Source organism: Colletotrichum scovillei (assembly GCF_011075155.1).
Source record: "Colletotrichum scovillei strain TJNH1 chromosome Unknown Contig00010, whole genome shotgun sequence".
NCBI lineage: Eukaryota > Fungi > Ascomycota > Sordariomycetes > Glomerellales > Glomerellaceae > Colletotrichum > Colletotrichum scovillei.
Genome location: NW_023336268.1, coordinates 3,261,618 through 3,791,172, shown reverse-complemented (window position 1 = coordinate 3,791,172; position 529,555 = coordinate 3,261,618). Strand labels below are relative to the sequence as shown.

At 52.6% G+C, this 529,555-nt stretch overlaps 139 protein-coding genes and 1 further gene across 139 annotated transcripts in view; 72 read left to right on the top strand and 68 right to left on the bottom strand.

Moving 5' to 3' along the window:
• Positions 1-2,585, bottom strand: part of HER10_EVM0010174 (phosphate:H+ symporter) — a 3,408-nt gene extending 823 nt beyond the window's left edge. Inside the window, exons 1-5 of the mRNA XM_035479643.1 lie at positions 1,210-2,585; positions 989-1,159; positions 818-928; positions 673-764; positions 1-619 (exon numbers count right to left, since the gene is read on the bottom strand). The exon at positions 1-619 is cut by the window's left edge and continues 461 nt beyond it. Coding sequence (XP_035328407.1) covers positions 1-619; positions 673-764; positions 818-928; positions 989-1,159; positions 1,210-1,467 — 1,251 coding nt within the window. The 5' untranslated portion in view covers positions 1,468-2,585. The remainder of the gene's footprint in view (positions 620-672; positions 765-817; positions 929-988; positions 1,160-1,209) is intronic.
• A 4,619-nt stretch (positions 2,586-7,204) lies between these two features.
• HER10_EVM0006762 (uncharacterized protein) lies at positions 7,205-9,134 on the bottom strand. Its single transcript, XM_035476339.1, has 2 exons — positions 8,103-9,134; positions 7,205-7,953 (listed from the first exon to the last, which is right to left on the bottom strand). The coding sequence occupies exons 1-2, from the start codon at positions 8,339-8,341 to the stop codon at positions 7,677-7,679; spliced, it is 516 nt and encodes a 171-aa protein (XP_035328124.1). The 5' UTR covers positions 8,342-9,134; the 3' UTR covers positions 7,205-7,676.
• Positions 9,135-12,912: 3,778 nt separating this feature from the next.
• HER10_EVM0000701 (uncharacterized protein) lies at positions 12,913-15,942 on the top strand. Its single transcript, XM_035470471.1, has 2 exons — positions 12,913-13,663; positions 14,178-15,942. The coding sequence occupies exons 1-2, from the start codon at positions 13,381-13,383 to the stop codon at positions 15,737-15,739; spliced, it is 1,845 nt and encodes a 614-aa protein (XP_035327540.1). The 5' UTR covers positions 12,913-13,380; the 3' UTR covers positions 15,740-15,942.
• A 697-nt stretch (positions 15,943-16,639) lies between these two features.
• Positions 16,640-20,553, bottom strand: HER10_EVM0013255 (UDP-galactose transporter). Its single transcript, XM_035482619.1, has 4 exons — positions 19,455-20,553; positions 19,255-19,395; positions 18,868-19,198; positions 16,640-18,819 (listed from the first exon to the last, which is right to left on the bottom strand). Exons 1-4 carry the CDS (start codon positions 19,992-19,994, stop codon positions 17,144-17,146), a joined length of 2,688 nt encoding a protein of 895 aa, XP_035328686.1. The 5' UTR covers positions 19,995-20,553; the 3' UTR covers positions 16,640-17,143.
• Positions 20,554-27,006: 6,453 nt separating this feature from the next.
• Positions 27,007-30,503, top strand: HER10_EVM0003001 (capsule biosynthesis phosphatase). Its single transcript, XM_035472691.1, has 4 exons — positions 27,007-27,706; positions 27,850-28,040; positions 28,117-28,579; positions 28,665-30,503. Exons 1-4 carry the CDS (start codon positions 27,368-27,370, stop codon positions 30,069-30,071), a joined length of 2,400 nt encoding a protein of 799 aa, XP_035327750.1. The 5' UTR covers positions 27,007-27,367; the 3' UTR covers positions 30,072-30,503.
• A 416-nt stretch (positions 30,504-30,919) lies between these two features.
• Positions 30,920-33,888, bottom strand: HER10_EVM0007257 (piwi domain-containing protein; the record flags this gene model as incomplete). Its single annotated transcript, XM_035476816.1, has 3 exons — positions 30,920-32,062; positions 32,132-33,410; positions 33,458-33,888. 3 exons carry the CDS (start codon positions 33,886-33,888, stop codon positions 30,920-30,922), a joined length of 2,853 nt encoding a protein of 950 aa, XP_035328164.1.
• A 2,382-nt stretch (positions 33,889-36,270) lies between these two features.
• HER10_EVM0003956 (mRNA 3'-end-processing protein RNA14) lies at positions 36,271-40,573 on the bottom strand. The gene is made up of 5 exons (XM_035473617.1): positions 39,519-40,573; positions 39,034-39,465; positions 37,969-38,983; positions 37,227-37,916; positions 36,271-36,887 (listed from the first exon to the last, which is right to left on the bottom strand). The coding sequence occupies exons 1-5, from the start codon at positions 40,233-40,235 to the stop codon at positions 36,859-36,861; spliced, it is 2,883 nt and encodes a 960-aa protein (XP_035327842.1). The 5' UTR covers positions 40,236-40,573; the 3' UTR covers positions 36,271-36,858.
• Positions 40,574-41,128: 555 nt separating this feature from the next.
• Positions 41,129-42,524, top strand: HER10_EVM0010643 (ASF1 like histone chaperone). The gene is made up of 4 exons (XM_035480096.1): positions 41,129-41,425; positions 41,487-41,526; positions 41,588-41,896; positions 41,965-42,524. Exons 1-4 carry the CDS (start codon positions 41,317-41,319, stop codon positions 42,326-42,328), a joined length of 822 nt encoding a protein of 273 aa, XP_035328449.1. The 5' UTR covers positions 41,129-41,316; the 3' UTR covers positions 42,329-42,524.
• A 428-nt stretch (positions 42,525-42,952) lies between these two features.
• Positions 42,953-46,211, top strand: HER10_EVM0006294 (uncharacterized protein). Its single transcript, XM_035475883.1, has 2 exons — positions 42,953-45,646; positions 45,718-46,211. The coding sequence occupies exons 1-2, from the start codon at positions 43,796-43,798 to the stop codon at positions 46,165-46,167; spliced, it is 2,301 nt and encodes a 766-aa protein (XP_035328072.1). The 5' UTR covers positions 42,953-43,795; the 3' UTR covers positions 46,168-46,211.
• An 8,823-nt stretch (positions 46,212-55,034) lies between these two features.
• On the top strand, positions 55,035-59,725 carry HER10_EVM0012402 (GTPase-activator protein for Ras-like GTPase). The gene is made up of 4 exons (XM_035481798.1): positions 55,035-56,597; positions 56,660-57,042; positions 57,099-58,692; positions 58,743-59,725. The coding sequence occupies exons 1-4, from the start codon at positions 56,396-56,398 to the stop codon at positions 58,901-58,903; spliced, it is 2,340 nt and encodes a 779-aa protein (XP_035328604.1). The 5' UTR covers positions 55,035-56,395; the 3' UTR covers positions 58,904-59,725.
• Positions 59,726-64,717: 4,992 nt separating this feature from the next.
• On the top strand, positions 64,718-66,237 carry HER10_EVM0004460 (uncharacterized protein; the record flags this gene model as incomplete). Its single annotated transcript, XM_035474104.1, has 8 exons — positions 64,718-64,875; positions 64,930-64,992; positions 65,076-65,329; positions 65,397-65,553; positions 65,611-65,700; positions 65,774-65,807; positions 65,868-66,094; positions 66,156-66,237. 8 exons carry the CDS (start codon positions 64,718-64,720, stop codon positions 66,235-66,237), a joined length of 1,065 nt encoding a protein of 354 aa, XP_035327899.1.
• Positions 66,238-67,116: 879 nt separating this feature from the next.
• On the top strand, positions 67,117-67,906 carry HER10_EVM0004858 (IBR domain-containing protein; the record flags this gene model as incomplete). The annotated part of the gene is made up of 4 exons (XM_035474488.1): positions 67,117-67,430; positions 67,537-67,582; positions 67,652-67,817; positions 67,878-67,906. The coding sequence occupies 4 exons, from the start codon at positions 67,117-67,119 to the stop codon at positions 67,904-67,906; spliced, it is 555 nt and encodes a 184-aa protein (XP_035327938.1).
• A 1,590-nt stretch (positions 67,907-69,496) lies between these two features.
• On the top strand, positions 69,497-72,383 carry HER10_EVM0006183 (IBR domain-containing protein). Its single transcript, XM_035475775.1, has 3 exons — positions 69,497-70,301; positions 70,374-71,807; positions 71,855-72,383. The coding sequence occupies exons 1-3, from the start codon at positions 70,211-70,213 to the stop codon at positions 71,923-71,925; spliced, it is 1,596 nt and encodes a 531-aa protein (XP_035328064.1). The 5' UTR covers positions 69,497-70,210; the 3' UTR covers positions 71,926-72,383.
• A 467-nt stretch (positions 72,384-72,850) lies between these two features.
• HER10_EVM0012923 (uncharacterized protein) lies at positions 72,851-76,188 on the bottom strand. Its single transcript, XM_035482300.1, has 3 exons — positions 75,788-76,188; positions 75,581-75,728; positions 72,851-75,497 (listed from the first exon to the last, which is right to left on the bottom strand). The coding sequence occupies exons 1-3, from the start codon at positions 75,798-75,800 to the stop codon at positions 73,244-73,246; spliced, it is 2,415 nt and encodes an 804-aa protein (XP_035328653.1). The 5' UTR covers positions 75,801-76,188; the 3' UTR covers positions 72,851-73,243.
• Positions 76,189-76,618: 430 nt separating this feature from the next.
• On the top strand, positions 76,619-77,932 carry HER10_EVM0000427 (uncharacterized protein). Its single transcript, XM_035470210.1, has 4 exons — positions 76,619-76,878; positions 76,932-77,019; positions 77,078-77,211; positions 77,268-77,932. Exons 1-4 carry the CDS (start codon positions 76,707-76,709, stop codon positions 77,408-77,410), a joined length of 537 nt encoding a protein of 178 aa, XP_035327513.1. The 5' UTR covers positions 76,619-76,706; the 3' UTR covers positions 77,411-77,932.
• Positions 77,933-79,516: 1,584 nt separating this feature from the next.
• HER10_EVM0003318 (uncharacterized protein) lies at positions 79,517-80,928 on the top strand. Its single transcript, XM_035472999.1, has 2 exons — positions 79,517-80,058; positions 80,126-80,928. Exons 1-2 carry the CDS (start codon positions 79,556-79,558, stop codon positions 80,682-80,684), a joined length of 1,062 nt encoding a protein of 353 aa, XP_035327789.1. The 5' UTR covers positions 79,517-79,555; the 3' UTR covers positions 80,685-80,928.
• A 119-nt stretch (positions 80,929-81,047) lies between these two features.
• HER10_EVM0007196 (phenylalanine ammonia-lyase) lies at positions 81,048-83,153 on the bottom strand (the record flags this gene model as incomplete). The annotated part of the gene is made up of 1 exon (XM_035476760.1): positions 81,048-83,153. One exon carries the CDS (start codon positions 83,151-83,153, stop codon positions 81,048-81,050), a length of 2,106 nt encoding a protein of 701 aa, XP_035328159.1.
• Positions 83,154-84,425: 1,272 nt separating this feature from the next.
• On the top strand, positions 84,426-85,374 carry HER10_EVM0000847 (methyltransferase domain-containing protein; the record flags this gene model as incomplete). The annotated part of the gene is made up of 2 exons (XM_035470614.1): positions 84,426-84,496; positions 84,555-85,374. The coding sequence occupies 2 exons, from the start codon at positions 84,426-84,428 to the stop codon at positions 85,372-85,374; spliced, it is 891 nt and encodes a 296-aa protein (XP_035327555.1).
• A 1,221-nt stretch (positions 85,375-86,595) lies between these two features.
• On the bottom strand, positions 86,596-87,229 carry HER10_EVM0004655 (scytalone dehydratase; the record flags this gene model as incomplete). The annotated part of the gene is made up of 3 exons (XM_035474291.1): positions 86,596-86,985; positions 87,044-87,141; positions 87,199-87,229. The coding sequence occupies 3 exons, from the start codon at positions 87,227-87,229 to the stop codon at positions 86,596-86,598; spliced, it is 519 nt and encodes a 172-aa protein (XP_035327917.1).
• An 874-nt stretch (positions 87,230-88,103) lies between these two features.
• Positions 88,104-88,946, bottom strand: HER10_EVM0009485 (SCP-like extracellular protein; the record flags this gene model as incomplete). Its single annotated transcript, XM_035478971.1, has 2 exons — positions 88,104-88,171; positions 88,234-88,946. 2 exons carry the CDS (start codon positions 88,944-88,946, stop codon positions 88,150-88,152), a joined length of 735 nt encoding a protein of 244 aa, XP_035328346.1. The 3' UTR covers positions 88,104-88,149.
• Positions 88,947-93,955: 5,009 nt separating this feature from the next.
• On the bottom strand, positions 93,956-94,912 carry HER10_EVM0004854 (uncharacterized protein; the record flags this gene model as incomplete). Its single annotated transcript, XM_035474484.1, has 1 exon — positions 93,956-94,912. One exon carries the CDS (start codon positions 94,910-94,912, stop codon positions 93,956-93,958), a length of 957 nt encoding a protein of 318 aa, XP_035327937.1.
• A 1,590-nt stretch (positions 94,913-96,502) lies between these two features.
• Positions 96,503-99,893, bottom strand: HER10_EVM0004437 (oxysterol-binding family protein). Its single transcript, XM_035474082.1, has 4 exons — positions 98,655-99,893; positions 98,167-98,413; positions 97,422-98,090; positions 96,503-97,353 (listed from the first exon to the last, which is right to left on the bottom strand). Exons 1-4 carry the CDS (start codon positions 98,738-98,740, stop codon positions 96,934-96,936), a joined length of 1,422 nt encoding a protein of 473 aa, XP_035327894.1. The 5' UTR covers positions 98,741-99,893; the 3' UTR covers positions 96,503-96,933.
• Positions 99,894-116,006: 16,113 nt separating this feature from the next.
• On the top strand, positions 116,007-121,551 carry HER10_EVM0009369 (CP2 transcription factor). Its single transcript, XM_035483094.1, has 2 exons — positions 116,007-118,346; positions 118,551-121,551. Exons 1-2 carry the CDS (start codon positions 118,060-118,062, stop codon positions 120,781-120,783), a joined length of 2,520 nt encoding a protein of 839 aa, XP_035328337.1. The 5' UTR covers positions 116,007-118,059; the 3' UTR covers positions 120,784-121,551.
• An 11,849-nt stretch (positions 121,552-133,400) lies between these two features.
• On the bottom strand, positions 133,401-134,288 carry HER10_EVM0003969 (uncharacterized protein; the record flags this gene model as incomplete). The annotated part of the gene is made up of 1 exon (XM_035473629.1): positions 133,401-134,288. One exon carries the CDS (start codon positions 134,286-134,288, stop codon positions 133,401-133,403), a length of 888 nt encoding a protein of 295 aa, XP_035327843.1.
• A 796-nt stretch (positions 134,289-135,084) lies between these two features.
• Positions 135,085-135,993, bottom strand: HER10_EVM0002708 (uncharacterized protein; the record flags this gene model as incomplete). Its single annotated transcript, XM_035472410.1, has 1 exon — positions 135,085-135,993. One exon carries the CDS (start codon positions 135,991-135,993, stop codon positions 135,085-135,087), a length of 909 nt encoding a protein of 302 aa, XP_035327719.1.
• A 1,002-nt stretch (positions 135,994-136,995) lies between these two features.
• On the bottom strand, positions 136,996-138,003 carry HER10_EVM0012095 (uncharacterized protein; the record flags this gene model as incomplete). Its single annotated transcript, XM_035481498.1, has 1 exon — positions 136,996-138,003. The coding sequence occupies one exon, from the start codon at positions 138,001-138,003 to the stop codon at positions 136,996-136,998; it is 1,008 nt and encodes a 335-aa protein (XP_035328575.1).
• Positions 138,004-138,662: 659 nt separating this feature from the next.
• On the bottom strand, positions 138,663-141,098 carry HER10_EVM0007430 (uncharacterized protein; the record flags this gene model as incomplete). The annotated part of the gene is made up of 3 exons (XM_035476986.1): positions 138,663-140,314; positions 140,369-140,516; positions 140,574-141,098. The coding sequence occupies 3 exons, from the start codon at positions 141,096-141,098 to the stop codon at positions 138,663-138,665; spliced, it is 2,325 nt and encodes a 774-aa protein (XP_035328176.1).
• Positions 141,099-142,094: 996 nt separating this feature from the next.
• On the bottom strand, positions 142,095-146,996 carry HER10_EVM0001757 (uncharacterized protein; the record flags this gene model as incomplete). The annotated part of the gene is made up of 9 exons (XM_035471492.1): positions 142,095-142,461; positions 142,515-142,640; positions 142,719-142,884; positions 142,939-143,372; positions 143,429-143,582; positions 143,640-145,814; positions 145,875-146,189; positions 146,330-146,427; positions 146,972-146,996. The coding sequence occupies 9 exons, from the start codon at positions 146,994-146,996 to the stop codon at positions 142,163-142,165; spliced, it is 3,792 nt and encodes a 1,263-aa protein (XP_035327627.1). The 3' UTR covers positions 142,095-142,162.
• Positions 146,997-148,331: 1,335 nt separating this feature from the next.
• Positions 148,332-151,506, top strand: HER10_EVM0011707 (major facilitator superfamily transporter). Its single transcript, XM_035481130.1, has 3 exons — positions 148,332-150,073; positions 150,126-150,539; positions 150,600-151,506. Exons 1-3 carry the CDS (start codon positions 149,403-149,405, stop codon positions 151,387-151,389), a joined length of 1,875 nt encoding a protein of 624 aa, XP_035328541.1. The 5' UTR covers positions 148,332-149,402; the 3' UTR covers positions 151,390-151,506.
• A 265-nt stretch (positions 151,507-151,771) lies between these two features.
• HER10_EVM0010852 (uncharacterized protein) lies at positions 151,772-152,752 on the bottom strand (the record flags this gene model as incomplete). The annotated part of the gene is made up of 2 exons (XM_035480299.1): positions 151,772-151,797; positions 151,897-152,752. 2 exons carry the CDS (start codon positions 152,750-152,752, stop codon positions 151,772-151,774), a joined length of 882 nt encoding a protein of 293 aa, XP_035328471.1.
• A 2,611-nt stretch (positions 152,753-155,363) lies between these two features.
• HER10_EVM0012003 (uncharacterized protein) lies at positions 155,364-156,653 on the top strand (the record flags this gene model as incomplete). Its single annotated transcript, XM_035481408.1, has 1 exon — positions 155,364-156,653. The coding sequence occupies one exon, from the start codon at positions 155,364-155,366 to the stop codon at positions 156,651-156,653; it is 1,290 nt and encodes a 429-aa protein (XP_035328568.1).
• A 929-nt stretch (positions 156,654-157,582) lies between these two features.
• HER10_EVM0003496 (uncharacterized protein) lies at positions 157,583-158,497 on the top strand (the record flags this gene model as incomplete). The annotated part of the gene is made up of 1 exon (XM_035473171.1): positions 157,583-158,497. One exon carries the CDS (start codon positions 157,583-157,585, stop codon positions 158,495-158,497), a length of 915 nt encoding a protein of 304 aa, XP_035327799.1.
• A 4,484-nt stretch (positions 158,498-162,981) lies between these two features.
• Positions 162,982-164,926, bottom strand: HER10_EVM0006394 (glycosyl hydrolase family 18; the record flags this gene model as incomplete). Its single annotated transcript, XM_035475980.1, has 3 exons — positions 164,314-164,926; positions 163,967-164,259; positions 162,982-163,904 (listed from the first exon to the last, which is right to left on the bottom strand). Exons 1-3 carry the CDS (start codon positions 164,433-164,435, stop codon positions 162,982-162,984), a joined length of 1,338 nt encoding a protein of 445 aa, XP_035328089.1. The 5' UTR covers positions 164,436-164,926.
• A 6,310-nt stretch (positions 164,927-171,236) lies between these two features.
• HER10_EVM0010536 (2OG-Fe(II) oxygenase) lies at positions 171,237-172,636 on the top strand (the record flags this gene model as incomplete). Its single annotated transcript, XM_035479993.1, has 3 exons — positions 171,237-171,907; positions 171,981-172,087; positions 172,143-172,636. The coding sequence occupies 3 exons, from the start codon at positions 171,237-171,239 to the stop codon at positions 172,634-172,636; spliced, it is 1,272 nt and encodes a 423-aa protein (XP_035328441.1).
• A 583-nt stretch (positions 172,637-173,219) lies between these two features.
• Positions 173,220-173,680, top strand: HER10_EVM0003057 (uncharacterized protein; the record flags this gene model as incomplete). Its single annotated transcript, XM_035472744.1, has 2 exons — positions 173,220-173,423; positions 173,534-173,680. The coding sequence occupies 2 exons, from the start codon at positions 173,220-173,222 to the stop codon at positions 173,678-173,680; spliced, it is 351 nt and encodes a 116-aa protein (XP_035327759.1).
• Positions 173,681-173,901: 221 nt separating this feature from the next.
• On the bottom strand, positions 173,902-175,547 carry HER10_EVM0002379 (uncharacterized protein; the record flags this gene model as incomplete). Its single annotated transcript, XM_035472094.1, has 7 exons — positions 173,902-174,345; positions 174,406-174,458; positions 174,521-174,585; positions 174,654-174,771; positions 174,832-174,945; positions 175,068-175,323; positions 175,398-175,547. The coding sequence occupies 7 exons, from the start codon at positions 175,545-175,547 to the stop codon at positions 173,902-173,904; spliced, it is 1,200 nt and encodes a 399-aa protein (XP_035327684.1).
• A 2,023-nt stretch (positions 175,548-177,570) lies between these two features.
• HER10_EVM0004451 (uncharacterized protein) lies at positions 177,571-179,453 on the top strand (the record flags this gene model as incomplete). Its single annotated transcript, XM_035474095.1, has 6 exons — positions 177,571-177,751; positions 177,849-178,021; positions 178,075-178,318; positions 178,396-178,755; positions 178,825-178,991; positions 179,043-179,453. 6 exons carry the CDS (start codon positions 177,571-177,573, stop codon positions 179,451-179,453), a joined length of 1,536 nt encoding a protein of 511 aa, XP_035327897.1.
• A 161-nt stretch (positions 179,454-179,614) lies between these two features.
• Positions 179,615-181,203, bottom strand: HER10_EVM0008072 (glycosyl hydrolase family 28; the record flags this gene model as incomplete). The annotated part of the gene is made up of 3 exons (XM_035477607.1): positions 180,667-181,203; positions 179,893-180,603; positions 179,615-179,836 (listed from the first exon to the last, which is right to left on the bottom strand). Exons 1-3 carry the CDS (start codon positions 181,021-181,023, stop codon positions 179,615-179,617), a joined length of 1,290 nt encoding a protein of 429 aa, XP_035328229.1. The 5' UTR covers positions 181,024-181,203.
• Positions 181,204-182,499: 1,296 nt separating this feature from the next.
• HER10_EVM0001985 (pumilio-family RNA binding repeat domain-containing protein) lies at positions 182,500-184,839 on the bottom strand. The gene has a single exon (XM_035471716.1). The coding sequence runs from the start codon at positions 184,664-184,666 to the stop codon at positions 182,507-182,509; it is 2,160 nt and encodes a 719-aa protein (XP_035327649.1). The 5' UTR covers positions 184,667-184,839; the 3' UTR covers positions 182,500-182,506.
• A 1-nt stretch (position 184,840) lies between these two features.
• On the bottom strand, positions 184,841-187,110 carry HER10_EVM0011860 (uncharacterized protein). The gene is made up of 4 exons (XM_035481276.1): positions 186,854-187,110; positions 186,479-186,769; positions 186,372-186,416; positions 184,841-186,315 (listed from the first exon to the last, which is right to left on the bottom strand). The coding sequence occupies exons 1-4, from the start codon at positions 186,926-186,928 to the stop codon at positions 185,188-185,190; spliced, it is 1,539 nt and encodes a 512-aa protein (XP_035328554.1). The 5' UTR covers positions 186,929-187,110; the 3' UTR covers positions 184,841-185,187.
• A 337-nt stretch (positions 187,111-187,447) lies between these two features.
• Positions 187,448-189,535, bottom strand: HER10_EVM0000366 (uncharacterized protein; the record flags this gene model as incomplete). The annotated part of the gene is made up of 3 exons (XM_035470151.1): positions 187,448-187,660; positions 187,741-189,074; positions 189,136-189,535. 3 exons carry the CDS (start codon positions 189,533-189,535, stop codon positions 187,448-187,450), a joined length of 1,947 nt encoding a protein of 648 aa, XP_035327509.1.
• Positions 189,536-191,121: 1,586 nt separating this feature from the next.
• Positions 191,122-192,187, top strand: HER10_EVM0007143 (uncharacterized protein; the record flags this gene model as incomplete). Its single annotated transcript, XM_035476709.1, has 2 exons — positions 191,122-191,619; positions 191,678-192,187. 2 exons carry the CDS (start codon positions 191,122-191,124, stop codon positions 192,185-192,187), a joined length of 1,008 nt encoding a protein of 335 aa, XP_035328151.1.
• Positions 192,188-198,084: 5,897 nt separating this feature from the next.
• HER10_EVM0003217 (phosphoketolase) lies at positions 198,085-205,262 on the bottom strand. The gene is made up of 2 exons (XM_035472901.1): positions 202,976-205,262; positions 198,085-202,919 (listed from the first exon to the last, which is right to left on the bottom strand). The coding sequence occupies exons 1-2, from the start codon at positions 204,489-204,491 to the stop codon at positions 201,982-201,984; spliced, it is 2,454 nt and encodes an 817-aa protein (XP_035327776.1). The 5' UTR covers positions 204,492-205,262; the 3' UTR covers positions 198,085-201,981.
• HER10_EVM0004565 (Ras family protein) lies at positions 200,281-201,078 on the top strand (the record flags this gene model as incomplete). The annotated part of the gene is made up of 1 exon (XM_035474204.1): positions 200,281-201,078. One exon carries the CDS (start codon positions 200,281-200,283, stop codon positions 201,076-201,078), a length of 798 nt encoding a protein of 265 aa, XP_035327910.1.
• A 5,509-nt stretch (positions 205,263-210,771) lies between the features above and the next one.
• HER10_EVM0002800 (ubiquitin carboxyl-terminal hydrolase) lies at positions 210,772-215,892 on the bottom strand. The gene is made up of 4 exons (XM_035472495.1): positions 215,018-215,892; positions 213,446-214,905; positions 213,001-213,391; positions 210,772-212,946 (listed from the first exon to the last, which is right to left on the bottom strand). The coding sequence occupies exons 1-4, from the start codon at positions 215,124-215,126 to the stop codon at positions 211,232-211,234; spliced, it is 3,675 nt and encodes a 1,224-aa protein (XP_035327726.1). The 5' UTR covers positions 215,127-215,892; the 3' UTR covers positions 210,772-211,231.
• A 483-nt stretch (positions 215,893-216,375) lies between these two features.
• Positions 216,376-218,798, top strand: HER10_EVM0004192 (Tim17/Tim22/Tim23 family protein). Its single transcript, XM_035473844.1, has 4 exons — positions 216,376-216,889; positions 216,957-217,076; positions 217,148-217,345; positions 217,405-218,798. Exons 1-4 carry the CDS (start codon positions 216,712-216,714, stop codon positions 217,497-217,499), a joined length of 591 nt encoding a protein of 196 aa, XP_035327871.1. The 5' UTR covers positions 216,376-216,711; the 3' UTR covers positions 217,500-218,798.
• A 1,026-nt stretch (positions 218,799-219,824) lies between these two features.
• On the bottom strand, positions 219,825-222,868 carry HER10_EVM0000771 (DNA mismatch repair protein msh-2). Its single transcript, XM_035470539.1, has 3 exons — positions 222,739-222,868; positions 222,552-222,683; positions 219,825-222,490 (listed from the first exon to the last, which is right to left on the bottom strand). The coding sequence occupies exons 1-3, from the start codon at positions 222,760-222,762 to the stop codon at positions 219,881-219,883; spliced, it is 2,766 nt and encodes a 921-aa protein (XP_035327545.1). The 5' UTR covers positions 222,763-222,868; the 3' UTR covers positions 219,825-219,880.
• A 731-nt stretch (positions 222,869-223,599) lies between these two features.
• HER10_EVM0004682 (uncharacterized protein) lies at positions 223,600-224,991 on the top strand (the record flags this gene model as incomplete). The annotated part of the gene is made up of 1 exon (XM_035474318.1): positions 223,600-224,991. The coding sequence occupies one exon, from the start codon at positions 223,600-223,602 to the stop codon at positions 224,989-224,991; it is 1,392 nt and encodes a 463-aa protein (XP_035327921.1).
• A 106-nt stretch (positions 224,992-225,097) lies between these two features.
• HER10_EVM0009555 (eukaryotic and archaeal DNA primase small subunit) lies at positions 225,098-226,960 on the bottom strand. The gene is made up of 4 exons (XM_035479040.1): positions 226,579-226,960; positions 226,334-226,528; positions 225,819-226,265; positions 225,098-225,764 (listed from the first exon to the last, which is right to left on the bottom strand). The coding sequence occupies exons 1-4, from the start codon at positions 226,866-226,868 to the stop codon at positions 225,131-225,133; spliced, it is 1,566 nt and encodes a 521-aa protein (XP_035328351.1). The 5' UTR covers positions 226,869-226,960; the 3' UTR covers positions 225,098-225,130.
• Positions 226,961-234,463: 7,503 nt separating this feature from the next.
• On the top strand, positions 234,464-240,446 carry HER10_EVM0010201 (HSF-type DNA-binding protein). Its single transcript, XM_035479669.1, has 7 exons — positions 234,464-236,551; positions 236,621-236,637; positions 236,691-236,763; positions 236,827-236,967; positions 237,020-237,895; positions 237,968-238,166; positions 238,230-240,446. Exons 1-7 carry the CDS (start codon positions 236,495-236,497, stop codon positions 238,679-238,681), a joined length of 1,815 nt encoding a protein of 604 aa, XP_035328410.1. The 5' UTR covers positions 234,464-236,494; the 3' UTR covers positions 238,682-240,446.
• Positions 240,447-244,278: 3,832 nt separating this feature from the next.
• On the bottom strand, positions 244,279-245,202 carry HER10_EVM0006004 (uncharacterized protein; the record flags this gene model as incomplete). Its single annotated transcript, XM_035475602.1, has 2 exons — positions 244,279-244,951; positions 245,009-245,202. 2 exons carry the CDS (start codon positions 245,200-245,202, stop codon positions 244,279-244,281), a joined length of 867 nt encoding a protein of 288 aa, XP_035328047.1.
• Positions 245,203-246,428: 1,226 nt separating this feature from the next.
• Positions 246,429-247,253, top strand: HER10_EVM0001911 (uncharacterized protein; the record flags this gene model as incomplete). The annotated part of the gene is made up of 1 exon (XM_035471643.1): positions 246,429-247,253. The coding sequence occupies one exon, from the start codon at positions 246,429-246,431 to the stop codon at positions 247,251-247,253; it is 825 nt and encodes a 274-aa protein (XP_035327644.1).
• A 1,253-nt stretch (positions 247,254-248,506) lies between these two features.
• On the top strand, positions 248,507-251,191 carry HER10_EVM0007659 (eIF4-gamma/eIF5/eIF2-epsilon). Its single transcript, XM_035477208.1, has 3 exons — positions 248,507-248,663; positions 248,750-248,806; positions 248,864-251,191. Exons 1-3 carry the CDS (start codon positions 248,568-248,570, stop codon positions 250,895-250,897), a joined length of 2,187 nt encoding a protein of 728 aa, XP_035328194.1. The 5' UTR covers positions 248,507-248,567; the 3' UTR covers positions 250,898-251,191.
• A 28-nt stretch (positions 251,192-251,219) lies between these two features.
• HER10_EVM0005232 (tat pathway signal sequence) lies at positions 251,220-253,470 on the bottom strand. The gene is made up of 2 exons (XM_035474854.1): positions 253,251-253,470; positions 251,220-253,163 (listed from the first exon to the last, which is right to left on the bottom strand). The coding sequence occupies exons 1-2, from the start codon at positions 253,435-253,437 to the stop codon at positions 251,506-251,508; spliced, it is 1,845 nt and encodes a 614-aa protein (XP_035327978.1). The 5' UTR covers positions 253,438-253,470; the 3' UTR covers positions 251,220-251,505.
• A 977-nt stretch (positions 253,471-254,447) lies between these two features.
• Positions 254,448-257,076, bottom strand: HER10_EVM0000056 (uncharacterized protein). The gene is made up of 2 exons (XM_035469852.1): positions 256,393-257,076; positions 254,448-256,176 (listed from the first exon to the last, which is right to left on the bottom strand). The coding sequence occupies exons 1-2, from the start codon at positions 256,459-256,461 to the stop codon at positions 255,103-255,105; spliced, it is 1,143 nt and encodes a 380-aa protein (XP_035327480.1). The 5' UTR covers positions 256,462-257,076; the 3' UTR covers positions 254,448-255,102.
• Positions 257,077-266,772: 9,696 nt separating this feature from the next.
• HER10_EVM0003753 (uncharacterized protein) lies at positions 266,773-267,768 on the top strand (the record flags this gene model as incomplete). The annotated part of the gene is made up of 1 exon (XM_035473417.1): positions 266,773-267,768. One exon carries the CDS (start codon positions 266,773-266,775, stop codon positions 267,766-267,768), a length of 996 nt encoding a protein of 331 aa, XP_035327825.1.
• Positions 267,769-270,629: 2,861 nt separating this feature from the next.
• HER10_EVM0011155 (GDSL-like Lipase/Acylhydrolase) lies at positions 270,630-271,436 on the top strand (the record flags this gene model as incomplete). Its single annotated transcript, XM_035480593.1, has 1 exon — positions 270,630-271,436. One exon carries the CDS (start codon positions 270,630-270,632, stop codon positions 271,434-271,436), a length of 807 nt encoding a protein of 268 aa, XP_035328497.1.
• Positions 271,437-272,413: 977 nt separating this feature from the next.
• Positions 272,414-275,661, top strand: HER10_EVM0004065 (uncharacterized protein; the record flags this gene model as incomplete). The annotated part of the gene is made up of 5 exons (XM_035473722.1): positions 272,414-272,440; positions 274,329-274,542; positions 274,595-274,687; positions 274,754-274,998; positions 275,071-275,661. 5 exons carry the CDS (start codon positions 272,414-272,416, stop codon positions 275,659-275,661), a joined length of 1,170 nt encoding a protein of 389 aa, XP_035327857.1.
• An 855-nt stretch (positions 275,662-276,516) lies between these two features.
• On the top strand, positions 276,517-277,450 carry HER10_EVM0005743 (uncharacterized protein; the record flags this gene model as incomplete). Its single annotated transcript, XM_035475347.1, has 2 exons — positions 276,517-277,248; positions 277,325-277,450. The coding sequence occupies exons 1-2, from the start codon at positions 277,009-277,011 to the stop codon at positions 277,448-277,450; spliced, it is 366 nt and encodes a 121-aa protein (XP_035328019.1). The 5' UTR covers positions 276,517-277,008.
• A 647-nt stretch (positions 277,451-278,097) lies between these two features.
• Positions 278,098-279,018, top strand: HER10_EVM0002302 (nucleoside-diphosphate-sugar epimerase family protein; the record flags this gene model as incomplete). The annotated part of the gene is made up of 1 exon (XM_035472019.1): positions 278,098-279,018. The coding sequence occupies one exon, from the start codon at positions 278,098-278,100 to the stop codon at positions 279,016-279,018; it is 921 nt and encodes a 306-aa protein (XP_035327672.1).
• A 943-nt stretch (positions 279,019-279,961) lies between these two features.
• On the top strand, positions 279,962-281,154 carry HER10_EVM0004720 (uncharacterized protein). Its single transcript, XM_035474354.1, has one exon. The coding sequence runs from the start codon at positions 280,325-280,327 to the stop codon at positions 280,646-280,648; it is 324 nt and encodes a 107-aa protein (XP_035327923.1). The 5' UTR covers positions 279,962-280,324; the 3' UTR covers positions 280,649-281,154.
• A 226-nt stretch (positions 281,155-281,380) lies between these two features.
• Positions 281,381-282,599, bottom strand: HER10_EVM0001664 (NAD dependent epimerase/dehydratase; the record flags this gene model as incomplete). The annotated part of the gene is made up of 4 exons (XM_035471404.1): positions 281,381-281,679; positions 281,739-281,864; positions 281,925-282,293; positions 282,347-282,599. The coding sequence occupies 4 exons, from the start codon at positions 282,597-282,599 to the stop codon at positions 281,381-281,383; spliced, it is 1,047 nt and encodes a 348-aa protein (XP_035327622.1).
• Positions 282,600-285,373: 2,774 nt separating this feature from the next.
• HER10_EVM0003661 (binuclear zinc transcription factor) lies at positions 285,374-286,936 on the top strand (the record flags this gene model as incomplete). Its single annotated transcript, XM_035473327.1, has 4 exons — positions 285,374-285,550; positions 285,628-285,930; positions 286,028-286,744; positions 286,817-286,936. The coding sequence occupies 4 exons, from the start codon at positions 285,374-285,376 to the stop codon at positions 286,934-286,936; spliced, it is 1,317 nt and encodes a 438-aa protein (XP_035327818.1).
• A 458-nt stretch (positions 286,937-287,394) lies between these two features.
• On the top strand, positions 287,395-288,156 carry HER10_EVM0001635 (uncharacterized protein; the record flags this gene model as incomplete). The annotated part of the gene is made up of 1 exon (XM_035471378.1): positions 287,395-288,156. One exon carries the CDS (start codon positions 287,395-287,397, stop codon positions 288,154-288,156), a length of 762 nt encoding a protein of 253 aa, XP_035327619.1.
• Positions 288,157-288,589: 433 nt separating this feature from the next.
• HER10_EVM0012042 (uncharacterized protein) lies at positions 288,590-290,194 on the bottom strand (the record flags this gene model as incomplete). Its single annotated transcript, XM_035481446.1, has 4 exons — positions 289,506-290,194; positions 289,321-289,438; positions 288,942-289,248; positions 288,590-288,835 (listed from the first exon to the last, which is right to left on the bottom strand). Exons 1-4 carry the CDS (start codon positions 289,891-289,893, stop codon positions 288,590-288,592), a joined length of 1,059 nt encoding a protein of 352 aa, XP_035328572.1. The 5' UTR covers positions 289,894-290,194.
• Positions 290,195-291,777: 1,583 nt separating this feature from the next.
• On the top strand, positions 291,778-292,214 carry HER10_EVM0004950 (putative LysM domain-containing protein; the record flags this gene model as incomplete). Its single annotated transcript, XM_035474576.1, has 2 exons — positions 291,778-292,066; positions 292,135-292,214. 2 exons carry the CDS (start codon positions 291,778-291,780, stop codon positions 292,212-292,214), a joined length of 369 nt encoding a protein of 122 aa, XP_035327945.1.
• Positions 292,215-293,198: 984 nt separating this feature from the next.
• On the top strand, positions 293,199-293,872 carry HER10_EVM0001086 (uncharacterized protein; the record flags this gene model as incomplete). The annotated part of the gene is made up of 1 exon (XM_035470846.1): positions 293,199-293,872. The coding sequence occupies one exon, from the start codon at positions 293,199-293,201 to the stop codon at positions 293,853-293,855; it is 657 nt and encodes a 218-aa protein (XP_035327569.1). The 3' UTR covers positions 293,856-293,872.
• Positions 293,873-294,399: 527 nt separating this feature from the next.
• On the bottom strand, positions 294,400-297,060 carry HER10_EVM0003494 (uncharacterized protein). Its single transcript, XM_035473169.1, has 3 exons — positions 296,375-297,060; positions 294,970-296,294; positions 294,400-294,913 (listed from the first exon to the last, which is right to left on the bottom strand). Exons 1-3 carry the CDS (start codon positions 296,631-296,633, stop codon positions 294,770-294,772), a joined length of 1,728 nt encoding a protein of 575 aa, XP_035327798.1. The 5' UTR covers positions 296,634-297,060; the 3' UTR covers positions 294,400-294,769.
• Positions 297,061-297,834: 774 nt separating this feature from the next.
• HER10_EVM0008381 (transcription initiation factor TFIID subunit A) lies at positions 297,835-300,756 on the bottom strand. Its single transcript, XM_035477906.1, has 2 exons — positions 298,568-300,756; positions 297,835-298,509 (listed from the first exon to the last, which is right to left on the bottom strand). The coding sequence occupies exons 1-2, from the start codon at positions 300,590-300,592 to the stop codon at positions 298,255-298,257; spliced, it is 2,280 nt and encodes a 759-aa protein (XP_035328258.1). The 5' UTR covers positions 300,593-300,756; the 3' UTR covers positions 297,835-298,254.
• A 3,484-nt stretch (positions 300,757-304,240) lies between these two features.
• HER10_EVM0004659 (uncharacterized protein) lies at positions 304,241-307,295 on the top strand. Its single transcript, XM_035474295.1, has one exon. It carries the CDS (start codon positions 305,744-305,746, stop codon positions 307,052-307,054), a length of 1,311 nt encoding a protein of 436 aa, XP_035327919.1. The 5' UTR covers positions 304,241-305,743; the 3' UTR covers positions 307,055-307,295.
• Positions 307,296-309,126: 1,831 nt separating this feature from the next.
• Positions 309,127-311,380, bottom strand: HER10_EVM0007097 (argininosuccinate lyase). The gene is made up of 3 exons (XM_035476663.1): positions 310,764-311,380; positions 310,278-310,689; positions 309,127-310,219 (listed from the first exon to the last, which is right to left on the bottom strand). The coding sequence occupies exons 1-3, from the start codon at positions 310,816-310,818 to the stop codon at positions 309,289-309,291; spliced, it is 1,398 nt and encodes a 465-aa protein (XP_035328147.1). The 5' UTR covers positions 310,819-311,380; the 3' UTR covers positions 309,127-309,288.
• Positions 311,381-311,433: 53 nt separating this feature from the next.
• On the bottom strand, positions 311,434-313,805 carry HER10_EVM0005593 (uncharacterized protein). Its single transcript, XM_035475202.1, has one exon. The coding sequence runs from the start codon at positions 313,553-313,555 to the stop codon at positions 311,678-311,680; it is 1,878 nt and encodes a 625-aa protein (XP_035328005.1). The 5' UTR covers positions 313,556-313,805; the 3' UTR covers positions 311,434-311,677.
• A 403-nt stretch (positions 313,806-314,208) lies between these two features.
• HER10_EVM0003811 (uncharacterized protein) lies at positions 314,209-315,268 on the top strand. Its single transcript, XM_035473475.1, has 3 exons — positions 314,209-314,631; positions 314,688-314,867; positions 314,934-315,268. Exons 1-3 carry the CDS (start codon positions 314,483-314,485, stop codon positions 315,169-315,171), a joined length of 567 nt encoding a protein of 188 aa, XP_035327833.1. The 5' UTR covers positions 314,209-314,482; the 3' UTR covers positions 315,172-315,268.
• A 961-nt stretch (positions 315,269-316,229) lies between these two features.
• Positions 316,230-317,297, top strand: HER10_EVM0012109 (uncharacterized protein; the record flags this gene model as incomplete). Its single annotated transcript, XM_035481512.1, has 1 exon — positions 316,230-317,297. The coding sequence occupies one exon, from the start codon at positions 316,230-316,232 to the stop codon at positions 317,295-317,297; it is 1,068 nt and encodes a 355-aa protein (XP_035328577.1).
• A 164-nt stretch (positions 317,298-317,461) lies between these two features.
• On the bottom strand, positions 317,462-319,399 carry HER10_EVM0006295 (amino acid permease; the record flags this gene model as incomplete). The annotated part of the gene is made up of 3 exons (XM_035475884.1): positions 319,077-319,399; positions 317,955-319,012; positions 317,462-317,901 (listed from the first exon to the last, which is right to left on the bottom strand). The coding sequence occupies exons 1-3, from the start codon at positions 319,259-319,261 to the stop codon at positions 317,462-317,464; spliced, it is 1,683 nt and encodes a 560-aa protein (XP_035328073.1). The 5' UTR covers positions 319,262-319,399.
• Positions 319,400-319,966: 567 nt separating this feature from the next.
• Positions 319,967-321,818, bottom strand: HER10_EVM0001240 (uncharacterized protein; the record flags this gene model as incomplete). The annotated part of the gene is made up of 6 exons (XM_035470995.1): positions 319,967-320,481; positions 320,537-320,714; positions 320,767-320,939; positions 320,992-321,265; positions 321,321-321,353; positions 321,390-321,818. The coding sequence occupies 6 exons, from the start codon at positions 321,816-321,818 to the stop codon at positions 319,967-319,969; spliced, it is 1,602 nt and encodes a 533-aa protein (XP_035327588.1).
• A 2,084-nt stretch (positions 321,819-323,902) lies between these two features.
• HER10_EVM0004374 (rare lipoprotein A) lies at positions 323,903-324,675 on the bottom strand (the record flags this gene model as incomplete). Its single annotated transcript, XM_035474022.1, has 3 exons — positions 323,903-324,146; positions 324,203-324,378; positions 324,436-324,675. The coding sequence occupies 3 exons, from the start codon at positions 324,673-324,675 to the stop codon at positions 323,903-323,905; spliced, it is 660 nt and encodes a 219-aa protein (XP_035327889.1).
• A 1,878-nt stretch (positions 324,676-326,553) lies between these two features.
• On the top strand, positions 326,554-328,283 carry HER10_EVM0010907 (amidohydrolase). The gene has a single exon (XM_035480352.1). It carries the CDS (start codon positions 326,707-326,709, stop codon positions 328,123-328,125), a length of 1,419 nt encoding a protein of 472 aa, XP_035328477.1. The 5' UTR covers positions 326,554-326,706; the 3' UTR covers positions 328,126-328,283.
• A 453-nt stretch (positions 328,284-328,736) lies between these two features.
• On the top strand, positions 328,737-330,209 carry HER10_EVM0006668 (uncharacterized protein; the record flags this gene model as incomplete). The annotated part of the gene is made up of 1 exon (XM_035476248.1): positions 328,737-330,209. One exon carries the CDS (start codon positions 328,737-328,739, stop codon positions 330,207-330,209), a length of 1,473 nt encoding a protein of 490 aa, XP_035328119.1.
• A 34-nt stretch (positions 330,210-330,243) lies between these two features.
• HER10_EVM0000599 (uncharacterized protein) lies at positions 330,244-331,823 on the bottom strand. Its single transcript, XM_035470373.1, has 6 exons — positions 331,737-331,823; positions 331,413-331,658; positions 331,150-331,352; positions 330,974-331,083; positions 330,749-330,916; positions 330,244-330,680 (listed from the first exon to the last, which is right to left on the bottom strand). Exons 1-6 carry the CDS (start codon positions 331,773-331,775, stop codon positions 330,412-330,414), a joined length of 1,035 nt encoding a protein of 344 aa, XP_035327529.1. The 5' UTR covers positions 331,776-331,823; the 3' UTR covers positions 330,244-330,411.
• Positions 331,824-334,256: 2,433 nt separating this feature from the next.
• On the bottom strand, positions 334,257-335,876 carry HER10_EVM0004167 (uncharacterized protein; the record flags this gene model as incomplete). Its single annotated transcript, XM_035473819.1, has 6 exons — positions 334,257-334,710; positions 334,811-334,841; positions 334,910-334,974; positions 335,044-335,161; positions 335,226-335,598; positions 335,694-335,876. 6 exons carry the CDS (start codon positions 335,874-335,876, stop codon positions 334,257-334,259), a joined length of 1,224 nt encoding a protein of 407 aa, XP_035327867.1.
• A 1,617-nt stretch (positions 335,877-337,493) lies between these two features.
• Positions 337,494-339,033, top strand: HER10_EVM0010270 (sterigmatocystin 8-o-methyltransferase; the record flags this gene model as incomplete). The annotated part of the gene is made up of 5 exons (XM_035479735.1): positions 337,494-337,733; positions 337,795-337,924; positions 337,975-338,098; positions 338,202-338,350; positions 338,411-339,033. The coding sequence occupies 5 exons, from the start codon at positions 337,494-337,496 to the stop codon at positions 339,031-339,033; spliced, it is 1,266 nt and encodes a 421-aa protein (XP_035328417.1).
• A 2,060-nt stretch (positions 339,034-341,093) lies between these two features.
• On the top strand, positions 341,094-342,072 carry HER10_EVM0007716 (HpcH/HpaI aldolase; the record flags this gene model as incomplete). Its single annotated transcript, XM_035477262.1, has 3 exons — positions 341,094-341,199; positions 341,255-341,507; positions 341,585-342,072. The coding sequence occupies exons 1-3, from the start codon at positions 341,140-341,142 to the stop codon at positions 342,070-342,072; spliced, it is 801 nt and encodes a 266-aa protein (XP_035328200.1). The 5' UTR covers positions 341,094-341,139.
• Positions 342,073-343,154: 1,082 nt separating this feature from the next.
• Positions 343,155-344,671, bottom strand: HER10_EVM0010687 (TAM domain methyltransferase; the record flags this gene model as incomplete). The annotated part of the gene is made up of 9 exons (XM_035480139.1): positions 343,155-343,209; positions 343,260-343,679; positions 343,730-343,867; positions 343,928-343,965; positions 344,022-344,176; positions 344,237-344,278; positions 344,350-344,440; positions 344,495-344,521; positions 344,582-344,671. The coding sequence occupies 9 exons, from the start codon at positions 344,669-344,671 to the stop codon at positions 343,155-343,157; spliced, it is 1,056 nt and encodes a 351-aa protein (XP_035328457.1).
• Positions 344,672-346,329: 1,658 nt separating this feature from the next.
• HER10_EVM0003071 (uncharacterized protein) lies at positions 346,330-346,838 on the bottom strand (the record flags this gene model as incomplete). Its single annotated transcript, XM_035472757.1, has 2 exons — positions 346,330-346,447; positions 346,528-346,838. The coding sequence occupies 2 exons, from the start codon at positions 346,836-346,838 to the stop codon at positions 346,330-346,332; spliced, it is 429 nt and encodes a 142-aa protein (XP_035327761.1).
• A 1,898-nt stretch (positions 346,839-348,736) lies between these two features.
• Positions 348,737-350,748, bottom strand: HER10_EVM0006402 (D-isomer specific 2-hydroxyacid dehydrogenase; the record flags this gene model as incomplete). Its single annotated transcript, XM_035475987.1, has 3 exons — positions 350,129-350,748; positions 349,593-349,722; positions 348,737-349,480 (listed from the first exon to the last, which is right to left on the bottom strand). The coding sequence occupies exons 1-3, from the start codon at positions 350,395-350,397 to the stop codon at positions 348,737-348,739; spliced, it is 1,143 nt and encodes a 380-aa protein (XP_035328090.1). The 5' UTR covers positions 350,398-350,748.
• Positions 350,749-351,446: 698 nt separating this feature from the next.
• Positions 351,447-354,426, bottom strand: HER10_EVM0000043 (3'-5' exonuclease; the record flags this gene model as incomplete). The annotated part of the gene is made up of 5 exons (XM_035469840.1): positions 354,015-354,426; positions 353,768-353,961; positions 353,296-353,629; positions 353,053-353,243; positions 351,447-353,004 (listed from the first exon to the last, which is right to left on the bottom strand). Exons 1-5 carry the CDS (start codon positions 354,375-354,377, stop codon positions 351,447-351,449), a joined length of 2,640 nt encoding a protein of 879 aa, XP_035327479.1. The 5' UTR covers positions 354,378-354,426.
• Positions 354,427-354,893: 467 nt separating this feature from the next.
• HER10_EVM0009416 (uncharacterized protein) lies at positions 354,894-355,539 on the top strand (the record flags this gene model as incomplete). The annotated part of the gene is made up of 5 exons (XM_035478904.1): positions 354,894-354,934; positions 354,989-355,026; positions 355,088-355,161; positions 355,256-355,346; positions 355,427-355,539. The coding sequence occupies 5 exons, from the start codon at positions 354,894-354,896 to the stop codon at positions 355,537-355,539; spliced, it is 357 nt and encodes a 118-aa protein (XP_035328342.1).
• A 1,116-nt stretch (positions 355,540-356,655) lies between these two features.
• On the top strand, positions 356,656-360,372 carry HER10_EVM0005487 (N-acetylglucosaminyl transferase component; the record flags this gene model as incomplete). The annotated part of the gene is made up of 6 exons (XM_035482983.1): positions 356,656-357,784; positions 357,836-358,949; positions 359,000-359,461; positions 359,511-359,599; positions 359,665-359,879; positions 360,213-360,372. Exons 1-6 carry the CDS (start codon positions 357,650-357,652, stop codon positions 360,370-360,372), a joined length of 2,175 nt encoding a protein of 724 aa, XP_035327990.1. The 5' UTR covers positions 356,656-357,649.
• Positions 360,373-364,926: 4,554 nt separating this feature from the next.
• HER10_EVM0003935 (ATP synthase subunit C) lies at positions 364,927-366,776 on the bottom strand. Its single transcript, XM_035473596.1, has 3 exons — positions 366,212-366,776; positions 365,623-365,954; positions 364,927-365,560 (listed from the first exon to the last, which is right to left on the bottom strand). Exons 1-3 carry the CDS (start codon positions 366,315-366,317, stop codon positions 365,555-365,557), a joined length of 444 nt encoding a protein of 147 aa, XP_035327840.1. The 5' UTR covers positions 366,318-366,776; the 3' UTR covers positions 364,927-365,554.
• A 2,135-nt stretch (positions 366,777-368,911) lies between these two features.
• HER10_EVM0010006 (heterokaryon incompatibility protein) lies at positions 368,912-372,191 on the bottom strand. Its single transcript, XM_035479476.1, has one exon. It carries the CDS (start codon positions 372,100-372,102, stop codon positions 370,090-370,092), a length of 2,013 nt encoding a protein of 670 aa, XP_035328396.1. The 5' UTR covers positions 372,103-372,191; the 3' UTR covers positions 368,912-370,089.
• Positions 372,192-373,595: 1,404 nt separating this feature from the next.
• On the bottom strand, positions 373,596-375,976 carry HER10_EVM0010732 (uncharacterized protein; the record flags this gene model as incomplete). The annotated part of the gene is made up of 2 exons (XM_035480183.1): positions 373,596-375,492; positions 375,549-375,976. The coding sequence occupies 2 exons, from the start codon at positions 375,974-375,976 to the stop codon at positions 373,596-373,598; spliced, it is 2,325 nt and encodes a 774-aa protein (XP_035328464.1).
• A 1,596-nt stretch (positions 375,977-377,572) lies between these two features.
• HER10_EVM0006040 (glycosyl hydrolase) lies at positions 377,573-383,611 on the top strand (the record flags this gene model as incomplete). Its single annotated transcript, XM_035475638.1, has 9 exons — positions 377,573-377,738; positions 377,834-378,115; positions 378,179-378,502; positions 378,559-379,095; positions 379,162-379,902; positions 380,333-380,498; positions 381,134-381,596; positions 381,659-382,909; positions 382,961-383,611. 9 exons carry the CDS (start codon positions 377,573-377,575, stop codon positions 383,609-383,611), a joined length of 4,581 nt encoding a protein of 1,526 aa, XP_035328052.1.
• Positions 383,612-384,983: 1,372 nt separating this feature from the next.
• On the top strand, positions 384,984-387,865 carry HER10_EVM0008077 (methyltransferase domain-containing protein). The gene is made up of 2 exons (XM_035477612.1): positions 384,984-385,208; positions 385,271-387,865. Exons 1-2 carry the CDS (start codon positions 385,041-385,043, stop codon positions 385,973-385,975), a joined length of 873 nt encoding a protein of 290 aa, XP_035328230.1. The 5' UTR covers positions 384,984-385,040; the 3' UTR covers positions 385,976-387,865.
• Positions 386,070-386,594, bottom strand: HER10_EVM0002115 (cupin 2 domain-containing protein; the record flags this gene model as incomplete). The annotated part of the gene is made up of 2 exons (XM_035471841.1): positions 386,070-386,459; positions 386,532-386,594. 2 exons carry the CDS (start codon positions 386,592-386,594, stop codon positions 386,070-386,072), a joined length of 453 nt encoding a protein of 150 aa, XP_035327663.1.
• Positions 387,866-389,877: 2,012 nt separating the features above from the next.
• Positions 389,878-395,656, top strand: HER10_EVM0004660 (uncharacterized protein; the record flags this gene model as incomplete). Its single annotated transcript, XM_035474296.1, has 3 exons — positions 389,878-393,088; positions 393,293-395,147; positions 395,196-395,656. The coding sequence occupies 3 exons, from the start codon at positions 389,878-389,880 to the stop codon at positions 395,317-395,319; spliced, it is 5,190 nt and encodes a 1,729-aa protein (XP_035327920.1). The 3' UTR covers positions 395,320-395,656.
• A 366-nt stretch (positions 395,657-396,022) lies between these two features.
• HER10_EVM0003234 (tetratricopeptide) lies at positions 396,023-400,586 on the top strand. Its single transcript, XM_035472918.1, has 2 exons — positions 396,023-396,344; positions 396,407-400,586. The coding sequence occupies exons 1-2, from the start codon at positions 396,226-396,228 to the stop codon at positions 400,527-400,529; spliced, it is 4,242 nt and encodes a 1,413-aa protein (XP_035327778.1). The 5' UTR covers positions 396,023-396,225; the 3' UTR covers positions 400,530-400,586.
• Positions 400,587-400,736: 150 nt separating this feature from the next.
• Positions 400,737-401,613, bottom strand: HER10_EVM0011598 (RecQ mediated genome instability protein Rmi1). Its single transcript, XM_035481026.1, has one exon. It carries the CDS (start codon positions 401,539-401,541, stop codon positions 400,795-400,797), a length of 747 nt encoding a protein of 248 aa, XP_035328534.1. The 5' UTR covers positions 401,542-401,613; the 3' UTR covers positions 400,737-400,794.
• A 237-nt stretch (positions 401,614-401,850) lies between these two features.
• HER10_EVM0008895 (uncharacterized protein) lies at positions 401,851-403,087 on the top strand (the record flags this gene model as incomplete). Its single annotated transcript, XM_035478402.1, has 2 exons — positions 401,851-402,525; positions 402,674-403,087. Exons 1-2 carry the CDS (start codon positions 402,004-402,006, stop codon positions 403,085-403,087), a joined length of 936 nt encoding a protein of 311 aa, XP_035328297.1. The 5' UTR covers positions 401,851-402,003.
• A 344-nt stretch (positions 403,088-403,431) lies between these two features.
• On the bottom strand, positions 403,432-404,901 carry HER10_EVM0007690 (uncharacterized protein). The gene is made up of 3 exons (XM_035477237.1): positions 404,492-404,901; positions 404,253-404,428; positions 403,432-404,187 (listed from the first exon to the last, which is right to left on the bottom strand). The coding sequence occupies exons 1-3, from the start codon at positions 404,731-404,733 to the stop codon at positions 403,514-403,516; spliced, it is 1,092 nt and encodes a 363-aa protein (XP_035328199.1). The 5' UTR covers positions 404,734-404,901; the 3' UTR covers positions 403,432-403,513.
• Positions 404,902-406,875: 1,974 nt separating this feature from the next.
• HER10_EVM0013221 (BolA-like protein) lies at positions 406,876-407,402 on the top strand (the record flags this gene model as incomplete). Its single annotated transcript, XM_035482585.1, has 2 exons — positions 406,876-406,963; positions 407,158-407,402. 2 exons carry the CDS (start codon positions 406,876-406,878, stop codon positions 407,400-407,402), a joined length of 333 nt encoding a protein of 110 aa, XP_035328681.1.
• Positions 407,403-407,937: 535 nt separating this feature from the next.
• Positions 407,938-410,305, bottom strand: HER10_EVM0006753 (uncharacterized protein; the record flags this gene model as incomplete). The annotated part of the gene is made up of 3 exons (XM_035476330.1): positions 407,938-408,747; positions 408,797-410,003; positions 410,076-410,305. The coding sequence occupies 3 exons, from the start codon at positions 410,303-410,305 to the stop codon at positions 407,938-407,940; spliced, it is 2,247 nt and encodes a 748-aa protein (XP_035328123.1).
• Positions 410,306-411,827: 1,522 nt separating this feature from the next.
• HER10_EVM0012568 (cupin domain protein) lies at positions 411,828-412,575 on the bottom strand (the record flags this gene model as incomplete). The annotated part of the gene is made up of 3 exons (XM_035481961.1): positions 411,828-412,228; positions 412,281-412,338; positions 412,411-412,575. 3 exons carry the CDS (start codon positions 412,573-412,575, stop codon positions 411,828-411,830), a joined length of 624 nt encoding a protein of 207 aa, XP_035328620.1.
• Positions 412,576-412,888: 313 nt separating this feature from the next.
• On the bottom strand, positions 412,889-415,839 carry HER10_EVM0008632 (DNA ligase I). The gene is made up of 2 exons (XM_035478147.1): positions 414,623-415,839; positions 412,889-414,570 (listed from the first exon to the last, which is right to left on the bottom strand). The coding sequence occupies exons 1-2, from the start codon at positions 415,649-415,651 to the stop codon at positions 412,978-412,980; spliced, it is 2,622 nt and encodes an 873-aa protein (XP_035328280.1). The 5' UTR covers positions 415,652-415,839; the 3' UTR covers positions 412,889-412,977.
• Positions 415,840-416,105: 266 nt separating this feature from the next.
• HER10_EVM0004043 (eukaryotic translation initiation factor 3 subunit K) lies at positions 416,106-418,061 on the top strand. Its single transcript, XM_035473701.1, has 2 exons — positions 416,106-416,392; positions 416,692-418,061. The coding sequence occupies exons 1-2, from the start codon at positions 416,226-416,228 to the stop codon at positions 417,224-417,226; spliced, it is 702 nt and encodes a 233-aa protein (XP_035327852.1). The 5' UTR covers positions 416,106-416,225; the 3' UTR covers positions 417,227-418,061.
• Positions 417,576-418,905, bottom strand: HER10_EVM0008244 (uncharacterized protein; the record flags this gene model as incomplete). Its single annotated transcript, XM_035477774.1, has 2 exons — positions 417,576-418,709; positions 418,789-418,905. The coding sequence occupies 2 exons, from the start codon at positions 418,903-418,905 to the stop codon at positions 417,576-417,578; spliced, it is 1,251 nt and encodes a 416-aa protein (XP_035328245.1).
• Positions 418,906-419,125: 220 nt separating this feature from the next.
• Positions 419,126-421,267, bottom strand: HER10_EVM0000496 (T-complex protein 1). Its single transcript, XM_035470275.1, has 6 exons — positions 421,087-421,267; positions 420,939-421,033; positions 420,868-420,889; positions 420,574-420,810; positions 419,521-420,520; positions 419,126-419,468 (listed from the first exon to the last, which is right to left on the bottom strand). Exons 1-6 carry the CDS (start codon positions 421,126-421,128, stop codon positions 419,230-419,232), a joined length of 1,635 nt encoding a protein of 544 aa, XP_035327517.1. The 5' UTR covers positions 421,129-421,267; the 3' UTR covers positions 419,126-419,229.
• Positions 421,268-421,632: 365 nt separating this feature from the next.
• On the top strand, positions 421,633-424,096 carry HER10_EVM0011718 (prenylcysteine oxidase). Its single transcript, XM_035481141.1, has 3 exons — positions 421,633-422,202; positions 422,301-422,821; positions 422,876-424,096. The coding sequence occupies exons 1-3, from the start codon at positions 422,085-422,087 to the stop codon at positions 423,899-423,901; spliced, it is 1,665 nt and encodes a 554-aa protein (XP_035328542.1). The 5' UTR covers positions 421,633-422,084; the 3' UTR covers positions 423,902-424,096.
• An 819-nt stretch (positions 424,097-424,915) lies between these two features.
• HER10_EVM0011168 (glycosyltransferase family 20) lies at positions 424,916-431,143 on the bottom strand. The gene is made up of 3 exons (XM_035480606.1): positions 429,918-431,143; positions 429,480-429,852; positions 424,916-429,416 (listed from the first exon to the last, which is right to left on the bottom strand). Exons 1-3 carry the CDS (start codon positions 430,222-430,224, stop codon positions 428,504-428,506), a joined length of 1,593 nt encoding a protein of 530 aa, XP_035328501.1. The 5' UTR covers positions 430,225-431,143; the 3' UTR covers positions 424,916-428,503.
• On the top strand, positions 424,920-427,600 carry HER10_EVM0009111 (VID27 cytoplasmic protein; the record flags this gene model as incomplete). The annotated part of the gene is made up of 2 exons (XM_035478610.1): positions 424,920-424,938; positions 425,151-427,600. 2 exons carry the CDS (start codon positions 424,920-424,922, stop codon positions 427,598-427,600), a joined length of 2,469 nt encoding a protein of 822 aa, XP_035328318.1.
• Positions 431,144-432,876: 1,733 nt separating the features above from the next.
• On the top strand, positions 432,877-434,501 carry HER10_EVM0005221 (transcriptional regulator). Its single transcript, XM_035474843.1, has 2 exons — positions 432,877-433,228; positions 433,314-434,501. The coding sequence occupies exons 1-2, from the start codon at positions 433,037-433,039 to the stop codon at positions 434,397-434,399; spliced, it is 1,278 nt and encodes a 425-aa protein (XP_035327976.1). The 5' UTR covers positions 432,877-433,036; the 3' UTR covers positions 434,400-434,501.
• A 556-nt stretch (positions 434,502-435,057) lies between these two features.
• HER10_EVM0002647 (aldose 1-epimerase) lies at positions 435,058-436,695 on the top strand. Its single transcript, XM_035472350.1, has one exon. It carries the CDS (start codon positions 435,388-435,390, stop codon positions 436,414-436,416), a length of 1,029 nt encoding a protein of 342 aa, XP_035327713.1. The 5' UTR covers positions 435,058-435,387; the 3' UTR covers positions 436,417-436,695.
• Positions 436,696-436,969: 274 nt separating this feature from the next.
• On the bottom strand, positions 436,970-439,938 carry HER10_EVM0003762 (uncharacterized protein). The gene is made up of 2 exons (XM_035473426.1): positions 439,288-439,938; positions 436,970-439,115 (listed from the first exon to the last, which is right to left on the bottom strand). The coding sequence occupies exons 1-2, from the start codon at positions 439,658-439,660 to the stop codon at positions 438,865-438,867; spliced, it is 624 nt and encodes a 207-aa protein (XP_035327827.1). The 5' UTR covers positions 439,661-439,938; the 3' UTR covers positions 436,970-438,864.
• Positions 437,289-438,347, top strand: HER10_EVM0006071 (uncharacterized protein; the record flags this gene model as incomplete). Its single annotated transcript, XM_035475668.1, has 2 exons — positions 437,289-437,768; positions 437,862-438,347. The coding sequence occupies 2 exons, from the start codon at positions 437,289-437,291 to the stop codon at positions 438,345-438,347; spliced, it is 966 nt and encodes a 321-aa protein (XP_035328053.1).
• Positions 439,939-440,069: 131 nt separating the features above from the next.
• On the top strand, positions 440,070-447,314 carry HER10_EVM0008965 (DNA polymerase family B; the record flags this gene model as incomplete). Its single annotated transcript, XM_035478470.1, has 3 exons — positions 440,070-441,132; positions 441,183-441,325; positions 441,379-447,314. The coding sequence occupies exons 1-3, from the start codon at positions 440,519-440,521 to the stop codon at positions 447,312-447,314; spliced, it is 6,693 nt and encodes a 2,230-aa protein (XP_035328302.1). The 5' UTR covers positions 440,070-440,518.
• A 479-nt stretch (positions 447,315-447,793) lies between these two features.
• Positions 447,794-450,243, bottom strand: HER10_EVM0001573 (uncharacterized protein; the record flags this gene model as incomplete). The annotated part of the gene is made up of 2 exons (XM_035471317.1): positions 447,794-447,961; positions 448,021-450,243. 2 exons carry the CDS (start codon positions 450,241-450,243, stop codon positions 447,794-447,796), a joined length of 2,391 nt encoding a protein of 796 aa, XP_035327615.1.
• A 5,521-nt stretch (positions 450,244-455,764) lies between these two features.
• HER10_EVM0006527 (uncharacterized protein) lies at positions 455,765-456,602 on the top strand (the record flags this gene model as incomplete). The annotated part of the gene is made up of 2 exons (XM_035476110.1): positions 455,765-456,487; positions 456,510-456,602. The coding sequence occupies 2 exons, from the start codon at positions 455,765-455,767 to the stop codon at positions 456,600-456,602; spliced, it is 816 nt and encodes a 271-aa protein (XP_035328104.1).
• A 2,121-nt stretch (positions 456,603-458,723) lies between these two features.
• HER10_EVM0003177 (uncharacterized protein) lies at positions 458,724-459,356 on the top strand (the record flags this gene model as incomplete). Its single annotated transcript, XM_035472861.1, has 1 exon — positions 458,724-459,356. The coding sequence occupies one exon, from the start codon at positions 458,724-458,726 to the stop codon at positions 459,354-459,356; it is 633 nt and encodes a 210-aa protein (XP_035327770.1).
• Positions 459,357-459,505: 149 nt separating this feature from the next.
• Positions 459,506-460,648, bottom strand: HER10_EVM0000644 (uncharacterized protein; the record flags this gene model as incomplete). The annotated part of the gene is made up of 2 exons (XM_035470416.1): positions 459,506-460,018; positions 460,109-460,648. 2 exons carry the CDS (start codon positions 460,646-460,648, stop codon positions 459,506-459,508), a joined length of 1,053 nt encoding a protein of 350 aa, XP_035327533.1.
• A 789-nt stretch (positions 460,649-461,437) lies between these two features.
• Positions 461,438-462,395, top strand: HER10_EVM0002928 (NPP1 domain-containing protein; the record flags this gene model as incomplete). Its single annotated transcript, XM_035472619.1, has 2 exons — positions 461,438-461,688; positions 461,747-462,395. The coding sequence occupies 2 exons, from the start codon at positions 461,438-461,440 to the stop codon at positions 462,393-462,395; spliced, it is 900 nt and encodes a 299-aa protein (XP_035327741.1).
• An 800-nt stretch (positions 462,396-463,195) lies between these two features.
• On the top strand, positions 463,196-464,923 carry HER10_EVM0000514 (major facilitator superfamily protein; the record flags this gene model as incomplete). Its single annotated transcript, XM_035470293.1, has 4 exons — positions 463,196-463,452; positions 463,517-463,973; positions 464,042-464,620; positions 464,675-464,923. The coding sequence occupies 4 exons, from the start codon at positions 463,196-463,198 to the stop codon at positions 464,921-464,923; spliced, it is 1,542 nt and encodes a 513-aa protein (XP_035327519.1).
• Positions 464,924-465,065: 142 nt separating this feature from the next.
• HER10_EVM0001043 lies at positions 465,066-466,493 on the bottom strand.
• A 2,610-nt stretch (positions 466,494-469,103) lies between these two features.
• Positions 469,104-470,109, top strand: HER10_EVM0008860 (uncharacterized protein; the record flags this gene model as incomplete). The annotated part of the gene is made up of 3 exons (XM_035478368.1): positions 469,104-469,284; positions 469,324-469,807; positions 469,866-470,109. The coding sequence occupies 3 exons, from the start codon at positions 469,104-469,106 to the stop codon at positions 470,107-470,109; spliced, it is 909 nt and encodes a 302-aa protein (XP_035328294.1).
• Positions 470,110-470,880: 771 nt separating this feature from the next.
• Positions 470,881-472,611, bottom strand: HER10_EVM0008523 (uncharacterized protein; the record flags this gene model as incomplete). The annotated part of the gene is made up of 4 exons (XM_035478041.1): positions 470,881-471,155; positions 471,210-471,421; positions 471,503-472,200; positions 472,270-472,611. 4 exons carry the CDS (start codon positions 472,609-472,611, stop codon positions 470,881-470,883), a joined length of 1,527 nt encoding a protein of 508 aa, XP_035328271.1.
• Positions 472,612-474,831: 2,220 nt separating this feature from the next.
• Positions 474,832-476,211, top strand: HER10_EVM0003781 (uncharacterized protein; the record flags this gene model as incomplete). Its single annotated transcript, XM_035473445.1, has 2 exons — positions 474,832-475,509; positions 475,549-476,211. The coding sequence occupies 2 exons, from the start codon at positions 474,832-474,834 to the stop codon at positions 476,209-476,211; spliced, it is 1,341 nt and encodes a 446-aa protein (XP_035327830.1).
• Positions 476,212-477,323: 1,112 nt separating this feature from the next.
• On the top strand, positions 477,324-478,282 carry HER10_EVM0007229 (cytochrome P450 CYP4/CYP19/CYP26 subfamilies; the record flags this gene model as incomplete). The annotated part of the gene is made up of 2 exons (XM_035476791.1): positions 477,324-478,039; positions 478,099-478,282. The coding sequence occupies 2 exons, from the start codon at positions 477,324-477,326 to the stop codon at positions 478,280-478,282; spliced, it is 900 nt and encodes a 299-aa protein (XP_035328161.1).
• Positions 478,283-479,301: 1,019 nt separating this feature from the next.
• HER10_EVM0010309 (uncharacterized protein) lies at positions 479,302-480,143 on the top strand (the record flags this gene model as incomplete). The annotated part of the gene is made up of 2 exons (XM_035479773.1): positions 479,302-479,565; positions 479,799-480,143. 2 exons carry the CDS (start codon positions 479,302-479,304, stop codon positions 480,141-480,143), a joined length of 609 nt encoding a protein of 202 aa, XP_035328421.1.
• A 2,347-nt stretch (positions 480,144-482,490) lies between these two features.
• On the top strand, positions 482,491-483,703 carry HER10_EVM0009687 (NAD-dependent epimerase dehydratase; the record flags this gene model as incomplete). The annotated part of the gene is made up of 5 exons (XM_035479167.1): positions 482,491-482,845; positions 482,920-482,992; positions 483,057-483,181; positions 483,261-483,440; positions 483,522-483,703. 5 exons carry the CDS (start codon positions 482,491-482,493, stop codon positions 483,701-483,703), a joined length of 915 nt encoding a protein of 304 aa, XP_035328365.1.
• A 2,967-nt stretch (positions 483,704-486,670) lies between these two features.
• Positions 486,671-490,577, top strand: HER10_EVM0004291 (glycosyl hydrolase family 47). The gene is made up of 3 exons (XM_035473941.1): positions 486,671-488,932; positions 488,982-489,997; positions 490,052-490,577. The coding sequence occupies exons 1-3, from the start codon at positions 487,160-487,162 to the stop codon at positions 490,344-490,346; spliced, it is 3,084 nt and encodes a 1,027-aa protein (XP_035327878.1). The 5' UTR covers positions 486,671-487,159; the 3' UTR covers positions 490,347-490,577.
• A 259-nt stretch (positions 490,578-490,836) lies between these two features.
• HER10_EVM0012077 (uncharacterized protein) lies at positions 490,837-493,286 on the bottom strand. The gene is made up of 4 exons (XM_035481480.1): positions 492,385-493,286; positions 492,245-492,313; positions 491,859-492,186; positions 490,837-491,804 (listed from the first exon to the last, which is right to left on the bottom strand). Exons 1-4 carry the CDS (start codon positions 492,410-492,412, stop codon positions 491,432-491,434), a joined length of 798 nt encoding a protein of 265 aa, XP_035328574.1. The 5' UTR covers positions 492,413-493,286; the 3' UTR covers positions 490,837-491,431.
• Positions 493,287-495,419: 2,133 nt separating this feature from the next.
• On the top strand, positions 495,420-497,892 carry HER10_EVM0011122 (RINT-1 family protein; the record flags this gene model as incomplete). The annotated part of the gene is made up of 3 exons (XM_035480560.1): positions 495,420-497,319; positions 497,373-497,422; positions 497,473-497,892. 3 exons carry the CDS (start codon positions 495,420-495,422, stop codon positions 497,890-497,892), a joined length of 2,370 nt encoding a protein of 789 aa, XP_035328493.1.
• A 253-nt stretch (positions 497,893-498,145) lies between these two features.
• Positions 498,146-499,289, bottom strand: HER10_EVM0013426 (uncharacterized protein; the record flags this gene model as incomplete). Its single annotated transcript, XM_035482783.1, has 2 exons — positions 498,146-498,948; positions 499,187-499,289. The coding sequence occupies 2 exons, from the start codon at positions 499,287-499,289 to the stop codon at positions 498,146-498,148; spliced, it is 906 nt and encodes a 301-aa protein (XP_035328705.1).
• Positions 499,290-500,152: 863 nt separating this feature from the next.
• Positions 500,153-501,229, top strand: HER10_EVM0006777 (prefoldin subunit; the record flags this gene model as incomplete). Its single annotated transcript, XM_035476353.1, has 6 exons — positions 500,153-500,254; positions 500,320-500,445; positions 500,601-500,712; positions 500,769-500,867; positions 500,931-501,056; positions 501,113-501,229. Exons 1-6 carry the CDS (start codon positions 500,220-500,222, stop codon positions 501,227-501,229), a joined length of 615 nt encoding a protein of 204 aa, XP_035328126.1. The 5' UTR covers positions 500,153-500,219.
• Positions 501,230-501,926: 697 nt separating this feature from the next.
• Positions 501,927-503,821, top strand: HER10_EVM0013104 (CRAL/TRIO domain-containing protein). The gene is made up of 4 exons (XM_035482472.1): positions 501,927-502,555; positions 502,645-502,694; positions 502,757-502,880; positions 502,946-503,821. The coding sequence occupies exons 1-4, from the start codon at positions 502,379-502,381 to the stop codon at positions 503,621-503,623; spliced, it is 1,029 nt and encodes a 342-aa protein (XP_035328670.1). The 5' UTR covers positions 501,927-502,378; the 3' UTR covers positions 503,624-503,821.
• Positions 503,822-504,082: 261 nt separating this feature from the next.
• On the bottom strand, positions 504,083-505,167 carry HER10_EVM0004445 (uncharacterized protein; the record flags this gene model as incomplete). The annotated part of the gene is made up of 2 exons (XM_035474089.1): positions 504,746-505,167; positions 504,083-504,577 (listed from the first exon to the last, which is right to left on the bottom strand). The coding sequence occupies exons 1-2, from the start codon at positions 504,917-504,919 to the stop codon at positions 504,083-504,085; spliced, it is 669 nt and encodes a 222-aa protein (XP_035327895.1). The 5' UTR covers positions 504,920-505,167.
• Positions 505,168-507,233: 2,066 nt separating this feature from the next.
• On the bottom strand, positions 507,234-508,685 carry HER10_EVM0011397 (uncharacterized protein). Its single transcript, XM_035480830.1, has 4 exons — positions 508,225-508,685; positions 508,041-508,108; positions 507,947-507,989; positions 507,234-507,890 (listed from the first exon to the last, which is right to left on the bottom strand). Exons 1-4 carry the CDS (start codon positions 508,409-508,411, stop codon positions 507,775-507,777), a joined length of 414 nt encoding a protein of 137 aa, XP_035328521.1. The 5' UTR covers positions 508,412-508,685; the 3' UTR covers positions 507,234-507,774.
• Positions 508,686-509,101: 416 nt separating this feature from the next.
• HER10_EVM0008773 (26S protease regulatory subunit 6B) lies at positions 509,102-511,460 on the top strand. Its single transcript, XM_035478282.1, has 3 exons — positions 509,102-509,476; positions 509,533-509,631; positions 509,691-511,460. The coding sequence occupies exons 1-3, from the start codon at positions 509,280-509,282 to the stop codon at positions 510,658-510,660; spliced, it is 1,266 nt and encodes a 421-aa protein (XP_035328289.1). The 5' UTR covers positions 509,102-509,279; the 3' UTR covers positions 510,661-511,460.
• A 576-nt stretch (positions 511,461-512,036) lies between these two features.
• HER10_EVM0006339 (uncharacterized protein) lies at positions 512,037-515,974 on the bottom strand. The gene has a single exon (XM_035483009.1). It carries the CDS (start codon positions 514,154-514,156, stop codon positions 512,657-512,659), a length of 1,500 nt encoding a protein of 499 aa, XP_035328076.1. The 5' UTR covers positions 514,157-515,974; the 3' UTR covers positions 512,037-512,656.
• Positions 515,975-519,458: 3,484 nt separating this feature from the next.
• HER10_EVM0012288 (uncharacterized protein) lies at positions 519,459-521,231 on the top strand. The gene has a single exon (XM_035483178.1). The coding sequence runs from the start codon at positions 520,218-520,220 to the stop codon at positions 520,617-520,619; it is 402 nt and encodes a 133-aa protein (XP_035328593.1). The 5' UTR covers positions 519,459-520,217; the 3' UTR covers positions 520,620-521,231.
• A 3,498-nt stretch (positions 521,232-524,729) lies between these two features.
• On the bottom strand, positions 524,730-527,957 carry HER10_EVM0013339 (protein-tyrosine phosphatase). Its single transcript, XM_035482701.1, has 2 exons — positions 526,359-527,957; positions 524,730-526,289 (listed from the first exon to the last, which is right to left on the bottom strand). The coding sequence occupies exons 1-2, from the start codon at positions 526,804-526,806 to the stop codon at positions 525,286-525,288; spliced, it is 1,452 nt and encodes a 483-aa protein (XP_035328693.1). The 5' UTR covers positions 526,807-527,957; the 3' UTR covers positions 524,730-525,285.
• Positions 527,958-529,555: the final 1,598 nt, after the last annotated feature.

The window sequence follows — 529,555 nt, the reverse complement described above, 5'->3', positions numbered from 1 at the left end:
GGCAGAGACCCAGTATCCGGGAACCGCACCGGCGCAGACAAGGATTAGGTTGCCAACAGCCGTCTTGTAGAAGATGTGGTACATATCAGCACCACCAGACCATCCGATGGCGTTGAGGATGATGGCGTTGTTGAGGCCCAGGCCGTAGAACGCCACATCAAGGAAGAACCATGAACCAGCGGTACCGAGGAGGACCTTGGCGTTCTTCCAGGTGCTGTAGTGGCTGAAGAAATCCTTCCACGAGGCCTTGGGAACCTCAAGCTGCTGCTTGGCCTCCTGGCGAGCGATGACGCGAGCAGCCTCATCGACCTGAGACTCACCCCACTTGCCCTGCTTGTAGTAGTCGACGTCGCCCTCAGCCTTAGAAACATCGTTGTCGACATCGAAGGTGTATCTGGGAGTCTCGGGGATGGTAAGGCGGAAGTACAAAGCGATGCAGCCAGGAACAGCGCCAAAGCCGATCATCGTGCGCCACATCTTATCGACGGCCATGATGCAAGGCTCGGTGGTAGAGCAGGTGGCGGCCTTGCTAGCAGTCTCAAGGGAGCCCTTGAAGCCGGCGGTGACGATCAGAAGCATGATGCCACCGGCAAGCTGGCCGAAACCCTGGTTGGCAAATCTGTTGCCGACGTTAGAAGAGAATCACTCATTGGGGCGGAGCCGAGGACTTACACTGCGTTCATCATAAATCCTCTCCACTTCGTCGTGGCAAACTCGGAGGTAATGATAGCGCTAAGGGGGTAGTCACCACCGATACCGATACCCTGCGGCCGTTGTTAGTGGCATTCTGCCTCGAAGTCATCAAACCAGAACTTACCATGATGATACGCCAGAAAACGATGAGGCCGACGATGGAAACAGACGGGGAGGAAGACGAAAGAGCCTGGGCAAGGGTAGCAATGATGATGACCATCAATTCGACACCGTACTGTCACTGAGTTAGCTATCTCCTCTATTTGGCAACGTCAATGAAGCTGCGAGCGCCTACCATCTTCTTACGACCGACGATATCGGCCAGAACACCGAATCCGACCTGACCAACAACGGTGCCGGCGGAGGTAGCGACCTTGATAGCGGTGTCGTGCTCAGCAGGAAGAGTGCCGCCGAAGTACACTATGCCCAGCATGGAGGTGACGAGACCGATGGTGAAGATATCGTACTGGTGCCTAGTCAGTCTCGACCAATTCGTCTGTTCGTAGGACAACGTACCGAATCGGTAAAGAAACCAATACCAGCGACAACGATGGCACGAACATGGTACCAGCCGAAAGGCGCCTTGTCGATCTCGGCCAAAGCAAGGCGACGGCGCTCGTTGGCGTCAGCGACGTGAGCGAAGTCGTTGTTGAAGTTATGGAAGGCTGCATTTCCTCCCGAGGTCTTGTTGTGCTTGATGTCGGCACCGGTCAGCTCGCGAGGAGCGGCGGTGTCCACGCCCGCGGCGTGCGAAGGTTCGATGACACCGGCCATTGTGTCGATCTGCTCAAAGTCCGGTTTGACTAAACGAATGGCAAAGTCAGGCCCGAAGAAGAAAGCAGGTTTGGGTGGCTTTGATGACCTGCTGGGAAGGATGAGGGAGGAGCGTGAGGAGCAGACAAACTCAAAGCTTAGGGGGATCGGGGAGTGTGTTTGGCTTATAAGCAGGACACATGTGGGCAAGGGGACTTGGTGCCATCTGAGCTGACAGCCTTCTACAGAGTTACATGCATGGATATTGGCAACGAACACTCTCTAGTGGACCCGGAAGATGCGACGACTAGGAACACCGACGAGGAAGAAGACGAAGACATGGTTCAGAATCAGCCTCCACCTCGGAGACTACGTGCTAGCGTAGAGGTCGGGACGAGATGGAGGGATTCCAGGGAGGGCTGTTGTACCTCGTAGGGCGAATGACAAGCGTCAAAGAAGTGCGAGAGTATCGCCTGGACTATGATCCTTTGGGTCACCTCTAAGAGAGCGAGACATCGGCTATGGATTCGACAGCAGACAAGACAAGGTTCGAAATGGAAATGGCCCCCCACCCGGGGACCAGCAATATGGAGACCGCCGACGAGGACCAAGAGAGGAGCCAGGCGATAGAAGAGAGGCGTGGAGGGCAGCAGGGATGTTTGCTGCGCAGGTCTGGAATTATGGTTGTGTGGAACCGTGCTCGGCGACTGATTGGGAATGGCGCGTGTTTTTCACTTTTTCCCAGACTTCGTCTCTCGTCTCTACTTTGGCTGAACTTCCAGACCGCGACTCCCGACTGGCTGCCCGCCCATTTCACTTTCTGCCTCTTACACCGGCTACAGAAAGATCAAACAAGACATAGGGCGTCATCGGACTTTTCGCGAGGTCGAGTCGCATTGAAAATGCTGGCTGAAGAGAGGTCTAGACAAGCTGTCCAACTCATACTGGAAGTCGACACTCACAGTAGAAGTGAGTTGTAACGGCCCGCTCATGTCAATGTTGTTCGGGAACCAATAGGCACGCTCGCTTTGAGAACATGGTCCCTTGGAGGGGCGATGCTAGTCCAGTCGGGGAACGACCAACGACGGTGGCACGCGCGGTACCGCTCTAACAATTTCCGATCTTATTTCCCTTGTCCAGGCCAACCTAGCACCCTCACAACACATCGAGCAGGCTGCAGGCCCAACGATCTGAAGCCCAAGCCGGATTGCAGTCAAGCTTTCTGGGCGCCTCAAACGGGAGACTTGGCTACAGCCGATCATGCTTGGCTACCGGGTGGATTCTCCCAGTGGCAGCTTGGCAACGCGAAAGCAGTTCATCCAAGATGGCCAAGTCTAAGACGTAAACGTGGAACAAGAAGACAAATGGCCCGCCCCTCGTCGCTGTCGATTTCCGAGGCTTGATGACGCCGAATGTTTCATTATCGCCGAGAAGTAATTCTCTGCTGGCATATCATGGCAGGCTTTTGCAGCACGTTGGCCGCCATTCCACGTCGGAACCGTCCATACTCTAGCCTATTCCACATACCGAACGCCCGATACGAAGACCAATCAGTCCAGCAAGACAAGGGGTACCACGGTTTGCCTGACTGACATGTCCCTTCCCGCCGGAGGTACTTCCCTTCCTCTCCAACTTCCAGCATCAGCCTAGGCCCGGCCGACCCTCCCGTGGATTCAGCCCCGGGGTGGTGGTGAGGGAGGTGGGCTTTATGTTTCCGTGCTACGGCCCGCCAATCACATTGCGAGTCGGGAGCACGTTGCGCTACGGCTCTACCCAGCAACGACATTCGATGTCAATGGCTTTGGATTTCAGCGCTGGACTTTTTTTCATCTCTTTGTCTTGACGAAAATCGGCCAAACTAGGAGGTTTTGAATAGTGACTGCTTTATGAAATTGACGGCATGTCGTTGAAGAGAATGAAATACCCTGGTGCGGCTTGCATTCCTGGCTGGAAGCTCCCGTGGTCTGCCGCTGCTTGGCACTTGGCATCGACAACCTTTTACCGCTGAGGTTGCGCGATGATGCCACCGCCAAGAAGGAGGCCAAGCTTTCGGGCGTGCGACGACGACGCCCGTCTGGGAATGTCGATATTGCCCTTCCCCAACAATGAAGGGAGTCCTGCAAAGCTGTCGCGTGCCCGTTGTCTCATTACGGACGGGTCATTCAAGTCTGTTCGCTGGAGACGTAAAAGTCAAGTCTCGTCAAACCACGTGCTCGGACGGCGTTCCCTGTTGGCAGACCTGTCGTAGCCAGATCGACGTCGCCTCATTGAAGGGGTTCATGTATGACACCGGGGCGCGTGTTGCATGGCGTTACGCGTATGTATCCTCTCTATTCCGGCTCTCTGGTACAGATATCCTTGCCGCTGTCGCATGGCGTATTTGCGCACAGGACCTTCAAGGCTCAATGAGACTTTGAAATACCTCTCTAAGTAGCTGGAGAGAGCGAGAAAGATAGCATATCGTCAGTCTGATGAGTTCAAGATCGCTCGAACTCTGTACGAAGTTAAGCCCATCGGCAGCGTTCGATTGCCACCGCTATCAAAAGTCGGCCGTACCTAAGTTTTCACCAAGATCATTCTAGCCATCAGTCTCAACACCATCTTCCGACCTGTCGCACCACGCCTCCCGATCCTACTGATCAATTCGGTTGTTCATCGCTACGATAGGGAAGTATCCCATCTACCCGAAAAAAGCCCAACCCCAATTCTCTCTCTTCCACAGTCGTCAGCCGGGACGCTACGGACCCCCAGCTAGTCCTGTCCAGACCTGCCAGACTAAGCCAGGGTCCGGTTCCCAGTCGTCTCTGGGGTGGGATCCAGATGGGGGGTCCATAGTCTCCATTCGAACCAATGGAGCCCCAGATTTCACACACGTGGGTGGAACCGTTCGTCCCCTTGGCTCGGGACGTGTATTTCGACCTCGACGCGCAGCCGCTGCTGCGGGAACAAGTCGTTCTCGGTCGCCCAAAGGAGTGCTCAAAAGTGCCAAAGTCAGTCCGACTTTTTTTGCTTCCAGGACACATACGATTTCATGACACGAAGAATCGCCCGCGGCGCGCGACGGCTGGCTTGTCCGGTCTTCGCGGCTTACCATTTTTGGGCGTTTGTCCGGGCGTTAGCTCGGTACTTGTGTCACGCATGAAAATGGCAGGGAAGGGAAAGTTTCCAACTACCATTTGCACTGCTCTGTTGGGCAGTCGGACTTCATTTCTAGACACGCCTGATGTGATGGAGCAGCCAACCCAATGTCGCTGATTTGCGCTTACCCTACTCGATGATCTTCAGTATGTCATGCCGCAGTCGAGCTAGAGAAAGCTGCCCGACGTACCCTTTCCCTGAGCTCACTTAATACCTCGCTCCCACTGTGACATGTCATGGCACTTGTTAGCGCGGGGGTTGGCTTTCAATCCATTTTTGACACCATTCTCTGAGGAGACATCAGGCTCGTCGATAGTGGCACATGACGTCGAAGAGAGTTCTCCACTGGTTCAATGCTATGATAAGGCCGTTTTCCCTCACGAGGTACTACATGAGACGAAGAAGAAGAAGAAGGAGGAGGAGGAGGAGGAGGAGGAGGAGGGCTTAACTCCGATATTTGCTCCAATCTCGAAGATCTTGTAGGCAAAAAGAACTAAAAAATAATAACAAGATGGACTCTTCAACTCTTAGGAAACATATGTCATGTGAGCCTCAGATTTCTCAAAAAGTCTTTGCAAGATAGCCATGAGGTTATACTGAGTCCCCCGCTCAAATGCCGAACTATTTCCTGAAAAACAGGGGGCTTCAGTAATCCGTCGTCGACTTCTACATGGAAAAGAGGAACGTAGGTCTATTTTTGAGAGATCGGCCTTTCCTCATTCTCTTTTTCGCCTTTCTCGCATTACCTGTGGATCTGGCAATGCAATATGATGACCACAACGCGGACCAGAATCCTCATTCATCAATGCAGACCACGTGGCTCGGCATAAGCATTTACAGATCCCATAAGTCCGAGGAGGGAAGGCTGCTTAGACGCCTTTCCCTTCAGGAGATTTTCAGCCTCGGCCTGTTTCACTGACGAGGGTCGAGGATCTTCGAGCTAAAGCTCTAGTATGATCACACGTACATGCATTTGGGTCACTCTCGTCAGAAATCTTTCTGAAAGTTCTGATGAATAATGATTACACATAAACGCTTGAGAAGTGCAAATCCTCCTACCTGCCTTGGTGGATGGCACTGGATGCTACACGTAGAAGACCTAATACCCACCCACGACTTATGAGAGGACGCTTTACTCGATGATCTTTGTTGCCATTTGATGCGGAGACACTGGTTCGGAATCCCCGAAATTGAGATGCGAGTCATCGAACAGCTTACACGCTGGCATTTCTGGAAGCGAAACAACACGATGGCCCAATGTGCAAGGGTCATACTAACACAAAAGTAAGTCTCACTACGCCTCATACTCCCAAAAGCAGCGGTCTGTGTATATGTAGAAGTATATTCCGGTGGAAAAGGAGAAATACAAACTTCTCAAAAGTGCCTGAGGACACGCCGGTAAGGACCTTTATGGCTGTACTGCAGGAAACTCATCATCTCTGAGGAGATGAGGTCTGTTATGAGCTGTACTTTTCTGGGAATATTCAGCGGGCTTTGGTCATGACGAATGGCTGGGGACGAGGCTGTCTTGGAAGTCTGCACACGACTGCTGAGAACGAACTCGCAAGGTTCGTCGACGAATCCAAGCTTTTTTGTCTTACCATCCGCTTTACTCGATTTTGTCTTTGAAGAATTTCTCAGCCTTCCTCCCGAGTGTCGGCCTTTGCCAACGGAGACGAAGGGTTTAGTCTCCTCAAATGAGAGACACGGCCTCGGCAACACTGTCGGATCCTTATCCTGTGAAAACAAACTCAACTCTCCATCCAGTTCTAATCTCATCTCTTGAAAATGTTCCGCTATCATTTCAGTTACTGTGCTACAAGGCTGAAGAGCTAATAGGCTGAACTGTTCGCATTGATCCTTGGAACTTTTGCAGTGTTTTTAAAAGTAGGCAATCAATTGCAGGCTCGTATCAAGATATCACGGAGTCTTCATTTGATGGACCAATTCTAGAACCATGTTAGAGCTGTTTCTGTCTGGATGAGATATTGCAATGGGAACTTTTGAATACATGAGTGAATGAATTTGTGCTCCAGCAAACAGTAAACAGTAACATGCTTCATTTCAATGATATCGGTTTCAATCAGCGTCTTGATCTGCTCACCTTTTAATCGGCATATGAGGAGGTCTTCGTAAAAGACGGAGCACGGATGGGACTTCTCTCCCACGTTATATCGAGAGCCCGAGTGCAATTATGCCTGACCTTCAATTTCAATGATGGACGCAAGACAGACTAGAAAGCGGCATTAAATGGACCTAGTATGCTTTTTAAATGGTCAGGATGCTCGTTGACAGTCTACTAGAAAAATCTGAATGCTCTGTTGCAGTCAACCTTTCCCCAGAATCCCGGAAGAAAGGCATGCTGCTGGTCTTGGGACTGCGAACGGGCAGGCCTTTGGTTCTTACTCGTTTCATTATCTTCTCAAAAATCCTTGATACTGAGCTGACAACTCACAGTGAGTAAAGCTCGATAATTGAGTTTATCATGATCTGCCTACCTTGCTCTACGGATTCGGCACTATTCCCCAAACGCTCAGGATAGGTAATCAAACCGGCAGCCAGGGCTAGCCAAGAACATCTCATCCACGCATCAACGTCACAAGAACAAAGCGCAGTCAAGCCCAGGACATATCGTTTGTGCATCATTATATTCCTCCTCACTACTAGAAACCACTCATCTCAGGCCCAAGATCATGAAGCAGCCGTCGAGTCGTGTTCCATTATAAGTCCATCGCATGATTTCATGAACAAAAGGTATCAAATGTCCAGAAATCCCAGGAAAAATCCAAAATACCCTCCCAAGTCTATAAGGCTTCCTTGTCTGGTTCAGCAGCTTGTGAAACGAAGCAGCCCATCCCAAACCCAATTTCGGAAAATTACCAAGAATATAAAACAGTTGAATCTGTTGCCTGGTTGCGTAGATCATGTCCACATCGCAAGTTAAACGAACCGAAAAAAGATGTTGTGAAGCCGCAAAAAAGAAGAAGAGAAGGCATCACCGTCCTCCCTATTTCCTCATCCCCTCCTCATCCACTCTACACCAAAACCCGCATCACTCATTCACTCACACACCACCACACAACGCACATCTCTCAGTACGTCATATCAAACTCCTCCCTGACATCAAAGTCCATGCCCACATGCTTGGTCCGCAGGTGACGGACAAAGTTGTCGCGGCGGTTATACACGTGCCCCGTCTTCGCCTTTCGGCAACCGGGGACGCGGCACCTGTAGCCCCCGCCCGCGCCGTCGCCGTCGAGCGTCTCGTGCGTCTTCTTGTGCCGCTTCAGGTCCTTCATGGTCGCAAAGGCCTTGTCGCAGTTCGCTTCGTCGCAGAGGTACTCCTTGATGTGGTACCTCTCATGTTTGCTGATGATGAAGAATTTTGATGTCAGTTTCATGGACTTTTCTCACCATGCGTGAAGTTGATGAGTTCTCTTGTCAATTCCGAACAAGAGAGAGAGAGAGAGGAAAGAGCGGGGGTTTGTGTGTGTGTAAGGAAAGTAGGTGAGATTTACGTCAAATCACTAGGTCTGCGAAAGACCTTGCCACAATTCTGCCAACGGCATTCAAAACGTAGTCGCGAAATGTCGATACCGGCGGCAGCGGGCGTCGCGACGCCGTTGCTGAACCCGCTGTCGCTGGCCTTATCGCTTTCATTTTCGTTCCCGGGGTTTAGGGGGCTTCGAGTCGGGCTCAGCGTTTCCGAAGAATAGGAGGGGGTGTCGAGTGGACACTCCATGACACCAAGTGCCATAGGTGATCTCCATGATGAACACGGCAACGAGCCGATGATCGGAGGAGGTGGAATGGGTGGGTCGTCGACCGAATCTAGTTTCAAGATGGAAGTCGTCGTCTGGTCGGAGTAGTATTCGCAGTAGCAAATGGTGTTTCCGAGTAACACGCAATAACAAGAGTCAACAAGGTTGGGTTGTATATTGGTGTCTAGGTAGAACGCCACCGTGGCAGAGTGGGAGGGTTTTCCTGGGTGAGAAGTGTTGAAGACCTGATCCGATGATCAAGGCTTAGACCGACCCGTTCGAAGGGGGGAAAGGGTCGTCGGAAATGGGGAGGACGGTTAAGCGGTTAACAGATCCAAAGGCAACAGCGAGCCCTGGGGTGTAAGGGTGCTTTGACCGAGTCAAAGAGTAGGCGGGGAAATTCCCCGCATGCGGCTCTCAGAATAGAAGATGATTCTCCGGGGAGGCTACCAAAAAGGTATTGGTGTTTTGTGACGAGCAGTTGAGGTTGAAGCGTGAGGATGCTATCGGGCCATTCCGTTAGGTATGTGAGGTTGAGATGATTCTCCTAAAGCGGTTTGCTTGGAGTATCTAGATTCGTTTGCTGTCGAGGTCCGAGAGCAGGAAGTAGTTGAGATGAGATGGGATCACGGTCGAGGTTATATAAATGGAGATTGAGTTACGTCCGGGTTGCTGGATTCAGACAAGCTTCTCGGGATGAGGCTGATGGCGGCGCGGGGTGGCGGGATTGAATGTTCCGGGTTTCTCGGTAGTCAAGGATTTGCAGACGTGGGGGAAAGCGGAGAGTCGAGACCTTTTTGACTCACGGACAAGGAGCCGGGCCGTGGCGATACTTAAGTAAAGTGAGCGCAGATTCGACGTGCTGGATCTGGCGGACACGGCGGGGCGGTGCATCGGAGAGGAGGGGGCCTCAAAAGTTTAGAGGCTAGCAGTGACTACCATTCGCTAGCAAAGACTGGCATTGGTTCTGATAACGCAGGGTGGGCAGCATATTGGAGCATGTTGGAGTGAAGATGAGCCAATTGGAGATGATCGGAACGTCCAACTGGGGCTCGCCGTTGGTCGGTTTGGGCAACCTGCATATCTGCCCAGCACTCACACGTTGGGCTCCGCTCAACCTTAGTTTTGGCGCGCCATTATTCGCCCAACCCATCCTTCAATGTCATCTCTCACCGAGCTTTGGACAGAAGGTGGGCACGAGACCAGACTACCAAGAAGCCGCAGCAATACTCCTTCCTGACGGAAAGTGCTCCCAAGGACACAAGATCCAAGATGATGGAACCGAAGACAAGAGTGAGGTTCCAAAGAGCAGAGAAAACTGATAGAGTACAAGTCTGCAGCTCAACCAGATGGTCGGAATTCCATCCCATCATACCTTTCAACGGCTTCTGCCCGAGAGCACCCTTTTCTTCAACGATTACCAACGTTAGCGACAACCTCAAGTACTAGCCTGTTCAAAATACGCACGTCATTGGTCGTTCGCTTCGCCTTGCCCCTGGCATGAATCAAGCTCATCTGATAATCTCGACGCGGCCATCTTCCGCCGATGGCCTCTTGGCATTGGGCTCCGCCTCCAGTATTTCCTCGGCACATTCTCCAGAACGGAGCGTACTAGACGACTGCTAGTTAACGCGAAGCTGACCTAGCCGGAAGAAATATCGCGAGCTTTGCGCTGTTAGTAAAAATCATGTTCAAGGGAATGTTCGCAAATAGCGCCACATGCGAGACTGGATCGTATTCCTGAGCATTCCGACTGCAGACAAGTCTAGGCCAGGCCGCGTGGGCAGCAACATCTGCGGCTCCGACCACAGGCCCATCAATAGTGCGCATCTTAATGCTCCGTCTTGAAGCTAAGCATCCGGGTCCCCACCACGATACTCGATGGTGGCGGACGACGGGCAGCAACAGAAACCTCACGACCGCTTGGCCGGAAGACTTCCAAATGAGGAAAGCCGAGGGTGCGTGAACGACTAGATTAATGATGCTGACGAGAGTTATGAAGTTGCTGTGGTAGTAGCTTCATTGATTCAAGTGAAACGACCAAGTCTAGACTGACCGTGGCGTATCATCGTACAGGGCGACGAAGACGGCGGCCCTGGATGGAGAGACGCCTCGGCTGCATTCTTCTGCTCCACGGGGTTCCAGAGTTGGCGATTCTATTGATGATTTTTCTTGCGAGGGGACCTGGCAGCAGTAGAGGTTTTGAATGCATCGAAATCCCAACGCCGAGGGGGACGTTCGTCACGTGGTAATCGAGCCAAAGGCCAAAGAGGCGGGGGAGCACATGGGGTGTCAATGACTGCCATGCCCAGCGGTCTACAAGAGACCAGCCTGTCAAGGGTCTTGCGTCTAATGTAACGTCTGGACATGTTCCTGGGCCGGCGACTCTGGCAACACAGTCGGATGCCGAAGTTGGGCCGGCACGATCGTGGGCATGGCCATGAAGCATCGCGTTGTTTGTAATGATAATCAGCAAACGCCATGCTAGTCTCGCTCGGACGTTGCATCGCATGCGATGCGAGTGTTGTCGTTGTCTCGTGGCGATGCAATATGTGATATGTGAGGGCAGCAAATACCGTCATCCACGACCGTGATGCTTCACGTAGGCAGCTCTGGCAAGACGGCGAGAGAGACGGACAAAAGATCATCGCTGTCTCGTGGCCTGAAGAGACTCGCGATGCATATTTGAAGTAACGTAAGAACAAGTGCCAAGCGCTGGTGACTTGAGCATCATGACTCGGGTGGTACAGGTTTGGAGGTGAAAGTTGTGGTTAGGGCCGGCATCGCGTGGGCGCCATGTCTCTGACTCGGTGTCGATCCATGTCTTGCTGAGATCTCGCGCGCCGTTGCACCTTGTTGGTCGACAGGTGATCTAGAAGATATCTCTCAAAGGTTCCTCGGCCGCAAATTAGGGTAGACATATCCTGGGTGGAGGGGAGACCGGAAGATGGGCAGATGTGAGATGATACGCACCAAAAGGCGTTCACGATCTGGCGGTCTGATGGTTCGAGTAGGGCAGGGTAGGATGACGGAGTACTTGGAGTGTAGCAGTTGTGACGTTGAGAATTTCGGAGAAATGGTGTGGACATGCGCGCAAAGGAGTCAGACGCCGCTTGGGAACGATGTTGACAATGCGGCCGTCATTCATGAGGGCAAACTGTCGGAGCAAAGAGCAGCCGAGACAAATAGCGTCACTTCAGACAGGCAGGTAGGTTGCCTTCCGGTCCGTCTTGGCTTCCGCAAAAATATGTCCGTCGAAAGTCACGGGAAACGTGGGAAATAGGAACGGCAGAGGGAATAGGAAAGGATGTTCCTTTCCGCCTTGGCCTGTGACCTTCCTGCCAAACATTGTTCTTTCCGGCGTGAATGAGGGGCAGTTTCCCTTCTTTGTTTCAATGTCCTCCCTTGACAACTTAACTTAGGTAATACGAATGCTTACCTGATGAGGGGCAGAGACTAAGATACCCACTTTTTGAGCCCCGCGTCTCGAACATTGAAGTGGTCGGAGGAAAGCGATTCCTGTTTGCCAGTTCCCCCTCATCAACACCTCCCTCGGTCATTGTTTTTCTGTCTCATCCACATGCCATTCAATGACTTCATCTTCACCGACGTTACTTCGGAGAGCCAAGATTAGGTCGCTCACATGGTCATTGTTTTCTTTCTCCATTATTGTTTCTTGATGGAACATTGAGAAATCTGAGCGCATTGTCCCCGTCGCAAGGCAGTAAACAATCAACCCCCGCATCCGTTCCCCAGATACATGGTTCCATCATGGAAAATCGCTGCAGAACGTCACAATAATCCAAGTTGATCAACCCAACGCTAGACCGCCTTCAACAATGCAAGCATCGCATATCCTGGCCACCTGACCAATGGAAATCCGGGGAAAGTAGGGACGGGAACGGGCCCTCTTTGCCAGTCCGGGGCGTACGATGCAGTATGCAGTCCCGGTCCCTACCGCCGGCCGCTTTGGAATAGCTGTTTTTGCGGGGTTGTGTTCACAATCAATCAGCTGGTGGTTCACCTCACACCATACGCCTGTTCTCCCCTCTCTTTCTCTCACGCACACTCCCTTTTATGGTAACACAATCTAGCGTTGTTTACCGCAAGTTGGGGGGGCACAGATCCCCCTGACGGCTACCTTACCCCAACTTTCTAGAAGGAAAAAAAAGTTGGAGATGAGCCAACTTGGCGCGGGGTGTAAGCCGTGGTTTGCGAACGAGTGCAGAAAAAAGGAGGCCACGAGAGCCAGCCACCTGCCAACCAGACAGAGAGTCATGAGACCAGTCTTGGACGCATGGTGTGCGATGGCCCCTTCCCCTTTGCGTCCTTGGCGTCCAGTGCCATGATTCCGTTCGTAGGAAGTACGAAGTACTCTCCCGTCCTTTGGCAGCAAGCAGCCCAGTTGAGATGATGGCACTGGACATCCTGTCCGTCAGTCTGCCGCTGCGGCCTGCCATTGACTTGCCCCGACGCTGGTGCAACCGCTACTCAGCCAGCGGAGGCCAAGCTAAGCCAATGTCACTGCGACTAGTTCGCCGTTGCCGTTTTTTTTCTTCCTTTTTTTCTGTCTACTGCTTGCTGTTTGGCTGTGGGCTACCTACTGCATGTTGTGAGAGACACCTCCCGAGGTTGATTCACCTTGGTTTGCTTCTTCGTGATTAAATACCCGCTGTCCTCGCTCCAGATCCGTCATTTCTATTCCCGCTCTTCTTTAGCTCGTTCGTGAACGAAGAACTATACCTTCTGTCTCTCTCCCCATATTGTCTCACCCCCGGATTTCTTGGTGTTCCCTCTCAGCTGAACTACCTTGCCTTTTTGTGCCTCAGACTTACAGTTCATTCAATTACCTTTACACAAGCTTCGTCCTAACGTCACTCTACCTTTAAGCTGACACGCTGCGCTACTCAACCCCATCCGAAGTCTGTCGATCAGGGAACAGCACCCCCTACCCGCCGCCGCACCGTTTGGCCGAAACCTGGACACTGCCCAGGTGGTTCTCTCTTAAGGACCGGGGAGCCGAACTCTTGCAACCATGAGGCAGCATCTTTTCTACACATCGCTTCTGTCGACACTGCTCGCAGCACCGTCATACGCTCTGCCCGGCTTCTTCTCCGATGCAGAACGCGCCCATTTCTCGTCAGACCTCAAACGCTCAATAGACCCCGAATCTCCAGCAGCAATCATGGCGAGACAAGCAGCCGACAGATCCGGCCGCTGGCGGCCCCAAATCCACTTCTCACCACCCGCCGAATGGCTTAATGACCCAAACGGCCTCTTTGTCGACTCGGATGGTGTCTGGCACATGTACTACCAATGTGAGTCTTTCTCATTGCCGCCTTTTCCCCTACCCATTTCAATCCAACTATTCCCCAACTCCCCAAACGCAAAGTACCCTGCTGGAAACACCTCCCAAAGCCGCGGTTACCGATTTTGAGTTGTGCAACACATTGCGCAGGTTCCGGGCGAGCGGTTACCAATGTTTGCCTTGTGCAATGTCAATGGCGCGCCATTCTGCCCGTTTCATTGGATCTGCATTCTGCACACGTGCTAGTTCCCGTTGGCGTGAGGGTTGCGCCTCTGCCAAAGACGGAAACATCACATGCGCGATGATGAGCGTTGCAATTCCACCCCCGCATTTTGGCGCGGAATGAGACACACCGCATGCTTTCCCTACCCTCCTACCTTGCCGTAATTACATGCTCTTCTCCCTGCGATGCATCTCAATCTGGCATGCCATTTGTCACTGCTTCGATCAGACTATGCCAAGCTTGGCCTGGCTTTGATGTTTCAAACATCTTCAGAACTTCACCGCTGACTATTTTGACTCAGATGCCGACAACGTCGCGGGCGATGGCGTGAAGAACTGGGGCCACACGACGGCCACCGAATTCTACAATTGGGTTGATCATCCTGTTGCCATTCCCGCCACTGCGCGCGATGGCTCCATCTGGTCAGGAAGCGTCGTCGTCGACAAGAACAACACGTCTGGCTTCTTCCCGTCTGACAAGACAAGCGGAAAGGACAACATCATTGCCTACTATACTTCATGGGAGCCTGATCAGGAATCCCAGCATCTTGCGTGGTCATACGATGGCGGCGAGACTTTCAACCAGTACGAGAACAACCCGATCATTTCGCTCAACAGACACGGTTTCCGCGACCCCAAGCCCTCGTTCCACCATGAGACCAACACCTGGGTCATGGTGCTTTCCCTCGAGAGTGAAGTCGCCTTCTACACCTCCACCAACTTGGTCAACTGGACGCAGTCATCCATCTGGAATCCTCAGCGCAACATTGGCCTGATTGAGTGCCCCCAATTCCTCCAGATCCCCCGGAAGGACAAGTCTGGAAGCATCGTGGGCGCCAAATGGGTTCTGACTCTCAGTCTTGGAGGCGGCGGCCCGACTGGCGGTGCTGCAGTCAAGTACATCACCGGCGAGTGGGACGGCACCACCTTCACCCCAGATGTGCCCGCCAGCCTCGGCTCGCGGAGAGGAATCTTCTCGCGCCAGGACACCTTCTCCATCTACGACTTTGACTTTGGCCCTGACAAGTACGCCACCGCCTTCTTCCATTTCCAGAACCTCAACGACGCCAACCAAGATGCATACTCCGTCTCATGGGCAGTTGACGCTACGCTCTATGGGTGCTGCACGCCGACCGACCAAGAGGGATGGCGTCACTGCATGGGTGGTGTGCGCCGCCACTGGCTGGACTCTAACACCAACCGACTCATGTCAGCACCGGCTGGCGACCTGTCCAAGCTCGTGAGCACGACGTCCGGCTGGAACCCCATTCTTGACGAGAAGGACGTGTCGGGCATTCAGGGCAGCAGTGCCGTCATCCGCGACTACAACCCGGCCGTAGAGTGGACCTTGACCGTCAAGATGGCCAAGTCTCTCCTCCAAGAAGGCTCGACGGCCTCAGCTCAGCTGGCCTTCCAGGGCTCTCAGTCCAACGGCACGGAGCAAGTCTCCCTCGGTTTCGACTTCACTGGCACCTCCAACAGCGGGGCACCCACGGCCAGCCTCAACATTGGTCGCGCGAGCGCAGTGTGGGATAGGTCCGGCACTTTTGGCGTCTCCAACGTCCAGGCCCTCGAGGCCGCCTCGAGCGAGGGCTCCAGCGGCAACGTCGAGTTCCAACTGCACGGCATTCTCGACCGCTCCGTCCTCGAGGTCTACGTCAACGGCGGCGTCGAGGCTGGCACCATGCTCTACTTCACCGACAAGCCCCTGGACGGCATCGTCCTCTCCCGCGGCACGGGCACCAACGACCAGGGCATCACCTTTGACTTCAAGGCCGTCGCGCTCAAGAGCTCCTGGGGTTCGTACAGGGAGAACTCCGCCTTGCAGAGCACGCAGGACAAGTGGAGGACGGAGGAGCTGTGAGGAGCAGGTCCGCTTGATATCCCTTGTGATTAGAGATCTTGGTGGCTTTGTAGACGTCCTTCCAAGCGACCTTCCATTTTGGGGGACGCGGAAGAGGGCGGAGAAGCGGAAGCGATGCGAGACTTTTCCTAATCATGTTGGACATGTGGCATGAAGAGAGATTCTAGAGCTCAGACAGGAGGGCTTTTCTTTTTTTGGGACCAGTGTTTCCACATCATTCTAGGTGGTATTAGTATGAATTATGATTTTTATCGTTAACTCTCATCATCTTGAACGTGTTTCTTTGTCGTGCGTAAGTCGCCTCTAGATATGCTACCCCACGGCTCCCTGTAGCTATGCCCACATGCTGTCCTCATATCGGGCCCCAGAAGAATAACCCGAGAGCTCACAAGATTTGATCAATCTTCGGTCTCGCATTTTGTTCAATAGAGCCACGTAGTGTAGTCACTGGGGAAGTGACAAGAAAAGGGAGCGGCATCACGCAGTCAAGCTTCCATTCTCACCCGTACTCTAGAAACCGCATGAACCATACGTACCACACAGACACACACAAAGAAACATACAGCCCGCAAACACAAGAAACGGGGAAAACGACGAGTGTTTCAATCAAAGAAGCTCCCCCTCCCCTCTAGCAAGTATATCCATCTGAAAACATGCTCTGCGTCAAAACTTGGGATGCCAAGCCTAAAGCGAAAAGTCAAAACGGCCCTCCTCCTTCACCTGTGAAATGGTCTACCTTACCAAAAAAATGTGTGTGCAGCGGGAGGACTCAATTCATTCCACTCTACGGAATTTGTGTCAAGCTAATGAAGCTTCTAGAACTCCTCTCACAAGCCATGTTTGTAGTGACCGTGGACATGGGACACAGCGTGTTCTGAATTCAAATGGATCTCAATATTACATGCGTTGTATTTTTGGTTCACACTAATAATCCAGACAGACTTAACCGAGCTTATTCAAGCTCCAAGCCCCACGCTCCCCTCTCCACTGTCAAGAGCATTGCCCCCCGTGTCTCTTTTACGCCTAGTACCCGTCCCGGAAAAAAAAAACTAGTGAGAAAGAAAAAAGAAGCCTTCTTTTGCTCATGAACTACTAAAATGTTGACAAAGTCTATATCGTACCGTATCCAGAGAGCTTGTAAGAAGCACTCGCTCCGTCGGTGTGCACACAATGGCCGCTCCATGCCATCAGGGGAAAATATCTACCAGTTCAATGCTGCCAATACAGCCTTTATTGTCGTGTCTCGTTGCCCCTCTGGTAGTGGCCCAACCTAAATCAGACCGTTCGACTCCTTGCTCAAAGTCTCCCTCAAGTAGTTGCTTTGGCATCGTCAAACAGAGTATCGTCAAAGGGGGGTTACAAGAAAGAATACAGGAAAGGAAAGAAATGTAGGGGTATATGAGGTTAATAACCGAGTCCGGCAACAGCGGCCACAACTTCACGTCGTAGCATCCGCTTGACGTCCGCCTCCCGATCTGCTTCCCTGAGGGCGTCGTTGGGATCGACCTTCTTGTCACCTTCATTCTTCTCGTCCTTATGCTCCTCCTTGTGTTCTTCCTTCTTTGGCACTTCCTTGTTTTCCTTGGGCGTAGCAATCTTGCTGGGGTCAGCCTTGGGATTGCCAGGGCTCTCCGTCTTGTCAACGGGAGCGTGCTCGGATTTGAGCTTGTCCTTCTCTTCGCTCGACTTGTCTGCCGCCAGCTTGTCCGCCCGCTGATCATCCTCCAAAGCGTCATCGTTGATCGGCTTGACCTTCTTGGCTTCGCCGTTGTTGATGCTCGCCAGGGCTGCGCTATCGAACAGGTGGGCAGCATCAGCACTGGACATGGCATACCTGGTCGAGTTGAGAGGGTGGCCGAGAATGGAAGCCTGGGCGTCAAGCTTGTCGTAAAATGCCTTAGTAGGCGCTTCCTCCAAGTAGTTGAGACGATGGCCGCAGCGGGCACCGAGGACATCGCGGATCTTGGGGTTGGAGCTGCAGCAGTGGCCCCAGCAGTCACTGATGTGGTCAATGATAGACCGGTACGGGTTGCGGCGACGACTCTGGTCGATGATGCGGACAATGGTAGGAATTGCCACCTCGTGGAAGACTCCGAAGCCAGCAAAGATTTCGGAAAGGAAGATGTAATCGGCGAAGAACCGTCTCGGAATGTAGTAAATATCACTCCAGCCAACACACCACTCGTCGCGTCTGATCTTGTACTCGAGGTCAAAGTTGTCGACGACGGCGGCCGCGGCCATGGCGGTGCGGTGGAAGTCCTGGCCCCATCCCCACCAGTTGTAGTTCTTGGTGTCGGTAAGGCACATGTACTCGGGTCCACCGTGGGACGGCGGGGCAGTGTCGATGATGGCGGGGAAGTGGATGTTGTATGGGTTCATACCCGTCCATCCAAGAGGGTCAATCCAGGCATCGAAGTGGTAGTACATTAAACCGTCGATCTCGGGTTGGGTATCGAGGATAAGCTTCATAGTACGGGACACCTGCTTGTAGACGGTAAAGGTTCCCGGGAATTGATCGTGGGTAAGGTTGTGGAACTCGGGATCCTCCTCCTTGAACATGTTGGGCATAGAAATGTGCACGGTGTGGAAGAACGGCTCGTACTTCTGCAGCATCGGAACGCGCTCCGGACGAGCAGAGTTCCACCGAATCATGGCCATCGTGTTCTTGAATGGCGACTCGATCTTGCTCTCGCCGCCAGTGACAGGCTTCGGTCCGGATGGCGCAGATGGAGCGGTTGCTCCCTCCTTGGCAAAATCGGGCATCTTGGCCTCGGACATGGTGAGGAATGCCACGATAACAACGGTGATGAATGTGGCTACGGCGAGAAAGACTTTGTTGAACTTTCTCGCAACAGCTGCCATCTTGGCGAACAACGACATCTTCTGAGGCTCGTTGGTCGCGGCAGCGTTGGGGTCCTTGGGAGGCGGGTTGTCCATGTAGAGCCATGATGCAACAAAGACGACGACAGTACCAGGCAGTACGAGGAAGCTGAGCGAGGTGCCAAACAGGATGGGTGAAACGTAGAGGAGAATGCCAGTGGCAACAGCCGTGGCGAAGCACTTGATGACGGCGTCGGCATCTACGAGGGTTAGTACATGTCACTCAGCAAGCGCCGATAGATACTCACATTTGTATACAGCGGTAATGGCAAGGCCAATGAAGACATTGCTGACAATAACCATGATGGCGCCAAAGCTGGTGTAACCTTCAAAGAATCCCGGCTCATCGGCCTTCAACGTCTTGATGACCAAGTGGCACAAAAGGTTCATGGCAGCACCCGCTCCGTAAAGAATCATGTTGTCGGCATGCAAGCTTGAGTCGTCGGTCTTGAGCAGAGCCTGATTGTACACGCCTGATGAGGCACTGAGGAAGACCTGGAAGAGCAAGATGAAGTAGGTGCTGAACGGGTAGGTCGTGCCTGTCGTGGGGTTGTACTGGGTCACCATCAAACCGCAAATCTACTTCGTGTCAGTGACCAGATCCAACATTTGGTACCAAGTTTCGTCCCACTGACCTGCATGAGGATGGCAATCCACTGGATCTTGGAGATCTTGGTGTTCAAAGTCGCAATCATAACCAAGGCGGTGATGAAGGTCACACCGCTCTTGGTGAGTTGAATCGTCCCGGGGTCGGCCATTTTGTAGCTTACAAAGATCTGAAGAAATTAGTCGCAATGAACACAGTTACACAGCATGCGGTGTAGGAATCACGTACCGAGTTGTTGATGAGCACGTAAAAGAGCGCCAAGTTGCAGAAGCCATATCGCACATCTCTGGTAACCTCGCCACGGACGTAGCTCCAATAGGTCCTCACGTCGAGCGGCGGAAGCGGGCCATTGTTTCTCTCAACAATGTTGCCAGTGCTAGACGAGCTAGCACTGCCGTTCAGTCCCTCCTCTTCCCGCTTCTCATCCAAGCTGCTTCTCTCGGCCAAAGGGAGTTCTGTGGCAATGGAGGCATAGCCACTGCCACCGCCCCGAGTTGATGGGCGAATACCATCGGCTACCCTGCGCTTGCATTCGTTGTAGAAGAAGATGGTCGACAATACCATCTTGAGGAACTCGGAGATGGTGACAGACGCCGAGGGAGAAAACGAATAGGATCCGCCTGTCTGGGAAATCTTCATGATGATACCAATGCCAACCTGGATCGCCACCAAGCCAAGGGCAGCAGCGTAGGCGGCATGTTGAGGGCCGCTGGGAATCCAGCTGAGGGGCTTCAGGAAGAGCCCCAGTATGCTCCCGTGTCGTAACATTGTGGGCAATTATCGCCAGCCGCTAGAGGGCGGTTCAGCGAAGAGGCTCGAGGGGGGCGCGACGTAAGATGCGATCGCTGTTCGTCGAGGATTGTGCAAAAAGAGCGTCTCGGTGATTGCCAGTGAGCGAGGAGTGTAGGAAGGTGATGCTCGGATGCAGCGTGCAGCTCGCAATTACAGGCGGTAAATGTGCTGGCGGTGTTCGGTGCTGCAAGCAGGTGGGAAAGGACGTTCTCTGATCGTGTTTAGGTTTCCTGGGTGTGGGGGAATGACGCTCGCTGGGCCGCCGTGTCCGACATGCGTATTCGAGTTGGCAGCTATTCGTCGATGAATTCGTTTGGGTTTGTTTCGAGTCGCAAAGTCGTCGGTTGTTTCCGCCCGCGATGGTCCCAATATCGCGATGACAGGTGGCGCAGGACGGAACCGAAAGAATTGAAAAAAAGAGAGGAATGAAATTACACGGGAAGAAGGGTAGGCTGGAGAGGAATGGGCTGGAATGGATGTTGCATGGGAAGCGAGGTGCCCACGGCGAGCAAGAACGGGGAAGAGAGCGAGCAGCGTCAAGCAGAAGCGCACTGCAGGCAGTCGAGGCAAGGGAAGGCAAGGGAAGGGGGGCCGTGGCCACAGATGGATCCTTGGAGGTGTCCACTCGAGGTTGCTGACATACTTTGGCGAATGTACAGTGTGTGCTACACCTGGTGGAAAAGGGACTTTCGTACAGGTTGCGGGACACACACACACCCACTGAGGTGCTCTTTCCCTCTCTCCGTCGCAGTTGCTCTTTCTCACTTTTTCTCTGTGGTGGGGTCTCTGGGGGAGCCAAGCGATTTTCCAATGAGAAGTCGGATAAGTCCAGGTTCTTGTGGGTCTGTCGAAGAAAATAGCACGAGCTGTCATTGGATGAAGTCAAGACACGGTGCAGCGCCGTCTCGTCTACCAGTGGATGAAAAGCACCTAGGCTGCTGTACAGATGAAGGTTGAGGTACAATTCGTACCTGCCTCGATGCTCTCCTTAGAGAAGGTTGATGATGGCGCACTCACTCTGAAAAGGGGTTACAGCTTGGAGCTGCTACAGCCAGCCAGACTTCAGTGCGGATACACCGTACACAGTAGGCGCCCGACCTTCTGTCTTCACCCGGCTCTCTTCTCCCGTTGACTCTTGCGAGGTGGACACAAACGAGGGGGAACCTTGAGCTTGGCTCTGTTTTCGAAGGGGTCTCCGGAGGGGCCGCACTGTGTCAGAATTAAAGTAGCCGATCTCTGACAACGGGACTCTCAGTACCACGTCAGGCGAGCCGGGACACCGGTGTCACCCAAGTATCGTCGAACCTGCGCTGTCTATGCAGTTCTGCTGTAAGGAGACCAGCTAAATCTTCATGTGAAGAACCCATTGTCAGTATGGCCTCGTCTGATACTCTCGAGATTCAAGTGACATTATGCTGCTATGGAATGATAAGGATATAGCTGTCTCTTGCTTGGGAATGCACTGGTCGATGCTCGAGGAGAAACAGCTGTCTTCGTCTTGCCATGACGCGCACTGCAACCGGTGCCGAAGCTGTTCAAACACGAAACCTCGACATGAAATGTAACGGTACGCATGGTACTCGGTGATTCCCCTACTCCAGACAGACTACAGTGTGTTCAGTGGCGGCAACACCATCTAGTAATTGTCGGGAGGCGATCCAGAGCTGAGAGCAAAGGACAACTGGCGCCGGGACTCCTGAATCCTAAATTTTCATGATTTCGGTTTGTCCAATCTATTCTAACCGGCGCCAATATGTTGATGTGCCACTGCAGGAAGGAAAAAGGGGCTTTCAAAACTCAATCTTATCGCTAGCAATAAAGATTAGGCCAACCAAACTTACGTGGAAGAAATTTCCCAATGACGACGCAAAACTGCCGGGAGATGTGCGTGTCGACCTATCCGAATCAGGTTTGGCCTCCAAGAGAGGCTGATAGTTGCAGCCGCTGAAAGGACGACGGCGATGAGATGCTACACTAGAGGCTTGACGATGTCTTGTAGGTAGCCAACCGCCTTACACTGTTCGTACGCACCCTTTTTGGAGGCTTGGAGCATGACACGAGTAAACGAGCTTCTAGGTAGGTACTGTGTCGATGCCAGATGGGAAGCTGCCCCTTGCTCCGGCTGCGCTTCCCCCTGGGGCTAGCAAAAAAGCACCGTTTCCCACTTGAGGTTCGCGGCGCGCGCAGGTCCCATTTCCCGCCCTCACCCACCTCAGGGCTCGATACGTACCTTTTGCATCCTGGGTCGCAGCCCGCAGGAAGGAGCAACCCTTTTCGCTTGCACTTTTGAGGTAAGGCAGGCAAAGAGTGGGGTCTGGGAACAGAGGATTGGGTGCGCGACTCCGCCACCGAGGTTCGTACAGTGCCCGACATGTGTCCGTTCGTTGGCACAGTACGGCCCGCTCGAGGCAAGGGCGGTCTCACTCATCCGTCACTGGTCAGTGGAGAATCGCATCAACCAGCAATCAATTAGCGTTAATTGGAACCTCTTTCTGAGGGCGCTCAGTAAGATGACGGCCTTTCCAATGACGGTGATGACCTCCAGTCCGGTACGTGGGCGGACTCTGTGCGAATCTTCGATCGTGTTCGTCAGCTTGCGCAATCGTGCGTCCCGTCGCCAATAACACGTTTTCTAGGCGCCGCGACGGCTTCTCAATGGTTGACAATAGCTTTAACGCAGTAGGGCTGCAAGAGATGCTTATTTCGCTCGACATTCCCAAACCCCCTGTCTTTGGAAATTCTGTGCGATAAGACGCAGAGCCAAGTCAGATCGCACGGATGACGGCTATGGTCAAGCAGCTGAAGAATTGCTTGTTGTTCCCTCACGCCGAGCCAACTGTTCCTCGATCAGCGATCAAAAAGAAATACACCCGATGAAATGTCCATCGCAGTGTCTGCGCTCAATCTACGGATTTTGCTTATCAAATTTGATTACTGGCCACTTGATAGAAGGTTTGGTGTCGGTATTTCCGCCCTCAATCTGCTCAGTCTGTACGGATAATACCTTACCTATCTTATTGCTCTGAATTTCATCCAACCCCGATTAGATGAGTGCAGAAGAAAAAAGTCGGTTCGTATCCGGGCACTGGGGCACGCCTACCTAGGAACCCTGCATGCATGTGGTCTGGATTCTGACCAGTGCCAAAAGAGAGGTACGAGAGGAAAGCACGGAGCGGAGTGGTGGAAACTGAAAAGAACGTAAGCGCACCGTCCCCATGTACCTGCCGTGTGCGACGTACGTTACCTTACGGTTTCCTGCCATCTAATTGAGATTCTTATACAAACTCAACCACCACTCCTATAACACTCCAGTTCGACTACCTACAAATCACCACGTTGGCCAGAAACGACTCAACGAATTGGTGATAACTGCGGGACGCAATGAAAAGGAGACGCGTCGCCAGCACAGCCCTGCAACGCGTGGCATGAGTGCATAGTCTACCGTTCCAGTGGATTAAACCTTAAGTGGTTGCTTCTATTTTTCTCTCCTAGCCTGCTTCGGCCTCTCAGACGCCTTCATACTAATGGTCGGCATGCTTCGAGAAGCACAACGACGCCGCACAGCACAGTCTCGTTGATACACGGACGGACAACGACGCAGCAATTACGACACCCGTCCCGCGGCCTTAGACCTGAAGCTGGAACTATTTGGAGCCTCGTTGCAAGTGCATCAAGACTCGGACGACTGGTTCGTCCTCTCTTTTGCGACCTGCTCCTTACCGTTCCATCCCGCCTTGGCCGCCAACACTGCTATCGCTGTCTCCGTCTGCTTCGCCTCGTCGACAACGACGTTCCTCAAACACAAGATGCACGTCTTGGCGGGGCAAGAGACAATATCATCCGTGGCACCCTTACCTTGGCGGTTGTGGATTGGCGACGACAGACAACGAACGAGCGACCTTTGGGTGGGAAGAAGGTAAAAGTGAGGCAGCAACCTTGGGTCATGAAACACACCAGATAACTTTATCTGAACAAGGACTCGCTGCAAATTCCCCGGATTCTCCCAGCATTTTCCCTCGATCAGATACCCATAGCTCGGTAGCTTCGGGAACAAAAAATGGTGCCATTTCCACTGTACAAAGTCTCCCCTACGCAGTACTCCGTACAGTCCGTCTCCGCCTGTCAAGTCCAACTGTCCGACAAGTTGCCGGCTTACCTGGCAACACCAAGGGTACCTAACTAGGTACTTTACTCTGCTCATCGCCGTTCATCACAGCCAGATAAAGCACCTCCACCACGAGTCAAGCAGCGGTTTCAGAACGTGCGCCGACGGCATCCGCCTTTTGGGTCGATCCTCTTGGACGTCCTTTGTTCAAGTCTCACACTCTGACACTCAGCATGGCCTTGTCCCGACTCCCAAGGCTTGACGCAGCGTCCAAGACATCGCTTATCGTTATCGATAAGGTGTCCGCATCCTGTCTCTCGATTCCAAGGTATTCTCACCAGGCTTCCGTGGGTATCGGGTTATGGCAGAGTACCGTCCTCGATAGAAACAACTCTGCAGAACCAGCAATTTAACAGACTTTGGCCTCTCAACAGTATTGGGTTCAGGATTGTGGATCGCTATTCTCGGTCAAATAATAATTGCTACACGTCAAAGTTCAAACCGGCGCTCATTGACGCTTGGCGCAACCCAAGGTTCTCATGGCTTGCGGGCGGCTAGAAGGAGCGAAAGTCTCAATAATGGGACCGGCAATCCGATATGCAACCCATCAAACTTTGTCTATGGGTTGAGCACCAAGTTGAAATGAGAGCCGCCCCTGAAGCGAACATAATCATCGGGAGCGGCCAACCGCACAGCTGTATTGCAATCAGTCCATTGCGCAGTTTGCATGCCGCAATCTCATCATTTGCCCGCAGTACAGTATCGATGCTTGGCATTGATTAATGGATTGTGCTTACGCCGATTGCGCTGAACGTCCAACGCCAATGCCAATACCAATGCCAATGCCCAAGCCACCTTCTTACACTAATACACACAGGCATACAGCCCCTGGTCCCTCATGTCGCTCGCCCCTCCCCCTGCATCTCCGCCAATCCCACGCAAGGCTGACAGCATGAGCTGCGCGATTCTGTTTGGCTATCCTTGCCCCGGTCGACTTGTGGTTGGGATGGTGGTTGCGACTTGCGAGACTGTGTGGCTAGGTAGGCGGGCAGATGCAGCTGCCTAGCTGCACCGTCGATGGTGCTTGATTCTCTTCATCACTCTCCGACCCGCAGGATTCGCTCGGATCTCACAACATCCAGCATCACTGGCTGATCTTCGTAAAGTCACGCCAAGAACTAAGACAGCGCAATCAAACGACAAAATCAGGACCAGATGGATGTCGCGTCGGCAAGGAGTCTTATCAAGCGGTCTGGTTCGGCTGATGTACATTACGTGGTGATGTCAAGATTTCTAACAAGAGCAGTCAAAGCGGGCAAATCCGTTTGAGAGGCCGCCTTCTTTCTCAGCTTCTCTCTAGCAAGCCAACCCGATGGCCAAGACACGTGTCCATCTTTACTCGACGTAGCTACGCACTACATTTGCTAAACAAACGGCTGGGCAAGTATGATTGCAGCGCTGAACAGACGATAGGCAGAAACCCTGGCTTGGCCCAGCCAAAGTTTTGCGAAAATGGGGCGACGGGTTTCCAAAGGTCCAAAGAGGGGCCCCCATCGCGAGTGAGATGATGGCGCCAAACGGTCAAATCGGAAAATAGCGGCATCTCTTGAGAGTGAAGAGGATCAGCGAGCAGCAAAAGGAGATGAGAAGAATCGAGGACATGACTGATGAGACGGCGACAACTATGGATCGAGTTACACACGGATACAATTGCACCAAACACGTAGTGTTGGTAACTCAGGTTGGACTCGGCGAAGAAACCCACAAGGCCAGGCACGTCGAAAGTCTGGGCAGGCCCGGGCGTCTGCTCGCCGCAGGGGTTCGGCGCACAGTGCCATCTTTCTCGGACGCTAACTGTCTCCGGCCGGGGCGTCAACCGGCTCCACTCCCGCAATCCATTGACAGCAGTCAAGCAGTCGCGCCCGGGCGGCGCGCCCAATTGGCAGACAGCGCCATTGGCGATGCTCATCGAGGATTCGAGAGAAGTAAGCGTCCCACGGGCGTTACCTATTGATCCACTGTCACGATGCGGCACAGCAAGAAAAAAAACTCCAGCGAACCACATGTCACCTCGTGTCTTGAAATGGTGCTTGTGGCTGTCTCCTGTCTGTTTGGCGAGTTGGTACTTCTACTCCATCTCGTTGAGATACTGTGGACGGTGATGTTGTGTACTATCAGGACAGTATCAGTAGTTCCAGACCAGTGTTGCCAGTTTCGACATGCCGAGACAGGCTGCACGGCTGAGGCCCGACAAGAGAGACTTTGAAAAGAAAGTGAAGAAGAAAACGGACCCCTGAAGAGTGAGCCCCTTTATCCTTGTCGTCTTTCCGTTCGACACTACCAAAATGAGTCTAAGAGGCAAGGGGAGGAGGGGCACAGCTCCGTACAGGGCGTCGAGGACAAGGGAGGGGGTTTAGTGGAGGTCCAGGTCGGTCCCCTAATGGGGTTTGGGGGCCGCTACCGCCCGCAATGGATCTGTTCCAGTTGGAGAAAATTAAAATAGCAAAAGGCGACTTTTTTTTTTCTCGCTCTCTCAGACTCTCTCGCAGTAAAGAGGACCCGAACCTTCTTCTGCCCCCCCTGGTCTTGACTGTACGGACGGACGGTCGGCTACGGGCTACACAGGGCGAGATCGCGCATCTGCTGTTGCTTGCTGTTGCCGGGATATTGTCTCCACGACCCTGAGCTTCCATCTTCCATGAGGTAAGAAGTACTGTGTGAACTTCCACAGCCCTGTAGGTGCGTACCTTACGAATACCCGACGGGCTGTCTGTAGTGAATGTATAGAGTACGTACCGTTTTTTGACTGAGGTGGGAAAGAGGGACACCTTTCCCCATTGTCGGCCGACCCTCTTCTCTTGGCCTCGTACATTTCGCAAATCCTCCTTCCCAAGTATCGCTCCTTTTTTCCTTGTCTTCTGTGACATGCTGGACTGGATATTGTAGATTCGCATTTTCTGCATTTCTTCACTTGTTGGTTTTTCATCCTCCTGCAACAACAAAGCAGACCATCTTTCTCTTCTTTGGTTGTGGTGCTGCAGTCTCACCGCCACGGTTCCACCCAAAAGCTCAGAGAGACATTGCCATCGTTGGCGACAATCTGCCACTCCCTCGAATTTCTCGGACCTTTGCCCGACTTGACTTGCGACTCCTCTCTCGTCGTCCCACCGCTCGCTTTTCGCAACTGGCAAATTCCACCTCGACTAAACAGAGCTTCATCTGTTCATCGTAGCAATCCGATATAATGGCCACTCAGACCAAGGCAGCTGCCAACGGCGCTGCTGCGAATGGCGACGTCAACCACGAGCCCATCAATGTCATTATCCCCATTGGCGGCATTGGCTCCCGCTTCGCAAAGGAGGGTTACCGCTACCCGAAACCCCTGATCAACATCGTCGGCCGGCCTATGCTGCTATGGCTGATTGACAACCTGAGCCTCAAGCCCGGCGACACCCTGTGGATGGCCATCAACGAGGAGGTCGACGACGAGTTCAGAATTGGCCAGCTCGTGAGCAAGACGTTTTCCAAGATCGACTTCAGACTCCTGCGCTTGCGCCACCAGACCAAGGGTGCCAGCGAGACGGTAAGCCTCTTCCCTGAGCTTCTTTGAGATTTGTTGCTTGCTCTTTTGACCCTCGCTCTTGTCACTTCCTCCGCCCTTGCGCAAGTCCGCCCGAGGAGGGGCAAAGCCAAGCTTGGAAGCGCATCGCTGACGATCCCTCGTAGCTCTACATCGTCACCCAGAGCATGACCAAGAAGCACCTCGAGCGCAAGACTGTCTCTCTCGACTGCGACACCATCTACTGGGCCGATGTCCTCCAGGACATTCGCAACATGCCCAAGGGCCACGGCGGCTGCTTCTACTTCCCTGACGTTGGCGACAAGCCCATCTTCTCTTACATCAAGACAGAACCTAAGTGAGTGCCCACCCGGAGCAAAGCGGGCAGACCATTTCAAGCCAAGATGCAGAATTCTGACAGATTGCTACTACAGGGACGGCTTGGAGCGCATTGTCGACATTCAGGAGAAGAAGGCCATTTCCAACAAGGCAAACACGGGCGCATACGTTTTCCCGTCCGCGGGTCAGCTCAAGTCATGGGCTGCCCAGAACCTCGACATGAAGAGACCCGACGGCTCAGAGGTCGGCGAGTACTACACTTCCCAGATGATCGCCCTCATGATCCAGAACGGCGTGCCGTACCTGGGCATGCCTGTCAGCACCAAGGACTTCAGTGTTGTCGGCACACCCGAGCAGCTCAAGGACCTCCTGAAGCTTCTCAAGACGGATACTTCCAACCTGCCCATTAAGCTCAAGAAGCGCCGCTTCTGCTTCGATCTCGACATGACCTTGGTCGGTGTGCCCGCTGTGGCCGGAGACTACTCCACCTGCCCTCCCATCGAGAAGAACATTCGCCTGGTCCAGCAGTTGTACAACGCTGGTCACTACATCATCATTGTAAGTCGAATCTTGGCGCTTGGCGAGCAGGGGGCAGATTATGGCTTCCTGCATTTTCCAAGACCTTGTGCTAACTCCTAGACAGCAAACGGCCCGCCGCATGCGCACGCATCACGGAAACTTGGGCTCAGTCCTTGCTGACGTCGGTCCCGTCACCTTTGCCCAGCTGGCCAAGTACGAGATCCCGTACCACGACATCCACTTCGGCAAGCCCTACGCCGATGTATACGTCGACGATCTGGCTGTCAACGCCAACCTCGACACTATGCGGGAAATTGGCTGGCTTTTGGATGAGCAGGACCCAGCTGCCCTGATCGGGCAAGATGCTGCGACGGGCGACGATGCCAAGAAGGCCGGCATGATTGCTGCCCGCGACTTCAACACCATCCAAATCATTGGCGACAAGGTCATCAAGTCGAGCAAGTCTGAGAACATTCTCGGCGAGCTCTTCTTCTACTCTCACATGCCCGCCGAGATTGCCCAAGTCTTCCCCACCGTATACAACGTGGACTACATTCCCGACACCACCACTTACAACATCACCATGGAGAACCGCCGTGGTTTGACCTTCTCTCACCTCCTGGTCGGTCGATCCATCACCAAGGGTCGCCTGATCTCCCTCCTCAAGGCTCTCCACACTGTCCATACCACGGGTAGCACAGACAAGGCCACCCTGAACATCCCCAGTGCCCTGGAGAAGAAGTTCGAGGAGCACTCCCTCGCGCGGGCGAACAACCGCGTTAACATCTACGCAAACTACGGCTCGAAGTTGCGCAGCCGTTACTACAAGGACCAGCACAAGTACGATGCACTTGGTCCCCTCGCTGCCTCTCTCTTCGCCCGTATCAACGAATTCCTCGACACGTACGAGGCTGAGGAGAAGGGTGTTCATGCTCAGGTCATTCACGGTGACCCGGTCTTCAGCAACGCCATCCTGTCCAAGGATGAGAAGCTCGTCAGCTTTATCGACGTGCGCTGCCAGCTGGAGAACACCCTGACGCCCGAGGGTGATATCCACTACGACTTGGGCAAGGTCCTCCAGTCCCTCTGCGGTTATGACCACATCCTGTTTATGAGCGCGAACAACTATGACTTGCGCGACGCTCTCGACAGTGACAAGCCCCTGCTCGACGAGGCCGACTCAGACCTCCTCGAGAGCCTCCAGGAGCACTTCTTCACCTTCCTCGAGGAGACATACTCTGTGCGCCTGCACCGCAAGACCCTCTTCCGTATTACCGCCTCCCTGTTCTTCAGCTTGATCCCTCTGCACCGGCCCGAACTCGGCGCCGTCTTCCTGCGCATGTGCAAGGAGACGCTCGACAAGGCGAGCAACATCAACTACGGCCCGGGCGCCCGTTCCACGTCAGGCCTCACGCTTAGCCGGCGCGCGAGCTCCAACTTTGGCTCGGACGAGAAGGCTCGCGAGATGCCCATCGCCTCGGGCAAGGGCGAGAACCTCTCGATCCCCAGCGTTACCGTCACTGCGAAATAAGCGTATCAGCTTTCGGTGTTATCGTATAATTGCTATCAAGAAGCCAATCCGCCCGATTCGCGGGCTATAATGTGCCGAGCTATCGGAATGGTGGAGGTGGATTTGCAGTAGCGGGGGTGGAGTTGAAGTGGTTGCATTGATGTCATTCGGGACGGAGCTTCCGTGGAAGAAAGCGGAGAGCTCATGTGGAGCCCTGTCGACACGTCGCGTCGGAAGCCAACCGAGAAGCGATCGATGGTGTGGGAACGGAGACGGACGGGAACAAAGTGGCATTTGCTTCACAAAACTGTTCGTATTGCGTAAGGTACTTACCTATAGGGTGGAAAAGGAGGGGAAGCGTTTTGATCGGAATTTTTCCACTACAACTTGTAGGGATGGATGTTGTTCAGCGTCGGTCTACGAGGGTCATGTACTACTTACTATACCAAGGAATCAAGAAATCGTACATCAAAATCATGCTCTCTCTTTATGCAATGTGTGTGGTTTTAGACGTGATTGGTGATCAGCTTGCAATAGACATTAGCAAGCGTCCAACTCAAGTCTTGATGTCAGATTTCAGTGCGGCGCAAACAACAACTCACAATCACCATGGCAAGTCTGTAACTGGTGAATGGTAACGTTCGCTATCTAGGCTCGGCAGAGCAGGGCCTGCTCACCCAGGTAATCCTATCTACTTTCGCTCGATTGAGGCCAATTCTCCTGACTGACCCGGAACTAGTAACTTCATTCTCCCGCAATCCACCCTCAACTACCAACTATCCATGCTTGCCTCTCCCATCATCATCATCACCACTCACTCCATCGCACTTCCTCCAGTCGTCGCCCATCGGAATCTCTGATAAGCGTACTCAGATGTACCACATGGTGTTCTTGAACATGTCAGAGGCCTGGGGGTCAGAGTCAGGGCCACTGCCACCCAGAGGCAGCAGGGGAAGGGACTCGGTGGGACGCTCGCCCTCGAACATGCTAAGACCGCGGGAGCCGTATTCGTCAGCCATTTCCACCGCCTTGGGGCCGGAGCGGAAGCCCTGAGAGGTAGCAATGTTCTCGTGTGCACGAGCACGGCCGCAGGCGAGATCAGCGTAGTAGATCGCCGGGTGAAGGGAGACAGGAGTCGTCGAGCGTGCGTACTGGTAGCACTGACCATAGATCATGCGCTGAAGATCATTCGTGCCCATCTTGGCCTCGTCCACCAGAACGGTGTAGTGTACAGGGCGAGCAGTTCCCTGAATGGCCACGTGCGAGCACATGTAGAAGTCCCACCAGAAAGGGTGGCAGACCTCCTTCTCAAGGACAGTTCCGGGGAGGGGGTTGCCGTTCTTGTCTCCATTCCGGGGGAAGAATCGAATGTGATGGCGCTTCGTAGCCACAATGACCGTCCACTTGGGCTGCTTGGCGGTGGGGTAGATGCTCTTGATGATGTTCTTCATCGTTCCCACCTCGTACTCCAACACCTGTGAGTACTGGCCCTCAGAGACACCGTCACGGAAGTAGACGATGTGCGGAGGAGGCGCCGGGTGGCCCATACGCTTGTGCCAGGTGGGCATGAGGCGACCGAGGAAAGTGCGGGCACTGACTGGAGAGAGCATCTCAACGCGGTAGCCATTGGTCTCAACAGCAGCCGAGTAGAAAGTAGCATCAGCATCCATCGACATGGTCATCGCTGCCATCGAGGGAGCGTCGATTCCAGGAGTCGCATGGGAAACGTCTACTCCAATCATCATAGTAACTTCCTTAAAGAAAGGAGGGTTCTTGTTAGAAGGACCGGACGGGTGAGGGATACGGCAAGTAACGCCTCCAAGCTTCGCGTTGACCTTCATGGCCACGTTGGAATGGTACTGGGCCTGGTTCTTGTCAACATGACGTGAAAGAACGCACTGAGTGAGTAAGCCGAATCGACAATCGGCGGACTTCTTGATTCGCTCGTAAGAGCCAACGTTGTTGAACCGCAAGATGCAGAAGAGCAGCTGCGGGACAGCGTTGGTCTTGGCCTTGATCTGGGCATATGCCCTAGCAATCGCTTCAGCAACATTATTGTTGCGGGCCTCGCTGTCAATCACAACGGCATCTTTGGTAATCTTGCCTCCATGGCCAGTGTAAGTCTGCTTGAACGTCTGTGCAAAGGCCTGGGCACTGGCTTTGTTGGTTGAGTTCTCGAGAATCACGATACCCCAAGACGCCAGAGGAGCACGGTTGGGAACCCAAAACTTCTTGCCGCGCAAGTCCCAGCGGCCGGAGAAGACGGGGCTGACCACATTGTTGGCGTACTGAATCTTCGGGGGCTCAAGCAGACTGCCCGTAGTTTTAGCCATCTGGTCTTCGAAGACAACACCGTACTGGCGGAGATAGGGGTCCTCCTTCCATGCCAGCTGGTTCTTCGCCTTGATGATGTCCGCCTTGCGCTGGGTGGGACGAGTGACGGCGGCCTTGATCATCGCCGAGGTCTGATCAGGGTCAAGCTTGTAGTTGTAGCGCTGCATGGCAGCGATCACACAGACCTCCATGGGGAAGAAGCCGGCCTTTGCGGTCTCGACAACGGGCCAGTCACGGAACTGAACCTTGTACCCGTAGGTCTTGTCGAAGTACTTCGTAATGTTCATCTCCTCGCCGTTGTTCGTGAAGACGATACTGTCAGTAGTAGCACCGCTGTCACCGTAGGTAGGGTTGAATGCGAACCCCTTGATGGTGTAGGACTTGTCCCAGTTCTCCTTGCCGCGGTGCTTGGGGCAGAATCGAAGCTTCGCCAGCTTCCTGAGGTGCTTGAAGGCATCAGACATGGTAAGTACCGTCTTGCCGTTCTTGTCCTGCTGGCGCACTGGCTTCAAGATCTTGGCGATGTCGGGCGGGCTTAGGCCCTGCCATCTGCGATCGCAGGTACCCAGAAAGTCCCTGACAAAGAGATGCAACAGCTTGTCTCCCTTCCAGAATGCGGTATTGGCAACGTCAACATTCAGACCGAGCCCTCGACCAAACTTGTCCATAACCGATTGGTTCATCCGGACCGACGAGTAGACACCCTTGACGACCTGCAAGCAGGGGCCAAGATCCATGGTCTGCGGATTGCGCTCGTTGTAGAAATTGCGCTTGATCGAGAGGAGATTCTCGCTAGGGTACTGACGGACGAGGTGGTCGAGGAAGTTCATGCACTCCAGAACAGTGCTGTCCCAGTCCATCTTGCCGGTCAAGTATGCCTCAAGAGCCGCAAGGTTGATCTTCTTCGTCTCCTTCATGACGAAGAAGAAGGAGTTGTCGCGCGGCTTAGCATTGGGACGAACGGGCTTGCCCTCGTCAAGGTCAACCTTCAAGCGCTCCTCGCCACGGTTGATGGGAACCGACGACCTGTACTTGTGTTAGATGAAATTGGCAATTAGGATCGGATGACGTACCAAGCCAACTTGCGGCCATCGTTCAACCAAAGAGTCTTGTACTTCGCCAGCATGGTTTGGACAGGCGGGGAGTCCCAAACCTTCTTGAACACCACATTGTACTTCAGGGGTACGGGCGAGATCGACACATCGTACTGGTAGATGGTCATTTTGTCGTTCCACTGCTTGACACGGAACTGGTTGACCTCCAAGTCGATGAGCTTGCCGGCGGTATTGTAACCGGGTCTCCGAATGAAGGGGGTTTCGCCGGCATTCAGATACGACTCTGGGGGCGGGTCGATACGAGAGTTGACGTGATCCTTGCTGGGACCACCGCCCTCGGGCTTCGCGGGGTCGAAGCCCATGGAAGGTCCGAAGCCATGCTTGGGCTGAGATCCCGAACGGGATCTAGCAGGGCTGGCAGGACCACGACTAGGAGAACCGGAAGACATCCTGTCTAGTCGTGGAGATTGTCGAATTGTTGTGCAGATGTTGCTGTTTGTGGTCAGTGAATGTATGCTCGCTGAATACGATGAAGTTGAAAGGTAGACGATTCTGAGAGATAGAAGAAGAGGAAGAAGAGGTAAAAAGAGGGACAAGAGGAAGACGTCCCTTTTTGTAGCTGCCTAGGTCGACAACTGCCAACGGCACTTGAGGAAGGAGGTAGTCAAGGAGGGGTGATCTGGAAGGAAGGAAGGAATTTGAGGAGAAGGAACGAATCTCGAGAGCAGGAGCGCTGGAAATTTTGTTCCTTTGTCCAGAGATACCTTAGGAGGGATACCTTCGGTAGATCAGATGTCTGGGTAGGGCAAGATACCTTGTCTGTGTTGAAGTAGGTTGGCAGTGAGACTGGGTTGTAGGAAGTATGGTGATGCGTGGAGGAAGAAGAAGAAGAAGTTGGATTGAGAGAAGGGAGGAGCCTTTTTGTAGACCCGCTGGAGGATATTTCCAGCCTCTTTACTAGGAGGAAGGAGGCAGCATGTGGGTTTGGGAAGGAAAATATGGCAGCAAAATCATACGTGTGGGTGTATCTCGGTGGTGTTTGTGCATCAGGTAAATGTGAGGTGTGTCAAGCATGAATATGTTGTAAACTTACCTGAGTTGAAAGTTGAAGTTGAATGAAGTGTGTGATTGTGATTGATGGATTGATTGTTTGTTTGGGTAAGCAAGATGTGATTGCGATGAGAGTGTGTGTGGAGGAAAAGAAGATCTGGAGGCTGGAGGGTCGAGAGGTGGGTTTATATAGCCTCCAGAGTGAGGGAGTGATCTAGAAATCGGCTGCGTGGCTCTGGGGAAGGAGCAGCAGAAGCAGCAGAAGCAGCAGGAAGGATCGATGGCCAGAGTGAGATATTGGGATTGAGGATATGAAGACTTCACTTTAGGATGTCGGAAGGGCGAAAATAATGAGATCTTCAACCTTTGGGCCGGGCATATATCGAGATCAAATCAGTCAAGCCACTATCAGAAACATCATGATGCTTCGCCCTTGCCAGGTGGCCATCAAGGCTGTGAGAACGCCGGCATGAACGCCATCATTTACGACGTAGCGTGATAGCATGATGGCATAGAATACACGGGTGATGATATTCAGCAAATGATGGAATTAACACCTCCACTCAGTCTACGTACGTCACCAACAATAACCTACGAAATATCAGAGCCAGACTCATGAATGATGCTACCGCGTAATAACCATACCGAGATATTCCAGACACCAGAGAATGAACCCAGTCGAGAACGCTCAAGGCTTCGAAAGAGAAGGACGTGAGGCTCTCGGGCAATCCGCACGTTCATACGTAGTCTACATTCAAAAGAGCGCAACATGTAGACCTCGAATTGGCCGAGTATTCGTGGCCTAGATGGTGTCACCGACTCTTTTTTTACAGAAGGCTCGACCGCGAGGCATGAGCTTGCTCGTCTCATTCATGGAAACCGCCGCCTCATGATGATGATACCGAAAGCAAAGAGACAGTCACGTTCAAAGCCTCCAGTGCCCCATGTGTGAAACCACCCTGCTTTCCACCTATTACGATGCTCATTAGTCTACCAGTGCTAGTGACCGACATGACGTTCATGTCTCAGGTTGGTCGCCAGCCAGAGTCTCGCCTCATTATTCGATAAACATACTAGGAAGGTCCCTCTCCCGGAAGGCTTTTGCTGCCTCTTGATCGCCATGGGCGTCATCAGGACCGTCAGCTTCATAAAGTCTGGCTTACGACAAAGTCTACAAGCCTGCATGAGGGCGACAGATCCATCCATGGACAACAGAATGTGTTTGTCAAGCTATGAGCCGTCAGATTGTCTGTAGGTGATGGCATGCGCGGTTGTGTCTACAAGCATACTTATGTTCACAGATCAAGAGAAGAAATGACCGAACACAAGCATCACTCAACAATCAGGGCCCAGCAACATGTTTATTCCAATAATCTTCCTGTAATTAGAAGCGTATTCTCTGAGGAATACATGAAAAATAAGCAGGGACAATAAGAAAAGTAAGAGGAATAGCAACAGGAATAGCAACAGGAAGAAGAAGAAGAAGAGGAGGAGGAAGAAGAAGAAGAGGAAAGAAAAGAATGGAGCTACGGTGCTAAGCGGCAACCTACTTTGCTAATATAAGGTATGATGATAGATTAGATATTTAGTTAAGTCTCTGTCCTGGCGCAGTGAGCTTTGATTTGATTCCACAGTGTCGGGTTGGTGCTACCGGGTTTGAGCCATTCATCCGTCGCTTTCCTTGCTACGTACGATATTACTCCTTGACAAGGAGAACATACCTTGGGATGAGAACCCAAACCTCAGACCTGTTGAAGGGCGTTCATCTGGAGCTTCATATGGTGATATGTGGCGCGGGCCTTGATCAAGGCGTATCACAAGTGCGCAAGTGGGTGACCGAATAGGATGTCGGTCGGCGTAGGAGTAGTCCCCATCTTATAGCTCATATAGTAGGAGGAAGTGGCATGTCAAAAGCAGATTTCCTTGAATTACTCAAGCGGCTAGCCAAGCAAACTAGATGACACCTCAACGTGGCATCCCATGTAGCCGTCTGCCATTCATCCCCATCCCCCAAATCGCGCGAACGAGCCATCGAACGTGATGCCGTGGCGTATGCTTTTTGACGAAAAACAGTGTGTGCTACTTCTGTGAGCCGCACGAGTGAAGTATCCGCCGCCGCCGCCCTAAACGCCTCCAGTCATGCGGAGTCCCTTGAAGACTTTTTGTATTATACAGAACACTGATGTCGCAGACTTTGCGACCAATGTCCCTTTGAGGAACGTGAGAAAACCATTGCCCTCGAAATCATGAACCAAAGCTCAATATCAAAAGGAAGGTCCCAACACAGCGTGCTGGGCATTATCCCGATGTTTGATGAGCCACCAGATATCGACTAACGTGGTCGACCGAGTCTATAATAGACGTCGAAATTAGGGCCAACCCCTCCGGAAACCAGCCCCTGAATCCAATCGTCAGCTCCAAGATCAATACTGATATTTGCCATATTGCTGTGCTGGTGCTTGGCTGTAGCTAGCAGGTGCCCAAGAAGCGTTCGCGTCAAACGAAGCCGCTGGTGGGTATTGCCCCTGCTGAGGCACGTCCTGTCGGAATGCAGAAGGGTCGGTATGTCCGCCACTGGAGCCAGGTCGGAGAGGAGAGCTCCTATATCCGGACGATGCCAGGCGCCTACCCGATCCTTCGTATGGACTGAGGGCTCTCTGGGGGGAGTTTCGTCCACCGTTTCCGTACCCAGCGTAGTCACCAGATGCCTGTCGGCTGTGGGAAGGGGGTTGCATACCGTTGTTTTGTCGAGCGCCGAGCTCTTGTTGGGTTTTCCATGCGCTGTAATCAGGCACAGGGGTGTCGCGAATTAGGCCAACGAGATTAGGAGCGCTCAAGCGGAACGCGTTGGGCGAGTGAGCATAAGAGTGAGCCGGAGGTAGGATACCCAAGAGGAAAGTGATGTCTCGGGAAAGAGGCGCTCCTTGGTTGCGTCTTTGCTGGTCAAGACGACGGCCCGCGGCACCCTTAAGAGGCGATTCCCCCCTGGCGAGCTTTCGTGGCCTGTTGAGCTCTTCATAATCGTCGCCTGCAAAGGGTCTCTTTGGAGAGTTTGTAACGCCCATGTACTGTGGGCCCGGGCTGGCCGTCTGACGAACCGGCAAGGCCATTGGGGATTGCCGAACTGAGGTCGGCTGCTCGATGGTCGGAATCAGCATCTTTGGCCGCAGTTGAACAGCCGGCGAGATGATGAGGCGGTAGGCGATGGGATCGAATGTGTCTACTGAGAAACGGTTTGCAAAGTGTGAAAGTCTGGGGTCAGCGGGCCAGAGTTCCGACATGCGCTTCTCCAGCTCAGCAATGGAGGAGAGCTCTCCAAACTGCGATTCGTACTTGTGGAAGTACGAGTATAGTTGCTTCGCCTGGTCCTTCTTATCTTCTTTCTGTGTGAGGCGGTTGACGCATGTCTCAAAGACAACACGGGCATCTATGAATGGGTCAGTATGAAGTCATTGGGTATGAGAGAAGGGAGAGCTCACTTGTTGTGTCACCCTTGGAGTGCAAGAACTTGAGGTACTCGAGCATGAAGCTAGCATCCTCGGGGAAAAGCTTCGCACCGCGGTCAAAGATCTTACCACCGGCTGGGTCGTTGTAGATGAGAGCTTCCATCTTCGCAACGGCGATATAGACATCGCTGGTGAGCTGGCCACGACCTCGGGCCTCGATGAAGACTTGCCGAAGACCCGAAGTCGTGTTGCCCTTGCCTTGTGTCCTCCTAGCAGCCCGACAAAGCGCAATCCACACGAACGAAATGGTGCGCTTGAGCATATCTGTCTGTACCGAGAATCCCTGCTTCACGGCGTTGATGCGCTCTTCCTTTCCAAGTTCGCCGGGCTGATTGTCGCCGTCGATATCATCGTCGTTGCGTTCGATTGAGTCCTTGATGTTCGGGTCCTGGGCCGAAGCTTCTTCGATCTTACGAACCTCTTTCTCCTCCCGCTCCTTGAGCTTCTTAGACATGGCGTACAAAGTGTCGAGAACGCGGCTGTAGGGCTCCCTGATTGCCTTGGCGCGGGCAGCCTTGCTGGCATCATCGTCTCCGGCCGGGTAGGTCGTTTCCACACGGTCTCCATGTCTGAGCGCAAGCAACACACTTTCGGGGTTGGCCTCAATGCCGTCTGTAAGAAAAGACAGGCCCAACTCCTTGCCATCCTTTGCAATGTTGTTGGCAAAGCACCACTCTGCTGCGTCCACCCACATCTCGGGCCAGAAACGAAGAGCCATCAACGCTTGCCTGTAGCAGTACAACACGCGAGTCTTATAGGCTTCAGGCTCTTCGTCCAGGAGAACCAACGGATCCTCCTTTTCCCACTGAATCCACTTCTTCCAGATATCAACCTGCTCCATGAATTCCTGGTCACCGTGGAAGCCAGGTGCAGGAGGCAGGCGAGGGAGCGAAGTTCGCGAGAGCCTGGGAATCAGGCGATCAAGCTGCGAGTTTGCTGCCTTGGCTGTCATGTAGGCAGGCGAGCGCTTCTGGATGAATTGGCGGCCCTTACCGTGTCGTTAGCAATAGCAATCTACCGAGAGAACAAGTAACTTACAGTCGTTTTGTTCAGGCTCATTTCGAATTGGTCGTAGTCCTTCCACAGGTCTGTAAGCGCAAACATGGGAACTGTGATGGCGCGATGGTAGGCCTTGCGCAACTGGTCCATCTTCTGCTGATCCTGCCAACCGCTGCCTCCAACCTGGCCTGGGCCACTCTTGATAAACTGGATGTAGTCCTTCCACAGTTGACCCGAGTCACGATCAATGCCAACAGAAGCAATCACAAAATCGTAGGACATGCTCAGGATTCGGCGAGACTCCCCGTTGGGATCGTTGTTTAAATCGTATCGTCTGCGGATGTAGTTGAGGTATACGGTCCAAAGCTTAACATTGGGCACATTGACCAAGGACCTGCTGAAAAGCGCTTCGGCGTCCTGGAAGCGATTGGAGTCCAACTCGAGCTGTGCCCAGTCGGCCCAGATATCGGCCTAAATATGCGTCAGTTTCAAACCTCGCTGTACACAAGCAGAATTCCACTTACAGCCTGGGGGAAAACCTGGAGGAATCGCTCATAGGCAGCGCGTAACTCATCCAACTGGTCGTAGCGTCGATGCTCGGCGAACAATGCGAGCCACGCATCCATATCCCCCCTCGGGTCCTCCTTCACGCGGTCCTCCAAGATGCCAAAAGTGTCGTTCGGGTCTCTGCTGGGGACAGACTGCGCTGCTGGAGGGGGTGGCGCTTGCGCCGTACTCGATGCCGCACTTGGCGCTCGCACGGGGACACCCTGGCTCGCCTGCTCTGGGGTAGCGCTCACTTGGCCTTGGACAGCAGTGGATGCAGAAGGGAAAGGAGGGTTTTGTGCAATGGGAGTCTGCGTGGCAGGAGCAGCAGGAACAGCGTTCGATGCCGGAGTAGGCGCATCTTCCTCCTCGTCATCGGAGTCTCCCACTAGGAAACCTCCCTGTGTTTTGGGTTTGCCTGATTTCGGCTTGATGGATGTGGAAGCGGTAGGAGTTGGGGTTGAATCGGCGGGGGGATTGGGCTCTGCGGTCTCTGGAACTGAAGTTATCGCGACCGACTCTGGGTCATATTCGCCAGCATCTTCTGAGTCACCATTCGCAGCTTGTTCAAGTGGGAAGGCAGGATCTTGACTTTGTTCGTCGCTATGCTGTATATCATTTGTTTCTTCATATCCATCTTCTCCCCAAGACGCACCCTCGAATTGTTGGTCGTTCTGCGGGAGTTCGGGATCCATTGCGATGATGGGCGCTCCGAAGAATCTGTGTTGCAATTTCTCACAATGATCACTATACGAAGCTCTCAACTGAGAACCTCAATGTCAATTGACTTCGCCGTGTGGCGCTTGTCGTGGCAGCTATGAGCTACTGGGTCGCCCTAGGCGCGAAGACGCTGGGTATTCTGGGCGAGGAAGGCGTGTTTCGGCTCGTAGAAGATTGATAAACGGTCGCAAAAGAAAGTTTTGAAAGAGTCTGGTCGTTCGTAGTCGGCTATCGAAGGTCGCTGATGGCTGCGCGGGACAGTGAAGCTGATGATGTTGGCTGTCTGTAAGACGGAACGGGTCGCAAAATTGGAAGGTTGCAGCTTGTTGGCAATGTGAAAGATTGGAGGAAAGTAGACGCCGAAACCAGGCTAGCGTGGTTTGGCGGTGAACTGGCAAAAGTTCGGTTGATTCAAGCTTCGACCGATAAGACAATCTAATCGGATAAGGAGTGTACGGTACCTTAAGGTACCTTAGGTACCTTACCTGTCTGACTTACACCTTGACCTACCTTACCTTAGGTACCTAAACATATTTTAGCTTTCGAGAAGATCAAGAAATTACGTCGGTCTCAATGTCTTGACTATACTGGCAAATTCTAGCCACAGGGTCTTTCGATCTAAGCGAAGTATCCGTAAGGTTAGGCAAGGTAGGTAGGTAGAATAAGAATGAAAGGCATCAGCCATCTCCAAGCCTCGCTTTGTGTGGCTGGGCAGGTGGACAGGAACTTGACAGGCACACGGACGGGCGCGAGAGCCGAAAAGGGCTAGCCTTGACGTGGAGACCACTTTACGCGAAATTCGCGGTAAGGGGAAGGCAGGCGCGTCCCAGGCCCACGTCGTTGTCCCGTTGCAATTGACGAGCCGAGCCTTCTTCTTCCATCTCGCTCGCCGCAAAACAATCCCACTTTCTCAATACACAAACTCCACCCACCACCTCAGACCGACGTCCACGCAACGAATTTCTTCTCAAGTTTCCTTTGCTCGCATTCGCGCAGACTTTTCCTCTACATCTATTCCCACATTCTCAACCAAGACTTCATCGCCCACCTTTCACGATGTCGATCGTCTCGCTTCTGGGCGTTCAGGTTCTGAACAACCCCGCCAAGTTCACGGACAAGTACGAGTTCGAGATCACCTTCGAGTGCTTGGAGTCCTTGGAGAAGGGTAAAGAATCCATTCGATAGACAGCCATGATCTCACATTTTACTAACCAACTTTTGATTAGATCTCGAGTGGAAGTTGACCTACGTTGGTTCTGCGACTAGGTTAGTTTGAAGTGGAATTTTTCACCACGTACACCGCCATTCGCTGACTGCCAGACAACAGTGATCAGTACGACCAAGAGCTCGACAGTCTGCTCGTCGGACCCGTTCCCGTCGGTGTCAACAAGTTCATCTTCGAGGCCGATGCGCCCAACACTTCCAGAATTCCCGACGCCGACATTCTGGGTGTCACTGTGATCCTCCTGACCTGCGCTTACGACGGTCGCGAGTTCGTTCGCGTTGGCTACTATGTCAACAATGAGTACGACTCTGAGGAGCTCAACGCCGAGCCCCCCTCCAAGCCCATCATCGAGCGAGTCAAGCGCAACGTTCTCGCTGAGAAGCCTCGTGTGACCCGCTTCGCCATCAAGTGGTACGTTCTCGTAGACATGAAGGGAAAACAAGAGGCGGCAGAATAGTGGAGCTAACTGGGAGTCTTAGGGACAACGATGCCGCCGCCCCCGCCGAGTTTCCCCCTGAGCAGCCCGAGGCTGACCTCGTGCCTGACGAGGATGAGTACGGCGCTGAAGAGCGTGAAGAGGAGGAGGCCGAGGCTAGTGCTGCCAACGGCGAGAAGCCCGCCGGTGAGGATCTCGAGATGGCCGGTGTCGAGAACGGCGAGGGTGAGGCCGTTCCTGCGGAGGAGGACGAGATGTCGGATGACGGCAGTGTTGATATCGAGGGCGAGAGCGAGGACGAGCTGGAGGAGGAGGGCGAGGGCGAAGGCGAGGCTGAGGCTGCCGATGACGACGCCATGGACGTCGACACCGGTGACAAGCCCGTCGCTGTTGCCGGCAAGGCCTAGGCGGTCGCTACTCACTAGGTGACGCCTGTCGAGAGATGTTTTGACGCTTTTGCCCATACCCCCATTGTTTTGCCGACCCAGAAGTTATCCGACTAGAATTGCGCAGGATGGCGGTTTACACGAAGAATACGACCTGGATGATGATTGCATAAGGTACCCGAACTCTTCAGTATAGATGATATGGTTTGGAGAGGGACCAAGTGCAGAAGGGACTTGACCCTAGTAATTAGATGCAAAAGATACCTTTTCCTGTAGATATGTGCCATTGGGATTCCTTGCTGGTGACCTAGATGTGTGTCGAAGCGAGTAACCATTTTTCTACTTTCAAAGTTTTTAGTACCAGTTCGTGAGCCGCGGTGGGAGACATAAAAAAAAGCGGATGCCAAGCTCCATGTAACGAATCCCGACGACAGGATCTAGCGTCTACTTCTGCATCATGCGACTGAGATTGAGACATTTTCAAACGGGCTTGCGAATTCCATCCCCTCCAGACCACACTAAGGCACCCCAGCAACCAGATGCCTCTCCCCATGCCCCTCGTTCCCCCCGCCTCCTTAGGTTGGGTTTGAACAATTGCATCTTAACGCACGTGAATTCTTCTTGGCGGCATTCATCTCTCAGCAGCACAACGCCGTTGACAACTGCCAAGGCAGCAGCCATCGCCAATCAACTTTCGATTACGACTCACACGCTCACACACATCGTAGGCCGCGAAAAGCCGCTCCTAGTGGCCGGCGCCGGACGACACCCCTTCGACAGCCCTGCTTTTCTTGGTGATCGCTAATCGACTCCGACGACTCATGCTCAAAACTAACTTCACCTCGGTGACTCCTCCAACTCCAACTCCACGCTGCATCTTCTGTGCTTTGGATCCCCTCCATTCGCTCCCTTTTTCCTGCCATGCATTCTCAAGTCCCGTCTCCCTGCGTCACACCACACATTCGGGGCGCACAGAGATGCGTACGGGGAACACATCCGTGCCCACCCACCCGGCCCACTGGCCGAAAAGCTTGGGTTCGGTGATGTCGGCCGATATTCGCACGCACGCACGCACCCCGGGCCCATGAAGTTATCTCGAGACGGGACTATCACTTGCCGGCCTTCATCGCTCCCGCGCGCATGCTCACACACACCGAAGACACCGCGCCGTACCTTTGAGTCCCTAGGCTCCGCAGCTCAGCCGCATTTGGGGTCGATCTTCTTGAGTGAGGGGAACGTCGAGGCTGCCTAGGCTAGTGCTTGTGGTGTGGCTGGAGATTGCCGATGGCACAGTATCCTGATTTCGGATGTCTTGTCGGAGGTCAAGGGCAAGGCAGGCTGTGCATGTTAGTGAGTAGAAAAGGGCCGCTGTTCTAGGAACGAGCTGCCCAGTTGATTCTCTTTTCTTGCTTCATCGTCTTTACATAGTCACCTGCTTAATCTTTCTTGATATACTTTAACTTGACAGACTTGTTTTCGGTCGCTGCTATGTCAACCCGGAGCCCTGAGGAGCTGCTCAGAGCAGTCGAGGCAAGCCACGACCAATACCTCCGTAACTTACGAAGTCTACATGACTCCCTGGCTAGTGCTGTGAGAGACAGATCAGATACCAAGACAATAAACAACGCTCGCCAGCCATCTCCCCTCCTGCAACCTTCTCCAAGCCCCGTACAGAGTCCAGGGCAGAGTCCACCACTTTCATCGGAAGCAACCTTTCAGCCTGCTCTTCGCCGTGCCCGCCGCTCAACTTTCTCAGACCCTATTGAGAAGCGGACACTGTCCAACGTTGTTGAGAGAAAGCACGTACCGGCCTCCATTCACTCTGAGCTAGACGTCGAGTATCTTCCCTTACTTGACATTGCAGGTCCTCGAAGTGTCAACAGTTCAGATGGGACCCTCACAAGCCCTCCCACAAAACTAGTTGAGCGCGTATCATGGACGGACAACCAGCTTCTACGCCATCTCAAGTACACCGACTTCACCGGTGGCGCCGCTATTGCGCTCACCGATGTGATCAAACGGCAAGCCGACATCGACGAGGATGCGGTCTTCGAGGAATTTGCTGCCTATGAAAGCCAGGGTTACGTCAGTTCAACCTTTGAGCTGTACGATGTCGACAAGGAAGGATCACCTAGACCCGTGGGCAAACACCCAGACCACCGTCCGCGAGGCGCCGCAGCCGACGCAGCTCCAACTCCCACTCAGATTGTCGACGCCCCGACGGTGTGGAACGCTCTCAAGGAGATTCATGCCGATGGCCAGGCCGTAGGTCTCGTAACGATCCTACAAGAACCGTCAGCTCTCATGCTCGGCGCGCTACATATGACGATGCGCCCATACTTCGACATGACGGAGCTCCTCAACCATCTCATCACAGACCATGAGAATAACGGCAAGACGACGGCCCACGTCCATCGAGCCTTTGCCAAGGATGCTTCACCCTCGCATCTCCGCCAGCGCAGCTTCTTCTTCGTTTTCAAGTACTACACAGTCGTAGGCGAGGGCCTCGAACCAGCACCCTTTCAAAAGTACGACAAACGCCCCGCGGACCGCCGCTCAAAGGATCACATCGACATTGCGGAATGCAGCTCCATCCTCGCCCTCTCCCTCTCCGGCCCACCACGCCAATCCGTGAAGCAGACCCGGCGCCGCGAGGGCCCGCAAGAAGGCTTTCTCTTCGACACGTTCGCGCCGTGGCACCTGCTCTCGATCCAGTCGTTCCCAGACGACGAACACACCCTCCGCGGCGGCGACGCCGAGGCGCACAAGAACTTCCCCTCGGGGCCGTACGCCTTCCTGGACGCCCTGGTGACCGAGTACCGCGACGCGACGAAGCGCAACCTGGCCCTCCATGCCCGCATCGCGAAGCTCATCACCCCGCCTACGGACTTCATGTTCGACGCCCGCCTGCGCGACAAGCTCCTCTTCGAGGACAAGCACTTCACCTACATCCGGCGGTACTTTTGGGCCTACAACACCCTGGGCGTCGTCAACGAGGGATTGCGCGCCATGCTGGCCGCCTACCGCGAGACGTTTCCCGACGACTTCTGGGAGGGGAGGCACCAGACGCTGTGGCCGCACCCGGCGCCGGAGAGCCCCGAGGGCGTGGCGTACCGCGACAAGATGGTGCTCCTGCGGTCCGACCTGGAGCGCGCGTGTCGGGACCTGGAGACGGTGCACGCCAAGAATGCGGCAACGCGCAAGGAGATTGAGAATCTGCGGGACCAGCTCTTCAGCGGGAGCTCCATCAAGGAGTCGAGGAGGGCGATCGAGCAGGGGGATAACATCAAGGTGCTCACGTTGGGGTCCATGGTGTTTTTGCCCCTGACGTTTGTGACTGTAAGTTGCAATCCTACCTACCTCTTGTTTCCTCTCAACGTTCTTGTACTGATACATCCAACCTTCTACAGTCAGTCTTTGGTATAACAGAGTTTACGATATCACCGGAAGACTGGAGATTCCCCGTGACAATGGTCTGCGTCTGCGTACCCTTCATCGTGGCCCTCATCCTCCTGCAGACGCGCGCGGGGTACTCGCTCGCGAGGCACACCTTCGCCGCGCTCGCCTGGCCGTTTCGACTATTCACGGACGTCGCTGCGGATGAGCAGTTTACCCCGGCCGCCGTCATCATGCCCGTGACGGAGACGAGACCTAGGAGGAAGAGGAGGTTGACGGGCCGTCGGCCCCCTCCGACACGTTCGCCACGGCACCAGCAGCAGCAGCCGCCGCAGCAGCACCACCGTGACAACGATTTGGGGTTGATTCAGTCGTTTATAGGGTGGTGGACGTGGGTGAGGAAGAATGGGGTCCGTAGGAGCGGAGGTGAGCGAGGTGACGGTTCGGCGTTTGCAAATGTGTGAGGTGGTTTTGATTTATTGAGATTTCTGTAGTTGTTAGATACCCCCTTTTTACGTTTTGACATCATTATACTACTGCATGCAAGAACACAAGTGCTAAATGCGAAGGCTTGTTTCCTGAATGCCAGCCAAAATCTCCAGAATGTTCGGACCCTGAGACCCAGCCAAGGACGAAGGCCTTTCCTTTACTGGCACATCTCCATGTCGAAACTCGCCCGGCTCATGACACAGGACATACTGACAGGTATTCAACTATTGCCAAGCTTAACTAGAGAATCAACCAAAAGCTAACTTCGACACATGCAAGAAGCTGAGCCCCGTTGGAATTCGACACATCAGTCACTGCTTTCCTTTCCAACTAAGCAAAGCGAGATTGGCCCAGCTTGAGCAGCCTGGTCTTCTCCAAGTATTATTTGACATCGCTCATAAGCATGGCGACAAAAAAGCCTTTCATCCTCGATCTGGATTCTCGGGACCTGACTGCCACATTGGACCCCTCTAGAAAACGTATTTCAAGACCCGTCCCGATCTTAGTGGAAAGATGATCCTCTGGTCTAGTCAGAATGATTACACCATCACGCCTACCTGTCTCAACGGCCGACACGTTGTCGCAACATCACTTGCTATACAGTAAAGTCTCCTGAGGAGTGCGACTTCCCTTCCCCCCCGCCCCCAATGAATCACCAACTCGACATGATTCTGGAGAAAACTTTTTGACTCGCATGGCTTTGATGGCCATGGTACCGGTTCTCAAAATTCCACCTACCGCCTACCCGGAACCTCGGAACTCTTACCACGCTGAAAATGTCAAAGACGAGAGATCCCATAATCACCCCCTGATACCATCTACCACGAGTAAAGGATGGAAACAGAACAAAGAGAAACAAACCACATGATCTTGAACAACACCGCAAAAGCAAGTAAGAGAAGAACCGACAAGCAGGGACAAATGGACAGCCTCTTTGTCTCAGTCACCAATCTTTGTACTCCGCCAAACAGCGTCACCTCGCCCGGTTGCTTGTTCACTCGATGTCACAAGTCCTTCCTCCGTTCCGTTCTCCCATTTCGTCATTTCCGTCGTCTCGGTAACCTCTAGAGGGGAGTCTTACATACTTCGAAAGAGGCGAGGTCACATCCGATTAGATCAGAGTCAACCTTTGCTTGCACGACAGCCTCTGTCTACTTTAGCGGGTTGAATATAGTCTATCTGTACAATGTCTGGTGGAGCAAAATTGCCGCCGGCTACAAATTCACACGACACTTCGGGGGCGAGGGGCGGACCGAAAAAAAAAGAATCTCTTCTTCTTCTTCCTCCCTCTTTCCGCCCCTGTCAAGGCCTGGCTTGTCACCCGACTGAACCCATGTCGCCGATCAAAGCGCGCCCCCAAGGCTCTAGGATTTTCTGCCACACGTAACAGAATTTCTGACCATCGTCATTTCGACATTCGCTATCTGTGACGAGCCTGAGCCTTCTTGAGATGTGAGCACTACGGATACTCCGTAAGCAAACTCAGATTCAGACAGAGAGAGCAGCTTCCCCCTACTCAGGCCATGTAAGCCGACCACTCAGAGTCCTCTTCTCCCGAGTCCTCGGAGGGGGCCCGCCGGGTCGGGGTGGGCTGACCGTTTGTGCACTAGGTTCGCGTACCCCGCCGCAGTAAATGGCGACCGGCCGAGGAGGCGTAAGAAATTATGGGTGCTGGAAAAGATCTACGATTGTTTCCCCCCTAGGTGCTCCACATGAAGTAGAAGAAACCTCTCCCACGCAGCCGTTGCTCTCAAAAAATGGCCGATATCCCTGCTCGCGCTTTGCTTCAGAGTTGTGGATCTCTCCTTCCAGCCACCCGTTTTTACTACGTACAGAGTTCATGATACACCATCCGTGCTGTACGGATACACATGCTTGTCAGTCTACTGTTGCGTGAGGGCTTCCTACTGAGCCACAGCCGAGCAGGCCGCCGTACCAATACACCCTCAGTCAGGCCTCGTCAAGAGATCTGCGTTGGCGCAAGAAACGCGGCGACGTCGCGGCGGAGATTAAGGAAGGCCCCCTCCTACAGGGTTCTCCGGGGGCAGAGCGCGGGAAGTGACAGCTGTCGAAGAGAGCTTTGACGTCGGACGCCTGCAGATGGGTTTGCAACCCGACAATGGCGGTTTCTGTGCTTCCTTACCCTGTACTCCTGTACCTCGAGGAGAGAGGGCGGGAATGCCGTGTAGCTGTGGCAGATCGTGACTGAAACATTTGTGATGGCGCTGTTCAACGTGAGATGGTCGTCTTGTTTCGTTTCTCTTAGGGACATGCCACCTGCCATTGAATAAGCGAGGCGGCAGGCCGTGTAAGTCGAACCGAGTCGATGGATCATCAGGAAGCCGAGAATTAGGACCAGGACTCTCGGTAGTCGCAATCTCATCCAGCAGACCGCCAGCCAACGATACGAACTAGATTGCGAGTCAGTCTCATGAGCTTGTTTGAAGAGGCTAAGCGAGAAGAGTGAATCATGTGTGCCTTCTAGAGGATCGTGGACTGATAAGTATATCTATTCGTGGATCTAGCGCTTTGCAAGGCAGAACGTAAAGAACGACTAAGTGATGATCTTGCTAAGATACGGGTTGTGTCTTTCTCATGGATCCGACTATCCCATGGAATAGTCACCGATTGGGCGAAATTACTGCTAAATGGCTGCTGCGCTGTACTAGAATACGGGATGATCTCGATCTTGAACTGAATCTTGTATCGTGTGGGTGTTGCTTTGATGTTGCCTAACTCATTTCTCGCATCGCACAGACAGCATCGCGGGAGGCAGATCCGTAAGGGCAGCCATGGCTTGGCGTAATTCGATTGGCTCATTAACGACGACAGAAGCACCTCGGGATCTGACACTGACAACTTTACAATGATAGACGTCGTTACCAGCTAAGCTATCCTGGTGTGGAATAGAGAGGCCCTTCCCTTTCTAGCCACCACAATGGGGAAGGGGGCTAAAGGGGGAAATGATTGCCCATTATAGCAACACCATCGGATCAAAAGGAGGACGGTGCCCGTTGACATTGACCGGAGCCGGGCTGGAAAGTCAGCAAGAAATCCGAACTACAGTCAATAGTGGAAATCTTGTTCCTTGCCTACCAGCCAAGAACGCTCTGCTCGTGACCATTTCACCCCAGCAGGGCTAGATTAGTAGAGACAAGCCCCTGATTTTGGTGACAGCAACGGGGCCATGGACTGTGCATCGGAGGCTTCGAACGACGGTTCCTGCAGAAGGGTCCATCAATCTAGTTCGCAAGGAGAAACGTCGCGGACGATTTCTGCGCGTCACGCACTTTATTGCTAGCAAAACTTTGCGTGCAGGCGGAGCGTCGAGAACAGCCCTGAACGACGGTGGATCAATGTTCCCATCCGTCGCGCGGCGTGTCTTGTCTTCGCTGTTCCTGGGACGAGCCAAGGTCTCTTTTGGACAAGGTCAGGAACAAGCCGAGCTGGAGCTAGGTATTGCCGGAACTCCCTAGAGGGGGCGATCCTCATGAAATCGCATCCTGTCCTCCCACGTGTCGCAGGCATGGGGAAATGAAGAGCATGGACCAGCTCAAGGCGGTGCAGACTTCAGTTCAGCCACAATCCCCCGCTGCTTTGATAGCCTTTGTTCCATGCGGCGGATTCTGTGAGCTGCGTCTTTGCATTCGATGTGCTTGAAGGCAAGCCGCCCTGTAATGGCGTTGGCATCCGGTCCCAAGTCATTGTCAGGCCTGGCTGCACGCGGGCGGCTAAGACCCCTTTTCTGCTGACAGCACGGTCAGGCGGCCGCGCCTGACCGACAGCGTCGAATCCGCGTCTGATGCGGCCAGATCTTGACATGGACGTGCGACGGCGACCAGACTTTTCATTTGGAGGTTCGACAAGTCCAGTTGCGGGTATCCGTAGTTGAACTTACACAAGGCAGGTGTCGACAGAATGCGTGTCGAAGAGGGTCGAGGGGCGCATACTTTGAAGAACGGACTTGCGTATCTCGTAGACTCGCAGTTGGGTGACACAGAGAAGATCGGCAGCGAATCGGCAGTGAAGCGGTCTCACATCGACTAGACTAGCAGAGCACGGGATCCTTGGCGATGGACCGCTGGCGGATTCAGCTGGATGATGAAAGGTTCCAGAAATCTGGCAACTGGCGTCAACTTTGAGACTTAGGCGCAGGCATTATGCTTCGCGAACAACAGTCCCTTAATAACGCGTACGGGCCGCAGCGAGGGCCGTCGGGAGGCTCAGCGTCCCAAGGCCAGTACTGTGTCTCCGTATGGGTTACTCAGGGGTATCGGAACTGCAGATATTTGAATTGATTTCCAGTCTTTAGTCAGGATGTCAATATCCCGTCTGATAATACAATGGACACCTGTACTCGTGTATATCGTTTGAAACCAAACAAGTCCGTTGAAGACATCGGATGTGATGAACGGATAGCGCGGTCGTAAAAGCTGATGATGACGAGTTGCTGTGTGGCTTGGAGCATCGCAGGGTTCAAGAGGTCCGTTCCACCCTCCAATGTCCGCGTCCGAAGCCGAAGAGAGGCGACAATCATGGGGAAACGGGGTCAGGGATACGGATTGAAGGATGCAGGAATTCCTGGATGGGCCGGGGACCACCGTAGCACGCGCCCGAGTCGATATCTTGTTTTTCTTTTTGGCTTCCCCTATTCCACATCCCGCTCAACCGCTCTCCGAACGGGCATGTGGGCCTTCTTGATGCGGTCAAGCGCGACCCTCCTCCTGAAATTGGTCCCTGTCGTTGTCTCTGGGGTGCAGACGCTGACAATGTCAAATTCAAAAACGGAGTTGACAGAGGCACACCGAAGGGAAAAAGGAGGGGTGGCGCTCTCTGACATGCCACTTGTTTGTCGTTAACGATGGCGCCGATTTTTACGAGCACACGGGCCGCCGACAGGTTCATCAATGCTGATTTAGGCCGGGAAGCCGATCAAATCAGGTGTGCATAAACCTTCAAGTTGCGCTGTCGCAAACGCAGACACTCCGAACGGTGAGCCAAGTTGGCGCAAGATGGTTACACTGCTCGTCTACCTAGTGAAGGAGCCGTGAGACCAGGAGTTGCGAGCGACTGACACGGTGTCATGTTGCTGTGCGTTTGACAGGCTGTCTTGATTTCGATCGCCTTTCTTCTTTCTGCAGCATTTGCAGACGCAGGACCGCAATGTGCAGCTGAAAAAAGCAGTGGTTTCAAGCCTGCCTGCGCCTCCTGGATGCATGAACGATGGGCGTCATGCCGGTTTCTGCTCCTGTCTGGTCGGTACTTTTCTTGAACAGAAAAGCACTAAGAATGATAGTAAGAGTATGATGGGGACGATTCCCAACCTCGGTCCTTGGATCTGACCCACTCAGCTCCGATGTTATTTGTTTTGCGGTTCGTCCATCCGTTCTTTTAAAAGAAAGGAAGCCATATGCCCGGTGTCGTCCAGTGCGGCGTGGTATCCCGAGTCTGTGGGCAGTGGTTCCATCAGGCTTCTAGAGTTCGTTGCGAGGAAACCTATTTTAGTCTTTTCTTCTTCCTTGATTACGAATTTTGGCAGGTCTCGGTCGGAAAGGCAGATGCTTGGATGGATGCGAAGGGCGAGCAAGAAGCCGATCTGAACGGGTCAAGGCCAGTCCGTTCCGCATGTCTAGGATGACTATGTGAGAATGTGTTGCAGATGCCGCCACCAACAATGCAGCCAGCGTTGGTGGGTGATCCTGACACTACCAGAGATGGAGACGATGTCTGGTGAGGGTTCGTTAGGTTTCTGGAGCCCGGTTCTTCTTCTTCTTCTTCTTGTACATAGGTTTCCCCAGTCCACCCAGCGGCTAGGTAAGTTGAGCTGTAAGGCAAAGTATCACAGGACGGATGCAAGGCAAGGTAGGCGGCCCCTCGCTTTGGAATCGAGCGAAACGGTACCTCGACGTCGTCCGTAGACAGGGCTTGTTCACCCCTTTTCCAACCCAAAGATGGGAAGTTGCAGTTGCAGTTGCAGTCATCTGCAGTCATATTCGGCCCAATTTGTTCCTGCATTTGCATTGAGACTGGACGCACGATGAGGCAAGCTGGAGAAGTCGGCACAGCTCGGCGAGTTTGATGGGAAGGACCGCGCACGGGATAGTCTGTTCGTGAGAAATGATGCGTGACCAATCGAATAGACGATTGACAACGAATGGCCAGAAGGTCTCGAGCGGCTTGTGAAGGAGATTTCGAGCTCAACTGAGCTGGAGGGAGCGAACGCAAGCGATGGGATGCCCAGGCTGCCTAGAACCCGCGCAGCTGTGGCAGCTCACGCAAATCCAGAGGTGTAACCGTGTAAGGGCGAATCCTCGTAGACCTTGGGGTTCGAAGTGGCGTGCGGATATCTGACCCGATGGGAAAGAGTCCGAGACGATGGGAATTGGTGTGTAGCGGCAAGAGGCGAGCAGTCTCGACTCTCAAATGGGGCGAGTACGTACATGGTCGATGATTTGTAGCGTCGGTATTTCCATCGCTGCGGTCTCTTGCTCGAGGACGAAGGTCAAAAACGATGTTTGAGAGTAATTTGTAGATGCTAGACAGACGGGGAACTTCGGTACATACCGCGGCGAACGTTCTACGGCAACCTACCTAAGCTGCGATATACCTAACTGCAGTTCTATCTGGTGAGGAAGATACGGGGTAAAAAGCAGGCAGGTGCATTTCATCCTCAACTTCCAGGTTAGAAATCGCGAGGATACGTACCTCTACTTGATATCACGGAATCACGGAAGGTGTCAAGGTGAATTGAGGACAGGTCAAGGAAAGGGTGACTGTGGGGTGGTTGGAGGACCCCCGCCACTTCCATCGCCAGCCCAAGGACTGAACTGGAACTTGGGTGCTTGGGAAGGGAAGGCTCACGGCTCACGCAGGTGCGGCACCCATCTTTGGAGGAGAGAAGGAAGCGATGGAACCCCTGCAGAATTCTCAAACAGATTTCTGGCGTTACAGCGAAGCGGGAGTCGCGGGACCAGTCATCGTCGTCCCATCCCACACTTTGATTTTTTTCAGTCTGTTTCCAAGGTGCTTGTTGGTGGGGTCGCGTTCTTGTTCACATCTGCTTCGGGAGGTGATGGTTCTTGATTTTCTGTATTGTGTATCATGTATCATGTATCCGTACGGATCATATAGATACTTCCATTGTCAAGTTCCAGGTCAACTGACCGATGGAGGTTTGTTTTGTTGAATTTCCAGTTAGCAGACAGATGGGCGGGCATGAGAAACATTGCAATATGCCCACGTTACACGCCCGCAGTATCCAGTCTCACCACAAGAGACAAATTCCTCCAAATTTGCATTTTCGAAGCGACTTATATGAACTCTGACAGATTGCCACATGTACCTCTCTATCCTTTCTCCAGACAAGAAGCGATGGATTTTACCCTGAGCCTGGGTCAGTGAGTTCATGACAATACGGTAGCCTCCTTTCTCCTATTCAGAAGACCGCTGTGATCTCCAAACGTCTTGATGTCATGATACAGACGTGTAATCAAACTGGCAATTCCGAGAACTCTCTACCTAGGTAGGGAGTCTAGGCTGTGTCCTGCTGGACCCGTCGCCCGTTGCATGTTGCACGATGCGCGTTGCTAGTTGGGCAGCAGAGCAGTTCGTTGTAACTTCTATTATCGCTTGGTTCGGTTGGTACGCCCGCTGACGGACTCGGCGAGGCTCCATTGGGCTTTGATGATTTCCCTGCTACCTTACTGCAGTTGGTAGGTCGCCGGCGACTGAGTGCCCGTTTGTACTCTGGGATTTCGCGCTTCCCTACCTTACCTAGGTACCTATCTTTGCCTTAAACAACCATGTACTCCGGTACGTATCTACCTTGGGTAGTTTCTGCCCGCTCGCCCACTTCGCCTGAAGCCAGGAACCGCTCCGCATCGCGCGCACGAGGCAAGGGGTCCGTTCCCCACCCTCCATTCTTAGTGACCCCATCTCCTCCCTCATCCCAAGATGGTGGTGGTGGTGAGTGAGTGTACCTTCCTAGGTACCGACTGGCTCTCTTTCGCTCTCACACGATACGGAGGCTTAGGTTGTTGGAGGCAGTCGTTCATGCTCACATTTAATCTCACTTTCATACGCATCGGTACACCCACCACACCACAAACTCACCCTCACTCTCATTAACTCTCATTCGGACACACGTACCGGTAGCTCACGCTTATGGATTTAGCAGTCTGTTCGCGCACATCAATCTCTCATGGCACTCAACGCGCTTTTCGCGTCTTCCTCTTCAAGACTATTCCATAATTAATACCCATTACGTACGGATACCTCACCTTCATCCCACTTACTAGGAAGGAATACGTACCGAACAGAACCAGGGACTCCCCCGTCCTCATCGTCCCGGATCAGGTCCAACTTTCACGTTCAGGCAGGCCGGCCGCTCTGCTCTCGCTCCCATGAGCCATCAGTGGTCACTGGTCACGCATCACACCCACATCCATCCTTTCCATCCATCCACTTTGCTCATCCAACCTTGACCCTCCAATAAAGCCAATCCCACCGTTTTGTGCAACCTCTCCGCTGGACCTACGGCCAGTCTACCTGTTCAATTACGAGTCTGAGTACGTAGCTATATGAATACCTTAGGTTGCCTACTGTCTAGGTACGCGGTATGGCTGTCGAGTGAACTCAGGCCTCTCTCATCGCACCCGCAACAAGCCTGGCAGATGGCGGCAATGGAGGGCAACAAGGTACAGATACCGATGCTCGTTGATCGCTCACTCAGTGTCCGTGCCATGTGCCTTGTGCCTGTCCATCTGCTGGCCCTAAGTGATCCATGCCCCTTTATTCGCGACCCATCCTATCCATCCGTACCTTAATCTCTCCGTATGCACCGCGGCGACCAACTGTACGTACCTTTTTACCTGGATATGGCCAGGACCTGAGGACACAGCCTTTTTTTTTTGCTCTCACGCTCTCTGCCTCTGCCCTCTCTGACCGTGGTCCCCTCTTCCTCCTCTGCCTCATTCTCTCTGGCACCGCTCACCCCCCCGTCCGTCATACTCTTGTCCAACTTTGCTGCTTGTCCCTCCTTTTGCACGTTCTGAACCGCCGCCCTACGCAGTCCTACCTCGCTGTACTCTGTGTACCATCCCCTCCTTTCTACTTGAGCGACAAGGCCTATCTCTCTGTGTTCCCCCAAGAGAATTGGCCCCCAGTCCTCATTCCACCCACACGGAACCACCAAACGCACACATTCATACACACTCAACCTCTCACACTACTCTTCTTCTTCTTCTTCTACTCAACTTTGCTCTGCTTTTTCAACCCTACCCCCCTCACTCCTTTCTTTGCTTTTTGCAAACGGCAGTGAGAAACCTCTGCCATCCCGCAGCGTTGCGCCCCAGAGAAAACATATCCCAAAAGAACGGGCTCATCACGCTTCTCAACCAGACGCACCAAACCAAGCACAACCCTTCCCCTCCGATTATCTGACTGGATCTGGAACCTCGCCGCTCCTAGGCTCGATTTTAATTTGATCACCGCTGTCCACACATTTGCGGCCGCGCCTGCCAAAGCTAAAACAGCGCCCTTATTTGTCGCGCCGCCCTATCAGCTGGGCCAAAAGCAATATCCATCGGCCTGCCCCCCGACGAAGCTTCCGCTCGAAACACCACAAAAAACCAACACCAACATTCTCGAAGTCTGCCATCTTGGGTTCTTTGACACCGACTGAAATCACTTCGCAGCCTCTTGTGCACTCAACTCAATCACCGTCTCGAGGCGTTCGCTGGACGACATCCCAACTGTGCCCGCACACACACCAATATACACTCACTAATCCACCACTCAATCACACTCTAACCGACCCAGTTCGCGCACGACACGCACGACTCGATTCCACCCAGTTTCCCGCTGCATTTCCCCTCCCAAAAACTGCCACGCCCCCTCCACCACCTCTTCGCAGCCACGCTCACGAACCGTTCTTCTTTTTCGAGTCGCAAGGGCCTGGCAACGATAGCTGCATCCTTGGATCAATTGGAATAACCCCTCCCTTTCACGCTGGATTCCAAGAGTCGCTTTCCCAATCGCCAACCTCGCAGCTGCACCGCAACATCGCCGTTCAGCCGCCCACCGATCCACCAGCGTCGGCCGTCGTAACCTCTCCGTAGGCGACGTCGAGACCCCGTTCATCCAAGGGGTTCTCTTAGGCGACCTGCCTACTTCGCGCAAACATCACCTCAGGCCATCGCCAACATGTCCGTCATGCTCCAAACACCATCTCGAGCTTCTACCGCCTCCTCCTCCTCCTTCCAACCCCTTTCCCGCCAAAACACCATGTCTTCTTACGATGGATCGCGGTCCGCCCGCCAATCGAAGCGTTACTCCATGTCCGCGCTGTACATGTCCATGTCAGCGAACGAGACTGATCTGGAGATTGAGGATGACTTGGCCAAAGGTAGGCTCTGTAACCTCCGCAGTTTCCTTGCCCTTTTGCCCTACTGACGATGGATTTTACAGCCCAGAAGATTCTCAGAGAGCTCAAGTCCAAGATCTCTTCGCAGTCCAAAAAGAACTTCGTACTGGAAAAGGATGTACGATATCTTGATTCACGAATCGCCCTCCTCATCCAGAACCGAATGGCTCTCGAGGAACAGAACGAAGTCGCGAGCCACTTGGAAGACGCGACGGATATGCAAGAAGGCGCCTTTCCTAACGACGACAAGACGCAAAAGTATGGCAACTTGATGTTCTTGTTGCAATCCGAGCCGAGGCATATTGCACACCTCTGCCGTCTGGTGTCAATGTCGGAAATCGACTCTCTGCTGCAGACTGTCATGTTCACCATCTACGGAAACCAATACGAGAGTCGCGAAGAACATCTGCTCTTGACTATGTTCCAGGTTTGTGACCCGTGACTATACTACGCGATCTGGCAAGCTGACTCTTGACCCATTAGTCTGTTCTGACCTACCAATTCGACAACACCCCCGAATATTCTTCGCTTCTGCGTGCGAACACCCCCGTCTCGAGAATGATGACCACGTATACGCGGAGAGGACCAGGACAGAGCTTTCTCAAGTCAGTTCTCGCTGATAGAATCAACAGTCTGATCGAGTTGAAGGATCTCGACCTGGAGATCAACCCCCTCAAGGTCTACGAGCGCATGATTGAGCAAATTGAGGAGGACACTGGCAGTCTGCCTGCATCGCTTCCCAAGGGCGTTACTGCTGAGCAGGCTGCGGAGAACCCCCAAGTTCAAGCCATCATCGAGCCGCGTCTGACAATGCTCACCGAGATTGCTAATGGCTTCTTGACAACCATCATTGACGGACTCGACGAAGCGCCGTACGGTATTCGGTGGATTTGCAAACAGATTCGCAGCTTGACGAAGCGCAAGTACCCTGATGCCAATGATCAGGTCATTTGCACTCTTATCGGCGGATTCTTCTTCTTGCGGTTCATCAACCCGGCAATCGTGACACCAAAGTCATACATGCTCATTGACGGTCAGCCGGCTGATCGCCCGAGAAGAACGCTGACTTTGATTGCAAAGATGCTGCAAAACCTTGCTAACAAGCCCTCCTACGCCAAGGAGCCATACATGGCCAAGCTGCAACCCTTCATCTACCAGAACAAGGAGCGTATCAACAAATTCATGCTTGACTTGTGTGAAGTTGGCGACTTTTATGAGAGCTTGGAAATGGATAACTACGTCGCACTCTCGAAGAAGGATTTGGAACTGTCCATCACCTTGAACGAAATCTATGCCATGCATGGCCTGATTGAGAAGCACAACGGAGAGCTCTGCAAGGACGACAACTCGCACTTGGGCATCATCATGTCTGAGCTAGGAGGCGCACCCCCACAGGTTCCTCGCAAGGAGAACCGCGCCATCAACCTCCCCCTCTTTAGCCGATGGGAAACAGCGATCGACGACTTGACAGCGGCGCTCGACATCACGCAAGAGGAAGTGTACTTTATGGAAGCCAAGTCCGTCTTTGTGCAAATTATGCGATCGATCCCATCCAACAGCAGTGTTGCACGAAGACCTCTGCGACTCGAGCGGATTGCCGACGCCGCAGCTACGAGCCGAAACGACGCCGTGATGGTTCGCAAAGGTATCAGAGCGATGGAGCTGCTCTCACAGCTGCAGGAACTGAAAGTCATCGATAAGAGCGATCAATTCGGCCTGCTGCGTGACGAAGTCGAGCAGGAACTGCAACACCTTGGATCGCTCAAGGACGGAGTCATTCAAGAGACTGGCAAATTGGAAGAAGTCTACAAGACCATTCGCGACCACAACAACTATCTCGTTGGCCAATTGGAGACGTACAAGAGCTACCTGCACAACGTGCGTTCGCAAAGCGAGGGAACCAAGCGCAAGCAGCAGAAGCAACAGGTCCTCGGGCCTTACAAATTCACTCACCAGCAGCTGGAGAAGGAGGGTGTCATTCAAAAAAGCAACGTCCCGGATAACCGGAGGGCCAACATTTACTTCAACTTTACCAGCCCTTTGCCGGGAACTTTTGTTATCTCTCTTCACTACAAGGGTACGTTGCCTCGATTGGTCATTGCGCAACTTTTACTGACTTTTGTACAGGACGCAACCGCGGTCTTCTTGAACTGGATCTCAAGCTCGACGACCTGCTTGAGATGCAGAAAGACGGCCAGGACGACCTAGATCTGGAGTACGTCCAGTTCAACGTCACCAAGGTTCTCACTTTGTTGAACAAGCGATTTGCGAGAAAGAAGGGGTGGTAAACGCCACCACTTGACCTCTCAACTCTCAACTGTACAACTTTTTCTCCCAGAGATACCCTCGACTGGCTTTTCTTCGAATTAGGCGTTCTCGGCATCTCTTTGAATCCTGATACCACGACGTTTTCGTCTTCATCGTCGCACCGCCTCCGATTTCCATCCTCGCAACCGTCTGCATCAATGCGTTGCCAGCTTCCCACCTTTATGAACGCCTCCTCGCTACGGCCGCCTTTAATTCATTTCTCGACCATCTCGTTTATCCATACGCATACCGGCGTTATTATACCTGTCTCTTTCGTATTCGCCTACATCTGTGTCTGCGTGCTCAAGACTTTGAGCAGCTTTCTCTGGACTAGGTCACGTACAAGATTATCACCGTGGATATATGGGAACTTGGTTTTTGTCCGGCCTTGCGCGCCACATCATATCGGCGAATAGGCGGTACGGCTTGGAGTCTTCTTTTTTACACCCGCTCGATATACCTGCTACGTCATTTTTAATTCTCTTGTTCGGCGGCCGGCGCCAGGAAATTCATGGTTCATGCTGCCCTTTTGCAACTTTGCTTGTCCTCTTTTGGTCCTCATTTGTCTTTTTTCGATCCACACGTCCTGATGCGCAACGACGGCGCAAGTTGTATTCGGCTGGTCCGGCGACTTTCTTGGTTTTATGTCCTGTCCCCCTTTGCACTTCATGTCTGAAATGATACGGTAGAGAAGATGGACGAGAAAGAAATGGAATGAAGGTAGATGATTCTCTCAAAATCTGGTCTCTCCGTGATGACGTACAGTGATATGTTTCCCTTGTGAAGGTTTGTCAATGATGGGGTGACGATCTCGAGAGTACGAGGGGAAGAATTGACTTCCGCGATCAAGGTTTGAAAAGGAGGGTCTAGGAGGGGGTTCACTTTAGTTTGAGCGATGATTTGACAGTTCGTCGTGCCTGTGTCTTGTCTCGATTTTCTGCTCTGTTTCTGTTCCTACAACGAAGGTTTCTATTGACTTTCTGAGTTCCTCTTCACAAATGGGGCGCGTTCGTTGCAAAAGCAGAAGTCTCGTGTCTCTATGCTGTGGCTTTGGGTTTTCGAATCGGGTATACTTCATCCGATGACTTTTGTCATCCGAGATGGGATGGATTCGTAGGCGAGTAACGGGTGAGCGAAGGAGGGGAAGGGGGGATGACGTGAGCCTGTCTGCCACGTTGTCCTGTGGTCGCGCTGTGCCTTTTGCGTTTGGGTTGTTTGGTTCTCTTTTTTTTCCCCCGGTTCGTGTTTCGAAGTTTGGTGGTGTCGAGGGCGTTGGTATAGGGGCGGTGGTATATATGACCGAAGTGTGTGTCTCTTGTGTTTGAGAGGTCTTGGGTGTAGGGTTGGGTGAGAGGGGGGCCGGGTATGTTTTGCCGGGCCCTAGGGTCTTTCGTGCCGGTGGTGGTTCTCTAGGTGAGGGAAAGTGAGGTAGGGTTTTTGGGTGATAGGGAAGGGTGTGCTGTCTAAAGGGGGAGGGGAGGAGGGGGTTTGGAAAGGTGACGATGGTTTTCTTTGGTCGATTGGGTTTAGCTGGCGTGTTACAGCCTTGTGGGGAGGGGGTGGTGGTGTTTGGGGGCGGTTGTGGTTGAGTTGGTGAGATGAGATGAGGCTGAGGTTGGAGTATTTGGTGAGCTTTTGTGAGTTTGTTGAGTTGGATGGATTATTTTACTTTTGAAGGAGGCTGAATATGGGAAAAGAGCGGAGGTAGCCTCTCTAACATTGTAAATGACGAAGATTATGAGAAGGAGTTTGTATGTGTTTACGAGTGAGTGAGCTTGAGCTCAGGGGAGTTGCTTTGAAAACATGAGTGTAAGTTGGGGGAGCTTGGGGTGGGAGAAAGCTACGTTGCCGAGGACGAGTTTGTGACAGGATGAGAGGAGTGCTATGATGATCCCATAGAAGATGAGGGTTTGGCTCAGGATTTCGGAACATTTGGAAGGTGAACTGTTTCTGGCTTCACGTATATGTCTACGATACAGCATGAGAAGATGTCGGAAGTGAAGCGAACCTCACTGGAGACGTCAAAATAGTGACCGAATTTTAAATAGCCTTTTCCACGACGGTGTCAAGTTGAAGTCGAAATTTGTACAGTCTGATACCGGCCTGAGAGTGAGAGAGCTTGGAGGGATAGTGAAATATCCTCCACTTCGTTATGTTACTGTTTCTACGCATACCCCGTTGGTAGCCCCGAACTTGATGAAAGAGAAAATGAGTGAGGGCCAAGGAAGATATACTGATTCATAGCGGACATTATATTGGCAGATGTAGCTCTAACTATCGTGAGTGATGATTGCTTCATCAGTGAAGCCCCCACAGTTCAGGCCAACTGCAATCACGTCGATTACTTTCCTTGGCATATTACTTTGCGATGATTGAAGAAAAGATAGTAGACAGGCTATGTGCCTGCAAGAATCCGGGGCTAAACGTTTGCCACGGCTTCAACTGCGTCGTATATCCTTTAAACCAAAGATAGACCAACTACATCTTTGACCTGAGATGGAATAAGTAATTCGCAAGTCCCGGAACGCAGACGGTGGAGTACGTCTAGACCCCTTCTGCCAGTCCGTCGGATCTCTTGCAGATTGCCGCCATCAGTACTTACTGCTTACCGAGCATACAATGACTGGGTGTGTAGATTGAAAGGTCTGGTTGAATGGGGAACTTTTCTCCATATCTTCTCTACATTCATATTCAAGTTGAGGGTATGGATGAGGAGGCAATCTAGTAAGCATGTTCGAAGTCTTCAAGATGTACCTTTTATGACATTAAACTTTCGCACATCTTGTGTATATAAAGACTGGGGTTCTGTGTACAACCGCTGCGGTTTGGATCAACTTGTCTCCAAAATTTGGAGCGGAACCGACTTGTATATCGCCATGACATCTGATTGTGTTTGGAGGCCTGAATACAATACGAGCATGACAGAACATAGCAACCCCAAACAATACATGGTCCCTTCCCGAGAACAGAACGTGCTCTCAAATTTGACCTCATGGTAAGATGATCCGAGTGCGTTTCCCTTCGCATGTTGTCGCCAGACGATCGAACTTTCTCGATCGGAACCCCGCGTTGGGAAAAGGCTGTGTGATCTCGTCCTAGAACTGGCTTGTTGGGTTGGGTTAAGAATGCAGTGAAGCTTCTCGCCTCTCGCCCGATCGCCCGACCTCTGAGAGAGGCTTTGCATACAGGGGCTGAGGCGGCAAAGTCGCCGGAACAGTCTCGAGAGCTTGAGTTGGGTTAAGAATGCAGTGAAGCTTTCTGCCCTCAACTCCTTGGAGGTCAGGCATAGCCGCATAGGAGCTGGGGTGCTAAAGTGGAAAAACGTCTCGAGAGCTTTGGGGGAGCTAAAGTTGCAGTGAAATTTTCGCCACCCACCCACAACCTCGGAGGGAGTTTTGCGTGCAGGAGTTGAGTTGAAAAAGTTATGAATCGTCTTGAGAATCACAGATGAGATAATATTGCAGTAAAGCTTTCGCCCCCATTCCCTTTGAGGTCGAGCTCTGGAAGTGAGGGTTGTGGTGCTAATGTGGGAAAACGTTCTGAGAGCTTTGGGGGGAGCCAAAATTGCAGTGCATTGCTTGGACGGCTCAAGTCTAACCACTTCTGGGGGCCAGAGGTTGCATGTAAAGATTGTATTGAGTTGACAAAGTTCCCATCCGTCTGAGAGCTTGAGATGGACTAATATTGCAGTGAAGCTTACTACTACAAAACCTCGCACCTAGAGGGGGCTTTGCATGCAGATGCAGGGGTTTAGGTGCTCCAGTCAGCATACGCGTCCATCGCCAGCTCTCATACAAGATGATACTGACATCGTCTTTCGAAATTTGTATGGTACGGGAGAGCTGGAAGAGAAAGGGACTGCGAACGAGGTATGATCACGAGCTGCATTTTGTGTCTTTAAGGAGTCCGTGGTAGATCGTAGCTCAAGCATTGAGGTGATTCATGAGTCTCGTCTTTAGTAGACCCCAATTCAATTGTGTTTGTTGGAGAGCTAGGAGACTGTGTCATCTGCCATGGCGAGAACGCGTTGGCGAAGAAGTAACTGGGTAGAAACAAGACGTGCTGTCTTGCCCGATACCGCGGTGGTGCAATAGTATAAGTGCCCTCGGCCGACTTGGTACCGAAAAGCCTGAGTGGCTGGCAGCACTCATGGCGAAAATAACTCTAACAGGGTCAGAATCGCTGGAGGTAGACGAGGGCGAAGAAGAGGATGGCTGCATGAGATCAGCAAAGCAAATCATCGGTTAGAAGCGGGAGGTCCCCGTATAAGCCTTCTCTGGTCACGTCAGCGGCCTTCATCGCTTTGCTCAAGCCTTCGTCGATTTGATATCGAGATACCAGTGTCAGAAATAGACGGACCAACGAGAACATGTTCGCCTTGCCTATCAGCCGTCTTGAAGACCTTATGTTTGATTGAACACACAGCTACTGCGAGAGGCCCGATACCTATCGGACCTATGCCTATTGCCCAGCCTAGTCGCGATGTCATTGCTATCCTCACGGGTGCTTGGATTGGAATCGAGCTCATCCATGCTGCGTGGTTGCTTCGATCTCAATAATCTATGCTATGAATCAGCGTGTGGCTGCATGACTTCAGTGTTCCTTATTACGATTGGTAGATCCAAGTCGAATGGTTCGCATTATCAAACGTGGCGGGTCAGGTCGAAGACGCGGCGGAAAAGAGCCGACAGGCCGGTTCGTGATGAAATAGGATGAGATGAGATGGGATGGACAGACGAATATGGCAGACACACATCACCACATTAGACGCTGATGGACAGCCATGCTCGCTATGAATCACCAACATTGCCACTTGAAGGAGGCAAATTGGTTGTGTTTGTAGGCTAGTGTTTCGGCGATGGACGGTGTGTGTCCAAAGAGTCGTGCGTGGTCATCTTGAACGTCGGCGACTATCAGAGTGCCGCTCTCTGTCGGCGACCACGCATCGGCTTGCGAGGCCGCATGAAGTGAAGCGTTGCATTCGGCGGGGTATGTTAGTATCGTTGATGGGTGGTGGGATTCGTTTCAAAACACGAGCGATTGGGGATGTCGCAAGATATCGTTCATGCCTAGACTATACGCATCACCCTCGATTTTGATAGAAAAGCCCGGTGGGCACATGAAGACTCGCAAATTGACATCTATATGTCATTCGCCCCCCGTTCTCACCGAAAACCACCGAGCCCGGTGAAGAGACTTAAGCTTGTTTCGAGCGCGTTAACTGTAACTTACAACGCCACGCCCACCCCGGCCGCTTCCCACGCGGGCCAACCCGCAAATTCTCCTCCACCTCCCAATCCGTAGACGCTTGCCAGACAAACTTCACCAAGGGGGTGGGAATGGCAGGACAAAGTTGCCTATCTGATGATTCACTGATAGGGAAACGATGTCCGACAATCACTGAATCGGCCACTCTCTCTTTCTCTCCTTGAAAAGAATTCCCATAATAGGGGAGTTAGTTCCCTTGGGGTAGCATTGACTTAATCTCGTAATGCTCCACACCAGGAACCCAGCAAAGCAAAAAGTCCTATCCGTACCCATTATCCGCATCATAAACAGAGACAAAGACGCACATGCCAACGCAGAAAAAAAGAAGGGGGAGAAATCTTGAAAGTGTTGCCCTTTTTAGCCTAAGTGCCAGACAGGGTGACATTCGTTGGATACGTTCTAGAAAAGGAGGACGGACAAGGAACCCAACCCAAATCATAATCGAATCTTGATAAGCCGGACCCCTTTTCCCCAAATCCTGCGCGCAACTCCAAGATTCCCCGAGGTAACTATACCATTTTGCAAATATGGCTGCGCATACCGAGAGCGCGCAGCTGGCCAGTCGGCTTGATGGACTGGTCATGGTCATCCCGGACCTGCGCCGGATGGTCAGCCACTGGCCGTCTGGGAAGAATACTCATGCCACCGAGGTTGAGGGGTTGATTTGCAAACTACTGGAGCAGAGGTGAGTTTGTCCGATATGAAGATGGAATGGTTTCGTGATGCTGACTTCTTACAGCGATGTGTCACCGAAAGACAAGGCCAATGTCCTGGAAGCAAATCCGGCTCTCTTAGCCTCATGGTAAGATATCCTTAAGAACAGTCCAAAAAGAGGAAGGAAAAAAACCCTCAGCGCTTGCTGATAAATGATGTGTGTAACGTTAGCCTCTGGCCCAACGTAGCAAGAGAGAGACTTGGCACCTTGACGCTCATGGTGCTCTGGCAGGGCAGACTCGATGACCATATCGAAAGACTCGAGTACAAGAGCGCGGAAAAGGCCAAAGACTTCCGCAACAAGGCCAAGGACTACATTGCGCAGTATCTCCAGCTTTCCGAGGGGCCCAGGGAGGCGTCAACGAACCCCGTCATTGCGGGGTTCCAGCCGGTTGCCAAAGTCATTTGCCAGCAGTACGACCGAGGTCAGTGTTTCCCATATCTGGGTGTAGTAGCGAAATCTGAGGGCTGATTTCTTTGGGTGGTGGGCAGATCAACGGAGAAGGTTAAGAGTTAGTCTATTCGAGTACATTGACTCGACCGTGCAAGAGATGCGGTACATCCAGAACGGACACGCGCCGACGAATTTATCGTATGAGAAGCTTCGCAAGAAGACGGGGGGCGCTGGGCCTCTGTGTGCCTTGGCAGAGTAAGAAAACATGAGGGTATCTCTCCTAGAGTGTGGGATTTTTGCTGATGAAAGCAGGTTCGCCTCTGGATCAGAGTGGCCGGCGCACGTCGTCAACTCGCAGCCGTATAAAATGATTCTGGAGTCGGTCAGCATCATCATTGGCCTGTAAGTTTTGCCCCTGTGATAGACCCCGGAATGAAGATACGCAGAAGCTGACGGGGTACTTTTCTGGAAATAGGACGAATGACTTGCTCTCGCTGAACAAGGAGCTGGTAAGTAGACTTGTGGTGGTGGTGCTGTTGTGTGAGCGGAGGAACTAATCATTCGAGCAGCGGAAAGGCCGGACTCTCAACGCGGTGCCGGTGCGGTACTGGAATGGCAAAGACGGCAGTGACCTGGAGAGTGCCGTCGGAGAAGTCGTAGAAGAGATTGACAAGGCCGTCAAGCAGCTCGACGTCTGCGAGCGAAGATTGATCAACCAGAGCCTGGCGGATGCGGACGCGATTCGGGAGGTGACTGCGACGCTCAAGACGATTTGCACTGGCAACTTGACTTGGAGGTTTGTGACTTTGGATCCCCCCTCCCTCTCAGAACTTGCGCGTTGCTGACAATGAGAACAGTCTTGAGTCAAAACGGTATAACGTAGGTCCTCCGGACGCCGACGGAAGTCTGAGGCAGGAACTGAGGGCTCCTGATGCATGAAATAGAGGGCAAGGGCAGTGGGAGGAACGGAGACGGTAATGGACGATGATAATCGGATGAGTTAGTGATGAGAGGTAGAAGTATTGGCTGGGCGGCAACGCCGCGAGTAGAACGCCCGTAATGATGAATGATACCCCCAAAGGCTTTGGCCTCAACGGTCAATTGACGTTCCAATTGCGTATGGTGCTGAATGTGTAATTGTCGAGCCCCCCGAGTCCCAAAGCCAGCCGATTGGGAAAAGGGCCCGAGGACCTTGAGAGACAGCGCCACAAAAGCAAGTATCACGGAAAAAGAAAGCAGAGGTTGACGAGATGCAGACGTTATTGGTGGCGTGCATGACAAGTCAAGTTTGCGTTGCAGCGCCCCGGGGCTTGTGAACAAATGCGGCGTACCAGCGCGACCGCGCCAGAAGGATTTTAGCCTCTTAGCATCTTGGGATTATTACACACCTAGTAGTGTTCCGTACACAGAACTTCACTACTAATTTGCCTAGGGATACTGTACCTTAGGTAAGTAGGTACAAAATGATTGTCTCACAGGGGGGAAAGAGGGCCGGACGCAGGGGGGACGTTTGCCATTGGACGTTGGTCTGATGTCATGGCAATTTGCGAGCTCAGCCAAGCAAATGTCTCAATTGGCGCGGGCAGTGGCAGTGGGCGCGGCCCCTCTCAAGCTTTCAGCTCCAGGGCAGCGTCTGGGGAAGAGACCAAAGCTCCCCCCCAAGCTCTCGTCCCCAGGAAAACAGAATAGCTCCCAACACAAACACATAACATCCAGCCTCGCGCCCTCATCATTGAGCTTAAGCATCTACCAAACTTTCCACACTCACACCGCATCAGCTTCAACCTCAAGACGCGTACCTAGCTACTCACAGACACAATGGCTTTCCGCTTCGCCGCAAGAAGACTCGCCCTCACCCGCCCCGCCGTGCCGGCGCGTGCCTTCCACTCGACGCCCGCCGCCTTCGTCAAGGTTGGCGACGCCGTGCCCGAGGTCGACCTCGTCGAGAACTCGCCCGGCAACAAGGTCAACCTCGCCGAGGAGTTTGGCAAGGTCACCAACGGACTCATCATCGGCGTGCCCGCCGCCTTCTCCCCCGCGTGCTCCGCGAGCCACATCCCTTCTTACATCAACCACCCGAAGCTCAAGGAGGCCGGCCCCGTCTTTGTCGTCTCTGTCAACGACCCCTTTGTGTAGGTTTTTCTCCCTGGGATTTGGAGGCAGGATCCGAAACCTCATTGAGGTTTCAGGGCAAGCCGGCGTGTGGAAAGAAGGAGATTGATACTAACGATCGAGTAGCATGAAGGCCTGGGGTGACCAATTGGACCCCGCCGCCCAGACTGGAGTATGTTGACATACCCTCCCCCCTCCCGCCTTGCGCCGAGGCAGCGTTGGCATGCTAACGTTATAAAAGATTCGATTCCTGGGAGACCCGTCTGGCGAGTTCACCAGAGCGTTCGACGTCGACTTTGACAGCAAGGCTATCTTCGGCAACGACCGCAGCAAGCGCTATACCCTCGTCATCGAGAACGGAAAGGTCAAGGAGGCCCACGTTGAGCCCGATAACATTGGTACTGCCGGTAAGATTCCGATAAACCGTATCACGTCGTCCTGTGAGAGCGAGCTGACAATGTGAGCAGTTTCCCTGGCCGACAAGGTCTTGGGTTGAGAAGACATGGACTCGGAGTTGCGATGTTGCAAAGATGTACAAGAAAGGAAACCTCGAAGGCCACTTGGATTAGGTAGATGCAGTTTGAAAGAAGATGCAATATGCATCGTGAATACCAGCTTGAATTCAAAGACAAACCCCGAAGACGTGTCTCCGAACCCGAACCCCTGACTGACAGCATCGAGAAGAAATGGTGTTTCACGTATCGGCCTTGGGGGTCCATAAAGAAATCGAATGCTTTTTTCGCCTGCTTAGAAAGCTATCATGTCGGACACAATATGAGTACCTGGGTTAATTGAGAATGATGAGACCATCGCATTTGTCAGGCTTGCAACACCGAAGCTCAAGGAAGCCCCGGGACCAAAGTTGGCCGAGCCGGGGCACTTGTGGGCTCCCGACATGCACCCGATGACCGGCGACATCGGAGCCACTTGGTGCCGGGCCGCTCCCGCCTGACAAATGCAGGGGCAAACAACGTGAGAATACGACCTCGCTATCGATAAGAATAGATGACTAAGGGATAGCGAGGGGCAGTTCCGTCAGGTTCCGCACTGCTTATCGAGCGACAAACACTGAGTCTTGACTCTAGGTGACACTCTCTAGGGTCGTGGTGGCGCTCAGGGCAGCTGTGTGAGTCGTCCACCGTCATGCCATGCATCAGGCCCAAAGCCAAAGACCACCCTCTCGCCCTTACTGTGTAGGTAGATATGCCTTACTCCTGAGTCCCTCATCGCCTCCCAGAGGCAAGGACCAAATTGTGAGGGCCCAAGGTCCATGGAGTCACCTGCCCGCCGTCAGACACAATCACTGGCCAGCGACTATTGCAATGACACTGGCACGGGGCTGCATCTGGCCCCCAGGGAGTTTGAGAACTGGTCTCCTCCCCGGCGGGATTGGAGAGTGTGAGGCACTTTATCGAGTCGTGTGCCTGAAGCCCGCCTCTTTCATCAGTGCCTGATCAATTTCCCTGGGCTTGTATCCGTGGATGTAAAGATAGCGCTGGAAGCGCAAAATAGAAGCATCTGCAACCTTGTGACTATGTCCCCCCCTCACTCCTGACCTCTAAGGAGGTACTTGGGGTACCTACCTAGGTAAGGTACTCACTCACATTACTCATTTTGGGACTGGATCCCGCCATCATCATCCCAAGAACAGAGGAGATGCGTATTGGAACGTAGTGTCGATGGTGTTCATGTCAAACGAGTCCCTAGAGTCAGTTAGCCTGTACAGTGACATGAATACTCGGAGTTGCAAGGGCTGAACTACCAGAGTGTGTGGTGAGAGTGACTTTGAAAGAGTCCTCCCGTCCCCCCTTGGCCCTGCCCCTACACAGTAAGTACCGGTAGTTCACGGTGCAAGCCGGCGCCAGCCCAGCGGGGAGTTTGTCCCCCGCCCTATCGAGGTACTTGACATTTGCTGATGTCGCCCGCTAACCATGAAGTCACTCGGCTTCTTCCCTCCAGTGCATTCTTCCAACCAACACCCCCCGACGTCTGAGTTCCGTCATTGGATCCAACAACTCACTCGCTGGGCGGGAAGGAAGTCACTGCCTGGTCCTGACTGTCTGTGACTGCCAAACCAAACCATCCCTCCCGCTACATACCTTACCTTATCCACCCATTCATCCCACCCACATCCCACACGCTCAGTTGCTCACCCAGGTCGTTCACCTTTCCCGCAACGCATTCCAATCCCACTTTCACATCCACATATCCACGCCCACCACACCCATCACCCATACCTTAGACCACCGCCCTCGCACTCTTCTTTGCGGCATTCCTACACCGCAGGCAACCGAGCCAGGTCCGTACTGCCGCCTACCGCTCTGACTGATTTCGCCCGGCCTCGATAACCCGCCCTTTCTCGGCACAACCGCAGACTGCGAGCACCTTTGTATAACCTGCCCAGCTCTTCCCAGCCTTTGTACCTGTTTGTTGCCTCAGCCTTGGGCCATCGCAGCCTGCAACTTACCAATCTACCCCTCCACCCATCAAGTGACTCCCACACCGCGACCGGCGCCCAACGCAGGCATTCCTTCTCCCCTCGTTTGGATCTGATCCTCGTTCTCCCATCTCCGTCATCCGTGTCTCACCCGCCTATACAATCCAACCCGTTTCCGCCCCCTCGGAAACGCTTCCCTCGCCTCCATCTGCAGTCGGCACCATTCCTCCCACTACGCGGAAGAGAAAGGCCGCTGAGGCGACGATATCCTCCAATAACCAAGAAACCGCGACAAAGAAGAGGATCGCCTCGGCTGCTGGACAGGACGCTCCCCCAACCCCCGTCACCACCGCGAGCAACGGCATGGATTCAGAGGAGGACTTCATGTCGGCTCCCTCGAGCGACGACGAGATCATGCAGGATGACAGCGGCGAGGACATGTCTGGTCCTGATGGTATGTATACACCGCTCAACCGAGTCTCTCCGGCCTCAAAACCACCGACTGACGCCTTTGATTCCTCCACAGATTTCGATGAAGATGACTTCGAAGACGAGCCCGAGGACCTGGGCATGATCAAGGACTCCGACAACAAAAAGAAGGTGGCCTACGACATCTCATTCAAAGTCTACGAACCAAAGGATATTCAGCGTCAACAGGATGACATGATTGACGAGGTCAACATGATCCTGAACATCCGCAAGGAGGATGTCGCGATATTGTTGCGGCACTTTAGGTGGAACAAAGAACGTTTGATCGAGGACTACATGGACGCTCCCAACAAGGTCTTGGAGGCTGCAGGTCTTGGCTCGAACGTGGCTGGCCCGCCCAAGCTTGAAGCCATTCCGGGTTTCATGTGTGACATCTGCTGCGAAGACGAGGAGGGCCTCCAGACCTTCTCTCTTAAGTGCGGCCACCGATACTGCGTAGACTGCTACCGCCAATACTTGACTCAAAAGATTCGCGAAGAAGGCGAGGCGGCTCGTATCCAGTGTCCGGCCGAGGGCTGCGGCCGCATCATCGATTCAAAGTCCTTGGATCTGCTTGTTGCAGCTGATCTCAACTCCCGATACCACGAGCTGTTAAATCGGACATACGTGGAGGACAAGGAGATCCTGAAGTGGTGCCCTGCGCCCGACTGCCCAAATGCCGTGGAATGCGCCATTAAGAAGAAGGACTTGGACAGAATCGTCCCCACAGTAGCATGCGGTTGCGGTCACCGCTTCTGCTTTGGTTGCATTTTAACTGACCATCAGCCTGCTCCCTGTGAGCTTGTCAAGCGATGGCTGAAGAAGTGCGCAGACGATTCGGAGACTGCGAATTGGATATCGGCCAATACCAAGGAGTGCCCCAAGTGCAACTCGACAATCGAGAAGAACGGCGGCTGCAACCACATGACATGCCGAAAGTGCAAGCATGAGTTCTGCTGGATGTGCATGGGCCTATGGTCGGAGCACGGCACGAGCTGGTACAACTGCAATCGGTTCGAGGAAAAGAGTGGTACAGATGCGCGTGATGCCCAGGCCAAGTCCCGCATATCGCTAGAACGCTACCTGCATTACTACAACCGATACGCCAATCACGAACAGTCTGCCAAGCTAGACAAAGACATCTACCATAAGACGGAGAAGAAGATGGTCCAGCTTCAGACAGCCTCAGGCATGTCTTGGATTGAGGTTCAATACCTGAACCAGGCCTCACAAACACTGCAAACTTGCCGGCAGACTCTTAAGTGGACCTACGCCTTCGCATTTTATTTGGCGCGCAACAACTTGACCGAGATTTTTGAAGATAACCAAAAGGACCTTGAGATGGCTGTCGAGGCCTTGTCAGAGATGTTTGAGAAGCCCGTCCAGGAGCTTTGTGACAAGAAGTTGAAAGTCGACATTATGGACAAGACTTCATACTGCAAGAAGCGAAGGATTATCTTGCTTGAAGACACTGCAGACAACCTGGCCAATGGTATGTTCGCATTATGAACCAGATTGAATAATAACTGACCGTACTAGGACGTTGGACATTTAACGTAGATCTTCACGGACCTTCGCCAGTCGGTGCCACAAGCAGTCGTCGTCAGTAGATCGTGGATGATGCGGACCCGGTGGAGCGCGAATCCGAGGAAGACAGCGACGACGATTTCATCTACAACGAGGCCTTGCCTGTCGACAATGAGGTGAGGCGGTGGCGGCTGCCGTGGTGAAGGAACACGATTCGCATGGTTCGTGAGACTCGCGGATCGCCTTTGGGCTCGGTATGGATGTACACAGAAGCATGGACTCAGAGAGCCACGCAAAAGATTTGTGGCGTGGGTTTTGAGACGGAAACCTTGGAAGATGAAGGCATCAGACCCAGAAACGGAATCAACATGGGGAATGATCGGCTGTTGCCTCGTGGTCATCACTTTAGTGTTCCAAGTATGACGCGAGGTGGGATTCTTTTTTTTCTCCTCTCTCTTTCATAGTAAAGGAAGGCAAGGGAATGACTGCTTGCGCATCATGAGCATTGTGTATGGTATAGGTCTTCAGGTTACATGCCCAGTGTCCCAGGCACGGCGGGCTTCTTTTTTTTCCATCATTGGGCAAAACCACGTCCTGGTCAGTCTTCCATCCCGGATTCCATCTTCTGATATATGTGTGAAACATGTGAGATCTGTGAGATTTGCAATCAGGCTAACTTGCTACCTGCCTGTCTGTTTTTATCCGACAGGTACTGTTTGGTGGTTCTTGAAAGCCCATATGGAAAAGGGCTGTAATAAGGTGGAACTAGGCGCCTAGGCGGCTCCCGGTCCGGGCCGAAATTGAATGTATAGTTAGATCCTTAAAAAAGATAGACGACCTCACAGCGACAACCCTACAGATAAGAGATGACTGCAAGGGCAGGTTGTAGTAATTCATGACTTGAGCAATAACCCAACCAGCAAAGTATTAAGCAGATCACAAACCATCCATAGGACACAAGTTTCATCAGAAAAAAAGGCCTTCCGGCCATGATATATTCCCATCATCACTACTTAAAAACTCCATGGTGTCCTAGTGATTACAATGCATACAAAAAGCCCTGGCTACCCCGTCTCTCTTGACTTTCCGGCATGCTTCTCATGTTCCGTAGTCCCTTGTAACCTCCAATCGTGCCAAATGATAACGCACGCTGTATGCCTTCCTGCCTGTACGCCTCGGTGACCTTATCTTCAATAGCGACCATCAAATACCGCCCCCGGTCTGAGTCGGGAGAGATGGAGAACATGACCGGGTGCCCAGGAAACAATCTCCCCCCTGGAGGAGTCGAGCTCATGGCGCCTCAATGATGCGTGACTCTTAACGCCTGCTTCCAAAGTGGATAGAACAAAATAATGACACAATGTTTGTGGGTATCGCATCGACATGTGTTTAATAATCGCTTCAGTTGTATACAAACCGAGAAAGGTTCAGCGTCTTGGGCACGGAGTCTCCGTCGTCCTTCTGGCTGAGGTCGTGGGCAAAGACATCGTCGTCATTCTCGCCGTCGCTATCGGGGATGATCTGATCTTCACTTCCGCACGGCGCGTTCAGAGCCTCCACCTCGGCCAGATCGACCTTGGGCAGAGGCACAAAAGACGGGTTGACGGGAAATGACTTGAGTAGCCGGCTCTTCCGGGGACTGCGCTTGGGGCTCCGTTGTATCGTGCTCTTAGTAGGAGACAGGGGCCGCCGGGCAGGCGGGTTCTTGCGCTGGAGGGCACGGGCTCCCATCCGCTGTAGTGGGGTGAGAAGAGGAGTGGCCTTTGACGTGCCAGCTGCGATTGAGCTAGCCGAAAATGTGATTGAGGACGCCGCAGTGGAGGGAGCAGCGGTCGAGGGTGTGAAAGTTGATGAACGCTGGGAGGCAATGGTGCTCGGCGTGTCGGGCTGGCTTGAGGCGGCAGGGCTGGGCTGAGAGCTGAAGGCAAATCGCTGTAATGACGCCCGTCTTATGTTCTTCTCTGGGAGCGACGAGACAGGCTTGCTCGGCTCGACGTCTTCTACTTCGGACAGATCGGTCTGCGGCGTGGCTGATATTTCTCCGTCCTTGCTGAACTGGCTGTCCGTACCGGCAGTTGCTTCCGTACCTGTATCCGTGCTCTGGCTCTCTTCGTAGACCGCTATTGACTTGGGCTTCGGGGCATGCCACTCATCAATGTCGGGGAGATTCAGTAGCGCCTCGTCGATGGAGTCGTCTGAGAACAGGAAACTGTCCTTGTTCTTGTTGGCGGAGCTTCCGTTCTTGGAGAAGAACTTGCTCTTTTGGGATTCCTCAGTTTTCGTTTCGGTAATATCTGTGTCTGCACAGAGACGGACCTTCTTGGGAGGCCGTTGGGAACCGCCTCTCATCAGTGCATCAATGTCGTCGATAGTATTTGTCGCGTCACCGACGGTGATACGACGGGTTCCGTCAGAGCTGCTGGGAGCATGTTGCTGCAGTAAGTCCTGGATGGGCTCGGTCCGTCGTCGTAAGAGGCGAGGAGAAGTATTTGAACGGGCGGTTCGTGTCGGGCGAGAGCTTGCGGTAGGCTGTGATGACGAAGTGCCATCGACATATGGTCTAGGAAGGGGAAAGACTCTGGGTACCAGGCCATTGTGAGTAAGAGCGGCAACTCTCTCTGGGTCGACAGAGAAACAGTTGCGGTCCATTTCACCCATCGGAATACGCTGGTGGCCCTTGAAGTACGAATCAATCGGTTTAGTCGGTTGTCGCGTGCGGGTCGATGATGAAGAGACAGCCGCAAGGGCCTCTGCAGACTGAGAATGTCTTCTCTTCGTATCGGTCTTGGAGCCAGGCATGGGCGCGGGGATGATGGTCTCCTTGGTGATGGGGTTGACATCTCCGACTGCAATTGCTGTGGCCGTGGCCGGCTCGACGTAACTACCAATAAAAGGCATGTCCTCCACACCCTTGCCTTCCTCTGGTTCTGTTAAACATACCAACCGTTTCGCTTTCGGGCAGTAGACTCTTTGGTGGATGAATGTCAGCTCCGCCTGGGCAAACCGAGACATGTAGTTCTCTGAAACGCGATGCTTTCCCTCGAACTGGATCATCCGGACCAGTCGATCGACGGTCTTGTACTTGCGAATCATCCGGTAGGCCGTCTTGAGACCAATATTGTTGATGCCCTCGAGATAGTCGCACCCGCTGAGAATGGCCATTCGGCGGAAATCGTCGTCCGTCCACCCCGTAAGAGAAACCTCCCGAACCGCACAGAAATCCCTCCGGTTGATCTCGATACAATTGCCGTACTGGTCGAGCTTCGTGAGGAGCCGCTTGCAGCCAAAAACCAAAAGATCCGAGTCCTCCGATAGAATGCCGTTGATGAGGCCTTGGCGTTCGAGGTAAACAAGCTGAGCATCAGCCTCGTACGGTGCGACGACGTACGAGATATTCATCTTTTTCAATTCGTCAATGAGATTGCGAGCCATCTCTGGTGTGACATCAATGGCTTTCTGAAACTCGAGGGCTGCTTGTGATGACTTTCCGGCTCTGAGAAGCTCCATGGCAGACTTCTTGCTCTCTTCACGACGTTTAGCGCGGGATCCCTCGGTGGCGGCTTTGCTGGGAAGGAAGTCGCCATCAAAGACAATGTATGGTGTGACGCCGAAGTGCTTGAGCATCCTCACCCGGTGCATGGCGAAGTCGACATATCTAAGGCAAGGTTAGGTATACCAACCTTTGGTTGTGTAGCTTGGGAAGCGCGCCATGCACAGCGCATTGCTAGGGCCACTTACTTGCGGGTGGGGTTGCCCTTGGCCAGATCAACGGCGCAGGCAATGGCTCCTCTGTGAAGCCATCCGTAAGCGTCGACGCCGAGCGTCTCACCGGCGAATTTCTTCAACTCGGTTGGCCTGTGGATGGACTTGAGCAACGGAAGCAGGCCTGGGGGTTTTTGGTGAGCAAGGACGTTCGCCAGGCGGGAAGCAAGGGAGGAAATGTACCTGAGACGCCCATTGTTGATCGCGAGAAGGGTTCGCAGGTCCTCAAAGGTTGGCAAGTCGATATTTCCTGAAGGTTGCCTACGTCTCTCTCCGATCCAATTCACAGGCCAGAAGCCGGGGTCGACAAAGGGAGATCAATGCTCAGTCCATTCGTTGAGAGAGAATGACGCGTGGGCAAGTCGTTCGCGTAAGAATTGGAAGTCGGAACGCCAAGTCAGGTGATCCGGGGGGCAAATGTAAACAAAGCACTCGGGCGCTACGTTGACGAGTTCGGAAATGCCACTTGTACGGAGAAAACGCGACGACAGGTTGGTGAACTGGAAGAGGGGAAATGGCGAGGTCGACAGAAATTCACCACGATGCTGAGATCGGAGGAGCGAAAGTGTGCAGGTGGAGTGAATCACGGCTTCCTGCACGGGAAAGGGACGGTGGAATCGCCCGGGGGGACCTGGGCCTGCTATATTGGAACGCGGGTGGACACACCGCACCGCGTCAGGCTCACATCGCGACTCCCAGTTCTCTTTTTCTCTGTCTATTTTTTTTTCCCTTTCTAATCTTTATTTTCACGCAGGGACCAGGCCGAGAAACACCCCAAAAAGGCTTAGTGTGCTCAGACTTGATTATCCAGAGCAACGTCACTCTGTCCGGATTTGGTTGAAGACCATTGGACCCTTCCTGGGGTTAAAGTGGAGACAGAAGGTACTGAGTCTTGTCATCCAATGTCCGTGCACACAGCAAACGCACCTGCAGACTCGGATGGGATTTTCATCGGGTGGGGCACAGACCGACTTTCACAGAACCAGTGCCATCGCAAATCTCATTCTGCGTCTTGTTCAACTCTGGGAATCACTGATCTCAGATACCAATCTCACTGTGGACTGAACCGTTCTCACTCGCCCTGTTGTTCCATATCGTCAAGATGCCCTCAACATTAGAAAAGGCTCGCAAGCACATTGCGAAGAAGCGCAATGGCCATGACCTAGCCCTTCATGAGTTTTCCAGAGACTCCAAGCGTCTTCACAAGGCCTCGATCAGAGACCAAAGGCTGGGAAAGCTCCACGCCTCAAAGAACAAGAAGGAGCAGCCCATGAGTAAGACGTCACTGTTCCAAAAACATCGAGGCTTGCCAACTGACACCTGGTAGTTGACCGTGCCTCCTTTTTCCAAAAGGCAATTCAGGAGAAGGGATCCGAACCTCTCGACTTGGCCGCCGTTCAGGAGCTCATCAGCAAGTACGTCTCGGAAGCCGAACAGCCCACATACGTTGAGCAAACACTGACACGTTGCCAGGTTTGTGCACCAGTATGATGAGGAGTACGCCGAGGTCAAGAAGACCCGCCGTGCCGGCCGCCCTGCAAGTGCCAAGGAAGACTTGCTGAAGCTGAGAATCTCTAACCTTGAAGAAGAGTACAAGATCGGATTTTGTCAGTTGGCTCCCGAGATGGTGTCTTTCTTTCGCGGCATTCTAACATCTTTGTAGACCTTCCTGACCTCACAACATCGTCTAACATCATCCAACTCGACCGCTGGGAGGGTTCATGGGCTTACCTCACCAACCTCGCCTGGGTCAAGATCACGAGTGACGGGAACGTCAGACCCTCCAGCTTCCCTCCCAGAGTTTAGTTTCTGGCATCTTACAGCATGATCATGGCGTTTTCTTTTTCGGCGTTTGGGGGATTACACGAGGCCACGAGCCCGCTAGGCCTTGAAGCGGCATCATCGATTTCACCGGGAGAAAGGATGGGGATCAACCGTCGGCTCCAATTTCTGTATCCGGCTCCTCGTACGGTGCCACTATAGAACGACGGGTTGTTCGCGGGCAATGTCTCAGACAGGCCAGGCACTGTATCGGAATTCTTGTTTGGCCAACAGACAAATTTCTCCGGTTACATACAGCAACCGTGCATGTTGAGGTGCGAAAGGCCCAATGCTCGGATCACAGCAGACCACGCATAGCCAAATCACTGGCTCGTCAGCGTCTGAGCCATGATTCTCCTGTGCCGTTGCACAAAAGGGGATTCGGCAAAGGGGGGCCAAACGTGGAGAGCATGTGGCTGCATGGGAATCGCGCGTCATACCGATGGTCCTTCAGAGGGGGGTTGCGAAAGAGGCGGGTGGTAGAGACCGAAGCAGCGTCATATAAAGAGCCAATGTGGCTGTTTTTGCATGAAACAATTACTTCCGAAACTTTGGGTGAGGCTCGGCAAACGCTACCTGAGAACCTTGTAGCCTAGTATTATATGATCATCTTCGTCCCAGATCGCCCAACCATCGAACTTCCATGTTGCACGCCGGTAGTTACGATGATGCCGGGAACCGAAAGGTCCTAACCCTACAGATTCACTGCGCAACGCCTTTCCACAGTGTCTTCTGTCCATGCCCAGACTGGCCAAGGAGGTCCAGATCATGCATCCCATCTGCCCCAAGCCTCCTGGACCAGGTCATTGGGACCGCCTTGTCAACGAATCGTTATTCCACTTTATACTTAAACCCAGCTTCCCCTCGAGTTCCAAGTGCGACATTACACTGCTGGTCGGCCTCTCTGCGAGGCTTTCGACGGTTACACGCCTGCAGACTCTTGTGGTCGGAATGAGCCCATCTACTCTACTCGATCCAAGGCCCTTACCACAATGGTGAGATGCTGTGAACAGAACGGTGTCTGAGAATGTCGCAGGGCAAAGGATCAAGATTTTTCTGGGCGCTTAGAGTAAGAAGGACATCATGCCGTTGGACAACGATAGCGGCCGGGGGCCGGGCTCTTGTTGAGCTGGATCTCGGGCAGGATCCCTGTCACGCAGGATGGCTCGGTCATCTCGTAGGGTATATCATCGAGCCGGATCTCTGGGTCTCCGCGCTCCCATTCATCACCGTTGGAGCGTCGGATCTCTGGGTCTCCGCGCTCCCATTCATCACCGTTGGAGCGTTATATTCAACAAGTGCTGCAATGCTCAGTATCTAGACCGTCTCGTTGATCTTTTCAGCTGCTTCAATCTTTCTCAATACTTTCGATAAGCCATCCGTTTTTGAGCTAAGCCTCTCAGTAATGTAAACCACCTCCTAGAGTCTGACGCACTAAAGACAGATGCTTATATAGACACCTAGCAAGCCATGTGCAAATACATCACACACCTCCGCGTCTGCAACGTATGCAGTCACCAAGACACGGTCCTGATATCGGAAAGACTCTGTTTCCTTGCCAAGAAAAACGGAGTCTTTGGAAGCTGTGATGCCGGCATAGGTAGTGACCGCAGCTGTACACGAAATCACTGTTGGAAGTGTAAAGAGAGGGTCCGTCGCATGCCTCGGCCATCATCGGTGTCACGCCATATCAGTCTTCACTGAGAGTAGGATAAAGGAAGGTCGAAGGAGTATGGATGAGGAGTGTGACAACTATAGAACCATTTTCCGGCAGGCTAGCTGCGGGCCAGCTAGAGATATCTTCTACCATTTCCTTGACTATTGATGTCTGTTACATGGAGATGGTTTCTTGAAGACGAGTCCAGCTTCACACGGCGGATTCTGGGTGTCTGTACATCTGGATCCTGTTGCTACCTATTAGAGCTTAGCTCAGATTCCGTATCGATAACATCAAAATCAAGGTGCTTCTGTGGATCGATTCCAGATGCAGTGGAGTTTTAGTCTGGTGCCTGAATTTGACAAAGTGTTTGCAGAATGGTCCCTGCCGTCCAGTCCCTGGCGGTTCCGCTCCACCTAGCGCCCGGCTGGTGCGGTGTTACCCGGCAAAAGGTTTCGCCGAATTGTGATCTGATGTCAAAAATTTTGGGAGCTCTCCAAAGCTTTTTTGCGACCTGGCAGATCCAGCCAAACCACCTCCACCCTCCTCCAACAAGCTTTTGTACCTCCCCTTGCCTTAACCATCACGACCTCTCAATACAATACCTCAGTCCACCACCCATCATGCTTTCCATCAGATCCGTCGCGCGCTCCGCGCCCAGAGCTCTCTCCCGCCTTTCTCTCAGACAGACCGCGCGCCCTAGTGCCTTCGTCAAGGCCGCCTCATGGAGCGCTGCCGTTCAGACCCAGCGCGCATCAGCCTTCTCCAGCTCTGCCTTCAGGAAATCTGCCGCCAGCGAGACTGATGCTGAGCTCGTTGCCAAGCTCGAGAGCGAGCTTCAGTTCGAGGAGGAGGTGAAGCAGAACGAGCAGCTGCCCGCGAGCGTTAAGGACTTCATCGACAACAGCCCCTTTGAGCTTCAAGACACCCCTGGCAAGGAGGAGGTCAAGCTCATCCGCAAGTTTGGCGAGGAGAAGTAAGTTTGCATTCCGAGCATCGTCTAGCAGACACGGTGAAACTGGAAACTAACAGAAGAACCTCAGGATCACAATCACTTTCTCCATCGCCGACCTCGCCAACTACGACCCCGAAATGTACGACCAGGACCGCGCCCTCGAGGACGAGGAATTCGAGTCCGACGTCCAGAACCCCAACAAGCAGTCTGGCGTCCAGGCATCCGGCGGCGCCCGCTCCGCCAACGCTGAAGAGCAGCTCGAGGAGGAGGAGGGCGACCTCGACGAGGCCGCTCCCCCTTGCCGCCTGAGCATCGTCGTCGAGAAGCCCGGCAAGACCCCCGGTGCCCTCAACATCGACGCCACCGCCCAGGACGGCGCCATTGTCGTCGACAACATGTTCTACTACGAGGACGGCAAGCTCGCTCACGCCTCCAACGCCGAGGTCGCCCACGCCCGCAGCGACATCTACCCCGGTCCCCCCTTCGGCAGCCTCGACGAGGACCTGCAGATCCTGATGGAGCGCTACCTCGAGGAGCGCGGCATCACCCAGGCCCTGGCCGTCTTCGCGCCCGACTACATTGACGTCAAGGAGCAGCGCGAGTACGTCCGGTGGTTGAGCAACGTCAAGGGCTTCGTTAACGCCTAAATTCAACTTCAATGACTCTGTTTGGAAGGGGGAAGATTCTGTTGGGAAGAAAGAAACTCAATGATGTATGATGGCGCGGCGCATGTGCAAAGTGTAAGATGATACGAAAACCTCCACCTGGAAAAGGACCTTCTTGGCTTGTCTTATAGCTGTTTCCACTCTACGATGTACCATATAAAACCATGGCCTGGCCGGCGTGCCGGTTGCCCACATAAGAAACTGTAATACCAAAAATTTCTCCTGCACTCATAGCGCACTGGGTTCACAAAGTATATGGTCAACAGCGTGAAAGAGGCTAGAAAGTGGCTCTCTAGCGAAGAACCAATGCAGATAACGAGACAATCTTTCACATTGCTCAGGGTCCTACTTAGAGTCTAAACTAGAAACTGTCGCCATCAACAAGTCGTGCATTGACCCATTGCGCAACGCGACGTAGATCTCGCTGGTCAAGGTGCCGATGGTCTTCTTCCCCGGTTCCCCGGGGCTTCCGTTGGTTCCCAACGTTGCTGGATAGTCTTGCAAACCGCGATGCATCGGAACACCCAGACTTTTCCTTACATATTTGTAGATTGCCTTTGAAGCAACCCCGAGATATGCGCCTGTGCTTGGGTTCTCCAGAAACCGTAAGCGTGTCTTGCAATACTCATGGCTGATTCTTTCGGCGGACTGCTTAGTGTAAGCATCCATAGCCTTGATGGCAATGATCAACTCCTTAGGATGCATGCCCTCGAAATACGGAGCCAAGACCTCGAGTTGCCCGCCCTTCGCTTCTCGCGCAGCAGCTCGGCCTCGGTTTTCCACGTCGAGGTTGGCCAGGCCGTTCCACTTCTGGAGCAGGATCTCGCCGCAGCGCTGGGCAATGTCGTCCGCTCCGTCGGCGGCTCTGGGAAACCCGATACAACTCTGAGCAACTTCTAACAAAGCGGGTATTGCCACGTTGCAAAATTCGAGATGGAGACATTGCAGGTCGAGAGCCTGACAGAGGGCGTATATGTACGTTGCCACCATGAGGTACAAGATCTCGGTCATCTCCAACGCGTTCCTGGCGGCGATCAACGCGAGCGAGTTGACCGACTGGTTATTCATTTCGGCGCTCTGGATATGCGCGGACACGGGGTGGGATAGGTGGGCCAGCTCAGACATGTACGCTGCCATGGTGATGTCCAACCCCTTGGTAGTGAAAGACTTGCTAGGGTTGTCGGCGGCGAGGTTGGGCGGCAGGCAATCGTTGAGCTTGGCGTTGAGAAGCTCTGTGCATTGAGCGAACATGAGTTTGCCCAATAGCTGCATGGAGGACGAGACCTTTTCCATGGCGGAAGTGACAGCCAGCGCTTGGAAGTTGCCTCCTTGATGGACGGTTTCGGTCTCGACGTCAAAGAGGGGGTTATCCGTGGTGCTGTTGATCTCAACTTGTACTTGCTGTTGAGCTAGCATCAAGTCCTCAAGCAAGGGACCGATCCATTGGGGCGCGGTTCGGAGAGGATATCGATCTTGTACGAGGCCTTCGGCATGGTCGTCTCCCTTTCTGGTCAACCTGGACCCGGAAAGGAAACGTAGTATGTTTGACGCAGCCTCCACCTGTCCCAGATGCGGTCGGCACTGGGATATGAACGGGTAGTAGTTCGACTGCCGGCCTCGAAGCGCCTCGGTTGCCATGGCGGTAAGGAACTGCGACATCGTGGCGAGTTGATGAGCTTGGTGCATGGCGATACAGGCCGCTGCGGCGCTCGTAGCAGTACCATTTGTGATGCCCAGAGCTTCCTTGGCTTCGAACCGCACCGGCTCGAGGCCGATCATTCTCAAGGCTTCTTTCGCAGTCATGAACTTTGGTCTTTGCGCACCGACAGCAACGTAGACGTCCGAGTTGCCCTCCAAAACGCCAGCAATGTAAGACAGAGGTATCAAGTCTCCAGAAGCTGAGATGCTGCCACGCAGCGGGACCATAGGAATGACATGATTGTCCAGCAGGGTCAACATAGCTTCTAGAACTTCCAGACGGACACCAGAATGGCCACGCAGCAGGGAGTTGACCCGAACGAGGAGCATTCCTCTGACAATGGAGGCTGGAAGGGCATGCCCTCTCCAAGCTTGCATTCCAAGATGACTTTCTCCATGGAGATCTGAGCCTTTGTCACAAGGTAGAAGGATACCGACTTGAAGGAGCTGCAGTAGTCCTCTCTGCAGTTCTTCATGGTCAGAGGTGCGCACGTCGGCACTTCCACCAAATCCTGTTGTGATGCCGTAGATTGTGGCTCCTTGACGAAGCTTTAAGCGCAACAGGGCGGTGCTCTTATGGACCTTGTTGATGATGTTGGTATCCGATGTTAAAGAGACCGAGGCCTGATAATGGCTGACGGCCACCACGTCGGAAATTGATAAAGTCTGGCCATCTACAACGACACGGGGCTGCGAGTCGAGCAACTGCCGGAGATGTTTCCATTGACCGGACACAAGATGGAGATGTCCCATCAACATGATTGTAGGATAAGCCCAAGCTAGGACTTAGACGAAAAATAGCTTGGAGATGAATGAACGGTGCTCAGCTAGGTGGAAGATGATGTATCAAGGAGTGACAGAGAACGCAGGAGTGAAGCATGTCAGTCTAGTTTTAAGTAGTTCAACTTATACATCCCCGGATGCGAAGAAACCATAGCACGTAGACTGCGGTTTTCGCTCCTCAACCTCATTCTTCCTGTTCTCAAGGTCTTAAGGGCTCGGCGCGATTTACTCTGGAAATCCACCCAGCTGCGAGCTTCGAAGACTTCGAAGACCCAAGAGAGCTTCCCTCAACACGATTCATGCACTCGGATATCTCACGGGAATATTGAGGATCATCGCTTATCTTGTCTCTAGACGATATGTTGTACACGAGTTGGTCAACCGCATCCGCCGCTATTCAAGTCAAGCGCACGGAGAGAACTCCACCAGTCATACAAGATGCCGCAATCATGAGTTTACCCACATTCCTTGGAGAATTGGCGGTGCGAACTGTGTTGCTCTTAGCTTCTTGTCGTCGGATGCAACTGGACTGATTTTCGGTCTAAAATCTGATTTTTCTGCCCAGTATCGTGAGAAGTCTAAAGGACGCTACCTTACGTGCTTATCCCTCTCATTCAGAAGCAGACGCTGGCGATCCATCGGAACAGAAATTCCAAGATTCAAGCGAATGCATCTTTATACTGCTCGGGCCCCCTGGCATGTCTCAAACTCAAAATGAAGCTATTCACAAACGTGTTGCAGAGGCTTCTCATCGTAAATAGATCGTGAGATTGATTATCTTCATGACTCAACAGATTCGTATTGGAAAGACGCTGCATTCAGGATAAGGTTCGAGCTATCCGTGAAAAAGGACTTACCCCTCAACTACACGGGCTACTATACTGGCAGAATCCATCAAACTTTAAGTGAAGCTATTCAGAGTAGGCTTCCCACGATAGATAGTGAGGATAATCTACCTCGATTGCCGCGTAAGTGCTCAACATTTTGAAATAGCACAAGGCTACTTTGGGACAAGGTTTCAACTAACATGGCAATGATAGCACAATTTACCCCTCAATGGCCCCGTCGATAGCAAGTCTGGAGTCTGGAGTCTGATATCTATATAAGTTGTAAAGGGGTATGAGTATCTATCATGTACTATGCTTTCTGTTTAAACATACCTAGTATTCAATCGGAACACAACAACAATTCAATCATCCATCCTTTTCTTCAAAACTTGCAAAAGTTTTAAAAAGATACATCATGGCAACATCATCGCAATACGCCGAGCGCACGTATCATGACACTTCTTCTCCATACGTTTTGCCCAATGAGTAAGTACTACTGAAAAACCGCTGAGGCGTCTCAATTTACATGAGCTTACTATGTCAGTACTCCCGAGCAAGCTCGTCTTGATGAACAAGCACTTGCCATCCAGTCTATGCTGGGTGGGAAGCCTTTTCTCTTCGATCTGAGACTTCTCCCGAGCAAGTCGAAAATCCTCGACATCGGCTGTGGAACTGGGGTAGCCACGACCCAGCTAGCACGACAATGTCCTTCTTCCCGTACGTACGGGATTGATCTATCTGCAGTCCCTGACCATGTCAAAACCTCAGCTCCGACCAATGTCACCTTTTTGAAAGGCAACATCATGGAAGATCTGTCTGAGCAGGGGCTCCAGGAGCAAAGCTTGGACTACGTGTTCGGGCGTATGCTGTTCCTCGCGATTGACGACTGGAAAGAGTACTTTTCACGCGTCCACCACCTCCTGAAGCCCGGTGCCATTGTCGAGCACCAAGATTGCTCCTGGGAGTACTACCGCCAAGGTACACAGAAAAAGCTCAGCGGAAATTGGTCCTGGCACCAAGCAGTTCTAGAGGAGTCGCAGGCTATGGGACTGGATATTCTTGTTGGTGATCATGTGGGGGATCACATGAAAGCCGCCGGGCTCGAAGTGCTTCTTACGCGATCGTTTGAGTTCTCGATGGTGCCGTCTGAGAAGAACATCCCCAGCGCAGCAGTCGGTTGTTATGCGCAACGCACTCTTCTCAAGGCATTCCCAGACCTACTCAGAAAGATTCTAACAAAGCGGGACTTGTACTCTGACGAAGATGTTTCGAAATTGACAAAGGAGTGCCTTGAGACGTCATCGGCGGAGGAAGGGATTTTTGTCAAGTACACAGTCACCATTGGGAGGAAGCCAGCTGAGTAGTAGCTTACAGATATGCGGTCTCTAGCTAGGAGATGGGGTGTGTATGTTTTTGACTTCTTCTCATTTTCTCCATTTGGCTGGCGAATGTTGAGTACGTCTTGCTATTCATCTCCTCTGGTAATTAGTAATTAATTTTGGTGGATTTTTTGCTCAATGGCCCTTTAAAATGTTGTTCGCTGTCTCGAAGATGACTTCGCTCTATGCGTGATGTGTGGTTGGGCGACTGAAACCAAGTGGCACTAGTCACGTAGCACGATAACGGTGACAGGCGACTAACACGTGTATTACCACGTTGAAACCATCTCTTCTCACCGGAAACGGCGGTGCCTGGGCATATCGTCAGGCGGCAGGCTTTCTTGAGTCATTCAACGGCGATACGGCATTTAAGTAAGGTTTGCAGGGCCGTGCTGGCGGCAGCCGACCTCATCGTTGCCGATCCGAAGCGCTTCATGTGTGGTAAGTGCTGCAAACGGATGCCACGATCGACATATTATAGTGCAAGGTCGGTTAGGTGAATAGCGATAGCGCGACTAACCTCGTGAGTGGGAACGCGGAGTTCAAGAGTAGGTCCTTTCTGCTCGCAGATCAACCGCCTACCTGCAGGCAGTCTTCGTCGCTCGATAGTCTGAGCTCGTCCAATGAGTTTGTTAGCGGATGTTTCTAGAAGGTGGCATCGCGGCTTTAGTAGGTAGGGCTTCTTGTATGTATTTTGCCCGGTGCAGATCATGAATGGGATCACCTTGATCGACGCGGAAATAGCCGCAACTGCATGCCTACAACATCTCGATGTCTTACGTGGCTTCCTACGTACACGGACTAATACTAGTAGTTGAATGAGCATTAACACTGCGCCTTATTTGCTGAAAGGAGAGCGTCCCGAAACCGAGGTGAGGTGCAAAGACCCTCACTTTATGCTCGCGAATCTTGGAGAAGATGCTCTGGCATGGCTTGCATATGAACCATCTTTGGATAACACTGAGGGAGGATAGTCGTCTTGCACTCGATGAAAAGCCGTGCAATATGAGGCCAATATCAACCTGGATTCTCGCAGCATCGACGGCGGCGGGGTCCTATGCTTCTCAAAATGGTTCACTGACTATCAGTTTTAATCTCAAGCTGCAGGTGCAAAGGCAGGCATCTCAAATCCTTCTGAAGTTCTGTCAAATGTTCCGACCAACAAACCATCTAATTACTCTAAAGACTTCGCGCCGCCATCATCCATCATACATCCTTCACTGTCCCAGCCAAAAGCGAGTCACGGCCTTCAGCAGCCACCGCAGCAAAATCATACTCGGTCAGGAGCATCTTGGGACTCAACCCCGCAAACTTCCACACGCCATCGACCTTTCTATACCAGTGCTTATTGCTGCTATGCGCATGGCCCTTGACAGCGACTTGCTTGAAAGTCTCGTCAGTGTACTTTTGATGCGGCACGCGGAGCTGGTGATAGCCCACAACCTCGGTCTCTGAGATCTTTTCCCAGCGGCTGGCGCCAACGAGATGTTGCGTCTTAAGGAGGGGGCTGCCAAGCATGGGTTTGCTACTTATCATGGCTACGTAGTCGTCTGCGGGCATGGCTTCCCAGATCTTGTTGAGGAAGGGGTAGTCGATCTTTAATGTGAGCGTTGTGTTAGATTGTGTCTCGTTCAAGGGAGGATGGTGAGCTTACGCGTAGGGTAGGGGCGATGCACTTTCGAAGGCGGTCCCAGTCCTTCGTATCGTAGCTGTCTGCCCATTCATAGAGGCATGCATTCAACCCGAGGTAATCTAGAGAACTTCTTCAGTATCACATCATGAGTGGTGAAACCTGGTGAGTTGGTTTACCGTCAAGAGTAATGTTAGCAGAAGATGCCATTTTGTCTTAATTATAGCGTATAATGATCGATCAAGTTAGATCTAGACTATCGCCCGATTCATGTAATTCGCGAGAAAAGTCAAATGAGGAGGAGCAGCTCGTGCAACGAAACTCTGCTGGAAAACATGAATGGAAATCACCGAGTGCTGATAAAGGTATCCCTAACCCTCAAGTAAAGGAAGATAAGCTCTCTTAAGTTACCCCGGATTCTGCTTTCTCCACGATTCAACCTTAGCGGACAGGTAAAGTAGACACTCCGCCGATGGATTTTGTCGGCACTATTCCAGAGAGCGGGGGACCGTGGGTGTAACCCGTCCACTTGCCGTTCCTCCACTTCCCGGAGAAGTTTGCCGGACGGCTATGTAAACGTATGGCGACGAAACACGGCATTCACACAAGGCTTTTGTATGCCAAGCCGATTCGTTCCAAATGTCGACTAGCATCCAGTCAAAAAGGCGCCCGGCCGCTCGGTAAAGGCCATAATGAGAAGAAGTTCCCGAGTCTCACTTCATAACACAAAACCACTCCAAAATATACACAACCAAGTGCCATTGGGAAGTCACATCACATCACTGCGGAAATTTGGAGCTGCATCGTGAGGCATTTACGCTACGTCTCGTTATAGTCATGCAAGAAATTCGCCAAAGGGCGGTTGGTTTTGTAAAAAGAGACCCAGGATCTACCCCCTTTTCCTCGTTTCTCGATCGGCCTAGACCTGGAATGGATCCGACATCAAGTCGTGGGAAAGTATCTCAACCCCAAGTACACAAAAAATGTCCAAGAACGGAAAGAAAAGAGTTTTTGGTTGTGTTCGGCCCAGCCAACGTAGCTACCGGAACAGGCGCCCTGCCTTGTTGTCGCTGCGTGATCCCGTGTGCCATTTCCCAAAATCCGTCCAATGGCGGCGTCCTTGTCGACGTTTAGTAGGGCTTCTCGCCGATGCTGTTTCTCTTGTCAGTCGCCTATTCATATGCTTTTCCTTTCCATTCAAGACTAAAACTTACTAGTTGCCAGGGGGCGAGTAGCGGGCGACGACGTAGGTGCCCTGGGAGTTGGTGGCAACAGCCAGACCGACCTTGGTGGTGCTCTTCCAGACGATCTGAGTGTAGTGACCGAAGCCCATGTAGTTGGACTCGGAGATGGTCTCGCCGTTGTAGGAGGACTTCTCGGCGATCCAGGCGTTGGCGGCGTTGATGTAGGGGCTGTCGGTGTTGGACTGCATGTACAGGTTCTCACCCTGGTCAGAGACCTGGGAGTGGGTCAGGGAGCCGACGGAGAGGAGGTGGGTGGCCCACTCCTGGGCGTTGGCGGCGAGGGTGGCATCCCACTCGAGGGCCGGGACGCCGACGTCGGAGCGGGCGGAGTTGTGGGCATCGAGAGCGGCCTGCTGGTCCGAGGTGAGGCCGGAGGTGCCGCTGGAGGCAGCGGTGGTGGCGGCCGGGGCAGCGGAAGAGGTGGTGCTGACGGCCTCCTCGACGGGGGCGGCGGCGGAGGGGGTCACGACCGGGGCAGCGGAGGTGGCGGGAGGGGCGGTCGCGGCGGGGAGAGTGATGGTGGAGGTGGAGGTCACCTCGGCGCCGGAGCAGTCGTCGGCGGCCTTGCTGGCCTCGACGCCGGTGTTACCCCAGCCCCAGTAGGAGCCGGACGGGGGGCCTTGGCCTCTCCAGGCGGCGGCCTGGGTGGCGAGAGCGGCAACGGCGACAGCGGAGAAACGCATTTTGATGGTTTGGTTGAAAAGGGGTTTTTGGAAATCACCGGGATTCTTGGATGTTGATTTGAAGGAGTGAACGGAGGATGGAACCTGCCAAGGCGTCGATGAGTACCGCTGGGGTGTAAAAGAGTGACAGACGCAAAAGGTCGATTTTGGGTGAAGAGGAAAAGAGAAACAACAGGAAGGGAACGCGAGAGTTGGGATGTTATATATTTTGCATCTTGTTTACTTAGTTAGAGTTGTTTGCCCCCGGTCCTGCTGATGTCGGGATATTTTGCCGCTGGCAGTATTCAACTTGAGACGAGTGATGATCTCCCGTATGCAAGCCTCCACATCAGAGATATTAAACTAGAAGACGTGGTGTCTCACACTCCCGGCCCTCTGGAGAGAGCACTTACGAATGATCGAATCTCCTTTGCATCCTGATAGGACCAAGGGATTCGGGGGGAGCCTAGAAGTTGGAAGGGATTAGGATCTAGTGTGCTGGAGCGTCCCCCCACACCAACAACATTGTCAAAAAGTCTTTCCAAGTTCCAACAGTTTCTCAAGTTTCCTCCCTCCCCTTCTTCTGCAGAAGCCGCGGAAGCGCGGAAGTTGGATCACACAACGGTGCCCATTGTATTAGTGGATACGCTGACATTGGAAACGACCCCAGATGAGTGGTTTAAATTCGACCGGGCAGCAACAAACTCGCCCCTGTCGACATGTCTCACACCACCACACCAGGATCTCCAAGGATTTCTCTGGGACGTAGCCCTACCAGATTATGTCACATCAGTGGATTTAGCTGCTGCCGGTAAATGGAAGGGACCCCATGTGGGGCCGAGCGTGTGGTCCAGGCAGCGGTCCAGAACCAACTCTGCTCAGGGATGATGACCAGTTGTCGACTCTTCGACTCTCTCGATGTCTCAATCTCTTTGTCAAATTTTACCCTTTCTTTGCACTGAAAAAGTCTGAGAGTCTTCCTTACCGTGGTACTCTCTGATTCTCTTTTTACAAACTCATTCAATTTGCTATTGTATCGGTGTCCGAGGGCAACAGAACGGTAGAAAGTGAAAGAGGAGCTATCCATAGTGTACTGAGTACGATAAACCCTATTTGGTTGTGTTCGCCTAGGTCGGAGTACCCCACCCGTCATCTCTTTCTCTGACACTCTCTTCTCGTCTAATTAATGAAGTTGCAGCCGAACGGACATTGTTTATTATGCTTCGATCATCCCGTCAAGTGGGATAAAAAGGCGTCATGGATGGCAAAGCCCAGCTCCTGGGCGAGAACTCAAGTGGTAGTCTGGTGCGGGGTATAGCCAATCAAACATTGCACAATGCTTTTTCGTTGCCTCATTAAACAACTTCAAACTCTAGCTTCGGCTGCAAGCCTTCACTCAGGGGTAAAAACAACACACGAAGTCTTTGTCGGGGCGTTTCGCTCTGGAACATCGCCAGAAGCACCACAAACGATCGATCTTTGCCACTACTAAACTAGTATAGACTCACATTGATCATCATCGAACACGTTCGAGGCCTTGAGCTTCTCTCTTTTTGCTTTAAGCTCCTTGCTTCCCTTCCCTCCCTTTCCTTCCGCTCCTTTGGTTCGAGCCAATCCCGCCCGATCGATGGTCTTTGGCAGGCGCCGAGGCTTGAACTTGGCCAAGCTGGGCACCTAAAGCTTACACGGGCCGGGGCTGGGAGTTCCCACATTCCCGCGCCGTTGGATCCGGCGTCTTGGTACTGGTGACTATGAGAAAATGGATGTGGTTCGTGTCATGCAAAAATGGTGGCCCAGACCTTTCCCTACACTAGTTCGTCTGATGTCTCTCTTAGCACGTGTCCATCTCAGACCACCTTCGACAAATCTCTCAATTACTTTCGTCATGAGCTGTTTAGAGTTGACTGGTAAGCGCCGTAGCACCGCAAACTCCTCTGTTCGTCGCATAAGTTTGCTGGACAGAAAATCTCTCAGTCGAGTTACACCATGTCCGTTGGGGGTCTATATGCCGCTCTCTAAGGTATCTTCCAGGTGGACCTCCGAGATTGCGAAATCAACATGGTTGAACTCGCCCCGGTTACATCCCGCCGGTACAGAGTTGAGCCAAGGTGTCACTTTGCCCCTCTCTGCCTTCTTCGCTAAGTTCGCTTCGACATGTCTCCATTTCTCTGTCACGATTTCCTGTTGCAATCCGCACAGTCCCCCATCGCTTCGACTGCTTTGCCCCGATGAACCCGGTTGACCGACCAATTGGCCAATGCAGACAGCACCGTCGTCTGCCTATGCACCTTTAACGTAGTACGAGTAGGATTGTCTACTGATCCTATGCGAACCTCTATGCATGGATTTAGGTCTTGGTTTGAGCTCGTTCTTGTCCTTGCGTATGCTCATGAGGATTCTACGGCTTTCAGGTCAACAATACTTCCGCTTCTGATTTTTCCCGTACCTCGGGCCTTCATAGACCCGGCGAGTCAGGCATAACTCCACCGCCAGTCACCTCACAGGCTCACAGGACATCACAATCTTGCATTCATATCAGAGTTCAGTAAGCGAAGTGGCGAGGAGACGCGTAAACGCTGAATCAGCCGCGCGAGAGCGAGAAGAGAGTCCAGGTACCAGGCCGCCATCCCTGGTGATTTTGCAAGGCGGCGGTACCCATCAAGTGCGGCTGAGTCGAGTCGCTTCGCCCAGATCTCGTATCAATGAGTTTATTAATCTACGGATCATTTCACTGGACCGGAGTCTTCTTTTCTCTGCCTATTCGTACGGAGTAATCCGTATGTACGAGTCTGACGTAGGCCACATATCGTTGGTCGAGATTCACTTTGTCGAAACCCGTCGGCTGCGGTCCTTGGCGAGCCGTCCATCTACTACGTACGGCACGCTCCAGACATATCGAGTGCCATACTCCTAAGGCAGCTTCGAATACCATTTACATCCCTAGGAATTGCGCCTCACTACTGTACAGCCTACCCCTGTGGAATTCCAGCCAAGCTGGCTTATCTGGCTCCGAACACTCCATGGTAAGCTCCAATTATCGCCCAGAGTGTCAAAACTCAGGGAAAGACAAACACTGCGTTGTCTGTTAGCACGAGTTGCACGCCTTTCTAGCTATGTCTTCTTCACATGAATAAATACCTGAGTTCTGTTGTTGTCATATCCAACGCTTTTCTTTTCCAACGGCATCAGCTCGCATTTTGGGAAGCGGATCTCGTGGAAACGTCTAAACATATTTTTCAGGTAAACTCGACCAAAGCCTTACAATGGCTCACGGTAAACCTCACTCCTCTGTTTTTGAGCGACCTCCACATCGAAATAATCTCGTTCATGTCCAAATTCTTGTCCCCCGGCAGGAAAACGAGGAGATTGTCCTCTACTGTATAGTAAATGGGTTCATCCGCATCCCTGTACGGTCGTTTTGCTCTGAACTCGACGCTCTTTAAATTAGGTATCTTCTGCAAATACTGAAGGTGGTGTTTGAGATTGTCAGCCCAACCGGGCCTGAGCAGAATCGCAGAAAGCAGTATCGTCTGAACATGAGAGAAAGGTTCCACGCAGCCGTGGTATTCCCAAGGACTGAAAAGAGCCCTGTAACGCTTCATGTGAGAATGCGGAGCAGGACGCCTGACAAAGTAAGGAAATAGATCGATGCTCGGGACGATTCGTATTGAGGTCGAAGGCCTCTCCAGTGGCCTACCGCGCTCGAACCAATTCCTATGAAGAAAGGTGCATCGTGGCAGTCGTCTGTTTATAATCTCTCGAGTTCTGCGGTCGACCAGTGTGAAGTTGTACAGGGATTCCATGGCATCTTGTCGTTGCTTGATTTTGCCCTTTTCCCAGTTTCTGGCGTCGTCAATCAAGAAGTGCTCAATTCTGTAAAACCAGGGGGGGTTGCTTTGATCAAGCATGAGACAGCGATTCTCATCGGTCACCTTCTCGGACTCATATCCGGTCAATACCCATGTTAATGGCTCGACTGTCGATTCCAAGTCGTCAAGCACGGCGTCGACGACTGAGAGCCATATTTCGTACGGAAGAATGCCGCTGGGAAGACTGGTGCCTCTGATACCGAATTTGATACGCTCGAAGGCATTGTGAAACTTGGTGGACCAGCGCATAGTATTCATTTGTGAAGGGTGACTCAGGCTGCGGGTTGGTCTTGGTCTTTCAAGGTTGTCATTGAAGATGACGAAAGCGAAGAGCAATGTAGCGTAGGATCTAGTCGACATCGTGTAGCCAGGATCAGTACTGCTTGTACCGAAGGCGTCAATGTTGCGATATCATGGAGGGAGAGACGAGGTCAGCTGCTGTAGTGGTGGTAGACAGGAAGGCTTCTTTCATTCTGCTACATAGCAATGTATGCGTAGAGGTCGTGGCGTCAACAACCTTCTTGGGCAGGTTTCTCTTAGTTTGGGCTAAATATTGTATCTCCGGGGGTTCTTATGGTACAGAAAATCTTAACTTCGAGCGGGAACAGGCATAGTAGAAAGCATAATCTGAGACACCCTGACGACCTCGAGCATCGAAAAGCAGGCTCGTTAACGCATACCTTGCTAATTCGATATAGACCCAACCGACTGTGACCGAGATTTCCGTGAACTCCATCTACAGGACTATGGGGTGCAATTACATCGTTATGTAGAGAGTACCTGGTCTCTAATCACCGTCTAGCCCTACGTGATCTATCTGGCGTTGTAACCCTAGGGGCATGTTCGACGAATGGGCACATTTACACTCTTCAATTCTGCAGTGTATAAATAACGCTACCTCGTGTACTTATCCTTCTAGGTCCGCTTGATGATAGGCATTAATTGGAAAGATACCAAGGCACCTTCAAAGCAGGGACTTTTACGAGCAACTTGATTTAAAAATCGGGGCATCAAAGAGTCTAGCCTCCTCCATCCTGATTCTTGCCACCTACCACGTATACTATCAAATATAAGAATCGAGTTCCCAGCCTGGAGTCAAGGGCACACTTCCACCAGCTCCAAAGAACTTACGCAGACAGCCACAATCAAAACGTCCACCCTCTATTCCAGTTCAATCCGATAGCACCTACACTCCTCCTCAAGAAACCTCATTCGCAAACCCTCATCCGTACGAACGAGCTCAATCTCCCCACGCAAAGCATACCTCGGCTGAATCACAATTCTCACACCAGCATCAAACAACGGCTCCCACAACAACAAAAGCCGCGAATCGCTCAGCGCCAGCTCCGCAGCAAGCTCAGGCAAGATGGCTGGATCGACAGGCATTACCGCCGCGTGGTTGTGCAGCGGCTCATCGGCGGGCGGGACGGGGCTCCGGATCGCGCACCACGCCTGTACGCGCCTCAACTCCGGCAAGGCCGCGAGCGCGCGGATCTGCTTGCTGCTCGCGGTCATCAGATTTCCCAAGCTACTGCTGACGTTGCGGATCATGCTGAGTGGGCCTCTCGTGGCTTCCTGCGAAGGCTGGAGGATCGCGGTCTCGAGGGGTTCCGGGTTCTCGCCGTCCGCGTTGTTATGCCGGTCCGCGGCCTTGAAGTCGAGGACGAAGACGTCGATGTCGGGGAGGACCCAGGCGTGCTTGGGCGGGTTGACGATGCCGTTGCTCTTCTGCCCCGTTGTATACCATTCTGTTAAGTGTTCTGGGGTGCGGTGGTGACGGGGCACGTGGTGGTGGCGAGAGAACTTGCAGAATGTCTTGTCGACGATGTCAGAGACGCGTCTGCTGCCGAGGTTGGCGAGGGTGCTAACGAGGTGCCAGCGCTTCTTCTGGGAGACGTAGTCGTAGGCGTGGTTGTTGCTGATGTAGATTGAGTCGATGGCGTCTGGGCAGCCTTCGACGTACCATGTCGAGATCTCGGCTGCGGCTTGGGCGTAGGCGGATTCGACGTAGCGGTCTGCGATCTCGAGGAAGAGTTCGAGGGGGACGACGCCTTTTGATGAAGCACTTGATTCGTTGGATTTGGCCGGTGCCCGGTTCTTCTGGGTTTGATCAGCCATGGTTTGGGTGGGAAGGTTAGTTAGGGTCGATAGCTGTTGATGAGAGAAAGCAGGAAGAGAACTTAGACTGGACAGGGAGCGTGGGTGTAATTGCCTGCCGCCTGATGACTATAGAGAGTGAAGGCAGGCTGGAAGAGTGAATGTGAAATTGTGGTAAAGGAATCGAGTTCTGGAGGTTAAGTCAAAGGTGAAGTTGTTGATGCAAAAGTCAAGGAGGCCGGGAGCCAGTCCTGACGTATAAGAAATGGTACGAAGAAATGGGGCGTGAAAGGATAGCTGATTGATGCTGTCTTCCGAGAGGCGGTTGATCTTGTAGAGATGTGTAGTCTATCAGTTGTTGAAGACTCTCCTGACTTTATGTATTATTCCATCCTCAAGCCCCTTTCAACCTTGGTTCCGTGAGCTTGGTCATTGTGACCCTGTAAACAAAGTGATAATCTCCGCTTTGAAGAATCAGGTCGATAATGTAATCCTTCATCAACGGACAAAGACGTCTCCCCTAGGTCATTGTCTGTTGTCTTCAATCAGACATTGTTAGTGCCAATGCGCCGTCTTATAGTAGCCGTTCCGAATGCAAGGATTTCGACGCCGAAGCTTTCAAGACATTGGCTGACGGGGCCCTTGTGTTGGCAAAGGAGTTGGTCTCTTGCTCGAACCAGACATCTATATCATCCAGCTCAAAGACGACAAATTCTGAGATCTCGTGTAATTAGTTACCAAACCCGGGGTAGACTACGCGTCATTTCTAGGTACCCAGGAGTGGATGGGATCAGTCTCATCGTATATGACATACAAAACATCATCCTCTTCACCAAACATCGCAGAGTAGAATGAAATGATTCCTTCTCGGCCTCTTCAACCTTCCCATTCCATGCACAATCGGCAAGTCAACGTCGACCAGGGTAATATAGTACGAGCTTAGCGAACCATGAAAGACGACACCTGCACCCCGCGCATCATATTCACCGAAAATGTCTGTCCTCTCAGGCCATAGCATCATACCCATTTCATAACATCTCGAAACCTCGCGATACAACGGCACTACATGAGGAGGTACGTGAGTGTCGACAAGATTACATCCAACTCCGATCCAGCCCCCAAGGAAAAAAACCGGACGTCCACAAACCCCCGATTTCCCCCCTCCCGAAAGCGGGGCCGAACCGCACGGAGCCGGGCCCAGACTCGGCGGGCAGCACGTAACCACCGCACCCAACACGTCCGCTCCGCCATCCGAAAGCGAATGCCGTCCCAAAACCACATTGACAAGGTTTCCTCCCCTCTTCTTCGAGAGAAGTATTGGGACAGAGTTTACCCTAAAGTGCCATCTCATTACCAAACACAAGGCTCCATAGAAACCTAGCTTTCCCCCCTCCTGTTCATATCAATACAAAAGCCAAGCAAACTCAGGTTCCTCACAATTTGATACCTAGTACTTACTATATTCCTATGATATGTATCCCCACGTTAATCATTTAATCCTTAAGTGCACTCAAGCGAAATAAACTGTTGATGAGATGTATTACTATAAATAGACTAGACCAATAAAACATAAAAACCATCTAAAATCCCAACGCCGCCTCTTAAAAAGAAGCCTGTGTGTGTCTCTGTGTGTGTGAATGTATATGTATGTGTCGCAATGTTCCACACCCGAGTGAACAATGCAAAATAGTCTCTTCCTCCTCCTCCTCCTCCTCCTTCTCCTCTCCTCATCCGCCCACCATGCAACGCAAAAAAACTTCCAACCCCTCATCGTTGATGCGAGAATTCTTCAGGCGAGAGGGATCATAAAACATGTAAACAACCAATGTAGGAAAAAACCTTCCAAAAAGCTAAAAAAGCGAGCGATGCATCCCTCAGGAAAGGATCAGTAGGGCCAAACAGATCCAAATAATGCGGCAAACAAGAGGAAAAGGAGAGAGAATTCCAGAAAACAAGGAACGGGCCCGATGCAGCCACCCAGGCGCTCAGTATGCCTTTCTAATCCAATTAATTTCGTTCTCCCGCCAACAACATCGAACCATTTACTTGCTCTCCGTAGCCGCGGGGGCCGCAGCCGGAGCCGCAGCCGGAGCCGGAGCGTCTACAACAATGATATCGCTCATGTCCCACTCCCCCTTCTGCGCCCTCGCGAGCACCTCTCTGCCCTTATCCGTCAACTCGGGCTTGCCACCTGTGTCCGTCACCTGCTCGAAGAAGGCGGGCTTGAAGACCTCGCCCGTGCGCTCGCGCTCACGCGCCAGTTCTCGCTGCCGCTCCTCGAGCTCGACCTTGACCTGCGTCGCCTTGGAGAACTGCTTTGCGTGGATGGCTTCGGTGACGCCACCCCACATCGTCAGGGACTCGTTCTCGAGCTGTTTCTCCTTCGGGGGCAGCACCTTGGGCGCTACATTGAGGGGTGCGAGATCGATGATTGTGTAGCGGGCTTCGGCGGGGTGAGAGTTCTGCCATATTCTTGTGAGTATTCATGCGGCAGAAGGGAAATGAAGGAAGACAGGGAGGGGTTACTCACCACTGGCTTGGGGCCGAGGGTAAACTCAATCTTCTCGCGCCACGGACCGCTCAGGCGGGCGACAATGTCGGCCTCCGGAACGTCCTTGATGTTGACCTTGTCATCGTTCTCGGGGTCGTACTTGAAGATGATGCCCTCGACGCGATTCGTAGAGCGGCCGAGCCACCCAGCCTCAATGTAGTGCAGGATCGTCTTGAGCTTGGTCTGCGGGCACGTAATGTACGCCATCTCACTGACGCTGACGCTCAAGCTTCCCCTGAGGATGCCACCGAGATGCGCCGCGGGATGAGTGAGGCGATACGTCTCACCGCCGCGCTTTTCGAGCGTGACGAAAATGCCGAGGTTGTGCTCGCCAGGCAACACGCGCACACTAGTACCCGTGAACTTTGCCGTAATCTGGTCGAAGCCGCGGGCAGAGAGGCCCCGCTCGGGACAGCTGATGTGGAATGCGCTTACGGGCGGGTGGTGGGAGGTCTGCTCGGTCAGGTATGAGATACGGAGGGGCTTGCTATCGGGTGTCGTGTTGCCGTGTTGCGGGACGGATAGGGAGACGGCCGAGGCGTTCTTGTCTGCCTTGGCTGACTTGAAGCTTGACGAGCTGCTACCCGCGGCGCTGCCGAGGGCTGTCGTGTTGATCTTGGGGGCATTGTCTTCGGTTTCCCAATTACACTAATCACATCCTCCATCAGCATCATAGATCATGACAGGCGCATAGTGCGCAGAGAAAGGACCGGCGGCAACTCACCCTAAAGAACTCTCCCAAACACGAGTTGTATGGTTTGCAAGGCTTTCCCTTGACGTATTTCAGATCTTTTGTGAACCAGAACCGGCAGACCTCGAGCATGCGGTCGAGGGGTTCGTCCGCAGTACCGATGGCAACGAAGGCGTTGGGCGCATCGAGGTAGTTCCAGTATTCGAGGTTCGGCGTCGGCTCGAGGAGTTGGGACGGGAGAGAGAAGCGGACGGCAGCAAGGTCGGCGACACCAATAAACCTAAAAGAAGCAGGCCAGTCAGCGCGAATTTCACTACCTTCATCATTCTCGTCCGTCTGGTTCTGGAGGTTTGCAGGTCTGATGAGGTAACGATCGCAGGTTTACCCCTCCAGAGATCGTCGCCCATCAGCCAACGCATCCCCGCCCGCGAAGCAGAGAAACTCGCCTCCTGACTTTCAAAGGCACTGCGCATGCAAGCCCAAACCGCCAAACGACGTCATCTACCACGCGATAGACTCACTTCTTCAGGATACCAATGAAGGTCTTGAGCTTGGAGCCATCGCTCTGAGGCTCCTCAGGCGTATCATGCGCAGCTGCAGCAGCCATGGTTGCAGTCTCGAGATCCGTAGAACAAGGGGCTCGTTGGTTGGTTTGGTTGTGGAGGGTAAGGCGAGAGGTTCAAACAAGCCCGCGGCCGGTCGGTGGGTTTTCGGAGTAGTGAGAGAGAGTTTGAGGAACCGATGACGACGCTTCCCTTTTTTCCGCCTTTGGGTTGATTCGCTGCTTGGCGGCCTGGCTTCTCTCCTACTAGGTTGGTACTGCGTAAGGCAAGGTAAGGTACTGGGTGAAAGGTACTGTTCAACCAAGAAATCGCCCAGGCGAAAAATAGCGGCCTTTGGCTGCGATAAGGTGGGGTGCCGAGAACGGCTGGCGGGGTTGCGAAGCCGAGATGGGAACGGCCAAAAAAGAGAAACCGAACAGTGACAGACAAGCACACCCACACTACACAGTACGTAACGACGTAAGGTAGCAGTCCCACGAGGTTTGGCGGTTGCGGTAGAGATCCAGAGGTGTGGATTAGAGATGATGATGATGATGATGATGACAGAGTAAGGTTTGGGTTTTGGATGCTCGACTCCGGGTCGAAGGAGAGATGGCTGTCGTTGCGGGTACGTTTGTTTGGACAGCTAAGGTATTCCGTAGGCGAGGTGGTTCCAAAGGCGTGAGCGCGCGTGTCCGTTTCGTTTCAGTCGTCCGACTCGTGCGCGGCGCGCCGCAGCGTACAGATACGTATGTGATGTGGTGATGAGATCCCGCAGAAGGAGATCGGACCCTTTACCTCGTCTGGCCTATTGGGAATATCCAATGTTGGAGGGCGACAACGGGTGAGGTGAGGTGAGGTGAGGTAGTCTGGATATGAAATACTGCGGACGTTGCCGTATCGGAGATGGATGGCGAACCGGCAAGACGAGCACGCAGAAAAAAGAAAGGGCGCAACCCAAATCGCGGTACGGGAGTAGAGAAGAAGGTTCGTTCGATTTGGGGTAATGTTTTCCCTGTCTTTCTTTCTCCCCCAGCACACAAAAAAGTAAATAGACAAAGAGTTTGGAAATGGCGGTGGATAAAGAAGAGGATGAAATGAGAGATGAACCGAAGGCGAAACCATATGCCCCAGAATGGTACGTAAAATTGTCATGCACGGCACCCAAAAGGCTACGAACAGCAGCACCCATCACCCAGCAGCATCAGCAAGCAGTAATCAAAGCAACAGCAGCAACAGCAGCAGCAGCAGCAGCAGCAGCAGCAGCAGAACTCCATGCATCGGAGCGGGAAGGCAAGTGGTGACGCCGCACAGAGAGCGCTAAACCCGCGCAATCTGACGAGGGGAGCGGGAGGATGGCACCGAGGCACAGCGCCAACCAGCCAATAGCGGTAGCTAAGTCGAGCGTGTGTCTTTGGGTGACAGTATTTGATCAGTAGGTACTTGATGATACAGTGCCAATCATGACGTGATGGGTCACAAGACCGCTAAATCACACCTATCCTGGCTGTCTCCGATAAGCAGTCGCACTGCCTAAAAGTCCCTGATAACGCACCGACCGTCCTTTCTCCTTCCAGAACAACTGTCAGAAACATACTTTGGAGTCAGATAAGAGCTGCGATAAGACATCTCTCCGCTCAGATGCTACCTTACCTTACCTAAGGTTCACCAGAAACGAAGGGGCCTTGCACCTCTGACTTTGAGCAACCGCTCGAGAACAACGGAGAGCTCTCGATAATGTCTTGTTTGACATCAGAAAAACACACAAAAAGAATTAGACCAGGCATTCCAAAGCCCCAATAAGACAACGCAGTCATCACCATTGTTGCCATCACTTGACCAAGTCAGGCCCATGGGTACGTGTTAGCCACCTCCAAAGCCGCGTCCGGACCGCCGCAGACAGTGGAGGAAAAGCAGCCTTGCAACGCCAGGGCCGGATTGCGACCAATCATCCGCGCACATGTCTAATCCAGCCGCCATCACAAGCTCTCACCTTCTATCGCGCGCTCTGCATCTCCTTGACTCGAGCCTTTACCCCTTCAAACACGCCTGCTTCGGTGGTGAGAGGGAGGAGGGGGAAACTACCGCTAGGAGGAGGAAACAAAGTTCGAGCACATGGGAGGAATGAGAGGCTGCGGCGGCGTCTGCATTCTACCCTATTCGCAGTGTGATCAATCACAGCAAGGCGACGATTGGCCATTTACACGTAAAGCACCATCTCAAGTGAAGTCGTGACATTCGTCTATAACCACAGATCAAACACTGCAAGATGCCTCAGATAGATCAGCATCTCGCACCCGCGAAACGATCTCATGGACGCGGTTCTACACGCATCATGGCTCGTGTAAAGCTGGAGACCCCAACCATCGCAATGAAATTTAATGACAGTGAAGCAATCATCATACCTTTTAAGGCTGCCGATCCGGATCAAACTTGAGGACAAAGACCTCATCCAGCACCAGCTGAAGACATCAAAAGGCTCTTGCCTCAATCTCAGGAATCACAGGCATAACACTCAATAAGGTTACACATACCTTCGTCCCTCTAGTCTTTCCCTCATCCGCACTGTCCTCAGACCAGCCACAGCAACGAGGAGTAAATCAGGAACCTGACTTACACTCCCGATACGACTCCTGCAAAAGCCAGCCTCGGGTCAACGTCAACTTCGAGCAACTAGGTCTAGGGTAAGGTAGGTCAACCAAAGAAAGCGCCACATACGCAGATATGTTTTTCTACAAGCTCTCAGAGCTCAAAGGAGGAAACTCAACCAGTCACGAGGTCCCAGATCCCACCCTGCAGACGACGCGCCGTAGCAGAGCCGCAATGCCCACAAGCCCGCAGCACCCAAGCGTACATACCTTACGCAGTACTGCGTACGCCCACCTCGTATCCCGTGACTGCCTCTCATCTCATGAAGCCATCACGAGACCGAAAGAAACTTTCACTTACACCTACCTGCCCAATCTACGCCCCCCCTCTCCTCCCATCTCTCCTCAGCCAATTCTGCATCCCAGGGAGGCTGTGAATCAACTTCACCCTGACTGCCTCATTCCCGCGTCCCCTGAGCCTCCCTGACACTTCATCCATGATCCCCCGACGGTTCACCGGAAAACCCCCCAAACTCAACTTCCAATATTGAACACTTTGATATTACCCTCGCCTCTATCTCACCCGCCCACCCGCCCGCCCGCTCGCCGCCGTTGTCCGTCGTTACTGTTGCTGCTGCGGCTACTACTACTCCGTACTTTCCCACTGCTACTGTTGCTGCAGATCTTCAGGAAACCCTCATCTCAGGCCATCTCAGGCCATCTCAGGCCATCTCAGGGTCCTGCCAGGGATTATTCTTCCTCGCAGGCAAAGGCCCTCGTCCGTGGGTTCATGGTCCGAGGCAATTCCATGGGGGGTGAGCCCGGAGCCTGGAAAGGGAAGGAGGAGGAGGAGGCGGCGGCGACATGGGAGCAGCAGTACTGCGGTAGAACCAGGAGCGAGGGAAGGGGATACGGGGTGGGGGGTTCCAACGTCCGCTCTTGGGATCGTCGATTCATCTCTTTCTCTCTCTCTCTTTAATATCACCAACCTCATATCTCGGTAAGTAGGACTGTAGGTGTGGGTATGGGAAGGGGGGTGAAAATGAGAATGGGAATGGGGGTCTGGTAGAATGAAAGGATACCTCAAAATCGTATGTACCACCGGTATCTCGGTATCAGACTCCTCATCGAGTCCAATATCCACCGAAAAATCTCCTCGACTCGAGCATCATCATGGGCATGGAATCTCGGTCAAGGGCTTCGAGAAGAGGAGAAGGGGAGCAGTGTAAGGCCGGGGGACAGCCACCGTTCATTCCCCGTCTTACATGCTACCCTTTGTGCATCTGATCGTCGTCGCGATAGAGAGAAATATTCCAAATGCTCGTGAATGCCTTCAAAGTTTTTCGCCGCCTCCAAGGCCCGACTCAAACCACCAACCCCCCCGGGCCCCGAAAGTATCACCATTCCCGGGCGGACCCCCCTCCCCCCATTCAAAAAGCCCAATATCAGAATGTTGCTCGAGCCTCAGAAGGGAATGCAACAATGTTCCACTCTTGTCAAAGTGGTGGAATCCGTACGCAGCAGGGTCTCCGTAGCGCCGCCGCAGGACAACAACCGTGGCCCCCCGTCCTCCGTACCTGCATTCGGCACTCGACTCACCGAACCACCACTCACCCACCAACCCGGGGCTCCGACTTGAAAGCTGACCTTGCTTTTTGGACTTGTCAAGTTCGTATAGCTTCATCCGGGCTCTCCATGTACCTCCTCAAACGAGCATAATTCCCCCCTCCAACTGCCAACTTCAGGGTCTCTGGCGCCATGGGAATCTTGGAAGATCTGCATTCTGAACCGTTTTTTTCCCACTCCAGAGTCCATGCATTCCAACTGACAGGTTCACCTGAAGGGTTGCATCGCATGCGGTGGGCAAGAGGAGGAGGAGGTGAAGAAGGAATGAGGGAACAGAAAGGAAAATACCACCCAGCAATGCCAGTCGAAGAGGGACCGCCGCCGCCGCAAGCCCGGCCCCCGAATGAAGCTTCATCGACAAAGCAACAAACAACAACCCCCCGCCCCGCCCAATAAGCACCTCCGTGTATCCATTATCGTCAAAAAAGGGACCCTCTCCCGGCGGTTGCTTCGTGGTGAGAGAGTGGCCCCCCCCGGTATTCCGGCCGAACACGAGAGATCAACGCGTGGCAAAGTCCCGTGGTCGACCGACCGGAGGCTAGGAGAACCGGGCTTCACGGCCCTCCTTGCCTACTGCCGACGTTGTCTCTGAGGAGTGCTGAATCCTCGACGTCGGACATGCGTCTCGGGGCACCGGGGGGCGTGTTAGTTGCTATTCACGCCTCTCTCTTCCCACCCACCAAGCATATCCTGTAACCAACCCCCTTTTCCTGCCTTCTGCTTCATGTATCCAGAGACGCCAATCTTTCCTCTCCCCATGTCTGATATCTGCAAGAATCGTACGCGAATAACGTCAGTGCCTCCCCTCCAATACTTCCCCAAGTTGCCTCCATCGTGGCTCAGCCCTCTATAAATATATATAATTCCAATGATTTTCTCAGGGGGGCCGCGATCAAGGGTTTCATTGAATGATTTCCACCCATCGAGAAACCTACCTCGTCGAGAAATGATCATCGTCGCTTTCTGCCCCCCAAATTGATTCCCCTCTCTTCCCGCCCTTCCTCAATACCCAAGCCCAGTGCAAACCTTGTTCGTTCCAACCTTGATCATGGCATCGGAGTCAGGGACCAATCTGCCATCTCACTTTTGTGCCCCCAAACACCGCACAACACGCTGCTGCCCGGCCCCCTGTGTGCCCCCGCAAGACCCACGCCATGGAAGGGTCCATCGAAGAGTTTTCTCCCCTCCAGCAATTTCATCCCCTCCCATCGACAATGACCTCATGATCGACACCGAATTTTCTCCCTTGGGCAAACGTGACCGTCAATAATGGCTGCATCCCAGCGGCGCCCGTGGAGACCCTTAAAAGGCATTCCCAGGGCAAATCCACCATCTGTACCCTGATCCCAGCTGACCACAGGGCGCACGCGGGATGCTCTCCGATGCCACAGCGTCAGCGTCTGTGAGTGCCGTGCCGGACCACCACAGTGGGCAACGGCAGAGAGAGAGAGAGAGAGGGCCACCTCCACTGTCAGGACCGAAGTCAAGTTGCTGGCCATGAGATTGCCTTCCTCCGTACGTCCGCCACCCATCCGCAACAACAGGATGAGTCGATTTGTTGCTGTTGTACGAGTCGGACGTGTTTTGCGGTAGTCGTCAATCCCCTTTTCGTTTGTGCCCTACGTTCCCGTCAGAGGGTGAAGCTTGCATCCCCGTACACGGCCGTGACGGTGTAAGTGAGGGAATTGTACCTGCGCTTTGCCCACAGCACGACTTTGTTTTTGCCGCCGTTAGTGCTGCAACCTCCGCCCGGATACCCTCGTCAACTGGCGCTTACAAAGTTAACCCTAAGCTTCGTCATTTCCTAGTCCCGAGAGAAGGGCACGTTCCGGGGTGGATGACAACGGTCCCTAGAGGCCTTGTTCCCATGTCCGGCAAAGCGCAGGTTGGTGCCCCGGGTCTCCGAGTGTAACGTGAGGTGGACCTCAACCCAAGCAGGCGAACTCAACCGGCTCGGCTACGAGATATTGCCCTGACGCATATTGACGAAAGCTTCTCATCACCGGCGCGTCGGACAGCAACCTTGTATCTCCACTGACTGAATTGCGACCATATTGGCCATATGGCCTCCCCCGGCTGCGGGATCAAGCCCCGAAGGTGTCCTGCGTCAACTGCCCAGCGTTGCGTGTGGTAAGATTGGAATTAAGCTCCAGGATGATGGGCCAGGGCGGGTCACGGCCTGCGACTACTATGTAGCCCCTCTGTTTGGTGACTGAGAAACCCATCAAGATGTCTTCTCTGGTTCATACGCAGTACACTCCAACTGACTCGCGTGCCACAGTCGGAGCGTAGTTTGACAGGTTTATTGGCACTTAATGGCGGGCGATATTGTCGAATCTCCGTCATAGCCAGTCTGAGCGGCTGTCGCCGTTCTGCGAATCGGGGACTTTAGGGTTCGACAAGCTATTGAAGTTACGGGCCACGATAGAGTGGTAAGGTAAGAGATCCTATACTACCTTGCGCTGACCGCGAGGTAAGCCATGAAGCAATCTCGATGAACAATGAGTCAATGGAGCTTGCTGGCAACTCTGAGATGAAAATCACCAGTCTGCCCCCCACCTCCACTATGGCTGCCGCGACCCTCAACCAAATACCTGGTACTGTTGGCGCTGTATGCATAGAAGCATGAAGGAAATGATTGATTCTCTTCTAAAATCGGCGATCAACGGTCAGCTAGACTCGGGCAGTTGGTCCCTTGCTTTGGCGCTGAATGCGAGGACCCTGAAGGAACCGTACTAGTGAGCAACCGACGACGGTTGGTATCGATCGCTGGGTAGGGCTCCGTGGTCTCGTAGTTAGCCTCCTGTACCCCAGCGCCGTTGCGCGGGATGGCCCAAGATGGCTTCAACCATGTGCCCAGATTGGGATGCACACCATCAGTTGTCAAAATCTCCTGCGGACATTGAGCAATGAGCGCTCAGGAGGTTATGCCGTTATACTAGGCGCGACGGAACGCCCTGGGGTCTGCTGAAATCCTCTTACCCCAAGAGTGCGTGCTCCGAAGCCACATGTGCCAGGGTCCCGCAAACATGCATGGCAGCCCTCCCACTTTGACGCGCTCAGAAAGGCCACGATCCCGGGCTCTCTATCCGTGTTGTACACTACCACGGCCGCCCACCCAAGCTGGTCTGAAGCGTTGCATTCACAAATCTTGGCGAGATTTGTGGCTCGCGATAACATCGTGCGAGGTCGATGGCAGCTGGCTTCAACGCCGCATATGCGGGCTTTAACTCGGGGCTTGCTGGCCGCTCCGTGCGCTTCTTGTTAGCGCGATATGGGCATGAAATGCCTATCCAGGCATGATTATTTGACAGATAATCATCATGCCGTTGTAGTAGCCGTCTCTGGCACGTTTGGGTCGGCAACGTCCTGAGTGGTGAGTGCGGGCTCGCATTTGGGCTGGACGTGGTATCCATGGTCGAGCTCAGTATCCCGGGGTAGAGCTCTTGCTGGACCCGTCTACTCCTTGACAATGTACTCTGCCATCTCGCCTGGTAACACCTTGTCCGTATCCACTCGGTGAATTATCCGGCCAAGTTCAACTGATCAGAGAATTATGTTTCGCGGTATCCGTACTTCGTAGTGGGCAGAACTTGATGATTGCTGCTGCTCAGGCAGACTCACCAGGCCCAGCAGTTTCCATCAGTCAACGCCACAACATACATACTCGTGCCGCGTCCCGGGAAGAATGAGGTGTCGAGACTGGCCGACCCCTGTATTTCCATCCATACATACTTTGATGTATCGTCAGGTCGAGTAGAGCAAAGACGGGGGGCCCCGTTTCTACAGAGAATGACGTTGCTCGCGGAACCTCAATATCCCCATTTGGACGGCACAAAATGTGACTGCAGTGAGGCCCTGAGGAAAGCTCAGCCCGCTCCCCTTTTCGGAAGCTGGTCTGACGAAGGTAAAGCCCATCAGATGACAGGGTTGCGAGTTTCGAACATGTCCCGCGCAACTCTATCAATGACACAGAGAACCATGGATCGTGTGTTGTCGGGGTCTGTTTCAACTCTCTGTGCAACGACTGCTGATGCAAGTTCCATTGCAATAGCACCTCGCTGGGTTCTACCGGTGCCACGAATCAAGCGTGCGGCGCAGAGGTTTCCACACCGCAACTCTCAATGATGCTGCATTACGGAGAGTTGGCTGAATACGTGAGGGTTAAGCACTGTTCATTGGAGCCCTTTGGAGTGGATGGAGCTTGTGCCATCGTGGGATGTTGTTGGTGGAGTCCATGTCGCTTTTCCAAATGTAGCCGTACTTTGGTGAAAATAGCAACCCCATGAAGACAGTTTTTTTTTCTCTTCTGCTTTTGTTTGGCTTTTCTCAAGCACGGCATGACATCATTCTTTCGTGGCGGTGCGCTCCCTCCAACATCGACAACCATCCCCGGTCCTTGTCCAAGATGAAAATGGAGACTGAAATGGAGAATGGAGATGGAGCACGCGCACGCGGGTCCTGGGCCCCGCATCAGTTTGTTTCTCTCCATAGCCCTGGGGTCGAAAGCAACATACGGCGCTTTGCAATGCCGTCCTCTCCATCTGAATACGCCATGCCAAATCAACCACAGGTCTCACCCCCAGGATGAAGAGGAGGAGGAGGAAAATTTCAGTAGTGGGCTCCATCTGAGTGGCACCAGACAAAACCATCAAAGTTACAGTCTGAGCTGCGAGGCCCATTTCGACTGGCTACCGATGTCGTCAGTGAGGCATTTGCCATTTGGCGATGGCAACAAGACGACGCTGAAGGGGCGAATTCTCACCAGAGTCTGCCCACCCATGTTCCATGCGCTGGTGCATGTCTGTGTCTTTGATCACGAGACCCATCCCACAGACTCTGCAACTTCTTCCGTACGCCAGGATTGCCTCTCATCAGCTCACCCACAAACCACAGCAGGTGTGTGCGACGTGAACCGCACAGCTGGAAATTATTGGGACCCCCAACTACCGATATTTGGCGAGTCTCTGGGTCTCAATTAGAAGCCTTACGGCCGGATCCTTGTGGTTTAATGTTGGCAATGTTATCCCAAAACTGATGCGAATTCATCGGACTGCAACGAGTGCGTTGGGTCAATCCCTGCAGGATCCTTTGGGAGTCGACTCTGTGGTCGGCGCTTGGATGCCTTCGTTATTTGTATCCTGTGTAGCGGTACGATAATAGCATTGGGCATCGGGAGAAGGTGACAAGTTTGCAACTTGGTTAACAGGCCTGGACTGGAAGACCTCCTGCTCGGCCGCCTCGTTATGTGCGGGGAGGGGGGTTCTCGGCCCCGGTCCAATCTCGTCAAGTCGCGAAAACTCTGTTGAGTAGACTCGAACTTCCATTCTCCTCGGGACGAACGGTTAGGTTGCTGTGCTCAGGAACCGAACAACGAACGTTGAAGTTGATGACAAAGGCAAGCGACGATTGGTTCGTCGTTGCCCCTTGAAAGCTGTGCTGGGATGAACTACCACGCCCATGGGCAGATTCTCCAGCGTCCTGAGCCGAAGATCGGCATCAAAAACGGGTAGGCCAGCTGCGGCGGCGTGCTCCCGACAAACAGTGCTTCTATTTCGATTCCATGTTGGTCATTGGCGCCAACCAGTGCCGGCCCAATCGGCAAACCATTCATAAAACCCTTCTTCCTGAGGCTCCTTTACGGATGTAGATCGACTTCCAGAACCCAGAGACCTAGGTATCGCGCTTGTTGTCGCAGGCTTGTAGCCCCGTGATTGATGAGTTTCGAACTCTCGACATTAGCCTGTGGGTAAGGAGGTGCGTCTGGGTCGCCATGACGTCAGAGCCTTTCCCTCGTTGTCTCCGCCTCGCCCTGGTAATTTGGGAGCAGTCACAGACTCACAGCCGCTGCGCGAGACACTCGGGTCTAGAGTCTAGGCATGGGGTTGCTGTGCTTGACATGAGACGGTCTGGCCCTCCATCAACCTTCTTCCCCAAATCGAGGCCTGTGGTAAAGGTTTCGGCTCGAGCGCTCTGCACTGATGGAGTACCTGTGCTGCATGGATACGGGGAGCCCGAGGGGAAATCTGAGTGGCCTCCTTTGGACTCTTCTTAGCGTGGTGCACTGAAGATGTTCCTGAGAGCTAGCTTCGTTGACGTCCGTCTAGAACAAATTGGCAGCTCGGCGATCCCATCTGCAAGGGCAACTGTGTGGCCTGTAGCTGTCACGACTTGAGGCGGATCCAGTGCCTCCACCGAACTATTGGGACGTGCTGGAAGTTGTTGTGGTCGGCAAGCTTTGCAGACTGCAGAGGTCGTTGCATCCGCAGTTGGGCCATCGCTTAAGCTCGCATCGACAGTAGATCTTCTTGTAGCCCGCCCGTGAAGTGTGACTTTGATGAGTCTTTGACGACTTTCAATTCGGAACCCCTGGTACGGAATATCTCTCGCTCATCAACAGACTCCCCTGGAAACCGTTCCGTTCTCCAGTTTTTGGGTTTACATAAAGTCTAGCCAGAAACGCATTGAGGCGATGGCCTTGAGGACTGTGGTTCTTGTGTTCTAGCCTCGAGGCTTGCTCTCGTGGTAATTAGTGAATTGCGCGGTAGAGTGAATAAGCTTAGATGAAACAAGGATCGCAGCGTCCGTCTCCTCTCTTGACAGCTACTGGTCCGAGTCGGAAATGATCAGTCGGCGCCCAACTTTGGTAGTCGCTCAATGGATCCCTGGAGGTCGCCTTGTAATCTCCCGAGGGCTTCTACTGTGTAAATGAAAGGAGCCATATACCCATCACCAAAACAAACGTTTTTCTAGCTTTGATTCGATATGGCTTGAAGGGTTCTGGACGAGTCGGCATCCCGAAATGGCTGTGAAGAATGCAGCGTCGTCTCAAAATACCACGCCCGGCTATGCAACGGCCGGGCTGTTTGAGTCTGGCGGCGTTTCGGGCCAATTCGATGCTCAGAGAGGCTAAACACGAAACACTCGAGAAGTACTGTGCCGTGGATTTGACGGCGGCCCGGAAAAATCCTCGTCAATTCTCGTTTCCGAAGCCTTGGTCGCATTTCAAGATGGGGATTGAGCTGACTCGAGTAAGCCCTTGGAGGTGCATCTAGGAACTCGCTGGCCGGGGTAATGACGTCAACACGTCTTTTCAATATCATCTGCCATTCGAATTAAAGCTCCACGTCAACAGAGAGCGGCCGGGGCCAATGTATAATGTATGCTCCTGTTATGCGGCCAAGTTGAAGTCTCCCGCACGATGACTGCGGATACGTTTCCGCGTTGCTTTCGAGGTATCGAGGTACCGGACTGATGGATTCTTCAATGCAGTATCGAAAAGTGACTCTGACCCATTGGAATGGCTGCCACCATGGCCCAGTCATGGTGGCAAGTGCTGTGCCGCCGCAAGTCTTCAGCAAACAGCGTACTGACGATGTCCGATGTGGTTTACCATTGGGATGGCGTCAACAAAAATCTGCCTTGAAAAATGATGGCAACCAATGGTCGCGTGTGAACGGGACGGGAGCTATTGCCACGTGCCGTGTCCCGCGCGGGTAACAGTCGTCATGTCCAGTAGCGACAACGGCGCGTCAGGCTAACTGAACGTTGGCGACGTTGTGATAGCGCCACTTAGAGTTCACTAGATGGTGTCCATTGGTGCGTAACGGTCGGCAAGGCCAGTCATCTGGAATAGGGTAGTCAGGCCCGAAGCCACCGTTTAGCGAGCAACCTAGGATGTCGAATCAACGAGCCTGCAAGAGGCGGAATTGAAACGCTGAGCATACCTGCATGGGGGCAGCCACTACAGCATCACTGCGAAATTGCACCGTTTGCAAAGGATACGCGATTGACCCGATGAACGATATGAGATTGGAGTCGGCCCTGTCAGTAAATCAGGATCGAGATAGAGCCAACAGCCGTCCGTCCGCTGGGGACCATCGGTAGGTGGTTCAGGGGTAAATCATGCTCGCTGTCCGGATAATGTGTGCATTCTGCTGACGATTGCAGCGCTGATCGCATCGCTGAATCGTGGTTGACATCAAGAACGCTACTTGGGGTTTGGGCGGCACGGCTTGCAGGGCAGAGATCTGCATTCACTAGTGTAGACATTGAATCGCCGCCAGGCAGAAAGGAGACACCCCAAGGGCCTGTTGTTGCAATATGCGATCCGAGACCGTTGCCGCTTCTGAATCAATTCCCGGCTTCATCGAGACTTGGGCGTGGGGTGTGGCCGGCGACGTGTGTCGGCCTGCTTAGCCGTCGAAGCGATGATCGACCGAATGAGCTGTTAGGTCGTCGCTGTCGGCCGACAACAAGCGAATACAGCCCATCTTTCGGGATCGCGTTCAGACGAACATCCCCGAAGACCCTAGTCTTCGAGCTCATGGCCAGCGCAATGCCCTTCCAACGGCAGCAGTCGTCGGGCATGACCGTTTTGGTGTATCCTGCGATCTGTCAAATGACCCAGAAGTCCCTATCTTCGGACACTGGCCGTCCTGGCACAGCTCGATTGGGATTCGGCAGCTCTCCAGTTCGTCTAGGGCGCTTCGGCGAGGGGCAAAACGGAGATTGCACAGCCACACGGCTTAAGGGTCCAGGGGTCTTGTGGCAAGCCTTAGCCATCTTCAATCTCCAATGGGTGTGGTATGATGGTGCAAGTATTGGTACACGCCGGCTTGATTCTTTGGCGGTAGATGTTTCTGGTAGGCTATTTGACTGCTTAAGACGAAGAAGCAACTTTTTGAGTACTGGCAAAAATAGGTATGTCAAGCGCTGCACGGACTGATTGAGTACGAATAGCTGAGCGTGCAGTTTGAGGTGGCGTTCCGCGGATTAGGTTTGACGGGGATGAACGGCTCGACCAGACTTGGAAGGCATCGCAGCGTTGCAGGCTTTGAGAGCTACCCAGCCGCGTGCTGCTGTACGAACGAAGTGGCACACCGATTTTGTCCACTGACCATTCGTGACTCCTAGTTGTGTACCTATGGCCAGAGCGGCCAGGCAGAGAGAGTTGAATGGAATGCACCCGTACGACTGGTGCGGTACTAGTTCGCCCTGTACGGAGTAGAGAGTGCGTCTGAAGCATTGGACGAGGGATCGAGGGGCTGGCAGATTGTCTTGAGTTACCGGATGAAATTAATCGAAAAAAGCAAAGACGGAGAATTGCGAGCGTCCTTCAGCGGAATGACTGGTTAAAGCCCGAGGCAATTGGGCGGCTGCGTCAATCTAGGTAGGCGAGGTCTGTCCGAAGGGGTGATGCGGATTTTTGACCAGGAGTCGAGTAACAATGCGATGAAAGTTTTGTGCAAAGAATATACAATGGGCGGACCGCACCGGTGAGCATCTTTGGAGATGAAGTTGTACAAAGCTCCGGCGCCTAATGCCAATGCTGAACGTTTTCTCGGAGCGGCGCCGCCGGCATGGGGCATCCAGCTGTCAGAGACGCGATGGCGCAAGAAAGGACCGATCCAAGAGACGACGCCTTAATCAGACAATACCCACCGAGCCCACATAGTACTGTGACGGTAGGCACATTAGCAGACTAACAGGAGAAGGATGAGGCCTGTGGACGAGAAAGAAGAAGAGTGTACTCCGCACTCCGTGAGGTATGCATGGATGGCACCGATTGCAGACGGCAAAAGAGGAAGCAGAGGATGGGCCAGGGGCGGGGTTAATGGGAATGATGAAGCCAAAGGGAGCGTGGCACACGGAAATGCCAATGCGAGGATGGGGAAAACAAAAAGGCGCATGGATGCACAACTGGAAATTGGCTTGTGGCAGTGTGGGCAGATGAAGATGAGGTCGGGCTGGCACTGGCAGATTCTTGGGTTCAGTGTTCTCGAAGATGGAGATCGCGGGCGCAGGACGCAGGACGACGAGAACGAGGGCAGCGGCGATATGATGTTATTGAAGAGGACGGGAATCCCGTGGAGTTGGAACCTAAGGTAAGGTACATCGAAAGAGAACCCAGAAGAAGCCTGAAGGTGCCTTTTGCGCAACATGGAAGGCACCCATCCTCTGTTTCTTCCGCTGGAAGACAAGGTTTCCAACACAACACATGGAGTATGAGCCGAGCACAAGGGAACGGGGGAAAGAGCAAGCCGCTGCAAAGGTCGAGGTGCGATGCCTGTTCTGCTCAGCTCAGCTCAGTACCTTGCTGAGGCTTGGGGTAGAGGTAATAGAGAGGTGGCCCAGGCCCCTTCAGACAAAGAGAGACACTGTTTAGTGAGGCAGGCAAGGTAATGCTGACTACTACCTTCCATGCTTGACGATAAGGTGCGAGGAAGGCGCCGTTTAAAGTGCCCAGTTGACGATTAAAGTTTCGGTAGGGCGCCCTTCATCGCACACCTGCCATGTGTGGTGTTTCTGTTTTGAGCAAGGGCGTTTTGCGCTTTCCCATGTTTGAAAAATACCATTACCCGCATGACCTTAAGGTATGGAAGGAAGGCACGAAGTAAGGTAGACACTGGAGAGAGAGAGAGAATGGCAGGAGCAAGCGGGAGGGATTGAATGGTGCGCTATTTCTTCCTTCTACTTTCCTTCCGGGAAGGTGCCTCGGAACAAGGTAAGGTACCTCAGGGTAGTAGGAAGCGTTAGAGCATTGCTTCCTTACCCTTGGTACATGTGGCATGGCTGTTTTACCATGTTGGTCATAAAAGTAAACAAAAAGAAGGAGAGAATAGAGTACCTTACTCCGTGCCTGGCCTTAGCTCAGCTCCCCATGTCAGCGAAGTAGGTAGTATTGAAGGTGGTAAGCCCTTGTGTGTAGCAACTGCCTTACATCGAGATTCAATAGTAAACCCGATGATATTGGTTAATGAGAAGGAGCGAGGGTTGGACGGCACACGGGAGCAGGTACGAAGTGCGAATGGGGAAAACAGCCGCGGTTATGGAGTCAACTAAGGTGCCTAGGCCTCAGGCACATGGTGCGTATGAACAATGAACAATCTATCAATCCAGATGTTTATTGCTTCGTTAAAGAAACGGAAGGCATCTACCTGCCTAAGGTATGGCCTGCGTTTGCTTGGCTGGCCGAACTTGCGTCTCCGTCTCCATCCATCACCGAGCATCTCCATTCTCATCTTTGCACCCAATCTCTGGCTACTATTGCTACTATGGTTAGCTCGAGAGGGAAAGCTGTCCTGTCGCAATCGAGCCTGCACACGGATGACGGCTCGCCAACAATGACCACCAGGGCTAGCCAAGCACCAAGATGGGACACACGGCAACGGCGACGGCGCCGAAATCTGATCCCAAGGACCCCAAGGGACCAGACGTTGTGCGGGCTGCAGCGTACAAGGTACCTTACCTTGTCTCGGGGTGGGAAGAGGCACGCAGTAGGCGCACGAGGGGAAAGTATACCTACACCGGTATGAAGCCAGGCCCAATCCAGACAGAAGAGGGCCAGAAAGGGCCTGCCATCTGACAAGACTCGCGCGTTTCCCCGTTCCCGCCTGTTCAAGGCTTCAAGCCAGAGTGAGAATAGCTCCCCCGACCACGAGACACCACCCGATTGCACCAGGGCAGGCCGCGCCGCCGCAGAACCGAAGATGAGGGACCGACTACCTTACACTAACTAGCATCCGCAACTTAGGTCGCAAATGCTAGCAAGGCCTTCGTGGATGGTATCCATACTCTGTGGTCCTTTGCATTTTGCGCAGCACTCTTTTCTTAATTGACTGACAACGTCTTTTGCCTCTCACGTCTATTCCGAGCCGCGATCCCAATCAATCTACCATACTAATCGGCTCTGTCAGAGAGTGGTCAGCTAAAGCAACTACGTCAGATGGGAAAGGTCGCCGCTGGGACGGAGTAGCGCGGCTTCGTCCCCCTGTCCATCCCCCACTCTCCGAATCTCTCTTCTCCGAGTCTACTGAAGTTAGAAAAAGTGTCGGCTGACTGTGCAGGGGAAGGACAAGAGCAAAACAGAACGCCCGGCAGAGAGGCGATGCTGTGAGTGTATCCATAGTGCTGTATTCCGTCGGTACGGATACAGATACACTACTCTGCACCTTAGCTTGCGTAATAGCAGGCTTGGCCAAATAAGAAAGACATCGGAGAGTGCAAGAGCTCGAGCCACGATTGAGGTGCCACACTCGTCGGGGTTGAGCTTGACTGGTCGCTTGACTGGCGGTGATGAATGCGCGCGCCCCCTTTGCATAACGTGGGTGACTCTATTCGAAGCTGGGGGGCGCCAGAGACAACACTCGACAGAGCAGGGTACGGATACATCTGGACTGGAAGGATGGACTTGACCTCGGTCTGATGGGGCCACAGAGCTGCGCGTCACGGGAGAGAGAGAGAGAGAGAAAGAGAGAGAAAGAAACAGAGAGATTCGGTCAGCCCGTCACCTCAGCTCACCTTACCTCACGTCGTCGGTCGCCTCTCTTGTTCGTTCCCGAATCTGCTCATCGACTTTGCAGTACTTGGTACCTTACACATCAGCGACGGCACTTTCTCATTCTCCCGTATCTCACATCCATCTGAGTGATGATGATGGGGTAAGGAGTACGTATCCATACTTGGGTGCTCGAGAGAGACATTGGTACAACCGTTGCCGTCCTTTTTCTGAACAGCACGAGGGGCGTGTGCATAATTGAGCCTTGTCGACACATCCCATCCCGGGGGGGCCAGCGAGCGGGGGGTGCGATACAATGCTCATTGTCGCGCACTAACAATTATTTTTTCCAAGATGGACAGTCGGCCTGGCAAGGGAGGGGGGATCGAGTGGAGGAAGCCGCCGATGGACATGCCCTGCCCCTGCCTGCCCACTGCCACTGCCCACACACGACCTCACTGTCGCGGTAGCGGTACGGACCTGAGTAGGTACGGACCAGACCACCTCACCTTACCTCGAGTGAGCAGGAGTGAGGGGAGCAGCAGCTGCAGGAAGGGGAGAAACAGCGGCACGCAAGTACTGCAAGTCGAGTCCCACCTCCAACGACACGTACCGCTACCTCGGCTGACCATGTGTCTCACGCAAGACAGCAAGTAGTCGGAACCTCGCATGTCCACCCGACCCGACCAGAAAAGCCAACGAGGGACAAAGTCAAGCCCAGCTGCGTAGTGGCAGCGGAAGCGGCAGCTCCAGCAGCAGGCCGACCTCACACATCACACTTCCAATCCAATGGCACCCGACACAATATCGTCTTCTTCCTTCTAGTTCTCCCTCCCCCGTCCGACTCGTTTCTCTACCTGCCATATTTTACGCAGTACGGATACATACCCTACTTTACCTTCACGGTGCTGTGATTCAAAGGGAGCGAGCGACCGTTTGTTCCTCATACTCAACATCTACCTACTTTACTCTCTTCCACTTGACCCAGCTCGACTTTGCTCTCTCTCTCTCGCTCTCGGAGTAGTACCTGAGTTGACATCCATCATCCCTCTACGTATCCGTACTTTACACAGCTTCGCTCTGCCGTGCATCATTGCTCTGCTCAGCTCTGCTCCCACCTCACCCACCTCCAGGCACCTCAGGGAAAAAGGTAAAAGGTACCTTACCTTACTGCCGGAAATCCTCCGTTGGATACATCACAAACACACCCCACTGCGATTTCTTCATATCTTCCGCCAGACGTCTCCCATATACCGGCCTTCTTCTCCATCCTTCTCCTCCTACCCGACTTCTCCTCACTTCTGTTGCTATCCCCTCTCCAACTTCTGTTATCCTCCTACGTTGACAGTTCTTGCAACTCATTCCGCCTCTTTTTTGTGTCTCTCGACTCAGCTGCTGCTGCTGCTGCTGCCTGACATCAACTAAGGTAGCTCACCTCACTTCCACATTTCATCCAACTCCCACAACCGCAAACCTCACAGGAAAGAAAAGCGAGAGGGAAGAAAAAAGAGTACGTACCATCAGTTACTTGTTTTTGCAGTCTCGCCCAAGCACATCGTCAGGTACCCATTCCCCCCGACCATCCTCACCCATGCCCATTTACCCATCTCTTCCAACACCCATTTCCATATCCCACACACCCATGCCCTTACCAGCATTAACCCAAGGCCCCAAGGGCCCCAGTTCTCTCCTCCAAGGAGGTCCCAGACCCAGGTCCCATCCATCTTCATACCCATCAACCCAGGTCCCAGCCCAAAGGGCTCACTGCACCGTCCTTCAACCCGCGCGCACACCCCCATCCTTACCTGACCTCTCTTTACCTTACCTTGCTCTGCCTTACAAGCGCGCATTCACACATACATACATTAGATACCGCTCATCCCATCCATCCCTCTTCCCTTGGATCTTCTACCTACCCGTCTTGCTTGAAGTTCTCTTCCGACCTTCCATCGTAGCCGCGTCTCTTGTCGCTCTTGCGCACTCTTCCAACCTCTCTCCCGGCCCCGGAGCATAATACGCACACCTCATCTACGCACGCGCCGTATTGTCTACCGTCCATTTACTCACCTTGAACCATAGGTTGTGTACCAAGCAACGCACAATTACAAGCCGTACCCGAAACCACACACCAAGACTACGAGACCCTTTGGCGAACCAACAGACTACCACTTGCTGTTCCTTCTGGTGCGCGCATGGTCACTGTCTGCCAACGTCTTAAGTCTCCTCGTTTGCGCCTCTTAAACAAGCCGCTACACCCGCCCGATTCATCTCCTCGGCGAAGCAGATCCAATATCGACAGAAACGCCCACTGCGCATCTAGGCCATCGTGACTCCGCCGCGCATCCTTGTCTGTCCACCTTGCTTCACACACGTACTTGCCAGGTACCCACCGCATCCTCTAATATACCGCTCTCTCCCCACGGACGTCATACCGGAGCGGCCTTTTCCTCTCGAACTGCAACTTCTCGACCTTTGCTAGCGGCCCATTCGACTTTGCACATCACCATTTGAAGAACCAATTTCGCATCGGGCTTTTTTTCTTCCCCATTTGGTTCCGCGACCGCGTACGACGCTATCACCTACCCATTCGCTCGTTTTCACTTCCGACCGCTCTATGAGGCGCCAAAGCTCGGCCTTCCCCCACCTGACCTACGCTCGTTAAGGAAGTTCAGGCTTGCTCAGCTGAATCACGGCAGACGAAGAAGAAAAAAAGAGACAGGCCTCACAAAGCAGTAACACGAGGGCGAGGATTCGGACCGTTCGATCGCTCGCCAGAAAGAGACTGGATTTGGGAGACCACCCGCAACTACTGAACACCAACTCGGTATCGCTGTCACTAGGCAGCGCGCAGATCTACTATCAAGATGTTTCGCCAAAGGTAAGCTCTGCCATGTTTTGTCGTTATGCGCCGACAAAAATAGCTGTGCAGCCCGGCTCCCCGCACAAGATGCGCGCGTCGTTGCGCCATCTCGAAACCTTTTTGCGCCTGCCCGGACATGTACTGACTCGTGTGCCTGTTCACAGAACAAGCGCCCAAAAACCCGGCGATGAACTGCTGGCCACTTTTCGAAAGCAGTTCCCCGAGGTAGCTGTTACGACCACGGCCCCAGTTGGCGCCGCGAGCGCCGCCGTTGATAATACGGGCATGGTCCCGTCTATTCCGGGCGTTCAAGAAAGGTCAGTACAACTACCATCATGAACCTTTTCTGGAGTTTTGCCGTTGCTTTCGCGGCACCCGGCCGCGCCCGCCGGGATGAGTCCAGGCAGAAACGCGGGGTACTCTTGCCCACGTGTGGATCAAGAGGACTCATGCGCAGACTTACTTTCAAAAAAGATGCTTGATTTATCCGACTCCTGTGGCTAACATTATACTTGCTGTAGAAGCCACAGCCTCAGCCATGAAGCTTTCAGGGATCAAGACCCAACGCCCAGAGCTACGAATGAACCATGGAGGTTCACGCCATCACTGCTCGACCCCAACTCGTTTTCCTTCACCAACTTCGCCAATGCCCCGCCCGGTTACTACACTCCCACGCCGGGAGGCACCAACACCATCTATCATCCTCAAGCAGGTGACTTGCACACACCTACCCTAGGGCTCGGCATGGGTCTCGGGACCCCTCTGTCGATGCCTACGTCTGAAGGCGCAATGCACGCTGGGCAGCCTATGATGGACCTCGCCGGGTTCCAGGGTATTCAAGGAATGCACCACCCTCAGCAGTTTCAACAACCCTTCAATCCCTTTATCCAGCCTCCGGCACACCAGCAATCCTTCGCCCCCTCGTCATTTGTTCATCAAGACACCGGATATGAGACTATGGAGCAAGATGGGTCGCCAATGAACTCTGATCCATCTGAAGAGCGAATGGCTTCTATCGACAGCGCATTTCACAACTCGCCCATGGTTGGTTTCCAGGGACGCCAATTCGGAGGCATGCCCATGGCCGCGGTCATGCCACCATCTGCTGAAAAGTTCCGGTTTCACGCTACTTTGAATGCCCCTACCGCCATGATCAAACACGCCGATGAAATTCCCGTCACGTATCTCAACAAGGGCCAGGCTTACTCTTTGTCTGTGGTCGATACCAATGCTACAATGCCTGTCGCTCCGGGGACCAAGTTCCGCACTTTTGTCCGGATCTCCTTCGAAGACGAGCAGCAAAGGCAGAAGCCCGGCGTCTGCTGGGCTCTGTGGAAAGAGGGACGAGGCACAAACGAGGCTCATCAGCGAGGCGGAAAGCTGCAGGCTGTGGAATATGTAGAGGCGGGCCAGCCAACCGAAGGCGACGACAAGAGAACCCGTGTTGAGTTGGAATCGTCCTCCTTTGACGGATTTTCAGTGGTTTGGACCCCCGGCATCAACGGCGCCCCCGAGTGCAACATTGCCGTACGCTTCAACTTTTTGTCAACCGACTTTAGTCACTCCAAGGGTGTCAAGGGCATTCCAGTAAGACTCTGCACCAAGACCAGCACGTTCCCGATAGACACCGCACAGCCAGCAGCCGATGCCAACCCGGAGATCTGTTTCTGCAAGGTCAAGTTGTTCCGCGACCACGGTGCGGAGCGGAAGCTTTCCAACGACGTTGCACACGTCAAGAAGACCATCGACAAGCTCAAGCAACAGATAACCCAAGCGGAAAGCGGCATGAAGGACTTTGGAAAGCGCAAGAGGTCGAACGCTGCAGCACAAGTCAAGGGTGCAGATCAGCGACCCGGCAAGGTTCAGAAACACAAGCGAACTTGGTCCATGTCCTCCACCAGTTCAGCCGGGGCCGGAACCCGCCCTCCTCTCGAAGAAGACTTGCACTTCAAGCTTCAAACATTGCAGGATATGTTTACCAGTACCCGGCCTGTGAGCGTATTGTACCTACGCGGAGAAGAACTCGACGATCCAGACCTGCACCCCGTTTCGCTTCCTGGAGAGCAAGGCGAACTTGCCAAGGTAGAATCTCGCGAAGGTCCAGCATGGCAAGCACGGAGTGGCCGCAGTTCTGTTGCCGGCTCGTCTCTAGTATCACCTTCGCCGAGCTCCCTATCGCTAGCGTCTCAGGCTTCAGTTGTCCCCAACCGTCAATGGGCCGGGTTTGAGGGCGAGGGCTCTGGCGAACCTGCTTCCCGGCAAGGGTCAGACCAACCTACCAAGGTCACCAAAACAGACGATGCGGGCAATTTGAGCGGTTGGATCGAGGCTCTAGGAGTGGATCCAGCTTATCGTCCTCCTCCAGAGCGCGTGGTGAAGCCCGCTGCCTGCTTCTACATTCTCCGACCCAACACAATGGAGCCAGAAAAGCGGGAGTACTACCGGGCTATCTACTTGGCCCAGAGGAATCTCAAAGACTTCAATTATCGTGTGGCTGCAAAGTGGAACCTGGACCCTTCGAAGATTTTGCGGACAGTTCACGTTCTCGATCGTGGTCTCGAGGTCGAGATAGACGACGACGTCATCCAAGAACTCAGAGAAGGCCAAGACATGAGGCTCGAAATCAAGGAGATCTTGCCCGAAAACCCCGTCCAGCTCAAACGCGAATGGGACATGGCCATCGACCCAAGCGATGGCGACGCCATGGACCAATCATCTGCTCAAGGCGGTTTCGAATTGCGCCTTAACTTTTAATTTCACATAATTGGATCCATCTCTACTTCAGCAACAATTGGATAGGATTCGGATTGGGGACGGGCTTCCTTTTTCCTTTCTGCTCGTTACCAGGAAGGCCACTAGGATATGGGTGGCATAGGCATACACGCGCTCGCACACGCATGGTTGGAATATCGCTCCGAAGGCGTTGTTGATTTTGAGATACCAAGTCCCTGGATGGGCCGCTTCTTCTTTTCAACGCTTCTCGCCACACGAATCGTGGGCGACTTTATGATTTGGGTATTTAGATCTGGGTCATTATGGGCAATCCTGGGCAGCAAAAAAACACACAAGATATCCCGCCCTTCCGTAAGGGCCATTCGGCACACTCCGGAGAGGCACGTTGGAAGCGCGACGGGCAGACACACGACGAAGAAGACCTCACAGACAATCCGGACTTCTGTTGCCCTTTCGACCTTGCCAATGGCCTCTGATGCGGCCTTTTTCAATCTCTTCTTTCATTTCACGCATCCATACCTTTTACCATACTATTTGGTACCCAACTATCTGTCTTTCATTTGTTTGAGGCAACACCTTGAGTGTGTCTTTGCTTCCTGAGCGCTCAGGAGCCATGTAGCTTGGCCGATGGAGTGACGCAAGCATTGGAGGGCACCATTGATAGAGACGAGCTCCCTGCACTGCAACGCATTGTGGCTTGTACCATAGCAACATACCCGCTGATTCCTTCGGTCTATCCGGGAACAGAGAATTCACGGCATTTACATGAAGTTTGCATTATTATCGCAGCGCCCGCATCAAGCATATCTCGAATTGAAATTGCCAGGCCCGAGAGACCAAACCACAGAAACAATGGCTGACTCTAGTGCTCATGTCGGTTCCGTATAGGTCATGCATGGCGGTTATTACTGACTGGGACATAGAAGCCGCCGTTTAGGTCGTTATGCACGATGATTGGAAGACGGCCATGTTGTGGCTAATCTCGCGTGGGAAGCGCTCATTTCGACCGTGGGAGCCACCAGGGAGGCGTTGAAACCGCTGTCGAAGTGTTTTTTGACTAGCGCCGTCGACGGTCTAGACCACTGTCATCGCGGGTCCGGTTGCTCCATCATAATCGAACAACATGAGCGGAGACTTCCCTCTTGCAATGAAGACGGATCCAAAGTTTCGGTCTGCCGCGCCTGGGATAATCCCTGAATACAGCCATCGGGTCCACGACATCGTCGATGAAAGGCGGCCGTCTTTCTCCAGCCACACAGCGGTTTCCGTCCGATCGGTCCCATTACGACCTGCTCCAACGCCTTGACGCCGCGCCGCGCCGACGGGATCCGGGCGTATTCGTACCCTCGAACGAGAGCGAGGCTCTCGCTTGAGAGTCACATCCAGATCGTCGCGCTGGTCCTCGGTGAAATCACGAGAGAATCCGACATTGGGGCTCGTCAGTACGGCATCAAGTAATTCCTACGAGCTTTGACCCCCGCGGTTCATGTTTGTTCAACAATCCCAGCCAACCGGAGCGAAAGATACAACTTTTGAGGAACGGGGCCAAACGAAGTTTATTTTCTCACGACTCTACGGGATGATAAAGATTGGGCAAGCACATGGTAAAGGCTGAGGCGACAAGTTTCTATCGAGGATGGCAAACCAATCCCGTACAGCTGCTTGAATACCACTCCATGATGCTGCTATTCTGCGATCGGGATTCTCGAATTGGGGTAAAATGAACACTCAACAAGCATGCCTCGGTCAGCGAAATAGTCAATACGTTTGACAACCTATGGAGTGCTTTCAGTATGGATGGAAGACACATCAGGTGCGCATGCGCTGCAAGGGGCCCATCGCAACATACCGCGACAGCTCCGCGGCCACCGACTGGTGAATAGCGGGGCAATTACTTACTTCGTCCGATCCGTCAGCAGACCATTCCCCCGACGTCCCCGGCGAGACACTTACACACCGGCCGGATTCCGGCCATGCCGTACGATCGGCGCAGTACAAGATACCTCGCGAGGCCGCCCGACAATCCCCCTCACTGCTCTACGTCAAGCCACAGCGATCGCCGCCTCTCGTTGCCTTTTGAGATTCACGAGCCACTAACGATGTGGCGAGTGCTTGCGTGTTTCGAGGGTCTGGAAGCGCCATGGACTCTTGTCTCATTCGCTCGAAGACGTTCCCTCGGATGACCCAAACATGAGTCAAATTTGAAGGTTGAGCTAGTAAGCCGACCTACATACGCCTATCCGTGCCGTGAGGCCGAGAAGCCACATGTGGCGCAAGCGATGCACCACAGGACCAAAGATGGGCACTACCTACGACTACAATGGCCCATCATGAGCGTGTTGGATGCTGCGTTGCTCGGCTACCTCCAAGAACTTGTGGCTGAGGGGTGTGTAAAGAATGGTTGTTGGTCGATACTTTCGAGCAGCAAACGTGTTGACCTCGAAGAGCTTGATACCACGACACCAGCGTACACAACAACCACCCACACTCATCCGATTTGATCGCCTACGTATCATGGTATCATCTCGCCAAAGGCGATGCCGTATCATACCACAGGCACATCACCTCCATAGTCTGGACCAAAGTTGTCTATGATGGAGGCCGCCCGAGGCTAGAGCTGCAAGATGAACGACCGGCCTCATGTATGGCCGCAACCATATGGCCGCACGAAACCTCCTTTGCTAGACGATGTTAAAGGACAAGCCCTTGAGCGACATTGTGTCTCTGAATCACGCACGGCGACGACTGGATTGTGTCACATTACGCTAACAGACTGAGAGTTGTTAGATCTCCCAATTGATCTTCTGGTCTGATGTCTTCGGCACCAGTAGCCCGTACCGTCTGATACTTTAGAATGCCGAGGAGAGGGTTTGTGATTGAAATACCGTCTAGTCATGTGGAAATGTTACTGAAAGACGCCAAACCCAACAAATCTCACAACATCGCAGAGAAATTCGCGGCACATTTCGCTGGCAGCCTTGAACTTTCCTGACAGATACATTCAAAGAGGGGCCTGCGTGCGGGGAATTCGGGGTCAGAAAACGACCTTGGCATGCGGAAAGCGAGGCTTTCGCCTTACCAGGTCGATCTCCTGCGGCTAAAGGTAACGGTAGCACCTTCGGCCCCAGTCGCATGCGACCCCATGGTCCCATTGCTGATGGAAAATAGCGTAGGGATACTTCGAAGATTGCCCAACTTGCACCAGAGCCTGATAATGTCTCAAATTCTTCAGACATTGTCTAAGAATTTGGAGCTGTACACACCAAATCACCCAGCGGGAGAAAAGCAGCGGTAAGCACTCCTCCGGCCACGCGTCTCATACCATGTCGCGAAGACGCGGTTGCGAGACCCTGCACCTGAAAGTTAATGATTTCCGAAGGGTCTGCATCATGCAGCGGCACGAGTGCACGATGAAGGTCTACGCGAGCGGGTGAAGCCACAGGTCCTGCATTCCAAGTACCGGTACATTGGGAGATGGAGTGCCAGCCACGGCCTAGAAACGGTGCAGAGCACTCGCCACAAATCAGTTCCCAAGCCGTTCGGCAGACTCTTCTGAGTGGCTCAAGATACGAGAGAGACTGGGACCTTTTGTCACAAGGGAGTGGCTCAACCGGCTTCCCAAAACGGAGGGTTTACACGCTGATCATTGACGACCGAGGGAGCATCTCCAGGACCACGCAGAAGAGCCTGGACCCAACGAGCTGTACGAGAGACCTTGGAGAGACAGCCTTGTCACACAGCTTCTGCGGTGTCTATTGAACACGAAGATACTTCATGCAAAGAAAAGGAGGGCAGTTGCATTCCAGATGACCTCTGTGCGTCTGTGACGAGACAGAATGCGCCATGATTGCGCGGCTACTAGCCACAGTTGGTGCCACAGATCGATAATCCGGCGCCCATGATCCTCCGTGGCATGAAGATCACTCCAAACTATATCCCAAGTTCGCATCATTCTTCAGGGGAAGTATCCAGTCAGATTCATCAAGACCATGACATCTCAGCTGGCCAAGGGTTCAGCCCCTTCGCGTAAAGCAATTAGGTTTAGCGAAGGGTTTAAGGCCTCTGTTCGGCTTCGACCTCATCCGCCACAAGTGTAGGGAAGATGTCGATCACTTGCTTCATGTGGCTTTAGAGGCGAGCCACACTTGGAGCGTTCGACCGAGATGTGTGGAGAGTTGCGTGGCTGAAGTGGCTGAGCTGCTGCTTCCCCGGGGGGTGTGCGCCGGGTGTGGAAGAGGTACGACTTCTGACTGGCTCTGGTCTGATGCACTCGCCACAGTTGAAGGGGGACGGATGGGGGAAACAAATGGCGTTCGTGCGTAGGTGCGGCCTTTGCAGCCGTCGGACGCAGTGGGCGGCCCAGGGGTGAGTGTCTTTGGGGTCTCGTTAGGAAGAAGTCACTTTCTATCTCGCCAACATCTGGGCCGCTCATTGGGTGACAGGACCCCTACACGATTCCAGACTCTTGGGATCGCCGAGGATAGGGGTGCCACGAGGGCTCGGGACTCGGGAGGCATGGCGGAGGGGTTCCATCAGAAGAGGAACGTCCTGGACCCAGCCACAAGGGACTCTCGCCAAGTTGAAGAGGATAAGAGTCGACGACGCCCCATGGACCAACGCTCGACGCGGCTTTCTTGGTTGATGGAGGTGAGGTTCTGGTGCCCTCTCCGCGCTCTTACACCGACGATGCCTTGTCTCTTTCTTCTCCGATTTGTTTCTACGACTTTCCTTCTTCCTCCAGGACAGAGCGGCTTCGGGGTGAGAATCCCCCTTCTTGTTTCCTCGTTTCTCCTTACCCCATCCTCCACCTCCTCTCCAGCCACAGTGAGGGACTAGGTTTCTCTGCTCGGTAGCGGAGTGACGCTTGTCTTGCCGCTGGAACGTCAATGGTGAGCCAATGGCGATGACACATGAGGCCTGTCGGTTTCCTGAAGCGGTAACTTGAGGCTTTTGCCACACCCGAGAGCTCTCTTATGAGGGAAGATCGCGAGTTCGTGGCGGTGTTCCCCTTCCACACCCTTTCCGGCCTTTGGCTCGGAACGTGGGGGGGCGAGGGTGAAGGAGGAGTGTGAGGACCGTAGGCGAGAAGGGGCTAGGGCTGCAGGATCTCGCGATTCACATCCTCTTCACTATCTACTGGCCTGTTACCTGCTGCATGAGGGCATTCCCCTTGTAGAGCAGCAGCCGAGACGGCGATCCTCGCTTGCCAGTTGGCTCCTTGTGGGTGCAAGTGCTCCCTTTCGGGACCTCGAGGACGGATCAGTGCCCCCAGTGCCACCTACAATCGGTCTTGCTCCCTGTAGGACAGGCGACAAGCGAACAAGAAGCCCTTGAGGCAGCGGAGACAAGCGTTTCCACTGGTCAATGGGCAGGATGCCACGGGTGGCCAGGCGACGAGCTGTCGCCACGCGAGACAGAAGCTTCCCCCTGGCTTGTTTCCGCGATCGGCAGGGAGAAGACAGCTCGTCTGGCGGCGAAAAGGGCATCTATCACCACAAAAGACCACTGGAGAGGTTTGTCGCGCGGGGTGATATTCAGATCTGCGGACTCTGTCACCTGGAATGCGACGGTGATCGTGTGGCAGGAGTACCAATGGAAACGCGATCGCCATGGGAATATGCCTCTTAGGGGCAGCTGTCGCAGTATGCCGAGTAGCATTGAGTTTAGGGCTGAGAGGTGCCTTTTCTTCTCTACTGTGTATGCTTCCCCCATTTCGCCAGCTCGCCACCGTACCTCTCTGCAAGCTCTCAGAGTTTCTCTGGGGGACCTGACCTGACAGGCTGGCGAAGAGGCACGTTGAGTGGCGGGGATCGGCAAACACGTTTTGGGGGGGCCTCGGCACGGTGTCAAAGGAGCCCATGATCGGCTGGAGTTGACAGAACTCTGAATGATGGGACGTTTCAGAAGCTTTGTCGAAGAGAAGGAGAACGACCGACGAGCGTGAAAGGCAGGGATTCTCCCGGATCTCTTTGCGGTGGTCTTTTCTTTCTGACGGTTCTGACGGCGAACAAGAGGAGTGAGATCTGCAGATCGACCGTTTGCAAGAAGCGGGGAAATCTGTTGCTGTGTTTTTTAGTTGACCAATTTTTGCGTGGTTTTCAACATGGGGATGGCAGTTTGCAAAGTTTTTTTTTGCAGTTATCCGAATCGGCCCGTTTTTGGTTTTTCAATTCAATTGATTTCTTCGGGTTTATTATGTCTGTTTGCTGTTGATTTTTATATTCTTTCCGCAATGCTCTTTTGTTTTTGGTGGAATTGAGGTGATGGGATTTGGGGGTGTTACTTTTCAGGTGAGAGGAGGCGAATGGTGATCGGCGGTGATCGGCCGTACGTCATTGCCCGTTTCTATCAGCTCCGCGACGTTTCGGAGGCGGGGGGCACGTTGCGCGGTCCAGCACAGCGTAGGAACGGCCGGCGGGAGTGGATGGGGGTGTTTTTTTGCCACATGAGAGATGAGCGAGAATTTACCTATAATTCTAGTGATTTCTCTTTTTGCCTATTGCTCTTTTGTTGTGACTGTTCTTTTTCTCGTGCGACGTGGGGAATATGCTCTGCGGGATGAGCATGGATGGGTAACGCTTTGGGGGGAATGAGTTTGGGATTTACGACGAGATGACGGTTGAATGAGTTCTGGATTGGATTGCGACTGAGGTTGGATGAGGGTGTTTGGAAGGATGGAGATTCGTTTGCTGTGGATGGGAACTTTGCGATGAGGTTGATGTCCGAAGTCGCGTGGTCATGGCGAAATGGGCGAGACATTGGACGAGAATTGGGCGGCGACAACGACGAACACGAAGCACACGAATAGAATACACGACGACACGATTACGACGATGGCGAGAACGTTGTAACGGATTTGTGTTGATGGAATCATTCGACGTGAGCGACGAAGCGGGAGACATCGCAGCTCTGAGGATGAGGATGGTTGCCTATGGATTCTGCCTGAGGATGGTTGCCCATGGATTCTGCCGACGCAACCCACAAGGGCAACTTCAACTCCGGAAAAACGATAAGAGGGCAAGATATGATGGGATATACCAGACTGCGATACCGAACTGGAGCGAAACCAAACGTGGGATGGCTGTGTCTTGATGAGCGGGATAGGTATGAGGATGCTTGGAAAGGGGGTGGTCTTGGGCTGGTATCATATACTCTCACTACATAGCCGTGCTCTGAGGCTACATCCATCCATTGTTTGACATTTGGGGATGGGTCATGGGAGGTTCCTTAGAGAATGGGGTTGAGTGGACGGAGATGGGATACAAGAGGTGAGAGAATACCTGGCTTTGGGGCCATAGTATGAGGGAAAGGTAAGTCGGTACTGGGGCCGGACATGCCGTCTAATGAGGTATGCTTTCGTCGATGAGAAGTGTCTCGTCAAGAGTCACCCACCATTCACCCGTCGACCGTCGACCGGCCATGTAAGCGGAGCCAGGTTCTTTCGCCGTTGGGGCTGTGTCTGAAGAGATTCCTTCAGCTGTCAGTCGTGGAGGGTCCGTCATGGAGTTGCAGCCGGTGCTACGACTGCCAGCTCTCAAGGAGCAGATTGTTTTACTGCCACAACCTTGGGTAGTAGTGTCCTGAACGCAAGGCGTTTATGAGCCTTTACGGTCTACACCCTGGAATATTCTCACTTTGCTGGGTCGTGGTTACTCCGGGGGAGAATCTCGAGGAGATAAGGTTCACCCAAGCGGGTTAAAACCCACGATAAACACCTTGTAAGTTGTCGTCTTTGGGCCGCCGAGTGGTGGCTTCTCAGCGTTCTTCTGCTTGTATTTGTTGCATGAGGTTTGCCGCCCGCCCCTCTACAACCTTCTTCTGTCTTGGAGATATCTGCGCATCACCTCTGGTAATCCCCTTTTATCCTTTCCATCATCAGGGTAAGGCATAGTTGCTACTCTGATTCGAGTAGTACAATGGCAGGCAAACGCCATGACATCTGTCAGTTTCCAAAGCACGTCAACCGCCACCAAGGCTTCTCAATCGCTTATGTCACACGTAGCGGGAGAGAGGTAGAACCATGAGCAGTCTCGAAATTAATTACTTGTTGAATCTACTTAGTTGTCAGAGCAGTGCGGGGTCTCCTATGCCATCGAGGATTACATCAAGTATGCAATCCTGTACACACGTAGCCACCAACCATCGTAACCATACTGTAGTTGTAGTCGACTGCTGGCCACCTTGAATAAATACCCACCTCACGCAGCCGTTCAAACGATCCTCAAGGCACCGGTGATTAATGCCATCGACTTCCTCAGCATAATATAATCTCTAAGGGAAAGCTGAATGTCACTGTTGCCCCGAGACCCCCTGTCAAAGACAGACGTCTCTTTGTCTTGGTCTATTTAAGGATACCCTCCTGTTATTTGCCACTCACGCTCATCCTCCGAACATCGTGAACGAATACGAACAGGTCTACTAGATCCTAGGAATGACTAAAACTTCACTGTGCCTCCGAGATACCCTCCTTCATATATTGACACTTGTGCGAATCCTGCGAAAGAGTCTCCTCGTGCTCTTTCATGGGATCATGAAGCCGGAGTAGAAGCTCTTCCACAAAGTTCTTGCCGAATCCACGTCTCGAGTTTCAACCTCGACGTCTTTTCTCAGCCCCTACTTCCCTTCGAGCTTAACTCTGCATCCCTCACTCCACCCCAGGACCAACTCCATAATGAGGAAATGACTACTGACAGAAGAGCCGAAAGCAGACCTCATCCTTATCATCAAGGAATAGCTCTAGCGGGACAGTCTCGTCACTCTCATCACTAAAGCTTGGATCGCGAACCACAACCGGAATTTTCCTACTTCGGAGCGCCTTCAACGGGGTCTTGTCTGTCATCGGGCATTGCAGATAATAGGTGATACTGTCCGGTAACCCGACGAGGTGAAGACACTCGGGTCCACGCTTGTCAGACCCTAGCCGGTAGCGCCCCGTCTTCAAGTATCCGGCCACACCGTAGGTGGGATGCCTCAGGTGCTTGTCCACATAGACTCTCTTGATGCTCGGCAGGCAGAGGCTCCACTCGAGCGCGCCGTACAGGTCCTCTGGGTATGTGATTTTCGAACAGGGCCAGTCAAATCTGACGTTTTGGATAACCCGGAGGATGCCGTCGGCCGCTGCATGAGGCTGAGAACCTGAGGAGGCCTGCTGGCTGCTCGAGTGGGCAAACGGCCATGGCTGCGTCCAGTCGGTCTCGATGTCGATGTTCATGATTTTGAATATGTCAAGTGCTGGGCAGGCCCAAACACAATCCTCCTTCATGAATTTGGCGACCAACTTTTGCAATCTTGGATACGCCAGTGTACGGCAATCTCTGCGACAGCGAAGGGGATGGAAAGTCTTCAGGGCCATTTTCCTGGTCTGAGAGCAGATATGCAATGGTAGTCGGATACTGTTGAAGCGCTGCCTCGAGGAAGCTAGCCTCGTGTCTTGGGTTTGTGGGTAGGAAAGTTTCGAGTAGGCTGTTACGTCGTCTTGCAACTTGCGTCCTGGCCATTGGCGTCTGTGAGGGTCTTGACTTTGACAGATTTCCCACGTAATGGGCTGGCAATCGGCGGCGGCTCCTGCGATCATCTTGTCGAATATCATAAGTATGATCTCGTTTGGAAGATGGGGGAGGCAACGAGCCTCCTCCACTATCCTTGAAGTTTTTTGCTGTGTCATTATTGTGGGCGAACTAATACTCACGGAGCGTGAAATGATACGGTAGTGATGGATGGTCCTGGGAGAGAAGTTCGTGATGATGGTGTGTTCCTGCTATAATTTCTCAGCGTTTATCAGGGAGGAGAGCAGCCATAATATCTGTAGAACCGATGGCTTCGGAGACGGCAGATGAAGAACCTTGAGTGAGCCACTAACACTAAACTCGAACAACTTTTTTCCCATCTCCGAATGAAAAGCTTGTCATGGAATGTTAGTGCTCTGACATTGATGTCGGTAAAAGATAGATAAAGAACCTTGTTTCTCAACCGTTCAAGCAAGCCTTCCGAAAACCAAATGGCCGTAAGCCTACAGGAGCAAGCGTCGGGTTCCGGGCTCTTCATTTGATATTCCTGCTTAGCAGAAAAGAGAAGAAAGAAAAGTGATCAAGAACAATTGTATTCCAGACTGAGTAACTTGGCCTTCTCAATATGTGTGAGGCATTCTGCAAAAGTAGAATCTCGTTGTCCGAAACTTTCCCACCACCACCATGTTCATGACGCCGTGGTCCCAAGAGCTTACCCCGTGTTGGGCAGCCACAGCGACACAAAAACTATTTCAATATTGGTCCCTATGTACTGTTGGCATCACAGTATCATCCAACCTGACAAGAATTTATAATCTTTGGTCTCATCTGGAGTCAAGTATTTCATCCTGAAGCCTTCGGTCGTCTGAATGATCTCTGCACTACCCTCACCATCCGCGACATACAATCGAACTTTCTTTTTCTCGAGATTTTCCCAATTAGAAATGTCATTAACTTTTGAAGTCAAGAGATGCAAGTTAAGATCTATTCTGTCGCCAATCTCTACCGGCTCGCTCGGGCGAGGGCTGGGAAGAGCTGATCGTGAACGGCGACACCAAAACTTTACTTGTTCGGGCAGATAGACCACCTTCCTGAGCTTTGGTAGCAACGACAGAATAATAGAGAAATTGTCTGGCACAGCAGGAAACGCGCTACTGGTAGGTTTCTCGCTGGAGGGAAGCATGATATTACGCATTTTCCGCAAGAGTCGAATGCCCTCCAGACTTGTTCGAAAGTAGTCGTCTTCGATGGGGAAGACATCAATATCAGGCAGAGCCCATCCGTAGACCGGTTCTTCATCTCGTATGCCCATGTAGGTATATATTCTTGCTTCGAAAAACCTTTGACGAACCATCTCTTGACTCATTCTGTTGATCTGCGAGGGAAGCCTAAAGCTTGCAAATCTCTTCCGCGTCTCGTAAACCACTCTTTCGTGCTTTCTGGTGTATAAGGAGATGGTAGATATATCCAAATTAACCTCTGTCCAGAAAATGGGGCATGCGGACTGCACAGCTTCTGATATGAGGATATCGACGATGGCCATAAATATTCCAGAAGGCAGTGAAGCTGGGCCAACGGGACAAGTCTCGCTCTTGTTTCCGTCGTTTATTGCCGATAAGCATTGTGAGCATGTGTATTCTGGCTTAAGGAACTTGATACTTGGACTTTCCGCATCAGGGTCATCCGAAGTATTGTAAACCTCAAAGGTAGAAAGCCTACTGCCTGATACTTTTCCGTATACTCGTACGCTTCGACAGCCGAACGGATTCCAAAATGATCCAAACTTGGTCTTTTCTGGGAGGTGATAGTCGCTCCATTCGGGAAAATTGTCGGCATCCATAGGAATCATACCGAGAAGGCATTTGGTATCACTCATCTCGATGGTGTCAATCAGGCTTTCCCCATTGAAGATGACTTCTTTTAGTTGCGGTAGATTCTCTACAACTTCGAGAATGGTCATGTTGAACTCTAGGATATGGAATCGACGGATTTGTTGCATTAAAGTGAAGGCCTTAAAAGTCGGGAGATATATTACTGAATCAAGGAGGTTTCCAAAAGAATTCTTGCCCACTTTTGGGACCCGAAATAGGTCGAGGTGAGGGAGGACAAAGATGTCAGGGCTAGTTCCCTGAGAGTAAAAATGCTGCGAGGGAATAGGCATGAAGACCCGACTAGTGAGTCTTCGGCATTCTTTGTTGATCTGCAAAGGAAGAGAGATGTGTCGGAATCGATGGATGCTGAGAGGTCCAGGGTAACCGAGGTCGCCTGTAAGAGCGAGGCGGAAGTTCGACGGAGCGTCTTCTTCGTACTCTAACCGCCACTCAATGGCCCGGGCAGAAGCTTTCGCATCTGCGAGGAAGGCCTCAATTATGGCAAAAAATACCTCGGTGGGGATAGAGTCAGGGCCGGCGCAACCTGGAAGCGCCGGACGAAGTTGATGAGAAGGCATCGTTGGACGACGTAGATTGGCTTGCAACATGAGTAAGTGGTAAGAAATCTAGATGAAAACGAAGTAGAAGCTTGAAGTGATTGTGGAAGAAGCGGAAATTTTGAAAGACGGAGGAGTGCCATTCCTTTTACAGAACGAGGGCCGATGCACCATTTCGCCGCAAAGATTTCTACCCTGTTGGGCCTTATCTTGTCCGATGTATTACAGGTACCTGGAGGGCAATGTCTGCTGCCTTGAACAAACGACGGTTGACTTTGGAGCCGCGCAGCCGCAAACCTTCGAAAGGTACCACAGACTAGTAGCATCGGTGACAGAAGGGAGGAAGCACCAGGAATATCAGCGGACACGAAGGATAAGAGAGCCCTAGCCACCTAATCGTCGGGGTCACAGGGCAGTCAGCTCGTACATTATGCCTATAAGCCTTTCCGTTTTCACAATCAATACATTACATCGTCCAGAGCATGTTTGAGAGAAATCCAGAGTGAATTCATGAACAGAGGAATAGAAGGCAGTAAGGTTGCGCTGAATCGTTGAGTAAATTATCTCGTCAACGGCCCACTCATTGCTTTTGACTCTGATCTGAACTGATGGTGTCTACCTCGCCCGAGGCGCGGCAATCCCAGAGTCCCCAAATCCCTCGTACTCCAATACCTCGTACACGTACAAATGGCTATTCCCAATATTCAACTCTCCTTGTCATTATAATCAATGTCGGCTGGGCAGCAGGAGCAGTCGGGAAAGAGATGCTTCACGCGGATACCGTCCTTGGTAATTTTCATCTCCATGACAGCCGGCTTGATATCATCCCTGAACGCAAAAAGCTCAATCTCACGTCTCTTAAACGGAAGCCACAGCTTGCGGAAGGCACGACCGTGTCTCTCCTCCCAAATCTTCATATCCGGGTACCGGTGACCCTCGACCTTCATCCAGCCCGGGTGGATCGCCAGGAGCTCGGGGTCATCGTACATGGGCACAGAATAGCCGGCGATAATGGAGACCGTCTGCAGGCTCGGGAGCGTTGACATCGCGGCGACGGCGACCTTGTTGTTCTTCTGGAAGAAGCGAAGGGTCGGGAGGAAGACGTGCTGGACGCCGCTCAGGAGGTCGTGGCCCAAGGGAGTGGGAAGCTGAATGGCTGACGAGCATTCTATCTCGCGCACGGGGCGGGCTCCTTCGGTGTCGTTGAAGTCGGGCGTGAAGAGGTCGACGTCAGGGCGGACCCAGGCGTCGACAGCGGAGAGGGGCGAGTAATATGAGTGATCCTTCTTGACGGGCATGCGGCGGAAGTGGCGATGTACCATGGAGCGCGTCTTCTTGTCGATTTGGAGGGGAAGACGAATGCTCTGGAAACGGTCGAGTTCGCTCATCTCAACCGTCTCGGAGCCGATGTTATGGCCTCTGACGCGGAGGACGAGCTTGGTCGGGGCGTCGTGGTGGTAGTCGATGACCCATAGGACTGAGCGGTTGTCGGCGAGAGCGTTTTCGAGGTAAGCATCGATGACGCTGAGAAAGATCTCGCGGGGCAAATCTGCAGGACTTAATTTGCCTCGTCGGATAGTGGAACGCGACATGCCGGCGAAGGAGGCTGTCGAGAGAACTGTTCGGTCTGCGAGGCGAACTTGACCGCCTTCTCCTTTGGTATTTGACAAGCTTGCTGGCGAAGATGAAGCAACGGTGTCAGACGCCATTGTATCTAGATGAGAAGATTCAGCAAATGAAAAGTGGTAGTGAGTACGGCGAGTTGTCTACTTACCTTCCGACCGCCAGAATTGAGGATCTGACGGTGTTTTGTCGAATCCTTCTCAACACTCCGACCTCAATGCTAGAAGAGGGTGGAAAAGGAAAGAAGGGATGAGTCGAGGTAGGAAGCGTAGGACCTTGAGAAGATTCGGTTTCATGTGAGTAGCCGCTTAGTCGTCATGTTGGGCTCTGTTTGTTTGTCCACCTGCATACTCACCCTTGACTTGAGGTGCAGCATCAAGCCTATGGCAGATTGACCGACCACAATACGGATCAACGTCCTGTCACTTTTTCCCAGAAAAGCTGAGGCTTCATGAAAGACCCTGAACTGGACACAACGAAATACATACACGGTGAACATGTGCAAAAGAAAACGAATCACCTTTGATGAACTGTACATGGGACAAAGTCTTTGGTGTTTCCTCATTACGACTTCTCATGAGCCAGCGTGATGAACAAACTGAATCACCAGTACGTCCTCCTATGATAGACTGATCCTTGGGGCGAGAGCTACCCCAACTGCCACACCAGTCTTTCCGTAACCACAAAGCTGGGTATCTATCCTCCTTCCAAAAGACAAGTGTGAATCCATCCCTTTGTACCATTCGTGATCCGCCAACGTCAAAGTCACATTGCCAAAGATTCCAAGGCCTGCTTCATGCGCTCTATCAACTCTTCGACGGCTTCGTCGGCATAAGGCTGAATGTATGTGATCATGATCTTGTCACGACTTGGGTGTAACTCCATGATGGGACGCTGGTCGTCGTCGATGACCCCGAAGAGCTTGACTCCTCGTGCTTCAAGATGGCCGGCCCATAGAGTTCTGAGTGCTTCCGAGTCCTCAGTGCAGAATTGTGCAAGGCGCGGAAACTTCTTCGGGTCGACCTCATGGAGACCTGGCTCCATTCTGTTGCGAAGTTTGCCAAATCTTCCAACGTTGACTGTAATTGACTTGAGGTTCGGGAGTCTGATCAGGGTTGAAAGGGACTCCTCGTTTGCGGTGATGAGGTAGCGCAGGCGCAGAAGAAAGATCTTTTCGATGCGAGAGAGGAGGGCGTAGCCAGAAGCAGAGGGCAGAAGCACAGCTTGATTGTAGATGAACTGTTCGGCCTCGCGGCCTTCTTCCAGAGATGTGAAGAAAGGGACAAACTCGTCTGTGACAGGAACGTATGCCTTGACGGGGCAAAGTTGGCGACTGAGTCCGTCAGGAGTGGCGACCATGAATGGGAGTCTGGTAAAGGTCTTCTCAGTCATGCGTCGGGACTGCTGGTTGATCTGCGAGACAAGGCGAAGCTTCTGGTGGCGCCTGTAGGCCACGGACTGGCGCTTGTCCTCGAAAATGTTAACATCGTTGAGGACCAGCTTGGCGGCCAGGCTGTGATTGTAGGCGAGAGACCAGGCCTTGGGATTGTTGCTCTTCGCCATGTCGATGAGCTGTTCAACAACGTGAAGAAAGACCTCGTATGGCACACTAGCCTTCATCTGAGGCCGCTTATTCACCGCTGCGACAACAGAAGATGGGGGAGGGTCTGCCATGATGGCGGCGGTTGTCGTGACTGGTAATGGCTGAGGTGTGATAATAACGTGATGTTGTTGTTGTTGTTGCTGTAGTAATGGGTACGGTCGTGGTAGTGGAAGTGAGAGAAAGGGAGAGTGGGAAGAAATGGATAAGCAGGTGAGTATTTTATACCACAGCAGTAGGGAATTTTCAAATTGTAAAGAGGAAGGTGCAGCTCACTCAAAACAAAAAGGAAGGAGCAGGAAATGTGTGTGTGTGTGTGTGTGTGTGTGTGTGTGTGATTCAATGTGATGAAGAGGAGACTCCCGGGACCGAGAAGGACGACAGTGGCTGGGCGAGACGAGAGACACTAAGAATCATCAAGGCCATTGAAGCCAGGCTGTTTACAACTGGGATATGATGCCTCTGCTTAAATGAGCAAGGTAAACAAATAATTGGCAGTCTTTTCCGCGAGCCCTTCAGCCTATTGACATGGTGTGACGATAGCTTCACCTCAGAGCTTGAGATGGATTGTAAGCCGAAGACTGTCACCGTCATAAGATTACAAAAAATCTTTCCCTCTGACCTTGCCGAAAGTGTACCATGCGGCCCTCCATATTGTACATGCGTCGCTAATCAATGCTATGGTAGAACGCGTCTGGAAATTTGCATCTGGTCATACCGTCTTTTATTTGGGCTGACCGTGGATGGTGACAACTCTCTTGAACAAAAATAAAGGCAGGTTCTGATCGGACTGCTGTAGCTATATCTCATGATGATATCACTGGTGCAATGAAGTGAGGACTTCAGGAAGTTTATGGATGAGTATTGTGATTCATACGAACGACTAGCTATCTGTGGCTCAATTCTCCCACTTGTCATCTCTTCGTATGAGCTGAATGATACCCATTGTGTACAATCGAACGGGAGCCAGGGTCATGGAACTCTGAATATCGCGAGTACGCAATAAGGAGGCTGGAAACTTCGTGTCCATCTCTGTCCATCAGTGACAAACACCCATAACCATCACAGCCACTGCACTAAACGCTTCGGAATTCGCCTCCGCGGGCCAGATCATCGCGACTGAGCATGTTCAGCTGACCACCGTTGTCAGCCTTCATGGCAAGAATGATCGGGTGGCGCTGATTATCGTAGCAATGACAGACGGGGTCGAGGAATTTCATTCGGACGCTGCCATCGTTCTTTCGAATGAGCTCGAGAAGCTCCACGTCGCCGGCACCAGGCGCGTAGCACACGAGCTTGATGCCCTTCTGCTGCAGCTTGGCCCAGACGGGCTTCATCTCTTGACGGTACTTGCGCTCCCACTCGATAAGGGACGGGAACAGCCTGCTGTCGAGGGGAAGTTCCCCGTTGTGCTGGTGGCGCTTTCTCTTGGGAGTGCTGAGGATGCGGATGACGCCAACGTCGATGGCGACTTGCTTGAGATTGGGCAGCTGGAGAATGGCCTCGAAGTCCTTGCCATAGGAGTAGCGGTACAACTCAGTGATGAAGATGCGGACGCTCTGAATGGAGTGGGTGATGAGACAGTTGGCGGGGCGAGGTCTCATGAGAGCGGCGTAAAGGTACGGGATGCTCTCGCGCTCGCCCACGAAGATGAGGAACTGGTCTCTGGTGGGACAGATCCAGCCGACGCGCACGAAGCCGGGCTCGGCGCCTTCGACGTAGATCATCTCCCAGGGGCGGAAGACGAGCTTGAACTTGATGCGGGAGCGGCGGTCGATCTGGTTGAGAATGCCGACGATACGAGAGCGCTTGCGCTGGGGGGCGCGGTTGCCGAGCGCGGCGTAGTCGACTTGGTCGAAAACCGTCAGAAGAGACTTGGCGTCAGGCGTGGGGTCACGGGAGGTCCAGTAGAGGATTGAGTCGGTCTTCTGTTCGGCCTCCTTGAGGAGGTGGTCGAAGACGAGCTCGAAGACCTTGTGCTTGGGGTCTTTCGGGCCCTTAACAGCTGGGAGGGCCTTGCCGAGGGATGACATATCCATGGATGGTATCATCTTGACCTCTGGAGTGGATGTCGAGGCACTCATCGTGATGGTCGGAAGCCTCAGAATTGGTTGGAGATTTTTCGTGTGTCTATGTGGAAAGTGTATGGGAGAAGAAGAGCGAGAAGAAGCTAATTGAAGAGAGGTAAGTAATAAAAAAGAACAGAGAAACGTGTGGGGAAGAAACCAGGCATAAGTGTTTCTTCCATTGCTTGCAAACGGTAGCCGTCAATCTATTCAGACGTGCAGGTAGCCGAAGGAGCGGTATGGGTTGAAGCCGAAGTGGTTTGTTTGTGGTCAATCGATGCGGAAGCCGGGAGATGTCCAGTCATGCTTGATCATACGGCCTTAAATCCGCTTCACCTCCCGTACTATATTCACCACAGTGCTTTTGTGAATTGGTATCGGTGCCAAGTACTTTCAGACTCAGGTTCTGGCCAGCCCTGGTCTTGTGGAAGATGAGAATGAACTTCCATTGTAGCAAGAAATCGAGTCCTTGATGTTTGTGTGGGAGAGATAATCACCATCACGAGAGACAACTTGGGGGAAGGTTTGGAAGAGAGTTGTCATTGAAGTGTGTTTTGAGTCGAGAGAAATCCACAAAGGCAACAAGCAGTGTCAAGTGTCTATCTAGGTATTACAAGATGATGTTGTTATTGCTTTAATCCTTTTTCAACCTTTCTGTGTGACTTTCGGCCCTTTTGTTACAAAGAAATCAAGTCATCTCCAGACTCGAGATTGATCTCCTTTGTAGTTGCCCGAATCTGCGGCAGCTTGTTCACACTTCGACTTTGAAGCACATGGGTGACGCTCGACTTCTTCTGCGGAGGGCTACTGAAGAAGATGTCATCAAACAACTTGTTCGAGAAGCGAGTCTTCAGATCCTGCAGAGTCCACCCAGCCTCCTTCCCAATATCCGCCATGATCCTGAGAAACTCTTGAATTTCAGCCTTGTAGTCTTCGTTCTTCATCTTCTCGAGCCACGGCCTGCCGTTGACGCTGAATTCCTTCCACTCCTTGGCCCAGTGAGGCCGCGTCTTCAACAGTTTCTGAGTATTAGGATCCTTGAGAGCCATCCACTTGTCGAGAACTTGCTGAGCGAACGGCACCCAGATATCCGAGGCCGCGTGGAGGGTAAGAACCTCAATCGAACAGGTCCCCAAAGTGTTGCCACGCTGAGGCGCCATCACGACATTACTTCCTCCCATGATTCTCATCTCCAATGGCATACGCATGGGGCATTTTTTCCGATTCTCTTTCGTATACGCAGTAAGAATCGCATCCCACCAAGCGCGCTGGACAGGGGCATAGTCGATCTCCACCGGCTCATCAGGTCCAAACGTCTTGCCGCCTTTGGCCACGAGAGGGATCTCGACCTCCATGTCGCGCACGCGGACGTTCTGAATCGCGCGCTGGAAGTGCAACGCGTCAGGGACGTAGGTGGTGACCTCCTTGTCCGGGAGAGCCAGCATGGCGAAGCGGGAGATGAGAGTGACGGCCGCCTCGGTGAAGCAAACTTGATCGACGAGCTTGTCGAGGAGCGTAGTGTTTTGAAGCACGTTCATCGTGAAAGTCTGCACGAAGGAGAGGAAGATGTGGGCATCGTCGGGGAAGTTTACGACGCCGGCGCTGTTGGTTGTGCCGTTCCAGCAGTTGACCCAGACTTTGTCCGAGTACGGGAACCAGAACCACTCCGAGTAAAAGTCGTTTGTCGCGCGGTCCTCAAATATCTCTTGGTATCCCCGCCTCTCTCCATCAGTCAGCTTGCGCCAGGGGTCGGTGAGCGTAGCGGGGAGTTTGGAGAGGTCGAGGTCTGCGGGCGGAGGCACGGCCAGCGCGACTGAGACTTTTTCGGGCTTCAGGCGGGCGTAGGTCATGGGCGACATCTCGAGAGTGATGTGCGTGACGACGCCCATCAGTCCGAAACAGCCGCTCGCGGCTCGGAGGTGCTCGGGCTTGGTGACTTCCTGCGGCTCTCCGTGGCAGTCGACGTACTCGATGCGACGGACGAGGTCGCTGAGGGTCTGGTGGCGACGGCCGGCGCCGTGGCAGATTGGGGCGTTGGAGCCACCCAGTGTGATTTCCACCATGATGACGTTCATTGGCATCGTGACGGTCTTGTTGTCGATGCACCAGCGGCGGAGTCTCTCGTTTGTGCAGGCTGTACCGACTCTGACGAGGTAGTTGCCGTTCTCGAGGGGCTTTTCGGAGACCATGCTGATTGTCTGGAGGTCGTTGGCGGCGGACTCTGGGAAGGGTAGAGCCGTAATGTTGGGCAGCTTGGTGACCTCGTGAAGACCAAGGAGGGAAATGAGAACATAGCCGTTCTCCGCAAAGACGGGGGACCACGAGTGACCTGTTGAGAGCAATCAGATACTGAGCGAGCAGATAGGAGTATGCTGAAACTTACGGAAACCTGAGCATCGCACGCCCATGTTGTGGGCCTTGGCGTACTTAACGATGAGCTGGACCTCTTGGGATGTCTTTGGAACACAAGTGAGAGCTGGAACGTTCTTCACAGTGAGACCCCAGTTCTGAAACTCCGTCTTGTAGTATACCTGACGACTAGTTAGGCAAATCGTTTGTCGAGATAAATCATTTGGGTGAGGACTTACTACGATACCAGCTCCTTGGAGCTCATTCTTATTACCCTCAATGAAGTCCTCCATCTTGGTCAACGTGTTTTGAAGAAGCGCTCTCTCCTTTTCAGCAAGCTTATGGATAGGCTCCTTGAGCTTCTTGATACCCCGCGCGCCAACTTGGATGACGCAGTCCGCCTCATGCAGCCTCGCCAGCTCCTCCCGGCATCCCAGACTGGGACCCATCTGGAAGCCATTGCCGATCTTCTTGGGATCATCGCCGGCGAGGAATCTCTTGATACACTTTTGCTCATCGTCAGTATGCTTGTGGAGAATGTTGGAGAATGCGCCATCGGTTTCCGAGTCCTTGAAGACCTGGAGGAGTCTGCGGAGAAACTGGACGTAGTCGACGTCTATGTCATCGTTGATGTAGTCATCGAGAAGAGCTTGCAGACCCGGGACTTCCTTTTTGCTGAATTTGGGATTGTTGTGGAGGCCCTTGGCAATGTGTCCGATACGTTCGTCGACCGAGTGGTCCCACGCTTTCGATGTGGAAGTCATGATTGAGATTGGCAGGGTAGGCGAGTAGCTATGTATATTGGTTGTGATCGTAAGCAGTAAGCCTGTCAGTTCATAACTATCGATGGCAGACTATCCATCGATGGGTATAAGGTAGTAGAATATCCTGCCGGGACTTTATATCTGTCCCCATTCTATGAGATATGCTCAGCTTTCCGATCGCAGAAGGATGCGATACCTAAGGGAGCGTCTTCGTCTCTCAGAGCATTTGTTTTCACGCAGTTCTCTGACCTTCAGCCGCATCGAAAACATGCAAAATCAGAAAGTCAATATCAGCCGTGTCTCAAATGGACACTGGAGGCGGGGGCGGACCGGACGACGAAAACGGCAATAGTATTGCCTTCATGTGAAACAAGCGCCCACGAGGAGAGCCGGCAGTGAATGCCAACGTCTAGTTAGATCATGTGCGGGGTATTACCCATCTGTTGGTATCAAAAGGTGAACGCGTTTGAGCTCCAGAGGAAAGCAGGCGTCTTGTATCGGCTTTGAATTTTCTCCAACTTGTCTGTGAGAGCGGCGCATTAGACATTCCGTGAGAACACTCACTCGAAGCAGGGGTCACAAAGTGGATAGCGAAGAACAAAGTTAAGATCACGAGGCTAAGAATCAGTCTACGGTATCAATACATGCGTGGGGGAGTGGCAAAATCCTTGGCCCATCCTCTGTGATGACCTTGAACTCAATCATTCACGGTCGAAGTGAATCACGAAAACATTAGGAACATCTCTCATGTTTAGGGGGAGGGGAGGCGGGGTGGAATCTCTTTGGCTTGTGGCGTTGTAAGACATCTGGGGATGCAGGTGACCGGTACCGTCTCATCGGCCGAATTTCGTGGCTTTTCCATCTCTCAGAGGTCGTTGACGGGGAATTCATCAGAAAATGGGCGAGAATGGGATTGGAATCAGTTTGATCCCAATTCTCGTGGTTTGAGAGCGCCAACGTAGACTATCTGGAGCGTCTTTCCTTAATGTTACGATAGCCCGACTGTCCTCATTTTGATGGAATTTCCGCCAAGGGGATCTTCTCCAAATATCATTGTCAACTGATCACTGACTGTCCTCTTCCCGCTCGCTTTCTTGGTCTTCAACATCTCTATCCGATGCCGCAAAGATGCCTTGCGAATGCTCGGGCAATCTGATCCTGCTTTCACGCCCACACGCAACCCACAAGAGAGCCCACAAGATAACCTGCCCAACAAGAAGAGGTAGTTGAGCAGCAAAAGTCGAGATGCTGTCCGTGTAATCTATGATAATCTGACCGACTGCCCAGCCTATCCAAGACAGGGACACTGATCCCAGCGCTCCGGCCCACGTTGTCGATTGGCGGACCATGAAGGCCCAGAGAACTTTATAGAGTGTCAGCTGAGATACTTGAACAGTCTTTTGGGGCTTCACTTACGAGGCAACGCTGCTTCATTCATTCGCCCGAGGAATTGGAAAGGAATAGCTTCGAGAAAGCTGAAGCCAGAAACGGCCAGGACGCTCATGACACCTGATGTTGTCGCGACTGAAACCATGATAGCGACTGTTTGAAGAAGTCAGCAAGAGGACAGTTGAAGTCAAAGGACCCAACTAATGCCATTAGAGGAATTAAGTGACTTACAGAGTGTCGATGGAAATTTGTATATCAAGAGACCAGCGAGAATGCTGATGAATACAGCACCCGCTCCGCTGACAGGGTCTTCGTGAATGACACCCTGAGAGGTCAGAGACATCGCCAGAGCGATGGAAAAGATTAAGAATGATTGCAAAGCGTTGGAAAGCGATTGCTATCAATTGCATTAGAATCCCAAAGCTGTGGAAGAGGATGACTTTAAACAAACCTGGTGCTTCCACCAAACAGCCCCCGCTGCTTTGGCGTAGAACGCCTCAGAAGCCGCACGCTGTGAGTAGTAGAGTTTCTGATGCGGAAGGAGCCAGGTAACATCCTTTGGCCCTCCGATAAGATTTGAGAAGCCGACCTGTATGGCGTAATATAGCAGACTAATGTTGGTGAAGAAGATGATACCGCCAATGTCGATAGTCAGAGAAGTTTTGTGGAAGGTGATTTCTGGCAATGACCTAAGCGAGCTAACAAGCCCTTCGAAGGCAACATTCCAAAAGAGGAAGCGCAGTGGTAACTCCTTGATGGGATACCATGTTATCATATACTTGACGAGCGTCAATGCGAGACAGCTTCTCAGGACGGCGTGGACCCTGGAGAGCAATACGGCGATATGGTGGAATAATGTACCGCCTCTTACGACGCTGACTAGAACTGTTCAATCATTAGTCTCTGGCTTGAGGAGGAGGGCGATGGGGATTTCTGAGTACTGTTCGCTGCGAAAGTGCAGATGGCGACTTGATTGAGCGGCAGATACTGCAGCAAAATGAAGCCTGGCAGTTGCCCCACGAGGGACCAAGTATGAAAGATGAAGATTGCGGATGGCCTGGCGGAATTCGATGGACCGAGAGTGCTCAGTCCGGCCTGCTATCAGTAAGCGGTTGTTCATCTACTGATTGATCTGAGGCATCATGGGCTTACAAGACATAGTGCGAAGAAGAGAAACTCTACTCCCCATGTGTGAGAAGTAGTGATAGGAATCGAGGTCTTGGCTATGTCGTTTTGCGCTTGAACTGGTAGAATATCGTTATTGAAGGAAGAGGATGACGATGCATCATGCATGTCGTTGTGTGTCTGCTCCTTGGGTTGGGGGTGAGGTGCCAAAGATAACCGGATCCTATCGATACGATGCAGCTGCTCGACCCCTCGACGATTGACTCTCAAGACAGCTTGCCTATGGAACGTGTTCGTCCGAGCGTCGTAAGAGCACAGAAGAGTTCGCTGCAGACCACCTTCAGAGCCACATTCGAGTATGGCGACCGGGGGGAGACGGCAGTGGAAGTGCGTGACCGTCATCAAGTACGTATCCACCAGAGTGAAAGCGAAGATGCCGCTCCCGGCAGGCGGCGCGGAGGGCTGCAGAGATATTGGAGGTTCCCGTCGATCATCTTCATCGCTGTAATGTTGCGGGTTCGTGGTGCTGAGATTGCCATGATTGAACCCCCATAAATGCTTCTCAATGCTCGCAGAGTCGACAATGCCCTCTATGCCAATGAGTCGGGATTTGGCAGGCTGCTTGACTCTGCCTCGCGTTGAAATCAAGACTATGGGGAATAACAAAGCAAAGACCACGGCAAGAGGAAGAAGCCAAATGTAGACCTGCCAGATCGACAATCGCATAAAGTCCGAGAGCACAATGCTAGCAATGCCAGTGAAGAATGAGAATGCCATAGGGACGGAGAAGCATGCAAAGTATGTGAAGCCGACGAAAACGACATAACGCATCCCGAAGCTCCTGTCGAAATAAGGCTCTGGTTCGAGGTTGTCCCAATGAATCGTCGCACCGTGAACCTTATCCAGCATGACTGTATCGGCGCCGACCACGCCGGTTATACTGACGCTTGGAAAGATCTCGCTGAGCCTAGCACCCCAGGTATCTTCTACCCGGTGCCATGGGGCTCCGTCTGGCTGGGAGAGGGATATCAACCTGCTGAGAAAGGCTCCGCTGTCATTGGCGATGGAGAGCTTGGCAAAGGCCTGGAACCCGGAGTCTTCTTTGTTCACTGGAGGTCGATGGCGATTGGGGAACAGACCCATTGTTGCGTATGCGATGTCTCCCTTGTTGAATTGATCCGTCTGACGCCTCGAGAAACAAGCGAGAGCAGCTTCGATGAGCCGAAGGTCGGTAAGGATCGCGGATCCTTCGAAGTGGTCCACGAGTTCCTTCACAGCCTCCGCGTCGTCCCATGCCCGCTCAGCAAAGTTGCGTTTCGCCAATTCCTTGGGTTCCGCTTGGTCCCCGAGGACATAGAGTCGTATGCGATATTCCGCTGGGCAAAGTAGAAGTTCCGGCAGCGTCCACAGGCGGGATCCCCACTGCCGTAGCCACGGCGTAACGTTCTCACGCTTGTACTCAGGAGGCTCAGTGCTAGCAAGGATTGAGGCGACCTTGTCGTTGGCGGATGGTCCGATGGCGATGATCATGGAATGTGCCGCGCGAACAATGTCGCAAATTCGATAGACGTCCTGACTGCTGCTCGTCGATCGTGCGATGCCGTCGTCGTTCCTAACACACTCGAAGTCGAGCCAGAATGCCCTTTTGCCCACCCTTTTTGCGGCATCCATGCCCCATTTGGCCAAGATCTCTCGATCCTGTCGTGCAACTTCTTTGTTAGCGTTCCTGGTAGCTTCGTCTGGATAGTCATGCTTGTTGAGTTCCTCCTCAGTAGCTACCCTGAATTGGAGCCTGGTGTATGAGACGAAGACAAACTCAAGGTCTACGTCGTCTCCATGCTGCGCGAGGTAGTCGGAAACCTTGACTGTCTCGTATATGCCTTGTTCAAAGTCCCTGACGAAGCATAGGTATCGTGGACGAAGAGAAGTTGGCGAGCTGTCAACACGTGACCCCGAAGGCGGCAGAGACCCGCTCAACCTAATGTTATCGGTGTATTGTTGCTCTGATGCTGGAGGCCTTGCTTCTTGCAGGGGGCCAGGAAGGATGGCATCTTGCTCTACCGGATGTCGACCTGGAAACGGTCTCTTCTGGGTACTTTCCTCCCTTGAGAGAACGCATACGTTATCGTAGCGTGAGTCCTTTTTGTTGCGAGCATCGACAAGCTGTTGTACAGTTGTCCCAAGATTCCCAGTCCAGCAGACCTTTAAATCATGATCAGCTCGGTTCTGGTCAGCCTGTCAGAGCAAGGATGTGTCTCTTACCAGCATACAAAGCACCGGCCATGCCACGAGGAGTTTCAGCGCTGTCACCACCAGTGTGTAAAAGCTAACATTATACTTCCTTGTGCAAGGAACAAATAAAGATGACCCGGCCCAGTAAGAGACGCGCAAAACTGGCGAGACTCGGGAAGGTAACTTCCCCAGGCGCGACCATCTCGATGTCTCGGGCACAACGTCCGGCTCTTGGCCGCATTGAAGCACGAGTGGAACCAAGCAGCCGTCCGATGGCCGGGCCCACCACTCGTGGCTTGGGTCCGTGTAGTCGGGTTCCATCCTTTCAGGATCTCGCGATGCTTGCTGAAGCGCGCATAGATCAAAGATGCAACGGTTTCGCGCTCAACTTTGAAGCAGGGTAGGAATCAGAATACGCTTGGCGCGTATCAAGGGAACGCCTCACTTTTGTGTGGTTTTCGCGCTGAATGTCGTTGCCTGCTTACGCTGCACAGCCACGGCGGCTGAGACCTTGCATGAACCCCTGTCATTGTCGATGAAGTTGCTTCTTCTTGAGGTAGACGCCGATAGCTCGGGCTATTGGCTGGAATTTGGCAATGTGGGGCCACTCAACATCCAGCACGACATTGGAAGGAAGCATCGATCTCAACTGCCAGGGCTGCACCTGCCAGACATTGCTGCGAGAAGGCCATTTAGGACCCCTAAGTTCTATTCCTGTCACCAACGGTGGCAGGCGCCTCACAGGCTTGTGAGGTCAGGTCAAAGTCCCGTTTGGCGGGATGGTTAGGGGCGAGCCTTCTCGGCGGCAGACTCGTCCTCACCAGGGTTGAGGTTCGATTCCCAGCATGAGCACCAAGAGATGTAGCCCCCAGTTCAGCACCGGGGAGAACTCTTTTGGTATCAACTTTTGCTCCTTTTCTGGTTTTTAGGCGATCTTATACTGTGGCATCTCTAGGCTTTGGTCAAGTTGCGAGCCCCTGCCCAAGTCTGAACTTGACGCCTTAGTAAAATTGTCTGAAAGGCATGACCCAGATGACTGCGACTCAAAAGATTCTTTGGACTAATTACCTATGTTGGATTAATTGACTGATTGTTCTGGAAACGTAGCATTATTAATCACCCAATACCTCCCAACTCATCACGTGACGTCATCTTCCTACTCCTCGCACTTGCAGATCTTAACGGAACGAAATATCACGTAAGTCATCCCAAATAGAATCGTTATATAGGTAGAGCAGAATAGTTTTGCACTGTTAAGTGGCGGCTGCAGATTGGTCCGTGTAGCTGTCGTCTGAACAACGGTTTCTCGACAAGCTGCAACTGCGAAGTCAGATTGACTCGAGCCCCTCTATATTTCGACGACATGTCTAATTTTCTACTGGTTTAGTAGCTGGAGAAGAAAGTTACAGGTAAATTCTGTTAGTATTCGACTGTATTCTCTGCTTCTTTGGATCTCGATTCAGCATTTTGTTTAGTTAATACAGCCCACTGATGATAATGAACACTGCATCTATCCTTCCGACCGTAATACCAGACAACAATCGAGATGCAGGTGTTGATTCAGAAAAGAGCATCAATCCTGTACATCTATCTTAGTCGGATGAGATATCTGCAGCCTATGTAAGTATGGAAATATCTTCAATTCAAAGCGGAAGGAGCAAGAGGGAATGTCGTTGCATCTCCGGAGATCGGAGCCGAAAGCGGACCTCAGACACCCGAAGCCCCGCTTTCGCCGAGATCCGCCGACCTCACGCCAAAACCGGATTGGGAACCCTGACCAAAAGCTCTGACCCTGGGTACGGATACCGACCGACTTTGGCTTATCTTTCAGACTTTTTCCATCTTCCAGGTTCATCCTTTTGCGTCTCACCTCAGATTGCATACTGACTAGCATTGCTATGCCTCACGTTCTTAGTCCGGTGACAATGCTGCATTGCCTGAGACGCATGTCGTGCAACAGGACCATCGCTACGAAGGACAGCCACTCCGACATTCAGCCCAGGTCGCACAGCATACACCCGTCAACCAATGGCATTCTGAGGGGAAATTCTTTCGTCGTACGAAGGAGAAATTCCTACCCCGTACATTCATCCGTATGAATCGTCAAAAGTCAAAACAAGGGATGATTGTTTTTGCTGCTTCTGCGGTCAGCGCCCCGCCGAAGCCTCGGACGGTATCTAGCGTCCAGGGATTTCCGCCGGGAATAACTTTTGCGACACACTGCCTGACAGGTCCCACCGTCCTGGGAAGCCACGCGGAACTGGCCAATCCGCGAACCTTCGTGGTGGTATTCTCGATTCCGCCAGACGTTCTGGAAAACTCTCGACAAGGTCATGGGCGAAGCCGCGAAGATCATTGTCGGAGCTGCCAAGGCGAGATATGACTTCATCCATCAACCACACTGTAAAAAGTGTACCCTATCGGAGACGTGAGCGGCATTGTCCTGCACGCAAATGGCGAAAGAGACATGACTTATGTTCTCACCCGCCTCAGCAGTGCTTATTCTCATGGGACAATGGGAGTGGGGCAAACCGAAGCGGACCTCGGCTGAACTCCACACCTCCCCAATCATCGACTCATCTCACACCGGAAAACGATGGGCTCCATTGATAAGAGGAAACGCGGGATTTGGCACTGTTTTCCGCTTCCACAGCACCACGACTGCAAGGCTCCAATGCGGAGGAGAAGCTGGGGATTCTCATGAAGCGGGGGCAGAAGCAGTTCCAGAGTCTAATTCTAGAGATGCAGCGTGTCTCAGTCTCGATACCACGATACCTCAAAGTCTCGAGATGAAGCAACACACACATCCAAATGTCGGCTTCTTTCGTCACCTCGCTCCAAGACGGCGGCCACTCTAGCCCGAGGCGATGCGACCCTAGCTCCGCCGTTATCCCCGTCGGGCTCTGAAGGTCGATCACCCACCCAATGGGCCAATTCTAGTCCTCTCCTCGTCAGGTTGTCCCTTTCCTTTCCCAATCCTGCTCCGATTGCGTGCCTTGAGGATACCCACACCGCGCACCCCACCAGCACCCTTTTCGCGGCGGTGGATCGGATGCGGGTTGCCGCCCACCACCCATTTCATGGATCTAGCACCAGGTCCCCTCGCCCCTTTGACGGCGGCGTTGCGCTGCTGGGGGGCGTGGGCTTGGGCGTGGGACGTTTGAGAAATTGTTGGTTTGTAAAACTCTTCTGTCTCTCCCTCGCTCTTGTAGGTCCTATCTACTATCCGTGTCTCTTGAAAGATTTCTTCGGGGCCGCCCCTCTTGCAAATCTCCCGTTGACTCATTTACATAGTATACCCGCTTTGTCGACTGCGTCTAGCTGTGAAGGGAGTTTGTTGCACCTTGGGTCAGAGATACTACTAGTACGGTTAAAAATCTCTTGTCCCGAGGCTCGGCGCGCCGTTTCTTGATCTACTTTCCCTGTCCCGATTTCCCCAAGAGCCGCAATTCCCAGGACATTCGGCCATTCTTTGCGCGGAGGGAGATCAAACATCGCGCCAGGCGCCTATCCACACAGGCCTTCAAACCAAAGAAGACGTCGTTAGCAAATCGAATAATGTCTGCAATACACGACTTCGGGACCGGGTCTCACGCGGCCGCCACCGACACGGCGACGGCGACCTCAACCAGCTCCGGCCAAGACTCGCCGCCACTCCGCCCGCTCAAGGACATTGAGTCCCGGCACAGCCACCACAGCCGGAGCCGGGCCTCGTCCCACTCGTCCACCGACACCGACCCTCTTGAGCCACTCGAGCACGCCCTGACGCCCGACCTCGAGACCGAGGCGGAACACGTCGCCCGGGAGCCCATCACGTACACGCGCACCGGCACGAGTATCGGCAGCACCGCGTCACGGCCTCCGGACTACGAGGTCGTCTTTGAGCCCGACGACCCCGAGAACCCAAAGAACTGGCCTCTCTGGTACCGCGGCTGGACCATCTTCGTCGTCTCACTCTCTACCTGGATTGTCGTGCTGTACAGCACGAGTTACACGGCGTCTATTCCCGGCCTCGTTGAGGAGTATCACTCGACCAGGGTTGTTGCGACGCTTGGTGTTACTACTTACCTTCTTGGCTTGGCTGCCGGCAGTTTGATCGTGGCCCCGATGAGCGAGTTGTATGGCCGGCAATATGTCTATCTCGGATGCTTCACCGTCTCATCTCTGCTGATCATTCCCTGCGCTCTTGCAAAGTCCCTGACAACACTGATCGTCGTTCGCTTCTTCGGGTAAGCCTTCAACTCTCTCAAGTAATCGGGTTCATCTGACACTGTAACCCAGAGCATTGTTCGGAGCTGCTTTGATCGCCAACAGCCCAGGGACCGTGGTAGACATCTCAGATGAGGAGTATCGTGCCCTCGCCATGTCCTTCTACTCCATCGCCCCCTTGAACGGCCCAGTCACCGGCCCGATCATCGGTGGCTTCGTGTACCAGTATCTAGGTTGGCGATGGACCAACTGGATCGTCCTCATCATCGCCGGTGTTGGCATCGCGCTCATGTTCACCCTTCGTGAGACCTACGCGCCCACCATTCTTCAGCGCAAGGCGGCTCGCATTCGCAAAGAGACGGATGACCCGCGCTGGTGGTGCCGCTACGACGAGAAGGTTTCCAAGGTCCACCTCATCAAGCTGAATCTCAGCCGCCCCTTCGTCCTCAGTTTCACAGAGCCCATTCTGTGGTTCTTCAACCTCTGGTAAGACTCTTACGCGGCGCCATCCACCTCCTGGCCTCAGAATACTAACAACATGCCCAGGATATCGCTCATCTACGGCATTCTCTACCTCTGCTTCGTCGCCTACCCCATCGTCTTCTCCCAATACCGCGGCTGGGGCCCAGGCGTCTCAGGCCTCGCCTTCGTCGGCATCGGCATCGGCACCATCCTCGCCATCATCAGCGAGCCCATATTCCGCCGCATCATCAACGCCCACCCAAAAGACCCCATCACCGGCCGCGTCCCGCCCGAAGCCACCGCCCGCGTAATGACCATCGGCGCCATCCTCACCCCCATAGGCCAGCTCGTCTTCTCCTGGACCTGCCTCCCCGCCACGATCCACTGGGCCATCCCCATCGCCTTCGGCATCCCCTTTGGCGCGGGCAACACAATCTCCTTCATCTACGGGTCCAACTACCTCGCCGGCGCGTACGGCATCTACGCCGCCTCCGCGCTGGCCGGCAACGCCGTCATGCGGAGCATGTTTGGCGGCACGCTGCCGCTCGCGGGCACGTCCATGTATAAGGCCATGTCGCCGCAGTGGGCGGGAACGCTCTGCGGTCTGCTCGAGCTCGCGCTCATTCCGATCCCCATCATCTTTTGGCGGTACGGCGAGAAGATTCGCGCAAAGAGCCCGATTATTCGGCAGATGAGGGAGGATCAGGAGAAGAATGAGAGTAAGCGGGCCAAGCAGCTCGCGCGGCTGGAGAGGAAGAGGGAGAGGGAGGCTGCTGCTGCTGCTGCGGCCGCGGGTGGTAACAGCGAGAAGTCGACGGGCGTGTTGGCGAGCGAGGAGCAGACTGTACCTCGAGACATCGAGAAGAGTGCTTGAGAGAGTTCTTTACTGTCTTGCAAATCCATTAAGAAGAAGGAGGATGTGTTTGATATATGGTGTGTCCGTCGCGACACGAATTAGAAGAGGACTGTATACCCCCTTAGCCCTCCGAAAAGATCTAATGTAGCATATACGGCGTTTGGAATGTCGCATGAGGAGACACATGAGCCATTGAGCCTTTCCCTATAGAAGTTGCAGGGAAGTAAAGATGATTATAGCTACATCCATAGGATCGCCTCATAAAAGTAATACTTGAGTTTTCAGAAAATTGTTTCCCACGGTCCTAGGTCTCTAGCCAGTTCTTTCAGCCTCTCCTTGATGCCGTCGCCGGTCCCCTTGGTGCCCTCTTCTCCCGGGCCCGTGGCGTATCGCAGGCATCCTATATCTCGATACCCTCCTTTGCCGCTATTGGTTTTATCGCCTGTATCCTGAAAGTCAGCATACAATACGAATCTTGGTCAACAAATCTGTCAATGAAGCAGCTGGTAGACGAGCTGTACTCACATTCCTTCCAGTTCCAATATAGCATGTACTCGCACCGATTCATCCCATCAATCTCCTCCCCCGTCTCCCTTGGATCAAAGGCCCTCATGCCATGCTTTGTCCTCTCCTTGCTCGGGAACGTGCAGCCCTCTACCCAAGAAATTGTAAAATGATGTTTCGAACCGTTCGTGCCGAGTCCGTTGGATTTATATTCCCCGCTATCTGGCGAGATTCGCAGCTTCTTCTCATCTAACGCCTTGCAAATCTTCTTGATATCCATCAGGATATCCGTCCCGCTAATGACCTCCTGGCCGAATGAAACCTTGTCGTTGCATTTCTGCTCGCCGACCTTGGTCTCCATATCCTTGATCCATTGCGTGACGACAGGGTACGGCGCTTTGCTGGTGCTCTTGGTCGGCGTCGTTGAGGTGGAAGTCGCAAGCGTAGGCACGACTAGACACTTGCAGACCTGGGCCACTTTATCACAAGCCGGGGTCTGGTCGCGAGCGCACTGGTTTGGGAGGTTACATTGGCTGTCTTCGGTGCAAGCTGTTCCTGGTTTCCGTGCCGCGGCTGTTGAGGAGGGCCATACTGTGGGCACGTCTGATGGGTTGAATGACTTTTCGCTCTTGGTTGTCTGCGGCGGAGGGGATATCTGAGGGACTGATGGAGATGGCGTCAGAATTGGAATGATAGACGGGCCGGGCGGGCCAGGAGGAGGCGGTGATTCTGCTAGAACAACGTGTTTGTTGTTGTAGCTGGTTGTCCATGCTGCCCATTTTTGGATGCCCGGCGATGGCTCAGCGAGGACTCCTAGTTGAAAGCCGGCCAACAGCAACAAGCCTAGAAAAAGAGCGAACCTAGACTTTGACAGCATGATGTGCATTCCAGAATGGATTGATGAAGGGAGAGATCCGACAGACAACTCGGCGACGTAATCTGGTGAAAATGAGGGAGGAAGTGCACTTAAGTCACCGGTGGACTTATCGCACTTCAAAGGAGAGACGATTGCCCGGTCGAAAGTGTGACACCCATTTTTTGCGACTTTGGTCCATGTGACACCATCTCATCCCTTCTGAATCTGGGACAAACAACTCTGTCGTGGACTTGCCAACATTGTACTTTTTCTTAAGTCGACCCACCCCCTTTTGGCCACCCCATTTCTCTATCCTAGCCACCGCATTAAAACCCTACCCTTAATTTATAAACCACCACAATAATTATAAAAATCGTCCGAATATAATTCTTTTTTATATACTTATTTATCGATATATTATAGTTATATATACTAAAAATAAAATTAATTAAGCTCTTATAGTTATTAAAAACGGTCTTTTAGTTAATAGGGCCTTAATTAAGTTCAGAGTTTTAAAATTAATACTTTATAATTATAAAAGAGGTTATTAAATAAGGGTAATAATATTTATAAACTTTTAGAAGTTTCTCTTATAATAAGAAAACTAGCTAGTTTAATAAGTTTATATTTAATATAATTTAAGTATTATATTAATTTATAAATAAGTTAGAAAATTTACTAAGTAAGTTTTAAGATTTTAAAGGATATAAATCTTTTAAAAATAGATAAACGCTTTTTTAAAAAACTTATTAATTAAAGTCTAAAAAGTCGTATTATTAATTCGTAATATCTAAATAGCTATTATTAATATAATTAAATCGTAGTTTAGATTATTTAATATATTAAAGATTAGTAGTATTAAATAGGCTAATAAATATAATATAAATAAAATAAGTATTTTAAAAGGTAAGGGGTTTAATAACCTAGTTTTAGGTATAGCTAAGATTATAATAATATAAAAAAGAGCTTAGTTTACGTATTTAGGTATTTATAATTAAGTATATTTTTATTAATAATTAAGTTATTAAATTACTAGTTATATATAAAGGAAAGTTAGTATAATAGTAGTAGTTTTTATTTAAATTTAACTTATATATTAATTAAGAGTTTATAATAATAAAAATAGTTAGATTATTAATAATACTACCCTTAAATAATTAAAAATAGTATTTTTATTATAGACTAAGACCCCCTTAGGGCTTAACCTATTTAATAAGCCTCGATTATTAATTTTAAATAGATATAAGAGTTATATAATAATTAAATTTATATAGAGTATTATAAAAATAATATTTATTTATTATTCTTACCTCTATATACTTCTTATATTTTCTAGTTATTAAATATAACTATTTTTAAACTTATTAAATCTAAATATAAAAAAGCTTAATAAGGAGGATATAATAAATAATTCTATTATTATTAAAAGTAGTATTTTTAAGTTATTACTTAAGGGCTTATTTAAGTAATTTAATATTATTAAATATATAAAATAAGTAAAAGTAATTAGATTATATCTTCTTAATATAACTAAACTACTTACTAATCCTATAGTCCTATTAATACTAATTATACTAACTAAAAAAATTATAAATATTAAGTAAGTAATTAATAATATTAAAAAGTAGTTAACTAGGTATTAATAATATTTATTATTAATTAGTTAACTCTTAAAAAAGCTAGCGAGTTTTATAATTAATTAAAGTTATTTATAAAGCTTAATCTAAACTATAATACTTAATACTTATTATTTAAAAATAAAAAAGTATTTAATAAGTAGCCTATTACTTAGTTATATTTTAGTACTAAATTTAAATTTTAAAACTAAAGTTAACTAATTAAGGTCTAGGAAAAAGAGTATATTAATAAACCTAAATATTAAGTTTATTAATATTTAGAATATATAAAAAGCTTAAGAGGATTTTAGCGACTATTTTGTTAATCTTAGTTAATTTATAGGGGTCGAATTACTTAGGGAGAATAATAATTATATTATTATAGTAATAAAAGGTAGTTAATTAATTAAGTATAGTTAGTAGCGATGTTTTAATGCTATGTTTTGTTGGGGTGGCCAAATGGGGGGGGTGGCTAAAAGGGGGTGGGTCGACTTACTGAAGGAAGCGGTTCATTGACGCGAGGTCCTCGAGCAACCATTTGTACTTTGAAGGGATGAACTCATGCCGCTGCAGTTGTTCCCGGAAAAAGACTGGATACAGAACTCACCTGGATAGCCCAAGTGGGACCGAGTGAATGAAATATGAAGGTACCTTACATCAGGGAGGCAGGAAGTACTCGGGGAAAACCTCGAGAGGACAAAGAAGTCGGTGTCAGCGTTGAAAAGAACTTGGCAAGGGAACATTGGAGTGTATGCCTCTGCCCCCTAGTTACTTCCAAGCCTTGATTGACCCTCTTACTCTTCGACCGCGTTCCGTTTCCGTGTTGCCTCTAACAATGACTGAACTGGACTGGAACACGGGTCAAAGAAACCCCAATATTCTCCAATGCAAGCCAGAAACTTATCTTGAACACGGCCGCGCGGTTGTATCCTGGCCTGGCTTCATGTTAAAAGCTTTGAAAACTAGCCATTCTGGATAAGAAAAACGGCTGTACTCGTAATTCGCCGTTGTCTAACATGGGACACACTACAGCGCCAGGTAACTCCCAACGCCGGGCGCGGCTGAGATGGCATATTGCATACGTCAAACGCATCAATGAGGAACGTCTATCGAAGCAGCGCCCGATTTCCGATGCCCCTCAGCTAATAGACGAAATCCAAGAATTCGAAGCTCTGTTTGCGGACTTAACACCGCTGCCGCCTCGCCTTCCACGGCCCGATTATGCTATTGATGTCGAGACACTAAACCCTGACGACCCCATGGAGCTCGGGTTTTACATTGCTTGTCGAATGGGCCACCTGAAAGTGGTTGAAGTCTTCCTGCAAGGCATGTCTCCCAGCCACGCTGTTCGCCAATTTGGTCTCCAACAAGCATCCTTCGGGAACCAGCCTGCTGTCGCCAAGTTCTTGCTTGCAAATGACACGGCTCTCCACGGATATGTTTTCGAAGGCACGGAAGCCGCATCAAAAACACGAGGAACCGCTGTTGGCGCTTCCCTTTTCGAGACCTTTCCAGACGATGACGATACCTTGGTTCCTCTGCTGCGAACGTTCATGGACGCAGGGTGGCACCCGAATCAAGCTTGGGAACCCAGAGAGGGGAACTACCCAAAGTGGGCGCTTCAAGATCCGTTGTGCGTCCGCAATAAACCTCTGGCCAAATTTCTCCTCTCTTGCGGCGCTGATCCGAATATTGGGCCAGGGTGGTATCATATTCCGACACTTAGAGAACAAGAACCAGATGTGTGGTTTCCAGTTGAGGTGCCGTTTCATCGGCATGGGATATGGACATTTGGTCTTGCGATTGAGACCTGGAATCCGCGGTTCTTCGAGCTACTCAGAACGTACAGCGATCCTGCCCTCAAGGTCTCCGAACTCATGCCCTTGTTGCGCATCGTGCGAGACATGGTAGTATTGTCAGCAGTCGGCCAAAATAGTGAGGATGCTGAACGATGGGTGAGCCCATTCTCCATGCGTCGTGAGATGGCTGAGCACATGTTGAGCTTCGATGATGTAGGTGTCGATGACGTGAAGTGGGCAGGAGAAAGAGGGGAGCAGACTGCTCTGACTTTGGCTTGTGCCACGCGGGACTGGGACTACGTGGAGTGGCTTCTTGACAAGGGGGCTGACCCGAGTGTTCTTGACGGGATCGCTTTCGCTCATGACCCCAAGAGGCTGTTGGAGCTCATGAGTCGAGCAGGAGCATCCGATTCAGGGCAGGTTGAGGATGTCGCCCGGCCATATCAGATAAAATTGAAAAAGCAGCTGGACCAATGTAAGCTAAATAATCGAATTACGCGCCGCTAAGGCGTGATCAACAAGTTATGACGACGGCATATATGTATGAGGTACCAGATAGTTACATCAAGCACGACTTGTCCATAAAGACAGGATGGAGTGTAGGTTTCCACAGACCAGGGCCCAGCCCATCAAAATTGTGATGAATAGCAGTGTCATTAGAGTAAGTATTAACTTGACGCTGAAAATGTTTAGAAAAACGAAGTTTTCAAAGATCCCCGTAATCCAACAGGGAACGAAATTGAAGATACGATACCTGTAGCACACTTGATAAAGTTGATAGACGTGCACTCATTCTCAATTGTAGGCTACTATAGTTATATTCTTACACCGATTTAGATTTACAACTCCATGTCCTTACAAAAGCATGTCCCATTCTTGAAGGCTGCCATACTGCACGATGTCTAGACTTTATCTGGAGATGAATGGATTGCCGGGAAATCCAATGACAGGCCACAAAGATGGTTTTGTTATCCAAAGTCACAACAACCATACATCGCCCGGCTGGAGCTTGTGATCTCAAAACTGCCAATAGCTGAACATATGGCACCCCATCATTCTGTTGCTAAGTTCTCCGTCCCCCGGGCCCCGGCAAGCTGGTGCATCAGTTGAGACTCCCCTTCGTAGCCTTGCGCTTCAGCCTTTCACGGAGGGGCCGACTTCTCCTTCTTCCATCCAGTTTCCTTGATAACGGGAAGGTTACCTCTCTCCCTTTCACATCATCGAGTTCAAATATTTTTCTCGTTTCTCCATTTGTTTCCTTCTCTGGAAGGCAAACGCGTCACCCTCATCTCCCAACTTCAAGCTGTCGAAAAGGCACGACAGCCGTCGCCACATCGACATCAAGGGCTTTTGGTCTTTGCTTCACCGAATCCAGAAGAATACAGTTGAGAGATTGAACTCTACCATCGAAACAACGCAAGCGGGAAGCCACGATCATGTCTCTGTCAAAGCTTCCGGACCTGAACGATTCGGTCCGCGTTCCTTACGAGATTTTCCTCAACGTCATCGAGGTTCTTGTCCGGCAAGAAGTGAAAAACACCCATCCGCTGGAACACGTCCTCGAGTACGACCGGCAGAGTGAGGCCAGGATTGTCGTCAGCACGACCGGTTATGACGAGGATCACTATGTACGAATCAACCGAATTCGCGACCTCCTGCACATCGACTCTAGAAGCCGCAGCATGGTTAGCAAGCACTTTCCTCGAATGGCAATGATCACACGCAGGTATCGGCGTCCCCGGTTACCGTTCGTGGGACGGGTGTGCCCCGCTACCGACATATTCACTCTCAAGGAAAATCACGAGATAGATTTCCTCAAGGCCTCGATCATTCTACCCACCGTCAATGGCAATGAGATCGTCCAGAACATTACGGCTATCACAGGAAGCGACACAGAGTTCTTCCGAGAGAACTTCGAAAACTTTGTCGACGTCCTCGCTTCCCTTCCCAACCTCCGCAAGATCATCATCAACGGTGGCAAGTATCAACCGAAGGAAGACGACGACAGATGTGCATGCTCTCTCTCGGAATCCCACCCAGAGTTCACGGCCATTGACGCTTCTCACTTTCCGTCGCTGGCCAAGTGGGCGGAGGACTACGGCGACGTTGCTCGAAAGTTTGGTCCTCGGTTCAAAAAAAGAAACACTTCAATCATCGCCCGTGTCTCTACGAGCATGTTCAGGTCTAATCTAGAGCTGGATATTACCGAAGACTCCATTCGCGTCAAGTCCAACTGCCGGAATTGCGACTGCTGCGAGTGCTGGGTGGATGAGGTTGATCTAGATATGGCTTTGCTCCTTCGGCAGTGTCGTCTCGCCTATCTCAGGGAGGATTCCGAAAGTTCCCCCTAGATGCCTTCATCTGCGAGTTTATGCACTCGAAGGACGAGTTACCGGAGGAGCATTGCGAATTGGAAAAGGGGTAGGGGTGGGGGTGTTGACTCGAACTTTGGAACGCAGGATGGGATAATGAAGGAAACTACATTCCGCGAAATGGGTCGAACAACAAGATGCACCTCGTTTCAAGCTATTGAGGAGTTTTAGTGAATAAAACAAATAGTTGCGCATACAATCAAAAGACAGACTCCATGGGCATTCGGCACCCAAGGAGGGTGTCCACGTTGATAGCCGGCTTGATTACCCACCACCTTGAACCCAGCCTGACGAGGTGAACTTTTTCGTACATGATTTATGGTCTTGTCACAATCGAAGTGGCCAAAAGGACACTGTGAAACAGCATTGGCCATTAGCGTTATGATGGGAAAGTAAGTCAATAATTTGATGGAAGCTGTAATCTACCGCAAATGATACAAACAACCTCTAGAAATGGAAATGCCAAGCATGCTCCTCAAACGCTCATCAATCATACCCCGTCGTAAATACCACAGTCCAAACCTCATGAAGAACTAGTGCTGCTGCTGCATCGATTGCTCTAACGGTGAGGCCAAGAGCACTGAGACAGAGAGCTCATCATAACAATCGCAACGCGGGTCAAGGAACCGCATGCAAACAGCTCCATCCTTCAAGAATAACCGTAACGTCTTGTGTCGAGAACTCTGTGTCCATGCTGTGCCTGTTGTTACGTAAACGTCAATGCCTCGTTTTTCTGCAACGCGCAACTGCGTCTTCAAAGTCTTCAGGTCGTGACCCGATGCATCCAGACCCAGTTCCGGGAAGATTTGGGTGTCGAGTGGCATGTCATCATCGTGAGATTCATGGAAAGAGACTCTCGGATCGATCCCTGCGAAGTTTTGTTCGACTTGGACCCAAATTTCTCGCAAGTTGGGAAAACACAGCAGCGTTTCAGGAGTAAGAGTTTGCGGCCAAATCTGAGTGGGTAAATAGTCAAACCAGGTCCCCTTCACCCGTCTTACCAGTCGAAAAAGCTGTTCGTATTCAGGTCGAGGGTGAAGCGTGAAAGATGCATGGAAGATGCTGTTCGCGTCCGGCGCTATCTCGAAAATGTCAACATCCGGAAGCACACACCCCGGCAGCATACGAACCCCTCCGTCCACGAATAGAGGCTTATATGTGCGTGAAAAGCACGCGACGCGAATCATATCGTTGAAAACGAAGACTCGTCTTACCAAGCGTCTGCTGGTTCCGTCAATTCGTAGCAGGTCGCGGATTTGTTTCCATCGCTGCATCTGTATCTTGAAGCCTGCACGGTAAGTCAAACCCCCCACTTCCCGGCACCCCCCTGTTTCTGGCACCCACAAAAACGCGAAAATCCACCACAACGCAATGCCCACCCCCAACCTCCTTTTATCACAACATTTTCAATTCGAGTCCAAATGGGCTCATTTTTTGCACATACCTTCTTCTATATCTAATGCCTCAATATACCGAAGATCAGCTTCGTCAGGCTCTCGAGGACATCTCAAACGGCAAGAGTCAAAAGAGAGCCTCATTGGAGTATGGGATACCACGATCAACCCTCCAACTACGTCTCCAAGGTGGTCAGACTAGGAAAGTGGCTTTTGCTGACTGGCAGAGGCTGTCTCCTGACCAGAGTAAGCTGGCACAATGGGTTCGCATTCAGGCTTCGCTGGGCCTCGCACCAACGCACCAACAGGTGAAGGAATTCGCAGAGCGAGTTCTGGCTGCTGCTGGGGATACCAAACCATTAGGAAAAGGCTGGATCTATGCCTTCGTGAGAAGGAACCCTATCATTAAGGTTCAGAGAAGTCGTTCCATCGATTCTAGACGCGTTAATGGGGCATCTACTGAGGTCATTAGGAACTGGTTTAAGTTCCTTGCTATCCCTGAGATCAAGGACATCAAACCAGCCAACAGATATAATATGGATGAGACTGGCATCTCTCGAGGTCAGGGAGCTAATGGGTTAGTGCTGGGCATGGCTGAGACGACGTCTGTTCGCAAGAAACAACCTGGGTCGAGGGCATGGGTCTCTATCATTGAGTGTATCTCAGCCTTGGGTAGGGCACTTCGTCCTCTTATCATTTTCAAGGGAAGACGGTCCAACAACAGTGGTTTCCATTACATCTGGTTCCATACGATGGGTGGGAGTTTACAGCAACAGATAATGGCTGGACTACAGACTTAACTGCCATTGAATGGTTAGAGAAGGTGTTTATCCCACAGACTATGCCCGAGGCTGAGGGCGAGGCTCGACTGTTGATTGTGGATGGGCATGGGAGTCATACGACGACAGACTTCATGTGGAATTGCTATATTAACAATATCCATTTACTGTTCTTACCACCACACTCCTCTCATGTCCTCCAGCCACTTGACCAGTCTGTCTTCAGCCCTGTTAAGTCAGCCTATCGGAAGGAGCTCGGTTACTTGTCTCAATGGAACGACTCTACCATTATAGGTAAAAGGAACTTCCTGGACTGTTACCAGAAGGCTCGACTTGCTGGTCTATCAGTCTCGAACATCAGAAGTGGTTGGAAGTGGACTGGTCTACACCCTGTAGCGATGGTTAAGCCCCTGATGAACCCTATGGTATTACCTGAGCCTGCTGCCCACCACACCCAAACCAACCAGTCGGGGCAAAAGCGATGCCATAATGGTCAACAAACTACCCCTGTTGAGCCATGGGATTCTGCTTCCTCTGCAGTGGTCTGGTCGACACCCAGGAAGCTGGCAGAGCTCAGCGGTCAACTGCACTTATACACCCAACTCGACAATGATACCAGCACTCAACGGCTGCTGTTCAGGAAGGTGAAAAAAGGCTTCACAGAGCAGGCCTGGCAACTGGCAGTTGCCCAGCAGCAGCTGGCTCACCTGAGGGCTCAAGTTACCAACGCTGCAGTTAGGAAGAGGAAGACTGTTCAGATCGATCCCAACACGAAGTTTGCGAACATCAGGGATATCCATCGGGCTCAAATCGAAGCGGGTGAAAAGGAGGTTATTACGGCTGAATCCAGCGACTCTGAATGCCCTAGTGAGGCTGGCAGTTGTATTGTAGTGGGTGTGGTTGAGGATCAATAGTTAATAGTAATGAGGAGGTTGGGTTGTGATCCCATCGTTTTTGTGGGTGCCAGAAACAGGGGGGTGCCAGGAAGTGGGGGGTTTGACTTACCCCAATACAACAGAGAAGTCGGACTGCGAGGCACTTTGACGCAATTCGTCCGTGAAATCAATCTTGTAGATTACCTTTTCAAGTCTCGCCCTCTCGTAAGCCTCCGAAATCATCGCCTCTACGATGAGGATGAAAATCTCGTACGGTAGGTTGACAGAACCCTTTAGAGCTGGGAAAACTGCATGCACCGATTGAGTTGACATATTGCTTTTCTTTTGTGATGGAGTGAGAGGCTTTGTTGCTTGTTTAGTGTACTTATAGCAGTTTCTGGAGGACTTAGCTTATGGCGTCTTGAAATTCTGGGTATGTTGAAAGCTCTGGTGATGAGGATTGTTGGTGGTTGGTTGATGTGGTATGAGAGAACTCCAGATAACACACTGCATCCAGGCATCGGTCCATCTTATACATCAAAAAATCTTCATTAGCCTTTTGTGCCTTTAGTGAATTGTTCTTGGTCTTCCTTGCATTGCCACCGCGCAGACAAATCCATTGTACGCACATTATGGGCCTAGTTCATCGGTATTTTTAGTTTTCGCGTCAGGCAATGATCAGTCCAGGTCTTTGTAACACCACTATTGTCTTCGAGACACTAAGGAAATCACCATGTTCTCCTTCGAAGATCTTTGTGCTATTAATTTGGCTTGAACCTCTCTATTCTCGCATTTCCTCTTAGCATTTACTTTAAATAAGTAGTATAGGTACTTAATTTTTTCCAAGTCAGAAAGCTTTCTGGCCACTGTAAAGTTTCTAAACTTGACTCTTAAATATGACACAAGGATCCTGCAAGCTCCTTTGAGTCTAAAAACCTTTTTCTAATTGAGTTCCATTTCTACCGGGCATCCACGATGTCATGGCTCCACGCATATGCAGTAAGTGATTCCAACGCCTCATGACTGTTAATGAACAGTCACGATCCAGGTCAATGCCACGAACCTGTCGGGAAGTACTGGAGGGTGCTTATGATTTGGATAGGACCCGAGCGAGACACAGGTGGCAGATGTAGAAGTCAGTTTGCTTCAATCTCACTGGCTATTACTCAAGAGATGGCAGATGGCCATATACACTTAGTCCCCCAAGTCAGCTAGATGACCACATGAAGAATTTGCCTGCTTAGTTGGGGTCATGGAGCAAAGGTGGAAAATTCATATTTCGAGGTCACCACAACATTTTGATTAGAAGGACTCGCGAATACAGAAAAGACGAGGTGAGAGAAAAAGTAATGGCTATTGTGGCCTCAATTATGTATGACAGACACGCTTAAATGCTCCAAGCAACACTACATCTCTTAAAACCAAGCCTTGACACCGGCCTGAATGGCCTTGAGGAGGCTGAAGTCGTACGAGTCCTCACCCAAACTCCAAACAGCGACGCCACCCAGGCCACGAGCCTTGGCAATCTCATTGAACTTGCGGGTGACAAGAGCAGGAGTATCCCAAGTCCAGAAGAAAGGACCGGCGGGGTCCCAGTACCACTGGCCACCGCTGACCTCATCGGTCTTGCCGTTGGCCATGGCAGTCTTGAAGGAAGAGAGGGTGGAGGTGCCGTTGCAGATACCGTAGTCGGACTGGCAGCCGTTGCCGCAGTGAGCAGCGGTGGCACCGCAGAATCCGTACTGGGAGCAGCAGTTGCCAGTGGGGCACTTGTAGAAAGTTCCGGCACCGCAGGAAGCATCCGGAGAAGTAGTCAGGTTGGTGGGAGCAGCCTGGAAGTTGGCGGTCTCGAAAGTGACGGCGCCAGACATGCCCGTATCGGTGCCGTCGGCAGCCTCCATGAGCTCGGTGGGGCAGCCGAGACCCTGGGTGCAGTTGTAGCCCTTGGCGGTGGTGAACCACTTGGCGTAGAGAGCAAAGCCAAGGTTGATCTTGGCGGGCTCAACGCCGAGAGCGATGTAAGTGTCGATAGCCTCAAGAGAGCCCTTGATGTCAGTGTGGTGCTTAGTGATATTGTCGCGGCGGTTCATGAGATCGTAGGTCATGACGGTGAAGTGGTCGACAGCGGCGTTGATCTTGGGAGTCTGGTGCTTGGTGAACGCAATCATGTCGCGCTTCAGGCCCGGGGCGGTGACGGAAAGCTCCATCTTGTGGTGCTTCAGCTGAGTCTTGATTGCGGACAGGAGCAGAGGGAAGGTGTTGATCTCCGAAGTCTTCTGGCTGTTGGGCTTCTGGATGTAGTCCGCGCCATTGCCACCGGGATACTCCCAATCGACATCTAAGACCACGTTTAGAGGGTGATCTTAACAAATTCATGGTAAAAGATCATGCTTCACTTACCGACGCAGTCGTATCCAAGCTTGACCGCCGTCTCTGCGACGTTGATGGCATACTTGTGACGGCTCTCGTTGGTGGCAGCCCCAAGACCGAATCCGTCCGTATCGCCCCAACCCCCGATGGCCATGCAGACCTTGGTTCCGTTGTTGAACAGAGCGCGAACCTCGCTCAGGGGCTTAAATGGCTTGTATTCGCCAGCCGGATCGGAAGCGAAAAGGGACGAGTTGGCGAATGCGGTGATTACGTGGGTAACACCCGAGGTTATGGACTTGTCCGGAATTCCTGCGGTGTGGTACCTAATTGGATCTGTTAGAAAACTGTCTTGGATTTCGTGTGATGAAGCAACTTACTGGTCAAAGTACATGACATAACGAGGAGCTGCACCTGTTCCTTCGGTGCAGGTAGTGCCGTCAGAGGCAGCCTGAGCGGCCACGGCGGCCACAGAGGCCAAGCCAAGAGATCGGAACAGCATTATTACTATGGTCTGGTATTATCAAAAGAATGTGGTTCCTCAACGAGTGGTTGAGACGGTCAGGTTAAGCGAGTGACTTGGAGAGGCGTGAAAGCGCTTGGCAAAGAATCTTTAACACATGCGTGAGGAGAGGGAGACGCACCCTCAAATACCTCGACCCCTATCCGAGGGATACGCAACCGGTCTCGTGTTGGCGAAAGTTACACACGGGTAGCGGGTCCTGGTGCACATTACCGCTGCCCACAACCCGGCTGTTTGGGGGAGCAAACTTGGACGTTTGGTTTGCCTAGGTTGATTGCACTCGTAACCAGTGAAAAGGTAGATTAAACGGGCATTTGTTGGGTGGATCACGAGGGGTGATCATTCGCGGGCGGACGCGGTAGTGCGGCACTTCGCGGTGCCAAGTAAGGAGACAAGGCGGGATCGGTTGCGGTCACTGCGAGGCATGGTTGACAGCGGTGGAGAGTTCAATATATCAAGAAAGTATAAACTGGCCGTTTGGTAGAGTCGGAAATTGCGGTTGGACTCGGTCTGCGTTCAGATAGGCTGACTCGCTGGGATGAGCCCGTCCGAAATACAGTCGACTGAATCGCGCGCTCCAGAAAGTGCTGCAGCCAAGATGATTTCCCAGATGGAAAAAGCTTGACCTAAGCACAAGCCTTCCGGGGTTTCCGTCCGAACTCACAGATACCCTGCAAAGTGGTTCGTGCACTTACTTCTGGAATAAACCAGCGCGGCGTTGAAGAATCCAACATTATTTTTTGGCAAAACTACCACCTTGCTCTGCTTCTCACCGTCACTTCGGCCTTTCTAGCCCGGAAAGTTTCAGTGTACGGAGTACATGTGTTTAGTAGCATCAGGCTTTAGCTGGCATTGGAAATAGCTGAGAATAAAGTGAGCAACGCAATTGCTCTTACTTCTTCTTCTAGTAGCCGATTGCCTTGCTTAGGTTAGTTTGTGGCTTAATCCGCTTGAGGCTGGAGCTCAGTGCAGCTGTTCTGACTTTCCTGCACCTTCCACGAGAGAAACAAGCTGGTGGTAAGGTACTTAAGGCAGGCAATAAGATGTAACCATATCGCGTCTGATCATGCAACAGACGGGATCTCTTTTGGGTTTCTTCAATTCACAATTCTTGACTAAAAGATGATCGCGTTTCGCGTTTTTTGAATCATATGAACCGAGCAGAGACGTAAGACAAAGTGGATACCAGTTCATAAGTGCTGGTTGCAACACTGGGCCCTCCTATCTAAAAGCGAGTGAAAAGTGGCTGCACAATTGGATTGCAAAGAAGCATCTGTGGCTCTGGCCTTTATATGCTCCATCCCGGTCTGCTTCATCTGGGTGTTAGGCTTGATCCCAACCTGGCAGAAGGGACAACGAAGTGTGATTGACAAATAGGTCATGATTTGGCGAAGGGTGTTGGTGTATGAAGGGGTGAGAAAGGTGGGAGAGAAGTTCGACGTCCAGATAAAGCCTGGAAAGGAGGTGTCAATGAGCAGAGCTACGGCCGTGAGTTCCCAACCACATGGAGAGAAGCCATAGATGACCCCTTCAGAGGTGGCTTGACCACAAGCTATCTCTAGACCTCCATGACGAACTGTTCCATGTCCCGGCTCGAGTAGAAATTCAAGACCTGTACAATGCCACATATCTCCAGAGAGCTGTTGGCCCTAAGTATTGACAGTAACATCTTCTCAACCAGGATCATGACTGTGCGACATGTCCTTTGCTTAGACTTTTCGATGAGTGTGCACTCCATTACTATTAGCAATAGAACAGTCACCAAACAGGACGCAAACTTAAACCCATCAAGGAGTCCCTGACATACAATGGTATGTATCTTTCACATTCGCTCCTCGTGTACTCGTCTTCTTCTTCCGCTGTCTTTGGGTAAACACAAGCCATTTCCTACCTACTCCACGCATCCATTGCTGCGCCGTAACTCGTAACATAGAAGCTGCCCCGTTTAATTGAAGTTATAGTCGAAGACGATTGTAATGAAGCTTCCTGAATATGCCCTCGTTACAAGTATCGGGAGTTGTGTGGTTGCAACCTGACTGGGAGTAACACTATCCCAAGCACACTTGAACATTTCCTTTGTCGAGGTTCCTTACTATTCTGGAGGCTCAAGTAAGAAATAAAAGTAGTGTTCTGATCAATCGTGAAAACCCTTTGCTGTTTCTTACTACTCTCTATGGTCCCCCCTTTTCTAGACCTTCTGGGTTAGATTTCGGAAAGAATAGTTGTAGCGAACTCCGATAAAAAGCCCATACATACCCATTATTACAATAACAGTCACAATGTGGCCCAGACCACGGTAAGCAATCAATTGTTCTGTATCTCACTAGAATCTCTGAGCGAAACGCAACCTTTGTGTGGTGTTTTGATTGTAAAACTTTCATTGTTCGGTTACACAAGGTACCGTACGATCCGTACTTGGTTACTCTTCAATTTACCACCAAGGATACGTCACGACACAAGGGCAAGGCGCTAGCCCGGCCTCTTTAGTACAGTACCACTCCATATTGATGACAGCGAACTCGTTCAACAGTGAGAGGAGAGCTCTCGGTGATGGATGTAATGAGGGCGGCTTAAGGTTGACGATTAGCTGACTTGGTTGAAGGTTGAGGCAGGTGTCATAGGAAACGATTTTGGCTCGCCGCTCAATAGGGTCACAAATGAACCTTCAGTTCAAGGGTGACATCACACCACCTAGTGTAGTTGTACGCGAAGCAGGGGGAAGGGGATATATCTATGTTCATATAAGCACACATATTAAGTCCGTGGACCTCGGCGCCGCTACACACTTTATATTGCTCCTGGCATACTAAAACTAGGGGGCTAATGTCGCTGCTGTAGTCGTTGAGACTTCGTAATTTCTATGAATGGGTTTCACTGTGAAAAGAACCCACATCAGCTCTTTGTGCTGCTTAATTGACCTATGGAGAAGAGGAGCAGGAAGTGCAAGCCAGCAGAGTCTGGAGAGTGAGTATGTCATAGCTGTCCCGGGCGAACCTTGCGTTAACCAAAGTCCTCAAAGTTGCCGTTGACGGCCCCTTGGCTATTACCGCGATGAGATCGAGAACAACAGGAATGCCAGACTGTCAACGACGGCCTAAGTGAGCATGAGATTAATGTACTTGTTAATTTATGATTGCGTCAAGAACAAATATCATTTTCACCTGAATTAGAATACTCTACCTTGGGATCTCCACATTACGCCCTCGGCCTGGATACTGCTCTATGGAAACAGTCGCATATACCACTTATCAGTGCTCTCAAGGCTTCTGTGGATTGCGATTGCCCACTTCCGGAGTTTCAGTCTATTCAAAATCGTGCGTTGAATTTCAACTTTCTGACACAGAGGGTTACAGTAGGTAAGTATACTTCTCGTTGGTGTTGGCCACTCTTACTTTTCTCATCTCTTTGAAAATCGGAAGAAGATCACCGCCCAGCTCATGGTCTCTGAATCTTCAATTTATTCTGACAATCCCGGGTTTCATTACTAACACCATAGAACATTACTAACACCATAGAATACAATCATGCCAATTCTGGTGCGTGCGGCAAGATTGCAATCCAGAGTATGCTAAGGTCAACGTGGCAGTCACTACAAGAAGCACGAATTTTGTCAAGCAATCGGATCTCGGTATGTCTGTTTTCAGAGCTTTCGGGGGTCAATCAAAGCGTGTGATTTGGGTTCATAGCCTCCACAACAAGTATACCCACTCGCAAGCCTTCGTTTTTCTGGTAAACGTACATGGAAATACTCCTTCGAAAAGTCATTTTCAACTGCATGTGAGCTATTGCCACCATACAAGTACCACTATGAAAGGTCAGCGCCAGAAGAAACCAGGTGGTGCCCGTGAGAGTAGAAGCCAAGTTCTCTCTCATTAGCGCCGAAGTTTAACTTCTCAAATTCTCCACGCTTGAGACTTGTTAGTGATCCTGTCAAAGATGCATCTGAGTCAATCTGCAGTTAATTCCCGAGTGCCGAGTTCAGAAGCCAACGAAGCCAATTGGATTGAAATGTTGTCAAATTTATAAGAGAGCAGCGTCTCTTCTGTCGTGTACCAATCTAAATTTTCACGTTGAATCATGCCCTCATTTCTACATACCAGTATGGAATGTGCTGCTTTGCGAGATAGCCTCCAGAGTTATGGATTCAGGGACGATGGTCAATTTCCGGAGCCTCATGATTAATAGGCTGTTTCAAAGTGACCTACACGGCCAAGTGTCTTTTCGCTCCAACTGGCCAAACTCTCCTTCTCCCTTTGTCAAAATGTAAGTAGAGGTCGGAAAGGGGGCCACCGCGGAAGGAAAATTGTTCGCCATAAAGGTTCATGCCAACAGAATCCTGCTCCTACCTAGCATACTGGCGTTGAAGAATGCCCGGGAATATGTCTTTGTCTTATTGAGAAGAGGGGTAAACATCATTGAGATGTTGCATTCTACTTTGTACGACGAGCGAACTTGCGTTCAAGAATTTGCCGGGTATCCATACTCCCTGGATCGGATTTAACGGCGACTTTTCCGGTTCTGGCGTCTAAAAGGTCTCCGTCAGGACTCCTGACCACCTCTCGCGTTGTAAGTCATACAGGAAGTGTTGCCTCTGACTGCATTTGTCTACTACGTGGCTTCTGCTAGCCATCCGGCTCAAGAGAAACATCGAAATATAAAGTAGCAAGCTGAACATCCAGCAACCTGAGCCATTCTCATTTCATGGGCATACTAGACTTTTATGCCAAATTGGCCGGTGACAAGACATTGCGGACTTGTCATTAGCTAATCCATCTCCGAGCAAACCTTGTGTAACGAGCACATCAAAATCCGCAAAAATCAGATTACTGGCGGAAAACATCTGTCATCTTAAGTCTTGGTCCCAGGGAATCCAAGCTTTTGACGATCCTGAGCGTCTCGCGTAGATTTGGACTGGCATCATCCCTGTTGACAGAACTTCATGGATGGGAACTCGGACTTTGAAGAAAGCCCTGCACCGAGAGACTTTGTGCTTGTGCATACATACCTCCAATGAGGGGCTTGGTGAAGCTATCACATATTATCTGGATACGTTGCAATGTCACATGAGGGAGACTCATTCAGCAGTTATCGTAATTCTGGTCGACCTCCGAGCATATCGGGTTGTTATATTGCGCTGAGACTTGGAAATTCCATTTCAGCAAATCAAAGGAATCAACATGACCCTTTCATGATTGGATCGCCTTTCTTCAAGCTGATCCCTGGAATTATGTTCCTTTGTACACTAGAGTCTATTGTTTTACGGATCATACGGAGATGCATCGATGGAGACAACTTGGCGGCCTCGGCTGTGCCGCACAGTAGTTCCAGAAAAGGCAAGGTTTCCTTCGAAAGGGGTGAAGTTATGAGATCCACGAATCATGGTTTGCGGCCAGCTCCCACTTTAGAACGTCAACGCAGGATGACTAAAGTCCGTGTCCGGGGTAATTGTCCGGAGATGACGGCCTTAGAAAGGGCCTGGCGTCTTGGGGACGGACCAGATGCGAAAGTCGAGGCTTGGACATTTCATAGCCCGGGAGAGAAGAGATCCCGTTATGACTCGCGCCTCTCACTCATCAAAGAACGTTTGAGTCGCTGCCGAGCCTCGACACCGTTAAACCGCTCGTCTGGTAACGCGCGCGAAACTCTCTTGATCCGTAAGCAACCAATCCGGTACCAAAGCATCAGTTAAGGTTTCGTGTCACCTGGGGCGAGCCTCATTTAGCCGTGGGCAGAAAAGAAAGTCTAAACCTACGTGGATCCCATGGAACTTGGAAGATAACCCTTGGCGGCCGAGCAAGAGCAGGCTCCTTGGTAACTTATTGCAGAAGCGGCGAGAGCGGTGAAGTCAACAGTCATTGTTGCAGGAGTGCACAAACCAGTCTGTCCAATCATTCTGTACACGCTACCCTGGACTTACGACTCAATGCAACCAAAGCTTTGATCACAATTTGTCTGTATCGCACAAGTTCACGAGAACTTGATTGGCTTATATTTTTTTTTTTTTGGTAAAGTTGTCAAATCATTCTGATGGACTTCAGACTTGGCAATCGTCTCTTTGATTAGTTGAAGAGGGGCCTTACTTATTGCACTTTTTTTCCTTTGTCAGTCTTCAGGACCGGTTTAAAAGGACAACGAAGCCCTAGTTGCTGAAGCTAGCTGCCGGTGGGCTTCTTGGCATCTATCGAAGATACAGGCCATCGTGGAGATGCCCAATTGCGAAATTGCAAGGGACATTGCGGAATCTGATGTTCTTGACTCGACAACTCCTACCGGCTACTTAGTGGGCCTTCTGGAGACCTCGACACGGGTTCCACCTCTATTCCGCCGAAGACATTGTGCCCCAACCCATGAAGATGCCAAGCATCGTTGATAGCTTTCTGGGCGTCTGCGGGATACACCAGCTAAAACGGAAAGTCGATGCCGACCAGGCATGGCTTGATACCTCCTGAGGTCTGAAGCACCGCCCCTCTGTTGCTAAATGGAATAGATTTAAGTTCAAGTATATGATATGAACGAGACCTCGTCAATACCGAAGGAAACTTAAACTTGTTTCTGTAGTCCTCAAGACAACGAAAACGTGCCTCCGGCATGTGAATTGCAACCCAATGGCGTTTGGCAGAAGTTATGATGAGGCTCAGGGAGCGAAGTGCCAAATATAAAGAGAGCAGAAGTAAGCTGTAAAGATCGAGAACTTCAAGTCTTTCACCACTCCTCTCTCAGCATATTGCCTTTCACCAAATCTTCTTGGAAATAATTTGTATTTGGAGCTTCATTACAAGTATGTCAGCCATCACGAAGTCTTTGAGCGCACTCGCTCGCCGCGGCGCGCGAAAGTCAGCCCTTGGCCACCACAGTCGTGACTTGGCAACCGTCACAGACCACAACGTCGCGCGGATGGCTGCCACAATGCCTCCGGGGCACAAAGCCACAGTAGCTCAGCTTGAGACGTTCACACTTCCTGGGCGTGTCACAGGTAGCCCTGGAGATCGCGCCATGGGAAAAGCTTTAGTTGATGCCTGGCGCCGAGATGGTATCCTCCAAGTCTCTATGAACGACAAGCAGCAGCATATCTTCAACGAAGCCACAGCCTCAAGCAAGGCATTCTTTGCTAAACCCCATGACGAAAAGGCTGCATGTGTTGACTCTCAGAGCTACTCGGGTTACATCGCCTCCGGTGAGGAAATTACCGATGGCATCGCTGACTACTCCGAGATCTTCACTGTCACTAAAGACTTGGATCTTGCTGAACCCCGCGTTCGCGCAAAGTGGCCCTGCCACGGCCCGGCCCCGTGGCCCGACTACGAAATGAAACAGCCTATGACTACATACATGGACTACCTTGGAGAAAGTGGAGAGAAGTTGCTCCAGCTTGCTGAGTTGGGCTTGAATGTCCCCGCCGGCTCCCTCACAAATCTGACTCAGGACGGATGGCATCACATGCGTATTCTCAGGTAAGTCACAGTCGCAGTCGCAGTAGTAGTCAAATCTTCTCAGATACCTGTCAACTAACACCTATTCTACTAGATTCCCTCCCACCCACAACACAAACGGCAAGGGCAAGGCTGGACGTGGTATTGGCTCCCACACGGACTATGGCCTGTTGGTTATTGCTGCTCAAGATGATGTTGGCGGTAAGTCGAGGTCATGAGCGAGTCTCACTTAGCGGAAACTAACACATAGATGCAGGCCTCTTCATCCGTCCTCCCTATGACGGTGAGCACTACGCAAACTGGGAAAAGAGCTCAGCTGGAATGGCGGAGGAGGACGACCGCTGGCACTACGTACCCCCTGTTCCCAACGTCTTCACAGTCTTCCCCGGTGATATCATGCAGTACATCACCAACTCCTACCTGCCCTCTACTCCCCATAAGGTCGGCTTGAACACTCGCGATCGTTTCGCCTTCGCCTACTTTCATGAGCCCAGCTTTCAGGCTGTTGCCAAGCCTCTGCCAGGCTATGATGTCGGCCAGTCTCCCAAGGAGGGGATCCACTACGGCAGTCACTTTACCAACATGTTCCTGAGGAACTACCCTGAGAGAATCACCACTAAGAGAATGCATGCGGAGAATCGCCTTGCCCTCCTCGAGAAGGAGGAGCTCCGAGCCCACTCTTCTCAATCGAATAACGCGGGTAGAGTTATTACAAATGCTGGACAGCAGACTCAACAGGCTTCTTTGTAAGCTAAGGATACTCAATAAACAAGCGACACAGAATTGTCTTGGATTTACTGGCCTGACGGTGTAAAAAGAAAGCGAGGGGGGGAATATCAAATTGATCAGGACTCCTTTAAACAGAATTTCATTAGATCATTAGACAAAACTTCTGGTAACAGATAACGAAAAGTTTGACAACAACTCTACGGTTTGGATTACTCTCGAAATCATCTTCTAGCGTTGTCCCTTTGTGTCAATTGTTAATAGTAGTCGAGCTGATAACCCGCCTCTGGACTCAAAACAGCCCGGTCTTCGGCGCATTGTCACCCTAATTATCCAAGTACCGAGAGTATCGTGTTCTGTAAAGTTGTTTTCGATGATAAACTCTCTGTTGTCCTGTTCAAAATTTTGCTTCAACAAGATGACACAAGCTTAAAAGGTAAAATTAGGTTGGATGTCATATATGACAATATCTTATGGCATGCTTTTGACCAATCAGGCATCCTCATCCGAACCTCGCTCTCCACAACAACTCAAGAGCCAGCCCACACCACCACACTTGAACTTGTCATCTCTCACCATCTTCAGCGCTACGATCGAGCAATCCGACATGGCAGCAACAGCAATTCGATTTGTATCAGGTACCAAGAAGTCCCCCTTGGGTACCCTATATCTACAATGTCATGTAAAACCTGGCGCTTCCCGAGTTCGTGAGGGGGTCGCTGCCGTCACAGATACGACCGTCGAGCTATGCGTTTCAGCGCAGGCGAAGGAAGGCGAAGCTAATAAAGCTGTCGTAAAATTGCTCAGTGGGGTATGTATACTTGTCTAGTTCATTTTCCGCTCTGAAGCATCTCCGAATTGAGCGGCAGGAGCCCATGATTTGCGGTTTTCCCTAGTTACTAGTTGCTAACTCGAGTTCAGGTTTTGGGCATCCCCAAATCAGACCTCACAATTACCCAAGGGCTCAAGTCAAGAGACAAAACTGTCGCAGTGGGCAACATTCAAGATGGAGAATCGAGTATGGCTAAAATCAGGGAGCAGCTTGAGAAGGCCGTGGAAGATGATTGATGAGGATACATAAAATGGCGTGAAAATAATTGTGACAGCGGGCCGTTTGTCCAACAGCGAGAAGCATCAAATAAGTCTGTGGAATATGCTTCAGTGTGGCTAGAAGAACGAGTTATAGAGCTTCTGGTCCAATGTTGCTCAATGAAATACAGGACAAGGTCCATTGTTTAGCCAGCTGCTGCACCATGCCCTCTTCCCATTTATACATATTCCAGCATAACTTATGACCGATCAACGTTGTAAGTCTCTGTCACGAGTATGCCTCCAAGTCTGGGTTCTTGTTCGCCATGTCTCTCATAGTCACGTCCCTCCGTCTGCCTGATTTGGCTTTTCCGGAACTCCTCTCCCAAAATCTCTTCATCCGAAGTGTTATCCATCGGTATGTCTCCTCTGCTGACTTGCGTGCGCGTGGAAGATCCTTTGATACCAAGCGCAGCATCCTTAAAGCTTAGATCATCAGTGTCCGACTTGTTGGTGGTGTCTGTCTTGCTCTGAGGCAGAGGGCGACCGCCTCCGCCAACCATTCCGCCGCCAATCGTGCGGAGAGGGACCGAAGAGGACCGTTCTTCGTTTTGTTTTTGGTATCCCGAGCTAGCATTCTCGGACGTGAATCGATAAAAGAGACGCTTGTAGAGCGGACGGCATACGGGGATGCCGACACAGATCTGCGACGGTCAGTTTCTGTAAGGTGATAGGAGTCTCGGTGGTTGCATTGTAGGAATTACCATTGTAATAGCCATCTCAGCAGCTGACCAAACAATCAAACCCACACTGTCTCCTGTTGAGGATGGGTTAGCATTCATTGCAATTGTGGAGGTTAGGTGTTTGAGGTAGATGTACTCAAGTAGTTCTCCGTATAGAGGCCCTCTACTTCGACGGTACGCTTGATACCTGCTGCCGCGGCACTATTCGATTGGAAGGTTAGCCATATGCAGTCCTGAGTGGTGCAGAGAGGAGAGGCTGGTCAACGCACAAAAGTCCGAAGCTCATACTCGCCGCGATAGTGATCTTGTCGCGTTTTGGCATCTGTAGCTTCCAGATGAACACCCAAGGAAATATGGCGAAGAACGTGTCAACAAGAATTGTAGACACTGAAGGTGCGGTCAGCCTGTGTTGACTCTTCATATTGTCTCGGCAGAGATGTAGCTCACCACATAGAATGTACGAAGTCGGCCTCATATCAATGGGGCAGTATCCTCCCTCGATTCTGCGATCGTACACGTAGTCAAAGGGCACGCATGACAGCCAAAAACAAAGGACCTGTGCTATTGGATTCAAATGTTAGCGGGATTGGAGAACTGGGCAGTGGGAAATCTTTGTTCGAGGGACATCCAAAGCTGAGACTATTGGCACAGACATGAGCAGTAAAGCCATTAGTTTCACTTACCAATAGAGGCGAGTCCCACAAGGACCATTGCTGTCCAGATAGCTACCTTGTGCCATCCGAGTGTAACTATTCGTAGCAGGAAAAAGCCCATGGACCACTTCGCAATGGCCATCCCCACAATGGCGAATCCTTGGCCAATGCATTCAAACAGAGTGGCACGAACTACTTCCTCTATGTTCCCGATCTCGTCCGGTGTTTGTCCGAAACCATGGTTGGCTGCTAAATGCGTGAAAATGTTGAAGATAACAAGAAAAACCTGATGCGTCAAATGTCAGTCTTGGGCTGAATAAAGCCTATGGCGAGCCATGCGCGAAGAGAATGTGAACTTGCAAACGCGGCGATGTAGATTTGGTCATCGAGTCCATATGATGAGAGGCACACTACGCGCGTATAAACACGTAGAAGAAGAAATAGAAAAACGAGTCCCGTCATAGACCACATGACAGGCAGAGCCCACAAGGCCTCACCGTCCATCGCCATGGTTTAGATTAGCGACGAAGTCAGAACGATTGCCTAAGTCTCTAGAAACAGAGTGAACTCTGTCGGGGAAGCCGAGTTGTGAATGGCCTCGACCTTGGTGATGGGGTTGATAGCTTGCAGAGTATGTTCAGTACGGAGAGGGCACAACTTTCATCAGCTGGAAACCTTTGGCAATAAGTTCGGTCCATAGCTCGGGGAGATGCTCCAGATAGATGTCTACAAAGATCTGCAGGGGATTAGCCGACGGTGATCACTTCACAGTCCAACAGTTGGTCAATTCAACTCCACATAGCTGATTTGAGAGATACAGCATATCCAAATATTCTCTCTCACAGTACTTTAGGGGCACTAGGGTACACGCAATGTCCCCGAGGTTTAATGGCTGGTAAGTATCAACCAACACTGCCAGCCATGTGTTCCAACACAAGACCGGAGACGCTTGTTCGACTCTGCTGGTGTCCAGGACTTGTGACCCTGCCGCATGTTCCTACAACCGGTCTCTGGCAAACACACAAGGGTGTTGATTTTCTGTCACCAGGGGCCTTGTTCGCCAAGGTAGAAGGAGGTCCTTGGTGCATTTCCGTCATCCCAAGGGCCCAGATGTCGTTTTCCTTCTGCGATGAAATTTTCGCGGTGGATCTGGGGAATCTAATTGTACAGATACATCTTGAGGGTTTCAGATGAGGAAAACACAGCTTTGCTCCATAAGTGTTTCTGTAAGACATCACACAGTGCTGGTCTAGATCATCAATAAAAAAACGGAGTTAGCGACGTCTAAACACCAGACGTCCTTCAGTCTATGTCGCCATTAGTAGCATGAGACATTCAAGCGAAGCCGCGTAGACTCTCGTGTTGGTTGTTCCCTGTGAAATCATCCTAGTCTTAGACGAGCTCGGCGGAGGGGCAATATCTCTCGTTTACAATCAAATCCACTGGGTTGGTTGGTATTTTGTCCCCTGGCTCTGCTCGTGAACCAACACGTTCTCCAGCAAACTGCGTTTAGGCTCCACAATCTAGATCCCTACTAAAAAAGCAACCGAGCTTCTCAAGCGAACCGGAGCCGACCAATTTCCATCCCGGTATAAAAAGATACCCACTGGAGAACCAGGTCCCCGGTTGGCCAAGTCCAAAAGATCCGCCAAGTTTGCTCAAAAGTCGCGGAATCAGCCTCCCGTTCACCCGTCGCCACGCCCGTTAGAACTCACACGTCAGTTGTAATGTTATGTTCTGAATTCTGGAGTCTAGATTGAGTATAGATCCTCGAGAAGGCCCTGGCCGTTGCCAAGATTTTGGCCATGGCCAATCATAGCCCTTCTATTGGTGTATTGTGCGTTCAATCGTTGCTATGCAGTTATGCATGAGTGGGATGGTCAAACGTAACACCACGCTGCTACCCGTACAGGCGACCTGTCATTGAATGTACACCGTTCACCATCCTGACTAATAGTAGTCTGATGCAAGAAGTATCAACTGGTAGGTCAGCAACACGAACGCTGAGATCATTGTTGCGGTCGATTTTGGGGAAGAAAATTAATGGGACACTTGGGTGGCTGGGTTTGAGAACGTGCCCAGCCTCGGAGACCTGAGCTCATTTCATCACATGTAAGAAGCCCAACTCTCCTCACAGGCATGGAGCAAAGGTGCTTGCCAGCAATCGTACCATTGCATCTCGACCCAACATCAGACAGCTGTACGGCGGCATGGCCCCTCCGCCAAGAGCAAGGGTCCCCGCATATCATTTCTACAAAGTTGCAGATAAGTCGGATGGGATGACACAGGGAAACATGGAGCGTTGCACTTGCAACCAACAGCTTACTGCGGATCTATCTCTACGCAGGGTAGGTATCACAAACATTCGGTGTCGCTGCCTCCCTCGTCGTTTCTGCCGACCCGCTTATAGAACCCGAGGGCACATTGATTCTCAATGCCCTGACTGTCATTTGTTCCTCTCTTTCTTCAATCATACCACATACCGGGCCCTCTCGACTCTTGTTCGTGCTTACAACAGCTCTCACTAATTGCTATGGATTCTCTGCCTTCGTCTACTAACGGGACATCGTCCTCGTGGGAGTCCGTCTTGACGAATGCTCAATCCCATAAGGCGAGCATCGTGTTGCTCACTCCTACCATCGGCATCGTTCTCTGGTTCTTCGCCTCCTGGCAGATTTCTTCACTGAAAAGATATCCTGGTCCTTTTCTAGCAGGTCAGTCCAGTCATAAAGTTTCTTACCCACAGACTTCTGTCAATCCTCAGAACAGAAGAGACTATCTGTGCTGCGAATGATACTTACCTTGCCCTAGGATGGACCAACCTATGGCGACTTTGGCAAGTCATCTCAGCCGACTATGCCCCTCGAATGAAGAAGCTCCATGAGAAGTACGGACCCGTAGTACGACTGGGCCCGAATCTTCTAGACATTGACATACCAGAGTTGGTCAAGGTCATCTATAGCACCGACGGAAAATGGACAAAGGTGGGTTCACCAAACGACTTCCAGAACCCTCAAAACTAACCAATCGTTTCCAGTCAAACTTTTACCAGAACAGCAGCTCAATAATCAATGGCAAGATCACATATCACATGTTCAGCGAAGTCGACAATGTCGAGCACGCCAGATTGAAGAGGCCGGTGGTCCGACACTACTCCGTCCCCAGCGTGCTGGCAATGGAGCCACACATGGATCAGGTCATTGACGAGTTTTGCGATCATCTCCAAAGCCGATTCGTCGACACTGGCAAGAAATGCGACTTTGGTGACTGGTTAGCATACTGTAAGTACAACTGCCATGGCACCTTTCTTGGACCTACTACCTAGTCAAGTGCCCTTTCTCTGACCTTTGGATTGCAGACGCATGGGACTTCCTTGGCTACGTCACATTCAGCAAGAAGTTTGGCTACATGGACGCAGGCCGCGACTTTGACGGCACTTTAGCCATCGGGGACCAGTCGATCGATTACCTGGGTCTCTGCGGTCAGATGCCGTGGATGGACTACTGGCTCGACAAGAACCCGGTCTATCCTCTCGGCCCACCAAATATCTCCAACGTAACCAGAATCGCCGTTGAGAACATGACTGAGCGCCTCAAAGGCGAAGATACAAACTTTACGCCCGAGAAGCCGGACTTCCTGCAGTATTTCATCGATTCCAAGGGAACGCATCCTGAGATCGTCAATGAGGGTACAATCATTGGGTATCTCCTGTTGAACTGTGAGTTCTACACTTATACCGTCTGTCAAGATCGTGCTTGGTGGGAGCACGGCTAACAAAAGATCGTAGTAATCGCCGGAGCCGACACAACCGCCATCACGATGCGTGCCCTCTTCTACTATTGCCTCAAGAACCCCCGCATCTGGAAGCGCCTCGAAGCCGAAGTCATAGCCAACATCCCCAGCGACAAGCCGGCATCCCACTCCGCCGCCCGCGCCCTCCCCTACCTCGAAGCAGTCTGCCGCGAAACGACCCGCTATCACCCAGCCGTGTCCATGACGATGGAGCGCATCGTCCCCGAGGGCGGCCTCGCGCTCCCCGACGGCTCCGTCGTGCCCGGCGGGTCCCTCGTCGGCATGAACCCGTACATTGTGGGCCGCAACAAGAGTGTCTACGGGGAGGACGCCGACGAGTTTCGGCCCGAGCGCTGGCTGCGGCAGGAGGCTGAGGGCGAGGACGCCTATAAGCTCCGGATGAGGCAGTGGAACGCGGCGGATATCACGTTTGGCGGGGGGTCACGTATTTGTCTTGGAAGGAACTTGAGTCAGATGGAGGTGTACAAGGTTGTGCCGTCGCTGATTTCGAGATTCGAGATTGAACTCGTGGATCCGAATGAGAAATGGTGGACGAGCTCGCGGTGGTTTTACAGGACGAAGGGAGTTGTCTGTCACTTGAAGCGCAGAACCGCAAAGGCATGAGGCGGTATTGCAGTGGAGGCAGTAACGTACTGGAGGCTGTCAAATGAACGTGGGCGAATATCACACCCATCTTTCGCACAGGAGAGAGGGTTGAAACATTGGTCAGTGTACGTTGAAGGTTGATTACTATTACTATGCTATAACACACACGCAAACTCCACTCATGCGGTGGGCGCGAATGTTCCGTTGGCGCACTCGAAGCCGAGGTTGGGGTTCAGCGTCGGCATCGCGTTCATGCAGATGAGCTTGGGGGCGCCACAGCTCTGGGGGTGGATCTTGATGTCTCTAGTCTGGAAGTTCTTGCAAGACGTCTGGGTGTTGCACTCGATGATGACGGCCTCGGTGTGGGTGAGGTTGGGGAGTCCAGCGTTGTACCAGCAAGGCTATGTCCCATTATCAGCATTCATTCACTCCTCAAAATTGTGTGTCAAAGACTTACGTTTGTGGTGCAGGATCCGTCACCGGGGTTGTTGGTGTTGATGCTGCCAGAGAAGTGCTCCCAGGTGAAGTCCTCCATCATGACGGACGAGTTGTTGGGCCTGTCGCCGCCGGCACTGGCCTGGTTGAAGTAGGTCTGGGTGACAAAGATGGGGAAGGTAACGTTGTCGAGGCGGATGTTGCTCCAGGTAATGTTCTTCGCCAACCCTTGCCCACCAATCCAGCTCTTGAAGCGCGCGGCATACAACCCGCCGTGGACATCCACGTCCTCGAAGCGGATGTTCTTCACATCAGCCACAGAGGCGACCTTGGAGCCCAGCGAGCCGACGCTCATACCGTGGGTCTCGAAGCCAATGGTGGCGTGCTTGAAGAGGACGTTGTTGGCGCCGTCGTTGATGGCGATGGCGTCGTCGCCGTTGAAGATGTTGCTGTTGGTGATGGTTACGTCCGTGGCGCCGACGTCGAAGCCGTCCGTGTTGAAGGGGAAGCTGCTGGTCTCGGAGCGGGCGTCGATGACGGTGTCGGAGATTGTGATGTTCTTGCCCTTGATGGAGAAGTTCCAGCCGATGGGCTTGAGGGACTTCATGTTCTTCATGACGCCGTTGGTGATGCTGAACTGCATGAGATGAGGCCGATTGGGCGTGCCGGCCTCGCCGGGCTTGTTGGCGTCCCACCAGGCTTGTCCATGGGACTTGATCCATCCGGCGTGAGGCTGTAGAAGGGTATTGTGAGTATTAATGAGCTTTTGTCAGGGTATCACAATCAGAAAACATACATCAGTCGAGGCGATCCATTGGACGTTGGTGCCGCCGATTTGGAACCAGGTGAGCGTGCCGCCCTTGGCAGAAACAAGAGCCTGAACGGTGGGGATGTCCTCGGGCAGAGTAATGTTGCCGTTGACGGTGATGACGACGTTGGAAAGCTTGGTGGCGACAATGGGCTCGTAGGCCTTGTACTCGACGCCCTCACGGAAGATGATCTCGGCATCGCTAGCGCACTTGGTGAACGCCTCGGCGATGGCAGCCGCGTCCGATGTCGCATTGCTGGAGGGCGAAATAACGCATTTCGTCGTCTGCGCGAGCGCGGGGGCCGCGAGAGAGAGTGCCACTGGCAGCAGGTTGCGGTACAGCATGTCGGCGGCGAGGAATGTAGAGACCGTGGGTTGACGTTGAGAGAGAGGGTGAGCAGCTCAATAGCGACTCAAGCTATCACGGCGGCCAAGCCGGGTTGTTATAAAACATCTCAAAGCTTCGCCCCCGAGTCGTGGGACCCTCTCATAATGAGGGGTCCACAATGAAGAGGAAGGGTGACATCGGTCTCCCGGGTCAGAGCATATCGAAAAATGTACACCCGCAGATTTTCCTGGGAATTTTTTTGAGTTGGGTTGGGATTTCCGGGATGGTGGTGGTTTTTTGCGGAGATGAGACTAGTATCAGGTAAGGAGAGGCCGAATCTTAACGGCTTACTGACGTTGGTCCCTGTGGGCAGAAGCAGCCTCAATTGCGGAGGGGAGAGGGGAGTGTAGGAGTCAGGGGGTCCCAAAAAGGGGATAGGCAAACGAACGCGAGTTCAGACGATCCACCGTTGAGGGTGATTGGATGGAAAATTATTCCCCGTTTCCTCGAGTGACCTTGCAAGTTGCGCTATGGAATTGAGTCCTTGCAAGCTGCAGAAAGAGATCATCCGCACGTGTTGGAACTTGGTCCTGTTGGTATTAGTTATCCCCGCGCGTGGACTTGCGCTTGATTAGGACCAGGGCCGGATGTGCGGCACACTACCCTGCGGCTCTTTTCCTCATATTCTGTGAGTTGAAGACTTGGCGGAGGATCGGGAACAGAGGCGTCATCAGTTGTGAAAAGACATTAAGATGATCGCTGGCAGAATTTGTAGCTGGTCTTATAAATAATATTGCTGGTCAATCTGCGTGGTGCGACAAGTCATATCAAAGACACAGCCCTACACACCTTGTCAATCTAAGACAGGGTGAATTAATCAAACCTTGTGCCATCTCAATGAGCAATTTCCGGCTAGGCTTTGGGACGCAGTCTATATTCTGAATTTGAGCTTGCATGGGTGCCACGAGATCTCAGATGAGCAGCACTGCAGTTGAATCTGTCAGCGGCCAGCGAGTAGACCGGGCTTAGTTACATGCCGTTGTCACTTTATCGGTCTGATATTTGGAAACTCAATGATACAGACCGCAAATGGTCGTTCACCAAGACTCGGTTTTGGGGTTCCTAACCTTCTCGTTAAACTCTTTAGGACCAAAGATAAAAATCTCCGGTTGAACAGACTGTATACGTGTGTTTCATCCAACAGACTTGTCGTCGTGGGCATCGAAGAAGCCAAGCCGGAACCCCGTCTAGATCGACAGATTGAGAAGGCCGGGCCCGGCTCGGCAGTCTCGGCGCCCCGCTCTTTCCCGAATGGTCGAAGCAGCCCCGGTGCTCCTTTGGCATCCGATATCGAGAACAGCGTCTTCGTTTCCTATCAACATAGCTTGATACATACTAGGGGCGTACAGGACAAGTCATGCTTTGAGGTTTAGGCAGTTCAATATTTTGGATTACAATCAATGAATGATTTGGTGCCGGGTATCATACATATGCCACGTCTCACTCTTCCTGCTGCTCCTCCGCCTGAACCTTCTCCCTCACTGGAGCGGCTGCTGGTCTCGGCTGAAGCCCCTTTTGCTGATCCAACTTCCTCCTCTCCCACGGCTTCAACTTGGTCTCCTCGGCCGGCCCATCCACTTCCTTGGCCCACTTGACCCAGTCGGACCGCCTCGTCTTCCACATGTCACCCTTCCACGTGCGCCAGACGCTGCGGCCCATCCACGAGTCGCGCAGGGCCCTCTCGTGCTCCGCCAGGGCACCGATGATGGTCTGCTTGACGTGGAACGGGATCGAGCGGTCCGTGCCGCGGGAGGGCACCTCGATGATGGCGAGAACGACGTTGTGGCCGAACTGCGACTGGGCGAGCTCTGCCGCGTGCGGGGCGAGCGCACCGACAAGCGCCTTGTGGAAGAACTCGTTTTGGGGGGCGGCCGGGGTGGCGAGGGCTGTCGTCAGGACGGTCATTGATGCCATTGACGTGGTTGCGAGCTTGACGAGGAGGTCTGGGGGCGTGGCGAGGAGGGATTTCTGGGCGACCTTGACGGGGTTGCCGGAGGTCTTGAGCATGGCTGTCACGAGTTGACAGCCGTGGTTGGCGACGGCAGTCTTGTTCTGCGGGCCATCCTGCTGGAACTTCTTGTCCTCGGCGGCGGGCTCTTCCTCGATGAGATGGCACAGCTTCGGCACCACGTCCCTTGGGTTGGAGCCGAGGGCGTCAGTGAGAGCCCTCGTGAGCGCGCTCTTCTCCTCGTACGCGCCACGGGCCTCGCAGCGCTCAAAGAGGGTCTTGAGCACGTTGTACCGAGCCTTGGACACCAAGAGGGGCACGGCGGGGATGATCTTCTTGACGGCCTCGACGAGATCGTCCTTGCTGGCACGGTTCAGAACGCGGAGGGCGGGATACGAGGCAATGTCGTTGCGGACGTAGGTTGCGATGCGCTCGCCGAAGAAGTTGCGAGAGAGCGCCTTGAAGATCTTGCCGGGGCAGTTTGTGAGGAGCGTTTCGAGGAGGCGAGATCCGATCTGGTCGTACACCATACTGTTGACAAAGTCTGCAGCCTGGGATGACTCGTCGCTCAGAGATTGAGGTGCGTCAGGCAACAGCCTGTACAGCAGGGTGTCCTTTGTTGATGCTGCGGATTCCTTGTCGCTCTTGTGGTTGAGGGAAATGTCGAGCTCGAGCAGGAGCTGGAGGAGAGGGTTACCCGTGGGGTGCTTGGCGAGCACGCGCAGCGCGGTAAAGTCCATGCCGGAGACAGCGTCCTGGATGATCTTCTTGGTGGCCATGGTGAAGGATTCGGGAACGGCCCTCAGTTGGTGGGTGAGTTCGTCTGCGGTCGCTGTGGCTCCCTGGACGGAAATATACTCCTTCTTCTTGCTCTTCAGCATCGACTTGGTAGCTGCGTCGTCCAGTGGTCTTCCGGACAGAACAACTAGGAGCACGCGCAGGGTATGGGACCCGAATCTGTCCGTCAGGAGGAATCCCATGTGCTGTTCGAACTCATCAAGGGTCATAAGGAAGAGGTCCTCCATGGTGTTCTCAGGCGTCGGCTCGCCGTCCTCCTCAGTATCCATCTCGTCGTCCGCCTTAGATTCCGGCACGATACCTCCCAACTCTTGTGTCACAACGAGTGCCGATTCGAGGAATAGCTTCTCGCAGCAGTGACTGGCAAATCGATGCTGTACCAGGGACAGGAAATGAGTAGCAAAAGCGTTGAAAATCTGCTTCTTCTGTCTTGTGTTCGAAAGAATAATGAGGCGCTCCATGAGTCGTGAAAGCGATTGGCTGCTGGCCAACTTCAATTCCTTGCCCCGCGCTTCCTTGTACACATTCTGCAGGAAGACGTCGCGCTCCTCGGACGAGGGAAACTGGTTCAATTCGAGCAGCTCATCGGCGCGACGGAAGTATTCCTGTTCCTCGTCGGCGAGCATTCCGAAGAATTCCACCTCGGGCCCATTGCCACGGAACGACTGCTCCTGCTCGTTGGCCGCATCGTCGAAGGCGGGCTGTTGTTCGCCATCCTGTTCCTCATCCTCGACCCGCCTGCGCTTCGACGACCGTTCCTCTTTGTTCGCCTCGTAATTCTCTTCGTTTACCTCCCTCCTCTTCTTCTTTCGCTCGTCGCGAATCGCTTGACGTTTCGTTCTCGGCTTCGGCATTGTGATCGAGTGCTGGAGGTTGCAAGGCGAAAGGTATTTTGCTGGGGAATGGGGCGAGTTCGTCGTACCGAACACTAGAGAGACGAGTACCTCAAGAAAAAAAAAACTTTTGGGCTCCTTTATCTAATCTCTTATCTTATCTGTGATCACCCCACCACCCACTCCTATGTACCTTACCGCTGTCCCTCATCCAGGCCCATCATCCATGCTCCCCTAGAAATATCTCCTCCGTCTTCCCTCTGGGATTACTTCAGTTCTTCTCATCCCTTGACCAAATTTCATGCCTCAAAGATGATTTCTACCTCTGCTCACTTACAAGATCTCTTCTCATTTCATTTTCTGTCATCCAAATTTGTCTCGGCCACAGGTGGCGCCATCAACGCCCGAACACGTCGCGCACGCAGCATCTCGTCTGTGGACCTTCTGCTGGCATTGGTTCGGCAGAGTCTATCATCTGGGACATCATTCTTCGATGTCTTTATATCTAAATCGCACCATTTTGCCACATGATTCTCTAACACTTACGCCGCAATCTCCTTGCCTACTTCTTCCAGCGCCTTGACCAAGCCATCAACAGTTCCCTGGAGGGTCTGACAGTTGACGACAACCCGGAAGAAGCTACCTCGTTCCCCAGGAGCATAGTCGATCATGAAGCCGCGCTGTATCAGCTTATGGACCATTTCGCTGGTCCGTCTCGTGTTCGCCTCGGGTTCCTCGGCAAGCTGGCCGTTTGGCGCATAGTAGAAGCAGACCTGCAAGCAAGGCGGCGGGTTCGACGAGACCAGGACAAAGTTGTCGCTCTTCTGCACCAATGTCGCGAGGTGTTCCGCCAGGGAAAACGCATGGTCAATCTGCTTCTCGAAGCCGCCGGCGCCGTAGTAGATCCAGGCCAGCGCCAGCTTCAGACTGTCGCCCCTGCGACCGCACTGGAGGGTTAGGTCTGCCAGATCCCATACGTCCTCGGTCTCGTCCACGTTGTGGAACAAGTACCCCGCGGGCAATGTGTTGGCCTTGTGGAAGACCTTCTCGTCCGGCGTGAGCAAGAACGAGCACGTCACGGGTACGTTCATCATCTTGTGCGGGTTGACGGTCAACGAGTCGGCCAGATGGGAGCCCTTAAGCTTAGCCTTTTGCTTCTCCGAGAAGATGGCGGACCCTCCCCAGCTGGCGTCGATGTGGAACCACAAGCCAAACTCGTTACAGATGCTCGAAATCTCCTCAAAGGGGTCGTAGGAGCCCATGACCGTCGTTCCGGCAGTCGAGTTGACGTACAGAGGCGTCTTGCCCTCCGCCTTGGCGCGGACGACGAGCTCGCGGAGGGCTTCGGGGATCATGCGTCCGGCGGTGTCGATGGGCACGGCCCACACGCTCGACGCGCCGAGGCCGCAGGCCAGGGCGCTCTTTTCGACAGAGTAATGGCCGTGGGCGCTGGTGAAGATGACAAAGTCGTGGGAGCCGTTGCCGGATGCCTTTGTCTCTGGGTAGAGGGCGCTCCGCGCCACCACGAGGGAGGTCAGGTTGGAGGCGCTACCGCCCTGGCAGGTGACGCCGCCGGCGCGAGGGCCGTTGAAGCCGAACAGGTTTGCAAACTTTCGCGCCGTGATCTTTTCGATGATGCTCAGTGCGGGTGAGACTTGGTAGACGTGGAGCTTGGTTTACTTAGCAAAGACAACTTGCCGCAAGAGAAGGGGGCAGGTGAACTTACATTTGTGTTCAGGACAGATAGAACGAGATCGGAGACGACGCCAACCTATGAAAAGTCAGAGCTCTATCCAAGGCCCCGCGCTTCTACTAAAAGGGTTGCGAACATACCGGAGTATTGCTTGCATACAACTTATCCATGAAGCCTTGGTCCCAGGTGTTGACGCTGTACTTAAGAATCTTTTGCATGACATCGAGCAAGCCATCCTTACCGAGCCCATCGCCCTCGGGAAGAGAGAGCTTTAGCTTTTCGACCAATGCCTCGGGCTTCTGGGTGTCGACCAAGACATTGCTGGGAACGCCTTCAATGTCGACGGATGTGTAGCCGTTCGCCTTTTGGCCGGCTGCCTCATCGGCTGCTCTGATGTACGGCACGATCAGACCCTTGACGGCATCGAGCAGCTATTGAACAGGGAGCAGGCAGGTCAGCCGGGATGTCTGGGGAGCATAGCGCACCCAACCTAGCTTATATGCTGAGAAACTTACATCCTCTACTTCCTCGGCTCTCTTGAGCGTCTGTGGGACTGCGTGGTGCCCATTTGTGCCGTTGGTACCGTTCATCGTTGTTGTGCTGAGAGATTGAAACTTCCCTTTCACCGGAAGTCCAAGAAAGTTTCGAAAATTCTTTCAAAATGCCAGAAGTTCAGGCAGTTAAGGTTTCGTCAAAAATACCGCTCAAACTGGACAGAACGGAATGGATTATCGGTATAACCAGGTCTTCGAATCGCTTTGCTCGGTCCACTCTATGTTTCTCCAACGTCGTCTCCAACCAGAATGAGTAATAACGTTTTGGAGAAATTCTTCAACAGCCGGCGTTTGTTCCCCGATGACGGCACATCGGAGCAAAGTGGCGCGAGCCCACCTTTACCCACCCGGCTGGGGAACTAGCCGCACTCGCCGAGTCTGTGCCATGTACGGCATGACAAGGATCTAGTTTTTGGAGGTTGATAGATCGAGTGGCGGGGTTAACAGCGTCTCCGCGATCACGTTTCCAAATTTAACGTAGACGAGGAGCCAATTTCTAAGGAATGTCTGTATTTGGATGTACCCCCAACATATTCAAAGTCCTCGATATTCCACTCAAAAGTCAGACGCAGCATCTAAGTTCTGCTGCACACGCATACCGCTGGGCAGATTGTCCTTGACCGCATCCTTGATCACCTCACCGCCAGTCCTCATAGCCTGAATGATGCCAGCCGCAGGCATGGGAACGCCGACCTTGTGCAAAATGTCTGTTTGCTCTGCGATTACATCAATGCGGGACTGAAGGCCGTTGGAGATTTCCTGCTGCTTCTAAAATGAGAAAGATGTCAATGTTAGTGATGTTCATTAACGCAGAAAGTCCCTCAGCCCGAAAAGACACAAGGACTCACCTGAGCAACAAGTTCATTTATAGCCTTATGAGCAGCATCTGTGAAGTTATTGAGCTCGTCGCGCTTAAGAGCGATCTCTTCAGCGGTTTTTGCGACCTTGCTTAGTTTCGTAAGAAGGTCAAGGCCCGGGTTGATGTATTTGGCGTGCACATTGGTATACATCTGGCAGGTCATCTGTAGAAGATCAAAGTATGCTTTGATCTGCAGAGTCGACATGTAGATGGTCTCGATGTCGAGATCATTAAGCTTCAGCATGCCCTTCTGAGACGCCTCCTCACCGATAGCGGTGGCGTCAGTGTCAAAGTTCTTCACCTTGGTATCAATGATGACCTTGACCATGGTAGAAAGAGCGTTAAAGAAGGTAGTCAGCTTGCTGATCTGCACCTTAAGCTCAACCAGAATGGCGATGCATTCAATCAAGATCTCTTTGACGCGCTCAAGGGCTTTTCCAGTAATCTCGATGCCCTTAAGTTTAGTCCGAATCCCAGTCAGCCTCTTCTGAACTTCCGCGGCAGCTGCTACAGCATTAGTATAGTTGGTCTGGGCAGTCTCGAGGGCCCTTTGATTAAGGGCAAGTTTCTCGGTGGTCATGCTAAGGGCGGCAGTGACGGCACTGTTGTCCTTCTTGTCCACGGAGATATTATTCAACTTTGGTGCATTCGAGGAGGATCCAGGGAACGACTTTGCTGTAGCTTCAAGCTTTGTGACGGCAAGCTTCGCCTTGGTGATGGCATCTTGCCACTTCTTAATGGAGGCCGGGTCAGTCTTGGCGGAAGTAAAACTTTGCTGATTGGCGACCTCCTTCTTGATATCCTCGACGATAGCAATACTGGAGTCAAAGACAGCGGTCAGCTCAACGCTAGGTTGACCCGTACCCAGCTTTGCAGACTTCTGTTGCATCTCGAGGTTGGTGAGGAGCCATGTCAGGCCCTCGGTACCGGCTCCGTTCCTAGACGCCTGATCCTTGAACTTTGACCAGTCGGGGGTATTGCCCTCGCCAGCAGTAAGATAAGTTAAGAGCGTGGTGATGAAGGGGGCAAGTAGAGGAGCTGCGACATAGGCAGGGTCGGTCTCAGGAGTTGCGTCGTTGAACTGGAGGGTTGCGCCCCCAGGCTGAACGCCTTGATGGCCACCGAGAAGAGCCCGGGCAATGGGCGGTGCACCCGCAGCGTTGAGCGCACCCTGGCGACCAATTTGAGTCGGCCCATTTACAAGTCCATTGACTCCAGTCATGGGATTTGCGGCACTGATGATGGCAGGCAGTGCCTGGGCAATAAGCACGGGTCCTGCCGAAGTAATAGAGGTCAGAGCACCGATAGCGCAGGTCTCCCAAGCTACGAAAAGACTTTATTAGCGATGTATGCCATTGTAATAGGTGAGATCAAGTTGAGTTACCAGATGGTACAGCGTCGTTGGCGGTTTGAAACGCCTTCTCCTGCTTCTGGAGCGACTCCTTCATCTCTTCAGAAGCCTTGTCGGCCCTCTCGAGTTCCTTGTTTGTGTAACTTGCCTCAATCTCGGCCCGTAACATAGCGCTTAGATTCGTTTGAGACTGCTTCTCAGTCTTCCCGTGTTCCTGAACAGAGGCCTGGTGGAACTCAGAAACAGCTAGAAGCCATTTATCAAAGGCCTTTTCGGTGTCCTGGGCGTAGTTGAGGCAAAAGTTGGACAGCCTTCGCAACTTTACAAGCTCGTTCGTTAAGTTGCGCTGAGTGTCTGGGAGACCCTGGATGGCCCTGATAGTGCGAGTGATGGTCTCTATGATCTCGGAAGACTGGCTAGCAATGGATGACATGTTGCTTCCCGCAACGCGAAATGCCTTGTCACCCTCGCCGGCAACAAACACCAGACACGCTCTGAGGGTTGGATCTTGGGCGACACTGGAAAGATTTAGGTTACTGTCCCCTCGGAATGCCTGGAGAACTAATGAGGGGGAACCGCAGATACTTGAATCCCCCAACTGGGACAGAGTCTTTCAGGCTAATCCCTGCGGCATCGGGTGAGGCCGCGGCAACATGGCAGGAACCAATTAATGTAATGGCAGTTGGAGCTGCAGAAAGAAGCTCATTCCAGTTGTATTGAAAAAGAATGGATTCCTTGACCTCCTGAACAAACTGGGCTCCCGCTTTGCCTCCATGAGTCTTCTTCAAGACGGCCTGTTGAGCGGCTTCAACCTTGGAGAGATTATCAACAGACATGATAATAATGATTGAAAGAGGAAATCGGATTTGTTGAGGGGTAATGGTAATTTGTGCTAAGGCAAGGTAATGGATAGTAATGGTTATTCAAAAACCTAGTTGGAGTGAATTCGATGGGGGCACCGGCTTCTTTATACGAGATAACGAGCCATTTTGTCATTTCCTGCTTTAGGAGCTCCAGCTGTACAGAACTATCATGCTCAGCTAAGCCTCTGGAAAGCTGATCAACATGGCATTACGGAAAGCTGAGACCTTCACAGCTTGCAGTGCAGTTTTCGGCTATTTCCTGTATCTTGGGTTCTGTCTGTAGACGCGCCAGGCTTTACAGACTCAACATCCTCCGCCGAATCTCACTATGGATGCGATGGTATAGGATCTGTCTTGCCACATGCACGCAGCCACTGCTCCATGCTCATGCAACTACTGTTCATTGGCTCTTTTCCCGCGTCGCTTTTGTGGTTCCTTTACCTGAATTACTTTCCAGCCAGCCAGAGAACATCGCCGGAGTGGTTTCGCCGAAAGCGTCTGTGGAAACAGTTCGTCCGCACTGCTTTTCAAGCTGATACAGTGGTCTCGATACGCTAAATACACCTTCAGCCAGCCAGAGAATATCATATGAAATGGTTTTTCTGAAAGCCTCTCTGAAAACAATTCTTGAATGCAATTTTGTCAAAGAGACTTCCAGCTAGGTAGCGCAATTGGGACAGACGGCACCTCTCTCCGGGTTCATGTGGCTGAGGCCGATGACAGCTGATAGTGAAGTTGAGCGGCTGTGAAACATGGGGGTGAGACAATGCTTGCGGCTGGGGGCAAAAACCGCCGAATGGGAAAGTTCAAGACATCATTGTAGGAGAGCATCCCTTTTCGGCGCCTTCCGTGCTCTGGATTCAATATTTTCAGCGTTGCGATGTACCAGTGGCTCGACAGACCAAAGCTGAAGGAAGGGGTCTCCATCATGCCGCAGGCTTGCCAAGAAGATATCACTATCTGGAGGAGGTGTTCGGAGAATGAACCAATCGCAAGATGTGGTATTTGGTCTGAAAGCCCTTTGCTTGAACAAATTCCCACCCCTAGAATCTTTATAGGAGACCATCACTCAGTGGGATAGCCAGGTACCATCACTTTGCACTCTTGGTGTTGAACAGATTTATGCTTCGGAGTTTTCTTTTCCTTTTCTGTCGTAATGTACAACATATATCTTGACTCGTTCCACGATTTCAATTCCAAGGCGAACGAGTTTCAGCAACGTCTTTTAGAGCAGCGTGCTGAAGATGGCACGCTTTTCAGTGAAGCTGCCGCTTTACTCGACAAGACCAATGATGCCGCCTTTGAAGGACTTGAGACCTTAGTTGTCCAGCTTCTGCAGATAGCGGATGGCGATTCGCCTGTCGGTAAAGACGCTGTACCACAGCTCCCCATCGCTATCGAGCTCTTCCACAAGTTGGCCAAATCCTGTGAAGATTCTGTTGACCGTATCGGTCAGGAATTCATAGATACAACTCAGTACGGTGGGGAAAACAAGCAACTTCAAGATAGCATCCAGAAACTCCTCGTCGACATCACTGGGGAGATCCGTAGCGCAGAAGGCGCACTTCAAAGGGCTGAAAACTCGTCAAGGAGCTGCTTTGAGCGTTTGACGACTGCTAGACGCAATTTGAAAGATGGGGAAAATAAGAAAGATGTAAGCGAGCTTCATTTATCGTAAAATCATTGCGCTATCTGCTAAACGTCATGTGTAGGACTGGTACAAAATATCTTCTTTTTTCGGAGGGGGCGGAGATATCGATAACCAAATTCGAGTGAACGAGCAAAACGTCAAAATCTGCCAGCAAAATTTGGACAATGCCGAAACGGATGAGAATGACTGCAAGAATAACCTTTCCAATCTGCAGAGCTTGGTCCCAAGGGTACAGGAGCTTACCAGACTCCTGGATGATCTCTTCTGGCAGATGAATGCCGAGTACGAGAAGATCGTCGAGGACAGAAAGATCATCGAACGAACATGGGTGGCTACTAGGACGCTTGACTACCACGTCAGCACCAACGATGTCGACACCTCTCGCGATGACATTCTACGCCATGTGATTCAGTTGATCCATATGAGAGTGGAACAAATGGATAAGGATCCGGATGTCCAGCGTTTCAAAGAGAACATCGAGAGACGGATGCGTGAAGCACTGGGCGAGGCTCTGGTGGAAGAACTCCACCAGGAGAGGAAATTCCTCTTAATGGAAGATATCGACTTTTAGTCTACTTGTGCTAGTTTCAATTCGGAATCTGTGCCTTACTTGATTCTCGCCTCCGAGACGAAAGAATGAGCGGCTGCCACCACGATAATTCAAGGGCTTCAAATGTGTAGGAGTAAGGCAGATGAGGCCAGTGCCACAAGTCAAAGTGCAGCACTAATACAGTCTAGACATCCGCGGCTCGGGCCGTCGACGCTCAGGGCGGTTTACGGGAGAATCCACGCACGAAGAACTGGCGGCAGATAGATAAGCTGAAATTTCAAACTGTCTGCTGGTGGCTGCCTGAGCTACGAACAAAACCCTGCCTGGTAGATATCACACATATGGCGGGTCGACTCCAGCGCATGAACGTCTAGTTATTCTCCAGCTTAGAAATGATCCTCAGTTTTCGATGTGCGATAATAAGGGCTATAGGGTCGGATTGTCATGTAACTCGCCAATACCCCTCATATCATTGCGTCGAGTGATACAATTGCGAGTTGTGCTTAAGACATGTTTGCAGTTAAAAAGGGAACTAGGCCGGCTGACGTGGAGGGGCCGGGTACGCGAAAGTGGCGTTGCTTCCTGAGCTAGTATCGTGCGTGCCAACGGTCAGCCAGCCACAGGACGGAGAACGCCGGCGCGTAAAGGTGCCGAGATGTTGCTTCAAGCGGGGTTGGATACATATCTCGAAGCAGTACGAATAAATTCCTGGTCAGTAATGTCAAGTCAATCAACTGAACACAGCATAGATCTCCAAGACTGTTCCGGAGATGTTTGCCCGTCAACCTTAGAGGGCTGGAAGAGCAGACCTTCGGTCGAGATGATTTGAGACAGGCTGGCCCAGTCTCAGCAAAACCCACACCCAGGCCGCCCCATGGGCTTTGTTGATTGATACACTGGCTAAAGAGGCCGAGCTCCCGCACGTAAATACTTTTATTGGCGGCCCGGTAGAGTGTGCGCAGTCAGGTGGTAGAAAAGGGGCAAGTGGTGTAAACGGGTTCGCTGTGGCTGGCTGATTGGAAATAAGAACCAGATATTTCTATCTCATCAGCTGATCGACTTCACGAACCCATGACTGTATGTCTCCTTCTTTGGGATAATGCTATGTAGAACTGTCACTGGACCAGTCACTTCATCAACCATCACACTCTCAATCCCAGGCCAACTTGCTCAGCCGTGGTCCAGAAGTGTTACCAGTTGAGCTACGCCGTATCTTCAGGTCGGGCAGACTCAGACGCCTTTCCCCGTTTAGACCCTGCAGAGACGACATGAGACGAAGTACCGACGTTTGCACACAAACGCCACCAAATGATTCAAGGGTTGCAAAGTACGTAGTCTATACTGGAAGTACAATTAATTAGCAACACAATTCCAAACCCGGACACGAAATCCAGCATTATAAGTGAAGTAGCTCACCCTTTCCTATTGTACAGCCAAAAAGTGCCACAACGCCTTTTCATTTACCTCTCTCGGATATAGAACTCAGTACGCAGACCACGATTTCGGTCCAAATATTATGTCTGGCTGACAACTTCCAATAAATCAGATTCTCTCACCAAGAGGCCGCCTCAGACCTTTGTGCCTTCCGCCCCTTTCGGGTTGTACCAGCCCTGTCGAGATAACAAACTCCACCTCAAACGATCTCGTAAGTGTTTTAATGCATTGATATCCTAGTGTGTTTATTCAATGAGAGCTAAGCGGCCATAGGAAAGATGCAATCGAATGCAAGCTTCGATATTGCAGACAAATATGCGAGCATAGTTCCTGGCTCTACCGTCCTTGAGCTCCTCACCGACTTCAAGCAAGAGGAATTTCTCAAGAAATATCTGAATCCCAAGTCTCTGCCGAATAAGTTGAGCAAACCTTTGCTTGAGGATCACCATGCAGAAGGGGCAGCTGAAGGAGTCTGCTCGGCTGCGGTGATGCACTGGCTTGATACCGGCGCCGTCCCTCCTCCCACCGAGGAAATGGCTGCAGGGCTAGCCCGAGTCCAAGGCTCCTTCGAGGCTGACACTGAGCGGGATTACTGGAAATTGTGCAGCAACCTATCAAAATCTTCCAAGAACCTCAAGGAACCTGTCAAAGACAGCAAGGGCTTAGATCTCAACATCACGCAAACTTTCTTCAATTATTTGCTTGACAACTCGGGCAAAATCAACCCAAAGTTCAAGCTTTTCCTCATCCTTGGCTTCGTGGATGGCTCTGCCCATGCAGTTGGCTGGAATCTGGGAACCAAAAGCTTCTTTGATCCCAATTATGGTGTTTGGAGGATCAAGACTCCTGATCCCAAGAGTGGCATTTGGAAGATGATACCTTTTGCCAATGGCCCTGATGCTGCCACAGACATCGCATACTCAATTTCTGGTTTGGATGAGATTCGCAGTAAATACGGGGCCAAAGTCTCTATCAAAGCCATCACTTTCTAATGTGTTCGAAAACGAACTGTCCTGTAGAATACTCAACCCTAGATTTGGTATTGTTCATGGCGATTTCTGACAGAAAGTAAGCGATGATCTTAGGGTAGCGTTATGCTGTAGTCCGTGAATTCATGCTACCTTTCTTCGCGGTATTTCATTGGTTTGCCCAAAAGTCAATGATACCTGTTCCGACAGTTGCTGATAATCGATGTTGCTGACAAGCAAGGTGTTGAGTTCGAGGAGGTCAGAGCTATGGAGGGTCCAGAAGTAACTGGCATCTAATTAGGAACCAAAGCAACTTGATAGAGTGAGTTGAGAACAAAATTCGCACGGCCATCATTTAGTGAGCTGCAGTGGACCGCGGTACATGCAATACCCTTGTAACCTAACAGTACCTATATCAGCATCTTCTTTCGGCGAATCCAGTTGATTGGGTTCATTCAGTATGGCTGAATTGTCGTCTTGAATTTTCAGATCCGTTATTCTGTCACTCGCATCTGAGTTCTCCAAGAGGACAATCAAACAGCAGATCAAGCCTGGTCAACGTACCTAATCTGGACTCCCGAGGGCCGCTTGCAAGCAGAGGACCCTCGATCGGATGGGATGCGGCACAGTCAGATCTCTCCCACCAACCCGGATTTGTCCTACTGAACCGCCGTATCAAGCACATGGTTTAGCGGTGTCTCACCGAAAGTGTCTCACCGGGTACCGAAAGTCTAATCAAGGTGGCCGATTCTTGATCGGCCCTGCTCCGGATCCCGGCGATGTTGAGTGGCCTACCACTAAGTATCAACGACTTTTTAACAGCACGTCCCGACAAGATGCTAGCCAGCGACTTAACGACTTTGCGACTGGCACAGTCCTTAGCGATCGATCATTCAAAATGCTGTTGGAGGGAATCAAATCAGGGATACAGTCGAGCACGGGGACTACTTGTTGAAAGAGTGTCCGTCACTAAGGTACGGTACACTGGAAGCACACAATATGGATCATGCGATGTCAACTCAAGCTATCGAGTCCCATAGACTAGAAGCCATCCCCGCTCGGTTTCCGCGAACCCGATAAATCGATTCTCACACCGTGACAAACCCTCTAGCGATGCAACCCGGGCATGAGTCGGCATTCAGCTTGCTTGTCCAAAAAGTCCCGAGGGGGCGGAGCATGAACACGTAGAATCAACAGACGACATTTGTTTGAGATGCCACGGAGAAAGTTTCACAGGATCGAAAGCTGGAAGCCCCGGGCCCCTGTCACCCCACGACATTTCCAGGGAGAAGGGGCATACCTGTGACCAATGCGGGTGAGGTGGCATTTGACAAGATGTTGAAACGGAGGTTCACCATCGTCATTGGGGGGTAGAAATCCGTACATCTGATTGTACCATGATGTTTCCTATACACTGCAGGATACTTGGGAAGAAAATATGCAGCTAATTATTAATACCCGCCGGGCTGACCTGCATCGGATTGCGCCGCCGCCAGCCGACTCAGGAACAAATCTGCATGCAGTCCGCCTGATTGACGCCCGAGATCATAAGGCGTTCTTCTTTCACCATGTGCGTCATGCACCTTCGACGCAGGGGGAGGGGAAGCGGGAATGCATAGAACAAACATTGTTCGATCGAAGGGGACTGCCCGCCTGCAAACAGGAATTGAGTCATCGCGTGGCACGACAAAGCGAACAAAGAGAATGATCCCAGAGACACACGTGGTATGCGATTCAGGAACGCCCCAAACCCAAAACCCCGGATGAGAAAACGGTCTCAGAGGGGAGGGTGGGAAGGAGCGCTTGCTTGCTGCTTCAGCCTTCTGGTGCATGGTGTACGAACTACGAAGTACTCCGTACCGACCGGACCATGGAACCGGGAATCAGGGCCGAGTGGGCGATGCGACGGTGAGAGCGTCATCGCTTGGGGTAGAACTTGAACCCGCCAGACCGGATGCACTTGGTTCCATTTGCCAGGCTTGCTTTGCCTAAGTAGCGTGAAGCATGAAGCGTCGCTGGGAGTCTCCATGTCTTGAGTCTTTGGGCTTTCACTCTGGAATCGCTGCTGCAGAGTGAAAATATGTGAGTCTCACTCGCTCTTCTCACAGTGAGACACCATGCACCAAGAAAAACGTTGTCGTAGGGCATCAATTGAAATTCACCATCCCAAGATGGGTTACGAATTTCAAGCGGAACTAGACGAAATAGGAAGAAGGCGAGGAAAATCTTTTCGCAGCTTTGCGCCGTTGCGGGCGTTCTGCGTCCTTGTTCCTGGAACTTTTTCCTGGTTCCTGGGGTTGGCGTTTGGTCGCTTAGAGGCCGATCAACTGTCGCCAAACAGGGGCAGCCAACCACAGTTTACGGGTTACCGGCATCGCTTCTCGAAGGGCAAATACCATCTTGGATCGATTGATTGATTGCGGCCCAGCCTACTGGGTGGGAGGTGGTGGCGGTGGAAGGCGGGCGTTGGGCCGAAAAGAAATAGGTGGCTGCAACTATCAACATTTTTCAAGTTGTACTTTACGGATAGACGAGCAGCCAATGCGACGCAATACAACACACGTTTACGACAACCGTTGTCCGCTCAGCCACTGCAAGGAGAGAGAAGAAAAAAAGGAGGTCGGCTTCCATGACGAACATGAAGACATTGTAAAAAGTCGACAGACATCTCGGACAGCCCGATATGCAAGGGTAAAAATCTTCACAAGCAGATTGCACAAGTCTCCACGTTCATTTATCGCAGCGAGAAAGAAGAGGGGATTCGGAGAATAAGAAGGAAAGAAGGAGTGGAAGAATGATAGATTCGAGATTCGAATGTGGACCACCGACCGCGGCTCTCGGATCCATTCTCCTTGGGAAAAACAAGCGCCATCTTGCAATTATTCTGCATCGGTATGGAGTACTGGTCCGTAACCCGGCATGTCTAATAAATAAACATGCAATATTATTTCGCTGTTTTAGTGTTGAGTTGTCCGCAATCTCATTTCAGCCCACCTACGCGGTATTGCTGTGAAGGCCCCCCCGGTCTCCCCCGGCCTCTGCACTGACAAAGATCCCGGACGGTGGACGGAGCACCTAGCGGGCCAGCAGCATCTTTGACATTTGCAGTAGCAGGGCAGCAGGGCAGCAGCAGCAGCACCCTGCAGATATTGTGGTTTTTTTCTTCTTTCTGTGCAGCACGGGCATCTCCAGAAACAGACGACATTTCCATTCTTGTTTATTGAAAAGGGTCAAGGAGCGGGAAACAGGGAGATCAATTTTTTTTTTTAACAAGATAGTGACGAAACAATTAGGGACGCACCAGGAAGGGGCGGAAAAGGGGGAAAGAAACCACGGCAGGAAGGAAGGATGGAAGGAGGGAAGGAGGCAGGTTTGTCTGCACCTTCTTCCCCAAGACCGAGTAACAGGTACGTATACACAATAGACAATACCTGAGAAGTTAGGAATACATGAAATACTTGATACATCATGCTGCTCGTTTGCGCCTCTCCATTTGTTCCATCGTCACATCGTCACATCTTGGATCAGGGTGATCAGGGTCCCCTCCCCTTCTCCAAACGCTTTCTTCGTCACCAAGACCAAACACAAATCACAAATCAAAGCCATCAACAAACCCCCCTCTTCATCCCTCAGTGACGACATCCCATCCTCGTCCGACGCCCCGGCCTCCAAAACCCAACGCTACCCGTGACCCGTCAGCTTTAGCTACGCATAGTTTGAGCAACACACACCAGTGACCAGCAGCACCACTCATCGGAACTGTAGGCACGAGAGAAACACCATCGCTGCAGGGAGCTCCCCTCCTGGAGCTTGCGCCCACCCCTCCTACGATCCCACAATCACCGAGACAGAGCCGCGCAGTCGCATCCCGTCTTGCAGCCAAACAGCGCTCGGTATAGACTCTTTTATTTCAATACCAGTACCTCACCGGGTCAGAGCTGGAAGTTCCCCATCAGAGCTCCCCCATCGGGCAGGCCTCATCCCTCTTGTTTCTTCCACCTTACCCTCGGACGGGGCGACGCTCGGGCACTCCAGTGATCACTCTTTTTCTCTTCCACGACCACCACAGACATCTCATACAAGCACGGCAAGGAAAACAACTACATAATAAGAGGGCGGAACGAGGAAGAATAGAGTCAGAGGCCCGGTCCTTGGTCTGCTCGTTGCTTTTGCCTTTAAATCCGCACCCATCTTCGAGCTTTGGGTTCCGATTGTGTTCAATTCGTATTCTACCGACATCCTTGTGTACCTACCTACCTTGGGTGGTTATCTTTCCTGTCTCGTAGGTTCTTGCCTTTCAAGTTTCGGCCCCCAAAGACCGAGTGCATCCGTCAATCCTTCCCTTCCATCGATTCATTGCAACGCAACGCAATACAATACGACGCAACACAACTTAAGGTCCAAGGAAGAGCGTACCACAGCACCGCCGCCAAGGGTCGCTATCAAAAGCAAGCGCATCCCCTCGCTCATTCTTCCAACTCTCCAGCCATTCATCCATACCGAATTCAGTCCACCCACCACCATCCCGCATTATCGCTGCGATATTCGGGCCATCCCAGAGACACACCACCCAACCATCAGCAGGCCTACCAACAGCCTCGTCGCACTTTCGGATTGCACACCAATATCCCATCCCGCAGCTTACCATCAATTTTCACCTGTTGACTGCATCTGCGGCGGCGCCCAATTGACCAACGACGTCTTCTGTTTCCCGCATCGCTCAAGCTCCCACTCGCGACAAAAGAAACATCTTGTCTCACCTTTGAGGGCGAAGAATACGAACGGGTTCTATTTACGTCCAGTCAACCCATTCCCACCGATTCACTCCTCGCTCATTGCAACCTTAACGGTCTACACTCTCTGTCTCGCGCGCGCGCCACACGATACGGACTAACCCCAACGACACCTCCATCATCCCATCCACATCCCTCTCAGTGGGCACGTAGAAAAGGCGACGAACGACACCTGCTACCCGCACCAAAGCAACAAGATCACCCAAAATAACAACCACGAGGCGAAGAGAGGCGACGGAAACCACACAGACACACACCTTTCTTGAATTCCGGTGTCTTCCACTCTCCTTCTCGTCTTCGCTTCCCCCACCTTGCCCAGAAAAAGCCCACGGTCCCAAACGAACGAACCCTGTTTGGGGGCCGCTCCCGTGAACGATTACGCCACAGCCTTTTGCCTCTTACTCGATCCTAACTAAAAGAAGAAAAACGGTCGAACCGCGCGCGCGGTCTGAGAGCCGAAACGAAGCTAAGAAGCACAAGAGCTGCTGCACTGCCGTCCGACTACCTTGCTTCCACGAGCCTACGAATACCTTACCTGCCCTACCGCCGCCACTAATAGAGAGTCGGACCTCTTCTTATCTCACATCACCCACCACCACTTGGTGTACTAGCGACTCTTTCCCACAAAACTTCTCGACTGAATCTCCCGAACCAGGGTTTCCTCCCGAAATATCACCCCGAGATCGCATTCGACCTTTCTTTGAAAACTCAATTCAACGCGTAACGCAGCAAACAGCGCATTCACGACGCCAAGTCTACCGTCATCAAGCGTCCTCTACTCGCGACTTCCAACGGCGCACGCGACGTGTGACGTGTGACGACACAACCTCGGAGCTGTCCCCGCAATCCAAGGCGGCCGACACTGGACCACCGCAACCACCACATCTCTGGTCTTTCGGAACGAAAATCAACCGCCACAATGTCAATCTCACAACAAGCCCCGACGCCAATCTCGATTACCATTTGCGGCGACGGCGGCTGCGGAAAATCCTCCATAACTCTCCGTCTCGTGCGTTCGCAATGGACCTCCGAATACGACCCCACTATTGAGGACTCCTACTCCATCACTCGTAAGATCGATGGACAAAACTACCATCTTTCTCTTACGGATACGGCCGGGCAAGAGGAGTACCGCGGTATGTGGGCATCATCAAACCTCGGCGCAGATGCCTTCTTGCTCGTGTACGACATTACCTCCCGCGACTCCATCGACGCTCTCCAGTACTTCAACGACCTCATCGATATGGAGGCAGAGACTCGCCTCGACAATGCTGAGCGCGCAAAACGTGCCGGCCTCTCACCCTCCTCCTACCGCGATACCGTATCTGCCACGCCGGGCGCTAAAACCGTTCCTCCCGTTAAGATCGTCGCCGGCAACAAATGTGACCTTCAAGAGTCCCGCGCCGTTCCTGCGGCCATGGGCCTAGACTGGGCGCGTCGCCGGGGGTGCGGCTTCATGGAGACGAGTGCACGGCTCGAGGTCAATATCGAGGAGACGTTTGCGCTCATTGTTCGTCGCGTTGTTGAGGCTAGGCGCATGGCGGAGCTGGGCGTCAACGAAAACATGGAGATGGATCGGAGAGGCATGACCAAGCCGCTGAGTCCCCTTCCGGCGGGCAGCGAGCAGAATGAGAAGCGTGGCCCCGGTGTGCGGGGTCCGAACATCGAAGGCAAGGTTGGCAAGGCATCGATATGGAGGAAGCTCCGGTGCTGGTGAGACTTTTGACTTGATGGGCCTATAAGCCTAAGATGGCTTCCGAATGCCGATGTTGCATCTAGAGCTGTCATGGCGGGGTTGCTACTCAACAGTGAGGCCGTCAAATGGGACTATGAGCGGCTTCACCTGCCGACCTGTGGCCGGGAGGGGGGCCGACGAGGAGGTCCAGGCCTATCTCTAGATAGATCCGGGGACGAGTGTGACAACCAATGTCATTACAGGTCGCCGCGCTGGGGGAGGGTCTGCATAAAGCGCCATGGCGATGAAGCGTGCCATCGTCCACGGGAGCAGAGGCAGCTTCGAAAGCCGGTACACCGTCGTTTCTGCACATTGGGGTTCCAGAGAGATTGGGACTCACACGCAAGTGTAGCATTATCAAATGGCGGCGTTTGGGAGTCTCGAGCGCAAGTTCCTCACCGCCTGTTGTACGGGTCGTAAAGGGCGAGGGATTCTACCTAGGGGGCGTTGGGCAAAACACCACCGATATGGCCCAGGCTGTATCTCAACTTTTGCGTTTTCTTGTATTATTGCTTTCGTTTAGATACCAATGATGCGTGTGAATTATCAAGCATATTTAAGGTGAAGCAGACTGATCAAGCTCTTTCCAATGTGAGATCTTGTTGAGATGAATGTAAATCTAATGAAAAACTAGAAAGTCATATCTTTTCTTTTTCATTCAAGTTTAGAGCACATGTACCACCGTCGCGACAAAAATCTCAATTCTCAAACTCGAAAAATCAACTGCCCTGATATCTTCTTCTCTTATCCCAAGTATACCACAACGCCGTAGCATCAAACAAACTCTTTCCGAAAAAACGTTACTGTCTTTGAAACCTGTCCAAAACATCTCATCTAGTCGTTTCTTTCCATCTACGCTCTTCTAATCCCCATCTAACAAGAAGTCTAGGTGGTGATCTTGGCGACCTTTTGCCACAGGCCGTTGTGGGACCAGGTCCAGTTCTTGAGGAAGGGCGGGTCCATGCCCGTCTCGAACGCCTCGATGCGGGCGGCGATCTGCTGGTTGCGCAGCGTCTCGCGGGCGGCGGCGCCGCGGTTGTGGAGCTGGGGCATGCGGTCGATGGCGTCCATGGCGAGGCTGAAGCGGTCCGTCTGGTTGCGGATGGCGAGCTCGAGGGGCGTGTCGATGTTGCCCTTTTCCTTGTAGCCGCGGACGTGGAGGTTCATGTTGCCCGGCCGCTTGTAGGTGAGGCGGTGGACGAGCCAGGGGTAGGAGTGGAAGTTGAAGATGACGGGCTTGTCGTCCGTGAAGAGGGAGACCCACTCCGCGTTTGTGAGGCCGTGGGAGTGGTCTTCGTGGGAGATGAGCTTGAAGAGGTCGACGCAGTTGACGCAGCGGATCTTGAGCTCGGGGAAGTGTTGCAGCAAGAGGTCGATGGCGGCGAGGGACTCGTGGGTGGAGATGTCGCCGCACGAGGCCATGACGAGGTCGGGCTCCTCGCCCTGGTCGGTGCTGAACTGGGGCCAGATGCCGATGCCCTTTGTGCAGTGCTCGACGGCCTTCTCCATGGTGAGGTACTGCAGGTGCTCCTGCTTGTCGGCGACGATGACGTTGACGTAGTTTGAGGAGGCGAGGCAGTGGTCCATTGTGGAGAGGAGGCAGTTACCGTCGGGCGGGAGGTAGATGCGGACGACCTCGGGGCTCTTGTTGGCGACGACGTCGAGGAAGCCCGGGTCTTGGTGCGTGAAGCCGTTGTGGTCCTGGCGCCAGACGACGGCGGTCAGGAGGATGTTGAGGGAGGCGATCTTGTTGCGCCACTCGACCTCGAGGGCCTTTTCGATCCACTTGCAGTGCTGGTTGACCATGGAGTCGATGACGTGGACTGCGCATTTTGTTAGCATAATGTGTGTTTAATACGTGAAAGAGAGTTGGACTTACTAAATGGCTCGTAGCTGTTGAGGAGACCGTGACGTCCGGTCAGGATGTAACCCTCGAGCCAACCCTCACAGGTGTGCTCGGAAAGCATCTCCATGACACGGCCCTCGGGGGCCAGGTTGCCGCCATTGGCATCCTCCTCAAAGTACTCGCCCATCCATACCTTCTTGCCGGCCTCGTAGACGGCACCGAGCTTGTTGGACTCGGTCTCGTCGGGTCCGAAGAGACGGAAGCTCTGCATGTTCTGAGCCATGACGTCCCGAAGGTAGGTGGCCATGTTGTTCATGCTAGCAGCCATGGTGCCGCCAGACTTGTCAACCTTGATAGCGTACTCCTTGAAGTCGGGAAGCTTGAGAGGCTTCCTGAGAACACCACCATTGGCCACCGGGTTGGCGCTCATGCGGCGGTTGCCGGTAGGGCAGAGAGACTTGAGCTCATCCGAGATACGGCCGTCCTTGAACAGACGCTCGGGCTCGTAGCTGCGCATCCACTGCTCAAGGAGCTTCATGTGCTCGGGGTTGGTAGCGGCGTTGGGGATGGGGACTTGGTGGGCTCTCCAGTAGCCCTCCAAGTAGTTGTCGTCAATCTTGCGAGGGCCAGTCCAGCCCTTGGGGCTGCGAAGGACGATCAAGGGCCAGATGGGGCGGAAGGCCTTGCCGGAGTCGCGGGCCTGCTTCTGGAACTTGCGGATCTCGAGAACGCAGTGCTCCAGAGTGGCGGCCATGGCCTGGTGCATGGTATCGACATCGTCGCCCTCGACAAAGTACGGCTGCCAGCCGTACCCGAGGAAGAGGTTCTCCAGCTCCTTGTGGGAAATTCTAGCCAAGATCGTGGGGTTGTTGATCTTGTAACCGTTCAGGTGCAGAACGGGCAGAACGGCTCCATCCACAATGGGGTTGAGGAACTTGGTGCTGTGCCATGCAGTTGCCAGCGGGCCAGTCTCGGCCTCACCATCGCCGACCATGGTCAGGGCAATGAGATCGGGGTGGTCGTAGACGGCACCGAATGCGTGGGAGACGGAGTAGCCAAGCTCTCCACCCTCGTGGATGGAGCCCGGGGTCTCCGGGGTAGCGTGGGAACCGATGCCACCGGGGAAGGAGAAGGACTTGAAGAACTTTTGCATGCCCTCAACGTCTTCCGACTTCTCTGGGTAGACCTCGGAGTAGACACCCTCGAGGTACGACTGGGAAAGCACGGCGGGGGCTCCGTGGCCCGGGCCGGAGATGAAGATGGAGTCGAGGTCGTACTTCTTGATGAGACGGTTGAAGTGCATCCAGGTAAAGATTTGACCCGGAGCTGATCCGAAGTGACCGAGTAACCTCAGCTTCATGTGCTCCTTCTTGAGGGGCTCCCTGAGGAGGGGGTTTTCCTTGAGGAAGATCATTCCCAAGGATAGGTACAAGCTGGCCTTGAAGAAGTCATTGTACTTTACAATGTCCTCCTTGGAGAGGGGCTCGCCCTTGACTGTTGACCGGGCCGGGCCATAGGGGCTGATGGATTCGACCTCCTTGTCGGCCATGTTGATGGTGACGGGAGGTAGGTATGTAAGTGTTGATGATGTTTGTTGTAGGTGTGGTCAGGCCAAGATGCCTTGAAAGGGGTGGTTTAGAAAAGGAAAGGCAAGAGTTGACTGAAGTCCGAGGGGGCTTGGTCTTTATACCTACTAGTCAGGCCGGAAGAGGTCAGAGGAGAGACACAGAGAGAGCAAGATATGTTGCGGTCATTTCGCCCAGAGGGCGGGCGGCAGGCGGGTAGCTCTGCCCAGGCTGGAGGTTGATGCTCACGTCTATGGTGCTGATCCCCGGCTGGAGGCCGGCGGGCATCGACTGAGTAGCGTAAACGCAGGTCCGGGAGCTATCAGCCGATGTTGACGGCTACCAAACTGGGTTGGAGGCGAAAGTTGCGGACGTTGAGAGAACAAGGGCATACAAGCAGGGGTGGGGTATACGAAGATACGGAACAGAACCTTGTGGCACATAACACGTTCCTTGATGGGACTCCAGGTGAAGCATCTTTTTGGGACTTTTAGCCTGGGGAGTTGGAGAAGTGGTAACCCCAGGTGCGGGACTCTCATTCATTCCACAATGAAAGGCTCCAATGGGCTGGCAACGTGGGGGGGAAGAGGAGAAGAGAAAGAGATGTCGGGTGTCATGGCATCCTGGCAACGTGGACTTTTGGCGTGGGTTGCCTTTAGTGGCATATGGCGAAGTTTCCTTCTGGGCGGTCCGGAAGCTGCCTATGACAGGATGACGGGACGAGAACTAAGACGGCGGCTGCAGATGAGCTGAGGAATTGCGGGTTTTCCTTGCATGTTCTTTTGGCGACGAGAGGTTGATCGGTGGGTGGTGCTGGTGATTGTGCGTGGGGAGAAGAGGTGGTCTGATTTTCTGAACGCAACTCAAGTGCGGCCATGGCACCAGGCGACATGTAGCCGACGTCACCTTACGCCCCACGTCGGTATCGGTTGTGATCCTGTCCGCGTCATAGTGCTTGATTTGCCCTGTCAGTCCGTTTTCAGGAGATTGGAGAAGGATGTTCAGGATCCAATGGCTTTTTGGGTCAGGAACGCTTGCACCTTGGTGGTTGAGAGGTCTCAGTCAGCGGAGGAAGTACGGAGAAAAACTGCTGCTCAGAGTTCAAAGTCGGGGCAGCAGCGGGCCGAGCAGAACCGCCGCTTCGGGACATGGTACGGTACCTTCAAGGTACGTATTCGGCACCGTCGGCAGCTGCCGTTTGCCGGTCCGGGCTACGTATCTGCGGTGTCCATGGTGAGCCAAGGTGAAGACGGTGACCAGGAAGGTGAAGAAGGTGCTGATGCACCCATCTTCATCACAATTTGCAACGTAATGCCTGCAACTACATTCGCATTATCGGCAGCTCTGCCCAGTCCGTGCTGTCGGGCCAATCTCTGTTACACCAACACGATTCTGACCCAATCCAGCCCATCCATGCCTGCATCAAAAAGCCTCAATCACCTTTTGGCTAGGTGGTCTCACTACCCGATCTTCGGGAATGAGATGGTCAACTCCCAGGACAACGGCTAATCGCCAGATACGATTCCCTACTTGGAGTGGCGCCAACCGAAATGACACACCCAAAATATCTCCCTACCATCACGGGACAGTGGCATCCTTCTATCGAGAAAACAGCAGAATCCATTCAACCTCGCCTTCAAAGGAAAGCCAACAGAGCCTCCATCCCGGGTTAGGCATGCTCTACGGCACCACCGTTTCGGACCGTTTACTCGTATCAAAGCCCTATCGCAACCAGCGCCGGTGTCTCCGTGCAACCGGCTTAGAACAACCGGCCTTTTCTCTCGATTCGCTTGTCTGGTCGACCAGGCCATTGATGGCCCGATGATTAGCTGCACCAATGGCGTTGGTAATGACAATGCTGTGCCGGAGGAGCAAGACGATCATCGAAACAAGGACATCGTCAGTTAGCCGGCAAGGGATATGAATGACAGGCCCGGCAAGCCTGGCAGTGAACCCGGACGCCTTCTGCCCTTAGCCAGTCTAGCTAGGCATGCAGCAAATATCCCGCCATTGCAGTGAGGTGCCTTGGTACTTGGCCTTCTTCTGCAGGCAACTGGGCAGGCTGTGCCGAATTGCATCGGACTCCCTTAGTCGTGTAAGCCTGGCATAAGGCACGAATTAGGCGAAGGAAAACCAGTGACGGTGCGGAACCCGGCCGGCTCCTCGCCCAGATCCAGAAGCAGCTGATTCATGGCGAGTCTGGATTATGGCATATGCACGCAGATCATGGCACCGCTCATCCACGACTTGCCTTACGTGCCACAATAAGCCTGGCAATCCCGGTTCACTGGGGGGCCTGACACACCCCGCCAAGTGTCAATCCTGCAGACATCAACCCACCACCTTTCACGGCGGGAGCTAGGACCCCAGCCCCGAGAAGACGAGAACAAGGTGGAGGGGAGCTTGAGCTGGAGCTGGAGCTTGAGCTCGGTGCTCGGTCCTTGGTGCCACTTCCGCAGAAACAACGCGCTGTTTTGAATCGCCCTTTATATCGTTTTTCTGGGAATTTCTCGCCCAGGTTCTTTTTCTCTTCAGCATCAGCGTTTCTTCTGCATGCAACAAGTATCCTGCCCCCAGAGGCCACGCCATCCGCCGAATTTTGACTGACCTTCAGTGTATTGGGTCTTGAGAGAGTCAGAGCAATTGCAGCGGCAACCGGCAAGTCAACTAAGTGATGAGACCTCGCCGATGGAGGGGTAGCCTCTTGGCGAAACCCTGCCAGATGAGGGGAAAGCCCAAAATATGCGCTTGAAGGAATGTTCACGGAATGCCGTTGGGTTCCAAGTCATCCGGTGTTCCGCATTAAGTCAGGACTTATGCCAGCTACCAACGCCGGCGGTCCGCTTGAGACGACGATATGGGAATGCAACGACATACACTTATCAATATGATAGAATATTCAACCCCGCGGGCGATGAATAGGCTCGTCTTTCAGCGGGTACAGCCTTCCTCGCTGTACAACGTATTCGACTTGTTTTGTGTGACAGCACTCGGCAAAGCCAAGGGTCGATTGGACTAGACACGGGATCAAAACGTGACATTGCATCCATGGTCTCGAGGCTCTGCAAGTTGAATAATCTGGGAATCTGGGAGAAGTTCAAAGACAAGACAAGACATCTGCGACAATTTTATCACCATCAAACGCTAACCTCCTTGACCCGGAGAGTGGATTCCAACCTGCCATCTGAATCACCCCGACTTATCCTGAGTTAGGTATGAATTGTCTCATTGCCTCGACGTTTGCGCAACCTTGAGAAGTTCCATGTCTTCCTCTTTCACCGCAATCTCGGACTAGAAACAGGTTCCGATTTCCTTGGATCTCGATGAGCGGGACCCCTCGCGAGAAGTTGTTCAGCGAGGTGGATGGTGGGGTTTTCACATTCTCATGTCCTGATCTGATAATTTATGGGTACGAGGAGTCTGACAGCTGCGCTCCACGCTGTGCCGCATGTACTTCGTATGCGGGTCACCAAGCCAGGTCCTCCGAGCCGACCGGGGGCTGCTGTCCTGCGGCTGCGGCGGGGTTGGCGGGGGATCAGCCGCCGACACGCGGGAACTAACCGTTTACCAGCAGCACTCAGGGGCAGTAGGCACTTGCAAAGAGCTTGGTTCAGCTGCCTAGGAGTTTGCGTCGATCTGGCTTTGCTCTGGGCGCGGAGTCACTGCTATCGTGCCTACTCGCAAGTCAGGAGGTCGACATCTAAATATGCTGAGTTGCTCCTTTCTCAACATGGGCACGCACGCATGATTCATAGGAGGTACCGACCACGGTGAAGGCAAACTATCATACGGATTTAGCCACGATGAGCCACAGAATTTGGGGTTCATAAAAAAGTGGTCTTGATCCTCGTCACTTACGTCCCATCTCAATGACCATTGACTTACGATGACATCCAATCCCGGACCCCATTCTGGTCTGATATCAAACTGACAGCACAAAGATAATGTCCCCATGCGAGATTGCGACCCTTAAAACCAGAAGTCATTGTTCCATAATGCGAGACCCCCAATGGTAGACTTTTATTCATTTCCGATGGACGACGAGTAGCAAGTCCATCCCCCGCACCGACGGACTGAACTCTCTCGATGACCACTTTACTCCCTTTGCCATATGCCCATTTACCCGAAAGGGTTGCGAGACCGCGTAAACTCATTTAATTGATTTAGCTCACGAACCGTCCGAGCGGAACGCCCGTGACCACACCTTCATAGTAGAGAACAGCCAAGTGAAGGGGAGAGTCGACACACTTGGACATCACGGTGGCCTGACGTCACGCCGTCTCCCCCCGCGTTCTACGGTCCCCAATAGTTTGGTTCAGATAGAAAAGAAAAGGTAAAGAGAGGGGAAGTATAGAAGTTATTTTTGCATATACTCTGCTCCGTCCGCTCTCAGATTGCGACCAATGATGAAAACTTTCTTCCAACCTCTTCCCTGACTGACCATCAAAAACCGCCTTGTGAGTGATTCTCTTACGTCGAACATTATCATCCCATCCACAAGGAGAGTCGAATGAGCATTTCGATTGATTACACGATTATACGCAGAAGAAAAGAAAAACATCTCCACACCCTTGTAATGGCATCCTACCCGAGTCACAAACCTCAAACCCCACAGCCTCCTGCGCCTATCCCCATCAAGGACGGCGACGACGACCAGGGCGATGTGATGAGAGACTACTAAGATGGAAGAGGGCAACTCCGGGGGAGCGACAGGAAACTGGCTTTGATGGAAGTTGAATGGGTTCGGGCCGACACACACACACACAAGGCTTGGAAGAGGCAAGGAACACTGAGACTGTGATAAGATTACACACGAGCTGGGACGTGAGGGCAAAGGGAGGCAGGCTAATGTTGCAACTACTGAGACTGTAAGCGTGTACGATACTATGCAATTCCAACGACTTTCTGATTGAACCTTGACTTTCCAAGGCCCCCATCACGCGAAGAAATCATTCAGGTATGCCGGCAGTCCGCTTCATCTACTGCAGATTCCCAGCAAACCTATTCTCGTCTTCCCTCATTGATTCTGGGCCCCTGCATGTCTTCTCCCCCATCCTAGCTACCCGGGTCTTCAAGCCGGCGCCGCCATTCCAGGGTTCCAGACCTCATCAGACCACGCCTCTTCCCCTCCCCCTAGCTCTCCCCACGGGATACAAACGCCCGCAGCTGTGATCTTGACGTGATGATTGCATCTAGCGGGAATGACTAGCATCCTTTCCTTGCCCCAATACCTACCCCGCCCTATGTTCCGTCCCCCTTGGACGATCCTTCCGGGCTCACCTGGATCTCGCAGAGCAGTGTCTCAAGTATCACGCCAACAAGCCACATATGATATCTCAGATATCTTGCAGGATGAGGGATCGAAATATGTTTCTTGATCTTGCAGAAAGCTTGAAAAGTAACTGATAGATCTTGCGCGGTGTCTCATCTTACCCCTGGTTCCCTGGATCTCGCAGTAAGCGGGACCAGTGTCAATGTTCGAAGACGTCAGGTGATGACTCCCCTGCATATACATCGGATTTATTTTGAGGCTTACACCAAACCTAGTATGATAGACACCCCTTAGATGAGAATGATGGGCTTAGAGAAAGCAGTCTCTTCTAGATCCATAGCAAAGCGAAATAACTGGAGGCTTTTTCCAAGACCCACGCACCGAGATACAATAAAGAGAATATGGCAACTGGAGATCTCATTGAATTGTTACGCAACTGAGCAAAAGCCGAGTCAACTACACCTCACATCCGGATTCTGAGCAATAGCTGTCACAACACTTCGAACCACACCCGCCCCAAGAACACGGCCTTTACAGCCGCGAGAACTATTGAGACCATCCCAAGCCACTATTCCTACTCATGATCAATTCAACATACCCACCAGACTCCTGCACGTTCCCGTCTCACAACCAACTTCCTCAGGGCCTCCCCTTCGAGTAAACTGCTCAAATCTGCTGTACGAGGCCAAAAAGAGCCAGCAACGGCAAAATGGAATGCCCTCTCACGGGATTGAACCGTGGACCTTCGCATATCACAGCTTACGAGTGCGACGCTCTACCACTGAGCTAAAGGGGCGGAGCGGAGCCGATATCGTCGTCCTGGTTGGATCGGCGAGCGAGAATCTCCACACCGATGCCGACAGACTGTTTGGAGATATCACGGGTGATTGATGAAGAGGGACATTCAGCGAGTACAACGGAGAGAAGAAGTAAGACAGGAATGCGAATAGGGAGAAATGTGACGTCCAAATCGTTTCTATCATTACGCAAGAGGGTATTGGCGGTTGTTTCCCAGTCAGAAATGATCATGCCTCTACCAAAGCCATGCCCGCTCGTGCCTTTATAAGTCGAACTCCAATGAGCTATCTATGAGGGCCCAAGCGCGTACTCTACACTTTTCATCTGACAAAGTCCAAAGCCAATCTCTCAGTAAGTTGATGCGGATCACCGTATCGCCATTGTATCGTTATTTCGTGGTTCAGTCAAGCTGGAAACGTAGCTTGGATGGGCGTGCTGACAGCGGACGTGATGCCCTCTGAAAGTTCGGCGGAGTCCTCTTCACTAGACACAATTAGCGAAAACCTGATAATGGCTTGAGCCAAGCCCTGACTTACTTGCACTTCGTCTCCTTAATGTGCGACCCCTTTCCACCTTTGGATTTTCATCTGCCACGTCCGCTTCTGTGGTGTAACTTCCGAATAAGTCGAGAATGACATTCTTCGGCAGGGCGTTCTACTCCTTTAGTGACAGAATGCCTGAGCCCTGCGGCCACTTGTTCTCTACGTCAATGAGTTCGATGTCCCCATCGGCATCCCGATCTCCGTCCTTGGCAGCAGAGTCAGGGTTTTCTTGCTGGCGTTTAGGGACTCTGACCAAGTCGCCTTCTTTGCCATCTTCCACGTAACAGAGGTAGTAAGGATCGCCGTTGCTGTTGAGAGTCTTCATGACCTCCTTCGTGTCGGCGTTTTCTGTGACGACCCTGTCATTGTATTTGCGCCACACTCCAGCCTCAAAATCGTGAATCCAGACCCAATAATGACCAGCTCTGAGTTGACCACTGTGGCAGATCACTGCATGTAGACGATACGCATGCTTCTTGTGTTGTGCGAATAGCTGATCAAGCTCCGCTTTATGGGACTTCAGTTCATCCTCGCGCATGTTGCTGATCTGCTGGCGTCCTTCCACCGTGAAGCCTGTAGGCTCAGGCAGCTCCACCTTTTCAAATGTCGCGTCCGACTGTGGAGGGTAGATGGGGAATGTCGGCTCTTGCCCCGCGAAGCTAAGGGACGACGTGGGCATGTCGTTGAGAAGTGACGATGTCTCCTCAGCATCAGTCTTGTTAACGTGTACAAAGTCACTGATGAAACTGTCGATGAGTTGAGTATCCTCGGCCGCAGTCTTGGGCATGTTGTTCAGCTGGTCTAAGCGCTGTTGAAGAGCCCAGCCTTTCTGCCGCAACTTGAAGAACTGAGGGTCGTCCGGGGTGTCCATATACCGGTCGAGATACAATGTCTCGAATACCTCAACCGGGTTCATGTTCTTGTGGCCATCACCTTTCGTTCTCTGGATAAGAACGTGTAAGATCGGAGGAAGCTTCTTGATCGACGTGTATCGCATGATATCTGCTTCTCCAGCAGCGACGCGCTGGAGATCAAAATTGCGACTAAGGCCGTCATGAATGTTCGTCGGCCCACCTTCAGCAGGATATGCCGTGATGGCACGCTCCAGAGTTGAGTCTGATTTGTACTTGTCCTGATTGGGGAACTTCGTGTGGTTGGTCAACTCAACATAGAACGTGTCCATGATCGGCTCCCACTGGACCTCATCAGTGGTATCTACCCTTGTAGGCTTAATGGCAGCCTGCAGACGGTTGATGATGCTGCCCATGACCTCTTCGACGTCTTGTTGATCTGTGCCTGAGTCTCGGGTCTGTGTTTCCAAAGCCTTGAGAACTCGTTGTTCCACGTTGAGAACGGCTGTATCGACTCCTGTCATTTTGACATCGTCATCGTTTGTGGATCGGGCTGAGGACTCCTCAACTGGATGAGAAACGATTCTGATGTCGGTTTTATCCTCGGGCACGTAATCCTTCTTCTCATAGTCAACATCGGAAAGGTTGACCAGAGTCTGAGAGCTTACGCTGCTGGCAGATTCAGAGACCGGGTCCACGGTGACGTTAACCATGTCAACGTCCTCGACATGTTCTGCCGTATGTGTAGGAGGCCCAGGAGCAGGCCTGGCAGGGAGTGGCGGAGGGGCGGGAAACTGGGTACCCATGACCTCCAGAGTCTTCGGCTCCTCCGCAGTCTTGCTCGGTTGCTTGGTAGGGTCTTCGGTCAAGTTTGAGGTCGGCAACAGCACGGCATTGGCCAGACGTTGGGATGGTCGGATAGCACTAGCCTGAGAGCCACTAAGATTGTCCAAGAGTTTGCTCAACTCATCGACGACTATAGGGTGTTAGCAATTGCTCCCCATGCTTATCATGCTAGAAAACAACTCACAAGCGCGGGCAACAACTGCCTCGGCACGATCGATTTTGAGCTTGTTGCCGCCGACCAGCCGGCGTTGAATATGCGAATCATCTAGGCCTAGCTCATAGTCTGGGTAATGGGCAAGCAAGTCTTTGATGGGAATGACAGTGTTGAGATACTGAAGAATGCTGTTCAGGTAGCAAGTGTTGCCGATATTCTCGAGACCGACAGGTAAGTTGGCTGAGCTGGAAGGTCTGGCGTCCATCTCTACAGCTTGCGCGGACTGATCCGGAGCTTGAGCCAATAGAGATAAAGTCCTTGCCGCTTCGCGGATTTCGTCGCTATTCCTATCCTCGGCGATAGCTTCCATCGCCTTGATCGCGACTTCTTCTGTAGCTTTGCTTTTCGGGTCCTTATTCAGCTAGAGAGATTGTTAGTGGGGTCAGACAATCGCAGTTCCGGGTAAACAACTCACCTTGACACTGGACATCATCACAATGGTGCTGTCAGGCCATTGAGGATCTACCTCAAGAATGCGATAGGCCGAGGCGACGTCCATCGGGCCGTTTGCGTGGGTAAGAATGCGATCGCTGTTCCTGTGGCGCCCGATGATTTGTAGCATTTCTCGGGCGGAGTCAGCTTGAGAGGGTGAATGTTCGATCTTGGTATTGAAGGCAGAAACGACATCATCGTCGCTGGCGGTGTATTTGAGGCTGAAGAATTGGTACGCCTGTGTTTGCAACTCGTCGCCTGCGCCAATGCTATCCGGAGCGGGCATCCCGTCCATAATGGTGAGCTCTTGGATCGCTCGGGTTTGGAAATCGTCGTCGTTTGTGAGGAGAGCAATATCCTTGAGGGCCTCGACAAACGTAGAACGTCGCTTCTCACAAAGAGCCGACTGCCGAGTGTAAGCAAAAAAGATGAGTGCCTTGTCGAAGTCCGGGAGGACTCCAAGAATCCGATGCGCTTCCGTTGCTGTTTGTGGAATCTTGTTCTGGGGGTAGTCAAGACATTGCAGCTCTTTGAAGAGCCTGTTGCCGACGTAGGGCCGATTTTCGCCAGTCTTTCCGCCTCTTATTATGACACTCTCCGTCTCGGCCTGCATATCCTCAACAAATGCCCGCAATGCGCTGAGCTCCGTTGGTGTGCCGGGGGTGCCAGGTTCGAGAGTGGGCGGGATGAAGTAAGGCTCAAGAACCCCGTCCTTGTCGAGATTTTCCTCTGTGAACATGATGGCTCTGAAAATGACGTAGCATTCTTCGCCAAATACGACCTGGAAGCGCTTATTACGCTGAGATATGTTGCGTGGATTGGGCCTGTCCAGCAAGTCTCTGAGATAGGTGTTCAGGGTGACTGGAGCGCTTGTGCACCAATCGTCTCTTGCGTCCGCGAATCGTTCCGGCGATTGCTTCCTGGCTTTTGCCAGATTGTCCAGAATGCGCTGCTCATCGAGAAGGAGGTGTAGCCACTCGCGCTTGAGCCGAGGCCGTGATATCTCGACTGTAACTTGCAGTGTGCAGCGAGGAGCGGAGCAGGCGAAGTGCTCGACAGCGAGTATAGTCTCACGGATGAGAGGATGGTAGTTTGACGTCGACTTGATCGGTCGAACCGGCTGCTTGATGTTGACGAGATGATGGAGGTAGAAATCTGTGTCTTTCGGAGGGAAGTGGAGGGCATTAGGGCGACACAGACAGACAAGCTGATCTGGGTCCCAACAGGTTCTGATCAAGAAGTGGAAGTCGCAGATCGCGCAGACACAAGACAGCACACCAGGGTTGCGAGTATCTGATGTGCTCTGGTTGCCCACCAGGACGAGTCGATGCGGTACTCCGGGCTTGCTGCAGCGCGCCTGTTGGTCCCATTCGATTCTTGCGAAGGATCCGGAATCAAGGTCAGAGCTGAGCAAGTCTTGGATCCACCTTGGGGCAAGGCGTCCTAGAGAAATGTAAGCATTCAATATCAACAGTCGATGGGACAAATTCGGGTGGGCCATAGTGTCGTGAAGACCAGACGCGCAATCCGTGCTCATTTAAAATGTCCAACGTACCAGTCTTTCCAACCATGTTCTCTTTGACCGGCGCAGGGCTGCCTTCCCAGTGCTGGGTAGTCGGTGAATCGCTTGGTGACATGATGGAGTAATGGTCCGTGATGGCCATGCGTTACTGCCTCTTTCGATATGGTATGCTCAATGATGAATCGAAGCTCGCGCTAACCCTTTGACTGGACGCTTCAGTGTGGGTAGACCGGAGGATTAATGCTTCGCATACAACTCTCGAATCGTCATCAGCTTCCCGTGCGGGACCTCCAGTCACAGGTTGGTGGTCGTCTACGAATATGTATAGTTTCGATGTAAGTGCTCGGCCAAGCTAGTAGCTCAACGTAGCCAGTAGTGCTTCGGGTGGATCGACGGGCGGCCGTAGTTAATCCTCGTCCGTCTACTGATATATGACCGTCAAAGACTATCGCAGCCGTCGGCGAGAATATCTATGTTCGTATTGGAGATGCGCAACTCGATGTATGTTCGGCGGAGGATCGCTCGATCGCGAACGGCAGGGTAGGTTCTGTTAGACGCGGGGCACTCAATAGCCGTTAGTTCAAGAAGGCGAGAGCAAGTTGCATTCAGAGAGAGAGGACGAACAGCGAAGGAGTTTCTTTTGTCGAGGCCGGTTGGGTTGGCTTTGTGGCCGAGAGTGTTTGTCGTGCCGGCCTCAGACGGAGGCCACGCCTAAATCGTGCGGTGCGGTATGCATGCGGGGGAGAGTGGCAGAAACAGCGACGTGGAGAAGAACGCAAGCAGAGCTCGGGGTATCTAAATGCATGTGTAAACAGATAAGAAGACTGTAGACCCCAGGAAAAGACGACGACGTGAAAAGTGTCCGAAAAGGAGGATGGTAAACAATTACGCAGCTTCAATGCGTCAAGGATAGGGACGGACGTACGGGCAAGAGCTACCTCATGCGACTTTAAGGTGGGCAGGTAGTGTGTGGTGTGGCGGGGATCGAGACGTAGACAGGCTGACGCAGCTGGTAGCCTCGCACTAAGCTGTCGCAGTCGAAGGAGCTTAGATCACCTGGAAGGTACTTTGCCAGCGAGAGGAAGCTTCCCCAGTGAGGTACCTCAGGTGCTTGGGTAGGTAGGTATGTAGCCGCTAACTTCGTCACCGCCTGCCGAGTTCTTCCAGGTCGACCCCCGGGTCGGCATGGGGCGTTTAAGGCACAGCGCCTGTGGCTAGAATCACATGGAATGCAGGGATACGGCTTCCATGAACCGTCGTCGGAATCAAGATCAGGTGACCTGGCGAGCAGATCCAAGCTCGTTGGAGAAAGGCTGAGTCATCAAGAAAATTGCACCACCTACTTCTTCTGCCCAAGCAACCAAGGTGCCTCCTGACCTCAACCGAGAAAAGACTGGTTGAAACAGGTGCGAATTGGTCTCAGGTCATCGTAACCTGGAACGCCATGTCAAATATGAATTGATTGTTTCTAGTTCGATACAGAATGAAATTACAAGTACCTTACTTCATGAGCCAAAGCCAAAGGCAGCAACACACCTCACCGAGGGCATACACAGTTGACCTTTGCACGTAATCTGATTGGCTCCACACCGAACAAACACGTGACTGCCCCGGAGGTGGAGCACCTGTCGTGGAGCTTCAACCTGACCTCAAACTTCCGCAACATCCCTCACCAACTTCTTTTCCAATTGAGTGTCTGGCCCGCGACTCCGAACCACCCCGCAACCATGGCCGGCGACCACGATACGTACCACTCCAAGGACGCCATCAAGGCGGCCATCTCCTCCTCGGCCGCCCTCGGTGGTGCCGGTTTCTTCATTGCCGCTGTCCACAATGCCCTCCAGAAGCAGAATGTTGGCGCCATGTCCGTCTTCACCCGCAGCGGCGGCATCATCGCCGTGATGGGTATGTCGCCCAATTACACTTCGCCAAGTCCAATTGAAAGGGCTTCGATGCTAACGAATGTGCGCAGCGATTGGTGGTGGCGCATACGGCTTCACCAAGTCGGCAATGGCCAACCTGAGAGAAAAGGACGACCCGTGGAACACCGCGACTGCCGGCTTCATTGCCGGTTCAATCCTCGGAATGACAAGTATGGATACTAGCCCCGAGTCTGGAAAGACGCAATCGAGACAGGATACTTACAAGTCGCGCCTCACACAGCCAGAAGAAGAATGCGTTGGTCGTCTTCGGCGCACAAGGAGTCGAGGTCACCGGCGGAGTTCGAGGTCACCGGCGGACGCCTCAGAGGATGGAACACGGCCGAAGTTGAAGAAGCCGATTTCGAGGGCAAGATTGCTCAGCGCGCAGCCAAGAGACGCCCGATCGAGGAGACGATTGCAGAGCTTGGCGAGGGCCGTGGTATGTTCAAATTTTGGAGTACGGGGCTTGATATCCCACGGAGGGCTGACGCGTTGCAGGTATCCGGCCGCCGGGCTACGAGGAGCGGAGACGTGAGCGGCTCAAGGAGAAGTACGGTGTTGAGATCAACCCCGTCAAGGCAACTGTCGAGTAAAACAAAGTCAAACGAAACATCAAAACCATCACCACCACCAATCCACCACCCAGCCCAGCGAGGCATGCTCTTTTATTTCCCGTTGCTTGTACATATACACAGCCTGCGAAACACGTGGGCACATGAAGAGGAGTCTCATCGGCTAGAGGAAATGGAGAATTGTACTATTTTTTTCTCATGCTCTCTGAGCTTCCGCGTGATGTGTGCCTGTCTCCAATGACGCACCGCCGACTGCGTCTCAACAATGGTACGTTATTGCATAATGCCGGCATTTGCCAACTACAATGATGATACAATAGCTTCAGAGGCTGTTTATGAATTATTTTATGATTCGACCCATCACCGTTCTATCAATTATCTGATTTTGAGTTTGTTCTTTGGAAACTTTTATATCTTGATGTCCTCGACGCTCACTAACAGGAAGTCGATTTCTAGCAGCAACCAACAACGCCAAGTGTTTCATTAGCACCGCTGCAATCTCATCTACTAATAGTAAGTTTATCTTGTTTACATCTTTTCCCTCCTTTTGATGATACAATAGCTTCAGAGGCTGTTTATGAAATCACTTCATGATTCGACCCATCACCGTTCTATCATTCGTCTGACTTGGCTTTCAATACTCATAATTTTGCATAACATTATCTATAATTGAAACTGACATCCAAATCTAGACCTGACGTCAGTGTGCTATACTGAGTCTCCGACACATACCATCCACATATGTTAAGGTAAGTCTTGGCAAGTTCTTTGTCTCTACCCCATCTCTCTTGATGATACTCAAGCTTCAGAGGCTGTTTATGATCTACATGATTCAACACATCACCGTTCTATCTTTTTGTCTGATTTGCGATTCAAATTTCCGATTTTCTGCGTCTGCCAGGCTTTCACGAATACTGACATAGCTTTCAGGCCAGCATGATCTCACCTTCGGGCCTAGCCCAACTTGATGTTTTCAGAGTAAGTCCAGCCTTCGTTTTGATACAATGCACATTTTCTGTATGATGATACACTAGCTTCAGAGGCTGTTTATGATCTTCATGATTAGACCCATCACCGTTCTATCATTTGTCTGATTACACTGTTATCTTTCCTGTCATTATTGCATACTTGTTGATCTTTCAACCCGTACTGACAGCGACGTCTAGGCATTCGAATGCTAGAAAACTGCAGAAACCATATAGAACTACAGAGAGAAGTAGAGAACAGAAGCCATGGAAAGACGCTCGGTGCGCCACCAGATCTACACGAAGACTCTTTCACTTTTAAGATCAAGGGATCAGAGTGCAATATCCCCCCCCCCCCATAGTGTGGACAGACTTTAGTTGAAGTAAACGCCGTGATAGAACGGCGGACACGGGTGTTCTCGTCCCTGAGTTCGGTAAGTTTGATTTTCTCTCGTTACCCCCTTTCTCCAACATGATGAATCACTAGCTTCAGAGGCTGTTTATGAATTATTTATGATTCGACCCATCACCGTTCTATCATTTTTCTGATCCTTATTACACCACAACATCTTGGCTGTCCGTATCCGTCGAGGCCCGACATCGGCTAATCAGTCTTCAGACACGATCTATTTAGCTCACTGGGCTTCTGTTCACATGAGAATATTCTTGCAGTCTGGAGCCGATGTTCAAGTTTTGGTAAGCACCCTTCCCGCATCTCGCGTCACCAAATCAAACCCCAAGTACATGATGAGACTCAGCTTCAGAGGCTGTTTATGATTACAATCAACATGATTCGAAACATCACCGTTCTATCACTTTCTGACCCCCCCTACAACCCTGCAACCTTACTCACATTCAAACATCATTTGCACACAAGATTGCCGGTGGCTAACTTCGTTGCCAGATCTTTTTGGCAGCGCTTTCCAACATGTCCTGGATCGATCATGATGAACATACTTTATCATTGATGCTCATCTCTAGCAGTTCTACGGCGTTGTGCAGCGCTTTATCCATGGTACGTCGTTTTCTTCTCCGCCCCTCCGACATTTCTCCCCTGTTACTATGATGACATCCAGCTTCAGAGGCTGTTTATGAATGTATTTTGTGATTCAAACTTTTACCGTTCTATCATTTGTCTGATTTGTCTCCATGACAATATTCTATTTCGATCCCCCTACTGGATACGTTGTTCAAGGCACTAACAACCTAAAGTCTCTAGTCGTGCATCCCTCTCTGCGCTGGCACTATTTATCACATCGCATTGAGTGATCCGTTGATTTTTCTACGTGTTTTCCGTTGTAGTTTATCGTTCTTAATAAAAACCATTCTTCTTCAGAAGCCAGCATTTTGATCGTAATATTGTACACCAGTGATCTAGAACCCCCAACGCCTTGCGCAAACTTATAAAACGAGGGCAGGCATCAATGGGGCTACCCCTCACAAAGTCTTGACAGACTGGAAAAAGGGGTTCGCCAGCAACTTCTCATCCGCCATGACGAGCCCCTTGAGCTTGGAGACCATCTCCTCCTTACTCATCTGCCCAGCGGCAACCTCTTCCTTCCACTTGAGCAGCACCTCCTTGAGCAGCGCGCTGCCCTCCTCGATATCCGTCTTGCTGTACTTGAGCCCTAAGTCCTCGTGCTTGGACGTAAAGTCCTCCAGCTCGTCGGCCTTGCGCTTCGCCATCCGCACGACCTTGTCGGGGAAGCGGACCAGCTCTGCCACGTGGATACCGAAGCTCTGGTCGCACACGCCGTCGTCGACCTTGTACAGCAACGTCACCTCGCGCTTGCTGTTTTCGCCGCCGCCGCCGCCAATGTGCGCGGTGACGTGCAGGTTGTGCACCTGCGGATGGTCGTCCGCCAGGGCCGTCAGTTCGTGGAAATGCGTCGCGAACATGGCGAAGCACCCAATCTCCTTGACAATGTGTTCGGAAATGGCCCACGCGAGACCGAAGCCGTCGTACGTTGACGTGCCGCGACCAAGCTCGTCAATGATGATGAGCGATTCGGCCGTGGCCGATTTGAGAATGTTGGCCGTCTCGAGCATTTCCGCCATGAAGGTTGACACGCCCTTAAGCTGAGAGTCGCTGGCACCAACGCGAGCCAGGATGGAATCGAAGATGGTTAGCTCGGCCTCGCTGCAGGGGACGAAACAACCAATCTGGGCCATGAGGGCGATGACGCCGATCTGGCGGATGTATGTTGACTTTCCGCCCATGTTGGGGCCAGTGATGATGAGGAATGAAGACTTGTCGCGAGTCAAAGAGACGTCGTTCGTGATGAACTGTACGTCGTCTTGCATCTCCAGACATGGGTGTCGAGCTTCCTTCAGGATTGTCTGGCCTTCGCCCCGTTTGTGAATCTTGGGTCGGACGTATTCCGAAGGTGCATGGACAGAACAGTGTGCGAGCGAAACGATGACGTCCAGGTGTGCCAAGACACCAGCGAGTCTCTCCAAGACGGGGCAGTACGACGCAACTACGCCAACGACCTCATTGACCAAACTGCTCTGGGTTCTGTTGTAGTTCTGCGACAGCTGGTCGAACTCGCGACGGAGACTTTGGAGGGTCTTCGTCGTGAAGTATACACCGTTCTTCTGCGTTGAGCATTCCTGGTAGCCCGACTTGTTACGGATCGCACCGGCCTCTTGTCTCGTGAGTCTCATGCAGTAGCCGTGGACCTTATGGTTCTCGAGGAAGATCTTCTTGCCGACTTCCTGCTTCAGGTCGCGAGCGGCATCCGAAAATTGTTGATCAATATCCCTCTTAAGCTTGTCGAGCTTCTTTCTGATGATCCTCAAGCTGTCGTCGAACTCTGGCTTGATAATGTACTCATGGTTGTCGAGCGCATCCAAGTCAACCGTGGTTTCAACCATCTCCGAGAGCTTTGCAAGACTATTGGAAAGCTCACGGAGAGGGGTCGTGTAGGCTTCATCGAGAGGATCTCTGTAGGCTTCGTCCATGACACCCTCAAGGGTTCCCAAGAACCCGGGTAGACGGATGATGACCTGATACGCACGAACAACGTCCTCGAGGTTTGCCTTGCCCCTTTGGAACCGCTTGGCGAGACGGTATAAATCCGGAACTGAGCGAAGGTGCTCCTCTTGCATAGTCTGCCGCAGCTCAGTGTCGTTGACGAATGCCTCGACAAGCTGTTGGCGCTTCTCGATTTCCTCCTTGTTCATGAGGGGTTGCTTGAGCCATTGCGACAGCAGTCTGCTACCGACAGGTGTCTTGCAATGGTTCAGCAGACCGTACAAACTCATAGACTTGGCACCGTCGCGGGCGCCGGGCATCAAGTTGAGAGCCTTGAGTGCCGCCGCATCCAGCTTCATGAACTGTGAGAGGTCATGCTGGTACAGCTGGTATTGCCCAAAGTTAGATGAATCGTGGAGAACGCCGAGGTACTTGATAAGAGCCGCGGCTGATCCCATGGCCAACTTGAGATCGGTTTGTGGGAGGAGAGTGGTGGCACGTTCGTCCTTCAAAAGACGTGCCAGGTCCTGCTCGATATCCTTGGTACCGAACTCGCTGGCAGACCGCTCCGAGACGGCCACGCCGCAGTTGACGATGATCTGCTTGAGCTTTGTCAGGTCGGGGTCCTTGTTCTTATCTGCCTTGTCTGTCTGAACAAGGCATTCTCTGACACCGAGCTGAATGAGGAGGGCCTCGAAGTTGGAGAAGAGGTCGTTGTCGAGGAACTCGCTGACACCCAGCTCTCGCACGCTGGCATCGGCGAAGCAGACGCCCACACTCCGGGCCTCCGAGGCTTTTGTTGAGATCTTGACGGCAAGCATCATCGGCGCTGCTTCAATTTGGCCACCGAGATCCTCCTCCACATCCTGCAGGTTGCCAGGCGAAGCTTGCTTGACAACCTTCCAGTTCATGCGGCCGCCGGTGCTCTCCCATATCTCGATTCTCTTGCCTAGCTTAAACAGTGCTTCTCGGAGGAATTGTCGGAATACCGTGACAGTCATTGTCACTGAGGCGAGCCCCGTCTTCTCATCTCGGCCGAGTGTCCTTACGACGGACGTTGTCTTGTAGACCTGGGAATTGTCAGACCGCTCAGCTCATGATAGTGAAGAGGTGATGTAGGGCCAGACGTACTGTGCGGGCAATGAAGTTGGCATCTTCGCCATGTGATGTGTACCAGTCGCCTCGGTCGAATATGCGAACTGTATCCTCGTGGACGGCCGGGAGCGACTTAAAGAAGCGAATGAAGCCGTGTTCATCGTCGACCTATGGCAATGACGTATCAGCGAGGCGTCTAGTCGGCATCGATTGGAAGACAAACCTTCAATTCAGGCCGGGAAGACATGGTGAGAAGGGTATCGTGAAGGATTGAATAGCGAACGGTAAAACGGAAAGCAAGATCAAGTTGAACAATGCAGGTGGTGTAACCCGTGCGTGACACCAGGTGCTGTGCTTCTCCCGAGTGAGCGAAGTTAAAGTGGTTTCCGAGTGTGGCGCGTCTGGAAATCTATCTGGCGGGAGACGCGACGCGCTGGCGCTAGTTCAATTTGGGTGGGAAAAGTGCTGACCGCCCTGCAATCTGCCGGGACTAATTAGGTATTCGCACCTCAATTACTCCATGCTAGCCACCACTACCGAAGATGCTAAGACTGTGAATGCCATTTAGCGAGCTTTGCCTGCTCCAAATTCAACTCCTCAGTCCAGAGTTGACGCTTTTCAGAAGTCTGCTCACTTTCACAGCAAAACGCCGTTGTAGGTGACTAGCTACAAATTTAGTAACTTACGCATCAAGACTTTGGCTCTGGCTACTGAACAGCAAACCAGCCGGTCTTTGTCGACATCTGATCTCACATCTTGCCAAACATACTACCTACGCTCTCATAGAACTGTCCACTCATCCTCCGGAACCCAGCCCCCCGCGTTGATGCTGTCCAAGAACTTGAGATCACTGCAGCTCAGAACGCGAGTTCTCTGTCGCGCCGGTGCCGCTGCAAGGGAGAGCTGCAAAGCTCCAACGACTGCCCCGCATTGCGCCCCAAGCAGTTTAGCGTATTTCTCCAACCTACCTGCGCACGCCCAGCTGGGCAACGACCATCGCAGGTGGTCATCGCCAAAATTTCGCAAAAGTCCCCCACTTCGCTACCTAAAGTTTGCACCGACGTCCAGCTCGACCACCGCAGCAATGGACACATCCGCAGCAGAACCCGTCAATCAGCCAGCAAAGGACCTCGAGATGTCCGAAGCCACGCCAGAAACCACCGCCGCCGCATCTTCGGCCGCCAATGGCGGTGTCGCAGAGGGTGCCGCAGCAGCAGCACCGTCGATCGCCACAGCAGAAGGAGGAGCGCAAGCCGCCGAGGAAAAGGAAGGCGAGGAAGCCGACGTCGAATCCGCGGGTCCAGCCGCAGAGGGCGAGGGCGCCGCCACCGAAGAACCCAAAATCTCAAAGAACCAGCTCCGCAAGATGAAGCGCAAAGCCGCGTGGGAAGACGGCCGCGAAGACCGCAAGCGCAAACGCAAAGACAAGCGCCACGACAGACAAGTCGCCCGCCGCGAAGAGCTCGCCGCCGCCGTGGCCGAGGCCGAAGCAAAAGGTCTCGACCCCTCCACCGTCACGATCCCGCCGCGCCGCAAGGTGCCCCGCGTGCCCCCGACGCAGGTGCCCGTCACCCTGATCCTCGACTGCGCGTTCGAAAAGTACATGCTCGAAAAGGAGCAGGTCTCGCTCGCGAGCCAGATCACCCGGTCCTACTCGGACAACCGCCAGTCACGGTACCGCGCGCACCTGTACGTCAGCTCGTACGGGGGCCAGCTCAAGGAGCGCTTCGAGGGCACGCTGGGCAGCCAGCACGTGCACTGGAAGGGCGTGAAGCTCGTCGAGGGCGACTTTGTCGCGGCGGCCAAGGACGCGGACGAGCTGATGAAGGGACCCCGCGGCGGAAAGATTATCGACGTGCTGAACCCCACCGAGGAAGACGGCACGCCCGCGAAGAAGCCCGCCGTGTTCAGAGACGTCATCCACGACTCGCCGAACCCGGATCCCGAACCCGAACCCGCGGACGAGCTCAAGAACATCGTCTACCTCTCCTCCGACTCGGCGAACACCCTCGACCGCCTCGAGCCCAACACGAGCTACGTTATTGGCGGCCTCGTGGACAGGAACAGGGAAAAGGGCCTGTGCCACCGCCGCGCGCGCGAGATGGGCATCCGGACGGCCAAGTTGCCCATCGGGGAGTACATGAACCTGTCGAGCCGGAGGGTCCTCGCGACGAATCACGTTGTGGAGATTATGCTCAACTGGCTCGAGACGGGCAGCTGGGCCGAGGCGTTCCTCAAGATCATCCCCAAGCGCAAGGAGGCGAAGCTCAAGGAGGAGGGCGCGGGCAGTGCCAGTGGTACACCGGCTGCTCAAGGGGAGGGCGAGGGCGAGGGTGATAATGTTGAGGATAGCAGGTTTGAGGAAGAGAATGATGAGGATGTGGATGCGAACCAGACCATCACGGAGACCGTGGCGGCACCTGTATCAACAGAGGCGGCTCAGGAGAGTGCCAAGACGGAAGTGAGTACATCATAGCCAGGCATGGCAGGCGATTTAAAAGTTGATAGAATACCCCCTCCCTTTGTTGTCTGGAATCAAAAGGACAAAACAGACCACAAACACCAACCCATTAACCAAAGGCCCCCAATCATACAAAAGTCGTGTCGATTTGCTTTCAAAATTCCATGCTGTCCTCCTCCCTTTCCCTCTTGACCTTGACGTCTCTCTCATCCTTCATCAAACCAATCACAAACGACCGGAACTGTTCCACGTACGGCTTCAGGCTCGTCTTCTCCCAATCCTGCACGCTCTTCTGCTGCGACCCGCCCCCCTCGGCATCGTCTACGTCGCCACCCTTCCACGCATCAATCTCCGCCAACAGGCTCTGCACTGTAGGCACGGCCAGCGGGTCAAAGTCCTCGAGCCTCTTGGTGTCGATCGGCACGCACACTCTGCCGGTACCGGGGTGGACAACAAAGGGCGATTTGAGCAAATGGTTCAGCTTCTTGCTGACCTCGATATCGAGGCGCGGGTACGTGTACTCGAGCACAATATCCTGCTTGGCCTCGAGCAGCGCCTTGGCGTCGAGCTTCTTGCTCGCACCGCTCTTGGCCACGGTGTCGATGTCGGCCCACTTAGCAATGGATGACCGACCCGGCGCCGCGTCCCACTTCTTGCGAAGGGATTCGTTGAGGTCCCTGTCCGGGAGGAGCTGGAGCAGACGCTCCGCGCGCTCGTTGGAGGCCCAGGGGTCTTGCGCCTCGAGGACGTCTTCTTGGAAGTGTGATTTGAGGGTATCCAGACTCCGTCTATGGCCATGTTAGTCAGTCACTCACCATGCCCAAGAATAGGATATCACTCACGAAACATGGGGATGCAGCGGCCGCCACAAATTGACCTTCTTTCCGCTCTGCGCGCCACCCTTGAGGACCTCCAAGTACCCCGCGATAGATCTACGCATCTGGTCGCCCATCGTCCGCGCCTTCTTGTCGCACACCCACGCGTGAGCACCTCTTCGACCAGAGTACACCCACATTATGTGCTTGAATCCAAAGTCGTCCCGCAGCGCAACGTCGACGACCTTGATCGCCATAGTGATGAATTGCCAGCACTTGTTGCAGATGTTGGCCTTGTCGCAGCACGTTCTGATGTCGTCGTAATCTGTCAAATCGATATCAAAGCATAGCTCTTTGGCGAGCGGCTTGAATGCGCTGGCGTTACGGAGGGTCTTGCGGTCGCGCGGGTTCGTGGTGTAGACGGGGCCGATTTCGAAACGGGAGGGCATGAGGCGAAGAACGTCTTTTCGCAGGCTGAGGCGTGAGGGGTTAGTTGCTGTCGTACTCCCAGGAGTGAACTAGAAAGGTCATAGTAGACTCACAGATCGTGGCTTGCAAAGGACTGGTATCGTAGGTATGCGTCGTTCTGTAGCGTGAAAGCGAATTCTCGATGGCCAAAGTCGTTGGTCGGTGATGGGCTGTGATTCAGCCATTGGAAGAGGTATCTCCAAGGGAATAGACGCTGATAAAAACTGCGCATCACCTCGGGATCTGAAGCCTTGAGGTCTGCGACATCTCTACACCTGGTATTAGCAACTGCCCCTCCATTCCATGTCAGACAACCCACGTTGGAGAAGGGGGCGTCAAGACCCCATCTGGACTGGATGAGGGGGCGTCTTGTGGTCTTGAACTGGGGAATTCATCGTCTGAGTCGGCGTCTGCAAACAGGTCGTCCAGCTTGACCTCGCTCTTCTCTTCGGCGGCCGGCGCAGGCGCAGGCGCCTCGGCCCCCTCCATCGCTACGTCGCCATCCGTTACCTGAGCGACATCTTCGGGAACGGTGGAATCGGCCATTGCGTCGTCGGTCATGGCGGTGGTCTGCGGTGAGTTTGCTTCTGGTGACACGGAATGAGGCATCGCTATGTCTGTGAGGGTGGGTGAAGGTGACAACTTCAAGTATCGCTCTGCTAGTATCGGTCACTTTGTCTTGGTGGGCAATTTGCCGGGGCAACTTTGCGGGCGGGCGTTGCTGGACAGGGGCGCGTCGGGGACGCGTTTTCTCGCGTAAAGAGCTGGGATGGGCCCCGTCCCCTGCTGAATGGCTTAGTCATTGGCGGAACGATCCCGACTTCACCTCCTTCCTTCCGTCTTCTCTCCTGACTTTATCTTGCCTAGATAATCAATGCCAGTATTTTTGACACTTCGGGTCAAATTCCGTTGTTGGCTTATATCTCCAGGAAGAAATATGATTTTCCAGTCTAAGGTGGTGCCCAATGTTTGACCACCATAGCCTCATTTAGACGCAGTTCACCATACCTTAAATGAGAGGAGTGGTGCCTCTACCTTGAGTGTAGCTATCTACAATCCGTCTCATTCCACTGATACTTGTAGCTCATATAAATATCCATGTCTATTCTAACCGTTATACCATGTGTATTGTACCATGAAAGGTCAATAACAAGATCCAAATAGGCAAAAGGAAAGAACGGGAGGCCGGTGATCACTTGTAACTTTCTTCACGCCCCTGCCCAGATTCGAACAGCGCGCCCCTCAGGCCAGCACGGCTTCATTGGAGTATTTGTTTTAGCTTCCCTGCGTCAGGGTGTAAACCACCCGGCCAACTGACCGGATGGGTGCTGGTGACAGGAACAGTGTTGAGGAGGTATACATAAGGTCGTCTGGGATACAACGGCAGGCGCGTCCGGGGACCTGGATACATTCACCTGAAGGCGCGCCACGCCTGCTCTTTCCACGTCAGAAACTCGTTTGCAAAGCTTTCTCCAAAGCAAAGGTCGTCAACAGTCTCAGACACTCGCTCTGGATTCATCTCTTGATGCTACCGTGCTTCCCTTCAATGACAACGCTTTGGTGAGCCTGTTTCCTAAATTTTTCGGCTTGATTTAGTCCCTCTATCCCTCAACATCCTAGGCAGTCCCTGTGCTTTACTCAGCCTACCCATTTAATTTCAGATTGCCGCAATCTCATCCCTATTGACGGTTTGACGGTTTTCATGGAACCTTAAGACCTTCACCAAGCTACCTCGTTCCACGATCGACAGCTCCATCATATGGCAAGAAAGACATTTAGTGAGAGCCTTTGACAAATTCCATGGGGGGTTATTTCAGGCTATCCCTCCGCTTCAGCATATAATTCCAATAACCCTCACTTGCCGACTGACTTCAGCGGCAACTTCGGCGTCAGAGCTCACTACAAATCCATGAAAGACTGAACCAGAGGCCGTGACACCAAGCACTTTTCTAGTTGGATCCTCATTTCTGGAAAAGCCTCACAGGTGGTTGTGGGAATACATCGCACGGTATCGGATCTAGTACTAATAGCCAACCCCATGTATACTCGACCACGAGGTGCTTACTTGGTCGAGGTGATCACGTGTCTTTTCATTCCATGATCGAGAGTGCGACGTTAGTCCAGATGACTGAGTTTAGTCAGTCCACTCGTGGGTCATATATTAATGCTGCAGACGCCGGATAGAAGGCATAAAGCCCCATACCTCATACCGTTGGGTCTCTTGAGTAAGTACAGATGTTTGGTACTTCCTTCAATGGAGGTTTGTAACATCAACGGTGCAAAGAAATCGGTTTCTTACTAGGATATCATCGGAGCATGACTTTGACGAGAAGCTGCCGTTGCAAAATTTCCCAGGACGTGTTTCATGATCCATCGCTTTCAACCCTTTGTGAACAGACACAGGAAGAGTGAACGTGAGACTTGGTGATGTGGAAGGATGCTGGCAGCTTGAGATAAATTCCAGGTGGAGGCCAGTGGCCACGAAAAACAACACCAGTTCCATATGTGTTCAAAGTCTACGGAAAGGCACGCTCGTTTTACCGTCGACTTGAGAAGTAAAATGGAGGTCCAGAAGGGAGACTTGAAGTCTCGTCAATATAATGACGAGAAAGTGAAAAGGTACGCCAGCAGAGCGCGCTCAACTAGCAAAAACTCCATGTCGGTGACAAAGATCAATCAGTACCCGTGTAACACGGAGGGCTAGGAGCGATCATGGTCAACATCGACGTCAGAGTGCCCTCTACTCGACTTGCTTCATCGAGCTCTCCTCGTCCCATAATAGTTGGCCGTGAAGCTATCTGAAAACCTCGGGTCCCACAAGCTGGTCTGCCGCATATGCTACGAGATATGATCGGGGTTGATCAGCCGCTGGCTTCTCGTGCTCATAAAGCAGGGTCAAGTTGTGGTCTGTCCTTGCAAGTCTACCTTACATGGAGGACGCAACTATCGCTCTCACCTAGATATCGCCGCCTTTGCTCACACAGGGGAAAGCCATCTACACCACAGAGAGCAAACATACCAACATCCTCAGCGCGAGGGTCCGGTAGAGGGGATGATGAAGTTCAAAATCATTGCCGTGATTCACCTTGAACTCCAAGCGTGATCCCATTAAGTCGGCAACATTGCAGGCTCTTGGGTTCCCCCCATATGGACTCAGTAGCCCCGTGCCGGAAAATCTCAGCCTCGAGTGATAATGACCTTGCTGGCAGATCTTCAGGCATCAGGTGTCCCGCGCCGGATGCTCTATCCCTCCAGTAAGCAGTGGGAAGCTCTCCAGCGACGAGATGACTTGACCGGGAGCCTCCAGAACTGGGATACCAAACAACCAATAGATTCAAGTTTCTGATGATTTCGACCCTTGGAACGGCATCTCGCCCGAAGTTGAATCTCATTGGCTGGTTGGTGTGCAGACTTTTCCCAGCTATTTCGAAATGGCAACGCCCGCAGTGCTTCAAGCTCACCTCAGACAGGTCTGGCTTACGTTTCAAAGGGATCTCCCTCCTGTATAATTGACAGGAGCGTGAAGAATATGCCTTTTGGCTGGCGATCGCCGGGTAGTTCTCGACAAGATGCCGATGTGTGAACCTCGCCTCCATGCCAGTGATGTGGAATCAAAAAGGGTCTTCAGTATTCAAGTTGTCCAGTCAATCACTGTCTCGAAAAAAACAGGCCAATCTGGAAGAAGGGCCAGAGATGATTGGTGGACTTCCACCCGGGCGATATATACCACACATGCCACGCGATAGGGCTTGAAAGGGTTCAAGGGAGGAGGCCATGGCCGGCACCTGCTGGTCTACGGCGCTACATCCGGCTGGCAGGACGGGAGCAAAAGCCATCAGCAACGCGGAGCCGGGCGCTTGCCCGCCCTCTAGCTCGAGACATTGTGTCTCGGCGCCTGGTCCCCCGCCGTGGAATGCTCGGCCACGATGTCTTCGAACCCAATCTCCCTGCACTCGTAGAGCTCGGCGATATGGCCTGATTCGATCTCGTCCCAGGCACTTGGGTCTGGCGGATGGGATGATCGACTGGAGAGGGATTCAGATCAATAATCCTGAGGGCCGCTAGATGGTCCCTGAAGAGGAAGAGGACGTGTCCAGCATGTGCCGTCCGGTGTCTCGAGAAACATGTTGTCTGAGCCCATTGCTGACTACTTGTTCAAGAACTGACCCGGTTTTGGACGAAGACGTGGAAAGGTAATCTGAATAGATGGATCCAAGCCCATCTTGAATGTCCTAGGGTCGTCTCACCTTGTAATAGTATTACAATTCATCAGAAAAACATGAATTTACTGGCCATTGCGGGAACGTTGCTGGTGTCCTCGGCTTAGCGGGCATCTGTATCTTCAGAAACATCGGATGCGGTTGGAGGCTCACCGCGCCAGCGGCTCTCTGCGCCTCGAGACGCGATCACCAACCAGCAGCTGGCGGCTGTAACGGGTGTTCGAGTGTGTGTTAGACTTCGGATCCGGCGGGTGTAGAGTGTTTTCGGAAACGCCAATGTCGATCCCCTGCTCGTAACCCCTGCCGCAGGCATCTAACGAATGGAGACGTGCGACAAGGAGAGGATGATCTCAGGCTCGCACTGCTCGGTCTGAGACCCTTCAGCTAGAAGTGCGGTACCGTACAGCAAGAGTGAGAGGCAGCCGGGAAATATCCGACTCTGTGGTTGGCTGCACAGTGTTCGAACAGAGTAGGTGTTTGCGGTGAAGCGGGCAGCCGTCGTGCCGTCAAAACGTGCTGCTGGTCCCCTGGATACTCCGTACTGCTCTACAATTTGCATCGTACGTCGTGGTAGGAATCCGCATCGTTTCGCCAATTGGGGCCAAACCCCCCAGCACCAGTGGCGGACAGTGGATTGGGCCAAGGGGTTTGACGGTGACCTCCCTCACCTGACGCTGTGAAAAATCTTACCGTCCCGCCTCATCATTTTCCCTCTTCCATCGGTCGGGAGATCTCATGGATCCTGGTCCTGGGCGCCAAGGTCACGGTGTGGATGGTGTGACCCGTGCAGAACTGGCAGCGTCCCCTCAGTTGCGTCATAATGGGGCTAGCGTCGCTGTGTAGATGGGACAGGCCGGCTTGGAGTTGTCTGCTAAACTTCAGCCTCCATCAGCAAGTGTGCCATATTTGGCCATGTTGCCGCTCGGACGCCCATGATGATGATGTTGATGATGATGGCTTCAAGGTTGATTGAAAGCTTCCTGTACTTTCATTTTAGTTGGCAACCTGAGAAGGGCAAGTTCGGCGCGAGCTGCGTCACCTCCGCCGGCCGCATGCTTTGACAGCATCCTAGTTGTCCGTTTGGCGACGTTGAACCCTTGGCGACGCCGTGGCTCCGTCCAACTTCTTGGTTTGCCGATCTTGGCGCCGGATGGAATGCTGTCCGTTTCGGAATCGGCCTGGGACCGCTGAGCCAATTCAATTATTTGTGTCCGTACGCTGAAGTATTCCGGGGACTAAGCAGTCCAATCGGCCGACACGTCCTTCGCTGGGACCCCTTGCATGGGCCAGATGGAGGGGAATGCACCGCAAGGTACGGCTGGAAAGCACGATGCCGTGTGCCCGTCTGAACTATTCGTACAGGCAGTATCTAAGCTTCCTTTGGCGAGGGATGTTTTTAGGTAGTCGGTTCAAACCGAAGCGCGGTCCCAGAAGGCCGGGTTTCGGCTGCTGTCAGTGCACGAGTCTGGTCTGCCCTATGTTGCACGCGCTGACGAGGCAGGCTTGCGCTGCGACGCCCTTTACGCAATGCCTTCTAGAAAGCAGAGAAAGGTTACCCCGGACGACATATTAGGATCAGCGAGATGCTGCTTCAAGATGGGCAGACTGCGTTACACTGTCGAGAAATTGAAGGGGACAGGACCGAAAGTGTAAAACACAGCTTTGCGTATCAGTTACCGGCGTCATTGGTTTGTAGTTGGCGAGGTCAACTTGGTATCTCGTTATCGTGTGTCTGAAAGATGCTGTGATCTCTAGACCGCAGTGGTCATTAATGTTCGAAATACACTGGCGAGAACGAACCGTCTTCAGGCGGAAGGATTGGCCGAAAAGGGACAGCGGATTGTAGGACCTATTGTCAAAGCAGCCTGGACTGCTCGTCAGATGGTGGCAGCGCGGCAAGACTCAGACGCCCGTTTAGGACGTCTTGAGCTGATCCAGTTAATCAAGGCTGGCCAATCTAGAGGCAGCCATCGCGGATCGTTGCTGTCTTGGTCCTCAGGATGATGGCTGGGCGGGTGGTGCAGTAGGCCGGTCAAGTTGCCAAATCCACCGCCCATCACACGGGCATCCACTCGATTGGCGAACAACGACTGTTGACTTGGAGCACAGTATGAAGGGTCTTCATTCCAGTTTTGTCTTTGTCCGAGAGGTTCTCCCAAACCGTTTCTCCGTCTCTCCCCGCACTACAGGAAGGACCCTTTACCGCCCAGAGTTGAGATGGCATGCATCCTAGGAGTTGGCGAGACAAGCAAGACAAGATAATTTCTGCAGCTGTCTCTGCGCTCGTTGCTCCTGTACAGGACACTCGCACAGCGCAGCAGGAATCATGTGTCGCGGAAACAGCCGGCCGTGTCCTATTGGTTGCTGCATATTTCGGATGCCAGTCCGTCTTTCGAGGTCGCCGAGCAGATGGCTTATTCGAGCACGAGATTTTCAGGCCGACAGGGTCTTTGAGAAGAAGCCATCGCGCCGTGTGGCACGCAACTTGGTGGTTGCTTGCCCGCCGGAATTGCTTTTGGAGCGCCAGTTGGCCCCCAGCGTCGGATAACCCGAGTTCCTCCTTGTCTCGGACTCCCTACTCGTGGTGTGAGGGACGACCACTGTGTGCGTGCGAGCATCTGTGTCTTCACACGCTAGGTAGGTAATGGGTATTCATCTGGATCGCCTTGAGGGTTCAGAGCAGGAGATGGAGAGTCAGGATACGATGTGTTTTTAGATCAACACGACACAAAGAGCAAGGGTCCAGAGCAGCAGTTCAAAGCTAAGGTGCCATTCCCCTACTAATGAATTGTCAGCCCGTGGTAAAAGTTAGTTCCCCTTGTAGGCAGCTTGCCAGTGCTTGCATACCTAGACCAGCAGGTCAGACCAAACCTTGGCCAGATGACTTTGCAAAGTGCACTGACAAGCTCTGTGAGTGCATGTCGTCTACGTAAGGCGCGTGTACCGTGCCTTGCAAGTTGGGACGAGTGACTCTGCTGTGGCAGACATGCTCCTAGCTCCGATGATTTTGATCTATCGAGAAGATTGAGTGTCGGAATCTGGCTTGTCTGGGTTGCATGTCGCCTATTAGCCCGAATTTTGTCGGCTAGTCGAACCGGGGAAGTCCTGACAGGTGCAACACACGACACGGTCAGAGAGACGCGGATGGTGAGAGTGTGGTGGAGACGGTAGATGAGGTCGAAGTTGGTAATACCCTATGCCAACCTGAGGCACTTAGGGGACGGGTGGCAATGACCGTATACGTGTCAGAGGATGCTATCGAAATATTCGGTGTGGTCGGTGGCGAGCCGTAGCTATCTTTGGACCACCTGTTTATGAGCACTGAGGTTGTCTGTATGTCGAAATTAGCTTGATGAACCATCGGGCGACGAGGAGGGCAAGTTGAGGTGGTGGTGGTGGTCACTGGCGGTGCCTGTTCTGTTAGTGTACTGAGGTACTCCCGGGATGGGAAAGAAGAAAAAAAAAAAAAAACAAGCGTGCATACAGGGCTCACCAAGGTACGTAGGTACGTACTAGCCACACCGTCAGGCGTCTTGCCATGTTCTGAGGACAGTATGAGGTCATTGTTTCCGACACGGATCATCTGTGGGCCCGCGCAGCCGGCAGCAACTGGGGACGTCCCAGGTGTGGGGTCGGTTGTGGACCCGAAATGGACGAATCCCAAGAGCGGAGAAAAAGGACACACTGTCACACTGTGAACAAGGGCTGATCCACGATTCGCATGTCTCTTGTCTCCATCGCAGCTTAACCACTTCCAATGCAACCACAGTTGGCACAAGGGCCACGAGCTGCGCGAACTGGGACCTCGAATTCGACAATTTGCGACTCGTCGACTGGGGCCGGGGTCCATTGACAGTCCAGGGCTGCCAGATTGCCAGTTGCCCCCCCACCCCCCTCTCCCCTCCGAAAGGTCCTTTTACCGTGTTTAATGAGGTTTCCCGGGTCGCAAATTCGCATACACAGCAGTACGGCACTAAAACCACATTCGCATTTCCCGCTTCCCACGCGCTGCTTCAGCCCTTGAGACTCAGGATTCGGAGGCTTCAGGCGTCAGGCTTCTCCCCCGTCCGTTGCCCGCCGCCCCACGGCCCAAGGTCGCTTTTCTGCTCCTGGAACCTGCCGCCCGCACCGCACCCGCGCTCCCTTCCCTTCCGCGCCGCGCAGGAAATGCAGCAGGACCAGCCGATTGAGATTGAGACAACTCGTCCGCTTGTTCCCGTTCTTTTTACGGTACCCATACCCACTGGGACGACTCGAACGAGGTATCCGTAAGGTACGGGCAGTGGGCACACGCACAGGGTCACCGTCCTCGTGCTCGCCTCTTCTCTCCACCCAACATCTCCAGTTAGACCCATTTGGCTCGAGGGTATCATCCACCATTCCCAGGACTCAGAAACTCAGACTCGAGAAGAATCAACAAATAGACAGATCAGGAACAGAATACTCACGTTGGCACTGAAGAGTCGGCGCCCTCTCTCTCTCTCTCTCTGATACATTGTGCGCGGACGTTGAAAGGATTGGCACAGGCAAAAACTTCCCTTTTTCATCAACCTCAATATCGGATCCTGCCAGGCTCAATCTCAACACTACCTTAGCACCTCGGGCTACCCCTGTCAGTCTGTTCCCGCGGCTTTCTCTTGTCCAGGGCATCACCTCGCTCGCATCTCTCATCGCCGTGATCTTTTCGAGCCGCCCCCAGTGAGTGACTGCTTCTTTGTATTGTTCAGACCGAGTCTTTACTCTTTTCCATGGCGCTCTGGGTTTCTAACTTGCGATAAGGTAGCTGGTTGAAATAGGAAAAGAAGAGTACAAGCCATCGAAGACGGCGGCGGCAGTGGCAGCGGCAGCACGAGCGCGAACGCCAGCACCACATAGCAATCCATACCGGATAACCTATCCGTCCCTTTGAACAGCGACTTGCATATGAGGCAGCGCGCTAATCACTCGTGGACACCCAACACCACCACCGCAATCTCGCTCGCACGTCAAGCCAGCACCGCACTGGTGCTGCACCGCGCATCCCAATACCATCCCACCGTGGCCGCCGCGCTGCACCTCTCGACCGAGTCGACTCTTCCCATCTGAATCTCTCCCACTTTCGGACCCCCAGACGCACACACGCACACACACGCAGGCCGCAGGCGACAGGCGCAGAAGCAGGGCAAGCAGAGCAGTCAAAAACCAAGCATATCCAGCTCCCCCCCCATTCCCTGTCGCCGCACCCAAGTCCACCACACGTCCACACCCCCTCATCCTTGCCCCCTTCCCACACCCCCGTCCGTCCCCGTCCCCGTACCTCCCTCTCCCTCGTCGGCCGGGTCCCAGTCGAGTACGAACCAGCAGTACGAAGTACCAGCAGCGCCAAAAAACCAGAACGAGCACCAAAGACGCACCAGCCAGGTCCTGCTCCACGTCGGGGCCTGCCATCCATCCATCCATCCATCCATCTAGTGCCCTGCGCCAGTTCCCAGTTTCCTAGATCTCGTCTTTTCGACTCTGCGAAACCTCAACCTCTGCTCAATCGAGGCCGGCGACCCGTTCCAACGTCTCTCACGACTGCGCCCTCCCTCGATTTCAGCGCACTATACCGAACAAAGCCTTTTGAATACACTTCGGCCGCATATCCCTCATCGAGGACTCTCTGCTGTCTTAGATCCCTTGCTATCTACTTTAGCCCCCATTCCCCCAGGCGACCGCATCCGGATACCGTCACATTGCTACGAAAGCTTCGGTGGAGATTGGCCTATTCTCACCTCACGCCCGCTCCTATTCCAAATCCTTGGACTCGTCTAGACTCTCAATCCGTTCTGCAACGACTTGTACACGAAGAATTCTTTCCGAAGCAGCGGTTGGCCTGTTCAGCAACTTGGAAACCGCTTTGAACCGACCTTTAGTCCTGTCGAGATCGCCCATCGAACGACTCAGCGACCTCCTCATCGTCGTCTGCGTCCTCTCGATTGACGCAACAGGCGCGCATCGTCTATCAATCTCTCTTCCTCGACCTCGGCGCCCATCATGCCCGAGCCCGATAATGTCGCCGCCCAAGGCGGTGGCAGCAACTCGAGCGATTTTGTAAGCCCGCAACCCATATTTGAGCTCTATCGAAATGGTGTAAATATTTTACTGACTTTCTGTGCACAGGTTCGCAAACTCTACAAGTTCGAATACCCCTCGATTTTGGCTATCAACAGCCTGCTAACAGTTGCGATAGAATGTTGGAGGATCCAGCTTATGCGAACATTGTTAGATGGGGAAACGAGGGTGACACTTTCGTCATTCTAGAGGTGCGCTGAGCTTGAAATACCGCGGTGAAATAACGGAATGGAAAGCTGACTTGCTACTGATAGACTGACAAATTCACCAATGACATCCTCCCAAAGCACTTCAAGCACAGCAACTTCTCAAGCTTCGTCCGACAGCTTAACAAGTATGACTTCCACAAGCTACGTCGCAACGACGAAAACAACGAATCGCCTTATGGGAAGCAGGTAAGGGACGAAACACCGTAGGCCGACCCTATATCGCTGACACCGCATGCAGGCGTGGGAGTTCAAGCACTCGGCTTTCCGTGCTGATAGGAAAGACAATCTTGACAATATCAGACGAAAGGCTCCAGCTCAAAGGAAAACGCAGCAGACGGAGGACCAGTTCACTACTAACCAGTCCATCAATCTGCTCCAAGAGACGCTATTCGCGCAACAACAGCAGGTGCAGGCACTGCAAGAACAAGTTGCTGAGATGGCGCGGACCAACAAGACGCTTGTCCATGAAGTCCACACCATGCACAAGATCATCGACGCCCAGCGACAGTCGCAGCACGAGATGCTCAACTTCATGTCGCATGCCGAAGACAGAATGAGGGGACAACGGTACCCTGGACAAAACCCGCAGATGAACGGAGGCGCCATGGACGATCAGCCCCCCGAGCTTCGACGCGCGAGAGAGCTTCTTTCCAGCGTAACAACCAACAGCGGGTACGATCGAGAGCTCGAGAGGCTCAATGGCATGTATGCGCAAAGCTCTCCGCCTGATTCCGCATCGTCTCTCATGTTCCAGCCTGGCAATGCTGGAATGCCACCTATGCTTCCCGAGCACATGAACATGCGCCACCTCGTCTATCCTGTAGGTGAGAACGTAGGCATCGACCCATTGTCCCAGGATCACTTCAACAATATCCCATACACGCTGAATTCTTTGCCAATGAACGACTTCCAGGCTCCACCCGTCGTTAAGCCGGAACCCGGGCCGGCAACGCCAGCTCCTGCCGCTGCTGCGCCAGCACGGCCGCCGTCGACGAACGATAAGGGTCTGTGGGGCAACAAGAAACCACGAGTGTACTTGGTCGAGGATGATAGGACGTGTTCGAGAATCGGTTCCAAGTTCCTGACCCAGATGGAGTGCATTGTCGAGCTTGCTGTGAGTCTCTTACCTTTGCTTTGCAGGCCAATCCTGGCGATACCCATAGTGTGGGATGCTGATTCGTGATAGGAAAATGGTATCGACGCCGTCAACAGATGCAAAGAGGTTCCATCTGGCCATTTCGATCTCATCTTCATGGATATCGTCATGCCGCAGATGGATGGTGTGTCCGCAACACAGCTGATTCGCGAGGTTCACCCCGACGTCCCTGTTGTCGCCATGACCTCGAATATTCGCCCCGAAGACATCAGCCACTACTTCAACTGGAGTAAGTTGTTTTAAATATCACTTGTACATGCAAACGACATGTACTAATCTTTACGTTCATCAGGCTTGAACGATGTGTTGGCCAAACCATTTACCAAGGACGGCATGCTGCGCATTCTCCGAAAGCACGTGCCGCACCTCCTCAAGAACGCGCCACCAGACGAGCTCGCCGTAGGCCACGGCGCTGCCCAGCTTCATGCCAATAACATGACGGCGCCACCGATGAACCCCCAAGTCAAGTTCGACTCCACGCCTGGCCAGTCACCAGCGACAACAGCGTCATGGCATTCGCCTGCACAGATGCATCAGCCATCACCGAACGTGACAAACATCGAGACTGGCTACCCGATGGCAAACACGGCGCAGATGGTGATGACGCCAACGTCCGCTCAGCGCCCGACGTTCCAAAATATGCCTCCTGGGATGCAACAAATGCGTGTGCCGGATCACATTGTGGGCGATGACCGACCGGAGAAGCGCCAAAGGTTATACGGACCGCAAGGCGGATACGCCTAGACGGGATTCGTGGGTGCCACTGAGCAGTCTTTTCCTTCCATTGTGCACAACGGTGTGATGACGGGATATCCTCGAGCGGGTGCTGAGCATCGTATGAAGTTGAAGAGGACGACCGCAAGCCTCCCTTGCGCGTGAATTCGCATTGCCATCCTCGAATGCTCGGGGATTGGCCCATGACAACTGTCTTATCTCAGACAGAGTAGGACGGTTGCAAAGTAGTCGATATTGCATTCCGACCATATACCCCTCAGGAAGAGCGACTGATGATGTCCCAAGAAAGGACATGTCGCGAATTGGGTATCGGCATGGGTTGGACGAATGGGGCAGAGTCGGCGACAACTATCCGACCTTGCGAGGAGAGATTTGGTGATCGGAGTTGGTGGAGTATCATGGTTCGCATTTCTGAACCCCAGGTGGTTGAAGGCGAATTTGAAAAGATATCTGCTGTCAGCTGCACGGGGCATACGTTACCCATCTTCATAAATATACCTCGCTATTTTGCTCATACTAGTGAAGAGACCTCTTGAAAGTGATGTTGATTAAGCAAGGACGAGTCGAAAAGTTGCGGGACGGCATGCTTTTGGTGATAGCAGTAGCACCGCCCCTGGTTGTATGTCAGCACGGGATACTCGGACCTGCTGCGGCGAACACGGTGCCCTATGGATAGGTAAGATGCTTGATGCTTCCGTAAGCCTCCACCGTATATAGAGGGTGCTGCTGCCTCTACCAAGACTTAGATCTCTTGGCCAGAGACGGAGCCCAGACTCAGGCTCACGCCAGATCTTAAGGGTGCTGGACCCCTCCCGATCCATGCGGGTACGGGTACGGGATAGGCGCGCAGTTGCAGTTTGCAGGCGGGAAGCTTGGGGATGGTGGTGTCTGTGTGTGGTGTTGCAGTTACGGTACGGTACGGCGGTACACCCCGCATGGGTTGGGAGAGGGGCAGACGGGATGGGATGGTCGATGGGCGAGGTCTAGGCCCGGCCGTGTGGCGCCCGGGTGGTCTGATGTGCCGGGGTCCCTGCCAAGGAGGTCCGGAACGGTCTGGAACTTTTCTTTGGGTCTGCGTATCCTCCGCAACAGAACTGCGTATTCCCGCGAATCCACCCGTCCTCGAAGGGCCCAGATGAGTTTCGTCTGAAGGGTTACCGCGGTTCACTGCTGCGGCTGGCCCACACCGTGACCGTTGGAATTCTTTGCTCCTCTTTCTTGTGTGATTTTGGGTGGGCGGGTTTCCGGAGATTCGGCCGGGGGGTAGTGGTGGTCGTCATTGGTGGTGAAAGTCGTCGGTTCGTAGGGCTGGTTGGGGTTTTCTGAGCTCCACGGGGGTTGTCGATCTGTCCACTGTGTTGTTCCATCAATTTCGCATCATGGCTATGAAGTTCTGAAGATGCGACGCGTGGGAGAAAGCGATCACACGGGTGGATCTCGAAGCGAGGTTCAGAACAACATCTGGTGAGATGATCCGGGAGATCGGCGGATGTTGGGGGCGGCGGGGAAAAGAATGATCGATCAGCGATCAATTTCTGGGGGTTTGACGTCGATAGAAGGTTGAAAAGAGGAAACAGAAGGGGGAAAAGGTAGGTATGCGAGAGAAAGCGATGCGTCTGATGTGGGAAGCCACGAGAGTTTATGTCTCCTGCAGGTTCTATCCGTACCATCCAGCCCATCGTACCTTGGACGACAAGATGGGATGGGATTGGGATGGGACGGGACGGGAGGGGGGGCTGGCGCTCGTTGGCTGGCCGGCAGCATGGGCCAGACTGGACCTCTTGTTTGTGTAAGCGGGCTTGTGCTTTTTGAGCGTCCGAGGCCCGTTGATGGAAAGTCCTGGCCAGAATCAGCCAGACCAGCCCATGACGGGGTCTATGATGAGCCCAGACTCCACGAGGTGCTGCTTTGCTGACGTCTGAATTTCCTTTGGCCGCTAGGGTAAGGTAGGTTTACTCGTTTGGCTGCGAGCCGGAACCCCGACCAGAACGAGATGAGACGAGACCAAGACTCTTCGAGAAAGGACGGGGATTCAGGGAAACGGACCTAGAGCAAGGTAAGCAGGTGGGTGAAAGGGTAGCGCCGGGTTCTTGGCATGTTGCTCGAATTGAAGGAAATTTGACATGGAACCAGAACGGGGAGTTTCCGTTTGTGACTTTCGTATAAGGTAGATAGATACGTGAGACTTTGCGCTGGTACGAATTATGGTTTTGTGACTTGCGGTTAGCGGGGAGAAGGATGAAGTTTCGAGGCTAGTCTGGTCTCCATTTCTGGATAGCGATTTCTTACCGATTGAACAGACAAGCGTGGATAACCTAGCGTTCTAATCAAACGGGATTTTGAGTAACAGCACGGCAAGCGATGAGAGGCAAGGCGACCCGCACCAAACGGTTCATTGCCAATGAACAAACCACCGTAATCCGGTAAACCCGCGACGGCAAGGGCATCGTGTCTATACTGTGCTACTGTTAAGTTTTTTTTTTCTGCATCCTGCAAAGGCATGGATGGGGATGGGGATGGGGGGGCAGGGCACAAGGAAGAAAAGAATGGTTTCGTTACAAGGGAGGGGGGGATGCTGCTTTCCTGCAGGGTGCGGCTAAGTGTGGGCGAGATTGCGGTCCATGTGACGGAGGTGGTGTGAGTTTCTGGGTTGTTGCACACACACATGCAGATACGCAGACACACACTTACACGCACTTCCAATGTATGCGAACCGCCTTCCACGGGAACTTGCAGCGGCCTGGGCCCAGCCCTTTTTCTTCTTGTCGGATCGGTCTAGACCTTTTCTTCTTATTCTTTTTTTGGTCTAATGCGGGGCGGAGGATTTGTTGTCATGTTCTCGCTGTTGCTTCTTGTGGTTTCCTGGGGCCGGGGTTATGTTGGAGTGCTGGGTACCTTATGGTGAGGGTGACTCGTATTGTAGGTAGAGAGAACGTAGCAAAAAGGGCGCCAAAACCAAGAGAACCAGTTTCTTGGAAAAGTCGATGCCGAGTAGAGGGAACAAGATTGGATAGGCTTAGACACGTTTGCCTAGAACCTATGCCGTCGTTCGTCGTCTTGGCGCAGATGTAGCATACTGGCGATGGTTTTCTGAGATGTGATGGAGGATTAGAAAATGCTTATGTAGTGGGCCTCGGGCCGGGGTGGTGTCTTCCCACAGTCCCAATCTCGGGGGTTCCCTCTGCCAACCTATCTAATTTAGGTCTGTTCGGGGTTCTTGTACTTCCCAGGCTTTCGTCAATATTTTGTGCCAAGCAAAGGGGTGAACTGAACGTGTTCCAGGCCAAGAAAACGTACCCAGCCGCAGACTCACTCCGAATACCAGCCGGCCGGTGCTGCCCTTTTTTTGTCCCACCTAAACAAGCTCGTGGGGGATGGGTTTTGGGCGATCACTCAAGTGTCTTGTGTTTGAGGCTGGCTGGATAGCCCAGGTGATTTAGCCCCTGGAGAGCCGGAGAAATCTCCGTGGCGATCTCTTGCCGGCCTCTTTCACTTCCTTCGTGGACCTGTGAGAGCGAATATGCTGACTCGAACTTACAATACAGCCTATGTGGGCTCTGTGGGCGTCAGATTCTACATTACCCATGCGAATGGCAGGGTTGAGGAAGGGGGACATCCGGTACTATGGTACAGCATCCCATTTGTCACATACACTCAATATCTCTCCATATCATTAAAAGACATTTCGGTCCTGAAAACTGACGGCTTGTGTCTTGCCTGCTCGCCTCGGTGCCTATTGCCATCTGGGTCTTCCAACGGACTTCTCCCAAGTCTTCCGCCAGCCACGTGAGGGTTTAGAGAGTGCGGGAACCTAATTGATAAGAAATAAAAAGTAGGCACTCCGGTTCGAAATGAGAAGCAAGGAAAAAGCAAGGAAATGAATGCCCTAGAGATGAAAGACTCATCGATGACCTGATTGTCTAGCCTAAATGAGCATGGCATTTTCCAAGCCATACGGGTCTCTCGGTGACAGTTTACGAGACAGGTGTCAGTCACTCACAAGAAATCGTGTATTGTCACTACCTACCTCCCGAAACGCCTCGGCCCCCATTAGTGAGCAGGTATTGGAAACATAACGTCTTCCGTTCTGCACCTGCACGTGTAAACGTGATGTGGACGTTTGGTATTTGATCATAGTGAAGAGAGCCGGTTTCGTCTAATCAGAGGCATGTTGTGTAACATCTTGGGGATTGCTTCGCCATCAACTGGTTTTGTAGGCAAGCAGAAAATCGTGAAGTTCCGGCGGAGAAGCATGCGAATGGATCAAGTTTCGCATTTTGACTGCTGGCCGCCTGTCTCTGGGTTGCGCCAAGGTAGTCCAAACGTTTCTCTCTCCGGAGTCAAGACTCAAGAGGACCGTTGTAGAAGACCTCTACTTTGACATATGCTACACAACTTTTGCATCGAAAGGAGGTGGCTCGAAAAAAGACAACATGAGGATAGACCAGGCCATCTGCAGGTCGCTTGTAACACGGCCGTATCGAAAGTCAGACTGCATAGACCGCTCTAGATCTTACATCATGGACAAGCACCTGTAGGCAACTCTTGATCTTTTGGCGCTTCCGTTCCCTTGTAAGATGACTTGCTAGATACCCTACGAGTTTTTGATGCTCCTCTAGTCTGTTACTCGTATCAGTATGTCTCAATGCGACCCCAAACTCTCTTCTGGTTCTGCATCTAAGGAATCTAAGTCTTGCCGTCATGCAGATTCTCATCCTTCCAGATTTGAGGCTGCCACAAGCCATCGATCCAGGGTCTGGGAATTTATGATAATTTAACCATCGACGACTCCATTTAGCCCCAAGAAAGAAGAAAAACTCAATCAAAGAACATGCGATTCTCAAACCTGCGTTAGGGGTTTCCCATATCATCTGACGGTCGTAGAGCCTAAAGTCTCGGCTAGAACGAATACGTACGGGTAAGATACCCATGGGGGGAAAACAAAAGGGAGGACTCCAGTCAAAAAACAGACTAGCCTCGTACACAAAGCAAGCATGCAGTATCATGCACGTCTTCGGAGGTGAGGTTGGCGTAACCAGAGCCAATCACACAAAGCCGCTTAGTTCCAATCAACTTTCTCCCTTTGGTGTAACGGTCTGGACCGCCAAGGCCCAACCCCCAATGCTTGGGAAACAAGAACTTGTCAGCCGTTTCAACGTGCCACTGCCGTGGACCATTTCCCTTTCTTACCATGCTGCATGCATCAGCCGCAAAAAGTAGGCAGGCCTCGGCATGCTGTGGCGTTTTACTTTGTTTGGTATGTTGACGTGCTGGGTCAAGGGGTCCAGATCTTGGCCTTCGGGTGGTTTACTCCGGGATCTGGGGTTTTAAATCCGTGTAAGTGGTCTGATTTTTGGATGCGAGGAGAACCCATGCGTGGTGGAAAGAGTATGAAGAGGGATGAAATATTTGAAAGAGACGGGTCAAAATCTCGTCGGACGGCCTTCTACCTATCTCGCTGGATGCAGTCTGGGCCTTGCGGCGCCGGGAAAGTGGCTAGCTGTATCATAGTTTTACAGATTTCTCAAATTCTCTCCTATTCAAAGTACAGCTGCCTGAAATGCAGTGTGAATTTTTTCACACAGTTGCTTGCAGGTTCCTATGATCTATTCCCTGTGTCTGTGTCTCAACGTGTTGCGTATTTTCCGGTAGCTCTTGGTGGCCTCCTTCAAAACCATCGTTGCTAAAGCACCACCATGACCACCAACCTCTCTGCTTTCACGGGCTGTCTGAATGTACTCGTCTCTCTCTTGTCCATGCTCTCCAACATTAACAACGATTCTAGCGTATTTGATGAGGATTGCGTTGAGAATGAGCCGGCACATGCGCCCGTTACCATCTCGGAATGGATGAATGTTGACGAACCGATCGCAGTACTGTGCAGCTGTTGCAAAAGGATCGAGTGATTGAGATTTTTCAGACGCTATCAAGTGCTGTTGAAGGTTCAGGATCATCGAGCTCATGGCCTCGGAGATCTTGTTCGGGCGGATAAATCTGGTAGTGCCCACGAAAACGTCTTCGGCGCGGTAAATACCACCAAACTCTCTGCTACTGAGTATGCCAGCAGCTTCACCACTGACACCTTTGACGAGTATAGCGTGTGTGTCTTTAATCAGTTGCTCGGTCATTGGCTTTCCTTCACGGACGAACTGATTGATGATATGTTGAAATGCAGCAGCATGCTGAACGACCTCCCTCCGGCTTCGCAGAACCTGGTGCTCGCCAGGAGGTACGTCTTTCCGTACTAGAGCTTCAAGCCGAGCCTGATACTCTTCTGTTCTATAGGATGTCTTAGCAAAATGTCTTCAAGATAGTGGAAGTTGTACTTTTACTTACCGCTCGGTGTACTCCACGCCTGCATTGCCTTCAAATATCATCATGCAAAGTTTCATGGTGATATCAAGGCCCAAGCCCTTTCTGGACTTGACATTGGAGGGGTAAACCGCCTCTGCCATCTGTTGCAGGAGAAAACTGGCGATATCGTCTCCTCCATTTTTTGCTTTCCCCAAGATCTCTTTCACCTCGTCCATGATGCTGGTAACAACGGTGAAATGCTCAGAAACGTCGACAGGTTGATCTTCAACCTTGGGTTCCATAGCCCAATTGTCTCCATAAACACGGTAAAGATCACTCATCCTCAGAGTAAGGTTTGGATTTCTGCAAACAAAATTTAGAAATTGCATCTCCAGCAATCCAATTTCCGATGGTACTTACTTTGGCTGAGAAGAGGAGCTGCTTGACTTCAAGGTCTGATTGCCTCTGATGGTAGGCGGCCAGCTGTATCGGAAAGCCCCACGAAGCAGTGATTTCTTGACGCTTGAGCTTGATGTTGACGATCGAAGAACTTCAAGAGAACGGATAGCTTCAGCTCTAGACTTCTTCGTCGGGGATTCAGGTTCAAGCGAAGAGCCGCCCTTCTCATCTTCGCCCAAGCTCATGTCCCCGAAATATCCAATGATGGATTTTCGTTTGGGAGTGCGGACAGTGCTAGGGCTCTGAGGAGAGCCGGGAGTCTCTGGAGTCGATGCCATGGTGCTTATTGTTTTGAAAGGTAGTCTGGGGAGTAATCGAATGGCAAATTTCACTTTCGTGGCGGAGTAATGTGGTCTTATATATGCATTGTCTACGGACTACGTAACATATTTAAACTCAACTGATTCACTATGTGCTACTGATTCAGTGCAAAGAATTCGGGTCAAGTGATCATTAGATTTCAGTCTCTGATGAAGAGCCTCGTCTTGAAAAGGTGTAGCGCATGATTGAGTGATTCACTCTCTTACATATTTTCTGTGAACCACTACTTCGCACGATGTCCCGCTTATCAAGATTGAAATATTCCCCTCGGTATTACTCCAGTAAGTAGAAGCTAGAAAAAAGTAAGATGAAGGATTCACAATACAGGACCGCCGGGTACTGACTTATTCACGAAATTTGCGTTGAAAAACGAGCAAAGCACACGAGAATCCTTCTTAGCCTTATCGAATATTAATTTCGGGCACCTTGAGGACCATCCTTTACCGTGAATTCAGAGAAGTATGGGATGGTTTGTCACCTTCTTAATACGTATCTCCGAAAGGTTGAAATCTCTCTCGTCTTCTGAGTTTCCATCAAAACTACATAAAGTCGACCATCCCCCTAGACTCCTGCACAATCTCAATCAACTTCCCACCCTCACACAAGGCTTACGTCTCTCACTCCAACTTTGATACAACTCAACTATCACACCATCGGTCCACTCATATCGCTCAACAACAAAATGGCGACTTCCAGTATTCGTTTCTTGGTTCTGTCGGATACTCACGACTCCGCCTTCCCATGGGACCTCCCTCCGGCAGATGTAGTCCTCCACTGTGGCGATCTAACTATGATCGGCGGCATGTCGAACTACAAAGCTGCCATCAAAAGCCTTTCGAGTTGCGATGCTGAACTCAAGCTCGTAATTCCAGGAAACCACGATGTATCTCTGGATCCCACATGGTGGGCCAATAATGCAGATGAAGACGACGATCTCGAGGAGCCAAAGAAAGCTATCGATTTGTTCAGCCAATCCGAAGTTAATCTCTTGAGCGAAGGATACCATTCATTCACTCTCAAGGACGGGCGTTCCTTCACTCTATATGCCTCGCCTTACACACCCGAGTTCAACGGATACGCATTCTCATACGCTGCGAACGAAGACAGATTCAACCCGGCCGAATCAGACCTGGGCCAAGTGGTTTGCGGCCCGAAGCCGATCTCCTCGGAAGTCGATATTCTGATTACGCACGGCCCACCGCAGGTCCCAGGCGGAGACTACCGCCTCGATCTCGACGGCAAGGGCGCCCATTGCGGCTGCCCAAAATTGTGGAAGGCTGTCCAACGGATTCGCCCACGACTCCACTGCTTCGGCCATCTCCACGAGGGCTACGGATCCCAAGTCGTTGAATGGCATGCCAACGGGACGCAAAGCGTTGCACCCGTCATCAAGGAGAGGAATATCATCAAGGCGCCAAAGAAGGAGGCACGCAAGACATTACTCGTCAATGCAGCAATCATGGATCACCACGGCGAAAACAACAAACCCTGGTTGGTGGACTACTAGGCATGCAGTGAGCTTGTGTTGTCTGGATGGGGTCTGGAGTTTCAGATAAGCAGCTTTATAGTAGCTGAAGGAGATACGCAAAAGATGGTGCTGAGGTCTTTGGTCTTTGGTCTTTGGTCTGGTCTTTGGGATTATCCCACCTCGAATAAACACGGCTTCGTTTCGGTTTCGCTGACTCCGTCGGATAATGGGCTAGATACTCTACTTCATGATATCTTATTCATCATGACAGTCAGGACTACACTATACCCAAGTGGATTTCCTGGATGTCTTGGAACCGTTAATAAACTCATTCATGGAGCTCCAGCAATCATAGATACGCATTCTTCATGTATAAAAGTCCGTGCAAACTCCACCATGAGTCCGTAATAAGTCTATGGTAATTCCCTCAATATCGTACCATTTCATACCCAAGGAAGTCCAGACTCATCCGCCTTCCTATCGTCAGACTTTTAGTCGTCATAAATAGGAGAATTTGATTTGCCATAAGCTCTCGCCAGGTTGACCACCCATTCGAGCTCACTATCGGCCCCATCCAGCCATTGGCATGATCTACCACAAGTTTATTTTGTCAGCCTTGCCAATTCTTGCTCTTGTGTGTGTCCCAGCTGTGGGCAACATAGAACAGCTATTGACTCGAAAACATAGCTATCCGCCCAAACGATAACTCACTTAACACACACACGCACCCTGAAACCAATATATACACTATACTTCACCCTCCCAAAAGTCATAAGGAAAATGCGCGCAGCGCAAGGGTTCTCAAACAGAACTTTATCAAGCTACTCCAATACGTACTTGAGTTTGAGAATAAGTTTGTATACAATTGATACGCCTGCCTTATTATTCTTCATATTTCACGCATAATTCGAGAAGTAATCATCCACAAATGATGAATAGTCAATATAATATGAATTCTTTATTCCCTTTAGCCTTGTCTGGTATTTAGCGAGTTCATTTCAATTGTACAAATTTGAAAAGCTTTCGTCACGGTGGGAATGTGTGCCATAGTGAACAGTAGAAATTAAAACATCAGCTGAATCATACGACTATATGCCACCGTGTTATCTGGTAGTATCATACCTTAGTTTAGAGACGAGTTTGTTGCAACGTAATATTCGGTGAAGCTCCTCACCGAGACAGACCGAGAGAGGGTTACCGCACGGCCCACCCCGCCTCGGAGCCGTTGAGTCACTCACCTTAAATTTCCAACTCCCAAGCTTGCGACCGGGCTTTGACTCACCACCCCGCGACCAACACAATAAATCCCCCCAAAGCGCCCACCCACGCCCTTGCGATCCACCTTAGCATACGATGTCGCAGCAAAAGGGAAAGGCCGCCGCTGGCAAAGGCAAGAAGTCCGGCAAGGCTGGAGGTGAGGGCAAGCGCGAGGATGTCCTGCAGGCTGTGGTAAGTATGAAGCGTCATGGTGGGGCAGGCACGGTGATGGGTGTTGAATTGGCTAACCTGGTGGCTTTCCTTTTCGCCCATTGCAGCTCATCGCCGACTCCTTTCAAGATAGATTTGCTCCCTTTTCAGCAGAGAAGCCAAGAGTAAGTCATGATATATGTCCCGGAGCTATGCGACGACGACTAACCGCCCGCCCGCAGTGCCTTCTACCCCTTGCAAACACGCCCCTCATCGAGTATACCCTCGAGTTCCTCGCCATGAACGGCGTCCAGGAGGTCTACATCTACTGCGGTTCCCATTCCGAACAGATCGAGAACTACATCAACACATCAAGATGGTCCCCTATGTCCATTCGAACTCCATTTACGAGCCTGCAGTTCATCCGTGTATCCGACGCCCGCTCAATCGGCGACTTCCTCCGTGACCTTGACGGACGCGGCATTATGGACGGCGACTTCATCGTGGTCCACGGCGACGTGGTATCCAACATCTCACTTGACGGCGCGCTGGCGGCACACAAGGCGCGCAAGGAGGCCGCAGCGACGAATATCATGACAGTGGTCCTGCGATCAGGCGGCGCGGAGGAGCACAGAACGAAGCCCAACGGAATCAACCCCGTCTTCGTGATCGACTCAAAGACGAAGCGGTGCCTACACTACGACGAGATACATCCCCTCCAGAGCGACCACTACCTCAGCCTCGACCCGGCCGTGATCGACGAGCTCTCCACCGACTTTGAGATGCGGGGCGACCTGATCGATGCGGGTATCGATATCTGCACTCCCGAAGTGCTGGCGCTGTGGTCCGAGAGTTTCGACTACGAGCTCCCGAGGCGGAACTTTCTGCACGGTGTCCTAAAAGATTGGGAGCTGAACGGCAAGGCGATCTACGCAGAGGTCCTCGATGACGGCTACGCAGCACGCGCGAGCAACCTCCAAATGTACGAGTCAATCAGCAAAGATGTCCTCGGCCGTTGGACATTCCCCTTCGTTCCCGACTGCAATGTCATTCCTGGTCAGACGTACAAGATGACCAGCGGTGCAGTCTGCGTCGAGGACGGAACGGTGATGGCACCGACCAGCAAGATCGCCAGGTCAATCCTCGGCCAAGGAGCCACCGTGGGCGCCGGCAGCACGGTATCAAACAGCATCATCGGCAGGCGGTGCAAGATCGGCAACAACGTCCGCATCGAAAACAGCTTCATCTGGGACGACGCCGTAATCGAAGATGATGCGGTCATCACGCGCTCCATCCTAGCCGACTCAAGCATCGTGGGCAAGGGCTCGGTCGTCGCTGCCGGCTCCCTCCTCTCCTTTGGTGTTGTCCTCAGCGACAACAGCAAGATTCCCGAGGCCACCGTCCTCGCAGTCACCACACACAACGGCACGCCCGTCAATCCCGACAAGTCACTCGTCGGGCCCTCAGGCAAGGGCGCCCCTTACATCGACCCAGAGGCCGAGGACATCGACGACGAGGACCCTTCCACCCTTCAGCGCTCTCTCCTCTACAACCTCGCCCACCTCAACCTCTCCACCTCAACAGTCTCAACCCTCTCCTCCGACATCGATGATGACGACTCAGACGCCGGCGATGGCATCACCCAATTCTCCGCCGACTCCCGCAACCGCGCCGACTCGTTCGTCTCAGACGATTCCCAAGGCAAGTCGGGCTTCCACCACGACGCAGTCCACGGCCTCCTCGACGCCCTCCGCGCCGAATCAGGCGACTTCGACTCCGCCAAGCTCGAGTTCATGGGTCTCCGCCTCGCCAACGACGCCTCGGACGTGGCCATGCGTAAGGCTGTCGCCATTGCCTTTGCTCGCCGTGCCGCAGAGCTCCTCGACCCCGAACACGGCGGCCTCGAGCCCGCAAAGGCCGCCGACAAAGCCTTCAACTCGAACAAGGGCGCCTCAAAGTTCGTATCCGAGGTCGGCGTCGGCGGTGGCGAGACGGAGCAGGTCGAGTTCGTCCTCGCGCTGCAGCGCGCTCTGCTCGGGTGCCGGAATCTGGAACACGCGCGCGCCGGCGTGTTGCTCGCCGCCATGCTGCAGCAGCTGTACGGCTTGGACGTTCTCGAGGAGGAGGGCATCCTGGCCTGGTGGGAGGACGAGCGCGCCGAGGAGGGCGGGGGCGAGGGCATGGCGGCGCTCAAGGAGAAGTGCCGCGTTCTCGTCGAGTGGTTGGAGGATGCTGACGAGGAGGACGACGATGATTCGGAAGAGGATGACGACTAGGTGTTGGCATCTCGGACTGCGTCTCGGGAGTTGTGATTAGGCAAGTGCAGGAAGGAGAGAGAGAGGAGACAGAGAGAGACAGAGGAAGAAAACGGACTCGAACCATCAATGGGTCTCATATGCCTGGCGTAGAGAGTGGATGGCTTGCATAACGCAGTAGTACACTGCAGCGGACTCGCAAGCAGGGTCCAGGACTTGGCCAAAAAGTTATGGTAGAATAAGAATCAAAGAATACGTTAAACAATGAAGTCTCATAGACCAAGCATCATGGGCACGTCAGAGATGGCGGAAAGAGCTTGAAATGACCTGCTTGTATTGCAAGGCGACTAAAAAAGGTATCATATCAAAAAGCATAAAGCCCTCCAAAAACGCCGAGCTGAAACCTGGCCCAGAAAGATGTGAAAACTCCGGCCCCATCCATCACCGTGTGATACCCCCGACTTTTTGTTTCTTTTTCTCGAACATACAGCAGAACTTAGAAGGTCGGCCGTCCCCGTTTACGCGGCGAATGACAAAGCTTACGATCCCCAAGAACTGGATAGAAGCTTGTTCTTGAACCGCCGCCCCAAAACAGTTGCTAAGCAAGCTCATCTCCGAGAGCTGTCCTTCTAGTAGTAGCTCTGGAGATCGTTGCTGTTGCCAGCGCTTCCACCACCTCCGTAGTTACCGCCACCGCCGCCGCCGCCCATGGGACGACCAGCTGGGCCCGTCGGGGCGTTCGGCGGAGGACCCGAGTTCCACGCGCTAAGTGGAGGTTGGTACTGTTGCTGTTGACCCCCTTGGAAGCCGCCTTGCTGCTGCGCCGGGAGGGACGGGTAGCTGTTATCATCATACTCGACAGTTTGTCCGTATCCTCCCTGCTGGTTTCGGGGCTCGACGTCGTCGAGGGAGCGGTAGCCGTGCATGCCACGTCCGCCGCGGCCGCCCTTACCATTGCCACGGCCTCTGCCACCTCTTCCTGCACCGCCGCGGAAACCACCACCACCACCACCACCACCACGGCCACCGCCTCCACGTCCGGAATGGAAATCGCGGCGCTCGTTGCGGCCGTTGTAGGGGTTGTGTCGGTGGTGGTCGCGTGAATAGTCGCCGCCGTCGTGTTTCCGCTTAGAAGACTTGTTGGCGAAGAGTGATTCATACTCGTCTTCGCGGGGGTCCTCTGGCTCGATGCGCAGGATCATCTTCTCTCCGACCGTTGTCTCAAAGGTCATTGCCTTATCGGCGGGAATAGGTTGCCAGTTTTGGATCTTACCGGCATCCACGGGGCGGGCACCCTTGCGGAGGGCGAGAACAACGAGAGGCGACGGGTTATCCGTGTGGAACTTCGCGGTGGCGGGAACGGGTCGGAGGCTCGCTGCCCAGATGCTATTCTCAAAGCATGCTGTGCCTGTGACCTCCCACTTCATCTTGCTGCCCATACCTCCAACCTTTTCCAGGATGCTGGCCGGGCAAGGACGAGGGCAGATGAGAATATTGTTGGCGTGGAACTTGAGCTCCTGCTCGGGCAATCCAGAGGGGATCGGGGCCATCTTCATCAACTGCGCCGTGTCTTCCTTGCTGATCAAGTAGCCTGTGAAATAGACAGTCTTCTTGATCCTCAGTCGTTGCGGGCGAACGTCGGACGATTGTTTTCCAATTTCCTCGTTGTGGAGGTTGATCATATGCTGAACCTCAGCAACCTCAACCACGGGGTCCAGGGTTGTTGACATGTCCGCGACTTGGACGACCTCCGCCGTGATGGGACCGCGTGTGCGAGTAGCATTAATGTTCTGCTTGCGGTTATACTCGGTCATGAAGTCTCTGAATCCCTTGACGTGTTTCGGACGGTCCTCGTAGATGCGGATTTCTTCGGCGTTCTTGTACGTCTCCATGACCGCGGTGAGGAAGAGCTGCTTAAAGTGCATCGTGCTCGAAAAATTCTGGTTCGTCGGGCTGACGGCAGGCTTGAGTCCAACCATGTCGAATTCGAGTCCCTTGCTGTGAATCATCCTCTTGATGAGCTCCCCGAAGCCTCGCTCGGAGCGGCCCGTCAGCAGCACGCACAGAGCGTCCTTTTGCTTGACGCTCAGCTTCACCAGCTCGACAATCTTCTCATTCCACCAGCCTTCCCACGCGCGCTTCTCCTCGGTGTCGGCGCCCTCGCCCGTCGCTGCGAGGATTCGGGAGTCGTGCCACCAGCCGCCGTTGCAGATGACGTCTTGACTTGACAGCACGCCGATCGTAGGGCCGCTCCATAATGCGGGGTTCGGCAAGGGAGTTTTGAAGACTATGGATGTCGGACGGCGTTAGTTTTGGGTTCAGGAAATTGGCGAAGCAATCACGCAACGCGGCAGTGTAGGAAGGGCATCCTTACGTGTGTTGTCAAAGTCGTAGATGTGCAGAGCCTTGATCTTATCGACGGCGGGTAGCTGCGTCGTCGCGATGCTCCATCTGCTCAATGCAGTCGTCGTCGCAGAGGATGTCGAGTAGGCCGCCTTAGCAGAGCCATTGGCGTATGCGGACGTCATGACTCGGCGGGTGAATCTGGAAGCTGCCAACATGAATGTTGACCAGACTTCGAAATTCCGAGAGAGGTGGGAATTGTTCAAAGAGCGGGTCGTCGATAGAGTCGCGAGCGCGCAGAACCAGGGCAGTGGCTAGGGGACTCGAGCTTTGCTACAGTGGTAGGTGCGACCGCGGCTTGTGCCAGTAGGAAGTTTTCCCTCCGTTGGCTTTGTGGGGCTGGCCCGTCGTTAGGGGAGGCAAGTCCCTGAAGAGCCCTGCTACCTGTTTGGGCTTTCTGTGGCAGCTCCCGTTATTCGAGGTAGCTACTGCTTATGTCATGAGATGATGGGCTGATTAGATAAGCACTTTCCACGACTCTGGATGAGAAGCGGCCTTGACGGCTTCCAATCAGCATCATAAAAATGATGAATAAAGAGTAAATCGGATTTAGAGCAGAAAATTGTATGGTAGACGATCGAAATCTCTTCTTTTCACGAATACTCATCAGGAGCAAAAGTCAGCGTTACTACCTAAGGTGCATCTGGACGTCTTGTTCCACGTACACTGTGGCACGGATGGCTTCAATGCCGTCCTCCCGCCCCACATCCGGTTCCGAAGTGTGGCGAAGTGGAGAAATCAGAGCCGGTGAACGGTCCGGTACTTCCCCTCGGTCAAGGCAGTTTCGCCTCCTTTTCCAGTCTGACGGCAAGTTTCTGGAAGAAAGTTATGATGGAAAGGTACTTGAAATTGTGTGTGGTTGGGTCAGCAGGGTAAGTGCTATGGTGAAAGCTGTTGCTGCTGAATAGTGCACTTATCATTTAATGCGATAACTCTGCTTTTCTCCCGAAAAATGCTGGCAATGAGTACCATGCTTGACATCTATCAAGGGTAGAACTTCATGACTGGTGTTGAGTGTGACCGTTAATTCGTAGTGTAATGTTACCAATCTAAGTACCACGGTAGGAGCTGTGTAGCAACACTGCCTCCAGTTTGTCAAGGCTTGCCTACTCAACATGGAAAACAATTGGTTTCACGAATGGGACACCAATTGACAGATAACAGTTTCTCTTCTTTTCTTATTTTTTTGCAGTCTCGGCTGAACCAAACCCTGGTCAGATTCGTGCCTCTTACCAGCACTTGCTTCCGCTGAACCACCGTAAGGCGAGGCCTGCCAACAACTATTTCGTCAACTTCAGGGTTTTCGTATCCATCGTCCTCTTCTCTCGGCGTCTCTTCCCTTGCCATCCACGCCTCCCTGGATATCATCTTCCTTCCCAAATTCTTCCGTCTTTGGTGCTCTCTCGCGAATCCTGTGTTCTCGTTCCCAAGCGAACATACAGAGGCCAAATTCCTGGCGTGCAAGTTCCAAACATCGACGACTCCCAACATAAGGAAAACATGTTTTGAGGACATACAGGCCCCTTTCGTCCATAAAATATCGGACATTGTGAACAGGAAAAAGTAAAACGATAAAAAAGCAAAATCGGGGAGATTTCCCGTACCATAACGCCGAAGAAGTAACCAAGTGCCTTTCCCATGGGTATTCCATGCCGCCTTTTTTGGCCCGACCGATGCAATGCGTACTCTAAAAAGTCATGCTCATGAACCAGCCAGGGTCCCTTCATCATATCATACCACTTCTGCTTGTCCTTCCTTTGGACGCTTCTTCCTCATTACTTCCATCAATGCTTCGTGTCAAAATACACGTTGTGGTATGCCGACTACAATGTCGGATCAATGGCGCCAGTGTCGGACTGCTCACCAAAGTCAAGAAAGGCGTCCCAATTGTCACTAACGGGGCCTGGGGTTGCATCATCGCTTCTGGGCTCTTCAAACCGAGACGCATAAGGGTTCACGTGTCCGTTGAAGTACTCGTGCGAAGAAAGCGTAAGCTCATTCAAGTGCTGCTCATGTTTCAGGTCGGCCATCGAATGAGTGTCTGGGTAGTACATCTGCTGCTGTAACGGATTGCCCATGAACATTTGAGCCATCGGATCGTTCATGTCCAAGTTGGGTACCATCATCTTCGCATCCATAGGCAGCTCAGCGGTGAAGGATGACTCAGGGGAAAAGAGGCTGTGATCGATTGTCGTCATGGGCGAAGGGAAAGTCGAGGCTGTTCTCGTCGAGGGGGTGCCGGCCGCAGCGTCTGATGACGGCGACAAAGCTGGCGGCGACTGAGGGTGATCACGCGCTACCGGTGTGGCCATGTCCATGGGCGACGCCACTGACTGTGTTCTCTGGCGCTGGTATCGCTGGGTCTCGGGCTGGAAGTTTACTGACGAGAAGGTTGGTGATATGGGGCTAGTAACCGCGTTTTCGGGCTGAGTGGGCTGCGACAGCGACATGGAACGTTGCCCGGGGACGGAGTACATTGAGTTCGTAATGTTACGAGACAATGCCTGTGCTTGCTTGTTGGCGTTGGGGAACTGTTCGGCAAACATCTTGTTGATTGGGTTTTGAGCCCATTCCTCGTTGCGGAGCCCAGCCACCATGCTCGCCATGGCTACTCTGTTAGCCAAAAAGGCATTGACACGGTAGTCGAACTCTGGGGAACCGGTCTGAAGATGAGCAGCCAGCATGCGGTAGGAGCGGGGCATGTCGTCCTCCTCCTCTTCGTACATTTCCTCCGCCTGCACAATCGCTTCAGAGATCTTGAATCCCTTGCCGGTGCGCTTCTTGTGGATCTCGCTCGCCATCTTGGCGGACTGCACACGGGCTTCGATACTGCGGTCCGCCCGCCGCGAGGCGGCAATGTAAGCGCGCTCTTGGTTCTCTTCATGAGATCTCTCTGTCTACGTGTGAATGGTCAGCACATGGATCCGGTAGAATGGAAACTTTCTTATGGCAAGTCAAATAAACCACCGTGGCAGGCAATGTTGTACAAGTGTGGCAAATACAGCCAAGTTGGGAGGAAGACGTTCGTGGATAATTTGATAGTCAAGAAATGGGTACTAATGCGGGCAGGATGATTTGAATGGAATATCACGATTTGAACTGAATTTTCGTACCTTCTTCTGTGCCCGTTCAGTCTGCATCGTAGGCGACAGGTTGCTGGCGTCCAAGGAGCGCTTCGGCATTTTCGTTGACGTCGAGGATTCGGAGATCGACGAGTATTATAGATGGTTGAGTGGTAATGGTGTCAAAGGTGGCTTGGCCAGAGAGGTAGCTGATGCGGGGTGCAGGAATATATTGAAGCTTCTGTTCACTTGCGGTGATAGGCTTCGTTGTGGCTAGAACCTTGAAGCCGGAATCACCTGATATCGCGATGAGGTTGGTCGAAACCTAGTGTTTAACTTGGGAGTATGGAGACGTATGAGTCGTACGGGTTTATCGTGGTGTCCTAAGATGGTTGCGTTTTCTGAAGGAGCTCGTCGGTCGAGGGACCAAAAGGGTGTGTGGAAGTTGAGGAGGCAAAGTGTGGAACAGGGCGGTATCCAAGTCTTATACAATCCAAGGGTACGTGCTCGGGAGAAACGACTGGGTATCAGTCTCGAGGTGCGGAGCAGCGTGGAGAGGAAGAAAAAGGCTGTGAACTGGCTGGGCGTGCGGTGGAACAGAGGACAACCCGGAGCAATGTTCCATGCGAAAGCATGGGAGAGGGTTCAGTCTACCTACCTTGGGCGGGCGAGATGAGAGAAAGAGAGGGAGTGAGAGCGTGAGGAGGTACTGTTGGGGGTACATCTGATGCTGGGTTACGGAGTACTGGTTCGGGGATTGACCAGACAGATGGCGGCCGGATAGATGTGACCGGGGACATGGTACATGGGAAGGGGTTAGGTTCGTTGTTCTGTTTGGTCGACCTGATGCAGTTGCAGTGCGCGAGAGAGCGAGATGGGAGCTTGGCTAGGTACGCTAAGGATACATTGGGCACTGGGAAATGCGGTGTTGCTGGCTGTGCCGCAACTGGGGCAGTCCAGCACAATTGGCAGAAAAGAGACGGCGAGGGACGGCAGAGTGAGAGGGGAAAGGGAAAGTGGCATTTCGACTGCTTTCGATCGCTAGACGATCTTGGAGGGTTTGATCGGGTTACGCTCTGTTGATCGATCTCGATGAGAAGGGACTGTGTGCTAGGCCGACGCCCGTGGAGCAAAGTACCCCGGTAGTCACTCTTCACTCCATCGAATGGAAGGAAAGGGCTGCCCACTCTCTCTGCTTCTCCTTCTATTTCCCCCCTCTCTTCTGATCTCTGGACTGGCTGTCTCCTGCCGCCCGCCCTCGTACTCTACTTCTTTCAGATTAGCGCCGGGTCGTTTGGGAAGATGGCAACCACGGTTTGGTCGTCGTGGTTGTGTTGGCAGGGGCTGGGTTCACGGCTAAGGCAGTCGCCAGTGATAGGTAGGTAGGTATTGTAACTTTTTGGGAAGGCATACCTAGCTTTTCCCCGATGTCAACCATTCTTCCTCTTTTCGACTCTCTATCTGTCTTATCACCACAGTCTTTTATTTGTGATTACTACACCTCACAGATTTCTGTCCTCCCGTATGTTCTGTTGTTAGATACTTTCGCCAAGCTCAAGATCGCAGCGGGACGTGTACGACAGACAGAGAGGCAGGAGCACCAAATGTCTCGAGGGCCGCAGGGCAGGTGCAGATGCAGCAGCTGCTGCTGCATGGGGTGGAGCTTTGGCCTGAGTGGGGCGATCCCAAGCTCGGGCTCTCGCCTGTGCCACATCCCCACCCGAATGCACCCAAGTGCAACCGACAGGGCGGGATCAATCCCCGGGCCATATGCTCCAGGCCTTATCCCGGTCACGACCTGTGAGAGACTCAGAGACAGAGAGCTTCTTCCCAGTGGTCCAATATTCCACTGTCATTTTGGGCAGTTCCGCATCGATTCCTCTTGCTGCGTCGAAATAATGTCAATACACTCGCAGCTACGCAATAATCATCGAAACAAGTGGTAACTGTGACGACGCGCTAATTAGACTACTTACTCTCAGCACACAACTGATTCATAGTAACATAGTACATATTCGGGTATCCCATTTGTTTGTAAGCTGTTCGGAGTTGGTTTCGCGCAAAGAAGGTGCTTTACAGAGGGAGGCTGGAGCGTCCCTCCTCGAAACTCCGTCCTTTCCCTAAAAACCTATGATTCCATGCACCCTGCTCCTTCCTGTCTTCCCCTTGCCTACATTCGCCATTGCGGCAAGAGACATTGTGTACGTATCTCCACAGTATGCTTTCTTTTCCTTTCTGCCTTTTGCGAGGATTGTTTACAAGCGGGTAGTAAACGAGCAACCGCGTTGGCGGACAGAAAAAGAAGGTCGGGGGGTGGGTGCAAGTTTTTACACGGGAATTTGATAGGAGAGAACTATCTGCACTTCGTACGTTAGACACGAGAAGAGAATCGACAGGCAGGAGAACGGGGGGATTCAAGGTGGCCTGCTGCAACCATCACAGACTAACAACGACAACCTTGACAACCACACAACCACATCGACCGGCTTCATTTCGTCCCTCGATTTGTGCAATCTACCTGCAGATGTGCTGTTCCCCTCCGTGAGGTACCTACCTTCACTGTGGTGGGTGGCGGGCCCAGAGTATCGCTCGGGCGGAACCTTTGGGGTGCCAGTCGTACCAGCATCCCCAACTCGTCAAACTCTCTTGTCATGCTAAAGTCTAAAGACGCTTAGCAATGCTGCAGCCCGCTGCTGGCCATGTCCGACTGCATAGTGTCTTATTCAAGACATTGGATGTTGCCCATCGGCTGCATCTCTGCCCGGTATCTCTTAGGTCCATCCCAAGAGTTGGATCCCAACCATCTCTTGGGTGTCTCGACACGCTTCAGCCAATCCCATGTGAGTGATCCAGTTACTTTGAATGGCTCGCTCACTACCTACGGAGTGCGCGACTCCTATACGGCTACACTCTAACATATCACAGTTGTATGCCCGACATCTTTCTAATATGCGTGGGCGATTGCACCATGCCATACGGTGTAGCGCCTCTATGGCAAACTCCATTCCGCAAACATGCGTGAGCTTAAGACAAGAGAGGCAGGGACCGGTCAATGTTCCACGAGCCCTGCGGTGCCTTGCTCTGCATCCATGCATGTATTCGTACAGAGCACATTGCTTCGAGACACGGCACATCCACAACTTTGAACATTTCACTACCCCGCTGACAGGCCGCGTACTTCAACCCTTGACCTGAACAAATCTGTACGGAGCGGTTGGCTACGGAATTTTTGCCAGGAGTACACTCCGAGGCCTCACCGCCAATAAGCCCAATGCAGTTGAGACAAAACAGCTTCGCTACGAGGTGACAGCTTGCTGGACCTGTATCAGTATGACCATAGCCATCTCGAAACTACTCGTTCCTCGAGTCGTCCCAGTCGATTTTCCTCCCAATCTAATGGAGAGGTCGCTACCATTAGCCTTGTCATCAAGATGCAGCTGGCATGCCATGGAACCCAAATGCATCACCAATCAATCGAATAGTCTCGTCAAGTCTCTGTGGCTATGGCAATAGGCGTACTGCGTTTGGTGGCTCTGACGAAGCCGATGCCATCGACTGCACCAGAGTCTCAAACCGATTACATCCGATCTCACTACGGATAGGTTAACTTACTGATGCTTGGTTCGCAGTTCCCAATCCTGTCATCTGTGGCATGAGATACCTGGCTGTTGTGCTAGGGCTGTACCTTAGCGTTTGGTTGCTCCAGCGGTATAGCACCCCGCGCTATTGATCCGAATACCTCGACACTCGGTGCTAGAATCTCTCCGCGTCCGCAATTCGGAAAGAAGGGTGGGTCCGGTAGCATGGGGCGACTGGCGACAGCGACGATCGATCCCCAGGGTCCGATGCCGAGTGTTAGGGGCCCCTAGCAAGATGGCGATGAGAATTGACACGCTGCCATGCTTTGATACACCGATCGGAATATTCCAGCACCATTATTGCCTACCAACATCCAGTGGGCGGGTGCCTTCTTCAGAAACAACAGATTCGCGAGCGAGTAAGGGGCCAAGCCGTGCCGGCAATGCCAATTCATCCTTTGTTCATTAGTCGACAGTCCAGGAGGTCATCTTGCCTTGCAAGCGAATCCCGATACAGGACGAAATCACTTGCGATAAGGTCTTCTGCAAGAATTGCAGACTGTGCGATGGTTAAAACAGTATACCTTCTGACACATTCAACCAAGCCGGTGGGGGGATTATCGTCCTAATCTCCCAGCGCAATATCGGTTCACCTCGCGCTTCGCAGGTTTCGCAAGACCGACCCTTTACGGAAGATGTGCCACCAGGGTCACGCCAACAGACGGGACGGCTACCCCCAACTTACGCTCTGGGAACGTGGCATTTGCAGGTGCCTTGTTCGCAGGCGGTAATTGTGGCACAAAGCTGCGTTAAATCCGATCAGCCATGGCCCGCTCAGTCTAACTCGAGGAAGCCGTGATGCGCACGCAGATTCTTCGAGAGGGCCTAGACTCTCGTTGGCGGCAGCCAAAAGTTTGCCAATTACCTCCAGGCACAACATCAGCTTACCTTTTGACAAGTTCTCCGACTCTTGCTTCAGAAGTTCAAAGAGTGACAGCACTCATTTACGAGCCAAGGGTTAGAAGAAACCTACTTTTGCACATTCTAACCTTGGTTCGTGTCTCCTTCTGCTCGAACGGCATCACATGTTGGATAGAGCTTTGGGCATTAAATTATCTACAGCATACGCTTAGCAGAGTTGCACAACAAGCAAGGGCCAAATCAAGAGATCAACTGGACACAGGCCATGACCAGAGCGATAACACTCCAGTGGACAAGAGCCGCGAGTGAAATGTTCTTACCGTCTTACCGTCTTACCCCGCCGCCGCCGTGGCCAACGCGAGGGATGGTGGTGGTTGCTTCTCAAGAATTCGTCGTCACGGTTGTGTGGTTGTGCACAGCCCCTCGCGTACCAAATTGTTGGTTGTAACCTCAGCGGATGGCTTCCAGCTGGTTCGCCAGGTCAGACAAGCCTAACGACGCTGTTGATCGCGTCGAGTACGTAGGTATCAGTCTCGAGGGTGTACACGCTACCACGGCTACCAAGTACTAATCGTCCAATCTTGCGGGTGTCACTGAAGCCCAGGAGAATCCATTTTTGCCTAGTCCTCTGGAATTTCTTCCCGCCAGACTGAAGACGACGTGGTGAGTTGCTCCCAGAGATCTAAGAAATTGACGTCACCTCAAGATGGATCAGCTGCTTCAGACATTCAGTGGTTGATACTGGGCTGAGAAGAGCAGTTACGTTCCGTTTTTGGTGAATTCTGCTCGCCCGCGGGTTAGCTCTGGCTCAAGCGCTACGGTAAACGACAAAGTTGAGACTTGCCATTATTAAAACGACTGGCGTTGCTCGACGTTGAGACGGAGCAATCTGTCCGCGCGCCACTAGCTCACCCATATTCTTTGGTGTGTGAAACCGATACTTGGAGTTACAACAGGACCATGGCAGACCCCTCGAGCGGGACGAACCTCTCTGAGACCAATCAGCAGGCCACGGTCCACAGCCCGGTCCCGGCAACTCTGATGCTCTCCATTCTACATTCACGCCATAGAGTGGTGGTCTACAACCTATGGGAGCGGATATGTCGAGCACATTTCGACACCGGGTTTCTGGACCCCCAGGCAAGCCTGCCTACTGTGTACCTGCCGTACGGATGCCTACGCCTATCTTTGCTTTGATCAAGTTCGATGATCACATAATCAAAGGGACTGCGAAGACCACGGCATACAGACATAGGGGCACTAACGCCGGGCAGCAGGCTAGGTACTCTGATCGACCTTCTGCCACAGCGGGGCAGCGGGTATTATGTCGACCCGCTTGCCTACTTCCCGTATGGGAATCAACCATGAGAAATGACATATCTTTGTCGTCAGGCATTGAAGTTCAGCCGACACTGTCCATCCATCTCTCATGGTTCTGCTTGCTGTATGTAGGTTGCTTACTAGCTGTGGAACCATGCTAACCAAACGAACTTCCCATGTCGACAGTGCCGTTGCTGCATCTCGAAACCCCAGAAAGTCCATTCGGCCGGTGAAGCAGATGCTACAACCTGCCGAGCCTGCAATCAAGCCTTTGAACCACACCCTTCCCCGTTTCCCCAACTGCCTGTTTCCAGTGGTTTGTGGCGAAACAACGACAGACACTCGACTCCGTCCCATCTGGCTACCACAGACGCACACGCCCAGTGAGCTGTCGCCCCTTTTCAAACTTGCGATACACAAGAGAGCGATCGAGGTTTTCGGGCACATCCATACCCCGCAAATTGCCATGGTTTGGAGCATGGGATTTTGCTCCCCCCGTTTATCATGTTGCGACCCTCGGCTCTTCTTCGTCATGGCAATGAGCACCATCGCTCACTTTGCTTGCCGCACGTCACAGGAACACAACATTTACGGCATTTCCATGAGAAGTATTCTCGGCGATCTCGGCGATCTCGGCGAAGTGTGCTCAAAATATATGGCTCGATGTAGCGGTGCAGGTGTTCTGTGTAAATTTGCAGAAGAGCTTCTTGATGGAGCCGAAAACCGACGTTGAAGATGGCAAATCATGTCGACGTTCGTTGCTAGATAAGCGAGAGATCGCGCGCTGACATCTCATGTTCGGAGCCGTGACGGCCAATCGACCTTTTCGCCTCCTACCCCGGATCCTGATCTCATCAATTTGATTCCAAATGCCCCTTGCTCCTTTTTGTGAGTCAGCATAAATCAGAAACGGCCACCAGCGCCGTTGGAGACGCCCCGCCTATAGTCTCTGCCGGGCAAGGCCAGGAGGCCAAAGCCAGGCGATCAGGCGATCGTTGATAGACGTCGGCAGATGGCACTGGTGAAGAACGCACACCGAGGGGTGACTGGAATATTCTTAAACAGCGGGGAGGAGCGCCACGTTCCTGAACCCTGACGTAAAGTCTCACGGGTCGCCTGGAGGCTGGATGCGCACGGAGCGGGCACCAAGGACGCCCGCGGAGACGGTTCACTGGGAAAGTGGGAATGCAGTTACCAGTGCCCTATTACAGCTACGTTGGATTGGCATTGCAATCTCCATCGAAGAATGCGATGTGCGGTGCCGACGAGAGAACCCTGGAAACCGGCATACCGGATACAACTCAAGATTTTGATCAATCCATTCAGAGATGGCACTTTTTCAGCCAGAGAGCATTCGAGCTGCGTTAGCGGCAATAATCTATTTCTGCGTCAAGATAACACTGGTCGCAGCCAGTGTTCCGACGATGCACGACATCCATCGCATCTCGATCCCTCACCACGTGGTTTCGCAACTCGGCAAAGACACTATCGCGAAGACAACAGCTCAAACGTACTCGCCCTGGTGCTCTAGAGAGCGTCCGGGCCCGCGGACATAAGCTACAATAGAAGATGGATCGTGATGTCTGGACGCGCTACCACACCAGAGCTTCCTCACTTGGCTGGCTTCGGGAGGCTTGTGGTACTATTCAACGCACCTAGTGAGAGGGGGACCTTAACCGACAGGCTGGCTCAGCCGCTAGTGCTCGAAGAGAACAAGGAAGCCTACACAACTGCTCAGAAATCTCGATGGTGGCTCAGACAGCCGATGGCCGCCTGCGCAAAATCCGTTCCAGCTTGTCTCTTTGGCACGCGGGTTTTTTCAAAAGCACGTCGGGCTGGGATAAGTCAAAAGAGCCTTCCACCGGGATAGGAAACCAGCGTTCCAGACGCTCGCTCAATTACCCGCCAGCCACTACCCGAGCCCCTGTCGTTAGGGAGACACTGCGTACTCAAACTAGAGACATCGTGCCATTTCAACAATCCGGCCAGAGTGGTCCGTATTGCTCGTCCACCATCTGTTAATAGCTGGTGCCATGTGAGATGCCCGGCTTGGGGGAACACTGGGAAGTGGTCCTGCTTATGCTTTGCTACGGGCGCAAGCAGCCCGAGGAGCCAGGTGGGAGGATTTACTAGCAGTCCTGCAGACTCATCGGGCCGCCGGGATGAATTGGTGTCGTGGCTGGACTTTCGTTCGGCCCTGAATCTGATATCCCACATTGCGGCCGGATAGCCTGTGTAAGCCAGAATGCTTCCAGGACACTGCTGATACCGGCCAAGCCTTAGTGGGACGCATACTGTCTGTTTCGCCCGCTTTCAAACATCCCAGCAGTAATACGGTAAGGTTGACTCTTCTGAGGCCTCAATCAACATTGATAGCATCCGCAAGGACTGCGGATTTCAAATCCTCGGCCCCATTTCTCATTCAAACTGTTCTAAGTGAGTCCTAGTTCTTCATCGTTTGTCCTGTCGCTTTGCAGATTCCGCAGATTTCCTTACCATGATGAGGTGAGCGCACGGCCTAAATGAACCCTCAGCCGTTCCGCCCCGATTTCCAGAGAAATCCACGAGAATCGGGCGGCAGTGCCCAAATGGTCTCTCTGGATCCCTGTTTCCGATTCACACGACATGTTCGCAGATCGGACGGCGGGCCCCGGATTTCGCGATCCCCTCAAGTTCTGCAGGGCAGTCCGCATCGTGGCATGGTCAAAACAAGGCTCCCCGGCCCCTTGAACTGGTTCCTTTGTTGGAGCGATCGAAGCAGCCAACGTGCCATCGGAACATTCACAGCCCCGATTCCAACGTTCTGGGACGTGGGCCAGCTACTTTCTTCTGGATCGGGAGCAACGATTCTTTAATCTAGCCAGCCGAACATCCCCCGTCAGCCCTGCACCTACCAGACGAACGATTGACCGTCTATCAGAGTTCACGATCTCATGGGAAATTATCACCAACGGTCCGCATCGTGTTTTCTCGGAGGTGCCATTTCGATCCGCTGCCGCTAACTATCACCGCTTGGGGTTCCCACCAACGATGGGTCAATCTGCAGCGGGAGTTCCTCTCTCCATCGCAAAGGCTCGGGAGGGTAAGCGTATTGGGTTATGCCGCGATTCAGGACCCCGATTGTGTTGAACTCCTCGATGCGACAGTACTCTGGATCGCGCCCACTGCGCTGCGACGCTTTTCCTTGACCAACACTAACACTCTAAGTGGAGATGATATCTGCCCAGATCGTGTGCTTCAAACGCCCTCAACAGGGTTTTCTCTTAGGCTCGACTACTGACGCCATTCGCTTCATAGTTGAAGTCGAATTCTGGTGCAAGCGCAAACAAGAAGCAGAACGTCCTTGTGTAGGCGCTTAGGTGTAGCAGCGGTCGCTAGGCGATCGGCCCCATGCTGGCCGCGATGCCCTCGTCGTTGCACGATGCTTCATTTTGTTTTGGAAGACTTTGATCGCCATTGGAACGCAGCAAGGACTGTTTTCGAATCCAAGCGCGACGAGGAGATGACGAAACTGAGCCATGACGGGCAATGTGCGCGATAAACTCCGTTCAATTGACAGCCAGCACTGACATGCCGTCAGTGCCATGGGTGCCTCGGCCTAGACTGGTAGACATTGCGGTTCTCGGGTGTTTTGGTACTTTCCGCCGAAATGGAGGCTCTCGTTAATGTTTGAGCTGCGCATAGATCCCCAAGGAAAGCTTTCCGGGCCATTCCCCATTGACTGAAAATGGGACACTGTTCGGTCCGCCAATGGACCAATCCTCTCTGAAAGCTCAGAATGGTTCGCTCGATTGAATTCAGCATGTTGATCTGTCGGGAAAGAGGCTGGTTGCATGAACATTCTTCTCGCAACTGGCGCCCAGCAATATCATTCAAACCTCTATTCCGATATAGTACCGTTGATGTCTTAAAAATTCAAGTCAAGTGGACCGGTCTGTCGGCTCGCATTTTCTATATCGCTAGTATCTCGAGACTGGGGTATGTGGAAGGATTGTAACTGCTGAAGAGGGATTGGATTCCTTCACCATGACTGAGTCGAGCCAATCTAAATCTTTGCAAAAAGCGAGTTAAAAGCGAAGAGGCGGTCGCCCGTCGCGTCGGCTGTGATTATCAAGCTTCAATGGATAAAGTTGGGCGGGATGTTGTCAGAGTCGAACAGATAGTGAACATATGAACTTTTGATGGGCTTCGGACAGTTTTGAGGCATGGAGACCACGCTGAGGCGGCTTCTGCTGACGTCTAGGGAACGGTCCATTCGATCGAAATGCAAAGCTCCGTGGAATTCTCACGATGTCGCGATCTAATGTTTCTTCCATGTGAGAGAAGATGTGGCTGCATCATGATAATAGGACGGAAAGCGAAGGACGCTCGAGAACCCCTCCTTTCGGGAATACGGGCAGGCACCCGTCGAGTTCCACGACGTCGGATATCCCGTCTGGCGGTCAAAAAGGACACACATCGCGGAACAGCACCTTCTCAATCATCTTTCTAGTCACGATCAAGAGGCATACTATTCCAGAAATTCTCACATTCGACGTGGGTGCCTTTTCATTTTCTTCGACATCTTGCCATAGACAGCGCAACAACGCAAAAGACAAAAACCCCCGCAACCATGACCCTGCGATTCGACCCAGAGTACCAGGCCGCCATCACCGCCAGAGACAGCGGCTCCGGAGGTCCCGCCCCGCCGGCGGCACCCTTCAAGGACGCCCTTGAACTCCGCGCCTTCTCTGAGCCCTTGCTCCGCACCGTCCTCCGCGCGCAGCCGGCGCCGGACAACGTCCTCGAGACGCGTATCCCGTTCACCTCGCACGACGGACAGGAGGTCGGGCTCTACCGCTTCGCGACGCAGGAGATGATTGACAGCTCCGAGCCCCTGGCCGCCGTGGTATACGTCCACGGCGGCGGGATGGTCTCGTGCGACGTCGACATCTTCAGCCCGCAGATTAAGCGGTTCGTCGAGATGGTGGGGATGCCGTTCTTCGCGGTGGATTACAGGCTCGCGCCGGAGTTTCCTGACGGGCTGGGCGCCGAGGACGTGTATTACGGGTTGAGGCAGCTCTCGGAGAACGCTGCGCGCTGGAACGTGGATAGCGGCAACATCGTCATCATGGGCGACTCGGCGGGCGGCGGGCTCGCGGCGGGCGCGACGTTGATGGCGAGGGATAGGGGTCTGACGCCGCCGCTGCGGAAGCAGGTGCTCGTGTACCCGATGCTCGACGACCGGACCTCTGTCCCGGAGAAGGCGGCGATGTACCCCTTTCTGGCGTGGAAGGCGCACGACAGCGTGCTCGCGTGGCGGGCGGTGTTGGGGGATAAGGCTGGGGACCCGAGGCCGTGGGCGGAGGCGGGCGTCTCGTTGTATGCTGCGCCGGGCAGGGCTTCGGTGGAGGAGTTAAGGGGACTGCCGAGGACGTATGTTGACGTGGGCGGGTTGGATCTGTTCCGGGACGAGTGTGTTGATTTCGTGAGGAGGCTTTGCGAGGCTGAGGTGGAGGTTGAGTTTCACTTGTGGCCTGGGTTGCCGCATGGGTTTGAGAGTGCGCCGGGGATTGGGTGGGTGAAGAGGGCCTTGGAGGCGAGGAATGACGCTTTGAGGAGGGGTTGATCGTGGTTTGCTCTAGAGAGTTGGGAGGGAGGGAGGACCGGGTAATGTAGGAAGGAGGTGGACGGCTTGGGCTAGTTGAGACTCACACCTACCTGACGCGTGTTATAGGTAAGATCAGGTCTTGAAAGCCTTGATCGTAAGCTAGATGCTTTCACGTGGTTTTCTTTTCTAGGTGTAGATGTAAATCCATCTTCTAGACCGAGGCCCGCGTTTCTACAACTTGCGAATCCGCCCAGTGGTACCCATGATCAGTATAACAGAAGACCACGCCGTCCATAGTTGCCTCGTGTATCGTACCGTATCATACCAGGAAGACTAAAAGGTGCTAGGCATACTCAAATGCTCCCTTATATTTTCTCCATTGTTGGTTTTCTTCCTCTGATAGCCTCCAAGGTCTTTGGAGATGATATGCATTGAATCTCTGTTGCATTACAGCAGCTATCTCGATCCACACCTTGAAGCGAATGGGAAAGAAGCTGGGAGCTAGTAGCTCTTGCTTCATTGAAGTCCAGGTAGGAGGATGAAGGACAAGAAGTGTCTTGGAATGAGTGCAATGCGCTCACATACATGATATAGTATTTCCTTCCTTCCGTACACTAATCACAATAATTCTATGCAAAAGCATATCAGTAGCCCTTAGAAAACAAGAGAGAAAGAGACAAAAGAGTCCACCTCGGTAGGCTACATCTCTTGGTGCTCATGCTCGGAATCGAACTCGAACTCGGAGTCTGTTGTCGAGTAGGCTATCGGGCGTGATATAATTGACTGCTGACCATAGACCACTCCCCCACCCAGTCAGTTCGACCTGACCCGCCGACCTAGACGGGCGCCTGCTGTGCTGGTGACATGGATGGAGTTGAAGGGGTATATATGGGCTTCTTCCTATGTGTATTGTGGGATTTGGGACGAGTATACGTTTCACGTGGCTGTTGTTCCTCGAAAGTGATGATTGGCTTCAAGTTGATATATATGCCCTGGTAGCGGCACAACCCAGTCCTGGAGGACTGTGACTTTCACTACTTATAAGGATATTCTCATCAATCAGGCCTTGACCCGGCAAAGCTTGCAGTCGCTTAACGTGTAGACCTTCAGCAAACGGCCTGGAGAACGAGCTCTCGAAGTTTTGGTTTAGGAAGCAAATACTATTTCCTATTGAAGCATGCTCATGAACCTGAAGAGCCCGCGAGCTCGTCGCCTCTTGCTACTTGGCTACGACTCGGCCGTACAGCACGAACTCGCAGTAAGGTGTCTTCTGTGAGCCATGCTGTCATCCGTGCCTAAATCTGCAAGCCAGCCCTTTACAATCCAGAGCTGGGGTATGCATTTGTAATGGGAGGTGCAACTCGTGTAGAAGCAGTACCTACTATTATGACAACTGTTTGTATGTATCTGAACTATGTTTTTCAGAAATCATATCGGCACTGTGAAAGAACGACATAGGGTGACTGCACATTGTCTCTTGTCGAACACTCAAGGTAGACTTGACGAGCAAAGTATTTTGAGACTCTCCAAAGACACTTCCGCGTTTGATGTTATGATTTGAGGGTTTTTCGCTAGAAGAGAGCGATGGATGGGTTCATTGGTGGTTTAACATGTTCCAAATGTCACCATGGATCTTGGAAGCTCTCACGCTTCGGAAGGTTACCAACTGAACGTGTTCAGAGCACTTCGAGTAATATACATGGCCTTGTCCATAGTTCGGAAGTTCAGATTCCTTTCAACTTTGTAGTGAATCTATTCCGCCTCTTTACATAGGACGAATACCTTCGTGCACCAGCGCCGGGTTGGTCGGCCTATTTGTACCAGGAGTCGGATGCGTGTGTAAGCGGACGGGACTTCTCAACCCTGCGACTCAACTTTCGCTACTCCGTAATAAGCCAAATAATTAGCCAATTGCCCCCAACACTATGTCTATGCTTTATGCTTACATGGCCTCTGATTAATGCCAAGAGAGGAGTCCTAATAAAGTAGCCATCAACTCGCCTTTAAATTATGGCGGTCTCAAGTCAGTTGACGTGATTTATTGAGAGTCTCGCACCAAACATCAGCCGAACAACTGCTGGTTCGTCCCAACTCGGAGCCAATTTCAGTCAAGGATCGGCAGTTCCCCGCAGTTCCCTTAGGCGGACCATTGACATTTGTCCAACGCGGCCATCCAAGAGGGAAGGTGCCTGGTCTGCCGGGGATCGATGCAACGGGCCAAGCCGCTAGGGTGCACGTGTGGTAGCCACTCGGAGACTCGGGCACAAGGGCCTAAGAGGAATAAACTCATGAACCCCGGCCTCGCTAGCAAAGAAGCATACTTTTGTGCTCAACTCCAAACGCTAGACGGAGGTTCTTTAATGTTCTTAACCGATGGAATCCTCCGAAAGGGGGCAGACAGATCCGGTGTTTGCAGGAGAGCGGCGAGGAAACCCTTGCGATTCGGTCCAGTCCAGCCGGGGCCATGCATAGTCTCAAGTAAAGTTGAGCTGACAAGCCCAAGACTTTCCAATGTCGTATCGGCACAACTACGCAGTAGATTGACTAACCCTTTAGTTCGTCTTGCAGGTATCCCGACTGGCGGAACAATAGCTTTTGCTTCTCTTGGGCGTCTTGGCAAGTATAAAAGATACGAACTTGGGAGTCTCGGCCGAGCGGAGTGGAACCTCGACTTCCACTGCCTCTGAAGCTCATTACCGGGCAAGGAGATGGTATTGTTGAGAGACATGAGACTTTGGATCCAGGTTCTCATAAGTAGAGCGTTGTTTGTCCCGGTTCACTATGGACATGGTCTTTGATACCTCAGCCTCTCTGTCTTTGCTCTGCCGTCTTGTTTTTACTTCTTAGGATACCTCTTAGTACACCGTACCATCAACATCATGAAGTTCACTTCTATTCTCGCCTCCTTGGCGCTGAGCGCCCTCACCTCCGCCGCGCCCGCCGCCTCTCCCGAGCCTGCCGAGCTCGCGGCCCGCGCCCCTACCCTCTACCTCTGCGGTGATAGCACCATGGCCAGGAGCAGCGACTCCCAGATGGACGGCTGGGGTCAATACGTCTCCAAGTACCTCAACATCGCCGTCGTCAACCGCGCCATCGGCGGCCGCTCATCCCGCTCCTTCTGGAACGAAGGCCGCTTCCAAAACGTCGCCAACGAGGTCAAGGCCGGCGACATCGTCGTCATCGAGTTCGGCCACAACGACGTCGGATCCCCGCGCTCGAACGACAACGGCCGCTCCGTCTGCCCCGGCGAGGGCACCGAGACGTGCGTCTCGGACACGACGGGCGAGACCGTCTACACCTACATCTTTTACGTCATCCAGGCCGCCAAGCTCATGACTGCCAAGGGCGCCACCGTCATCCTCAGCTCGCAGACGCCCAAGAACCAGTGGGCCACGGGCACCTGGGTCGGCACCCCGTCCCGCTTCGTCGCCATGCAGAAGAAGGCCGCCGCGACCATCAACGACGCGGCCGTCACCTTCGTCGACCACCACCAGGCCGTCAGCAACATGTACCTCAAGCTTGGATCGTCGGCCGTCAAGGCCCTGTACATCAAGGACAACACGCACACCAGCGCCGCTGGTGCCGACCTCAGCTCCCAGGCTTTCGTCCAGGCCATCTACCAGAAGATGAACGGCACGACCAGCCTTGCCGCCCACGTCAAGACGCCCATCAAGACCGTCTACTAGTTGGCATTTCGAGTCTCATATGCGATGATAAGAGAAGGTTCCGGTGGCGGAACCTGGGGTGCGGGGAGGTTAATGTCGTCTTCTTGTCGAGGAGCTTGGTCTCTGATGACTTGATGGCTCGAATTTCGCTGTACATATTTCAAATAAAACCATCCAAGGCTCTGTACATAGACAGAACAACACGTAAATAGTCAACAAGCCTTCGTATTTTTCAGATCCTTTGTAAAATGCCATGTCTGCTCGGCACTTTTGGGTTGTTGAAAGGCCTCGAACTCTTGCTTTCTTGCCCACAGGCTGTAACTCTTGCGGCTAATTACCTAAGCCAATTTCAAAGTGAGACCTTCAACGTACCTGTACTCTGTACCTAATGTGTCGATGTTGTGATTGAAATTATGAATGGAAGGAGCAAGCGGTCTTGACCGTAACTTCCACACGTAACCACGAGACGGAATGGCTAAGGTATAAAAACCCCCTCAACTCCATTCCTGTCACCAGCAAAGCAGGCGCCCTCTAGGTCGGGGTCAGGTCAAACTGTGGCGTGGGTGGTGGAACGGTTATGGTCAGCAATCATTTACGCCCACAGCCTACTCGACGACAGCCTACTAGTACCCGGATCCGAGTCCCAGCATTTGCACCAGAGATGTAGCCCCCAATTCAGCATCGGGGTTAAACTCTTTGATGTTCTTAAGACCAGATTATACATGTATGCAAGGCATCCATACTAGCATTGCTCGAACGTAGAATATTTATCATAGCTAAGGGCGATTCCAAACTTCGACTACGTCTTGGCGACGCACGTAACAACTTCTATCTCTAGGTATATCTTCATCTCTGTGCATGATTTCTTGAGTGATCTCAGTGGCGTAGAGTCTGTTCCATCAACATCGAACCGTATGTTCATTTCCCGAAAGGATGCTCGACCGGTCTGACCTATGACTCCATGACCATCAACTCTCTTTCTTGTCTTCTTTCCCGGAATGCCTCCCAAGGCATCATATTCAGAAGCTCTATGACTGGTTCCCGGATGTTTTGTCGCGAAGATGCCGGAGACTCGAGGCCGATGAAGTGGGCTATGGGTGTTCCGAGCACCCGTAGACACTATCTTAGCAAGGTTGATCTTGGCAAGGGTTGAGATCACCACGTCAAGGCCAAACGTTGTTCCACTCATTCAAAAGTTGCCCAATGTTATGGAGTGAGATTGCCCATAGTGGCTGTAACGATCGCAGTATCCAAATAGGACCGCTCGCAAATTTGATCCCACGATCAATCTTGGTACTCCCTATGCTTCGCCTCGCGAAACGGGGCAAACCTGACGTACAAGAACACACGATACATGATCATCGTCGACAGCATCCATACCGCCGTGAAGACTAACCACCAGAAGACATCGTGTGCATCGAGCCAAATCACCTGGTTGCGAAAAGACCAGGAAAAGTCGTAGTCCTCATAGTAGTCCCAGACCTCCTCAGGGATAACATCCCAGTGTACAGCGTAGGAGAATGATCCCATAACGATGGCAACCGCCATAATGAATCCCATCACGGTGCTGAGACAGATGAGAGTCATGATCGAAATGGCTTTGCGGGGAGTGTTCGTTTGTGACTCGTGGAAGATCAAATTCCAGGCACGATTGTCCATGAGAGGCCGCCGGGCGCCGTTTCCGCCGAAGGGATAAGACTCTGCGGTCGGGACATTGGGGGAAGCGTAGCTTGCCATTGTTTTATGTTGTGCGTGTTGCAAGTATTGTAGCTTTGATGGTGTTTCAATTTTCGGATTGGGCCGTGGTGATGAAGTGTGAATGACTAAGTCTCTATCGAGCATGCGATGGCACATAAGGAGGAAATTAAGTGAGTGAATCGACGTATCTCCGGAAGATCTATCACTAGGGCTAGATCAAAGTGGCTACGAACCAACCTTTATGGTTTGACCCTCCGTAAACTGCGCTATCTTCTCTTTAAGGTTGCAGGAAGCCTCGAACCTTCATCGAACGTTGCCAACGCCTTGCAAAACTCAAATGACTTCTACCTGAAATTAGTTCCATTAGCCACAGGCTCGTTCGCGAATTCATGAGCATAAGTCAACTCCCTTCTTTCAGGATACATAGGTTTTGCCGCTACATGTAGAGACCTTTCTGGTTTATTATCAAGTCTATCACGGAAACTAAATTCCTTGTATGTCCTGAAGAGAATTCAATGTTGTTCAGATCCATCTATGGGCACGAAGATAAGCCCATGGAGTCCTTGATATTGTTCCATTGTCCGGTGGCATACATACCTCTATTTACCTGAGTAGTCAAGGCTCTGTTTCTTATGCCACCAAATCAGTCCTCAGGTTGTCCAAGATTGAAAGTCCAAAACTGTTAAGTGTGTATGTATTTGTAAGCGCCGAGTGCTTGAAGAGATGAGGTTAAGTCGGTGGAGACCACGCCATCCGGCTTTAGTCTTCCCGATGTCGCTCAGCTCCACATAGGCGCCGGACAATTACCCGCCTCACCGTTTTTGTGTATCAACTTCCCGGCACAAGATCTCGGTTGGGAGGTTTTTGTGTCAACGCTAGCTTTGATTGGTTGGAAAACTTCACTCTGCAGATGTCGAGTTTGTCTTGAGAACAACTCGGCTACAGAAGTCTTGCGCCCTTACTTGACATTCGTTCTATCAGCCTAGTTAAAAGGCCGTCTAGAGGTCGTCTGAAGCGGGCAAAAGAGTTTTCTCATCACTCGCAACATCATTTCCCAGCGCCATCAGGATGCAACTCGCCGAGCGCCAGGAAGCCGACTCGCTTGAGCGTGCGCAACCTACGGAAAGTAAGTTTTCGACTTGCCGTTAATAGTCTCGTAGTGCGAAGGTACAAAATGCTGATCTTAGAACCTTGACAGCTCTGGACGTAGCACAGGATTCTCACAAGTACCCTGAGGGCGGCAAAGATGCATGGCTTGTTGTGGCTGGTGCATGGTGCGCCATGATACCATCCATGGGTCTTCTCAATACTCTTGCAGTTCTGCAGGCCTGGGTTTCACAGAATGAACTTCATGGGCTCCCGGAGTCGACAATAGGCTGGGCATTTAGCACTTACGCCTTCTTTCTCTACTTTTGCGGCGCTCAAGTTGGTATGAAACACATCTCAATCAAGGTAATGACTCAAGCTGATAATTCTTCAAGGCCCCATCTTTGACGCTCATGATGTGAGGTTCCTGGTAATCCCCGGATGCGTAGGATCTGTGGCGTCTATGATGTTGATGAGTCTCTGCAAAGGTAAGGGCTATCGTCTTCCCTCGTAAATGTTCAAAGTCTCAATGCTAAACCTTCAATTTGTGCCAGAGTTCTACCAGTTTTTGCTCACCTTTGGTGTCCTTGGCGGCGTGTCAGCTTCGCTTCTTTTCAATCCAAGCATCGCTGCAGTCGGGCACTGGTTCTCGGAACGCCGTGCTCTCGCTACAGGAATAGCCTGCACGGCTGGAGGCGTGGGCGGCGTTGTCTTTCCTCTCATCATCCTCTACATGGCTCCCAGGGTTGGTTTCCCGTGGGCCATCAGGACGGTTGGGTTTATCTGTGCTGCCGCGTCTGTTTTGGCATGCACGCTCTTGAAGAAGAGGCTTCCACCAAGCAAGACATCCAGGGGCGCAATCGACCTCAAGGCGCTGAAAGAGATGAAATTCGGTCTCGCCACATTGGCCGTATTCCTGATCGAGTTCGCAGTCTTCATCCCGTACACTTACATTTGCTTATACGCTATCCATGAGGGCATCGATCTCCAGAAGTCTCTCCTCCTAAGTGCTCTGCTCAACGCTGGGGCTATCCCAGGTCGTGCTTTACCGGGCTACGTCGCAGACCGATTTGGTCCCTTCAACGTCATGTGCGTCACTGCTTTGGTATGCTCGGCGTTCATCTTCGCACTCTGGTTGACAGCCCATGGTGGAGAAGCTGCTACGACTGCCTTTGCGGTCATGTTCGGATTCTGGTCCGGAGCTGCCATCAGCTTGACGCCAGTCTGCATTGGACAGGTGTGCAAAATAGAAGACTATGGAAAAAGGAGCGGCACGGCGTTCTTTGTCTGCAGTTTTGGTGCCCTTGTCGGTGTGCCCTTCGCTGGAGCTATTCTGCAATGGTCAGGTGGCACTTATGACGGCCTTATACTCTTCGCGGGTGGTCTATACATCTTGTCGTTCTGCGCTTTTGCCGTTGCAAGAGGCGTGGCCTGTGGGTGGAATCCCAAGACCTTGTTCTAGACTTGAGTAAGATTCAGTCCACTGTCTGGGGCCTTATATTGTCAGTGAGGACGAGACTTGTGGTCGCTATATGTTAGATATTTTGATCATGTTTGCATCTGCGAGAATGAAAGCCTTGTAACAAGCTTCGCTTAGTGACGATAGTGAATGGGAAGGCATGAGCGCATGTTCGAGGCTTTTGAACGGGGTTTTCCTCCAAGACAGCGATGAAATATCTCTTGGCTCAAGACTTGCTGCGCCCAAGATAGACTCAGAGAAATGAGGGAACTGGAGTTTGTGATTTTTAATGCCTTTGAGTATTAGATCCACGGATGAGTAGACGAGCAATATAGCGATGAACTGAGACTACATTGATGTGCGTGAAGATGAGCTGTTTGCTGTCAACTTGAATTCCTCGAAGGCAAAACCAGGTATAATAGGGGAATAGCAGACTGAGAGTTCAAGTAAGAGTGAAGCCCTGGCGTACTATGAAAAGCTGTGGAACCATAGCGCAGGTTTACAAATTGAATCCGATCGTTGTGTTGTTCTTCACTAGACTATTTGTCTGCTATCCCGCCGGCACAATTTTGGGAGATCAGCGCAACATGACTCAAGTTTAAGGTTGTTGTCGCGAAACTGAAGTCTTCTCTGAACGAAGAACCCGTAATGAGCCGTCTTGTCAAATATTAGGGGCTGAGTCCTTCGAAAAAGGCTATTGTTGGCGACACTAACCTGCTCGAGTCGTGACCTTGAAGCGCCGTTTCGGAAAAAGCGACGTCGGCAACCGAACCGAGCTGACCAAGCAAATTCCATTTACACCAAACGGCTATTAAGAACTTTAAGACCATAGCTTACCTTAAAATACACCACCTGACAGCGGCCGCCTCCACATCTTCCGATGAACTGGGCAATGCTCACCTTACAACTTCCTAGGCTAGGCCCACACAACTCACTTTAGAGAGATGCGGCAGTTAACATCGTTTGACGCTCATATTGCTTGCGCGCGGCTGTGTGGTCTTCCCTTGCCAATACCTGTCGCGCATTTGGAAGACTGACTCCATTCCAAGGCCCAAGGCCGGCAGGCAGCCTCCGCAAGGGGTTGTCGCAGACTAATCGGCGAGTCCTTTGATCACTCAACCTCAATGATGCTAATCAATAGGGTTTCTAAAGCCGATTTTTTGTGTATAAGTTGTGGCTCTCGACCCTCTGCCGAGAACCTTTCCGTTATCTTCATCGCACTCTCTAACCTCACAAACCACTCGCTTCTCTACAGTCTCTACAATTTATAGCAACGTCGCCACTGCATCTCTTTGCTTCTGATACCCAAAAATCGTGGCCAATCAAGTCGCATCTTAACAACTCGCCAAAATGCACGCCCGCAACGTTCTCATTCTCGCCCTTGGCGCTGTCGCCTCCGCCCAGAAGTTCGTAGACTTCCCCACCAGCTTGACCTGCAAGACTGGCGCTGGCGGCAAAGAAACTGCCACCATTTCAAAGATCGAAGCCCAGGATGCCGTGAAGGGCCCCAACGGAACCAAGCAGGACGACTCTGCCGCCAACGTTGCTTCTGGCAAGTGCGTCAGCCTCTCTGGCATACCCTTCTACGGAGTAAGTAACAGCATGAGACATCTTCCACATATCTACCTCTGGGACTTTTCATGTGCTAATCGGACTCTTTTCACAGGGCGGCGTTTCTGGCAAGGGAAGCATCTACTTCGCTTACGATAAGGCGAAGGATACATACTACTTCTGCTCGGCGCAAGGAGCTGTTGACGAGTCGGGATGGCCCTCTTCTTGCACGGAGAACTAAGCATGTTAGTTTAAAGTTGAATACCAAGCGAGCATTTGTCATTTTACATCTATTGGAGCCAATTCCGCCTGCATTCTGAGTAGGTATGAAATGATGATTTTTTGACGTACGTTATGAGCAATTTGTCTTGTTGATGCAAACTTTGCTTGGAGTGCAAAGAACTATATGGCTTAACGACTCGGAGTGAGCGGCGCAATTTGTGAGAACGAACAACCTTTGTCAACAAAACGCAATTGAAAGTTATGGCCAGACCGTCCGACAGCAAAGGCGCCGGGTGGGGTCAACCGACGTCGCCCCGAATCAGCGCCGGCCTCCGATGAAGTCCGAATTGTAAGAGGCCCAAGACGCCGGCGGGTCGGGAGCGGGCTGATGAAGAATGCAAGTTGGTAATCGAGCTTCTTATTATCAATCTCGGATTGAACGATTGAGAAACGAAACCTAGACGACTGAATTTTCTTTCACACCGCACTGTTTCTGAGGATGAGTACAAAAAGAGATGTTTTCTCCGGGACTAATTTGTCTCTTGAAACTCTTTTACCTACCATCGAGAGACAAGGACTCACTAAGCGTCTCTAGCCTACATCTTGACTGACACCGAAGTCGTAAGACAACGTTTACTCAATCCTACCAAGAGCTTTCAGAACGACATGTCGCGCGCGATTCTCATCACTGGCGCCACAGGCAAACAAGGCGGTGCCGTTATCAATGCTCTGCTAGCCAGACAGCCATCGGACTTTCTGCTTCTTGCAGTAACGAGAAATGCGCAGTCGACATCTGCCAAACGCCTTACAGCAAAGTCCTCGAACATCAAACTCGTTGAGGGAGACCTTGATGCAACCCCGGCGTTATTTGCTTCCGCAAAGGCCGCTGCCGGAACCGTTCCTCTATGGGGCGTGTATTCCGTTCAGGCAATGGGCGACCAGAAGTCAGACAGCGAGACAAGGCAAGGCAAGGCATTGGTGGACGAATCTATTAAGGCAGGGGTGCGGCACTTTGTCTACAGCAGCGTCGAGCGAGGCGGTGACGAACGGTCTTGGAGCAACCCTACGCCAGTACCACATTTCATCACGAAGCATCAAATCGAACACCACCTCCGCGACAGCGCCGCCAATAGCAAGACCGACATGGGCTGGACGATCCTGCGTCCCGTCATCTTCATGGACAACCTCATGCCAGGCTTCTTCGGCAAAGTGTTCTTCACCATGCTCCGTGACACCATGAAGGAGAAGCCTTTGCAGTGGATCGCGACCAAGGACATCGGCTTCTTCGCGGCTGAGGCGTTCCATGACCCGGCTACCTGGAATCAGAAGGCGGTCGGCCTGGCTGGCGATGAGCTTACCTTCTCGCAAATGAATCAGACTTTCGAGAAGACGACTGGCGCACCCGTCGGGACCACATTTGGAGTGCTAGGCAAAGCTTTGAAGCATGGGGTCTCTGAGATTGGTATCATGGTCAACTGGTTCAAGGACGAAGGCTACAAGGCGAATTTGTCACAGGTCAAGAAAGTCCATCCAGACATTCTTACTATGGGAGCTTGGTTGAAGGAGAGTGCCTTTGTAAAGAAGTGAAAGTATTCAGGCTCAGGATTCAGGAGGGGATTCTATTGCAAAGCTACTTTTGTGAGAGCACTTAGACTAGGTAATGATAGAATTAATGTGGAAGCAACATATTATTCTTCGAAAGCAACGGCCAATTAGTAGTTGCATGTGATATATCATATCGCTAAGTGGTTTTCAGAGGGATGCAAAGCCCGAATGGAACATAAAAGTCCACTTATTGCATCAACGGCTAAAGTTGAACACCCACAGAACCACCTGGTCCAGTGACGTCACCTGCACACATCAGGCAACTCAATCGACTCCAGGACGATCTGCCGGTGAGATGGGCCGATTGTAGCTAATGCGAGCTTGCTAGCCCCTGCCTCAACCTTGCATACAAAAGTCCGACCCGCGCGGGAGAACAACTCTGGGGTCTTCAATCATACCTCACCTTTTTCATGGTGTATCTCATAAGTTGGCGGGCGGAAAGAATTACTGATCTCAAAGAGCGGGCAGCAACTCCACGCACTCTACTCACAAATTGCGATACCCAGCGAATTGCTGCCGATATTACGAAAACTTAAGAGAACTATGTGCTTCTTCAATGCTTGGTAACACAACATGGAAAAGATACGGCTGTTCCCCTATAGTTGGTTCTCTGGTTCTTCGAAAGCGCATTGCAACATCGCGCCCGCACCGGACTAGCCGTAGAAGGCATCCTGCATTTTTCAGTACAACCTTATAACTTAACCTTCCAACTCCGGACTTACCGACAAACAGCAAAACCGGTTTATAGAAGGAGCTATGCTGATCAACGGGTTGGTTGACAATTCTTACAAATAAACTTCAGGGGGTTCTCGGGGCACGCTTCTGAATCGAGTCATGTGGTCTGACTTAAATATGGATAGTTGGGCGGTTCACTGCGGGGATAATGTCGCATGTATACAACTCTACAGTAATTATACAGTACTTCGGAAGACTTAAGCCGACTGTCCTCAATAAGCCAACTCTATTTCTGAGGACCGATCGTCATCGGCCACGGGCTCTCGTGCGATTGGCCTGCAATAGTGGCGCATAGTGGTTAACGAGAGCGAAACCAGAATATCAGACATCGTAAGATCATGGGTGTCTACTGCTAGATGCTACCTTCTAGACTCGATGGAAATGCAACATGGTAAGTAAGATATAAGCCGCCTAGTTCCTCCCTGGTCTTCGATGCGTCAGTTCCTGGTAGTTCATCCCATCTTGACTCTCCAGCCCACCAGCGCAGCATTGTCAGCTTAACTTCGTTCACACATTCTTTCTCGGTCAACAAATCTCAACAATCGCTACCAAAATGAAGTTCGCTGCTGTCTTCCTCCCTCTCATCCCCGCCGCTCTGGCCGGAGAGTGCATTCGCGACGGCGGCTGCCCCGGCTGTGGTCAGGTTGCCAGCGTCAGCTACGTCCAAGACGGAAGCACCTCCACAGCCACGGCTGCCTCCTACGGCTCCGTCACCTTCTCCGACACCACTATCACTGTCAAGAACACGTCCAAGAAATGGCTGTTGTTCTGCAACTACGGCTCGGCCTGCTTCCCCGTTGAGGCCGGCGACACTTGCACCTCCACCCGCCAGTCGTCCGACTCCACCGCTCTCGGACTTCAAGTGTGGTCCCAGTAAAAAGGTAAGTTCTGACCGGCTAAACGTTTCTAGCAGTGAATGTCAACTGACACGGATGCTCAGGGATCTCCAAAACGCGCGTCTGGGATCGGCATGGAAGCATGGCGCTGAAAGCTTGGACAAACGCGCGGGTGTGACAAACTGACAGGAGTCAGGCGGGGTTGGCGGTTCCACGTCCCGCAGTCGTCCCAATTCTGTGCACGGCGCCTGAGATGGCGAGTACGAATACGTGGATTGTACACTTTGTGCCACCTCCACAGGCAAATAGCTGCCAATGCACTTGGTCTGCCAAATGACTGAGGGTGTTTAGAAACCAAGAGACATCGAACAGCATTTACGTTTTTCACGATGAACCAAATGATATCTTGTCTCTTGCTCTGTGCATTGTGATATTTATAGACCATGGCCATTCTCGACGACAGGGTTGATGCTCGTTAAGCTACCCCTTTCCCCTGTCGCGCGATCGGCACCCCTGAGAGGATCTACTTAAGGAGTGACACTATGACCCGGCCTTGTGTTGAAGCTAGACAAGGACACCGAATATGTAGATCAAGTATGTACATGTAAAGGAATTGAAGAAGAAAATGTTGCCACACTTAGGTGACGTTGTCAAAGAAATTGGGTTCAGCAGAAATCGTGAGCCCTAGTTGTTGGCGTCTGCCCGTTATCGTCGCATCCTCAAGACTGCTTGCTCTCGATTCATGTCTCTCGTTCGTCGTTCTTGTATTCGTCTCATGATAGATCTTCAACGTTGAGAAGAACGCTCTGCTTCAAAGGAACAAAGCCTTCTCTTCCGAGTTGCCTCAACAGCTCAACCGCCCGCGATTGGGGTTGCGAAACAACAGAAAGCTCGCGATAGTGATGGAAGTTATCCACGAAAGTCTTCTCCGGGTAGTGCGTGCGCAAAATGTCGAGGACGGTATCAAAATTGAAGGGCTCAGCCCAAGCAAAAATTCTCTCGCTGCGAACGTTTGGGAGCACTGCAGCAGCTACGTGAAGTCGAGCGTTGTCTTCCACGTCGACGAAATACTCTGCAGTCTGTATTAGCTTCTCGTATAAGCAAAGAGTGAACATTTTCCTATGCGCTTACGTGGTGGAATGCTTGCTAGACGGTCCACGTGCGTTCCGTTCCATAGACTCTCGATGAAGGATGAGGTTGACGAATGGCCCTGATTGGCCGCATCCACAGCTCTTCCAAAGTTGGTTCCGGGAAGCACTAACACCCAATCAGCCTCATTGCACAATCCAAGCATCGATAGAACTGCAGGTTGCTTACCGCTGCTGACTATCAAGTCATAACGTCGCCGAATATTTTCGTGATAAAACTTCCACACTGCCATCTCAGCTTCCACCTTACTAGCGGCATATATATGCCACGCTCGCTGAGGGTGGTACGGAGCCTCCCTCCATGCTATTTCCACCGACTCGGTGTTCCAACTGTCGGAGTTCACCTCGATTCCCTTCTTCTCGGGTTGAGGGAGAGCTGCAGCAACGGAAGAGCTGGTGAAAATGAACCGCTTCACACTCGCCGCTTTGTTGGCGGCCTTCAGAGCATTGAGAGCCACAGTGATGCTGCGAGGAATGACGCTCTCGGGATTTGGGCTAAAAGACACCGGGGAAGCGGCATGGATCACAGCAGAGACGCCTGTAAGGGTGTTAGCCTCCCTGAGGTATAAGTAAGAGCTTCGACACATTCACCTTCAACCGCAGCGTCAAAGGCGCCCTCCTTCTCCATGTCCGGCAATGAAACCAACATGAAGTCACCCTTTGGTCTCTGTCGCTTCAGCGCTTCTGGTAGCCAGGCGCATTTCGTAACGTCGCGAACCGTTCCGCGGACGCTAAATCCCAGCTGCAGCAGTTCATTGCAGACATGGGAGCCGATGAAACCGTTTGCACCCGTCACCAGGACCATTGAGCCCTTTGGAATGGCGAATTTTCGTTCCGGAGTCATATTGAAGAAACCTGGGCTGGCGATATTGACTGTCCCTTACAAGGACGACGAGTGCAGAACCACCGTGGCTGTTCGCAGAGCCAAGAAATGTGGCTATTTGTCGAGATGGCTGCGTTGCTGCGCGCGGTGACCGCCAGGCATCCCGTCGAGAACGAAAACGAAAGCAAGCGGATGATTTTATAAACTCTACTGACCTTCCAAGACTTTCTGAATGCATCTTAGGCTCAAAAAAATCTACCCCGCCTTTTTATTTAGATAGAGGTTTCGTGTCTGTCACTTGTGACATTTTTCTGGTGGTTTGAAACAGCCTTTTTGCCAGAGACCGTTGTCGTTGAACGCCAAGTGGGACTCCTGGAAAAGGCCCAAGATGACAGAATGGGACCCAGAGCCGATGCACCCCCACGACATATCGCGAGAGAAGAGATACTCGCGCCGATAAATTAATGCGACAGCAATTGGTTCTTTGCGGATGAGTCGGCATCAGAGGAATTTTTCCATTCCTCTAAAAGTCTCGTCCGAACATTGAGGATTCGTATGGCTGACAATGGGTTCCAAGGGGTTGTAGTTACGCAAGACTTGACATGGGACTCAAACAATACCAGAAACATGAATTTTCCGACTGTCTACCAGAAACGATACACGCTGCAAAGTGCGGTCTTTCTCAATTGCTGGATCCAAATTTGAGGCCTTTTCTTCTTACGTGTATTTTCTTTCGCACCAAAAGTTAGTTTGGCAACTTGATATGCCATGTTGCGGCGATCCCCGCCCCCACTTCGTGACAATTACGTGCAACTTCAGATACTCTGAAATGGCCATATGTTGCAAGGATCTCAAACCCGCCAGTCTGCTTTTACTCAAGCTACGGATTTTCAAACAGGTTGCCATTGTGTGGCACTAGTCGAAAGCGAGAATTTGTCATTTCCTACTCGACCTCCTCCAATTGGCCATTCATATCATCTTTTCCGAAGATGTCAATCGTGCGAGTGCACTGTTAAACTGCCTGGAAGAGGAAAAAGCCTTGAGCCATGGAACAAAAGGCTGCTTACTCGCAGCTTCCAAACTCATTCAAGAGTACCATGATGATTTTAAGGGGGAAAAACAAGGAGCATTTTCTCAAGCTGATTATCCGTAAGAGGCCGTTGCAGGGAGATCAGGAAGTTCATCTTGAACAGAAGTGAGTGAAAAGTCTCTACTGTTTACAATAGCGGGTCCCTCTTGAATTAAAGCATTCATTAGTTCATTAGATTATCATAGTCCTGACTCTACCGGTCTAAAGATCTCGTGATGCTAACTGCCTTAATTCGTCTCCTCGATTTCTAGTCTCGGCCTCTACACAAGTTTGCCACGCTACCTCTTAATACTTCGCAAATTATAGACCCACGTGAAGGGAACCCTAGAATGATACTCTACGCAAATACATCAATTGCTTGCTCGCCATGACACTTACACTATCTTGACGACCCTGCCTGCCCTTAATGGAAATAAAAAGGCCGACTCCTACGACACAATTTTTGACGTCGGTCAAAGGCAATGCGAGCGTCTTTGCACTTGTGCATCATGTAGCAGACCTAGATGAAGCCAGAAATAAGACCATAAGCGCCAAGACATCCAGAACAAGGGTAAGCACTCACACAGTCACACTATGATGGGTTGTGATCGGTCCACATGTTGGCCATGGTCTAGATATAACGTTTTCAAACGCTGCAATGCTACGACTTTATGGTAAGGACGGTATTTGCCGAGAGGACTAACGATCAGGTCCGGGCCGCTGTCCGGGTACGGGGCAAAACTTCGGTCCCGGACGGGGCTCCTCCTCGCTCTCGTATTCCGCAAAGATTGGTCGAATACAGCGGGGAATATGGGGCCCTTAGCGGCTCGCACTTGATCGGAGACCGGCCGTACGCAAACGTCGAATGACATTCCACCTTCAAATAGGCAGTCCCCCTTACGTAGAGGAACCTAATCCTGTGCATTACTCGTGCGGTAGAGTAATTATGTAAGCAGTGTAACCTTTTGTTGGACTCTTGCAAATCTGCCACGATGAACATAATGGCGATGGTCTACCGGTTGAGAGCCGCCGCTCTTCTTTGGCGCTGTATCTTTCAATATCCTAAGCGAAAATATGCAATCGCAGAAGGGGAATGATGCTCCCGCCAACCAATTTTCATGCACGCAATGCCGAACACGGAAACTCAGGTGCGATCGCGCCCGCCCGCGCTGTGGACGGTGCGCGAGGCTTGGGGACAGCTGCGACTATCCACAGTCGAGAAGAGCGAATGTCGGCAGGAGGAAACGCGTGCATGAGCTAGAGGCTAAATTAGGTACGTCAGTTCTGTTTTCACCGCGTATAAACAGACGGGATTTGTGGCAATGTTGTTCTTTGGGAACCAATTAGTCTTCCGCTCATAATCTTATAGAGCAACTTGAGCGTCTGGCAAAGACCGGAGACAACCCTTCTGCCTCTGAAAATGACGAAAGTCCGCCTCAGCAGATCGCCGGTGAGAGTGCCGATTGCTTGATGGGAGACTTGCCGTATGCGACGACATCTACCAGCGGTACTCCAGATCAAAATCAACCCCCACTAAACGACAAAACGTCTTTCACAGATTTACTCTCCCTCGGGCTTTTTGAGCAATCACCGTCTCAAGACGTCATTGAGTTTCTGTGAGAACTGTCACTACCGCCTATTGGTTTGAGATTATTGAAGTCGTTACGTTTCTAACTCTACCGGCAGAACGAGGACCTACTTTGAAAAGTGGCAATACGCTGCGCCAATGTTGCACCCAACTCGGTATACCATGTCGTTGTACTTGCCGCCTCATATGCAGCCTCCAATGTGCCTACAATATATCGTCATGGCCTCCGGCGCAGAAGTAACCAAGACTCACAGGCAGCTCGCCATGCCGTTCTACCATCGCGCAAAGGCATATGTAGAAGCCGATGAAATGAGAGTGAGTTGTGCGGCCCTTTTTAACCGAGACATCGGCGAATTCTAGTTTCATGTGTTGCTGACACAACCCAAAAAAAGGGTGATGGGCAGTTCTTTGCTACTGTAGCACATGCTCAGTGCTGGACACTGATCGCCAACTTTGAAGCCCAGCAACTCTACTTTGCGCAGGCTTCAATGAGTCTTTGCCGAGCCATTAGGATCGGTCAGATGCTTGGCCTTCACCGGGTTGACGGGGAAGGCGTCGATGCGATGTCTTTGCTTCCGCCTCCACAGGACTGGTCCGAGGCAGAGGAGAGACGGAGGACGTGGTGGGTAATTTACTGCTCGGATCGGTTGGTTAGCGGTAGCACGGGCTGGCCGGTAATGATCAACCAGCAAGATGTAAGTAAACAGCATCTAACGCCGGACCGTACCTACCTCGTTGGAGAAGACATGATATCTAAGGTCTGACCGTTCGTGCTCACATAACTTTTTGCAGATTACTACACATCTCCCTGCGTCAGAAACGGCATTTGAAACAGGCGTCGAGGAGCAGACGAGCCCTCTGACGAGCATTCTCCTACAAGAAGGTCGCGACTTCTCCGCCTTTGCAGGACGGGTCCTGGCCGCGGCATCCTTCTTCCAAGCCTTTCAGCACTCGACACGGACACTACCAGACGATGACCTCACCGACCCACGAACAAGTCGGAACTGGAAACGCCATCGTGAGATTGACAACGACCTAGTAGGTCTCCTTGCCGCCCTCCCGGACGACCTGACGCTCCCCCGGAATATCCAAAGCCGCAACGCCACCTTTGTCAACGCCATCATCCACACGTCGGTCATTTTGCTACATAGAGCAGCTCTCGCCAGGATAGAGTCGTCCGGACTGCCGGAGCACATGGCGAAACAGAGCCAGGCACGGTTGATTTGTGCCGCCGAAGAGATTCTGAACATCATCCGAATGATGCCCGATATCACGCAGACGCTCAAGAATCCCATGATGACCTTCTCCATATACACAGCCTCTCTCGTGTTCCTCGAAAACTGGGATACGTCCGCTCAAGACTATCGACGGCAGGATAATCTTGATTTGATCCTTCGCATCATCATACTAGCTGCCAAAGCGTGGAATAATCCCGTCACGAGGTCTACAGCAGTTCAGCTCGCGGTGGATATGCGACAGCGAGGTCTCGAATCCGAGGCAGTTGACAAGGTAAGTATTCGCAAGGCCCTTTCACCCCACCGGGAAATCCCTCACAAGCCTGTACTGATTCAGATCGTGTAGGCAACTGAATTGTCACCAGGCCTTGATATGGAACCTATCATGGCAAAGGGGCTGTCTTCATCCTCCAACTTTGTGTACCAGGTCAAGACCGCGGACGATGCAGCACACGAACATACCTGATTAGTAGCTGAGCCGCAATGACTCTGCTCTTGAAGACTAGCCTATGAAGGACCATCGTTATGTTGGCAGCCCTCAATATTGTAAAAAGTCGAATGCCTGCAAATTGCATCGCTTCAGGTATCTAAAGGCTGCGCCGTCAATTCGCATGTCAAGAATTGGCAGGCAATACATCAGGCAGTAATACAAGACTTTAAACGCTGATTTGCGCGTTGAGGGGCGGCCAAATCACTTGTAAGTTGTTAATGCCAGATTCTGTTTCCACCGTTTCTCGCAGTACGTATCGTGCTTGGCGCTTCGCATAACGGTGTCCCAAGAAGGCCAGCGGACTTTTACCTAATACAAAACGGTCCGTTTACACCACTTCCCTTCCTGTTCATCTGTAAACCAACTCGCTTCAGATCATACACAAATATTCACACACACTCACACACTCACACAAACGTACGCGAAACTAAATCATGGAGGAATGGACAGAGCCCTCCGTCGCCACCCTGCTGGAGAGAATCCTCCCTGAGTACCCAGACTTCAAAATGCTCACACCAGCCACCAAGCGACTTTTCTGGACGCTCAATGGCCCTCTCGAGAGCGCAATTCAGGTCACGCCAAACCACTATTACGAGCCAGGGGACGTGATGGAGCCCTACTTTCGCCCTATATCTGCCGAAGAATCTGCGAGCGGTCTCGAGCCGAGCTGGCACCCTGTATCGCAAGAGTCTCTCATGGCGCCCCCCATCACAACCGTCACCGTCCGAGTCGAGGCACTCGACTCATGGGAAGAGCTCTGGGTCGAGTTGAATCGCTACTGCGTTGCAGATACCTTGATGGATCCCAACCGGCCCCGGGCTAAAGACGTTCAGCTTGAGGTGACGACGGCGGGTACCTTTCTCACGATACACGAGTACATCTCTGTCGTGCACCCGTGGCTCATGGGCATGCGCGAGAGGATTCTAGACGCCTTGGGAAAGCTCGAACGCCAGGCGGGGAAGGTTTTGTGGACGCCCGAAACCAGTTTGGCCGTCCATTTGTTCGGTGGGCCGATTAGAATCGGGACTGAAGACGGGTGGGCTCAATGGCACAGAAAGCCCAGCCCACCGCGAGCGGTCGAAATGACCTTAGCTGAGGACCAGGAGGCCTCGCGACAAGTCATGGAGAGAATGAAGGCGAGATCTGCGGCTCGAATACGTGAGCTGGAAAGGCTTCGCCAAGAAGGGGGAAATTGAGATAGGCTGGTTCATCTGCTGTGTACATGTGTATTCCATTATCCATCGCACTTTTCCCATTTCCTAGCCCACGATAACTAAAATATTGAAAGATGAGAGTTCCAGCACAAATGTGTGATACTTGCTCATTTACCGCGATGGCTCACAACTTGTGTAGAAGGTCTAGAAGGTCCAGCTCCCCACAACTCCAGAGCCTTACTACCGAATGGCATCAGGCAATCGCTTCAATAACCTGTCTCAACAGTACTTGCAGGCACCGGACGGGCAATATCCGTGGCTACAAGTAAACTCGCAGAGGTCCTCATAATAGGCTAGATTCTCAGTGACATTATCATCTGGACAGCCGTGGCGCCCTGTCAGTTCTGGTATACCGTCAGCCGGCTCTGAGGCGGGCCCCGTGCAGACGCATGCACCAGCAGGACAGTGATTGAAGTCACAGCTGTATGAACACAGGCCCTTGAGGTTTTCTGTGATACCTATCGCGTTCGAGCCGCCGGTACAGGCGGGAAAGGGAGCCGCTGTGGAGGTGCCTGTGGTTGTCACAGAGGTCCCGGTGGTTCCCAGAGTCGAGGTTCCTGGGACCGTGGACGTCGAAATGGCCGCAGGCGTGGACGAAGCGGATGTGAGTGTGGACACGGGAGATGTCGAAGTCGAGGCACAGATTCCAAACCCGTCCTGGCTGCGTGGACGTCAGTTTTACCACATTGGCCAAAGATGGAATTCGAGACTCACCACCCTCTCTCAATATGACAGTCGGCAGGCTTCTCACCGCAAATACCGTTCACGTTACAGCACCTCCCCCACTCGGCCGAGCACCTCATTCCCTCCGCGCCACCGCAGGTACCGTCTTTCGTCCACTTTGTGCCAGCCGGCTGTTCGTCCTGCTTCCAAATGTCGCAGTCCCCATTCTGGCAGGCAAAGAGACCACAGAAAGCGTCGCCCGTGCCGCATCGACCGTTTAGGCTGCAGCAACTTCCCCAGCGGCCAGCGCAGACGCGAAAGCCGTAGTCCTGTCCACATGTACCATCGGTGCTATAGACAGTATCGCCCACACAGTCGCCCTCGTAGCAGGTTCCAGGGGCGCAGTCCTCGCTAGGGGGCAATATGTCTTGTTAGTCTCTTGTAGGTAAGGTAATTCATCACATTGGGGTTACAGCCACATACGTCGAATCGCCGCAGGCCCACGTCTCCGAGTTGCAGCACTGCTTGTCGGTTCCGAGACAGGTAGCGTTGTTATGACGAGGGCCGCAGAGACCATCAACAGCCCTAACGGGCTCAATAACTAGGTCAAATAGTCAGTCGATATCATAACAACGCAAAGTAGCGCCCAGTGGTATGTAGGCACTCACACCCTGAGACGCAGTACTCGGTCTGGGGCTTGATGTTACCACAGTCCCTATCAAGACTTGGGTTCAGAGTGAAAAAAAGGTCGCTGGGCATATCGTAGCGCTGAGCAAGCTCCGAGCATGTGTAATAGCTAACGTCTTTTGGGGTATCGGTCCAATACCGGCAGTTGACCTCGCCCGGGTTAACAATGATAAGGGTACCTTCAGTTGGCCCGGAGTCGTCATCGGCCGCGGCAATGCGCATCTGAGAAAGAGAATCCCAGGTATAAGGCTGGCATGACTTCCCGTCTTGAGCTGAGGAGAGATGTGACAAGACAAGAGAGGAGGCCATGGCCAGCGAAAGGGCGGCACCGGGGCGCGAGATTGCAGCACCGAAACTGAACGACCCCATGGTATCCTCTTGTGCTTGCAGCTTGTACGAACGGTCTTTCTGCAGAAGGAGGTTCTAACGGAGCCCTATTCGACCTCGGGGGTTCGGATTGATAGTTAAAAGGGCTCGATCGGCTTGAATGACCTCCATTCTTGCCGCGCTCCCATTGCCCTGCGCCGCTCGGTACTGCCACTGCATATTTTCATTTCCTATACGAGAGGCACGGCTGAGAGCTCCCCTGCGACAGATATGAAGAGAGTTTCCGGAATTCTCTGTTGATTGGCTTGTGTTGTGGGCAATTTGGATCTTGGCGTTGGTGGTGTTGGGTCGAGAGCCGAGAGCCCGCTTTGCTTCTCGACGACGGAGTCCATTCAATGAATAGGCGGGGCAAGCAACATCTGACCTACCTTATCAAGACAGTGCCATGGTTCATCATCTTATTCCAGCACAAACTTGTCACAAGCAGCAGGTGAGTCGTGGTAAAAGCGTGTAACCATGAGGCACAGCACCGCTTGTGTGACCGGCTAAAGTACCTTGGCATGGAGGTACCGTTGAAAACGGTGGAATCGGTTGATCCGTGTGGCACAATTTAGGCAATATGTGCCCCACAATTTGAGCATGTTCTGCCAAAGTTCCGTCCCGCCCCCTCCAAAGACCCTTAAAAGACGCTTGTCGAGTCGACCACCGTTGGCGATTGAGGAATATCCGCTCCGCAAAACCCGATGATAGGAGGTAAGTGGAGGCTAGAAGGACAGGGCACGCAGCAGCATTGCGTCTCCTCTCCAGGGAAACGCGCCGCGAGGTCTCCAGCTGCCCTTAATCATGGCCAAGCAGAGATGCGCATTCTCAAATGGGCTCACTTACATCGGCAATGCAGCCGTGATCTCTAAGATCGACACTAAAACTGGCACGGATAGTGACCATTTATTCATCTTCTAAGCGGTGAGGTGCGGGCTCATCATCAACTGAGGCGATGACGGGAGCCCCGATCAAGCCGACACGAGTGCCCTGGACACGTCACGGGCCCAGCTCCGAGGAGGCTCTGAAGCGCGTGCGTCCCGGTCATCATCGCGTAGTCGACCATATCCCGGCCGAGTTCAATAGCTACTCCGTGATAATCGAGCCGGATTTCAGGGAACTGACTGATTCGGGGATGCGGGCTGCTGGCTCGGCCGACCTATACATGCTCGAGGCCGGTACTTATCACCGGAGTAATTATGGACGAGAGCTGCCGGTGCCCTCCGAGACGACCCCCGCTCCTCAAAATCACCGATGAGATCGCCTAGGTCGCCGCACTCCTGACCAAAGTCGAAACAGAACAGTATTCAGGGCCCCGAGCCACCAGTCAATATTACGCAACGCACTGCCGCCGACTCATACTGGATGGAGTCCATCGCCCCCAAAGGCGTTGTCCCCTACGGCGATGATCTCTCTTGCGCATAATTCTGCGTTACAATTTCCTACGGCGCCATCAACAACTGCGTAACTAACAATACCACCCCCATCAAGCGGGCCATTAACGACGGGCGGCGTTGCGGCGAGAAATGCAACGGCTTGACGGTCAAGAACGCCATCGTCTATTTCCCCCTCACGCAGCACAATACCTCTTCCCTCAGAGGCGTAGATCATCGGCGATACCACCAGCCGCCCAGAACCGACCACTTTCAAGCCCTCCAGCGGTCTCGCGGTACTTTCAACAGACAAGTACACCGGTACCGCGACTGGTCCAGACGGGCACGGTTAGCAGTAGCGTGTCAACACGGCCAATCTGCACCGCCAGACCTGCAACGACATCATCGACGTCTGCCCAGCGCCGCCCTCAGAGGATGCGGCATGACTCAACTACTAGATAACCCAGGCCACCAGGTCAGAAAGGACTGAGGTTGGGTGTGGAAGTCGATAACCATGATCGATGTGAACAAAGGCCTCGAGTTTGTGCCTGACTATCCCGACGACAGCGTTCGGCCATCGTTGACCATGGGCTCGTCCTTCACAAACGTCGATGCCGTCGTCGCTATTCAGCCGCCGTCGTCTCAAACCGTCTCGGGAAGTACCGGCCTCGGTATCGAGAACACCGCCATGTCGGGTGTCACCACCGCCGTCGTCGACACGAATGGCAACTCCCTGCTGGCCGCGTTTACCAGGCTTGGCGAGTGGGTGCTGGGCCCCGCGTATTCGAGCTCAGCCGATGCTAGTACGCGCTCCTTTTCATCTGCGCCGTGCTCATTAACTGGGATATGGCTACTGATGCAAAGGGATCAGCGACTCTCTTGGACGACCACGTCCGGATCGGTGGTGCGACGGGTACCGACTTGACGCCTATTGAGAGTGCCCGGTTTTGACCTCTGGTATCCGCCCAAGCTGAAATTATTCTCCCTCTGATGATGCAAAATACGCCAGGCGCATCGTGATATTTCGAGAACATGTTGCTGTGGGTGGCTGACCATATAATTGATGACCCAGACCTGGAAGACGCCAACAACACCATGGTACAGAACTCGATCTACGTTGTCCGCGGCCTGCTTGTCGAGAGCACCGGGGCCACATGGCTGTACGGCACGGCATTAGAGCACGCGGTCTTGTACCAATACCGCTTTCGTAATGCCGCGAGCGTCTTCGCCGCCATGATCGAAGCAGAGTGACCGTACTACAAGCCAACCCCAAATCCGCCTGCCCCTTTGGCTAGCTCCGTCGGCCTCTTCCCTGGTGACCCGGACTACTCCTGTGCCGTTGGCGACGAGTTCAGTGGTTGCGATGAATCGTGGGCCGTTGTGATGCGCGGCTGCGAGGATATCGTCATTGCTGGCGCTGGCCTGTACTCGTGGTTCTCGACCTACGCCCATGATTGTATCGGTGGACAGCTCTGCCAGAAGGCACACGAAGGCGCGACTACTGCCGTCAATTACTCACTCATGACCGTCAGCCGGGACGCGTGGACGAGTACAATCATGGTGCGGTCCATGGCGCTATCCAAGTTGGGCTTCGAGGTAATGACAATCGGGGGTTCCAACGTGAAGAGGGACAGCGGCAGCCTGAACTGCCGAGCCTTTGAGGACTTCTGGCCCGTTCCCGCTACGACTGCCGCTTGGCCCGTCGTTATTTACAATGGCCCGGATGGTAAAGAGCCAACGGCGAGCCCCAAAGCGCCTTATCCGACGCAGCCTCCGTCCATCGAGCCTGGCTCGCCACCGCCGCAAAACGGCGCCTGGCCAGCAAAAGCCCTCCGGCCGCGTATGGCCGCCGCTGTAGACCCCAACAAGGAGCTGGACGATCGCCTCAAGGACTGGATGTGCCGGCAGGCTGCCGAGTCACCCAGTTACTACGACATGGACATGCTGGACTGCCCGGGAAGGGGTGGAAACAACAACGACTCGGGACAGATGCCGATGGGTGACGGCACTGGCTGGGACGTCCCCAAGATCTCGAACAACGGCACCATGAGCCTGCCTGGTTTTTTCCCCTGGGGCTCAATGTTGAGTGAGCTCGGGCGCATGTGCGAACAGCCGCTTGAATCGAAGACCACCACCACCACCAGGGCGCAGACGACTCAGCCTTCCCAGCCCACAGCAAAGCCGCTCAAGCAGCCCGACGCCAAGCACAACAGTGTGAAATGCTACGGCGAGGGGCGCAAGATGAGCAACATCCGGCTGCAGAACGGCATCAACTCCTTCTGCAAGAACATTGGCTCCGACGTTGGCGTCCAGGCCCGCGACCTAGATGGCAGGGCCGCCGCCGGGCAGCAGCAGCTCCTGGGCGGCTACAAGAAGGAGTCCATCAAGCCCTTTTCTGGACAGGAGGAGATTAGCTTCAGCTTCGAGGTGCTCAACGGCTGCTCGTGGACGTTCAGCATGGACGAGTGTACGCGCTACTTCAAGACGCCCGTCGATAGCTGTAACTGTGGAGGGGAGAATGGTAAGCAGGGCGGGTATGGGAGTAACAACTGCCTTAGGTGGAAGACTGATCCGAATCGCTCGGCGTACTAGTGGTTCTCGAGAAGGACAGCCTTTGTGATCGAGTGTTCTTTTGTGAGTTCTTGTATATCTATTTAGTCCAGATTCTCTTTGAACATGTTAGTTGCTCAATATTTCAGATACTTAGATATTCACGAAATAGGTAATAAGAAGGCTTCATGATGTCAACTGACGGGGCGTAAGGTGATTTTGGCTATTTACCTCCAGGCACCAAGCCCGTGAGGACTCAAGAGACTGAGACTAAATGCTTGAGAGACAGATATGCCTCAGCAAGTAGCCGGGAAGGTTCTTCGTCCCCCTCCCTTCGCCCCTCTCTCAAAAAACACGACACTTGACGGTGGGATCACAAGTATCAGCACACGCCAAAATCAGCTTCGTCGTGAGGATGTCTTCAGCAAAAGGACAGGAAAATAATCTTGCCACTTGAACTACTGCCCCACAGCACAAGGCAACCGAGACAGCAAAAATTTGGCATCAAGCGCGCAAACTTCACAATCGACTCACGAGCATAACATCCTCGAAAGCGACATCGAATAATTGGCAACCTCTTCCATGTCTTGCGTTACTTAATACACAGAGCCGCATGGCATGGCATGGCATGGCATGCACTGCAACTCAGCTCACACATACACGCCGGATGGCTAATTACCGTAGCCGAGCTGGGGCCCCCTTTCTACCGCACCAGCAGGCACCCTTCAAGAACATGACCAGCGTAAGAGAAACTTGTCTATCGCATCCGGAATCATTGCTAAAAAGGCCCTCCCTTCTTCCGCCCCCCTAGCGCCGTCCCCCCGTCCATTAATGAATCAGTAAAATCAAGTTGCCCGCAGTGTCTCTAAACCACTGGTTGGATTTGTAGTGGCGGGTCGGCACGTCGGCACACCGGGTGAGAAGTTTGGATAACACAACAAGTAGACATAGCGTTGTTACATGCCATCAAAGTCGCCGCCAAGGTCGTCCTCGTCCAGATCTCCCTCCTGTATCTCCTTGGCCATCTCACGCTCGCGTTCGCGCGCCTCCTGGGCATTCTTCAACTCCAAGCGATGCTGGTTCATGGGGAATCGCATGGCCTAAAAACGGTACTGTTAGAGTGTAATTCCACATGGAAGTGTGCGGGAAAACTCACCTTGACGCTCTCGTCGTGGAGAGCCAAGCATGCGCGAATTCTGTCGTGGAAGGCTTCACCGGGCTCCCGCGTAGCGTAGACATCGCCGACCTCCTTGCTCTTCATGTATCCATGCTCGCGGTCTAGGGTAGCTTCGATAACACCGTCGCGGATGGCCTTGGCGACAATGTACTCGGCCGACTCTTCGCTACCAAGGTCGAGGCGGATGCAGATGTCGCGCAGGGAAATGCGAGAGTACGACAGAGACATCATACGGATACCGGTCTTGATGACGTTCTGGCGGAGGCGGAGGATCAGGCTGTAGGTGCCGTCGCGGCGGAAGGTGTCGGCGTGATCCGCGATGATGGTCTCGAAGTTCTGGACCTTGCCAACCCGGACGGCCTGGACAAGGAGGAAATAAGGGTGCAGAGAGAGCTCCAAGGTAGGCTGGCGGAAAGTAGATCTCTCGGGAATATCACCCATCAACAGTTCAACCACCAACAGAAGCTTGGTCGCCGTCTGTGAGAAGCCCACCGCGCAGGCACTTGATGGAGCCTTTCTTGTCGCAGCTGTGAGGTGCTCGTGTGCCTCGGTGTATCTCAGCTGAATGGCGCGGATGCGTCCAAGGTAGTACAGGAAGCGTGCGACCTGGTTGTTGGCCGCGTTCTCGGGGAACTGGGTATGGGATACGAGCAGGTCGGCCTGCGCAATGTGAGACGTCAACAAATAGCTGCGAAGCAAAAGCACAATAACCGAGGCTTGCGTGTCGATATCCTTGCGGAGAACGGCGGTCCGCAGAGCAGCCAGGAGAGTGGGTCGAATAGCGACGACCGGAGACTGGGGAGAAGGAGGCTGAGGAGCGAGGCTTTCGCAGAACATTGAGTAGTAGAAGTAGACCTTGGCGGAAAGGGAGTCTAGTGTACGGCGGTTAAGCGTGTGGATACGGTCAGTGAGCTGCTTAGAGAACTCGGCTCCGTGTTGGAACTGCTTGGTGTCGTAGAGGTGGACCTGGATCAGAATGCCGAGGAAGATGTCAATCTCGGGAATTATCTCCTTCGCCTCCTTCTTCTGGCCGTTCTTCGTCTTCGTAGGCTCGCTGTCTACCTCCATCTCCGGTCCGCTGGAGCGGCCGAGGGGTACGTTCTCGCGACCGATGGCGATCAGAAGCTGCTTGGCGACATTCCCGGAGGCAACGGTCGCGGGGAAGCTCTCGGCAATGGCCTGGGCGATGATATCGGGTGTCAGGCGCTTGCGGATGGTGGAAATCGACCGCAGGGCTCGGAGAGAGAATCTGGCATCGAAGAGCGCGACTGCGCGGTCCAGCAGAGCGAAATTGCTCTTGATGTCTGTAGAATTGACATCTGTCAGCCTTCTGGGTTGTTTGCGGACACATCAAGAGCTTCAGAACTGATCAAGCATAACGTACCTGCTACAGCCTGCACCACGGGGTCAACCTTGACCTCTGCGTCATCTGCTCCAGCCTCGTCACCCATCGCAACGTCCCCGTCAGCGTCCGCCGGGGGAGCAGCCGCCTTCTTGGACGGTGGGACAACAACAGTCATCTCTTCGTCACCGTCCTTTGCTCCCTTCTTGCCCTTGCTCTTTGAGTCGGCGTCCTTGTTGTTCTTACGAACCCCGTTCTCGAGGGGATCCTTCCCGCTGCGTGAAGGTGTTTTGCCCGGCATTTTTGCTCAACCGGGTGTGCGTTGCTATGCTGTGGGCAGTGTATTGAGTGCTGCTAGGGATGGCAGCAGTCGGATATGATCGTGGAGTCGCGCCCGGGGAGGAGAGTGCGGGCGGGTTGTTTTGCTTAGATATGGCGTCCCGTCGGGTGCTTCGTCTGAAAGCAAGGTATTGAGGGAGAGAAAGTCAGGTGACACAGATTGAAAAAGCGTCAGGACGAGCGGGAGTCGATATCGGAGCTCTGTGAGAGTCGGCTGTCGTTGATGGGAATGTGTGGTTGCTGTTTGACTGTTTGCCTCGTGATGCAGGAAGGTCCGATGGATGGAAGCTCAAAGATTGAATACCTGAGGCTTAGGTTGCTGCTTCCAGGCTCTGGGGGGGACGACACAGACCGGGCAAGCACATCACCCACCACACTAGCCGGTGCTCGGTAGCGGGTACAAAGGTGTGGACCCAACGCGAAGCAGAAACAGCTATCCTTGGGAGGGCTCAGCTATCGTAGTTTGTACACTCTACCTAGTATTACTTAGCGAGTGAGATTGCCGGGCCTGCTGAAAGCGTGGAGCAACCCCCCCAACACCCAACACCGAACGAGGCAAAGGCCACCAGGTCCGAAGCGGGAGTGACGTTGTCGATGCTGCCTGCCTCAGCTGCGTCGTCGCGGTGCCTTTTTTTTGTGCCACACTTATGCACGCCCCAGCTACCTGAATTATGTAACTATTCAGGGTCCGTTGCCGAAGCTCCCAATCCCGCCAACGAAGCTGCAGGCATATGTTGAACCTGATCTATATGGCATATCACCTGAATTGGCATTGCACGCAACCTCCTGATTTCTTGCCGTCAAACTCCACTCTTCCTCCGAATCTATATCACGCTCTAGGTTTGTCAGAATGCCAACGCCACCTTCATATTTGAGTCTTTCGCTCAGCTGAATGCAGACTGTTGTTTCTGGATCCTCTTGCTATTATCTTATCGGACCGGAGGCGCCTTTATACCACCTGGCACCAGCTGCGCTACCTTCATCGTGAGGACCCTGCTGGCCTACCTCCCTGTGGCATAATTAATGACACCGCAACACTGAGACGGATCAAGGTGAACACTATGTGAATGGACTCGAGTATCAATTTGGGTATACCATAACTATGAAAGCCATGATGGATGACCACCGCAGCACCAGATATTGCAAGTCAACTAGCAATTGCTGCCCGTCCCAAACGCCTTTTCCTATGTCTCCCAAACCATATCGTTATGCCAATGAAAACCAATCCATTTGCCATTGTCAAATCATCCTTGCTCCTGAACAGGAGCCTACTTCTTTGCTGGGAGAAAGTTGACCTCCATACGTGTCGCCATGGACAAGTCCGCCTGCTGGGTGTTGCTATCAACCGAGAACTGCCTGAGGGGAGGACCAGTAGTCTGAGTCGGAGCAGATCTCGAGGTTGAAGCCTTCTTGGCCAGTGATGTAGATTTACGAGACCTCACCTTGGACGAGGCGGCCTTAGCCGGAGATGTCGCACGCACTCCGACGTCATCTTGATTGAACCGGACGCTCTTTGTCGTGCTTCTCCTAGCAGTGTTTCGGTTTCTAGCAGCAGCATGCCGCGGTTTCTCGGTGGGTTCGTACTACTCGCCCTTACCCGAGGTCACCTTGGCTGCTTGGATGGCGCTCATCTTGGTGATCCAGGCAGTCGAGGGCTGGATCTTGCGCACGGTGCGAAGCTCGTCAGAGGAGTAGCCAGGGACGCGGATATTGTAAGTGCGTTCAAGGACTAGCTGGATGTCGCGAATCTCAAGGACCTTTGAGCCTCGCTCTTTGGCGTTGCGGCAAGCCGTCTCCAGGACGTTATCGACAAAGCTGTCTGCCATGGCCAAGACACTCTGCAATGGAGTCAGCAAACGTTTGTCATCATCGGGTCGTTAGTGATAAGTCACGTACCTCTTCGACCTCGGGAGTCAACATGTTGATCTCCTGGCCCTCGGCATTTCCGCCGCAAACTTGTCGCACGAGCTCGTCCAGTTTCTTCTTGCTAAGTACGTGATCGCCCTCAGCCTCATGGACGTATGCAGGGATCTTGGAAATCGCGGGCTGGCCCATAACACCTCCAGCAATGCCGCCACCTCCCGTGTAAGTAGGCCGTCCAGCGCCAGCACCGCCCGCCATCGCAACAGGTTGAGGCACGGAAGTAGCCTTTTCCGGAAGTTGCTTAGGGATCGGGAGTTTGGACTGCAGCGTCTGAGTTGGCTGTGTCGGGTGCGCGTGTTGCTGTTGCGGAACTGCTCCAGATCCCATGACACCCTGAGCGTGTGCGCCGGCCGAGCCAGGAGTACCGGTGGCCTGCTGAATGGGAGCCGATGTCTGGACGTTGCGCTGGTTCGCGCGGGAGACGGCGGCTGAATGACTGAGAGCTTGGCCAGGACCGGCAGGAGCAGCAGACTGGGGAGTCGCGACACGCTGGGTGGGCGTGCCTGCCGAAGGGAGTCCACCGCCTGCGGAAACCGACGCGATGGCAGTATTGACTGGCGGGGGGTGGTGCTGGCCCTGATTCATAGTTTGCTGCGGCGCAGAAGCCATGGGTTGTTGAGCTTGGGGAGCTTGAGATGTAGTTGCTGTCGCGGCAGAGGAAGCCGCAGCTTGAGCGGCAGCCTGAGCCTGCTGTTGCTGGAGTTGTTGCTGTCGGAGCTGCTGCTGTTGTTGCTGCAACTGCTGCTGTTGCTGTAGCTGTTGCTGTTGCACTTGTTGTTGAGGCAGCTGTTGTTGCTGCTGAGTGGGGGTGCCTTGACCTGCGGCGGCTGTGCCGGTCATTTGCTGGTTCTTCGCTGCCTCGATCGCAGCATTCACTGCCGTGGTAGGGTTCTGCGAGTTTTGCGTGGCCGGAGTGCCTTGCGCGGTCGGTGCCGGGCTTGCTTGAGCACCAGCAGGCTGTGTCGAGGGCGGTTGCGACGCCGCGACGGCTGGGCTGTTTTGCTGTTGCTGAGAAGGCGGTCGTTGTTGTGCAGCCGCGCTCGCACTTGCCGCAGTCTGCCCCGCCGCGGCAGCAGCTGCCACCGCCGCTCTCGCCTTATTGATGCCCTCTTGGGACTTCCTGAAATTCTGGACGAAGGTCTGGGCCTCAGTGTGCATCTTTTGCGCATGATCCCTTCTAATTTGCAATTGCTTTGCTTCATCTGCACCCAATGCGCCCTTCTCCTGTTGGTTTTTGACGTGTGCATCGATCCGCCTTATCTGGATTCCCTGCTGGTCCATCTGCATCAACGCTCTCAAGTATTTAGCTTTGAAGTCATTAGACCACCGGGCAGCCGCCTCCTGGCCTTTGTCCAGGATGCCCTGAGGCGGGTTAAAGGTCATCTGTCGAATATGGGCTAGGATGTGATCTGGAAACTGTGTCGCCTGCGGCGCCTGCTGCGGCGCAGTGGGAGTCGGTGCTGCCGCCGCTGGAGCGGGCGCGGGCGTGGGAGCATGCGCAGGCTCTGCCGTCGTTGTCGCCGTGTTCTCGGTCTTCGGTTCGGTCTTTATAGTGACGCCTCCGGCGTTCGCTTGGCTGGCGGCGGCCGCCGGTGCTTGTTGCTGAGCCGGCTGGGCTTGTTGCGCGGGTGTAGCTGACTGCGCTGGCTGACTCTGTTGCTGTTGAGCTTGTTGACCACCCTGTTGCTGCTGTTGAGCGGCTTGCTGCTGAGCCTGTTGCTGTTGCTGAACCTGCATGCGGCGTTGCTGGAGCTTGTTGAGCAGCATCTTGGTAAAGTCCTGGATTTTCTTCTTGGCGTCTTGGTGTTGAGCGGACTCCTCAGGATGTGTTTCGTAATGATTCCACAACTGGCGCAAACCCCTCTCATACTTCTGCTTCTCTTCGTCGTTCAGAATGGGAAGGTTTCGCATCATCTCGGGTCGATACATGGGTGGCTGTCGCGCACTAGGCACGGTTTGACCGGCGGCGGCCTGGCCAGGCTGGCCTTGATTGTTCATCGTCGCGGTTCTTACGGTTATCGACTTCGGCGGTAAGATGGAGATAACCTGAACAGTATTCGAGAGTTTGGTATTCGATCGGAGAAAAGTTTGAATGATACTACTAATGTTCTACACCCTGTTGTCGACGGAAGATGTGTAGACCAAGAGAGCAATAATGTTTCTGACGGATGGCTAAGAAGTGTAGTTGCGTCGAAGCACGCGTACTAAGCTGGAAAGTTCCGTGTGGGGCTGAGAGGAGAGCAATGATTGGAAGTTGCATTGACGCGCTCTGGCTTCGGAGCTCAGGCCTCAAACAGGTGGCAGGCGCCTCCTTCCACCAACACCAGCTATTACCTTACCTTGTCAAACCTGGTCGACCTAGGGGAGCTTCCGACAGGGTTGCAAGGTATAACATTATTGGATACTGCAAACATTATCAAGGTGTCGAGGGAAATCTTTTTTTCTTTTGGTGAATCTTACTGTCCGTGTGATGGCTGAATTCTTTAAAGCAGATGATTCGAACACAAAAAGAGTCACTTGTAGGTGCGCGGCTAAGGTAAGTACCTTGCTGCGCAAGTGCCTATCAACATAAGTAATATCTCGCTTTGAAGACCTCTCATAAAGTCACCCAGCCCAGTTCAAAGTCTCGAAAAGCTACCCATATCTAGCAAAAGTCTACGCACATTAAGCAGGTTGATGGGGACAACTTGTCTGCTGGCGAGAAAGTGTCCTTCACGAATCTCAAAATGTAGGCATCGCCATCAGGTCTTATTCTTGTCCGGTGGACGCGGATTGCGGATTGCGGATTCTCTCTGCTCCGCTGTGGCCCAAAAGACACCAATTTGATTGCAGAATCGCAGAGCCTCAATGAGCAAGGCAAATGTTCCTTGTTCTTCCACAAAAAGCAGGCTTCTCGAACAAGACATGGGGCCCTCACACACACCACCAGCCCACCATCGACGGCCACACGTGGAGTTGCTCTCAGGTCGGTCTTCCTGCGGGAAAGGCCCGTCGGACCTGCAGATGAACGGGGGCCTTTGGGTCGTTGGGTTGTCCACTCTGGCGCGAACTTCCAAATGCACACTTGCGCAAGTTGACGATGCAGTGCATAGACGAAGAGGTGGGAAGAAGGGGGGTCATGCCCTAACGCGGAAGGAAGGACGACGATGCCTTTTTCGTGCGCCTGGAAGAAACCCCTCGAGAATCTGGGAAATCAGTCTGGACACTGCGAGTCTTTAGGGTATATCACATCTTACAATGGAATGATAGGATACACAGTCTACCTTACTTGATCCCATCGTTATCAGCACTCACTGAGCCGAGTAGCAACAAAGCTACTGGGGTAAGAAAGAACCGGCTGTTGTCAGCGAAGCAAACAAGTCCAATGTAATCGGGCCTTGCCGCTGAAAATGAGGATTCTTCTCGTCCAGCAAGGAATGGAAGAAAGGCTAAGAAGAGGGTCCGTCAGCGTTGGGCTGCAGGGAGCCATGCCAGTCTAGGAACTGCCCAGTGTCCACCCATGCATCCCAGTCTCTTCAAGGGTGCTGTGGTCTAGAGACTAGGTCTACTGTGGACGGAAAAGTACTTGTAAAACACGACTGCAAGAATTTGGTGATTCGCGCAGGCGTTCCGAGATGACGATAGTGATAGATGATGGCAGTGCCAGGTGGCTGGCTGTATTGGTGATGATATTCCCAATGATGTGGGCAGGATGGCAGGCAGGACTTGACTAACAAAACCCCCAGAGCTGCGAGCAAGTGCCGTTTTGGACGGGATATGAATGACACAACGTCGAGGCCCGACGCAAAGTTGCCGTTTCATGCACTTGGCCGTGTTGGCTTGCCTTCTAGAAATTCACCGCAGAAAATGGAATTGTAATTTGCAAGTCGCGACTTCCAGTTACGGCGGCATCTTCCCACCTTCACACCTTCCCACCCTGCGACATGTGTGCTGTTGTGTTACCATGGAATTGGAAAGAGACGGAAAGAAGCAGGAAGGCACTGACGACTGTGGTGGCCGCTCCTGCTCTTTCTCCTACCTTACCTTACGTTACTATCGCTCCTGTCAGTTTTCGTTTCTGGTCCTTCCGTCTACGGCTCAGAGTCTAAGGGTGGCGGGCGTGTGCATTCTGACCGCCTTCTTTTTCTTCCTCTCCACAAATCTGACCCGGCCACGAGCATGATGCATCCTGCCCCTCGTCACATCCACCCCTCCATCACACCTCAAGAGCGGCTCAGACTACCTACGAATACAGTACACAAGAAGTCAGTCTTCTCAGTCAATCAACTCCGCCGTTTTCATTTTCCCTTTCGTTTTGTTCGAACTCACACGTAGTCCTTGAGGCTCTTAGGCTCTTTTCTGCAGCTATGCGGTGGCTCGAGGAAGAGGGAACTTGTCGTGGCGCCATGCTGCAGAAAAGACTGCAAGCCGTTGAAAACGCCCTAGGCATTCTGGGCCCCCGATGATTGGGCACAAGTGCTGTCACACAGCCATCCCTCTTCTGATTCTTGAAATCTTCTAATCGTTCACAGCAGTCTTATGGATTTTCCCACGCCTATCAGGTCTCCTTCTGCTCCTGGACGGGTACCTATGGCCAGAGCCTAGGTACTGAGGCTCGATACCTTGCTGCCGTCTTCAGCGAGAGGCATGTATCCTTACCAGTCGTATCCATCAGCCAGTCTCTTAAAGACACGCGCAGCATTGTCCCAAGAAGGGACAGCGTCATGCTCCGTGGACGTTGACGAAACATGCCCTCACACGCTGTCAGACTTCCATATTACACCACAGAACAGACGTTGAACTGAGTATCAAGCTTCGCAAGGACCAGGCACAGTCAATGGCGAGGACAATAATCAGTCTAGACTCTAGACCTAGACCAGGACCAGAACCCCACCAAAGCGTGAAGTGTTATTATCCAACAGGCTGTGGGAGAAAGGCTTGACAGGCCAAATAGGGCTCCAGCTAAGAAAAAAAGAGGCCGATCAAGAATCGCCAATAGTCGGCGATCTGGCGCCTATCCACAGCCACACCCCTCCATTACCCCTCCTTCGCATCACGCCCTCTCAACTCTCGCGCATTGGACGTCCTCCTTCGCTTGATACCGTTCATAACCCCCAATCCAGCCCATTCCAGCCGAGCAACCAGTCAAGCCATGGCGGCCCCGGTCCAGTCAGCCCGTACGCCGCTGCGGTATCCGCAAACGCGCGAGAGCACACACACACACACACATGAAATTCTCTCGACGCCGCTGCGGGACACACGGTTAGACCGGGGGAGTCCTGGAGCATTGCTGCCCAAAGTCCAACTTTGCGCCCCGCGAGAATGCGCAAAAGAGGAACCGCAACCAACCCCAACCGCCGGCTAGACCAGACTTTTACTTCTGATAGGAAGAACTCCACGAGGGTTACAATATCCAGCAGTGGCACTATGGAGTCCTTCGCAGAAGCACTCGCGCCAGCAATGAGATTACACCGCAGTAAAGCAGCTGGCGGGCACCCACACGGCTCTAGCAGCACCAGTTGCAACTTGCAGCAAGTGGGCGAGAAGAGGCTCTCCCTCTTTCTCTACCTTACCTTACCTTAGGTGACCAAGGGATGGAGTTTCTTTGCTGCATGGAATGGCATGGGCATGGGCATGCCGCAGAGCTGCAGCGCACATGTGCAATGACTTCTTTTAATTCTTAATTCTCTCCCCATCCCACAGACTATTAGAAAATCTTTTTTTCTGGTTTCCCCTCTCCCCTCTTCTCTTCTTGTGGTTGACTTGGGTCTACCTTTCGCTCGACCATCAACCGTCTGGCCGTCATACCACGTTCGATTCCCATCCCCTCTGCTAGTCAGCGCAAAGGGTCGATCGGTGGGAATTCAAGCATTATAGCAGCCACACCTATAAGACCGGGACTGTCTGGCCGTGCCAACGACCCGCTCTCGGCCTATCACGGGAGTCATTTAGTACACATTTTGGACGGTTGATTCAAGCAACACCGTGAGACTTGCTCACCACCACCATTACCACCGACAGCTCGGACATCCACAAATCCAGAATCCAGCGAGGAATCATACAATCGGCAGCCCGTCCTTTTGGCTTGCCATTCCACTTGAGACGACAACGCATCACAACAACCCCAGCCAGACTCAGATTCGGATTCAGACTCAGAATTGCTTGCTCCGGCAATCTGTTGTTGTTGTTGTCGTTCCTCTGGTGTTCTTTCACGGTATTCATCCCACGCACGTCTTGCCCGACAAATTCCTGAGCCTCTCTTCTTGACCCAGGTCCCCCACGCTTGTCTTCGACTTTCCCCAACTCTCTTCCGTCCAATACATTCCCCTAGGCCAGCAGCCGAAGTCACCTCACTGGTACTATTCCTGCTCGCGTGCGCATTGCACCACCGCCTTTCTTCTTCTCAGTCAGCCATTTCGTGCTGCCACCCGCAGCCCCTCAACAAGGCAGTCCCTGGTCATCCTGGACAAAGCCCGTGGTCCTATCGTCACCGCCCGCCCGATTTTCGTCGACCCCACACCCGGGATCCCGCACATCCCACGGTGTCTCCCCCGAAACATTCCTCCCCACTGTCTCTCTTGTCAGTGTCGGGTCAGTGACACCCAACTGCTTGGAAACCCCGATTTCTCTTTCGAAAGAGAACGAACGTTGGGGACTTTCCGTCACTTACCAGTGGCTTGAACTGTGCTTCCATTCCTAGAAGAGACCCTGGCTTGTGTTGCTCCTTGAGTGCATTCGAACTGGTCCGCTTCCTCCCGCGCGCTTTCGCTCAATCTCAAGCATTTCCCGCCAGATCTATCATGACAACCTACAGCTTCAGCCGAATATCCTCTTCTCCTTGTCGGAGGTTCTTACTCTGGGTGTTGACGCCTTGACTTTTGCTACTTCGCTTGATATACTACCTTCATCGGAACCAATCATATAACCAAGCCGATCTACTGGCTGTCGCTCGTTGGAGCTGATCTGATCTCATTTGCCCGCTCAACTTTATCTTCCCCGCAAGATCGAGGGATACAGAAGAGAAGAAAAAAACCCCGAGTCCTGCAACAAAGACACGATCGATAAATCACCAACACACAAAGGAGGCTAGAGCCACAGATCAAAAAATCGGCCCCTGAGACGCTTCAGAGAGGCAGCACCTCAATTGCCATATCACAGGCGCCGTTGAGCATGCCTCGCAAGTCGCGGCCGGCGACGCCCAGCATGATGCTGGGCCCTCTTGGAGGTCCAAACTCACCGCCTCATACCCCTACCACCACCGTGCCAATGGCGAATCGCAAGTTCGCGGCACGACACTTGCCGCAATGGCATCACCAAATCATACTGGATGATTCCAGCATTCAGCCTACTGGCAATGGCCACGAGTTCAGTTTTACGCCCTCTAATCGCTTCGCTCACTTGTCACCCCGCACTTCTTCCGAAGACTCCTCTGAGTCTGATGAAGAAGATGAATCCGAGTCCGAACCCGAATCTGAACAACGCCAAGTACCCCACGTAAGACCCAAGACCAACGATGACGAAGAAGACGACGAAGATGAAGACAGCGATGACGAAGACGAAGATGAAGATTCTGACGACGAAGAATCGGAAGACTCAGACGATGATACGCCTATGCGCTTTGCTCCTCCGGCCCCGGCTCCAATGCCTACCCCGATGCCAGCATCCGTGTCGGCATCCATGTTCGCTCCGAGGTCTGTGCCGATGCCGGCCTCTCGTATGGCCGTCGACAGCAGTTCTGGAGAAGAATCGGATGAGGAGGAAGAAGACGAAGACGAAGACGAGGAGTCTGACTCTGATTCGGAATCAGAGTCTTTGGCCACCCCCCCTATCCAAGAGATCCATCAGGAGGCGCATATTGTCACCGCTACCACCACCTCAACTGTCAAGGCGAATTTTACCCTGGAAGAGCTTTCCGACTTTGACCCAATGGATCAAGACCGCAGCGGCACTATTGCCCCCTCCGGCTTCTCCTCCCCGGCATCTGCTCGCTCTCGCTCACGGGCACCACCTCCTAAAGGGCTCCCTCCTGGCTTCACCCAAGAGATGAGGAATCTCGGATTTGATGGAAGCAGTTCTGAAGGCTCGGATAACGACCTAGATGCCGATGAGGCTCACCGCGAGTTCGTGCGCATGCAACGGGAGCTGAAGATGCGCAAGCGGCGGGCCCACGGATCTAGCATTGGCAAGCGCACCATATCTGAACGTAGCGACTCTGACCATGAAGATATGACACCCCTCGACGCAGACGATGTTGGCTCCAGCGCACGCAGACTCCGGCGACGCTACGGGGACAGCCACAGGCACAGCTTTATCCTATTCCAAGACCCACCTCCGCCTCGTATCGACGAAGTCGAGGAGCCCGAGAGTGAGGTTGAAGGCACTTTATTCTTTTGTGACAGCGGCACGCTGGCGCGAGAGCTTCCCTACTACTCCATCGAGATTATGGAGTACGAGAGTCCCAGCCCTAGTCCTAGCCCATGAGCGGGCCATGTTTGCCTGTCGATTTCAAGGCACTCATTATACGTTTTACAACAACCATGAATAATAACCACAACGATATATAGCGTCTGGTCTCGTCTCTTCGCCGCAGTACGAGGCCTCTTATCGGCGCACACTGATGTTTCACGACGAGCATACAGGGATGATGGCATAGATTGATGACGATGACGGATTGATGACTAGCATCTTGTTCTTTACTTTACATTTCTGTTACGGAGCAGCACGAGTGATGGATGGATTTTGTGCGTGTGTGTTTTTGTTTCCTATGATAGATTGGGTTTCCATAGAAGAGCCTCGCAGCTCTAATGAAATGTTTACTTGCGGCATCGCCTAGTACGCTCCCGGGCCAACATGTCAAGTGTTCCCAGACCATTCCCACATGTCGAATGTCAGACCAGAGTACTTGCTGGATTTCACCTGCCTGTGGCAATCGCTCGCCAACCTTGACGGCAGGATACCACTACCATGACAAGTCATGCGCCGCACCAAGCCAATGCCGCTGGTAAGGAGGCGTTTCTGCCGTGGGCGGGGGAGGCGAATCTTTTCATCAATCATGGACCAGGACTCGTGCCTACCGTACCCGAGGACGGTGTGTTTGATAATGGCGATGGCGATGGCACCGGGAGCGATGGGTTGATGACGTGCAGCGGATCAGCGGGATGAGAGGGACGGATGGTAGGCTTACCACATCGTGCCTATCCTACCTTGGGCTGGGCTGGGCCGGGCTGGAGCATGGCGCGGGTGCTTGGGGAGAGAGGGGGTTCCGGGAGGAGGGAGGGACCTTGGGAACCACCAGACTCACGGCGGGATTGGCAATGTCAAAATCGTGCGGGCCATGGGCGAATGAATTTGAGCAGCGTGTTTCGGGAGGCGACATCGCTTTGCCTCTTTTATTTTTCGGTGAGCAGCGGGGTTTTCATTGGATTATGAGCACCTCCTGTCATTTTTTGTTTACAAGAGTACGATACAGAGTACGGAGTGCGGAGGAGTACCTTAGGTACAGAGGATCATAGGTGAGGTCGGGTACTTTGCGTTTCCCTTCGTTATTAGGTTCGGGGAAGGAAGAAAGTGGGGGCCCGGGTCGAGTCTCCGGGTGATTTTAAGGCGGGGGGGCACCGATTCGCCGGCCGAATTACGAGCGGTTTGGGATTTGCACGTGTTTTTTTTTTCTTCCACGAGGTGTCTAGGCATCTGCGAATTGCATGTGTACAACTACATTAAAGAATCGAACGATGATAAATAGGTAGGCAGGGTCAGCAAGTGCATTCGCTTATAGCGCTTCAGGTATGGTACTTGATTCCCAAGAGTGCGAGCCTTCCTCCAACGACCGAATGGTACAATGATACCTCACAGCAAGGCGCGATAGCGGGTAGTTTTGCTTTTCGATGCATTTTTTCGTTCCTAAGAATCTTTGGTGACGAGCGATGTAACTCCCAGGATAGGTCGGGTACATTTCCTGGGCCTCAGAAAATCAAAGAGTTTGCGAGATTGAGCCGATTTCCTTCTTCTACCCGACTTTTGTACCCGATTGGAACCGATTGGACTTCTCGCGCATAGCTGTGAGCTTGTGAACCTGTGAGGAAGGCTACGGCGCTACGCTGCGCAGAGGACGGGGGGAAAGCACCCGGCCGGGTTCTGGGGCCGGAAGGAGGGGCGGGGAAGGGGGACCGTGGGAAACGGCGGTCAGTGAGTGGCTGTGTGGGTCGGGTCTTTTCTCTTGGTCTTTCACATATCGGTACACTACTACTCACCTTGGACTAGCAGGCAGGTAGTCTACCACAAGATCTGGACAAAAAGTTGTGTCTACTGAGTTTATTCATCTTGAGGCTATCGAGGTGGACTGTGAACCTAGAGGAAGAGAGAGGCTATTCTACAACACCGAGATCTTGTCGGTCACTTCAACATGATTGTGTTTATAGCAATTGGTAATTGCTTCAACACCGTGGTTGTTTGATGAGGATGTAATTTTGTTTCATTTTTTCTATCCTTTGAGAGCCAGACGAAAACTGGACGAGGATTGGCCCAGGCCAGCCAAGTCAGCGGAGCCGCTCTTGCTCAGTCTTTGATCACGCTTGCTCAAAATCGCCTTGATAAACCACCTCAACCTTCTAGTCCCTCCGACGGGCTACTTCGGAACCAAACACCTTTCTACCGATACGCCATTTTTAATCCCTCTAGAAACTGCCCTTTTTGAGTCTCTGCTATCAAACACCTCTCTAAGCAAGCATGCCCTTGAGAACCTGGACCTGCTCCAGAACCTTGGCCCGGCTCGTACCACCCTTGGACGCCCTCATCTCGACACTCCTCTCGTAGTCAAACGTCTGTGCAACGTCCTCCCCGAATCGGCTGTCGATAGCCTGCAATTGCTCCAGCGAGAGCTCGTTCATCGGGATACCGCGCTTCTCGCTCTCGGCGACGCATCGGCCAGAAATGTGGTGCGTCTCACGGAAGGGGACACCCTTTCGTACGAGATAATCGGCAAGATCGGTAGCCAGCATGAAGGGGTCAAGGGCAGCCTTCATGCGCTCTGGCCTGACGGTCAGAGTGACGAGAATGCCCTGTGCGATCTGAAGACTATCAGAGATGGTCTTGACGTGATCCAACATGGGCTCCCAACTCTCCTGCAAGTCCTTTTGGTATGTGCTGGGGAGACCCTTCTGGGTCATCATCAGGCCGGCCATGTGGCCAAAGGTTCGGCCGGCCTTTCCGCGCAACAGCTCCAAGCCATCCGGGTTCTTCTTGTTCGGCATCAACGAGCTTCCAGTGGAGTACGCATCGGCGATGGAAATGAAGCCGAACTCTGAAGAGGAGTACAGGATGAGATCCTCGGCCCAGCGAGAAGTATGTTGCATGAACATGCTGCCCCATTGCAGGAACTCAGTGACGAAGTCTCTGTCGCCAACAGCGCCCATGGAATTCCACAGGAGGCCTGTGAAACCCAGCTCCTCAGCCATCATATCGCGATCGATGTTGAAGCCGTTGCCGGCGAGAGCACCGGCACCGAGCGGGCTCCTGTTGACGCGCTTGGAAACCTCGCGCAGACGGTCGAGATCACTCTGGAAGGCGAAGCCGTATGACAGCAGGTGCTGCGACCACCGGACCGGCATGGCGCGTTGGAGGTGGGTATATCCAGGCATGAGAATGCCACTGGTAGAAAAATGTCAGAATGGGAGTCATTAGGATTGGAGGGGATAATCAGACTTACACCTCAGCCTCTGCGCGGGCGGCAATCACCTCGATAAAGGCGACCAGGTGGCTCTCAATCTCCTTGATCTGGTTGTTCAGCCACAGACGCATGTCGCAGGCGACCTGCTCATTGCGACTGCGACCCGTGTGCAGCTTGCCGGCGATGTCCTTGCCGATAATCTCGCCGAGCCGGCGCTCATTGGCAGTGTGGATATCTTCGTCGTTGGGCATGATGACAAAGGTATCAGCCTCCCACTCCTTCTGCACCTCCCGGAGCCCCCTCTCGATTTCGGAAAACTCGTCGTTGGTGATGATGCCGGACTTTGCGTTGGCGCGCGCAAAGGCGATGCTGCCGAGGATATCCTCCTTGAACAGGAGCTTGTCGTATCCTATACTCGCATTGTACTTGAGCATGAGGGGATCGAGGCCGCCTGTTCGTTTCTGGGGTTAGCACGACTGCAATTGAACTTGCCAATTGAACTTTTTGGGGGAAAAAAAGACAAACCTGTGAAGCGGCCACCCCAAAGCATGTTCTCTGCTGGCGTCTTTCCGGGTGCCATGATGACTGCGTTGGTATCTGGCGGGGGTATATGGGGTATCTAGAGGGGTTGAATTGAGTAACTTCAAAAAAACTTAGCTAAGAGCTGCTCCGTATCGGAGGGAGTTCCAATTTATGTCTGATTACTTAAGAAGGGTATGTAGAGCTCTTTATTGGTGAGTCATTCAGTGTCACGTGATGCGATGAGTCGACGAAAGTCACCCGGTACTTGCGATAGCGATATCACCACCTTGGAAGTTTACGAGGAGCCTTCCCAGGATTACTTCTTTCTTTTTCCAGCGAGATCAAGTTTAGTTCTCATCTCTTTTATGAATGCCTGGGAATTGAAATAATTAGATTTTGGACTATTGCGCCTGTTGAGGAACAGTCATGCGCATCGTCAGCCGCGCGCAATGTCAGCAACCGCAAGGTCAGCACATACTGACCTCGACCTTTTTACCGTCTCCGGCACCAGGAAGCCGTTGCTGCCGGCACATAGGAACGATAGTCATAGAAGACAGTCTTGGAGAGAATGAGGAACAACGACTATATGATATGTGAGTTACTGATGCCTTTTGAACGGGTCATTTAAACAGGGAGAAGGAGATAGGTTTCCTACCTCGACTCTCAATGTCGTCATGAACTGAAGGTGAAGCTGGATTTTATGACATCAAAGTGCGTATGTCGTCATATCTGAGTCATTGAAATCTGACTATTCAGTGCTAATATGTATACCTTGAATGCCGATGTACTCTCTTTAGCCCTGTGGTATCTCTTGATTCATGTGCCCCTTTTCCCTTCCTCGTATAGGTATCCAAGTCCTCTTGGGTCCTAGCTCATCGCAACATGCAACATGCAACCTCATCGAAGCCAGACACAAGTCATGAAATCAACCTCCTCCACCCAGAAGAAGCTCTCTTCGTTTTCCCACTCTTACTATCACTATTACTCGCCGCCGCTTGCGCCGTCGCCGCTTGAGCAGCAGCAGCCTGCCCCCGATTCTGCCGGCCCGTCGCCCCCTCATACCACCCGAGAGCCGCGTCCAGCGGCTCAAACGGGTCCCACGGCCGGTTGACGGGTTCAATGAGCACATCGGCCATGAGGTACTTGCTCGCGTTCGCAATCACCGTCTCCACGTCGACCCGAACCCGGAACCGCTCCAGCTCGACGTCGACGCCTGCTGGGGTTGGCCGGAACATCGTTTGCAACTCATCGAATGAGAAGGTGACTTCTGGCGGTTCTTGTTGTTGGATCTCCTTTGCTTTTGAAGAGCTCGTACTTTTGGCTTGGTTCTGGTTCTGGTTCTGCGTCATGCCCGGGAAACGAGGCGGTAGCTCGCGAGCGTGAAACCCGGCTCGGATGCCGTCCGTGGACCCGAACATGATGAGAAGCCTGGACCCGTCTGTCCGCGCGAACGTGACGGCCCCGGCGAGCTGGCCCGCCGCCTTTGGTATGCGGAAAGCAATCGTCTTCCCCGTCGTCGTGTGGATCAAGTCCCTTCCCGAGCCCCTGCTCGACGTGCACGCAGCCGGCCGGTCCCCTCTGTCAGCCTCCTTGGAGTGCACGAGATTCAGCACCGAGTACTGGTCCCGCGGCGGCCCCTTTCGGAGCTGGATGATGTGCTGCGGGAACACGCCCGCCGCGTCCGCGACGCCGTTGAACGTCTGCCGCACGTAGAGCGTCTGCTTGTTCCCCCGCTCCTGGACTTTGGCGAACTGGTTCACCCGCACGCGGGCGAATTGCTGATCTCCGCCGCTCGAAATCTTCTTGAGGTAGATTGCGAGGAAAGTAGAGTCCTCGTAGTCTGGCGGCGCAGGACAGTCGAGCGCGGCGACGAAGATGTCTTGGTCGCGCAGCGTCAGGGGTAGGTCGATGCGCAGGCCGCGGTTGCTCATGAAGTACGGCGGCCGCGGCTCCCAGTCCTGGTAGGGCATGATGGAGTTGGAGTAGGCGAAGTTGGCGGGCGACTTGGCCAGCAGGCCGTGGTAGGTCTCGGTGGAGGCGGAGAGGTCGACCCAGGCGAAGAGGGACTGGTCGTCGGACTGCTTCATGATTTCCTCTTGGAGGCGGAGGAAGGCGCGCTCGCCTTCGCCGTAGAGCATGGGCATGTTGACGCCAAAGAGGCCCATCAGGCAGTAGGCCACGTCCTCTGGCCTCGTCGTCTGCCGGTGCGCGGCCCAGGACATGCGCTTAGCGAGGCTGGCAGATTCAAGGGGTCTGAGGCCCGTGAGAATATCTTCGTCTATGCCTGTGATGACGGATAGAGGCCTGCTCAGTGTGGTCTTCTCCCCAACTTTCACCCAGTCTTCGGAGAAGAAGACCATCTCGGCCGGGGCGAGGAGTTCCTGGAGCGTCCATCCACGCGTGAACCACCGGCACGAGGCGAACGCGCCATCCGTCTTGACAGGGTCTACGGTGGCGGGGACGCCCGAGAGGTAAGTGTAGCAGATTTCCGACTTCATGTACCACTCGTACATGGAGTTGATGGCCTCGGAAAGCTCTGCGCTGCTGCTCTTGTCGATGCAGCATGAGTCGATCCAGACGTATTCGAGGCCATCTGTCAGGGTTTGGATGCAGCTATAGCGGACCTTTTGGAAAGCTGGCTTAGTGGCGGCATTTTCGTTTCTAATATCGGCGTAGATGACTTCGTTGTCGCCCCAGGTGTGCGAGAGAATGGCGTACCGGGGGAGCTGATCGGGGTTGAAGTCAACGAGCTGGAGGTTGTTGCTGTGTATGGATGAAGCTTTGATTAAGCGCATTTTGAACTTGCGATAGCAACTCGATTTTGGAATTCTGGATGCTCAGTCCATCTGAGATGACTTTCAAAGAAACCAGTGGGTTGGCGAGACTACATCAACATGTTTTGATCGTGGACTCTCAGCTGCATCAATGGACCGACTTTGAATCATCGAATCGAAGTGGTGATGAAGTTCAAAGGAGCGCTACTGCATAAGAAAGAGGCTGTGTCAGAAAAGTCATTGGATTCGTGAAGTCGAAGTAAGGCTGCGCTATCCGATCGTCATGTCTGCTCCCCCTGCTCTATCATTATGGGGAACGGGAGCAAGTGGTGTAACATCGGTTATTGCTTCGCCATCGAAACTGCATTAGGCAGGTAAGACCACCTATCATCTGGTCATCCCAAGCGCGTGGGTGTAAGATTCCCGGGGTGTCTCTCAGCTCTGCCCCTGGTTACCACAATGACACAACCCTCACATTTCACACACGAGGCGCAATCGCCCTGGTTGTAGGGCTGCGCCGCCCACATCAACTCGTAGAGCCTTGGGGAGGCGACCCGGGAGAGACATCTGTCCCCTGCCAAGCGAGTCTATTCCCGTAAGCACCAATGGCGATCGTTGTCGATGTTACGGTTCTGCCTGATTGTGGATTCCTGCGATGCTGTGCCGCTGTTAGTGCCACCTTGGTAGTGCTCACGCGCACTGAAGGCAATCTTACCTGGAGGGAGAGTTTTACATGAATTGAAAAAGGAACACGTGCTCGTCATCTCAAAAGTCTGTATTTTATCAATTCTTCCTTTAGTCTCTCTGTTCAACACTGATCTAGCTTCCTTCACCTCTTCCTCAGTTATCCAGGTCATACGTGGCTACTTACAGGCCGTACAATCGTGATACCCTCGTCAACAATTCATCATTTCAATTTACACCACAAAGCAGACCTCAAAAGCAAAGATGTCGGAACCAAAGACTGCTCCTCCCCCGGCGATCGATATCCAAGAGCCCGCGCCAGCCTATGAGAGAGAATCACCAGTTACATCTACTGTGCAAGGAAGCGGTCCTGCCCCCGCCAGAGAGATGCCAGCGAACCTAGTGCAGCTTGAGTAAGTCTCTCTTAGAACATAGTCATCTTCTTAGGAAATACTGATGTATTGGGCAGACAACCAGCAACACCAATGCCCGCTCAACAAAAGGGTGGTCCGACCATTACCCCCCTCGCGAACCCAGCGACCGTCACGCCGTTGCACATGCTGGGCGATGAGCCGCAATGGATCGACTGCCCCTTTTGCAAGCAGAGGACGCAGACGGTCATTGCTAAAGAGGGCACTGCCATGCAAATGTAAGTTACTTTGGCTATATGGGAGCAGGCGGTGAACCAGTCGAGCTAATACGCGCCTTTCCTCAGGGTCGCCGGTGCTCTGTGCTGTCTCCTTTGCATCTGCCTCACATGCGTCCCCTGCATCGCGGGATGGTGCGAGGACATGCACTACACTTGCTCAAATTGCAAGAACAAGGTCGCCACGAGGCCGTACGACGGGACGATCCAGGTCTTTTCGCCGCAGCCTGGAGGCGGCCTCGTGCCGTCGCAGTATGCACCCGTTGCACCGCCTGTCTCGGAAAAGCAACAGACTCCGAATGCTTGATCCTGATCTGCAAAGTGTGCAGAACTTGAAAGTAGGTTGTGCTCCAGGCATACAGCTCGATCGATAAGACTATGGATGTCAAAACACGAAATCGGGGCGAAGAGAATTTGAATTGGTCTGTTGAAGTTTGGTGATGGAGATGAAAAACTTTACAAGTTGGAATTGCCATATCAGTGATAGTTATGCAACCCCGTAGATACCCTAGCTAAATAATTGTACGACACTAAACAACCTGTGGCCCACTTGGAGACAAGAGGTTCTTCTTCATTTTTTTGATGATGTCAAAAATCGACTTTGCCTTTTGATTGCAAGCCTGAGCTCTATCAGCTTGTAAAGCTGGTCGTTTATTATTCGGTGCAACTTGTTGAAGAAACAGACGTTCAGCAACCACTAACAGTTGTCATTTCAACGAGAGACTCTCTCCATTAGGTATGATAGAATTGCATGGGCTAAGAACTCTATTTTAATGGCGATTGCCAACCGGGTGTACGTAGTAGAACATGAGGTTTTTTACAGGTAAAAAAACAAAACAATCATCAAATGAACAAAATTCAGAGTTAACTGGAACCTAAATGTCAAGTTGAGTCTGATCATGCTGTGCGCAAGTCCTCTAGCCTATCTTTAGCCACGGACTCCGAAAGCACCGGCGTTGAACCGAGGGGCTACTCCGGATGAGCTTCCCGGGTAGCTCCGGTCGGCTGCAGTATCGTCTGTCTTCCGGCCTTGTCCAAGGTTCATAGTTTTTGACTGATCGATCATATAGGCAAACTCAATCTATTCCCCGCCTTTTTAGACAACCCCAGCACGTTCTTAACTCCGGTGCCATGGGGCGTTCGGCGCAACGACAATATTCTTTCATAATCCCGAGAGAGGCGGACATTGACAGTGTAAACCGCCGATGGTCGCGGCCCGATGCGATGTCCACGCCGAGCCATACGAGCTCTTTATATCTCGTTTGACTATTGAATGGTCAGATATAAACCCTCACCATTCTTCGAGAGGTTAATGTTAAGATGAGCTAAGTAACCAGCATCACCAAGAACAACGACTTACAAATAATGTCTCGCTCAATCTACTTAGGTGCCGATGGCCAACTCGCCATCAAGCAAGTCAGGGAAGACTACACACCTCAGAAACTCCAAGCCCTTGTCTCAGTAAAGTACTCGGGTATCAACCCCTGCGATCTCAACTTCTTCCACGTAGGCCTCAACTCCTTCGTCACCGGCTTCGAGTTCGCCGGCATCGTCGAGGCAGTCGGGCCCGAATCCACCCTGCAAATCGGCGACGCCGTTCTCGGTATCTCGCCTGTCGGGTTTCCCCAAAAGTCTTCGTCTTGCACACATCAAGACAAGGCCATCGTCGAAAGTAATCTTACCTTCAAGCTGCCTCCCGGCCTCGCTCTCAAAGACGCCGGAGGCCTGGCTCTCACGACGCAGACCGCCGCCGACGCCATCTTCAACACCCTTGGTTTCGCGTTCCCCGCCGCAGGCGTCACCGGGACTGATGGCACCGACAAGCCGATACTGATTTGGGGCGGGGCCAGCAGCGTCGGCGTCGCGGCCATTCAGCTCGCAAAGGCGGCAGGATTCAACCCCATCTTCACGACTGCGTCCGTCAAGAACCACCCCGCGCTACAGCTGCTCGGGGCTACACATTGCTTCGACTATAAGAGCCCCGATGTAACTGGCGATATCCGCTCTGCTGCCAAGGATCTCGGCGTGAGCCTGACTACCGGCTTTGATACTGTTGGCAGTGGCCTTCACGGCCCCAACGCTGACCCTGAAACGTCTACGCCTACGCTTCTCCGCAGGAGCTTGTCCGAAGGCGTCGAGAAAAAATCTGTCAAGCTTGTGTGCACGCAACCCGTGCCCCATGATTCGGCTTTTGGTTTCTGCACATGCTACCGGCCCGTTGGTAGCGTCGGTGCCATGGGACACCCGCAAGACCCTGCATTTCCGGTTCGCCTGCGTAAGGTCATGGAACATGTTCTGGGCTCCGCTGAGAGGGCTCCGAAGCACCCCAATATCACTGTTGTCAAGGGTGGCGAAGTCGGCTTACGGGAGATCCAGAGAGTGGCCTATGGCGGTGCTTCCTTGGAGAAAGTTGTGATTGAGCACCCGATCTAAATGGGTCGAGAGATCGAGGGGGGAACTTGGAAACAAAAATGTCCCATACACGGAACGAACTGACCGCTTTGAAAAATTCGACTTGCTCGAACAATGCTTCTAACTATATATAATGCGTATAACCTTAGGTTTCGCACAGGAGTGCTACATGTTATCGACTCGACTTAGAATAGCCATGAGAACCCCTTACGATAAACCTTAACAAATGCGCTCTTCTTCCCCATCGCTACCTCCTTTTCCCTTCTTTCTGCCTCGACCGCTGCTCTCTCCTCGGCAACAGTCTCTTCTGGCACGCCCGTGATCAAGTCGGCTGTCTCAGACCGAACGCGATGGGACTTTTTGAAGATCTTGTACCCAAAGATGCAGATCAGGTAGACAGGGATTCCAATGTACTGAACGATGAAGTTCTTGTAGTCAAAAGTGCCGACGAACACTTCGATACCTTTAGTCAAGGTCAGGACAATGAGGAAGCCGAGGGCGGCATAGGAGCCCCAAGCGCCCAGAGGAGCGCGATAGGGGATATAGGCGGCATCGATTCGTTGGGCGGTGCGGGCGCGGCAGAAGAAGATGTGGGAGACGAGGATAGACATCCATGTAAGCAGACCTATGGTATGCGTTAGTGTTGGTCTTTTTATTCAAGCATTAAGACGGACTTACCAAAGACAGTGACGACATTCGTCAAGTAGCCAAACACGGTTGCGGCACCGGAGCTGACAGACATGTAAGCCAGACAGCAGAAGACACCACATAGACCCAAAGCCACAAAAGGCACGCCGGCCTTGGTAGTCTTGGAAAAGATGCGAGGCGCTTTGCCGTCGACCGCAATACCGTACAGCGTGCGAGACGAGATATAAATATCCGAGTTGGCAGCTGAGAAAACAAACACCACGAGACAACCGTTGATGACGTGATCAAGTCCCTTAATTTTGGCAATGGTGATAGCCACCACAAACGGCGAGGCCGCAGCGCTGGTCTTGGCCTTGGCTGCGAAGACGAGCTCGGCGCTGTTATAGGGGACAACCATGCCAAGCAGGAAGACAGAGATGATGTAGAAGAAGACGATGCGCATAAAAGTCAGGCGAACAGCCTTTGGCATGCACAGCCGCGGGTTCTTGGCCTCGCCGACTGTGACGCCGACGAGTTCAGTGCCGGAAAAGGCGTACACAGCGGCCACCATTGCGCTCCAGACCCCGAGAAGACGACCCTGGGCACCATCGACCTTGTACTCAGCGAACGCGCCCGGGTCTGACCAGTACCTGAAGCCGGGACGGTCACCGGTGGGACCGCCGCCCACGGCGAGGATGAAGAGCAGTAGGATGACGCCAATCATGATGACCACTTTAAGAGATGAGAGCCAGAACTCGAACTCGCCAAAGGCCTTGACACTAATACTATTGATCAGGAGAATGAGAACCAGGGCGATGGTGATGAAGACGGCTGGGTTGACGCGGTCCCCTACCCAGAACTTCATGATCAGGGCAAAGGCGGAGAGTTGGTTGGGCGTGGCGAGGAGATACTTGAAGAAGTAGCAGTAGCCCGTCGCAAAACCGAGAGCCGGGTCGACGAAGCGAGTCGCGTAGCCGCCGAAGCCGTGAGATAGGGGCATGTAGGAGATGATTTCGCCGAGGGCGGCCATGACGAGGAAGACAATGCAGCCGACGATGGAGTAGTCGATGAGGATGCCAGCTGGGCCTGCCTTGACTAGAGCCGAGCCTCTGTGAATTGGTTAGTTAGAATGAACGCCAGGACGGTAATTTTCCGTACGGGGAGACAACTTACGTTCCAATCAGCAATCCTGTTCCAAGCGCACCGCCCAGCGCAATCATCGTGACATGGCGCGTTTCGAGACGTTTGTGAAGTTCATGGCCGGGCTGGATGTATGGATCTTCGACTTGGCCGATCTTCGCGCTTTGTTGATGGGTCAAGTTCTCCAAGCCCGCAGGTTCCATCTTCTCTTGGTCCATCGTTGACTTGTCTGATGTTGAGCTGTTAGTGCTGGCGTGTCTACTGCTGCAACAATGGCAACATCCAAATTGTTGGGGTGTTGTTTCTCGACAAAGACTCAAAGACTTATTCAAGTTGACCAGTTCCTGTGTCTCTACGACCCCAGAAGCACCAGGCCGGAACAGCCAGTGTCATATCAAAGTCTTATAATCGAAGTCTTCACTTTAGTCAATTTTCAGATAAGTCCTTGACACCCCAGTCTTGGTCACTATCTCGAGTCCGTGGGTCCGGGGAAGCGATTCGGGAGTGGGTCCCGAGACGTCGAAAACGCGGGGAGAAACCGTCGGATTGTCAACCCGCAAGCTGGTATCAGATAGTCAACTGACTCGGACAAGCCCCTATCTGGAGACCTGGAATGTCGCGGGGTCTTGTTCAAGTTTATTTGATAAGAGTCTCGTCATCCAACTTGGGCTTGTTGCAAGGTTTCTCCTGGCGCCTTCACTACCTTAGTACCTGCATGTGAAGCTACGTTTTGAAGCCGGTTGTTGGCCGTCATCGATGGGACGATTACCCCGCGGGATTAGATTGTCTCTATCTGAAATTCCGACCCTCTCTCTGAGGCGTGTCTTTCCTCAGCGAGTTTAGTTTGATAAGCTGTCTTGATTCCTCCAGACCTGATTTCGGAAGCACACATCCGAGGGCCAGTCTGGTATCCTATTAGTCATTCATAGCAAGCCCCCGCTAAAATCAAAATCCGGGGCAATGGCCTCGGTCCATAACCAACTCCCCGCGAGCTGATCGTCGTCGAAAGCGGCCATATTCGGTTCCCAATCGAGCAAGCCCGCTATGGACAGCATTTGTTCTGAAGCGAGCCCATTTGTTGTGCTGCCAGTAGCCGGGCCGGCCTCTGTGGGTTGCTCGGTCGATGATGACAGTTCTCCGGCGTTCCGGCGCAGTGAAGACTGATTCTCAGCCTGCATACTGCTGCTTCCGTCACCGGCAACTGACGGTGGAGCGTGAAGTTGGCGTTGAGCGAGACACAGCATCTCTTGGAGCTTTTCGAGCTCTTCCTTCCGGTACCGGGCCACAACGTTACCGCGCGCGATCATGGTATCGAGTATATCAGTAGTAGTTTGCATATAGTTGTTATCTCGCTCGGAAAGACCTGGCATGGAGGTCATCAAAGTGAGAATAAAAGCCGATGAGAACGCCTGCTCCAAGTCAAAGGGGAGGAAACATTCTAAGTAGCACATCAGTTCATGTAAGGATCGATAGCAGATCGTATGTATGCCTACCTAGTAGGTGCTGTGACTGCAATGTTGACAGAATCCGAAGTGATTTGTTTGCCGAATCTGACGATGTCTTCAAGAGTGCTTTGATTGGGCTCGCTAGGCCTCTGTTCACATTTCCTCGCCTTCCTAGAACGTCTTGTAAGAGACACATGAGGATTGGGCGTGTGGCAAGAACGACACACTTGAGATAATCAGCTACCAGATATTTGGTAAGTTTCTCTCAATCCACTTACTTGATGATAACATAAGTTAAGTGTGGCGGAAACCCTGGACGCAGGCTCAGAGTTATTGAACTTGAACTCGAACCCGGCCGTAAGCTGAGGCGCTAGTCTTGCCATGTCTCTTAAAACTTCCTGGACACTCTTCAGAAAGGAGGGATCGAGTTTTCCGTCTACGCCATACACAGCTATGTCTCGGTCAGAGATTTCCAGTCCTGTATGTGGGCTCTCTAAACTCACTATTCAAAACCTTGGCAAGCAGCTGAGACAAGACAACGTGGATTGCGAGTGCCTTATACTTGTGAACCACCGGGTCTGATCTTGGCAGTTGAACGGTGATGTCGCTATCTTGTATCGAATTGGGAGCGCCCATGAGGGATGACATCTTGCGGTCTAAGATATACAAGGTCCACCAGACGCAGCGGAGTCTGTTAGCCTCACTGTCGTTAAGTTGGTTTCTTAATGGTTCTCGGTGTAAGCCTTGCGAAATGGCAATACGAAATGCTTGGCCGATCTACTAGACTCAGCAAAAACTCCGACAAGTGAATGGCGGCTGACCATCGACTCACATAGGTATAAGCACTGTTCCTGTGGTCTACTGACTGCAGGTATAGAGCCAGACCGCATAGTATCTCTACGGAGAGGACAGGATCTTGGTATAATCCATGGACATCAGGAAGCAGCTCGAGGGCCCTCGTCACCAAACCACTCCCAGGAGGAGTTTGATTTGGGTTTCCAGGGACTAAAAGAGCTTTGCCGAAAGCCATGATGATGAGGAACTGGATATACCACAACCTAGAATCTGCCGTCGGTTCCAGCTTCGGTCCTGTTCTGTAGAGGTCGTAAAGCCCAGTCATGAAGCTTTCCTCGTCAAAGAGATGGTATGTCTGCCCAAGATGAAACTTGACCGTATTCGTGAGATAGAGAGCATAGTCTAGGGAGGGGATGTCGACTGTGGCTTGAGGCGTGATGTCTCTAGACGAGGGCCAGTCCAGCTTGAATGCTTCAGCATCAACGTTAAGAGGAACTTCTGGAGATTCGTGTTGGCCGAGATGACCCTGGATCATGTTCAGTACCTGTCGGCTGTATGCCCAAGTTGATGAAGGCCCAAGCCATCCTGTAAACCGCTTAGATTGAAAGAAGCAACGATGACGCCATGTAATTACTCACTCCTTCTACCCGTTGCATCCGTGAGGAACTTTGATGGTCCGGTCGCTAATGGATTGCGCATGTTCGAGAAACCACCGCGTTCTTCCGGATCATCCTCACCGCCGACGATAGTCGTGCCGTCGTCGAGATTGAAACTACGTGCCGGCGGCGAGGCTCCGTGGCCGACCTCTATCAACACTGGTGCTGTTGTTTCATTAACCACTACATGTAGAAAGTATTATGATGAGCCAAATCCCACTAAGTAACGCGATACAAGATGAAGGCTTACCATCACGAAGGCCAGCATCAGCAGGCGACGTGGATCGATGACGACGAGATCGCTTCGCTGTCGGTGAAGTCGATATTTCCCCTTCGACGCCATATCCCGACTTGCGTTTCAACTCGTTAAGAAACCTTTGGACGATTAGATCTTAGGCTTCAACAGAGAAACACGTAAAAGCGGGCCTGGATTACCTCTCGGATACGACAACCTTCCGATCTTCTTTATCAAAGACGCACTCCACCGACTTTCGCAGGCAATTCGCACAAGGCAACGAGCCCGAACACTTCACCTTTCGTTCACGGCACCGCGTACAACTTAGATTATCATTAGGATTCGATTGACTGACACCTGCTCTCACATCCGAGGATGCTGAGCCTGGAGGTTGCTCCACTCACGCGTTGCTCGCTCGCTTGCCGCGCGGGACAGAGTTTGCCGTCTCAGCTTCTTGCTCGGCTGAGCTGCTTGGACTCTCGCCTTCGCCAGCCATCACATCGGTATTTTCAATTATTCACAAGAAGGTCTTATGGGTGCGTTTGCCCTATGTTGTCTAGTTCCTCTCGTTGAAGTCTTGTAATTGTTAATCTCGAGATGGAATGAGGTGCGGAGACATGTTGATTGCATCTCCAACTCCAGCCACAGTAATGATTGTGGCGCACCTTAGCGTGCTCTGAACATGTCAGAAGCTATTCTCCCATGGTCAGTATCTCCGCTCAATTATGGCTTGAGATTACTCTCTCCTTAATTGAACATAGCATTCTGTTCGCTTCTCAAATATCTTTTGATATCTCCCGGCATTGACTGATACCAGACCTTTGTTTTCTTCCCACTGCTTGATAAACCGAACGTGTGGAGCAGTAGGGCCTCTCAGCTCGGCTCACTGGGCCGAAGTTTGCTCCTTGACTCGGTTTCCTGGCCCGCCTGCACTCCAGCCACACATTACTGTAACGGACCGCTCTACCGATGCCATGGCTCAGAGTGAAGTCACGGCATCAGGGTCTCTCCATTCACGACGATGCAAATTTTGGTCACCTGTTTGCTAAAGCAAGGCAACATAGACTACCTACCTTACTGAACATGCCTTTGACTGCACTGTACAGGCTTACAAGCACTGAAAACACAGCAACAAAAGACCATTTGCCATGGCCTCTATTTGATATCATTGAGTTGCGAGTAGGACGTTGCAATGAATTACCTCATACCTCAGTGTCACTCTCGTTGACAGCCTGGAGTCTAAAGATAAAAGCTCTCGTCCGTGTCCACGAGATATGTTCCAAAACTAAAATTCCTTACCTAGAACAAAGGATTTGGGTAAAGAGAAACCTGCAATTTAATGGAGCATCTGTCCCTGTTTGGCTAATGTTTTAACAGAACAAAATACTTGATGTAATAGTAAGTATGGTAGACCGCTTACATTGTTTACGAGGCCTTCAAAGGTGGTCTCCCACTATCCACGCGAGTGAATGCTACACATGCATCGGGGGCAGAGTTCGCGTGGCAATATAGGAAGATAAATCACCCAAAAATGATCTATATCACCAGTCATTCCCAGATTGATGGTGCCATCCGAAAGATATGTACTGTCAAATTATGTGCAAGAAGTAAAGGCTATGTACAAATTTTCCCACCGGAGAGTCGTGGTGTGTCAATCAAAGAAACACGCCGAGCCCAGGGGCACGAAAACAGGATGTTCCCTGAGGCAGGCTGTTCAATGATCCCTTTCTAACAGTTGCCCGATGCAGTGAAGGAGGCCTTCTCCTTGGTACCAACTTTGTTTACGACGACCTGCTTACCGTTGGAGCAGGTGACGCGGACGCTAACTGTGTCCACAAGGAAGCCGTCACCACTGCTCTTCTGCCAGTAGTTGTAGTCCTGACGGACGGTGGGCTGCCAACTCTTGCCGCTATCGGTACTGACTTCGAACTTGGTAACTGGGTAGTTGTGGTTCACAACTTGCATGGAGAACCTAGGAGTTATGTAAGTCATAGTGTCTGGGTCACTGCAGTGATAAAAGACACATACCAATACTTCGAAGTGCCCTCCTTGTTCCGGACGATCAAGGGTGAGGTGATGCCGCAAGGAACCTGCTCCCATGAGACGCTGATTTGTCCCTTGTTGGGATCGTCGAGCTTGGCGAAAGCATCGGGGAAGAGATCGAGTTGGCCGTTTCCACAACCTGAGGGGCACTTGTCGACAACCTGATCTTGAGTTAGAATAGCTCGGAGATGTGATTGAAAGGGATTGCTGATACTCACCATAACCTTGATGGTGTTACCCTTGGGTCCCTTCACATTGAGGCAAGTACCGCAGTTTCCGTTGTAGTTGGTATAGGACAAGGCAGTACCCAGGACGCTTGATGGCAACGTGTAACCGGAGAACAGGCAGTTACCTCCGTTCAGGTTTCCACCATACCAAGTTGCAACAGCGCTCGTGGCAGCGGCGGTGCCTTGAACCATGACGGCAAGGGCCGCGCCGAGAGAGATAAGACCGTGCATCTTGATGAATGGAGGGGATGATCCTGGAAGTTAAGTGAGGATGGACTGTATGGGAGGCGGATTGGGAAGAGATCGCAGGAAAGCCAGCGCGATTTATACCAGGAAGCCCACGATGCTTGTCCCAATCACTTCAAAGCACGCAACCAAATCAAGAAGGTCTCAAGGAATGGGCTGACATACTGACAGCCATGCGGCATCCCACAAAAGAAACAATACTCAATTCCTTAATCTATTTCACCCGAATGGCAAACTCTTTGGGGTATCATTCCTCAAGACTAATGGCTCTTTCAACTTATCAGAAACCCGCCACTCAGCAATAACAGCCCCCCTTTCTCTGCCATGTGAAACTACATGGGGGAATTCTGCCCTCTAATTCGTCAAAGTAGCGCTAGGAGCGCGGAGCAAGCGGAAACGCGATCGGGAAAGGGGGCCACAGAGGTTCACGATGGGCCTGTTCTTCCAATCCTCTTACTCTATACTAGCAGCGGCCTGTGCTTCGTCGGCTCCCCGGCTACATGCATTAATTTACAGGTGTCATCCTGTCAAGGGGCTTTATATCCGCGTCGTACGGTTTGTTGTCGACGTTGGATTTCTCCTTGGTGGGAGAGGGTGCCAATTGAGAGCTTTAGAGTTCAACGTTTCACTAAATAGTCCATGCTAACCCAAAGGGATGGTAACTGGCCGTGAGTCTGGACCGGAGTGGATAGTGGACATGAGTCGCGATATTGCGGACGGTGCCGTATTTCAGATTGCACGGCCTGTTGGTGAGCAGAATTCCACTTCGGATCCCACGTGGACGGATCGCGTTGTGGGAACCTATTGTGGAAAGAGGCAGGGCTGCTTCGAATGCCATGTCTTCGGGTCTAGCCTATTTCTTCTTTTCCATGCCGGTCTTCCGTGCAGGTAATTGATGGCGCTGTCAGGCTGTCATCGGTCAAGCCGGTGTTCGCTTGTACTTGGAGGAAGCAATGTCCTAGTGACGATCACATTTCTTTTGTATATCCCTTCCATTGTCTTGCCGCCCAACAAGTTGCTTGGCTATTGTCGGGTTGCTCAGATAGATTAAAGATGACACTTTTGACAAACAGCACTGAAGCATGGATTCGTGTATCCATTCTTTCGAAACGAGACATCCTGCTGTTTGTCTCTCGAGATTCAATCTAGGCCTGTCTATCACACAAGACTACTAGTCCTTACATATTGCGCTTTGCAACCATAATTACTCAACAATTAGATTGCTAGCAGCACCCTTCAGTTGAACCAAACTTTCGCAATCAACGGGCTCCTCGAGATGCCCTAAACTCTCTCAGCATGAGCCCCGTCTTTTCTACATGTGAGTATAGACCAAAACTGATGGATGCTCATTTGCGCTAAGCCATTCAAAGTTCGCCATCGCCCCAGTCAAACTGAACAAGGCCATCTGGAATAATTTAAGTCGCATCTCACATGGCTAGGTGACGATGCATCTTGCTTCAAGTTCTAATCACGTCTAATTGACGCTTATCCGACAGCCTCGCATCCGCCGTCTGTGAAAATATACCCCGGGAGATCGGAATCACTGAATCAGCACCATAATCCAGCCCCAACGGCTTGGCCGAGTCACTGCTTGAAAAACGACACTTCACCAATGTAGGCTAAATAGCCGAGGAGATGACTCGAGATTCAAGCTGAACGAGAACGCTTTCGTATTTTCGCATATGCCGCGCTAACTGAAGATGGCATTCGGCGAGCGGGTCTTGAAGTCAGACCATGTGCGTCGCCGGATGCGTCCTAATTTCGCCGGCGAGGAAGAGACCACACTACGAACTTCTCAGGCCGCAGACGGAATGTCTCAATATCGGCTTTGACTGTTTCCCCCCCGGATTCTTCGGCGGCATCGCCTGTTGACCGGAAGTCGCATGATTTGAACGCCCAACGCCCATGATCTCTACTGTTCCAAACGTCTGTGACGTTTTCATACGTTAACTCGTTTTGGTATCATATGTTGAGGTTGGATGGCAAGCGCATCAAAATGTATATCTGTGTCTCTCCATGTGCGACTTACCGACAGATGTTTGTATGCATCATCATAATCAAAATTTGTCCGAATATTCTTACGCCACAATGGTTACCACACAATCAAAACCCGAGACTTCTGGTCTAGACATGTCAAAATACATTACTCCATGGAAACTTGATCCGCAGCAACCGTATCTTCTGAAAAATTGCAGAATTGTTGACCCCGTTCATGGATCGATCAGCAGCAATACCACTATCGTCCTGTCCGCCGGCAAGATTATTTCCGTTGAAGCAGGCGAGCCAGCAAAGTCGGATGGAACTGAGATCAAGACAGAGAACATCATCGACCTTGAGGGAAAATATGTCTGCCCCGGTCTGATCGACTGCCATGTCCACATCGCAGTTACACCAGGCGCAGCCAGTTTGGCGTCGTACCGAGACATGACGGAGACCAAAAGCCTTCTGCGGCAGCCTAGTGTTCTGAAGTCAATGCTCCAGCGCGGGTTCACTACTGTCAGAGACTGCGGTGGTGCAACTCTCGCTATGAAAGAGGCCGTCGAAGAGGGCATCTATCCCGGTCCGCGCCTCTTCATCTCTGGAAAGGCTCTGTCCCAGACTGGCGGCCACGGCGACATGAGAGGGCGGCACGACACCATCCCCTGCTGCGGCGGCGCTGTTTCGGGCATCAGTCGAATCGTAGATGGGGTGCCGGAATGCTACCGTGTTGCTAGAGACGAATTGCGCCAAGGTGCAGACTTCATCAAGATCATGGGCGGTGGTGGCGTTGCCAGCCCAACTGACCGCATCGACCAGCTCCAGTTCTCCGACGACGAAATCAAGGCTATAGTCACCGTCGCAAATAACGCAAAGACGTATGTCACGAGTCACTGCTATACCACAGAAGCAGTGACACAGGCCATCAACCAGGGCGTCAGGGGTATTGAGCACGGCAACCTGATCGATCTCGAAACTGCAAAATTGATGGCGAAGACGGGGACATTTCTCACGCCGACGCTTGTTACTCACTTCGTATCAAAGGAGTCACATTTCCTAGATGCTGAGTCAGAAGCCAAAGTCACCACTGTACTCGAACAGGGCTTAGTTACACTCAAGATGGCAACTGAGCTTGGTGTCACCGTTTGTTTCGGAACAGATCTGCTGGGCCCAACTCACTTCGCTCAGTCGAAAGAGTTCTCTATTCGCAGTCAAGTCCAGACATCCCTTCAGATTCTGCAAAGCGCCACCATCAATGCTGCCAAGCTGCTTGGCCAGGAAAACAAGCTTGGCCAGGTCAAGGAAGGATTCATGGCAGATTTATTGATTCTAGATCGTAACCCTCTGGATGATATCACAATCCTGGACAAGTCTCAGGAGTCTATATTGGCTGTTGTGAAGGATGGCAGGGTTATGCATTCGCATCTGAGCTATATGAAAGAAGAGCCGAGAGTCTGAGGGCCCGGGGTAATTTAACCTCAGGTATGGAATCATGTAATCAGCATTAATAGAGATCCAAAGGATTTTTTGCTTCTTACCTTAATTGCAATTCTTCCTGAGCGCATTTGTCTCGCCCTCACCGGTGACCAAGTTTGATCAAAATCTATTCCAGACCATTCGTATTGACTTGATATCGTACCGCATGTACAGCTTTTCAAATGAGTCGAAATCTGTTTGACATAGTTCTTCGTGTAAAATGGCTTCGGCTTTATGGTGGTGTTCCAATACGCGTACTCAAGAGACCGAGTAGCCGGCCGCGATAACGGCGTTTGGGCCCCATCTCCACGTCGCCTGGGTTTTTTTTCCACGGATTGTAAATAGAAAAAAAGATTTGTAATCTACCATGACTGACAAATCAGATTCAGAATCTAAGAGACATGATCTCCAATTAGAAAGGCATCAATTCATTGAAGAATCCCAGCCTGCCTGAAGACACATCCAAATCTCTTCGCTGCCAATTTTGACTAGGAACTTCTTTTAATGATTACGCTTCATTAGTCAAGTCGACCACAGTCACAACCACTCAACCCCATGCAATGGAACTTGGTTCGACTCGAATAGACGATGGCATGGAGACGGAGACTCGAGTATCAGCTATCACCCGTCGACACGAAGCCTCTGCCATCCCTCGAGAGTTCGCCTCCTTCGCGGAAGAAATCGGATTCGTCTGCATATGCTCTATGGGCCAGCTTCTATTTGCAATACATCTTTCGCATACCTTTGTCAATCAAATCACTTTAATCGACGCTCTGAAAACGACTTCGCTGAATACACCATGGCTTATCGGTTCATTTCTCGTCGCTAACGGAGTTTCCGTTGTGATCTCGGGCTCCTTGGCAGATCTTATCAGTCCGAAACATCTCACCTGTGCGGCCTTCATCTGGCTCACTCTTTGGAATTTTATCGGTGCGTTCTCTGTCATACCTGAGAGAATGATACTATTCTTCGTCGCTCGAGCAATGTCTGGCTTGGCGGTCGGAACCCTTTGCTCCGCGGCAATGAGCATGCTCGGGAGGGTTTACAATCCCGGTCTACGGAAGAACCGAGTATTTTCTTTGATGGGTGCCATGATCCCCCTCGGCTTTGCCATCGGGTTCATACAGGGCGGTGCGTTAAGTACACATTTGCCTTGGATATTCGGGTCAACATCCATTTTGTCTCTGGCATGCCTGGTCGCCGCTATCTGGTGTATTCCTTCTCTCCCCAATGAGTCATTGTCTTTGAAGGACTTTGACTACGTTGGAGCTGCAGCAGCAATTCTTGGATGCGGATTGCTCATCTTTGGTCTCACTCAAGGATCGCCTGCGCAATGGACTCCATACACTTATACCCTTGTCATCATCGGAGTTGCCTGTTTAGCCAGCTTCGGTCTTATTGAGAGCCGAGTACGGCGGCCACTGATAGACAATCGCCTTTGGAAGACTCCTGGATTCTTTCCTTTGATCTCGTCTTATTTCCTAGGATACGGAGCTTATGCCGGAGCCTGGCAATTCTATGCGGTGCGCTTTCTGCTTACCATCCAGCAAAAGCCACCCGTCATTGTCGCATGTTATCTTCTCCCTATCGGTGTAAGCGGAACCCTTGCGTCGTGGATTGTATCCAGAACGCTTCATATAATACCGGGACACGTTATCATGATGGGAAGTATGCTTGCATTTGCCACAGGCCCTGCTTTCTTCTTACCTCAACAAGCGGGTACACTTTATTGGGCGCTCTCATTTCCCTGCTTCATCGTAAGCACATTTGGGCCGGATATGTCGTTCGCAGCTGTCTCCGTGTTCATCACATCGAACGTACCCAGATCGTACCAAGGTGCTGCAGGAAGCTTGGTCATCACTGCGCAAAACCTGTCCACCGCCGTACTCGCGGCATTGGGAGACACTATTGGGGAAAAGATCACAGGACAGCCGGAGGGTTCCCTAGACTTAAAGGCCCTGCGTTCTATCTGGTGGCTGAGCCTGGCGACCGCTCTGACAGGCGCTTTGATATGTGGTTTCTTCGTCAGAATACCAAGGAGTGAAGAGAAGGAGCATGTCAGCTGAGTGCATGCAATGAAATATGAAGGATTCCTGGGTATTACTGGTCATAAAACATTTATTATGTCTATCAACACCTCGGTGGTGTAGTTCAATTGATGCAGCCTCATGCTCGTTACCTAACCACGCTTATTCAAATGCTGGCCTACCTTCTGGTGGCACTGGGGTATCATCAAGCTGTCTTCTAAATCTCTGCATCTCCAGGATTCTACACCGTCTCGCTGGACTTCTGTGATTGCGTAGTGGTTGAGCAAGCCGCCACATGCTCAAGGTCGACATTGAGGTCGTACGCCGGCTCGCTGACGACATCAAATCTGCTCATGCGTGTTATTTGTAGCGTCTTGACAGTTGATTTGTAGTTGTAAGCGTTAGACTTGTCCGAATAGCCAGCGTTTCGGTTCGATCGGAAGTAAGGTCTTAGGCAGGGTAATGTTGCGACTAAAAGACCAATATTGACGTCTAGCTCGCTCCAAAGTTCTGCGGCTCAGCCGTCAGCACACGTATCAAGGAGCCTATAGAGACATGCAGCATGTTCAAGTACTCACCAACTAAACCGAAAGGCAATGCCTCGACCGATGCTGTCTGAATCGTAATAAAGCGAACGAGAGAGAAGGTCATGTTGATGATGCCGAGACCAAAGGTACAATAAACGCCGATTTTGAGGGCTCTCTTGATCTTCAAATCAGGTAAGATGAGCCAAGGAAGGCAGAAAACTTCGTAGAAAGTCAGGAAATCTTCGAGTTGAAAGACCAGGGTCTCTGTTTACTTACTCAGGATATCCCCGAAGAAATGCAATGCCCAGCCGACTTGGAAGACAATGGCGGGAGACGAAGCCGAGCACATGACATTTTCTGTTCCTACGACCCGATCTTCGAGAGACCTGACCAAGACCTGAAGTCAGTTTCAATGCCTGGAAACGGGATTCCTTGCTGTCGGATAAACTGACCAGTTCTTACTAAGGGGCAGGCAAACAGTGAAAAGCAAAATCATGCTGACCAAGTACGCCAGCCCAACGTATACTATAGCCGTCCATAACATCATTCGTCGATAGTACATAAAAATGGGGAATATCTGAACGTAGACGGCGAGAAGGGCTCCTTTGCAGAGGTAGAATGTTGTGAAGAATGGTATGCTGCTGGCCCAAAACAACTTTCAGGCACGGAGTGTCAGTACAACTAAATTGATCATGAAGAAGGTTTTTTTTCCTACCCTCATAATCAGCATAACTTCGTCGTCGTTTCCATCGAATCCGTCGAGATTGATTTTGATATTTTGATGCAAAGCGCCCATGACTGCGAACTGTATATCGAATGACGCAGTTACAACTGCAGAACACCATGCTAGGCATAGAAAGTAATCGCTAATTTGTAGTTTTCTTCCTTGGATATTGATTCGGAGATGAAGAGAAGCAGCTAGTACTGCGCCGGCGGTCAAGATGGTGACCCATCCCGTCGTCTGAATTGGTGCCAGAAAGGTCAGTGATTCTGTTCCGATTTCAAGGTCCCAAAGTTCGGAATCTGAGATCTGACATACAATGATTGTTACCGCCTTTGGGGTCGGAAAGTGAGCCATTATCCATCGTCACATCTTCACACACATTGTTGAGCCCCGTCGAGAAAGTGGGCGTCTGGAATTATAAAAGAGGATGGAAAAAGAGCTGAATGCCTGCGTGGACTAGTTGAGACAGACTGACTCCTAGCGTGAGATGAGAATCATACTAGCCCTGGTTCCGTTATCCGATTCCGAACTAAACATACGTACGATACCGAATTCATCGTCCGGATTCGGAAGTGCTCCAACTTTATCCTTGAAAGTCGCGCCCATCGGCCGACCCTAGACCCTCTTGCACATGCGTGAAAGCGCTGCAAGAACACAGGTACAGCAAGTCAGGCGTCCTCTATAGGGATGCGCAACGATGTGGACATGGCTTGTATGAACTCATTATGAAGATAATGCCGATGCCAACCTCTTTAGAGAGAACATCAATTGAATCGAAGTGGACAATTTAAGCGGGTTCTGCGTATTCATTGCATCAGGGGTCTGAGATGAGTGTCTTGGTCGGCTGACATGCTGTTTCCCCTGCAACGTGGACTATTGTCTTGGATGCAAGAGATCACCCGTGTCACCGTCTGCTTCAAGATCTGACACCCCGCTCGCCGATTCATTCTTAGATTCAAGAGCGCCGGTAAATTATATCATCGGATGTCTCTCATTTGCGGCCCTTCCTGAATCTGACTCGAGTTCGGGAAGCCGAACAGACAGCGGCCCGTGGTGCTCTTCAAATAGAATATAAGATGCGCTGAGCCCTTACGAGCCTTGGTTTGGTGCCACCATGAGCCTATCTACAGGTAGCAAAGGGTTCAAAACAGCCAAACTCCGCGCATACGTTTCGCGCATACGCTTCGCGCACTCCGTTTCGTCCGTACCCGTCCAGCCAATTTGACGGGCCGGGACGGTGCCCATGGAACCAGTCTGTGCGATCCGCGCCACATCGCAGCACATCGGTACGTAGACTGAGCCGCTCTATCCTGATCACCCACGCTACCATTTGGCTGTAGTCCTAATCTATGTAGACTAGCCGCGCTGAGACCAATGCGGTGAACTAGGCCCGGGGCAGCACGTGGAACAATCAGGTTGTTCACAGGCTTCGACCTTTCGAAACGGGAACTAGCTTCTGGGAGAACCCGAACAGTGGGCTAGTCGCTGCGTAACTGTTCTAGACCAGCACTTTCCGATGTTTTGATGAGTACGCACGTATGAGCTTCCCTCATCCGATAGCAACCATTGGGCAGGAGACTTACAGGTACGTTTCAAGAGCTTACCGTTATACAGTCAATACAGGAATCTAGACGGATTATTTCGCTTTGACGACACGCTAATTTCAACAATGACCCTCCTAGATGTTTTCCTCATTTCCGTCGAGTCAATTGAAGACCTCACGTAGAGAAACGCTTGGGTATATTGAGCGTGCTTAGCTAAATCTTCTTAGGTAGAAACCCTACTCAATGATCTCCGTGGCTCGCCGGAGACGTATAGGTCAGAAATCAAATCACTTGCACCCATCCCAAGGTTGGATTTTGCAAGTTGCTGTTGACTTACTCTGAAATTCACCCATAACCTTCCATGTATCAAACCTCGGTACCTAGTGAACAATCTGCTTCTGAAGGGACCCCGGTGTCCGGGCCGCATGTTCACTCGGGGCCTCCGCCGGGACGGCCCCACTTCGCCGCGTTTCCGAAACCATCGAATCCAGGCATGGGTGAGACAAGGCGAATAAGGGTGGCGGAAATCAAAGACACAGGAAATGTTTCTGTACGAATCATCTAACGTAAGCTCGGTTTGGCCGCACCACTTTGTGCTTCCCTTCGACGAAAACGGTCTGCCGTGATCCGACGTAACGAATTTGCGATTGCCCTTCACTCCATCCCCGGGAACTGGTCCCAGCCAGCCATCGACCCTTCATTGAAGGTGGGAGGATGAGTTCTGCTCCCATTGCAGCACTGAGCACACCTGCGGAAATTTCCAGGTTCTTGTCCCGAATTGGTAGCCTCGGCGAGATGTGGCGCGCCTTCGCCGAGCGACGCCGAATAGTTAGCAAGCAAACAAGCAAAAGCCCGTCATAGAAGAAGGCAAACGACGGCGCATGCCAATCATTGCCAATAGTTTTTAACATTACATCAGCTCACCAGTTTCTGAATCACTCGATATCAATATCTTGTGTGGTGACCAGGGGTCATTCCTGCGTCGCTCTTTTACCTTAGCCTAGAACTCTGGACATCGTATGGTTGAGAAGCGGACAAAATATCGGCTTCCCGGTGATTCCATGAAATAGATCAAGATTTCATATGGAAGGATTGGATTGGGAGAAATGAGATGACACACGCCTCTTCTAAAGAAAAATGGTTGGATGCTTCTATTGACTCTCTCCCTTCCTAGAATAGCATACTTTTCTTCATGGTCAAAATCACTACTTCCTTATACCCAAATGATTCTTAAGTGCGGCTTCTTCTCTCCTCTGTCTCTGATCTCAAGTTCAAATCCCATGCTCATTTTTCAAATAGCTTTCCATCGGCTCGAAGCCGAGGTGTCGTGGATCGGTCCTTGTTGCTCGTATGTGATGCTCACAAAGTCAGTCCGTATGATCTTTCCGTCAGCTGGGCGTTGATTCGCGTCGCTTTGGGCAGATGTGAGGTTTGGAGCTTCTGATGAAGCAGATATGTCTTGGTTCGAGTCGGTCGTCGGCGTGAGAATATTCTCCTGACTATCGCCCTCGACGATAGTAAGACCCAAGTCATCTTTGGGCTTCACCTTTGGTTTACGCTGTCCAAGCTCAATATTGCCGCCGCCGCGCGACCTTGACTTGCTATGGGAGCTGTAGTCCTCGTAGTATTGAGGTGTTTGCTTGGAGTCCTTGGCCGAGCTGAAGGGATTGCGCCTGAGGATGAGCTCGAGAAGGGGCTGCATGACCGGTATTGAGCTTGCGATGATGATGGTGCTGCCCTCGACGCTATCATGTATCATTGCCTGTCAGTCAGGAGAAAGTAGCAAGAACCAAAAGTATATCAGGCAATTGGCTAGACAATGTATGAAAGAGACATTGGACTAACACTGTCCAGATCACCAGGTCAGATGTATCGTCTGTGTGGAGAAGACTACTGATCAGCTTGTGTCTTCTCAACATCAAGAATACCAAAAGAGGGCCCTACATGAGAAATCTTTGCTTCCGAGAGATGGTATACGGGTCGTCTTGTAGATGGCAACGATTCCAGAACTCCCAAGGTGTTAGTGGCATGATTCATAAGAGCTGGCAATTGCCCAAAAAGGGGGGGAGAGTTCCTACATTGAACCAATACCCAACGCACAAGACAGCGCGATCTTCTTCTTGATGGCCATTTGGAGACCGAAGAGAATTACTGCCGGATATACGGCAAGATAAACATCGACAAAAGCCGAGAAAGCTAAGCAGCGGCAAGTGTCAGCAACAAGCAGCAGAGCCTCGTTGTGCAATACTTTGTATCTTACATCCTGCGTAAATGCAATAGGCCACAAGGATGTTTACGTCAAAGCATGTTCCCTTCACGGAAAAATCCCACAACGACCTGGCCGGAGTACAACGCCCGAGGAGGAGACCGGCCGTCACGAACAACGTCAATTGACACCAAATTCCCATCCACCATAAGAACCACTTGTGATATCTGTCAGGATTCATCAATCGCACCAACAAAGAGACAACGGCTAGTTTAGGAAGTCCAAAGGACATGATGCCAGGGCAGAAGGCCGCTGTTGTCCAGAGGATGGCGCCCTCCTGCTGCTCGATCGACAAGAGTGACATATGTCTCCCGTTACCGTAGGTTACCGCGATCGTAGATAGGGCTGTTGAGATATAACCGCAGAACTGGACCATACCACACGTTAGATTAAGTTGTTTATGTAGAAAGGTCGTAAAGGGAGACTCATTCTCGATAGAAACTCTAGAAATCAGAAACATACCTGCCCTAGGATGATGAACCAGTCGTCGCTCTGGAATTTCTTCATAATTTTCCCCCTCACATAAATACGACCAATAACGAAGCTAGTACTGATTGCCGTGACGACCCAGCAGACGATGACAATGGTTGGCCCCTTGTCCTGGGCCTTCCACGCATCTGATCCCTCCGCTGGCGAAGCCGACATATTGAAGTCGCAGGAGGCAGATTGTTGATGATTTTGCGTGCATGTAACTATGGCTCACGAAATCCAGATTCGGTGGATTTACAACAAGAAAGCTGCGCAACAAATGCAATCCGAGCTGCGGCCCGACTGCTGGCAGAACTCTTCAACGTCAACCCAGACCCTAGGGTAAGCCCATCAACGAATTGCAGCAATGCAGATCCTTCTCAAGCTTCTATCTGGGCATCAGGATATTACTCAGGGGTTATCGTGTGTCAGGCCGCTAGTCGAAGGCGGAGTCAACCTGTGCTCTGACTCCAGTTCAAGGAGGAGTATAAGCTTTCAGCTCAAATCCATCGCTCTATATCCATTACTGTTCTGTGGCAACGCCCATCTTGGAGGGAATCCCACATCCCACCCGGGCCGTCCCTAAGACTCGGGTTCCGTTCATGACAGAGAAGGTCAGTCAACGGAAAAGTTGCAACGACAGGCAAGTCATATCGGGGGAGCTCATTTAGAGTTGTGACATGCATGTGGAAAGGAATTATCTTACTGCATATACATTGACGTACCATCCGTCTGTACAGCTGCTTGAGCTCCTGGTGTTACGGCGGGAATGATTCGGCATGGGCCGCGTGGCTTCCTTGCCTTTGGTAGTTGCACTGTAACAGAAGATCATGTCTAAAGCTGGTTATAATCTCTTTGTTGGATGCAAGTCTCATCGCCTTGGCACTGGGAAGCAATCTTGGCCACCGTTTTGGTTCAGGCGGGACCCCAAGTCAGCGGACGAAAGCGGAACATGAGATGTTGAATGGCGTGAAGCTACCTCGTTTATGTAAAGATCCTGGCCGGGCACCAACGGCCAAGAATTAGAACCCTTGCCTTGGGAACCTGAGGTAGAGGCATGCAGTCTAAGGTTCATTCTTTGTGCTCGAAATGTGTAAGCTTGGACTGAGATTGTGACTTTTAAATGCAGGACAAAACCGACTGAGGGATACAGGCCACTCGGGGCCGATTTGATGTTCGCATAGGGGTTTTGGCCAACACAGCTATTGGGATTCTAACATGCCGCAAGTCTCGTTTCCAACGAAAGTTTGCGTTGGTTCACGATGAACCAACAAACATTAGAATAACCGGGTCGGGGATGTCCCTCCGGTGGGGCCGGTGACTCGGGGCCCCGGTCTCTTGCGCCGGGGTGCTGTACCAGCGAGTCGGCCTTTTGCGAGCTTGCGCTTGGAAAGGGTGTCAAAGTGACATGAATATGGAATGGGGTCGGGAGGGAAACCTTCTCTGGCTCGGCCAAACATCTTCAGCGGATGAAATGTGCTTGGCATTGATAAGTATGCTCCAAGTTGGTATTCGAGAAATTAGCGCTCGTTCCGCCGCCCTTGTTTCCCCCTGACTCTCTTTCCGCTAACACCGCAGTCAATGGCTGGATTCTTGAAGAGAAGGGCCTGCACATCGTGGGGGACATCCATATCATATGATGTCTGTTGCTACCCCTGATTCCAGCAAGAACCCCGCCGAAGTGAATGGCCAGCATATTATAAGTACACATCCTAAGAGTGCTATGCCAGTAGATAGCTAAGATCTTACTCATTCTCCATTCATTGCACTTCTAATCCGTCTGTCTATTTAATCATGTCTTCCACAAACGGTACCAACGGCTCCAAGGGGTTCCCCGCTGTCGATGCAGCGATCGCCACCCGTCCGAACGACCTGGAGGCTGTTCCTAGTCTTCTCAAGGAACTCAACGAAAACGTTGCCTCTTTGTCTGCCGATGACCACCATGCGCGTCACGAGCTGCTTCTCAGAGCTCGTGCCATAGTCCAAGCTCTCGAGGCTCCAAGAGAGACTATGATCAAGCATTGTTGGGCACAGGTAGGTCTTCGGCTAGTCGGTTGCTACGTGTGTGACTTTCTATGACTGACTTGCTTCAAAGACCGGTGCTATTGCCGGTATCAATTTTGGCGTCGAGACAGGTCTGTGGAGACTCATGGCCAAGAACGGTGACAGGCCACAGACGGTGAAGGAGCTTGCTGAAGCTCTCGACGTCGAACCGGCCCTGCTCAGTAAGTGAAATCACTTCTTGTACTACTCACATAGCTCATAATTTCTACAGGTCGCCTAATGCGCCATCTTGGTGCCATGGGCTACATCAAGGAGACAAGCCTTGATGAATACCAACCTACCAATTTCTCAAAGTCATTGAGCCTCCCCATGATTGGAGATGGATATATCGCGATGTAAGTCGAACTACTTACCTCCCCTTTGGGCTCTTTGCCGTCACACATTAAGATGCCCTGTTGCATGTCATCAATGTCTTTGCTAACTCATTGGAAACCCAAGGACATCTTGCACTGGCGCTGCGCCCTTGAGATTTCACGAGTACTCTCGCAAGAGGGGCTTCAAGAACCCCACTAATGCCAAGGACACACCTATGATGTATGCATACAACACTGACAAGGACATGTTCGCATGGCAGCAGGACCTTGGATGTAAGGACAATTACCAACATACTTTGGTGATAGATGGGCACTAACATGCAATCTACATAGACGGCACTCACTTCAACCACCACATGTCCGGCTACCGTCAGGGTCGTAATCCTTGGATGGCCCCCGGCTTTTTCCCCGTCAAGGAGAGGCTTATCGAGGGCGCTAGCACGGACGCCGACGCGCCCTTCTTGGTGGACATTGGTGGCAGCATCGGTCACGACTTGGCTGAGTTCCACTCATACTTTCCTGAGGCGCCAGGCAAGCTGATCCTGCAGGATCTTCCAGTCGTTATTGGCCAGATCCAAGAGCTCACGCCAGCAATCACGCCAATGGGCCATGACTTTCTGACAGAGCAGCCCGTGAAGGGAGCTCGCGCCTACTACATGCACTCATGTCTGCATGACTGGCCGGATAACGTCTGTGAGACTATTCTGAGGCAGATCAAGGCTGCTATGAAGCCTGGGTACAGCAAGTTGTTGATCAATGAGAATGTCATCCCCTCTACTGGAGCGTGGTGGGAGACATCGGCTCTCGACATGGTCATGCTGACGCTTTTTTGCTCAAAGGAGCGTACGGAGGGTGACTGGTACCATTTGTTGGAGACGATTGCAGGACTGAAGATTGTCAAGATTTGGGGTGGTGGCAAAGGTGTTGAGAGTCTGATCGAGGTTGAGCTTCCCTAAACTTCCAACAGTTTCTACCTATTGTACTTGGTACGTCGTGGTTGTCATTTATATTGATAAAGAGGAAGTACAGAATCGTGCATGACGTGCTACAGTCACCTATTCTTCGGAATATTTTCGAACCTTTGGCGGACTCAAAGCTTCCCATTCACATGTGTCCTAGTGACCTTGTCAATGGCCTGTGCTGCGCGCTTCACATTTTCCTCGCTCAAGCCAGCAAGATTGATCCTTCCAGACCCTGGGAGATGAACATGATACGTCTCAACTAGCTCCCTGCACTGAGATGGTGACAGCGCCAGGCACCTATACACGAGATTAGCGATGTAACCATTCACCGTTAAGACACAGAACTACTAACGAAAACAGCCCCTTTTCCTTCACCAGATATGACCAATCTCCGGGTGTCTACTTGAAGTCAATCCTGGCACATATGTCCGCTTTCGGAACAAGTTACCTTGAGGCGTATCGCAAGCTCGTCATACAGAGCTTGGCGATTCCTCTTCAGACGTTTTCTCATGCCATCGGTCTCTGAAGTCCTAAAGCTTGTTGTCAGCGGATGAGAGACAGGAACTTCTCCAACACTGACTTACCACTCTTTTCGCAAGACAGCATCGTTGAGTACGATCTTGACAAGACGGCTGCCGTAGGCCGGAGCTGATGAGTACGTGTGCCTGATCAAGCTTCGAAGCTTATCTTGAACATTCGCGGCTACTTCCTGTGAGTTGCCAACAAAATGGAGGGCGCCACAACGCTCCCCATACAATGCAAAGTTCTTGGAGAATGACTGGCAAACCAACATCTCAATCCCCGCATCCACGAAAACACGTACCCCTGCAGCATCTTCTTCAAGCCCGTCACCCAGGCCCTGGTACGCTGTATCAAAGAACGGCAAATGCCCGTGATATTTCATCTCACGAGCTAATTCCTCCCATTGGCTAAGGCTTAGATCGACTCCGGTAGGATTGTGGCAGCAACCCTGCAATACGAAAATGCTGCCTTGCGCTGCCGATCGTACAGTATTGAGGAGAGCGGTGAAGTTGACAGCGTGTTTTGACGCATCGAGATATGGGTATGTGGTGGTTTCCAGGCCGGCATCTTGGAAAATCGGGATGTGGTTTCCCCAAGTGGGAACTCCGATGTAGACTCTGGGTTTTGGTTCCATTACTTTGGAAATAAAGAGGGCTCCTAGGGAGTTGGCCCCTGTTCCAGAGATAGTCTGAACTGAAGAAACCTGGGTACTGAATTTAGTGTCTTTGACCTGAGAAGTGATTTGGATCTTTTCGAAGACCATTTAATCTCAGAAGACTATCAATTCAAACACATACTTTGCCAGTTCGAAGAGCATCGCTGTGCGCGCCAACCATGACTTTGGCGGCAAGTCGGAGAAAACCCGCATCTCCTATCGTCAACTCATACTAGACAAAGATCTCAGCCTACCTTCCAAAGCTCTGGTTTTAAGACTCTTACATCATGCCCTAGGTCCAGCTCATCTAGTTCTAGTTTGGCCTACGTTTTAATCAGTTCTCACTCCAATCGAACCTTGCCCTTTGTTGTCTCTAGCACTGGGGCAGAAATTTCGACAATACCTTTTTGACAACCTCCAGCTCTTGGTAACTACCCTCTTCGTTACGATATATGCCAACACCCAAGTCGACCTTTTCTGGGCTTGTGTCGTTGTCTGCATCTCTTTTGAGGGTGAACATGGGGTCCGGAGGACCGGGCTGTACGTGTCCAAACATCGTGGCGAAGCTGAAATGAAGAAAGGCCAAAGACTTTTGCAAACAAGGCTCCAAGCTTTCTCGTAGTCTTTTAGATTGACCACTCAAATATTAGCGAGCAAATGGCGACCCAAATGATCCGGCTAACTAGCATCCATCGCCGAGTTGGCGGCGGCGCGGGCTGCCGAGTCTCCACTTGACACTTGCACGCCATCGGGAAGACTGGCCGAATCGCTCAGATTGGCGGGAAGAGGAGCCGAACCAGCAACAAGTAAGCTGACACTATCCTCGGCCCAATGAAGCAATTAATACTAAATAATATCTCCAAGATACCTCATGATGAAGTACTGCACGTTTGACAAATCAGTAATCATTTCGATCATCTAAAATGGCTTCTCTCCTATCCAACAGCTTGACTCGCCTAAGCGCGTCAGGAAAGCTATGCACGGTATGCTACAGAAAAGAGCCATGGTATGACTGCTCTTACTGACATAACGATTAAGGCAATGGGTATTCGCCTTGTGGCGAATACACAAATTGTCCATTTGGCGGCAAACGGAGGGTTTGATGCTCTTTTCATTGATCTCGAGCATTCGACGTTATCCATTCATGATGCCAGTCAGCACTGTATCGTTGGTCTCCAGTTGGGTATGACGCCCTTTGTCAGAGTACCTTATCAGTGCGGCAATGGCTTTGTTCAAAAGGTTCTCGATGGAGGAGCCATGGGAGTTGTATTTCCTCACATTCACGGCCGCGGTAAGTACTACAAGAGATTCCTACCTGGACTTTCGCGTCCATCCGGTTGGCAAGAGGAACTTACAAAGTACTTGCAGTTGATGCCATGGCTGCTGTCTCGATCTGCAAATATCCGCCGCAAGGAAAGAGGTCCATCACTGGCCAATTGCCCGTATTTTCATTAAAGGCTATGCCACAGAGCACGATAATCTCAGAGACGAACGCCAACGGCTCAACTGTATTTCTGATGATCGAGACGATGGAGAGTATTGAGAACATCGACGAGATCGCTTCTGTTGAAGGCGCCGACGTTCTCCTCGTCGGGTCGAATGACCTCGCTATCGAGCTAGGCGCGCCGAGCCAATTCAAGAGTCCAGTTTTCCGGGAAGCTATGGAGATCGTAAGCCGGGCATGCAGAAAACACGGCAAGATCATGGGCTTGGCTGGTATCTACAACAACCATGAGCTGCATGACTGGGCGATTAATGAACTAGGCGTCCGCTTTCTCCTTGGCGGACAAGACTCTGCGATACTAGCCCGGGGAGCTGCAGAAACAATGGCGGAGATCGCGAAAGTACAGAAGTAGTCTCCAAGTGTTCAAATAATCAAAGCATGACATCGTCAAAACACAACTTTCAGTCATCGGAGACATATTGCAACTATAATCTATGCACGAATTCCTCGGGTCTATTGTTGGTGTTCATGATCTTGGATCTGGGCTAGGTATTCCGCTCACGTGCAGTGGTTATGTCTCACAACTTGAGTGGTGAGCGCCACCATTACATCATCAATGTTGAGACATTCTTGAACACAACCATTTCCCCGGACGCCCCGGAATAACCATATTCATCCCACCTCTTAGATATTGTTACCTGATTCCTAGTCGCATGGCTTGATTCAAGAGCCCACTTTACGTATTCTTTGAGGAAAGGCTCCAGTTTCCGCCTTACCACCTTAACATCTTAATCATGGCCTCCATTCTCCTCGCCATCCCGCGCATCATTCTTGCGTTCGAATACTTCGTCGGCGGTATTCCTAGACTTGGTCCTTGGCCTTTCAAGACGCTTCACAAGAGAATCTACCGAAAGTCTCAGAAGACTGCGCCGTTCCTCCACCCGCTCTATCCTTTCACTGATCAACGTACGATCAAGCTTCATATGCAATACATCGGAGCACTGATGGTCACGGAAGGCTTCCTACTCGCGCTGCCACAAACCCGAGGGGGGATCTTCGCCCTCTTCCTCGGATGCTTTCTGACATCTTCTGGATACTGGAGCCAGATGCGAGCCGACATGCCCTATTGGCTTCCTGTAGCAAACTTTGGTTTGGCGTGGCTTGTATGGTACATCGAAAAGCTTTAAGAGTATATCAATATGGAGATAGACGAGAGTTCAGATTTGTGTTGTATTTCTCTAGTACGTCCGTCATTAATCATGCCCAGACCGAAGAAAGCTGGTTCATTTCTACATACTTCACGTGCGCAGCAGACTCTTCCAACGTGTCCATCCTCGTAGTAATATCACTTGAGCGTAAAGTTTCAACGTAATCAGAATCCCGAGTAACTTTCTATCGTCTACGAAAACCCAGCTTGAAAATAAGCACATGAACATTCTTCTATCAAGGGTCGCCCTGTACATTGCCAGCGACAGAAAGAATCTTGAACAGCAATCACGCGGCCTCTGTCGTTTCGGGTTGCAGAGGCTTTCTGCCATAGATGGACCAGCTGGAAATGTCAGCGTTGAATGTAAGAGCCTCATCCAGGAGTCAACTTACATCTTGAAGTATGCATGGATCGACCGATCTTGGAACTCTTTTCGGATCTCGGCCATGAAAACAATGACTTCCTCCTTGCTCCAACCGTGCACCCTTGTGAAAGGGGCCATGCAGAAGCCTTCCCAACCAGCAACAAGATTCTCGTGGTTCCAGATGCCCAACTCCTTGTACCTTTCGTGCTTGGGCCAGGAGTTCGTGGGCCACTTGTACAGTTGCCTGTGGACGTCCTCGAACCCGGTATTGATTAGCACATCCTTGAGAGAGCTCATCTCGAGGAAGGGCCTTCCGATGATTTCGCCTGCGTCATGAAGTAACTTGGCAGACCTAGAGATCGCAGACTCTGGCTTCAGGGTGCCGTCGTCAGATGTGGGGATGACATCGATCTCGTTCAGTTCGAGATATCCTCCGGGTTCCAGATTACTTCAACTTGTCAAAAATAAAAATCTTTGAGGGTGCGAGATGTAACTGACTCATAGCAAGTTTTGATATATGCGTTCCAGTCCTTGAGGGATGAGTTCATCATGCGACTATGAATGTAGTCGAATGAGTGAGAAAACGTCCAGGGTTGTTCAATGTCGTCAATCTCGAACTTGACGTTGGGTGGCACGCTGAACTTGATCATCAGTGTACTGTATTGGAAGCAAAATGGGAGGAGAATGAGCACGTACAATTCCGGCTGAATAGCGGAAAGATCAATGCCTCGCACCTGGAATCACTATTAGAAGGTTTTTGAGTTGTGTTACGTGTAATTGGGTATCAAACCTCAGCATCTGGGTGCTCTTCGCCAAAGTCAATGGCCCATATACCACTACCCGTGCCCACGTCCAAGACCTTTCCAACCTTTGCATCAGGTTCGTTTGGAGGGGCAGTTGCGAGTCTGTCATCAAAGGTCAAGATGAATAAGTTGTGCTGCAGATCTATGTGAAAGAGGTTAAAAGCTGATCTTGAACGTGTTTCTAGGAATCTTTATGTCTTACCGAGCCGATCGTTTTCTCTCTCATCATTTGGGAACCAGTATTCTATTTGATGTTTCTGACATCAGCATCCAAGGTATTATGATCATCTCATTCACTTCCTTGCTAGAACTTACTCCCGTCTTTATACTTGTGGTAGGTTCTACCGTTTTCCAACCGATAGTCTAGAATCGAACTGCTCACACTTGCACTCGAGGAAGCTACACTCTGATGATTCTTTAGTAAGGTGAAATATTCCTAGAAGTTGGTCCCTCAGCCTACGCTTCCAATCTCTGAGGACGTGTCACTCTATTCAATAGTCTTAGTATTTTCGCGTAATGCTTTGTGGACGAGCTGCAGTGGCCTCACCTGTTCATCCTCGGCGAGCAAAACAACCTCATGGTCGGGCTGAGCGTTGGCATCAGCAGCCGCGTTGTTTCCAGTGTTATCCTCACACATTGTGTGTCTTCAACGTCCTCTTTATGTACTTGAAAGAGTTTGAGAGGCACCTTGACAGGGTAGACTCGAACCAGGTGATGCCTGTTGTTAACCCAGTGCGGTAATAGGTAATTGGTCGTGACAGAACTTGAAACTTCGTTTTCGTAGGTTCCTCCCAAATATTCGGTTGGACGCACTCTCTCTCTTATTGAGAAACGAGATCTTTCCACCATTACCCCTCTTCTTGGCTTCCGCTCATGCGCGTGGAAGCAAACATTGTTGGTGCAAGACAACCAACTGCATGCGTTTTGTTCCCACTTTTACGGAGGTGCATCCCAAAATAGGAATGAGCCTCACGTATCAGAGCACGTTAAACCCAGAGCACTGGTTCATCGTGCCTACAAAGGAATGGGGCGGGGACAGTAATCTTTCGGAACGCTGCCCGGGTCCCCGGCTATCTTTGTGCCAGTCAGCCACTGGAGAGGCCAACTAACCCTGACATATTGTGAGGTTCCAGGCTCTTCAGATCACTGCTAACTCAATGCCTTGTAGCACAAACTTGCAGGGCACTTCAGCTGTTGGCTACTAATTGAATTCCAGGAGGCTCCGCGAAGCGTTCGACCCAGTGATGCAGGAGCTAGATAGCGAATTACCGGGACAGAAAGGCAGTTTTATTGCATACCTCTCACAAACCGTTTACCAGGTTAGAATAAAGCGTTGTGGTTCATAACAAGAAGATCAATCAGAGAGAAACCTCTGGGAAGTGTCCCGATGTGTCTACCTTCGCTACAGAGGTTGGTAGATTCCTCCTCTCGCACAAAACTCATGAGCAGTGAGAGCATGCCGCGTCCCCCTCCCGACCATCTTTCTTGAGCGTCATCATATAACAGCTTTCATCGGCACCTTCCCTCCCTGAATTTCCCCTTTCTCTTTAGGGCGCAAGTGAGTTCATTGCTGCCTCAAGACCCCTCAAGACCCCTCAAATCGCATGGCTCGTTGGACAAAACCTTGTGATATGTCGGCCTCAACTGAGGCGTTTCGAGATTGAATCACTCAATCCATCGATGATCGAGTGAAAACATAATGCAATCTAATCATAGAAATGTTAGATTTACGGAGAAGCTGCTTAATTATTCGTGTCGCAGAGCCCAGCAGGTTGGGCTAGACCCGCACTAGGTAGCCGAGATATGATCAGGCCGAGAGAACATCATCTGGCACCTCTGTTTGCCCTGGAATGCGGCTTTTGTAACTAAGGTACCGAATAACCTGGCTCCGTAGTGTAAGACTCAATTCCAGGTCTCATTTTGACATTTACCAATGGAAAACAGCGAATTACATCATTAGGTAATTGCGAGATGCGAGATAAAAGTCAAAAGGTTATTTAGGTTCAGCCTCATTTCGAGAAGAGGATGGCTCGGGCCACATCGAGACCCGAGTCTTAACCAACATGGAGAACGATATAATAAGCGTTATAGAGCAGCAAACTCTGCGCCGGGATGATGATGACCACGCCCCATCTAGGCCACGTGGTGAATGAATATGTGATCATTTTTGTACAAATTGTTTTTTTTTTTGTGTCGTATAGTATGTACATGAATAGCACACACTGTTGGCTCATGTCAAGCATGACCATATCTCCCATCAACCACCATGAACGTCTCCTATGAGTCAGACGTTCCTTACGTGCAGTCGCTGGCGCCGGAGATGAAGGTTCCGTCAGAGTTCTCGCAGCCGCAGACGCCCGTGTTGGGGTCCTTGATGCAGCCGGTGCCAACACCGTCCTCTTCACCGGTGCCGCTATACATCGTAAACCCGTCAGCCATCAGTCCATCACTAGTAAAACAAAAACATCACTGGTTCATCTGTTCGCAACTCACCTCCAGAAGAAAGTCCAGCAGTCGTCGTCGGTGATCATCTCGGTGGGGGACTCGCAGGTGTACGCGGAGCAGGTACCGTAGGGGTACCCGTTGTTGCCGTCGTACTGGTGGTCGGTCTCGAAGACGGCGAACGTCTGGGTCTTGCTGGTGCGGGTGTTGTGGGAGCACTCGGCGGCCTGGATGGCCTTTGAGACCTTTGTGGCGCTGCAGTTGTAGCTCGAGGGACACTTGCCCTTGGTGTTGGAGGTGGCCGGGTCGAGGGTCGCGGCCACGAGAGCGGGGGCGAGGAGGAAGAGGGCGGAGAGCTGCATCTTGAGGCGTTTAGGTTCGGAGAAGTGATAGAACGAGTGTGATTTCTGTTTTGGTTTGTTTAAACGAGAGTTATCCGAGTCCAGCCCAAGGAGTTGCAAAGAATTGAAGCACGAATGAACGGTGGTGTGTGAGAATGGAGAGCAAGATCAAAAAGAGACTTTCGGAGGAAAAAGGGAAAGTCGCGTCAAGTTCATATATAGATTGCTCAAAGTCGACCCATCCCTGGGATTTGTTTCCCTTCATCTTGGTCTGGTATTCTCTGTGGGTGGTAGCGTATGTCCAATGTAAATTGCTTCTGGGGCCCGCGTTTCGAACAAACGAACGCATTACGAGCGCCTGGAGGCCGGCCGGCCCCTGAGCGCGCGGCACCCGGTCCCGGCGGGGCGGGAAGCATCCCAGTCTCCCGCTCGGAATCGGGTTCTAGACCTTTTGCTTTCTATTTCCATCAAACAGACCCATTCACCTCAACTCAAGAGGCCATTTGAGAATCGACGGTGCCTGACTGACGTCGAGAGCTTGTTCGATGCCAAGTCATCAACATGGGAGAACGGAAAAGGCTTGGCTCTCTTGAGTGAGAGTTTCTGCTGGCACCCCTTACCCATCGTCCCAGATCCCCACACAATCTGACATTTCCCGCGGTGGATCCCGCGGCACTGCCTTGGCCAGCTAACACTGCGTGTTCTATTGTTTTTACGACATGACAGACCTCCACTCACCCACATCTCATGTCTCTGAGAACTCAATACGAGAGTTCATCAGACGAACCAGCACATCAAGTAAATGGGCAAAGCTGCAGCCCGCCGTTCACCTTCAGATACAGAAGCTCACTTAGTCAATATCCCTACTCGAGGTAAGACGCTCGGAAGCAGCTGAGGTTTCATCCGGGCAGCTGAGCTCAGCCCAGCCCAGAGCAGAGCCCAGGGGCCGAGGAAATTAAAGGCGATCAGTGGGGACTCCCGCATCCTGCATTTCCAGTGCACGGCGAACGATGCCGTTCACTCACTCATTCACTCACTCACCGAACGGGTGAGCGCATCACTGTGGCTTAGACAAGATATTATGTCAATTTACTGACTTATTTTGATGACGACGCTCTCTAAAAATCCGTGAATTGCAGGCTCTTGCATGTTTGTGAGAGATTGTCGCTCAGGTCGAGTCTCAAGAAAACAAGCAAATCTCGCCGAAACTGTGTCACTGTGGGCACGGCAGACGGCACAGGTGGGAGAAGTTTAGATGTTTCAAGCATAAACAAAGCTCGAATGATTTTGAGCGACGGAACTCGCGTGAGTCGTGTTGTTGCTAGCCACTTTATGTGCGACATTTTCAGGAGCTTGGTACGACAGATGGGATAGAAGTGAGGCTTGCGCGGCGCGTCAATCCTCGGGACGATCGTCTCTTGATCTAAGGAATACTTCAAGCTTGCTCATTCTTTGAACGTCCTGATTTCTACTGAGTAGGTCTCGTCGGAATTGCTCTCCCTCGTTCGAAGACCATCGTTATGTGATTCGCGTCGATCCAGTCTATGGCCCGAGCGTAAGCATACGGGATTCTCATGAAGGTTGATAATTCAGATCGATTATTGCTCGATTAACCTTCGAGGCTCGCCGGGATCAAACAGATGTCTTGGCATCACTTGGAAGCAGTCTAAAGCACCAATGAGACGCGAGGTCGTCTTCGGGCATTTTAAAGACGCAAAGTGTGGGGTGTTGCAGCGAGCGGGCGCTCTAATCTGGGGTGGAAGCTTATGATCTCCGGTGAGAATAACCTCATCAGTCTTTTAGCTCACACTCAATCTCACCGACATCTACTCAGACGTCGTTATACTATTTCAGCAATGGCTATCCGACTTCAATGAGATGAATCTATCCCATTCCTCGATCCGAATAATGTGTATTCATCACCGCATATCAAGCACAACATTACTACTCTTTCCACCTCCAAAGAACAACCTCACATTCTCTCCCACCACCCTCCGGATATTCACCCTCGTCTGATCAGCGCACCACGCCAAATGCGGCGTCAGCGTCAAGTTCAAACCCCGCGCTTCCTCTCCCAATAACACGCTATCCCGCCCGCTCCCCGCTGGCTCAACCTCGTAAACATCCGTCGCCGCCCCCGAGATCCTACCCTCCCGCAACGCTGCCACCAGCGCAGCCTCATTGACGGTCCCGCCCCGCCCGACGTTGATAATCACAACATCAGGCCTCATCGTCGCCATCTCAGCCTCGCCGACAAGGTTCTTGGTCTCTGCCGTGAGGGGCACGATGAGGAAGAGCGTCGTCGCGCGACGGATGACCTCTGCGAAGGGCGTGCGGTGGGCGTCTCCGTTGCCATTCGGCTGAGAGGCGGTGGTGGTAGCAGTGACCTCGTTACCGTTCACAGCTGGCGCGGCATCGCTCTTCCTCGCAGCGACGAGGACCTCCATACCCAGCGCGCGGCACATCTTGGCGACGCGCTGCCCTATGGGCCCGTAGCCGATCATGCCCACCACCTCGTTGCCGCAGGTATGCGGCGGGCGGCCCTCGCTGTCGAGGAGGAGGGAGGACATGCTCCCCTTTGCGCGCCAGGGGTTCGGGCGGCCCTCGGCGTGGTCCATCATCGTGTTGTGGAGCGTCACGAAGCGTCGGCGGGAAGAGAAATACTGGAGTTCCCCGGCGTTCAAGGTCAGTCAACAAGTTTCTCTCTTTCTAATCGATGGCCTCGTGACTTGAGATTTCGAGGGATTATCTGAGGTAGGGAGCGGAAGGACTCACCAAGCCGAGGGCGTGCTCGGAGACGGCTTCGACTGTTGCGTTGGGCGAGTATATCACGGTCACGCCGCGACGTCTGCACTCCTCTAGGTCGATGTGATCTGTTCCCACTGTCTCTGTGATGATACACTTTCTGCGTCGTCCGCGTCGTCAGCCATCACTCGCCTTCGAACCAGCTATCTCGAGTTTGCTTCCGACAGTAATGTAGGCAGATTGATGGTGGTCGTTTCCCAGCTCAAGTAGACACTTGTCTTACAGGAATCCGAAAGGGAAGACTTCCAAAGTCATCAGCCCTGCCTCATACACCATATCCTCTCAATCTCGTGGTCTGGTAGATAGGATCACCCGATCCCGCGGCAGGCCATCTCACTCGGCCATTACCTTCATTACTCTTAGGATCAACTATCCCCTTCCCCCTGAAATCCTCTCTTCAACTCTTCCCAAGTTCAGCCTCAGTCCCTCCTCCCTCTCTACCCTCAACTATCAGGACCCAACTCAAAATCTCCCAGAACTCAAAGAAAACATAACCCAAAACTCACAAATACGGCGCCTCCCCAAGCGTCTCCCCATTAATAGGCACAGTCGTCGTAATCAGCACGCTCGCAGGCCACGCCCTCGCCGCCGCGACGGCGCTCTCCGAAGGCCGGGTATACTCGTACCCGATGATCTCGTGCGTCACTCCCGCTCCCAGGTCACCATCATTGACCTCCGGAGGCGGCACGTGGATCGTCTCGAGCTTGACGATGACGTGGTGCGTGGCCGAGGGCGGGCGGACCGGCTTCTTCACCTCTGTCGCGGGGTCGGTCATTGCTTCGTTAGTTAGTTGTGTTCCCTTTTTTGTAAAGGTGTGTTGTCTGCTGTGCTCTTTGTAGGCTTGAAGTAGGCGTTTGAGTGATGGTGAGTCTATAAAGATATGAGCATAATGGATGGTGATAAGGGAGTGTTTATACCAACGGTGGTGTAACGACAAACACGCCCTACAGATAGAACCCGTCTTAAAGTCGCGCAGTCGGTGTCTTGATTGGTCTCAAAAGTCTAAAAGATCTCGTCTCAACATGATGTATGCAAGCCACGAAAGTAAGCTCAGATCCCAACCCTCGATCCCCAGAACCGAGCGACGATATAAGTATTTGTGTACGCGTGGTAACTTATCTTATCAAAACACCATGGAAAAAGCAAGGAAAAAAGAGCCTCAGGGGCCACACCTCCGGACATAACACTTTACTGCTCCCTTCCAGAATTCCCAACCTCGCTAGTGCCATGCTACTTTCTCCGCGCTCCGCATTTTCCCACTCCCGGGACGCGATAAGATCGGCACATCATGTACATATGACACGCCGTATGTTTGCTACTTGATGGAAGGGCGCGGTGTGGAGATGGCGCGGCTTTGATTTTTGACATCCACACATCCATGACCCATTCCATCCACACATCCCAAGCCTCCTCGACACCCTCACCCACAACCAAAACGTGGGGAGCCGCCAGAGAAGGTGTGACAACCGCGGAAGGAATTCCGTGCTTACCATCCGGCTTGCAATGTCTGAGAGACCCTCACGAAAGGCGCTCGTCTTTTCGTGCAACACGTAGAACGGAACAACATCCCTCACAAATCAAATTGATAAGCTCTGCTACTGCTTCAAGACATGCATGTAATGATGGCATCATTTCTCTCTTTTTTTTTTTTTTGTAAAAAAGTCCTAGTCCTGTTCCTAACTCTAGACGGGACCACCTGCCCTGAGGCTTCTTTCGCCTGGGCACAGTATTGGTACTGATTCATCCACTCACGTCCAATTATCCTATTCCCATCAAGCTGCAAGCCCTTCTTACAGCAAAACCCAACATGAAACCTCACCAATTCTACTTCCTAAACGTAGCGCTCCTCTCACCTCTGGGAGGCGGCGCCTTTCTCGCGCCCTTGAGCGGCTCATCGCCCGTCTTCGCATAAGGGTCAAACGTCGGCTTAACGTGTGTCTTGCCACGGTTGCCCGTCCTCGCCGCATGTAGCACCGATGTGGCCTTGCTGTAGTCGAACGTATCCTCTTCCTCCTCACTGTCGCTCGAGTCCGCACCGTCAGCCTCCTGCTGCTCGGCCTTCTTGGCCTCCTTCTTGGCCTTCTTCGCAGCACGCTTCTGTTCCTTCTTTGCTTTCTTCTCCGCCTCCTTTTGGGCCTTCTCGGCCTTCTTCGCCGCCTTCTTCTCCGTCTTGGACTTGCGGTTGTTGATCGCCGCCAGATATCCTTGCAGTTTTCTCTGCTTCTCCGCGGCCGTCTCCTTCGCCTCCTCCAATTGAGCCGGCTCGGCCTTGTTCTTGGCGACTTCCTTCTCGAGGCGTTGTACTTCGACCGCGGCCTTGTCGTAATCCTCCGTATAACGCGCCACCTTGTCTGCCCTCTTCGCAGCCACCTTTGCCTCGCGCTCGCCAGCATCCGTCTTGCCGTGCTTCTTTGACTTCCTTTCGGACTCTGGCCGCTCCAGTACAATGTCGATGGAGCTCTCGCCGGATTCTGACTCGTTGTCACTAACATCAGAAGCGTCTGCTGTAGGGACTTTCCGTTTCGTGCCAGCCTTGAGGGTGAATTCCTCCTCCACCTCAGGCTCAGCGGGCTGAGCTGCCGCAGCAGCCTTGGCTTCCGCCTCGACGCCTCCCTCCATAGCAACATCCTCCTCGGGAGCGGCCTCAACCGTCTTTGCATTCTGCACAAACTTCTGCCACGGGAGCATGACGTACTCTCCAAGGCCATTAGCTGCAGAGGCTGGCTGTTCCCAGGCCGAGCTCAGAGCCATGCGGCCAAACAGCTGAGACTCTGACAAGAGGGCAGGTTCCAGCGCTCCCTCGACCGCATCCTCGCTTGCAGCCACTGCCAAAGGCTTAGCAGCGGCCCTTGGAAGCTCCGACTTGAAGAAGTCCAGTAGACGCGGTTCGTTGATGCCCCTTTCTCGTGCCTCCTGGTAGCGCGTCCATATCTCGGTGACGTTTTTCCGTGCGATGAAAGCGTGGTTCGGTATCAGTGCATGTAGAGCCTTGGCGTCGGGTGGCATGTGTTTTGCGATATCGCCAACGATACCATTGGGCATGACAAAGGCTGTACTTTCGTCCTCTTTCCGTGCCACCTCGTCTCTCCATTCCCAGATGGCTCTATATACGGCAAATTGCTGGCCCGAAAAGGGCATAGGGTGCTTTAGAAGAGTGTTGTACCAGCCCTTGCTTCCCTTGCCAGACTTGGGGTCGAACGTCTCGCCACCGTACCGACTTAATGAGAGAGTTTTGGACTTTTGGAGCGTCATTTCGATGTAGTCGGTGCTAGAGTTGCCCCTATCCGATTTCATCACGAGCTCGTTGCGCATCTTGTCATAGATGTACAGCAGGAAGTGGGTATCAGAACGGGCATAGTACAGCATCTCGTCAGAAAGGGGGCTACAGAGTGTTAGTATCTCAGAGAGATCGCTTCAGGGGTTTGCTTACCGCACTCTCCAGTCGGCAAGTTGGTACTTCTTGTCGGCGTCAAAGTTGACAAACTTCTTGAGAAGGAATGCCAAGCTTTTTTGGGGGTAGTGTAGCGCTTCGCATGCACTTCCGGTATCGAACAGACCGTTGACATACAGACCAAGATCACGCTGCAGCCAAACCATGTCCATAAATGGGCCGTGGAAGACCTAGATTTGTTAGTTTTGTCGAGAAATCGTCAGTGAGCTTAGCAGTACTAACCTTGATGATGCTGGGGTCGGCAAAGACTTCGTTGAGTATCTGGAGCTGCTGTCTCCATGGCTTCAGAGTGTCTACAATCCAGTCCTGTTCTCTTGTGCTTATCTGCATCAATGAGGTGAGTCCGACGTATGTTCTGAAGTCGTGATGTTCCAGATCAACGGCAATTTCCTTGGCCTTCTTGAGGTCCTTCAGCATCTTCAGGACCCCTTCGTATGTGTCGACGTAGATGGCTTCCGTGCCTTCGACGGGCTGCCATGGAATCGGCTCGGCTTGTTTGTAGACTCGGTCGGGGTATTTCGCTTCGAGGATTTCGGTCTCGTACGGATGCTTATATCTGATCTTTCTGTCAGTATCACTGAGAAATAGTAACTTCTCCAGTCTCCTGCGCGAGTTGGCTGCAGCCTTGTATGCGACCTTGTCGGAACTCGGCACTCTAGGAAATATCAACGGTAAGAAAGTTTGGTAGTCGTACTGGACAAAACCCTCTTCTGTTTCGCTAGTTACCAGGCTCTTCTCCAAAGGAACCGTAGCATGGGGCTTTTTGGTAATGAGGGGCTTCCATTGAGCGTTGTTGTCGACCTGCTGATCGAAGTGGAGTTGGGGTTTAGTGATGTTGGCACTGCGGACAACGCCTCCAGCCGTCTTGGGCTTCTTCGATTGGGGAGCCTATGTAGCGTGAGTATACACGATATTCCGTATCAACAATGGAGCGCACTTACGGCATCAGCAGCAGGCGCATCCTTCCTCTTCAAAGCTCCGGTGTACTCGTCAATAGATGTGTCGGCTTTCTCCAAGACTGAGTCGACAACGTCCACGATGCTTCGCCAGCGCATATCCACGTCATCGGCATCTTCGAGATCGGGCGCAGTTAGTCCGCAGACCTCTGCAGCTGACTTGAGCAGTGTGGTCGAGAGCTCGAGAATCCGTGTAGTTTTGGCGTCGAGATCGTCGCCGACGCTGGGGTTGACGGCGCGCTGGAAGGGCAGGTCCTCGGCGGAGACACGGTTGACCGACTTGACGGTGGCCACGAGCGCGGCCTGGACCTTGTCCTGAACAGACTTGAAGTCCTGGGGGGACGCCATCGTATCGGCGCAACGGGTGTGGTTCTCGGTGGAGGCTGTCGCGGTTTCGCTGCGAAGTTTGACGATTGACCAAAAAAAAAAGAACCCACCATGAAAGGCCCCGGCCGATAAGATTAGAGGCGTTATCTAATCGATAAGCGCGTGGATAAGCGACTTCGATGCTTGGCGCAGGGTGTACTTTGAGGAATGGAACAGTTATGCGTATTGGGATGAGGAAGAGTCCGGTTTCTGTCGATGCTGACAGTAATTTCACATAATTAGTGTTGATGCTCAGAATGTGTGAGATTGAGAAGTTGCAATTGATTGCACAGAGGATGAAGCTGGTGAGTGCCCTGTGAAGCGGATGACAGTAAAAGGGAAGGTAAGAGCCTTGGCCAAGCCTTCCACTTACAGCGGATGACGCCGCTGACCTTAGGCACTCAGGCCCCTGTGACGATTTTGTCTCCATTTCTAGCCGCAACCTGCAACTTCACCTCTCAGTCCTCCGTGAGTTCCGTCAACAGAGAAGCATCCATCATGTCTGCGTCTTTAGCCCCCGAATGCAATGAAGTCAAGGAGTAAGTAGCTGGTTTTGTAATGAGATGAATGGGCTGCTAATCCTGCTGGGATAGGCGCTACGATACATGCTTCTTGAAATGGTACAGTGAGAGTAAGTTGGTTCCCTGCACATGACATGGATGACGAAGGAGACCTCTAACGACAGGTTGAAGAGTACCTCAGAGGCACCGGCACAGACAACAATGAGTGTGCCGATCTATTCAAGAACTACCAAAAGTGTTTGACGGTAGGTTACGTCTCAACGACAACGACTGCTCTCACAACCAAGCTTTCGGGTGAGTGAGCGGTGAGGAAGAGCACAATGACTAACTGGCAGGTAGGTCGCTCTCAAGGAACGCGGTATAGACAAGCTGCTGGATGAGGCGCGGGAAGACCAAAAAGACAACGATGCAACATACATGGGACGTAAATGTGAGTGCCACATCAGCATGCACCCTCCTCATTGCTGCAATGTGTTCTTGGAGATGGGAATCTGACCACTTGTGCAGGAGGCATTTCAATTCTGGACAAGATATCTCGCAAGCTAGTTTATTTGGCGTTTTTCAGGGTTGCATTTGTTGGGCACAATGTGGCAGTGTTTAGAGACGGCAATCTCCCAATATGATGTGTTTTTTCCTGGCTTTTCCATGACGCGTCCGCGCGCCAGCTACCTATTCCTATGGTGACTTGGATGTGGGACACTAACGTCTAGACTGAGTAGACTCTCAGGTAAGCTTGAATCTCTCCGAGCGAAATCCCTGGGATGCAGAACAGAAGTGATACCTAAGGTACCTCACAGAATCATAGAGTAAAGTAGGTAGTGGGGTGCCACAGTATCCGCAACGCGAACAAGACAGAAAAGGGAAAGAAAGGAATTCTAAATGGCTGTGCAAGTAAACGGTGTAACGTGGGTTCATTGCTGGACATGTGTCAATATTGAGATCACCGCCAAGTCTCCATCGACGTGATGCACGACCAAGGAGGCCCCCAAGTTGCATGATGGACACGGAAAGCCTTTTGTTCCAACATATGAGCACAACTTTATGATGTATGAAGTCTAACGAACATGTACAAAACGTGTTGTGAGTAGAATTGTCCGAGTACTTTTAGGTAAGTACCTTGATGTGATGCATCAGCCCACGTGATGTTGATAGATTTACTTTCACCAGATCGCGCCGGGTCACTACCTATGGAAAAAAAAACCTAGCAAAAAAAATGGAAGCATGGACCGGAGGTGGGCCAGTCCCAGCTATGAAAAAGCCAAGCTCAAGTAGGGTGGGGGCTCGTTCCAGGTTCCAGACCGCCCACATCCCCGTAGACCCTCTGAGGCGTCCCGCGGGTCACTGGTCAGCAGGAACTTCTAGGTAGAACTCCTGCAGAGTGCAGCACCTCACCCAAACCTGGAAAATGTCCAGATCTCCCGTCTCCTTTAGTGGACGCGAGACCCGCTAGCGAGACATTTCGCTAGCGGCAGAGCGACTTATATGTGCGTAGGTATGTACCTCACCTAGGCTGGAGGCTGGACGGCACACTGCAAAGAAACCAACAGGGACTAACTCCCTAAGGTGCAGTGTAGGTACCTTACCGGTACGGATACAGAGGGAGAACCTGATGTCCTGACGTCCTCCACCTCAGCTAACCCCAAAGCTGCCAAACCTCTTGTACCCCCCGTTCTGTCCCTCCAATAATTACATGGCAAATTCCCAGATTTACCGCATCCCTCCACGCGCGCGTGAAGCTTGTCCCTGGCTCTCGACTTTCTTTCCTTAGTTTCTACTATTCTAGCCCCGTCTTGTCTTGTGCCTTTTTCCAAGGTCCGCGTCGAATACCTCAATACCTTTACTCCATCGGCCGTCCAGACTGCAGAGACTCGAGAGTATCCACGCCCACATCCCTCCACGACTCCACGTCCCTTCTTCTTCTTCTCCTCCCCTCTACCTGCAAAACATCTCTGCGCAAAGCAACACAACACCAACTGCGGTGGTACACCAACGTATTCGAATCATCGCACCAAGCCAGTCCTCGCCCGGCCCTCGTCCTCCTCCAAAAGCTCCCCAAGACACGTCGAATCAAGCTTGCGACCCCACGATCCTTTCCAAGCTTCCACCCCCCTCTTCCCCCCCGCGCTTGTCCCGCAATCACCGCCGCCGAGTCCGCAGTCCGACGCTCAATCTAGGTCCTTTCCGCCCCGACATACCAGTACCTCCCCTTGGCGACAAGCCTCGGCATGCACTACCCAAGGGAATAACGATTCTATGCACCCCCTCTCGGTTCTCAGCCTTGGGATCTTCGTAGCTGGCTACATCACCGCTCGATGGGATCTGGTCACACGTCTCTATGAGCTTGCAATTTTCGCCTGGGACTACGGAGTTATTGTATGATGATCCTCCCTCCCTCCCTCCTTCGGACCCAGCTGCCTATGCGCTGCCTCGTTCTCAACCCTAACATCCATGTCTAGACACGCGCCGCCAAAGGTTTCGCGCTCTTGACCTTCGTCTACCTCATCATATTCATCCCCGTGGAACGATTGGCCACCAAGGAGGCGAACCTGGTACGACAAACCCTTTCGATCCCCCCGCTGAGACATGTCTGGTTGCGCAACTGGGAGAAGCATCTGGCTAATGACGGACTCGACACAGCACCCCCGATCCACCGGAGCTGGCGTCTCGGCCAGGGAACAGTTGCGACGGAGAGGCTCCTTCTGAGCGCCGTCCCCCGCGCTGCCCTCGGCTGACATGCCAGAAAATGACGGTTTAATGAGGATATTCTGGCCGACGGACATCCAGCGCTCCGACCTGCCTGGCGTCGTCGTGGGATGGAGGAACTCGAGCCTGGATGTCTTCGTCGTAGCCATTCTCGATGATGTCGACGTCAGCAACCCCCTAGACCACTAGCCCTTTCACCAATTGACCAATCTACAGGCCGGCCATGTCGAATTCGCCCTCAAGATCGGCACCCTTTTTCGAAACTCTCCTCACCCCGTCAATAGCATCTACGAACGATGTGGCCACAATGCGATGCACGTCCTCGGTCTGACGAACCCCAGCGAAGCCGTCGTACTCGATCCCTCCCTCTTCATCGCGACCACACCAGCCGGCGCAAAGTCGCCCCGAATCGCGTGCGCAAAGGCCCTCAGCATACAGATCATACTCTACGACCGACCGCGCCCCAGCAGAATGCAGTACATCTCGCTGAACCCCATCTCGCTCGCGCTTGGGAACAAAGAGGCCCCGGGCCTACCGCCGACAGAACACATGGCTGAAGAAGAGAGGCAGGAGCTGAAGGTGAAGGAGGAAAAGAGAAAACTGGTGGAAAAGCTGAAACAACACACCATCATCAAGCGGTCTCCGTCGCCAAAGGAGAGAGCCCTGCCAAAGATTGTGAACCAAATCAACTGGTCATGGGAGCTTGAGCAGCTGTTGCAGAAGAACATCTCCCGGATCGGCACACGACCCAAGCGATCTCTCAGCGTCTCGGAGCGAGTGGTGGAGCATGCGACATCGATGCGGAATTTCGTCTGGGACCTCCTGATCTTCTACCTGCTTCCACTGATACAGTGGGGGTTTGTGTACATGCTCATGGGTCACAGGGCGGTCGCCGAGTTGCTTCTTCAGATCTTGGAATTCCGATTGAGGGATGACTACCTAGCTTTGAAGGACATATCGGCAACGGCGCAACAAGTAGAGATTCGATTGCAGCAGTTTTGCTATTGGCCCATGCAGTACACCACTTTGCGACAGCGCAAGAATGATTGGGAGAGCGTCACGACCAGTCACCCTGACTACATACGGTTTTACAACAGCCTATGGCTCGTCGCCAACGATGTCATCATTGGTATTGCGTTGGGCTCCTACATCATTGATAACGCGGAGTGGGCCGCCAATGCAATCAGCGAGCTTCTGAGGGTGTACACGGTCGAGGCGCTCCAAAGAAGTATATCGTGGCTAATGGGATGGCCTGCGGGGTTGAAGCTGAATAGCGAGCTGGCTCTCTTCCTCGGAGACCTTTTCCTCTGGGTCATTGATTACTGGTCAAGTGAGTTTGCCTGCGTTCAAGATTCAAGGAACGATTACTAACCCGAACAGACTGTATCGCGACGCTTCAGCCGTTATTGCCTCACATTATCTGGTTCATTGGCTTTTCCAGCTTCGCCGGAGCCAGCATGCCCATTGCCATGTTCTCCGACTTGCTTTCCAGTTTGACCGTCCACATATACTCCTTTTATCTGGCCTCTGCCCGGATCTACCATTGGCAGCTCACAATACTCATCTCGCTCTTTCACCTGTTCCGGGGCAAGAAGCACAATGTCCTCCGCAACCGTATCGACTCGTGCGACTACGACCTGGACCAGCTTCTCGTGGGCACCATCCTCTTCACCTTACTCTTCTTCCTCCTCCCGACCGTGGTGGTGTTCTACTTGAACTTCGCCGTCGCACGAATGGTCATCATTTCGCTAAAGGCTGTTTTTGATACACTTCTCTCTTGTCTAAATCACTTTCCCCTTTTTGCGCTGATGTTGCGGGTCAAAGACCCGAGACGACTACCAGGTATACATCACTCCACATCAATGTGAAGAACCTGACTAACATGGAGTAGGCGGCATCCGTTTTGAACTTCGAGATACCCTTGACTATAGACTTAATAATACTTCCAACGAGCCACCGACATCCGTCATCTACCTCAAGGTATGTCATTCCTCTCTTGTCACCACCATGTGTTTATAGAGAATTCGCTTCTGACTACCTACCAGTCCATCCCCCTGACCTTCCGCGCCATGTTCCACCAGTACTTCCAGATGGGCAACCGCATCCGCAAGCACTACCTCTCGCCCACGGTCGTGCTCTGCCTGGTGACGGGCAAGTTCGTCCCGCCGCTCAACCGCAAGAACCTGTACAGCCTGCAGTACAGCATGCTCCCCGCGCGCCGCGCGAGCTTCCGCCAGATGTGGGACGCCATCACGACGGTGCAGCCCAGCAGGAAACCAGTGCCGTTTGTGATGAATGGTAAGAGGTATCCAACGGGGATCGGGGGCGGGGGGAGGACGAGGTATCATCACTAGATAATGAAATTCTTACGTTTTTGTTTTATGAGAAAATGATGTGTTGTTGCGTTGATGTTGCTCTCTTGTGATGTGTGTGTGTGTGTGTGTGTGTGTGTGTGTGTGTGTGTGGTCCATAGACTTTCTCCATGTCTTTAACCTCGGCCCTCACATTGTCTTACGTCCAGAAGCCCCAGTAACCCACGGATCCTTCCCAATCCCATACATGTAACTCGACCGCAAATCACCATTGTCATCAGCATTACCATTGTCCGCGTACCCGACCCCGTCCCTGCTCCACCCGATCTCGCGAGGCTTCAACCGCCGTGGGTGAAGATGAGGCGCCGATGGTGGCCTCGGCTGGGACTGAAGGGGGATATAGGTACACTCTCATGGTTGGGAGGCGGAGGTAGGAGGTAAGGAGTGAGAGTAGGTCGAGGAGGCTCCTTGGTTTCTGTTGGCAGGGTTTGTATGGATTAAGGGGAAGTACTGGTTTTATGTAACATTTATAGGGGAACCTGGTTTGCCCCTTCTCGACGGTGTTGTATCTAGCTGGTATGTCTGGGAGGCTGGGAGCCAGGGCTGGCGTGGTATATATCTACGAGGTCGGTCATTTAGATTGAAACGTGCAGGACGGGTCACATGGCGCGGCCATTGTATACGTGCTAGATACTAGAGGTATGCACGACCTTCATGTCATTGATATAGCGTCGGCGCGATTATAGCCTCGAACCCACCGCGAAGTTTGGCTAAATGGGATCGTATTGGGGTCGCTGTCGTGAGCTTTCAAACCCCTCTGAGCACTTCCCTTCTCGAGCTTGGGGCACAAGGGTATAAATTTCGAAGTTATGGAAAAGTTCGCAGCAGAGACTAACCAAGTCTTGCGCTTCGAGTTGAGATTTAAGATTGACCGCGTTGTCCTGATTACTTCCTCGTGGTAGTCTTGCGTCCATTCTCGTGGACTTTGCCTTCGTCTTCGAAGTCACGTCCGTTCGTCGTAGCGTCTCTCGATATTTGAAGTTGAACTTCAGCATGCTCAGTTTTCCCGAGTCTTCTGTCTGACACGAGCGAGTAAATTCGCCTCGTTGTTAACGAATCGTACGGTGTTCCCGAGTGAGGTCGGAGTCCGTAGCTGTGATTACAGTCATTGAGTCCCGGGCACGGATTGGATCCCTATTTTGGATACGCAAGATGACAGCCCGTCCTTGCCCCGTCTCTCTCTGCACTTTGGTCTTATTCAACAGTGTATATTTCTTCGTAAGTTAATCGTGAGGATTGAGTGATAGATCCTATCTGAGGAAGCTTGGTAAGTGTTGGAAATTTAGATGAGCCAATGAACAGATAACAGCTCATCATGACGGAATACATACAAGATAAGTCACCCAATTTTGGTTGCCAGTAAGCTTGTGGAAAATGCCGCCAACCCGATGGGCCCGGTTTCTTCTGATTTTCATAGAGCTCTTTCTCTCAATAGTTTTTTGTAGCATAGCTTAGCGGCATGAAGGTTTTGGGGCAGCAGAGGCTTGTTCCCTCTCTTGAGATATGCGATTTGATCCAAGCGCTCGACCGCGCTTCAAAAGGAGAGACTTGATGGGTAGACGAAGAAAGCCCTTCAAAGCCCATGTCTTGTAAGACACAGTCTCGTCAACTCAATCTCCGCTTTACCTTTAGAACCATCCCTCGACAGTTTGTTGCAGAGGTTGTCATCCAGCAGGCGCACATATATAGAGATGGATAGATAGGTGTTTCCAGGGAGCTGAAACTGATTATGACCACAACCCAAGTGCTGGACGAGAACCCTTGGGAGGAAGAGTCAGGGCATTCTACTACGGGGGTTCTTATCACGGCGTTATCTATTACATAGGTCGCCAAGCTCATCGCGAGGCCTTTGTCATGTACCTGGGGCCGGTCGCGCGGTCATACTCGTACCTTAGACCTGTGTTGTGCAATACATATCACCGACGAATCTCAGAGAGCTTGCAGCTTATGAAACTTGCTCTCCAGTAGACGAAAGCGATGGCGCAGACATGTCCTTAGAGTTGTTCCCGGCATACGTATTCCATGGAGAGTACCGACTGCAAAACTCTGGTTCCAGAATGCATACCAAACTCATGTGTAGGGGTTGATAGTCCTTCAGTCATCGTCTCGCACTCGGCTCTATTTCTTAGAAATTCATTGACTTTTCTATATGCCATGTTTCACGAATTGAGTCTGCAACAGCGAAGGCAACGTTCAAGAGGGGAAGCATACCATCAGACATGCGTGGAGCGTATTGAAGCCTTGCTTCTCCTTAGCGATAGACGTGAGCGGCCTCTCGCCTGAACATGTCCACGTCCTCATCGCTACCAGCCCAGGGCCATATTTCCCTTGGTCGAAATGGCAAGACCGAGTCTGGATGATTGTACGGCCGTATATCAAGACTTTGGCACTGGTAAGAGCACAGAGGTTGGACCAAGTCTTTATTCGGCATTCACTTGACACCCTCTCACCACGGATTAAGCAAGCGGATGAACAATCCAGATGCTCTCTGTTAGTCAGCTACATCAAAGCATTGTCAACGCAAACGACAGCCGACGGATCTATCCACTGGCAGCCCGAGCTCGAGTCATCTTATACGGATGGCTCGATGACTGATAAGCTAAATCCCTTAGCAGGGGCATCCACATCAGCTGAGTGAACTTGCGGGACCTGCTTCCCCATGGGGGGCGGGGGCTTTCGATATCACGATTTATCTTCCGTTTTATGATAGGCAATGGACAACGGAATGAGGTGGTTAACGGAACGACGTGGTATGATAACGCAGTTGCCTTCGCTCAATCCGTTCAACCACTGAACTTCGTGGCACATTAGTCGTGTCCTGTGTGACATTTTGGTATATTTCCAACAGTACTCCAGAAAGCTCTCGAGGTTCGGCCATGGCCGTTCCGTAAACACCCCCTTCACTACCTTGCGGTGGCATATTTTCAATACTACATTCCGCACTCGTGAGACCGCCTTCTACTTCAGTTTGCTTCTTATACCTGATTTACCACTAGATTCACATCATCAAAAGAAACCGCGTCCCATCAACACCTCCCAGAATTCCAGCAGCCGAGGGACAGACGTCGTTTCCGTTCCCCCCCCCACGTCCGTTCCCTCCCAATCCATAAAAGGCAAAGAGTGGGTCAAGTTATCAGGTACCGTGTCTGCCCTGTTTTTCCTGCACACCTTCGCTTGCTCCTGCAGCAGTTCGGCTCTTCGCGACGCCGTTGCACTCGCCAGTCCCTCGGTTCTCCGAATTGGAGAAGGACAGCCAAAAAATGAGCCCAGGTCTCAAAAAAGTCGAACGAGGTTCGCGTGAGGGGAAACCTGCCATTACCCTACAGCCGGGTTCGTCATAAATAGAAAAATAAAGGGTTGGAGGGATTACTTAATCTCTCCAACGACATCCCATCTCAAAATCAACGTCGGGTGGTGCCCAAAGACTGCGAGCCCAAATTGACGCAACATCACGACATTACCGACCATGCGACCACATTGCCCGCTAACCTCGCAAAAAAATACGGTGGATACGAACGAAAACGGTGACGAGAATGGGCAATCGGCCTTGGATGGGACAGGAAATCCATGATGCCATTACTGTTCTGTGGAGCCCCCTCTAGCAAAGTCGAAAGTCCAATCCCGCAGCGCCGCCTGACCGTCGAAACCTTTACGTCGGGACCCGCAAAGCTGATCCCAAAAGGGGCAAAGAAAACGGGGGGGAGATGATCGTGAGAAGGGGGAAGGGAAGGGGGTGCCACGGGTGGGAACACGCGCACGAAAGAGGTACCCGCGATAAGAGCAGCAAGAGACTAAGTACACTTTTTTTCTTTTCCTTTTTGTACTGCTGCGATGAAACGGTGATCAGTACGGAAATGGACGATTGATTACAGCGTTTGGATTTTCGCGCTTGTCTCGTCTTTCAAGTGAGAGAGAGAGAGAGGGAGACGATGGTCTGCGGGAGCCGAGAGGTCAGGTTAGGTGCCTTGCCACCTAGGAGATATGATCGAGATCGGGAGGGAAACACATGAGGAGAATGGGGGAAAAGTCAATTGCGAGGCTCAAGATTCTCATCGCCGTTCTCAGTGGCCTTCACATGCCTTATCTGATTTCATCTGGACTTTTCTAGCTTTCCTGAAGCTTTTTTTCTTCAAAGCTCGAGCTCGCTCAAGCTTACGACGGTGAAAGTTTTCGTCGCGGTTTGAAGGGGGTGGGAGTGGGGGGAAGAACTCAGAGACTTCCAAAACAAACGGCCGTTCGTCGTCTTGAAAGGACAGGTGTGAGAGACCCGAGGGGGTGTGTGAGCGTCTCCGTGACGGTGTTCCTCAGTCTACTACCTGTCTGGCAGTCTGCGGATACAGCGCTGTCGGACGCACGACTCGGAGCCAAGCTTCGACGATAAGGACATACGTCGAGGTCGAGCGGAGCACTCGGAAACCGAGCTTTTTGTCCTTCCGGGCTTGGGTCAAGGATTTTTAGGGGGGACCAGACTATCGTTGGCGACGTCAATGGCAGTAGTCTTGTTCGATGGTTCAAATTGCTCGAGTGAGAGGGAGAGTGATGGAAAAGTGACGGCGACCGGCCTGGCTCTTCAATTGGCACATCAAGAGGTGTGCCTCCAGCGGTAGCACCTCTTCTTTTCGTGTGGCATCATCATCTCCTTCTTCTTCTACGGCAGCACCTTCAAGACCAAGAATCAGATGAGCAAGTGGGATATCCACTCGGCACGCAAAGGAGAGAGACTCCCGAAACTGAAGTCACTGAATCGAACCTAGTGGTGAACAAGCCAGCAGATTGATAAGTGAGAGAGAGAGAGAGAGAGGCGTAGGGCATGGCATGGTGCGTGATTGCTCGTGTGCAAACAACCCCGTGGGGATGGCATGCTGGCTTCCCGCCGCCAGGCCCGGGAAGACACCCGCAAAAAAAAGTCTACCTAGGTAGCTCGAGTGAAGCTCGCCCAATTCTCATCTCACATTGGCCAATTCGACCTCGAAAGATCTCGGGAAGCTTCAAGCTCTGGCACTCGGTAGAACTGGTCCCCTTCCCCAGAGTGGAGATGAAGTGCCTGAACTCGGGCGGTGAGATTGTGCTGATTGCCGGGTTGTACGGAGAATTTTGACCTCATCTCACGATCTCATGCCCAATGCTCACAATTTCATCAATTGCCTCACAAAAGTCATCAAAGTCGGTGATCATCGGTTTGAGGTTTGTAGTATTTTTACAGAAAAAATTGTATCAGGGCCAGGAGCCACGGGGGTAGGCTGGCTGAAGCAAAAGATGGGGAGATGCAAAACTTTTTCGCTGGTAAGAGTAGTGCGTTACCTCGTCCCTGCCACAGACCAATTTCCATCTATACAACACAGCAAAGCCGTGCGGTCTATGACCTCTAATCGTCTAAAATGCCCACCATGCTGTCTATCCCGTCTATTAACTCTAGCTCGTCACGCAGTGTGGAGTGGATGATGCTCCATTGCGTAACCATAGGCGAACCTGTCCCAAGAGGAGATGGCGGTCAAGAGAGCACAGCTCCGTCCGAAAACTGTCTCCTTGCCTCTCCCCAGCTCGCCAGTGCGAAATAAATCGCTTACGTCTATCGTGGTTGTTAGCTTCGATGAGACTCTATGAGATGAGGATGAATTGGTGATGACGTACGAACTTGGCCATGAGGGCAACCATGAGGTCGAAAAGACCGATGGCCTCGACGAAAGCGAAACCAAGAATGGCGTAGGAGAAAAGCTGGCCACGGAGGGCAGGGTTGCGGGCAACACCGTTAAGGAGGGCGGCGAAAACCAGACCGATACCGATACCAGCACCGGTAAGACCGATGGCGGCGGAACCCATACCCAAGTTCTTGGAGACCTCGACCATGGCCTGGGCGATCTCAGAAGAGTAGGCGCGCTTGGCCTGGACCTGGGTGAAGACCTTGGAGGACTTGATGGTAGTGGCCTGCTGGCGCTTGACAGCCTGGAGGGGGCTGGAGAAGCCTGAAAATTTCGCAAATCGAATGTCAGAACAATCGTGGTTCTCTCATGTTTTTCTTGTGTTCTCGACGGGGAGCTGGGAAGGCGACGATATCGAACTCATTGTTGACATCGGATCGGTGCCGCGAGGCCAATTGATGTGATTGCTCATTGGCTTCGATGTCGGCGTCGGTCTTCTTCTTTTTTCTTGTTCGATGCCTTTCCCATTTCCTCCCTTCGTCTCCGTTTTCTCGACGGGAACTAATTTTTTCAAGACTTACCAGTGATGGTGCGCTTGGGCATGGCCGAGACGCGCACCGCAGGGCGGGCGGCCTTGGTGGCCATCTGAGTGGCGAGTCTGGAGGCGAGGACACGAGTGGAGGCCATTGTGACTGATATGAGGGGAGATTGTGGGATAGACGGTGATGGACTGGGAGGAAGAGAAGATAGGAAACAAGGACAGATTGGGATGGAGGTAGGTAAAGTGGAAGGAAGAAGGAGGAGAGAGAAAAAGCTCAAAAGCAGGTTCGGAAGGGAAAAGCTCTCGCTCAGGTGACGGGCAAGCTCGGTAGAGAGAGGAGGGCAGGGGCCCGGGCAACGGGACGGCGGAAGTTGATCCAGATGGCTCGCCAGCCAGGCCTCAGGTTCCACGCTGGAGATGATGAGCCTGAGGCTTCTTCAGGATGCGTGTGGGATCGGATCAAACAGGAGACGGCAGAAACTGGTGAGTATCCGTACCGTTTGTGTATTCACTAGACATCGGTGGGCCCGGCGCTGGGGACGGATTCGCAATGAACGAGGCGTCCCAATCAGGTTAAGACATGAGCGGTCGTTGACATATCGTGGACCTTCATCCACCAAAGAGATCCAACACACACGCCCTCGCACCGATCTCGGGCATTGTCGGGAGGCTGGACGGCGAAGGGGATCCCTGAACGGAGAGAGGGAGAGTCTGAGAGATGGTTGATCTTGGGGCCCTTTGACCGTGCCTGAGGCGTACGGAGTGTGTACTTCCTGGATATGCCCCCTTGGCCAGGAACACGAATCATGAGAAGTGGGTTGCGGTATCAAGGCTAAGGAGAATTCGCAAGGTAGAGTCCGTTACGGCCGGCTAATCGATAATCAACATGTACGTCCGGCGTTTGCCAACTCAGTCTTTGAGACGGCATGAGCACGCAATGTCCATGCTCCAAGCACCTTGGCTTAATGGAGAGAGACCACCTCAAGCTCACTGAAGCTTTCGAGATAAGAGGCTGTTGGTGCCGGAAACACATGGGTTGAGCCTGGATGGGAGTCCCATGGTGAAAGAAAATTTTCTCGAAAAAAAAACATTCCCTCAGGCACACAGCGCAAAAGAGAGAGAGGAAAAGCCGCCAAATGTCAGCTTTGATATCAGCCCGGTCATGGCTTGCGGTGACCCCCACCCGATACCGTCGAAGGCCCCCACTCTGAAGCGCCCGGATCCAATCAGCCGCAGCCTTGCACTCACACGTGGGTGGACCCGACAAAATAGCTCAAGAACAAAAGGCGTCAACACCAGAAAAGAAGTGGACACGATGACCGAGTTGGAACGTTGGTCCCAGAGATAAAAAGGGACGCGGTGAGACGGATCGTGGTTTGAAGGGGAGATAGCGAATTGGCCCAAGGCCTACTTCCGTTTTGTCGCTTGCGTCGATTTGCATTTCATGTCGTGCTCCCTCCCTTCACTTCTCAACCATTCCTCGTTCCCTTTCCTTTCACTGTTCTTCCCATCTCCTTATCAAACTTTTCGTTTTTTTGTTCGAGTCGATGCCGCCGCCAAACCATCAGCGAAGATGGGATGAAGTCAATCGAAGCACGCACACATGCCTTGGCCAGCCCATTTTCCTGTCAGGGACGCTTGCCGTCTGACTGCACACACGCCCCTTCCCTACACCCCCGACTGCAAGTAGACGAGTGTTACGTGAGATCCCGGCAGCATCCAGAAACCTGGCTGGCGTGCGCTTGCACTGGCAGCGCTCCGAGGGACGCTGCAGTGTTCTCGTTGCTGGACAGCTTGGCCCTACCGATGGCCGACGGACGTGGCGATTCATCTGCCAATGGCAGGCAGGTTCGCTCCATTGAGCCGACGTCCGAGGTTCCAGTGTCTGAGATGGCCGAGATGGGTGCGACCGCAGCGCCGTAACCGTAATGTCGGGATCCACAAAAGGAGTATCTGCGAGATTGATTCAGCGTCAAACGTAAATCTAGCGTTTGTCAATCCCAGCTGTCGGTACGCGATACGCAGGTCGCTCGAAATGATGCGTGGGTCTGCCATGTCTCGGAGGCCATGTACCTTTTACGGTTGAGCTTCACCCGTAAGGCGTCCAGGATGAGCCTGTGAGGTACCGCCCTCCGTCCAACCACTGGGGGGTGAGGCCGACGCCGGGAGAAAAATTTTACTCCCAGCCAAGCTGCTCTTGCTAGTGCAAGCGCAAGCTTTGAGGGAGAAGAAACGCCGAAACGCACCGTTGGCGCTCGCCATTCCGCTTCGCTGCCATTGTCTTGTGGTGCATGCCTGAGGCTACAGAGCCCCAAAAATGACGCATCATTGTTGTCTCTGTCTCTGTCAGGGTGTGCGTGTCTTCTGCGTCAATGCCAATGGCGTCGTCAAGGGCCTGGAAGCCAGTGGTTGAGCTAGAGCTTGTGCTTCTGAATCATGTGTCCGAGTCTGACATCCCGATTGTATCTGAAATTGGAACTCTCGACCAAAAAGCAATGGTGCTTGCTTGTATCGACCATCTCAGATGATGCCGACTGATAAGACGCGGGAGATCGTTGAGCCATTGGGCCAGGTGGCGTCAATTGATTGCTCAATGATGGTGGTATTCGGGATGATGGCACGCTGGATGATGGAAGCTGACGGTGTCATGGTGCGATAACGGGACAGATGACCATCAAGCCAAAAAGGCCCAAAAAGTCCTTCCCTCTCTCCAGCGTCATGAGAGTCCAGAGATTCTTCACCTCAGGCAAGTACGGAGACGTGCATGGAGTTGGTTCTTACCCTAGGTACCTTGAGTATCTTCCCTTCCGAGGGCAGCTGCTAGGGTTACCTTCTCTTGCTGTCATTCCTTCCTTTTCATTGTCCTAGTAGTCTAGGCTCTTTCTTCCTTCTCTCCTTCCCGTCTTGCCGGCGGCTCCTGCCATGGCTATTTCTTTCTCTTCCCTTTCCATGTCTCTTGCCGGTCCAAAGTGCCTTAGGTAAGAGGCACGCGCCGTCCGGCGGCATGTCGTCGCCTTAGGCTCATGCTTCCATGCTTATTCTGCGGTGGCTGCATCATCAACCGAAACACCCGATGCCGCCCAGCGCGCCGAGAATCGATGAACGGGCAGGAACGGGATCGACTTGAGACGCCACATGCCCAAGAGGTTGCACTGTTGCACACACACCTGCCACAGCTGCAAGTCCCGGGGGTCCCTTCCGGGATTGGATTGAGGCACCAACACTGGAAGCAACCGCGGAAATAGCCACCGAGCGCGACAAGGAGGAAAGTGCAGGCGACTACAGGCGACCCCGAAGGAATACATGCGCCCGAAAAATGTCCATGGCTGTACGATTTTTCGGCCGGGAATGAGTTGCATTTGGAAGGCTTCTAGTAATTCGCTAGACTCGCTACGACGTTCCATTCCTTACGCAAAACCCAGGCTTCTCTACCCAGCCATTCGGAACCTACGCAGACATGAACCCCAACGCGCATACGATTTCCTTGCGACTATTCGATTTACCCCCCTTGGAGCCCCTTTTGTAGTTGCTCCAATACCGAGTCGAATGAACCCCCAGGCATCACTGCATCAACCTCGTTTGCCATTGCAACCCCCGAACCACATAACCGTCCGAGCGAGGCTGTCAAGGCGTTCAACAGTTCAGCAAAGGAGGAAAAATTTTCAATATGTCATTTCGGTTGGCGTCACTGCGACAGTCCAGAGCTCTCTGCGACTGGCCCAAGCTCCTTTCCCGATTCGACTTATGGCGATAATTGCTACTCCCTTTTGCGAATTGGCGGCTTTCAGCCTTCCGATAACTTCCGTCGGGTTGTATTGTTTCATTCCAACGAGAATGGCGATGATGTTCTTAAACCTCACTTCTAGGGCATCAAATCCTTCCGTCTGCTTGAAACCTTCGACGAATCCCTTTACCTAACTAGGGGCCATTCGTGACATTTGCCGCGTCCGCACCTTCAAGTTGTCCGGTTCGGGCTGACTGTGCGCGCTCCTGTTCACGCTCCCAGTAGTACGCGCTGCGCCTGGGCTTGTTACCTCGCGCTGGGAAAGCTCCAAGATCTTCGCCGACGAGGCTCACATTTTCAAATTGGCCACTCTTCCAAACGCCTTCATGCACGAGCCCGTCCATATGCAATAACCCGGCGATGCGGATATCTCCACGACCCAGGTCTCTGGCGCAGATCGCGTACTTGCTAAACCGGCCCTCAGTCTCCCGTTTGTCGAGGCCATCGTGAATCCACACGCATGAAAGGTTGTCAACACAAACTGACACGGAACCCGGCTCCTCGAAGGAAAACCCATCGTACTTATCCGCCTTGGGAGCTAGATATACGTAAAGGTCCTGATACTCTTCTCTGCGCCCTGCATCGTAAGCCGTGATATCATGGCCTGGAAGCTTCCTAAACAATTGTTCGACTTCGGGAAACTGAGGTCGCTGAGGGTTCGTTGGGTCTTGCGTCCAAAAAACAAATGCCACCTGATCGCACGACTTATTCCTGCCCTCATGTGACATTTCGAAGACCGTATACGGCCATGGCTTTGCTGCAACGACTGATCCCGGAGGACTTGCCCTTCTTGCTTGGGTATCGTACTCGCTCAGGACATCACATAGTTTTCCCAGCTTGAAAGCTGGAAACCCTAGAGAGTCTTCAGCCATCTTCAGACTGATTGGGAGGCCGACTGGACCAAATCCTGCTGCAGTCTCGTCATACATCTCGGTAAGCAATGGCATAACTCGCGAAGAGGGCTTATGCGTCCAATTCGGCGTCCATGACGGGATCCTGAATTTCTCAGGTTTCTCCTGTTGGACCATTTCATCCTCCTCATCCGCTTCATCGCCGACCTCGCCGACGTGAAACGACCTGAGCAGCAACGCCGGGATCCCAAACCTCTGCGCAATCCACTTGGCCATCTGCATATACGCCTCCCTCGCCGACATCGTATAGTCCGCCACAATCCCATCGCTCTGCGCACAAGATATAAGCCCATACACGGCGAAAAGCTTGTCCCTGGGATCTGAGGCATGACTGTTGCGCGCCAAGTCCAGGAGCCGGAGCAGGTCACTTGAGTCCCTGTACGCAGGCGCCCGAAACTGCAGAACGGACGGCAACTGTAGCACGTTCAGTAGCCGCGGCTTCTCTTGTGTGTTAATGAGCAACCCCCGATCCGCCAGCGAGGGGATCTGGAGCCGTGACCAGGGCATCTCGTACCGCCCGCATATCAACGTCGCCCGCCTAGCCAGCGCCACTTCTTGAAGGATCCATGCCCGCGAAAAGTACCGCCGCGTAAGCAGCGTCTCCAACGCCTGCTGGAGCGATAGCCGCCGGGACAGGTCCGGGGTCGTCGTGTCCCGATCATCCAAGAAGCGGAAGAGCGCCTCCTCCTCGGGCACCGGCTCCCCGACGTAGACGAGGACGCGCTGCGCGCGGGAGTAGATCTGCGGCATCAGGCGCACCTGGTGGCCCCTCTCCTCGACGTCCTGCTGGTTCATGCAGACGGCGTCGATCCAGACGACCCTCTGCGCGCCGCGGCTGCGGACGCGCCGCAGTGCCGTCTCGCAGTTGGCCGTGACGAGGAAGGCGCGGCCGTCGAGGGTGATGGGCTGCGTCCAGGCCATGGCGCCGTCCTCGCTCGCCCAGGTGTAGGAGATTGCGTCGTAGTCTATCATGCTGGCGGTGCTACTCAGGGCGAGGGTGCATCTGATGGGGTCTGCGAATTCCCCTGGCTCCAGGGTGAGGAGGCGGATGTCTGTTTGGGATTTTAGGGGCTCGTAGACGGCGGTGTCTATTGCATTCTCATCCTCGTCGTGTGTTTCCGGTGGTGAGGGTGTATCGAGATCGAGTTGGATGGAGCCGCAGCTGAGGCAGCTGGAGATGTCGCCGCTGGTGAAGACGTCTAGGCGCCGGCATGACGGGTCGTGCCATTCTGCCATGATGAATGTAGTGTAACTCCTCCTCAATGCTTTGGCAAAAATTCAAGTTCTAATGAGAATGATGGTTCCAAGTGTCATGAGATTGTTGCAAGATTCAACTGAGTAAGTAAGTGTAAATAGGCGCTACGTTGGCTGCATGTCAGATGTGAGGTCCGGCGGCTAATCCTGCAAGAGGTATGCATAGCCTCAGCAGCTGATTGGCAGCTTACCATTCGAGGTCGTAGTCTGTCGACTGAATGAGTTGACTCCAACACAGATCATTTCCGAGTAGAGGTTGAATGGAACAGGATTTCCATGGACAGGTAATGGTGTATTTTGATTACTAGGTATACTACTTGTATGTATATATGATGCATATCCGTAAATACATGTTTTTTGATCAGACTTCTCTGAGCAACGACGGCGTAGTATTGCCTAACAAAATAATCATATATGTTCTATATAAACTCCATCTTACAGGCAGAATAAACCTTTAGGCAATTGAATCACCATAATTACCACGAACTAAAAAGAGTTCACCCCCCCGGTGCTGAACTGGGGGCTACATCTCTTGGTGCTCATGCTGGGATTCGAACTCGGGTACTCTCGTATGCGCTTAGCCTGTCGTCGAGTAGGCTGGTTGGTGTAGATAATTGATTGTTGACCATTAACCATTCCACCACCCACGCCACAGTTTGACCTGACCCCCGACCTAGGGGACGCCTGCTGTGCTGGTGACAGGAATTGGATTGAGGGGGGGCATATACCCTTCCCGTGTATTCGGATGGAAGGCGGGTGGGATACCTTGAGGGCCCTCCTTCCTTCCCGTCTCATGAGACCGTGGGAAGGTGTGAGCCTCTCTCGCCTTCTCTTGCCGGGATATCTAACATCACCACATATTATTGTCACACCTGAATAGGAACATTGTATAGCAAAGGCTGCTCAGAGGTTGGAGTGGACCGGTATTTTCAGTTACGTCTGTATACTTGACCATTGAGCAATGAGATGGCACTTTTATATGAGGCAGCCGAGATGCTGGTACCAGGACAACACCAACATGACATGACAATAAAGAAGAAAGAGATGCCTTGTTCATATGCCATATATGCACCATCAATCTCATTCCGACATCTGATAGACCTAATATATACCGTACTCTAGACTACCACTTGTGGTTGAGCTGCAGTGAACATCCCTTTCGCTAACATCGTCACCGATGAGCTATCGAGACTTGTACTGTCGGATAATGTCAAGGAAGTATGGAATGCAACGGTGAGTCCGCCTCATAACTCGATCTCATACGTTCACGAGATCGACCATAATAGACTCTGGCACTCAGCTCGAGTTACGTCGTCACGCGCTGATATCCTCAAGGTGTTCACCTTTACATCGTTCGCTTCGCAATTCCGGGATCTACAATCATGTGGCTATGAAATATTCACATGTACGTCTTAAAAGCAAGGGTATCTAGACAAGAACATATCCAACACAAAAGCCACTCCAGGCAAACACGACTATTCCCCCTCCGGAACCGAGCCAACACCTGAATGAGAAGACTCTGACTTGCCCCAAAATCTCATAAGGCTGCTCCGTCGGCCTGACCCATGAGACGCATGGTCACTCGAAGTCGATGACCTAGTGAAGATGGTCGACGTGGATGCGTCGCTAGACTTTCGAGTCGACGTCTGCGAATACTGCTGAAGGAGTCGCTTGATCTCCGACCCAGCCAGTCCGCAATTGGAAGCCGCTTGGAAAGCGTTTCGGCCGTTCGCATCGGTCAAGCGAGCATCTGCGCCGTGGGAGAGGAGCACTTCGATCATGCCGATTTTGCGGGAACTTTTGGTTGCTACCACCTGGATCGCGGCAATCAGGGGAGTGCATACATTGTTGTTGCTGAGATAGGGGGACGACGCCTGCGCTCTCTTCGTCTGATGGCAGATATTGGGATCGGCTCCTTCACCCAGCAAGAACCGGACCATTGCTTCGTTCCCCATCTCGCAAGCCATGTACAGCGCCGTCTTCCCCGAATTGTCGATGAGATCTAAAAGGTTGGGCGTGTCCTTGAGGAGAAGTCGGGCAACATTGACTCCGCCGGACTTGTTCTGGCATCGGTGCAGAGGGCTCAGACCAGCACTATCGCGAACGTCGGCCCGCGCGCCCGTTTGCAACAACAGTCCAACACTGTCACGGTTTCTGGTTGATGCGGCAAGAAGCAGGGGCGTCGGTAGACCGACGTTGCCCCCGTTCTCGAGACTGACCACATGTCCCACCATTTGCCTCAACACCTCGAGGTTCTCGTCTTGAATGGCCTTATGGAGCGGCGAGGTTCGTGTCATGAAGTCGCAGGTGTCGAAGCGGAAACCGGTCGGGACATCAATGTCGAATCCGTTCTCGCGACACCATTGAAAGGCTTGGGAGAGCTCGCCCATAGAAGATGGCCTCCTGGCGTCTGGTACAGAATCGGAATCAGGGGGCGAGGCCGGACGGCTTGTCAAGGGGATGATGACGGTGTTGACCCAGACTTCCACACCACGCGCTTCGTCAAATGCCCCGTCGAGTTGCAGAGCCTTGATGTACAAATCTGCAGTCTCTTGCACCAGTTCAACGGGGATGGGCTCTTGGTTCTTTCTACCTTCGAGAGCCCGGCTTAGGAACGTCTTTGCCTGCTTCAGATTGCCGAGTCGGATATACAGGCTCCCTAGGTCATGGTATAGCCGACTTCGCCGTTCGTCGTCCCGAAACTCCTCGGGTTGCTTCACTTCTTCCTGGAGTAGGCCCTGCAGAATCCCTTTCGCCTCAGCAATTTCCTCTTCTGTTTCACTTCTTAACAGGATATCGGCAAGTCGCTCTTTCATGACAGCTTGCTCGGCAAAGCTGAAGTCGACATCGTATCCTGGCTGGCTAAGTTGTTCTCGGATTTCGATGCCCCGCTTCTGATATAGCGAAGCCCGGAGGAATATTCCGCAGTCTACCAGGCGGTCGACTATTTCTTGGTTCGCATCGTACTGGTGACTAAGGATGTCTTTGCTTGGTCCGTCTGGATGTTCGGGCTCTGGATCCCAGTCGTCCGAATCGACGTCACCTGACGCTTGTTTAGAGTCCTGGTCCTTTCCCGATGCCAACTTGGTGTACGATGAGTTGAACGACAAGAACGAGTGGTGTTGGTCTGCATTTTGCAAAGTGACTGCGGCTGCCACTTCGTCGGCCGACATTCGCCAGGCTTGGATCTCTCTTGTGACAGACAGAGATTCATCCATCCTTGTGTCACTTTCGTCGTCCCATTCCGTTGATGGTCGTCGTTGACCCTTGCCTGTGCGTGAGATGAGGTTCGCGGCTCGGATTTCGTCGGTCAAGTTTCTGATTGCGACATGCACCTGGTCTTGGGACTTTTGTTGAGTCCATAATGAGCCGCTTTTACAGTCAGTCATCCGATCCATCAAAGGGCTCTGCTTGAAGGGTTCACGTACAGAGACAACGTTATCAAACTGAGTTGAAGCACTTGTGTATACGACGTAATGTGAGAAACTAGATCGCGAATCACGACCGACTTCAACGTCATGGTAAAGCTCGCCCTAGCCTTATCAATCGGTCCCGGTTTGTCGTCGAGCTCCGGCAGCTCTTTCTGCAGCCTATCAAGCGACGAGCGGCATGACTTGAGAATTTGGTAAATATCCTGATGGTGCTCTCTCTCAAAGGAAAGCTGATGCGGGTGCTGCTTTAGGATTCGAGCCACGTTGCGCAGCGCAGCGTGTAGGTTTCGGATGGTCTCGTGGAATTCGCAGATGCTCGAGGGAATGGCTTTGCTTTCTTGGACGAACTTGCCTGTGCCTTCTACGATCTTGCCGGCTATTCCGACCATTTGCAGAGCAAAGGCGGCAATCGAAAGAGGATCCATCTCGATCCGAGTTTTTTGTGCAGCAGTGTTATTCGAATCTCCAGCTCTCTTTAGTCTCCTGAATGGCAGCCGCGTCCATTGACTTCGCGATAATCGATGCAGAGAGTCCTCGGGCGTTGAAGGATGAACATGTTAGGGTGTCGTGGATGGGATCGGTGCAAAGTGCAAAGTCGACAAGCAATTGGGTGGAAAAAGACACACAGCAGAGGATGGACAGTGAAGGGGCAGGCATTGCGCACCCTCTTCCATCCGTCGATGAGGCAAGTATGCCTGTGTTCCCCGCGATCGACAAATGTTACCACCCAGATGAGTCTTACTCGCCGAGACAAAAGTAGCTGCCGTCAATCTGGGGGGCATAGCCACGAGGGGATACATCACGAGCGTAGGGCAGGCTGCTGCCGCAGTCGGTCTAACGCAGAGTTCAGCTGGCCCTGCACTGCGAGCTCCTCAGTGAGTAGGTACTCCTTGGATGTCATTGTCTCACTCCCAAGCAAATGATCTCACTCCGCAATCGAACCCGACCTTAGAGCTTCTTTCTGCCCACTTGAATAGGTAGCAGCGACTCTATACACCGGGCCCCCGCGGGGAACCTCGCAGGACCGGGGTCTACTCCGTAGCGTGGGAGCTGATGCAGTAGCCTTATTCCACTTGAACCCCAGTTGCCAAGCTTCACCCCGACTTTGTGTCCCGAGTCTGTGGCGCAGCAGGATACCAGGCGATGAACAATATGCATGTTGTTCATAAGCAAGACATGGTGATGACAGCAGGAAAGCTGGGCGATCTGCACCTTGCAGCCCCGAACTCATCTTGTGGACGTCGATTGGCTTGGGCAAAGCCACAGTTCGAGTGCTGCCTGGTGCTGTGCATCTGCAGCTTCCTCCCGTAATCGGGATTCGAGTACAAGAAACTCAGCGTCTGCGGGTGAGGTCAGTTGCGAGTGCCCGAGATGAGGCTTCTCTAGGACTCAAGGACTTCTGGAATGACACATTAAAATCTTGAGAGTTCGTCTCGTTGGCCAATGTAACCCTCCGATACCTCAATAGTTTAGCACATTTCCCGGTGGTACAAAGGGCAACACTGCGGTCAATCTGGAATCTGTCACTCAAGGCTCCTTCCATTGCCTGATGGGATGGTGGATGGCAGGGAGGTGGAAAGGTTTGGCTTCGCCTCCACAATTACTGCCTTACATGGGGGGACCAGATGCCCCTCGCTTCCCTCTACTCCGCATCTGGTATATACGAGTAGACAAGTAAACGGGACGACGATCGCTGGCTCGAAGGATGAAAATGACGGACCCGTGCATGGGCTGCCATCTGATTGTACAACGCCAGCCGAGGAAGCCTGCGAGACAAAGTCTCAGTGAGACGCGGGACGCGGGACGCCGTCACTCGATCCTATTGGGGGCCCTGAGGTCTCACTTCTTGCGCTACCTATGGTACGTGCCGTTTCGTGCTCGCATAACCATAATGACGGTGCCTTATATGACTGAGCAGCCTGGCTTCCGTTCACTTAATACCCAGGATAGGCCTGGCTCGCGACCGATTTCAGCCCTATACTGGCTACCCGTGATGCTACCTATGGTGGTATTGCTGATGAATGCCAATTAAGTTCATAATCTCTCAGAACAATTACATCGGCAGCGATATGTCTGATTTCGACACTCTCGGTCAAGCCGAGTCTCATACTGGTCATGATGTGGTGACAAAACAACAAGCTCGACACCGGCATATTAACGACCGGGCGGTAATCGAAAACCCTCTCTGTAAGCTCAATCTTCAAGCATTCTAGGCATTGGACAAAAAGGCTCCTTCACTTCCCAAGACCGTTCCTCTTGCTGAATCAAATCTCTCCGTCTAGCTCACTATACCGACGAACAGCTAGAGGCAGATGTCACGTTATTCGCGGAGAGGTATCTGAATGTCGACAAGGGAGCTTTGATACGAGCTGCGCGTGTGGCAAAGGATATCAAGCTATACGACGAAGTTGCGAGAAACCCAAGCGATGCGGCAGGAAAGGAGCTTCCGGTCCAGCTGACGACAGAGGAGAAGCGGGCACTTGTTCGGGAACGCGATGTCCCGTTCAGCGAAAAGGGGATGTGGACCATCATCATCACAGTGTCCCTCGCAGCATTCTTGCAAGGTAGGCAAACCACCTTCTTGTCCTTGGCTCAATATCGGTTCTCGGGCTCACCAAGCTGCCCAGGCCATGTGCAAGCGTCATTCAACGGCTCATCTCTGTATGACACGGAATTCGGGCTGAACACGACGGCCAAGAAAGACGACAACAGTGCGACGGGGAGCCATGCTGAGTTAGGAATCGATGACTGGAAGCTGGGAGCGGCGAATGCGTCTCCTTTCTTGTTTGCTGCGGTGCTGGGCTGCCCTCTTGCGCTGCCGGTGAACCATTACCTAGGCCGTAAAGGGGGTATGGTAGTGGCTGCTTTTCTTATCCTGGTCAGCTCTATCGCTTCGGCTTTCGCGACGAACTGGGTACATCTTTTTGGTATTCGGCTGGTGAATGGTATAGGTTAGTGTACACACCTCCCTTTTTCAAAGATATCACGATGCTAACGATGGGATCAGGTATGGGACTCAAGGCCGTCAGTACACCAATCCTAGCCAGTGAGACCGCGGTCGGTTTCTGGCGTGGCACCTCCATTCTCGCATGGCAGCTCTGGGTAGCCGCGGGCCTGATGGTTGGCTTCGCCTTCAACCTGATATTCGACACAGCGGGCAACAAGCGGCTGACCTTCCAACTCATGGTGGGCGCGCCCATGGTCCCCGCCCTCGCGCTGCTCGTCCTGGTCATCTGTTTCTGCGAAGAGAGCCCGCGCTACCTGATGCGCGTGTCGAGTCCGCGGTACGACCCGCAGCGGGCCTACGAGATTCTCAAGAAGCTGAGGAACACTGAGCTGCAGGCTCTCCGGGACATTTACCTCGTGCACAAATCCATTGAGCAGGAGGAAGTGCCGGGCGGGGTCGCGAATCTCAAGTACATTCCGGGATTTGTGTCGACCGTGGTGGGATTTCTGCGGCAGTGGAGGCAGCTGTTTCTTGAGAGGCGGTTGAGGAACGCGTTGATCAGTAGCTCGACTGTGGCGCTTGCCCAGCAACTGTGTGGTAAGATGCGAACTCTCTCAAGTGTGATCAGACCTAGATAAGAGCCGCGCTGACTTGACGAAACAGGGATCAACGTGCTGGCCTTCTACTCAGGCACGCTCTTCAGCCGCGCCGGTGCGGAGAAGCGGGATGCCATGTTCTTCAGTCTAGGCTATGGAGCCGTCAACTTCATCTTTGGGCTACCCGCCATCCGAACGATCGATACGTTGGGCAGACGGAAATGGCTGATATTGACTCTACCCGTGATGGCACTCTTCATGCTCCTCGCGGGCGTCTCCTTCAACATCCACAACCTGAATGCCAAGGTCCCGGTGGTGGCGCTATTCATACTGCTGTTCGCGGCCGCGTACTCACCCGGGCTGGGACCCATCCCGTTTACTTACGCGTCAGAGAGCTTCCCGCTGTCGCACCGCGAAGCCGGGGCCGCGGTCGCCATCGCGGTGAACCTAGGCTTCGCCGGTCTGCTCTCCGTCTTCTTTCCGCGTATCAATTCCGGGCTAGGTGACGGCGGCTCGCTGTACCTCTTTGCGGGGCTGAATGTCTTGGCTCTGATCATGGTGTTCCTGCTGCTGGAGGAGACCAAGAGGCGTAGTTTGGAAGACTTGGACCTCGTGTTTGCTGTGTCGAAGCGACAATTTGTCAAACACCAAGCCGTCGAGTACTTGCCGTGGTTTTTTAGACGCTATGTCCTGCGGAAGCACGAGTACAAGCCAAGTCTATATATCGATCTGATATGGGGGTCTGGAGGCGACGAAGAGGAGCGAACGCGGGTGAGGGATGTGGGACGGATGGACGGGAGGAGAGATAGTTCCGAGTCGGACAGGGACAGCACTCACGCGTAGATAGGATGAGGACTGGGTTTGTGTGAATGGAGGATGAATTTTGGTTATTGCAACAGCTTTGTGGCTGAGTTTACGAAAGCGAGACAGCGAAGTGGTAGTTTTCTTATTAGTCCATTGGCGCGAAACTGGCCCGCAAATCCGGGTCGGCTTTACGCGTATACGAGTCAAGGATTGTTGGAATCGTTTGGTGGCAATGATACTTGGCTTTGGGACAATGATAGGACTGTCAGAATCGCTTAAGCTTAGGACGAATTATTACAAAAGATGGATTTGAAAAAGTCGTTGGAGGCGTGGTGCATCTACCTTAGGATTCGTTGTTCCAAGGTACCAAAAGATACCTTCAGGCAGGTAAGTGTGTGTCCGTGTAGCTAGGTCAGAGCTGCTCGGGGAAGTAGCTGGAGCATACTCCGGAGCCAGCGGGCCGGCTAGACCCACCTACATCCCGTCAAACCCCCGATCATTTGGCGGCGTCAGCCCGGAGTTCAAGCGAGAACCGACGCCGCGGCCCCTCCACCTGACCCCGCTAGAATCCCTTGGGAAGGGCTCCCATTGGCTCCGGTGGTCATAGGTGGAACACGAAAACGAGCGAGGGTGGCAGGTGCAGTCACGCAGACGCTTCTTCCTACCTCGCGCTGCATTGTCCGAGACTCTGCAGGGCGTTTGGACGAGGGCTGCGGCGCTGCGCTATGGCGGGCGTGACAATTGTGTCTTTCTTTAAAAGTCCAGGATGGTCTACTTCCCATACCTAGTTGTTGAGCCAAGCTTTTTTTTTTTCTTTCTTTCTCTCTCTTCTCTTCTTTGACTTACTTTACCTTGGGTTGCTTGCTTTGTTCTTTCAACTCAACCCGTAGCCACGGAAACAAAACAGTTCCATTGTTCAAGGTCAAAGTAATTAACTGCTCGGCAGGGGGGAAGACCATTTGTACTCGCTTAAGGTAAAGGCCCCCGAAGGATTTAGCGCTTGGCGGTCGCTAAAGCCGTACGCTGGGCCCGATAAGGTACCTCCACCCGTCGACTGACATTGCGCATCCCGCTAATCAGGGCACCCCGTCAGGACGTCATCGAACCGTCCCAATTATTCCAATCTCGGACCTTTGGTGACCCGTTCAGTCCGCCGTCGTCGGTCGCTGCGTGTGTGTCCTGGTGCTCTCCTATCTCGAAACCCCAAAGTCGAACTTGTCTCTTCCCCCTCCAAGCTCCAGGACATCGTCATTGCATCTTGGCGGCATAGCGAACGAGAAGCACTGCCAGATCTCGACAACACAAGCCCTCGCCATGTCCACATTTCGATTGACTATCGAAGACGGCCAGTTCCGCGACGGCTACGGTAGACAAGTTGTGCTTCGAGGCCTCAACGTCGCCGCCGACGCCAAGCTCCCCAGCGAGCCCGATCAACCCTCGCACATTGGCGACGAATTCTTTGATGGCGACAATGTCAAGTTTCACAACCGCCCTTTTCCCAAGGACGAGGCTCACGTTCATTTCTCGAGGATAAAGCGCTACGGATACAACACCATCCGTTACGTCTTTACCTGGGAGGCCATCGAAGCCGCTGGCCCAGGACGTTACGATGAAGAATGGATCCAGCACACGATTGAGATTCTGAGGATAGCCAAAGAGTATGGGTTCTACATCTTCATGGACCCTCACCAGGACGTGGTATGTCTGACTGTTCCCTCCCCCATCATGTGGTTCCTAAGGCTAACAAATCAATCCTACAGTGGTCGAGGTACTGCGGCGGTTCTGGCGCCCCAATGTGGACAATCTACGCCTGCGGCCTCAACCCGCAGAGCTTCTCCGCCACCGAGGCCGCGATCGTGCACAACACATACCCGAAGCCCGAAGAGTTCCCCAAGATGATCTGGTCGACAAACTACTGGCGTCTCGCCGCCGCGACGATCTTCACCATGTACTTTGGTGGCAGGGATTTTGCCCCAAAGTGCATCATCAACGGCATCAACATCCAGGACTTTTTGCAGGGCCACTTCGTCGCCGCCTGCGCGCACCTCGCGAAGCGCATACACGAGGCCGGCGACCTTGAGAACGAGGTCGTCATCGGGTGGGAGAGCATGAACGAACCGGGCTGCGGTCTGGTCGGCTACCAGGATATCGCCGTCATCCCCAACGCGCAGAAGCTGAAGAAGGGCTCGTGCCCGACGATCTGGCAGACGCTCCTCACAGGATCTGGCCGCGCCTGCGAGGTGGAAACGTGGGACATGGGTGGCATGGGCCCGTACAAGGTCGGTCGTTCACTGATTGACCCCCACGGCGAGATGGCTTGGCTACCCGCCGACTACGACGACTCGAGATACGGCTGGAAGCGAGACGAGGGTTGGAAGCTTGGGGAGTGCATTTGGGCCCAGCACGGTATCTGGGACACGAAGACGGATACTCTGGTCAAGAAGGACTACTTCTCCAAGAACCCTAGGACCGGGAAGACGATCGACCACCCAGAGTTTACGAATACGTATTTCATGGACTCGTACCGGTTATACAGAGACGCTATCCGCCCCATTCACAAGAACTGCATTATGCTGATGCAATACCCGACACTCGAGTTACCACCTCAAATCAAGGGCACCGCCGACGACGATCCGATGATGGCCTTTTCACCGCATTGGTACGATGGTATCACTCTTATGACGAAACGATGGAATAGAGTGTGGAACGTGGACGTTGTAGGCGTGTTGCGTGGGCGGTACTGGCACGAGGCGCTTTCTGTCAAGGTCGGTGAGACTGCTATTCGAAACTGCTTCAAAGACCAGCTTGCGTCATTGCGGCAAGAAGGTCTGGATAGAATGGGCAATCACCCATGCGTTATGACGGAATTCGGTATCCCATACGATATGGGCAACAAGAAGGCGTATAAGACGGGGGATTACTCGGATCAGTCAGCTGCCTTGGATGCCAACTACTTTGGTGCCGAAGGCTCAGGTATGGAGGGCCACTGTTTGTGGGTTTACGTTGCAAAGGTAAGCAGCCTCTCTCACGCGCGATGTCACCCCTGCTAATATACGTCAAAGAACACTCACGAGCACGGTGATCTTTGGAACGGCGAGGATCTGTCAGTCTTCTCACTAGACGACAAGACACTACCCATGTCGCCTCTCCCCCGCAGCCCATCACCCAACCCGTCGTCAGACCTCAAGCGCAACTCCATGAGCAGAGACGTCCCGGACGAATCGACCGTCACGCCGGAAAACCTGCAAGGCACAATCACGAACCCCTCGATATCATCCGCCCCCTCCAAGGACCCAGAGCTGACCAACGCGCCGGGCCTCCGCGCTGCCGAGGCCTTTGTGCGGCCGACCCCCGTCGTCGTGGCGGGTGACGTGTTGGAGTACGGCTTCGACCTGCGCAGCTGCACCTTTACGCTCAAGCTCAAGGCCGCCGCGCCTCCATCCGAGACCGCGCCGACGGTGGTGTTCTTGCCCGAGTTCCACTACCCGCAGGACAACTGCACGGTCGAGGTGTCGTCGGGCAAGTGGGCGATCAGTATGGATGATGACGAGGGCCCGCTGCTGCAGAAGCTCAAGTGGTGGCACGCGGACGGCGAACAGACGCTCAAGGTTACGGGCTTGGTGAGGCAGCATAACATCGTCGAAGGGTCCGAGGAGGACATGGGGTACCTGGAGCAGTGCCAGCAGAACTACGCTAGGTGCAGTGTGATGTAAGAAGTGTGTTATGGTCAGGATTGGGATAGGAAGAGTTGCCAGGCGAGGTTATCCAGAGATACGAACAGGGTCCGCCACACGGCCCGCCCACGATGTGATGGTCAAGAGGTGGTTATTGCAGGCATTATTTTTTCTTTCATTTAGAGCAATGAAGAGGGCGAAGGATTTTGGCGGCTTTCAAGGCACACCTCTGGCTATCAGGGAGTTAATGGGGAGCATACTTTTTTTTTTACTCATGATGACCTCCCGTAATTGTTCGCGATGTTTGAACGTCATGTTGAGTGGAGCGTGTCCCCAATCGCCTCTTAATCATTTCATACCTAGCAAGCACTTAAGACAAACCGAGAGACCCTGCAAATCCATCCGATGTTTCAACATCACCTTAGTAAGATTAGGTACATTAGGCTTCGATGACACGCACGTCGATGACGGGCTAAGTTTTGCGCTTAGCTGACTTGACTAAGGTACCTACCCGGCCCTCATTAGTAGTAGTCCTGCTACAACGGTTATTCGGATAAGGACAGTAGAATGGCGATTTGTTTCCCCCTTCTGCATTTAAACTCTTCTCGAAGTCGGCAGTACCGGGTAATTTCGTCTCATGCTCCTCTGTTGCAGCCTTAACGTGCGTCCTAGTTCATACACTCACGGTCGTCAGAATGAAAACGCCGAGCCGGGCTGGATGTGGCCCACTAACGGACCGGATAAGCGGCCGCCACTGACCGCCCGGGCTCCGCCGTGGCTTTCAAGCCGGAACTTGGCCTGCACATTGCGAACCTCGAAGCAAATTAAGGCATTCCATTAGAAGGAATCAGTTGCAGAAGATGGTAAGCCTGTCATGCGGCTGGCTATGGGCCCCAAGATGTCAAATCTCAACTGGCTTGGGGTCGGCCACGCCATGATTCTTCTGTGACGGCAACTGGCAATGGTCGAAGTGACAACTTCGTCACCGCTACTATCATTATCCGTGGTCCCAATGTTCATCTTAGGTATGCCGTGCAAACTCTACTTATCAACCTCCCACTTGTGCATGCAATTTTGCGCACGTGGATTCACTTTCGCTTTTGGACTGGGTGTTTTCTGGCTCTTCGAGGACTTACAACGTACGGCAGGCAGTATGTACAACCACCGGCAAACAATTGGCGCGAAACAACTTTAAACAATGTTTGCGGGCGTAGTCAGAAGCGACATCGGTGAGGGCTTCCCCAATGAGGCAATCATCACCCGACTTCGGGTATTTGGTGTCAGCTAGTGTAAGCTACAGCGAATCTTTGCGAGGAAAGACTATCAGGAGAGAGTAGGTTATTGTTAGTAAGCTGGGGTATATTAGAGCGCAGTATCCGTGAACCCCGCTGAATGCTGGTCGCCCAGGTACACTCGTCATCCAGCCAACACTAGAACAGCCCTTTCTGCAGGAGCAAAGCACCGCAAAATGACCTTGAGCGTTGGAGAACAGCCTCTTGTGCTTGGAGACAATGACAAGTCCTCGCCATGGTATAGCACATCCATCAGAATCGAGGTTCTCAGAAATGCGAGAGAAATTTTGGAGGAATACGCGCGGGTTCCTCCGGAAACCGTAGAAACCCACATACTGACGCTGGTACGTTCGCCTTTCAGAAACTTTCTGCTAAGAGTAGCCTTGCTGAATGGTTTGGCACGAAGCGCGACAAAATTTGGGATGTCTTCCCGTACCCATGCGTTGGTCGCTTCTCATTCTTGGACTTTTACCTGCACCGCATGCCTCTGTATAGTTCTCTTGTTGATCGACTCAAAAGTCCCGACGCGAAGCATCTGGACGTTGCTTGCTGTATAGGTCAGGATATACGGAAGTTGGTTTACGATGGTGTTCCTTCACAGAACATCGTGGGCTTGGAGATTGAGAAAGGGTTCGTCGACGCGGGCTACGAGCTGTTCCGGGATAAGCAATCACTCCAATCCGAATTCATCGTAGCAGACATCCTGGACGATGAGGACGGTACTCTCGAAGATATGGTGCACCAATTCGATTCGGCCCACCTGGGAATGTGTTTACATCTTTGGAATCGAGACGACCAGACAAAGGCATTGCTCAGAGTCATTCGACTGCTGAAGGCGGCACCTGGCGTAGCTATTTTGGGACATACCATAGGGCATACCGATGGTATCGAAGTGTCTCTTGGCATGAATGGAAAGCCTAGTCTGCGGCATAACGTGCAGACATGGGGGGCACTATGGGCCGACTTATCCGAGGCGACTGGGTCGTGCTGGAAGGTCGAAGCGGAGATGTACGATGATGATTCCATGAGAGACCGACTTGGCGTCGCAAAGCCATCTTGGTGGGACTCGCAATGGCGCTTACTTGCCTTTGAGGTAACGCGGAAGTCTTGAGGTATGTAAGAACACAGCAAAAGTAATGTTGCCTCGGCATCATGAGGTCCATTCATGACCTCCGGTTTCTCTCCAGATTAACACTTTCTAAAATCTAAAGAAAAAGTAGATGAAGACGTCGAACGAGTACGCTGAAGACATCTTCCACACCGACAGGCACTCCATCTGGGTCAACGTAGATGTACGCTCCCGTTACATGGAACATTGTAACCATTTCCTTGACATCTTCGGGCACTTCGAGCGTGTGAATGTCTCCCGGGGGCTCATACGCGTAGCCTCCTTCGGTGGCCCACCATGGGTGCTCAAGGTAGTGCCATCTACCTTTCAAGATTGTTGCGTGGACAGCGCCGGCGTGGCGATGGCGAGAGAGAATACCGGAGCGGCGGACGCGGAGGATGTTGACGAAGTAGCCCCCAGAGACGGAGAAAAGGAGCGGACGGAACCAAACGCCCGGGGCCTGCGGGACCCAGAGGCGTTCGTCACACTCGATATCAAAGATGCCGGGAATGACAAGATCGTCGGGGACTGCTGGAAGACGGGGCCCTCAATAAGGCACAGCGGCTTGATCGAGGCGATCATCTGCTCGAGGTTCTGCAGCAGTTTGTGTCGTGGTTTCCATGACCAGTGTCTTGGACATCCCGGGTAGAACTCTGATTTCGAAGGAGTTGACTCAATGAAGTAGAGATTGAAACGAAACAAGTCTGATATGATGGCTTTCCTGTGTTGTCTGTCCGGCAGAGCTGCACAGCCTAGGTAGCATGCTAGACGCGTTGATAAGTATTTTCCGAACTGTGGGGAGATCGTTCTGCTTGAAAGAAAACTGGTCACGTCGTATTGTATGATAAGCTGAGCTGTAGCGACTCGATGTCCTTGGTATGCGTGGCGCTAACGGCGGTCGTTTTCTAACACGGCGTCAAGCGCGGCACATTCCAGTAGTGATATCTTTGATATTCCTCGGGGTTGTTTCGGTGAGGCGGAGAATATCCTTGTCTCATCAACGTGACCATGAGATACGCAGTACCGGCCGCAAGGCTGCCCTGCTAACGTGTATACCGACAGTATCCCAAATTTTCCGATGAGTGTGGTCGTATATGTCTACTTGAGGCAGATAACTTCCTTATGATGGGCGAGACTCAAAGGTGAAACAGAAGGATGTCGCGGTGAGAGGTTGATGTAGGGCTGGGCTGGATCTCCTGGATTCGTATAGCACACTTCTGTTGGATACTGTCTGGGGCAATTTGTGGACATTGACGGAACAATGGGCGCAGAGATGGTTGTAGGCGGTAGTAGTGACGGGTCAAGTCCTGCCATCGAAATAGACCGTCTCGATCGAATTATGCATGTTCATCATCGATGAGTTGGATGGTTGTGGATATTTGGTTTCAGTGGTGGGGGATGACGTCGGCCAGCTGGGCCGTTTGCCCGGTAATGAACGAACTGTTGCTGGGAATGGGGTATTAGTAGATGATGCTATAAGTATGTTTTCTATATGTGGTTGATTAGCGATATGGGGGTGTTTGGGCCTTGAGAGGGAGGGAGTAGCGATGCCTGGCGATTGCGTCGAAGAGTAGGTACATTATACGAGAAACCATATTCGGCGAGACATGGAAATTTCTAGAGCAGAACATCTTTTTCCAATTGTGAAGGTTGAGTGAAGCCCATGAGCTGAGAAGTTGCAGCTGCCTCTTAAGGTTGAGGCTGAAAATGCTCCGTGGCAAAGAAGCTCCTGCGGGACCGGGGGCGGGGACTAAGGCCGGTGGCCGGGTCTGGGGTAGACCACAATGCGGTACGGGTACTTCAAACGTCGCACGGTTGAAACCTGAAAGAACTTTGGGCCTTGATTTCTGATTCTCACTCAAAAGGACGGACGAGGACAGCAGAGGCTGAAAGTTGGAGGACGAGGAAGGCACAAGGGGAGCCGGAGACATTAAGATGGCGCTTGTCGGATTCTGGCGAATGAGACGTCGAGAGCGATGCGGGCGGTTGGCTGCATTTTGTGAGAATCGCGGCTCACCGGTTCGTCGGTCTGGCGGCGGGGAGGTTTGGAGGAGCGCTTGTGTGCCTTGCTGCTTTAAGAGGAGGGATTGGCACATTGGTTCTGTTGGTATTCACTGATGCTTTCGATACGCTTCCGATAATACCCAGTCATGTACCTCAATTTGTGCACGCCGATGAGCACTTATTCTCACGTGGTGGGCTGCATATGATAGTCGTGCATCTGAACCGCAAACCCCTTACCTTGCGACTTGCAAATGACTCTTCATCTCCATCGGTATCAAAACCGAGTGATGGTACCTCGTTCAATTTGACAATATCGAGCAAAGGGGGTCGAGTTGAAATGAATTGTTCGTGTTAGAGCGGCAGGCTAATAAGGTAGCGCGAGGTGGGCACCCGCTACCCTGACCCTCATGCAAACCTGGAAAGGCCCAAATGAAACAGACGGGGCCCTGCGTCGGGTCGCGGGTGGATTCATTGATCTGGGTCTAGCTGCTTTCTGGAGTAGGTGTGTCTTACTCTTGGATCTTGGGATGAGGCTGGAATTGGGTTTAGCTGACATTGGGATTTGGGGTTGGAACGGAGAATCCTGAAAGTACCGGTATCTCTACAATATTCGTACTCAAGGTACCTTACCTACCTCGAGATCTCTCCCAGCTGAGGAAGCCGATGTCATGGTTGCGAGGACGTACCTTTGGGATGAGGTGCTGTGTGCTCATGGAAGGAATCAACCGAGCAGGCAGGTCCTTTCCATTTTTTGGTTGCACTGCGCGCGCCTGGCTTCCATTGGCCTCTGCTGCCGAGAACAAGACGGCAACATCTTGGACTTGGACAAAACACCACGAACCCAGAAACACGACGACACATGAGCATTGTCTTTGATCGCACTCTATCTATACAAGCTGTTACCGACGACGATTCATACGGTATACCCCAAACGAGTCACTGACCATCATCGAGTCCTGACATCGTTCTACAAAGTACCCGTAATTGCGCCTTTGTACCTATCGCCTGCGCCGAAGCCCACACGGGATTCTTTACCGGCCAGAAACTCACGAGTCGCACTCTTCCATCCTACGACCAGCGCAAGAAGTCGTTGCCGTACGGATAGGCTGTACGAATAGCCCCTCGTCACACACTCACGGTGCCTTCATTGGCTCGGAGATCTGCACGGCACATCCGCCCCCCGCCAAAAGCTGCGTGTGCGTGGGATAACGCACGCCAGAGCCGAAGCCAACGTCCACTTCCCACGCCAGTTTCGACCAGTCTCATCCCATCTACGAATGCTCTGCCGCCACTCGCTGCAGTCTTAGAGATACCCTGCCAACACTAGCCCAAAGAGTTGGTGTAGACGCACCTCGTCGCGGCCCAGCCTCCAGCATTCACACGCATCCGCCATTCTCTAAGCGCGCTACAAAGTACTCAACTACCCAGGGTACGGAGTATAGGTACTGTCCTTTCTGTGGGCTTGTCTTCTGTTCTGTCTCTATCTGCCCGCCTTTGCACAACATACCAGTACCCTGCCAGCCAGCCTGCCACTACCTATCCACATCCGTAAGCTGAAAGACATTGAACGGCTGCTACCTTACATTCACATACCACCCACCCCTCTCTCCCGTCAAAAGTCCCCATTCGGTTCTCGTCTTCTTCTCTTCAACATTCCTACAACCTGACGAATTTCTCCAGAAATACCTAGCGCGCCCGAGAGAGTCAAACTCCAAGCAGCTGCTCGCCAAGACCACCAACACGATCTACGATAATTAGGCACAACGCCCTGGTGCCAATACAGCGACGGTCGCCGCCTTACCGCAACATGACTACGGTCTGAAGGCCCGCTCGCGCCCACCAGCCCACACCACCACCCCTGCCATGTGCCGCGTACCCATACCATCCATACCTGGCATACCATGAGCACCAGCTCGCGCCAACGCTCTGCGACCCGATCTGATACCCACGACCGAAATTCGAGCCCATTCCCATCTGTGCCTCGATCCAGAGACGAGATACACAATCTCGACGGCTTCGTCTTTAACGTCAACGACTTGCCCACCCATACCTCGACGACGACCTCAACAACACCAAAGATCCTGTCTCCAAACCTCAACGGTAACGGCGCTCTCTCGCCGTATCCTCAGCCGAGGAACTCCAACTTTCTTTCCGCCGGCGGTCTTCGCCCGAGGGCCTCGACTGCGAGCTCCGTTCCGACAACACCTCTACTCGGGCTCGATCCCGCGAGGCCAGCCACCAGAGCTGGCCCGCCTCCCCCGCCGACCATGTATCAAAACACCCAGCGACATGCCTCTTCGACCGACCCCTCGAGACCCTTCCAGGTCCCCCCTCCACCGCCGCCTATGTCGCCGCCCGTGCAAGGCCAGATGAGCAACATGATGTCGATACCTCCTCCGCCCCCGAGATTCCCTTCTGCTCCTGGCGCAACGGGAGGAAGTGGGATGATGCTTCCGCCGCCTCCAGGGCCACCGCCTGGAAGCGCAATGGCAGGCCAGGCACCATGGCACGGCGCCTTTGGGCGCATGTACGACGGTCGTGGCGGCTTCAATATGCCACCTCCCCCGCCAGGACAACACCAGGCCTACAATCCAAAGTTACACGCGCAGGTTGCGACGGGAACGACACTATCGATACCCCCGCCACCTCCACCGAACGAACATGTTATGTCGGCAACTTACATACCGCAAGGCGACACGTATGGCGAAGGCGTTGGAATACCTGGTCTAGGCGGCTTTGACGAAAATGCCACATTCTCGGCAACCTCTCAGAGCTCATGGCCTACCAACAGTCAGACCAGCGGCGATACGGCAATGACCACGCCGCAAGACGATGTGTCAGGAGGGAGGGACAGAATGTACGCTCAAGCAATGCACAGCCGTGGGATGTCAACGACCTCCAATGCTACGACGATCAGCACCTCCAGCATTCACCCAGAGCTGGCGGCGCAATGGCCGCTGGAAAAGGTGCTGTTGTGGCTGGCTACGAACCAATTCTCCAAGGACTGGCAGGAAACTTTCAAGGGGCTTAATCTGCATGGTGCTCACTTCCTTGAGCTCGGTAGTATGCACGGTGGTCGGGGTAACTTTGGCATGATGCACCAGCAAGTGTACCCAAGATTGGCTGTCGAGTGCACAAACAGCGGCACGGGCTGGGATCAGCCGCGGGAGCGAGAAGAAGGCAAAAGAATGCGACGTCTCATCAGAAGCATCGTGACCGGCCGGCCGGCTGACCCTTCCAAAGTCTCGTCGCATGGCCGAAAAGAGTCGGTGAACCACGGCAATAACTTACCTAGCGCTGGGACGGATATGGCAGAGTCTCCCAACGTGAGTATGATTACCCGTGTGGGTGAACACCCAAAGACTGATGGACGGCAGACGCCTATCAAAGCGCCGGGGCCTGGTTTTGGCGGCCGTCGATTTTCGCAAACGAGATCGACGACCATGCCAACTCTAAACAGCACCATGAGCTCAGATTCAAACCACAGAAACATCATGAAGCAGATTGATGGGGATGGGGTCCGCCGGCAAAGTCCAAATGCCAGCGAGTCCGGCGAGGGCACATTCCGTCCACCCCCCTTGCGGACCGACAGCCCGAACGGCAGTCCAAATCCTCAGAGCGCTTCGCTGTTCCCCTCCTCCGCTGGTAACATGTCAGCATCTCCTCATTCGACCAAGTTTGGACACAGGTCGAGGAATAGCACAGATTCTGTATCTTCCAACGCCGCTATCTACGGGTCAGGTATCCCACCTGAAGCTACTCAAATGCTGCGTAGTGGGATGAACATTGCAGACATCATTCAAGCCACTCGAAACGGCGAGCCTCGGCGGCTCGGGCAAGACGGAGGGCGTCCGTCGCCGCAGGATTCTACTGGCGATCGTTCAGCCGGCACTGAGCCTCCGTCCTCTGCTAAGGATTCTAAGAGTTTCCTCAGTCTCAGCTTCTTGTCGAGAAAGAACAAGCAAAAGAAAGAAGACGGCTTCCCAAGCCCCGACGACATGGAATCGCCGACATCTCCGGCTCTCAGCTTCAAGCCTCATTCTTTTGGCTCCCGCTTTGGAAACAACAGCGAAACCTCTTTGGACATTCGACCTGGATCCAGTTTTGATGTTCACGAAAAGGACTCGGCCAAGTCTAGACGTCCTGGCCCTAACAGAGTGTTTGCGCTGGCTACCTTGGACGGATACAATTATCGCATGTGCGACATCACCGAGGCCGAAACGGCCATGGACCTTCGTCTCGTCATTTGTAGCAATTTGGGTCTGATGGATGCCACGACATCTCAAATTTACCTCACCGAGCTTGGCAAATTCAACCATGAGACCGCTCTGGACGACCAGAAACTCCTAAATAATCGCAAGCATAGGGCCGACGCGACAGGGACCCTCAAGTTCTTCATCCGTCAAGGTGGAAATGCGCCTCAAGGCTCTGGCCACGCCAATGGCAATCCAACGCATACATCCCTTGACGAGGAGGCATACAACCGACTGAACGGGTTGTCGCGGACAAGATCCAGCTCTTCTCCCCCAACATCGAGGCAAAACACCATGACCGGCGAAAGGGTAGATGACAAGATGCTTGCTCAAGAAGCAAGCGAGTACCGTGCCGAGATGGAGCGTAAGCAGCGTGAGTACCTCGAAAAGAGACGCAAAGCTGCTGGTTCCGGCAACACGCCAGAGAGTGCTACTACGCCGTATGGTATTCACGGCAGGACCGTCGACTTCGACCAGCCACGCCAATCGCCTTACGAGGACAAGAAGCCGGAAGTGCTGTTCCCCGTGCGGAAGCCTCCTGCGCCGCCGAGTGACCCATCAGCTACCTTACTCAAAGCCAACTCATTGAGTCGGAAGACGGGGCATGCGATGCGGTCGTCTGCCGATGGAGCTCCTACGCCGCGACGGCCCTCGACTCTGTTCGAGGATATGGAGCTCCCCGGCCAGAACGGAGACCGTAAGAAGAAGACTTCGAGCCAGCCTGTCGCCGGAATTGGTGCAGCACTTGTGGGCATGGGCAGAGGCCTTGGGGCAGTTGGCGTTAACGCCAACCGAAGATCCAAGTCGCCCAACAGAGTGTCATCGCAACCAGCTTTAGGCAACGAATACTCAGACCGAGGTAAGGGAGCTATTTCATCTGTTGACTTTGCAAAGTCGTTTTCGGGCCGAGACAGCCCTCAATCAGCGTTGTCTGGCTCGCCCGGCACTCTGACCTGGAGTCGCGGGAACATGCCCTTCTTTGTGCCGGACTACTCTCCCGAGGGTACTCCGATCCCGCGGAGGCAATCTAAGAAAGGAATGGCAGCTAAAACAAACCAAACAGTACACAGAGTTGCCTCGCGCGAGATCAGCCCCAGCTCCATGAATCCCCCACCATTTCCCCAGAGTGCACCACCCCAGCCTCACCGTCGCAAGTCTCACGGGCCGGACTTTGACTTCCTGGAATCCGAAGTCAGCTTTGAGAAGCCTGCTCCGCCACCTGCTCCAGAGCGTGGCGATGATTCAGGGGATGACTCAGATGACGGCCTGTTTGCAATTCCCATCGCTGCTGCCAAGCCCAAGCCGACAAAGATCACTCGCATCTTTGACGGCGACGATTCGCCTGATGAATCTACTGACAAGCGGCCAAACTTGACGGTGAATACGTCTAGATCTAAGGGAAAGCAGCTTTCAGTGTCATTCACGTCTCCCAAGTCTTTGGGCAGTGCAAGCAACAGAACCCCCGAAGGCGAAGAAGATGACGCTCTCATGAGTGCCAGGAGCGGCAAGAGTTCACGCAGAACTCCAAACACGCCTCAATCGGAGTCCGAGGATAGCAAGCTGGGCAGGAGGAAGTCTTTTGTAGAGAAGGACGTCTGGGCCAACCGTCCGACCACCGACGCCCTTATTAATAACCTCGATGACTTCTTCCCCAACCTGGATCTTGATCAACCCGTACTGGAAGAAGGCGAGGCAGAGGCCAACCCACCGTCTCCCATCGCCGAGGGAGAGGAGAAGGAAGCCTCCAAACGTCCGGCGCCACCTCAGTCACCACCAAGTCTTCGTGCGGCCATTTCCAACAATCGATCATTTTACAATGACAACGATACGCTTGGATCGGATGAGTCTACTCTCAAGGCACTTGAGCGTCCTGCGTCGGTCGCGTCGGTGGCACAAAGGAGTGTTCGGCGCTCAGGCGGCCTAGGCCGGATGAAGTCCATTCGTGAGGTTGCCCGTGGCGCCCATGAGGCTAATAAGCGGTTCACCACGACGACAACTACACAACCTGGCCAGGCTACCCAGAACACATCAGTACTGATGAGGAGAAAGAGCACAAAGATGTTCAATGCCAATATTGTACAAATTCGGCCCGATCAGCGAGGCAGCATGGTCATGCCGCAGATTCCCCAGGACACCATCCCCAAACGCCAGACCACGTTCCGGTGGTTCAAGGGTCAGCTCATTGGTAAGGGTACATATGGCCGTGTCTACCTCGGTATGAATGCCACGACCGGAGAATTCTTGGCTGTCAAGGAAGTCGAGGTCAACCCCAAGGCTGCGCAGGGCGACAAGGCCAAGATGCGTGAGCTGGTGGCAGCTCTCGATCAGGAGATTGAGACAATGCAGCATCTTGACCATGTCAACATTGTGCAATACCTTGGATGCGAGCGTAAGGAGACCTCTATCAGTATTTTCCTCGAGTACATTTCTGGTGGCAGTATCGGATCTTGCCTGCGCAAGCACGGCAAGTTTGAGGAGTCTGTCGTCTCGTCACTCACTCGGCAGATGCTTTCTGGTCTTGCGTACCTTCACAGAGAGGGTATTTTGCATCGCGACCTCAAGGCGGACAACATCTTGCTAGATCTCGACGGAACTTGCAAGATTTCAGATTTCGGTATCTCGAAGAAGACGGACAACATTTACGGTAACGACAAGTCCAACTCGATGCAGGGCTCAGTTTTCTGGATGGCACCAGAGGTTATCCGCTCTGAAGGCAAGGGCTACAGCGCCAAGGTCGACATCTGGAGTTTGGGCTGCGTTGTCCTGGAGATGTTCGCTGGACGACGACCTTGGTCCAAAGAGGAAGCCGTCGGAGCCATCTACAAGATCGCCAATGGAGAGACGCCGCCTATCCCTGATGAAGTTCGGGAAACAATCAGTCCACTGGCCATCGCTTTCATGCTGGACTGTTTCACTGTGTAAGCATGATCCCACATGGTCATCAGCTCATTACTAACTTTCTACAGAAACCCGCTGGAGCGACCTACAGCAGATGTCCTGCTTTCGCAGCACCCGTTCTGCGAGCTGGACCCCAATTACAACTTTTTCGATACGGTGTTGTACTCCAAGATTCGCGGCAAAGACGTCTAGGGGAGAGAGGCCTTGGAGAGCTCACTGTGAGCTCTGTGAGAAAAGAAAGAAAATACGTGTGCAGCGGAGACCGCATCAAGGCGGTAGACTTTGGGTGGGATTCGTCGTGAAAACGCCTGTTTTGAGACGCTCGTTGATCGTTGCAGCGATGGCGCAAGGAGGGACGCATTCGGATCACTGGTTATGTCTCGCAAAGCGTGTACTTTTTTGGTGCTCGTCTGCTTCTTGGATATTTATTTAAGTAGAGTGCGCCTCTGCTGGGCGGCCTAAACTCCGCCTAGAACTCGGGGCTGGCGTAGTATATATCGAGGAGGCCAGTAATTACATGGAAAGGGCAGAAGAATTCCCTCAAAGCAACTCTCGACGGAGCGACTGTTCTATTATGCTTGAAGTCGCTGATTGTTGTTGTTATTTTGCTTCTTCTTTTTGATTAAGTACTATAACATTTTCACTGTCCGTCGTAGTCAGGGTGGTACGTTGAGGTAAGTAAGGTACCTACGTATTCATAGGGAGGTAAGGTGGATTGGAATTCCTTATCTTATCGTGTAGTGGTGATGCACCTTACTTTGGGGAGCTGCTATGCTCAAAGCGGGGCATGATGTAATAAGGGAGGTGTTGATGGTGGGGCACTGCCCTCTGTAGCGCTCACCACCAGCTCATGCCTCACTGAGCCTCTCATGCGAGGGTTTACTGCAAGAGAAGGCACCAACGAGGATCTCACTTCATTCGCCAACACACACCGGGGTTGGGTCAACAAACTGTAAACCTCGCATATCTGTTCTCGGCCTCTTATTTTTCTTTGCTTTTTTTCTTTCTCTCACTCACGGCCTTCCAGCACCAAGGTGATGCCCCACCTTTGAGAGAATACCTCACGTTCATGATTCACAACTTCTGTCACTAGCCACGATGTCCGGGGCCAAGGCTGTGCTGAAGGCCATTGGCGACTCCGTAAAGCAGCAAAAATGGGATGATGCTATTCAGAAGGCGACTGACTTTCTTGAGCGGGAGCCAAAGAACTACCAAGCGTAAGGGCTCATTGGATTTCCTGCGTCTCTACACCGAAGGCAGCTGCTGACACTGCTCGCAGGACCATCTTCCTCGCTTTTGCCCTCGACAAGAAGAGCCGCGTCGATGACGCAGAGAAGGCTTACAAGTCCGCGGCTTCACTACGACCAAAGGACAGCCAGGCGTGGCAAGGTCTCATCAAGCTCTACGAGAAGCAGGACCGCAAACGCTTAGCCGCCTACCAGCAAGCTGCCATCAGCTTGGCTGAGATTTACCGAGATGCAGAAGACATGTACAAGTGCCAAGATGTCATTGATAAGTTCATTGACTTTGCGAGATCTCAAGGGGATACTCCGCAATACATCGAAGCTCTCAGTGTCATCCTGCCCGGGAGCCCGATTTACCCTGCTCTCGAGGGTCGCGTTCCGCACCCGGCCAAAACCTACGAGACCATGGCGCAGATGATCGAGACGGACGAGAAGAAGCGCATAAACACACTCATTGGCGAACGGCGGACAAGGATCGGCGCGCGGCTGACTGAGGTCACTCTCGAGGTCAAGCGTGAAGTCATAGCTCAGAGCAAGCTTGAGTTCGTCTACCACCAGCTGATCAACTGGACGAACGATGATGATCTCCGGCGGAAATATGAAGAGAAGCTTCTCCAGTACTGCTACGACCGTCTCCTGGTCGCGCCACACGGTCCGGAAAAGGGCCAGGCTCTTCAAGCTGTCCTGAAACTGGCGCTTGACATGGTCATCATCAAGCACCCCTTCCGGCTTGCCTGGGAGATTGCCATTGACTACAAGGACGCAAAGGAGATCAAGGAATGGGACGTCAATATGCTGAGAGACTATTGCTCATTCTTCCCCGAGACCGATCTCTACAAAGTCATCACGGGCTTTCTTACCAGTAGCATCTCTCCCTTCCCTAAGCCAACACCGGCGGCTCTCGAAGCAGAGGAGACCGAGGAAGAGAGCGAGGACGACGAGGGAGGCGGCGTTTCCATGGTGCCGCTCACGGAACAGGATAGAATCCTTATGATGACTGAGGGCATCACTACGTCAAACTCACTGTTCGCTCACCGATTGATGGGAGAGTACTACCAGCATTTGGAGGAACACGAAACGACGGTGGAACTGATGCGCAAGTCGATGGGACACATCAAAACGGAGAGAAATAAGACTGGCATGTCGTTCCAGAATACCCACGATGCCTTTTCTTTGTACCTTGCAACAGGTTTGGTGTTCTTCCAGTCGCCTAGACATCACACTGAGGCAAAGTCACTGTTTGAGGGGGTTCTATCACATGATCCGTCGTCAACTCCAGCCTTAATTGGAGTCGGTCTCATCTATGAAGAAGAGGAGGACTACGAGGACGCCATAGATTTCTTTGGGCGTGCTCTGGAGAGAGATCCCTCTAACCTGCGGGTCAAGACCGAATCTGCCTGGGTCCAGGCGCTCAAAGGAGACTTTGAGACTGCAAAGGCGCAGCTGGAGGATTCGCTGCCCCTCATCGAGGAGATGCCTACGCCTTCGAAGGAGCTTCTCGCGCAGACACAGTACCGACTAGGTTCATGCATCTGGAACATTGACACGTCAAAGGCAGCACGCAAAAGTCGCACCGGCGCTTACTTGTACTTCTTGGACGCCTTAAAGAACAACCTCAACTTTGCGCCAGCCTACACAAGTCTCGGTGTCTACTACGCCGACTACGCCAAAGACAAGAAGAGGGCCAGACGCTGCTTTCAGAAGGCTGTAGAGCTCTCTGCTTCCGAGGTCGAAGCTGCCAAGCGTCTTGCCGAGTCCTTTGCCGACGAAGGCGATTGGGACAGAGTCGAGCTTGTGGCGCAGCGTGTGGTTGACTCTGGAAAGGTCAAGCCGCCCCCGGGCTCCAAGAGGAAGGGCATCAGTTGGCCTTTCTCTGCCCTCGGTGTTGCAGAGCTGAACAAGCAGGATTTCCACAAGTCGATCGTGTCTTTCCAGTCTGCACTGAGAATCCACCCAGAGGACTACCACTCGTGGGTTGGCCTGGGCGAAAGCTACTACTCTTCCGGCCGATACATCGCAGCCACCAAGGCGATCCTCAACGCCCAGAAGCTGGAGGAGACTGCGCCTGCCGAGAATCTGGGCGACACTTGGTTCACCAAGTACATGCTTGCTAATGTCAAGCGTGAGCTGGCTGAATTCGATGAGGCCGTTGCTCTGTACCAGGATGTCATTGAGGGCCGCCCTGATGAGGACGGAGTCGCCATTGCCCTGATACAGACCATGGTTGACAGTGCTCTCGACAGTGTAGAAAAGGGCCTTTTTGGCAAGGCGGTGCACCTGGCCATCGACACGATAGACTTTGCGTCCAAGGCCGCTGCTAGCGTCACTGAGACCTTCAACTTCTGGAAGTCGCTCGCGGATGCTTGTTCCGTCTTCTCTGCGGTACAAAGCCGAGCGGTTGACTTCCCCGCAGATGTGATCATGACGCTCATCGACAGTGGCGATAAGGAGGCATACGACCTCTTTTCCGAAGTGGATAACGTTGGGACTGGTGTCATCTCGGCAAAGGGCTTGTTTTCTGAAGACGAGAGACTTGGTGTTGATCTGACAAGATGCATCCACGCAACTATCTTATGCCATAAACGGGCAATCCACGTCTCTGCAAACGACTTGCACGCCCAAGCAGTTGCATATTACAACCTTGGCTGGGCCGAGCACCGGGCTCACATTTGCCTGCCCTCGAGTATCAGGAAGAAGTCGAGCGTTTACTTGAAGACGGCCATGAAATGCTTCAAGCGAGCCATTGAGCTGGAAGCCGGCAACTCTGATTTCTGGAACTCTTTGGGTGTCGTCACGAGCGAGATCAACCCGGCCGTCTCGCAGCACTCGTTCGTTCGCAGCTTACACCTAAACGAGAGAAGCCCGGCAGCCTGGACCAATCTCGGCACCCTCGCCCTTCTCCAAAACGACGTGCAGCTCGCGAACGAAGCCTTTAACCGGGCGCAGTCAACTGATCCCGACTACGCGCACGCGTGGCTCGGCCAGGGCTTCGTGGCACTCTTGTACGGAAAGGTGAAGGAGGCCAGAGGCCTGTTCACGCACGCCATGGAGATCGCCGAGGCGTCCTCAGTGCTTACGAGACGTCAATACTCGGTGGCCGTGTTCGACTTCATCCTCGGCACGGCGTCCGCCAACATCGCCTCCCTGATTCAGCCCATCTTCGCCCTCGGCCAGCTCAACAGCCTGAAGCCGCAGGACCTCGCGTACGGACACCTGTCGGCCATGTTCCTTGAGCGGACCCACGACACGGGCAAGGCGGTGGAGACGTTGGAGAAGATCTGCGGCATTCTCGAGTCCGACTACGAGGTCACTGAATCTCCGCAGTCCCTCGCGCACTTCGCGCTGGCCAAGACCGACCTGGCGCGGTCCTACCTCGCCGCTGGCGCGTTCGAGCAGGCTATCGAGTGCGGCGAGATGGCCATCCAGCTGAGCGCCGACGAGTCCGACAACGAGCTGAGCAGGGAAGAGCGCAAGAAGGCGCGTCTCTCAGCGCACTTGACCGTCGGGCTAGCGCAGTACTACAGTGAGGACGTCAACGAGGCGCTCCTGTGCTTCGAGTCGGCGCTCGAGGAGTCCGACAACAACCCCGATGCGGTCTGTCTCCTCGCACAGGTGCTCTGGGCCACGGGTGCCGATGATTCTCGCGAAAAGGCCCGCGGCGCGCTGTTCGAGGTCATTGAGAAGCAGCCCGACCACGTCCAATCCGTCCTCCTACTCGGCGTCATCGCCATCCTCGACAACGACGAGGAGTCGGTCGAGGCCGTCGTGTCGGAGCTGCAGGGGCTGCGGACGAGCCACAATGTCGGGGACGCGGAGCAGTCGCAGATTGGCGAGGTGCTCAACGCTATCGCGAAGCTCGGGGATTCGAGCACGGAGGAAGATGTCATGACGCAGATCCAGACGGATATCATGCTTTATCCTCACCTGCCTCACGGCTGGTCGAACCTGGCCGAGTTTAGCGGGGAGCAGCATGCTGCGGCGATGGCGTTGACGGTGGCTAAGAAGGCAGCGCCGCCTAGGGGTGCGCTTGAGGCGGAGAGTTTGGCAAAGGCGTATGCTGGGACGGGAGTCGCGGCGGATGCGCAGACGGCCATCTTCTTGGCTCCTTGGAAGCCTGATGGTTGGAACTCTCTGCGGGAGGCTGTTTACGGCAATTAGGCAGACGAATGTGCTGATATCACCGATGCTGTCGAGTTGAATAGGATAAGGAGAAAGGTTCACATACAGGGTCAATTTTGACCACATATGGATCAAAAACAGCTCTTCAAGAGACCTATGAAAGTCGGCTGCAAGCTAGCTTACGAACAAAAATCAGAATAAAGGAAAATTTGTGTTGCCCGGTTTCCCATCAGCAAACAAAGCAAGGGGGTATCAATGCCAAACTCCAAGTGATGCCACACTCACACCGTTCCCTCGAGCCATATCACCTCTCTGCTTCAACGGCCTCCTTTAACCTCGCCATCCGCCCCTCGATCCAAGCCTTTTGCCACGCATCGACCTTGCCCCCAAGCATCACGCACTTATCCGGCTCCAGCAACATAGTGCCCCTCGCCACGACAGTCCCCTTCTTGAGCACAATCTTTTCGCCGATATTCGTGCTCCCGATCCCAATCTTGTCTATCCGTCTGAGCTCCAGCACGTAAATCTTGTTGCCCTTGAAGTCTTGCAATACCAGCCTGTGGGTAGCGTTCCGTCTCTGCTGCTGTTGCGGTTGTGTGGCTCTACTACCCGCCCCAACAGCAGCAGCACCGCCGCCGCCACCGCCGCCCTCGTCGATATTATCATACTCGGGCTCCTCAGTCGCAGCAGCGAGTCTAACGACCCTCCGCCCCGTCGTCTGCTCCCCCCTCGCGACGGCCTCGAGCTCCTCAACCTGCTCCCAGCGCGAGAGGCTCAGGTTCTCGACGTCGAGGACTTGGCAGGGGACGTCTTGCTGCAGGACCAATTCAGGCAGCTCGGGATTCGTGGTGGGAAAGCTCGCGGTGGCGGAGGGGTCGAGGAGGCCCGGCGTCGTGAGGTCCGAGGCGAGGAGGCGGGCTTTGGCGGTCGCGATGAGCGAGGGGAGAGGAGGGGTCGGAATGCGCGAGGTCAGGTTTGTGGTCCAGGGGAGGGAAGGGGTTGGGAAAGATTGGGTTTGGAGGGCGGAGCGGATTTTTGATGTGTAGTCCATGTTATTTTTCGTGTGCCGGTTCAGGTTTGGTGAGTGTCTACATCCTGAGCCTTTCGAGAGGGAAGTTTTGTTGTTTGCTTTCGAATGAGTTTAGGTTGGAGATGGAGAAGAATAAAGCTTCGGTGGGGTAAGCTACCCCAAAATCTCTAAAACCCTGGGCGCGCGCCCCCCACTGCAGATCCTGGACATTTAGCATGTGTCAATTAGCGCAGCCTCGCTGTGCAGCTGAAGTTCAGGGGCCGCACCGGCACCCCACAGGAGCTCTGTCGCCGACCTATCGCCTGCATCCCCGTCGTCCTCTCATGGTCAGCCTCGCTTCCTTCGATCTGTCACTACCATCCAACTCTACGCAAAAACCTAGAGCACCTAGAACACCTCCGATCAGACCCTCAATTGGCATCCTCTCCATCCTACAACGATTGAAAGAAGGCCCCTTGCGCAAGGCCGTCAACTCCCACCAAGATGTCCACAATCGCATCGCCCCGCGAACCGCCAGCCCTCACCCGCCGCGTCTCAGCACAACCACACACCCCGACATCCTCAACCAGACCCTCCCTCGACACCCCCCGCTCCCTCACAAGCTCCCCGAACCCAGGCTCTTCCGCGACCTTCGGCAACGGGACCGGTCCCGGGGGCGCCGCGCCAGCGCCCTCCAAGCGCGCGAACCGAGCCGCCCTCCGCGAGTACTACAACCTCAAGAAGGCTGCCGCAGCCGGCGGGAACGGCACGCCCCCCTCGCTAGAAATCACAGAAGACCACGAGCGCCACGCGGAGCACTCCGAGGTCCCGCCCAGCGAGCTCGACAGCCCGTCGTTTGACGCCGAGGCGTACGTGCGCAAGGCGCTGGCGGAGAACACGCTCGACGATTTGTTGAGGGTGTATACCCGCGTGCTGGGCGAGATCCGGGCGCTGGACGCGGAGAAGAAGGCGCTGGTGTATGATAATTACTCCAAGCTTATATCCGCGACGGAGACGATTCGCAAGGTAAGCAAGAGGACAGAATCTCATTTTTAAATCTTTGGCTATTTCAAGGATCCCAGAGAGAGTCGAATTCCCAAGCGAAATACAGACAAGAAATGATCATAAAGAACGATAAAAGCTAAAAGGAGCCCTTGGGGACGTTTTAAAACAGATGCGCGCAAATATGGACCCCCTGAACCCCATGGCCTCGACCCTCGACCCCGCGATCGCGGGCATCTACGCTCAGGCGAGCTCGATCCGCGAGGCGCTGCGCAAGACGGTTGCGCCGCCGGCGTCAAAGGAGCGCGAGGATGAGGCGGCGGCGGCGACGCGGAGGAGGACGCGGGAACTCGCGAGGGAGGTGCTGGGAACGCCTGAGAAGCTGCGAAGGCTCGTGAAGGAGGGCAAGGTCGAGGAGGCGAGGCGGGCGTGGGAGATGCCGCGGCGGCTGCTTGAGGTTTGGAAGGAAAAGGGCGTCGGTGGGAAGGATGTTGCTGAGTGTCTTGAAGAGGGCGACGCGGCGTTGAGGGTTGGTGGCTCTGGAGAGAGCAGTGTGCGGGCTTCGAAGGATAGCGTGAGATCCTGAGATCTCTTGTTCTTGGTGTTGTTGTTTTTGAGCTTTGCGAGCATAGCGATGGAGTTACTTGGTGTTTGGGCTCGGCGCAACTTTTGTGTTTTGGAGCAAAAGAGACAGATTCGTCGGATAGAATTGGACAAAAATCACAGATTTCACACGTTTGCGCCATGTAACAGCATTCTCACGGACCAAGTCAAATCATCATTCGCGCAGGTACAGTAAACTCATTTTCATGTAGGACGCTTAGAAAAGTCTCGTCCATGGTAAGAGCGTAGACTCTGGGACTCGAATCGTTCGAAAGGAAGGCAATGTCGTCAGCCATCTACAGATGGTTTCTTCGAGCTTGTCTTTGGCCCCAATTGTGAGCTCAATTCTCTCCTAACCTTTAAAGGACATCGCTTGTTTTTCCCTTCAACGTTCAATCCGCAAATGAACTTACAGCTCGGAAACGTCCACAATGTCAAACGGATCCCGGTCAGCCGTGCTGACGAGGACCTGCACATCATGCGCCTGCTGCTTCAGCTCTCCCTCCAACAGTGGCTTCATCACCTCGGTAAGGTACCCCCTCTCCGAGTTGCTGTGGAACACAGTGACAACCGTCTTGCCCTCCTGCACAGCCTTGAGCGCATTGTGGTGGCTCATCTCGCCAGTGACAACCACGTCCGCGGCCGCGCTCTTCACAACGTCCCACCCGCTGCCCGCGCACACGGCCACGGCGCCCACGCGCACCGTCGAGATGGCCGACGGGTCCGGCGAGGCGACCATGACGCGGCGCATGCCTACGCGGGAGGCCACGCGCCGGATGATGTCAGCGAGGGACTCGGGCTGACGGAAGGTGCAGAGGAGGCCGTAGCCTGAGCCCTCGAAGCCGGCGGGGGGCGAGGCGTGAGGGGTGATGACGGTGCGGTCGGAGGGGGCCGCGGTCGAGGAGGAGGAGGCGGGACCGCCGGAGACGATGTCGCCTAGCCAGGTGTTGAGACCGTTGGGGGCGGCGTCAACTGCGGTGTGGGGGCAGTAGACTGCGATTCCGTTGGAGGCGAGGAGCAGGAGAGTTGCTTGCTGAGGGTCTTTCGTTGTGATAGACTTAAGGCCGGAGAAGATGAAGGGGTCTAGAGAGGTTGTCAGATGATGGAGGGGAAGGCGGGTTATCAGTCAGTTCGGGGGCGAAACTTACGATAGCTCACGATGACGCTCGCTTTCTTTTGAACTGCCTCTTCGGCGACGGCGTAGGTTAGGTCGTTGGTGAGGAGGACGATTGGGCTTTTGGGCGTGGCGGCTGTGGTGGTCACGATGTTATCCAGAAGAAGACCGACATTGTCCCATCTCCTGTCGGCAATCTCTTCAGGGTAGCTGTGTGAGGCGATTCAGTTATAATTGGTCTGTGTTTGACTGAGAGGTGATGGTGAGACGTACTGCTTGCGCATGGCAGCCACCACTTGGGCGGTGAAGCCTGAAGAGGAGTACTTGTTGCTAGCCGCCATTTTGATATTCGGTGTGGCAAGATGAGTCCGATGAAGGCAGGAGGCTGTCGACAAATGAGAAGCAGAGTTGTGGACTTTCGTGGAGATGTTCAAGGGCTGCAGCCGAAGTGAAGCTGTAGACCCGCAAGACCGTCGACTTATATGCGCTGATGCCCTAGCAAGCTTGGAGCTCATTGACTGGATGGGTGTCCTGAAACCAGTGAGCATAGCTTCTCTTGTAGAGTTCAGATATAGAAGGATCAAACAGACTCTTGGTTCTTTCGAAGTCAATTGACATACAGCACGCTCAAGTTCCTAAATTCTCCAGGCCTTGAATTTGGGTGTCGCGGTATGAGGTAATGCTGTAGAGGGGTTGCAGAGCTCAAGCTTCATTCAAATATCCATTAAATGCATACGAAGATGTCTTCCGCAATTGGTGTTTTGACTGAATGACATAAGCCCCGCAATGACACATACCCCCACTTCCCTCGAAGTCATGCCTTCCCAGTTGCTTCAGTGTTGACCTGCGTGTCGTCAACTAAACCTCCCTCGCTTGACTCTTCTTCCATCAACCTTGAGACAGACCTGTCTTCTATCATCAGCTCAGCCAAGTCTCATCCTCAAGCTTCTATGTCATGCTGAGACTCCACGGCTACCACGGGCCCGCAGGCAGTGGTTGATTGCCTCGGATGGGTACGTGCATGGTGAGGGAGCGAGTAAGTACCCGAAAGCGGAGACCGCCAACCCACTCACGGTACTTGGTGCAAAGTCTTCACTCAAATGTCAACAACCACCAATCCGATATGGTGTAGTGGCCAACATGATGCCCTCTCATCTCCAGTGAGAGGTTAGGCATAGCCCCGAGTTCGATTCTCGGTTTCGGAAATAATTAAATCTTTTGCCATTTTTTGCATGTTTATGATGCATTTGAGTGATGTATTGTTGATATAAATCCCTTCTCTCTCCAAGGGCTGGAATTCAATGCCTATGACATGAAGAGAACTTCGAGATTGGTACTAGTCCCCAAACCTACATTGAAAACCAATGAGGTTAAGAGAGTACTTATATTTATGATTGTAAAGCATGATAGCTATCTATCTATGGTCTTCGCTGAGGGTTCTTTCTCGTGAATGGCTTTCGAAGTAGCTCGAGAGAGAGGGCTTCAACCACAAAAAAGAACTCTCAGATATGATATCCGCTCATGTGTTCCGAGCTAGAGCAGAACCCGACCCAAACTCGCCTTTAAATACTCACTTACTCGCCAAATCTAAGCGCCAGAATCGCACGCTTGTGTAGGCTTGTCGGATCGTGTACATCGTGACAAAGGCGATGATAGTCTCTAATTTCAATAACTATATCTATTTGACTGAACCGGTTTGAACTTGTGGGCAGGGCAACTCGGCGTAATCCTAGGGCGTATAGACAAGTCACTCGTTCTTGTTTGTTTGTAGCGCCTCTAAGAATGTTCGTTCACGAATAGGGGCAGCATGCAGCGGGTTGATCGGCTCCAGGCCATTAGTCCTACGATAGCAGTCTATACTAATAAACCCAGTATTATTTATTGTATCCCATCATGGTGTGAGGTTGAAGTATAAGGGACATCTAGTATTGGCGAGAAGACTGCATCACCTCATTGGTTGTAATCTATCTCAAGTCACAATAAAACGCGAGAAAGAAGAGGCACTGGTGAGCATCAGATTGGCAGAATCACGAACTGGAGATTTACCTATTCGGATCCACAACTCTCGATATCGCATACAATGACCCGCGGACGTGAGTATGAGGACCTGCTCATGGTGCGTGATTCAAAGCTCAAAGTAGCGGTTGATGCGTTGAAGTACTTTATTTATATCAGTAGAGTTCTTTCTTTGCCCGTGGTGAAACTACCGCCATCTCGTTGATCTGAATGCTTGAAATAGCAAGGGACATCAGACGGCGCTTTGCTTCACACGGAAAGGATGCAAAGGAAATCATGAAATCAAACAAGGTCAACAGGTCAATCCAAGTTCAACGCGCTCACATCGAAGAGCCATAGTACAGCAATCCATAGGAAAGCGCAGCATCTCCAACAAGGTCCCCAAGACGAATGGAAGCCACCAAACTTACCTTGGACCCCCAATGACGGAACCACTCCGCCTGACACTTTCAATTAGAACCCCACCATCTAATCAATCTAATCGCCGACCCAAGCCACGCCGCCCACCACAGGAAACCCACCGCAGAACCAAGCACCTCCGATTTTCGACAATCTCCCAACCCAAAGCTGCCACCCCCCCGGAAACCCGATCGTCGCTCCTTTCCCGAGAACCACTAGATAACCTCACAATCACATACGAGATGGCAAACCAAATAACAGAGGCCTCGCTAAAGCAGGCCCTCACCGAGCGCCTGCAGGCAATCCACGTCGAGATCTCGGATATGTCAGGTACGTCTTCGCTCGTTGCCAGCGTGCACTCCTTCAACCGAAAAACCCCCCCACGTCATGCCCCGCCATGTTAGAAATCAATGTACTCGCCGGCGCATGCCATCCGTCGCGCCCAACACACCTTACCTATGCGAAACCACCATGATGCGAAATTCTGGGCTTCCTCCTGATTAATATTTCTACCTTGTAAACAGGCGGCTGCGGACAAGCCTTCACCTCGACAATCGTCTCCCCCGCCTTCGAGAAACAAACCTCCCTCAAGCGCCACCGCCTCGTCAACGCCGCCCTCAAGGACGAGATCGCCCAGATCCACGCCTGGAGCGCAAAGTGCCAGACTCCCGCCGAGTGGGAGCGCGATAGGGCCGCCGCCGGCGGAGGCAGCGACGGCCCGCCGATGGACGGGACTGTCGGCGGCAGGGTGGAGGGTGTTGCACAGTGAAGAAAGAGGGAACATGGGACAAGACACAACGCACTGGAATTGGGGCTGGACTGAACTGGCCGCCCCGGGTGGAGAGAGGGGAGCATGATGCATCATCAGTTGTCACTTCGCGCCGAAGACGGAGATGACTGGGCCGCTTGCGACGACGTCGACATATACACAGGGCGCGATACGTCCCTATACAAGGCGGGAAAAGAGACGCCACGCATGAGACCCAAAAAGGAGAACATGGAGGCATCTTGGGAGGACGGCGCGATAGGTGTTTGATCTAGACACCCCCCTTTTCGAGTATATACATGAGTTTTTTCGCGGAAAGCGCATGAGACCCAAAAGGAGAACATGGAGGCATCTTGGGAGGACGGCGCGATAGGTGTTTGATCTAGACACCCCCCTTTTCGAGTATATACATGAGTTTTTTCGCGGAAAGCAGAAAAGCAGAAGCAGGCTTTTCGTGGCTTCGTTCTTTGTCATTTATCAACCTACTCCTAACAGCATGCCTGGACTCCCCAATGAACCAGCTCCATTAGCAAGAGATCTAGAACAACCCAAGCAAGTCCTCATTCGTCTTCTTCCCGTTTCCTTCACCACCTTGAGGCTGTGCAGGCTGGTGTAATTGCATGCCCGCCGGCAAGGGCTGCCCGGACCCTGTGTTGCCAAAGTCGAGCCCGGCGAAGCCGTTCATCATGTCATTCATGCCGCCACCACCTGCTCCGGGGCTCATCGGGTTGGCCGCCTGCTGTTGCTGCGGCGGAGGAGCGTCAAACAAACCCATCATGTCAGCCATGGCACTCGAGTTACCACCTCCCGCAGGGCTGGCCACTCTGTCTGGGGTGTTGATGTTGCTCTGCTGCTCGGCTGATGCAGGGGCAGCACCGTCAAAGTCGATATCGAGAAGGTTTTCAATGTTGTTTTGTGAGTTGGCGTTGCCGTTGGCCACAGCTGCCACTGACGCAGCAATGGGGTTTTCGGCCGCCTCTTGCCGTTGTTCGCGGATGGCCGCCCGCTGGATCTCGTCTGCTCCATAGCGACCCTTGCCGACGAATGATTCTGGCGGCTTGTGGTACACCGACGCCAGAGTAGAAAGCTCTGCGAGAAGTTGCTCGAGGAGAGCAGGGGGAAGGCTGGTCATTGTTGTGGTAATGGCGGGCTTCTGAGACAGAACAATATTCTTGGCGACATCCAAATCGCCTGACAATAGACGCCAGTAGACGTAAGCTCTGTCTCTGATATCTGGGTTGTCGTTGTCTGTTGTAGCCTGCTGAAGCACCTTTTGGACCAGTCCCTGGTTGCTGCCGGGCTTCTTGAGGAAGAGCTTGACTACAGCAGTCAGGATCTGGAGTTGAGTCTGCTGAAAGTTAGCGGTGTCCTTGAAAATTTGGAATGAATCGACAAACCTGTGTGAACTCCTCCATGAAACCCTCCACGAAACTTTCCAGAATGTCGTCGGCGTTGTTGATCTTCTCAGCGTACTCTCCCACAATCCAAATCAGCGATCCTCTTGCTGTTGGCTCGTCCAGCTCGTCGATATACTTGCAGAGCGTGGGGATGACGCCCTCGTAACCAGGGTATTTGCGAAGAATATCCTTGATAACCACCACAACCTCCTGCACAACGTAGTTGACCTTGGTGGCAATCAAGTCCAACAATGCGTTGACGCACTTTTGACTGGCGCTCTCGAGCTTGATCGCAACCTGGCCAATGGCCTTGACGGCGCGCTTGACAAAGTCCATATCGACCTCCAAAGCGTACTCTTTCAATTCTGCGAGGAGCTGGTCAAAGTTCTTCTCGTTGGCTATCCGAACCATAATCTCGAGCTTCTGAAGTTTGACGTAGGGGGGGTCGTTATATTTGCAGAAGAAGACTCGTAGCTCTTTGCTAAGAATATCGGGCTTGGCCTGCAGAAGGAGGTCAATATTGCGCAGAGCAACATACTGCACCTCAGGTGCAGATGCCACAAGCGTGACAAGGGGCGGCGCCATCTTCTTGAGGTATGATCGCACAAGCTCCGGGCTGACTGCCTTCATGTGGATGAAGACCACCTTCACGGCGGCCAAAACCACACTGGGGTTGACGTGTTGGAACTGTGGCGCAACTCTTTCACAAATGTGCTCAGACTCCTTGGTATCCGCTGCAGGATAGTCGGCCAGTGTGGTCAGAATAGTGACACGACCCCATTCCGTGCACTCGTTGAGAGCCATCAACAGCTTCTTCAGTGTGGCCGGTGTCACTACAAGCGCTCGAGTCTCTGGTGCGGTTTCGGTGATCTCTGAAAGCGCCTGAACCGAGTTTGCGACGACCATAGGATTCGGGTCTCCAATCAGCTCCTGAAGCGATTCTAGGAAACCGTTTTCTATGCACATTGAAGGGTTGAGATCAAACAGCTTGGCGACACAAATAGCAGCCGTCTTTCGAACGTATGGCGACTCGTCTCGTAGTGTCTTCCGCAGCGGCTCTTCCATGTAATCCACCATCTTGTCGACTCTGATACATCCCATCGTTCGAATCGCTAACGCACGGATGAGGGGATTTGGGTCTTCGGAATCTTGTACGAAAGTATTGACGGCAAGAATACAGAGATCTGGATGCGATTTCGCGTAGTTCCTTTTGCATGCTGTCAGTAGTCGCTCTAGACGCCTCGCCTAGGTAGCGAATCGGTTTCGAGTGCAGACTTACATCAAGTATAAGTAAACCAGCTTCTTCTGGTCCAGGTCGCCTGTCGCGATGTTCTTCAGGACATCGGGGAACAAAGCAGACACGTCCTTGCCCAACGTCATCGCCATAATCGTCTTCTGGATGGATTCCTTGCGCTCGTAGGCATATTGAGAGACAAGGCCTGCCCGCAGCTCAAAGGTCTCTCCCTTCCTCGGGACAGCAAAGGCCCCACGAATCCGATTGACCGCCATGGTGTCGGGAGATGCTCGAGGTAGGAGGTATGGTGATTTAGGGTGGGTTGTCGGAGGGAGCTAGAGGCGATCTGGCAGATGAGAGAGATAGCCAGTCCGATCAGGACCTGGACAAGCTCATCCAAAGGTAAAGTCTCGATATTCGACAGCAGTCCGCTTGCTTTTGCTCGTCGTAGGTATCCGGGGGATGCAGTGAATGCACCTCGTCGGTAGTCGCCAAGAGGATGAGGTGGTCGAAGAAGTACCTGGCAGTGGAATGCACCCCTAACCTTAATCCCAGCCTGGCCAGCCTGGCAGCAGTGCTGGGCGCTGCACTGCTCCGATTCGCTAAATGAATGTCGCTTCATCCTCCTTGGCGACTCCACAACGATGCACATGCAACTACCGGGCCTGTCGTTTTATCGGAAACTCTTTTACAGAGGTACAAGGTACCAAGCTCTAAGGCAAGTAAACACTGATGAGCTCATTGCAACATCGCCATTTCCATCTGCTGCCCTTGACCTCACGTTTTGTTATATTTCTCCGGCTCCTCCACGGCATTACGGAGCTTTCATCCCTTTCAGTAAACAAAAGCTACTAAGAAATCCGGCTCAGGCTCGTAATCTGAAACACTGTCAATAATAACAACCACTAAATCACCATGGTAAGCCACTTCCGTTCATCAAGTGAATAACAGGCATCTGATAAGTCTCTCTAAGGCCACATTGCCCAACCTGCGTCGTTTGTTCATCGAGGCAAGAACGGATGATGAAGAGCGGGAAGTGTCTAGGAAGGCAGTGAGTCGGTGTCAAACAGCTCCATGGTGTCCCTAAACTTATCAGTCGTGCAGTTCTACAATGCAGTCCTCTTCATGAGCTCTGTGACTATCTTCAGCTTGATTGCTCAGAGAATGAATGCTGTAAAATGAATCAGCGCAGTCAGTCAATAGTGTTGGTTAGATTGAACCACAGATGCCGAGCTTCTCGACGACTGCCCGCCGCGTTGGGTATCCAGAGGTTCGCAAAGCCTGCTCCGGAGCTTTGCGGTCCAAGTTGATGCGCCCCGCAACAACGCCATCCGTAAGAGATTCACAGGCCGACGAAGAGACTAGTCGTGCGAGACATATCCCGCAGGATGACAGGGAATTCGCGCTTGCAAGGACGAAGTTGAACATATGCGGGTGGCCTCTTCCAACGGCAACTGGGAGAGTGGTGCTCGTTGAGGACAGGGTCAGGCCCTGGTACGGCCGGCCCACGACTTACTGAGACTCATAGCCGTTGCTGGAGCGAGGATACGAGCATGATATCAGATTGATGAGTCACCTGAAGGCACAAAGAATATGTGGAAGATGTGCAAGTGCTACTATAGTCGCAGGCAATGCGATGCGAAAAAGCACCGCGCCAGGCTCCCTGAACACAGGTCAATGATATCAATAACATTATTTGATCCTCTGCTTTGCAGGGGACGGCTGCGGATAATACCCCTGGCCAATACGGAAACGTCCTTCTCCACGTCCATCTCAAGTCGTAACTATACCCCACCATCATAAGTTGCTCTCTTCGAGTGCCTCCCCAACAGACGTGAATATCCCTCTTGAGTTATTCCAAATCCTCACCAGCGGCCCATCAAGCCCGTATAAGGGATCATTGGGCGGTACGGGAACAGCGGAAACCTCTTCTATCAACCCGCTCTTCTCCTCCAACTTCTTCTTGCCGATTTCGTATTTATAATGAGGTGAACCTTTGGGATACACTCCAACGTATCGATACTCGGGCTCTCCATCAACAGGATCCGTTGCTCCCTCCGCCTTTGAGACAGACGCATGCCCCACGCCTGCTGGGACAACGACGACGTCGCCGGCTCGAACTACACATCGAACTCCGCTGCCGAATACATCCGAAACACCTTCACCGAAGACTAGCTCGGAGCTGCCTTGGAAAACGCCTGCTTCACAAGTTAATAGAGATGAATGTTTCAGCGGAGCTAATGGACTTGCCGTAACACTCATGCGTATTCGGATGAAAATGCTTCAAACTGATGGTGCCCCAGGTTCCCTATATGTAGAAGGATCTCTTAGCAAATCCATCGAATGTGTATATGAAGACTTGCTAAATTAGCATTCTTACCTTCTTCTCCCAGCCGTGACGTTGAAGTATTTCTGATGCGCTCTCCTCGTTGAGTGGCTGGAGAACATTACGATATATAAGGACCGGAAGATCATTATTCGGACAATGAGTAGTCCTCTTCAACGGATACGCCTCGGGCTGCGTGACCTTCTCATATGAAGACATTATCTCGCCGGCCCATGCGAGATGGACTCGAAAAGACTCGTTTAATGATTCGCCTTGTTACAGGGTTTTCGCGCCCGAGTATGGCCACGAGCTGCTGGTTATTCTGAAAAAATAATGTTTGTGGTGTATTTGTTGATCTTAACTTCCTGTCCCTGTCAACAACACCTACTCCTCAAACCCCGGATTCTCTGGTCATTTGACGGTGCCAAGCAGCCAGAAAGGCGAAGAGGCAAGCCGCTGGAGTTATCTCCGAACATCACCAGGAGAAGACATCGGCTCCGAGGACCCCTCCATATCGTGCATTCCCGCCGATCCCGTGGCCACTGAAGCACAATGATGTCCTTAACTCTATCGTAACATAAAGCAAGATTGCCGACCAACCCCTCGACTACTGATCTGGTCTTATTCCTCAAATTCGTCCACAACATCGGCCTGTCCTTCCTTCGTCGGCGCCTTCGCCTCCTGCTTCCTCCACAAACCAGCAAGAAACTCATTCGTACTCGCCTCGTCCATGCTCTTGTCCTCGCGCTTCTTCAAAAATCGAGGGAATCGCAGGCTCAAACCTCGCTCGTCGCTGACGAGCCCAATGGCGGCCGTGTACGTCGGACTCAGAGTGATGTCCGCGAACGCCATCTCCCACACCTCCTGAGGCTCGAACCACACGTCAGGCTCGGGACCAGAGTACTCGACAAACGCGGGCTTCTGGGTTCGCGTATTCTGCCGCTCGGCAAGCTCGCCGTCGTCGTAGTGTTCCCTGTTCGCCTTGTAGAAGGCGTCTGTAAAGCCCGACATGCACTTGCACACGACCTCGAGGGCGCCGCTGTCCTCATTGCGGACGGCCATGAGGATCGGCGACCACCATTTGGACTTCCGGCCTTGTCCGTGCCAGGCGGCTACCGGTATCATGTCCAACGTCTCAAAGCTTGAGTTATAGTCCTTCTTGACCTTTAGCCACGAGTCTAGACGTTTATCGGGCTCGTATGTGGCCAGGAGAGGCTTGCGTCTGCCCTTCTTCTTGGGAGCGCCTTCCTCATCTTTGGCGCCTTTACTTCGTGATTTTGACTTTGAAGGCGTTCTGGGTTCCTCGGCAACCTCGCCATCGGCATCCACTGCGCCGTCACTTTGGTAGGGGACATCTGTCAAGTTGTCCAAGATTTTGACCATAATGCCTTCACACTTAATATCGGTTGCCGCCTTGAAAAACTCCAATACGGCATCCGAGTCTTGCGATGTGGCATCCAGGCTCTTCACCCAGGTGAACTGGCGGGGCACTTCGATAAACATGGACCGCAGAAGCTCTCTTCTTTCTCGAAAGGGCCGGTTCAGTAGGGGTTGTCCGTTGAGAAACATGAGGTCAAATGCGAACATGCAAACGTTGACTTGCACGCTGCCGATAGCGACATCCTTCCGCGCGCGGTTGCTCAGCGTCTGGAAGTTCTTCAAATCTCCCGTCTCGCTGTCCACGGCCACCACTTCGCCTTCCATAACAAAGCTGTTGACGCCTTCGCCGCGAACCTTGGGCATCAATGCGACTAAGTCGGGGTACTTGTCCGTCATCAGCTCGAGGTGTCTTGAGAAGATGGAAATCTTGCCGCTTTCATCGCAGTGAATCTGAGCTCTTTGGCCGTCGTACTTGAACTCGCAAGCAAAGTCTCTGCCCTGGAGTTTCGTGAGCATCTCGGAAAGGTCTCTCGTGATGCTTCCCAGCATGGGCCGGAGTGGTATGTGCAGCGTTAAATCACAACGAAGTAATAGCTCGTCGCTGACGCCAATTTCCAACAAGACGGGTACAAGATCGTTGTAGTTGGGGCGCCGCGCGAAGCAGGCCTTTAGTATTTCCTCTGGCCTGCTCCATACTTCAGCGAGCTCTTCCTTCTTTAGTTTTTGGAGGTCCTTGACTGATCGTAGTGGGAACTCAGCCCCTGGGGGTCGGGAAAGGAGGAAGGCTCTTGAAAGAGCAATCAACATGGTGGTTTTGACAGCACCAATACGTAGCTACCGACGTTAGGCATTTGATGATAAAGGCTGTTACAAAATCAAAACCTACATGTTGACACAATGTTCGTACAATGAACCTGCTCTCCTCACCACCGCGGGCATCTTGTAGAAGTCGATCGACGATTCTCTGCTTTGCTTCGCCGCTTCCGTGACCTTGGCTATTAGCAATCTTGACTAGTGACTGGTAGACAGCCTTGATGGTCAAGGGCTTCGGTTTCCGCAGAGTAAAGCTTTGCTTCTTCTTGGCCTCAAATGCAACGTCTCCGGCATCGCCGTGCTTGTCGTAAAGTGTCTTAAGGGAGCGACCGTCTAATCCACACACCTGCTTCAGTGCCTTGGAAATCGCTGACCCTCCCAAACCGAGCTCTAAGGAGATGTAAGGAGGCGAGATGGAATTGGTTGCAAGCCAGACCGCGGGCAGTAGGCTCTCCGGGTCAGCTTCAATCAGTACTCTGATACAGTTGACTAGAGTGTCCACAATCTTAATCCGACTTTGTGTAGCGGATACCAAGATGAAGCATCGGGTGAGGAATGCGTATGAAGCGTGCCCTCCCTCAGCTGCCCATGATTCCTTCAACTGAGGGACAAATTCTGAAGGGTCAAATGTCAGTGGGCTTTGGTCCAGAGGAATGGTTGCTGAAACCGTGTCTTCAGCATTTGCCACGGAAGATAGTGAGAGCGTCTTCGTCTTTGGTGTAACAATTGGCAGAACCGAGGATGTCAGCGACCCTTTCAGTCCAGAATTTGCCTCGATAGGTTCCTCTCCATTAGTCTCATTCGACCGTGAACTTGGGTCCTTTGCTGGTTCGGGACATGGCGTAGATTCTGCTCTTTCATTTTGCACCTCGGCATCCCATTCCGCTTGCAGCTTCCTGGCAAGCTCCTCATCCGTCAACTCCGGCTGCTGGTCGGCGGATCCGGTGCCATTTGGTATAGCTTCAGGAGCAGGTTCCGTTGTGGGTTTCGGTGACGATGTGCCGTTCTGCTTCTGCTTAGAAAAGAAGTATTCCAAACCTCTCGAAGGCACTCCGGTTGACGACTGATCATTCAGTTTCCTCTTTTTACTTGGGCTGGGCATGGCGATGATGATGTTCAATGCAGGAGCTTAGTGCGTGGAAAGCTTCGGATGCTGATTCTAGTGAGAACAGATGCAGGTGAAGCTTCGTTCTATCATCACGAACGGCCCGGTTGAATTTTACTTCTTTTTCTTTCCATCCGCTCAATGTTGTTAGTTCATCACCGAGCTGTCCGCTGAGGGACCTTAGCTCACCCCTGTAACCGTCTCAGTCAATGACGCCGCTGCCTGCGAACCAAACAAGAGGGTACGTGCACCTTCCCAGCCACCCCTGTAGCTTGCTTCCTTAGTCAGCGAAACCCTTGGATCCATCATCTTAGGTAAGGTGTCCTGGTTTACCTACGGTGAAGAAACGGCCACACCTTTCCCCTTGCTCCGGCGCTAAACCTCATTTGACGACCCAAGCGACTTCCACACAACAACACACTCGAACTTTTGGAAATCTTTCGCCAGGGCGGCCTAAGCCCCACCAGCGGCACCGATTTCTTCCTTCCCCTCCACGATACCTCTCCTAACCCGCCGAACCTCGAAAACCACCCTCTCACACCCCCCCACGCCGCACATAAAACCAGCAATCATGTTGAACGGCGAAGATCCGCCCGAGCGGCCCGACTACATTGTCAACATCATCAATGGCCTCGAGCGGTACAACCCCGAGGCTGTCGTCAACCTCGAGTCCTACCTGCAGGAGCAGTGCGAGCAGAAGTACTGCGACTGCAATGCGAACCGGACACTCCTGAAGCTGTGAGTCGCAACCTCCAATATACCTACCCGACCACCGCCACGCGTCTTTTTTTGTACACGTCGGCGGCATCAGACCTCTTTGCTTGGTCTTGCGCCGGTTTATATGATGATCGTGTAAACGTTTCCTATTACCTGACATGCACTGGTTGTTCCGTCATGAACCCCTCAGTCGCAACTGAAGTCAGCACATGGTGTTAACTGAACGATACCGGAACTCAATGTTGAGACATAATTTGGATTCGAGCCTGCATCATCATGGAACTCGACAGCTGACCACTTTGTCTTCTCTCTCCTTCCAGGTACCAGCTCAACCCCGACCGTCTCAAGGATGAGGTCGTCACCAACATCCTCGTCAAGGCCATGACCCAGTTCCCCTCGCCGCAGTTCACCCTCGCCCTGCACCTCATCAACCCCTCCACCATCGCCCAGGGCGAGCTCCACGAGGCCGTCGCCAAGCTGCGCACCCTCAACAGCCAGCTCGAGGGCTCCCAGTACGCTCGCTTCTGGAACACCATTGACGGCGACGACCTCTGCGCCGACCTCATTGCCGACATCTCGGGCTTCGAGGACCTCATCCGCAGCAACATTGCCAACTCGGTCGCGCAGGCCTTCCGTGAGGTCAGCCTGTCCCAGCTCGAGTCCTGGCTCGGTCTCGACGGCGACGCTACCGCAAAGTTCGTCACCGAGGTCGCCGGCTGGACCGTCGGCGACAACGGCGTCGTTACCATCCCCAAGAACGCCGAGAACGAGGCCAAGAAGTCTGAGATCAGGGAGGACGTCAACGTCGACATGTTCTCGAGAATTCTTCGGAGATCATGGGAGGAGACTGCGTAAAAAGAATTGCTTTTTTGAAAAACAAGAAGAGAAACTCGCAGACTTGGGCTTTGGTGTGGGGATGAACAGAAGAAGGGGACGCAAGGGTTGGTATCACAACCCTTGGCTGCTAATAGCTCCGTACATGGAGTTAGGGCTGGAAGAGAGCATGGCGGCAAAAATTACCGGCGTTCACTTTTGACTTTGGAATCGGGGACCATAGAGTATATCCCTGAATATGAGACATGCCACAATGTTTGAAATGTCGTGTAAAACGCTTCTTTTTCTTCTTCTCATTATTTTGATGTGCTGCAAAACTTTTGTCCATGCTTGCCCCCTTTTTATCATCATCGTGTAGCACATAACTTTTTCATCGCTTCGAAAGCTCCTCCCACTGAACACCACACCATTCCTCAAGATACCCAGCCTCACCAACATCAACACCCCGCTGCTGACAATCCGCCTCGCAAACGCCGACAATAATGGTACCCCAGTCCATGCCCTCAAGCGACAGCTCCTCCGCCTCGAGCTCGGTGATGGCATGCGGCGTCATCTGCACCTCAAACACGCGCCTGGCACCACAGTTTCCGCACCGCGTCATGCCACCACCGCCGGCAGCAGCGCCCAGCTTCGCGCCCACGGCGTCCGCCTTGGAGTACAGAAGCGGCGTGCCGTTGAACTCGTAGCGGATACACTGCTCCGGGTTCTGCTCCATGCGGTCCGCAAATTTTTGAAACGCCGCGTCCATGGACGACTCGAAGACGTCCTTCATATCGCCTCCGCCAGAGCTGCCACCGCCCTCGGTGTCCACCTCCATCCGCGCGTTCTGTGGCACGGGCATGGGTTCCGGGTCGAGCGTCTCGAACTCGGCGTCCGCGAGGTAGGAAATCGGGTACGGCTTAGGTAGGGCGTCGGCCGCGGGCCACGGCTCCGGCGGCGGGGGCGGTCCGGACGGCGTTTGCGTGTTGTTGAGGTTCAGAGTCTCAGCAAATGTCTTGGGGAGGGACTCGGCCGGGTCCTTGGCCTCCTCCTTCTTCTGTGTAGGCTCGTCGGCGGCAGCGGGCTTAGAAAACGGGTTCGACGGGGCGGCGGTGCCAAAGGGGCTGCTGCTTGAAGAGGCGCCCGTGCTGAACGGGTTTGCGTTGCCTCCGAATGGGTTCGCCGCACCGGAACCGCCGCCAAAGAGCGCGGTTCCCAGTCCCGAGCTGACGTCTTTCTTGGGCTCTTCCTTCTCCTCCACCTTCTTCTGAGGCTTCGCTTCCGCCTTCTTTGCTGCCGCTGCTTGCGCTTCCTTGGATACCTTGACACCTCTGATGGCGCGGATGCTGCCCTGCTTGCGCCGGCAGGTGGATTTGCGGCAGGCGAAGACGTACAGGCGGCGCTCGTGGCCGGGGAACTTTTCGGGGAGCTCGCCGTTGAGTTGGAGAAGCTGGACCATGATCTCGTTGCACACTTTACAGCGCGCCAGGGCTGCTGAGGCTGGTTGTTCGGGGTTCAACCATTCCTACAAGTGAAAACAACATCAGTCAATCTGGAGGGACCTCTTTTCTGTTTGTCGATGCGCGGCGGCAAAGGGGACTTACTGGTTGACCGCCAAGGCGACTGATGGTGTCATCGTCGGCGTCTTTGCTGGCGTAACCCAGCAGCACGTTGGTCTCGGTGAACTCCTGCTCGGAGGAATCACTGTCGTAATCTGCCATGGTTTCGTAAATCGATATGAACTGCGAAATTGACGGGTTGGGCTGGGTACGTGGGGTCAAGATTTTTTGGCTCTCGAAATATTTCGATGCGGGGCTTATCTTATCGCTCCTCGCCTGCCCTTCTCCAGCGAGGGGTAGCAAACAGTGCAAGCTGCCCCTGACTGACATGCCCCAACCCCTTTGAGTTACTACACTTCACGAAATGGAATGCAGATATTGTCTTCATGGTTGGATATCATTCCGGCTCTCAGCTTTGACAGATCTAAGATCAACGCCTTTTGTCTACCGTGCCAATACCTTTAACATTGGAATCCATCAAACTCTTTATTCCTCGGGGCCGTCCATACCAGGGCCAGGGCCGCCCGCTCTGCCCATCTGTCTCGCCTTCAAGAGTTCATCGCACAGAAGCAGGTTGGAGGCAATGCTTGAACTCGAGGCAATGCAGTTTCTGAGTACTCTGAAGGAGTCGAAGATACCCTCGAGCTCTGCGTCCATTGGCTCACCCGTTGCCAGGTCCAAGCCAACGATGTTGCCATCCGCGTGCTCATCTTGCATAGCAGCAACTGTGACATGTTAGTAAATCTTCTTCCAAAGGCAAGCGTACTGTGCACTTACGAGCATCCTGGATGTCAAGACCGGCGTTGGCAGCGAGAGTCTTGGGAATAATAAGCAGAGCATCGGCGAAAGCTTCGACACCCCACTTGGCCTTGCCCTTCACCGTCTTGGAGAAGGCGTCGCTCTTGAGGTGTGCTGCGCAGGCGACCTGGAAGGCACCGGCACCAGGGACGACGCTCTTGTCCACAATCATGTTGTAGACACTGCGCAGACCGTCACGGACAGCGTCCGTAACCTGAGTGATGGTGTGTGCGTTGGGTCCCTTGATCAACAGGGTGACGGACTTGGGCTCCTTGACCTCCTCGATGAAGGTGTACTTCTCCTCGCCCAGAGTTTGCTCGTAGACAAGACCAGCCCATCCCAAAGACTCGGGTGACAGGTCGTCGACACTGTTCTGTGCAACACCACCGCAGATGAGCTGCAGTCTCTCCATGTTTCTTCTCTTGGCACGGCGGAGGGCGAGGATACCGTTCTTGGCCAGAACGTCGAGAGAAAGAGGGTCAATGCCCTTCTGGTTGATGATGACGAAGTTCTTGGTGGGATCGTTTCCGCAAACCTCCTTCTTCAGCTCGACAATCTTCTTCAGCTTAGCATCAACGAAACGACGCTCGCTCTCCACCAGCTTGTCTCTCTGCTCTGCGCTAGAGTAGAAGAATCCAGAGTTGATCTCAGACTTCTCGTACTCCAAGCTGACGTTCATCGTCAGGATGTAGGCGTTCTCAAGGCGCTTGGGCATATCGGGGTGGCGGGCGCCGTGGTCGAGGGCAAGACCCTTGATCAACTGGGTGTCGGAGGCGGTCCGGTGCTGCATCTTCATGATCTCGACCATGTGCAGATCCGGCTTGGCAGGTGCCTGGTAGATGGCGAGAACAGCATCGACAATATCGGGGGTGAGCTTGGCCGCAAGGTTGGAGTTGAGCTTGGTGGAAAGCGACGTGCGGGCCACGGAGAGAAGCAACTCGCGGTCGACCTCCTTCTCGAGCTTGAAGCCGTCAAGGAACTATTTGCCCGTCAGCACCACTGTCAACGTATCCGTGTTCAATAGAAACCCACCTTCAGTGCCTCGTTCTTGGCGATCTCGAAACCATCCGTGATAATTCTAGGGTGCAGGCCTTCTGAGATATACCGATCCGCCTGCTTGAGGAGCTCTCCGATCAACAGGACAGCTGATGTCGTGCCGTCTCCGCAGATATCATCTTGTGCCGTCGCAGCTCTGGCGATCATGACTGCGGTAGGGTTTTGAATTTGCATCTCGCGGAGGAGGACGTTTCCGTCTTTTGTCAACTTGATCTGTTTGGCGGCGCATTAGCGGTGGGGATTCAGGGGAAGAGGGGTAGTTATTCGCACTTGACCGGAGCCATCGACAAGCCTATTAATGTTAGCATCTAATTTGAAGACATGAACAGCGACAGACTAACATCTTGATGGTGCCCAAAGGGCCGAGGTTGGACTTGAGGACATCCTGGAGGCCTTCACCAGCGCTGATGTTGACCTTCAGGGCTTCACCCCGCCGCTGCACTAGCCGTTAGCATACAAACAAGTATCGTCAGCACAAGGGTCGCGCACCCTCGATTCGGCCTTGGGGTTGAGCAGTTGCGCCGCAGACATGTTGGCTTGAGGTCGTCGAGGGGTTCGTGAGGGGGTATCAGTCGGTAAGGTTATTGGATTAGCGACCTGACGTGGAGTGTTCTCGAGATTGACCTGGCCCCGGGAGCTTCAGATGCGGGACTCTGCTGGTGACTTTTTTTCTGCCTCGAGGTGGCAGGCGGTCAGCCACTGGTAGAAGGTGCTGGCTCACTAATTGCCAGCTTGGTGGTGGTGGGTGCCTGGCACCTGCTGTGCTCCATTCTTGACTAATTCTCTCTATATGCATAGCTGCATCTGTAGCGGAATATGTGTTTAGTGAGGTGCGAATGGCTGCTCTGTCAACAGTCCCGCCGTTCTATGAGCCGTGCGTTGTTGGAGCCTCTGGATGGGGCGAATGCAAGCTGAGAATGGGAGACCGGGACGTGGGGACTTGGGGGTCCCCTAGAGGACCACTGCAATGAAACCTCCACCCCAAGGATACACCGCTGCTTTACCCCAAGCTTGTGCCGGTGACATCTTTTCTGTGGTTGCGAAGGCCAAGTGCCTCATCTACCAAGATCCAGAATCCATACTTAGACCGTCTTTTTACTGGATAAACTCATGCATAGAATAAAGCAGAGTATTATGGACGGCCCATTTACCGCCTCCTGTTCAGTTTCTTGCTGCAACATCTCCGTTGGTCGTACCAAAGGCGAGCTTCACCTGCACTAGATTCCAGAGCTACCAAAGTAAAGCAGCGGTTTGTTTACTCACCCTGAGTTTAATTCATTTGGGGACCTTCCGGAGACACGCCGGAGACATCTCACATATGACGAATCTATTTCATGCTCTTCTTTCATCCTGTTCATCTTCCAAGCGTACTTAAACGTACCGCTGACACAGTTCTTTCTGACCAGTCATTCCCATCTCTCCCTTCTCCCATCGTCTTCATCTAGTTCTGTGATTTGGTATTTGTAGTCTTCAATCTACGCGACATTATGTGGGGGTCCAAGCTCTCAGCTGTGCTGTCCGCGCTCAGCTTGACACAATCCGTTCCTGCGACTGAGCTTGAGCAGGTTGTCACCGAGAATGGCGTGAAGCAAGTGGCCATTATTGGTACGTGAACGCTGCTTTTTGAAAACCTTTGAAGCTCCGATGATTTGTCCATGACCTTAGCGCGTCGCCGCTCAACCCAGTACTTACACGATATGTAGGAGCGGGCGCCGGTGGTTCTTCCGCGGCCTACTACCTCCAAAAGTTCGCCGAAGCCGAAGGTCTTCCCGTAAACATTACTGTGTTTGAAAAGACCGACCGAGTAGGAGGCCGGACGTTGACCGTCGACGCTTACGGCAACCCGCTCGAGCCGGTTGAGCTGGGCGCTTCCATCTTCATCGAGGCCAATCACATCATCTATAATGCCAGTATCAACTTTGGGCTTCCCCTGAAAGAGCCAGAGTCTGGCAGTGACGGCTTCCTGGGCATTTGGGACGGCGAGAAGTTTGTCTTTTCCCAAGACGATAGTTCCTGGAACTGGTGGAACTTGGCCAAGCTCTTCTGGAAGTACGGCACCGCCCCGTACAAGGCGCAGAAGCTCGTGCAGTCGACCGTTGCGACCTTTTTGCAGCTCTATGAGAAACCTCACTTTCCTTTCCGATCGCTCACGCAAAGAGTCTTCGAGCTGGATCTTTTGAAGGCAACTTCCGTTACTGGGGAGCAGTTTCTTGCCAACAACGATGTACGCCCACCATGATTCTGTCTGATGCTTTGTATACTAATCGATTGGTGATAGATCAGTGAACTTTTCTCCCACGATATCATCCAGGCAGCCACTAGAGTCAATTACGCATCTAATCTGAAGTACATCCACGGTCTTGAGACAATGGTCTCTCTTGCCCCTGAAGGCGCTCGGCAAGTCATTGGGGGCAACTGGCAGGTTTTCCAGACAATGCTTCAAAGGAGTAACGCAACACTGCATCGCAACACTTCGGTGACATCGATCGCCGTGAAGTCTGGCCCTTCTAGCTCCAAGTATCTACTTTCAACCAAAGACGCTCATGCTGAAGCCGAGACAGAATCGAACCAGTACCCGATTGCTTTCGACAACGTCGTCATTGCGACGCCTTGGCAGTATGGAGATATCAGCGTCTCAGAGGATCTTTTCCAGCACAAGATTGATGAGGTTCCTTATACCAAGCTTCACGTCACCCTTTTTGCCTCACCGTTCCACCTCTCCCCGGAGTACTTTGGTCTCGAACCTGGTTCCAAGGCACCCGACTCAGTCCTCACAACGCTCGGCCCCGATGACGAGGCAAAGGCTGGCTCTGAAGGTGCTGGCAAGGCTGGCTTCTACTCTGTCAGCACCCTCAGAACCGTTACAAACCCCGACACTCTCAAGGACGAGTTTCTCTACAAGATCTTCTCTCCTAAGAAGGTGACGGCAGAGTTTCTGTCAAAGCTGCTTGGCGTTGAAGTGCCGGCGTCCATTGTTGCGGGCAAAAAGTCAGGGGAAGCTGGCCAGCGCACTGTTGAACCCATCTCTTGGTATTACCCGCATGTGTTCAACTCATACCCCATTGAATACCCGCGTGTCACTTTCCAAGACCCCATACTGAGGGACGGACTGTATTATCTTTCGGGTATCGAAAGCTTCATCTCGTGTATGGAGACCAGCGCGTTGATGGGAATGAACATTGCAAAGTTGATCGCCGACGATTTCTCAGAGGCCAAGGAGACACTCGAGAAGATTGAGGTTGATGGTGCGCAGGAGGTACTGGGGCAATTTGAGAAGGAGGCGCCTGTGGCTGAGGAGCTGTAATTGCTCTGGGTTGAACAGTTTTGTTTCCTTCTGTTTGTCTGGTGTCTTTCAGCACCGCGCTCTATTCACTATTGCAACATGCGTAGGACGCAGTAATCTCAGAGGACTGTACAGAATGATACTTGTTGTTGGGTATTCTGTATCAGATTGTGTTCCCTTACTCGACTTTCTTCGAGAGAGAAATATCCTCAATTGTCACTTACTGAGCTCGCTGCCTCGTACGAGGTTCGGGACTTCTTCAGTGGCCAAAGCAATGTCTCTTGGAGTTCTACCCAACTCTCAAGGCAGCAGCTTGTTTCTAAGAACATCTGGTATGTCTGATCTGGTATGTCTGAAATAATCATATTCCAGGCGCAGAGTACTGATTTGTACTCCAATGATTGACAATGGGATTTTACCCAACGATCCTTGTCACCCATCACCCTCCGGGTGCCGGCGTCTACATACGTGTCAGCCAGTGACACATGTTAGACGTGCCAACAAACGATGTGTAGCCTTCTTGTCGATTGTTGAAGCGCAGAAATTACTGCCACAAGTCAGAGTGTCATTGTTGAAGAAAAAGCTGAGGCCTCCAAAAGCTTGAGACTCCTGTCTCGCAGTGGCGATATGCCTGTGAGGCAATGGGAAAGAACCTGGAAGGGTAAGGTACTGCCTAGTGTAGAACGGTGGAAGGGTCCGAGGTGGGTCTGGACCGGCCGCTGCCCGGGGGGGCCCCACGTGATACCCCGGTCCCGTGGCACCGTGGCAAAAAAATTGGGAGGAAAAAGGGACGTGCACAGCCACAGGCCATTTCACCCCTCCATCATCTGAACCCCAACTCAAAAGCTCCCTCTTATGACGCATTTTCTTCCCTAGTGCCTGATCACTTTTGTTTCGTGGCCAAGGTCTGGGACTTTCCGTCTCTTTGTCCTTTGATCAACCCAGCGGCCGGGCTTGCTTTGCAGAGATACAAAACCACGTCGCAAGAGCTCTCTGCCCACGATCAACACAGCTTTCCAAACAAGCCCCAAACTTCAAGATGTTTGTCCTCAGAAACGGTAAGTTTACCCCGCTACTCTATCACTTGGAGGATTCACCGCGCCGCTGTGCCTTATCCCGCGACCGACGGCGAGGCGCATGTGAACCGTTCGTCGGGCGTCATTTTTCGTCACCGTTTCGCGATCAACGCCTTTCCAACTTGTGACTGCCGCGCCGGTTTGCGATTTTCCAGAACCCTTAAGTACATGCTAACATTTTTTCTCTTTTCTAGTTGGCAAACTCATCTTTGGATCTAGCAACCAAGAATCTCTCATCGAGCTCCCCCAAGGACAACTCTACCTCGTTCGCCCCCTCTCGCCGAAGGGCTACTCCGAACTCATCTTCAAGGACGCAGCTGCCCGCATCCGACGAACTGCGCAGGATTTCCAATACCAGCTCGTGGTACAGAGAGTCTACGAGGAAGGCGAGGCCGAACTTCTAGCCGAGGAGGAAGGAGAGGACGCCGAGATCGACGCACTTGCCGCCGCCGAAAGAGACGAAAAGACCTTCCTGCTTGACGAGGCCCTCCACTTCCGTATCGAGATCCGGGAAGGCAAGGAGAAGATTCTGGCCTGGAGAGACCTGAGTGGTGATACTGGTGACGTCTATGAGTTCGTTTGCGACAACGTTGTGTCTCCTGGACAAGTTGCGCAGTTCGAGCGTGTCGCCAAAGAGTGCCAGTACGAGCGCAAATACCGCAAGCCGCACACAACAGCATCCGAAGTCGACCTGAAGCAATTCGAATTTGAGGACGAGCAGCCGATTCCTCCTGCAAGCCCCATCCACAGCCCTACGCTCGTCAGATCAATCGAGTCTGCCGATAGTCTGTTCGTGCCGCAAGACCCGATCACACCCACAAAGAAGGAAGAGCAATCACTTGTCCAGACCCCTACGAAGACGCCGGCCAAGATGCCTGTCACGCCGGAGAAGAAGTCCAAGCCGACTGGCCCTCCGAAGTCGGCCGAGGCCCCAGAAGCTCTCGACACGTACGCCACCGAGAGCTGTGAGCTGCACTTTTATGACCATCCCTCTGGCTCCTTCATTCAGCAAGCTGCCGCCGTCACTGCCACTGTCACGGAAGTTGGGAAGTGGGAGTACTGGTTGCAAATCGAAAGCGAGGACCGCGCTTGGTTGGGCATCCCGATTATCGCAGATATCAATCCTGTCTTCAACTTCGAGTTCTTGTCCTTCATCTTCAACCACTTCTCTGCCGATGGCTCAGCATACTCTTGGCTGCTCCGTTTCAAGGACCAGCCGACTTTGGAACGTTTCCAAGAAGCTCTCCTCAGAGCTCTGTGGGAGCAGCTGAATGAGGTCAAGTGGGAGAAGAAGACGGACAGAGAACAGGAGTACATTACGTCCGCCTTCAATGATTTGGTTATGGAAGATACCCCCGAAGAGCAGGAGGAGGAGGAAGAGGAAGAGGAGTACGAAGATGCAGAGGATGATGCGCAGCGTAGCGAGCATTACGACAGCGACGAGGAGGATGACGATGTTGAGACCAAGGACGAGGATGGCAACGTCAACTCTCAGCTTGCGGTTGGCTACAAGCACGACCGGTCCTTCGTCGTGCGCGGATCCAAGATTGGCGTCTTCAAGCACACGGCGAACAACAACCTCGAGTTCTCCACCAATATTTCCAAGGTCGAGACTCCGAAGGGTACACTGTTCAGCCCCAAGAAGGTTATGCTTCACAACGAGGATCGCAACATGATTCTTCAGAACGAGTCGGACCCCAACAAGCTGTATCGCATGGATCTCGAGTACGGCAAGGTCGTCGACGAGTGGAATGTTCACGAGGATATCCCTGTCCTTAACTTTGCTCCCGAGAACAAGTTCGCCCAGGTGACCCACGAGCCGACCTTCCTTGGTATTTCCAAGAATGCCCTCTACCGGGTCGACCCTCGTTTGTCCGGCACCAAGCTGGTTGATTCTCAGCTGAAGCAGTACGTTTCCAAGAACGACTTCTCGGCTATCTCTACTACGGAGAAGGGATACATCGCCGTCGCTTCCAACAAGGGTGACGTACGCCTCTTCGATCGCCTAGGAATCAACGCCAAGACTCACATCCCCGCTCTCGGTGAAGCCATTCTCGGTCTCGATACATCTGCCGATGGTCGCTGGGTCCTCGCCACTTGCCGAACGTACATCCTGCTCATCGACGCGATGCAAAAGTCTGGCAAGAACGAGGGCAAGCTTGGTTTCGAAAAGTCTTTCGCTGCTTCCGACAAGCCTCAACCTCGCCGTCTGGCCCTGACGCCCGAGCACGTTGCCCAGTTCGCCCACGAGACCGGCAAGCCGGTGTCATTCACACCTGCGCGCTTCAACGCCGGCGAGGGCGTCGAGGAAACGAGCATCATCACCGCTACCGGCCCGTACATCGTGGAGTGGAGCTTGAAGAAGGTTCTCCGCGGAGCCAAGGCCGCCTACCGCATCAAGCGCTACGCCGAGGAGGTCAAGGCCGACGACTTCAAGTTCGGAACGGACAAGAACGTCATTGTCGCCCTCCCCAACGAGGTCAACATGGTCGGCAAGCAGGGTCTCAAGCGCCCTACGCGCGAGAGCATCGCCGGCAACTTTGCACAGCTCAGCATGGGCCGCAGGGACTCTGGACGGATCACGACGCCCAAGAGCGGTCGGTACAAGCTGGGCAAGGAGGATATCGTCGCGTCGCCGTACTAAGTTGGACGAGAGAGGGAGGCCTTCTTTGTGTGTTATGTGTGATGCGTTCATGTTGGACTATTTGATCCCCACGATGGCGTTTTCAAGGTTGAGAATACGCTGGATTTGCGTAGCGCAAAGGGACGGGAGTGTGATGAGGGAGGAGGAGGGGGGTCTTTTACGGGAGGGACTTACAGCACAACACGTTTGTCTCTTCTTTTCTACTTCTTCTTGCTCTTGTGCCGCCAGGTATCTTCACTCTTGCTTGCTTTTTTACTTCGTTACCTCCTCTCTCTCTTGATATTTTACCATGACGAGAAGAAGGGGTACCTTTCTAGATACCTTTTGAGAGCTCCGCGAGTGAGCAAGCTTTGGTAGCTTGTTCCACTTCTCCCTTTTCTAGTTCTGGCAAATGCGAAATTAGCCCGTTTTTTTCTCAAATTCATACAACTCTGAATGCACATGAACTCTGAATGAATCCTCGTTGCCTGCCCTTGATACCGTGTATTGCGTCGTTTACAAGGTAGGCTGGTTTGCCCAGCTCTCCTGGAGCAAATAGGTAGTAGATAGTCTATTACGGTCATGCACCCTAGAGCAAACCAAATCAAAACAAATGCATTGGAAAGACCTCATGTGCGACACATTTCCCTCTCATGCGATCGGTCCATCCGTACCCCCCTCGCCAGCATCAGCAATGAAACAAAAGCACATGAAAAGAAAATCCCAAAAACTCCGCTCGGCTCGATGCCATTGTTTCCGATCATGTATGCTTCCTCGCCCAGCTAAAATTTGCCCGAAAAGGGCAACGTTTTCTTCTTTTCTCTCTTTCAATCATGCTTTCGTTAAAACGGGCCGGGCGGCCTCTTGTCCAGTGGAAAAGTAGATAACTTGGTTTGCAAGTTTTGTTGGATATACAATTGGCCGTTATGCTTCTTGCTTCTCCGCCTTCGTCTCCTTTGCATCTTCCGCGCCATCCTTGCTACCGGTGACACTATCGACAGCGCCCTGAATCGCCTTGGTGACCTGACCAATCACGTTGCCGCCAACGTTCTTCAACGTCTTAGACTGCGTCGCCTCCTGGGAGAGGCGAGTCATCTCGGCGACGAAGGACTGTCCCCACCAGGATGACGTGTACTTGAAAACGTAGCGCTCGAGCTTCTTGTAGTTGGTCTCGCGCTGCTCCGGGGACATGGTCACGGCATCGTGGATGGCGTTTGCTAGCTCTTCAGTGTTCCATGGGTTGACGATGAGAGAGCCGTTGAGGGACTGCGCAGCGCCGGTGAACTCGGACAGAATCATGACACCGTGACGCTCGCGCTGAGTAGCAATATACTCGTACGAGACCAGGTTCATGCCGTCGCGCGTGGAGGAAACAAGGCAGACGTCGGAAACGGCGTAAAGAGCTGTGAGCTCGTCGAAGGAGACGCTCTGGTGGAGGAAGTGAATGGGCATGAACTCGATGGTGCCAAACTTGCCGTTGATCCGGCCGACAAGCTCATTGACCACGGCTCGCAGATTCTGATACTCCTCAACGTCCTGTCTCGAAGGCACGGCAACCTGAACTAGCACGATCTTGCCGATCCATTCGGGGTGTTCTGTCAAGAAGACTTCCAATGCGTGGAGCTTCTGAGGGACACCCTTGATGTAGTCGAGGCGATCGACACCGACAATGAGTTTGACTCCGTTGAACTTGCGCGTAAGAGCATCAATGCGCTCCTGAACCTTGGGTTTCTTGAGGCCCTCGACGAACTTCTCAGGATCAATACCGATGGGGAATGCGCCAACGGTGACGAATTTGCCATTGTAATCAACACCATTAGGGGTCGTAGGAGTTCCACTACATGTGACGTCAGTTTGTGTTCAAGAGAGAACAAGCTTTCGCTTTTCGAATGCGTCTTACAGAATGCGAGAGCAACTGCTCAAGAAGTGACGAGCGTAGTCGTAGGTATGGAATCCGATGAGATCGCAGTCGAGGACGCCCGTCAGGAGGGCTTCGCGAACGGGAAGGATACGGTAAATTTCGGAAGAAGGGAAAGGCGTGTGCAGGAAGAAGCCAATCTTGACGTTCTTCTTGGAGTCGCCGATTTCCTCGCGAAGCATCTCAGGCAGCAACATCAGATGGTAGTCGTGAACCCAGATCAGATCGCCATCCTGAACGTCCTGGACGACAGCCTTGGCAAACAGGCGGTTGACTTCGCGGTAAGCGGCCCATGCGCTCTCGTCAAATGTGATTTCACCGGGGTGGTAGTGGAAAAGCGGCCAGAGAATAGAGTCTGCGAAAAAGGGTTGGTTGTTAGTCGAGCTAGGAAGTATAGAGGCAAGGGAGGGTCGTCCATACTAGAGAAGCCGTTGTAGTGCTTGTCAGCGAGCTCGTCATCAATGAAGACAGGGTGAGCATCGTATTCGTCCTTGAGGCGCTGCTTCATGCCGGCAATTTCGTTCTCGGGAACTTCGAGGCCTGGCCAGCCGTACCATTGAAAGCTGGTCGTTTTTGACAGGCCGCTGAGGCCGGTGACGAGACCACCAGAGGACATGGAGAAGGAGTAACTGCCATCGTCGGAACGCTTAATGGTGATGGGCAGTCGGTTGGAGAGCAGTAGTAGGCGACCAGGCGCAGTCTCTTCGTCGGGGACGAGCGAAGGCATCTTGTGCGATTTGCTTGGTGCTGAAGGTGTTCGGTGGAAGATGGTGGTGCGAAAGATTTCGTGGAGGGTTCGTTCGATGGGTGGCAGGTAATTAGGGAACAAGAATAGCTAAGGTATGCTGGGGTGTCCTGTGGCGGGAGGGTAAGGTGTTAGCTGAGACTGGCTGGGATGAGCTTGCGGGGATGATGGAGGGGTAAATGCCAGGAAGATCAAGTACCCAAAGCTCCAGTGACGGCAACGTGAAAAGCACACAGGGGTGGGCTGGTGCTTGTTTGATTCTCTGAGGGAGACCAAAATGGGCAGATTGGTGCTGGACACAGCTCCGTCGCAAAAGTCGGTAGCTTCTTGAGTTGCTGAGAGAGGTGGGAGTGAATCGTGGCTCGCAGAAAAGCTTCGAATAAGGGCGACGGCGACCAGTGTATGTATAAGGTATGTGGACGGGACGGTAGGGATGCAGTGGTATTGGAGGAAGCCGGGCTGTCGGACGCCAGCTACGTGGAAACGCAATGCACAGAAACAAGCAGTGCAATGTAGGACAAGCTTGGTCTGGGTGAATGGAGAGAGGAGAGAACCTCAGGTGGGTGACAATAGGGTGAGGTGGAAAGCGACGGAGGACGGTGGCTAGTCGGTGGTTGGCTTGTCAAGCTGCGTTTGTTGACTGAGTGAGGTCCTGGCGGGTGAGAGGGCAGACGAGAGGGTGTTGAGAAGAAGCAGGAAAGTGTCAATCCGGCTCAGTGCAATCCAAACTAGACGGGCAGCAGTTGCACAACGGAGAAAGCTCGACCTGATGCAACACTGGCGCACTACTGTAAGGCAGAACTTGCGTTTCCCCAGAAGTAGAGGTACTTGGTTTGTGGGGCATTTTGAGCAAAGGCAATGGAGAAAAGTACGAATGGATTTGACGCTTTTCTTGGTCTACATGGCCTACATGTTTGGTGTTATTTGCACGGCAACACCTCAAGATAAGAGAAGAGCACCAAACGCGGCAGACGAAACGTGGTCACTCAAGTTACCCAAGGGCCTCTTGGACTGAGGTGAGGTCAAAGCCGGAGCATGCCTACTCAGGGAGCAAGGTCATGTACAGATACCTGCTGCGGTGCCATCTACGTAATTTTGGGTAGAGATCCATGTCAAATCACTGCGAGGAATTCCCGGCCCTGTCACTCTTTCCTCTGCCACCCCTCCAACCTCTCTCTACCTTACTGCGTAATTATAGGCCGTCTCTCCTACCACTGTCTTTCTGGCCCGGACAAATAGACAATCTGACCGAGAGGCAATATGAGCGATATTTTTCCAACAGGCCCGTCCAGCCGAATCTACCTCGCCTGCGTCTTCTGCCATCCATTTCTCTCGCAGGACGAGCTCAAAAGACATCCAGAGCTTGAGGTGTCAAGTAGATGTACATAAGACCTGGACACCTTCCGCCAGATGGTGGGGAATCCGGCGCCGAGATGTGGGTACTTTATCGGCGGTAGAGGAGAGAATGTTCACGATGTCTCTTGAAAATTTCCCTGCATCCACCCATCGTAATGACATCCGGTCTCTCCTGCAAATCGAGTCACCAGGCTTTGGGTGGCTTCCCGGTGACAATGTGAGCCTGTCGCTGCCACACAAGAGCCCTCTTTTCCCCCTCGACCGCGCTTCTCCAGCTGCCTCTTTACTCTTTGGAGAGAAGAGTACCTTGCATCTTTTCGGAAAATCCCGAGGCTTTCGAGGTTAGTGGGGCTTCGCATTTAACGGCTGGGTGCACATTAAGTGGTGATCAGTCCCGCAACGTAAATGTGCTGTCACCATCCTCGTATCAAATGTTATCCAGCATCAACATCAACATGCTTCCCCTCCGTCATTGCAGTTGTGCAGGAGCTTCGGCCCCGATTGCTGGGCATTTCGACCATTTCGTAACCAATGACATACGCTAGGTGCTTGGAGAACGATCTAGCCCAATCATCCAACCCACAAGGTCGACCAGGCTCCCTGTTTGGCTACCGTGGACTGACATCGACGGCCCCATAACTTTCGGACCAAAATGTCCTGACACCCGCAAATCCAAGTTTGCGAGGTTGACTGCGGTGTTAGTCCTCGGCCCGCCCGTCATGGACCAGCTTACAATCAATCTAGATCTGAATTTGCACATATTTAAATGATCGAGAGATATATCATGGACATTAAACAAACGGCGGCATGGAGGGATTCCATGCCCTTTCTCACATTCACTCTCCGAGCTTTCGTTGGGCACATTGTACTGGATAAACAAGGGGCTTTTGAGACTAAGCCTCAGCACTTATTATTTACATAACTACGGAGTGCAATGTCGTAAATCAGATCAAGTAAGCCAACTTTCGACAATACGTCATTAGTCCTGGCCGGGGAGTGATATTCAGGAGAACTTTGAAAGTAGCAGCCTTACTTTCTCAAGACTGATAGTTGCGTTGTAACGAGAAAGGAATGACTGATTCGAACATGCGCACAATGCTGCCATCTTTCCTTCCTCCCGGCGCCGTTGCATCCTGCCTTCTATGTGAAAAGCTCGGACCAGGTCCGATACTGACGTCGGATGACTGCCGCCCCACTCCGGTCGAATCAGTCGCAGCTTACCCCGGTTGCGCTTGATCTGCGCCTGCCCGCGTCGCCGCCCACCTGCTGCGCTCAGACACTGTCCCTCGACGCGACTTCCTGCGCGACAGAGTCTCAAAGCTGCTGCATTCTACCCCGTTCCGCGCCAAATGCCCAATGGAGCTGTGAATTTCCTTGTCGACGGCATCAACGTTCAATTGCATCATTGATTCCATTCATCCCGGCGAAACCTACAAGGATGGCTCCCTCAGACAAGGAGATCGAGGCGACGATCCTCGCCAAAGTTCGCGAGGTCTTCAAGACGGATATCGATAACCTTAACGTGAACTCCATCCGAAGGCGCGTCGAATCAGATCTCGAACTCGAAGATGAACTGCTCTCTTCAGGAAAATGGAAGGATAAGAGCAAAAAGCTCATCAAAGAACTTGCTGTAATTACCTAACCCCTCCCTAGCACTGGTACAGGCACGAGCACCGCCAGCAGTGTCGGGTTATGTCTTTCTGACATCATACTAGACCGACCTCGTGGAGGGCAACGCCGACCCCGATGCCGAAGTCGAACCTAATGAAGATGAAGAAAATGCGAAGCCAAAGAAGTCTGGCAAGCGTCAAGCAGCCGAAAAATCACCACCTGCCAAGCGTAGGAAGCGCGCCTCTGCCAAAGTAGAAGAATCCGAGGCGACCGCCTCCGAGGAGGAGAAGCCAAAGGCGAAGCCGAAGAAGAAAGCAGCTCCGCGGAAGAAGAAGGAGGAAACTCCTGTGATCGACTCCGATTCTGACGAAGCGAGCCCTGCCAAGCCGAAGGCGTCTAAATCCGCCAACGGACGCCCGAGCAAGGTTGAAGAGAGTGGTTCAGATGCCTTGAGCTCCCCACCTGACAGCGAGGACGACAAGGTCGAGGATAAGGAGGAAAAGTCACAAGAGAAGAAGGTCGAGGCGAAGAAGGATGACGAGTCAATCGAGAAGCAGCCTGAAGCTTCAGACGAGAAGAAGGCCGAGGGACCAGCAGACGACACGACTAGCGAGCTATCGGACGTGATAGACGAGCCACCCAAGCCGAAACGCAAGAAGAAGGAAGCTGGAGCGGGCACCAAGACCAAGGGTAAGGCACCCAAGCAGAAGAAGGCACCGGCAGCCCCAGAGAACCCCGACGATGCAGAAATCAAAAAGCTACAGTCTCATCTGGTCAAGTGTGGTATTCGCAAAATCTGGGGCTTTGAGTTGAAGCAATACGGAGACGATACCAAGGCCAAGATTAGGCACCTCAGAGGCATGCTCAAAGACATTGGAATGGATGGTCGCTTTTCAGAAGCAAAGGCAAAAGAGATCAAGGAGCGCAGAGAACTGGAGGCGGACTTGGAAGCAGTTCAGGAGATGAATGCCAACTGGGGCGCAGAAGGCAGATCGTCTCGAAGCAAAGCGCGTGGCCAACCAGCCCCCAAGAAGGCTGTGAAGGATGATGTTTCTGACGACGAGAACGTCAAAGACAACGAAGACGACGAAGATGATGAGGACCAAGAGTCACACATCCCGTCGCGTGCACGAGGCAAGGCGCGAGCGGACCTGGCGTTCCTCGGCGACGACGACGAAGAATCGGATTGATGTAACGAATATTGGGATGGGACATTGTATCATGTGTTGGCGGTCCATCATTCATATGAGTGTGCTTGTTGCTCGTTGTATCATATGTACCTTGGAAGCATGAGACCTCTGGTTTTTTTGTGGCGCTACATCGCGGAGTGTCGCCCGAAGAGGACAAGGGGTCACCAAAAGGTTGTACACGATATTAATGCACTAATTTTCGGACCACGATGGGTTTCTCAGGAATTCGGGACAATTGACAACATGTTCATCCACTCACAGGTCGCGGATGAGAGCAAACTCTTACTTCAGTCTTAGTTTCTTACCCAGCTCAAGCGGGCCTCTCAAGTTGACTGTCGTCTGTATCCGCCATCCGCCAGCACCCCTCTGGTCCTCTGGGAACTTGGCAGGTTTGGATCCATCCATTTCCCCAAAAAGCCGGAGACGCGAAGACAAGGCGCAAAGCTGCTCGTGTTGTTTTAGACGCACCAGTAAGACAACAGCATGGCCGCTCGAAATGGGTCTAGGAACCTCCTGGTTCGGTGTTGAGGAGTGAGAGCACCGGCCAAACAGAGGGGAAAGCTTCCCCGCCAGGTGGTCCGTTCGAACACCTATCGGTACTGGACGTCTCTTGTGTCTCCAATTTACCCCGCCGCGGGCGTGCGTCCCCGCAGACGCCGTCATTTCTCTTCAACTGTTTCCCCCCCTCCTCCATCGGCCATCCTCGTCCAAACACCCCACTACATCGGCCAACAAGCGCAGATACAAGCAATAATAGCCTGAATTGCATGTTTCGCCATGTCAACCAGTGACGGGACTCTTGGTCGCACTCCATAAAGGGTTGCTGTCCCCTTGCCCAAAAATACAGCTCTACGTGATTCCAGGTCTCTGTCGTAGCTCTCTTTCACTTTGGACTGAGAATTCCGTGATTTAACACTTCGATCGACTACCTTACCTATCCTCTTCACCAAGCCCGTTTCCTCCAAAGGCCACACATACCTTTCACACAATGTCGGATGCTACCTTCGAGTTCCTGCCCCTGGGCGCCATCCTGCAGTCCTTCAAGGTTAAGGGCGTCAACATTGTCCAGGGCTTCCCGACCCAGGACCTCTACGAGAAGCACAACTCGCCTTACTTTGGCGTCACCGTCGGCCGTGTCGCGAACCGCCTCGCCTCGGCGCAGATCAAGTCCCTCAACGGGGGAAAGACGTACAAGCTCGCCGCCAACGATGGCAACAACAACCTGCACGGCGGCGCCAAGCCCTGGAGCTCCAAGGTCTGGGAGGGCCCCAAGCCCGTCGGCGTCCGGGCGATCCCCGGCGTCGGGGATCTCCAGGGTGGCGAGAGCGTCGAGTTCTCGCTCACCAGCGAGGACGGCGACGAAGGGTTCCCCGGAAAGGTTCAGGTAAAGGTCATCTACACGGCCGGCACGCAGCAGGTGGATGGCAAGGAGGTCTCGGTGCTGGGCATGGAGTACGAGGCGCAGCTTGTCGACGGTGCCGAGGAGACGGCGATTAACATGACGAACCACTCGTACTTTAACCTCACGGGCGACGAGACGTTCGCCGGCACCGTCGCGACGCTGGCGACGAACGCGTACCTGCCCCGCGAGGACGGTATCCCCACCGGTGGACCCGCGCCGTTCCCTGGCATCGAGGGTGGCAAGCCGTTTGAGCTCGGCGTCGAGGCCCCTGCGGTGGACGACTGCTTTGTCGTCGTCGAGGAGAAGGAGGCTGGCGCGGTACCGATTGATACCCGCCAAGCGCCGCTGAAGCTGCACGTGCACGCGAAGCACCCCAAGAACGGGGTCAACCTCGAGGTTCTCAGCACGGAGCCGGCGTTCCAGTTTTACACGGGCGAGGGGATCGATGTGCCCGCCGTGGGAGGGGTTGCGGCGCGGGGCAAGAGGAGCGGGTTTTGTGTTGAGCCGAGTCGGTGGGTGAATGCGATTAATGTGGATGAGTGGAAGGGTCAGATGTTGTTGAAGAAGGGGGAGACGTATGGCACGAGGATTGTGTACAAGGCTTGGAGCGAGTAGAGAGGCTTTGGAAGTTATTGGTGCTGAGGGGTGGATGTGATGATATCAATGAGTATCTAGAATGGATAATGAAATTGCTTCATAGTTAAAACCTGGTAACTGATTTGCCTTGGCTTTTGGCTTCACAAGTCGGTGAGCATTTCTCGTAATCACCTCCCAAGGTAGAGACTGCATCCGGCAGCGGTGCTCCTGAGCAGCGCTTCAAGCTTTGAGAGCCTGGGGATACATGTCAGCCAATAACGTCCGTATAGGATGGAAATGACCCGATTTGGCTGAATCTTCTGACGAAGCTGGGGGGTCACAAAACATGGGATGAAGATGAGAGAGGTTTCCCACGGCGTACATGGCGTACACGGCGTACGCAGCTCACCGAGGGGCTCTAGCTTTATTTTAGCGTGGATGTGTTTAGCTTATCACGCCCACGTAACAGTCATTTGGTGGGCATTTTGCAAGTTTTGTACTCAGGGAAGGAAGGACCAGCCCAGATCCAAAGGGTAACTGCCGGATCTGCCTCCCAAGACTAAAAAGTATTCAATCACTTGACCAAGTTAGAGCCTTTCTCTTCAACAACTACCTCACCGTACCTTCCTTACCTTGATAACTTGCGCTTCTTGACCGCCACAAATTCACGATACCCAATATCCTCGAGAATTAAAAGCTTACAACTTCAACTTACCTAACTGAACCAATATCCTACCAACTGACAACTACGGTCCTTCGCCTTATTGCATCGTCCGACTCATTCCTATTTGCCACCAATATCCCGAACGAGTCAGATACCTTCCCAAAATCAGCCCACACCATCAACCGCCTAAGTGCGGCGCTACCTGCGCAGTATACCTTACCACATACAGCACACACAGCACAGCATTATGGCTGAACCCTTCCCAACCCCGACGACGACGCCGAAGCGCAAGAGAGACGAAGACGCCCCGCCGGTGTCGCCGATATACACAACCTCCAGATTCAGCTTCCAGCTGTCTGCCGACCACCCCAAGAGCAGCGACGCAGAAGACGGCAGCGCGAGCCCGCACAGCAAGGTTGTTCACAAGTTCCGTGGTCTGGCGTTGGGTGGGAATAGTGGTGGGGGCGGGGTAGCCCAGCAACAGAACCGAGCTGCTGCTGCTGGACCCGGCAGCGCCGCATATGACCCGACGCGCGACGAGCACAAGGACGGCAGGGGGTACGGATATTCTGACGACGACCCGTTTGCCAGCCGCAAGAGAATCAAGGTCCCCGAACTGGAGATGACGGACGTTGAGGGCGACAATACCACCGCCGCGATCGCTACCGCTACCACTGCTGCAGACGCATTGGTCGTCATTCCGGACCCTGATGTTAAGAGCGATCCGGTGCCTACCCCGAAATCGCAATTCACAGAAGAAGACGCTCCCACTGCTGCCGCCACAACCCTACCCACGAGCGCACAACAACATCCCCCCCAGCCTTCGCTCGACAAACTACAAGATCCGAAAGCACGAGGACGGAGACGCGCCGGCACACCACCGCTCAAGGGCCGCAAGGGAACCAACAAGACCAACGCGGCATCTGCCACTGCTGGACTGCAGCAACAACAAGAAGACCAGGAGATGAAGACGATTGTGGATCCGGTCAGGGCTGCGCTCACCTGGAAGGAGGAAGAGATTACGATTTACGACCCAGAAGACAAGGACGACGACGGCACAGGCATTAATGGGGTCGGGTTCATGCCCACAGCTGCGATGGCATATGCACGAACACAAAAGCGCCGGCTGCAGCTGGCCGAGTACAAGAAGAGGGAGGAGAGCGAGGCGAGGGCCAGAAGAAGTCAGCGGAGACGAGGAAGCGGCGCTGGTCTTCCTTCCAAGCCTTCCGCTGGCGGCAGCGGCGGCGGCGTGCGAAAGGTGCGCTTCACCGAATCGGAAGCCAGTACAGTTGTGACGAACGTCTAAGGACAGTCACAGAATGGGTGCAAACAGGGAAATTTTTTTGCGACGAGGCCTGGTGTCATTGGGCCCTGTCGTTTGGCTTTGGTATGGCCTAGGCTGAAGGAATGGCCACGGAAGGCTTCTTATGGCGTTTGGGATAAGGGGCGTTTAATGAACCATATGGGTGAACCATATGGGTGCGTCTATTTACGAATGGACTTTTCTGGATTGCGGTTCATCACTTGACTGATGGCCAGCACGATATCCCCTTCACATCACGCAGCAAAGACTGCGACAGGAATTATAGGAAAGGGGGGAACAAGGAAGAATGGATGAAATGATACAAATAGTCTTTCTTTTATACCCCTAAATCGAATGGATGATGATACAGTTATTTCAACACACGTGCATCGCGGGCCAAAGCCACTCGCAGATGCTGTCTTCTATCCCCTTTGTGAACATACTATTCATACAAGGCATGGTTCGGCAAGAGATAGATCCCTTTGAGAGTGCTAACCTTTCTCTCTACCACGAGTTCCTTTCACCAGAACTTGTACCAAGACTTCTGGCTGGCGGCCTTTGCCTCCTCCTCTGCCTTTTTCTGCTCGGCCTGCTGCTTGAGCTGCTCGATCTCGCGGCGGCGCTTGTCGATCATGGTCTCCTGGTAGACCTCGACGGTGCGCTTCATCTTGACGCGCTCCTGCCGCCTCTTCATCTGGCAGTACTCGTAGGAGCCGATGCAGCCGATCAGGAAGCTGCCTACGGCCCAGTTTGCCGCCTTGATGGGTGAGCCTGGTGGAGAGTTTTAGTGGCTGGCTCTTATTATGGATGAGGATGAGTGCAGTGTAAGAAAAGGGGTGGGAACATAAGTTTGAGTGTGAGTGTGAAGGTGAGGGTGAGGTGATGCGAGAGGGGATTTTCATATGGAGACAAGGTAGAACAGGAATGATTAGGGGAGATGTACCTCCGAACACATATCTGAATCCTCCTACACCAGCGCCGCTGGCGATACCGGTGAGAAACCCGTCCCGCGCGCACGGCGTCTGAGTGACGGAGAGGAAGTCGTCCGACTTGATGGTCTTGACGGCCTCGCCGATGGACGGGTACCCCGGCGCGGCGGCACCATCCTGCGTCGGGAAGTTTTTCTGGAAGTCGGTCGGGTTGAGCTTAGGGTCGGACGCTTGCTCCGGTGGTGATGACGGTGAAGTTGGTGATGCTGTGGTAGGTGTTGAACCCGGAGCTCCCTCCCCGACTGGTCCTTGGCTTGAACGGGACCAGAGGTATAGCTTCTGGCCTTCCTTCTTGGGGCCCGGGATGTTGTCTGGTGAGTCTGCCATTATGTGCAAAGGTCTAGCTCTTATATGTGTCTAGTGTGAGCGTGATCGAGCGCATTCGATGCTGGTTCTTGTGAATCCCGACTCTTGACTTTCGGTCCGTCCCCCGGTAAAGCTCTCAAAGTCTGCCCGTGGCCTGAGATGACGTCCACCGAATTTGGACCTCCACTCCCCCCGTCGACGGTTCGTTGCTGGGCCGGTGTCCATGGTCCGTGCCCCTGCGCTTAAATTCCCCTGCAGACGGAGAGTGCGGTGCGCAGGCGCTGCGCAGCTGTCGCGCGGGATGCTGGGCTTAATTGAAGTGGATCCCCCGGTCTCCCGTTCTGGCCTGCAGAACGTGCAGATTTCGCGTAAAGTCGCGACGGGGAAGACGCGTCTTTGGTACCATCCTTTTTTGCCCTGGACAACGAGTAATTGGATAGAGACCCTCCACTCCCGTCCCCAATGCGCAAAAGCTCAATGCTCTCTGGTTCTCGAACGCAAGAGTGACAAATCCCACTCTCCCACTCGTCCAATTCCTATTCCTAGGATCGTCAATACCCCGTTTTCTCTCGGTTGTTCTTGGTTTTTTTCGTCACCAAGACAGACTTCCCTTTATTTGTTGGTCTTGACAGAGACACAGAGAGAGAGAGAGCCTTCTTGATACCCACCACCAGTCTCTCACTGTCAACTCTCCCCCGCTGCTACGAACCTAGCCGTTTGTCTCTCTGATCTTGTCTCATGACTACCTAGAGGCTGCGATTTCCTCGAGAGACCTCCTTTACCTAGAGTCCCTCGACGGAGATCTACACCGATCAACAAGATCCCTCGAAACCTCCCCTGCCGCCTACCAAAGTCTCAACCATATAACAGCCGCCCACAATGCCCAACACGAGCCTACGGCGCCCGCAAAAGGGCTACCGCCGCGGCGGCAAGCAAGCCTACCACGGCCCCTCACGAACGACGCGCACCTTTGCCGCCTCGGGCCGCAACGAGGCCACCTCCGCCGACGAGAAGTGGGAGCGCACCCGGCTGACGCACCAGATCGACGAGAACATGGGCTTCGCCCGCTACGAGGGCGGCAAGCGCAAGGAGGGCTGGCTCGTCAACGTGCAGCCCACCTCGGTCGAGGACGACCGGAACCCCAACGGGCGGGCGGCGCTCGACTGCTACTTCATCGAGGACGACGGCGCGCACTTCAAGGCGACGGTCGAGTACGACCCGTATTTTCTGATCGCCGTGAAAAAGGGCCGCGAGAGCGAGGTCGAGGAGTGGTTGAAGCGCGTGCCCGGCGGCGGCGTCGTCAAGACGATTAAGAGGGTGGACAAGGAGGATTTGAAGATGCCGAATCACCTGCTGGGGTACCGCCGCACGTTTCTGGAGCTGAGGTTTGCGAATGTGGCGGATTTGATGGCGGCGCGGAAGGACATTATGCCTATTGCGGCGAAGAATAGGAAGAATGTGGATGCTTTGGACGCATATGCCGAGGTTTCAACGTAAGCTTTCTTGCAAATATTGGGTGGTTTCGTTGACCGACACGCTGCAGGATGAATGGCGACTTTGACCTTTTTGACGATTCACGAGATGACGATAGACGAACGAATGCTTCTTTTGCCGACGCCAGCGACTTCATTGTCGATATTAGAGAGTACGACGTGCCGTACCATGTAAGAGTAATGATAGATATGGGTAGGTTTGGGTCCTCGGATTTTGGGATACGGCCACGGCTAACCCCTCTGCAGATATTCGGGTGGGAAAATGGTACTTCATCGACGTCAAGCACGGCGTCACAAAAGTCACAACCAACGAGGACCGCCTGGCCATGGCAGACCCGGTAGTCATGGCCTACGATATCGAGACAACGAAACTGCCCCTCAAATTCCCCGACGCCGCCATCGACCAGGTCATGATGATTTCGTACATGATTGACGGGCAGGGTTTCCTGATCACGAACAGAGAAATCATCTCCGAGGACATTGGCGATTTTGACTACACCCCGAAACCGGAATACCCAGGACCCTTTATGATTTTCAACGAACCGGACGAGAAGGCTGTGCTGGAGAGGTTCTTCCTGCACATCAAGGAGGCGAGACCGACTGTCATTGCGACGTACAACGGTGACTTTTTCGATTGGCCCTTTGTCGACGCCCGAGCTAGCATCAACGGCATCGACATGTACCAGGAGATTGGCTGGAAGAAGGACAGCGAGGACCAGTACAAGTGCAGCTACAGCGTGCACATGGATTGCTTCCACTGGGTGAACCGTGACTCCTATTTGCCTCAGGGATCCCGAGGTCTGAAAGCTGTCACCGTCGCCAAGCTCGGTTACGATCCCGACGAGCTCGATCCCGAACTCATGACGCCTTACGCCCAGGAACGCCCCCAGACCCTGGCCGAGTACTCAGTGTCCGATGCTGTGGCGACGTACTACCTGTACATGAAATACGTCCACCCCTTCATCTTCTCTCTCTGCACGATTCTGCCTCTTGGTGGCGACGACACATTACGAAAGGGTACCGGTACCCTTTGCGAGATGTTGTTGATGGTGCAGGCCTACCAGCAAGAGATTGTGTTACCAAACAAGCACGTGTCGCCGAGAGAAGCGTTCTACGAAGGTCATTTGCTTGACTCAGAGACGTATGTTGGTGGCCACGTCGAAAGTATCGAAGCCGGCGTCTTCCGCGCCGATATCCCCGTCAATTTTGCAGTTGACACAGGTGCAGTCGACGAGCTGTTGAATGACTTGGACGCCGCGCTCAAATTCAGTATCACGGTGGAGGAAAAGAAATCCATGGACGACATTGAAAACTACAACGAGATCAGAGAGCAAATCGCTTCCCGGTTACGCGCATTGAAGGAGACGCCGAACCGCAGCGAGCGACCCCTGATTTACCATCTCGACGTTGCGTCCATGTACCCCAACATCATGACGACAAACCGTCTGCAACCAGACTCTATGATCCAAGAGTCGGACTGTGCGGCATGCGACTTCAACCGCCCCGGCAAGACGTGCGACAGACGCATGCCGTGGGCATGGAGAGGTGAATACTTACCGGCCAAGCGCGACGAATACAACATGATCAGGAACGCTCTGGAGAATGAAAAGTTTCCCGGCAAGTGGCCGAATTCGCCCCAGCGGACCTTTCAGGATTTGTCGCCCGACGAGCAGACGGCGCTCCTGCGGAAGCGATTGCAGATATTCTCACAAAAGGTCTACCACAAGATCCACGACTCGACGACAACTGTCAAGGAGGCCATCATCTGTCAGCGAGAGAACCCGTTCTACATTAACACCGTACGAGACTTCCGTGATCGTCGATACGATTACAAGGGTAAAGCCAAGGTCTGGAAGGGCAAGACGGAGGCCCTAAAGTCCTCTGGCGCAACTTCCAGCGAAGTCGATGCTGCGAAGAAGATGATTATTCTCTTCGACTCGCTGCAGCTTGCCCACAAGGTCATTTTGAACTCATTCTATGGTTATGTCATGAGAAAGGGATCCAGATGGTATTCCATGGAAATGGCTGGTGTTACGTGTCTGACAGGAGCGACAATTATTCAGCTGGCCAGATCGCTCGTTGAGCGATTGGGTCGTCCCTTGGAATTGGATACCGATGGTATCTGGTGTATGCTTCCCGCCACATTTCCGGAGAATTTTGCCTTCAAGACCAAGGGGGGCAAGAAGGTCACCATCTCGTACCCCTGTACCATGTTAAACCACTTGGTCCACGCCAAGTTCACCAACCACCAGTACCAGACGCTCACAGACCCCAAGACTCTCAAGTACGAGACGCACAGCGATAACTCCATCTTCTTCGAAGTCGACGGCCCTTACAAGGCCATGGTCTTGCCCACTTCCAAGGAGGAGGACAAGAACTTAAAGAAGCGTTATGCAGTCTTCAACGACGACGGCAGTTTGGCCGAGTTGAAGGGTTTCGAAGTGAAGCGCAGAGGTGAGCTGAAGCTCATCAAGATCTTCCAGCAGCAAATCTTCAAGTTCTTTCTGGAAGGAGAAACTCTCGCTGAGTGCTATGCTGCCGTTGCCAAGGTAGCCAACCAATGGCTTGATGTATTGCACAGCAAAGGTGCAACGCTAGCGGATGAGGAACTCATGGAGCTTATTTCGGAAAACAGAAGTATGTCCAAGACCTTGGAGGAGTACGGTTCGCAAAAGTCAACGTCCATCACCACCGCGAAGCGTTTGGCAGACTTCTTGGGTGAACAGATGGTCAAGGACAAGGGTCTCAACTGCAAGTTCATTATCTGCGCCAGACCCAAGAACGCACCCGTCACAGAGCGAGCCATCCCGGTTGCTATCTTCTCTGCCGAGGAGACGACGAAGCGTTTCTACCTCAAGAAATGGCTCAAGGAGGAACCTGCGGACACCGACCCGAGAGCTTTGTTGGACTGGGACTACTACCTGGAGCGTCTGGGATCCGTCATTCAGAAGCTCATCACCATTCCTGCTGCGCTCCAGAAAGTCAGGAACCCGGTTCCTCGTGTTGCTCACCCCGACTGGTTGCAGCGCCGGATCAATGTTAAGGACGACAAGATGAAGCAGAAGAAGCTCACCGATCTCTTCACCAAGGGACCACTGGAAGACATCACCAACCGCAACGGTCGGTCCGCAACCGACATGGAGGACTTTGGCACACAGCTACTCAAGCCAAAGCCGGTAACATCTGTGGTGGCCGCTTCACAGCCTACTGCCCAGAAGAGAAAGTCTCCCGAAGCTGCTGAGAGCACTGATCCCTTCGCCGCACTACCCAAGGTTATGCCCTCGCCTTCGGACGACTACATCGGCTTCTTGCAATACCAGAAGCAAAAGTGGAAGATTCAAAAGCAGGCCCGCACTCGGAGGCGACAGCTGTTTGGAGACCGTCGCGGCAATAACCAGAACAACATTCAAAACACGTTCATGAAGCAAGCCCACATGACTTATATGAGCAACTGGCAGCTGTTGCATCTCAAGCCTACCGAGACTCCGGGTATCGTCAACGCTCATGTCCTCATTGATGCCAAGATTCACTCTCTCAAGATCAAGGTGCCGCGACAGGTGTTCTTGAACTTGAGAAGTGGCGAAATGCCCGACGTTGATATCCCTGGCTGTGAAGTCGAGCAGGTCAACCACACGCTTCCGAATGGTCACTCTTCCGTTCACCTCTTCAAGCTAACAGTTCCTGAGGATGTCTACTTCAATGAGGCGGACAAGTTCTCGCTGCTATTCAACCATCCCAGTGTTGAAGGCGTCTACGAGAAGCATTTGCCGCTGAACATCAGGGCTGTGCTTCAGTTGGGCAATCTCTGCACCATTGACGAACAGCAACATGCAGTTCTCGGAAAGGGCCTGGAGCAAGGCTTCGATTTAAGTGGTCTCAAGCGTCCCTTGAAGGCAAAGACTTATCTCGAAACGTCACCACTAGCATATATCTACGTCTCGCACGTCACTGCCGGTGACAAACAAATCTTTGGGGTCTTCTCCACTCTGAGGGATGAGGCACATGTAATTATCCTACAGAAGGGTAGAGACTCGGGCCAGGACCTCCCCAACATCTCCCGGATCTACACTGAACTGCTTGCTCGACGAGGAGAAGAGGCGGAAGGCACAAACTGGCAGGATTGCTTCACATACCAGGAGAAGCTGAACTTCAAAATCACCCAGGTTACGACGAGGCGAAAGGCGCATTTGGAACTCAGCGACGTCGTCAAGAAGATGAGAAAGGATGAGTTGCGACCGCTCATGATGGTCATCCAATCATCCCAGCGCAACATGCTCATCAACGATGTCCCGATCCTTGGCGAGTTCCCAGTGCTGCCGCTCAAGTACGATGCTGCGGATAGCTCCCTGCCGCCACTTGGCTGGCAGGCAGTCGTTGCTAGACGGCTTGTTGGGCATTATCTTGGCCTTGGCTCGTGGATCTTGCATCTTACCACACTCGCACGGTACGGAGAGGTTCCTCTCTGTAACCTGGAGCGAGAAGACCCGCGCTTCCTAATCGATATTGCCTATGCTAGAAGGTTGCAGAACAACAACGTTGTCCTGTGGTGGTCCGCAAGCCCTCGCCCCGACCATGCCGGTCACGAGAAGGACGACATTATCGGCCCGCTCGAAACTGTCCAGATGCCCTCGATCAACAACCCCGGCACGTTCTCCTCGGTCTGCATCGACTTGGAGGTCAGAAACCTAGCCATCAACACCATACTCACATCATCTCTGATCAATGAGCTGGAAGGCTCCGAGTCTATCTCCTTCAACCCCGCCGGAGATGGCAACGCTGCTGGTGATGAAGTCATCTCGTCAGAAGGCACGTTTGCCAATGCTGGTGTACTGGTTCTTCGAGAGATGGTGAAGAGTTGGTGGCAGGAGGCCTGTAAGGGCAATACCATGGCCGATGTCATGGTTCAGCACCTGGTGCGGTGGGTTGAGAATCCCGATTCCTTCTTGTACGACCGGGCTCTGCACTATTACGTGCAGATGATGTCCAAGAAGGCCTTCCAACAGCTCATGGCCGACTTCCGCCGAGTCGGCTCCCAGGTCATCTTTGCCAACTCGAACCGCCTTTTGCTCCAGACCACCAAGGCCGAGGTTGGAACTGCCTACGCTTACAGTCAGTACATCATCAAGTCGATCAAGAGCAAGCCCCTCTTCCACTTCATCGACCTTGAGATCAAGGAATACTGGGACTACCTGGTGTGGTACGATGAGTTCAACTACGGCGGCAAGGCCTGTCAAGAGGTGGTGGAGGCAGAGCAGCAGACTCTCGACACCGTCATGCACTGGCAAATGGCGACATTCCTCCCTATTCGCCTGCAGCCGACCTTCCAGGACTGGGTCATTGAGTTCATCCAACTTATGCACAACCTCAAGCGTCCTCAAGACGGCGACTTCTCCTCGACGTCGCGTCTTACGCAGCTCCCGCAAAAGGCCCTTACGGAGGGCGCCCAGGGACAGATCATCCTAGGCAAAGTCTTTGAGAAGCCCCTGAAGAAGGACATTGCCAATCTCGTCAACCTGCAGAAGCGCGAGCTGCTCCACCCAGAGCTCGCAGAAGACTACTCCTTCCCCCAACTCCCCGGCTCGCACCTCGCCCACCTCTCCTCGCGCAACGCCGTCCTCGAGCTCGTAAAGTCCCTGATGCAGGTCCTCTCCCTCGACAAGAACATCACCCTCGAGGCACGCCTCCTGCGCAAAGAGCTGCTCGCCATGTTCGACGTGCGCGAGTTCAGCAAGGAAGGCGCCTTCCAGAACCCGAGCGAGAGCCTCAAGGTGATCCAGCTCAGCTGCGACAGCTGTACCATGGCGCGCGACCTCGACTTCTGCCGCGACGAGGACCTGTTGCCGGAGATTGGGCCCGACGGGCGGCGGCTGGGACCGGAGACGCGGCCTTGGCGGTGTACGTTTTGCGAGGCCGAGTATGATCGGAACGCGATCGAGGAGACGTTGTTGGCGAGCGTGGAGGCGTTTGTGGTGGAGTGGACTACGCAGGATCTCAAGTGCGGCAAGTGTGGCGCGTTGAGGATGAATGAGTTTATGGAGCATTGCACGTGTAGCGGGACGTGGGTTGAGAGTGTTAAGAGGGCGGATATTGTGAGAAGGTTGGGTGTGTATTGGAGCGTGGCCAAGTTTTATGGGTTGAGGATGTTGTTGGAGGTTACGGAGGGGTTGAGAAAGGGTCTCTGAGGCCTCGCGGAGGGAAGAGTGAGGAGGGGATGGGCATGGCTAGGCGCGTTTGGGTTGCATTTGATGGCGTTATTGGGGATGTGAGACTTATGGGAGGGATGATGTACTAGATAGCCCTTTGAGAAAGCATGAGAGGCCGTGGTTTACGTGCTCGAATACGAATACTTAATTCAGAATATGGTGCAATCCCTGTGACTGTGACTTGCTTACGATGAAGAGGTGAGCGACGAGGGGTAACGATGAGGATTTCGAGATGGCTAGGCGGCATCGGTTGTGACTTGGCCCACTCTCGAAACTTGGAAGAAGTTCAATCCGAGAGTTGTGCAGAGTGCGAGAAGTTGAGTCTGTCACGTTCACTATCTACTTATCCTGGATTCTCCTTGGCCCAACATTATATTCACCTCAAGATCCTCTTCCAACTGACTGCCTCAAGCTCCTTTCCATTCCGAGATCCGATTCACTGGTAGGCCAGGCTTCTTCTACGGTGCCCACTCCAGACTTGAGCATTCTGGGACTCCTCGTTCGTCAATGACGAACACGTGCTTCGGGTCATGGAGTTCATCCTTGTGAGGCGCGCACTTGAAGCAAAGCCCAAAGTTTTTGTAACAATCATCGTCATCGCAAATGAGGAAAGCACCCCAGATCAGCTGGATTTATCGTCTAGGTTAGCTCGAATATTGTGCTGTATTGGGACGGGAAAACTTACAGTGTTGCAACCGTCGCAAATCCATCTTCCAGCGCGCTGGGACAACGCTTTGGTGGATTCGACTTGAACTTGTGCGTCCTCCATCATATCCCTGAACGCAGCGACGATAACTTCAGGCGCGCCGTGGTATTCTGCAATTTCCAGTGCGTCCCACGTACCTTCATTGCCACCGGGCACACATTCTGTCAGACCAGGACATCCCTTGCGAGCTAGGAACTTGATGATTTCAGCCTTCTCTTCCCATTTCTGCGGGATGTCTTCGCCTCCGAGACCTTCGATGGAGGCCATCCGCGCTGCCCAGTGAAGGGCCGACCACCCGTCAATGTCACGGCTGTCAACTAGGTTTGGATCCAGGTCGACAAGTCTCTCAACAAGTCCCAGATGCCCCGAAAGTGCTGTGCAGTGCAGGATATTCCGTGACGTTCTGTCCTTGTCCCCTAGCGAGGCTAGGAAGTCTTCCGCTCCGTAGTCGTCTAGTAGCATGTCAAACATCTCGAGGGCGTCGTCCTTTCTGGCACAAATGTTGAACCACGCCGGTTGTCCGTTGCCGTCTAGGGTATCGAAACGCCCACCATTTTCGAGCAGGTATCGTATGAGTGATTCGTCGCCAGACCGGAATGCCTCTCCCATGGCACTGCGGAGGTAGCTCCCCGGGCCGTTGATGTCGACCCCCTTTTTCTCGACGAGGTATCTCACCAATCTCAAGTCGTTTTTGTTGACGTTGTTGCATGCCGCCTCGAGAAGGGTGCCCTGCATCCCATACCAGAGGCCCGCATCACCGCCCAGCTCCAAGATCAATTCTACTTCCTCTACTTCACCGAACCTGCAACACCTGTGCACGGTGGACCCGTACCTGTCTGGACCCTTTTCGTTGATCGGAGCACCTTTGGAAATGAGGTATCTGCAATTCTCTTCACGGCTACTCGGCTCGCCGTAGATCAGGGCGTTCAGCAGAGCGGCATGACCCCAATTATCGGTGGCTTTAAAATTGGCGCCAGCGTTCACCAAACGCCGGGTGAGACTCGAATCTGGTTTCGTCACGGCGTAAAAGAGAGGCGTGTAGCCGTTGTCGTCTTTGGCCTCCTTGTCGGCCCCGTATTCCAGCAATACCGCGAGTGTATCGCCGCTGTGTGCGAGATGGAGCGGTGTCAGACGGGTGCCCGGGATTCGATGGTTGACGTTCGCCCCATGCTCTAGTAACAGCCTCACAATATCCGTGTGCGAGTATAGACTTGCGACAGCTAGAGCAGTATATCCCCTCGTATCCGTCTTTTCTTTTTCGATATCTGAGGATGGCGTGAACTCGATGTCCGGATCGCCATGCTTCAACAACAACCTGACACTATCGGTCTTGCCGTACGTCGCTGCGAGGAAAAGGGCTGTACATTGGGTGTCCCCAAACTCAGCCACTCGGTGATAGTCGGGCGGTGGCCACGCCTTGGTGACCAGATGTGCCATGACGGCCGGATAGTCATATGCCCCTTCCAAAGGAGACCAGTTTCGTGCCTTTGAAGGGATAGTCACGTCGGCTCCCTTGCTCAGGAGATACTCGACGACTTCTGGTCTCGACTGAAGTGTCGCTCCGTACAGCGGCGTCAGCCCCTTGGCATCAGTTCGAACGTTGACGTCGGCGCCCCGTTTCACGAGAAACTCCACCATGGATAGCGTGCCCTCTTTCGCGGCCACGTAAAGAGGCGGTTCGCCTGAGGATTCTTGAGCGTCGATGCTGACCCCGCAATCCAAGAACACTTGTGCCAGCTCCGGGTTATCTTGCTTCACGGCGTCACTCAGGTATTGCTCTTGACGCCCGTAATCAATCTCAACGCCCGTGTCTAGAAGTAAGAGACAGACTTCCTTGGATGCTGATTTCTGAATAACACGACTCAAGCAATCCATAAGGACCTCCTTGTCTTGGACAACATCAACATGGTCGAGAAGTTCTCTCACAATTTCCAGTGACGAGTGATCCACGGCCATGTGGAGACTCTCTTTGAATCCTGCACTGGAGAAATACTCGTTCTGAGACTGGCTTGCCAGCAGCTTCTTCAGAGCAGTATGATTGCCCGAGTAAACAAGCGCTCGCAAAGATCGGGACGAGATATCTAATCTGAGCCAGCTCATAAGTGCAAGGACGTCCTTGGAATCGCATACCAGGCTTGCAGCGAGCAAGATGTCATCCTTTTGACCTTCACTGAGGTGAGGTTCTGCAAGCCGTGAGATCATCTTTGTGGCATCCGATTTCCGAGTGGCAATGCATCTCAACAGCCAAGTGAGCCACATGGAGCTGTCAAGTTTACAACCCTTGATGCTTTTGGCGCTGACTTCGATGCCGGCGAATGCAGCACAGAAAACCAATTCGAATGGGAGGTGAAAGTTCGGTCGAGACTGCGCTTGTCGGAAAAGATCATGTATGCAGTTGTTTGTGAGATTTCCTGGTTCAACTGCTGAAAAGATCTTTCCTGCTTCTTCATCTCCCAGCACTGAAACAGAGAGCTTCGGAAGAAGTGTCGTATGGACGCCCCTGACTGCCTCCAAAAGTGCCGGGAACACAGTCTTGGGACTACTTTCCCATCCGGGGCAGCTGGCAAGCGTACCAATCTCCTCGACGTCATCGAAGCCATGGCATACGAGAAGGGCCACCGCAGTAGCTGTGGTATCTTCAGAAATCGCCCTCCTGGGAGATTCTACGACAGTGTGTTGAACATATCGGAGCATGAGCAAGGTCGCGACGTGGTTGGCCTTTAGATATCTGGCTACCATGGCTTCGGCTTCTAGTTTTGTCGACGTGTGAGATTGCGCAATTCTGTAGTGATGCGACCAAAAATTGGCGGCATACGTCGTCAAGTCGTGGTGGAAGGGTGAAGGCCGGACGAATTCGGAGTGTGGACTTTGAATGTCGAGGCCTTCTCGCTCTGCTTTGTCACCCAAATGTCGGAGCAGACAACGCAGAATCCATAGGTTTGACTTGGCATTATGGGAATACCAGGGACCAGTGTCATTCGGTTCACCGATAATGTCGGAAGTGAGCCGACACTCGCCATCAACTACTTGTATAAGGCCTGAAAGATGGTTCTGGATGAAGTGAAAGCCAGCAGATGAGTTGTCTTCTATCTCTTTTCCAAGATGGCATTGACCCGAGATGGATTCGGTTTCATTTGATTTGTCTACGACCCCTTCCAAGGCTAAAGCAGTGACAAGTTCAGTCGGAGAAAGATACCGGCAGCAGAATTGGACCCAAAGAAGGGCGCTATTCGTGAACACGGTCTCGTCTCTCGCAAGAAACCCCGATGTTGCAGCCTGCAGGCCGTGTGGATCGAGCTTCCCATTGTCGTCGATGGCCTCATGGACTCTTCGTAAACACTGAACGCCTGATGCGCTTGTTTGTGCTGTCCTGATGGCCAACTGCATGAAACTTTGGCGAAGCTCGTCGTCTTTGGTGTCGCACAAGGCAGCCTTGATCAATTCTGGCAACGTCCCAACGCACGTGTGGCCGCCATGTGGAGCTAAGAATTCTGAAGAGATCTGAATCCTATGATCTTGAGACCATCGATATCGAAATCTTAGTCGAAAAGGATGAATGCCGGCATCTTGCATGATACCCTCAAAATTAGGGGCTGATTGTCCCGACCAGGAAACGAGTATCGCAGGCTTGTGCGTGGTGAACTGGAAAAGCTCTTTGAAGTTGCTCAACAGCCTAGTCACCTCCGTATCGCCGCCACAGTGTTCTAGGTTCCAAACAGACCATATTGGACGAATGCCGTTGCGCCTAAGACAGTTGTTCAGAGTAACGAAGAGAACCGTAAGCAAGTCTTCACTCAGTGCCCCTGCAGGCGATAAGGCTGATTCAAATAACGAAAATAAGCTCGCTACACCCGTGTCCGGCTCCATCCGAGGAGAGATGTACGTTAGACCCTGGGCTAGGAAGCTCTCCAGCACTAGTCGCATGCTGCTCAAGCGGAATTTCGTTTGAATCTGTGGATGTGCTCTGATCTCTCGAAACTGGTAGACAAAAGCTCGGATTTGTGTCTTGGGTGCTGACAGCTGGTTTGCTTCCGATACCAATCGAACGAAGCTGCCGATCGCACCCGACGGGGATAATTCCGTAGGAGCCCAGATATATCGGGTTTTACTTGACGAATGATTCTCTATCCACTCATCGAGATCTTCTTTGAATCCCAACTTATCCGATGTAACGTACTCAAGCCCCAATTGGAAAGTAGGTGGCGGAGACACAGATGAGAGCAGGACTTGTACCCTCTGGCTGCTCAAGGTTTCTTTTGTTAAAAGCGTAAATTAGTGATTGTGATCATATAGAAATTCAAAAGAGGTGGTTAGTGCACAGATATATCTTGGCGCGCTACCTGTAATTGAAATCTGAAATTTTTCCTTGAGCAACTTATTCGCCTTCTCGTCGAGTTCGTGACCGAGCAGGGTGCCGTGAGGGTGTGGCAATCCGAGCCGAGTTTCGCAACTGAGATCAAGCGTAGCAGTGAACTCATCAAAAGTCTAACGGAGTCAGGACTGAATTGAAAAAAGGTTCATGGCGATTTTATGACCCAATTGCCATCTTGCATGATCGCCCTTATGATAATGCTGTAACCTTTGTGACAGGAGAGGGGTGACAAGACTAAACCATCAGGTATGTGTACTTACTCGGTCAATAGGATTCAGTGCCTCCGAGAAGACGCTGATGATGTGCATCATGAAAGGCAGATTGCTATTCAAGAACAGGTGATTCACATCGGTGGTCATTTCAGCGCATAGTTTGGCAGCTTGGAAAAGGCCGACACTGGGAATGCTGTGAGTGTTATAGATCAAAGTCGCAAACCCATTAACAAGTGACTCAGCGCTCGATGTTTTGTGTGGGCAGCCGAGGAAGATCTTTGATTTTGTCAGCATTACAGTCTCTTCAGATCAAGATCAAAGATTGACTTACTAAGACATAAACAGAGGATAGCAGTTGACTGTACTTGCTTAGGTTGCCAGAAGCAATGATGATGGCCTGCAACCCAGTATGTAGTCAGTCCTAAGTTGGAGAGGTTCTACCAATAGAGACATATTGAGAGACGTAATCTGGATCAACATACCATCTTAACAAGCACACCACCCGTGTCGTGGGCTAGAATGGCAAGTGGACGATCTCCCTTTAACGGCTAGGTCAGCAATTGCGTCTGGCTATAATCTGGAAAATTTGGTGAGAGATACTGACCTCCGATGCCTTCCATGCCATGATATCGTCTAAAAGCTGACAGGCAACGAACTCCAGGCCAGCACGAGTGCACAGGGGGTTTTGGCTGTCGAAAAAGTTTTCGTAGTTGAAAGCAATGATGTTAGAGTTGCTGTCATTGAATAAATCCTGTCTCAGCCAGGCCGGTTTGGTCGGGCTTGCCTCCCAAGGGCTGCCACCGCTATGTGACAATCCATGGACCACAAGGATGCTTCCACATCATTAGTTACTATAACATCTCAAGAATGGGTTTGAATTAAAAAGAGTTTTGATAAGATAAATCACAGCAGCATTGCCATTGTGCAACGTACTCTTTATCTGGGTCACCATCTTCCGCATCGAATCTCTCGAGTAACTCCATGATCTTGTTCTTTTATGGAGCAATTTCTGCTGTTTTGACTGTCGTCCACGATTTTGTGAGAAAGAATATTCCCAAGATATCCCAATCTTGGAACGGAAATGCTTCCGAGAAAGATGGGTTGGCAGAGGGAAGAAAGCCGCCCTAGGCCGGCCACTCATACATCAGCTGATTTCTCAGATTGGGTTGATTTCTATCCAACAGTCCAACAACAAATCATGCATTCACAAAGTAACCTGCCGGGTACTTGCAAGTACATCGAAGCTAGCCGCGACTGCTCCTCTTTGACCTAACTTGGGGTTCCTGTTTCGAAGCTAAGCGACAGGCGCAGGTTACATGCAGGGATTCAATGCGATGTGATGAAAGCGTTTACATGCACCTCGCCAAGAATATCAACCAACTACCCGCTTGTGCCGCTCACCCACTATTGAACAAAGTCTCTTGAAAACAACTCAGTCTCTAAAGTGCCAGAAGACAATCCCCAAAGGTCGCCCACTACATCCGCAAGCTGTTTCGGATCGTACTTGCGCAGGTTTCCGGTGGATTGTTTGCTGGGATCAACTCTCAAACAACCTCGAGGCACCTTGCCAAACATTTCCGTCAAATTCTCGATCGATGTTTTCAGATCAACGGAAGACTTGATTTCCATTTCGAGGACGAAGGGTCTGTCCATCATATTTCCATTACACCGCTCAAGCAAGACAGCGGCACGAAAATGAGGCGGGACACCGTGTTTGGGCAGGGCGGGGTTCTCCATTAGCGCCCATTTGACGCAGTTATGCGGCCGTTGGTCATTTACTCTGCCTTTCGGTTGCCGTGTTGTCCATCCATTAACAGTGGCGTATTCCGTCGTGTCCAAGCTGACCGTCTCGCTGCGTTTGACACCGCCTTCGGTGGAGGCACCATAACACAAGCCCGCGGACAGACTACTCTCATTACTGCGCGAGAGAGTCATCTCTTGTGGGTGGAATGAAACTCTTCCCTTCGGCGAGAGGCCTCCTTTGCGCACGCGAATGCCCTCGGGTAGAGTGAGGCTTATGATGGCTTGGCGTATTCTTCGCGTCGCTTTGGTCCGGTCCAGCTGAAAGTCAAAAACAACGAGGACGCATGGGGTGGCATCATGTAGACTAGCTTGGCCGTGAACCATGTCGGCTAAGGAACAGCGGACCAACACTCCAGTCTCGCGCGGGGTATAGATGCCGTCTGGGTTGAATCGAAACTGGCATTGGGCCTCACTGACCGCACCCAAGCCGAAGTCGATCACCGTACCGACGTCTGAGAAGTCGTCTGATTCGGTATCTGACATCTTGACCACTGAATACTGTGCGAGAGATGACAGGGATTGTATGAGGGACGGGTGAGTGCTTGGTTGTTAACGAGGCAGTGTTGCTTGATGTAGACATAGATAGAACTATGATTCGGAGGGGAAGCCCACTCTTTTATGGACGAAAACAAGACGAAAACAAGGCACTTGTTTGTTGAACGTCAAAACGACCAACACAATGTGGCTGTGAAAGTATAAAGGGGTCAAGTGCGCCCAAGGCTGCGCGAAGTTATTCCTGGAAAACCACTGCTAAGACGTCTGCGCCTGAAAGCTTGTTTGCAAAATTACAGGAATCCTAGTGTGCCTGGAGTAGAACGAATCCCGGCGATGGTGAACCGAAGCACGTTGGAGCAGCAAGTTGCAAGTTGAGAGTCAAGCTTGCAGAGATGGGTGCAATATTGGCTTGGCTGCATATGCAGGGGAAGCTTCCAACCAACTTGCTCGCTCTTCCCAACTAGACTCGGATGATCGAATGATGCGGCGATGTGTCGCATAGGTAACTATATGTCAATCATTACGGCGAAGAGAGAGTGGTCAAAGAGAGTGGTCAAGTTAGTAGGTATGTAATCGCGTTGTACATGGACTGTGGCCTCGGCGTTTCGGGTTCTCGCGTCTCAGCGATGCCCAAGTGCAAACGCAAGTGGCTCAGAGCAAAATCTTTTGTTTCTCGTCAAACATCGACCTGGGAGCGTCACTGATGACAATCGCCTCAAGCTAGTAAATTCGTGCGCAGATTAATACGTTATCACTCTGAGTTCTGCGCAATCTTTCGGCACAACTGAGCACCTCATTTTATGACATGAGCCGAAAACTCACCCACGAACCCGTGACAACAATGGAGACGCCTCCTTCTTCTGAGAAGGACTTTGTCGACGTCTTCCACCACATATCGAACGAGATCGACGCCATAAAGGCGGGCGAGCAGCGAGATTCCCAGTCTGAAAAGCAACGTGTTCATGAACTTACTTGCTTCGTCGAGAATCATGCCGACGAGATTAACGAAGATGGCACGATTCTTCATCAGTTTCTGCGCGATGTCAGAAGAGCAGACAATTGCCCTACAGAGGTTCTGAACACGATCCTCGGAAAGTTACCAGAAGCAATTTTGATGAACTTTGGTGGAGCCGTTCCTCTGCTAGAGTTCATCAGGAGACGCTCGCAAAAGATGGTTCGTGCCGTCATCGAATTCATGGCACAAGATATAAAGAAGCGCAACTTAGCTTCTTTAGCCACACTGACCTTCGGTTTCGCTGAAACCTGGTTCGAAGAGAACGAGCAGAATCCCGACACCATAGAAGCTGGTCGAGAAATCATTCAAGCTGCCTTTAACTTCAATGAGAAACCCAACGAGTTGCTCCCGGTCGACATAGACCTTCTAGAGATGCTCGTCAACCTTGCGGCTCCAGAGATGCTTTTCAAAAGCAATAACGAATTGAGTCCGCTGGAGCAAGTTTTGCGTTTCGATTTGTGTCTCAGCGACTCCGACCGTCAACTAGCATTGGTGATGCTTATTCTCGACAAATGCCCCAATAGCATCCACGATTTGGTGACCAAAGAGGTGAGACTTCAGCCGTGGAAAGCGAGCAGCTCTCTTCGTCAACCCGAGTACAGCGTTTACAGGTGGCATATTGCCACCAGAGAATCTTGGCATAATCAGCATCTTCGACAAATAGATGCATCTACGCCGACACAAGTGGGCCCATCTGATCGACTAGCTACCTCTGAGATCGCGAGCGAAAGAGGGCTCGAGAGAACACAGCCCCAGCCCGGAATGATGTTGAAGGGTCTTATGACTGCTTCTTCCGCGCGGATACCTTCTTCGGGTCTAAATTTTGATGCTGATAGACCAGCGAAACCAAGCATGTTGAAACCCAACCAGCCACCCACGATTATGGACCAGCCATCTGTTCTAGAGGGTCGGGGAAAGGAAGGTCAGGTTTCGCGTCGTCCGCTGTTGCGCAACGGAGGTCTGTCAAAACGGAGAAAACCGAAAGAGATACGTTTCACTATACAAGATATTGAGGCTGCAGACAAAGCCAGCGATGAAATTTGCAAGGAGCTCGGAGTTCGCTTTCTGCGGTCGACTGTTTTCCACAACGATGAGACGAGGAACGCCTTCCGGGAGATTGACACGGAAATCCAGCGATTTTTCGGAAATAACGAACAGCGTAAGTTCCAAATACTGAAAGAAAACCCCGACGTAGAATCACTTCAGCTTTTCATAGTTTGGTTCCAATGCCCGCATGGCGTCGTCACACGCCCTTTCTTCTTCCCCTGAATTGAGTGATGAGGATGTGGAGCCTTGGCCACTCTCTAATTGCTTTTGTATGAATGCTAATATTTGGGAACTCAGATTACTATTTCGCAATGGATACGGCTAAAGAATACCGTGATATGACAGAGACCCAAGTGAGGAATTATTTTGGCAAACGGGATCACTACCACACTCTTCGTCATGTCTTTCTTCAACCGGCCACGATTCTACTTGAGAATGATCAGAAAACCCCGCATGGTTCATCCCGCTATACGGATCATCTTCAATTCTTTAATTGGTTCAGGGAGTGGGGCGTACGCAAGATCTTCAAGGTTGTTGTCTATGACGGCGACCACTCTCACCGAGACGAGGAGGTTGAAAAGGCTCTAGCGGGCTTTGTACGCGGGAAAAAGAAGTATCCCTCTTTTGATGTCGAGGTTCTCGACTGGCACAAGGAAGATCTCTGCCCCGAGGTGATACAGACAGCAACGCCGCAGGTTCGCGAACTTCATCTGCATTGGAGTGGTCGGAACTCTGTCTTGCGTGGGTGGAGCGAGCCTGAGGGACTACCTGCTCTTGAATATCTGCAGAAGGTGTATGTCTACTACTCGGTACCATCGATTGAGGAAAGCCGCATACGAAAGAACATCGAAAGCTTCACAAGGCGCATGAAGCAGCCAAGGCGACGGCCGGCGAAGATGGGTCAGACGAATCAGAACTCTACTAGTACCAAGGCGCCAGTACAAATGCAATCGTCGAGGCAACTAACTCTGGTCCAAGCACATGAGCACTTCGACGATTACAAGAGTCTACCGACCATTCAAATTGTAGATGTGGGCAGGGTCACGCCGACAGGCGCAGCTGGGCCCGATCGAGCTGCGGGTTCTGCCTCAGAATCTGTAGAACAGCCGTGGTTCAAGTACGTTGAAGAGTTTGTTTCGATTATCCCCACACCGGAAGAGCTACCAGATTATGACTTCAAGAACCCACATTTACGTCGAGTGAGACTTGCACTGATTGACGATGGGGTCGATCTCTTCAGCAAAAGCATGCGCTGTCTAGAGTCGCGCTTTTTGGAAGGTCGAAGTTTCGACCAAACGCCTGATGGACCCAACCCGGTTTATTCATCTGTCAGTGGCCACGGAACATTCATGGCAAAAACAATTCTTCGCATCTGCCCATTCGCAGACATAATACCTTATCGTTTGAAAACTGTCCGAGACGCATCCAGCAATCGGCGAGTACCTGATGCAGGCAGTGCAGCTAAGGTAAGCATCATGCTCTCACATTCTAAGGCATCTTTCGAGCCAAGTTCTGTCATCGGGCTTTGTAATCTTAAACCGGCATTGAAAAAAGCTATTGATCTGACTAACTTGCGCAGGCTATTAAAGCTGCCATAGAGCAAAACGTCGACATCATCAGTATGTCTTGGACCATCCGCAACGACAATAACAAGATTCCAGAGGCCACGCTCATGGAGTTACGCAATGTCGTGAGCGCATGTGAGGGCACCGGCAGTCGACGCCGTCGGATTCCCATCATGTTCTGCGCAGCGAGCGACGATGGAATCCAAGGACGCAGTCAGCACGGTAATAGAGGAGAGTTTCCGCGGGAGATCAACAACGCCAAAGTGTTCTGTATTGGTGCTGCTGATCCTCACGGACAGGTCTGGCCAGAAGTTACCGACCAGAATGGGCTGAACTACCTATTCCCAGGCGTAGATATCAAGGATGTTTTTGAAGATGACAGCCATGATTCCGATACCATATCAGAGGCTTTGGGGTCTCAAATCAGTGTTCTTGTCACTAGGAATGGACGTACAGGCTCGTCGGTTGCCACGGCTCTTGCAGCTGGCCTCGCAGCGCTTCTTATCCACTGCACCAAGTTGGGACACTACTATACCAACGCATGGAAAGGCCCCGATACTCGCCGCAAAGAGACCATCACGCAGCAATTTGTCGATCAGATCGCAACTTACGAAGGCATGCAAAATGCTCTGGATAACCTGAGTTCTGGTAGTCGAAGTGGGACGAAGTATGCGAACCCAAGCAAGGACTTCGCGTGTGCAATTCAGGATCTGAGGCAGTATGATGTACAAGGTGGAGCAGCGAACAACTTGCCTCAGTCTCTGAAGCCTATCGCAACTCTGTGTCGAAACTTATGCAGGATATGAAGGCCGAATCAAAGTTGTCTCGAAGAGCACAGAGTCCAGGTCATTTGATCTAGCTCACTTGGAAGAACGTTGAATTCATGTAATTCAGATAAGCACTTCATGTTCTCTATCCATATTCTAGAGCCTCTATGATGCCGTGGAGAAATTGCTCAGGCGTCCCTCACGGTGAATCTCAAGTTCAGAGTCTCAACTTCCGGGTTCGCTCTGAAACTGAAACCGCTCGCGCCTCCCCATACTGTCACTTCCGTAATTACTTTCCGACCAAATGTCGCTTTGTGCTGGATGAGGAACAAGGCCGGAGCGGCGCCGTGCGTGCTCCCGAGAATGGCCAATCCCGGCCGGGAATCCATTGAGAATGTCGCCCTCTCGCTCCAACCTGGCACCCTGCGGTACCCGGCGTCATACAGAGCCTGCGCAATGAGGTTGAAGCTGGGGACGTAGGTGATGTGAGACTGGAAGATGAGGTTAATGTTGTTAGGACGGACACGCTTTGCTGCGCAGGCATCGAGCCATTGGAAGTAGGCGAGGTCGGAGAGCTGTTCAAGTTCTGGGACGTCGCCGGCGCCGCTTTCGGCTATTTGATATCGGGGGCTGAAGTCTCTGTCAAAGATGATTGCTCCTGAGCGAGGGTTGAAGACGTTTTGGTAGGAGGCTTGTGATGGCTGGAGGAAGAGAGTAACATGTTAGTAAGAGATCCACGATATTAAAGGCCGAAATTGACGGCTTCGCAGGAGTTGAAACTTAGAACTGACCTCTCCCCACGAGCCATCCCGGAGTGTGAAGTCATTTGCATGCAGGAATGTAGACAGCCCGTTCTCCATCGGGTCTACTGGATGACTCGGGTCCGCGAAGACGTCGTCCATGAGATTACCGAAACCAGGTGAGGTCTCAAACTGGTCAAAGTCGTCGCCATCACTGAACTCATCGCCGCCGTTAGTGTTGAACGGCGCCCAGTTGATTTCGCGCGTCCATCCCCACTGTTCGACGGCGGCCTGGTTCTGCCACGGGCTCGCAACGCTGACCCCGCGGTTATGGCGGGTCGCCTCCGCGTCACTCAGCGGCATGAGCGTACGGAGGTAAACGCCCTTTTGGACGCGACCACTATAGTCATTGGGGAAGCTGGGGAACTGTCCTACGACTCGCTTGGCGAGAGGTTCCTCGTCAGGGTAGGGAAGAGTGTCGGGTCTTGCGACTGGTGTGGGGGATGCGCCAACAAGGGCTACTTGGAGGACTGCCCATGACAAGAGGAGGCGAAGACCGCTTGCCCCGAAGGAGTGTGACGTGCTTGACATTGCAAATTAGAAGCCTTGATAGCTTTAAGACACAACGAGCAAGTAGAAAGGACAACTTCGGAGGGGAAAAAATGGACGTAAACCGGATGTCGTTTAGATAATGTAAAGAAGCATTACTAAATCACATCTTTCAGCGCATCCAAAATGGGTGAGCATATTGCGGAAATGACCATTGGCTTTAAGTTTTCCTGGCGTTCGGTAATATATGAAGTGCCTCGTTCCTTAAAAGTCAGCTGTAGCCTCATTCTTGGCGGGAGTAATTCAATGTGGGAATGACACAACGGGGAGTTGCTGGCTCCCAGCAAGAACACTAATTTTATCCAGTTCAATGAGATTAGGAAACTTACAATGAGCAATGACTCCACTGGTAAAAGAACTTCGATGAATGGGCGTAGAATATCTTGGATGTATTTGAGCTAGTTCTTGCGGACGAGATGAACGCAAACACCGTCGATATTGCCGAAGGTAGATAGTCATGTAATTGCCCAAGTTTGGCAGTCCCTAGTCTAATTCTCGTTGTTTTATTCGCCATGACCAAGAAGCTTCTGGTGGCACTGGCCACTGTGCCGTGCCATGCGGCGGCCGGCGAAGCCGTCTAATTAAACTCAAATGGACAACAGCTGAGAACTTGAAGCAGGGCGGGCAGAATTTATCGGAGTCAACCACTATTGCCCATATCAATATCGTTATCATTATCTCTTAAGTATACGCACCTCTCGAGATGTCCCATCAGCGACTCGCTAGTGTTATAGCCTCTGTCTCAGTTCAACTGATACATCCACTGACATCATGTTTGTGAGAGCTCAGCACCTTCTTACAGTATGCCTCCTCTTCTCGGAGGCTGCCCTAGCTGCCATCTTGCCTCGCGGAGGTGATGATTCAGGTGGCCATCCGTGGGCCAATCATGATATGATCACACCTTTCAAACAGGACTCCTCTCCCGGGACAGACGGTCGTCTGGAACGTAGATTCAACCCGTTCCTTGCCGTCACTGGAGGTTGTGATCCGTATCCTGCAGTCGATGCCAGTGGAGCTCTCGGGTAAGCCTCCATGTTGTTCGTCATGTAAAAAAAATTCATATCTAATGGAATAAAATAGAGCAGGTCTGAAGCCTACAGGTGGCGGGAGATCAGGCTGCGGCAACGGCGGCGCCGGCCAAGTCTACGCTCGCCACGGAAGCAGTCACGGACGTGATGCCATCATTTACAGCTACTATTTCCCAAAGGTTCGGTGGGGCAAGGGAAACGACGAGGGGCACCGCCACTACTGGGCCAGTGTTGTGGTCTGGATAAATCGATGGGGTTGCAACGCCGAGAAACCCTCCTCATACCGGGTCGTTGGCATCTCATACACGGTCGACCACTTGAGATGGGGCACTACGGCTGTTGGTGACCTCAAATTCAGAACTTCACCCACGAACCCGATTGTCTCAATCCACGATAACGCCATGGCACCTTTTCAAGATACAGACGTATCCGCGGCCTCCAATCGCACTCTTATCGCGTGGAGCTCGTTACCTAGCCCAGCGAGGCGGGCCTTGACTGACGTCAAATACGAGAAGACCCAAGTGCCGTTTAACGACGCCAATATCCAAGGATCCCTCGATGGGGCTTACCAACAGGCATTCTACAACGGTCTGAAGGACGGGCAGGACTGTACCAAAGACATCCCGGACCCTGATGGTCCTGACTTGGCACCCGGCGAGCAAGAGCCTATTGCAATTCCTCTGCCTCCTGTTGATGATTAGATACACCAATGAAGACAAACCGAGACATTCTAAGTAATGCGTGAACAGCTGAGCAATATTCGCAATTGATGAAAATGATGTGATATCACTGATCTTGGGTGATCGTCCTTAGCATTGTCCCTTTGAGTTCAGTCTGGGGTCTACCATTCGTCATGCCTGCAACGCAAATGACCCTCAGTCATTGCTGAATTCAGGGTGATCAGTGACAAATTTTGATGGGAAATAGTCGACTCCTTTACATCGTGTGTGGAGACTGGGCTTTTGGTGTGAATGTGGTGTAGGTGCGATGTCAAAACGGAATGCAAGGGTTAAGCACGCCGACTTACATCGTGGCATACCGACCGGTCTATTTATTTTTTCTCTATCTATGATGCCTTTGAAGACTTTCGTATTTGAATATCACTTCAGAAAGATCCTTGACAGACTCCAAATCAGCCGAGGTTGAAAATCACTGAACAGCTCCGCCCACCCACAGACAGCGCGGAGTCCCGGATCCTGCTGAACCTGGGCCAGAAAGTACCGGAGTGTAATCAACTTGTCGCTACAAGCTAATTGGACAAATTCCGCATGATTTTGTCATAGCTCGGTTCGGAGTTGTTGCCGGATGCCTGTAATAATCACGGGGGCTAAACGTTCCCACCTCAAATACGCGTGTTTCAGGGATTGTGCGTCTTCTAATACCAGCGGTTTACCACGGCCGATAACAGGGGCTATCTGATACTATAAGTCCATATGTGCAGAAGCGTCCTCGAATCCTCGAATTCTTCTCTCAAATGAGATTTCTGGTCTCGTTTGCAGTCATGGCAGGAACATCGGATTCGAAAGCTGCTTCCGAGGCTCCTAGGATGATCCGACCAGATACGCAAGAGCCACAAGCTCAGAATCTTGCCTCGAAGCCTCCCATACGGAGCCATGATCTTGAAGCTGGTCATGAAGTAGACAGAGAAGCTCTGATCGTCGATTGGGACGGGCAAGGCGACCCTGAGCACCCCTCGAATTGGTCAGATGGAAAGAAAGGGTTGAACATCGCCATACTGTCCCTCCTTAGCGTCGTCACGTCAGTAAATACTAGTCCACTGACTTTTATGAATATCTCTCATAATTAGTACTGATATCTGCAGACCACTGGGCTCCTCGATGTTCGCGCCTGGCATCCCCCTTATTATGAAAGAGTTTCGAGACGACAGCTCTGTTACTGCAACCTTTCTGCTCTCGATCTACGTTCTCGGTTTCGCCCTTGGTCCTCTACTTGTCGCCCCCATCAGCGAACTTTACGGCCGCAGATACCTCTACATCTTTGGGAATATCCTCTTCACGGGGTTCACAATTGGGACAGCATTGAGCAATAGTATCGGAATGTTGCTTGCTTTTCGCCTCTTGATGGGTCTATCTGGTGTCGTTCCTCTCACTATTGGGAGCGGAAGCATCGCAGATATGATGCCACCCGAGAAGCGAGGTAGAGCTGTTTCCATCTGGGCGCTGGGTCCCTTATTAGGCCCATGTGTTGGGCCGGTCGCCGGCGGATATCTCATCCGCGCCGCTGGATGGAGGTGGGTGTTTTGGCTTATCAGCATTTTAGTGAGTTCACGTCTCTCGGCGTCGCGATACATCGTTGAGAACTTTCAAGACTAACGCTACTCTTCCAGGCAGGAGTATCCATACCAGTCTCAATTCTGGTATTACGGGAGACGTACCCCCCTGCCATTCTGGAGCACAAGGCCAGCCGTCTTCGGAAGAAGACTGGAAACAAAGAGATACGAAGCAGGCTCGAACAAAAGACCCGTATGTCAGAGAAACTCCGTCTTGCCGCTATGCGCCCGATCAAGCTCTTGGTAGCCACTCCAGTGGTTACTCTCAACGCCCTCTACATCGCTATTTCTTACGGAATCCTGTACCTCCTGGTTGCAACTTTCACTTTTGTCTACACAGAACACTATGGATTTGATGAGGGTTCGAGTGGCCTATCTTTCCTTCCCGCTGGCATTGGCATGGTCATCGGCGTGCTCGGTTTCGGGCAGTTGACCGACTTGATCGTGAAGCGGACTAAAGCCAGAGGCTTGGAGCATAAGCCCGAAGACCGACTGAAACCAATCATGACTGTTCCCTGTGCACTGGCTTTGCCATTCGGCTTGTTTCTCTACGGCTGGACGGTACAAAATGGCGTCCATTGGATTGTTCCGATGCTGGGCGTCATGGTGATGTGTATTGGGTTGATGGGTACAATGGTAAGTCCGGAACAGTTCAGTAATTCGTGTATGCATTTACTCACAACATGGCAGACATGCATCCAAAACTATCTCATTGATGCCTATCCGCAATATGCCGCCTCAGTGACAGCGGCACTGACGCTTTTGAGATCGCTCCTTGGTGCTCTATTGCCCTTGTCTGGATTGGAAATGTATGACGCTTTGGGCCTGGGTTGGGGGAATAGCTTGTTGGGGTTCATTGCGCTGAGTCTTGTTCCAATCTTGGTATCATTCTACGTCTTCGGGGAGCGCATACGGAAAAGATTCAACCCCAAGTTGTAATCGTTTCCTTTCCTTGTTCACAATAAAAATGGTGGGAGACCGTGAGATCAGACAATTAATAATTGAGAGTCTACCATGCCTAATGCTTCCTCCTTTGACCCTCCAGATGATTACGCAACATTTCCTTCTGTCCCAGAAAATGTCACATGCTCAATATCGTGAATCTCTTCTGGCCATGATAGCCAGGGCTGCCACATCGACCCCAAGTGAGCACTGATGGCATGTAGAAGATGCGGCCCGGCTTCTCCGATCTGCCAAAAGCTCCTACCGAAGTGAAGAAACATGCTGTATCGTGCTAAAATCACCAACGCCTCCGGGGCCTGGCGCTCCAAGAGGCAGATGTAACGATCAGACAGCATAATCGACCAGGTAAACATCATCCGTCGTCCACACTCCACCCTTGTTGGATCCCTCAGATCATGGAGGCCGGTATCCACCAGTCGAAGTGCCATCTCACATGCTGACCTTTCCTCTTCATTCAAGTTCGATGAGTGAGCTATGAGAGACTGCAGAGCCTCGTTTGGCTCAATGGTTTTATCGTACATGTCCACAGCCAATCCCCTCATCATCAGCGGGCCAAATTCAGTCTCCAAAAGGGAAACCCAATCTTGTTGAGCGGCGACGGCTTTGACTCCGCCATGAATCCTGACGCCGTGAGTGAAGCGGTTCAAGAAACTAGGAAAGTCCAGGCCATCATCACGAAGCACATCAGCCAAGATGTGGCGGCCAAGGACAGAAGAAAATAGTAGTCGGGCTACGCATGTGTTCCTGCATTCTTCATGGTGCGTCATGTTGAACATTTCGATCGCTCTGGTTTGCAATCTGACTGCTTGATCGAGGTAAAGCGCCGACTTCTCAGGTCGGATAATGGAAAGATGGCGTGCAGACATGGCCAGGACCCCCTGCATCAAGAAAGGGGCCTGCTGGGCGATTTTCAGAACCAGCTCCGTCGCAGGTCTCCCAAGGTTGTCATCGAACTCAGGAACGTAGACATCGAAGCTGAAGTGGAGAAGTAGCTCCATGTGAAGCATGTTGACGGCGTCGGGGTCTCCGTTTGGCTGGACATCTGGTGATGCCCTAGCAGAATGATGATCCGATCGAGGGGACACATCATGAACCTTGTTTGGCTTGGTCAATTACACGTATTTGTCTTTGCAAATGGGTGTGGCTGACTTACCCGTATGTATGGCTCTTCGGCAAAAGAACAGAGGCGGTCGGCCTTGATGCAGTTGAAGCATGTGGGCCGTTGTTCATCACACTATTCAAAAGCAAAAAATGTCAGTTTACCAGATGCTGTGCATAAGAGAAATACTAAGAAGGGAAAGAGCCGATAGCAATGCTGGTTCGAGAAACAACTTACCCGCATATGCCGCCGCTTACACTCAGTGCACCCTTTACGGCTTTTCTTGTGTTGACGACGTAACATGGCGATTGGATACCCTTTGGAAATTTTCTGTTGAGTTTGTTGCTCCTCTGCTCTCAAGGGATGAACTGCCGGCCGTGGAAAAGAATAAAGCTCTTCATGTCATGATTCGAGCCTGCCTCTGAACTTGACGGTATGAAATGCATTAAGTCCGGTCAGCGGCTGACAACATTGCTGGGTGGCACAAAGCAGGGTCCAAGTATTTAATTAGTTGGCTGAGCATTCGTAGATGTTGCATCCGTACCCCTGATGGCTGGGATTGAATACGCGTATCTCCACAATTCTCCACAATACAAGCATTTACGTGTATCTCGGGCCCTTGGCCCCCTTGCAATTTAGGGTCCATCTTTTTAGGGCCGAGATCGAAGTCCTCTAGTCTGATGATAAGAGGAGCCATGCATCTCCTGACACCGACAAGATTGGTCAACTGTCCTTCCAGGCAGCAACATAGAAATTTTCTCGCCGTACCGGCAGTGTGAGATCGTCATACAATTGCTATGCCACCACAATGAATATTGATACAGACAGAGTGACTGTAGCGATCAGGGACAACTTCTACACGGCAGGCGCTCCATACCTTCTTTGACGGAGAAACCCATACGTACAATCCACAAAGATGCTATTTTGGGGCAGAGGCTGAGTTGAATATCTCAAGGATAAGATCTAGACCGAGGGAATACATGCTAGTGAACTGTTCGTGTTTGAGACCGGGCATCTCGTCGGCCAAAATCTTTTAAGTCAAACCCCCCACTTCCCGGCACCCCCCTGTTTCTGGCACCCACAAAAACGCGAAAATCCACCACAACGCAATGCCCACCCCCAACCTCCTTTTATCACAACATTTTCAATTCGAGTCTCATTTTTGCACATACCTTCTTCTATATCTAATGCCTCAATATACCGAAGATCAGCTTCGTCAGGCTCTCGAGGACATCTCAAACGGCAAGAGTCAAAAGAGAGCCTCATTGGAGTATGGGATACCACGATCAACCCTCCAACTACGTCTCCAAGGTGGTCAGACTAGGAAAGTGGCTTTTGCTGACTGGCAGAGGCTGTCTCCTGACCAGGAGAGTAAGCTGGCACAATGGGTTCGCATTCAGGCTTCTGGGCCTCGCACCAACGCACCAACAGGTGAAGGAATTCGCAGAGCGAGTTCTGGCTGCTGCTGGGGATACCAAACCATTAGGAAAAGGCTGGATCTATGCCTTCGTGAGAAGGAACCCTATCATTAAGGTTCAGAGAAGTCGTTCCATCGATTCTAGACGCGTTAATGGGGCATCTACTGAGGTCATTAGGAACTGGTTTAAGTTCCTTGCTATCCCTGAGATCAAGGACATCAAACCAGCCAACAGATATAATATGGATGAGACTGGCATCCTCGAGGGTCAGGAGCTAATGGGTTAGTGCTGGGCATGGCTGAGACGACGTCTGTTCGCAAGAAACAACCTGGGTCGAGGGCATGGGTCTCTATCATTGAGTGTATCTCAGCCTTGGGTAGGGCACTTCGTCCTCTTATCATTTTCAAGGGAAGACGGTCCAACAACAGTGGTTTCCATTACATCTGGTTCCATACGATGGGTGGGAGTTTACAGCAACAGATAATGGCTGGACTACAGACTTAACTGCCATTGAATGGTTAGAGAAGGTGTTTATCCCACAGACTATGCCCGAGGCTGAGGGCGAGGCTCGACTGTTGATTGTGGATGGGCATGGGAGTCATACGACGACAGACTTCATGTGGAATTGCTATATTAACAATATCCATTTACTGTTCTTACCACCACACTCCTCTCATGTCCTCCAGCCACTTGACCAGTCTGTCTTCAGCCCTGTTAAGTCAGCCTATCGGAAGGAGCTCGGTTACTTGTCTCAATGGAACGACTCTACCATTATAGGTAAAAGGAACTTCCTGGACTGTTACCAGAAGGCTCGACTTGCTGGTCTATCAGTCTCGAACATCAGAAGTGGTTGGAAGTGGACTGGTCTACACCCTGTAGCGATGGTTAAGCCCCTGATGAACCCTATGGTATTACCTGAGCCTTCTGCTAAGCCCACCACACCCAAACCAACCAGTCGGGGCAAAAGCGATGCCATAATGGTCAACAAACTACCCCTGTTGAGCCATGGGATTCTGCTTCCTCTGCAGTGGTCTGGTCGACACCCAGGAAGCTGGCAGAGCTCAGCGGTCAACTGCACTTATACACCCAACTCGACAATGATACCAGCACTCAACGGCTGCTGTTCAGGAAGGTGAAAAAAGGCTTCACAGAGCAGGCCTGGCAACTGGCAGTTGCCCAGCAGCAGCTGGCTCACCTGAGGGCCAAGTTACCAACGCTGCAGTTAGGAAGAGGAAGACTGTTCAGATCGATCCCAACACGAAGTTTGCGAACATCAGGGATATCCATCGGGCTCAAATCGAAGCGGGTGAAAAGGAGGTTATTACGGCTGAATCCAGCGACTCTGAATGCCCTAGTGAGGCTGGCAGTTGTATTGTAGTGGGTGTGGTTGAGGATCAATAGTTAATAGTAATGAGGAGGTTGGGTTGTGATCCCATCGTTTTTGTGGGTGCCAGAAACAGGGGGGTGCCAGGAAGTGGGGGGTTTGACTTATCAATATAAAAGCCAATGTCAATGACAGATGATACAAAAAGTTGCAAAAAATTGACCCAGCATCTACCACCTTTCTGAATTGAATCTGAAAACCCTAGCTTGCATCACTATCATAGATTCATAATTTCCTATCAATACCCGAACCAACATGACATCGATTCATCACCGAAGCGACAGCCAGGTCATGGCATCTCTTTACTTATACGACCCTTCACTGGCTGCCGCTTGCGTCTTCATCGTCCTATTTTCTTCAACTCTTACTGCTCACGCGATTATTCTTTACAAGAGACGAACGCGCTTCTTCATTCCATTCATCGTCGGCATTATCTGCGAAATCCTCGGTTATGTTGCTCGTGCCATATCGGCAGCCCAAACCCCGAACTGGCAGGTGATGCCATACGCACTGCAGTCTCTCATGCTGCTTATCGCTCCGTCTTTACTCGCAGCATCCATCTACGGCATGTTAGGTCGCTTAATTATTCTATCAAACGGCCAAGACTACAGCCCGGTCAAGCCGAAGATTCTTACGAAGGTTTTCATCACGAGTGATGTCCTCTCCTTTCTGGTACAGAACGGAGGTGGGGGTATTCTCACCAATGCCAAGTCGCCGAGCAAGATTCAACTGGGAGAAAACGTCATCATTGTTGGTCTTTTCATCCAGCTCATCGGCTTCGCTCTTTTCATTGCTGTCACAGCGGTCTTTCAATGGCGTATTTCTCAAGAGAGAAGTCAGAGTCTGAGACACGCCGCCTCATGGGAGAAGTTCCTGTGGATCTTGTACGGTGTCAGTGCACTGGTCTTGATCCGTTCACTTTTCCGCGTCATTGAGTACATCCAAGGCTATGATGGATAGTGAGTCTTGCCACATCTTCTGCTTCCTTTTCTGGTCACTAATTACTCATATTATCAGCTTGCAAACAACCGAGGTGTTCCTCTACGTCTTTGACGCGGCTCTTATCTTTCTCGTCACTTTCATACTAGCTGTGTTCCACCCCAGCAAGGTAATGACCGTGGATGAAGACGGAAACGTCATTTCCGCTGAAGGATCACATGAATTGAGAAGTTTCGTGCCATTGGGAACCTCCAGCGCTCAGGATTTAAGTGCAAGCTGGGCCCCCAAGAATACTCATGAGAGGGAGTATGGTGGTCACTGAGTCGAGGCTTCTAAACTGTGGAAATATCTCTATCTCTAGCATTCAAGAAACTCATAGAATGAAGTCCGTGGAAATACGTTCTAAAAACGAGTCACTTTGTATGTTGTCGTGTTTCTTTTGTTCATCTTTGATGTCTAAGCAATATCAATATCTTTGGCCAACCTGAAACCTTCAATTCAGATGATTACCATATGGCTTATCCGTTGCGAGGTGACTTAAACACGTACGCTTCATCAGATGAACGGCAAACGGCCTTCGAGTTGAGGAAACAAGAATTCGGGCAAGTTAAGACTCCGTCCAAAATGACGAGAGCCTATGAGATCTCAAAGTTGGGCAGTAAGCCTGAATCATGAGGCCTATGCCCTATCTACCAAAATCTGTATATCTCACAATGTACCTTCCCGTGTTGACTCGAGATCCATTCATGAACCAGTCGTTACAAAGAGCCCATGGCGTTCACAATTTCCTCCACTCACTTAGCTAATAGATTTTGCAATCTTCTCAAGAAGTGAGTAATATGCTGAGGAGCTATCATGTTATAGTTTTTTCTGATACTGAACTCAATGGATTACACAAAGATAAATATATACAACCAGAATTTTGTTCTTCATCGAGTAGCTTTGCCGCAAGATTGTAGATAAAAGATGAAGTAGTCGATCGACGGCAATGTTAGCGGCAAGGCTTCCAGCAAGCGCTCGAGGTACAGCATGAGACGAAGTCTTGGAATCTACATATTACAATCACAACGTTTTTGGCTCATAGGGTGTACTTTCAAGTCCTGGGAAGCTTGAATCCTCCCCAATTCTGTCGCGTAAAAACCTCCAATGGGTCATAGGCCGCCCTCACGTCTCTCATCCTCGCGAGGTTCTCAGCAGGAAACCCAAGAAACGGATTCTGGAACTCGGCCGCGTCACCCATGTAGATGAACTCTGAGGCAAGACCCTTCGCCTGGTTTTCAGCATGCAGGTCGTCAAGAACCCCGCGAGCAAAGTTCGTCACACGCAAGTCGCTCTCCCCATTGTCCCATGCGGTGGAAGTTTGCCAAACTAAGTGTTGTAGCGTTAGCGATGTAACTCTAATCAGGTCTCTTTAAAACTTACTAATCAATGGCTCGGTATCGTCCAAGCCCCAGGTGTTACCAATCCCATTTGTTTTGGCTACGCTCATTGCGCTCGCCGCCATTGTGTTCAGAACAAGAGTCGGGATCAGACCTTCCACGTCACTGGTGTCCTCAACGGCAGCTCTCCAGGCCTCATAAATACGGTAGAGTTGATCTGCATCTGCTTTTATCGTTTTGTGGCCAAATTGAATTCTGCGGCAATGTGACATCAGTATTGAAATAAAGCATCACCCGGATGTGACTCTACGCGTTTTCAGGACGGCGAGATCATACCTGAACATTTGGAACGGGCTATCCAACTGCGCATGCCAATCAAGGGGGCGCTGGACCACATTCTCAGTCAAGACAGACGGAAGGTCTGAAAACTTCTGAAAGCTCGAGGGTGGTGACTCAATACCTTCTTGTACACCTCGAAGTACGGCAGAAATGCCTTTGGTGGTGGTGTTGTACGTGATGGTGATGATGGAACCGGCGCCGACCTCGGGGTCTTGGTTTTTTGCCAAATCAACTGTAGCGTCGATGAACTCTCGGACAACAGACTCGTCAAAGACCTGCAGAGTGGTGCTAATCTTTGGGATAGGCAAAGTCTTGATGACAAACTTTGTCACAACCCCAAAGTTGTTCGCGCCACCCTTCAATGCCCAAAACAAGTCAACGTTGGAGGTTGTGCTCGCGACCACCTGAGTTCCGTTGCCGAGTACAACGTCGTAGCTCACGACATTATCCATTGCAAACCCATATTTATTCGTCAAGTAGTGGAAGCCTCCAATCAACGAAAGTCCAGAGACCCCAATTGTCTTCATACGACCTCCGATGCAGTAGAGATCATACGGTGCAAGGGCTTCGTAGACATCTACCCATCTGTTGCCGGGTCCGACACTGACAGTCGAGTTGTCGGGGCTTATCTCAATGTCGTTCAAGAAGTTAAGTGCAAGTAAGACGCCGTTGTCTATGTCATTGGATCCCGGAAACTGGACAAGAAGGTCTTGTTAGCACCCCACGAGAACAAGAGAACAGCAGCAATGACAATGATTGCTTACATTCATGTGACCGCCCCCACGAATGGCGAACTGCGCACCACAGGATGCGAGGATCGACATGCCTGAGGCTACCTGTTGCGCATCAGTTGGCATGAAAATGCATCTTGGCTCAAGGGCTGCCCGGATGTCGTAAAAGTCTTGGGCTTGAGTCGTATAGTCGTTTGAGTCCATGTTCAGGAGGGCGTTTCCAAATCTGTTGAAAAGCTGATTGCAGGCACATTCCGTCCCAGAACTCAAGGTTGGCAGGGATACCAAGTACTTGAGAGTGAGGTTTCCCGGGTTGGAAAAGGAGGTGGCCGCTACCGCTCCTGATAGGGCAGCGAGTAGTAAGCTTGAGAACATGATTGAAAAAGGCAAAGGTTTGGCTAAAGGAGGAGCAGCTGAAAAGGTGGTTAGCAAGAAACAATCTAGGTTCTCGAAGTAGGCGAGGCAAGTTTTTAAGTTGATTCCGATCGTGAGGTCAAGAGGGCCAGCCATTGGCGGTGCATAAAACAAGCGATTTGCATACGCTTGATAGGCAACAAGCCAGAGAATAGTGCCTCCCGAAATACGTGTATCTCACTAGCTTCCAAAAACGTAGGGCATTAGGCAGCGATCTCCTGAGGGACATTGACTGTCCACAACACCCATCATCAGCATCTTCATCCAGTATGGTGTGAGGTAGATGGGCTAGGGTGTGTAAGCGGAGCTGAAGACTCCAAGGCCCACCCCACTCTACAGAAACATCATGTCTCTATTTTTCTTTTCCTTTTCCTTCTTTCTCTTCTTCTTTTTGACATCAATAATACTGTGCAGTCTTGACGGAACAAGGTCAATTTCAGGCACCCGAAGCTCAACACAGAAGCAAGCCAAGAGGTGGCACAATCGTTTGCCGCTCAATAGGAACCCCCCCCTGGCTCTGTTCCTCTTATCCTAATTCCTACCACCCCTATCTCTATTCATTGTTTGAAGAGTGTCCTCTGGTGAACTTTCAAGAAATAAGAGTAAGAGTGGAAATGATGAAAATAAAAGGAATAAGAAAAATAGTAATATTATGCAAGTAACTAAGCGTTATAATCTTGATCAACCGACATATCATGTTGACACTCATTTGGCAGAGAACATGAGAAAGTCGTAGTTCTTTAAGCTTAACACCGGCCCGAACGTGGCAGTGTAGAAAATACGTGTATGCCGGGCCCAGGCTTAACGACCCGCGCCGAAAAATTTCCATTTCGGGAAGTATAGATCGACTTTCGCAAATACGTGTATTTAGTCCACCAACCTCGAGATCCTTTAGGTCGACGATCGGTATCTGCTATTTTGGTAAGGCAGACTTAGATGGAGGAAGAGACCTTGAGCCTGGCTCACCGACTTGGAATCGATGCACCTATGCAGAGGCTTGTAATGTTGGTATTCAATGTCTATAAGAGTGACCTCCTTTCAACTTGTGGCTCTTTTTGTTCGATCTCAGTCCATAATTTACCTACTTCTTACATCCAGAGCCATTGAGAACACTGAGATGCGTTCGACTGTCTTTTCTGCATTGCTTTGCGCTGGCTTCGCCTCCGCTGTAGCTAACACGTCTGGTAAGCTGATGATCGTATTCAAAATAGGCGGTGGAAGTCGCAGCTAACAATCATGAAGTTGACTGGAACACCGCTGTTTCGAAGGCCAATGCAATTCTAGCAGAGCTCACCCTCGAAGAGAAAACGGCAGTCGTCACAGGCGCGAACCCGCTGACCGGCCTTGGTTGCATCGGCAGTATTGGCGCGATCCCGCGTCTCAACTTCTCCGGCATCTGTTACTCAGATGGTTCGTCTGGCGTGAACCGTGCCGATCTCACAAGTGTGTTCCCAGCCGGTTTGACAGCTGCTGCAACTTGGGATGCGGACTTAATGTACCGTCGTGCGGTGGCCATCGGTGAAGAATTTCGAGCAAAGGGCATGCATGCTTGTTTAGGGTAAGCCTTGGCGTTCTCATGGAATCAGGCGTTCTTGTGCTAACATGTTGGAATTAAGTCCCGTGGCAGGACCACTCGGCCGTCATCCGCTGGGAGGTCGTGTCTGGGAGGGGTTTTCTCCCGATCCCTACCTCACCGGCATCGCGATGGATCGCTCTATTCGAGGCCTCCAAAGCATGGGCGTCCAGGCAATCACGAAGCACTTCATCGGCAACGAGCAAGAAACGCAACGCACTAATGTCACCCTTCCCGATGGATCCAACATCGACGCCGTATCTACCAACATGGACGACCGAACCCTTCACGAGCTCTACCTCTGGCCTTTTATGGATGCGGTCAACGCGAAGCCTGCCGCAGTCATGTGCAGTTACAATCGATTCAACCAGACATACACCTGCGAGCATTCCAAGCTGTTAACTGGTATCCTGCGGGATGAACTCGGGTTTGAGGGATACACCGTGTCTGACTGGTATGCTACACACTCAACTGCAGCCTCTATCAACGCTGGCCTGGATATGGAAATGCCTGGCACAACTGTACCTGGACAGGGTACTTCATGGTTTGGAAGCCACATCAAAGATGCCGTGCTAGATGGCAGCGTTTCCACAAATCGCCTAGACGAGATGGTCCGTCGTATCATGACCCAGTACTACCTCCTGGGCCAAGATGATGGCAGCTTCCCGAGCCTAGATCCTTCAACTCTCTCAGTCATCGCAGCCCAGTATCAACAAAACTTGGGAGATCTTGTCAGCAACACTCCTGCCAGAGATGTACGTGGTGACCATGCGAAGCTCATCCGAGAAATAGGGGCCGCCGGTGTTGTCCTGCTCAAAAACAATAACACGCTGCCTCTCATGACTCCTATGAACATTGGAGTCTTTGGTAATGATGCTGGAGACTTGACGGACGGCTTGATCTACCAAGACCCTCCTGCAACGAACGTCGGGTTCGAGTACGGAACCTTGGACATTGGCGGGGGCTCTAGTAGCGTTCGCCATACGTACGTGGTTACCCCGCTGGACGCCATCAAGGAGCGAGCCAAGGGCTTTGGGGCCCGCGTGCAGTACATCCTCAACAATGAACGTCTCGCAGCAGGGGACTTTCATAGCATTTATCCCGTGCCCGATGTATGCATCGTCTTTCTCAAGACCTTTGCCGCAGAGGGATTCGACCGCGTCTCCTTTGAAGCAGATTGGAACTCCACAGCAGTGGTCACGCAGGTTGCAAATATGTGCAACAATACTGTTGTGATCACTCACTCCGTCGGTGTCAACACCATGCCATGGGCCAGCCATCCTAATGTTCGTGCCATCATCGCCGCTCACCTGCCTGGCGAACAGACCGGCAATTCAATCGCTGACGTCCTCTGGGGCGACGTCAACCCGTCTGGTAGACTGCCTTACACCATTCCAAAGACTGAAGCGGACTATGACATCCCGGTTACGAACCTGACCCGCGATGAAGTGTCTTCTTCTGGTGCGTGGCAGGCCAACTTTACCGAGGGTCTGAATATCGATTATCGTCATTTCGACGCCGAGGGAATCGAGCCGTTGTACGAGTTTGGATTCGGTCTGAGCTACACGACTTTCGAACTGACGTCTGAGCTATCAGTCAAGGCTTTGACAGCAAAGCTGGCACCTTTGGCTCGCGCTGCAAATGAGTCGTCCGTACCTCTGAGCGACCTCTTCCTTCCTGTGGCGAACGCGACGGTTCAAGTAATGAACACTGGTGACCGAAGCGGCGCAACCGTCGTTCAACTTTACATGTCACTGCCCACTGATTCGGCTCCTTCTGGCACGCCTGTCCAGGTACTTCGAGGTTTCGCAAAAGTTGAGCTGGGTCCAGGTGAGACTCGCGTGGTTGCTTTCAAGCTGAACCGCCGAGACTTCAGCTACTGGGACACTGATGCTCAGACTTGGCGTATCCCCGTAGGAGATTTTCAGCTCCATGTTGGCTTCAGTTCGAGGAACCTACTGGAATCGATCAAATTTTCGCTGTTGTAAGGGGTGCTAGATAGCTTTCTCAGGACGTCTCCTATCACTGGTCAAGACTCCTCACAAGGCCATGATGGCTTTCTTTGTCGGTATACTTCAACTCTTCTTGCCTGTACCATCAACAAAACATACATGTCGGTATACATGTCAGCAAATCGGTTCTTTCGGTCGGTGCGAAGCTCAATATTCTCATATTGAACTGCGTGTGTGTATGGAAGGAGGAAGTTGGTGAGCAGAGCCCACGAATCCTCCGTTGGGTAGAAGTGGGTAGAAAGGCCGTGTGCAACGGCCCAGACCACCTTCCGAATCCCTTTCTCTAACGTCAATATTCCAACAATACATGTACACTAGCGTTCATCTTTGTAAATATCAAACGAGTACTCAGAATCTTGTGGAAATCTTCTATTGAAACGTAGTTAATCAAGTTTCGCATTCTAGTGTTCGACGTCGGACGAACCCCAAACACGACCGCTGTGCTTCTCCCGTACAGCCAGCGGGAATCGGGCTCTGGGATCCATAACAACAGCCCGGCGGCGGTAAGAACAGTGTGTTTGTCATTGTTGATTCACGTATCCAATCGGGCCGCTGCGATGGTTCTGCCAAGTGTTTGTCACCTTTACCAAACCAACAGGGAATGCGTTCCATTGACAAACCAACAAAGACATGTATGCCGGCTCATCATGCCATGTTTATAATTTAGACACTATAACGGCTTGATTAGCCTCGAATTATCTTTGAATTCTCCGGCTGTTTCGTTTCTCTCGCTATGTATGACGTCCATCTGTCAAGTTCAGAGGCTCCAATACCAATCCATTGTCTCAACAAAGTAACACATAGCCCTGGCGATGCGATCTTTACATGTTAAAAGTGTTTTTGAACATAGCCATTGGCTGTTTCTGGTTTGTCGAATTCTTTTTCTTGCTGGAGCACTGATATACTGCGTCAGATGGTATGTGCGATACCAGAGAGCTAAGCAGGAGGAGGAAGCTATCTCAGCCAAATACGGCTGCGAACCGGTTCAGGCGACTCTACCATACAAGTGGCCTTTCGCACTAGATCTTCTCAAATGCCAGTACGATGCCTTGCCCGGCGGTCGCTTACTAGAGTTCCAGACACAGTACATGAACATCGCACCAACTCTGCGGATTGACATTCTTGGAGAAGGCTACATCATCACCGATCCCGTCAACATTGAAGCCATCTTGAGCACTCGTTTCGAAGACTTTAATTTAGGGTCTCGCCGGATGGGACTTATGCCTTTGCTTGGTGAAGGTATTTTTACGCAAGACGGACCTGCTTGGCGCCACTCTCGGGAGCTGCTGCGTCGCCAATTCTCACGGATCAGAGACTCCGAGTTGATGGCATTCGGAGAGCATACTGACATTCTTCTACGTGCCCTCGAGATCGAGTCACAAAAGTCTGGCGTTGTGGATATGCAGCCTCATTTCTTTGAGTACACCTTGGGCACCACTACGCAGCTTCTCTTTGGCGAGCCCCATCACAACCTGCCTCGGAAGGAACGGCTTGCTCTCCGCAACAACTTTGATTACGCAACCTTGATCTCAGCTATAAGACTTCGTCTTGCCGATCTTGCTTGGCTCTATACCCCGAAAAAGTTCCGGGAGGCTTGCAAGGGTGTCCGGGACTGGGCCACCTTCTTCTCTAACAAAGCACTGGACTTCATGGAGGAACACGGCGAAGAAGCTGCCTTAGCTAAATACTCCTTTATCGTAGAGCTCTGGCGCGATACACATGACCGGAATGTCGTTCGGGACCAGTTGTTACATGTCCTTATAGCTGGCAGAGATACAACGGCTTGTCTTCTTAGCTGGACATTGTAAGTTACCAGGTTCACGTTTTATATGGCTCATGGCTGGTATGCTAAACAGCTCAAAGTTTTCATCTCGTCCGTAACCCAGAGTTGATTCGACGGCTGAAGTCTGAGATGGCCAGCGCAGGAATCCCCGGCCATGGCGTTCTTACACGGAAGCAGATTCAAGAACTTCCGTTCCTGAGGTGTTGCATGAATGAGAGTAAGTCACTGCCGGCCCATCATATCTTGCTAGAGGTACGTGTGTGATTGGCTAAGGTTACACTAGCACTTCGTCTATATCCACAGCTTCCTGTCAATGTTCGTTTTGCGACTCGGACAACTGTCTTGCCCCGCGGCGGTGGGCCTAATGGTGAATCCCCTGTCCTGATCCGGAAAGGTGCTGGCCTTGGATGGTCTACGTATCATCTGCACCGGAACGAAGCTATATATGGCCCTGATGCTCGCGTCTACCGACCAAGTCGATGGGAGGACGGTAACTTGATCCGCAAAGCTGGGATGGGCGGCTTCTTGGATTTTCATGGTGGACCTCGCGTCTGTCTCGGCAGTGAGTGCGCCCTCCTCTACTCTGTCCGCACGACTGGAAATACGAGCTGTGTTGACGCCTCGGGCAGAGGATTACGCACTTATGGAGTCGAGCTATGCAATTATAAGGCTCCTGCAAAGATATCCCGGTATTAGAATTCCTCCCGGTTTACCTAATGAGCCTGTAGGGATGGAGAGGCAGCACTTGGGCATCGTTCTAACAAGCGCGGAGGGGGCTCAAGTTTGCTTAGAGTAATCAACAACGATTTTCCGCCATCCCTGGGTGCCGCTTTCGCCCAATACGGGCCGTTTGAATAGGTGCGCCAACGGTCATCGCTGCTTCCGAGGCAAGGGCTGAGACTGTCTCGGTAATTGTGATCAAAACATTGGTACAAGACCCAATCATCGCGCAGGTACTATTACAGCTCGAGTTGGAATTCTCGGCTGGATCAGACGGGAGATCAGAGATGATTAACTATCTTCAATCCAGAACCATGTTTCAAGTAGCCTCTTTTGTCTACAGCCGTGTCAATTTCCTCGTCGTCGCACAACGTTCCCATAGAAAATGATGTGGCTTAGTAGTCAATTCCAAAACCCTCCCTGTTTCCCCCTGACTGCCATCGCAAAGACGCCTTGCTAATTCAGACGGTCGCAAGTCTTAAAATCCAGAGCTTCTTTCTCTCGCATCGAAAATCATGTTCTAATGTCATTTCCTTCAATTGCTGAGGCCGATACCTGCAACAATGGGTTTCTTTGTCTCCAAACTGCCTTACTCCTATCAAGGCTGCGGTGCGGTCACCGACGCGGCCAATGTTTTAGAGCTTCAGTATGACGATCCGACGACCAATGGCCCTACAAAATGCCAAGATACATGCATCGCTAGCTCGCGTGCTGCTTCACTACTACTCGATGGGAAGTGCTACTGCTCCAAGGACGGTATAACCAGCATCGAGTTTGCCGCCGATCCTCCACCAGACGAACAGCTTTGCACCATCTCATGTAGCGAAGTACTACCGCCGATTATTCTTGGGATCTCTTTCCCTATCAATCTCCCGTGTGGTGGCTATGACAATGGAATTCCATTATATATTGTCTATGCCATTTCAACAGTGTCTACGGCAACAACAGCGAGTAGCACCTCGTCGAGTGCGTCGTCAACCTCCACGATTACTTCTGCATCATCCCCGGTTGTGACAACAACCTCTCAAACGACATCTGACACGACTTTCACGTCTACCAGCCCCTCAACTTCCCCCACATCAACCTCTTCAACTATCTCCTCCACTTCGTCATCATCCCCGGATTCTCCTTCCACGACATCATCTGTAACCTCTTCTTCCACGTCTTCATTCTCAGATACAACTTCATCGGCGTTCCCTTCAACCCTCTCTTCTACAACATCGTTACCCTTAGATTCTTCTTCGTTGACGTCAACTTCCACTCTATCTTCTACCTCATCGTTGTTCTCGAATTCTCCTTCTTCGACATTATCAACCTTCTCCTCTACGTCATCGTCCTTCTCAGACTCTCCTTCCTCGACATTGTCTTCAAACTTCTCCACACCATCATCCTCTACAATTTCTAGTGATACAAATAGTACGCTGGCCACAACTCCCTTTTCGTCAGGAAGCAGCATTACAACACCCGCCATTAACCTCACCAGTGCCGACACTAGTACGACAAAAACGTCCGCTTCTAGTCTGATTTCGACCAGCACGCCCTCGACGACAAGTGGATTAACTCCTGCCAGCCCAACTTCAACTACGAGTACTACGGCCAGTTCTTCCTCTGGAACAACAATTAGTGGTACGACGAGCAGTAGCGCAACAGCCACCACTTTGTCGAATACATCGAGGGACGGGCTCTCTTCACCTACCACAGTTATCACCGCAAGTGATCCACCTTTCTCCAACACTACGATCTCCACCGCTCGAACCTTCACTCCCCCTTTGACTAGCAGTACAGACAGCTTGCTACCGTCTACTGCCACTAGTCTTATCAGCACCGGCACAACAGTCTCGCCCTCTTTGATCGGACTTCCCTTCCACTTGGAGGTTATCCCGCCGACCGGCCTGTCTCGCAAATAGGCTTTCTTGTTAGATTTGTATAGAGTTCGATAGGATTGCGATTTTACTGGCGTGGCCCGCCTTCATATGTTTCAGAATTCTCAAAATGATTTTGAAGTTCAAGCTATCAAAGATTACCATAATGATTAATTGTTAAGTATTGTACAATGGCAAGCGGTACCGTCAGTAGTAGCATGTCTAGAGAGCTTACAATAATACGTGTCCCTGATGGGCTTGCATGGGGATTTTCAGTCTCTCCGAAAAGGCCATTGGTGCTCCGGCCCCTGCGTCGTCGGCCCCGGTCCCGATGTTTCTGGCCCCACAATTGCGGCTTTCGCATTCGGCGAGCGATTCGCACCAAGGCTCCGGCAGACTGACCACAACATGACTGTACACGTAGTCTTAGACGAGAGCCTGCAGAAAGGGCCCGTTGATCTAGGCGTCTAGGCAGTCGCCTTCGAAGTCGATGCCTTTGAGACAGGAATCAGTACGATTCGCACCGCAGACGACTAAGGCTTCGCTAGCCTCTCCACGAAGGGGGACTACCGGGGTCTCGCCGAGGATGGCTTTGGCGAGTTCGTCTTCAGGATTCTCATCGATCACCCTTCGGACACCGAGAGGCTTCCGGGGGCATTGTGGGACTTGGTCAAGGCCAGAGCATGGCCGCGGATGGGCCCTTCCCGATCCGGGGGCCTACCGTGGCATATGCGCTGGCTACTATGAGGCAGAAGTGAGAGGAGCAGCTTCAGCTTCGCAAGTGGTAGACTGTTGCGCTTAGCGCGAAAAAGAACAGTAGAATTATGAGTCAGGATCTGATTGATCGGATCTTGATTGTGAGAATGTTGAAGCGAAGGTGTCTTTAATCCAACAGCCGAGAATCATCTGAAGGACCATGTAGAATTTGTTGAAGATAATCCAGAAAAAGAGTTCACCTCGGTAGGCTACATCTCTTGGTGCTCATGCTGGGATTCGAACTCGGGTACTCGCTAAGCCTGTCGTCGAGTAGGCTGGTTGGCGTGTTGATTGTTGGCCTTAGACCACTCCACCACCCAGCCACTTTGACCTGACCCGTCGACCTAGACGGGCGCCTGCTGGCTGGTGACGGAAATGGAATTAAAAGGGGGGACATATACCTTGGGCTTGTATCACAAATTTCCACGTAAGTATTCTGTATATTCCTCTAAGCATTCGGATGATCTATCCGGGAGTGATTCAACGATGACGACGGATGCCTTGATCTGAACTTGCCTATTTGTGAAAGTCAGCACCAACTGCAGTCATTCATCCAAGGCTGAAGCAATCAACATCAGCTTCCAGGCGGATATATCCGTCATACAACCCCATCAATCTACATATATTAAGTATAGACTAACGGTATCTGAATAGTGATCGTCGCCAGGTTGTCACAATCTCAGGCGGCTCAACTTACATAAACGTGGGAGAGAATACACATGCAACCCGGCATTAGTGAACGGCAGTCGTCCCCGTCAGTTCGCGGCTCGGACTTGCCCCTCATCCCGTTTGCGGGGGTGGGGTAGCCCCCGACGCCGGCCACTCGGGCCCTTGGCCCGTCCCGAGTGAGGTATCTTACGAGTGGCTCGTACTCGACACCCTCAGCAATATGTGACACCATCTGAGAGATTCGAATCGGGTTTCTGTAACGGTATTACGGATTTAGGATCTAATGGTGCTCGCTTGACGGACGGGCGTCAACCCGCCAAGGCACGATGCTTACACCAATGCTTAAGTTCTCTACCGCCACAAATATGCATACTACCTTAGTACTGTATAAATTCCCAAAATTGCCTGCAAAGCCTCCGCTCCCCACAAAGTTCATCCTACTAGCAGCCCTCTCACTCGGAAAAAATGTCCTCCAAAAAACTCCGCGTCGCAGTGATAGGCCCCAAAGGCCAAGCCGGAAGCTGCGTCGTAGACGAGCTCCTCACGCGAGGCCATGCCGTCGTCGGCGTCTCCCGCAACCCCCCAAAGCAATGGAGGCAAGGCACCGGCGACGGATCATACACCTCGACCTCTGTCGACATCTACACCGAGCAGAAGAAGCTCATCGACATCTTCTCGTCAGACTTTGACGCCATCGTGTGCGCCTATGGGCCCAGCTTGGCGAATCTGGATACCGTGTACGAGGACGGCGTCGAGGCGCATGGGAGGATGAAGACGGCACTGTTGGCTTCGACGCATGATGGCCCTTTTATTATTGTTGGTATGTGATTTCAAGGCCGGTGATGGGATTCAGTATCTATGAGAAATTTGTTGCTGAAGTTTTGAGGGTACCAGGTGGAGCGGGATCTATTCACGTCGCAAACCGTCTTCAACTCACAGATCAGAAGGACTTTGCGTACAGCTGGTGGTATGCGAACCCCCTCACCTCACATATTGGAGAGAACTTGGAACTAATAGCGCTGGTTGACTAGGTGGACTTGGCCAGACGAGCACCTCGACTACATGACCGCGCGAGGCCTGGATCACGGAAGCCGGTTCATCAGCGTCGTCGCCGTATTGATGAAGTGGAGCAGAAGCCACATCCAGCGACCGAGATGTAAGTCTCTCATATTCTTAAGCGTTTCGCCGCGGCGGGAAAGGAATACGCAAAAGCCTGGCCACTAACAAGTGTTCAGTCTACTCCTGGCTTCTGAGACCGGTGACGTATCTAGTCCAACGCTGGCTCAAACGCTGCATGACGGACAAGAAGACCATTGCTCTAATCACCATGTGTCGGATGGCCTTCACGATGTGGAACGGCGTCACTGAAAAGTCGTGGACCTTCCTCTCACCTCCAGCTCTCTTGCGTGATAAAGGTCAGTCTCTTCTCCTCAACTTCCTGTCTTCGATTTAAAACCTGGCAGACTCGAGAGACTGACTCTAAGGACAATGTCTAGGCGTGCGGACTGGAGAGTACAAGATCTTCATCGACACGCCCGAAGACCCGGCGACAGAGGCAGCGGAGAATGGAATCTATAATGAGGATATGGCGGTTGCCATCGTTGACGAGGTGGAGAATAACAAGCTTGCGTTCAGGCATTGGAGCTGTACGGGGCCTATCGGGCTGCGAAAGTGGTGATTAGTAGAGCTGGCTTTCTCATCAACTCGCAAATGGCGCTGCAAGGGTCACTCAGTAGAGACGATGTTGTACGCGATCACGGCCTCTGTCAACTTTGTAGTGATGCTCACTTTAGCCTCTTACGGACAACCAAGGCGAGCCACTCCTTTCCAGGACGCCTGAGGTACGAACTGCCTGACTATGAATAAGGTACCCGATAATACGAGCAGGATCGACCGCGAGGCTTACTACTTAGTCAATGAATCATCGTCACCATTCTAACAACAAGCATCTGGGCCGTATGGTCGAGGGGTTGATCGGACTGCAGAGGCCCCGGTTAGGCAGTGAAGTCTCCTGCTTATTTCGGGATCCAAGTTCGATTCCTCGATCGGTCGTCTCATTGTGGTTTTTTTAGTTTTTCATTTCGCTTTCTGTCCGTCTCTAGTTATTGTAGAGTGCATAGATGGGGATATTGAATAGCTTCCGAGCCATATCAGGGTTGCGAAATCTTGTTATAAGATTCGGACTCTAGTGACTGATCATTCTACTTACTCGCCAGCCGGCCGACGGATTCCAACTTGAAGTCGTTACCCGCCCCGGGTGCCGCAGCCGGGTGCCGGCTTGGCCGCCGTTTCCGACATTGCCGCCGCGCCCGAGGGGAGAATCCCAATGACGGAGCCGGTGGATCCACTGGCGTCAAGAGGGACGGACCCTTCAAGTCTGTGCTGACAGGCACGGCGCCAGTAATGGTGCGGCTAAGAGACAATCAATGTAGGATTTGCAGGTACAGTGGCTTTTTCAAAGGGAGATCAAAATGAGGAACATAGTCCGGCCAGTCTCCATTCGGCCGATTGCAAAATTGACGGATACGAAATGATGAACTCTAAGCATCGTCATGTACGGGACATGGCAGAGGCAGGCAACCCCTTGCATAAGTCCGTCAAAAGTTGCCCTCAGCTCGAGACACCCACCAACCTTTTCTGATGAATGCCATGTTGGGTGGCCAGTGTGCCAGTAGACAGCCACGCCACACACCGTGACGACCTATTTACAGTGGCCTTATCTCTATGGTATGCAAAATGGAGCTCTGCTGAAGTCATCCAGAGCTCGGAGTGTTTCGGCTTCAAGACTGTGTTTCTGGTCAGCGGACCCGTATGGGTTCTCACAAGTCTTGAATTGGTGGTTATTTCGTAAGGGCCAACACTGAGAGGCGATTATGGGCGGTTGTTACTTGTGATGTCAGAACGAAAAGGCCAGAAAGAATACCTAGCCCTTCACACGGGTAGGTACTTTCAAACAGCAGAAGGTCGGGAAATTGCCGTAATGCTGCGTGGCTGATAGCCTCTCCCTCGCCCTTGAGACCGTTGTCTTTGAATGTTTTATTGCCAAGGGGCTGCAAAGGAGCTTTGCCCTGTGGATCGGTCGCAGACAAAGAAAAGTCGGCGCTAGTCTAGAGCTGGAGATCAAGCTGGAGCTGGGAGAGGAGCCAAAAGTATCTGGAGACGGGCTGCTTTGACAGGCCACTCAGGCAGGTTCAGCGGAGTCGAGGTGGGCGTCTTCTGCCAAGACAATAGACGGGTCAAAAGGCAGAGGCGCGACCAAGATCCGGCTTGGCTCAAGTCGGGTGACTGAATTTGAGAGTCGAGGCGACAGTTTCGGGAATAGCTGCATCGCCAAAGACACTATACTCGAGTTGGGAATTGTTCGATGCCACCTTACGATCTAAGAGGATGTGGCCTCCTCTTTCTGGTCGTGTGTTGCCTCGTCTTGTCTTTTTAGCCAGAGTTTGTCCTCCTCTCAGGGAACGGGAAATGGTGGAAGATCGTGAATGGAGCGGACGACCCTTTTCCGGATACGACATTGGAGCAGGCCAGCAGGCGAGCAGCGAACCACCATTCCCCTGTGAAAATAAGGTCCATCTGGTCCATCTGGATCCGTTCCCGCCCCGCTGTTAGGTTGCGTCGGTCCCCGGCCCCTGGATTTGGTGCAGCAAGAATGCTCTGTCAAGACTTAAGGTGCGACCCGCCTCGGGAGCCAATTGCGCTGGGAGCTTCTCTTTATCTCAGGTGAGCCGGGCGTTAGGTTGGGGGTTCGGTGCCAGTTAGTGTCCGGTCCGAGGCATGACGAGACTGGTAGAGACAACGCATTTTCTTGGTGGTACGGTACGGAGGATGAGGGGGCGGGTAAGCTCGAGACACCTTGTGGAATGCTGTTGAGGTTGTAACTGTCGACCGATCAGCTACCTGTACAGTAGGAAGTATGTGTAACGTGGCAATGGTACGTTAGCAGTACCGCTGAGTTGGGGTCGAAACGTTTTTGATAGAACGCGAGAGGCCATCTTTAGACATGGGGTATGGCAATCTTGGATTCCGCGACGGCTATCCATCGTTAAGGAGAAACCGGGTCCGATAGCGATCATGGTGCCTTTACCAAGGATTTACTAGCAGATGAATGGCAAGTGTTAGCATGTGGACCTCGAAACACAACCGAAGAGCGTGTTAAACCCCTGGACCAACCATTTCGTTGATCAATCCGACACAGGGAAAGCTCAGATCTCGCGTCTTGGACACAGAAGTGACAGGGCACCTTCTGTGCAGGGTGTGCAGGTCCACCATTCAGGAATCCTGGAGAACGGCACGATGGGCGAGCATTGAGTCGAGAGCATTTGTACGAGTATGTTTCTGGTAATGTGTAATTGAGGTGGCAGATGGACAACTAGACAATGGAAGTTTCATTCCTTACACAGCCAAGTACGAAGTACTTCGTACCTAAGGTATACTAAGGTACCTACTTAGGTAGGTAGGTAATTAGTGACCGGTGGCCTCGTGGATCATCTTTCCCGTCTTACCTAAGAGATCCGGGGTGTTTCCTTCCCAAGCACAGGTTCCTCCCCTCCGAGGTACTGGATTTTTTTCGACCTGGGCCAAGCTCCCCGGTGTGTGCTGCTGCTTCCTACCTTACTGCCACGTCCCACCCCCCTAAACGCCAATCTGTACATGCCACCTGCCTTACTTCGCCCTACCTCACCTTCCTTGCCTTTTCAATCCATTCTCTACGTACCTTCACTTTTCTTCTTCTCCTGCCGTCTTACGTGCCTTACAAAGTGCCTTCAAGCCTTCCAACCTTACCTCACCTGCGCCCGAGTTCCAATCCGTGGCCTTTTATCCTTCCCTTCCTTTCTCATTCGTTCCTCCGCTCCTTGTGCCCCTTGCCTGTCGTCCCAGCTCCCCCCGTGGCTCTGGCTCTGGCTCTGGCCTCACCTTTGACTTTTCCTTCTGACAACGACAACGACGGAAACCGAGAAATGACATCGAATTAGCATACGTATCATCCTTGCTGCTTTTCGAATTCTTTGGACCCCAGGGTCCTCCATCCTTCGACTCGACTGTCTAGCGCTACCTGCAGTGTAGCACGCGACAGCAATACAACTTCTCCTCCACCGCGCGACGAGAGCCTCGCTCCGGCGAGCCCGCAAACATGATGCCCCGCCGACGGAGCCGTTATGTGATACTTGTCGCTGTTGTTATGGTCTTTATGCTGTATCAGGTCTTCAAAAACCCTGAATGGGATTCCACAGGTCAATCCAGTAGCATCAAGCCCAGCGAACCCGAAAAGGGCCAAAACGTCCATAAGGATTCCTCGAAGCCACCCCCGGCCAACGATCCCGCTTCCAATAAGCACCTCAACAACCAGCCGCCCCCCGATAGCGAACATCCCCACGACCAAGAGGAAGACGAGCCTGAGCAAAACCCTCAGAAGCAGACGGCCAAGCCCACTGTCAAGATTCCTCAGCTCAAGACGGAGAAGGCCAAGGCACCTACCAACACTCTCTCTGGCCCTACTCTTTCCATCCACGCCTACAATGACGAGGTAGAGGCTACCAAGTCGCCCGAGGTTACCCAGGCGCCCACAAAGCCTCTAGAGTTGGAAGAGGACCTCCATGCCAAGAAGCCTCCCGGCCGACCCAACTTTGATATCGCCGAGAGCCTGTCGACCTCGACATCACAGATCCACTGGCGCAAGGTCTCCGAGCACTTCCCCGTTCCAACAGACGAGATCATTCCCCTCCCCACCGGCAAGCCCAAAGACATTCCCAAGATCCAATATGACTTCAAGCCAGAGTCCGAGGCTGCCAAGGACAAGCGCGAAAGGCGCCTAGCCCTGATCAAGGCTGAAATGCTACGATCCTGGGGCGGATACCGCAAGTACGCTTGGATGCACGACGAACTTTCGCCTGTCAGCGGTCGTAACCGCGACCCCTTTTGTGGCTGGGCCGCTACTCTCGTGGACGGTCTTGATACGCTCTGGATCATGGGCATGAAGGAAGAGTTCGCCGAGGCTGTCAAGGCCGTCAAGGAGATCGACTTCACCTACAGCCCGACGCGCCGCGACATCCCGGTCTTCGAGACCACCATCAGATACTTAGGTGGCCTCCTCGCTGCTTACGATGTGAGCGGTGGTAAAGAGGGCGGCTACACTGTACTGCTGGACAAGGCCGTTGAACTCGCCGAAATCCTAATGGGCATTTTTGACACCCCCAATCGCATGCCCATCTTGTACTACAACTGGATGCCCGAGTATGCTTCCCAGCCACACCGAGCTACGACCGTTGGCGTGGCCGAACTGGGTTCGCTAAGCATGGAGTTCACGCGCCTTGCCCAATTGACCGGTAAAGACAAATACTACGATGCCATCGCTAGAATTACCGACGCTTTCGAGGACCTCCAGAACCGTGGCACTACCATCGACGGCATCTTCCCTGAACAGCTGGACGCCTCTGGCTGCAACAGGACCGCAGAAGCCATTATTTACCAAGAGGAGCAGGCTGCGGCTGCTAGTGCGAGTGCGGCCGCTGCTCGATTGAGCGAGCCCCAGGGCCACGAGCCTGCGGCTGCTGAGGCCAAGCGCGACGAGACTGATCCAATTCTGCCGCAGGAAACTGCTGTGGCCAAGGGCAACGGCAGTGAGCCGGAAAGCAACCCACTCGCGAGACGAGCTGTTGGTGTCGACAAGAATGGCGAGTCTGTGGTTGAGAATGCAAACATCGATAACAAGCAGGCTTTCCCAGCGCCCAAGGTCAACGAACAGCCCTTGTACCCTGGCAACAGTGGTCGGAGGCCATCTACTCCTACGACACCTGACAAATCTTCATGGGAATGCATCAAGCAAGGACTTGCCCCTGGTGGCTGGGGGTACCAGCAGTACAGCATGGGCGGTAGTCAAGATTCCACCTACGAGTATTTCCCCAAGGTAAGTTCACTTTGAGAAGTTATACTGGGAAAGAAACTAACTCGCGTAGGAATATCTCGTCCTTGGCGGTCTGGAACAAAAGTACAAGACGATGCACATCAAGACGGTCGAGGCTGTGAAGAAGTGGCTTCTATACAGGCCTATGGTTCCCAAAGAAAGGGATATCCTCTTTTCGGCCAAGGTTTCGACCTCTGGCGACCCCGAAAACGACCTGCGAACTGAGTACGAGGTTACCCACCTCACCTGCTTCATTGGTGGCATGTTTGGCCTGGGAGGCAAGATTTTCGACAGACCCGATGATATTGAGATCGCCAAGAAGCTCACTGACGGATGCGTCTGGGCGTACGAGACTATGCCCTCCGGCATCATGCCTGAAGGAGCCTCTGTCGTGCCCTGCGCGTCTACCAAGAGCTGCCCGTGGAATGAGACTCTTTGGTGGGAGCACCTCGACCCGTCAGCTGACTGGCGTGAGGCACAGGTCAAGGCGTGGGAGGACAGGCAACGTGAGAAGAAGCAGCAAAAGCAGCAGGACGCCCTCCGTAAGCAAACAACTGAACGAGGCAACAAGCCTGTTGAGAAGTCAACCGAAGAGACAATCCAGTCCGAGTCACCCGTCGAAAAGAAGGACCCCCTCGACGATATTCACGTTCCCAAGGATGAGCCGAAGAAGCTAGGATCGGCTGAGAAAACCGAGTACCCAGCTCCTGAGCCTGGACTGAACAAGTCTCCTTCGAACGTTGATGAGCACCTTTTGAAGAAGAGAGATCCTGCTTCGCCAGTGTCTCAAGACCCTCGTAAGGGCACTGCTCAGGAGGCAGCCAGCAACACTCTGAAGGACAAGCTCGACCTGAACAACCCTGGAAGTGCCACCGACGATATCACCGGCAGTGTCCCCAACGATGCACCCGTCAGCGGTGGTATCGTGGGCAAGATCGCGTTCGAAGAGGAGGGAGAGGTTCCTGATCCGAAGCCGCTCTCGCACGAGGAGTGGATCAAAGACAAGTTAGAGCTCGAGAAGATCCCGCCTGGCTTCGTCAACATCAACGCCAGGCGCTACATTCTTCGGTAAGCAATCACTGATTCTCGTTCAGGATTTAAGCATGGCTAACACTCTTACAGTCCGGAGGCTATCGAGTCTGTGTGGTACATGTATCGCATCACTGGAGACCCTGTATGGCAGGAGAAGGGATGGAAAATGTGGGAGGCCATTATCAAGGCGACTCGTACCGAACACGGCAACAGCGCCATTGACGACGTCCTGTCTGAAGATCCCCAACCTGTGGACGAGATGGAGAGTTTCTGGATCGCTGAGACGCTCAAGTACTTTTACCTCTTGTTCTCGACCCCCGATGTCGTCAGCTTAGACGACTGGGTCCTCAACACCGAGGCGCATCCGTTCAAGCGTCCTGTTTGAGGCGGGATGAAGGTGTGGATCCGAGTGTGCGTGTGTACGAGGGCAAGGTGCAGAGAGCATGACTTTTTGGCATAAGATATCACGGGTGGTGGCTACCATGGCGTTGCGGCGTGCTTGTGTTGATTTGCTTGGCATGATTTGCTGGGGCTAAGAATTGTTCATTGTATAAAGCTTAAGAAAAGGTCTGCTAGCCAAATGCTAGTCTGCAGCATAATGATGAGCGATGAAAGTGGCCAAGCCTGTCTTACTCTACCTACCTAAACCTGTCTTTCCTCTGGTGAATGACTGAGCGTTCGTTGATACTGCTCGACGAAGCTGGACACCCCACTATACAGCCATCCCCCATCCATCTTTGACTCATAGTCTTACTTGTCATTTCACGTGAGTTTCTAAACGCAGTCTTCATATCACAGGGGCAGGCAAGAGTTGATTGTCATGTCATGTCAGTCCATTCACTTGGTCGTAGAAATTCCGTTTCATGGTTTGTTTATCATGTTCAATTTCATTTCCTTCACTCATCTCATCTTATCTGTGTCGTCTCGGAGAGGACGCCATTGCTCATCGTCATCTACAGCGGATGACATACTCCTACACATTTCCCATTTCCCATGCGTCCGACTTCGTTTCCCCCATTTCCCTCCTTTCGTATTGCTCGGTGTCGTTTCGTCTCCGTTGCGAGCATGCTGCATCATCCACTGTTCTTAAGAAAGAGGAGGAGCTCATCTATATTCGTCTTTGCTCGCGTGAGCAAACCAACATTAAAAATGACGAGGGGTTCTTTTTGGCAAGACTTCGAAATGTCTTGCCGCCCCATGCCGGCCCGGAATGAAAGCCAGAAAGAGAGGAAAATCAAAAACGCAAAATTCGATATACAACGCCGATGTCCCTGATGCTGATGGCTTTTTTGTGCTGGACGATGAATGTGCTGATGGCGGCAGGGGTTCAAATGATGTCCCCTCCTCGAGAAGCCCTCCATGTACAAGTTTTCCCCTTCGACTCTTGCTTGGGACTCTGTGTCCATCTTCTTCACACGTGTATCGTCGTCCAATCTTTCGTCTCATTCAATCTTCTCCGTCGTCGGCTCCTTAATCAACCATCTGGCTCAGAACACGAATGCTGAGAATCATGACCAGCAAGCCGATGGTGACGATGATGAGCAAAGTGAAGCTGAACCAACCGAGGACCATGGCGGAAGTACCGACACCAGAGCGGACAGCACCGTTACCGAAGTCTTGGGCGATGATCGATGCAGCGACGGATGCGGTGTGCTGCCATAGTACAGAGACCAGCACGAAGATGGAGGCGATGAAGATGATGGCCAGCGAAATCTGGGAAACGGGACGCGAGGGGAAGGGCTTGACTTCGCGGTCGGAACCCTCGGAGTCCTCCTCCTCGTGCCAACCCGGGAAGGTGGCGAGCAGAAGGAAGCAGACGAAAGCGAAGATGATGGCAATGATGCTGAGGAACTGTCAGTATCTACTCTGTGCTGAAAGGTTGGGTAGGTCAACTCACATGAGATAGGGGAAGACAATCATATCCTTGAACTGAGCGGCGAGCCAAATCAAGTTCAGGGGATCCTGATCGACCGACACCTCATTGGCGAGAGCGGTGGCATTGTTGCTGCAAAGCCAACTGCCTCCATCCGGGCTGATGCAGATACCAAAGTATCCAACACGGCAGGCAAGGCGGGCATCACCAGCAATGTTCTCAATGGCGGTATGGACGTTGTAATCAACTTGGGCCGTAGAAGGAACTGCCGTGTAATGGTCATAGTACAGCGACAAGAGGAAGATGTCGGGGATCAAAGGTGATGATGACGAGCATCCTGCCAAAAGTAGAGCTATGAAGGCCGTTAGCATGTGGTTCAGGAGGTCGTGTGGCAGGTCTGAGAAACTCACATAGAAGGATGATGGCGACTGCAATCAAGATCATCAAGACATGGTGGTATCCTAGGAACGGTACAAACCCTGTGATGGCGCAATGTTAGTCGGGGCTCTGTTCTTTGAGCTCGGCAGGGAGATAAGCTGGGAAAACTCACGATACCAGCCTACTTGGAATTTCGGCATCTTGATTGTGTAATCTTACTCCAGTCCTCGAGAGGAATGGCTCTCTTGTTGGTGACCCACGCCGTCCTCCGTTGTAGCGGAGCGACGGAGGGGTTCTAGTCCTGGCACCTCAGCGCTGGCACGCTCGGTGTCTTTCCCTATCGTCGGCGGGAGGTGATCGCGCGAGCGGGGAGGGAATGCGGAGCGAGGGAAACTCGTGGGTCGATGGAATGTAGACGATAAGGTTGCTTGGTTATGGTCGAAGAATCGTGGGTAGTGGGTTGCTGGAGAACACCGCGAGGAATGCGGGACGGTGTCGGAACCTGCGATTAGAGTGAAGCCTTTCCGATTATTGTCAGACGCAAAAACAGACTTCCACTTTTGATGCTTGAGTAGAATGCAAAAGTGAGAGAGTGTGTGAAAGTGTCAAAGTGAAAGTGCGGGTCGGGTCTTCGAAGGGTGGGAAGAGAAGTGGTTTGATGCAGATGCAGGTGCGGATATTGGGATGGCTGGGAGAGGAGAAAAGGACGGTTGGAAGGGTGAACTTAGTTTTGTCTCTCTGCCTGATGATGATCCAGAAGCAGAATTGAAAGCGGGAAGCCCGCAGGTTCGGGGCGAGCGGGAGAGGTTTGTACGTCTGCAGAATGAAATATTCAGATGGCTGGGAGGGAAGAAAAAGGTCGATGGATGGATGTATGGATGGATGGTCTGGAGACTGGAGAAGAGGAGCAGTGACAAGTTTGGGAAGAAGAGACGTCGACGAGGATGCGCAATTGGTCCTGCCATCCACTTTTTGGTCAGAAAGGCTGTGCGGCGGTTGCGATGCTTGGTGTCTGGGTCACTAGGAAGAGCATCCGTACGTTGAAGGAAGCTACGTAGCTACGCCAACCTCCTCTATTTACTCTTGGTACTGCGGCCGTTGTCCGGGCGATTCGCAGCGTCGCAGCGGTTCCTGGGCGAGCAGGGAGGAAGAGTGGGGCCACACCTTTAAGAGGTCCGGTACGTACCCGCTAGAGTTGTCTGGGGGAGGCCCCTTCGCTGCGTATTCTGTGGCTTTTAGTGGCTTTAGTGGGAAAAGAACGGGTCCCACCAGCGCGGGAAACAGGCCTGAGAGGTTCGAAAAAAAGCCCGGTGGCTGGGTGACGTCTTTTCAGGGGTCCCCCGTCCCGTGTCCCCCGTCAAATCTAAGGCCGCATCTTTAGCCCAAACCTCTGCGCGTGTCTGTCTATGTACATAGGTACCCTAGCGGTTAGCCTCGTCAGGTCCTGCCAATTCTCAGCTTCTCTTCTACCTTATCCAGTTATGATCTTAGCTGCTTAGCTGAGCTCCAAGCAGCGCAACACGCATACTCCAAAAGTCCAGAGCTCTCTTCAAAGACCCCTTGTCGAAACTTCCTTAAGTGGGCTGTTCTAACGCTCGCGCTTCCTCTTGTACTTGTATCTCGCGGCTTTCCCTGTTTGTCTTTCGCTTGCTTCAAGCTTGCCCCTCGCCATACCCAATCCAACAGGCACACGACTCGACTCGAGACGGCATCTCGGCGGTTCCTGCATTGGAGATGAGACCCGAAGCCGGGGTCCGGCACATCGCGTTGGTTCCTTGATTTCGTCCATTCGCTCGTGTCGAGTCTTGGTGATGCGTTGTTCCGGCGCACCAAAAGTCCGTACAAAGTACGGATTCTAGCCCTTTGCCCCAGTTGGCATGGCGACAGCATGAGAAACACAAAGTCCCGGATGACAGCCAAGAATCATCCTCGGGTTCTTTACGGATACAATCACTCGGCGCCCTGCCACATATTCCTACTCTCTTACACAACAGCTGAGGCTATTCGCAGTCGAACTCCCCTGCTCTGCGGATACATCTACTGCAGGAACCCCAGGCGGCTCCGTGTTTCCCATCGAGACCCATCGATTTCTCACCCCCACTATGCAAAGTCCCATCTTCTTCGCCTCTGCAGCGGTAAGCTACACCAACACACCGCTCGATTTGGCGGTCAATCTCACTCTTCAGCTCGAAACCGTCAGCCTATGGATTATAACCCTCTTGTGGCTGCAAGACTGTCATTTAGACACCTGTCACAGCTGTCGAATGTCAGCCATTCCTCCTGTCTCTCTCCCTCTCTCACGGGTCCGCATTGACCGTCTTCGCTGGGTGTTAGCGCCGTCTACCTGCGGTGCCCGAGTTGCCGGAGTTGCGCAGATCACGGGAGTCTATGTGTTTGCCTTCGCCCAGCGCAGCGGCTATCAACACTGCCATCCTTGGGTGACTTTCTTCGATGGCGTTGGAAAACTGTCACAATATGAATCCGTTCGCGAAGGAATACGCCTGGCAAGCCATTGACGCAATCTATATGCGATTTCGCCTGCCTCGTCGAGCCGGTTGCCGATTACACGGACTCAACGCCAAACGGTTGTTCTTCAGAGAAGGAATCACAGCCTCTTAAGAATTGCCAACGAAGAGCCCGTGATGACTCACTGACAAGATGATTAAGCCTCACAGTAAGCCCTTGGTGACGACAGATATCTCAGCCACGTAAGAAGTCCTGAGTTGGTCGCTTTATTCGGGAACCGCAGAAGCCGGCCTCCGGCCTCATCGACCCTGAATAATATGTGGCTGGTAAACAGAGGTCATTGCGCTATGGCCAAGACTCAGATGCACTCACTGCTTCAGTCGATGCCCTGTCATTTGAAGGACCATAACGTTGATGGGTTCCCCAATGATCTTGACATCCAACAGAAAAGAATTTCCTAGTTCATGTGAGAATCGCAAGACGCTCATGGATATCCATGAACTACCTTTGACAGCAGCGATTCCCAATTATGTATTACATGCATGTACCAGATTACGTAGCTGTCGTGCTGTTGCCAAATATGCCTATACCGTGCAGAAACTCCATATCCGCGTAATTGCATGTGCCCCACCACTTGCTGTCCTCCCTCAGCTCCACGTCATTGTTCAGACCACAGTCGCAAAGTGAAGGTTCAAGAATGACACTTGGTGCGCAAACAGCTACAACAAAGACTGGCCCGACATGAGCACGACGTTTGGAGACCGCGCTCAGGCGGGCGCTCTAGATATCCGCGTCGAAGATTTTCTCGACGACAAGCTCCAATCCACCACCGATCTCGAGAACCTCGACTCCCTCATCGCCAACGTGGAGATCCAGCGCAGCCAGCTCCAGACCCAGCTTGACAATGCCATCAAACAGCTCGACGAAGCTCGCCAGACAGCCGGCTACCGCCAATCGTCCCTCGCACAGCGTATCCAAGACTTCCAGGAGCTCCAGCACAGCATCGATATCCGAGTCAAGATAGCGGCCGCATCCGACGCCCCGAACCAGGCCATCGCAAGGCTGCAACAGCCTATGAAGAAGCTGCAGACAATCGAAACCGCCCAGAAATACCTGACGCTGCTACAAGATGTCGAGAACTTGCGGACCGAAGCTCGCTCGCACCTTCCCGACAGCCCAAAGGCCGCTCTGGAGCCGTACTCGAAGCTCAAGCAATTATCGAGGCGCCTGGAGGAACTCTCAGGGCCGGCTGATGATGCGGCAGTACATCTCGTGAATCACGTGCGGAGCGTTGCCGATGCGCTATGGGACGAGATGAAGAAGACAATGTCCAGCGAGTTGGAGACTGTTCTCAGCAAGAGGTCGTGGCCCATGGTGGAACCTAGCTCTGAAATGGACGACGAGTGGCTCGCCTGCTTTGAAAAGTTGCTGGACCTTCAGATTCCCGAGGTTATCCTGAGCAAGTCCACCGTCAGCCTGCTCTCGTTCGATGTCATGTCACGAATCTTCATCTCGGAGTTTCGATTCCACTTTCTCAGCGACAAGCCGACGAGCAAACCTGATGCTATTGGGTCGCATTGCTTCCCCTGGTTCTTGGCAACCATTGAAAAATGGGAAGACTTCTATAGGGACAACTTGGGTTATCTACTGGCTGCCAAGTTCCGCGATACCTCCGCGGGTAACAGCCTAGTATACGTTGATCCAGTCTGTGCTTTCATCACCAGCATGCTGCCCGTTATGAGAGAGAAGGTCCAGAATGTGGTTGCAGAAACGGCCAAGAACCCTGCCTTCTTGAGCAGCTTCATGGGGCAGTTGATGACATTCGATGAGAGCATTCGGACAAAGTTTAACTACGACGGCGGTGATCCAGACCAGGGCTGGCCTGGCCTGGCTACGGAGGTCTTGGAGCAGTGGTTCGAGCCTTGGTTCCAAGCAGAGAAGGAGTTTGCTCTCGAGCGCTTTCAAGCTATCATGGATAGCTCCGATGCACGAAATATCGACTACGATTACGCCGTAACGGGCAAGACAAAGCCGACTTTCGGCGCAGTGCGCGTCACTGATCTGTTGAGGTCTATCACAGCTCAATACGAGAGAGTGCGCGCCTTCAAGCACAAGATTCGGTTCTTGATTGGTATTCAACTCGATATTCTCGACGAGTTCCATGACCGTCTGCGTGGCTCTCTCGAGGCCTATCAAGCTCTCACATCGACAGTCGGCAGGACTCTGCACGGTGTCACGAAAGAACAGCTTGCGGCTCTCGAAGGTACTGGTAGTTTCGAGTCTCTATGCAAGGTTTACGGCAGCGCAGACCACATTGTCAACACGCTCAAGGACTGGGGTAACGAGGAATTCTTCGTTACGTTGTGGGACCAATTGCAGGGTCGGGCGACCAAAGAAGGCGAGACATCGAGGATGTCTGGCGAAATGAGTTACGAAGAGGTCAAGGATCGCACCTCTGCTGCCGTTGGCTCCGAGGCTAATGATGGCGTCCTCTTTGATGAGACAATCGCTGCGTACAGCCTCAGACGCAAGACAGCGCAGGAGTTCCTTGTGAATGCGCTAGCCGACTCTCATTACAAGGCCTTTCGAGCATACGCGACACGGACTCACTGGACAACTATTAGTGACAGTGGTTCCGAGAGTGAGTTTCCAACGTTCAATGCATTATCATGCACAACACTGACCAAGTACTAGTTGATCCATCGCAACTTGCTGTTACACCCGAGCTTGACGAGCCGCTCAGAGTAGGTCTTCCCGCGACTCAACTTTTGACGTCTTCCCTAACCTTGACCAGATCCTCAAGCGCAATTTCGACTTCCTGCTCAAGGCTATTGGCACTGCAGCGTTCCGACGCACATGGCGCTCCGCACTGGACAAACTCCAAGACCTGCTTTGGGGCGAGGTCTTGATGAGGCAGAGCTTCACCGCGTTTGGTGCCGCCCAGTTCACGCGTGACGTCAATGCCATCTTCTCCCTTGTGGAGAGGTATATCCAGAATGGTGTAGGGTCATTGGGTAGTCTGTTTGACGCGCTGAAATTGCTCAACCTCCCGAACGAACCCCAGGAGGGCACTTTGTCGCTCAAGGCCGCTACGGATCGGGTGTTTACCGATAATACGGAAGCCAAGAAGCTTTTAGAAGAGCTGGATATTGACACACTCACTCCCGCGAATGCTAGACATATTTTGCAGCGCAGGGTGGAAAACAAGGAATAGGCTGAGATTCCCTTGCAGCAGGCAGGCTCAGATCTATACAGACTAAAACGAAGCTAGGCACTGATAACTTGCAGATGCCATACCGTCGCAAGCTGTTGTGATAGATCCTAGACAATTCATGACCCTGAATGATTCTATTTTGCCAAAACCCCAGCGTGTGCATATTCTAGTAAATGAATCTCAAGATATATAGCCCTAATTTATCCATCCCATCTCCCATCTTTTTTTTCTCCAATTCCAAACAGAGAGATGCTCAGCTAATAGCACGCATGGTCAACTCGACCGTGGCAAACGTGCCAGCACTCACGGGCATAGCCCTCAACAGCGTCGGCACGATACCCCTCCAGAACCCGCGGAGCCCCTCGCCGCGGTACGTCTGCGCGAAGCAGTCCCGCATCGACTTGTACCGCTGCTCCTTTCCGAACCCGTCCGTCTGCATCTTGCTCTTGATCACGTCAAAGGGATAACTGCTCAGCCAGAGCGCCTCGCCGGCGAGACCGCCGTAGAAGGCAATCTTGTAGGGCGCGATGTCCTTGCGGTCCATGTTATTGCGCCGCGCGTCGGCGTTCATCATCCACTCGAACGCCAGGAACCACACGCCGTAGGCCTGCGCCTCGCGGAGGATGGTCACGGCTTCGCCGCGGTAGAGGCCGTTGTTCAGCACACCGCCGTGGGAGGCGAGTTTGCGGACGCAGTCCAGGGGGCCGGAGTAGAGACGGGCGGCGCCGTGGGGTTGGGTTTGCAGCCTGATGCGGACGTGCTCGATGGGGCCTGAAATTACCGAGTTTGCGACGCCGGCGAAGGCGCCCGAGGCGTAGTACTGGGCGTACGACAGGGAACCCGTGGAGCCGTTGCGGGACTCGAAGAAGCGGCGGGCTTGGTGGAAGCCTGCGAACTGGATGGAGACGCAGGCGCCGATGCCGAGGAGGGGGGTGAGGGTTCCCTTGTAGAAGGCGAGGGCACCTTCGTTTTTGTAGATTTGGGTTGCGGCGTTGAGGGCCGTTGTCGGGGTTGTTGAGGTTTGGAGGCGGACTTTTACAATGTCGAAGGGTTGACCTGCAGGGTGTTAGCTTTCTTTCCCAACTGATTTCAGGAATGCGGAAATTTGATTATTTCCAGGGCTTTGGGAGAGGTCTATAGGGTGGATTGCGTGAGAATGAGTTGGTGGACACTTGAGATCGCCATTGTGTGAGGTTCGGCTGTGATTCCGAAGTCGGCTCCCAAAAAGGCATCTCAAGCTCATCTCATCGCAAACCCTCTCCCTCTCATTGTTCTGCGCAATTGAACAACGTACCGAGTAAGACCTGGGCAACACCGCCCGCGGCGCCAGAAAAGAGGTCCTTGGCTGTCTGCAGGGCACCGCCCACAACCTCGGGCTCAACCGCCGCGTCCGCCATCGTGTCTAGCCTTTTCGTTTCGTTTCGGTCTGTTTGCCGAGCTTCACTCTCAATGCCTTTGCCCCGCCACCGTTGATCGGCGCGCGCCCTCAAAAGGTCCGTTGGGGAAACTCCGACTATCAACGACAGTAAATCTCACAGCTCGAGATCGGGTCGACTGACTAGAGGGCGTACCGAAGACAATTGGTCTCGGGGAATGCGTAGGAGGTGAGGTTCGTCGGTGAGGGTTGAAAGGGAAATCGGCGACCACTTGTCCCGGTTTAAGCTCAATGAGATTATTTATCAAGAAGCCACCCCCCAGACACAGATAAGGCAAGCTGTCTGTGGGGACATGCAGGGCGGTCATGGCGTGCTGTTGCTAAGCCGTTTACGGCGGCGGTGAGGGTTCACCTTGATGAGTAAGCTGGTTAAGCGCGACAGCGCGGTTATGAGGTCGGCGAGGCCTTCCCAAGTTTCCTCATCTTTCAAAGCCCACACTTGTTATAAGTTCATATCGAGATGTAGACTGGCTCTTGAATTCTCCCTATGCTGCAATATGTTTCGAAGTGACCTCCTGCCACAAGCTAGGGTTGGGTGCAAGTAGTCGAAGCGTCTACTAGTATCACAATCTCACTATGTGTATACAACCAATCGAGATTCTTGTATTCGTATCCATTTGTCACTTGTTTTCAAAGTTCGAGATGCTATTATAATGAATGCCAGACTGGTGATTGCTGTAAAGGTCAGCGGTGACAGCTGCGTGGCCCAAGGTCAAGGTAGTGGGAGCTACCCCACCAAGCATGTACCTTGACCCCTCACCTCGGTGAACAGGCCACCGTAGATTGGGCAGTACCGTCACTGCAGCTCCCCCTCCACACCGTTACGAAAAATCGCGAGTTCCTACCAACATCAGAGAGATGCGCTGAAGGCAAACATCAGCTCAATTTCACAATGTCGGCAGCGGGAAAGAAGCCGGAGACGGCTGTGTATGTCTACCCACCTCGTTCTTTGCCGCGCACAAAGCTGACCATTTTTTTAACCACACGCATAGCAAGGACGCCACGCCCAGCAACCCTCGAGGTATTCCCAAGGCGCCGTTCGTCGACAAGGTCGAGGACTACGTCACCACCCGCGAAGATGTCGAACCGACGATGCGCAACTTCCAGGAGATGATCTCGTGAGTCGCCCACGCGCCCGCTTGCCCGCCCGCCGGGTGGGCTGGTCATGCCACGCCAGAACTTCGGTCCGACGCATCGAACGAGGCTATCGGGAAGAGCAAGGCCAGGCTAGGCACATGGGAAACAGCTGGTAACACATCGTTCTTCTGCGCAGGAAATACCAGTTCATGGAGCTGAATCTTCAGAAGAGGATGGCTGGACTGAACGACAAGATCCCCGATATCCAGAAGACGCTCGACTCTGTCCGATTTCTGAAGCTCAGACAGGTAACCAGCCGCTCACGGATGTGTTCATTGACAGGAGGCGCTGAAATAAGAGATAGGACGATGATGAACCGATCGAGACGACATTCGAGCTGAACGATACGCTTTACTCCAAAGCAAAGATCCCGCCCACTGAAGAGGTGTACATTTGGCTAGGCGTATGACATTGACTGCTCCGCAGTAGACACTACCATGAGTTTGAAAGGCTGACTGTACAACAGGCCAATGTTATGTTGTCGTATCCCGTCGACGAAGCCGAGACCCTACTCGAGTCCAAGTTATCAACGGCGAAAACGAGCTTATCAAACTGCGAGGAGGACCTGGATTTCCTGAGAGAGCAGATCACGGTAACATTTGGCACCCGGGCGAGACGGGCTCGATCGCGCATACTAATCATTCACAGACTATGGAAGTCGCCATCGCGAGAGTATACAACTGGGAGGTGGTTCAAAAGCGGAAAGACAAGGAAGAAGGAAAGGATATCAAGAAGGAAAAGGACGAGGATAAGGCTGGCAGTTAAAAAAGCGAAAAGCTCGATACCAAACAAAAAAGAACTTGATGATATTCTGCCACTTCTTGCACAACCGCAATTTCATGGCACAGCATAAACCAGCAGCTATGTGTTTATACAAAGACGATCCGGATCGTTGGGCCGTCGGTTCAAGCGATGGCCCTGTAGGCTTACGAATCACGACTAGGGTCATGTATCCGTAGATGATTTAATTTCCAGGTCGTGGCTGAAGGCTTTCGATTATCGATACCCCTTTATGGCATTGCAACGATCACGAAAGCGAACTTGGAGGTTTTCGTTAGTGCCGTGCAAAATCGCAGACTACCGGTACAACGTCACAGCATAGCTATGCACGTATGATGTTTAATCCCTGGTGGCCAACCTGTCAGAAATCCATCCCAGGTTAGCTAAACTTAGTAAGGAAAGTTTTAGCCATTGGATCAGCCGCCATCTCGATACCACCGGCGCTGGTCCGGTGCAGCTGACCGTGACCGAATCATGACAATTGAGAACGACGCCCGCAAGCTAAGATCTGAGACGATGTTGGGCATGAGGTGGCAGACTGCACCAATCTACAGCGGCTCTGGGTGCTCGTGGGTGGGAATCCAGATCATTACGTAAGGCTGGGCTGTGGTGGAAGGACATACGTACTTCGTATCTTAATAAGATGCGGGTGCCGTGGCAGGCGTGGCACCGTGGGTGCGTACGAACCTGAGTACGAAGTACCCGTAGCTGCGTAAGTGCGGTGTAGACGGCCGGCTAGGTTCGACGGGAGAGCCCAATTCGTGAGGGGCAGCCAGGGGCAACAGCGGTGCGGGACCGGTCGCTATGACGATTTTTGGCATTCTGCCAGCAGGTTCACTTTAATTCGACTTCTCAAGCCTCCCCTACTTTCCCGCTAGAGATCTTCCTTTCCCTTACCTTTCCCCACAACCAGCTCTTCTCTCCTAAACACCTACAATCCTGGTTGGTAACTTTCTTCAGGACAAATAACTTGTTGCCGCTGACCTATTGTCTCCGAATCCCATCACCTCTCCTCCACCCCGCCTTTTCCCTCTCTCTTTTCTTTCTTGCTTTGGAGGGCTCTGCAAAATCCCTCTAGCTACACCGATCTTCTTTCCTCGTCAACGAGAAGACCCCTAAAACAAAACCCCCACCATGTCCCAGCAAGAACTCGATCCCAAGTACGACCAGTACGACTACCCGACCGTCGCCCCGACGGCGGCCAACGGTCACCCTGGCCACCTCACCCCCGAGCAGAAGGCCCAGGTCGCCCAGCTGCGCCTGATGCTTGAGTCGGATGGCTACGACAAGCGCCTCGACACCCTGACTCTGGTATTCACTCCCCTCCTGTGGCAGACACCCAACTGTCGGAGACCTGCGAATTTCACATCCAGAGCAGCTTACTAACAGCTGGATGATAGCTGCGCTTCCTCCGCGCCCGCAAGTTCGATGTCAACCTCGCCAAGCAGATGTAAGCGGTGTCTTGTCTTCCACATCAGATCGTGCAATGTGTAGCTGACGAATACGATTTAGGTTCGTCGACTTCGAGACCTGGCGGAAAACGACCAAGCTTGACAACACCGTGCCGACCTGGGAATACCCCGAGAAGGAGGAGGTGTTCAAGTTTTACCCCCAGTACTACCACAAGACCGATAAGGTACGCCGCCTTAGGAAAGAGACAACTTGCTCGGTAGAGTCACACACTAACGCACTACTTCACAGGATGGCCGCCCCGTCTACGTTGAACAGCTTGGTGGCATCGACCTGAACGCCATGTACAAGATCACCACCGCCGAGCGCATGTTGACCAACCTGGCCGTCGAGTACGAGAAGTGCGCCGACCCCCGCTTCCCCGCCTGCTCCCGCAAGTCCAACCACCTCGTCGAGACGTGCTGCACCATCATGGACCTCAAGGGCGTCACCATCACCCGTGTCCCCCAGGTCTACAGCTACGTCAAGCAGGCCTCCGTCGTCTCCCAGAATTACTACCCCGAGCGTCTCGGCAAGCTCTATATGATCAACGCTCCCTGGGGCTTCTCCACCGTCTGGTCCGTCGTCAAGGGCTGGCTCGACCCCGTCACCGTCTCCAAGATCAACATCCTCGGCTCCGGCTACCAGAAGGAGCTTCTGAACCAGATTCCCGCCGAGAACCTTCCCAAGTCTCTTGGTGGCAAGTGTGAGTGCCAGGGTGGCTGCCAGCTCAGCGACGCCGGCCCGTGGCACGAGGCCGAGTGGACCAAGGAGCCCTGGTGGCAGAAGCCCGAGGCCAAGGCCGCTGCTGCTGCCGGCGGCGACGTCATTGAGAACAAGGGCGGTGAGACCGTTACTGCTCCGGCTGCCGGCGGTGCTGCTCCTGCGGCTGCTGCTACTGCTGACGCCAAGGCTCCTGCTGCGGCATAAACGTTGCCCTTTTAGGAAATTGCGTGCATTGGAATTGAGGTTGTTCATTTGAGAGTGGCGCTGCCGGATGAGCAGTTAGAGAGAAGGCGTTGACAAATGTGGTGTTGTGTCTTGAGGTGAAGAAAGACACTTGGGTTGGGTGGAAGATGGGGGTGGCTACCTAAAAACAAGAGCATCTTTTCTTAGAACCGCTCATACACGTGTTGATCCTGGCAACCTTTGCTATTTCACATTATACATACTTTCATTTTGATCAGTGGACCCCAGTGAATAGCATTTTCGCAAAGCAAGAGACCATCGTCTTTCTGCTTCCCAGACTTTATTAGACTGCAATCAGCACACATAATAAGCACTGACCATGGGTCATCGGCCGTCTGGCAGGATGCCCTCTGTTGTGGTATAAGTTCCCAACGCCTCAACTCCTACAATGCAAAAGAATCCCACTCTCGTGAAATTCCCTCACGATCGTTCCGTAACAGTATACTCCCCAGCAACCCTCGCCCTCTCCATCTTGGCAACAGTAGCAGGCATCGTCTTCTTCAACCTCCCCAACCCGCCCACCGCGCCCCCAAACGCCTCCTTCACCTCGCCCCTCCTCTCCATCGCCTCGAGCGGGAGCACCTCGGCCTCCATCTCCCTCGCCTCGTCCTCTTTCAACTTTTTAGCAGCCTCGAAGGCGGCCTCGTCCGCTGCCGCGGCGGCTTTGAACTCGTTCGTGGCGGCTGTCGCGATGGCGCCGGGGACGGATTTTTTGAGGGCGGCGATTTCGTTGAGGAGGTCTTCTTCTTCGCGCGCGAGGTCTTCGACGCGCTGGCGGAGGCGGGCGTCCCAGGGTTCGTAGGCTTCTTCTGGTTCGTCTGAGGATGCGTTGTTGGAGAGGAAGGCTGACGGGTCGGTGTCCATGCCGTTTATAGAGAGGTTTGGGGCTGCGTAGGTGAATGTTTTGTCGATGTACTGTGTTATGAGAGATGATGTCAGCGGGGGATCTTGGGGATCGGTGTGGTTCGTTTTCTTCTGCCTCGAGGAAGAACACAAACGCAAAGATCCAACAGGCCGTTACCACGAGAGAGAGAGCGAGATTTTGCGGCACGGCATAGTTGAGGCGGAATTCGTCGGGCTTACCTCGTTGACTAGACGCTCAATAGGCGCCCGCAGCTCGTCCTCTTGCGCATTGCTGCCCTCGATGTGCGGGAACGCATTGTCGAGCTGTTCCTGCGCGGCGCGCCGGACGTTGGTGAGCAGGTACGCGAGGTCGTCGCGGGACTGTAGCTCGATTTTCCTATGTGCGTCCTCCATACTTGTCTACTCGTTTCCGTTTCCTCTCCCCTTCTTCCTTTTTAGGGCCTTACTTTTCTTTCACTCTTTTTCTTCCTTCTTCACTAACACATTCGAGTGGGATCCTAGAGGGTTTGAGAAGGGCGGTCTGTGTTGAGAGTTCCTAATTGCCCCTTTTGGAGGGGGAGACTCCTCGAGTTCGATTCGTCTCACGACGTTTGTTGGCGCGTCGTGGGTGGTGGGGTGTCGAGTCGTGGTGGGATGTGTTTGTCCTCGATGTGGATGTTTACTTGCGCCTGGTTTGCTTGACGACGGGACGGTCCAGTTCCATTCGACACCACCTCACCCCGGTCAGTGGTCCCCCCATCGGCGCGCGTCGAGCCCGTCGTCCGATCTGACCTGTGCTCCTCCCAACATCCAGCTAGCCTTATCAGAGGCTAGTGTATCTCTATCTTATCTCCCTATCAGCATGTGACGCTCCCCAGACTAACGTAGGTACCTCAGGTAGGTACCGACCTTGAATGACTGAATCGATCCCAATGCAACGCCAGCGACCCAACCCCGAGAACTGCCGAGATCGGACAGTCGCTCCGAAGAGGGTCAGCGAATGGTTCGGTGTGGAATACAGACCAGTAAGGTAGACCTGTTCCGTTCACCTTTGAGAGGAAAGGATGGGCGGGGGCACTGTGCGGAACAAGCATCACCAGAAAAGAAACCCTCTCCAATTTTAGTTTTACCTACATACAGCTTTGCCCTCATGCATTGCATGAATGCTGCAAGGGGAGAAAGAGAGTACCTACACTACAGTAGGTATGGGATCATCCGCCAAGGTCACGAGGTGCAGCGGTCCCACGATCCAGATCTTGTTCAGAGGGATGGGCGAGAAGGGATCGACGTCGATAGTCAATATAGGAGAGACATGAAGAATGACGACCGGTTCGGTGTCGGGACACGGTGTGTGTGTGTGTGTTTGCGGCACTAGCCGGGCTACCATGTTCAAAATAGCATCACAAACTTTCCCTGCCCATACACATTCATCCAACAACTTATGCTTCCCGGCCGAACCGAATATGCTATGTCGTACAGACTAAAGAGCGCCTGTCTAGGTGGCACAACGCAGGCAAAATGGCCCAAACTCTTTTTTCCTACTTTGAACGGCGGTAGGTAGTCTCGAACTTGGCATTCTTGCTGGACGTCCGTCCCCTTGTCCGTCTGTCTGGGTTGATGCATCTCGGCGCTATGACTGCGAGACTGGGACGGACTTGCATGGGGGGAGCACAGAGGATAGACGATTTTACCGCACCATCGAATCAAAACCAAAGGGGGTAGTTTCGAGGACTTTCAAGACTGCGTTTCTTATCCGTACGTACTACGCATGGAGGTACGCTGAACGCTCATAATGAGAAAATTGCGGGGCGATGGTTTACGGGATGGTTCAGCTGGTTGATGCAGCTGGGGTAAACGCTGTTTTGTGTCACCTATCAAGGTGAGAAAGAACCGGCACGGTGCGGCACACCTTGGTGCTCAGCGAGGGAAAGAACCGGGACATCTTGTCCCAGACCTTGCCTTGCCTTGCTATTCTTCTTTTCGCAGAGCGTACATCGTGTCTCACTTATCTTCCAATTCTGAGTGTTCCCGACAAGCAACGGGAAAAGCCAAAGGACCAAGTACCATCATCGATCGCACTTACACCACCCATATTCCCATGTCACAAACGTGGGGTTCCCCCCCCTTCCCAAGACGGGTAAAGCCCACAGCGAAAGCGGAGCTTCCTTTGCTTGGAAGGGGTTTAGGTGCCATGGCGTTGTCGGTCCTCGGGTGTGTGCGGTGAAGGTACAGTACAGTAGCGCCGGGCCTGCGGTGCTGGCGGTCTTCCGCTGGTCTGGAGCCAACCCAAGGTAACTGGACCCTCTTTCTCAGAACGCCATCTGGGACGGAATGGCGTCCAAACAGGCCACACCGACGACAGTGCGCCGGGAGGAGGGGGGCTAACAGTGACCAGAGACCTGAGGTTTCGAGTCAGAAGCTGAAGGAGGCCCGTTTCAGCGATTTTCAAAGATCAACATGATACTGTTTGCACTTATTCAATGATTGTGACTATTGGGCTCTCAGTAAGGCATGCACTTATGGGGTGTCTGCAAGACAGGTGGTTGGTTATCGGCCGGTCTGCCCAATTACTCCGACGGTACCCGTGGACCCTGACGTGGTACCTGGCTGGCTTGCGCTACCTTACTGCCCAAACTCTCGTAGAAAGAGAGACAGGAACATGCTTGATAGGCTCAAATGAACGCCATAAATCAGTACATTGTGTGAATCACGGTGACGGACGGCTTTTGACTTGTATAGTGTCCTTGTGACGCTACCTTATTGAACTATGGAACGGGAGGAAAATCAATGAAAAGGGAAAAGCCGCGGTAAAGGCGGCATAGTACACGATCGAGGAGGGTATGTGCTTGCAATCCCATGGAACGCCCCAATCCAAAAGCAAAGCAAACGGCAACAAACAGATAAGAAATGTAACTTGAGTCAAGGAAACCCGTCTCGCCAAAACGATCCCAACTCCCCCGATGATTCCCAAAGGCCGGTGCCACTAATAGCTCCTCGATGTCGGAGATGAAGGAAATGCGACTTGTACTGTGTTTCCACTTGGTGTACTCCCATGCAGGTTCGTATCCGGATCGAACATGGGCCCATTTGCCGTAGTGGTTCGTTTGTAAAGCAGTCTGATAAAATGATGTAAAAGAGTCGGAGGGGGTACAGGTCGTGGCCGGACGCCGTGTTGTGGAAAGAAAATGTGTCTCGTGAGAATCGTCGGTCTAAGCGCTCAGGACGTAGATGTTCATGTGTAGCGTCATGGCCGTCTCTGAGGGACGCCGTTATTGGGGAAACATGTTGTTGATCTCCTCATCGCTAAGGACAATCTCGTGTACGGGCTCCCGTCGGTTCTCGAGCGGGGTGTAGTCACAATCGACATACGACGGCAGGAAGATCTCTGAACAAAGTGATCAGCAAGTAATGGGAAGAGAGATCGGGACAACCTTCACTCACCTGGGTTCCACGCAAAGCCCTGGCTCGAGGAGAGGTAGGTGATCTGGATGGCCTGTTAGCATGCGTTCCCTGAGGTGGACGAGAGTGGTCTTACAAGGCGGGGAGTTCCGTTTGGTTCGCCGATGTTGATAACGGTGCTTTCCTGCTTCGACAAGGCGGAGCCTGTCCGTGATGTGAGCAAAGGTCCCAAGTTGACATGTACAGAGTCCGAGACAGGCATGTCGGGCAAGGCTGCAGGCCCGGGCTGTGTAGCTTCAGAGTAAAGTGGGATGACTTACTGAGAAGGCTAGGACGACGTTCATGGACCATCTTTCGCTTCTGAACGGAAGTCGGGGAAGATGTTTGAGGTGAACTGGAGTATGTCGACGAGGAAGAGCTAGCAGCACCCCGGACCTGGGGTGACTGGTGGTGGTGATATGTGTTGGCCGACGACGGGGTCATCGGGATTGCAATTGACGACGACATGATGTATGTAGTTTCGGGGGGGGGAACAGAGGGAAGACCCCAAGTAAGATGAGACGATAAAGTTCAAGAGTGATTGAAAGCAGTCAGAGAGATCGAGGAGAAGCACGAGAGAACGCACACCGGGAAACAGGTCATGTATGGTAGAGAAGCAGTGCAGCGTCAAAGTGAAGCAGATGTTGAAGGAGTCAGAAGTATGATTAAAGGTACGAGAATGGAGAGAAGGAGTGCCTGTGACTGTACAGTGCTAGGTCGGCTTGCTGGACGAAGGCCCAACGAGGCACCCGGCCGGTGAACACATCATCCCATGGGGGGGTTGATAAGAGATAGGTGCCGGAGTAGCAGGCCGTGCTAAGGACCGACGGTGACACTCACCGACGACTCTAACAGTGGAATTGCGGGAGAGACCCTCACATCATCATGGCAGGGATCTAGTGCCGTCTCCACAGTACATGGGGGCAGGCGTCCCCACCTGAGGCCAATCGGAGGTCGTCGCTGCCTCCAGTCTGGGTAACGTGCTGCAGGCACTTCGCCTTGCTACAAGTCATCCGCTGAGCCAATCAATCAACCAAAGAGTGTCCAGTGGGGGCCTGCCTGATATCCCGCCAACACGTGACCTCGAAGCTTCGACCAGGTTCCTGACTAAGCTGGGCTGGGCTGAGAGGCTGCGCTGCATGCGTATCCGATTGACGCCTACAGCCAAGCTCGAGCAAGCAAGCACCACCACCACCCAGCTTGAAATCAACAACCTTGCCATCATCAACGACACCGCCCATCCTCCGCGAACTCACATCCTCTACGAACTTCGAGGCATCTCGAGTAACGAAACCCCTTATTCCACGCCTTTAATACCCAGCAAATATACGACACAATGGGTGACGTCTTGGTGGAAAACCCGGCCAACCAAGTCGCCCCTCACAAGAAGACAGCTCCCTCAACAATCCCTAGTATTGAGAACTTTGAGGGCATCGCGACGGAAGGTGGTGATGACTATGCCACATTGAAGAAGTTGCAAAGACAACTGGAGTATATTCAGTTGCAGGAGGAGTACATCAAGGATGAGCAGAGGTTCGATACTCGCACGATCACTGCGTGTCATCTGGTTTGCTGACCCGCTGGCGTAGGAGTCTGAAGCGCGAGCTTGTCCGAGCTCAAGAGGAGATCAAGCGAATCCAGAGTGTTCCTTTGGTGATTGGGCAGTTTATGGAGGCCATCGACCAGAAGTATGCAGACCCCCGCAGACAGCTCCCGCTTCGAGCTCAACAATGCTAACTCATCATAGCACCGGAATCGTACAGTCATCCACGGGTTCGAATTATGTCGTCCGCATCCTTTCCACCCTCGACCGCGAGAAGCTCAAGCCCTCTTCCTCCGTCGCCCTCCACCGCCACTCCAACGCCCTCGTCGACATCCTCCCCCCCGAAGCCGACTCGTCCATTGCCATGCTTGGCGCCGACGAGAAGCCCGATGTGACGTACGCCGATGTTGGTGGTCTGGATATGCAGAAGCAGGAGATCCGCGAGGCTGTCGAGCTGCCATTGACGCACTTCGACCTCTACAAGCAGATTGGTATCGACCCCCCTCGCGGTGTCTTGCTCTACGGCCCTCCTGGAACAGGAAAGACGATGCTGGTCAAGGCTGTGGCGAACTCCACGACGGCAAACTTCATTCGTGTTGTTGGCTCCGAGTTTGTTCAGAAGTACCTCGGTGAGGGTCCTCGTATGGTTCGCGATGTCTTCCGCATGGCCCGCGAGAACGCCCCCGCCATCATCTTCATTGACGAGATTGACGCCATTGCGACGAAACGTTTCGATGCGCAGACGGGTGCCGATCGTGAAGTTCAGCGTATTTTGCTCGAGCTTCTCAACCAGATGGACGGTTTCGACCAGACCGCCAACGTCAAGGTCATCATGGCCACGAACAGAGCCGACACCCTCGACCCCGCCCTTCTCCGTCCCGGTCGTCTGGACCGAAAGATCGAGTTCCCTAGCTTGAGAGACAGACGCGAGCGTCGTCTTATTTTCTCCACCATTGCCAGCAAGATGAGCTTGGCCCCCGAGGTCGACATGGACTCCCTGATTGTTCGCAACGACCCTCTCAGTGGTGCCGTCATCGCTGCCATCATGCAGGAGGCCGGTCTCCGTGCCGTGCGGAAGAACCGCTACAACATCATCCAGAGCGATTTGGAGGATGCCTACTCAAGCCAGGTCAAGGGCACGAGCGACGAGAACAAGTTTGATTTCTACAAATAAGCGACTGCTCTCTCTAAGGGAGAAGGCGCAGGCGGAAACGGCGCATCGTGGGGGGAACGAACAGAGCTCGCTGCCAGGCTGGCAATGTAATGTCACGAAAGGCACGGCCGGGAAGGCAAGGGATAGACTTTACAAGGCTTCGGGGAGCGAGGCTCGGCGTCGCGTTGTACAATACAATACACTCGATAAAGAAGTTGCGTTGCTGCCACCATGTTTCAACCTGCTTTTCAAACCCGTTTCACTCGTGTGCTGGGAAATGTGTGATCGTAACTGTGACCTAAAGCAGTGCTTCCCTTTGTCTGTAATTTCGCCAGTATCACCAGAGGCCCTTTAGTATGCAGTTGAGCTCTATGGATCTCATAAATCAGACTTTGTAAGACTGTATCTCAACTACATGTGCCTCTTCGAACGCCAACACCGAGATTCGACTACCTCCGAGCCCCTCTCGACGATTTGTTTGGAAGGGAAGCGGGAGAGCGGAAGTTCTGAGAGCAACCTAGACGCTTCACTGAACAAAAGCTGGAGTGAGGTTGAATAGACGTATCGGGAAAGAAACTGGAAATACCCCAGAGCGTGAGCCGCCCGGCATATTTCAGAGAGGGAAATATAAAAGCGCTGGATTATAAGATTTGGTGTCGATGATTCGACTACATAGCTCATATTGTTTCAAAAAGAAAATGATGAGTAAACGTGTGTCAATATCTATGTGAGAGTTCAAAAATGCGCAAAAGAGAAAAGGAAAGAAACATGAGATACCGAAGATTTAGAAATGGAAAAAGTGCTTAAAAGTTGAACTGGCCCAAATAAACTGCCCCCAGATGAAGATATAAGAGGGCTGGTCGTTGGCTGTCAGTCGTCCGCGGCGAGCGGTAGTGAACGTCAAACACACACCGGGACTCCGCTCGGCAGCAGCCGAGAACTTCAGGTTTCCTTCAAATCGGATTGCCGGCCGGAACACACCTACCTTATCGAAAGGAGGGAGGGGAGGGAGGGGAGGAGGGAGGTTCCACCCGATATAAGGAACTTGATAGGAACAAAGGATTACATCACATATCACCTTTCCTTCTCGATCTTTATTACCGTATCAGTCGGCCTACATGTGGGTTTTTGCCCTCCCATTATGGACTATGTATAAAGTATACTGCAACTACTTACCTTACTTTCATTGCCATTATACGTCGATGTCCTCTCTACTGTTCTTGTGGATCAGGTCGCAAATCAAGTATGAACCAGAATGGATTTTGACAATGTCAAAAAGAGTATAATTCATCAAGGTAATAATTCTGGATTTTGCTAAACCCTTTTCCCCAAATACTTTTCCGGGTCCGATAATCCCCATCTATTGATTCGGAATCTTTTCCCTTCTTCCCCCTTGTTTGCCGTTTGTCCTTTTCCCATTATCCCTTTTTCCTTTCCTTCCCTCTGTGATCTCTTTCTTGACCACAGACGTGAGCCTGGAAGCTTCCGTTGTGAAGTCTAATGTCGCTAACTCTCGAGGCGAATCTGGGGAAAGGAAGAACATGAAGAAAAACCCGTGAATCATGAAACCATGGCTAAAAAGAAAGAAAGGTGGGGATCCCAAAGTCTATGAAAGTCATGCCCAGCCTGCCTGCTTAGTCGTGAAAACCGCTTGAAAATGGATAAGAGAGCGATGCTGCCGCTCGCTAATGCAAAAAGTCCTGATGCAAATGAGATGCCGGCCATCTCATTTGTGGGGTATATCCGTCGTCCCTCTGAAATCACTCTCCTCCCCTCCTTTTCTCCCCTCCTCCTCTCTCTTCAAGTAGTGGGCAAGGTAATTAGGATTATCATTACCCATTACTGCTTTGGTTCTGGCTACCGTATCTGAGGGCTGGCCTAAGCCCGCCGCATCATAGTTGTAGGTGATTCGTATGTTGATATGTTTCGTACGAATCGCGTCTTCTACTGCCCCAGTCAATGACAGAGGCAGCGATTCTGTGTTGTGAACGTATATGTGCTGCGACCATTACAGCTCCTAAGAGCTCAGCGCAACGCCAAGTTCGAGCATAAGCTTCACAAACTTGGCATGCAGGTCAATAAAGAAGTCGGGCATGCCGACAAGTTCAGCAAGGCCTCGAGCTTTGAGTGAGACACCGCCGGGACCACCGCCCATTCTCCTTGAGAAGCCGCCACCTCCCGTGAGGAAGCTGCTGCCACCACGGTCTTGTCCTTCGCGTTCAGGCTTGATCATCGTCGGATAAGAGCTGTGGTGTTGCGGGCCTCCAAGGGGGCTGGCTTCGGCAGCTTTCTCTGCCTCAGCTTCCGCCAACTGCTGAATCCATGAAGCAAGATCACGGAAAGCGGCAGCCATGAAACCAAACGTTTTCATCGCCAGTCTCTCCTTGTGTGTGCTAAGAGCCAGAAATGCATACACACGCTTGTGGCCGCGAGCATGCATATCTGGAATGCGAAAGATGTAGGCTGTTGTGTAGCCGTTGACTGGATCGCCGAAGAATATGGGACCACCAGAAGCTGCTGCCCCAGCGCTGTGTGTCGTGACAAAGGCTGGCATGTTGCTTGACTGCGGCGATGCACTGGGGGTTGGGTTTGCCGGGGCGCGGGGTAGTGTCTCCAGTGAAAGAGTTCGCAGACACGAGGATCGCACTATCGAGAAGGAAGCCGGGATGAGAGGTTCGTGGGTCGAGGTGTAGTCGAGGTAATGTGTGTGGCCGACATGCCTGCCCGATGACATGCTCGATCGCGTTGTTGTAGAGCCCGTTGCCCTTCGGTGCATTCGTTCGGGTTGGCTTTCTCCATCTGTGTCGCTAGCAGAAGATGCTTGAGAAGTAGGCGGCGATGCCTGTCCGTATACCCTGGCGTAAGGAGCGCGGGTGCGCAATGTGGGACCACGCTCAGCCTTCAAGTCGTTCTTATCCTTGCCGCCCTGTCGTTGTGGTAGCGTCAGCGCGCAATTCTCGCAAGGGCCGGCGCGCTTCGTAACGTAGTCGTCGTAGGTTCGGCGAAAACTCGAATCTCGTCGTGGCTGCTGCTGCTCCGATATCCGGCGGGGGCTTTCGGGTGGGGTCTCGATTGCGGAGGGAGACAGAGGGGAAGCTGGCGAGTTCGTGGTAGAGTTTGCTGAAGAGGCGCGAAGCATAGCGGCGCGCTGGATCTGGTTTTCAGCTTCGGAAGCCGGCAGAGACGAACTGCGGTGCGAGTTGAGGTGCATCTTGCGCAGCGCATCCGACATGGCCACGGTCTGGTTGAGAGAGCCAGCCGGTGCTGGGGCGCTGGTCCGGGGTCGGAGCTGATCTTGATCGGCATAACCAGCGGTGCCATCATCGAAGCATGTTGTGCATGGGACTGGCAGGCCCTCGGTGACCATAAGCGGGGTCGGACCATGTTGGTCACAGTAGTGAGCGAGACATAGCTGGAGGCCGGTCATTAGCGACAGCGAATCTGGTGGTTGTTGGTTCATGGTTGCAGGGTGTTCGCGAGGAGTGGCGAAGGTGTGCTCAAACGACGGGACACGCATCGTGAGAGTGCAACAGCCTTGGGAGTTGGGTGTGTTTGGCAACAGAGAGATACTCTGCCAAAGGTGGAGGGTGAAGAAATATTAAGCAAAAAGTGCAGCCATGACAATGCCGGGAGAGGCGCGAGAAGGTATAGGAACAGCTTATATCAGCCGTAGAGGTGAGAGAAGACGAGAGAATATGGGAGCGAGTCGTGTCATGCGCCCGAGGGTAGAGTTATACGTGTGAGAGGCAAAATAGGGCGAGGGTGCATGGGAGAGGCCATGGCGGCGCAGTCTCCCTTTCTTATGGGAAGTTCAAAGGGGGTCTGGGTGGTGGTGAATAAGAATTGGGCATTGGAAATGATGGGGGAGGACAAGATGGAGGGGTGGCTAATTAGGGGACGAGTATCCGTACTCCGTAGAGGCGTATGGAGACATGGGAGTAGATAGGATGGGATGAGATGAGTAGAGAAGTTGGGCAAGGTGAGGCCGGTTGCAACAGGCAGGGCCCCGGTCGTGGGGGATGTTATCCTGATTGCCGGTGTCTCGTGTCGGGCTTGTCTGAGTGTCTGGGAGCGACGGGGAAGACGGGGAGGATGGGGATGTGCACTGATATGCGGGAAGCGGTGAGGCGGTGAACGAGCGGCTCTCTCCAATGACATGACGACGGTCGGTCAGGTTTGACGGCCAGGGACAGCAGGAAATGCTGCAATCCAGATTGGCCGAGGTGTGTGGTCATGGGAAATGGGAAATGGGTAGGCAGGCCCTTTTTTTTTGGTGGTGGGAAAAGATAAAGAGGCAGCGTAACGCAGCAATACGCAGCAATAAGGAGAGACACTGAGAGAGAAGACAAACTTACTATGGATGTCATGACGTACTCCCTCTCCCCAGGCCGAATCCGGGTCGTGTTTGTGTTTCGCCAATGAAGAGATGAGCGCAATCAACGCCCAGGCCTAGAAGGGGGGGAAGAGAAAAGAAAGGCTGTGTCGTCTGTTGTAAGGAGTCGTAGGGAACCCCAGCAAGGGTCGGTTGTTGCACTTTGATCTTCCGTTTGGGGGCGATTTTTTTTGGTGCCACGCGGGATGGCAGAATCGCAGGCTGAGAGAATGAGAAGTGATTAGAAAGAGGAAGCCTTGAAGACGGCGAGTCGGAGCAGGAAAATAAAAATCAAGGTGGTGGTTCTCGAAAAAAAAGGTGTATGGATGAGACGGCAATAATAAGTTGCGTGTGTGTGCGCGCACACCTTGTGCCTCTCCTGTGTGTGTATGCGTGTGAGGAAAAAGAACAGCAAGTGAGGAGTGAGTTGAAAGAGTAAATGAGAGTGAGTGTGTAAGAGAGACAGAGGCGAGTCCAAAGTGGGCGTGTGAATAAGTGGGTGTGAGAGAGAGGTGTGTGGTGCGGATGCAGTAGCCACGATCCCCAAGGTAAAGGCAAGTAAGTGCAAGTGCGACTGCGATGAGATGCCGAGAGGAAAAGAGCGAGCGACCACCGGAGGGTAAGGTACTTACTACGCTTGCTACACACAGTGGTGGTAAGGTACCTTATTCACTGGTGAGGATGAGGACGAGGACGAGGACAATAAGTGATCTGCTTTCTCTTCTCTCAAAGAGCTGTTGCCACGAACGCTAAGAAGACGCAGACCCAGACTAAGCAGCAACGATGGGCGGGGTTCCCGGAAAGCGCAGGTTCGTTGTCGTATGAGAAGGGTGGGAAGTCCCGGCCGGACGCGATGCAGGGCGATTTCGATGCTGATGGACGTGTTGGCGACTTCTGGGGTCTTGCCCACCAGGCTAAGGTAGAATGATGGGACGGCTCACAGTTGGTGTGGCTGGTCGTTGATGATGCTAGCCAGTAAAGCAACCCAGTCTGAGTCTGAAGTTGGTGGCCAGACTCGATGGGAACCAACGGCGGGCCTGACGGGAGATGGTGAACGACGTCTTGAGCTACCGCGTAGTCCCATATGCTAGCAGTGGTACCCCAATATTCCTGGCAGAGACGATGGAATCTCGATACGTCTAATCAACAATGGGGCTTTGAGAATGGTGGTTGACAATGACACGCGCACTAGTAATGACTCAATGCTGAGTGGCTGAAGATGATTTTTGGGAAACCAGAAAAAGACGAGGACGAGAACCTCAACGGGTCGGCGGCCACGGCAAGCTCAGTCTAGTTATTACCACATCACATATTCCTTCATTCATCGAGTGGGATGAACGCGGCCCTGTGGAGAGGGGGGGAGGGGGAGAAAAAAAGTCAAGGCGATTCTTCATGTGCGGGGCACATCAGGGAAAATAAACAACCCCCGTGACATACACAGTACACAATAAGGTAGATGAGGAATATTTCCCTACGATTATCGTGGGCTTCATCCACTTAGATGGTCTTCCGTAGATGATCGGTACCTGGCCTTGGGTCGCTGCCGACAGCTCGGGACTGGGATATCGGACATAACTGCGATTGGGTACTGGCGAACGACCAGGGACTCGAAGACATTACGACGAGGAAACACCACCATACCATGGACGAGAGACCCGGGCCCAGGAGACCAAGACGTGGGACGACCTGGACAATGGGGCCGGGCTGTTGACTCGCTCTAGAACCTCGAAAGACCCACCGTGGCCAACGGAATCTCAGCCTATCTTAGCTATTCCTGAGTCTTTTTTTGAGTCTTTGACGAATTCCTATGGTTTGCTGTTCATTGTTTCTCACTTTACTTTGTGTGTAATAAGTCTGAGCCGTCTTGTCGTCGCGTGCCAGTGGGGACGGAGTCTGAAGCCTTGCTGGGAAATGGGGACATTTCAATGGAGACGATGAATTCTTCGTATGTAAAGCGTTGCTCTATAGCGGTGCGCTAACATCCAAAAGAGACTCGCGGCGGAGTAGGGGTCGCAGAGGCACAGGTATGCCGGGAATTGCGAGTGGTTGATTCGTTTCTAGGCATGTCCAACATGGTTTGTCCGCACGTTAGCTGCTGCGGACGCTCATGTAGGTAGATGCGCCGTTGTGGTGCAACTGCTCCGTCAAACGTCTCTGATCCAAAATTGAGAGGGGAGGGGACGAAACTGACTGAGGCATTATACGGGCCGCAAGGTAATGGGGTTGCAGGCGCTAGGGTAGGGTCAAGTTCCGAAAGTCGCGATTATGAATCGCAAGGCGGTTTGAGACAGATTATCCGGCCGGTCGTTATGAAAGAAATTCAAGAATAACCCCGTCCCCAGTGTACGGATACCGAGTACCGTACCGGAGTAATTCACGGCGTAGCTATTCGCGAATAAGTCGGGCAAACCTCCCCGCGAGCGGCGAGTAATAGTAGGGCAGAGCATACATAACAGAGCCAAATAAACTCCGCACGTTCTCCGTTGCGGTCATGGGTGGTTGTAGCCTTGTAGGGAACAGTGCTTTCTCTGCGTCCCGGGTTCCTGAGCAGATATTCGGGATTCTCGACGTTCCAAGAAATCCCGAGCCCAATGTCCCTGACCTGGGTCAGCTTTCTTTTTCCTCCTGTCTCTTGTTGCCCGACCCGACGGTGGGAAACCAGGGTTGTCTTGTTGTTCTCCTCTTCCCTTCTCGACAAAATCGGGGGGCCAAAACCCGACGCAACCGCAAGCAGCTGACTGGACTGAGAAGCACCGTAGCAGTCCATTCTCGGTGTCCCCCCTGATCGGAAAGAAGCAGTATCCCTGTCGGCCGGATGTGGATAGCGGACAAGAGGGCTGCAAGCAAAGACCCAGTTGGACCGCGAGTGGCAGGCTTGCTAGGATGTGACTTGGCGCAGTGGAAGGAATTCAAACGAGGGGTAGAATTGTCCACATCTTCCAGAAGCATTCCAGCGCGTGGGCTGGAACTTTCGACTGGGGGCCATTAACGGTGCACGGCCGAGGTGCAATGCAGTGGTGCAGGACGATGGCACGGGCAACGAAAAAAGGCGGGTTTTCTGGTGACGTTGTCAATCGCCTCCCCATGTGCTCTGTAAGCAGGCAGTTGAAAGTTCTCGAGCTTCGGGCAAGGTCCTGGTCTGCTCCACTACAGGGCCGGAACAGCTCGCTGAGTTGTGGTCGAGATGGAGATGGAGGTGAAGACAAAGTCGATTTGGCTTGGGGTTTGCGGGTGAGGATACCCCGTCGATACTTGGTGATGACGGGAGCGAGGACGGCAGTGAGTGAAGTGGATGAAAATAGCTGCTTGGCAAAACGTGAGCTGTATCCGTACACGAGTTGAGGCACGGAGTACCTCCAATAACTTTGGTGTCCTGCCACGGCCATCGGCCGAGTAGTGTACTTCGTAGGCACAGAAAAGGGGGATCGAGGCTTGTGGTGCTTGTTCCGTTCGGACTCTCGGTGTTTCTGTCGTTTCCTGGTGGACTTTTTTCTTTTTCTTCCTTCTTTTCCCTTTCCAGGTATTCAGATGCAGGGTACCTGGGTGTCGACCGAGGCAGGCGGCAGGCGTAGGCGCATGCTGAGTTGCTGACCGCCCCCAGACAACCCAAGTCACACAAGTTGCTTGTTGCTCCCGGCATATCGTAGGGGTCTTGGAAGATGAACGGGGCAAGTGAGGAGAAGAGAATGGGAGACCTTGTCAATTTCGTCTTGTCGTCGCGATGGAAAATAAGGATCCCATCTTACCAAGAAGGGCTCCTTCCTTCTCGAGTGTCGAGTTTGCGCATCAGTCTGGGGTTTGGTTTCGCACGAGTGAGAGTCGGGAAGGAGGGGATGAGGTAATGCGGGGCTCTTTCTCGTACGGACCTATCTTAAGGTACCTCACCTCAGGCCCGTACCTTGGGTAAGGTACCGGGGTTTACGGACAGTGGTCCAGGACCTTGTCACTCGCGCCTTCCGTTCAGCCAGACTTGACAGGTTCAGAGCTCACGTGGAAGGTACAGCTTTGCATCTGCGCATTCCTAAGTTCTCAATCTTAACCTGACGGACCCAACTGGGGCCTGCCATTGGACGCCACGGGATCGCCAGCATCGCTTCATCGGTGCAAAGTGCAGGAGCGGTGCCGCGGTGCGAATACAATGGAGCAGGTGCAGCAAAGTGCGGCAGGCGCAGGCGTAATGTGAGGTAGGCACGCAGGGTCCCAGATGTCCGGCTACCTTCCATACCTTACCTCAAGGTACTCTACTAGGTAGGTAGGTACTGTACAGGACTTCACCTTGCAGCTCCATTCCATTACACGCTGCACATCTCAGTTACCCAAACTCAAGTGTTTCGGTCACAACTCGCCTCGGGATCGGGAACCGGCCAAGCTTGTCTTGGCCTCTCTGTCTCTCGGTCTATATCTCATCCTGATCCTTGATACATCCACCTTATCCAAAGCCAGAGAATGACAGCCTGGCCACCTACCTTAGCTACATATGCCCAAGGTGGTCTAGCACTCGGGTTAGCACTTCCTGATTCCCTTCAACCTACCTTAGCCCTGCTTAGCCCCAAGCTGTCAGTTGTCACTGCTGCCTTTCGACTTGCACGACTGACCGCATCGCTTTGTCATCGTGATCTTAGCTAGATACCCGTATTTTGGTTAAGGTAGGCAACGCAAAGCTGGTCTACGGCCTGCCATGCAAGTCTTCCTTTCACCTACAAACTTCCAACGCGGCCGGCGCTAACCCTAACCAGCAAAGACCCAACGGGCAGCGTTTGTCTCTCCTGAGTCTCTTCCTGGCTCAATTACGCAGCTCCGGAAACATTACCGGCGGCATTATGTACTAGCGCCCTCTTCCTTGACTCGTTCGACCGCAAAAGGACCTTGAGATTTCACGTATCAAAAACACCAGACGAAAACATGTCCGACACACTCGCAGTCTACGTACAGACTGCGGAAACTCGACAAGATTCCGCCGAGGCCTGCAAACTCAATCCAGCCATCCCAAGTCTTTTCGCCAGCACGGCGGCATAGCGATCCTTTGTGTTTCCATTCATCACGCTCAGATGCGGCCCTGTCAGTTGATCCCAGTATCAACCCCTGTTTGGCAAAGATCCTCAATCATCTTTGGAGTATGAATACAATACCCACGCCAAGCATGTGATTGTTAAACCGGCATCCTGGTCCTTGGTCCCGACTGACTCTGTCTCTCACCGTGCCAAACATGGATGAAGACTTGGGCCACCCAAGGAAACGAAAGAAGACGTGTTGTGTCGTTGAGCTTAGGAGAGTAAGCGACAAATTTTCAACGTACAATAGCAGTCTCCGTCATATCGCATACTGCTACGGCGGTGTAGACGTGCATTGGAGCCTCATTCCCCTCGTCACCGCTTACTTTGGGGCGGGCTTACATGGCAGACAATCTATCAGCTCAGCTGAGCTGCACCGTCGCTTCGGGCCGGAATCTCTCTCGTTATTCCAACATCGCCATTTACCGGTTCTTCACCCATCTCCGCAACACTCCAGTCACTTTTCAGTAATAATCACAAATCACCCTACTACTCCAAATCTTCTCCACATGCGACTGCGGGCTATTACAAGAGACGTAGCTGCGAAAGCTTGGTAGATTCAGCAAGGAAGTCTCACGGCTGGTCGGAAAGCAACGCTCAGACTCGACACATGCCTTTCGCAGCTGTCAGTCCACTGCAATTACCTTTCCCCGGATCCCTTCACCTGCGCTGCCGGACAAGTCACAATTGGATTGCTTATCTCGACTTCATGCTTTCTCTTATCCACAAATCAGAACATCAGACAATTGACAGGAATTGTCCCGACTCGATCTCATTCCAAGGTCTCTCTGACATGCTTCTACGCTCCCTCCCTCATTACACGTCGTCTCACCGCTCAATTTGACCTCACCTCAACACCACCCATCCAAGACACCTCGCAACCTGCATCACGGATCGTGGCCTCTCTCCTGACGACCAAATACCCCTGCCGTATGGAGCCTTGCTCTCCTCTTGTCCCAATACAGCCTCGCTTCTGGTCCCAACTGCCGCCCGTTGAGCCAACTCATCTCACCCACACCATCATCAGCCTGCATCCACACACACACACACACACACACATTCACTCACACACCTCTGCTGTCATGTCCACCGCTCAAATCTTCCGCCGACCTTGATTTTCGTCCTTATAGTTGTCTGGGGAAAGCTTCCGTGGCCCCGCCGCGGCGAGGGCTAAGTTACAAAACCTACGCGACGCTTAAGCGCTTGGCCTGACTGAGCTCAAGCTCTATGATCCGGCCCTCGCGGAAAGTTGTCGTCCGTGATCCGGAATTAAGGATCCAGAGACACTTATGGTAGGCATCGAAAGACTAGCATTGTCTATACACCCTCAAGCAGGTACAAAATTTGGATACACACGCAGACACTGCTTCAACCGGAATTCGCTCTACTCCCATCTCTCGCTTTGGCCTTTTTTGCGCCCGCCCAACTTTTATCAGGCCCCAGTCCCTCACGATGATGTTTGACTTAGAAAAGGATCGCTTTTCAGAGCAGCAGCCGGTAGCGAAATGTAGCGTAAGCCACCACGCGTGGCAGCGTCTGGGCAGCCCGGGGTCTAGGAGATCGACTCGCTCTCGGTCCTCAGCGGGAGAAGTGCTCGTTCTGGCTGGTATGGCCGTCCAACCTTGCAGCTCTCAATGCGCCGCTACCATGTGTCAGGCCCACGCTTCGGTGAGCGTACCGGCGCCGTTCTATGCCAGTCATGAGCGAAGGAAAACGCACAGACATCTCTAGATGGCCCATACCACGCTGGAATTGACGGCGCATGCAACTGGACGTCAACCTACACATAACGGTAGCATTTCCTACATCATCATTCCCAAACTGGACCTCTGAGGCGTTGCTCGCAAGCTGAAGGGAGCTGGTCGACTGTCTTGCACATGCGCTGGCTGAACCGCAGCGAGCAAAAGAGAACAGCCGGCTGCCCCCTCCACTTCGTGCTTCCGTGCGCCGGCTGCATATTATCTGGGGTTTTCCAAAGGGCCACTCATTTGCTGGTTCATCTCGTCTGCCCACCCCCCTACCGCTGTGACTTGTAACTTGTGATGAGTTGCGCTGCACCTCGCATCAAGTAGCCCGACATGCTCCGTGCTTTCTGCCGTGTAACAACGGCACAGGATGTCACTATAGTATAGCTCATCTTCTTCGAGTCTTTCTCAATGTTGGCCACTTCCGAAGGCTGACGGAATGCGCTAGCAATCACCACCTTTTCGAGAAGAAGCGAGGGTTCTAACGACGGTCACACAACTGCCGGGCCAGAACAGCATGCGAATTTTCTGAAAGTCGCAGTCTTGCGCTTTGAGAAATACGTTGTCTTCAATTCTTTAGTGCTAATAATTGACAGCAGAACATCCAAACGCAATCGATGTTTTCGCAGCCTCCAACAAGCACGGCGGCACGGTCACAACGACACCCCGGGAATACCAAGACAAACCGGCCCTCAATTAGCCGCGCCGGTCCGAGATGCCTCCATCGTCCGCACTCCCGAGGTCCACATCGGACCATCCAAGCCATCCTTCATCTCATCTTTCCCACTTATGTCCATTCCAACCGGACAAGAGACGCTTACGATTAACCACCAGCCGGGGGCTATAAATGGTCTCCACCATTGCCAACACACGACAGGGAGGATAATACGCAATGCTCGGTAGAAAGTCTTCGGCGTATGTTCACCGAGCATGCTCACGCCAGAGTTCGTTTTCTGCTTCACTTCCGGTGACCGGAACGTTGGTTGAAATAAGAGAACAAGGGTCTCATCATCCGCCGTTGTACAAGACAAGGATTCACAACCCCAGCGAGCTGGCTGGGTTCGTGGGCCTCGATTTATCCGGCCACTCTTTTCTCTTGGGATTGATCACAAGGAAAAAGTTCGGACCATTGATCATGCTCACTGGAATTCCCAAACGGCCGAGCATTCGTGTTCTGCCAGCATCGAAACATCAACCGTTGATGCTGATTTCTGGCTGATGTCGTTGGCTAGGTACTTCAGTATGCTGTCATGGCGATCCCATGGGCTATTACACTCTGACTGCCTGGCATAATCTTAATTTCTCCCGTCACCATCACATGGCGGCATGGGGTATGTAAAGATACTGCGCGGCCTCGCCCGCCCGCTGAGCGCGCCGTCATCTTTGGTGCCTGTACTCAGTAACCCGTATCACACAATACGACGGCAACTTTCGCAGGAGAATGCTGCGGGCAAGGCTATGCTCATCTTTTTCTTCGCGAAAACTACCATACAGACACCACAGAGACGCAGAGACGGCCGCCGCCCCCTCCACCCTCCTTTACCGCTGTGCCGTCCCACGACCCCAACCCCGGGCGCAAGAAAGAGGAGGGCTGCTGACCAACAACCCCGGTTCGAAATCTCACACCGAGACGGGAGTCCCCGGAACCGGTCAGCGCTACGGAGGAGGGATGTCATTCCCGCCCGCTCTCCCTTCCTCCCCCATGTGACGGTTACATGCCATGTCGAGTTGTCGATGAAGGCGGGAAACGGGCGCAAAGCGCCCCGCTATCGACGCCGGGGACAAGGGGAAACGTGATTTTGGGTTTTGACCGTTCACAATAGTCGCTTCTTCAATGCCCTTCAGAGGCACAGAGGCGCAGACTGGGGGGGGCTCAGGATTTCCATCGCATCCCGAGGTCTCTTGCCGGCCGAGGGTCGGTATGTCTGAAGTCGGTCCGACATTATCATGTTGGCTTTTCTCTTCCCCCTCGCCCTCGAGATGTATCAGCCATGCTGGATGATGTCTTCTTCCATGCCTCGGATTCGGAGACATGGCGGCAACCCGCCAACCCGGGGATGAGTTTGTGAATACGTTGTTGTCGTTACTACTAATCACCCGCCACCACAAAGCCCTGCCCATCACATCGCATCACATCCATCGCCTCTCTCTTGTGAGAAAAAATGGCCGGTTCCGTGGAAAATATGAGCTATCATAAAACAGGGAACACCAGAAGCGCCAGGAATCGAAGGCGATAGCGGTCGATCGCCCGCTTTTCTTTTTGCCGTTGAAGAATTTCAATGTTTTCCCCCTCCCCTTTTCTCCCCTTCCCTCTCTTTTTTTCTTACCCTGTCCCTTCCATCCGGATCGTACCGGTTAGTGAGAATTGCGTTTTTGTGATTGGTCCATAGGGTTAGGTGAGAGGTGAGGTGAGGCGAGGTCAGGTAAGGAAGGAATGGAAGGAGGTCCAGTCTACTGTGGATCACAGCCGTACGCCGAGAAGCATGGGAGAAGGCTGCTCAAGCTTACTCCTTTCTTTACTTTGGCTATCCGGTTGGGCAATGTAAGCAAAGGTGAGGTGAGGTTATATAACTCATCAAACGGTTTTGATATTGGCTAGCCTACCTATCGTAGTAACAGTGAAGACGCGAACAGTATGTCAAAAGCGCTGAAATAAATATTACTTCCTTAGACGATAATGGCATTCTGTCGAGACCACGCATCCCGAGCTATACGAAACACTCATCATTGGTATTTGACGAGTGAGTAGCAACGCCAAGGTGGTAAGAGTGCAGGGGGAAAGAAGAAAGAAAAGAAAAAGTGAATCTTGTTACTAGCATCTAAAACAAGCGACTCTCGCAAACTCTCTATTCAGCCTCTGGCCGTGATCTGGAATGAATAAAAAAAAGAGTCTTTGCACGAGTATATTTCATGATGATTAACCCCCTTTTCTTGTTCTTATAGAAGAAGGGAATGTGTGTATTTCATAGGTAGCCATCTGGTCCGCTCTAGGCGGACGGGGGGCCCACGTAAACCGCAACTATTCCTATGATATCTCTCTCCTTCTCACCACGAAAATACCATGATAACTCAAAATCCTTCTTGGACCTCTTCTGCCCTCGAGGCTTCGTCTACCTTGAGCCGTTTGCTATGACCCTGAATCATTGAACCTCCCTCATCGCCTCAGAATACTCCTACAATTTCCATCACCGGTCCATGTATGCTTGCTTCCTCATGCCCAGTCAATGCTGGCCCGCTCCCCTTTCCCCCTTTCTCCCAAATCATAACGCCTGGTAATGCTGTTGCTTGCTTTGGTATACAAGTTCTCGAAATTACACATGCTATGCCGCCACAGTCTGCCGATTAAATCATAATTGTTTATGTCCTTTCAACCTTTCCATAAGAAGAAAAAAAAAGGGGTATCTCCGTGCCTCATCCCCGGCCGTTCATCCAGTAGTCTTCCTCTTTCGTCAAGTGAAGTAAACCCGGCATGCGTCACTCAATCGGTCGACGAGTCCTCAACCTCCAGCCTCTTAGCTGCGGGCTCGCTGTCCCCGTCACTGTCCTCGACGTCGTACTTTTCCTGCCACAGCTTGCGCAGCACCTGGTACAGGAACAAGTACTGCGACTCAGCCTGGACCATACTGCGGCGCTGCTCGCGGAGGGCATCGACCGTCGCAAAGATGAGGTCGTCGCCCTCGCCGGCACCGTCGTAGTCGTCAAGCGCGCCCTCGTCGAGCTCGCGCATCAAGTGCTCCAGAGTGATAAAAGTGCCTGTTCGTCCTACACCCGCGCTGCAGTGGATGATGCGCGGATTCTCCGAGGTTGTGTTGTACTCGCGCGAGAGACGCATGAGCGTGAAGAAGCTGGACAGGTCGTCGACGGCGGGGACGCCAAAGTCGGGCCATTTGGTGTAGAGTAGGTGCCAGACTATGCGGTCCTCTTCCTCGTCGCCTACGCGCAGCAGGAGCTTGCGCACCTCGATGGCGCCGTTCTCGAGGGACAGGAGAGAGTCAAAGGTCAGCGTAGCGGTCCAGCCGTCGCTCCAGCCGTCCGTCTCGTTGATGACCCAGGGTTCGTGCTCTTCGTCCATTGGCAGGTAAGGGTAGCATTTCACCTGGTTGTTCTCGTAGAAGCTAGTGAGCTGTACGATAACGACGGGATCTGTGGGCTGCTCCGCAATCATGCGCCAGACAAAGTCCAGGGAGTTCTCTGTCGGACCCTGCATTGCAATGTAGCGCAGGGGAGGAAGCTCCTTATTCGAGGGGGAAGAAAGGGATATCGTCGAGGCGTTGACGTAGTCGAGCTCTTCTGCGGGCACGCGCAGTTTTATGCGGTTGTGATTCCAGGGCTTGATGTTGAAGTAACGATCTTGCGGGCCTCTGCGCATGTCAACCTGCTTGTAAGAGCCCCATTTCGTGGTCTCGTCAGCATCGGGAGCCATGCCGGCAGCCAGACGGTTGCGTTCCTGCCATACTAGCTCCTGGAACTTATTGTCTAAATCTGCAGGGATCCCAGCAGTTAGTTCCCGACCCGCGCCTCCTAGTCTGCGACGAGACGGAGGTTTCGTACCTGGTACGGAAAGGTTCAAGAAAGCCGGTATTCTCGGCTTGGGCCTGAAGCTTTCATGGCTGCTCTTACCGGACGAGGTCGAGTCGTCCTTGCTGCCAGCGCCAACACCACCACCACTGCCATCCTTATCTTTTGGCCTCGGAGACGAGGTGATGCCGTCGTGGGAGACGATCGCGGGGGGCGGCGACTGCGGCAGGGAGGCCGGAGGAGGGGATCGTAAGCGCTTGCCGGAGCTGCGCAGGTGTAGGCCGCGGAAAGCGGACTTGCGCAGGCCGGGCTTGGTCGGGGTCGGGGACCGGCCGCCAGTGACGGTGACGGTTGTGGAAGGGTATATTTGCTGAGGCGGCTGTTGTTCATCGATGCCGTTTCGGGACGGAGAGGTCTTTACGTCTGTTGTGGAGATTGTCGGGATCTTTGGTTTTCTGCGAAACTTGGGGAGGTGGTCCATCTTGAACCTAGTTACCGTACTACGAGACGTGGTGAAGGAGCGTCGGGTGAAGCGAAGTGGACGAGTCGGGTGGAGCGGTGGGAAAGCGACGAGACGCAAGGCGACGAGATGGGAGTACCTTTGCTCAACAGTGAGGCTGACGAGCGTAAAGTGGTGGTTTTGCAGCGGCCGCCTGGGGGCGCGTGGCGTGAAGGGTTCGGGTTGGTTATGTACTGTGGCCGCGAGCCTGTGAGGTAGGCAGGAATGTCGTCAGGGTTTTTTGGGTAGGCAGGGCGCGGGCGAAGGGCGGCACACGGCGGGCACCCTGCAGGAATGTCTTTCTTTTTTTGGAATTCGGGGGCGGCCCAGCAGGTCGGGCAGCTGCAGCAAGTACTCCGTGAGGTACCTTAACGAGCAACAAGCAAGCGGCCCAGCAGCTTTAAGCGCGGGTTGGGGTAAGACGTTTGGAGTATTAACGGGAATTCCGTCCTTCTTGTTGGTTGGCTTGCGTCGTCTAAAAGGGGATGGACGTGTGTGCGCGTGCGTGTAAGGTGTGTTTATACACGTGTGAGAGAGTAAGAGTCAGAGAGACTGTGTGTGAGGGTGAGAGGGTAAGAGAGAGGGGTGGCTGAAGGATGAAGGTTTGTTGTGAGGAAGAGTCGGGCTTGCGTTGGGCGTCGTGATAATTAAACCAGCAGTACGGAGTATGGAGCTAAAGAAGAAGAATAGTGGTCCGTAGTAATAATAAAGTAGTAATGGTGGTGGTGGTAAGGAGAGAACGGAACGGAGCGAAACTAAAGACGAAAAGTGTCGTTCCTGGCGATCTAAAGTGGTCGCATGGATGGACCTCTGAGGGGGAGTGGGAAAGTTCGTGCGTCACGAGTCCGAGTTTGGTTGTGTGGTTGTGTCACTCGGGAGGCACGTGCCGAAAGATGCCCGTCAGGAGATGCCAGATGGGCAGAAATGCAGGGTAGCGTGGTCTTTTGTTGCTGTTGTGGGTGACCCAGGTGTATGTAGTAGTGCTGTGCGGATAGTAGTATCTCTTGAAAAGACTTGAGAGACGAGAAAGAAAGAAAGATAAAGAGAAGAGAGATACAGAGCAATAGATGGAAACAAGGGAAACCCGTTACCCGAGGAGGGCTCGGAAGAGGAAATTGCCACGATGAGAAGAAGGTAGAAATTTTGATTGTAATAATAAAAAAGGCGGGTATCCGTTCGGATTACGGGTACCAAAACGAAGATGCTCTCTTTCTCCCTCATCCTCTCTCTTTATTTCTCCCCTTGTCGGTTCCCCGGGAACTGGGAGCGAACCTAGTCCAAGTGTCCCACCCCACGGCGGAACGCGAATTAGCAACCTGGAAGCGGCAGACGGCTAAGGCTAGCAGCTAAGCAGAGTAAGGTAGCAGAGAAGTGGGAGACGATGGGAAGAGGTGTCAACATGAGGCGTACATACGACTCACAAACACACACCGTATTACTTGGCAGAAAGAATAGGAGGTCGCGGCAAGACGGTCCAGATGTTAGGAGATTCCCTGGAGTCCTCCTGCGTAAAGGGAAAAAGAAAAGAAGGTAGGTATGTAGAGTCCACCCACCCCGTTGCAACGCTCTGTTTCCGCGGCGAAGGAAGGCAACCGACGGGGGGAGGGCATCGATTGGGCGAGAAGAATCGAAGCCGAATCAGCGTTCCATGGATCAAAGGTCGAACCGGCGATGCAAAGTCGCCATTGTAACAGGGGGTGGCAGCAGAGCAGGGGGATGAACGACATCTGGATCGAACATTGGAACGTTTGCCCATGTTCTGCAATCTCGGGCAGTGCAGCCAGTGCACGGCTTCTTGGTCCGCCGAATCCTCGGGAGGCCAATGAATTCTAACGGATACGTACCTGCCTTACAGGCTCTACTGAGGTAGGTAGTCATTCTGGAAGGCGGGGTGGGGGGTCCCTTGCCCCTGCCCCTTCCGCCTGCGAAAGTACATACACTACTGTGTATGTAAATGGAAAGAGGGACCTGGGAAGGGTCCACTGTTTTCTTTTGCCTTAGCCTCCCGTCCTGCCGCCGCGTCCCGAGGAACTGGAAGCACCGCTGCACTGCGTGCCTGCGTGCCTGCTTGCCCGCTGTTGAGGCTGCTGCCACCGTTCCACCGTACCACCTTCCCAGGCAATGGAGGACCAGGAGCCCAGCAGGTTCTTGCCTTTGATTCAAGGTTTCTGTCAGGTTCGAACCGCGCTTCGAAACGGAAAGGGGGGCCACGCAAGTTTTGAACGGTTACACCGTCGGCAGTTCCGTCTACCACGGTTCATGAGGAAAGACGGATGCGTACGTACCGTATTCTTGTCACTGTCTTCGTATGAGCCAGAATTTCCAGCTGAGTGAAGCTTCAACACGACAGAGATTCAAGCTTCCGATCCAGCGAGCCTACCTTTCTCCCATGACGGCTGACGGCCGCTGTCGCTGACTACCTAGGCGACTAGGTAAAACCTTACCTCTCTTGCGGAACCCAATTGTAGTGTAAGAGGCGCGCTTATTGGAAATATCGGGTCCCATCCTCGGATCGTCCCATTCGTCCGGCCTGCGCCCGACGATATCTGGGTTTCTAGAGTTTGAGACTCTGCCGATCACCTGGGCGCGCTATCGAATCAGCCGCCCGTACCTTACAGATAAGGTAGATGCCCGATGTGCGTACGTATCTGTACAGAATCACATACATACATATCTACCTCTCCATGCGTTGCCCAACTCTCTCTCCACCGGCTAACGCAAGTTCGTTGAA

Excerpts from the sequence above, each read along its gene's own strand:
- HER10_EVM0006762 (XM_035476339.1), bottom strand. The coding sequence starts at position 8,341 with ATGGCACTTGGTGTCATGGAGTGTCCACTCGACACCCCCTCCTATTCT. Across the intron at positions 7,954-8,102 it reads CGCAGACCTAGTGATTTGAC|CAAACATGAGAGGTACCACA; the intron begins GTAAATCTCACC and ends CTTCATCATCAG.
- HER10_EVM0000701 (XM_035470471.1), top strand. The coding sequence starts at position 13,381 with ATGAGGCAGCATCTTTTCTACACATCGCTTCTGTCGACACTGCTCGCA. Across the intron at positions 13,664-14,177 it reads CTGGCACATGTACTACCAAT|ATGCCGACAACGTCGCGGGC; the intron begins GTGAGTCTTTCT and ends ATTTTGACTCAG.
- HER10_EVM0013255 (XM_035482619.1), bottom strand. The coding sequence starts at position 19,994 with ATGTTACGACACGGGAGCATACTGGGGCTCTTCCTGAAGCCCCTCAGC. Across the intron at positions 19,199-19,254 it reads GGATTGCCATCCTCATGCAG|ATTTGCGGTTTGATGGTGAC; the intron begins GTCAGTGGGACG and ends GACACGAAGTAG. Across the intron at positions 18,820-18,867 it reads CATTACCGCTGTATACAAAT|ATGCCGACGCCGTCATCAAG; the intron begins GTGAGTATCTAT and ends TAACCCTCGTAG.
- HER10_EVM0003001 (XM_035472691.1), top strand. The coding sequence starts at position 27,368 with ATGGCCACTCAGACCAAGGCAGCTGCCAACGGCGCTGCTGCGAATGGC. Across the intron at positions 28,041-28,116 it reads TACATCAAGACAGAACCTAA|GGACGGCTTGGAGCGCATTG; the intron begins GTGAGTGCCCAC and ends TTGCTACTACAG. Across the intron at positions 28,580-28,664 it reads CTGGTCACTACATCATCATT|CAAACGGCCCGCCGCATGCG; the intron begins GTAAGTCGAATC and ends ACTCCTAGACAG.
- HER10_EVM0003956 (XM_035473617.1), bottom strand. The coding sequence starts at position 40,235 with ATGGATCCCGAACTCCCGCAGAACGACCAACAATTCGAGGGTGCGTCT. Across the intron at positions 37,917-37,968 it reads CTCCAAGGGTGACACAACAA|ATGCCCGTGTTGTCTTTGAG; the intron begins GTGAGCTCTCCC and ends ACCCATTCATAG. Across the intron at positions 36,888-37,226 it reads CGGCGCTCGACAAAACAACG|GGGCTGGTTTCCGGAGGGGT; the intron begins GTATGCAACCCC and ends GATTGGATTCAG.
- HER10_EVM0010643 (XM_035480096.1), top strand. The coding sequence starts at position 41,317 with ATGTCGATCGTCTCGCTTCTGGGCGTTCAGGTTCTGAACAACCCCGCC. Across the intron at positions 41,527-41,587 it reads TACGTTGGTTCTGCGACTAG|TGATCAGTACGACCAAGAGC; the intron begins GTTAGTTTGAAG and ends GCCAGACAACAG. Across the intron at positions 41,897-41,964 it reads ACCCGCTTCGCCATCAAGTG|GGACAACGATGCCGCCGCCC; the intron begins GTACGTTCTCGT and ends TGGGAGTCTTAG.
- HER10_EVM0006294 (XM_035475883.1), top strand. The coding sequence starts at position 43,796 with ATGTCAACCCGGAGCCCTGAGGAGCTGCTCAGAGCAGTCGAGGCAAGC. Across the intron at positions 45,647-45,717 it reads TGCCCCTGACGTTTGTGACT|TCAGTCTTTGGTATAACAGA; the intron begins GTAAGTTGCAAT and ends AACCTTCTACAG.
- HER10_EVM0012402 (XM_035481798.1), top strand. The coding sequence starts at position 56,396 with ATGTCCGTCATGCTCCAAACACCATCTCGAGCTTCTACCGCCTCCTCC. Across the intron at positions 57,043-57,098 it reads TGCTCTTGACTATGTTCCAG|TCTGTTCTGACCTACCAATT; the intron begins GTTTGTGACCCG and ends TTGACCCATTAG. Across the intron at positions 58,693-58,742 it reads TATCTCTCTTCACTACAAGG|GACGCAACCGCGGTCTTCTT; the intron begins GTACGTTGCCTC and ends ACTTTTGTACAG.
- HER10_EVM0006183 (XM_035475775.1), top strand. The coding sequence starts at position 70,211 with ATGGATTCAGAGGAGGACTTCATGTCGGCTCCCTCGAGCGACGACGAG. Across the intron at positions 70,302-70,373 it reads GGACATGTCTGGTCCTGATG|ATTTCGATGAAGATGACTTC; the intron begins GTATGTATACAC and ends ATTCCTCCACAG. Across the intron at positions 71,808-71,854 it reads TGCAGACAACCTGGCCAATG|GACGTTGGACATTTAACGTA; the intron begins GTATGTTCGCAT and ends TGACCGTACTAG.
- HER10_EVM0012923 (XM_035482300.1), bottom strand. Across the intron at positions 75,498-75,580 it reads AAGGGCAACCCCACCCGCAA|ATATGTCGACTTCGCCATGC; the intron begins GTAAGTGGCCCT and ends ACCTTGCCTTAG.
- HER10_EVM0000427 (XM_035470210.1), top strand. The coding sequence starts at position 76,707 with ATGCCCTCAACATTAGAAAAGGCTCGCAAGCACATTGCGAAGAAGCGC. Across the intron at positions 76,879-76,931 it reads CAAGAAGGAGCAGCCCATGA|TTGACCGTGCCTCCTTTTTC; the intron begins GTAAGACGTCAC and ends GACACCTGGTAG. Across the intron at positions 77,212-77,267 it reads AGAGTACAAGATCGGATTTT|ACCTTCCTGACCTCACAACA; the intron begins GTCAGTTGGCTC and ends ACATCTTTGTAG.
- HER10_EVM0003318 (XM_035472999.1), top strand. The coding sequence starts at position 79,556 with ATGTCAAAAATTTTGGGAGCTCTCCAAAGCTTTTTTGCGACCTGGCAG. Across the intron at positions 80,059-80,125 it reads CGCAAGTTTGGCGAGGAGAA|GATCACAATCACTTTCTCCA; the intron begins GTAAGTTTGCAT and ends GAAGAACCTCAG.
- HER10_EVM0004437 (XM_035474082.1), bottom strand. The coding sequence starts at position 98,740 with ATGGCTGCTGCAGCTGCGCATGATACGCCTGAGGAGCCTCAGAGCGAT. Across the intron at positions 98,414-98,654 it reads TTCATTGGTATCCTGAAGAA|GTTTATTGGTGTCGCCGACC; the intron begins GTGAGTCTATCG and ends TGCTTCTTTTAG. Across the intron at positions 97,354-97,421 it reads CCCTCGGCCCCAAGCCAGTG|AACTCTCACCCCGCCGAAGC; the intron begins GTGAGTAACCCC and ends AGAATATGGCAG.
- HER10_EVM0009369 (XM_035483094.1), top strand. The coding sequence starts at position 118,060 with ATGTTTTGTCGTTATGCGCCGACAAAAATAGCTGTGCAGCCCGGCTCC. Across the intron at positions 118,347-118,550 it reads ATTCCGGGCGTTCAAGAAAG|AAGCCACAGCCTCAGCCATG; the intron begins GTCAGTACAACT and ends TACTTGCTGTAG.
- HER10_EVM0011707 (XM_035481130.1), top strand. The coding sequence starts at position 149,403 with ATGTCTGCAATACACGACTTCGGGACCGGGTCTCACGCGGCCGCCACC. Across the intron at positions 150,074-150,125 it reads ATCGTCGTTCGCTTCTTCGG|AGCATTGTTCGGAGCTGCTT; the intron begins GTAAGCCTTCAA and ends ACTGTAACCCAG. Across the intron at positions 150,540-150,599 it reads CTGTGGTTCTTCAACCTCTG|GATATCGCTCATCTACGGCA; the intron begins GTAAGACTCTTA and ends CAACATGCCCAG.
- HER10_EVM0001985 (XM_035471716.1), bottom strand. The coding sequence starts at position 184,666 with ATGCCGAAGCCGAGAACGAAACGTCAAGCGATTCGCGACGAGCGAAAG.
- HER10_EVM0011860 (XM_035481276.1), bottom strand. The coding sequence starts at position 186,928 with ATGAACGGTACCAACGGCACAAATGGGCACCACGCAGTCCCACAGACG. Across the intron at positions 186,417-186,478 it reads TGTATGCAAGCAATACTCCG|GTTGGCGTCGTCTCCGATCT; the intron begins GTATGTTCGCAA and ends GACTTTTCATAG. Across the intron at positions 186,316-186,371 it reads TATCTGTCCTGAACACAAAT|CTCCACGTCTACCAAGTCTC; the intron begins GTAAGTTCACCT and ends AAGTAAACCAAG.
- HER10_EVM0003217 (XM_035472901.1), bottom strand. The coding sequence starts at position 204,491 with ATGGCCGACAAGGAGGTCGAATCCATCAGCCCCTATGGCCCGGCCCGG. Across the intron at positions 202,920-202,975 it reads CAACAGCTACGAGCCATTTA|TCCACGTCATCGACTCCATG; the intron begins GTAAGTCCAACT and ends CAAAATGCGCAG.
- HER10_EVM0002800 (XM_035472495.1), bottom strand. The coding sequence starts at position 215,126 with ATGGCCATCACGGACCATTACTCCATCATGTCACCAAGCGATTCACCG. Across the intron at positions 214,906-215,017 it reads GAACATGGTTGGAAAGACTG|GACGCCTTGCCCCAAGGTGG; the intron begins GTACGTTGGACA and ends ACATTTCTCTAG. Across the intron at positions 213,392-213,445 it reads TGATGATGTCCAGTGTCAAG|CTGAATAAGGACCCGAAAAG; the intron begins GTGAGTTGTTTA and ends CAATCTCTCTAG.
- HER10_EVM0004192 (XM_035473844.1), top strand. The coding sequence starts at position 216,712 with ATGGCCGGCGACCACGATACGTACCACTCCAAGGACGCCATCAAGGCG. Across the intron at positions 217,077-217,147 it reads TTCAATCCTCGGAATGACAA|CCAGAAGAAGAATGCGTTGG; the intron begins GTATGGATACTA and ends CGCCTCACACAG. Across the intron at positions 217,346-217,404 it reads AGAGCTTGGCGAGGGCCGTG|GTATCCGGCCGCCGGGCTAC; the intron begins GTATGTTCAAAT and ends GACGCGTTGCAG.
- HER10_EVM0000771 (XM_035470539.1), bottom strand. The coding sequence starts at position 222,762 with ATGTCTTCCCGGCCTGAATTGAAG. Across the intron at positions 222,684-222,738 it reads CTTCCCGGCCTGAATTGAAG|GTCGACGATGAACACGGCTT; the intron begins GTTTGTCTTCCA and ends TCATTGCCATAG. Across the intron at positions 222,491-222,551 it reads CCAACTTCATTGCCCGCACA|GTCTACAAGACAACGTCCGT; the intron begins GTACGTCTGGCC and ends GACAATTCCCAG.
- HER10_EVM0009555 (XM_035479040.1), bottom strand. The coding sequence starts at position 226,868 with ATGCCTCATTCCGTGTCACCAGAAGCAAACTCACCGCAGACCACCGCC. Across the intron at positions 226,266-226,333 it reads TCCTTTGCAAGCCACGATCT|CCTGCGAAAAGACGTTCTTC; the intron begins GTGAGTCTACTA and ends CTCACGCCTCAG. Across the intron at positions 225,765-225,818 it reads CCGCTGCATCCCCATGTTTC|ACGGAGTCTGGATACCCTCA; the intron begins GTGAGTGATATC and ends ACATGGCCATAG.
- HER10_EVM0010201 (XM_035479669.1), top strand. The coding sequence starts at position 236,495 with ATGCCCGAGCCCGATAATGTCGCCGCCCAAGGCGGTGGCAGCAACTCG. Across the intron at positions 236,968-237,019 it reads AATCGCCTTATGGGAAGCAG|GCGTGGGAGTTCAAGCACTC; the intron begins GTAAGGGACGAA and ends CACCGCATGCAG. Across the intron at positions 237,896-237,967 it reads AGTGCATTGTCGAGCTTGCT|GAAAATGGTATCGACGCCGT; the intron begins GTGAGTCTCTTA and ends GATTCGTGATAG.
- HER10_EVM0007659 (XM_035477208.1), top strand. The coding sequence starts at position 248,568 with ATGTCGCAGCAAAAGGGAAAGGCCGCCGCTGGCAAAGGCAAGAAGTCC. Across the intron at positions 248,664-248,749 it reads AGGATGTCCTGCAGGCTGTG|CTCATCGCCGACTCCTTTCA; the intron begins GTAAGTATGAAG and ends CGCCCATTGCAG. Across the intron at positions 248,807-248,863 it reads TTTCAGCAGAGAAGCCAAGA|TGCCTTCTACCCCTTGCAAA; the intron begins GTAAGTCATGAT and ends GCCCGCCCGCAG.
- HER10_EVM0005232 (XM_035474854.1), bottom strand. The coding sequence starts at position 253,437 with ATGTTGGCAGCTTCCAGATTCACCCGCCGAGTCATGACGTCCGCATAC. Across the intron at positions 253,164-253,250 it reads CTACGACTTTGACAACACAC|TCTTCAAAACTCCCTTGCCG; the intron begins GTAAGGATGCCC and ends CGACATCCATAG.
- HER10_EVM0000056 (XM_035469852.1), bottom strand. The coding sequence starts at position 256,461 with ATGCCGAAGCGCTCCTTGGACGCCAGCAACCTGTCGCCTACGATGCAG. Across the intron at positions 256,177-256,392 it reads CTGAACGGGCACAGAAGAAG|ACAGAGAGATCTCATGAAGA; the intron begins GTACGAAAATTC and ends ATTCACACGTAG.
- HER10_EVM0004720 (XM_035474354.1), top strand. The coding sequence starts at position 280,325 with ATGAAGTTCGCTGCTGTCTTCCTCCCTCTCATCCCCGCCGCTCTGGCC.
- HER10_EVM0003494 (XM_035473169.1), bottom strand. The coding sequence starts at position 296,633 with ATGCCGGGCAAAACACCTTCACGCAGCGGGAAGGATCCCCTCGAGAAC. Across the intron at positions 296,295-296,374 it reads CGTGGTGCAGGCTGTAGCAG|ACATCAAGAGCAATTTCGCT; the intron begins GTACGTTATGCT and ends TCAATTCTACAG. Across the intron at positions 294,914-294,969 it reads TCCACGACGAGAGCGTCAAG|GCCATGCGATTCCCCATGAA; the intron begins GTGAGTTTTCCC and ends TACCGTTTTTAG.
- HER10_EVM0008381 (XM_035477906.1), bottom strand. The coding sequence starts at position 300,592 with ATGAACAATCAAGGCCAGCCTGGCCAGGCCGCCGCCGGTCAAACCGTG. Across the intron at positions 298,510-298,567 it reads TGACTCCCGAGGTCGAAGAG|AGTGTCTTGGCCATGGCAGA; the intron begins GTACGTGACTTA and ends ACTCCATTGCAG.
- HER10_EVM0004659 (XM_035474295.1), top strand. The coding sequence starts at position 305,744 with ATGCCTCGCAAGTCGCGGCCGGCGACGCCCAGCATGATGCTGGGCCCT.
- HER10_EVM0007097 (XM_035476663.1), bottom strand. The coding sequence starts at position 310,818 with ATGGCACCCGGAAAGACGCCAGCAGAGAACATGCTTTGGGGTGGCCGC. Across the intron at positions 310,690-310,763 it reads TTGGGGTGGCCGCTTCACAG|GCGGCCTCGATCCCCTCATG; the intron begins GTTTGTCTTTTT and ends AGAAACGAACAG. Across the intron at positions 310,220-310,277 it reads GCCCGCGCAGAGGCTGAGGT|TGGCATTCTCATGCCTGGAT; the intron begins GTAAGTCTGATT and ends TTTTTCTACCAG.
- HER10_EVM0005593 (XM_035475202.1), bottom strand. The coding sequence starts at position 313,555 with ATGCGCTTAATCAAAGCTTCATCCATACACAGCAACAACCTCCAGCTC.
- HER10_EVM0003811 (XM_035473475.1), top strand. The coding sequence starts at position 314,483 with ATGTCGGAACCAAAGACTGCTCCTCCCCCGGCGATCGATATCCAAGAG. Across the intron at positions 314,632-314,687 it reads GCGAACCTAGTGCAGCTTGA|ACAACCAGCAACACCAATGC; the intron begins GTAAGTCTCTCT and ends TGTATTGGGCAG. Across the intron at positions 314,868-314,933 it reads GAGGGCACTGCCATGCAAAT|GGTCGCCGGTGCTCTGTGCT; the intron begins GTAAGTTACTTT and ends GCCTTTCCTCAG.
- HER10_EVM0010907 (XM_035480352.1), top strand. The coding sequence starts at position 326,707 with ATGTGCGACTTACCGACAGATGTTTGTATGCATCATCATAATCAAAAT.
- HER10_EVM0000599 (XM_035470373.1), bottom strand. The coding sequence starts at position 331,775 with ATGGCTCACTTTCCGACCCCAAAGGCGGTAACAATCATT. Across the intron at positions 331,084-331,149 it reads CTGCCCCTTAGTAAGAACTG|GTCTCTCGAAGATCGGGTCG; the intron begins GTCAGTTTATCC and ends GGTCTTGGTCAG. Across the intron at positions 330,681-330,748 it reads ATTGCCTTTCGGTTTAGTTG|AACTTTGGAGCGAGCTAGAC; the intron begins GTGAGTACTTGA and ends GCTGAGCCGCAG.
- HER10_EVM0003935 (XM_035473596.1), bottom strand. The coding sequence starts at position 366,317 with ATGGCCTCCACTCGTGTCCTCGCCTCCAGACTCGCCACTCAGATGGCC. Across the intron at positions 365,955-366,211 it reads GCCCAAGCGCACCATCACTG|GCTTCTCCAGCCCCCTCCAG; the intron begins GTAAGTCTTGAA and ends CGAAATTTTCAG.
- HER10_EVM0010006 (XM_035479476.1), bottom strand. The coding sequence starts at position 372,102 with ATGGCAGAATGGCACGACCCGTCATGCCGGCGCCTAGACGTCTTCACC.
- HER10_EVM0008077 (XM_035477612.1), top strand. The coding sequence starts at position 385,041 with ATGACCTTGAGCGTTGGAGAACAGCCTCTTGTGCTTGGAGACAATGAC. Across the intron at positions 385,209-385,270 it reads AAACCCACATACTGACGCTG|CGCGACAAAATTTGGGATGT; the intron begins GTACGTTCGCCT and ends TTTGGCACGAAG.
- HER10_EVM0003234 (XM_035472918.1), top strand. The coding sequence starts at position 396,226 with ATGTCCGGGGCCAAGGCTGTGCTGAAGGCCATTGGCGACTCCGTAAAG. Across the intron at positions 396,345-396,406 it reads GAGCCAAAGAACTACCAAGC|GACCATCTTCCTCGCTTTTG; the intron begins GTAAGGGCTCAT and ends CACTGCTCGCAG.
- HER10_EVM0011598 (XM_035481026.1), bottom strand. The coding sequence starts at position 401,541 with ATGGACTACACATCAAAAATCCGCTCCGCCCTCCAAACCCAATCTTTC.
- HER10_EVM0007690 (XM_035477237.1), bottom strand. The coding sequence starts at position 404,733 with ATGAGCTCCAAGCTTGCTAGGGCATCAGCGCATATAAGTCGACGGTCT. Across the intron at positions 404,429-404,491 it reads GTGGCTGCCATGCGCAAGCA|CTACCCTGAAGAGATTGCCG; the intron begins GTACGTCTCACC and ends CGCCTCACACAG. Across the intron at positions 404,188-404,252 it reads GAGCGTCATCGTGAGCTATC|ACCCCTTCATCTTCTCCGGC; the intron begins GTAAGTTTCGCC and ends CAACCTCTCTAG.
- HER10_EVM0008632 (XM_035478147.1), bottom strand. The coding sequence starts at position 415,651 with ATGCCCAGCCCAAGTAAAAAGAGGAAACTGAATGATCAGTCGTCAACC. Across the intron at positions 414,571-414,622 it reads TACGAACATTGTGTCAACAT|CTACGTATTGGTGCTGTCAA; the intron begins GTAGGTTTTGAT and ends TAACGTCGGTAG.
- HER10_EVM0004043 (XM_035473701.1), top strand. The coding sequence starts at position 416,226 with ATGTTGAACGGCGAAGATCCGCCCGAGCGGCCCGACTACATTGTCAAC. Across the intron at positions 416,393-416,691 it reads AACCGGACACTCCTGAAGCT|GTACCAGCTCAACCCCGACC; the intron begins GTGAGTCGCAAC and ends CTCTCCTTCCAG.
- HER10_EVM0000496 (XM_035470275.1), bottom strand. The coding sequence starts at position 421,128 with ATGTCTGCGGCGCAACTGCTCAACCCCAAGGCCGAATCGAGG. Across the intron at positions 420,811-420,867 it reads TTGTCGATGGCTCCGGTCAA|ATCAAGTTGACAAAAGACGG; the intron begins GTGCGAATAACT and ends GCCGCCAAACAG. Across the intron at positions 419,469-419,520 it reads TCTTGACATCCAGGATGCTC|TTGCTGCTATGCAAGATGAG; the intron begins GTAAGTGCACAG and ends AACATGTCACAG.
- HER10_EVM0011718 (XM_035481141.1), top strand. The coding sequence starts at position 422,085 with ATGTGGGGGTCCAAGCTCTCAGCTGTGCTGTCCGCGCTCAGCTTGACA. Across the intron at positions 422,203-422,300 it reads GAAGCAAGTGGCCATTATTG|GAGCGGGCGCCGGTGGTTCT; the intron begins GTACGTGAACGC and ends CACGATATGTAG. Across the intron at positions 422,822-422,875 it reads AGTTTCTTGCCAACAACGAT|ATCAGTGAACTTTTCTCCCA; the intron begins GTACGCCCACCA and ends GATTGGTGATAG.
- HER10_EVM0011168 (XM_035480606.1), bottom strand. The coding sequence starts at position 430,224 with ATGCCTTCGCTCGTCCCCGACGAAGAGACTGCGCCTGGTCGCCTACTA. Across the intron at positions 429,853-429,917 it reads GCACTACAACGGCTTCTCTA|ACTCTATTCTCTGGCCGCTT; the intron begins GTATGGACGACC and ends CCTTTTTCGCAG. Across the intron at positions 429,417-429,479 it reads AGCAGTTGCTCTCGCATTCT|TGGAACTCCTACGACCCCTA; the intron begins GTAAGACGCATT and ends CGTCACATGTAG.
- HER10_EVM0005221 (XM_035474843.1), top strand. The coding sequence starts at position 433,037 with ATGGCTCCCTCAGACAAGGAGATCGAGGCGACGATCCTCGCCAAAGTT. Across the intron at positions 433,229-433,313 it reads AGCTCATCAAAGAACTTGCT|ACCGACCTCGTGGAGGGCAA; the intron begins GTAATTACCTAA and ends ACATCATACTAG.
- HER10_EVM0002647 (XM_035472350.1), top strand. The coding sequence starts at position 435,388 with ATGTCGGATGCTACCTTCGAGTTCCTGCCCCTGGGCGCCATCCTGCAG.
- HER10_EVM0003762 (XM_035473426.1), bottom strand. The coding sequence starts at position 439,660 with ATGGCAGACTCACCAGACAACATCCCGGGCCCCAAGAAGGAAGGCCAG. Across the intron at positions 439,116-439,287 it reads ATTCAGATATGTGTTCGGAG|GCTCACCCATCAAGGCGGCA; the intron begins GTACATCTCCCC and ends ACTCTCCACCAG.
- HER10_EVM0004291 (XM_035473941.1), top strand. The coding sequence starts at position 487,160 with ATGATGCCCCGCCGACGGAGCCGTTATGTGATACTTGTCGCTGTTGTT. Across the intron at positions 488,933-488,981 it reads CCTACGAGTATTTCCCCAAG|GAATATCTCGTCCTTGGCGG; the intron begins GTAAGTTCACTT and ends TAACTCGCGTAG. Across the intron at positions 489,998-490,051 it reads GCCAGGCGCTACATTCTTCG|TCCGGAGGCTATCGAGTCTG; the intron begins GTAAGCAATCAC and ends ACACTCTTACAG.
- HER10_EVM0012077 (XM_035481480.1), bottom strand. The coding sequence starts at position 492,412 with ATGCCGAAATTCCAAGTAGGCTGGTATC. Across the intron at positions 492,314-492,384 it reads ATTCCAAGTAGGCTGGTATC|GGTTTGTACCGTTCCTAGGA; the intron begins GTGAGTTTTCCC and ends GCGCCATCACAG. Across the intron at positions 491,805-491,858 it reads ATTGTCTTCCCCTATCTCAT|CATCATTGCCATCATCTTCG; the intron begins GTGAGTTGACCT and ends ACAGTTCCTCAG.
- HER10_EVM0013104 (XM_035482472.1), top strand. The coding sequence starts at position 502,379 with ATGTCCCAGCAAGAACTCGATCCCAAGTACGACCAGTACGACTACCCG. Across the intron at positions 502,556-502,644 it reads GCCTCGACACCCTGACTCTG|CTGCGCTTCCTCCGCGCCCG; the intron begins GTATTCACTCCC and ends GCTGGATGATAG. Across the intron at positions 502,695-502,756 it reads GTCAACCTCGCCAAGCAGAT|GTTCGTCGACTTCGAGACCT; the intron begins GTAAGCGGTGTC and ends AATACGATTTAG.
- HER10_EVM0011397 (XM_035480830.1), bottom strand. The coding sequence starts at position 508,411 with ATGTCGTCGTCAATTGCAATCCCGATGACCCCGTCGTCGGCCAACACA. Across the intron at positions 507,990-508,040 it reads CAAACGGAACTCCCCGCCTT|ATCACCTACCTCTCCTCGAG; the intron begins GTAAGACCACTC and ends CAGGCCATCCAG. Across the intron at positions 507,891-507,946 it reads GGGCTTTGCGTGGAACCCAG|AGATCTTCCTGCCGTCGTAT; the intron begins GTGAGTGAAGGT and ends CACTTTGTTCAG.
- HER10_EVM0008773 (XM_035478282.1), top strand. The coding sequence starts at position 509,280 with ATGGGTGACGTCTTGGTGGAAAACCCGGCCAACCAAGTCGCCCCTCAC. Across the intron at positions 509,477-509,532 it reads TACATCAAGGATGAGCAGAG|GAGTCTGAAGCGCGAGCTTG; the intron begins GTTCGATACTCG and ends CCGCTGGCGTAG. Across the intron at positions 509,632-509,690 it reads ATGGAGGCCATCGACCAGAA|CACCGGAATCGTACAGTCAT; the intron begins GTATGCAGACCC and ends AACTCATCATAG.
- HER10_EVM0006339 (XM_035483009.1), bottom strand. The coding sequence starts at position 514,156 with ATGCGTGTCCCGTCGTTTGAGCACACCTTCGCCACTCCTCGCGAACAC.
- HER10_EVM0012288 (XM_035483178.1), top strand. The coding sequence starts at position 520,218 with ATGGATGAAGACTTGGGCCACCCAAGGAAACGAAAGAAGACGTGTTGT.
- HER10_EVM0013339 (XM_035482701.1), bottom strand. The coding sequence starts at position 526,806 with ATGGACCACCTCCCCAAGTTTCGCAGAAAACCAAAGATCCCGACAATC. Across the intron at positions 526,290-526,358 it reads CTTGAACCTTTCCGTACCAG|ATTTAGACAATAAGTTCCAG; the intron begins GTACGAAACCTC and ends GGATCCCTGCAG.